This window comes from Carya illinoinensis, chromosome 12 (assembly GCF_018687715.1).
Source record: "Carya illinoinensis cultivar Pawnee chromosome 12, C.illinoinensisPawnee_v1, whole genome shotgun sequence".
Classification (NCBI taxonomy): domain Eukaryota; kingdom Viridiplantae; phylum Streptophyta; class Magnoliopsida; order Fagales; family Juglandaceae; genus Carya; species Carya illinoinensis.
The window spans coordinates 30,174,049-30,716,516 of NC_056763.1; the positions used below are offsets into that span (position 1 = coordinate 30,174,049).

Sequence of the window (542,468 nt, forward strand, 5' to 3'; positions counted from 1 at the left end):
GGGCGTCACAATGGATGTGCAAGATGTAAAATATTTTATCTTTATAGGCATGACAAATCTAAAAGGAGGGGGCACCTTTGCATGAAATAAAAAAAAAAAAACGACCACGAGCATTTTTTCAGTCCAAAATGATATGAATTAATACTATCACAAAATCACTAATAATTTATAGAAAAAAAAAATAGAAAAAGTGATTGTCATTACAAAAATTTATCATAATTTACAGAAAAAGTCATTGTAATTGCAAAAAATGATCATCTTCAATTAAGATATATTCATCTCCCCCAAAAAATTGATATCTCCACCAACAATGAAGACTCCAAAATAATGTATTCATTTCCTTTTAAACAATTGAAGAAATGATCTATGAGAAATTAATTATCTTTTATATTAATTTTTATTTTTCTCTCTTTTCCAGTGATATCTTTTTCATTTATTTCTTTCCAATCCTTTCGAAACCCCCTTTCACTCTCTCTCTCTAAGAATTCTTCTATTTCTCCCTCTCTCTCGTTGCATTTCTCTGTATAATATTTAAAGTAATTTTTTAAATACCAGCAAATTATTAAATTGAACCCAATATTCAACAAGATAATCAAATTTCCAAAACCTTAATTTAAGAAAAAATGATGGAATGTTAATGAAAATAGCTGAGGTCGAAGATGCTGGGAAACAAACAGAAATAAAAAAATGCAATGAAAAGTCTTGTTTTATCTCATTAGTGGGGCTCACACAAAACTGAAAAACGATAAATCCATTTACTTTATTCCTTTTCTTTCAATTTTTTTTAATATAATAACACGTCACAAGCGGGAGGCGAGAGCGGTGACTTTAGAAGTACCATTTAGCTTTCGTCTCTTGTCCAGCCTAGTCAAACTGGAAGTTTCGGCAGAATGTTCTCCGATATTCCAGAGCCATCCTTCATTCTGATGCCTAGACAATCTAACACCAAGAAAACAAACACAAATGAAACGTTCGCGTAGGTTGGTAGGTGGTCATGGCCTAACTTAATGCGTTACGCCCCGGCCGCTTGGGGAAAAAAACACGGAGTTGGGGGCCCTACCACTATGTCCTTTTTCTCCGTTGAACCCACTCGGGCAACTCTCTTTCTTTAACAGACTACATTGCAAAAATAATATTTTCCTTACGTAGTAGGGTGAAAGCAGTATCTATGAACTATGATTATCTGATAAATTGAAAAAATATCATCCGACAAGATAAAATCATAGATCAAGAACTCCTCTCTATAATTAGTGTGGCTCTCGAATTAAATTTGCCTCATATTTTAATTAGATAGAAATTTATTTACAAACTTACCTAAAAACATGCTAAATATTTTAATTAAATATAAATCTATTTGCAAACTTACTTATTGACATATTAAATGTATTATCTAATATCTTCCTTGATTGCTTGGAATTTTGACTCTGTTGGAACGAGGAGATGGTCAATAATAAAAGTTTTTAAAATTTTTATTTGTAATTATTTTTGTATATTTTTTATACAATTTACTGATATAATTGAATATATATTAAAAAAATTGATACAATTAATCATATCAATAAAATATAAAAAATATATATATAAATTAATGTATATAACATTAATTAAAAAGTTTACACCTATCACAGCCAACTCGGGCGAGAGCCTCTGCACTAATATCAAATAAAAATAAAAAAAATAAAAAATAAAAACAATATCCGCATCCGCACTTGGAAATCTATAAAAAGATACACACCTTCTTCCAAAAAACTAACACAAACCGCGTCCTACCGAAAAGTCTATCTCCCCACTGTCTCTGTCCTGATCTGTTTCCTTCAGAAAGAATCCGGGAGCATGGCAAGCCTCAGAGTCTCCTACTTGCTCTTGCTTCTTTCAATTTTAGCCCTTGCAGGTGATCTTTCTTTTGCTCTCTAAACCTTGAATCAAACTGTGCATGTCAATTTATACCGTTAATGTAGGTATATATGTTTATGCTTGTTTGAATATGCCTCTTGTTTTCTATTGCAGATGGAGGTTCAATTGGAATAAACTATGGCCGACTTGCTAACAACCTGCCACCTCCATCGAAAGTGGTGGAGCTTCTGAAGTCACAGGGATTCCACCGAGTTAAGCTGTACGACACTGACTCGGAAGTCCTCACTGCGCTAGCCAACTCGGGTATAATTGTCACCGTTGCACTGCCCAACGAGCTCCTCTCCTCCACCGCGGCGGACCAATCGTTCGCTGACAATTGGGTCCAAACCAAAATCTCAGAGTTCTATCCTGCTACCAAAATCGAAGCCATTTGTGTCGGAAATGAGGTTTTCGCTGACCCCAATGACACGACCAAGTTTCTCCTACCTGCCATGAAAAACATCCATGCCTCGCTTGCCAAGTACAGCCTTGATTCTGCTATAAAAATCTCGTCCCCTGTAGCTCTCAGCGCCCTCCAATCTTCATACCCATCCTCATCCGGATCTTTCAAGCCCGAACTAGTTGAACCCGTCATCAAGCCCATGTTGAACCTTCTGCGTCAAACCGGGTCGTACTTCATGGTCAACGTGTACCCTTTTTTGGCATACACCGCAAACTCGAACGATATCTCCTTAGACTACACTTTGTTTAAGCAAAACCCGGGTGTGGTGGATTCCGGTAACGGCTTAAGTTACAACAGCCTGTTCGATGCCCAAGTCGACGCCGTTTTCGCTGCCCTTTCCGCTCTCAAGTACGATGACGTGAAGATAGTAGTCACTGAGACTGGGTGGCCCTCACTGGGTGATACGAACGAGATTGGTGCAAGCCAAGACAATGCGGCGTCCTACATCGGTAATTTGGTACGCAGGGTCCTCACTGGCGGTGGAACCCCGCTACGACCACAGGATCAACTCGACGTTTTTATCTTCGCCTTGTTCAACGAGAATGAAAAAACGGGTCGCACATCGGAGAGGAACTATGGCCTCTTCTACCCCAGTGAGCAGAAGGTATACGACATACTCCTGACACAAGCGGAGCTCGACGGTAGTCAGTCAACTCCCTTCAACGAGAGGAAGAGCCAGCAAGTTTCACCGACCGGCGAAGTAACGAAGACGTCTGTGGGCTCGATACTGTATCAGTATGTACCACAATCAACCGAGTTTTTAGGGGTTTATTGTCATCATGAGCTTTGTTTCTTTCTTGGTTGTAAGCCAAAAGATCAGCTTTGGTACCTTGGAATCAGTTATCGCGGCCGTCAAATTTATATCATTGATGGCTTGGATGGCCTCGCTAGTTAAGAGCATTCTCATCTGATTAGCAATTTTTAAAATTTATTTTACTTTTTGACTATTAGGTGTAAAACACAGCTGTAATAGATTATCTATAAACAAAATTGATAGGTTTTAGCTACAGTATTGTTAAAGAAAAGAGCAATGTTACATACAGTCACTTTTACGTATTCCCTGCGCATTCCACTGATATGATTGGCTAGATTAATTTTTTTTTAATATCCAACCAATCATATCACTGGAGTGCACAAAAGAGTGCGCAAAAATGATTGCACATAGAATTTTTGTAAAGAAAAACTGTCACATATAACAAATTTTATTTTATTATTTTTTTATCACACTCTTCTCCTTCTCTCTATCTACACCCATAAACTTTCACAAATTTCTTTAAATTAAATAACAAAATGTGATAAAATAAAATAAACTAATAATTAATAATTAAAATATGATAAAATAAAATAAAATAATAATTAAAAAATTAAATATTTTTTAATTTATTAATTATTTATTACTATATAATAAATAAATAGATAATCTAATGTAAAATTTTGATATAAATAGTTAAAATAAAATTCATCTTATATTATTTTATTGTTATATAATAAAAAAATAGTTATTCTAATATAAAGATTTATGTAAATAGAATAGCTAATATCTAAATTCATCTCATATTCATAAAAAATATCCTTTACATATGAATAATCCAATGAGAGTGTTCTAAGTAGAACTTTTCCATCATTTTTTTTTAATTATTATTATGAAAAATTCTTCTCATCAATCACTATTCACCACTCCACACTACACACCCTATAAAAAATATCCATATATCATATGAAAAACATTCCTATACTCTATAAAAAATTATAAGTATGTGATGTAAAAATATATAGTAACTGATGCATAGTAAATTCCTATTATTATATAGGTTGTGGGAAATGATAAGGATATTACTATCCATTTCCTAGTTTTTTTTTGTATTTGATTTTTTTTCATTTCTTTTACTTGATGATGGAATATTAATGAAGTAATTATTAATAAAATTATATATTTTTTAATTTTTTTAAATGATTAAAAATGTTAAAAAACTACTTAAAAATAATAATAAAAAACTTCAAATCAGTAGTAAATGGTAGTAGTAGGTAGTACACCTATTTCGAAATGGTTTCGAACACAAGTCCTGGTTTTGGAGGCTTGATTATGCCAATCAGCCGTCTTTGGCATGCCAACGTAAATAAGAGGATCGGAAGGTGTCCAGCGATTTAAAACAAATTACAAGTTGTCTTGAAAATGTCCTTTCATTCATTCATTAATCTTTTTTCTTTTTCTCTTCCAATGGTGGTAAGGACTATAACAAAAGGTAAAATTCTGGGTTGTGCTCTCTACCTTTAATAGCCATCGAGAGAGTGTATATATATAGTAAACTATTTACAAGAAAGATAGAATCAGTTACATGAAGTGATATACATAAAATGGTGAACATTATATCCTATAAATCTGAGTTGGAGACGTTGGTATCCGAAGACTTTGGGATGGACTTCAAAGCTTTTGAATATTTGAATCTGAGTTGATTTTATCCTTATCACACCCCTACAAGTTCAACGGGGGAAGTCGCACGTTGAGCTTGTCTCGTAGATGAGAGAAACGCCCAGAAACCAGTGGTTTGGTGAGCACATCGGCTATTTGATCCTTACTAGACAGGAACCGGACATCCAATGATTTATTATTAATTTTCTCGCGGACAAAATGATAATTGATTTCGACATGCTTAGTACGAGTATGAAAGACGAGATTAGCAGCCAAATAAGTTGCGCCTATGTTGTCACACCATAGCACCGGGCGAGAAGGAATAAAAATCTGAAGTCCACGAAGTAAAGATAATAACCATAAAGTCTAGGCAGTAGCATGGGCAACAGCATGGTATTCGGCCTCGGTGCTTGAGCGAGCCACAGTGGGTTGCTTTTTGGAGCTCCATGAAATGAGGTTGTGACCATAATAGATGCAGTAGCCAGAGGTGGATTTACGATTATCAGGTGAGCCAGCCCAATCCGCATCTGAATAGACGGAAAGTTGTGTGGAGGGGCTGGGCTTGATGAGCAAACCGAAATCAATAGAAAATTTAAGGTACCTCAGTATGCGTTTAACGGCAGTCCAATGGATGTCTGTTGGCTTGTGCATAAATTGGCACACTTTGTTCACTGCAAATGAGAGGTCTGGGCGAGTAAGCGATAAGTACTGAAGTGCTCCCACCACACTGCGGAATAAAGTTTCATCAGGGCACGGGTTGCCATTAAAAAGTGACAGCTGCTGTGAGGAGGACATGGGAGAGGACACTGGCTTAGCCTCTAGCATGTTTGTGCGTTTCAAGAGACTGAGAATGTATTGTCTCTAAGAAAAAAGAAGACCATAGGAAACAGGAATAACCTTCACGCCTAAAAAATAATTTAACGGCCCCACGTCTTTCACTGCAAAGTCACAGTTAAGCTGAGCGAGGAGATCAGCGATGGCACCTGAGTTTGAATCGGTGATTAAAATGTCATCGACATACACCAGCACATACATGATAAGTGAATCCGCGGCATAGATAAAGAGAGAGTTGTTGGACTGAGAGTTAATAAATCTGAGAGCCACCAATTTCTCACTAAGCCGTGAGAACCAAGCCCGTGGGGCTTGTTTTAATCCGTATAAGGCTTTTTTCAGCTTACAAACATGAGTGGATATTGAGGATGGACATATCCCACCGGCTGTTGCATGTGAACAACTTCAGAGAGAAAACCATGGAGAAAGGCGTTGCTTATGTCTATCTGATGAATAGGCCAGGTGTGAGACATGGTGTGACTGAGAACCAACCAAATGGTTGTAGGCTTGATGACCGGACTGAAAGTGTCATCATAGTCTAACCCGTGCTGCTGATGATAGCCCTTCGCAACGAGACGGGCCTTCCGTCATTCAGGTGTGCCATCGGATCGGAGTTTTGTTTTGTAAACCCATTTGTTACCAACCAAGTTCATGCCATCTTTATAAGGAACTAAGGACCACGTACCTTGCTGCATGAGAGCTGAAAATTCTGCATCCATGGCCTCACGCCATTCTGGGAATTTATGGGCTTCAGAGAAGCATGTGGGATCGGTGGGAATGGTGGAAACGGCAAGTAGAGCAGTGGGTAGAGGGTACCTAGTAGTGCCATCAAGATACTGTTTAGGCTTCACAATATTGTTCTATGATCAGGTGGTCATCGTGTGAGAACGAGATGGAGGTAGTTCAGTCAGCAAGGCAGCTTCGGATGGAGTTGGAACAGGAGATGCAGTTGGAGGGGATGATGGGGAAGACGAAAACAGGGGAGAAGAGATTGTTGACTCAGTAGGGGAAGAGGATAAATGAGACGATGGCGTTTCGGTGGTATCCGAGTGGGATGTGGGACCATGGAGGGATGAGACATCACGAACGGCAGGAGGGTAGCTGTCGTTTGAAGGGACTAAAAAGGGAAGTAAAGTGGACGCAGGGGGTAATTCGACATGGACAGAGATTGATGTGGGTGGTTTGAACGGAAACAGAGACTCATCAAAAATTACATGCCGAGACACAACCACTTTGCCAGAGGTAGGATCAAGACATTTGTAACCTTTGTGGAGATTACTAATGCCAATGAAGACGCATTGTTTGGACCTAAAATCCAACTTGTATTTGTTGAAAGGTCGGAGATATGGATAACAAGCACAATCGAACACTTTCATGGTGGAAAAATTGGGTGCTTTGTGAAATAATTTTTCAAAAGGGGAGATGCCGAGAGGGGTAGTTGGAAGGCGATTAATAAGATAGGTGGCCATGAGGAAAGCATCATCCCAAAAACAATGAGGAATATGACTGTGAGATAATAAGGAAACCCAGTTTCAACAACATGACGGTGTTTTCTTTCAACGGACCCATTATGTTGAGAGGTGTGAGGACAAGAAACACAATGTTGAATTCCCTCTTTGTGAAAATACTGATTAAGTGTTTGAAATTCACCACCCCAGTCTATTTGAACACATTTTATTTGGCAATTATATTGACGTTCAACCATTTTTTGAAATTGAGTAAAAATAGTCAAGACATCAAATTTATTTGCAAGAGGATAGAGCCAAATAAATTTGCTGAAATGATTAACAAACGAAACATAATATTTATTGCCTTGGGTAGATAAAATAGGGGAGGGACCCCATACATCGGAAAAAATTAAATCTAGAGGATAAGCAGAAATAGATTGAGAAACTGGGAAGGGAAGACGATGGCTCTTCCCTTGTTGACATGTAGAACAAATACTCGAAGTTTTATTTGAGGATACTGGAAGAGAGAATTTAGACACAAGATGCTTTACAGTTTGATAGTTGGGATGTCCCAAACGGCAATGCCACATTTCCAAAGAAACACGTTGACAGGAAAAAGACTGAGATGGTGATGAAGACGAGTCAGAAGATGGGAATGGGTAGAGACCATCTTTAGGCGTGCCTTGCAGAAGAACCTTCTTCGTGACCTCGTCCTTCACAAAAAAATGGGATGAGTGAAACTCAATAAAGACATTATTATCCTTGGTAAATTGGCTCACAGAAATAAGCTTCTTTTTAATTTTTGGAACATGTAAAATATTGGGAAGATGAAAAATAGATTGTGAGGATTTAAGTTTAGAGAAACCAATGTGAGTTATAGCCAAACCTGTCCCGTCGCCTACTTGAATTTGATCCAAACCATTATAGGACTCGGCATGGAGGTTCAAGTTCTGAAGATCATTGGTAAGATGATTGGTGGAGCCGGTGTCAGGATACCAATTGGTATCAGTTGGAGTATGGTGTGCAGTAAGAAATGCAGACATGTTGTTTGGCATGGTTTGATAGGCCTAATCAAACCGATGGAAACACTTTATAGCTAAATGTCCAGTTTTGCCACAGATCTGGCACACTGGGCGATGACCACCAGGAGAGCCATGTCGACCACTACGGCCCCTACCGCGGCCACGTGAACTTGAGTAAAATGGAGCACGGCTTGAGTAAGATGGCTTACCAATAGGACCACGAGGTGGATCCATGCGAGTTGCAACATTGGCAGAACTGATGGTAGCTTCAACAGCTTGAGTATGTTGCTGCAGACGTAACTCAAAATTGAGGAGATGACCAAAAATATCTTCAAACTCCATGGGATCATCCCTTGTTTGAATGGACGTAACAATGAGATCATAAGATGAATCGAGGCCACCAAGCAAGTATGAGACAATTTCTGCATTAGGAATAGGATGTCCGATGGCTGCAAGAGTATCAGCCAGAGATTTTACAGTTTGAAAATAATCGGAAATCGACATACCACCCTTTGTGACAGTGGAAAGTTGTCGGCGAGTTGTGGAGAGACGAGCTCGCGAGTGAGAGGAGTACAGTTTTTCGAGTGCAGACCATACCTCTCGGGATGTGGTAGCGCCAATCACTTTGGCAAGGATGTTTTCTGATAAAGATGACATGAGAATACTCAAGACAATCTGGTCTTGATCAAACTAGTGAGTAAACTCTAGGTTGGGAAGCAGAGGAGGGACGGTAGTTGATTTTTCAGCCTCTGGGTCGGGAATATAGTGGGCAGGTTGACGACGACTTCCATCGACATAGCCAAAAAGACGTTGGCCTCTGAGATATGGAGTGATCTGAGCTCTCCATAACAAGTAGTTTTCACTACTCAGTTTGATAGTAACCAGGCTTTGGATGCTAGGAGGGGTAACGGCTGTGTTTGAGAGATGTTGAGGAGAAAGCGGAAGAGGATGCCATTGACGTAAGTCACGTAGGCTCTTGATATCATATAACAAAAGGTAAAATTCTGGGTTGTGCTCTCTGCCTTTAATGGCTATCGAGAGAGTGTATATATATAGTAAACTGTTTACAAGAAAGATGGAATCAGTTACATGAAGTGATATACATAAAATTGTAAACATTATCTCCTATAAATCTGAGTTGGAGACATTGGTATCCGAAGACATTGGAATGGACTTGGAAGCTTTTGAATATTTGAATCTGAGTTGATTTTATCCTTATCTGGGACAACCGTCCCTCGCAGTTGACACAACTTTAAAGATGAGTTTTCCTTTTTCAAAAGTACCACTTCAAAGATATGACTTGAATACAAGTGACAAGAGCATCATCACCAGACGGCAAGGGCCAAAAGGCAGCCTGGAACCAAAAGAAGAAAACAAAGAAAGATACCAAATAAAATTAGTCTTTTTTATCTTTTATGGAAACCAAATCAAACACATCAAAAACTGCAAAAAGGGAGACAATTTAGAATCAATGTCGACAATTTCGGAGCCGCGGTTAAGAAAAATTGGGAAAATAAATAATTTGATAAGTCAACCAAAGAGAATCAAACCCAAAATGCAATGAAAACCAGAGAAAAACTGACACATTAGCTATCGCGCATAAGTTGATTCAAAGAGAAAATAAAAAAGGAAAACAAAATAGAAGCACCAGGTCAGAAGCTTTAAAAGTCTAAAATCGAGTTGGTCGAAGTCGAAATAGCACAGAATTCGAATATTACAAGCCTTTAACCATACAAGAAATCGAAACATTTCAAAGTATAAGGAACCCATAATGGAACTGCAATACACAGACATGCATTCGATTCTAGAACCAGCTTTTCCGAACCCAATACAAACATCAATTCATGCAAAACTGATTTAGACCATTTAGAAATACAAAAAAGAAAAGGAAGAACACGAGAGAAGACAGATCAAAGCAGAGGTACGAGAGAAAAAAGAGAAAAATCGCAGGAGAGGGATGAGAGAATAGGTGGGGGATTTTGAACGAAAGCGTTTTCTTTCCATGCCACGTAGGCCTTGAGGCCGCGATGGGAATATAACGCTGTTGCGTATAGACTTTTCCTTTTCCCTTCACACTGGGACCAAATTTTCTGGTTTATTTCCGTTGGAAATAATTGCGCTGGATGTGAATATCCTAGCTAAAATACAATAGATTTCTTGATTTTAAAGATAAAATAAAATCATCCAACCTGTGTAGGTTGATCGTAGGTTTGCCATCTCTTGCGATCTTAGGCTTTTGCATGGAATAAATAACACACGAAGGAGCTTGTGATTAGCCCCAAATATTGGCCATTGCCTCTCCTCAAGAATACCATACGTGTTAGGAGACGTGTGATGCATGTGAAAACATCGCTGGTTCCATACATTTTCTTCATCTTTTGCTTTAGCAACATTGAAAATATTCTCATGTCCCATGCTCCAATACAGAGCTCTCAAAAATTTGTTTAAAATATGCAAATCTATCAACCTATCAATCTCTATATAATCTAAAGATGGGTTTTTGACAGTGTGGACAGACAACCAATTTACCTGTCAATAAGCTTTGACTTTTCCCTGCAAGGTTTCACAAGAACGCGAGCTCAACAAAAAGTGCGAGTTTCCTTTTGCCAAAATAATTTTCACCGTGTCCGCACTATCAAAGGTTACAAACCCAAACATCCGTTTCTGTTGGCAGGGAATCCTCACATCTTCTTCAACTCTACCAAAAGTACTGCTACAAACAAAACCCTTAATTAGAAACCTTTTAATGCAACTTTCTACCAAGAAGAGTTTAAGATGGAATTACCTGAAGTAATTGGAGACATCCTCTTCTGTGAAAGTGCTTTCAGCCGGAAATGTTAGATATATCTGTCATGATCCACTGACAATTGGACCAAGGTCACTTTTCTCATTCCGATTCTCTATGTATATTTCAGCATCTTCTGCCAAAATTACTGCATGCTGCCCATGAGGCCTGCAGATCATAAAAATGAACATACCTGAAAAGAGTACTTGTAACAAGATGAGCAACTCCATTGAAGACCTAAAATTCGAGTGCACCCGTCAATTAATCAAATACTGTTTTTCAAACGAGCAAGAAGCTTTGTCAAACTATAACCAGCTTTACCATGTCTCTGGTTCTCAGGGAGGTACCTTTCTGCCAGAAGAACTTTTCCAAATTTCTCAAAATATATCATAAGCAAAGAAGCAATTGAAACAGGATTCCCTTTTCTTGATTTTAGAATCTCAACTATTTCTAATTCTAACTTCTCAAGCGATATAGGCGAGAAAAATTGATCCTCATTGATGGCATCATTTCCATACATCTGAGGGAAGCTCTCGGACATGAGTTGTCCGTGGAAATACCTATAGCTACTTCCATGCTTACAAAACCCCTTGTTAAAATAGTGACACGTCTTAATTGGAACTTCAGGTAGGCTTGAAAATTGTCTACTTGTTCTAGCACTTAAGTTTCCTATTGCAACATCAGGATAAAGGTAATCATTTGAAAATCCTGAGACTCCTGAATTTCCAGGTAGATCCTCTGATCCCAAAAACTGAGCCTGCTTTTGGAGTTCAGCAATATAATCCAAGCTCCGTGATGGAATGAAATCAGAACTGTGCTTGACAACTAGTTGAGGATCCTAGTAAGGTGATGAAACGCCAAAAGCTGTTGGTAATGAAAACGGCCTTGAAGAAACATGTGAGAGAGGACTCAAAACTGGGTTGGTGGGTGGTGAGATTTGAGATGGTGAGGATTTGGTAGCTAACTGTTGTAGTTCAGCTTTGGCTTTGAAAATCACTTCATGAATCAAGGGTTCCGGACCCAAAGCCAACCTAACCATTTCATGATCCCCACGATCTAGTAAAAGAAGATACCGTATAATCTTTGTAGCATTTTCTGGTTCTAGTTTCTTGATTTTGTCGAACACAAGTTTTGTATTGTCTGAGAAATCCATCAATTATGTACCCAACTGCAAATGAACACAAAAACGTTGAACTAAAAAAAATGGGAAAAACAAAGAGGGAAAGGAATAAAGCAGAACTATATCCTATCATAGAAGCATACACTATAAATGGAAAAATATGCACCTAAAGAAATGTTCATAAGGAGTGACAGAAAATATACGTAAACAAAATATAAAAGAAGTAAAGAAAGACGAGTCAAGAGCATAGAATCTAACGCTTTCCGTCAATGAAAAAATGGAGATCTAGCATACCCTAATTTACAACATCCCTATAAATATAATCAATCAAAATAGAACATCAATTACTGTCAGAAGTGTCAAGAAGAGAAAAATCTGTTCCACCAAGACACACTGACACAAAGAGAAAAGAAATCTCGGCAAAGTCTATTGCTTTTTTTTTTTTTTTTTTTTTTTTTTTTGTGAAATAAAAGTCTATTGCTTTCATCCATATAAGGGAACACATTAAAGAAATGACGACATAATGCAAACCCAGAAAAGCAGTAAATGATTGAAAGTATCACCATAAGACGTAGATATACAAATTTCTCTCAAATCTGGAAAAAGGAGAATGGAAAAAACATGTTACCATAAAAATCACATTTTCAAGAAGACTTCTCTTTCCATAGAAATCAAACACAACACATTATGTCACCAACACAAAACAAAATATGGAAGAAGAAACCGAATAAAAACTTACAAATTGCAACTAAGGGAACTCTACGCAAAACAAAACAATAACCCATACCACTCAATAAATTCCCATGATACAACATTTCATAGAAATCCACAAAAAATTTCAACTTGAAGTTCTAGGAGTTAAGAAACCTAACATTTTTGTCCTCCTCCTGGTTCGTGACACCAGACATTTTTCAGTTTCCGTATCCGACTTCTCTCTCTCTGAAACACTTGACTTGGAAGGGTCCACCACCTCCAAGGGCTTCTCAGTTCTCTCGGGTGGGACTAGGCCCACCACTGGGAGCTCCTGTAATGCAATTTTCTTTTTTACATGGTTTTTTCAACTTTCAATATTTTATAAAAAAAAATTTACAATATTATTAAAAAATACTTACTTACTTAAGTAAAGAAAAACTAAATAAAATTTCCAACGGGAGACCCAGCGGAAAGTATAGCTTTTTCCCAGTTGTCTCTCCCTGGCTGGCTGCCGAGTCGCCGACCCTACTTTTCTTATTTAAAAGAACCAAAAAAAATAAATAAACAAAAGAAAATGTTGCTACGTTCGGTATTTGGGGAGGAAATCGACGGATAAACTGCGTTTGGCGAAAATTAATCGAACGGACTCAACGTCACTAATTATAAACGACGTCGCTTGCCCGCTTTGGAAACGTGTTTGGATATAACGGCTTTTATTTCCACGTGAACAATGGGTTAGCGTGTTAGTACCTGAAAAGTGAAGGAGATGTGTTCGACATAAGCCCACCATTTATTTAATGGGCTGGTCCAAACCCAAACTATTGTTTCAAGATCAATATCATATCTGATCTGCAAGTATTCTATTACCCTTACATCAATTAAAGTCCAAAAAGAAATTAGGGATTATTAAATAATATGACATCGGCAGAGTGAGATGATCATAAAATAATTAAATAATTCCTGAAAATAGAACACAAATGTAACTATTGAATCAATGGGAATAAATGGTCCTGCAGGTCAAAAGTCAATCGACAAAAATCAACGCAGTGTTGTAAATAAAATGGGTGTTTTATTCCCACAGAAAAAATTTGCAACCAAAGGAGAAATCACAATGAGTGGTCCTACATTCCCACGTAAGAGATGAAGACAGAAAACCAAATATGTTGCCGACTGCCGCACCAGCTCGTTGAAAAAGCACGTTCGTTGGCGAATTAATATTATATATGGGGACATGAATTTTATTTTTTTTTTGGGAAAAACATGATTCTTGGGCTTCTACAATCTACGGGCTCAAGTCAAAGTCTGACGGTTCCCTGGCCCACCACCAATCAGGTTTAACGAATAATAGACTCTTATGAGTGGACCCAATCACTTAATTTATTGTTTTTTTCCTTTTACGACAACTGATATTGACATAAACTTATAAAAATTAAGAGAAATATTTTTTGCAATCGACAGATATAGTTAGTGTGTAGTCGGTTGTAAAAAAGTAAATTAATAAGGGACTTATATAAAAAAAAAATTTATTTTTATAACTTTTTTTTATTCATATAAGTTCCCTTGAATATAAAAAAAATTTTTATAATTTTTTTTATTAATTCCGTACAACCGACTGCACGCCGACTGCATTTACTGACTGTACGTAGCAAAGCCCAAAAAGTAAACTAGTAATTTAACATGGTGTCGGATCTACTTTATAATAAATTTATTAATTTTATAATATGAAGTATTATATTAAATTATATTCATTAATATATCTAAATTATGTTCATTTTTTAAACGTTTGCGTGCTTTGTCGGCTGTTAGTTTTCGAAATAGAACCTCATGAGTTGTAAGTTTTAGAACCTCATGAATTGCATCATGCGTAGAGCTACACGCGCAAAGGCATGCTTATTCCCTGTTTCAAATCAACTAAAAACAAAGATGGCTAGTGAAGCCGACGTACGAGAGCACGCCAAACCAGACCCAATATCCTAGCGGGGAAGTCAAGGTAAGGCAAAGCAAAACACCCAAATTAAGGGAAAATTCCTGCACCAAGCCGGTGGCTGATTCTCTTTGTTTTCTTCTTCTTCTTGCTTGTTTGGTTAGTGATCCAACACTCACCAAATTGCAAGTAAGTTTCATGAGACTGGACACGCAGCTCAAAAACAAAACCTCTACCACTTTTCACCGCGTTTTTGGTGGCCAGAAATCTGTCGACCTATGCACGTACGTACTCATTGAGGGTATTCATGGAGGCATAATTAACAAAAAAATATCCCAAAGCCGTATATGTTAAACTTGGACGACATGATATTATATTCCACCACTCAACCTGTCTCTTTACAATAACTTATGTTCCACTATGATCAAAGATACAAGACAAGATCACACGGTTTGTACGTAGTATATACTTTTCAAACCGTTGGACATGCTTCAGAAAACAAGTCAATGTGGAGTTGGGGTTGGGCTCATCTTCCCTGACAAGTGGCAAGAATCTGTTGCGAAACTCACCAACTTCTGAAGTATAATAATATTGGATAGAATCATAAATTAAAGATTATGTTTGTAACTTCCTCTAGATCATTTTGTACGTACTACATGCTTTGAGGGCGAGGATTGGTACTTAATTCGATCGTGCACAAGAATCTGCTTGACAAACTTGCACAATGTTCAAATTAAAAGCCCCAAGTGTCATAATTTTGGACTGGTTTGGTTATACAAAATCAAACTATCTGATTTTATCTTATATAATAATTATAATTTTTTCAAAATTTTATATAAAATATAATAAATAATTTAACTTTTTCAAATTTTAAAATAAAATTAATATTAAAAAATTATATTATAATAATATTTTATTTAAAATATCTTATCTAATTTCAAGTCTGTAATAAAACGTATGCTTGTCTAATTTATTTATTCTTTTTATTATTTATTTTCAAACCACCCGTTGAAGTTAGTGTCTTAGTGACGCTATTGGTCCCTGGTCTCCATTCCTACTGCTAGCTCCTAGCCGAAATCGATCTTTGTCAAGCAGCTAACTAGGGTGAAGTCGTGGGGCTGCTTGTTGTGTTCATACGGGATACATTGCATGCATGCAAAAGTCCGTCGACCGTCCATTTGTACTTTGTTTTTTCTATACGATAACTAAGAAACAAGGCTGTTCTCGGAAATGGCATTTCTTTGGCGATTTTTACTGCAAGAAGTATCTATTTCCATTCTTGCTGTATGAAAGAACTTCATGATATCAACAAAAAAAACTATCCTTAATTACTGAGCTTTTAGTTCTCAAAACTACTTCTTGCGGTACGAAAGAAGTAATATCCATTCTTGCTGTATTAAAAAACTAATATACATTGCGCAATATTGTTTGAATTATCTGCATATATCAACATCAATCTGTATGTGCTTAATTTGATATTTGCTGTCTGCAGACACATTTTCAATGCTTAATTGGTTAGTGCTTGCTATCATATTCGTATTTCTCCTCCTAATTATCTTGACAAATGTATTGCGAGGACGCAGCCTCTTGTAGACAAATATCTCATAGCAGCGTTGAACGTCTGATCATGCACATATTATGTGATCACAGAATATATAATTCCCTATTCAACAACGTGGACAGTTCCGTGATACATTTTAGAGACAAAAAATAAAACGAGAATTGAAATCTGAGCACGCAGCTCAACTTCTCATTGCATGTAAACTTGTTTAGTTAATTAATATGTACATGAATATACGGATGATCAACTCCAATCCCATGCATGCACGATTTTGTCACACGATTGACCTTCTAAACTAACAACCTTTGTTTTTATTTTTTATTTTTTTTTAAAAGGATCATTAAATATTAAAACTTTCATGATTTAGCTTCTAAATTCGAAAAACAAGTTGCAATTTACCTTATGATCGATCGCTGCTAATAGTTGACCATTATAAAAGTGTTAATTAATTTAGAGATAAAGTTAGATGAGCTATTAATGTAGTACTTGGGTTGTAATATTTCAAAAAGCCGACAAGTTTTAATTCATAAACTCTCATATTCCCTTAAATTATAAAAGAAAAAATCGTACAAATTTTGTAGGATGTGATCACACACACACACCATAAGTTGAACATTAATAACATCAAAATTACCGGCGCACAGCTGGCAAGCCAACGTTCAGATTTGAGGGTAAGTTGAAGATAATAATAGCTAGATACCTTATTTTTCAATTGAATCATGATTGCAAAATGCAAAGCAACAGAAGAAAAACTAGAAAACGCCCTAAGGAATTGTCCGTGTCAATGAGGCATGTACGTTACTTCCACCACCCGAAAACTCCTTCCCGTTCTCAGACGAACCCACCCGGCTGAGAAAAGAAAGAAAGAACTATGCATGGCAGTTAATCCTTCCTAATCTAACACCAAGCAAAACAGTAATGAAACTTACGTCCGAGTAGGTGAGTGGTGGTTAGTCATGGCCTAACTAAATGGGTTACGCCCCGTTGGGAAAACAAAAACGGAGTTGGGAGCCCTACCACTTCTTCCGTTTTTTATATTTAACCCAGTCGGGCCTGTCTCTTTCGTTAACAGTCCGCACTTGTAGTCTATAAAACCACAATGTGTCCGACCTTAACCGAATCTCTCTCCCCCCTTTCTCTGTCCTGCTCTGTTTCCTTCAGAAAGAATCCGGGAGCATGGCAAGCCTCAGAGTCTCCTACTTGCTCTTGCTTCAATCAATTTTAGCCTTTGCAGGTGATCTTTCTTTTGCTCTCTAAACCTTGAATCAAACTGTGCATGTTAATTTATACCGTTAATGTAGGTATATATGTTTGTGCTTGTTTGAATATGCCTCTTGTTTTCTATTGCAGATGGAGGTTCAATTGGAATAAACTATGGCCGACTTGCTAACAACCTGCCAACTCCATCGAAAGTGGTGGAGCTTCTGAAATCAAAGGGATTCGACCGAGTTAAGCTCTACGACACCGACTCGGAAGTCCTCACTGCGCTAGCCAACTCGGGTATAAGTGTCACCGTTGCACTGCCCAACGATCTCCTCTCCTCCACCGCTGCGGACCAATCTTTCGCTGACAACTGGGTACAAACTAAAATCTCTCAGTTCTATCCTGCTACCAAAATCGAAGCCATTTGCGTCGGGAATGAGGTATTCGCTGACCCAAATAACACGACCAATTTTCTCATTCCCGCCATGAAAAACATCCATGCCTCGCTTGCCAAGTACAGCCTTGATTCTGCTATCAAAATCTCCTCCCCTGTAGCTCTCAGCGCCCTCCAATCTTCATACCCATCCTCATCCGGATCTTTCAAGTCCGAACTAGTTGAGCCCGTCATCAAGCCCATGTTGGACCTTCTGCGTCAAACCGGGTCGTACTTCATGGTTAACGTGTACCCATTTTTCGCATACTCCGCAAACTCGAACGATATCTCCTTAGACTACACTTTGTTTAAGCAAAACCCGGGTGTGGTGGATTCCGGTAACGGCTTACGTTACAACAGCCTGTTCGATGCCCAAGTCGACGCCGTTTTCGCTGCCCTTTCCGCTCTCAAGTACGATGACGTGAAGATAGTAGTCACTGAGACTGGGTGGCCCTCACTCGGTGATACGAACGAGATTGGTGCAAGCCAAGATAATGCGGCGTCGTATAATGGTAATTTGGTAACCAGGGTCCTCACTGGCGGCGGAACCCCGCTACGACCACAGGATCAACTCGACGTTTTTCTCTTCGCCTTGTTCAACGAGAATGAAAAAACAGGTCCCACATCCGAGAGGAACTATGGTCTATTTTACCCCAGTGAGGAGAAGGTATACGACATACCGGAGGTTGCCGGTAGCCAGTCAACTCTCGTCAAAGGGAGCAAGAGCCAAGTTCCACCGACGAGCGATGTAACGAAGACTCATGTGAGTGCAAAACTGTATCTAACATTACTGTTACAGTTTTGGATTAGTTGCTAAAGGTTTTCTGCTAGTTTATAGTGAATCGATGACCTTTTTGTTTTTTAAAATTAATCAATAGAATAAAATACTTTTAGTTGGTGTGGTAGCTGTGGATTATAAGTTCACGTTCATGTACCTGTTTATAGATATATATTTATTATTGAGGGTTATGTACGTTAAGGCATATAAATTTTTTTTAATTGCACAAAAATAACTTCACTTAAAATTTTTGTATATATATATAAGTTTTATCTATTCCTTTGTTTTACTTTATGCTAAGTTGCTAACAAGTAACCAAAAAATTGCACTACTTCCATCCTTTCTTGTTCGTCCATTCTTCTCTTCTTTGGTCCCTTTTCGAATCTCATTTGTTTTTTAATTCTTTCAGAAATACTCCCCCAGATACGTCAATAATGTCAAGTTCTGATTCCTAAAGGGATCTTGGTGTAATAGGGATTAGACTCCAATAATTTCGATGTTAGTAAGAGTACTGATATATCTAAAAAAAAAATTATATAAAAATAATCTCATAAATTAATATAACTTCACCTAATTCATTATATCTATTTTATAATAAAACTAATTTTATAATTTAATAAATCACATTAAACTATATCGATTTATAGGATTATTTTTACATAATCTTTTTTATTATTAGAGAATTTCCCTCAAAGTAATACCAATAATTAAACATGAAAGAAAGCCTTATAAACAAACAACAATAATGGACCTCCAGAACTAGCAATTTATCCGTTTCCAGAATCTTTTACCGAAGCAATCAATTTGATGCAAAATGAGCATGGTTCTCATTAGATATTAGAATTTGTGACATTCTCGTATCTTTTTGTTTCCCCTTTATCGAACATTTAACTTTAAATTCGAAAAATTTATATGGGCCACCTGCCAGAGCTGTACTCCGTTTTAGATTGAGTTTAGTTCTTTACGGCCCAAGAAGATCTAAAATTCACCATCACGATCACGCATATAATGCCACCCGGCCCACCACCCAGCAACGATATGATTATTTGTTCCAATAAGACGGAAGTGGACAATTTTACTACGAAAAAATATTATATTTGTAAGTCGATGTAAATGGCACGTCTGTATCGTGCTTGCATGTTATATTAAAATAATTAAAAATCAAATTCTTGAATCATAGATAGATTCCCACAGCTTGAGGCAAGCCTGCAATGGAAAAAATATGTCTTATTCCAATGCTGTTGGGCTATTTTTCACTCAACAATGTATGCATTCATCATTCTGCTGTCATTATTCGTAGGGCGCTGCATCTTTATATACAGCGTGTTTACGAGTGAAAGTTGCCTACGCATATCAATAACACGCCGCGTACACAAGTTATCATTTATCAATGTCGACCATAGCTGTACTGTCACAACCTCTAGGAAAATTATCCCGGACCATACTTCGTCACAGCTTTTGGAGGGTCAGGACACTTACATGGCGAGCCTACATGCCATGCCTTGCAGCCAACCATCGGACCAGCCCAGCCTTGGGCCATGTACTACCCTAGCCCACCATGGACCATGCATGTCACGACCATAGGATCATTTATCCATTTTATTATTGTGTATTTGTTTTATTTATTTAATTTGCTAGGGATCTTTTGGGAGTTCAATTTGTAAGCTCTATAAATAAGATTCTTAGTCATTTCATTTGCATCTTTTGGTAATTATTCCATCTAAATATGACTCTTAGTCATTTCATTTGTATTTTTTGATAATTACTCTATCTAAATAGAACTTTTTAGTCATTTCATTTGCATATTTTGGCAATTACCCTAGAGAGAGATTATTTGTTTAAGAGATCTTATTTCGGTACTTTTGCACTTGAGCTTTTTAGGTGAAATTCGTGAATCCCAAAGAGAGGATCATTACCTTGCAATTCATTGAATATATGTGATTCAATTTATCAATAGATGAGATTTTCTTTTAATTTTGTGCAATTCGTGAATTGAAGTTGATTATTCATTCTTTGTGTTCTTGAGTGTTCATGCGTGTTCTTTATATTTCTATCGTGTTCATCATTTTTCTTGCATAAATCCCATCTACCAAATACCATACACACCCACCGCATTGCATCCACACTTCCCATATTCGGCTCTACCCTAGTTTGCCCTACTTCCCATTGCCCATTGATCATAGCCGAAACCCTACTTGCCATATTACGAATCCTAATTTTCATTTCATGTCTCATCAATTCCTATATATAATCAACCGTCCATACACCTACTATATTGAGATCCAAGATTTTAGGATACTCTTAAAATCTCTCAATTACCCATCAATCTCCTCTTCCCTTAACTGAAACACACAAGTCCTAAATTGTCTCCTACGATTTATGAATTCTTCTTCCATTCAAATCCAATGATCATACTAAAGTGGCGCCAACCTTGGTGTGCCCCACTATTGCCGTGCGCCTATCACATGCATTGGAGTTTCATCTCCTCACTCATCTTTTCTATCATTTTCATACATCAAATCAGCCCTAAAACACCAAACCTCACCTTACCACAATTGCTATCATCGTCATTGTTAAGTAATATAATCAAATAAGAGGACTTAAGCATTCGGTCAACTTAATGAGAACCAAGGTATGGACAACTTAGTATTTAAAGACTTGGCCGAAATTTCCAACATGTACACGCACGGCAGCAAGCGTTGGATTGCAATCAAGCAATCGCCAACAAAGTGCAGGCAAAAGGCGTGTGTAGAGTGTTTGACTTTGCATGTGTTGCACTGCGTTTCCCAACAAAGTGCCAGTGGCGTGCTATGCGTACTTCAGCGTATAGGAAGATAGACGGGCCACCATTTTACTACTTCTTTCACTTTTATCAATTTTTAACTATTTTAAAATATTTTAAATATTTTAATTAAAAAATTAAAATAATATAAAAATTCATTAATAAATACTTAATTAATCATTGAATAAATAAAAAATAAAAAATATAAAAAATAATAAGAATATAGTAAACCTATCATTAATATTTGATATTTCTCCTTTTAATGTCGATACTGCCGAACCAATATCTACTAAAGAGAATAAAAATAATATAACGACAAGCAACCCCATCCCCAATAGGGGTGTTCATCTGGGTTCGGATTTTTATCCGGCCCAGTCCAGAACCCAGATAACCGGGTTCCGGTTACGGGTTTCGGACCGGATCAAATTCGGCCGAAATCCACAATTAAAATAACCGGAACAGCCAGTTCGGACCCGGGTATGAAATCCGGGTTCCGTATTCAATACCCGGTACAACCGGGTTTGTATAAAAATAAAATATCCTACGGTTCCTACCCAGTCGACGTCTCTCTCTCTCTCTCTCTCTCTCTCTCTCTCTCTCTCTCTCTCTCTCTCTCTCTCTCTCTCTCTCTCACGCTGAAACCCTAGCCTCCTCTACTGATCAAAGCCTCGTTTTCATCCCCGTGCAGTCGTTTTCATCCATGGGTATGTCTTTGTTTTGTTCTCTCATTTTGGGCCTTCGTACTTTGTTCTATAAATATAACAACACGCTCGTACGAAGTAGAGGCCCAATCTGGAACGGTTTCTGATTAGGGCTTCGATTTTTCTACTTACAAAGAAGGGGGAAATTGAGAGAGGACAGCAATGGTGTGCGAGAAGTGTAAGCGTTTTCTAATTTTACCTGGCGGTTTATCTCCATAGGATCAATCTCCCAGCTTTAGATGTAGTGTTTTGATATTCGAAGTTTTTTACTTTCTCGAAAATACTTTGTTTATCTGTTTGTTGTTTGGTGGGGGAGTGCAAGTGAGAAGAAGCTATCGAAGGTGATAGTTCCGGACAAATGGAAAAAAGGGGCGAGCAACACCACCGAAGGCGGTGGTCGCAAGATCAACGAGAACAAACTCCTCTCCAAAAAGACCCGGGTTCAATCTGGAACCCGGAATCCGGGTTTTACAAAACCCGGGTTCATCCAGGTTCCTGCCCATATCTGACCCGGGCTAATCCGGCCCGGGTTTCAAATCCGAATTCCGGTTTGAATATATCCGAATTTCTAGGTCGGAACCTAGATGAACAGCCCTAATCCCCAACGAAATATTTAAAAACAAAACTAAAATAAAAGAAAGAGAAAATAGGGGTTAGGGGGTAAGGGCTGGGCTGGGATGGTTTTGTGAGTGGGTGTGTTGGTGGATGGGGTCCTCTCTAAGGCCTTTGAATGGACTCCGGCTTGGGGGTCAGCTGCGGTGAGGGCCCACCCATGAAGTGGTCGAGGACACTTGGATTGCTTTCTTACGAGTTACGGCCCACGGGGAGTTGGGGCAATTGAGTCAATTCATCACATTTTTAATTTTTTAAAAAAATATATAAAAAATCTTAACAGTTATGGACCTCAATTATCCCTTGCCAATATTTAACATTTGCATGAAAATATGGGCGTGGAAGAACTCAAAATTGGTTGCGGTGGGCAGGCTAACTTGTAAATGTATTTCATATATGGACAAATACTAGCGTGATTACCAAATGTTCCTATCAAATATGCACACTAATATAAATAAGTTTTTTATTTTTCTTTTGAGTATTTTTTAAAAATTCTTAATTATTATAAAAATAAAAAAATTATTAATAATCACTTCCTTAACCATTAAGAATATATATATTTATATTTATATGAGTGGACAAGTAATCGCATTATATGGTGTAAAAGGTCCTCAAAATTCCAGACGTACCAAATTGTTACATTTGTTATTAGTCAATGTTTTGCTGAAAATCAATAAAAGCCTTCCAATAAAAGTACGAATTACAACCAGAAAATATATTCCCACTGTATGTAAAGTCGTTGGTTGGTTAATTAATATGTACGCGTCAATGAGGCATGTACGTTACTTCCACCACCCGAAAACTCCTTCCCGTTCTCAGAAGAACCCACCCGGCTGAGAAAAGAAAGAAAGAATTAACCATGCATGGTAGTTAATCCTTCCTAATCTAACACCAAGAAAAGCAGTAATGAAACATTCGAGTAGTTGGGTGGGGCGTAGTCATGGCCTAACTAAATGGGTTACGTCCCGCCCGTTAGGCAAACAAACACGGAGGTGGGGACCCTACCACCTCTTCCGTTTTCTCCATTAAACCCATGACTCGGGCCACTCTCTTTCCTTAAACAGTCTGCACACATCAATACATCATAAAGTAAAACCACAACGTGTCCGACCTTAACCAAATCTCTGATCTCCCCCCTTTCTCTATCTCTGTTTCCTTCACAAAGAATCGGGGAGCATGGCAAGCCTCAGAGTCTCCTACTTGCTCTTGCTTCTCTCAATTTTAGCCTTTGCAGGTCTTTCTTTTGCTCTCTAAACCTTGAAATAAACTGTGCATGTTACTTTATACCGTTAATGGAGGTAAATATGTTTGTGCTTGTTTGAATATGCCTCCTGTTTTCAATTGCAGATGGAGGTTCAATTGGAATAAACTATGGCCGAGTGGCAAACAATCTGCCACCTCCATCGAAAGTGGTGGAGCTTCTGAAGTCACAGGGATTCGACCAAGTTAAGCTCTACGACACCGACTCGGAAGTCCTCACTGCGCTAGCCAACTCGGATATAAGTGTCACCGTTGCACTCCCCAACGAGCTCCTCTCCTCCACTGCTGCGGACCAATCTTTCGCTGACAACTGGGTCCAAACCAACATCTCTCAGTTCTATCCTGCTACCAAAATCGAAGCCATTTGCGTCGGAAATGAGGTATTTGCTGACCCCAATAACACGACCAAGTTTCTCGTACCCGCCATGAAAAACATCCATGCCTCCCTGGCCAAGTACAGCCTTGATTCTGCTATCAAAATCTCGTCCCCTGTAGCTCTCAGCGCCCTCCAATCTTCATACCCATCCTCATCCGGATCTTTCAAGTCCGAACTAGTTGAACCCGTCATCAAGCCCATGTTGGACCTTCTGCGTCAAACCGGGTCGTACTTCATGGTCAACGTGTACCCATTTTTCGCATACAGCGCCAACTCGAACGATATCTCCTTAGACTACAGTTTGTTTAAGCAAAACCCGGGTGTGGTGGATTCCGGTAATGGCTTACGTTACAACAGCCTGTTCGATGCCCAAGTCGACGCCGTTTTCGCTGCCCTTTCCGCACTCAAGTACGATGACGTGAAGATAGCAGTCACTGAGACTGGGTGGCCCTCACTGGGTGATACGAACGAGATTGGTGCAAGCCATGACAATGCGGCGTCGTATAATGGTAATTTGGTACGCAGGGTCCTCACTGGCGGTGGAACCCCGCTACGACCACAGGATCAACTCGACGTTTTTATCTTCGCCTTGTTCAACGAGAATGAAAAAACGGGTCCCATATCGGAGAGGAACTATGGCCTATTCTACCCCAGTGAGCAGAAAGTATACGACATACCCCTGACACAAGCGGAGCTCGACGGTAGCCAGTCAACTCCCGTCAACGGGAGCAAGAGCCAGCAGGTTACGCCGACCGGCAATGTAACGAAGACGTCTGTGGGCTCGGGTCAGACGTGGTGTGTGGCAAATGGGAACGTCGGGGAGGAGAAGTTGCAGGCTGCACTTGATTATGCATGCGGACAGGGAAGGGCTGATTGTCAACCGATACAGCCAGACGCCACGTGTTACAATCCCAATACGCTAGTGGCCCACGCTTCGTACGCTTTTAATAGTTTCTATCAGAAGAATGCCCGTAGTGCAGGATCATGTGACTTTGGTGGTGCGGCTTATGTGGTCACTCAACCACCTAGTACGTACTCTATACTTCTCTAATTGTTCTTACTTTTAGGAACACTCAAAAAAACTGGTGACTTGTTTTGTTTTCTGTCGTCACGGTTAATTCCTATTCTTATGAAAATTGTAGAAGGGATGCTCGAAAAAAAATGATGGGTCAAGCAATTACCTCTGCTTAGGTGTTGATTCTCTTTGGCTAAAATGCAATGTTACTGTTTTTGTTGCAGGTTTTGGGACTTGCAACTTCCCTACAGGGTACTGAGCGCATGACGAAGAGATTGTTGAGGGTTTGGTGAATTATAGCTGAAGAAATGATACTTGCAAATTTAAGATGGCTAAGTTTCAAATATTTTATTTTAAAAAAATGATCAATATTATTAAAAAAACATTTTTTTAATAATAAATTTCATTTTTTTAAATTGAAAACGCAAAAGTTACAAATCTTAAAACTCTTTCTATATAATTTTTGGTTTGGACGGCCGATTTTTTATTTTTTCATACTAGTTTATAGGGAATTGTTGACTTATTTTTGTTTTCTTGAAATTAATTACTAGAATAAAATACGTTTAGTTGTTGTAGAAGATATGGATTACCTGGCTCTTTTTGTCCACATTCATGTATCTGTTTATATAGATATATATTTGTTATGGAGGGTTATGTACGTTAAGGCATATATATATATATATATATATATATATATGTTTTATCTATTCTTTTGTTTTTCTTTATGCTAACAAGTTACCAAAAAATTGCACTACTTCCATCCTTTCTTGTTCGTCCATTCTTCTCTTCTTGGGTCCCTTTTCGAATCTCTTGTGTTTTTTGATTCTTTCAGAAATACTGCCCCAGATACGTCAGTAATGTCAAGTTCTCATTCATACATGGATCTTGGTGTAATAGGGATTAGACTCCAATAATTTCGATGTTTAAAGTAATATAAAAAATTAACCGTGAAAGTAACCACAGCCTCCAAAATAAAAGTCTGGAATTCGAAAATCCCCTCCTCAAATGTATTGAAAAAATAAATGAATAAATAAATGTGAAAGACAGCCTTCTAAACAAACAACGACAATGGGCCTCCAGAATAACAGTCCATGAAGTATGAACACATAAAACAAAGGACATTTCCCATCTAGCAATTGATCAGTTTTCAGAATCTTTTTTCGAAGCAATCAATTCGATGCAAAATATAAACATGGTTCTCACTAGATATTAAAATTTGTGACATTCTCGTATCGAACATATAGCTTTAAATTCGATCGATTTATGTCGGCCACCTGCCTACCAGCCCTCGCAAGAGCTGCACTCCGTTTTAGATTGAGTGTTTTTCTTTAGGGCCCAAGAAGATCTAAAATTCACCATCACGGATCACGCATATAATGCCACCCGGCCCACCACCCAGCAACGATATCATTGTACCAGAACCAATAATGTAGGATAGATTTACAGATTCTTTGTTCCAAATGTTCTTTTGGTGAACGGTAGGATTTCTGATTTAGCAAGGTTCCATAATTATCTTCTTGCCTATAAAACGGAAGTGGACAATTTTCGAAACAATATTATATTATATTCTAGTCATAAAAAAATTACATAAAAACAATCCGATAAGTTGATATATAAAATTAATTTTATTGTAAAATAGATTTAACAAATCAAATAAAATTACGTCAATTTATAAAATTATTTTATATAATTACTTTGTGGATATAGAGCCGTACTCATTCTGAAATCATAGATAATTTCCCACTCGAGGCACGCCTGCTGTTGGGGTATTTTTCACTCAACCATGTCCACGGACCCCAATATAGTCAGATAACTTGCTCGCTATTCGGCAGTGCTGTTGATGGTGGTTGTGCTTGAACATTGATGACTTGTAAATATAAATAAATGATGCAAAATATAAATATTTACATGATTCGACCTTGAGGCATACATACAAGGATAATGGGTATAAAATTTATTATAAAATAAGTTTAATGCATGCTCTCTCATATATATTCTCTCTAAACTCTCCATCACAAAATGAACCTGTCTCCATTCTCTCGTATATCTCCATCGTACGTACAATCGTCTTTTCTTTTCTTTATGGTTTTCTTTACGACACTTCTCCTATCAACCTCTATGTCTTGACCCAAAGTTTTATGTCTTGCTCAGTCTATTACCTTTCGTATATAGCAGCTCTCTTGTGTCGTTTATTCTTTGGTGGGCTTTTGGGTGGGTTTACAAATTTGGTTTTATCCCTAACATACAATACCAACTTGTTAAGTAATTAATCCATACAAAAAGGTATCTATTTTTGTTGCCTAGCTTTTTATTGACAACGAGATATGGACAAATCTCTCGCTAATGCAACCCAAGGCAAGTTATTGTATTATCAATTTTGTTATGTATAAATAAATTCGTGTATTAATCTGTATATTAATATTAATTTTTTTATATTTAAAATTTAAATTAGTACTATTTTTAATAAAATTTACTTTTTGATCAATCACATTAAATTAATACATATATTAATGTGCAGTTATTTACAACTAGATTTTTTCTTATATTATACAATCATATTTTAAAATAATAATATTTTTATAAATTATTGTAATAATATATCCTTTATTTAAAACAATATCGTTACGTAAAAAAAAAAGTATTTAAGTAAAATTATATATGTATTCATCATTATGCTGTCATTATTCGTAGGGCACTGCATCTTTAGATACAGCGTGTTTACGAGTGAAAGTTGCCTCTACGCATATCAATATCATTCCGCGTTCACAGCTCATCATTTATCAATGTCGACCATAGCCGTACACGCACGGCTGTAAGCGCTGGATTGCAATCAAGAAATGGCCAACAAAGTGCAGGCAAAAGGCGTGTGCAGAGTGTTTGACTCTGCATGTGTTGCAACTTGCACTGCGTTTCCCGGAGCTATCTTGCGTCTCCCAACAAAGTGCCAGTGGCGTGCTACGCATACTTTAGCGTCATATTTAAGAGAAGATAAATGATTTACAAACATTATAAGTTTTATATAAGTCCATTAAAAAAAAAAGATTTTATTTAATTAAATTATGAAAAATTAATATAAAAATCTTGTATGTAACTTGTTTATTAAAAATTTGTAACTAGCATTACTTTTAAGCTATTTCTACCACTTTTGCCTTTTGGTTTAGGATGATCCAATGTTTATCAAGTTTAATTTTTTTTAGTGAATTTTATTATTTTAAATATTAAATAAGAGTAATGCTACATACAGTCACTTTTACGTATTTCCTATGCACTCCACTGATACGATTGGCTTGATTAATTTTTTTTAATACACAACCAATCATATTACTAGAGTGCATAAAAGAGTTCACAAAAATGACTGCATATAAAATTTTTGATTAAAATAAAACGACACACACATAAATTTATTAGTAGTAATTTTTTAACATAAAAAAAATTCGGCAACTTGGGGGGAAATTTGTTGAGTTTTGAATCTTTGAAGTTATTTTTATTTATTATTTTCTTTAATGAAATAAATTACATTGCTAATCTAATATTTTCCCTATGTAGTAGGGTGAAAGTAGTATTTATAAACTATGTTTACCTAATAAATTCAAAAAATATCATCCCGACTAGTAATATCACATATCAAGGACTCTTCTTTATAATTAAAAATTGTTTAGACAATGAGATGAGATGAGATAGTTTTAAATTAAAGTTTAATAAAATATTGTTAGAATACTATTTTTTATAATATTATTATTATGAGATTTAAAAAAAATTGAATTGAGATTTGAAAAAATTGAATTATTGATTATATTTTATGTGAAAATTTCAGAAAATTATAATGATCAGAAGAGATGACATAAGAGTGTTTCTCAATCTAAAAGGCTTACGAAGCTCTCGAACTAAATTTGCATCATAATTTAATTAGATTATTTTTTATTTTTTTTAAATTCATAAATATCCGGACCAGCTTGTACGCACCTCGACTAATCTCACGGGATCCTGAAATTAATGATCAAATAAATCTTTAGTGGCTTTAAGGAGATTCAAACTAGTGACTATTGGAGAATAAACCTTAAACCTAACCAACTGAATATTTTTTTTTAATTAGATTATTTACAAACTTACCTATAAACCTTCTAAATATTTTAATTAAATATAACTCTATTTTGCAAACATATTAAATATACTATCTCCCTTGATAGCTAGCAAATTTGAGGTGGTGTTGGAACGAGGAGATGGCACGTGGCGTTAAGGGTCAACAAGAAAAGCTTATCCCGACCGCAACTTGAGAGGAGCCAAACTCGTGAATGCGGGGGTCACAACCACTCTGGCCGGCCACCTTCGTTGTCGTTTTGCACACCACCGAACCAATCTCTATTAAAGAGAATAAAAATAATATAACGACAAGCAACCCCATCCCCAACCAAATATTTAAAACAAAACTAAAATAAAAGAAAGAGAAAATTGGGGTTAGGGGTAAGGGCTGGGCTGGGCTGGTTTTTGGGAGTGGGTGTGTTGGATGGGGTCCTCTGTAAGGCCTTTGAATGGACTCCGGCTTGTGGGTCAGCTGCGGTGAGGGTCCACCCACGACGTGGTCAGAGACACTTGAGTTGCTTTCAGAACATTTTCATTGGAATGCCAAATTCATCTTTAAATTTAATTAATATTAATACTTATTTACATTTATCTATTTTATTTAAATTTAATTTTTATATTGAATTAGTCATTCATTCTCTATATAATAATAAAATATTATTAAATTAATATTTTTTAAAAAAATCATTTTTATCACATTTTATAACTCTACTAATTTAATATTATTAATAATTATATTATAATTAAATTAATATTTAAAAAACATATTTTTAACGGTCATTTAATCTTTTAAAATGAAAATATAGAATATTTTAATATTTTAAATTTTGGTGAATGAGAGTGATATTCCATCTTTAGTTAATGACTATAGCAAAAATGTAAATTAGTTTAAATTTATCCAATCCGACGTGGGTCTTTTTTATACAAATAATTTAAATTTTGACCAATATCTTTATTTGATCAAGTTAATAAAGATGCTCTTACAAGTAACCTGAGTTGGGAGAATTCATCACATTTTTAAATTTTTAACAAATATAAACAAATCTTAACAATGGAAGCCTTCCAATAAAAGTACGAATTACAACCAGAAAATATGTTTCCTTCCTTATTTATTGGAAGGGTAAAGCTATTATTTATTTATTATTGTTCAAAATATTTCTACAAATAATAATATATGCAGTATAATCTATTTCAAGACAATACTAAATAAAGAATATAGTATTTATTTATTTAATTATTTTATGATATGGGAGAGCATATTCAACTCTCTGGCCGCAATCTCAAGTTATATGGCGTCGAGTCGACTGCCCCTAAAATTTTCAAAGCAAACCACGTGTAAACCATCGGAGAAAGAACTTATGAGCTATATATGTATATATTGGCCACCTCACATAAAGTTACACGCCTCCCACCGATTGCTCACAAGCTGCAATCATGTGCCTGCTTTCGTTGACATCCCCACTCCCGTGAAAGTGAACACTGTACTCCCTTAATCAGAGTATTAATTTTAAAAATTTTACTATATACAAATATAGTTATACACTAATTTATATATTAATATTGATTTATTTATACTTAAAATTTAAATTAACACTATTTTGAATAAAATATACTTTTTGACCAATCACATCACATTAGTGCACAGATTAGTACATAACTATGCTTGTAACTATATTTTTCCTAATTCTAATTTCAATTAAAATATGGAGGATCCTATACTTACTAATCGAGACCATAACCATTTTGTGTGTAGTGATTTGCTATGGATTACACTCTTTTCCTCTAATTTCAAGTCTTCAAGTAATTAATTAGAGTTACAACTTTTTTTTTATTACTCTTACCTGAATTATATTTTGGTTGGAAGAAGACTTAGTTTTGTGAAGGAAGTGATGATCTTTGACTTGAACGATTTTCATATCTTGATTCGTATGTCCTTGAGAATGATAGATAGGAAACAAATGAATTAAAAAATGTAACGATAACCAAAAGAGGTGGTGGGCATGGAAGTTGGTTCTGGCGCTAATGCCTATCTAATGAGGCAGGTGAAAGCCTTTAGAGTATGACTTTGTAAGTAGCCTTATTACACATGGCATGGCAGATTTCTTTGATTCTTTTTTTTTTTTTAATGTCACTCGTATTGACCCATCAAACACGTGAAATTATTTTTACAAGATTTGATTTTTTGTGATTAATTATGATTTTAAAAAAGAAATTGATAGTTGGAGTAGTGAATGCGTAAGTGTCATGCAGTTATTTTAAAAAATTAAATAAATATAGAATTCATATTAAAATAATTTAATTTTTTAATAATTAGTCTCATAATTTTTTAAAGTGACTATATTACATTTATGCACTTCATAATTGTAGATAACATTAATCACAAATAATACAAGGGAGACCAAAATCAAATATGAATATCATCGTTTAATGTGGAATAACAAAACTGGAAATAGTATTGACGAGTGTGTTCCACCAATGATGAAATTTTGGTACTACATAATTATTCAATTTAGTTGTGGAAATAAAGTTCGGAGTATGGTAAGGTTAACAACTTCACCAAACGGCAGATTGAGTAGTGAAGAATACGTTAACTTCATTTCCATTAAAATAAATAAACTTATTTTAAATGTTTTTATTTTTTCTTCTCAGCATCACATTAAATAGAGAAATAATATTTCTCATTCTAAAGTTAAAGTTCCGCTCATTTCTTTTTTCTTTTTAAAAAAAGGCAATCTTTATAAAAAATTATTAAATCTGAAATTCACATAAAAAAATATATTTTAATAATAAAAAACACATAAAAAATTTCACATAGAAAAATTTATATTTTTCAATAATAATATCCGGCATACCTTAAAATTCTATATAGTATAATTAAGTATTAACGAGTCCTGAAAAAAAGAAGGTGGATGAGCAAATTCTCAAGTCTGCCATAAGAGGGTAGCCGATTAATTATTCCATTAATTTCCTAAGCATTGCCAAAAGAGCTGTCATGGACTATGAGGCTATGAGCATTGTTGACCAATATCAAAAGCAGAATGGAAAATAAATAAATAAATAAATAGACAAAAAAATGAGTCTTGTTTTCCCATAGATGAAAAGAAAATGACAAAGCAGAAGAAAAATTACAGATAAGACTGAGTCATGAATCCCTCTTTGCATCATTACTACTATCACCAAACAGATAAAAAGAAAAAAGAAAAAGAAAAAGAAGATACACACACAGAGCAGAGAGATGGATAGAGAGAGGGAAAGAGACATGACACATGAAAGCAATAAGCATTCACAGAAAATTTAGTAGTGGACATTAAAGAATGAAGCAGAGGACCCATTTTAGTCATTTTATCCTTTCCATTATTTTGTTAAAAAAAATATACACAGAATAATGAATATCATAAAAACAAAATTAAAAATTAAAAAAATAAAATCGATAAAGCAGCAGAGAAATCAGAGGAGGGGTCGGTTTGTGGGGGCAAGAGAAAGGTCGAGTAATCGAGAAAAGCAAAAGAAAGAAAAGCCATTACAGCCAGAGAAACCAAAGAACCCACTCCCCCAAAAAAAATTAAAATTAAAATTAAATTAAAATCGTTTTTATTTTCATTTTTATTTTGTTGTAGAAGAGAAGGTGCTCCTCTGCTTCCATACCTATACGGTTCTCCTCCCACCCCCATCTCTTTCTCTCGCATCTATCTTCTGCGCTATTTCTTCAACTATGTTCATTTTCTTCTAAGCTCTCGTAAGCCCTGTTTCGAGAAACAGCTTCGGTTTGATTTTTTGTGTCGATCGCTTATTTTTTTGGGTGAATCATGAGGCGAGGGAGAGGAGCCGCGGCTAGGACGGTGGTCGCGGATGCGTCGGGAACGCCGGTTACAGCAGTTTCGGCTTTGAGAAATCCAGGCAATGAGCCACGGTATCGGGGCGTGAGAAAGAGACCATGGGGTAGATTCGCCGCCGAGATCAGAGACCCCTGGAAGAAGACCCGTGTCTGGCTCGGCACCTTCGACTCGGCCGAGGACGCTGCCAGAGCCTACGATGCCGCGGCTCGCAACCTCCGCGGCCCCAAAGCCAAGACCAACTTCCCTCTCTCCCCCTCTTCCTATTTTTCTCCGCTCAATCCAAACCAGAACCACCAAAACGGTGCGTTTGTGGATCATCACCGTTTGTACGCGATGAACGATGGTTTCCTGGAGCAGCAGATTATCGATCCCCCGAGGCCCGCCTCCAGCAGCATGAGCAGCACGGTTGAGTCCTTTAGTGGGCCCAGGCCACCGCCTCTACAGTCCAAGCAAGCTTTTGTGGCGGTACGTAGACGACTGCCGAAGCCGCCTCCGTTGGTCCCGGAGGATTGCCACAGCGACTGCGATTCATCCTCTTCGGTGATCGACGAAGATTTCGATATCTCATCGTCTTTGTGCCGGAAGCATCCCCTGCCGTTCGATCTCAACTTCCCACCACCACCACCGTTGGATGACGTTGACTTTTTGGGTGATGATCTCCGGTGCACTGCCTTGTGTCTCTAATTATTGCGATGATAATGATGATTATGATGGTTATTATCAATGATTTTTCCTCTATTTTTTCTTAATTTTATTTTTTTCACATTCCCTCTCTTATTTTTCTTTCTACTTTTTTTTGCCCTTTCTAAATGAGAAAAAAGAAGCATTTATGAGAGAAGATTGTTACAAAACGATCCTGAATTTCCAGGAGATCGCGCTCGCATGGTGTTTGATGGGAATTGCCCTAAGAATGTATGATGCCCTTATTTTTATGAGATGTGGGGGTTCTTTACCCACCTCGTACAGATCCATCTCTGTAGTAATCAATCTACTACCCAATTTACTTAGTTCGAAAATGAAAACTTCAAATCTGGTAGTATTTTTGTTCTTGTTTTTCATTTTATCGCTTTTTCTCGGATCTGATTTGCTTCTGTAATGTGGAATGGTTAGATCAGGATGGTTAAGAACTGCATAACTTGAGGTTGTTTAGCAGCAAATCTTAAATCGTTCAGTTTGGCCGAGAAAGGAATCTATAAATCTGCGGACATTTTTTATGACCTAGTAATTTGGAGTATCCACTATCCACTAGCCAGGAGAGGAGGGGTGAGTTTGGCGTATTTTGTGTTCTTTCTCTAGATGTATGAAATTCTTTGTCTGCACAAGCTTTAGATTGAGGGCTATAGCCAATGGGGGAGATGTGATTTCAATTTTCATCCACCATGTTGGCTCCTTTGAACTCGGACACTTGGGTTCGTTTGGAAGACCCAGATGGAATTTTCCCGGCATCTTCCTTTACGCACATTGGGCGATGTGAAATTTGTGCATTTTGTTCTTTTCTGAAATCGTTTTCCCTCCAATTCCAGTTTTATGTGGGATGTATCAGGATGTGCATATTGAAATCTATATAAAATGGAAGTCCTTTACTTAATTTCAATTACTAATCAACCCTTCCAAAAATCCAATTAAACGAATAAATACGTTTAAAAGTTTATAACTTTAACCTCCTGTACCAAAAAAAAAGTCTTCTAACATGATTAATAATATATAAACAAACTTATTTTGCAAGTAACATTTGCCTTAGTTGTTGTTACATGCAAAATAATAAAAAAATGAACTTTTTGTTTTTGTTTTCGGAAAACCTGGTCTTGGTAGTTGGTAATTGCCTTCGTGCGCAAGCCTAGGTGACTTGGTCTTGGTGATTTTTTGGACCTGAATGTACGTATTGCCTAAGCCGTACAAATACCAATGCTTGGATCATCTAACCCAGAGATATATATATGAAACATATGGGCCGAGCCCAAACACAAATTTTGGCCATGCCCAACCCATTTATTGATGATGATGGTTGTGCATGAAAACTGGGGCAGGTGCGACCGCAGCTAATAGTTTCTCTTCTCTCCTCCATTTTTTTTTTTTTTTTAAAACATTTGGAGAAAGGGATTTCGAAACCAAGAGCTCCATTTTAGAGATTTGATGTTATGTCAATCACGCCACAAGTCTTTAACAGAGTTTCTCCCTCTTTGCTTGTGGCAATAAAGCTAAGTTTATTTCTCCCAAAAAGTTGGAGTAGGAGGTGGCATTTAGGGGTGCTGGTATGGTGCGGGTTAGCCCCCTCCCCGCACCCCGCCCTGCATGGGTTTTCCTCCCCGCCACTCACCTCTACATTTTCGGGGTGGGGTACCCCGCCCCACTAGGTGGGGTGTGGGTCCCGCCTTATTTTTATTTCAAATATTAACTATATTTTATTATTTTAAAAAATTATTTGTAGATCTAAAAGTAATAAAAAATATATTTTTAAATCTAAATTTTAAATTTAAATTTTGTAAATATGATTATAATTTAAAAATTATGTAATTTTTAAATTTGTTAATACATATTTTGTGTCAGTTGTAGTGTAGTAGTTTTTAAATTATATAATTTTTAAATTTGTTAATACATAATTTGTGAATAAGTCTAACAAATTATAATAGATATTTATATATATACAATTTGTAAAATATAAATATATATAAACATATATTTATAAATATATAAATATATATATTTATATATATAAACATAAATATATATATAAAAATATATATAAATATAAATATATATTTATATATATAAACATATATTTATGTTTTTTGTATATATAAATATTTATGTTTATATATATAATATATATATAGGTGAGGGCGGGGCGGGGTTGGGCCCTCCCCGCCCCCCGCCCCTGCTAGAGGGACTATTTGCGGGGCGGTGTACCCCGCCCCTTCGTGAGGGGGCAGGGCGAACGGGGGCGGGGTAGCGGGGTAGCGGGGTGTGGGGCCCTACTGCCCATCCTTAGTGGTGTTATACGACACTAACTTTCCATCTCAGATTTTATCCTCCAACTCCAGTTTTAATACTGTACATATTTTGTAAAAAATAAATTTATTTTTTATAAATTAGTCCCATATATTTTATATAATTAGTTAAATTTAATAATATATTAGTATGAGCAAATTATTATTAAATAATATACTTATACTATAATATAAATAAACTAAATGGAGTAATAATAGTTTAGTGTGTATAAACACTATACTATTACTACCACGTAATACAAATATATAATAACATTTAATTCTAACATATTATGTATAAACACTAATGTATAAATTTATAATAACGTGTAATACTAATGTATAATAAATAATAATATGTACTAGTAATGTATAATAATCAATAGATCATAACATGTATATTAATATATAATAACTAATGTATAATAATATTTAATACTATGTATTATGTATAAACACTAATATATAATAACATGTAAGTATATAATTAAATTATAAATAAGTTAGGAAATAATATAATAATATGTAATTAAAACTATAGTTTTTTGTTTGTTTTTTTAGAAGAACAAGTAAGAGCCAAAAGACCCCTACATATTTCATTAACAATCAATCAATCATTACAATATTTTTCCTTCAACACAGAATTTTTTATCTGTGGAGGACCCTCCTCAATCCATACATTTTCATCACTACAATCAAGAGCCAATTTGGCTAGTATATGAGCTATATTGTTAGCTTCCCTATGAGTAAACTTTACAGGCTACCTCCCATTGTTGTTAAACATTTTCTTAGTATCTTCAATGATAACACTATAATCTGTACTCATTTCACTTTCACTATTAGTAGCATTAACCACTACCAAAGAATCGCCTTCAAAAACTGCACTTGGACAACCCAACTCTAAGCAAAAGAGCATAGCCCTTCTTAAAGCATATGCCTCAGCACAAGCAGGTTTCAACAAGTTATTTACTCTTAAGCACAGGCAAGCAAAAATTTCCCCCTCCGAGTCTCTCACTATAATCCCAATTCCCACCCTCTTATTAGTAGCATCAATGGCAGCATCCCAATTAAATTTACAGACCAATACATCGGGCTTCTCCCATCTAGCCATAATTCTAGTAGATTGAGTAGACATGGGACCATAATTTGCTTCACTGAATTCAGCAAGAGTCTATTGAGCAACACTAGTTAAAACTTTCGAACATTCAAACTTATTTTCAAAGATAACAGTATTTCTTCTCAACCATATCCTCCTCAAAGTGCAGGCCACCAAACCAACCTTCTCCTCCTCCAAACAATAATTCAGCTGCTTCCAAAGTTCCATGAAATCCACTACTGAACATGCCCATTTTTTAACAGGACTGTCATTTTCTGCCCACACATCTGATGCAGATGGACAACCCCACAAAGCATGTATGGTTGACTCCTCTTCCCTCTCACATATTGGACACAAACTATTATCAATTATTTTTTTCTTGGCCAAGTTCATTCTGGTTGGTAGTAAGTCATGACAGGCCTTCCATAGAAAATATTTTACCGCTCCCTGCACTTTTAACTTCCATATCGATTTCCAACCAAATTCATTTTCAAATACATTTGAGCTTTCCCCCTTTTAAGCTATTACCCTCGCATGCTCAAGATGATAAGCACTCCTTACAGAAAAAAGACCATTACTTGAACAGCCCCATTTCATTCTATCCTCAGATCTCATCCTGCTAAGAGGAATGCAGCAGATAGCTTCAGCATCTTTTGCATTGAAAATTTCAGAAATCCACTCTGTCTTCCAATGGCCTGTACTCTCATCAATAAGTTGGTTAACACAAGCATCTTCATCTAGAATTTTCACTGAAGAGGACACCATATGAGAAGAGGATGATGGAACCCATTTATCCTTTGAAACCTTAATTTTTTTGCCCCTCCCAACTTGCCAAATTAGACCAGATTTAATCAATCCCATAGAAGACCACAAACTCCTCCATATCAAAGAAGGACCATGACCCAATCTAGCTTCCAACAAGTTCTCCCTTTTGAAGTATTTCTCTTTCATAACCCTTGCAACCAAAGAAGAAGGATTATTCAACATCCTCCACACTTGTTTAGCCAACATAGCTTTATTAAAACTCTCAAGTTCCCTAAAACCCAACCCTCCTCTCTTTTTTGATTCCCCCATCCTTGACCAACTCCTCTAATGGATTCTTTTATCATTTTGCATATGCCCCCACCAAAATTTAGCCATAATTACAGCAATTTCTTTACACAATCTCCTTGGAAGCATGAAAACACTCATTGAATATGTTGGGATTGCTTGAACAACAGCTTTCAAAAGTATTTCCTTCCCTGCCTGTGAAAGGAATGTATTCTTCCAATTATTCACCTTGTGCCAAACTCTTTCCTTTAAAATCCTAAAAGTATTATACCTTGATCTACCTACAATAGAAGGAAGACCAAGGTATTTTTCAAAATTGCCACATGTAGCGACTCCTGCAACTTGCTGAATCTGTCTCCTCACTGTCATTGGTGTGTTGGAGCTAAAAAATATTGTAGTTTTCTGTCTGTTTAGACTCTGTCCTGAAGCCTTCTCATATGTACTGAGGAGATCTTGAATCTTAAACCACTCAGACAACTTGGCCCTTCCAAATATGACAGAGTCATCAGTAAAGAGTAAATGATTTACTCTTATACCTCCTCTGGTTACAGCAACACCACTTATATTACCCCTCCTTTCAGCCATGTCAACAAGAGAGCTTAGGCCTTCAGCACAAATGATGAACAAATATGGGGATATATGGTCTCCTTGGCGTATTCCCCTAGAAGGCTTGATAGTGCAACCTGGCTGCCCATTAACCAAAACAGAATATGTTATAAAAGTAACACATACCATCACCAATTTAATCCACCTTTCACCAAAACCAAGCTTCCTCATTATGGCCTCCAAAAAACCCCATTCAATTCTATCATATACCTTTGAAATATCCAGCTTCAATGCCATGCTACCAACCATTCCTTTTTGTCTTGTCTTCATAGTATGCAAAGCCTCATATGTAACCATTACATTATCTGTAATTAACCTCCTAGGGAGGAAGGCACTTTGGTTCTTTGAAATAATTATTGGCAGCATTTTCTTTAACGTATTAGCTAAGACTTTTGATACTAATTTATACAAAATATTACACAGGCTTATAGGCCGAAAGTCACTAGCTATAACAAGTTTTTCAACTTTGGGAATTAAAGTAATGTGAGTAAAATTAATAGACCCATCCAACCCAGCCTTTTCATTCAAAAAAGATAAAACACTTGACATACCTCCTCGCCAACAGTACTCCAGTAACTCTAATAGAAGCATGCTCCAAAGCCATCTGGTCCAGGAGATTTCAAAGGCCCCATATCTTTAAGTGCTGCCACAACCTCTAGCTTGGTGAATTCTGTTGAACCCAAGGTTTCAAGTTTCATGTGATTATAAATCTACACATAGATTTTGATGATAACAAATGAATTCAAAGAATAAAGGAGTTTCAAACTCAAGTTGTTCACACAATGGAATCAAGCACATCAAAGAACCAAGCATGAGTAAGAAGGAAACAAGTTCACATTAAAGTCATAGAGTAATGTTGTAAATTTCTTAAAATTCAAAATTAGGATTAATGTTCAAAATTAATATTTTATCATAAAGCATTAAAATACATTTTCCACATGTGCATGAATATTTTTGAAAATTAAATTTGAAAATTTTGAAAGATGATTGATTGTCATCTTTTGCATGTGCATACCTTGATTAAAGGGTTGAACCTTGAAAATATTAAAGATGATTGATTGTCATCTTTCACATGTACATGTTTTATTTGAATATTTTCAAAAGTGATTGATGCTTTTTTAGACTTATACAAAAGGTAGATGATTTTGTTTGAAAAATTTGAAAAGTAAAGTGTGCTCATTTCGTCATATGCAAAAAGTAAAAGATTAGGTTTGAATTTTTTGAAAAGGAAAATGTGCTCATTTTGTCATATGCCAAAAGTAAAAGATTTTATTTGAATTTTTTGAAAAAGTGAATGATGTTGTCTTTGACAATTGAAAAAGAAGAACATTTTATTTGAATTTTTTGAAAAAGTGAATGATGTTGTCTTTGACATGTGAATCTTTTTAAATTTGAATATGAAGTCTCATATGCCTATAAATAGATCATTTGAGAGCTTCACATTTACAACACCAAGAGCATACAACATTCATTCAAAGCTTTCATTCTCTCTTCTTTAAGCATTGAGCCTTAATCTTTATTCATTTTGAGAGATATAGTTTGCGCTGTATTGTTCTTATTTCACTCATTGAGGAGTGTTTTCTGATAACCTACCCACTATCAGTTTTTGTATCAGAAAAAGGGTGTGTATAACCCTTGTGCGTGTAGAAAGTATTCTACACGGGGAATAGTTGAATCACCACGTGTAAGGTGATTGCAAGTGTAGAGGGTGTTCTACACGGATCCTTTGTAGCGGTGTTGTTCAAAGGTGTAATAGGTTTCTATCTCCACCTGAAGGAGGTTGAATAGTGAATTTGGGAATCCTCAAGGGGTAGCTTGAGGCGAGGACGTAGGCAGTGGGGTCGAACCTCGTTAACATACTGAGTTTGCTTATCTCTTACCCTTACTCTTTATATTTATTGTTATTTCATATTTTGTTTATATTTTATATTATATATTTGATTTATAATTGTTATTTTTTTAATACAACTCAATTCATCCCCCTCTTGTGTTAGTCATCTGGGCAACAAATTCCTTCTGCAACTCTTCATTCATTGAACCTGAAACCTTGCTCTCTACTCCCCCACAAACCAGCAGCTATATCATTTGTTGAAGGATTAGAAGAAGAGAACAGATTGCTATAGTACTGGAAGAACACCTCTTCAATTCCCTTATGATCTTTCACACATCTTCCTTGATCATCTATAATCTCACTGATACAATTCCTTTTCCTTCTCTGATTGGCACATTCATGAAATAACTTGGTATTTTTGTCACCAAGCTTATACCAGGATCTTTTGGCCCTTTGTTTCCATTTTAAATCCTCCTTTTCAAGGAGTAAACCCAATTCCTTTTCCAATTTTCTCACAACAGAAACATTGTGAGGACTCTCATTTTCTTGCTCCATTTTTAACCTCTCAGACAGTCTTAATATCTCATTTTCTCCATCACTAGCTCTTTGAGAGTTCCATCTAAGAAGGTCTCCACTACATGCTTTCAACTTTCTTTGAACCTTGATCAATAAATTTTTTGTTTCCAAGGTTCTTTTCCATGCATCTTCCACAACCCTTCCACCTTCCTCATCTAAACTCCATTTTGCCTCAAATCTGAATAGTCTCCTTCTATTCCTTATATGAGGTTTATTTTCAAACAAGGCGAGTAGAATGGGTTTATGATCCGATTGCCTGGCAGTCAATGTCTCCACCACCCTTTCTTTAAAGATCTCCAACCATGAAGGATTAGCAACAACCCTATCAAGCCTTTCTTTGGTAAAAGTATCATCTGTGTGTTGGTTTGTCCAGGTATACATCATAGCCTTCCATCCCAGGTCATAAAGATTACAATTCTCTAGGCACTGTTTGAATCCCTCCATCTACCCTTCAGGCCTTTCCCTCCCCCCCACCTTTTCAGATTGTGTGATTATCTCATTAAAATCACCAATTACACACCACCCTTGCTCCCTTGAAGGTTTCAGATTGGATAATAAACTCCAAACTGCACTTCTTTTAGAGACCTCTGGATGGCCATAAAAGCCAATCAACATCCACTTCCTTACACCATCATCATGCATCACCAAGACACTAATATGGTGTTGAGTAAAATTCAGCACCTTAAGATTAACCTCTTGATTCCACAAAAGAGCCAAACCTCCACTATTTCCTTTAGCATCCACTACAAAACAGCCAGCACATCCCAACTTCTTTTTTATAGCATCAAACTTCTTTGTTAATAGTTTAGTCTCCATGAGAAAAACTATTGTGTGCTTCTTATCCTTTACCAATAGGTAGAGGTCTTGAATTGTCCAAGGGTTCCCAAGCCCTCGGCAATTCCAACTTAAAATTTTCATAATGATTGGCGGGGCTGCACAACAGCCACCACCAAAACTTTAGAATCCATTTCCTCACAACTATCATTCACCCTTCCTTTTTTCACAGGATTTTCATTTGCAATATCAACCTCATCAACTAATTGCAAATTATGTTTACCAAGTATCACAGTTGCATCTAAACAGCCTGTATTCCTTGCCCTTCTTTTCCATTTCCCTCTACTAACCACTCCCTCACCCTCATTCCTTTTAGTCTCATTTTGTTTCAACTCTGTCAACTGATTGCTGACCTTCATCTTTGTTTGTTTTTTCTTTGATTCCCTTGCACTTATCATACTTCTCCTTGTGCAAATGTGCTTAGAATCACTCTTATATTCAGTGGTAATAATTTCAGGCATTTTCTCAAGCACCTGGCTAGCAGAACTAGAACCACCTTTTCCAGGGATTAAAGATAGCAACTCAGGACTACTATTATTGACTTCTTTCACACCACTCCCATTCAGACCATCCATCCCTCCACTACTATTCGATTCCATAGATCCTTCAGCTTGTACATGATCAAATTGAGCATCTAATCCAGCCACCTTCCCTGAATTATCATCATAGATTTTTCCCTTCCTCTCATCATACTCCTCCCTTCCATCATTTGGAATACCACTCCTCTTCCCCATAGAATAATTGGCTCGGAACCAAGTACCATACTGTTTCCCTGATACATTTCCATTTGAGCTAGAACAACCTTTCCCCCATGAACAATCATACCACAATCGAAACAAATTCTAGGTAATTTCTCATATTTTAGAGAAATCAAGTGTTTCTTCCCTAAAACATTCACAATTCTACCACGAGCAATTGCCTTCTTCAAATTCAACTCAACCTTAACTCTTAGAACACCTCCCCATTCAGATCCACCCTCCCTTACATCAACCTCCTGAACCCTCCCTATCGACTCCCCAATTTTCTTCCTAATCTCACTTTTCATACAAACAAAAGGCAAATTATGCATTTGAATCCAGAAACTCTCACTATCGAAATTCATTTTCATCGGATGGATGAATCCATCAAGAGGCTTAAGAACTAACAGACAGTTACCAAACAACCAATGCCTCCCTTCTAACACTCGGTTTTTATCCTCCTTACACACAAAGGTAATTACAAAAAGATTTGTACTAACCTCCTGGAACGTGAACGAGCTATCAACTCTCCAGATCTTGGCCATTATAGCACGTACAATTTCGTTCCCCACCTGCCGATCAGACCATAACTTGCACACTAAACACAGCTCTCCTTTCTTTGTAACTTCACTTAGATCAATAGAGCCTATCTTAATTACCGAGTTCTCCTCTTCCGTAAGACTAAATTGATCCCACTGCATCTCTAAATCCTCCATTTCTTCCGGCCTTAATCTTCAGAGTTTGATCAAGGGGAAGTAACTATCTTAGCCACTCCACGAGCACCAAGACTCACACACTCCACCTATTCCCTCTTAGCGAGAGAGTTTTAGAGTAGACTCCAACTTGACTCATTTTAATTAAAACTATAGTATTAATTTTATAATAGGAATAAGTTAAACATTAATATAAAATATTATAATGTGCTAATATTTAATAACATGTAATACTATAGTATAATAACATGTAAATTGACATTAGTTAAATAGTAAATGTTAATGATCAATATTAAAGATTAAATTTAGTGATAAAAAGATTATAAAAACTACAAATAAAGAAATTTATGTCAAAAGCAAAGATTAAAAATTTAATATTTCAGTGATTATGTGACTAATGTGAGGGTCTTGTTTCCGCGAACCCAGCCCAGATATCGTGAGTCATTCTTCAATATGGGCTCAAAGGCAAAGGCCCACTAAAGCCCAAATTTTACCTGGTCAGAGAGAATGGAAGAACAGAAGAAAAATGTTGTTACGTGCCGTGTACCTATCGACTGAAACCCTAAAACAGTTCAGCCTGTCTTTCCTTCCTTCTGCCAAAATATACGAGCTCGAACACTGCTAACTGCAGAGCAGCTATTAATCTCACTTGCCATTGAGATTTATCCCTGTTTAGGTTTGTTTCTTGTTAACTATGTATTTCCAAGCTCTCTTCTATATTGTGTAACGTAAATTCTTGTATCTCTTTCATATATGACTGCTTTGAATATTTTAGTCATAGCGTACTGAGTATTTACTTTTCTCTTCATCATTACAAACCCTTATGATAAAAACCCAGTAGCTCTTTTTCTTAAAGGTTTTAAATGCTAGATGGAGTGGAGTTCATGGATTTTCCGCATGCCAGTTGTTTGATTAGATTCCCTTAGACTCTGTTCAATTCCCAAGTAAGGGAAAGATATAGTAAATCTTAGTGGTAATCTTTACAGAGGAACTTATCTTGCAATTCGGTTCAATGGGAAATGTAGAAACTGATGTTTGGATGTGTTAAAAAAGTTGATTCGGGCAATGCAAGGGTGCAATTGATGTTGAGGAGGAATTGATTTCGTAGTTCTTTGTACGGGATCTATTTCATAAAAATGAATGGTGCTCGGAGGAGATAACTTGGATTTTGATATGCTTGGACGGTTGGACCTGTACCTTATTATGCTATTGTTTTGCCCTTAAACCTAGCTCACAGTGCATGCCATTAACAATAAGGAAAGACGAAAACTTCAGAAGGGATTTAAGAAAACTCGTAAGAGATGCAAATTTGTGTTTAACCAAGTGATTTGTGTTATTTCTTGTGCAGTAATTGACTTCCCAAGCACATAAGCGGGTTAGTGTCAAATGGGAAAAGAAGTTTATGTTCTCTATCCCAAAGCTTTGGCCCCATATTGGAATTATTCATTCATTTATTTATTTTTAGATTTGTATAGAAAAAGACGTAACAATCTTCAAATATTTGAGTAACAATTTCTCAGTTTCTGATATGTAGAAAAACAGAGTGAAGATTGGATAACAATGCTGCCACAGCGCATGAAGAAGGCCATTACGGATAATCCAAAGAAGCTTGCCAACTTGATTGACCTTGTAAATCTTCCATCAACGCTCAGAGACTTTGTGGGTCAGTCTCAGATTTCTCGTCTAGGCTGTTTCATGCATGTCTGGTCCTACATCAAGACCAACAATCTGCAGGTTCTTTCTCGGCATTTTTCAAAATCGATTTTTTAAATTTTATTTTTAAAATACTAATTTAAGAGAACTAAAATATTTGTTGAAAAAATGAAAGATGATTTTGGACAAGAACCAGATTTGTATGATCTCCTAGACATACTCCCTTGTCACAATACTGGAAATTTATGCACATAAAACTCGGTCCTATCATGTGTTCTATGTGTGTTTTTTTTTTTTTTTTGGGGGGGGGGGGGGGGGGGGGGGGGTTGTTAATTATCCACATGTATGGTTGTCCCAGCAGTTATAATAGGCTATACCTACCTCTGCTAACAGGGGTTTACCGTCAGAATAACGTCATTCTCAAAGACTTACAACTGATCGTAGCTGGGGGGACTATATAACTGAATGCAATTAGTGTTTTATTTGCCTCTTTATGATTATAATTCTAACTTGCTACCTGTATATTTATTTAATGCACGTGGACTTCCTTGACACTGACAAACATGGGTGTCTCTTTATTGTTTAGGATACAAACAACAAAAATGTGGTCAATTGTGATAAAAAGCTGAAGGGTATTTTGTTGGGCAAGCCTCAGGTTGAGCTAGCTGAACTTCCAGCATTGATCAAATTGCATTTTCCTAAAGAGCCAAAGTAAGATGTGCAATTGAGTTTAAGTTGCCAATGTTCCGTCTTCCCCCAAAGTATTCCCCTCCTCCAGATGCTCCTGGAAAAAAGAAAAAGAAAAAAGAAGGTGCTTCTTGTTGTACAGAATTAATTGATGAGTTTATCCATGTTTTAGTTTGTGGCTGGTTTTAGCGTCAATTGTAGTTACTTCATCCGGAGCATTGAAATGAATCTGAAGCAGCTAATGTTTTTATTTGTGAATGTGAAAATCCCATATCTGTATTGGGGAAATTGTTGGGAAAATGCTCGAGCAATACAACATATTTTCCTCTGGTAAAGGTCTTTTCTCACCAAGGATGAGAGATTCAGATACCTAATATTTGGTAGGTAGTTAGGTAGGTTAGTACATTTCCTCTCCATGGCTGCTTTTCATAGAAATAGAAAGGGCACTGCAACTAGTTTAAAAGAGTGGGCAAAACCTCTTGCATTCTCACGTTCTAATGTCATCTCATACATCTGCCTGTTACATTATATACGTAGATTCAATAAAAAGAAAGAACACATTCGGTATGTCGTAGTGAAGTTTGGGGAGGATCTCAGTTGATGTGGACAATTCCAATTACAACAGGGAGAGCAATGCCGTATGGTTACCAGAGAAACTCGGCTAGACTATTTTTCACCACATTATCAGCTACAATACCATTCGTTTTCTCTGTGGGATGGAAGGAATCCCAAAATATGTATTTATTTGCATCTGAACATGTAAATGGGTTTATTTGATCGCACAAATAACTCATCTCGAACATGCCTGTTCCACAACATGCTTTTGCTGTATCCTCAAAACCTGCAATTAGAAATTATATCACTTATAGTTTGGATATTTTGTACGAAATATATGTGATGTAATTATGAACTTAAGCTGGGAGGATCCACAGAGAGAGAGAGGGAGGGAGGGAGAGAGGGGTTACCATTCTAAGCCTTGAAAGCAATGCCAGAAACATTTTCTTTGGGAAGCACGTGGTCACACATGGCATTGAGAGGAAAATCAAAGATTTTAAATAAGATGATGGAATATGGATGCCTTTGCTAGTGAATGCCCATGTCCCTATTCAAACGTACTGTTTTAATCTAGTTTGGTAGAATGTCACAACAATGAAGAAGAATCAAGCTTCATGGTTTGGTATGAAAGCTCATAAACACCATTGAATGACTGAAAAACGGTGGATAGAAGAATATTTTATGAAAGAGGTGTCAGGTGGCTCTGGTCCTTCATGGAGTAAGCAAAGCAAACTCTCTGCCACCCTCATCTCTATTGCAAAAGACGCGTACCCACGCACGCACATAACCCATGTGCAGTGATGTCTGTAATTGGGATAACTATTAAAGAAAGGAAAAATATAGTTGCAAGCATAGTTGTGCACTAATCTGTACATCAATGTGATGTGATTGGTTAAAAAGTAGATTTTATTGAAAACAATGTTAATTTAAATTTTAAGTACGAATAAATCAGTATTGGTATACAGATTAATGCGCAACTGTGCTTGTATGTAGCAAAACTCTTTTTTATTTAGTGATTAAGGAAGTGATTTTAAGTGTGTTGGTATATTTTTATTTTTACTTTTTAAAAATGTTGAAATATATTAAAAAAATGTGAAAAGAAGAAAAAAAAAAAAAAATTGCAAAGGGCGGCACACGTCGGGCGGCATGATAGCATCGCCCTAAAGAAAAACTAGTTAAACCAAGTGAGATGTACATGCCCAATTGGCTTTTAGCTGTAACAAGTAGCCATTTATCCATTCACACTACCCACTCTCCTCAATAACATGTTTGTCCTCTTGCTTGCTGAGGACTTATGTATCGAACCTAACCATATGATTGCTTCAATTTGGCTCATCAATGACCGTGGAGTTATATTGCTGGCTGGACTTTATGCAATGTTAAACCAATCGTAATATCAAAGTAACATAGCAAAAAGCTTACCAAACGACTCTGGATTCTGAATAATTTCCAAGAGGATATCATATGGATTCGAAAACACCAGTCGGATTCCAGCCAGCTCCTTGTTCAGATTTTCAATCAATCCCTTCAACTTTTCATTGAAATCTTTGGCCACATTGTTGTATTCCTCTATGCACTCACTCCCGGACAAGATGTTTGTAGCTCTCTCCAATGGCAAACACCCCATCGGAGGAACCCCCCCCATGCATATCTTCCGAGCTCCGAGTTTGTAGAGCTCTCTGATGAAATTTCCTGCAATACCTGCTAGAAAATTCTGGTACTCCTCGATAGAAAACTCTGACGATCGTCTTGGCAAAACATAGTAGTTCTCTAGGAAATCGTTGGTTCCTATGCTCATCAGATAGAGTGCTTCAAATAGGACCTCGTTTGCTTTCTCTTCGCCTAGATATCCTCTCAGGTCCTTCTGGTATTCCTTATAGTATTCCATTTCCTTCCACAAAGGTATTACAGACTGCAATTAATAAAGAAAATTAGCCTGTACCTCCTTATAGATTAAAAATCTTTGGCATATTTGAGCTCTGTAACTGAATTCAGTATATGGTGTTTTAGTAGACTGCAAAAACTATTAAGAAACATAATCAAATTGACGAGAACTTGTTTAAGTTGACTGAATTTACTGAAAACTCTGAAAATAAGACTGCAGCTTTCTGTCTGAGTTCGGTAGTATGAGTTTACCAAGGTCAAAATCTGACTTACTAGCACATCAGAAGTAGCATTATCATAACCAGTTCCAGCCGAAGCGAAGCATACTCCACTTGCAAAATCTTTGATATCATATGTTGGATCCAAATATGCAGGGATTGTTGGCTTGATCCCAAAAGCTTCAGAAATGAAGTCTGTTGGAATTCGACCATTGGAAAACCTTCCGGTGGGCTGACCGCCGATGAAATCTCTACCATAAGGCCTGAAATTACTCTTTAGGATTGTGGAGATCTGGTTGTTGTTACCTGAATCCACAGAAGAGTCTCCAAACACTATAATGGCTGGAACTCTTGCATATATGTTTGATAATTGCAGTAGGAGATGAGCTAAGAGGAACCAATGAATGGTCTTATAATTATTAGCCATCTCTTTTTTGCCCACTTTAGGTTTGGTCCCGACTCATTGGTTTATAGTAATGCTAATTCTGGAGGTGGTTAGTACTATAATATAGTTGGTAGGAATAATTTGGGTGAGGAACGACAGCAGAAGTTAGAAGTAAACTGAAGCTGGCGAAGGTTGTTGAGACTAATAGCTTTTGGTTAGGATTTTGCTTTGTGCATATGTGTGTAAGTCGTGGTGAGTCGGTCTGAACATATACGAGGTTTACTATTTTAAGTAACCGTTAGCTGGTATTAAAAATACTTATTTTATTTTATTTTTTATTCTAGCTAATGTAATAGAGTTCTATATCAGTGATGTGCCAAAAAACAATCTTGCAGAAATATTTTTTCAACTTGAATGAGGTAGGACTTGCTTATGAAAATACATACAAATGTGAGTTAGAAAGCTAACAATCAAAGCTCAAAAGGGCACGTTCTACTGAAAGAAAAATGAGCCTCAAGTCCTGGTGTGGTGTCGGTCATTTTCACGAGAATGGAATTGCTCTTGGTGCTTTGTAACGCCTGGAAAGGCAATGACGTTTTCTGTTTTGCAGCACTGCTTTTGTGGCGTTTCATTGAGTAACAGTTCACAATTTTAACGTGACGCACCCGCTCATTTAACTAGTGGGCTGTGGCTATTAGTATAGAAAATATAGATTATTCTCTGGACCTGGCCCGGGAGATCGGGTAGGAATAACAAGGCTTACCCTGAATGTTGTCTTATGTAGGACCTTTTCCCAACCCAAACAAAGTTAGATTTGGGGCTTTCCAACCCTTCCGCCCACAAGTAAAGAAGCCAAAAACCGAGCAAAAGGAACTTGAATCAATATCATGACAGGTGCCCCCGTAGTCGGAGTCTATTAGAGTGCCACATTCTTCTCGAATCACCCCCTTCTATTTTACTAAACCAAATTAGTAATCCTCCAGCGGCAGCGTCCTGTCCTCCATGGCAGCTTCCAAGCTACAGGCTTTCTGAAACCACCCAGCTGGCCCCAAAACCAGTTTTGTTCCCTTCTCTCATCTTCTCTCTCTGTTTTTTTTTTTTTTTTTTCATTTATAGTATGCTGTAATGCAACTTCAACTTGAATGATATAAAAACGAAAAAATGCTACAATTTAGTATTTTTTGGTCTGTGTAGTTCGTGCAAGAATAATCGGTGTAATGGTGGAATAGAGCATTTCATAAGAACGTGGGGAGATATTTTAATTTTTGATGTGCTCGTGCTTTGTTCTGATGGCTTCTACGAAGGAATTTACTTGCAACATGTAATTTTATGCAGAACTTATACTCTAGTAATTCTTGAGGATAATTCATAATAGTCCTCTTTCGGCTCGTTGCGGTATTTGTCTATCTGAATTCTTTAGGCAGATAAAACTGCATTGTCTGTAAAACAAAGCATTAAACTAAAGTTTTGATTATCCCAGAGCTAGTTGCTTTGTCAATGTCAAGGGTGTTAGTTATAGATTAATCATTAATCAAAACCTTGTCCAAACTGTTTTCTTAGAGTTGACTACTTGATCTTCTTGACCAATGGTGAGCTGTTGACTTTGTATTGCTTAAAATTTTTCTAACATACTCTACTCTCGACTGAACATAAAAAAATGTAGTTCACTTTTGGGCTCCAACTGCTAAATGGGTGATCAGCATAGCAAACATTGCTGACTTCTCAAAGCCACCTGAAATCATATCTTATCCTCAGCAAACAGGTGTGCACCTTATAAAAATCGAATTACCATTCTGGCATTGATGTCATATTAACATCAAATTTTATGCAGCGGTTACATTCACTTTTCGGAGACACAAGCAGTTGGTGCAAAAGAATGATGAAAACAAATGTAGTTTACTTATTTCCATGTTAGATTCTTAAGGAAGTACTATGTTGCCTGTAGAACGTTCTGGTCTCACTTGACCACAAGTTAGTTCGGCCAGCATGACAGAAAATCAATGGTAGATGATACTTGTAAATTTTTTATGAAAGCAATTGATTTTGCTGATACTTGGAATGAAAAAAACCCCTCTTCTTGAGTCAACTGCAGACATATTTTAGTATATGGAAAATGCTAAAGCCACCGATGAATTCTCTTGATAGAATTCTCGTATAATTTACAGGGTAAATTGATTTGAATCTCAATCATCAGCTTGTCAAATGGCTACACCTTTTATCTCATACAACATGGACGTGGAGCTCCCACTGATTCGTTCACCCCAGTCGGTCCGTACAAGGTTCTGGTCGTGTTTCTTCTAGAGGCTTCCAAAACTGGAAATTAAATCCCAACTCGGAAAACGTATGGACGGCAATAACCTTGCTAAATCCCAAAATGCTTCATTTTGCCTCGCAAAAACTCAAGCTGACTATTCTATGGAAGGGTAATTTAGTCAATGAATAAATACCCGTGTGAAACCCACGGATTTTCCAGTATCTTGGTTTTCTTTCTACCCAAGCACCGTTTATATTTTCCCCATACTCTCTTTTTTTCTCTTTAGCTTCGTACTTCTCCTCAAAATCCCCATTCCATCTCTCCCAATAATATTTATTTTTCGGTTTCCATTCTGCTGTCCTCCACTGATTCATTGTCTGCAGCCATGTTCGTATCTAGGGTTTTGTTGCGTGTCCCTAGTCGAATAGTCCCGCGGAGCTCCTCGCTCCTCCTCTCTGTTCCCCAAAATCAGCAGTCGGCAATCCTCTGTGACCATCTCCATTCCCTTGTTCGTGAATCCCCGAACGCGGTATGCATCGGTTACCCGCCTTTAATTTTTTTTGTGTTGGTGGTTGATTGCAGCCAGGGTTTTGTTAGGGTTTTAGGTTGCTGAAAATTAAACTGATGTAGAAGGAAATTTGGATTTTTTCTGGTTCACTAAATGTCGTTTTACTTTTATCTTTTTTGTTATAGATCATAGTCTAAGCAGTTTGAGTAGAAAAGAACAATTTTTTACGTTTATTTAGACTTCAAGATTTTACAGGTTTATGCTGATTGGATATTTGTTTTTTCTTTTGTTATTTAATGTTTCTAAAGTTTTCATTTTTGGTTTCTATATTCTTGTTGTAGCAAAATCGATTGCTGTCGAAGATGAAACTGATCTTTTTTTAAGAATTGTGTAACGGTTTATTTTGCTTATGGCTCCGCTTCATGTAACAATCATCCGAGGATAATCTGAATGATGCCTTTTGTTTTTAACTTTTTGACAATTGATATAGAGATTCTTTGGTATTAAGAAAGTTGTATTTTTAATCCTAAAATGTTGCCGCCGTTTCATCATCATTCCTAGACGTTGGGTTCATAGATGTTTGGGTTTCAAATTAGGTGTATTGGAATTTCGTTTTCTATATGCTCAAAAATGGTTTGGATTGGGTTTTGATTTTTTTTTTCTCTAATCTTCTGCTGCTATAAATGGGTGAAAGGATGTTTTATATGCCCCCGTTAATGGTATCTGCAATTTTTTTTTTTTAATTTTATATTATTTGTTTACTTTGGTATTCTTGAGCGTTCTTTTTTTCTTTTAACGTGTTACGCATCCGCTTTTTATGTTACAGTTAATTCCAAGTCAGGTGTCTTTCTTACATCATTCAGCACCACACCTCTCCATCTTCCAAAGATTTGGAGTTTCTTCATCGGCCTCTCCTGAGCCTACTGACAAGGAAAATGGGAGTAATGGAGAGAATAAGGGTCCTTCTAGGAATGCAGAGCCCTCAAACACTAGCGGAGATGCTAAACTTTCAAATCAAGCTGAAGATTCAGGTTTGGAATCGAGCAAAGCTAAAGAATCAGATCCTATGTTGGAATCCCAGTCTGTCAACAGGAGGAGAAAAGGTACTAAACGAATTGCATTTTCTGATTCAGATTCAGAGAGTGGAGAGGAGCTTTCCATGGATGATTTGGTTAAGCTAGTGGCGGAGAAGGAAGAGCTTTTAAAGTCAAAGCACAAGGAGATTGAGAAGATGCAAGATAAAGTTCTCCGTAGTTATGCAGAGATGGAGAATGTCATGGACAGAACAAGACGGGAAGCAGAGAACTCGAAAAAGTTTGCCATACAGGTTTGCATCCTTTTCTTAAAAAGATCTCCTTTTTTCACTGCTAATTGGCGAGCTACTTGCACTTAAATTCAGGTTTATTGTAAACATTTTTTTTTTCCTTACCTTTGATAGTCTTCACACTGACATACTTGGGAAACATGTGGCAGAGTTTTGCAAAGAGTTTACTGGATGTCGCAGACAACCTGGAAAGAGCTTCTTTGGAAGTCAAAAAGAGTTTTGCGAAAATTGATACTTCTACAGACTCTGCAGGAGCTGTGCCACTCTTAAAAACACTTCTAGAAGGTGTTGAAATGACCGAGAAACAACTTATGGAGGTAATATTTCTCTAGGCGTTGCCTGTCACTGCTCAGTCATATATGATACAGCTCCCTGATTAAATGTATAAAGTTAAACTGCCTTGCATATAACAGTAATTTTTTAAAGAAATTGCTTGTCCTTTTTAGAGGTCGTTTGGATTGAAAAATACTCCCAACCCATCTTATCTCATTATTATAACTTTTTCAAAATTTCACACAAAATATAATAAACAATTCAACTTTTTCAAATTTCAAAATAATAATAATATTAAAAAAGAATATTCTAACAATATTTTATTCAATTTGAACTTTTATCTAAAACTATCTCATCTCATCTCATCACTATCCAAACAATTTTTTTTTGCTGATGATATAAATTATTGTGAAATGTGCTTTTCAGCTATAATCTGAGGTACAAGCCCCTAAGTTGTAATTTTCTTTAATTTTTTCATTTTGGGTTAATACATTTCTTTAGTCAACATTTTGCATGTGGTTTTGCTTGGATTATTTTGCCTTTCTGTAATGTAACACAGTAAGTTAGAAGCTAAATCCATTGATTTAAGGCTCATGAATTCTTTTGTTTCAGGTATTCAAAAAATATGGAGTAGAAAAATTTGATCCCATGGATGAACCATTTGATCCACATAGGCATAACGCAGTCTTCCAGCTACCAGATGGTTCCAAGCCTCCGGGCACTGTTGCTGCAGTTCTTAAGGTATCAATTTTAGTAAGCCACTTGTTTTCTTTGTATAATTTTTATATTATTACAGATTAGTTTCATAATGGATGCGGACACATGTAGGGGCGAATTTAGACATTTTAAAATGGGATTTCCCCCCTTCATTTTAATATATATGAAACGAAGACATATTCTATTAGAGCCATTCTACTCATTATCTCTGCACCACTCACAACACTTAATTTTTTTACTCGACTCATTAGAATAAAGGAATTATTATATTCATCATTTATATACCATATATTTGGTAAGGAAAAAAATAAGAAAAATAAAAAGATCACACGTAATATGTTGTGTAGGGATGATGAGTAGAATTTTTCATTCTATTATGGTTTGTTTCTGCCCTTTTCTTTTAAGTGGGTCCTGTTCCTTCAAACACTGTTTGTAGTTAATGGTATTCAAGGGCTGTTGGTATCCTAAGTAGTTTTGGAATAGTAAACGTCTAATTATGAGTGTTTTTTTGTTTGTATTGCAGTCAGGATACTTGCTTTATGATCGAATTATTAGGCCGGCTGAAGTTGGAGTAACTCCGGCAGTGGAGAATGCGGCTGATGATAGTGCAAGCTGAAAAGGGCCCTCAAGCTTGAAGAACAGACTCCCTGGAGTTTTTACTAATAATCATGTTAAAATTTTGCGCTTGTTTGAGGGAAAGATTTAGCGTAATGTTTTTATTGTTTGACCGGCTTTAGGAACTATCTTGAGCACAGCACAAAGTGACAATTTTATATTTGTTCCCCACTCAATCACAGTGATCACTGGCTTATTGTTGTCATAAAGTCAACTGTCAAAGACAGATGGTCTTGTTAGTTATTACAATAGAATATTCTGCTTATGGCGAACTTGATAGTTGATGGAGTAAGCTTTCATGGGATGCCGCTTGGCCTTTCGCTGATTTCTACTCTCAAGCGTCGCCGTCTCGTTACCTGTAGCCTTGTGACTGTCGGTGGTGCTCTTCTTTTCTTGCCGGAGACAACTTGCATTTGGAGCTCCTTAGTCTCCGGTGTCTTTGGCTATTTCAGCCACTGCCATCATCTGCCTAGGCATATGAACGAGACAGACCTGAAATTAAGCAAGAAATTTGACTAGATCTCTCTCTCATCCAATTCTTATGATGTTATCTAGAGGATAGGTATTATTAGTCCCGCTGTCTGTAGGTTACATTTTATATAAATGATTTACTACAAGTCTCGCACAAATCCTTAAAAAATATATTCCACCTAAAAATAAGTATAACAAAAAACTATTCTATAATAATGGGATCTAATTTTTATAATCGACTTAAATGAAACTTGTCCGTTTAAAATTTGTCCTTAATATTACTACACATTTTTTCTTCTGGGTATGAGGTCTACGAATGGTTGTTGTGAAAAGGGTTAGTGTATCATTTTCCGTTCAGAAATATTGGAAAGCTGAAATCGGTACGTCAAACTTTGCCAAGGCAGTGATTCCCCGGCCAAACAGTCCTGTTTCATTTCCAAGTATTCCTCGCCGTAGCTTCCTCGAGTACCTTTGAGAATGATTTCTTGAATCCACCAAATCTGAACAATCAAGACTCCATGATAAAGCTTCTAACTTGCTATCTCCGCGCTGGATACCATAGATTGCATGTGAAGTGTGAACTACATACCAGAAAGCTATGAAATATTAAAGCATAAACGGACCATCAGAGGTGAAACAGCGTGAACAGACAACACCACCATCAAGTCATCATGTGCTTGCGCATTATGCACTACTGAACTTACTAGCCTCGATATTTATATAAGACAAACCAAGGCTACGACTTAGTTACAGAATTAAGCAGTATCACGTCCAGATAGTTGACCGTACAATGTCCCATGGCCATAATAGCCACCAAATACTGAAGTAATGTAATTGCATGAGCAATTTGTACAGATCATTTTGTTTCCGCAAAAGCTGAACATCAACGTGTTGACCAAACCCCACTTGAATCTCTGTTCTGACCAACAGAGTCGACGTTGCTATTGTGGCCTTTCAAGCACAAGCCCAAATCCAAATGGCTTATATTTGAATCCTGCAAGCCAAGTATATATTATTGTCAGACTCCTGCATTATACCACACAAACTCAAATCAATGATTTTTCAGTTCAGTGTTGTTGGCACCACAGAAATTCACTTCATATTCAAACATCTATCAGTTTGCTGCCATTTGATCTTAACTTCAGCAATGATGCACAAAAAGTTCTACGGACAGAAACCATAAGTAATGCCACACCAAGAACATCGGACCAAACTTTATACTGCAGTATGGGATGGCCACTAGAAATCCATCCAGTACGGTACATTTCTAGAAAAATGAATAATTAGTAATTAGTAGTTTCCAAACAAATCTAATATATTTGAAAGTACTTTAGATATATGGATCCTAATCAGTAAATAGCTTTTTAATAGTAGATCTTATTATGTTCAACTCTAAACTATAAGCCTTACGTTAAAAGCAATATTTTCTACCACAATTCCAAACTCTTATTATGCTTTTGTTGAAATGTGTGATTTTCTACTTTTTCTTGATTTAAAAGTAGTTTGATGTAAAACTACCAAACGGGCAAAGTTTGTCACTTAATTACTTTAGACTTTCCTATGGCACTTTTTAGACCTCCCACTACAACTCCAAACGGCCCTTAAAAAGACTAGCATGAGCAGTTGGGACTCTCAAATAAATGAATTGGCTTTATTTGACAAATTACTTCCAACTTCCGAAGATGAGTAGCAAGTTGAAACAGAAGAAGAATCCTGGAATATGAGAAAATAATAAACTCTCACACTTCAGCTTAAGCAAAAAGGAATGAAATAAACAACTAACACTAGACCGGAACAAGGAACAAGACAAACACTGGAGAACAGAAAGAATAATATGATTATATGAGGTTTATCATATATTCCACTTCCCGCCTTTTTTTTGTTCTATGGAATTGAGAAAACAGAGGAAGATTGAACCTAAGTCAGATTTAACAGCATCACCTGAGTTTCTTTTTTCGGAACTTCATCAATGTTCAGCTTCAGATAATGATCGGTCTGAATTTTGTTACCTTCATCTTCCGCATTTTTAATGTACGCCTTTTTCTGTTCTTCTAGCACAGCAATCTGCGCAATCACCAGTGATTAACTCTTGCTCATGAAAAGGGGAAATTTTGGAAAGAAGAGCAACAACAATAAGTCTACTTTCTCTTATCTAGTGTAACAATCCTCAACCGAGTGATCCAGTTGCTATAAATTATCAACCAAGAGGTGAAAAGAGCGCACGGGCTTTAGTTGGTTTGCAAGAAACCGTCAACTAAATTCCCAACAGTTTTCCTAAGAATTCTCAAGTCCAACGTCAATTAGCTGAAGCTATTAAAATCCCACGGAACGCACAAAATAAAGGACCCCAAAATCATGGAAATGAAGCCGTAGTAAAAGGAGAAATTTTCAGCTTTTCCGGTGCAGTGCCGGCACTGAAAAGGAATTTTATTTAACACCTTCCCCCCCAACAAAAAAAATAAACTATATACAACTTATATAATTCAAAAAATCCAAGTAAAACAAAGCTTGGTCTGCGCACAAATGAAAACAAAACCCTAGAAAGAAGAAACCACTACAGCTCAAATGAAAACACAACACTCAACTTTTAAAGAAAAACCCCTCCAGGGTCCCTATAATTCCGTGAAAAAACCCTATGTTCATAAGATAATACATATATAGAGTGTATCTTTACAGGAGTGTAGCGGAACTTCCGTCTCGGCGGCTCGTCGGCAGAGCCAGGGGAGTTGGTTTCAGAGACGGTGCTGGGAGAGACAGGGGTCCAGCGGCAGAGAAGGAGGCGAGAGCTGCCGTTGGATTGGGAGTGGGAGCTGTGGTAGTTGAATCTGGATTGAGAAACGTGGACCCACTTCTTCTTCCACTTCCTTACTGGACCGCTGAACACGGCGGCAGATGGTCCGTAGCGGGAAGACGCCCGGCCAAGCCTCGATCCGACTCCCTCCATATTCGGAGCCCGGAGGACAATCTCGCGCTCCGGGCGGTGTGTTTGTTGTCCTCGTAGTGTAACAGATGGGCGGTACCAAGTTAACTCAGTCGAGAGTGAGACAGGACTGCATCTGCTAAATGGATACCAAGAAAGGAATACGACGCCGTTGTAACTATCTCGTTTATGATTTATGTAATGTAATTATGTTGGTCTCCAACCCTGCAATGCTCGGATTGCACCCGAATTGCAGCGCAACACGGTACGGTACGGAGTAGGTGGGGGCAAGAAGAGTAGTCCTGGACCCACCTGCTCTCCGTCGTCCTGGACCCATCTGCTCGGCCCAAACCTCCGGCCCAATTTGTGCCCACTTGGTACATATTCATGTTCATTTTTTTTCAGCGACTACTAGATCTACTGGTTGTACTCTTCCTTAATAGCTCGATCCCGTCGGCAGTAGAATATTTGTGTCTTTTCAAGTTTGTGTAAAAAATGCCAAAATCTCTCTTGTCGGTTGTCTCCATCGGTACCATCCTAATTTAAATGTTTGGTGAAGGATGTCATTTCTAGCTATTCATTAGTCACACGTAAATTTTTTTAAATATTGAGCTAAAATATTAATGTGATTTTTTGTTTTATTGAATTATTATTACTTTTTTTTTTTTGACGGAGTAACAGCCCTAGATAGGACTTGATGGTCCATTGTCCAAAACAATTCCCATTACATGATTACATTCATCCCCCCGTCTGCTTTCTAAGCCACATGAAGCAAGCAACAAGGCCTACATTTTCGGGAACAACCTGATCACCTCTGAATTTATTTCGGGTGGAGTCCAAACTGTATTTCTGTGAATTGGGTTTCTATTTTGGTGTTTGAAAAAAAAAAAATATTTTAAATATAAAAAAATTATATAAAAATAAATTTATAAACTAACGATATTTAATATAATATGTCATGTTGTAAGCTTGCTAATGGTAACGCATGACACAAGATCTTCCAACTGATTAACCTTTTGGATGGTAAGCCAAGGGCACATGAATGTAAGGGTAAAGTATGGTTGATGATAAGACCCAATAAATTTAAGTTTTGTAAAAATGAATCAAGGATGAAGGCAATCCTAACCAATCATATGATCACATGATTACCTAATAATCCCCATCTTTTTTTTTCCTCTCTTTAATTAATGATTATGATCGAGAGTGATTTTTTTTTTGAAACTTTTTGAAAAAAGGAAAGAAAAAGTCCAAAAAGTAATTAGGTGAGGTAGTTCAATCCAAACTCTAAAATATCAAAGGCTTTTGAATGCTAATGCATTAAGATATAGACCTATCTGATTCCTGATGACATCCAAGTCCTGGCCACGACTTTTTGTCACCTCAATACCCATTATGTCGTTATGCTTTTTCCATCACCAAGCAAGCATAATATATGCCCTTTTTCTTGAGTTTAGTTACCTAAATGCCACTTACCATCTTTGAAATTTGAATTTTGCTACCTTTTTATTTTATTTTGCAACAGTCGAAGTGTCAAAGCGACGACTCTGACAAAATTTGTCGCACTCTGACATAGTGTCATAGTCGTAAATAACGGGGAAAGCGTGGCATCTACCTAATCGGAGATTTTCGGGGACGATCAGATATAGTTTAAAGGGCCCCAGCTGGTCCGTCAATGCCATTTTTCTCGCTCTCTCTCTCTCTTTCTCTCTCCTCTGGTTGCTTCCATCACTGACTCTGTGTCCCTCACAAGCACTGAGACCGAAGCCACTGAGATCTGAAGCCACAAAACCCCTGCTTCAAAGACGATCTTGGGTAAGCAATTCTTTGGTTTTTTAGCTTGTGTAAGCATTTTTCTCTACTGAGCTCTCGGCTCTCTGTTCAGTTCTTCGGTCACAATTTAGCTCTCTCCGTCTCACTGTCTGTGAAATCTCGTTTTTCAGTGCTGTTTGGTTTCTGAGTTGTAGTTGTCTTGATCCCGAGTAGTTAAGATGTCTAGGCGTTCTGGAAAAGCTCTTCTCTTGAGATTGTGAATGTGGGAGTTTGAGCTTGAGATCTTGGTCTTGAAGGTTGTTTATTGCATCACGGGATCTTTAATTTTGGATTAGTGATTGATTCGGTTAATTAAGTGTGTCTTGAGTGGACGGCACGTTCTGTACATCTGTTTTGTTGCTGAGAAAATGTGGAAGTGTGAAAGGAGTTATCATTAGTAGAGTTCAGGGGACTGAACTATGCTCCATGTTGTTGATGGGAAAATGCAAGAAGGAAACAATTGGATTTTTCGTTCTTTCGGTTTATGTTATCTGAGATATCAATATATGAAAATCTCAAGCTTCCAGTCGAAGGGAGGTTTTTGTTATCTCAAGTCCCGAACGGTAGATTCAGAATGTCAGCTTTGCTCTCCCCACACCCCCCCACCCCCACGCCCCCAAAACGCCGGCCCGCTCTCCCAACAGACTCTCTCTCTCTCTCTCTCTCTCTCTCTCAGAGTAATGAGATGTTATGATTTCTAAAGTTCAGCAAGTTCGTTTCATTTTTGTAATGTGTGCAATCACCTATTCGGATCCACCATCGATCACTCTATGGTTTTGAGTAGTATCTGGTATTTGATTTTTTTTATGCCCGACTGGATGGGATAGGGTGAGTAGGAGATCAAAATTTTGATGTGGGTCTGAATTCCTCTGAGCTCCATTATTCTAGAGTTCTCTAAATACTCTTATTCATGAGCATTTCTACAGATTCGTTTTTCATCTATATGACTGCTGTAGACAGGCCGCATGTTATTTTTGTCCACTAAATCAGAATTTCTTGCGTGTCATAAAGGTATTAGGATTTGGTTCACGTTCATTGCACTTTGTGTACTTTAGATAAGAAAACTTGATCGTGCGGAAAATAGCATGGAATGAATTTATATCCCACCATTCTCTGGAATGCAGGTTAGATTGTAGTGTTGACGTGAATGGCGGTGACTGATGCTCAAAATCCCCTTCTTGGAGAAACATGTGGTTCTTTACTGCAGAAACTGCAAGTAAAAATTGTCTTTCTTATTTTGACTGCCAGCATCTGTTTACTGCTCATACATATGGTCTATGCAAATTGGCTTCTAAATTAATCCATTAGTCGCTTTAGGAAATATGGAACGAGGTTGGGGAAAGTGATGAGGAACGCGACAAGATGCTTCTTCAGTTAGAGCAGGAGTGCTTGGACGTATACAAGAGGAAGGTTGAGCTGGCTGCTAAGTCAAGGGCACAGCTTCTTCAGGCCTTATCAGATGCCAAACTTGAACTTTCCAGTCTTCTATCAGCTCTTGAAGAGAAAAGTTTTGTTGGGATTGTGAGTAATTATTAAATTTATGCTTGCATTTCCAAGGTATTTTACGAAGTATAATGCTAATTTTTTAGTTAATTTATATTTAACTAAATATTATAACAAGAAATTTTACATTTTTATTTATTTAATAATATTATATATTATGTTTTGGTTTGATTACAGCCAGAGGAGGCTTCAGGGACAATCAAAGAGCAGCTTGCAGCTATAGCACCAGTACTTGAACAGCTTTGGAAACAAAAGGAGGAGAGAGTAAAAGAGTTCTCTGATGTTCAATCACAGATTCAAAAGATATGTGGAGAAATTGCTGGGAACTTGAACCCTAACGATCAGGTTGAGACTCCTGCAGTTGATGAGGCTGACCTATCCTTGAAGAAGTTAGATGAATATCATGCACAACTTCAAGAACTTCAAAAAGAGAAGGTGAACTTTTAGATTGATGACCAGTGCATTACTTGCATCGAGTTACTGATTATTACTTTTTTTTTTTTTTATCTGGCAGAGTGAAAGGTTACAAAAGGTCCTTGAGTTCGTGAGCACTGTGCATGATCTTTGTGCTGTCCTGGGGATGGACTTCTTCAGTACTGCAACTGAGGTTCACCCAAGCTTAAACGACTCTACTAGTGTGCAATCCAAAAGCATTAGTAATGATACTCTATCTAGGCTGGCTAAGACAGTCTTAGCATTAAAAGAAGATAAGCAGCAGAGGCTGCACAAGGTAACCTGTCTAGTTTTTTTTTTTACTGTTGGTTCTATACTTCTATTGAGATTTTGACCATGTTTTACGTTCTTATTACTTGGTAATGCTCCATTTCTGCTACTTGATGTGAAAATTTCAAGAAAAACTCTCCCATCTTTGCTTAGCTGAAATTATATAAATATATTGATTTTTTTGTAGACACTAAACATATGTTACATTCTTTTGCTTAGAGAAAATGAATTCCTTCTTTTCTATCACAATGTTGTGCCTTTTTAGCAAAAAATGGATAGCACAAAATCTGTTGCAATGGATTTTGCTATCGCTGGATTTGATATGATGTAGTTTATGTCATTTCACACATGTGCATGTAATACTTTTTAAAATTTCAATATTTTTATGTAAGACGTTTTAGAATTTGAACATCTTCCTTCAGTGAGAGAAATAAAAACTTCTAGTTTCATATGGTTATTTTATTATTGCTTGATATCTTATTGGGGTGTAAAACACATATAACTTCAGTTAGGTTGTAAAAGTCATTGTGTTGTACGAGGAGCCACATTTCAAGTTCTCTGTTATATTTCCTTCCTCTATAATTCAGTCTCCCATTTTTCAGGAGCTTGGACTGTTTTTGAATGCTTTATCGCTTTTAATTTTGACTTCTTGACTTGCATATTACAGTAAATCGATGTAACTTTCGCTTGCATCTCTAATACACAGCTCCAACAGTTAGCAACTCAGCTAATTGATCTATGGAATCTGATGGATACCTCCCTCGAAGAAAGGAGATTGTTTGATCATGTTACCTGTAACATATCTGCTTCAGTGGATGAAGTGACTGTTCCAGGGGCTCTTGCTTTAGATCTGATTGAGCAGGTATTTAAAGTCTTCTAAGTTCACAGAACTGAAAGATTGCATAAGTAATGTTGGTTTGTTTGTTGTTAAGGCGGAGGTGGAAGTTGAAAGGCTTGATCAACTGAAAGCGAGCAGGATGAAAGAAATTGCTTTTAAGAAGCAAGCAGAGCTTGAAGAAATATATGCCCATGCTCATATAGAAATAGATCCAGAGGCTGCTCGAGAATACATTATGGCACTTATTGACTCTGGTGATGTTGAACCTGCTGAATTACTGGCTGACATGGATGATCAGATAGCAAAAGCAGAGGATGAAGCTTTCAGCCGAAAAGACATATTGGACAAGGTTGAGAAATGGATGTCAGCCTGTGAAGAGGAAAGTTGGCTTGAAGACTACAATCGGGTATGATAGTCTCTTCTTTCTATGATTTTCTATGGTTCGGACCATGGTGATCAAGAAAAAATGGGTTTTATAGACACAATACTGATGTCCTCCTGTTCAAATCCAAAAAATGAGAATGAATTATATGTTAACTACAACTGTCCCACGGGATGCAACTTCAAGGATGGATTTATCATTATGAATTTGGCCATATGTGCAATTAACATGAATTTGTGATTATGTTATTATGTGTATTGAGTTCTACATCAAATATCCACACACATGTTTGCCTTTCCTTTCCATAGTATTTAGAACATGAAGAGGAATTACGAAAAATGAAATGAAAAATTCATTATGTTATTTAATGGTTGAAAGGTGAAAGAACTCTGTTTCTGTTGAGTAACATATATGTCCATATGTCCCTGTTTTAGTCAAATGTGCTTGAAGAGCTCAATTTATCTCTTCAATGAAGAACCTTTAGTTATTGAGAATATCGCTGTTACGCAATAGGTCCATGCCAATAATTGCCTAATTTATAACATTGGATAAACATATATGTCCCTTTTTCATAGTGAGACACATCCATCTGACTAGAGACCAGCAACAGGTGATAAAGATTATTGAATACATGTAATGCTTTATGTTTGTTTATCTCACTACTGACTTTGGACATTTCAAATCCTTGTTGAAACAGGATGAAAACAGGTACAATGCAAGCAGAGGTGCACACTTAAACCTCAAGCGTGCAGAAAAGGCCCGGATTCTGGTCAACAAAATTCCCGGTATGTGTAGAATCAGAGGATTACCATAGTAATGGTGGCTTGATTGAGCATGCAGTTAGTATATTTTTGCAGAATTTGATGTGCATTAGTAGATGGAATATGTCTGTGCATCTGTGTATTTAGGGATTTTACTGCATCAACTTTAGACATTAGTGTACTTAGCAGTGGATGTCACACGCCTGTAGATGAGTGGAGAGAGCAGACCTTTAACTGGGTCATGGACACAAATTTACTTTCTTCTTGCTGAGACTTTGGAGGATTAATTAACTTCAATGTTAATCGGCAACTGGCCGATGCAAATGAAATGATTCTTTGTGGATTGCTTTGAGGTGGTAGGTAGCTTTTATTTAGACTTCACCCATTATGCATGACTCCAAGAAGTAGTTCTGCTGATGGATTGCGTAAACTGTAATCTTCATTGTTATATGAGTTCTACTGAATGCGTAGTGGCACTGAATTTTCATTTGATTGGATTTTGTGGCTTTTCAGCACTGGTTGACACATTGGTTGCCAAAACTCGGGCTTGGGAGGACGATCGTGGCATATCATTTACTTACGATGGTGTTCCTCTTCTTGCAATGCTAGATGAATATGCCATGCTCAGGCATGAACGAGAAGAAGAAAAACGGAGGTTGAGGGTGAGTTTTGATTGACGGGATGATCAACTTGGTCACTGATAATTTTATGGGTTCATGCATGCGTCTAACATTGAACAGCACAATCCCAATTTGCGAGGCCTACTTTCATGTTTTTAGGGGGTTCACAAATACTATCTCGAATGAATAGCTGACTAGGATCACAACCTTTGTGAATTGTAGGATCAGAAGAAGTTCCATGAGCAGCAAAGCACGCCCAGCCCTGCTCGACCTGTCGGTACAAAGAAGGTAGTGGGCCCTCGTACCAACGGCGGTGCCAACGGTACTCCTACCAGACGATTATCTCTTAATGCCCATCAAAACGGGGCCAGGTCGATGACAAAAGACGGAAAGAGGGATAATAACAGGCCAGTTGCCCCCGTGAACTACGTAGCCATATCGAAAGATGATGCTGCCTCCCATGTTTCTGGTACCGAACCAGATCCGGCCTCACCCTGATTAAAATGAGGGAGAGAGTTCTGTAGGCTTTACACCCCATCTGAGATTACTATTATTACTACTTGTAGTTTAAATGTGCTATAGGATATGATCTATGAAACAGTGAGTAAAAATGCGGATAAAAGTGTTGTAGCTCTGTATGTGATATGGACTTGTGGAAAGCTTTTTCAATCGTCTTGCATTGAGCTGTTAAAGTTTGATCCATGGCGGCAATCCCAGATGACTATGTTAGTACAGCCGCCGCGAGAAATGGGGACGGCACTATTTAGACAGTTACAAACTATAATCACATGGTATTCATGCGAAGTTATGATGTAATATTTTTGTGATAGGATATGACGATATCTATATTCTAAGAGGATTTAAGATTTTATTCACTTAAATATACCCGAAAAAAAGCTCACCAAGAAGGAACAACTTGTTTTCCAAGTTCGAAAAGTGTAAGGGGGTAAAATACACCAAATCTAAAATGGTTGAGTTTTGTTACGTATAAGTAAAGTTGTGTACTAATTTGCGTATTAATATTGATTTTTTCATATTCAAAATTTAAATTAACACTTTTATCAATAAAATTTAATTTTTGACTAATCATATTAGATTGATGTACATATTAGTGCGTAGTTATGTTTACAATTAGATTTTTTCAAAATGGTTATCAAGTCTCAGTCTATAAAAAAGCCATCATTAGAGGACAAAGAAAGAGAAAAATGGAACAGAGTAGAAAGGAAATGTGTGAAAGTGTTAGGGTGTCAGGAGGAAAATAGGAGAGTAGAAAGGAAATGTGTGAAAGTGTTAGGGTGTAAGAGGAAAATAGGGGAGGGAACGTAAAGAGGAGTAGGGTGACATAAAATAAAGAGAAGATAGGAGATAAAAGATACATGTACATACGACTTCAGAGACTTTTGGTTAGGTTCTCTAGGAATGTTTCTTCAACCTCACGACAGGGTTCCAATGATGAGTTCTCCGTTAGAAGTCAAACTTTTGAGATTTATTATATAGAAATGATAAAAGATATGCTGATTATCTAAGAATATGTATGACTATGAATAGTATTAAAATCATTTAGATATTAAAAATATATTAAATGATTTGTAAATAGTAATGAAATAGTCTAAAAATATCGATCTAAAAACAATTGTGTTACCAAACACGTCATATCTCTCTATTTTTGTCTTCATGCCGTCCGACCATTAAACCAAAATAATATTTCATATCGAGAAATGATAGTTGCAGTTATAAGTGTGTAAGTTTCATGTAATCACTTTAAAAAAAGTGAATAAATATGAAACTTACATAAAATTAATTAATTTTTTAATAGTAAACCTTACTCTTTTTCAAAACGACTGCATGACGCTTGCAAGTCGCTTGATGCTTATACACTCAATGGCTGTACGTCACTTGCATACTCCACGACTGTATATAACATCACTTATATTTTTTTTACTAATAATAAAATGATCTTATCTTAACCATTAAATTAAAATGATTTTTTCATTAAAAAAGTAACACGGTCCCTTTTCAAAACTGCATGTTCTAACTTCTGCTAGTTCATTTATAAGCTTTCTGTGGGCTCTCAGCAGTCAGCACTGCGTTTCTCTGTGAAGTTGGAACCAAAAGCCCACCCCGGTACTGGGTATTCTCTTACTTCTACTATTTTTTTTTCGGAATCTAAAAGCCACACGTTGGTGGAAATTCCAGGAACTGGTCTAAAACTTATGTTGATAATTTTATTCACTTTTGATATTAAAATAGAGGGCCACGGAATCTGCAATATCAGAGGCTGGCTAGCTGCTTATGCTCTTCCTCCTTGAACTTCCCCCATGCATGGCCGAACTGCAAGAAAGATTTGTGAATAGATGCAACCAAAGCATTAATAAATTTTAATAAAAAGCTGCAACTGCATATATATATATATATGCCAGCCGTCAAAAACTAAAAAGTTTTGGGATGAAGTATTTCCCTTATCAGTTACAAACCATTGCGATTATCCCCTAACATTTGGGATCTTATTTAGAGATCACATGCTGCAAGATCGATCTTGTTTTGTCCTCAATCTTAAAAGGTTTTGTCTTTCTTGTTTTGCATCAATCGAATATCCTCGGCTGCTAGGTAATATATATGTTGTGTTCATCATCACGTTTACAACACAAAATTTTGTCGAAGCTGGTGGATAAAGCCAAGAGATGCTGTCCTTGTCTATAACTGTAACATAATTTACGATTCTTCTTGCTGATATATATGATTGGGTAGCCACCAAAATAATTTAACGTTACTGGTTGAAATTTCCTGATCGAAGAACTGTTCTCCTTGATTTATGTCTTTAATTAAGCGATAACTGCTACTATTGCATCATTATTATCTCACCATATATACTAACTTCAAGCTTTCATATTTGATAGCAGTAACCAAGTTAGCTTATATTTTCCTTTGAAATTATCCTCTTGGGAACCCCGCCAATTATCCTATATAATCTCTTTAAACACACAAAGCAGCAACAATATCTGAGAATAGAAGGAATATTGAAATTCAACCTCTCTCTGTCCTATATCGATTATTGAGTTTCTGATCAAGCGGATAGGTCTATTTTTTTTTTTTTTAATATGACGATCTTCCGGAATTGCTTATGGACGAAGAACAAGAAGAAGAAGCAAACGCAAGCAAAAGAGCAGAAGCAGCATATCATGAAATTGGTGAAAGAGCGCACTCTAGAGGACTGCCTTAGTGCTTCATCTCCAGATTACGCCTACGAAGAAGATTGCAAAAATGGAGGCAAATACCAGGTTCTTCCACAGTATTTTAACAGGGTTTATCCAGCTTTGGCTGGAGAAGATAGAGATTGCTATAAGTCGAGGGGCAGTTTGTGTAGGGAAAGGCTTTTGAAAGTTGAAGAGATTGGTAGAAGATCAGAAGTGGGAATTTCTTCCTCAACATTGATCAGCAGAAGCCGAAGTGGAAAGGCAAAGAAAAGAGTGAACTTTAAACTACCTGAAGAGGCCGATATCATCATATTCTATTCACCACACAGAGTATTTTGATCGATGAGTACTGATGGGAGAAAAAGTTGTGGTACTAATCACACGAGTCTTTCGTATTGGTAAACGAGAACAGAACCTTCTTACAATTAATCTATCGAGAAGGGGACGAATTTAGCTGGAGAAGATGCGGATTACAACTCTTACAGGAGGGACATGAGTTTACGTATGAAAAGTCTTTTAAATTTGAAGAGATTGGTAGAAGGTAAATGGGTGTTGTACGTCTTCAATATCGACCCAAATTGGCAAGGTAATTAAGAAAGAATGAACTGTAGATCGAGTCTTGGACTACCCGATCGAATCGAAGAGGCTGATGTTATCAGATTCTATTCGCTAGATCAAGAGTGTATTTGGAAGAGTGAATGATGTTTATTAAGCTTTTTCTCATGTAGTTACATGCATGCGCCGTTGTATTAATGTCGTTGTTGAGCCTTGTGGCATGCATGCACCTTGGATTGTTGAGACGTAAACCTCTACGTACGTACGTACGTTGGAAATTTTCTGCAATATATTGGGGACTGGGACAGGTGGCTGTTCGTTTGAATTTTCATTTTGGTTCTAACATGTAATATAGCATAGCTTGCTATCGAGGAAAATCAAATTAATAATTAATAAAGTACAAATTAAGAAACATTCATGAAGTGCATAATTTAAGAACCGACTAATTAATTAGGGACAACAAACTCCTTTTGACAAGAAGTCAAACATGGAACCAAACGATAAAAAAAATATATTTTAATTACGAAAGGATTACATAAAAGTAAATTTAAAAATTGATATAGTTTGATATGATAAGTCAGATTGTAAAGTTACTTTTATTATAAAATATATTTAAGAAATTTTACAAAATCACATCAATTTATAAGTTTATTGTTTCTTTGTATCTATAGCAATAGTTAGGTGGAAGAAAATAAAAGTCGAATTCAAATGATATTTCACAAACTTTTAGGTGACAGACCTTCCTTCATAAACCTAAACCCATCATTATAATGAGCGATAAAGAATGCAGAATGGAAATACTAGATGTTGCCGGATTTATGATTTCCTAGTTATGGTTTGGACAACTAGCGAACACATTCATAGAAGGCATCAAGCGTAAAGGGGTAACACCACAGAAACATACAAAAGAAAGAGGAAAAAGCAAAAAGGTGATCACAAGCCTTGATTACTGATCGTACTCTCTTAATTTTGTGTGTTTCATTAATCTCTCTTATGCATTAGCCTTCTTCTTCTACGTACGTACGGATCTTTTAAAGCCGGCCCTTTGATCTCTTTGCTCTAAGCTGCATTAGTTAAAGAAAGGGATGCAACTATATGAAAGAATTGCAGTTGCTCTAGCAGATCTTTAGCATGACTTGTGGCTCTGCGCTCTACCCTTAAGAACAGCTCCTCGCTAAACCGGTCACCAATGTGGGCATCAACTAGGACCCCGGACACACTCCTACAGCAATTGGCTAGGGCTCGACCAACTTCGGCTGCATCGTCCGGCTGGCTAACCACAAGAGGGCTGCCTCCTTTGAATACCTCTAGCTTGTTAATGGAAAATGACCCGTCGGCTTCAACTACTTCCTTGAAATCTTGTAGGCTTGGTGCATACACCGGAATGTTGAAGTTGTCACGTTTTTCACTGCTGACAAGGCCCTATAATTTTTGTACTAGGCCATGTTAGGAGCAAAGCATTAAAAACAAAATCACGTTAAATTCAAATTCACAAATCATGGGACAGACATCATGAGTTGTAAACAATTTCAGCAACAAGCTGCTGGCCGACACCATGAACGTAGTCTTATTAACTTTATATGTTTCTTGTAGGGTGGCCAACCTTTAATTTGTTGGTCTGAAATATTTTATTTTTTAGCTTATCAAAATCAGAAATTAAGTCAATATTGGATTGATCACAACGGGGATTCATCAGTACATATGATCTATAAAACATTAATATTGGAGAAAATATGTGTATTATAAATATAACCATATACATATATATATATATATATATCAGAATATTAATCTTGTCCCATTTGATTCTGCCTCATACATATATACTAAGGGAATTTTTATAGGTCCAAATACAATTTATTTTCCAGCCCAGACCAACTCACTTAATGGTCAATTATTTTGTGATTTTACTTCATACTCGTAGACTCAAAAAACCATCTTCACCTTATGAAATCACAGTACTTAGTACTATTACTATATATATATATATATATATAAAATATCATCACCCTGATTAGAGATAGAAGTTGATCATCAAGGACGTACAGGATAAAAGGTACTAGCACTCGATCACTTTGTCTTCTGTAACAAAATTTCTATCTGATCAGCAATGATAGGTCGGATGGATCCCCGGCCATATATATCTAATTGCTATAAGATATGATCATTATGTTTCGCTACGATCGATTAACATGCGGTACCTCCGATGCTCCGCCCCCCAAATTGTCGACATATAATACGGCTCAGGACCCACCAGCTCCCACCACCAATTATTCTGCCGACGTGACAGTGACTAAAAAAACATAGGCCGCCAGCGGCTAGATATATATGTATCCTCAGTTAATTGCTTGGGAAACTATCGGACGGCTAGATCAATTGGTGTAAATTCATGACAAGGCCTTGTAAATTACTAACATGCAGAATACCTCATGATCATTTGATCTCCTTAATTCTATACGTACGGTAATTTTCTGTGCTTAGCTTTTTTGGTTTGGCATATATACGAGGAAAGAAAGGAAAAAACGTCAAAGGGCCCACGGCCGTCTGCACCATTATTCAAACGCAAATATATATATATAATATAATAAATATATGTATATATATCATTATATATTATTTGTTATTAATTAGTTTAATTTGTTCTGGTCAGCATATATATATATATAGTTATGAAATTAATTAATTAATGTACTAGCTAGCTAGCTGCATGATGATGAATAGAATGCTGCATGATAATTACCTCTTGGACAAGATCATCCCAAGCATCCTGAAAGTGAGTCCCAAAGAGGAGACCAGCCCCACCTTGGTCTGTGGGGTCTACTGAGGTTCTCCCTAAACAGACAAGAAACATAGACCCACCTCTCTTCACCTCCTGTGATCTTGATCTAAGGAACACTGCCAAATCTGTTTGGAATTGTTTCCTGTATGCCTTTGCTGTGCTTTCGTCTGCTCCGTGGATGAACACCCTCCCTTTGTTATAAGCCATCGATTTCTTGTCTAAAACGCTCTCAGGCACCTGGGTCGAGTACCCATATATATACAGATATAATATGCGGTATTAATATTTCTGACTGTTATATATATTGCACAGAAGATAATCCTAAAACTCCTTGTAGATTGACGTTTAATAAATTCAGCAGCATATAAAGTACTACTACGTACGTACCCTAAGAAAGACGGAAACAAACTTTAATTTTTCAGTCGCATATATTAATATATAATTAATTCAACGGCACACACAACTCATGTAGTATTATGATAGTAAATATTAATAATAATAATTGATTTACCTGAGATAGCCAATGCAAGGAAAACGCCGAGTGGAAGACATCAATGGACCTCGCCGGAAAAAGCCTCCGGTAGAACGAACCGGGAACCCCAGCCGCAAAGTAAGACCTGTGGTTGTTGGCTGCTAGGCACTCCTCCATGCTACCGCCATAATTGGCTAGGGGAGGGAGGAGCTGAAAGAGGGTGTTGAAGTCATTACTGGGGAGGTCGGCGAAAAATGCAGAAAACTCCGGCGGCTCGTATCCCAAGGCCTCGTAGCGTTTGATAATGTGTTTGATAATCACGTCGACGATGTAGATGGTGTTGCTACCACATGAGCATCCGAGGTCTACAACCACGAAGGGAACCTCAGGGGAGTTCAGTTGGACTCCGTCTAGGGTTTCTTCAAGGAGATGAAGCATGGATCGAGCATGTAGAGCCTGCATTGACAACCAAAGAATGGAACCCTTAATTATCCATATATTAGAACGTGAATATGGATTAAAATGACGATTTTATGGAGCATGTGCGTCTATATATATGCATAAAAGTGTGAAAATGTAAAGTAGAAAGATCGATGCGTGCAGGGAAAATTAAGAAACCTGGGCTTTGGAATTGTTGGCATAGCTGGACTCTCCTTTGCCTCCTTTCATGCTCAGCATCCTTTCAAGCTTCATGTTAGAAACCACAACGTTGTCTCCTTTTGGAGCCATCTATGTTTGTATGAAGTGCAGTGTTACAGATAAGAGGTCGATCAACAAAAAACAAAAAAGAACAAGACAAATTAGTAGGGATAGATATGCGAAATTTTATGGCAGTGGAATAGAAAGAGAGGTGGCGGAGATCGGAATATATAGAGCTCGCTTGCCTAGCCAGCGAGATGAATCACGATGGAGGCTGTGTTAAATTAGAGAAATACTCTCGACACACGTAATGTCATTGACGTAGTTAGATATAATTCGTTAAATTATAAAATTATTTTTATTATAAAATAGATATAATAAATTGTCAATTTATAAAATTATTTTTATATAATAATTATAGCAGTCTGGTTAACAAATACATGTGGGCCCCTTTTAACACTTCTATCTAATTTTTTGGTCGATCGGTCTCTTCTAACCGGCCTATCCCTAATATATATCTCTGTTAAAAATTAATGTATATAACTACAAATTATACCATTTCTAGTAAGCAGATAACATCAATCGATCACGATCGTCAACCCGATTTTTCAGACTTTTGACATGCATTAATTCAGAATCTGTGAAAGATCATATCTACACTGATCAACAAAGGCAAGATCGACATGAATGATCACAGTTTAATTTTCATTTATTTTCTCACGATTACAATAAGGTAATTTACAAAATTACAAGCCTTTCATTTCACTATCAATATTCCATTTATTTAGATTTTCTTTTCATATTGTATTATCTTCAGATTTAGGTTATCGATTATATATAGTAATTAATATATATAATATTGATTAAATTAGAAAAAAAAAAGTTTCTATCTAAAGTTAATATTATTGTAAAGAAGTAAAATTACTATTATCGGATAGATTGTAAAGTTACTATATATTATTGCAAAGTAGATCTATCAAATTATATGAAGTCATATCAGTTAATTGTGAGAATATTTTTATGATGTAACCCCTTTATTGCATAATTGCTTACCAATCTATTTCTCATAAAATGATTTGGAGAGAGAGAGAATTAAAAAATAAGAACAGGTGCCAAATATAGGAAATTTAAAGAATAAATTAAACAAAAAATAAGCAGCACCAACCAGCAGTAGTAGTTTCCAATTAAGGAAACAGGCAGAGCCCATTATGTAGAGATGCATGATAACCTTCATCATAATGTTAATTTACAGCATAATTAGAGTACATAAGTGTGTCTGGAATCTGCATGGATTAATCTATATATCTTTTATATATATATATATGACCTGGCCTTGCAGTACTAGTAGTACTACTACTGATCTTGCGGCCATATATGCACTACTAGCTATAAATAAAATAATTTAGAGAGAATTATTTACTATCATTAATAACCCTAGTTAGCTAGCTCCTCAATATCTCATTAATTCATATATACAGCGCGCCCCCAACACTAACAATTAATTAATTAAACTCTTAATTACACTGTACGCATATGATCAACAATAAGATGAAAATTATATATATATATATACACTCATTAATTAAAGCTAGCTAGCTACATTATATATATTAATTAAGTTATTAATTTCGATCGGCCTCCCAATTAATTAAATGTCGGCCGAGCTAGCCTGTTAATTAGTGATTTGGAGGCCATATATATATATATATATATATATATATATATGCAGCTGATCTATAATCATATTTATTAATTAAACGTCTAGCCCACCACATAAAGCTTAATCATTTTCAAAACCTTTTCAAAAGTGAAAGTTTATTGTCAGCATATATAATTAAGGAGGCTTTTCAGTAGGTAATGGAGATCGATCGATCATTTAAAGCCCAATATCGATGCTTATATAATTAATTATTCTCCGATTTATTAAACCATCACCCAGAAATCAAGGTTTACCTAACCCCTTTTTTTAACTACTAATTAATTACTAGCTAGAATCCTAGCTAGTCTTTGTCGGATTAATGCTGGTGCATGAAAGCAACCATTTTAAGCCACCTTCACCTCCACCTCTCCATGCAATATTTTGTGGTGGCTTTTTGACAAAGTTTGTGTTTGCTAAAGAGAAAAGGGTGGAGTGATCAAGAAAGATATTAGAGTCACGATTCATGACACCATGCTTGCATGCATGCATGTCCCCCATTAATTAATGGATGACGTTGATTGTGGTCAAGGGCTACGTAGGATTTTGATTGTAGGAGCGAGGTGGCCGTTGCTTTTGTTCGGCCTGCTCTTCAATGGAATTAACGCGGCAGGCCATGGCCAGTACCACTTCATGTCCGACTATATATATATATATATATATGTATGCTTGCCATGCGAGGGAGGTTCTTTTTAGGGTTACACTTTAATTAATATAGATACAATTAAATTGATGTAGCGAATATTGTTACATAAATATTGTTCCTTTTCATGAATTGGGTGCCGGCCGCACTTCATTACATGAGACAAACCCATTTTTGTGTTCGGCAGACCATCATTATTAATGTGCAAATTTTGATTAGTACTGATACGTACGTACTTTTTCGTCTGGAGTATTGGCTAGCTATAAGCATGCATGCAGTAGTACTTGAATTAGATGAGAATAATTAATATATATTGTATGCTAGCTATTGCTTGGTATATATATATATATATATCATGTTTACCAGACCAGATCTCTATATATATATATATATATATAGCCTCTTACAAAATATAAGTTACTTGAATTATATATATATGCATGCATGCATGTTCATGAGTTTGACGCACAACCTCATCCATGCACGTACGGCTATGCAACCCTTCAGAGGAACAGCCTACTAACAATCAATTGAGCATATTAATGGTTCGGTACAACATTTACCGGGCAAAACCAAACATGGTCTCTGGGTTTGTCACTACAAAGATAAGTCCATGCATGACTATATATATATATATATATATATGCTGTAGATTATTTACATAAAGAAACATTTATAAGATTATAACCTCTAGTTTTTTTTCTTAACCAAGAAAAAAAAAATAAACCTCTGGTTTCTTTTTAACAGATCATCATCTAGATTGTATTTATTATGGATATTTCTTTGATAATTCTCTCGTGCATGAGTACCTCTTACATCTGACATATTATATACATCCTTACATCTCGTGACCTCATGACCCTTTCAGGAAAAACTAGTTGAACTACAGGCAGTCACCTGATAAACAATATTAATTATATAACTTGTGATATAATGAGACTATATTTTTTGATTGGTAAATATAATGAGAATATTACAATATTGTCCATCTATAAGTATCTAATAATTATGGCGCCCCCACGTTGATTGGTCATGAAGGGATGGGATTTTCGCTTCCCTAAACGTGGTTTTTCCTACAAATTATTAGTATTAAAAACAGAGTGATGAAATTGAGGCAAGTTTCCATGGATTCCATATGCATGCCATCTAATTTCAATGGGTGAGAAACGACATATATATTATATAATAATAATAATAATTAATAATGCGAATGGATCCATCTGAAGCAACCATTGATAAATTAAGCTTCGAATGAGGTATATATAAAGTCTACAGCTATAATCAATAAACTTATTCAACGGTTTTGGGAATCGTAGATATGCATGAATTTCAGGATATGGAACTACAATATTATGGTAAAAGAGGATTGGATCACGGACGATCTGACTGTGGCATCTATAAATTTTCTTTTCTATTTTCTTTTGTGACTAAGAAGCAAAGAAGTAATCAGGAAACTACTTAAAACAATATTGTTCATCTCTCTCTCTCTCTCTCTCTCTCTCTCTCTCTCTCTCTCTCTCTCTCTCTCTCTCTCTCTCTCACAAAAGATTCAGCCATTAATGTTATACATCAAAGACCGTTGTGCTAGATTATGCAACCTCATTGCGCCTAACTTAAAGCCTAGACTCGTTGGAGCTCATGGCATCATGAGCTATTATAATATGGGGTTTCCACACGGTCCCATTTCAAACTTGGTGCCGACCTTTGCTCTATACCAAACGGGTTGATCCCTTCAAATAGAGTTCTAGTGGAAGGAATGATCAATTCAACACTAAAGTTTTGTTAGACACAAATTAAGGAAATGGTTTCTTTGAAAATGGGCATGAAGCACCCGTACTAAGGCATGATTACAATTTGAATTGCTATTGGAAGATACTAAAAACTAAATCACAAGTACTATTGTACAGGGATGGATATTTTGGAACTTCCTAAATCTTCATCTCTCTGAGTGCCACATCTGCTATGGACTACCTGTCTAACACGATTAATTCATTAAACATCCCCCACAGAAACTTGGCAAAGGGCAATATGAAAATAAACAAAAGAGCAACGACATGCTTTATCATCGTAAGTCCAGACCAAAGATTTTTTCAGGAAAGAACATAACTTACAAATGTTAATCCCCACATTACATTGCATGAATAGATGGAAACTCAACCACATTTGTTATTAAAAGAACATTTTCCTTTTCTCACCTCACCCTTGAGTGTCCTCACTTTCGATACTCAAGGTCAAATGAATGGCAACATATTATCTCCATATTTCTCAAGAAAAAGTGAAAATATCATTCTTTGTTGATTAAATTGACGACGTAGTGCATTGATGTTATTGACTAATATCCCCCATCCACAATTACCATTTTATAGTTTTCTTTTTCACCAAAATCAATGTATCTTTCAGAAGAAGTTACTAGTTAAAAAACCAAGCAGCTTACACGGCTAATGCTTACATATCGAAGGCTCTGAATCCCCAAAGATTGTTGATATAAACAACAGTGTTAGAAATCAATAAGGCAACAGTTAGAGCAACACATACTTGATACCCGTTCAAAGAGAGCACCAAAGAGGTGCAATGTTAAAAGAGAACAATTAATCGCCAAAATATATGCATGGCAATATCAACTGGGGACAGGTTGAAAGACCCCTTTAAATTCATCATAAAACCATATGCAAAACAACATTGTTTTCCCATTAAACAATGAAGCAGGTTATAGATCCATTAAGGGTATAGGTGGCCGTTTGGAGTTAAAAGACCTGCCCCAATGTGGGTTTAAGTCATGACCGGGTTTCCAACTACTCTGCCCCATCCCACCCTGACTAGATTAGACTACCCAAGTGACGTGCGAGTATAAAGTGATTACAACCAAATGTCAAGTGCAAGTCCATTGAAAAAAAACCCTCTTCAGAAGCATGTAACAAGAAAGTCATCTGCGGAGTGTCGTGATAGTTGTCATCTCAATCTAAACAAGGATATTTTAATTACTTATCTATGTTTACTATTGATAATGATATATTTTAAAGAACCAAGCTGCAAACAAATCATCACTTATGTTCAAAATGCGATGAGTATAACATGTGGAAACCCCAAAAATAAGGTTCATTTTTATTTTAAAAAACATTTAATTTATTCTTTTAGTTTTGTTTCCTCTTGTATAAGATGTTCTTTGACATAATTATAACATTACTTATATCCAAGTGGTGACTAGCATAGCATGTTTAAACCAAAAATATGTATAAAAAAACATTTGGACCCATCTAACTAGATGGGTTACAATCCTATCGTGATTTATTCGTATACTAACAAACCTATGTATGTTAACAGTTTATACAATTTACTCTCATTTTCTTTCCTCTGATCCCTTTTTTCCCTTGCACATGGACACAACAATGTGAAGCATTAAGGAGACAACAAATTTTCCACACATTTATAAACACACCGAAAACCATGTAAATGAAAATCTCCTATGCAATCTTCCTTTAAAACGAAACCGTAAGAAGTAAAGAAGTAATTGTAAGAAGAGTAATAAATGGTGAGACATACTCGCACAAGAAAACTGGCTGTAATCCAATTTTGCATTGATTCCTTGAATTCAACTTGCACTTTCTCTGCTAAACTTGGGGGAGGGAGAACTTCGCATGGCCCTTGGATCAAAATAGCCATTATTGTGCTTTCAAGATTTGATTCATAGACCTATAACAGCACATGAAACGTCCAAAAAAATAATGACCAAAATCTCATAAGTTCAATCAATTCACCACTAATTAACCAACCGTATTGTTTTACATTGACATGAAAATTTAGAGAATAAAAAAGAAGAATACGCAAACAAGTAAATGGGTCACCTCATTGCTCTCAGGGCTACATGGGTGTCCAACATTCTCAGGCAAGTCGCAAGGAAAGTAGCACCTTGTTACAATGACCCCACTTTGAACCAGTTTTGCCATCCTCCCACATAGACTGTAATTAGAACCAAAAATTGAGACTTCACAATATTATAATTTAGTAGATAAATGCATTTAAAAGATGTAACCAATGATAAGTAGCTCCAAAATAGAGCAGATCGGATCTATAACAAGTAAAACAAGTTGTAAAAGAGAAATGGCCTGTCTGATGTATCAGATACAAGCCAAATCTAGTGATCTCATGGGTGAAGGTGCACAAGTATTACAGCTGGAAACATCATAGAATGCCCGATAATTTGCTTGCCTGGAGCTTAGAGGGTATCAGTTCACCATGATTGGAACGAAAACAGCAGTTTATACATTATTCCACTGACCCTACAAGACGGGTAAAATGATTTCTCATCTAGAACTTGCACAACGTTACCAATCCATTCTGCACCACACAAACCATCTGAAGGAGACCCAGAATGTTCAATAGCCCCCATAAAAGTTTGCAAACCTCCAGAAGGATTTGCCTGTGATACAAGTTGGTCATCTTGTTTAGCATCATATCCATAAGAATGGTCAATATTTTCTCTGACATGAGACTTGTGTGGTTCTTTGAAAGTAAGGTCGTTGTCCATTCTTTAATGGAACCTCAGCACAGTTTGACAGGTCTCTCCAATCAACATGTGAGTTGTGTGAGGGCAGGGAGTGATAAGGATTATTACCCACCTTTTCAGATACTTTAGCAGGAGGATCTATTTCTTCTTCAAATGATCTCTCTTCACGTGTTGATAATTCACAATCTTTGGCATTTTGAATAGAATTTACACTTGATGAACCAACAGAAAGAGGTTTCAAAGGGATATTTGTGTGCACTCCAGCAAAAGGTTTTTCATCAACATTTTTTATGCTTGATGCACTATTATTTCCTTGGTTTTCTCTTGCATCTGGAATCTTTATATCAGATGCTGAATCAACATAATTGGTGTCTGCAGTACCAGCATGTGCGGGACTCCATAGACCAGAGCTTCCATTTGCTGTCATCTTCAGCTGATTGACCTTTGGGTGTCAAGTTCCCACTTTCTTTTCTAAAGATGACACCTTCATAGCTATGTCAGAAGACAAGTTTGGTTGATTCATACTACTTCTCATGACACGACCGTATTTAGGGGGCAAAGGTTTCCCTTGGGTCAATGCCAAGCACCCCATGCAGTGCCACTCATTTCTGGGTATTCCATTTTGATTAGGCTGCAGACACTTCAAGTGATATCCTTCCTCGCAAGCATCACAGATAAGTACATTATCCACCTCATTGATGGTGAGCTGGCACATTTGGCAAGTTAAAGCCTTATTCAAGTAATCCCTTGACGGAGGAGTCCATTTAGGATGTTCAGGATGCTGCGGTTGCAATAACTTCTGAATAAGCTTAGCAATTTCATTGTGACTATTACCAGGTGAAGGGGATTGGACAAAGCTCATGCCCTGCACAGCCTGATGTATACTAGGCAAATCTACAGGTGCAGTTTGTGTTATAAATGGCCTAGAGCTCTGATCTCTAGCTGTTTGAGTGGGAACTTGTGATGTACTCGCATCAATGGTTCCCTCAGCCTTGGCAGAAGTAAGATTTGACAGCCTGTATTCTTGCCCACTTTTAGCCACTGAGGCAGATTGGGTTTGTATGGACCATGCAGGAGCAGTCACCATCGGGTGATCTGCAGAAGAATTCACTGCAAACAAAATATAAGAAGGATAAGTACATAAAATATTAAGAGCTTACACAAGTGGAAAGAGCCATTAGGGTAGTTCTGACCAATTATTGGCTAAGAAGAGAAAATAGCCAGTATCATACAATTGTGACACCACCCCACACCACCTCCATCCCAACTGATTCTATACACATTTCAGTCAAGCAGTTAGGTAATTGCAAAGAGCATGCCCTGTGAGGTAAACATTAAAAGACTCAATTTATATTCTGTATGTATGCTTTCTGGTTGACACTTTTTTCAGTTTTTATCTATAAAAGACAGAGACTAAAAATCTTTAGAACATTACCTTGGAATTGTGGTGCATAAGAAGTCCTGTTTGATCCATCCAATTTGAACCGTACTCTTTCAACTTTAGGCAATGATAAGGAATCTAAATGACTGCTAGGTAATCCTCTTGAATTCATAGCAGCAGTGGTCATTTGATATTGTAAGGATGTACAAGTTACTATTGCTGAAGCATGAGCTGAAGGTGAAGAAGCTGGGATGCCTCTAGAAGAAACAGACGGGATGACCTTGTTTATCTGATGGAAAAGTACGCAGAGGATGCAATGCCCCACGGCTTTCAGCTAATGTACTTGAGTTGGTTGTACGGGGAGAGAAGTATATGCAGCAGAATGCGCAGAAAACTTCTTAGACTCGTCCATCTGGGGGGGAAAAACAAGCATCAGAGCCTAGAAAGCAGTTCGATAATTTGGCATCACCTCATTAAATTATTGTGTGCAATTCAATATCAAGGATATAGTATAAATATTGACCACGAGGCTAATTGAGGGATACTACAATCTAAGAACACTACTCTGTTTTCACGAGCTTAGAATAATAAATATAGTGGCGCAGAAAATTGCAATATTCATCTGAACAAAGATAGCTCCCTTTTCAAAATTCGACTTTAATGTGTGAAATATACACGTAGATTCAGAATTCTAAATAGAAAACAAACCTAAGATTCAAAATAGCAATTCCCTAACTTCCACTACATTTCTCCAACAGTCAAACAAATATAGCACAATTTAAGACACCTATTTCAAGGAAAATTGAACACCAATTCAGATTAAAACCAACGGCTAGGTAAGAAAACCGTATCCAAAAGATGAAAGCGGATCCCTCACCTTCCTCTTGGCATTTTCAAGCTTTTCCTTGATCGTCAAATTGGGAGACCGAAACCCCAGTCTCTGATCCTTCACTTTCCCACCGAGCCCCAAATCCTCGATGACCGTCCCTATGGCTTCCCTGCCCACCACGTTCTTAGGCGCCAAGGCCACGCAGGCCTCCGCCAGTTTGGCCTTGCCTCGGCCATCAACTCTATCTCCCCCTCCGTAGGGGTCTTCCTGCCTCGTATCCTTGTCATCGTCGAGAGAACCAGCACGATCTCCGCCACTTTATTTAGCTGGCGGGCCGGCCCAGGCCCAAACTTAGTCCTCTTACGCTTCCGGGCGTCAAACTCACCGTCTCCAGACTCTCCACGGCCGTTCGCATTCATCCCCTTATCGAAAATCAAGCCAGCCGACGGTTCAACAGATGCCGTCGGATCCATTGTTCAAAGAGGAAAAGCCGACGAAGACGCCGTTACAAGAATGGACCGAGAGAGAGAGAGAGAGAGAGAGAGAGAGAGAGAGAGAGAGAGAGAGAGAGAGAGATGGCGGGTTTAGGGGGTGTTTTGAAATTGATTCTTTAAAAAGAGCAAAACTATGAACCTTTTTGGCGGGTAATTTATGGAGCGAAAGAATTGAGCCTTCGTGTTTGTGTTCGAGCTCGTGCAAGTGTGATTGCTGGGGGTGACTTGGCACAGTTGGCAGACCGATCTCGAGACTCGAGAGATTAGAAAAGAAGAAAGAGCGGTTCTTTTTCTTTTTTTTTTTGGGGTTCATTCGGGTTGAAGATCCGTTTTTTGTTTCGGTCCAAAAAACCCATGGGAGTGGGCCGAGCGGTAGCTTCGTCTGTGGCTTGTGTTGTTTTGGGTTTCTCTCCGGTTACGATTTCAGTGATGGAGGGGAGATATAATTGCAGATTCCGCAACCATTTAATTTTAAAACAATAATTGAAAATAATATTATAAAAAAGAAAATACATAAAAAATAATACCTTATCACGTTATTTTCCATTACAACCATTTTAGTTGTAGCTAGACTGCTTAGTGTAGTAGTTAGAATTTACTAATATTCTTATTGTTAGGGGAATTTATCGCTCCTACACCAATTAGAATGGGCTACTTCTGAGCAAAGGATCTGATTCTAAGTCCACCCATTATATGCTTGTTAAATTGCCCACGTAAAAAATTGAAGATTCCACAGTCCATCTTGTTCGCAAAAATATGCTAGAATTTGTTAATCAATCTCTGCCTTCACAAGGTACAGACAGATTTTATAGCTAAAAGTGATAATTTCATTTATTGTCACCTTTACCCGTTGAATTACAACGCATTCTTGTCACCTTGGAAGAAAAACAGAAATACAGCACATAATTGTAAACCGACTACTCAGTAACGGTTTGAGATCCTGATTACCAGTGTAAATGATGCACGAGATCACGCATAGGATTCTTTCTATATACGGAGAAGTAATGGAAAAGAGGAAACAGCATGTTGTGAACATATTACCCAATAGGACAAACAGATGAAAGCTAAATTTCATCCTATTCAAGACCCCTGCATCCTATTCAAGACCCCTGCAATCAAATGAACAAAGAATAGGCGGGATTCTATGTTCGATAATTTGCTACAAAACACTATAGTCACATGTAAACAACGACGATGGTAGAATCAGACAAACAAGAAATGCAAACCCAATTATCCAACCAATCACAAACAGAAAAGTACACCTCTTGCTTGGCATTTGGGGAAAACCGATCACTAAGCCAACTATCCAAACTGACCACAATAATAAAAGTACACCTTTTGATATCAAATGAACAAGGATAGGAATTCTATGTTCGATGATTTGCTGCATTAACACTACAGTTACACGTAAATAACAAAGACAGTAAAATCAGACAAACGAGAAATGCAAACCCAATTATCCAACTGATTACAAACAGAAAAGCAGACCTCTTGCTCGGCATTTGGGGGAACCGATCATTAAGCAATGCGCAGATTTCTTTCGTATTACATGGGATCATTTCCATGCAACTGTATACCTTCTTGTTTATCAATGCAAGCATATTGGATGGCGAAAAGTAAAACTTTACCAAACCCGTTTCATAAAAAATAATCTGGTGCAGGTTTCTTCGCAGGTGTCCCTCTTGATTCCTACATATCATTTCAATATTTCAGTGTAGCACATAATTCAAGTGGTAATTGATAATACTGAAGTGCAGAACAAAACATAATGCCTCTTCCAATGTTGTGTTATACACAGCCAGAGAATGTCCTTAAGTTGATGGAGAACCATCTAGTTGTATGAATTGAAAACAGTTTGCATGGAATACACACCAATGACAGATCATAAAACCATATTGTGACATTGTCTGTATTCCTTTTAATAACTATAATAGTTCGTGTCCTACAGGTACTATACCCCCTGGCCATGGCTCGGGTGGTAAGGATTAGATAAGTCTTAGGTTCTCACCTTAAGGAACCTAACTGAACTAACTAACTAACTAAATAAAGATAAAATAATGCACAATTGCTTTTAGATATAATAACACTAATAAAAAAACTACAGAGGTTATAACTCAGGAGTATCAATGTAGGAAAAATAAAGAAAGTGTATGCAGCCATTAGTCTACACAAGAGCATCCGCCTATTTTTCTCTGGAAATATATTGCACATGAAGCTTACATACAGACCTGTGGAGCAGCATCAAACACACGAAACTGCTTGTTGAGATTCTCATCTAACTCAAGAATTGCAGCTACATTACCACATCTGCAAAATCATCCAAGAATGAAACCAAACCTTTTGAAAACCAGAACAAAGCAACAGAGAAAAATTTGAATTCCTAATTTACCTGTAGCAGTAATTTGGAGCTGACCAGACTGTAACTATCTGGCTATTGAACATCCATTTATAGCCTTCCATTACCAACTGATGGGCACGACAGATGTAATCAATGTTGTTTGAATGGTTAAAAGAAGTCACGACACTGCCGCCAAATAGGAAACCAGCACCACGGGGACTCAAACCCCAACCATCCACGATATCTTCGGGATCAGACCAAAGGAGGTCACACATAGCACCATCATGAGGTACTTCTTGCTTCCGATCAATTATTCGTATCTGGTAAAGTAACATTTTTAGTATATAAAGCATCAGAGAATAGATACATATATATATATATATATATATCAATATATATACATGTCTAAGTAGGATGAGTTCTCTGACCTGATCCAATGTTGATATGGCAGGAGAGAGTCCTCCATGGACACTGAAAATTCTGTTTTCAATGAGCGCTGATAGACTGTAACAAACATAATTGAAATTTAGAAGCCAAGGGAAAGACGTAACTAAAGTACCCAAATCTAGGCTGTGTTGGAAGCAACAGGAGTAGATAATGACTTTAATTGGCCACTGGCCACTAAAGTGCCATTGGAAGGTCAATATAGAACCTTACAAAATTAAAGACAGACACCTTTATATGACTTTTTTTCCCTTTGGAAAGTGGTAATGGAAAATAAACAATGAGACTTTTATCTGAACTTCGGTGCTTATTTTGAAGTTGGGTAACAAGGATGGTGTACTGGAAAGCATAGACACTGTGTGACAAAGAGATATGCAGGGAGATATCTGAGATATCCTTTTGAGGTATCTGACACATCAACCTCAATAACTCATAGCATATTTTGTATCTGCGTTACAAAAGCAGTAGCATGGGGAGAATTGAGTAACTTTTGATTAGTTTGAGTACAAGTTGTAGAACCACAAAAAGCTCTCGGCATATGATCCCAAAACAAGCAAGAAATTAAGCTGATGATCCCAACCATCCAAGTTGATGACATTTATAACTCCGAATGACTGACCATCCAAAAACAATAGAAAAATGCTTAATTAACTAACGCAAAATTCACTTAAGTGGCCACCATGCCGTAACATCCCTGCATATCACTCCATAATTCTTATGCCTTCCTTACCTATCAAAAAAAAAATACCCTTACGCCTTCCTTAAATTCCAACAGACAGATGTCCTGAGTTTCTAAAGGATATTAGCAAACCTTAAGTAATCAAATATATCAGTGCAATATCTCCAAACATTCACAGATCCATATTTACGAAGGCACTCGTCGTAGAATCCATATACCTGAAAAGTACAAATAAATGATAAATGCTCTGAACACATTAAGGCTTGGTTTGGATAGTGAGTTGATATTAGATGAGTTAGATGATTGGTGAATAGTAGTGAGATATTTGAGTTGAGATGAGATGAGTTAGGAATGGTTTGAGTTAAAGTGTTTTATGGGCTTTTGGGAAAGAAGAGAAAAAAAGTTGAATAAAAAAATTATAAAATTAAAATATTGTTAGAATATAATTTTTTAATATTATTCTCGTTTTGAGATTTGAAAATGTTGAATTATTTTTTGTATTTTGTTTGGAAGTTTGGGAAAGTTGTAATAATTAAGATAATGATTAGATGAAAAAGTTGAAGATTTGAAATTTAAAAGTGTGTGTTTGTGGTTTTTGGATATTGAGATAACATTGGATGAGATGAGCTGAGATGGTACGAGATGGAAGCATCTCTCTATCCAAACCAGGCCTAAGTGTTGAAACAGACAGCCAATAGATATCTAAGAGCATAGAAAGTTGAAACAATTATTCTATTAGAGACTTAACCTGCGTGATCTGACGGCTCTCGTGGTTCCCTCTAATCAGAGTTATCCGATCTGGATATCTCACCTGATCACAAACAATTAGTACACTGCAAAACTTTTTTTTGATAAGTACACTGAGAAACTAATAAATCACTGATCCATAAATGAGTAATGATACGCGTACAACTCATTTTACAACCCTTTATACAACCGTGTTTTAAATTGAGGGTATTTCTGTAAAAAAATGTTTCGTTTATAAGTTATTCTACAAAAATGCCCCTCATTTAAAATAGGATTGTGTAGAGGGTTGTATGTGTATCATTTTCCTATAAAAAAAAACTACGTGAAAAACATTGTAATTGCATAATAGATTGCAATATGGCATTGGCATTTGGTAAGGTAACTCCACGCTGAACCAATTTCAAAGTTCCCACAGTTCAAAGTTCCCACAGAGATCATGAAATGGTGAATATTTACATTGTGTGAGAATCCTCCCTGAAAGATGCTTTTGATTAGTTTCAGTCCTTGCTTCATCACAACTGGGGCCTACTAGGAATAGTAGCTAGGCATTTTCCTATAGGGAGGGCAGGGTACTATATTTCAAATCAACTGAGTCTAAGAAGTGTTCTAACTAGATATTCATGACTTAATTTTTAAGATATTAGTGGTTTATCCTTAATAGAACTTAGCTTGAGAACTTCCGTAGCCAAAAGGGAGGAAGAGGAGTTGATACCAATCCAACTTCCCATAAGTTAAACACAAAGCTTTGCAGCAGAAAAACATGGCAACAATCATGTAGTCCACAAATAAAAATAAGCTTCAGAATACCTCGTCAGTTCAATTATGCAATGTGATGTTCCGAAACAAAAAATCTTGGCATAGATGATAGTCTAATTCAAAATTTTGTTAAGGACTTCTTTAAAAAATACCAAGCTTTAGAAGCCACAGAAGTGGCATTAGTATGAGAACCTCCTAGCAAAATGGCTAGAAACAATGTGAAAAGAAAATAAAACGAATCTGAGAAATATAAAGAGCAAGTGCAATAAACTGCAAAGGCCAATAACATTCAGTACAAGCTCACACACAGCATATTATAAAATCAATACCTTCAAGGTTATTTGGGTTTTTTCTTTTGTGCTTCTTAAAAAATATTTCTAACTTATCCCAAAAAAGATTAATACCTTCAAGGCTAATAGAAGCAGAAATGTCTCCACAGAGTAGAATCCTCTGTCAACAAAATCTCCAAGAAACAAGTAGTTAGTCTTTGGGCAATCACCTCCTACTTTGAAAAGTTCTTTCATGTCGTAGAACTGCCCGTGGATGTCACCACATATCTATGCAAAAAAGATAGCCAACTGAAATTAGCCACCCTAAAACACAATTAGGATTTTTTTTTAAAAATTATATTTAAGCGTATATGATAAAATCTGGATTCCCTATTTCAACTTCAGCTAAAAATTAATTGCAGGTAACATAGCTTTGCATTACTAATCAAACTCAAAATATTGCTTTGCAAGGAACACCAACAAGTGCTTAACTCCTAGACACTTTGAAATTGTACTAATTCCCCAACTCTCATTTTCGCATGACCTAGAGCTAGCCAATAGTGCAGTAGTCTACCAAATCAATGCGCAACAGAAAGTTACCCTCATAGTAAAATCTAAGTAGGGTCCCCCAGAAGTCGCTTTAACTTATAAAGACCAGCAAGGGTCAGGAAGCATGACCCTTTTATATAGAATACTGTCTTCAATGCTATTGCCTATTGCACCTGTGTTGGTTCCATAAGAGAACAAGAAGATCTGCTTCTTTTCAATGTCACAATTCTCGGCCATTGCAACTAGGCGATAGGGTAAAGTTTGCAGATCATGTCAATAAAATCTTAAATAGCCGGATAGGTTTGACCTGAAGTGCCAAAACTGATATCATTGAAAGGCTATTCGTGAACAATTCCTGCACCCCCACATCCCAAAAAAGTCCTTACAAACTCTATGTTGGCGACAGATCATGCTTTTCATGACCCCCTATCACATACTAGCATACTCCGTAAGTCAAAGGCTTACACTTTTTTTTTTTTTGATAAGTAAAACGGTAGTATTAATAATAAAAGGCATAGCCCAAGTACACAAGATGGTATACAAGAGATAAGACCTATCTAGGTCGCTATAGAAGTTGCAAGGAACAGTCAAAGGCTTACACTTAATGCGGCAATTAATAATAAGATCTGTCCCTTCGTGAAACTGTGATCCAACTGAATAGATTCCCTAACCCATGAAGAACAATGAGTAGAGTAACTCTTCATCTTAAGCTGAGTAGACTAACTACGCAAGCATGGTTCGTTCGACACATATTAACCTCATTAATTGAACATTTAAACTTGAACATTTAAACTTGAAAAGACCACAAAGTTTAGCCAAGCATCTTTCGCAGTAGGGCTTCACTTCTGAAAGTCACATCATTCATGCAAACTATTAGTCCCACAGTTCAGGTTTCTAAAACCCTAAACCCTTATGTATCTCTAACCCAGTTGACTTCTCCAATACATAATTATCTTTAAGAATGAAACCCAATAGTTTTTAGCAACTCCAAATCAATAGCAAGTTGCTTCTTTCAATTTTGCGTCACATACTCACAAATATGAAACAAACATAGACAGCCCACTTGCCAAGACCCAGTCCAACATTGAAATCACAAAGACAAACCACACAAACTAAATCAGTAAACCCTGCCTTTAAAGTAGGATATGTGTGTGTGGGTGGGTGCACGCACGAGAGAGAAAGAGATGACAGATGAGGGACTTACTGTGACAGGGGCGTCGACCCTTTGAACGTTGCTCTCTTCGACGAGGATTTCCATGGCTTTGAGGCAGAGAGCCTTGACCTCGGACTCCTTAAGAGGCTCGCATTTCTTCAGCTGCTCTATTTGCCTGTCTAGGTCTGACATCTCTTCCTCTCTCCGAGGCTAAACCCTCTTCTTCCTCAGACCCAGAGAGCACGCTGATTTGGCCTGCAGGGCCCCTCTCTCCCTCAAAACACACGCACTCTCTCTCTCTCTTGAATCTGCAGCTTTTTCTAGTAATTGGGCTACCGTGGGCTGGGGCTCACTCTACCTTCCGTGGCCTCAAATGTGTTCCAGAGGATTTTGCATCGAGGACGCTTTATTTTGGTCTATTTATTTTCATATGTTTTAATTTATACAAGTTATATTAATTTTTGTGTTTAGATAATAATTAGATAAACAATTTAAAATTACAAAATATTTTATATTTAAAAATAAAAATATGAAAATTTTTAAAATTTTATATTTCATCTATGTCCAAATATCCGGTCGAAATTTTTTGATGGAGCTCCGGTAGGCCATTTTTTATCAATATTTTTGTGCATATCTCTTTTAGCACGTTACATAGCCTTATAGGCATGTCCTCATTTACAACAATCGATTATTGACTTTAGCATTCTCAATAGCTTTTTTTATCGTATTCTTTAAAATATATTATTAAAATTTATTTTTTTTATTTTATATACTAATTTTTATAATATATTTATTTATTTTTTTATCATTTAAATATCATATTTTTTAATATTTTTTATTTATTTTAAATATTTTATTTAACTATTAATGATATCTTCGTATTTTTTAATATTTACAATATCTTCCTATATACAATATCATATAATTATGTTTTATTTTAAATTAATTCAAATTTATGAGCTGTATTAAAGTATAAATTAATTCAAAAAATAAGAATAAGAAATTATATAATAAAAATATTGTCAAAATATATAATGAGAATGGGATGCTTTACCTCAGGAGGCCCGGACAAGAAAACAAAATGAAATAAAAGCGACTTATTGACAGTGACAATAAAGAAAAAAAAAAAAAAAAAAAAAAGAGTAACGATAAAAGAGAGAATTAATAAAAAATTTAGATATTTGTTCGCTAGATTTAGAGAATATACTGTAGCAAGCTGTAAATTAATTACAAAATACAAAATCCGTTGAATATGGATTTTGAGTTATTTTCTTCAAATCTTGCATTCTTAATGCGTTTTACATAACCCATTGTATATAACGCATTGGGAATGCTCTAAGGGATCAAAACTATGTATGTGAATTTAAATCATGAGGCTCGTTAAATATTGTTAAAATTCATATTTGCTATAGATGGATTACCATAAGAGTAAACAACGTCAAATTGTTTGATAGAAGCCTTTCCCTATCTCATTTGAGTTTGACAATTCTCTTATATTAAAATCTGTAATAGTCTTAATCGAATTTATCTTATTTTTTAATTTTTTTAAAAGATTTACACGAGACTTGTATTTAAAATTTTCCCTAACGTTACTCTAATTGATAGAGAGTCTTAATTTCTAATTGATGCATACCGCGTGGAGTCAAAGCTAAAAAAAAATGCAAATCAAAACAAACTTGAGCACAAGCAATGTTCCATCAAAATCTTTAACTTCTAAATATGGCAATATGTCTTAAATTATCAAGGATTTATAATATACAAAAGATAAAAATAAAAATAAAAATTATCAAAGAAACATTAGAAATGAAAGCTTAAAACCCAAATAAACAGAACAGAAAATATATAAAAACAAACGCAACAAATTGTACTTAACATAGGGTTTGGATGTGGTGTAATAAGAAGTTATCTTATATTTTTTCATTTCAAATAGTTGTTGAAAATGAGTGGTAGATTAAAATTTATTTAATTTGTTAAAAATTAAGTGTATGTTTGGGGTTGCGGTAGAAAATATTATTTTTAACTTAAAACTTAACGCAATAAGCTCTACTATTAAAAAACTATTTATTGTTTAGGATTCGTATGTCTATAGCACTTTTAGTCTTATAAACATACTAATTTGTTTAGAAACAAATTTAAAAAGCACTTTTTGACATTAAAATGATATATACTTGATAAAAATAAGATATTATAATAAAATAATAATAAAAATAATCTAATAGATTTTTCAATAATTATAATGAAAAATAAAATTTATTCAATGATGCATAAGTGATAGGAGAATAATGAAAAATATTTATGGACAAAATCTTGAGTAGATTATATGGAAATAATAAAAAATATAGATCGTCAAAGTTATCATCGTGCTAAAATGATGAGTGTCATTTTGTAATGCATATAGCACGGTAAAATATGAATTACTTTTTCTAAAGTGCTTCTGACAAAAAGCATCACTTTGGTGCTTTTGTTGAAACGTAATTTTCTATTTTTTCTTGATTTAAAAGTATTTTAATGTAAAATTACTAAACAGATAAATTTTATCATATAAGCACTTTATACTGTTCTACCACACTTTTTAGATCTCCTACCGCAATCCCAAACAGACCCTAAAAACTCATTTGTAACATGTTACATTTTCATGCATAGACAATCTTGTAAGTTAAATCGTTTAGTTATGCAGATCAGATAAGAAGAGATAGATGTTTTTATTAAAAGTTAAATAAAATATTATTATAATATAATATTTTTAAATTTAAAAAAATTTAAATTATTTATTATATTTTGTGTGGGAGTTTGAAAAAATTATAACAATTATATGAGATAAAACGAGATAATATAATTTAATTTTGTGATTCTAAAATCCAAACTAACCTGTCTTGACTCTTAATTTAGATCTTATCAATTTTAATTAAACTTTTTAATTTTTTTTATAACAATAATTTTTATTAAAAATTATTATAAATATTGTGTAGTTTTTAAAATATTTTGATGCGCAGAATGTTAAAACAAAAAAGATATTGGACAAAATTAAACAAAGAACAGAAAAGAGGGTTCTTCAAAAAAAAAAAAAAAAAAAAAAAAAAAACAAAGGGTGGTGGGGTGAGGCCCGAGGGGATAGAAAATTAGAAATCGACGTCGCGTGAAAATAAATTATTTCCAACTTCCTTTTTTAAAAAATTGCTTGCCGTAAACGGCGACGGAGCCGGACAAACGTTGCCGGTTGTTTGAGATGCAATACATCGCCTCCCATTCCGATTCTTCATCGTTTTGATCACTATTAAAATCAGTTATCTCTGACTCACAATTCGTTTACTCACACAGGTATTTCTTTATCCTCTGATTATCTTTCAATTCGATTCCTTCTCTCATTCCGTCACGATCATGTAATTCTCACATGCTTTACTCCGTCACGAGCTGAGTTCTCCTAAAAGTGCTGGTTTGTTGTATTATAGATGTTATTTCTTTTTTTGTTTCAACTATTTTAGGGCTTCGATCAAGCCTTGCTCTTCCAATTTTTTGGTCGAGTACTATGCACTTTCTTATATTTCATCATGGATTGCTTACGAGTCATTATTTAATTTTCTATTGCGCAGTTTCAGATTATCAAAGTGAAACTTAGCTCCTGGGTTTTCTGCTTTTTTAGGGGAATCTTTAATATTATCTCTGTTATCAGACATTGAGACGGGAAACCATACAAACAGGATGGCGGTATTAAATAATTGACGAATTTTAAGCATCGTTTCCCTTTCCTTAACTTGAATTTCAATATTTTTTTCTTTTCTGTTTTGGTTTACTTATATAAATCGCGGGTTAAAATTGCATGAATATGAATGTCTAACTTTCACACATAGTGGCATAGAGTGATGGTGCATTAGGATTCGTTTGGCTTGCCCATGTAATTCGTATTTTGGCTAATGGGAATTGGATTAAGGCTTGGTTCAGTTGAGACCTCATTTGGCAAACAAGAGGGTTGTCCTTGTATTATGAAACAATAATTTTTTCTTTGTCAAAATTTCTTGCATTTTTACATGATCTAAGCTAGTCGGTGTCTGCTTCCCGGACTATCAAGTGAGTAGCTTAGCTGCTGTTAGTTAGGTATTTGATGTTGGCTTGTTTCCGTGTTGCTTATTTTTTATGATAATAAGCTTACCAACAGTGGTAATAGTGCTATATATTGGAAGGATATCCATTTTCTTGAAAAGTTCCTGGCTTCAAGTCTGCTTGCAGAAGGTGGCCTTTCGGCGACAAAGACTGCCTTTTAGTTGGTGATGGGTTAAAATTTGTTAAACACGTGTTGGATGTATGTGTGGTTGCATGTACTCAGCACTTGCTATAAATTGCTAATGGTAGGTTCTAATGCTTTTGTGTTCTTACAGGTATTGGGCTGACCAGCTTATGGAAGATCCAGTAAAAAAATTATTAATCTAATCCTATGTTTGCTATGCTATTATCCTTCTACGTTTCACATCCGTGCTTAAACTTATATTCATTTTCGTCATTTTATTTGAGGTTTTAATGTCAAGAAGGCATTATTGTGTGTATCAGTGCTGAAATTCTTTTACCATGTATTTGTGCAAGTAAATTTTCTTTAAATTGTTTACTGATCAATTCATCTTTTATCTTTCAGAGCCGATGGCTTCTTCTGCAGACTCATGGATGAAGGAATATAATGAAGCCCTAAAACTTGCTGATGATATCAATGGTATGATTTCTGAAAGGAGTTCATTTCCGGCATCAGGTCCAGATGCTCAGCGCCATGGATCTGCTATACGGAGGAAGATCACAATATTAGGGACAAGACTTGATAGCTTACAGTCCCTTTTGTTGAAGCTCCCTGGAAAACATCCAGTGTAAGTTTTATTCTTTAAAACTGCAATAATATTTTAAGAAAAGGGCTGGTTTTCTCTTTAAAATAGATTTCGGACTAGAGATGTTGTCTTAGCGTTCTTTCCTTTTTCTTATGCTCATACTATTTGCCAAAAAAAATAAACTATTTGTATATTTATTCCAGTTTTCTGTTCTCCTATAATAATATGCTATTCTTTTGCATATGTTGCCACGAGGAAGGTGTGTATGTTAATAATTGGGGTGTGTTAGTGATTCATATGAGCCTCTTGTGATGAGAAGTTTGTTACTTTGATGGAAAACTTCTTCTTCTGATCTAGTTCTTATCTCATGTTCTTTTCTTTTGAAAATCTCAAGCTCAGTTTCTCGTGTTGATATTCTTCCAAATCCCAGTTTTTTTTCTGATCAAGATTCAGGGCGCTACTTTGAAGTTTGGATCATGTATTGGGGCAAAAAAGGTTGTGTATTATAAGATAATACATCATTTTTAGAAGCACACTTTTTGAAGTTCAGAGAATTTAATAGAAAAGTCCAAAAAAGGGGGGGACTGATCCTAGTACTTGGGCAATACTGGGACTGGATATAAAAGAAGTCAAGTTTGAGTGAAGAAGGCTAACTGGTTGATATTTTGTGCTGTATCACGGAGGTATCACCTCTTAAATTCTGGGCACTGAATTTTGCTGTGGTGTTGAAAGCTCATGAACTAAACTGCTGGTTGTCATGCTCTACCGTGACAGTCAATTGCAGGTTGGATTCATGGATTGTAAACTAGAAAGAAGGGGATAATGAGGAATTGGAATAGGTTGCTTTAAATGTCACAGTTTCTCTTATATTACTTTTCGTAATTTACTTCTTCTATTGGTCACCTGCAATGTAAAGTATTTCCAACAAAGTTTTGAAATCCGTTCCGGAGACCATTCCGGTCGAGGCACTGGAACGGAATATTTCGGTACCGGTACGTTTCGGTGTACCGTTTCGGGATTAATTATATATTATATATAAATATTTATATGTATATATAAACTAACAATTAATAAAATAAATACATATATATGTAAGTGTGTGATATGTATATGTGTATATATATAGAAGAATTAAAGATTTATAAAATGAATATATATTGAAAAAAATCATAAACTTGAGTTAAGACACAAAAATAAAGGAAAAAAATTAAAGAATAGACAGTTATTAAAAGTAATAATACTTCTAGTGCACGGAAAGAGGTATTTGAATTCTAAAAGTACAATTTTATTCATTATTTTTCAACTTATTTACAAGAGAGTTTTTTTTTTTTTTTTGGGGGGACCGGAATTACTATTCCGGCTGGAATACCGGAATTCCGGCCGGAATTGACCGGAACGGCCGGAATTTGACCCAGAACGGAATAGACACCTATCCGGTTCCGGTCACTATTTCGGCACGAAAAATTCCAGCCATTCCGGCTGGAACGGAACGGTTTTTAAAACCTTGATTTCCAATCCATGACGTGTCATTACAACAACTTTTGAGGTTGCTGATTCTACCATATAGAAGCAAGATAATTTCTATGGTAGTATCTCATTGGCTACACTGTTCTTTATTGTTGGTGTGAAAAGTATACCTATCTTTGATCAAGGTAGAAATAATTGCATATCATTCTATTTGCTGTTACCTGAAATTTAGTGATCGTATGGGTGATGCAGGTCGGATAAGGAGATGAATCGTCGCAAGGACATGCTTGCAAATCTGAGATCAAAAGTTAACCAGATGGCTTCAGCATTGAACATGTCAAACTTTGCAAACAGGGACAGCTTGCTTGGCCCAGAAATAAAGCCAGCTGAGGCCACAACCAGAGCAGCTGGCTTGGACAACTCTGGCATTGTTGGGCTTCAACGACACGTTATGAAAGGCAAGTTGCTAATTTTTTTTTAGAAAAATACTTATCTTTTTTGTATGGTATTGCTAATGTTTCTGCAATATTGTGTACTTGGGCAACACCTGTTTACTTGTTGCAAAAAAATTATATTTTACGTGTAAAAAAAAAAAATGTATCTGCAATATTGATCTTTGTGTGCTATGCTTTTGAAGCAGAGCAAGATGAGGGTCTTGAGAAGTTGGAGGAGACTGTTGTAAGTACAAAACATATTGCACTGGCAGTCAATGAAGAACTTGACCTACACACTAGGCTGATTGTATGTGCTTTCTCCTGCCTTAATGATTTCCTAAGTTGCTAGCCTTTAATTTTTTCACATTTGAGTGCCATTTAAAACTTAGTGATACTAAATATGTTGCTGTGAATTTTACAATTCCCTGCTCTTACATTTTGCAGGATGACTTGGATGAGCGTGTGGACATTACGGACAGCAGGTTACAGGTAATACACTCACTACTTTTAACTAGCACCAAATCCAATGACCTTGTAGCTTAGTGGCACCAGCACCCATACTTTGTTGTCACGACTGGGGTTCAATCCCCCTTAACGTCCAGTTGCCCAAGGGTAAGAGAAATAGTAGCACCAAAAATCTTGTTGAGCAAGTCATGAGATTGCGAAATGTACAATAGAATAAAATAAACCCCATAACTGTTCTCTTCATTATTGTAGATAGCGCCATACAATAATAGATTTTCCACAATTCTCTCTCTCTCTCTCTCTCTCTCTCTCTCTCTCTCTCTCTCTCTCTCTCTCTCTCTCTCTCTATATATATATATATTACTGTTTGATGTGGTGGGATTCTAACTGTTTCTTTTGGGATCACTTATATTGTCAAAACAGCGGGTGCAGAAGCATTTGGCGATTTTGAATAAGCGCACTAAGGGTGGTTGCTCTTGCATGGGTTTGCTCTTATCAGTTATTGGGATTGTGGTTCTGGTTGCTGTCATATGGTTGTTGATAAAATATTTGTAATAGCAACAATGGCGAACCCCACCATATCTGTGTTTGTGTATCTTGTGTGAATGGAGCTTTCCTGTTTCCCATCATGGTTATAACAATCTATGTGGGTTTCTTGTCTTCTTTGGGTGCTTTGTTTGTGTTACCAAAATTTCTGAGGTGTTGAGATACTTTGTAAATTGCACTTGTTAATCGGCATATCTAAGTATCTATATTTTTTTTTTTTCCTTACTTTGCCGGAATTCTTTTTCTCGTCAATTCAAGTTTTAACTTCTCCAATTGCTTTGCTTTCGACATTCGACATTCAATATTGTGTTATTTCAAGAATATGGTTTCAACAAATTAGTATTTCAAGAACGAGTAGATCTTATGGGATCTTGCTTATGTTCTCCGACCACTTTGAAGCCATAGGATAAAGAGATTACTCCAATTTCATTCCCAATGCATAGATGCGCAAGAGGAACCGGGGTGGCATGTAAAATTGGATAGTTCCCACTGTAGTTGGTTGAAAATATGCGATCTTAAAATATTTTCTGAGTTTTCTTAGATATAACGGTTAACCGTTAAATATTAAATTAGCATGCTTCTGTTTGTTGTAGCTATTTTACGTTGACTTATTGGGTGCCTGTGACCGTTATGCAGACCAAATGGTGTAATTATTAGTATGTTTTTTGTTGGATTCGAGATTGGACTTTTTTTGTTCAAACAGTTAACAGAAAGCAAAAGATTTCAACCGACATTGATTTACTTACACTGAGGACTGATTCTATCACATTACAGTCAGTAGTTTTGACCAATTGAGGACTAACAGAAAATATGAACGAGCACACTCCAAGAACATTACCTACATAAATACGAGTGAACTCCAAAGAAAATGGCATTCTCGTACACTCAGCTTCGTAATCATTACAGAGCGAAATGGCCAAAGGAGTTCCAAAAAAAAAAAAGAGAAATTAAAAGAAGAGCTTTCTCGGAGATTGTTTGGATGGAACGGTTGATGGCGAGAGGGGGAATGGCATTCCCTTACTTTCCTGGGCGCCCGCAACTTTGTCCACCAGCTTTGCTGCCCTGGGGTCTGTTAATAGTATCTTCTGAAATGACTGCGAGAAGCCTGTAGCAATAATAGTAACATGAATCTCTCCATTGTAGCGGTCATCCACCACAGCTCCAAATATTATATTAGCAGAAGGATCTGCCAAACTTGTCACAACCTGAAAAAAGTCAATACATGTGCATATATTAATACATTAACATGAAAACCAAAGTGGGAAGTTCAAGGATTGAATGCAGAAATTATAATACAGCCCACGCAGTAGAAAGATTTAAGTGGAACATGCGCTCCACTCCACATATTTACAATCCTAGATCCTCATGGAGAAACTGCTGCCGCATCCTAATCAATCGAAGCTAACCACCAACGGTAACTTGCAACCTCAGGACAATATAGAACAAATCAATAAAAGACAATTGAAAGAGCATTCAGTTTGCCTACTCTGAACTTCTCAAATATGCAACCGTTACTGGTTGTTAAGAGAACAAAAACTCTCTCAATCACCTCAACAGGTAGCAGCAACAAGAGGATAACCCAGCTTTTGTAATATTATGGAACACAAAATATCAAACACATTGATAGGAATTGCTTTTAAAGGTCAAAATAGACATTTCATTTCCATTGCCCACTACCCCACTCAAAGAAAAGGGAAAAGGCCCAAATCAACTTGCAGATTCTGGGGATTTCAGGCATAGTTCTATATCAGAACATTCACTTGAAATAAAATCAATATTATCAACCAATTTAAAATGCAAAATGAATGCTAAAGTGTGCCTTCTCCTTCTTTCATGAGAATACAGCAGCAGAAACCAATACCTGAGACACCCTATTCACTTCCTGCAGGGTTATGTCCTTCCCTCCGGTAATATTGTACACTACCCCTGTAGCTGATTGAATTGAAGATCCAATCAGGGGAGCTAAAGTAGCTTGTTCAGCGGCTTCTTCTGCACGATTTTTGCTGGAGGAAACCCCCACTCCAAGCATTGCAGTTCCGGAGTCTTTCATGACTGCTTTTACATCTGCAAAATCAACATTTACCAGTCCAGGTATCTGCAAACAAACATTTCAATCTTCAAATTATCTAGCATAAGCAGAATGACCATGTCCAGGAAGGTGTGAAGAATCAGCTATAGTCATTCTATGATCTATTGTTTGATAATTATTATAATTTTTTCATAGGTAATCAAGAAGTTTTATTCATAAAAGTAGGCAAAGCCCAAGTACATAGGGAGTATACATGAGAAGACCTAACTAGAGTTTACAATCAAAAGTAGAAAATCATGGATATTTAGCCCATTACAAAAAATGGCCCCAGCCCATAAGAACAATGATTTAAAAAAGAAAACTTTAAGCTCCTCCATTGTTCTCTCGCGATCTTTGAAGCTTCTATCATTTCTCTTGTTTGATAATTATAAATGGTCCTGTATAAATCTCTATTACTAACTATATAACTAACGACATAATCATGTTATGTCTCACAAGTAGTCACGGACTCACAGCTAACTTAAACTTCTTAATTTAACCTGGTTAGATATTAAGATGTAAAAATACAGTTCAAAAGCACCCACCGTGATTATGTCCGAAATTCCTTGCACTCCTTGACGTAGAACATCATCAGCAAGAAGGAAAGCATCCTGGAGGGGCGTCTGCTCATCAGCAATATCCAGCAGACGGTCGTTGGGAATGACTATTAGAGTGTCAACATTCTTTTGCAACTTCTCAATGGCCTCCAATGCCTGAAGAGAAGTAGATATATTTTTTTTTTGATAAGTAAAGAGAAGTAGATAGGATATACTGGAACTTCAAAAGGCAATAGAAATTGGATTGTAGCATAGATACTGCAGCAATATTATAAACTATCAGGTTAATTCTGTGTGCCTAGTCTCTATACTACCATTACGGTACATATTTTTCTTATAAGAACCATTATAGTACATCTAACTAAGCAAAGCAACTCATTATAATAATCAATATTCATAAGCAGCACACTAGGGTTATTTTTAAAGAACATTCCCACAATCCCAAACCTAATCAAAGCGGATGGAAGAAGCCATCAATTACTGAAGCACTTTCAATATTTGTTTTGCATATAGAAGGCTAGCTTTCAGCTATGCTTCAGGATTACAATTTGCAAGTGACAACATTACAGCTTAAAGAGTAGGATTCTTTTTTGTTTTCTCTCAATTAAATTGTGGAGTTCTGACCATCCAAAGCAAAAGATAAAAGCAGAGAGTCACAAATATATTTCTAGCTTCAGAACAGGTTCTGAGAGAATAAATGCAAGGGAAAGTCTCCTAGAGCAAAAGGCCTGTACATATGTTTAAACGGAAAGAAAAAATAAGGCATCTGTTTGTATGTAATTCAAAAAATGTGGATGACGCATCAATTAAAGCACTTCAAAACATTTAATTTTGAAATTTTGGATTTCGTATACTAGCGAACTAAAAATAAGATTTTCATGACTTCCAATATAAACCAAAAGTGAACCTGCCTGCAAGGATCTCTTACGTCCTTCAAAAGCGAAAGGGTAGGTAACCACACCAACAGTCAAATAACCTGCCTCTTTGGAAATTTGGGCAACAACTGGAGCAGCACCAGACCCAGTTCCTCCACCCATGCCAGCAGTTATAAACACAAGATCTGACCCCTTAAGAGCATTTGCAATGGCTTCCTTTGATTCCTCCGCAGCTTGTTCCCCCAGAAGTGGATTCCCTCCAGTACCTGCATCTCGAACAAACAATCCAATCAATAGACGCGGCACTACAACCATAACGTAGATAATAGCGGAATGACAATTATATACAAAGAGCAAACAAGAGTGTGACCGCCAGATCGCTGGCCTTGGTCGTGTGATTATTGCCTAAAAGCTTCAATAGAGTGAACTAAGCAGATCACATTGAGAATGCCAGACCTAGTCCACGTGTCAAAAGCTCTCCTATTTGAAGTGGGTTCTCGGCGGCAGACTGTATTAGTGCTTGTGAATCCGTGTTTATAGCATAGAAATCAACACCCTGAAATATCAAAATAGTAAAACATCAAGATCAACAATCTCTCTCTTTTATTTATTAACCCATAAAAAGATCACAACACAACACGAGACAAACACAATACAAAAAGAAACCACCATCTAAACAATTAGAAGAGAACTTTCACACCGACTGCAGGCATCTTTAATAGTGACATTGGGTGAACGGCTTACAAATGAAATAAAACCAAACCAAGACGACCACACTGAAGTGAAACCGCAATGGGTATAGAAGGATAAGTAAACTGTTAAACACATACACCACCAAAATGAAGGACACAGACAGAGAGAGGGACAAGGAATTTCGGAATTTGATTCTAGACCCAAAAAACGTAAACAAAAACCCACGTGTAAACCGCTGCCAATCATGCGATTAACGGCATTGTTGCCACCCCCGCCGACCCCGACCACCTTAATCCTAGCCGATTCCACAGGGGCAAAGGAGCAGCTGACAACCCCAAAATGGTGTCGTTTCCGGAAAGTAGTACTTCTTTGAGGAATGCATTCTCCCAAAGGAAGTCTCTTGAGGCTAAATGGGGAGGGGATGTAAGAGAGTGAGATCAGCTCGTTTGGGTTTGCGAGCTGAAGCGTTGCCATTTCTACTGGAAGTGAGAGACGGAGAGAGAAATGGGTTTTAGGGTTTAAGAATTAAAAATGAAAATAGAAAGTAAAGATTTTTTTATTTTTTTTCCCTTAAATAAAAAAAGAAGAAGATATTTTAGGAGAGACAACACGTAGATTGGATGGCCCCTGTGGAGTTTGGATACAATGTCGTTTTACTAGGCTCCATTTAGCTGCTTAATTTTTGTTTTCATTTGGATACTAGGCTACTAGGCTGCATTTAGTGCTTGCTTCGGTAGTTTTCACTGTTCTTTAGCTTCTTCTTTTTTAAAAAAAAGAAAAAAAAGAAAAGAAAAGGGTGCTTACTTGATTTTCTTTGTTTTTTATTTTTTGTTTACCTTTTTTATTTTCTTTGTTTTAATTTTTGTTTTGTGACGAAGCCTGTGCGCATGTGCCCTTTCACTATCAGTCATTAGATGAAGTTTTGGGTGGGCATGAGATAAAAATTCAAGATATGCATCTCGGTTTTTATTTACAAAGTTCTAGTGGGGCTTAGCCTATAAATTAATAAACCGACTGCATAATGAAGAATTAGATACAAATAATGAAAAATTCCATTTGAAAATCTTTTACAGATCAAGCAGGATTTGAATTAGACTGATTGAATCTGGCTGCTAAGCCTCCAGGAGGATATGAGGATCAGGAGCTTGGTGGTTTTTTTGTTAGGGCAAGAAACCTAGGATAATTCCACCATAATCAAAGAGTTCCCCTCAAAGCGTAATTAACAAAATGGAAAGGTTGGTTCTTTCACAAGGACCATCAGGCTTGGATAACACTCGGTACAATGGTGAAGTTCAAAGCATTGCTCTGGAACTGAAGGAGGTTAAAAGACAGCATCACAAGATGATAACACAAAGCTTGAGACTAAAAAGAGTCCGCGCCTGTCTCCATCATTCTATATGTTTTGCTATTTTTATTTAATAATGCTTGTTAGCCCCATCATTTTGCCCCCTCAAAGTTACTACTAATGCATTTGTGTATTTTGTTTTTGTTTTTTTTTTTTAAATCTTCAACATTTAAAAAATAAAAATAAAAAACACAGAAAAAACAAATTTGAACTAGCGGTAACTTTGAGGGAGCAAAATGACGGGACTGAGTAGCAGCACCATTTTTATTGTCTTACTGTCTATACCTCCCCTATTTCCTATATCACCATCATTGCCTTCACCCCGCCCCCTTCTGTGACTGTGTTCCTGCTCTACAAGTTCCCCAATTATCTTCACGTGTTTTCTTTTCGAGGATTGCTTGCTACTATGCAGTCTATCTATTATATGAGAACTAACCTTAGAAAGGACTAACAAGTGGAGGCTATCTCAATTCTCAACCCCTCTTGCTCTAAATTTACCAAAGATAACATGTGGTTCTCTTTATAGCCTTAGTACAATCAAGGGGGCATAATCGCCTATCACCCATATCATCAAAACTACAAATTTACTTTCTTGTGATAGAATGATTTCTGGAGTGAACAGCAGCAAAAATAACAATTTTATCCCAGGTAGTATCGAGCAACAATGCAAAACCAATTCAAGGTTCACGCTCAAACAAGAATTACATGCACAAGAAGATACTGATCAAGGATCCTTGAAACCAATATCAGACTCTGGTACCCAGTTCATAACCCATATTGTTGGTTTACTGAGAACGCACCGATGGTATTCCACAGGGAACTTCATTCCCCTTCACTCAGAATTGGGACAATGAGTGGTTTCATCTGTGCAAGGTATACGATTGCCCACCTAACAGAGCAAAAGAAGAATACAGCATTATAACGAAGAAACAACTACACGTCAACAATCTTGAATTATAATTGCACCCAACAAGAAAAGAAAAAAGTATCAGATTACTACGGGAATCAGTAGTGTTTAAAATTTTGCCAGAATTCACCGCATGAAGATTAAAAACGATTTAACCGGATGAATCTAAGAGAACAATGCCTCATTGCTTTGATCACATATCCCATTTTAAACTACTGAATTATGGACTGGATGAAATGCTACCTAAGCACAATAAATTATTTGTCTTGGCCTCAAGTTGTGCACAAATGAAATGGCTTTTACCTACACACCAAATTAAATGGATTTTTTATGTTTTAAACTATTGATCCCAAGTATTTGAAGATGATTTTTTAAACAAAAATTGCAGATTAAGCATGAACTTACATCATCCAACAGCAGACTGTTGCTGTAATAACCAAAGTTAGGTGGAACCTGAAATGAGAAAAGAATTAGGCCATTTTGCTTACTACAAGAAGCATATGAGATGATAGAAAGCAGATACAGTTTTAGAAGGGATGAAAATATAGTCTTCATTAGATGTTCGAACGTTTCAAATAATTTAAATTCCCCATAATCACACATACTAAAACCACTATCAGATGATAAGAATGGTATTTCAATATTGCAGACATGCCATATTGCATTAATATCGCAATAATATCTGACTATTGCAGCAATTTGAGATACCCTGATTTCAAGCATTATGATATACACACCCAAACACCAAAAGGTAAAGAACAGATATAAACATGACCTGAAAAATATCAACTAATCAAAAGGATGATAATGGTTTCATCTTAGTAGAGAGTGTAACGATCAATGATTTGAGATTAAAGAATGCCCCGGTGGAGGGGGTTGGCTAAAAAAGGATATTATCCTACCACAAGTTGAAGGTATACAGTTTGAATGGAAAAAAAACACCAATGAGTCAGAATAACTTATTACGTATCGAAACTTTCTCTTCATTTTTTTTGTTCTTTATTTATTTATTTATTTTGTCAGTAATATTGAAACTTTAGTCTTTATCCAAAACGAATCAGAAAATGAAATTAGACCACAAGCAGCCGTTGCAAGCCTATTTCCCAATATCCTAAATACCAAGACCCACAAGTTTTAGATCTAGGCACATATCAGCGGTTTACGGTTTCTTGATGGAAACGAAGAGCAAACCTGTTTTTAATTTTGTTTAGTAAATCTTTGTTTATTTATCAAAAAACACGAAGGGCAAACCTGTAAGCGCCCTGTTTTAAATTTGAACTCCGTGCATTTGTATTTTAGAAATTATCTGATAAACTAATCTACCACTCTAAAATGGGTAGTGGCATTTCTTGAACACCAAGATCAAAGCCCAAGTGACATTATTTCTCACTTCCCAATCAAAATACATAACCCATCCAACTTCACGGGACTACCAAACATAGTCCCAACTCCCAAGTGATTTAAGCCGAAATCATATAACAAACCTAAGCCAAACGCACCAAAATTCGGCCTAACTACTCGAATATAAGCCCAAATTAAACCTTGAATTACAGCAGCTTAATACAATTCACACACAGAAGCCAATCAACAAGTGGAAAAATAAAATAAAAGAATCAAATTGTGTGATACGTACAGATTAGTAGAAGGTCCTCTGTTGCAGCAAATTCTGGTGCACAAGGACGCAATGATCCCAGTCAGTAGGAAGATTAGGGTGGTCACCAAGAATCCCATGTCGTTCTCTTTGATCTGGGAGAGGAAAACCAATTGCTGCAAGGAAAAATGGGGATAGTAATCCAATACCGGGCTCAATAAAACCAAAAAGGAACTAGGGAACGAGCTGAATATGAGATCTCACCGAGACGAAAACTCTAAGGACCCTGTTTGGTTACCGAGAAAATATAGAAAACGAACAGAAGGAAAAGAAGAAAAGGAGGATTTTTTTTTTCGGCTGATTCTCAACTCAAGCATGATATGTAGATTGGGCCGATTGCAGCCCAAGTCTCTGCCTAAAACTCGAAGTTTGAGATGTGTATTGGGCCTATTTGGGCTAATGCAAAAACCCACGAAAGTCATAACTGTAACACATGGGGTGATTGAAATTATTTCAGTTATAAAAGTCTTTTTTTTTAAATCTTTTTTTTTAATTCTAGTTATTTATATTTTGAGATTATTACTGTTTGAATTTTATTCAATTGATTTATTTTAATTTTTTCAGTTTGTTATATATTAGCTTTTTAGTTTTTTTCTATTAAAAAATGGCCTTTTAGAATTTGTTAGGCTATAAAAAAAAGCTATTTTTTTTCCGCTTATAAAGTAATGAGATGATTGACCTTGAATTTCGAATATTCTATACCATGTATGATACATGAAAATTTCTGGTTAGAAGTTAACAAGAAAAAGACTGAATTATGAAAATGAAGTTTTCATTTTAAGATTATATGATGTAATAAGAACGTTATAGGCCGGATAACTAGTGTGTCCCCTTAATATGTAGTTGTTGTGGGCTATAACATCATATATAATATTCCTATGTACTGGGCTTTTAGCGTTTGTGGTGGAAAAATTAAATATTTATAAATTAACGCGATTTTATATGATATATAATTTATTTATAAATCAAACATTTCTTTATACTATCGGTGATTGCAACAGTGCAGCCAAGCTTGATCCACATTTTTACATCACTAAATAAAAAAATGACCGCAAATATTCAAGAATGTGCTCTTAAAAGTCATTCATTCCTCACAATGATTGTTTGGGTGTAAAAGTGCAAATTATTTGAAAAGAAAAAGCAAATCAGTCTGTATGGTAGAATAACAGATTTCATTTTCACCTCGAATAGATCATTAGTTTTTGTTTCCTAAGGAATGTTGTTAAGTTGGTTGCAATCATAGTTAAAAACAAGTTGATCGAATTGCCCTTTATCACCCTAAATAGTTCAACTAACCAAAAACAAGGTATTAAACATATACTTAGGGGTGTCTAATCGTGTTAATAGGTCGTGTCAAAACATGTATATTATACTATATAGCTTAACCATAACCCGACCCGTTAAGCTTATTGTGTCAAAATCTCAAATCCTAACACGACCCATTAATATAACGGGTAGTGTCAACCCGTTTTGATTTATTAGTGAATATTATGAAATATGTTAACATGATAATATACGATCCGTTTCAAACTATTTATGTAAATGGTTTGAATATGTCCGAATTAACTAATTTGACCTGATTAAATTTAGCATAATTTTATATAAATTTTAAAATCACAATATTTATAAAAATTATAAATCTAACTACAAGTCTAAAATTACAATCCAAACAATAAAAATATCGAAATTGAAATTCTAACCATTTTACTTTTAAGTATAAGGGTATAATTGTAATTTTAACTTTCTTAACGTGTCATAATGGATTATAATGTGTCATAATGGGTTGACCCGTTATTAACCTGTTAAGCAATCGTGTCTTAACAAGCTAACTCGTTTTGACCTGAACCCGTTAAGACTAAACCCTAATCCGCTATTATCGTATCGTGTTCGTGTTGGGTTAACGGGTCGGATAACATATTGCCATCCCTACATATACTATAGCTGAGGGTTTGGTCATAATCATTTGATGATGTTCGATAAGGCTTTGTAGAATGACAACATATAGCAGAAGTTCCCAGTTCTTTGTGTGCGAACGGGACAAGGATGATCCGATTCTCGGGACTATTGAATAATATCAAAACCAAACAAAAAAGTTATGCCTACACCTCCCCCCTACCTGTCGGTCAATAATCTTTTCCTTTTTTTCACATTTTTTGAATATATTTAAATATTTTTAAAAAATAAAAAAATACACTAATATACTTAAAATCACTTCCTTAATCATTAAATAAAGAATAAATAAATAAATAAAATAAAATTTTGACCAGCGGTCAAGCCCAGACGGCATAGAAGTTTTTCCCTCCTATATAAATCAAGACACAAAATATGAACAACTTCGTATAACAAGCCAAATCATCCATGGCATAAAAACAATGATACAAACAACGAAAGTAGCTTCTTTTCTTGACATTTTGTTGTGCTATAACATTTTACCATTGAAATGAAAGTTCAAGCAAACAATTGTTGCCCTAACTTCTAAAACTAAAAAATGGGTTGAGGAAGGGGGTAACTCATCCCATGATTAGATTAGATGAACATACTACAATTTTTTTCCCGCCGGAGATATTAAAAAAAAAAAGAAAAAATTGTGAGTATCTTTAATGGAAAAAGGATAAAACAAAAAGGACTTATGTTCAGGGTGGGGTGGGGGCGGTGAAGTAAAGACCAAGGGAGCATCAAATTAAGATATCAGAATCTGAAATCAGGATCTACGTCCATTGCCCATGCAAACTTCGCCAGCAGAGACTTGTTGAATATCTGTGGAAGTTTGGAAAAGTAAGAAGAAATTATAACTGAAATATGTACATGTATATATTCACCAGCAGCTAATTCTGCGTGCACATACATACGGACATTTTTGAAGTAACAAACATACATACATACACACACACGAACATATATATATATGAATGTATATATGCATGTATGATTGTTGGTAAGATATTTCGGCCAAAAGATATTTGCAGAAGCTATTTACCTTCTCAATGGGAACTTCACGCCGTTTGCACCATGCAACTGTGATTCGAGGGTCAAGGTAGTTGATTTTGGACGTACCTAATGCCACGGTTTTCAGATCTTCTTTGGTCTTCATATCCCGTTCCATTTTCTCAATCTTCGTATTGGTTTGAGCAATTTTTTTCTCTATCCTGTTTAACATAAATTCTTACTGCAGTGAAATAGAAAAGCCAAACAAGACAATAAATTTGCTTATAAAAGGACACGGGTAATATTATTATTACGCTTCAGGAGCCAAATTTCTTCGTTTTCCATCAGCGTTCTTTAGTGGGGGCTTCCCTTTCTTTGCCCTGTCCAAATCTGTCTTCAACTCTTTAAGCAAGCCCTACCCAAAAAAGAAAAAGAGAAGATTCAGATAAGCGTTGAGTTAAACAACACCATGAGGCAAATGCAAATGCATGAACATCCACCCACTGTACAACCCTGATATGCATAACAAAGGTGATGCTATATTCCAATATAGAAGAATGAGACAGAACGGATATGGAAAATATTAGGACATATCTCCGATCTTAAAGCATCATGAGATAAAGGTCTTCTCGATAGAACCACCAATATGTATGTGTGTGCCATCCAACACTAATCAATTGTAATTTCATTCTTCAGTCCCTTCTCATGCAAGCGAGTATTGAAGTTTATTTATTCCTTCACCAACATGCGTGCACACATAAAAAATGATTGGTCCATCAATCTAGAACCTCTCTCTCAACACGAAATTAGATCATTACTTTGTACTTTGTCCATGACCACCCATCTCTTTCACTAAGCATAAGGTGACTACCTGAAGCTCGCTAATCTTCTCATTTAATCTCAACATTTGTTGACTGTGAGATTTTGAAACACTGCGCTGATGATTACAAATGATTGCAACCTGTAACCAGAAAATCCAGAAATTTATATGTCACGAGTAACTCAAAAGGAACAAAATCTTGAGATAACTTTTAAGACTTTTACATGGAGGAATTGTCTTTACCTCCTTGTTTGCGTGCTGGTAAACAACAATTTTCTCTGCAACATCTCCATCCTTAGTTTCCATATTCAACTGTCATAAACATGAAGAAATTTAAGGGGGGAGGGGATATTAACAGGAATTTGGACAAAAAATCCCCTTGAAAGGAAAAAAAAATTTCAAGAAAATAAAACAAAAGGATAGATAAGGCATTAAACACTCATCATAAACAAGGGAATTATCTCAGTGAGGTCCATAAGTTATCTTACCATCTCATCCAACGTGATGGATGCATTATATGTTCGGAAGACTTTTGCTGTAAGACCAGGCATCAGTTCTTTCAAATGCGCATTCAATTTACTGGTGTCCAGCTGGTCGAAAAGATCGTCAGATCCCTTTTTTCCTGGAGCAAACAGAAAATATATACTATTGGCTTCACTCATAAATATTTATCAGTCATATATATATCCCCTAAAACGATGATCCAAATTACTTGCCTGCTTGGAACTGTATAATTGCCTTGTAAACAGGAAGCTCGACTTCAACTTTATTTTCGTATCTAATTGAATCTTTACCAAGGAAGTTGAACTGAATTTATCAAAAACAGAGTTCCCTGGTTATCACTGGTAATAAAGTATGAGCAAGGAACTATCCAGGATGGTTAAAACTTCTAAAACTTATTCCAACATACCTCCAACGTGTTTGGGGCTACTGCCTTAACATTCTCTACTTTCAATGTGCAGCAACCAACAGTATCAGCCTCATCATCATCCTGCAGGAAGGCAACTGTTAATATGAAGAAAGACCAAGATACCTTGTTTGACACGGAATGCAAACACAAGGATTTGAACATCTGATTTCCACTCGGAATTCTAAGTTGCTAAAAGCAAACAAAGAGGTGAAATGTGAGCAACACAGTGACCTTTTTCTCGATAAGTAACAGAAAATTTTATTTAACACAAAAGCTATAACCCAAGTACACAGGATGGATAGAAGAGGAACACCGACACAGCAACCTTTGCAAACTTTTTTTTTTATATAAGTAAAAATGTATTAATATCAATAGGCGTAACCAAGTACACTGGGTGTTTTGCAAACCTTTAAAAAACAAACATAGAAAATCAAAAGAAATAACTAGTGCAAAGGGAATCCACAGAATGCCAGTCATCTTTGAAGCTAAACATCTTTTATTGCCTTTTGTAGTTCCAAATATATTGCCTAACACGTATAAAAGAACGCAGCTGAGATTGTAAAGCCTAATCCATCAACTCAAGCCAGAGCTACACAATTTATTTATGAAGTGCTTATTAGCAAGCATACAAAAAACCTTGTTCATCATCTCGCCTGCTTGCTTGTTTGTTTGTTTGTTGAGAGAAGGGAATGCTTAAGGAATATATAGGCACAACTGAAGTATATGCCATCTACTCGGAATATACCTTCTCATTGCCAGCCCTCAGAGCTAGTTTATCAATAAGATAGGTAGCAACTGCTATTTGCCGCTTCATGACATCTTTACTTGTAAAATTCTTCGTGTATGCAGCCCTGATGTTTTCTATGTAGTCCTGTGCTCAAAATCACGAGGTTTTAGCAAAAATAATAAGATCCTTCAATATTATCCCAAACTAGCAACATGACAATTACTGAAAGGTTCAGGGGAAAATGGATGAAAAGAGCCTTAATCATAATGGTCAACTTTTGAATAATGTAAAGAACCTTCAGCATCCTTGCTTTCTCATATTTTTCCTTGTCACTTTGCCCCTTCAAGGTACTACTAGCCGCAAGAAACACATACTTGAATTCCTTTGGATTGATTGGATCATTCCAGAAAGCTAACCATGTAACGGTATTATCGTGTCTTACTTCCTTCCATCTGCCAAAGATCACAAATTCAAAAACTTAAAAAACCCTCACATAAGAAATAAAATAAAATAGATTTTGCCATCTTGGCCTAAATATATTTAAAATCACTTAAATACATATATGCAAACATATACACAAATACATATTGTATATGAAGATAAATGATAAAGCACTTCTACATCTTATCCTAAAAGGTTCCTATTGGCTTTTATTCTACACAGGGAGATCATGAAGAGCAAAACCTTTCACCAGGGATGGGGCATTCTGGAATTGGAGCATCCTTTCCGATATTAATTGTGATATCTCTTGGACGAATGCGTTTTTTCAGCTTTCCCATCTGACACCATATAAAGGCAATCAATGACAAAATTAAATTATTTTTTTTAGAGAAAATGCTTCCACATATAGCCGTGGGAAATTTTTGTATTCAATTGCACACAACTCTAAATTATCACAGGTAGGAAAAAGTCAAGAAGACCTTTGGATGCTCTCCACGGCCTCGAAATAATCCAGGTGGCTCAACTCTGAAGTTTCCAACCTGAGATAGAGGTAAAATAAGAAATTAGATGCACATTAAAGATAACAATAACATGCAACGAGGCCTGATAAAGGAATAACAGATTGTATTTATCATCTACATAATCACAGGTAAGAAAAATGTCAATAGAAATGGATCTATACAATGAAATAGAAACCCATGCAAACAGTATGGGAGAGTATACATGCAATATCAAACTATTGCAAAAGGTGAACTTTATACCATCAGAAACTCCTCAAAGTAAAAGATTGAGATGGTTAAATCCTTATCTAGACAAAATTTAAACAAGGTTTCAGGTGTCAGACAAAGTAGGTGATAGTATGAATTAATAACAATGCAAGAACTATCTATTCTGAAAGCAATCAAAAGTGTTCTCCCAGTCAATGCAACACAATTGCTCTGCATAGTCACTTAAGGTAAAGGCCTTAACCATATGGTTGATAGTCTGAAATTTCTCATCCAATCTTAGTATATGATATCACTACTTAAATGACCCACTTCAACCTCACAGAAAATATCTTTTCTATAGCGGATACCTTGTATAAATATGGAGAATCACATTAAAACCCCAACAGCATGTTTCTAGAAAGGTCTAAAATGGAAAGAGAGGGGGGTGGGGGGGGGGGGGGGGGGAGGATGAATTGAATACGTTCTTTTTTCATATTTGAAAATTTTATTAATATGAATAAAAGACTAGGCAAAGCCCGGGTACACAAGACATATACAAGAGCGAGTGGCTAGCTAGGCGAAGAAGAAAATTGACATGTGTGATCTATCATATAACTTTAATAGTCCAAACAACATCAAATTCAATCAGCAGCCAAAGCTAGAAGTAACCTTCTCTTTAACACCATCAACAATGGCCCACATATACTTCTCCTCCTGATTCAATTTCTCTTCCTTAACCGCCTTCTTCTCCTGCACAAACAGAAACTCATAAGTCAATAGTTTTGAAGCAAAAAATATTGATTAGAAGGAGCATGTGACCCGAATTGACATATTGGCTTCATTGTAGAGGCAAAGAAAAGCAATTATGTGAAATGCAAATGGTCGCATTCACATCACGCTTCATGTGAACTTATCTTCCATACCAGTAAAGGAGTATAACATTCTAGCTCCCGAGGTAAAACACCATGATTAAAAATGGAAGGCCCAAGTATTTCCAAGTCATTTATCAAACCATCTGACTGTTATCAATGATTGGCAATTGAAGTTCAAATGTAGAGCAATGTGGATAAAGGACAAAGGCATCCATTTTGCAATAAAAATTTTCGACAATCTCTCTTTTAAATCATGTAGGATTCTTTCTTAGCATAGATGTGATCAGAATGATAATGGATTAAGCATAGAGTCATCTGCTTCATAAATGCAATGAAAGAATCCTCAACAAGAACTTTCCATGTGAATCAATTGGAAGCCATATTGAACTCCGATAAAATTGCTTTTAATAGTGAGAAAAGGCCTAATCAAAGACCCAAAAAATCCTATTATTTGGACACTGACGAAATCACATACCAAAATATAGTCTGTTGACAAGAACACATTTGAAAAAGTCAAGTTCTTTCAACAAATAAACCTTGGTCTCTGGCCACTGGCATCACTATGGTGAAAACTAGTGATTAAGATGTAGAAGAAAAAATTTGGAAGAAAACCCAACTAAATGATCAGAAAGGATGATTTAAACGAGTAATCAAGCCCATCAACTAAACTTCATTGCTTATCAAGCCCACAAAGTATATAAGAGCACCAGCTTACTTCTGTACTCATTTGTTTCTTCTTCTCTTTTTCCTGTTGGCACCAGTCATATATTGGGGTGAAATCACATTTCTCCAAGCTCTGGACCACATGGTTTTTACCTAGTAGCTTCCGCCAATCATCCCAAAAATTCTCTTTGAACTTATCTTTCTGCATGTAATCTGTATCTTTCATCACTGCAAACATGGTGGCAACCTGAAAATATAAATTTTCCCAGGTACATCAAATGAGGTTCAGAAACCATGAGAAAATAAGACGTGGCAAAAGCAAAGTCAATAGAATTTGCAAGGAAAAAATGAAAGATTATGGAAATGAAAATTAGGTAAGAAGAGAGAGAGAGAGAGAGAGAGAGAGAGAGAGAGAGAGAGAGAGAGAGAGAGAGAGAGCGCCACCTCCTCTTGTTCAGGATTCAAATCAACTGGCTTCCCACTATAGCGCATCTTAACTCCATGAGGTTTATATGGGGGAGGAAAAATTACGCCATTGTGAACCAGGGTAGTCCATTTCTTCTGTCCATCACCAGCGCTAGGTGACATTTTTGTCGACTTTATGTACTTCGAATTTTTCACTGCTTTCTTAGACTTCTGAGTTGTTTTCTTAAATGAAGAAGAAGCAACTTTTACAGGTTTTTGTTTTGTGGAAGAAGATTTGTTACCAGATGCGGCTGGCTTCTTTATTCTCTGAGCAATTGGAATATGGTCATCATCATCATCTGTCTTTAGTTCTGCTTTGACTGGCACTTGCTTAATCTTCACAGTTGTGGATGTATCTGAGAGCTTTGTCTTTTTAACTGAAGACTGATCTGAGGAATTGGCCTTATCTAGGGGTCTCTTACCCATTATTATGGAAGATTTATGCTGTTTGTCCCTCAAGGTGGAGCCATTTTGCAGAATTTTTGAAGCTAAAGGTTTCTTTTCTTCAGACTCATATGACTTACTATTGGGCGTGCCCGCATTGGATTTGAATGGGAACCGTGAAGACAATGGAACTTCATCGTCTGAGTCTTCGGAAGATTTTTTGACAGCATTTTTTGACACCATTGGCAGTGATGTTGTAGGAATAGGTTTCCCGATCCCTTTGTGGGCAGGGTTGGAGTTCCCCTTGAGTCTAGCACTCAGTGGTTTGTCATCTTCAGAATCCTCAGAATCACTATTTTCTGCAGAAAACATTTCCTCCTTAATAGATCTTGACAACTTCTGTTCAGATGAGTGTTTTACATGACCGTCTGACATACTCAATTTCCTTGAATTCGCTACTGGTGACTTCTCAGTTGATGCCTTGATAGAGGAAGTTGATGCTTTTGGGCTAGCTGCAGGAGATTTAACTGGTGATGCCTTGTTAGATGTGACCATCTTACCCTTCTGCGAACTCAAGTTTTGACCATTGGAAGAGGGTATGCCAGAGACCTGCCTCCCAGATTGTCCATCATGCCTTTGAGATGATAACTTGTTCACTTCTGAATTCAATGGATTTTGTTTCGCTGTTGGTTTACTCCTTTTGAAAACTGCAGGCCCATCTTCCTCATCAAAGTCGTCATCATATACTGATTTACCAGATGTTTGAACAGCCATTATCCAATATGCACTGTTACATCAGTTTCTGGAGGGAAAAAAAAAAAAAAAAGAAGGAAGAAGAAGAAGAAATGAATGAAGGGATGGGGCACCAAACACTTAGAGACTCAAAAAGCACAAGCACTTGAATATCAATTGCAGTTGAAGATACAGATAACTAATATTGTAAGATTAATTAACACACAAATTTAAGATCACAAGAAAAGGTCAGTCAGAATGAATTGTTCAGCAGAGATTATGATGCATTAGATTCTATTAGAAAGCGATACCACTGGTGGAAGCAGATTCAATCAAGAAATAAATAAAGCCCGATACCAAAAACAGTAGCTCGGTACACCCACGACAAAACCAAACTTTAAATGAAACTGTAAAAATCATAGGAAGCTGAGCTTCTTGGGACAAATCCAAATCAAGCTAGACAAGCGACAAAACCAAACTGTAAATGAAAACTTAAGCTTGTCTCATTGATACACGGCAAGCCGTCCACATGCTTTCCACAAGAAGCTCAGCTCCCTATGATAGTCACCAAAAGATTGAAGTTTCTTACCCACCTCGATTACCAGAAACAGAATAGAAATCAGAATCTTAAATTTTCAGTTGCTAGATCTTCATAAACCGTAAAACCCCAATAGAATTCCGGTAATTAACTATTATCGGAAACACCCATCGACTTCAGCTAATGAGGTGTACAAACTTGGCAGAACCAATGTTCATACTCTCTCCGTACCCCGAAGAGAAAAATTCAAAACTAGGAATGTTTTTTCTCAGCTTTCTAAGCAACCAAACAAACTGTTTACACGGAGAACACCGTATAAGAAAGAAAAAACTGCGTTAAAATCTAAGTCACAAGAAGCTGATACAGAAACCCTAAATTAAACATTATTCATAATACGTTCACAAAAACCAATAAGATATAAATGGATAAACGTAAATAACATGCAATAAGATCAATCCCTAAATGGACATAGGAAGAAGAATAAAGCAAAGAGAGTCTCACATACTTGTCTAAAACCAAAAATTTAAATGAAAAAAAATGTTCTCTGATCTGATTGTTTCTGGATTCCTTGCAAATCTGAAAGCTGAGGGAGTTGATTGGAAGTAAATATAGAGAAAAGGGAAACGAAAGAGAGGCTCGCAGTTGGGTTGGGTGTCTTCCAGAGAAAGAGTGAGACGGGGGAGGAGGGGTTGGTTTGGTTTTGGTTCCCTGATGTGGTGGTGAAATTGCTTAACCTCGTCCTCCTGGCCCGTGGGCTTTTGTGGCTCAGACACAAAAATGGATAATTCAATAAAAGGCCCATAATTTTGAGAGATTGTAAACGCTCTGCCTCTCTCCGTGTCAGTCCCCACTAGGACGGATACCAGACGATTCAACGGCCAAGATTCGAGACACATCAGAAGAGCACCAAACGATGCCGTTTTGGGTACATGGTGATTCTGGTGATTATCTGAAAGTTTTGTGTGGATGCACTTATTACAGTCATTGTCCCATTTAGGACGTTATTATGGATTGGTCTTTTACATTGACAGTCTCCAACCGAGTCAAAGGTCTCCAATTACGAAAGTTGTTCGAAGACTTTGACAATGTCCGCCTACAACATTTCTCTTGTCTGAGCTAACCTCACAAAACTTGAAAGGAAACAACAAAAACCAAAGTGCATAAAAAAAAAAAGACAATCAAGTCCTCGATTGATAATATGCGTTGTGTCTGAAAATGTTTTCTCTGAGTTTGAGATTCTGTACTTTTATTTTTCGGGGGGACCGTTTTAAAAAAAAAAAAAAAATTGAGGATGCTTTGCACGGTTTACACGTTATGGCAGTCAACTTTGTTCGCCCAATACGGATTTCAAGGTCACCTTTGTTGACCCATACCAAATCCTTTCGTCAAATATTTAAGCCATTTTCTTTTTCCTTTTTTTGTCTGTCCAATGTAAACAAGCTTGTCAGTATAATTCCCATTTGTGATCTTTAACTTTAATGTAAGAGATGTCTATCATAAAGAATGAAGAATCCATTGTTTATCTAACAAATCTGAAAAGATTGCTACTTTATTCTCTCATCGTTCTGTTTAGTACTACATTTACGTCACACATCATCTATATAATATAATTTAATTTAAAATATAAATTTTAAAACTTTTAAATAAACTTAATTCATTTTGGATAATCACCTATTGACAATATGGTTGTCTAACGTTGTTAGAATAACAAGTTAGAGAACTTATACAATGGCCAACTTATAAAAGCAATCAAAATTGAAGATTCATGTATGATTTTGTCATCGAGATGGCTACTCAATATTTGCGGGAAGAACAACCATGCGCCCGTCACCGCTACAAATCCTATAGTCAACGGTCCCGAGATTGCCCGATGCAACTTCCACCTGTCCTTCACCGCCTTCTTCACCACTATCTCGATTACCACGCACAGGCCATGTAGGACAAAGAACCATGTCACCTCCCACGTGGGATTCGCACGAGTTATGTAATAATATATTACTTCGTGTATGAGGCCCGAGACCAAGAAGGTCGCGAACACCGCCGGAAGTGAGGCCCAGCGTGGCCCAACGACACGCACAGAGACACGACGTGTTGGGTTATAAACTGTGGGCCGCAGAATGCTAGTGACCATGAGGTTCCACCTACGGCCCCAAAAATCCTGCAGTGAGGTGGCAAGGTAGGGTTCATTGAACTGTGGCTCCAGCTCAAAGCCGAAGATGGCTCGAGCAGGAGTAACAGCTAGGGCTAGGGCAATCTCTAAGGCTAGGTAGAGGTGGCCACAGTACAGAGCAAAGATGACGGATGGGTGTAGATTTGGTCTATGGTCATAGGCTCGTATTATCATAGCAAGAAGCAAGGCTTTTATGAGAAACAAAATGGATCTAGGCACTTTTGTGGTCAAGGGGTTCGAAGATGGTTCTAAATTTGGAGATGATTGTTTGGAGTTTTTGGCTTTTTGGTAGGATGGGTTTTTGCCGTTTCTGGTATTTAAAGGCTTATAATCTTTATTCAGAATTGGGTCTTGTTTGATTTTGATTGGAAGGCAAGCGATGGAGATGAAATGAAAAAGGTTTGGAGGGAGTGGGGATAGAGGGCCTTGTTCAAAGGCGAAAAGGAGGAGCTTGAAGTTGCCAAGCCAAACAAGGAAGAAGGTTGTGGTGCCACCGAAATGGACAGTGTGGAGAGTCAAGGGGAGGATGGTGAAGAGGTAAAAGATGGGGAGGAGATAGAGGAGCCTCAACATGCCCCCTCTGATTCGGGCAACTGCATAATAACAATAACACAGAGATGCCATCGCTACTATCCATACCTTGATCAAGTTCTTCATTTCACCTTCCATTTCCCTCTCTCTCTCTCTCTCTCTGATTTTTTTTTTTGAAGCTCTGTATCTGATCTTGAATGTAATGGTGGAGGGTTTGGTAAGGACACAAGGTGGGACCACGGGGTGGTAGTCTAGGCCAGCTGGGCTCAATTATATTTTAGACCCGATCCGAAAGCACAAAACGGGTAAGTGATTCCGCTTCCGTTTAAAACAGTTCGGTATCGGGTAATTACTCGATACCCGAAAATATTAAGACCGCTTAGAGCATCCCCATCAGCATCTCCATACCGTGGTTTTCTCTAAAATTTGGAGATAAATTTTAGGATTTTTTCAAAAATGGCTCTCCATCCAAATCCCTAAAATGCGATTTGGGTTTCCGGTTTGTACAGTGATACCCCATATTTGTGCATCTACTGTTTGTTCCCAAATTGTTTTTCTCTTTCTTGGTCCCGCGTTTCTCTTCTCCGGACAGTTGGGTGGCAGTGCGAAATCACCTGCTCGACTTCTCCCTCGCAATCAGACGAGGCTTGCACCAAATGTGGGTAATCTCTAAACTTTCGCTTTCCTCCATGGCTGGTTTCTCACCTATTGGCATATCTCTTTCTATGTTTCGGCACCTTCCATGGCTGGACTTTGTGAACCGGGCATCCTCCATGGCTGGCCACCGAGCTTCTCTATCTCAAAAACAAAATCCCCCATCTCGGTTTAATCATGGTTGCAGTGATTTACCGTGATCTAATTTTGCTTAAACCTCTAGATGATGTGTTGTATGATCTGAAAACCCTAGCATTCTTGCTCAAAATAGGCGCTGAAAATGGTTGAAGAAATTGGGTTGCTGAGAATTTGTTGTTTCAATTACCATTTCTCTGAGATTTGATAACTCTACTGATATCTGTTGAAGGGCCGAAATTGATATTGTTTGGATCTGAAACTTTGTGGTTATGTATGTTCTTCTATGCAGATTTTTTTTTTTATGTATTTAGTAATCTTTTCTTGCTCAATGTGATGGAGATTTGTTGAGCGCTGAACTGGGTCTGAAAATGAGAATTATTGTTGCTCTGTTTGGGTTATTCGGATGGTTGTTGATATCCTTGTTGCTCTGATAATCGCTGGACAGATTTTGTTGGCTTTGGGAGTGTTGTTTTGATTACCATGCCAGAATTTGGGAAGTGTTGATTTCATTTGTGGCTTTCTATGTGGAACATATTTGGTTATCATCAAGTTGTATAAGCTGAAAATTATGTTTGGCAAGCTGAGAAATCTTCCAAAATTTGCTTTAAATTCTATTGATTTTTGTGGTTCTCTGCATCCTATATGTGCTTGGTGTGATGTTTGTTATGCGAATAACATGTGCAATTGATCCATGTAGTTTCCTTGGTATCTCATTTAGGTGTGAAGTCTGTAGGGATTGATTTTTGGACTTATATATCTAATGGGTTGGGGCCGTGGGTTTATGGTATTTATTTTTGCACTTATACCTTTCCAATTTCTTTTGAAATTGTGTACTCAGTCCATATGTGGCTTTTTGTGGCTGGTGGATATTCATTTACCCTAAAATGACTAGAGGAATTTGAGTGTTGAATACACTGATGAACTGTCTCGATGACTGAAGTTATCATTTGTTTTCAGATTATTTTATTTGAGCTTCCATGTTAATATTATTTTGTCTGTGCAGATTCTGTTTTCAGATTAATAGCCATTTCCGTTAATTAATTTTTGTTCCATTCTTATATATCATTTGCAGTGTTTCATATATATCGGGCTAGGGATGCATTCCAATAGGCTATGATGATGGTGTTATAGGGGGGTTATTTCACTAGTGTTAATTAGGGACCCACCGTTATGGCGGGGTAATCCTCATCCGGATTACCATATTGCAGTTTGTGATACTTTTCACAAAATGCAATCGGGGTTCGGGTGGGGTTTTGCAGCCATTCGATATTCGGGGCCTTACTTACGCATGCTGTCAATATTTACACCATTCTAAGCCGTTTTAGTAATTAATATATTTTATATTATAGTAAATACTTGATTCGGATGGGGATGCTCTTATTTTTTTTATTTGTGATTTGCATGCTGTTTTGGTTGCTGTTTTGTATTATGTAGGAAAAAGTTACCGTTACACTCCAAACAAAAAATGTTACCGTTTGAGAGAAGACGAAAAAAGTTACCGTTAGAGAAAAGACAAAAAATATTACCGTTAGAAAAAAGACAAAAAAAGTTACCGTTGTAAAAAGGACAAAAAATATGACTGTTGGAGAAAGGACAGGTAATATTACCGTTACAACCAATTTAAAAAATTATATCATCAATACGTGACTACGGATCCTAATTAATCTTTAATTGATAAAGAGTACTATTCTAAATAAATTTTTCATCACGTTAGAAAATGTATTAATTTATTAATAAAATTTACTATTTTTATAATACGATTTAAGATTTGAAAAAATACTGTATTCGGTAGTCAAAATCATATAAATATTTATTAGAAAGTGATATTTGAAAAAAAGATAATAAGACAAAAGAGTTAGTAGTTAGGATTGTAAATGGAAGAGAGAGAATAAAATAATAAAAAAAGAATAGAGAAATATTATTTAATAGAATAGAGATAGGGATGGGGAATGAGATGTAGGAGGTTTTTAGAAGATGAATAAAATTTAGAGATAAATTTGAAGAAATGTGATTTTGAGTTAAATTATAGGGATGAGGATGAGGAACCAAATGTGGATGCTCTTAGACCGGTGTTTGCATCGGCGTCGTTTCACATTTTTGTTTGAACTTCAGTCTCTCAGGGGTCTCCCTCTCTCGTCCCCTATCTTCGATTCTTCTCTCTATAGTTTATCACCCAAGTTCCAACTCCGTCGCTCTCTGAGTCTCTCAGGAAATGAAATTGAACATGATTCCAAGAAATGGAAATGCATTTGGAGTTAGTTCAGTGCCCTGTCGTGCATCTTCTGGTAATTTTTCTTCTCCAGTTATTTTATTTTATTTGTATTTCCTCGCCATTTTCCTCGATGCTTTCTATTTGTCTTAGTTTTTCTGTTTTCGGAATCCGGAGCTATATCGATTGGATTTTGAAATCGCTCTGGTTTTACGTCTTGTTCGTTATCGGATGGTAGCGGATTCTTGTTATGAAATTTATCAGACGAAGTTATCAGGATATTTTGACTACAAATATTTTGCACTTTCCTCGCCCCATCATTACGCGGTTGGTTGTTACATGTTATACTCTCTTCCCTCTGCCCTTATCCTTTCCTTTGAAACTTCTGGATTCGGTGCCAACTCATGTGATTTTTTTTGTTAATATATCCGAATTTTCCCGGAAGAAATTGTCTGAATTTCCATGAACCTGATACCAGGTTGGATGTTTAAATATTAATATTATCTAAGAAATGAAATGTGGATTGCTATATTCCATTTCTACATTCTGCAGATTGGATGTTTAAATAGACTTTTCTGAAACAAAAAGGTTAAAGTACCGAATAGTAAGAAAGAAATGTGAAACTCGGTTGGTTGCTTTAAAGAAAGTTCAAAAAAGAGAGAAGTCGTAGCACAGCCGTGTAACTGGAACTTTCACTTTTTTGCAATGTTTCATGCTTCCCGAATGAATATTTTAGCCTTCCTTGAAGGGTTTTTTAGCCCGTTGCAAGAAGACATGCTAGTTATGTCAAAGCTTCCGTTTTATTCCTTTTTTTGTAGTGTTATGTTTGTTGCAGGCATCTACATATCATGATGTCATGGTATTTTGTGACGATGGTTCTTATCTGAATTCCATTGTTTGTCTAAGAAAAATCTTTCCCATTTTCATACAGGAAATGGAACATGATTGTGGGGCTCTCCACTTATGGTTTGGCCGTGGTCACAACGGAAACTGGGCTGTTAGAGAAGTTGACAGTCTTGCAGACCTAGAGAAACCTATCCAGACACTGTCCAGAATCCATGATTGTCAATAGCCTAGGACTCGGATTGGCCCTGCTTTGTGGCACTGTAATATTGGCTGCGGTTTCACCAAAGCATCAATCTCTTCAAACTAAATTCATGTACTCAGATGCTAAGTGCTTGTCGTCCAAAAGAAATGGAAATTGTTTTTCACCCAGCATAATAATACTTTCTTTCATTGTGGATGTAAATTTGGTTCAAATGTTGTTTGGTTGAGTTGGGAGTTTGCCACATCTAATTAATGCTTCTAGCATGTGAATAGAGGCGCAAGTACCTCGATGTTCTAGCAGTTTGTCTTGGAGACTGAAGAACAACACCAGTTTTTTAGGAAGAAAACAAGGAAACCAACGCTAGTTTGAGCAGAATATGCAAAAAATGCATATTCTAATTAACCACCAGTGACTCAGGCTCCTTCATGCTCTGTGAGATCCGTGGAAAATGATTGATTTTGTGTACAAAATGTGTACAAAATGATTGATGGCTCTTGAAGACTCGAGTGTACAAAATATGCTAATACAATAATTTCCTCATTTACACCCAACTCCCATTTATATTTTATAACGACACAATATTAATGGACTAAAAATAAATATGTAGATCAATAAGAACTCCTCACGTGACGTCATATTCACGATTAAAAAGTTAAACAATTAAAAGTATCATGCATTATTATGGATCCACGAGTGCCCTTTTAATTGACTTGTGTCATTAAGAAATTATGAAGAATTGGTTAGAAGGATTTTTATTTTTTGTATAGAATGATAATCAAAATTTTCTAATATACGGATCGCTAAAAAAAGGGTTAGATCGGAAAATCCGCTATTTCCATAGTGAATGTCGAGTTGGGTGAATGTGCACTGTACACAAGTTTAGGAGAAATGGCATTTTCTAATTGCCAACATTTCTTTCTCACGCTTACCATAAAAATTTATGATTATCAAAAACTGTTGCATGACAATCAAATTTAGCATGATTGCTCAAGCTGTGATGTGCCGAAACGGGGAATGATCTGTATTCTGTTCATGTGGAAAACAATTTGTTACATTAATCACTTTCATCTACTGCATCATTTGCTAGCGGAGTGCAATTTATAGTTTAAACAGAAAGGATATAACATACAGTAATAACGTACATGGTTCGCGTGTGAACATATAACTCATTGCAAGACAACAACTTAGGTTAAAGCCTAAATGGTACGTGGGCACCATAGCTACTGGGCACCATAGCTACTCAATTAATTCAGTGTGGATAGGGATGGCGAGGATTGGGAACAAAACCCATCGGACTGTTTTGATACCGAGGAGGTTGTGATTCTGGATAATTATAAAAGCCGTTTACATTCATAATAGAGGGCTCGAACCCGAAGGTATTCATTGGTCTTGCAAACTGATTCAGCTCATCCAGTCGGGGTGCATATCGCTGCATTGCCGATGTATTCATCCTGTAAGACAAGTCAACTGCGGATGCATTCATCCTGTAAGATGAAAAGTCAGCTGCCATACTTGGATGACCATAAGTAGATGGCATTGATTCGATCTGGCTGTATCGATGATCATGACCTGCTAAGTAATTATGCCTTGGCAGATCAGGGTCCTGCTGCCCATAAAGGCGAACCTGTGACCTTATATCGCTGTCCCTTGTGGGCATCTCTTCCACTCTAGTGCCGTAAGATCTATGACTAAGACTGTCTGAGCTGCCTCTCAACCGCCCTGCAAGTTGTTCCTCCCAGTTTCTGCCCCTATAATCAGAACCCGGACTGACATCCATTGACTGCCAATGGGTCCCACTCGAGTAGGACACGTTGCCGCTCTTGTAGTACATTCTACCCATATCATCAGAAATGCCGGCCTGGTTCCCACCATAAGCTGCTGCAAACTGCAAACGAGAACCAGATGTGCTCGGCTCAAAATGCTGATGGCCATTCTCACCAATCTCAGTATGTGAAGGTATCTCACGAGATTTGGTTTGGCTATTTTCCAAAGAAGATCTGCTGTCAACTATATTGGGTGAAGCATGGCGAGGCCTTCCACCATCCATTTTGTTATCTGATGATATCTCACCATTTTGTTTTCCTAACTCTTCATTATCATGTTTCCTCTTTCTTTTAGAGTACCCTTTGGGCAGATTCTTCACATAGCCCTCATTCTGGAGGCTTTCCCCATCACCCTTGCTACGCGGGGAGCTTTCTTTATCACATTTGCTGACAACTGTGCCACCTCTGATTTTTTCTGGTCCATCAGTTTGTGCGGGAAGATCATCAATCATTGCGGAATTAACACCACAATGATCATGACTGTCAACTGGATGATCATGGATTCTATTCTCAGGATGGTTTTTTTCAATATCTAATTCTTCTTGTTGCTTGGAGAGGTGACCATGTTTTTCAGCAATGATTTTGTGTTTAGCAGACCAGTCGTGACGACTCCAAAGAGACAGTGGAGGTGTCCTCACATTCCACTGATCCATTTGTTTTTCATTGTCATCAACTGATCCAGGCAGATAAAATGACTGAATAGGGAGATACCAAGAAAAGCACCGTTAGCCCTTCATAGAGTTTGCCACAACAGAATTATCCGAAATAATCTTACATTACCTTTCCTGATAAAGACTGCTCATCGTCCCAAACAAGATCATAAGGTGGTTTCTTTTTATCTAATCTGGTGAAAGGTAACAAACATGAAAAAGCAGATCATGAGGTAATTTCCTTTTATCTACCCAGGTGCACCAAATAGAGAGGTATCCAACAATGGTTCATATCATCTTAGATTCTTGCTAAAGGAGGAGCCATTTTCATTGTTACTGTGCCTACAGTTGAAATTATTTGTGCCTACCACTCCATACTGAACAAAGTCAAACATGAGCGCGCGTACGTGTGTGTGAGAGAGAGAGAGAGAGAGAGAGAGAGAGAGAGAGAGAGAGAGAGAGAGAGAGAGAGAGAGAGAGAGAGAGAGAGAGAGAGAGAGATAACCTTTCTGTCTCTGGCGGAACAATAAGAATAAGGAGCTTTGGATTAAATTCAAGAGCCTTGTCAATAAATTTGTTTGCCAAACTTGCTCTTACTCCAAAAGGAGGATTTAGCCCCATGATCTACACAAGCAAAAAAAAACAAAAAGAAAGCAGTAAATCATTTCCACTTTCATACAGACATTCATTATGATTTTTAAATGGAAAAGACATCATTTCTTACTAATCGTGATCCTGTAGGTAACTCCTTTGGTTGGACGGTCATCCAGTCCCTCTTCTCAAAATTAAAATCAATCTGCCAAAGGTTCATGACAAAATCAAGTAATTTTTTGTTTCGTTTTTCTGTCACCCAACACAAAATGACAAAAAATAGCAAAATCAAAAGAAACAAGTTTTTGTTTATTGGTAAAATCAAAAGAAACAAGTTAATCAAGCAAAATGTTAAGAGTGGTCAGAACAAAGAACAAAGAGTAAATGCCAGCTGCCCATTTATACTACCTAGAATTCATATTAACATAGTAGCCTGTGCAATTAAGGAATAGAGTACAATACCTACAAGTGATCTTCAAATTTATTTTGAAATCTTTTATCATATCATAGTTTCCCTTCAAAGCATTGCTTTCCAGCCAATAAGGCTGAAGCACCTAAAAGTAGAGACTAGAAGTTCCCCTTCTAAAATTCTTCTTAGGATATCTATCCAAAGGTCAGTACATTTGGAAGCCATTTTCCAAAAGCAAGTATTTTGGCCTGATTAGCTTGGTCCATAATCAAACCACGGAAGAGTTTAAAACAGAAATATATTTTAATTCAGATTGGTCTTGATCCAAATCCAATTAGTTCAAAACAAATAGTTAAATTGATAACTTTGACCAAAATTAGGCACAGCTTAATCAACCAAGACTCAGATTGATTTGGCAAAATTTATAGTACCACAATCCAACCTCTATGCAAATACCAACTGAACATTCTATTCTTTTCTATTAATCAAGAATAGAGCTTTTTCGGGGGGAAAAAAAAAACAAGAATAGATCTGATTGTAACATTCACTCAAAGCAATGTAGCCCCAAATATGAACCCATACAAAAGTAAACTCAAGCACATGCATGTACACGGACATGTTCCAGTTCCACCGTCCACAATTTTAATAAGTTGCTTGTCCATTGCAAGTCCCTTATCAAATTTTCAGATCCACAGAGTAGGGAGAGGGGGGGGAGTCGAATAAAGAGTGGGGGCCACAGGGACAGCCTCCAATTAGACAGTTTTGAGGTGTTTGGTTCACCTATGCTGCAAGCTATATTTGTAATGATTGCCTTCACTCACTTGTAATATTCAATCCATATATCACCTGTGAGATTTTGCTTAAATTGACCCTAGTGTAATCAAGATGTTATGTGAAGGAAAGCATTAAAAAAATGGGCCATTTTAGAGAAGGAACATTTCTGTAGAAAGGACCAAAAGAAGGTGAAGAAATAAAACGTCATCTGTTCATATCACTGAAGAAATTTACTGCTTCAAAAAGTTTTTAACACTTTTTTTGCACCTAAACAGGGAGGCAGGGGAACTCATAGCAGGAGAAAACAGTCTATGGTGACACAAAAGAGTAGAGGAATAAACTGAGGGAATTTCTACTTCAACTTATTCCAGCATCCCCACACACCTCTCAATATCAGTAAGTCCCTAGCACTCCTCATTTCTTTCTTAACATTCCACCTGTAAGTGGTCAATGGAGAGGCCTATCGACTCCATTTCCTTCTTAACATTTATCAATCACCTAGCATCCTGGAGAGGTCTTCAAGGCAATTCACGATTGCAGCAATATGGAAAATGGTTCCAATATGCCTATGGTGGAACTGACTTTTAATATTTTATTCCGTTAGTCAAATGCAGTTGACTTTAATGGCATGAACACCCATGAATTTCTTGTATCACTAGATTACTATGCATAAGTGATGCTCTTGTATATTTCCCATGTACTTAGCCTTTTGCCTATTTATTATTATGATCAATAATAATTTTGTTTACCGATCAAAACCATTCAGCCTGTAAGTCCCCCATTTTTTTATGAGAAGATTTTTAACCAACAATTTTTACCTTTGTGAGAAAACAAGAATGGGAGCTGGAATTAAAAAAAAAAATCCTCTGTTGCACCAGACACAGTGCCACATTTCAAAGCTCATGCTCAACCGTGTACATGTTATCTCTAACACAGACATGTTTAGGAGTCATTGAAAAGGGCTCTTCCTTTTTTTTTATACTCATAAAAGGATCAATACAAGAAGAGGTCAAGATTACCTTCGCTTGAAAGATATCATAGTTTCTGAAAGAGCACTTCTTGCCTGTCTCTTCCAGTTTTTTCTTCATCAGGACGCTAAAATCATTAGCACCACAACAGAAGTCCACTATCTGTTCAAAGGAGCAATTTATAATCAGGAAAACAAAGTTAATAATCATTAATTAAAAAAAATGCTCGTAATGACACATGACAAATAATCTCAATGAAAACCTTGGAAGCGTTATTATTACTCCATTAATAGAGGACAGATACAAGTTCTACTGTCTGAAAGAGACAGGTTTTGTTAACATGGCAATGACAAGAAACGAAAATGCATTATAAACATGCATAAAAGGCACAAAGTCAAGAGTTTCAGATACAGAAAATGTAGAAACTGTAAAGAATCAAAGAGAAGAAACCATTAGCAAAGAGAAAACAGCCCTATATTGTTTTAACAGTCACTTGAGTTTCAAAAGAAGAGAACTTTGTGCCCCCGAAATTAAACCCACTTACCACCATCTTCACTTGGCAGTACCCATGATAAATGCATCAACACAATAACCATATTTGGATTAAATTATAGATTAACCAAAACCTTTCCTGGCGAAGTCTCATAGGCTAGAATTGTTTATCAAGGTTGAGCTCTCCATATTCGCTTAGTATGGTCACATACCAAATTAATCCAATATGCATACCATTTACACCAAGCAAACCAACTGCTAGAAATAATATCTTTGGTCTTACTTTCTATTGATTCATGACAAGGCAAATTAAAAAAATCATCAGTTTTCTATGTCATATAAAATTCCAAACAGTATGTGAATGCACTTCCTCGTGCCTAATAAAACAATATTTCTGTGGGAAAATCTGTTCCTAGTTTCTGATGAGAGAAGGCCAAATCAAATTTATGTTGATTTAATGACTGGTGTTTGTAGTTAAAATGGCTGGTGTTTGTAAAAGACTCAGAACCAAAAAGTACTGGGAAACATGAACTCATTTCTGCATAAGAATTGAATATGTTTTAATTGTAAAGAATGGAATCTGGTCCTGAGGCGGTTTTCTATAAATCAAGGAAAAGATTCATGTAAAAGAACCCGTATACTTCTTGTGTATTGGGGAAACACCATTTCTTACTTAAATTAAATTTATCTTACCAATTAAAAAAAAAAAAAAGAAAGAAAAAAAAAAAAAAAGCTTTATGTACAACACTCAAAAACACCTCATGAAAGCCAGCAAAGGAATTCTTTAGCTAAGTTGACTGGTAGAATGGACCCTAGTAGAGTTTCAGCATACTTAAAAGTCTCATGAAAAATCATTTATTGATTGTCATGATTATTTTGATTATTTTTCTTTTGAGATTGTAACTGGGAATAACATCACAACTTTCAAAAAAATTTGAACTATGTTGCAAAATAACAAAACCAACATATGCTGTGAAGATTCTAAGGAAGTTAAAATAAACAAACACAAATTCTTACCATGTCACCATTCTGTACATACAAATGGAGCTTATCAACAATCTGCATATTCAAAAGCATACTTTTAGATGCTCCAAGCCCCATGATATGGCAAAGTAATTCTACATACTCGACATATATACAGAAGAGGTAACTGTGGAAATATACTAAAATTGATGGCAAAGTATATCATAAGAATAGTTAAGATAAAAAAATAAAAAATAAAATAAGTGTCAGGAGTGAGGAAGTAATGTGACATTTACTTTGACATGAACTTGATAAACTAACCAAGTTCCATTGCATGCAACTATGAACACATGCACATATACACACTCCCCTTTCAATCAAAGATTCTCCTCCTCTTCTCCTGCCCCGTGATGTTTTCTATTTTCCTTGGTCTCCCAAACTACCCTCTACCCAGGTCAAACCAAAAACACAGAAGTCATTACACATTAGCTCATTACTATTTTTTCATCTGATTTCTAAGCCACCAAATCATGTCACAATAAACAGCAGTAAATCTCCCCAATGGTACTATGTATCAACAAACACACCACACTCCAACCCTAAGGGTTGGCTCAATTGGTAAGGGCCTTGGTCTCGGTAGAATGCTCCCTCCAAGTCTAAGGTTCGAATCCTCTTGGCTGCAAAAAAATTCTAGAGGCAATCGGACTAGGAGAATGTCCCATTAAATTACTCGAGGTGTAATTGTGGAAAAATCCTTGCCAAAAATCTGTGCACCCTCAGGATTAGTCAGTACTTTGTTCTTGGACACCCAATACCAATCAAGAAAAAAAAACACCACATTCCAACATGAGAAACAGATCTACATGGCAGAGAGATTGTTTTTCTTTATATAGCATAAAAATGGAAAAGTACAAAGGAAAGAAACAAAAACAAGGACATAAGAACCAAAAATAACATAAGAGAACACCAAGTATGATAAGCTATTAGTATAATCTTGATGCAAAAAACAAAATAATTGACATTACCTCTTGAAGTTTCTCCATTTTCGTAAAATGTCGACCATAGGATGTGTAACGATTACCATAAAGAAAAGGTGCCAGATATAGTCTGAGCTTTTGCTGCACAATTGTTAGTAAAATTCAAATGTCAAAACATACGACTGCATATGGGCAAAGCAAGCCTGAACTGTAAATGCCAAGGAGCATAGGAAAGCGGCATCAGGAACATAATTTTACCTTAATGAACCAACTTTTTTCCATAAAAGGAAGACATCTATACAAAAATTCACAAAGGTTACCCAATCTTTCCCATTCTTAAGAAGTGCATAGTTTTACAAAAACTGATGAGTGAGAACTGTAAATTAATTGTTCAAAAAGCTTATAAAAAGAGTAAATTTGGTAATTAGCAAAGTGAATATTTGTGGAAAATGATTCGGCCTTGGTTTATATGGTGTATTTGGATAAAAAGACATAATTGCAGTTTCAAAGCTTCTGAGAAGACAACAACGGATCTTAAGACTTTATTTTTTAATACTTTTTATCAATGAATGGCTGCCTTAGACTGTTCTCTACTTTTTGTTTTCAGGAGTTCGAGAATCTTTTTACTTTTGCAGTTTAGGGATTTTTCTTGTATAGTCATTGTGTACTTGGCTAACAACCTCTTCTTATTAAAAGGATGACTTACATAAAAATGGTGAATTTAATCATTTAATTAATATTCTAATCCTCTCTCACGTGTGGACACACTACCCCCCCATGGGGGGCTCAACATACGAGATATCTTGTACTTAAATGAAGCTATGGTGTTAAGAGTCAAGATCCAAGCTCTGCTATGATACAAAGTTCAATCATTTTATTCTCTAAAACATAAAATACTTTGATTAATCACAAAAAAAATAAATTAAACTGATGGAAAAAGGTTAAACATAATGATTTAATTACAAGAACAACCATATATATAGCTGATTTTTGCATCACTTTAACCAGCATGGCTTCAAGCAATGACAACCATAAAGAAATTATTAAAAGAAAAAAGGCAAAACATATACAGACAAAATACACAAAAGAACACACGTTCAAAGTCATAAAATGTACCCAAAATGCATACATTTTTTGTTTAATTTGAAAAAGAAAAAGAAAAAATGCTAGGCAAAAGCAAATTCAGCATCTTCAATACCATATTTTTACAAGTATTAGAAAAAGATTACTTGGTTTTCTTTTTATGATATAGGCCTATACTCCATACCCTATATTCCTTTCCTCGATTTGATTCTTTCAATGGATAGAGGGATACATATTGAAAATAAGTGCGAATAGAGCTTGAAAAATTTAAAGATATGATCATAACTGAACACGGAATATCAAAAGGAAGGCAATTGCTCCATCATTTGCCTGAGATAACCAAAAAAACCTCAGAGAACTGACTGAATATAGGACAAAATGGTGTAGGAAACCACCTTCCAGTTGAATATCTGTTTCAGAACGGCAGGTTCACAAACAGCTTCTGCATCCTCAAGACTGAAGCCTTCCTCTAGCTTTCCTAAAGCAGCTCGAATAGCCTATGTGTACAGAAGGGAAGATGATAACCTCAAGTATTTTTTTAAGAAAAAAGTCTAGATCACACCGATTTCAAGCAGTAAGAACATAGATTAAATATGTACCTCCATTGACCCCTCTAACTTCCCTAAAGTAATGTTCTTGTCCACGTTATATTTTGATGAATAAGCATAACCACAAGGAACTTTGTGCTTTTCCTTGATCTCTTCTAAGGTTATTGATGATGCAGCATCTCGCATCAGAGCTAGTAAGCTACATTGGAGGAAATAGATCTTGGAATGAGCATCATCTAATGTACAAATTAGGATGTCAAAACAGTTGGCCACCAGTCAAATCATGATAGTTCCCTTGTAAAATCAGTTTTATAATTAAAATAAAGGACTTAAAATTTCCAAACTTTAAAAAAAAAAAAAAAAAAAAAAAAAAGAAAGAAAAGAAGAAGAAGTTTCACCTCCTCTCTCTATCAGCATCTAATGAAGGCGCTGCACTGCTCAGCTTCTTTGTGCTTAGCTTAACTGCCTCAGATTTACTAACTTTAGCATCATGCGTATCTTGCTTTATGGGCTTAACTTGCCCAGATCCCTTCATGAAGTCATATAACCTATTACCAAGAGATGGTTTGTTTTCATCAGCAGTGGAGGACCTATCCACCTCTATTGAGACAGACCTTGCATTTCCACGCAAAAGCTTTCTTGATGATGCATTTACATTCCCTTTCCTTGAGATATCTGATACAGATACTATTTTCTTACTATTTTTCGATGAGGATAACTTCAGATTCTGTTTAGCTGTTTTCAAAGCATTTCTTCTCGGGGACAAGTTCTCTATGGCAAGATTTTTCTTTTTTGAAAAATCTCTCACTTTGTTTCCAACAAAATCTGATGCTTTCTTTTTTGTTTCTTCCATGGTTTCCTTCTTTTTCTCAACTGCAGTCACAATACCAGGGAATTTTATGTGATCTCGTACTGGAGTACCAAGTTCTCCATCAATCTCATGTTTTCTGGTCAATTGGACAAAAATATTAAGCAAGTACTGCCAGCAAACTGAAGGGTAAAAAATTCAGCTCATTTCAACCACTTACAAGCAATATATTAATATACGGTTGGGTAGTAGCCCTTCCCAAGCCCTTTGAATAATATCTTCATCATCTATATCTTCAAAAGCAATCTCCCTGATAGATGCAAATCAAGCATCTCATACACTTTTTTTTATAAGTAAATGAAATTTACTGATACTTGATACTATAATAGGCATAGCCCAAGTAACTAGGAAGTATATAAGAGGATGCACCTAACTAGGATCTAGAAGTAGATACAAGGAAGCCATGGAAATTGGGACCATTAAAATCTATACCTACGCCCCACATTATAATCAAGCATCTCTTGCATAGAAATAAGCATGTTCTTTTTTTATTAAAAATTTGGACCAATTCATTTTCTCATAAATAGGTACCGGAAAAAAAAAAGGGAAAAAGAAGAAGAAGAAGATATCAGTAAGGACTACCTTGGCAAGCATTTCCTGTGGTATGAATTAGGACAACGTCTGCATACAGCAAGCTGCAATTGAAGATCCTTCTTATTCTCTCCTTGTTTACAAACACAGCACTTATGGATTGGGCATGTAAAAGATCCCCCTGCAGCAATCGTTTTCTCAAGCTCTTCAGCAGCGGCTTTATTCTCCTCATGGAGCAATTTTGCCACACAGCATGGATGATAAAAATAGCCACATGTTGCATTAACACAGGGGAAGACCTAAAAATTGCAATCAGTAGAATCATTTAGGGTCATTCAATCGCATATCCATATAAATAACAGCACAGGAAGTATGGAAGAATATTCATTTAAATCTGTGATGGACATTCTACTTCCAGCCGGTTCACAAAATATGATAGCAGCAACCAATGGCAATTAAACAATCTATAGTATGGAAAAAAAACAAAACAAAACAAAAACAAAAAGATCTATGCCCCTGACCAATTGGGAAGAAGAGAAGAAGAAGAAGAAGAAGAAGAAGAAGAAGAAGAAGAAGAAAGGGGGGGGGGGGGGGGGGGGGGGGGGACAGAGACAGAGAGAGAGAGTATCATGAATAGCTTATTTCTAAGTGAACTCTGTCTGTATAGGGTAAAACGAGAGAATAGAACATGAAATTTGGAAAAAAAAAAAAATTATCACGAGAAATTCAGTTTTTTTTTTTTTTTAAACCTCTCCAAAACATCTACCCAAGCAAGCTATCAGGAGCTAAAGCAGTAAAGGCAAGGTTTGTCAAATGAAAAGTAAATCAAGAGTGCTTAAAAAAATAAATCAAGAAATTTACTTCATTGAGCTAGCAACAAGAAATTAAATAAATGAGAGATGGAGATTTAAAAGGTGGAGGAAGAAGTGCTTAGAAAGTGAGACAGGAATACATAGCTTAAATGAATAGAACAGATGCATGTATTTTTTAGAATCAATTAGATCTACATTAAAAAATAATAGATCTATGCTGGTAAGAATTAGATTTTTTTTTTCTTTACTGGAAAATAAAGAAATAGATTTGTAGTTCATATATTAGGAAAAAAAAAAACAAAAAAGATTTGTAGTTCATAGATTAGAAACAGAAAAATAAAGGCACATTATAGAAGTAATTTCAAAAGCAGAAAGAAGAAAGAAGAAAAGCAAGCTCAACTAAATTTCCCATTAAACTTGCGAGACATAAGTAAATGTGAGTAAAGCTTGATTAGAAACGATTTTCTTTGTTCACTGCTGAGGGGATCAAATCTATTATTAAGCAAAAAGTTAAAAACAGCCATCAGTATCTTTCTTACCCCTTGTTTCTGAAACTGAACTCTTCCCAGTCTATAATACAAGATCACTCACTACTGAAAATAATATGATACAAGTATTTTTTTTTTTTTTTTTTGCGCCGAGGGGAGCATAAACAAAAACATTGGTCCAATTTCTTAGATCTTAATTCATACCTCAGCACCTGAAAACTTATCAGAAGAGCCCAACTTTCCACAAGCAAAGCACTGATGCTGTTTATACTCGCAATTTTTGCATACGAAGGTTGGCAACCCCTATGAAGTTGAAAAGGAAAAAAACAAATGTCAATGCTAAAAAGATAAATATGAAAAAGGGTAGAGATTCCAGAGAATATATGAAGCATTAGCATACATCTACTTCTTCTTGCAAAAGGCCAAGAGATTCACATGTATCTGCATCCTCTTCGGTTGCATGAAACGACCTCATGCACCTTCCGTCACAGCTGCATAAGGACACAAATAACATCATACAATGCAGAGTCCACCGAGCAGAGGACCATGAATAAGGACCTTCTGGAGGTCCCTACACCAAATTAACCATAGACAATTTAATCCAAAATATGAGGATTGAGAAATTAAGCTCATTAGTTTTGGGCAATGATAATCATGATTAATGATAAAATATAATTCAAGCACAAAAAGGGATCTTCTTGGGGGTGGGTAGTAGAGGCGAAATGGGGGAACACGTATCAATGGTGCCCAATGGAGGTCATGAGTGCAAGTGTGAAGACATACATTAGAAGACAATGGAAGATATTGAAATATAACAGATGTCAAGTTGGGGATGGGAGCCGCATTTGCTTTTGACAAAATTTTTGGTGTGGAGAGGTGCAATTAAGAATCGTAGATCCTATAGAGATACAATTGCAGAAGAGTCTATGCATAAAGCTACAAACTACAACAGTGTTCTCGATTCAGATGGGCATTGCATGATTGCAGCTAGATATTGTTGGTAATTTTTTTCCTCAGTTAATTTTAGTGGTGCAAATCTTTGGTTGGGGAATGGATTTCATGAGTTACACGTCATCTAAAAAACACATTTTTTATGTGAGGTATATCAGACTTTGCTAGGAGACTCGATGGCAAATATTTCATCGCAAAATATTTATCAAGCAAAGTTTCATGGCACAAGTGGCTTTTTCACTTAGACAACAATGCATGGTAAAATCTTTTTTTTTTTTTTTCTATAGATAATTAAAAATTTTAGTTATAACAAAGAGTAGGCATAGCCTAAATGCACAGGACATATATAAGAGAAGATTAAGCACCATATAACCAATAAAAAAGTCCATACCACAAAATATTACCACCATTATCGCAAAATGCACAAACAGAATCAAACACATCCTCAACTTCATTGGACTCATCGTCTTCTTCATCCAAAAGCTCATCATCCACATCATCGACTATAAATCCAGACATTGCTGTCATTTGAACGTTCTGAAACACCAATAAGTTTACTGACTTTAAAAAATAGAAAAGCTATAAGAAAAAGAAAGTTTTGAAGGATAACGGGACAAAGAAAAATATGAGAGGACAAGCAGGAGTATAACCTCGTCGCATAGTTTCGTTTTCCCGGGACTCTCATTGAGAAATGTACATAAAAACTGTTCAAATTATAAGCTTTCATTAGAATGCAAATATAGAATGATTCCCTCATTCTATCAAATGATAAAACCCGACCATAAACTGTTTTTTTTTATAAGATACACTTTCTGAAAAGAAAAGCTTAAGTTTAAGCAAAGATCACATATCTTCCAAAACAAGAAAGTAGTGAAGCCGAAAGATGATTTTATGAACAATAAGATAAGAAATCTAATATAAAAACCAACTAATAATAATCAAAGAAAAAAAATAAAGCTTGAGTGAATTAAAAGTATTTCTTTTATAAGTATTATTACTGGTAGCCATAGAATTAAAAATATTAGTGGTAGCCACAGAATAATTCAGCAGTATCAAGAACTTTCTTCTTTAGTCAAACGGTACCTAGAGCTTAACTCCAACCAAATCAATCTCAAAAGTATTTCTGTTTCCATCTTGTTCATGTAGCCATAACCAGAAAGTTCAGAAGAAAATAAAAAAGATCCTCCAACAAGATTCAACAAAGCCCACACCGACAGGTTTTAAGCATAAGGAGCATCGTAGGCTTCAAATAAACATATGTCAAAACAATGTCAATATGCACATTGCATGTCATAATTAATAATTAAGGGAAAAAGGCTATACAAACCTTGGACTTTGCTAAGGTGTCATCCCTAGTAACAGCTTCCCTAAGCAGAGGCAAGTGGTCCGCTAGATCAATCTGAGAAGGTCTGACCTCATACAAGCTTCAAAATAAATAGCGGTCAAAATCTTGCACTTAAAGAACGAACAAAAGGAAAGCCAAAAAGGTTCCAGATTTTGAGAAATACCTGAAGACTTTAGACAAGTGATCCCACAAAGATTTTCCAGATGCTTCGGGATTTTTCTTCAGGAAATGAAGGCAGTGCACTGTTATCAGAATTGTCCTAATTATATCCTCGAAGCTTTTTCTAGGTTTCTGAAGTTTGATCCAATTGTTTTCCTTAGAGAGTACATATATCTGAGGATTCACATCGGAAAGATCAAACCTCCACGCAATCACATGCTTATATATTTTTTGAAGTCCATTGTCAGTCGTTCCATGCAGGAATATGAGTTCTTTGTTGCCATATTGACTCTCGCCCTCTTTCCATTGAATTGGCAAAACAGCAAATGAAATCGGTTCGTCCTTGTCATCTTCAAAATAGTAATTTGAAACCCATTGTGGCAAGCCATCAGCCTCGTCATCAGATGATGCCATTACTCTTCTTCAAGTCACCCGCAACTAAGCAAGATGTCAAAAAGATGCTATAATAAATATTAAAAAAAAAAAAATTACAGGGTTAAACTTTTCTTGGTTCTTTCTTCCTGACCAAACATAATTGACGTTGTTTGTTTATATGTTCGTTGAAACTAAAAAATGTAGTGTCAAATTAGGCTGTGAGAGAGAAGGAACAAATTGTTGGGCATATCTTGTGAGATTGAATTTGTAAACAAACGCAAAGACTCCGTTTGCTTTCCGAAGAGAAAAAAATAACAAAAGTACGGTAATCAATAAAAAGCAGATGGAACAGTAAAAAAAGAAAACAAGAAAATTCCCTCGCAAAGTGAGAAGGTACCCAAAAAAAAAAAAATTCCTGCAATTAAGCGTAACAAGACAATATGCACGCTATTCGCTCTTCAGAAACCTGCTTCCAGATTTTTATCGCAAATAAAAAAATAGCTCCAAAATTCAAGAAATGGATTCAGAAGTTTCACCTAATCGGAGCCACTGCGAAACCCTGAGTTTGTGTGGTAAAGGCGACCGATGTAAAATTCGGATTCTTGGTTTGTGGAATACAGCTGAGAATTTTTCTGTCTCTTTTGCAGCAATCTCTAATCTTTTGGTATGAATTCGGTAACGGTAAACTAGAACGCGGGTGATTGTATTTTCTCCGGATCCCGAAGGCTACAGTCGAGATCAGGACATTTCATTTCATTAATAGCGTTGTTTGTGTCCGTACTTGAGTCTAGACCCACGAAAGTTCATCACGGGGATCCGATACCGTGACATCGGGTTGGGCACTCACTTGATGATTTTTCAAACAAGTCTACGGTAATTCTAAAGATATTTCCGTATTCACGTCTTATTTTTATCCTATTATATAAATATAACATATTTATTATTATTAAATAATAATAAATTATTCAATAAATAATCAACATAATAAAATAGTAGTTTAATATATAAAATTTTATTTTTCAAACACATCAACCATTTACCGTCACATTTCTTATGTATAAAAATAGATCAATCAAATTTAGGAATATGATATTAGAAAATCATCCATTTACCGTCACATATTTCACAACTACATTTTAAAATAAAGATAATTTTATAAAAGAATATTATTTTCATAAATTAGACCCAATTTCGATCTCTATATGAGATACAAATTATCTCATTTAAATTGTACTTCATCTTTCATCTGTCTATCCAAATGATTAGAAACAAAATTTTATCTCATCTCTGAATTTTCAACTAATGCTACAGGAGTTTTGCAGTACTCCCATAGTAATGCCACAGTAATGTTAACTATCATATTTTTAATATATATAATTATCTATTAGAATTTTTTAATTTATTATAATATATAATTAGAAAAATATATTTCAAATTTTATAAAATATAATATAATAAATAGGTCATAATATAATAATATAAAAATATATTTTGAAAAAGTCAAAATATTTATAAGTTTTTAAATTAACAATAGATATTACTTATTTTTAATATATTCATAATATTTTACACCCAATAATTAAAAACACTTTTTAATAATTGGTGGGACCCACCACTTTATCAAATTTCCAAAAATTTAAAACCATATCATCTCATTTTATTATCCCACATTTTTTTATAAACCATCTCATTTCATCTTAACTAAAAAATTTAATTACTATTTAAAATATCACATCACATCTCATCTTACTTGAATTGCATATCCAAATTTATTTTACAAAAATACTTAATGTCAAGTACTTGTAGCCTCACATAATTGTCAAAATGTAAAGATGACAAATGAATAATTAACTTTAGATATATGATTAAGGTTCGGTTTAGATGATAAAAGTATCTCGCATCATCTACAAATAGTAATAAAATAGTTCATAAATAATAATGAAATAATAATAAGAGGCTATTTGAATTGAAGCACTCTCATTTCATATCATCATTATAATTTTTTTAAAATTTTCATATAAAATATAATAAACAATTTAACTTTTTCAAATTTTAAAATAATAATAATATTAACAAATAACATTATAATAATATTTTATTTAACTTTCAACTTTCGTCTAAAACTATCTCATCTCATATCATTTTACTGTCCAAATAACCTTTAAATAGTTTGTGAATAATACTTAAATATGAAAAACAGGTGTTTGAGAAACAAAGCCTCAAAGTTCCTAAAACAATTGATAAAAAAAAAAGAAAAAAAGTCAAGCCAACCGATGGCCAAGCTGTAGACGTCAAGAAAGGGCTTAAACCCGCAGTATATTGGCGGAGCGTATGCAGGTGGTGACGATGACTGCAGTATAACAGGTTCATTCTCCCACAGAAGTCACCTCGTTATAAAGCAGTGAGGAGATGGTAGGGAATGCATTGGTTATATATAGACAGACTGAGTTGAACAAGAAGCATCCGCAGGGGATGGATAAAACTCAGCCTCTTCAACAGCTTTTTGCAGCCTTCAGTACCTAACGATGGCCTCAAGCTTGAGAAGCATCTCCTGGTTCACCAGCAGTTAGAGCAAATAGATGGCCATGATTAGTCAAATGAAAATATGAGCCAGTTCTCCGATTTCTGTAACAAATTCATAATTTATGGAGGAATTATGATTGACTGACACGATACCCTTTTCATTTCTTCTCTTTTTTCCTGCTTTTCAGGCAACTCTAGAGGAAAACATGTCTGCTATATTCCAAAAATAAAAATAAAAACTGCCAGTAATATTGTATTTCCTGACAACCGGTTGACATTGTCATTATAATACTGCATATCAACTATCAAGAGTCTTAAGTAACATAATTAATAAAACGTACATACAACTCGTAAACAGAAACTTAAATAGTAAACTTAAAAGTCTTCAATTCAAAAGCATCACGCTAAACAAAAACTACTTACTGTGCTAAAGCACTCAATTAAAGTATCTTTTAAATACGGCTCCGACTCTAGATCCTCTGGCATGTAAACTCGTCCTCATCAGTATCTGGATGTCGCAGAGAGAGAGAGAGAGAGAGAGAGTCAAAACTCAGAAAATCTGCATAATAAAAGTACAAAAAGTAACCAATTTCTTTTATCTTTAAGGCCCAAGACCTAGTAAATTTGATGCATTATAAGGTAAAAGATGGTAAGCATCTTGAAGAAACATGGTCAAAATATTACACTTAAAACCATTTTCATTTTAATTTAATCTCTTGGTGGTCGGTCTACACACATTTACGGCCTATGTGAGGCTTGACAATCATAGAGATCCTGAATCCAAACTCGAGGCCTTACAAGTGGAGTCCCATCTAGAGATAGGGACAATGCACTCGATCAATGGTGGAGCACAGGCTTGGGCGAACCTCCACGAACCATACAAAATGGTTTGGTTGCCTTTACCTTTTAAGCTCTGGTACCATCACGCATTCATTTCATTCACGAAGCAAAATACATTTTATTCGTGCATCTGTACATCATTTTTGTTTTTCAAATTTCTTTTCCATTTCTTATAACAAATTTGCAATGAAATCCACAGACAAAAAAACTTACAGGCCCCCAGCTTTTCTTCCATGGCTGCCTTCCTTTGTACTAGTGCCGTCTTAATCGCCAGGGAATTTTATGTGGTCTATTATTGGAATTCCAAGTTCTTCAACAATCTCATGATTTCTGGTCAATTAGACAAAAACATTTAGCAAAGGTACTGGCAAAAAGCCTAAGCTACAAAAAAGGCTGCCCATTTCAACCACTTACAAGCAGAATATTAGTACGCGGTCGGGTAATAGACCTTCCCAAGCCCTTGTTATTATACCTTCCTCCGCTATATCTTCAAAAGCAATCGCCCTGATAGAAGCCCATCAAGCATCTAGACGTCACTTATAATTAAGTATCAAAGAAGAAGGAAAAAATAAAGACAACAATGAGGAGTACCTTGGCAAGCATTTCCTGTGGTACGACTTAGGACATCGTCTACATACAGCAAGCTGCAATTGACTGTCCTCCTTATTCTCTTCTTGTTTACAAACACAGCACTTATGGATCGGGCATGTAAAATATCCCCCTCCAACAATATTCCTCTCAAGCTCTTCAGCAGCAGCTTTATTCTCCCGATAAAGCAATTTTGCCACACAATGTGGATGATAAAAATAATTGCACGTAGCACTAACACAGGGGAAGACCTAAACAAATGCAATTGGTAGAATTATTTAGAGCCATTGAATTGCACATCCAAATAAATAACAGAAGAAGTCAGGAACAAATTACCATCTGGAGCAATTACATAAAATCAAAAAACCACCTCTGAGAAATATCTACCTGAATAAAGGAGCTCAAGCAGGAAACCTGAGGTTTGTTGTATGGAATTTAAACATTCACAGATAATGAAATAACAAAGGAAACAAAGAATGGAGAATTGCTTCCTGAATGCAATTACAGAATATAACTGAAAAACTAGGGAAAAGCAAGAGAGTCGGGTGGTAGAAACCAGGGGGTAAACAGATCAAGAATATTTACACAAGAAGGAAAGCAATTTACTGGGTGATACTGATTGTAAGTGGGAAATAATTTTTTTTTTTTTATAAGTAAAATGGGAAATAAATTAGAAATGGAAATTTAAAAGCTGCAGGAAATAAAGTGCAGCAAAAAATAAACAAACAAAAACTTTAGTCCAATTTCTTAGGAGCTGAATAGTACCTCAGCACCTGAGAACACATTAGAAGAGCCCAACTTCCCACAAGCAAAGCACTGATGCTGTTGGTACTCGCAGTTTTTACAGACAAATCTCGGAAGCCCCTATGAAGTTGAAAAGGAAAAAATAAATGTTGATGCAAAAATAAAAAAATAAAAAGGAGATCATATTTCAGAGTACACATCAAGCAGTAGCATACATGTAATTCTCCAAGCGAAAAGCCAAGAGAGGGACACATATTTGCACCAGTCTCTACAGTTGCATGAAACGATCTCATGCACCTTCCCTCACAACTGCATAAAAACCCAGACAACATCATGTTAAAAACAGCCACCTAAGTGTGAAACCAAAGTCAGGAAATGTTGCTCTGCACCGTCCGGTTTAATGCTATGCACCGTCCAAGCACAGCACCGACTTATATGTTGCAGATTAAGCATAGTTGCTGCAGCTCATTATTTGTCATCAATAATGGTTGATATTTAGTAGAACTTCTCTTATAAATATAAGAGCTCTGATACTAATTGTTGTGCATCAAAACTGTCCAAAAATTACACAAGACGATATTTAAGTGGTTCAGCAATTTACCTACGTCCACTAGAGCCAAAATTCGATATGTTTGTATGAGTTTAGAAACACTCAAAAGTTTCTCAATGCACTTTGTTTTATTGCACACACACTTCGCATGTCAGAACTCTCCTATTTATAGGAGAAGAAGTTATACTAAGTATCAACCATCATTGATGACAAATAGTGAGCTGCAGCAACTATGCTTAATTTGCAACATATAGGTCTGCACAGTGCTTGGATTTCCTGACTTTGGTTTCACACTTAAGTGACTGTTTTCAACAATCACCCCCTCCACCAAGTGTGTCATACTAGACTGCTTTACAAACTGTTGCAACTTTCAAATGACTGCATCTCCTTCTTTGACATAAGAGACTTCTACTATCAAATGTGTTATAAGGCTCCAATGCATCTGAAAGTGCTCAGCAGTGTGCAATATTGATTAAGTCCAAACAATGTTGGAACTTGATCCCTGTGACGATTTTCGTCAACATATCTGTTGGATTATCTTCAGTGTCAATCTTCTAAAGTATGATGTTCTATTTTAATATTTCACGTACAAAGTGAAATCTATGTATTTTGTTCGAGAGTGATACACTTTATTCTTAGCCAAATGAATTACACTTTGACTGTTACAATAAACGGTAACGTCTTATTGTTTAAAGTCCAAGTTTGTTACTAGTCCCTGTAACCAAATGACTTCTTCCACGGCTTCTGTTACAGCCACGTATTCAGCCTCCGTGAATGATAGTGTAATTGTAGACTACAAATTTGATCGCCAACTAACTGGTTCTCCAGCCATAGTGAACACATATCCAGTTGTTGATCGGCGTTTGTCAAGATCATATGTATAGTCTGAGTCAACATATCCAGTTACTAGACTATCTTCACTCTTCTCGAATTTCAAACCAAGATCTACGGTCCCTAAAATTTACCGTAGAATCCATCTAGCCGCATGCCGATGTGTCTTTCCAGGATTATGAATATAGTGACTAACTAACCTAACAGTCTGGGAGATATCAAGTCGTGTACATATTATGTCATACATTAAGCTTTCAACAACATTTGCATATGAGACATTTTTCATAGTCCTCATTTTTAAGAGATTGCAATGCACTAAACTTGAAATATGGGGTCATTAGAGTACTCACCGGCTTCGTCTTCGAGTCCATGTTGAAGCGTTGCAATATTCTCTTCAGATACTGTTTCTGAGTAAAGTGAACTGTACATTTCATCCTATCTCTGTTAGTCTTCATCCCAATATTCTTCGTGCTTCTCCCAGATCTTTCATTTCAAACTCATGACTCAATTGAGTTTTCAAACGATTTATCTCTACCTTGCTTTTACATGTAATTAACATATCATCTACATATAAATGCAAAGAAACGAAAGATCCATTTGCAAGTTTTATGAAATATACACAGTGATCGTATTGACAACTAGTGTATTTCAGGTCCATCATAAAGCGGCCAACCGGCTTATACTATTGCCGATGTGACTGTTTCAATTCATAGAGAGACTTCTTTAAACTGTAGAACCATTTTTCTTTACTAGTTTCTTTAAAACCTTCTGGTTGAGACAGATAAATCTCATCTTCCAGATCACCATATAAGAAAGTTGTCTTCACATCAAGCTGTGCTAATTCTTTGTGCAACCAAAACTAGCAATATCCGAATAGATGAACGCTTCACAACAGGAAAGAATACTTTACTGTTATTAAATTCCTTACCTGATATATATGAGTATTTAATTACTATACTATTATATGGGAAGGAAAAGATCAGTTTTGTTGATGTATCTAGTTCTTTGATTAGCAATGAGTACCATAGAAAAGATAAGAACGTACAGCTAGATACATCAAGTGAAACATTAACAGCAAGAGGGAGACCACAATCAAAGTATTCAAGAAAGAAGAAAGGTTTTCAATCAAAAACTCTGGCCACATCATGTGGTTAATCAATTGGGAGAAAACTCGCCAAAGATGAGTGTTCTTTTTGTCACAACAAAGTACATTAGAAGAATGATTGTCCCAAATGGAAGGGACAACAGAAGAATCAACCCACCATAGCCAATATTGCAGACAGAGATGGATATTCAGACATTGCTTTGACAAGTTCATCACCCATTTATCATTCCGATGAATGGATTCTAGATATACCTATCACATGTGTCCCAATCAAGACTGGTATACTGACTTCACAAATATTGATAGTGAAGCAATACTTATGGGCAACGACAGCGCCTGTAAGACTCAAGGAATAGGAAAACATTCGGTTGAAGCTACATGATATAAGTGTCAAGACTCTGACAGAAGTTCGATACGTTCCGGACTTGCGGAAGAATCTCATCTCACTTGGATTCAAAAAGATTCAGAATCACTACTGAAGACAGAACTCTCAAAGTAGTAATGGGAGTTCAGGTGGCTATGAAGGGTTTGAGATAAGAAAACATGTACTTCTTACAAGGAAGTACTGTTAATGATAGAGCTTTCATAGGCTGTGAAAAGTTAGATAAGACTAATGCTGACACCACCAGTCTTTGACATATGCGTATGGGACACGTCGGAGAAAAAACTTTGTAAACACTAGTAAGGCAAGGGTTACTCAAAGGTGCCAAGACTGGTAAATTGTCTTTCTGTGATCACTGTGTATTGGGGAAGCAGACGCAGATCAAGTTCAGAACCGCAATACACAATACTAAAAGTGGTTGTAAGTGGGATTTTAATCAAATTGTCTTCAAAATCTCATCTCAATTGGATCTCTAGATTCACAAAGGAATTCAGAATCACTATTGAAGACAATTTACACAATGCTCACAGAAAGACAATTTACCGGTCTTGGAACCTTTGAATAACCCTTGTCTCACTAGTGTTTACAAAAGTTTTTCTCCGACATGTCCCATACACATATGCCAAAGACTGGTGATGTCAGCATTAATCTCATCTAACTTCTCACAGCCTGTGGAAGTTCTACCATCAACAATACTTCCTTGTAAGAAGTACAAGTTTTCTCGCCCCAAACACTTTATAGTGACTTGAACTCCCATTACTATTTTGAGAGTTCCGTCTTCAATAGTGATTCTAAATCCCTTTGAATCCAGATATCCAAGTGAGATGAGATTTTTCCGTAAGTCTGGAACGTACCGAACTTCTGTTAGAGTCTTGACACTTACATCGTGCAGCTTCAACCAAATGCTTCATATTTCCTGAGTTTTATAGGCGTTGTCGTTGCCCATAAGTATTGCTCCATTATCAATATTTGTGAAATCAGTAAACCAGTCTCGATTGGGACACATGTGATAGGTATATCCAGAATCTATAATCCATTCATCGAAATGATAAATGGATGATGAACTTGTCAAAACAATGTCTAAATCTCCATCTCTGTCTGCAATATTGGCTATGGTGGGTTGATTCTTCTGTTGTCCCTTCCATTTGAGACATCATTCTTCTAGTGTACTTTGTTATAACAAAAAGAACACTCATCTTTGGCGAGTTTTCTCCCGACTGATGAATCACGTGATGTGACCAGAATTTTCGATTGAAAACCTTTCTTGTTTCATGAATACTTTGATGGTGGTCTCCCTCTTGCTGTTAATGCTTCACTTGATGTATCTAGCTGTACCTGCTTATCTTTTCTGCGGTACTCATTGCTAATCAAAGAACTAGATACAACAAGAAGACTGATTTTTTCCTTCCATATAATAGTGCAGTAATTAAATGCTCATATATATCAGGTAAATAATTTAATAACAGTAAAGTATTCTTTCATATTGTGAAGTATTCATCTATTTGGATATTGGTAACTTTGGTTGCACAAAATGATCTTGAGTTAGCGCAGCTTGATGTGAAGACATATTTCTTATATGATGATCTGGAATAGGAGATTTATTTGTCTCAACCAGAAGGTTTTAAAGAAACTGGTAAAGAAAAATAGGTCTGCAGTCTGAAGAAGTCTCTCTATGGATTGAAGCAGTCACCTCGGCAATGGTATAAGCGGTTTGACCGCTTTATGATGGACCTAAAATACACTCGTTGTCAATATGATCACTGTGTATATTTCATAAAACTTGCAAATAGATCTTTCGTTTATTTGCTTTTATATGTAGATAATATGTTAATTGCATGTAAAAGTAAGGTGGAGATAAATCGTTTGAAAACTCAGTTGAGTCATGAGTTTGAAATGAAAGATCTAGGAGAAGCACGAAAAATATTGGGGATGGAGATTAATAGAGATAGGGTAAAATGTATAGTTCACCTTATTCAAAAGCAGTATTTGAAGAAAATATTACAACGCTTCAACATGGACTTGAAGACGAAGCCGGTCAGTACTCCAATGGCCCTATATTTCAAGTTCAGTACATTACAGTCTCCTAAAAATGATAAAGAGCAGGACTACATGAAGAATGTCCCGTATACAAGTGTTGTTAGAAGTCTAATGTATGACATGATATGTACACGGCCTGATATCTCCCAGGCCGTTAGCTTAGTTAGTTGCTATATGCATAATCCTGGAAAGACACATTGGCATGCGGCTAAATCAATTCTACGGTATATTAAAGGACCGTAGATCTTGATTTGAAATTCGAGAAGAGTAAAGATAGTCTAGTAACTCGATATGTTGACTCAGACAATGCAGATGATTTTGACAAACGCCGATCGACAACTGGATATGTGTTCACTATGGCTGGAGGACCAGTTAGTTGGCGATCAAATTTATATTCTACAATTGCACTATTATCCATGGAGGCTGAATACATAGATGTAACAGAAGTCGTGGAAGAAGCCATTTGGTTACAGGGACTGGTAACAGACTTTGGCATTAAACAGTAAGAGGTTACCGTTTATTGTGACAGTCAAAGTGCAATTCATTTGGCCAAGAATAAAGTGTATCACTCTCGAACAAAACACATAGATTTCACTTTGTACATGAAATATTAGAAGAAAAGGACATCATACTTTAGAAGATTGACACTGAAGATAATCCAACAGATATGTTGACGAAAGTCGTCACAGGGATTAAGTTCCAACACTATTTGGACTTGATCAATATTGCACACTGCTGAGCACCTTCGGGTGCATTGGAGCCTTAAAGCCCATTTGATAGCATAAATCTCTCATGTCAAAGAAGAATGTGCAATCATTTGAAAATTGCAATAATTTGTAAATTAGCCTAATATGACATACTTGGGTGGAGGGGGTGATTGTTGAAAACGGCCACCTAAGTGTGAAACCAAAGTCAGGAAAGCCTGCTCTGCACCGTCCGGTTTAATGCCCTGCACTGTCCAAGCACTGCATCGACCTATGTGTTGCAGATTAAGCATAGTTGTTACAGCTCACTATTTGTCATCAATGATAGTTGATATTTAGTAGATATTTAGTAGAACTTCTCCTATAAATAGGAGAGCTCTGTTATGTGAAGTGTGTTTGCAAAAAAACAGAGAGTGCATTAAGAAACTTTTGAGTGTTTGTAAACTCATACAAATATATTGAATTTTGGCTCCAGTGGATGTAGACAAATTACTGAACCACTTAAATATCGTCTTGTGTGATTCTTGGACAGTTTTGATGCGCAACACATCATACGATGTAGAGTCCACCAAACAACAAATCATGAGAGGGAATTTCTAGAAATCCCTATACAAATGTGTGTATCAAACAATAGTCGCGTCAAGGTTTCATATAAAAAAATAATATTTTTTTGTAAGTAGACACTTGTAAAATTGCTGGTAGGCATACAAGAGTATCTATTGGTTCGAAATGGCGCATACAGTCAGACTTTAAAATCCCCTATACATTGAAAAATGATATCCCTTTTCTGTAAATTTATATACCAAATCATACAATCCACCAATAATTCTACTTGGCTGTCATTACTATCATTTGTATACAGTAGTGTGTTAACAACAAATAGCAGTAACAATATTATCGTGCAATGTTGATTATGATTATAAAGATAAAAATAATCCAAGCACAATAAGGTATATTCTAGGGCAAGTAATTAACTATATAGGTGATCTTGATTTTCAAGGGCAATCGCATGATTGGGAGCTTGAAGCTAGTAATTTTCGGCTTTTCTGACTTAATTTAGTGATGCAAATCTATGGTAAGGGAACGCATTGGATGGGTTATACAACATCTAAAAGTCACAACTTTGATGTGAGGTGTTGTTATCAGACTTTTCTAGGAGACTCGATGGCAGATTTTCCAAGGCTTGAGTTTCTGGCACAGGTGGCTTTACTCACTTAGACAACAAAACCTGGAAAAATATTAACAGTAGATCATCCAAGAAAGTTGAAGAAAATAATAGCTGATTATTGTTGTATGTGAAAAAAACTGGGAGACAGTTCATTACCTCCTATTTTTTGCCATTGCTAGGGAGCGTTAGTCATCAGTTTCTCTTTATTGAAGATTTCTTCAGTGATAACTAATTCAGGGGTAAGCATTTTGCATGTTGGAAAGGCAGCTTCAAAACACATTGAAGTAATTATGGGAGGAATGGAATGCTACATCTTTACAAGTTATATGGAGGGATCATGCTACTTAGCACATTCCATTTGACAACCCCTTCTAAAATAAATTTATTTTATTTCATTCTTTTTTCATTTTTTTCTTCCAATCATGAAAAAAATTAGTTTCTTTCATTTTTTTCTTCCAATCATATTTCAAAAGCATCAATAAAAACTATTTGACATGGAGGGACCATGCTACTTAGCACATTCCATTTGACAACCCCTTTTGACAACCATTGAAAAAATTATTTTCTTTTTCATTTTTTTCATCCAATCATATTTGACAAACATCAATAAATAAGTCTTTTTTCAAAGAAAATGTAAAAATTTGAAAAAACATATAAAAGAAAATATTTTTTGTTCATGGTTGTAAAAAGGATTGTCACACGTGATGCTAAATATCATTTTTCCAAATTGAGTATACGCAGGGAGGGAAAGGCTTCAATTTTTTTTTATGGAAACTATTTTTTATTGGCACCGGGTGTCCAAGAACAAAGTCCCAAAACTTAAATCATTATTTCTAAGATCATATTATATATATTTTTTTTCATTGTGGATATATCTTGTATATTTATCTTGTACTAAGACAATACCGTTTTATCTTTTTCAAAAAAATAAAAATTCAATTTGAATGATAACATCAAGAACTAAAATAAAGGGAGTCGCAAATTAATCTAACCTACAATACTTGATGATATACAATAGAATTTTTTTTATTCAGTATCTACAATAGAATCATATGCTATAAAATATTAAGTACCAAGGACAGAGTGCATACCATAAAAATAAAGGGAGTCACAAATTAATCTAACCTACAATACTTGATGATATACAATAGAATTTTTTTTATTCAGTATCTACAATAGAATCATATGCTATAAAATATTAAGTACCAAGGATAGAGTGCATACCATAAAATCTCACCACCATCGTCACAAAATGCACAAACAGAATCAAACACCCCCTCAACTTCATTTAGCTCAACTTCATTGAGCCCAACTTCATTGAGCCCAACTACATTGAACTCAACTTCTCCATCCATCAGATCATAATTCAAATCAATGATATCATGGGGCATAACTCCAGGCATTGCTGCTTTTTGAACAGCCTGAAACACCAAAAAGCCCACTGGCTTAATAACAATTTAGAGAAACATATAAGAGAGAAAAAAAGAATTTACGTTGTTTCATTCTTTCTTCCTAACTAAACAGAAGTAGCAAAGCTTGTTTATCCGTTCGTGGAGAAAGAAACGCAGTGTTAAATCTTGTTTAAACTATAGTTGGCATATCTTGTTTTAATGTGGTGTTGAATCTGTAAGGAAATGCAAAGAACCCATTTGGTTTCCCTAAATAAATAATACTAAAATGGCCCTTTAAAAAATTACTCAACAGGTCGTGTTAAAGCGTAAACGATCTACTCATTATTCATCTTAATCAATTTAATCAGAACAGGACACCTCTGATCAATTTTCTACATTGAATAGATCAGGTGTGGGTGCTGTTTTACGTGATCATTCAGGTTCTGTTTTAATGGATGCGTGTAATGTGGTACAAGGAAAGTGTTCTGTTGAGACTATTGAAACTCTTGCTATTTTAAGGGTGTTGCAATTTATTTCTCATATGGGTCTTTCAAGATTAATAGTCAAGACGGATTCACAAACCATTGTTGAAATGTTGAATGCTGAGGATGAGGTCTTGTCTGAACAGAGGGCTATACTTGCTGGTATTAAGAGTTTGACTATGGGTTTTCAAGCTGTTGAATTCAGTTATACCCCTCATGAAGCAAATTCTGTAGCACATACATTGGCTAGAAGTTGTAAAATTGTGGAGGATACCAGATTGTGGTGGCATTCTATCCCTGATGTTATTAGGCAGTGTTTACTCTTGAAATGGCTATGTAACTGTCCCCAACTATTGTGATGCTTTCTGATGAATGAAGCTAGTTTTAGTTATCAAAAAAAAAAAAAAAAGGAACAGGACACCTCTAGAGATTTTTCGCGACGTAAGCCAAACTCAAATTAAACCAATCAATCAAAAGAGATCAAACAGTAAAAGAGAAAACAATAAAAACAATCCTCACGATATAAGAAAACGAAACAATTTCTTCAAGTGAGCCTAAAAAGACAACATGCATGCCCTTCGCTTTTCAGAACTCTGCTTAAATTTTGTTTCCCATCGTTTTCTCAGGAAGCAAACAATAGTATAGGGCTCCCGCAAACAGAAATTAGAGTTAAAATTAAGGATTATATGCAAAAAGTTTACCTTATCAGAGCCGCTGTAGAACACTAAAAGTTTGAGCGTATGGTAATGGCGACCGATCGGTACATAGAGTAACGTATTCGGCGAAGCAAGACCAGCACGCAGGTGAATGTATTTCCTATCGATCCCGTCTAGATCATGACCGTCATTACAGTGCGTTTCGATTCGCAGAGGACATCTGCGAGAAGTTCATTGTCGCAATTATCTTTACTTCTTTTGTCAGGGTGAGTTGGCAGGGACATGTACTGAAATTACCAATTTACCCCTATTATAAAGTATGGACCCCATATATTGACGGTCAGGACTCAGGCACGCAAGGCACTGTCTAATTTTTTCAAGCATTATATATTATTTACTATATAATTTAATTTATAAGATTAAAAAAAAGTTATTTATAATTATTCTTTCCGATAATATATGTGTGTCGGTATACTAATGGGCTTGAAACAGATTCAAATCCAAAATGAAATTAACGTAACGGGTATTAAAGTTGGATACAATTTCGCTAAAAATAACTCAAGATCCAAGTATGATAATGTGCGGAAGAAGTTGAAAATCAATATACCGATTAGCGGTGGAGTCCACGTACCCACACTCTTTCTACCCAGGCTCCGTTTTAGGCGGGTGGGGCAGTAAGGCAGCATTCCGGGGGTGGGTGGGGCACTGTCCCAAAAATAAAAAATAATAATCAATGAATGTACCACGTGTCAACCTATAATTTGTTATTTTTATCTTCCTATATAATCACATATAGTTACACATCTATATATGTATTTAAATATAATAATATAAATAATAAATTACATATTAATATATAGTATAAAAGATGATAAGTAAAATTTTTTAAAATGATTATCTCCCTCCGTTCTGGGCGCGGCCGAGGCGGGGGGTTGTTTAGAGGGACCGGCTGCCCACCAACTGAAAGCGGGGCGTAGCAGCTTAGCAGGCCTAATATCAACATGCAGCAAGAACATTTTCGAAGCCCAACAATTTAATTGGATGTGCTCTCAGTTATTGCGCTTGGCATTATTGTTTTTGTTTAGTTATGCCCACATCTCAGCACATACTTTTTCGGTAACTTCCCTCTCCTATCAGTTACTTTATTTTGAAAAGTTCATTCCTTTTATTACTTTTATAATTAAAATTTGCACCCTTTAACGTCTGAAAGGATAATATTTTTCATGATTCTTCCTTTGATATATAGTTAAATTTTCGAAAGAGAGACGATAATATGGAACAGAGAGAGTATCCTATTTATTTTCCCTTTTGGATCGGACTGAAAACTTGCTAAAAATCATAACTTACTCGTACAACTTTTTGGAAACAACGTTTTTGTCTCCTACACCTTAAGAAACATGGAGCTATATATCAAGACTAATGGCTGTTTCTGATCTCCAATGCCTTGCTTTCTCAAAGCCATTGACGCAGTTCTCAAAATCATCAATGGTTCGGTCAATCTCTTGTTGGGTGTTCATTACAAAGGGTCCAAACTGCACTACAGGCTCCCCCAACGGTTCTCCCCCAACTAAAATGAACCTGAGGGGTTTGGAGGACTTGTTCCATGCGTCCAACTCCTCCCCTGAGCCTAGAAGCAGAAGGTGGTGGGCTGAGGTAGGCGGAGATTTTAGACTTCCAAAGATACCTTCGCCTTCTAATACATATACAAACGCATTCCATGATGTTGGTATTGGTTGTTGAAGATGAGCTTCTGGTTTGAGAGTGAAGTCCATGTACATTGTTGGAGTCCTTGTGAAGATTGGTGACTTTGTTCCCAAAGCCTCCCCAGCTATAACTCTGACTTTGATTCCATCTCTAACAGCTTCTGCAATGTTTTTACTCTGTATTTCTTGATACCTTGGTTCAATCCTGTGATAAAATATAACTCAGTTAGATATTGAAGTTTTCCACTCTTGGGTATCTCCAAATACCCAAATACAAAACAGGGATATCAAGTTATATTGGCATTTGTATATTGTACTTGTTTTGCAATTTTTTCCAAATATTATAGCAAAGTAATTCAGCAATGTTAGTAATGGAAAACGGGCATTAACTTCCAAGAGTTATGTGCAGAAGATATAAAACAGCGGGGGCTAGGATCCATCATGACAGAAGATAAAAGGGAGATTGCGCAGGCTGGCCATATCTGGCTGGCTGGTATGGACACATGCACCCAATATGGTGCAGTCAAAAGCACTTTAGAAAAAGTTCCATAATAAAGAATGATAACATTAGAATATGAAAAATGCCAATTCTGGGTTGAAATAATATTCTGGTCTATGATTTTACCATACAGTGACATCAAATATATCTCATATATAGTCAGTCTAATATTTCTAATATTGAAGGGTTTAGTTACATTTTATGATTGGAGGAGAGGTTGATCCACAACTGTAGGCCCTTTTGGGTGCCCTGGGCGGCAGACATTTCTGAGTGAACAATTCCTTTTCCTGCAGTCATCCACTGTAAGTCACCGGCTCCAATCGTCCCTTTATGCCCTTCAAAATCTTCATGCGTCACACATCCCTGTGGACTCAAACAATTACATACAACTAAGGCAACTGCTTCTCACCTCTGAAAGTTCAATCAAGGACTTATTTAGAAAAAAAAAAAAAAAAAAAAAAAGAGAAATGCTACACATCATCCCACACCACACATTTTATATATTAAAATATTATTTTTTATTTTTTATTTTATTTTATTCTTATTAAACTAATTAAATTATTCTATTTATCATCCACACACTACATATTTATTATAGAAAAAATGAAAAAAAATTAAAATAAGTGTGGTGTGTGAAATGTGAGAATGACAAGAAGATTTTTCCAAGTATGAGGTCGGCTGAAAAATAACACCACCTTGAAAATCCCTTAGAAACTCCTTCTCTCCTCGGAATTTGGACTTATAAGTAGCCAAGTTTTGTTATTTTCAATAATGCTCCATTTGGATGCTAATGGTATTCCAGATCATTTAAGAAAAGTAGTAAAACAGTAGTGAATATTTTGTGAATAATAGTTAACTGTTTGTGAATAATAGTGAAATAGTTTGTGAATAATAATTAACTGCTTGCAAATATTAGTGAAGTAATTTGAGATTACCTGAAAATAGTCATGTTCCTAAACAACCTAAAATGTGTGTAGTTATTTTAAAAAAAAAAAAAAGTTAAAAAACTTATAATGTTTCATATTAATGTGGCAGAATTAAGATGTGTATTCAATAAATATGTTCAACAATGTTTGGTTATACAGTTCAGAGTTGAGATATTTTGAATAGTAATAAATAAAATATTGTTATAATATAATTTTTTAATATTAATTTTGTATTAGAATTTGAAAAAGTTAAATTGTTTATTATATCCTATACGAGAATTTGAAAAAATTGTAATGATTAGATGAGATGAGATGAAATTATTTAAATTTGGTTAACTAATCCGGGCCTAAGTTTTCATGCGCATGCGTAAAAGGGAATGAGCTGGAATGATCAATTGGATTTACCTGCAACATGTAGGTCACTGTCTCAAACCCTGCAAAGAGGAAAAAGAAGAACCAAGTATCAGAATCATCCAATGTTTATCTCGGCAGGTAGAGTTAATGCACAAAACTAAAGACAGAGAGCCAATAATCAAACCTCTATGTGGATGATCAGGAAATCCAGCAGGAGCAGTGACTGCGACATTCAATAACAAAATATAAACAAAATAAAGACCCATTACATTTCGTGAAGAAAAACAGAGGAAAGTAGAGATAACCCACCAGAGAACTCATCCAGAACAAGAAAAGGATCAAAGTATTTCAGCTCAAACCTGAAAAAAAAAAGGGTAAAGACCCATTAATCCAAACTGCTCAATCATGGCAAACAACACTAATTTTGAGATCACCCCTTTGTCTTACCGTCCTATGCTCCTTCTAACGATGGCCCCAGCTCCTTCTTGTTGTGGCCGGGCCAAGAACTTCCTCTCCACCAGACGTGCTTCTTTCAGAACTCTACAGCTTTCAGCATTATTGCTCTTTGGCATTTTTTCTGTGTCAGCTTTGAGCTTTCAGATGTAGAATGCATCAAATGTGAGAAAGAAAGCTATATATATATATAGAGAGAGAGAGAGAGAGAAAGAAAGCTATATATATATATATAGAGAGAGAGAGAGAGAGAGAGAGAGAGAGAGATTGTAAAGATGTTAGTGAGGATTTATTAGGAAGGTCAAACGGAAACATTGGCGGCCTAATAATAAGACCCGCATGAGAAGGGCAGCTTGCTTGAGCTAAAGGGAAAGAGACTTTGTTTAATCCTGTGAATAGCGTCATCATCTCGTATTGATGATGTAGCCGGTTGGGTTAGTACCACCTGCCACATAATCATCATTCTATTATGGACAGTGCTACTTCCACAGAGGCAGTGCACCGAAAGTTCCACCGAAAAGGTAAATATTTTTTTCTCTTTTCTTTATTTTTTCCTTTCAAATATTTTTTAAAATTTAATAAAAAAATTTAAAATAAATAAAAATCAGAAATTCATTTTAAAATATTTACGTCACTATTAAGTAAAATAAAAAAATCGGTAGCCACCATCAGTGACCACAACATTTTTCTTCTATTATACTAATAATCGAAATACAAATATTAAAATTAATTAATATATTATATCTGTGATACACTGATATATTTGTTATGTGAATAAACAAATTATAAATAATTTTTATCAGGCATGACCTTAATGGGGCCCTTTTGAAACATTTTCAACCATTATTTTTTTTTATTTTTTAATAACAAAGTACCAATTCATCTCAATATAAAATGTAAAATTTGATCCTATTTAATTAATTATAAAAAAATAGTAAAAAACTAACAAATAAGGGGAGATTTAGATAGGTAAAATGAGATCAATTGAAATGAAAGTTAAAAGTTAAATATAATATTATTAAAATATTACTTTTTAATATTATTATTATTTTAAGATTTAAAAAAGTTGACTTGTTATTATATTTTGTGTAAAAATTTAAAAAAGTTATAATTATTAGATGAGATTAACAAAGTTGAATTTAGAGATTTTTGTATCTAAATCGAGCTTTATTATTATACTTATTATTTATGAGATGATTTTTTAAAAATAAAAATTGTATGTACAGTCATTTTTACCTACTCTTTTATACACTCTATTTATGTAATTAATTGTGTATTAAAAATAAATTGATTTAGCTAATCATATTAATAGAGTGCACATAAAATACATAAAAATGACTGTACGTAAGATTAGTCGAAAAAAAATATCTTCCTCCAAGGACAAGTTGGTGATTATATACGGTAAGAAATCATATTTTCAGAATCACCGATCATCAATAGTTCCACAGGCAATCAAAAGTTGAAAAAATGCTTCTGAGTGACAATGGTACATTGAACTTTGATTAAGACCACATTCTTAGCCCTTTTTTTTCGTTTGTTTGTTTGGAGAAAATCAAAACAACCAACCCTTGATTACTTGTTCAACCGAATGACAACAGCTATTATCATTAAAAACGGTGGAGAATGCTTGATTTTTCCACATACGGCTTGTCTATTTCTTTTGTACACACCGCCACTTTCACTTCATTTCATTAAATTATTAGGTCTGGCTTCCAAGAAAAGGCTTTGATTAATGTTTCCAGCTAAATGTTAAACACGTCCGTTTAGTTTCGTCCATCCCATGTGCCACTTTAGCCAACCCATGATTCTAATTATCATAATCAAAGTGGATTAAACTGCATGGATTAGATTAAGATGAGGATTCACGTACGGCTATAGCTCTAATTTCATCATCAATTGTCATCAACAATGGTTAAGGATGATTTTCTTTTATTTGGACCAATCAAGATCGAGACTCGGGTCCCGCAAGTTAATGACACCGTTGATAGAACATCATGGCGCCGTTTAAGCGATCGAGTCAAACCAAAGTTGAGTGGACTTTATTTTTTAAGTGCATATTCATAAGCTTTTAATGCAAGACTTGGAAGGCAGAGGAGAGGTTGCATCCCAATGGGAGGTTTGCAACAGGAGTTCTGAGGCTTTGGCTTAAAAGTGTTGTAAAAAGTATGGATGTATTTATCATTTTTCTAACGTCCCTCTTAGTGACAAAGGCAGGCTTGCTCAAAGTCTTCGTGGGACAGTCCCTTGGTAGTCTCCAGTGGACGATGAGCCGATTGTTACGAGATTTGTTTCAAGTTTCAACCCATTTGATTTGATGTGCAATCGGTGCAATGACATTAAAAATGCTGTACTTTGAGTCCTAGATCATTCAAAAGGTTCACCAGGCAGGATATCATTAAGTACTAATTTCGGGTTTGCAAACAACTTATGCCGACACAAAATACTGTCATCAAATCCTCCAAACTTTTGGAAAAATAAGGAGAAAATAAAACCGTTCAGAAACATTAAAAAAAAAATCCTTAAATCCCCAACATGGTTCACATACATATGCAGTATGCAATACAAAGTAATTGGTAATGGATTCCAAAAAGGGTGGGAAAGATAAACTCGACCAAGTTAAACTCAAAGAAGTAGACTCCAATATCTCACATCATACAGCACTTAACCGGCTTCTTTTCACTTTGTTTGTTAGACATTAGCTCTGGAGGTGGGGCCGTTTGTTTGTGAATGGTCTCCTCGTGTGGTGAGGTCGAAGGGGAATGAAACACCATCTCAGACCGTGGGTAGTCTTGTAGTATTCCATTAGGGAATAACCTATGAGGATCATCCCCATAGTATGCCAGTCTTCCAAGTTGGTTATTCCTGTAGTCATAGCCCAGCATTCCGTATTGGCCATGATCTCCATAGCTATTTCCATAGTAATAGCCCATTCTTGCGTAGTTTCTATTCCGATAGTCATGATCGTGGGAAACATCTCCTTGTACAAGTGGGTTGTTCCAATGTTGACGTCTGGAATCCACCCAAAACAATTCTGCATGTTTTCCTACTTTTGCTAGCATCTTTAGAAGTACAGCCGGGTCTATGCTACCAGACACATATGCCAACCCTTGTTGGCCGTCAATATTGTAGGACACTCCTAATGATTGACATAACATTTGTAAGAATTGAACAATTTCTCAATGTGCGTATCACGTACTGACAAAACATATATGTACATGATCGACATGGAGAATGAGAAAATACCTTGGATGCTGCGCAAAACTTTGATCATTGCTTTATGCCATCCAGGAGTTTGAGTATCCACCTTTAAAGCACACGTCTGTTGAAAACCAAAAAAAGAAAATGTATGAAAAGGAGTAACCAAAGAGTATGATACAAAATGCAAAACATCAAAACTATTAACATGAGTTCCATCGAGGGTACCATATACGAAGAGGGCTCCATCAAACCTTCTGCTAGATGTGACAACCAATAAAATAATATGTGCGTCTTGCTTTTCGATCTAAAATATTGATATTAGACATAAGAAGCTGTTCCTTAAGAAACCAAACAAACTGTTTACACAGAGAAGTAGAACACCGAGTAAGGAAAAAGAAAAAACTGCGTGAAAATCGAAATGGCCATAGGAAGAAGAATAAAGCAAAAATCAGTCTCAAAAAATATCTCTGCGATCGGAAAGTGAGAATGAATTCAACGACCAAGATCCGAGACCTGTCAGAAGAGCACCATCTATAATGTGGGGTTCTTTTTTATCCATACATGATAGAAGATTTGGCCTTGGGTCAAGTAAGGAAACTTGATTTTCCATTACAAGATGATGATGCCAATTGAGAAACGGATCCATATATATACATATACACACACTATCATGACGTTATTGATTACTTTTTGTGTGTGACGTCAAAGATAATCATGTGAATTTATGTGATCTTAAATATATAATTAGGCAATTACAATATCTTTTACAATCCAGCATTGATTAACCCTGAGCTGAGCTCTAAATTCCACTGAATTTTGAATGCCACAACTCAACGTCTCTGCCATCGACTCCTTTTAACCCAAGGAGGGAGAATAATAAAAAGAAATCCATTCTCATTCATATTTTATCAGTGTATCATTAACTAATAATGCTTTAGATTAACATTATTAAAAGGAAAAAAATAATTATTCTCAATTATTATTACCTAATTATTATCATTACAAAAAAATTGTAATATGCCGGTGTTTAAAAAACATCAACAATGGTTAAAATAAACGTCGATAATTGATTAACGACATTTATTTATCAATGCAACTAAATGTCGACATGGATAAATTAACAGTATTTATTTAAACACCGCCACTAGTACGATATTGTTGTATTGTATAAATTAACGACATTTATTTAAATATCACCACTAATATGTTACCGATGCATTATATAAATTAACGGTATTTATCTAAATGCTACCACTATTATGTTGCTCGCGCATAATATAAATTAAAGGCATTTACTGGTACATTTTATAAGTTAATGGCGTTTATCGAAATGTCACTACTATTACATTTTTGCCAAAGACTATCCTTATTCATTTAAAAATCACATACCTTACGTTTTAATTGTTCCATTCAAAAACTATTCCTACATTAGATTATCTATATACTCTATATATAATAATATTCAAGTTATTAATTTAATCTTTTATCATTTTTTATCTAATTTATTTTATTATATTTTATAGTTCTATCAATCATATGTTAATTAATAATTATATTCTAATTAAATCATTTTTAATAGTCATTTAACGCTAATATCTCTTTTTTTTTTCTATTTAACTTATCTAATATTCTATATAAATGTCTTAATTATCAACCAAATTGGATATTACTAATAATGAATTAAAATCACGTTCGAGATGAAACAAAATTCACTCAATTACCGATTAAAAAAAAAAAAACAGATCACTCATCTTAGAATGAAAACTAACAAACTAATTAAGCACACGTGTAAAACAAACCAATCAGTATGAAAACCAAGATAAAATCACTTGCCACCATTAGTGAGGAGGTAAATTCTCGAGAAAGGGAAGGAAAATAAGTTAAAAGAAATCAAAGATAGTGTTTTTTCTTGAGTTAGAAATTGTTAATTGCGCTTGGAAACGTGTGAAAGTTATCTGACGTAAAAATAAGTTAATAATTGCCGTAGTTTATTTTCCTAACCAAAAAAAAAAAAAAAAAATTGAAGGCATGGAAGTTCTACTTTCCCGAGAAAGGGAAGGAAAAGAAATTTAAAAGCGCAAGTACCTGTTCGGGTAAGAAGAGGAGCCGAAATGCAAACCGATTTGAGCGGTCGAAAACACGAAACTAGTGGGAGGGAGGAATCGGATTCCAGTGTGTAAAAATTCTTGAAGGGGTGAGGAATGCAGAGCTTTTCTAGAGAGAGAGAGAGAACGCATAAGCTTTTTTTTCCTTGAATGCGATTATCTTGTAAAACGTTTTTTATGGCATTATCTTTGAGTATCTTTGGATTGTTTGTTTTGATTTTCTTGTAAATTTTTTTTTCATTCAAAGAGATTTTATTGATTATTGATATACTGGTTTTTAACGGGATATCTTTTCTTATATTTATTGAGTTTTTCGGATTTGGGCTATAGATATATATGCAGAGTATCTTCTTAAGTATTTCTTATATGGATACTTGTGACCAATATTTCATGAACTTATCTCTTTTAATATATATATATAATAAAAGGTATTTGCAATCATGAAATACACTTTATCTCATTTAATTTAATTTTTTTTATAATTTTCTTCTCAAACATTATTTTAATATAAATTATTTTAATTTTAAAATTAATTTTTTTAATCTAATTATTATCTAATTATTAAAAAAATATATCGTAAGAAATTAATAACCTAATTTTTGAAGTTGACCGAACTTCTGAATATGTTCAAATAATTAAAAAAAGTAATGTTATATATCAAACTTTTATTTCACTTTTCATTTTATTATATAAGATATATCACTATTAAATAATTATTTTTTTATTTATTAGATATAATTTTTTATTATCTAATAGTATCATATCTTATATAATGAAATGAAAGTTAACCATAATTTAGTGCGTAGAATTTTAGAGCAATGCTACACAACTACACAATCTCTACACACCATTTTTTATTTTTTATTTTTACTATTTTTTTTTTGAGTTTATTCTTTTTAAATTAATTCAATTCTTTTATTTATTATTTATATCTTAAATATTTGATAAAAAATAATAAAAATTAAAAAAAATGTAGTGTGTGGAGGTTGTGTGGATAGTAAAAAATTGTATAGATTTTTTCAGAATTTTATCGCACTTAAAAAGAAGATCAAAGAAAACTCTTTCCAATTGAATTTGAGATGATGTAGAGAGAAAAAAATATGCGCCTGAACTCTCCCCATCTATTCAAAGATGAAAGATTTTCTATATTTTGTATGGATCAAATTAGTAAGAGAGACGGCCCATTACTAAAACCTAACCTTGAGCCTCCTTGCATATCTGAAGTCTGAACATCGAAAGGGACGCTTTATTCGTTGTTGGATGTTGGTGGATCTGGATGCTATTCCTTGATTCTTATTTCTTATCCGTAAGTTTACTTCTTTTTTCCTCGGGTAAAAATTCTCACAATTTGCCTAAAGTTGAGAGGACAACTTGTTATTATGTTCCACACCTCATTGTTGCATACAAAAGCTGGTTTTTGTGGTTAATGCCACAAACCGACTTTATGATTGCAGCCAACTCATGCAAAGTGGTAATCTTTGACAGACTTGGAGGATCTGAGGATGGGGTTCTCGTTGGTGGATTCATTGGGTTCTCAAGTTTTGGTGAGAAATTATCATCCAGGGAGGTCAAAGTTTCAATCCTTTAGTGAAAGAGGAACGCATACAATCAATTTCAAGTTATCAGAGGTTCGGTCTCCTTCAGCAAGAATTTTGTTCAGTAAGCGTGAAGCAATTGAATTTGAGGAGAGAACGAGCCCAGATGAGGTAAACTCAAATCTTTAAAATTTATGTGGAGTGCGGAAATTTATTTTATTTCTTTCCTTATTATTAATTTGTTGGACCACTTGTTTTTAAATTTTAATGATAACATAACTCGTTGAGGTTAACCCACTTTCCAGTTATCCTTAATAATCTTCCTTTTTTCTTTTTTCTTTTTCATTTGTGTTTTGTTTTTTGTTTTTTTTTTTTTTTTTGGGGGGTGGGGGGGGGGGGGGGGGGGGGGGGGGGGGGTGTTCTTGCAATTTGATTGAATTAGGGAACTCCAAATGTGCAACAAACAGAGCTTTTTATTGACTGCTTTGATGGATTATCTATGCTTAAGTAGACTGAAAAGTAAGACAGATATATACGTATAAGGTTATTCATAAAAGTTTATATACCTAAAGGGCTGCAATTGGTTTGGAGGCCTGCTAGATCACAGGACTTGATGCGAATTCAGAGCCTTCTTCATATTATTCAGCTAGGTGACTTTGTTGAACCTTCTTGGCTCCTCCTAAATTTGGTCGGTTTACTACTTCTGACATTAGGACAGCTATTAAATTGACACAAGTTTTTGGTTAAGTGGTTCTCATGTATTTTGTAGGAATTGTAATGGAAGTAGAGATCATCTCTATTTTGAAGTGTGGTTTTATGGGACGTTTATTTAGGGAAGTAAGGAGTAGTGTTTGAGAGACATTCCAGCAACTGACTGGGGGAGAGTTTGGTTTGGGTATTAAAAAAGCAAACTTGCATTAGGAGCTGCGGTGTATCACATAGGGATATAGAGGAATTGCAGGATCTGTGGAGGCTGAGTTCATTCTGAAGAGAGTATCTTGAAAACCATCACGTGGGATGTAAGCCTCAGGTATCTTGTAAAGATGGTTTTAATATCGCTGGCTTGAATTGAGCTTTATGTCGTCTTTGGGTTATTGCACTTTTGTCCTTAGCAAATGAGTCATTTGCTAGTTTGTGGGTTGGCTGACTGTGTTTTTATGCTCTCTGGTAGGTTGTTTTGAATTTGTGTAGCTAAGATCCTGTGTACTATACTTTATTTCTATTAGTGGAATGGCTTATTTATCCAAAAAAACCTCTAACTATGTCCCTTCTAATATCGTTATACTGTGAGAGTTGGAAGTTGCATATGCAATTAATGGATCTTAATTCCAAGACTTGGAACTTCGCATTTGTCTTGTATAAGCAAAATCGTGCAAAATTGTGATACATACAATATATGTAATTTTTGGTGAATGTGCAAAATGGTTTGGGGGCTAACTTGGTTTATTTGTCTGAAAGGTCAGACAAGAGATAGAACGGTGCTATGAACTGATTCGAAGACTTGGGAGGGGAGTTGTTTATTTGGGTTCATCAAGGATGGGACCTGGTCATTCGCATTACAAGCAAGCAGTGGAGTTGGGCAGAGAGGCAAGTGACTCCGTATTGCTTCCACCATTTCTTTATTCCTATGATGATGTAAATATTGGCATGCACCATGCATCCTGATAAGACTCAGCAGCATGCAACTACAAATCGCATCTTAGAAATAAAATTTTCTCACAGACCGAGGTTTCTTTTCCTTATGAGTTTCTTCCACTTTGCATACAGCAGATTGCGAACCTTTTGGATTGCACTTCATGGTCAGGGGCTGGTCCCGGGCTAATGGACGCTGCTACTAAAGGTGCTTTACAGGCAGGAAAACCAGTTGGTGGATTTAAGATAGGTAGGGAAGCTGGCGAATGGACAGCCTCAAACTTTCATCCTTATCTGCCTTCAGAAACGTATCTGACTTGCAGGTAATATCCTTGCACCTTATCTCAGATTTTGATGGTTCTCAGTTGAATGAACTGCTTTTATGGTGCAGGTTTTTTTCTGCGAGGAAGCATGGGTTGGTGGATGCTGCAGTCAGGAGCACCAGCTCTATTAGAACTGCTGTTGTTGCTCTCCCTGGAGGTATTGGTACTCTGGATGAGGTGTTTGAGATATTATCGCTGATTCAACTGGAACGGATAGGGTCAGAGCTTCCGGTTCCCTTCCTTCTAATGAACTATGATTCATTCTATTCAAAGTTATTGGACTTCCTTGATAATTGTGAGGATTGGGGTACCGTGTCCAAAGGAGAGGTTGCATCCCTATGGAATGTTTGCAACAGTAATTCAGAGGCTTTGGCTTATTTGGCGGACTTTTATAATCTCCCTCTTAGCGATGAAGGCTGGCTTGCTCAAAGTCTTCGCGGGACAGTCCCTTCATAGTCTCCAGTGGATGATGAGCCAATTGTTATTAGATTTGTTTCAACGTTCAATGACATCAAAAATGCTTTACTTTGAGTCCTAGATCTTTGAGTCCTAGATCATTCAAAGGTCCACCAGGGTATTCCTTCCGGGTTTACTGTCATCGAATCCTCCAGACTTTTGGAGAAATAAGAAAGAGAAACAGGTATTTCCCTGCAATATTTTAGTTTGAAAGATAAATTTTAAAATTTAAATATTACAAATCAAATTTTAACATTTAAGAGACATTGACAGTATGTCTTACACTGATTTGAAAATAGAATAATTCTTAATTTATATAACTTTACGAGGAATACAATGTAAGAGGATTTGACGTGTACCGGTTTACAAAGAATGAATAAGAAGGCAATTGCTCTTTACAGATGCCAAGAATCATCTCTAAAGAGAGTCATTGGTCTCAGGGAGAGTCAGCAAATGCATTCCTCTAAACACCTAACATACAAAGGCATAAACATAAAGCCAAGAAATAATTGCATGAAAGAATGAATGCTTGACCCGAGTAGGGTCTGATGCAAGCCCATATCACACAACAATGGCCATCACCTCGAACGCTATCTCAATAGCTGATTTTTACTTCGTTGCTATTTATATATCGCTCCAAATTCTGATCTCCATGCCTGATCATCGTCATCCGAACGTGGGATTGCGTTGTTATCCTCTTGATATAGTGGTTGCAATGCAGATTCTGGCAATCTGCTCTCTGCAAGATACTTCTTCATGGTGATCATCTCCGTCTCGTGTTTTCTTTTCAGCTTCTCCATTTGCTTCTTTAACTTTTCATTGTCTTCTTGAACCCTTGTGAATTTCTCCTGCATTGATGTGAAAATCATTATAAGCATCAGTAACGAATCAGAAAACTACTAACACTCAGCTTGTAGTGTTACAAGAATCATGGTTCTGTTCTCGACAGAACGGTCCCTAAAGAAACTCTGTAAAACACAAGTCATCAAGAAGTATCGTTTGTATAAGAGACGGTTGAGCTACCTCTGCACCAGATGCTGCTTGTTCAGCTTCTCTCAGCCTAGCAAGAAGTTCTCCAGCAGCATGAACAGCTTCTGCAGTGTCTCTTAGTTGAATTCTAAGACTCTTGTTCTCCTTTTTCAACATCTCTCTCTCCCTCTCCCTTTTCACCCTCCATGAAGAAAATTCTGCAACAAGGGATTTGGCAAATCGAGAGCCTGGACCTTTCTTTCCTACCTTTGCAGCTGCCCTCTTTACCTCTGCTATCCTTTCCGTGATTGCACGATGCTTTCCAGCCAAGTTGTTATACTTTTCTTGTAGTTCAGCGTAGTGTTCAACCATCCTAGCATGCCCAAGGACTGCTCTGTGAAGTGCATCATCCAACTCTTCAGTGCACTTCTTCTCTAAGCTCAACTCCATCTCCACCTGCTCTGCATGTCGCCGCTGTGATTCTAGGTCAATTCTCAGTTCATCAGTCAAGGAAATCCAATCACTCTCCATTTCTGTCCATTTCTGTGTTTCCCTCTCTAGTTCTTCCTTACTAGGTAGATTATCTACACCACTTTTTCGAAGTTGCATCGATCGGGACAACAAAGAGGATCTCAGTATTTCGGTATTGTCAAGAGAAGATGACTGCAGCTTGCCTTTTAACTGCTCAATTTCCTTGAGAAGTGCTTCCTTCTCATTCAGATCAAAATATCTGTTCCCAAACTCAGGTTCTACGATTTCCTTCACTTCACATTTTTCCTTTATAACCTCTGGCTGATTGGTCTCGACAGCATTGCACCTTAGAAGCTGCACAAACCACCACACCAAGAAAAAATTGAGAAGGGAATTTCCAACATTTGAAATGCAAGGTTTAATAGAGGAAACAATTAATGACCTTGTTTAAAGCTTCATCCTTTTGTGAACGAGAATCATTATTCTTGGTATCTCTTTCATTCTCTGAATCATCAAGACTGCTTACTTGATTATTCACTTCTTCCTTCTCACGTTTGTACTGCTCTACCTGTAGCAATTCAGATTATCAAGAATAATGAAATTACAAGATTGATCCTAAATAACCCCTCTAGAGGGGGTGAATAGGTGTATGTCACAATTCTCTGTCTAGTTTTAATTCATTTCAAGACAAAGATTTTGGTGACAATGAAAAACCCTTTAAAGAACTCTTTAAAGGTAAAAACCACTCTAAGGCAGCCTACCCAGAACAAACCAACTCCACCATTTGAAGATTGGTACAAGTAAGTTTCTTAAAAACACTTGGTAATGTGGATCCCTTACTTGCCACACGTTTGGTCCATACCCATTATACTTATAAATAAATCTTATCTATCAACCCAAACTAAATAACAAACGTTACCCATTATTTTGAATTTGGATTTAGCAAATACTATAAAAATACTAACGCGTTATAAAACCCACATTATAAAAGTTCCAGGATTTATGGAGGTCAGACAATTCTTATTACCAGTCGATTCAACTGTTCAATTTTGGCAGCTTGCTCCAAACAAACATTTTCAAGCACCACTCGCTTGCTAGATTTTCTCATAGCGTTCCCTGCATCCTGAAACAGCAGAAGCAGAAAAATGATTAAACAGATCAGAAATTGATTAGATTGAATCACACTTGCCTGTAACTACTAAGTGTTCCATACTTTAGGATCTTCATCTTTCAGTTGGGAAGGGTGTTCTTCCTCATCGACTGCTGCAATCCGAGTCCTCAAGTTATCCTGGACACCATTGGAATCCTTCTCAGCTATTATCTGTTGGCATGATGCACAAAGGAAAGAAACAGATAGTCCATTTGAAGATGGCTTCTCTTCTGGTAGCGTCTGAACAGATGCATTGACCTTATCAACTTCTGGACAGGGTTTCAATTTCAAGTGCTCAAAGGAGAAGGAAACTAAAGATTTGTTTACTGCCAAGTTCCGCTGGTGACAGTCAATGATCTGTAAGCCTCTTTGAAGGCTAGCAGCCAAAGTCTCGGTGGGGCTTATACGTGTCTTGCTTGACTGCATAGAAGATCTGATCTGCTCTCCCTGTTTAAGGGACTGTCTTAACACATCCAAGTTGAACTTTGAACTCTCCGATACACTGTTCTGACTTCCTAAATGACTTGATAAGTTCATGCTTTTCCTATTGGAATTTCCAATTTTCGGAGATTCAGACAATGTAGGGTCTGGGAGAACCGGGGACTGACAGCATGAGCTAATTGAAATTCTCCCTCTGGATGCTTGGTCAGCAGCTGTTAAAGAGTTACAAGCACTAGCAAAATTATCTTCTGGAGCATCATTGGCCTTCTGAAGAAGTCCATTCCAAGGTTTTTCCATACTTTTGATTTCACTGTCTGCATCCATAGAGTCTGTCTCACAACTTTCGTCCATCGAATAGAAATGTATGGAATCCCTATTAATAGATGCTTCTCTAATATCCTCTTCATAACTATGCAGCTTATCTAGATGCTGACAAATTTCACTTATATCATCTTCGTCGACATTCATCTCTTCATCAGAATCATTATCTATGGGGTTAAGGATCAGAGAACGGTTAAGGCTTGCTCTCAATTGATTTAAGCTTTCACGTACATTTTGTTCTTGAAAATATCTATTTTGACTCCCTGCTGATATACAGACATTAGACTTTGCTCTTATAAGTTCTTCCTGAAAACAGAAGATAAACAATAAAAATGTATTAAACCTCAGTTTGCGTCTAGTTACAGCCTTCAAACTAAGATGTTTTATATGGCTCTAGTAGGAAACTTAATACCTTCAACTGACGAATTTGATCACTCAGGTCATTAACATCATCTTCTGTGATTTCATTTATTACCGGCTCATTTCTAATGAATTTCACCCGTTGTCCAAATCTGAGAGTTCTCACTGATTCACAACTATTTCTGCAATAATAATTAGAAAAAACAGATCCATTATTTCAGAGAGAGAGGAAAAAAAAAAAAAAAAAAAGGAAAGAAATATTCAAGAACTGTTTCAATAGAATTTTAAAAAAATTCCCCGTCTTGTGTTGATGACTCGATCTAATAATGATACTTTTAAAACACAAAACAAATCATATACTTGTTATCTGGGGATATGGCACAGATAACTGTGAGTTTGGCATTTCCACCGAATGATTCTTGTAGTAAATGTGTTAAACAGGAATCCCTGTATGAAACATCGTCAGATTTTCCAGACCGAGCACCTTTTGCAAGAATATTCACCAAGTGCCTGCACCAGTATAAGAGACAGTGATTATGAAACAATGTTGTTAAAACCAACCATCGCAATTATGTTGATATTTCAATCTGTCATTAGCTTCACATAAGAGGGACATAATTGACAAACTTTAGCAATTCAAACCAGGCATTGCATTGTTTCATTGTACGGAATACATATATCTTTAGCATGGCTAAAAATATGAAAAGGTCTATAGACCAATTGCAGAGATAGAATCACAATTCACAAGCACACCATCTAAGTGGAAAACTGCATAAAGGATTACTCATGAAACAAAATTCTCCAAGGGTCGTGGCATCATCATACCCAAGTTTTGACAAGGACCTCTTTAAATGTTTGCCTTCCCTTGCAACTTGTCTACCGACATCATCACCTTTATTTCTATCAAGTCCGGCAAGATCAACAAGGCAGATTCTGCTTGTTTTTGAACTATTAAAACACTCGGATGATGTTCCCTGCGGCATCAGTTGATACGAGAACACATTGAAGTGATGGAAAAACAAGTGGATAATAACAGTTAATTACAGCAAGTCAACGACTCTAACATTGGCTATGGTGGGATGTTTGCGTGTGATTAAACGCTGAGATGACTATAGCACTCTCCATGAATAGGTCTATCAGAACTAAGCACCCTTCTTTTCAGAACACTGATAACTGACAAATATATCAATGATACCTTACGCCAAGACTCGATGCTAAAAGTAAAAAGAATATGGGATCTCGAGCTCTTGGAATTTAAGCTAGTTGCTCCAACTTTTCTACTTGAAAGCCCCTGCATCAAATAAGCAATAACCAAACAATGCACCAATGTAAAATCATTGTTGAGTATGTAAAGCGCTTAGAAATGTTAGTAAATTCATAAAAAAATATATAATAATAATATCCAAACGTTCGAAATATAGCCAATGCAAGAGAACTTTGAATGATGGGTGCTTGCTTACCTTGATCAGGATTTGTGTCACATCCTCATAGCTAGTCACATATTCTTCAGTCAAATTCTCCATATACAATCCATTTTTCCCATCATCCTTTATCTGAAACAGTTTTGACCAAACTTGTCATTATAGCGTAAAATAATGTCAAGTTTAAAAATGTCAAGGATTGAAAATCTTCACCTCAAGATTTCGCTGCATTGGATCCAGTAAATCGCCAATTCGTTCATTGTATATCTGTGATAATAAATCAGTTAGACAAAACATCTTAATACAAGTAGTGAAGAAAAGGAGATATCACTTGTAGACTAAAAAACAAAGCAAATACCTCAAGAAAAGAGCAACGGCACTGATAATTAATATGTTTCTCTTCGGAATTCTCTTGCTCCTGTATATTACAATTCAAGCAAAACAGTCACCAACCAGATATTATTACTTAAAAAAATTCTATATACAGTCACTTTTACGTACTCTTTTGTGTGCTCTACCAATATGATTGGTTGTGTATTAAAAAAAATTTGATGCAGCCAATCATATCAGTGGAATATGCAGAGTACATAAAAGTGACTGTATGTGTATATTACTCTATTACTTATTTCCACTTTCAATAGAACATAGAAACAAAGCATACTCTCTGAATCTCGGAGAACAACATTTGGAAGATGCGAGGAACAATGCCCTGGCGACTACTGGCCGAGGGATCCTCAACCATGGCGCTTGGCGGACCCCACATCGTGTAAGTCTTTCCACTTCCAGTCTAGTGAGAATTCAACAAAGTTACTTCATTGCTAATTACACAATCAAATATAAACTTTTTTCTTCTTGTCTCGTTCTTGTTACTTGATAGATATAAACTCGATAACTATGCAAGAAAAAAAAAGATATTTTGGTACAAGTAAATTTAACAAATGAAACATAATCTCTAATTACCTGTCCGCATGACAAAATTGAAGTGTTGTAACCAGCTAAAGCATTTCTAACCAAGGGGACTCCAACTAACTGGAATACATCTTCCTGGTATAAACCAAAATTAGATCTCATAAATAAAAATTTTCTTACCCTTTGTTTGTTAATTACCAAGAAATATGATGAAAACAGAAGGATTAAAAATATGTATCGAAATTCAAGACAGTTGAGAATTTCAGAAAATGTAAATTTTTTCCAAAAATATTCAATTAAGCGAATGTTTAATGTTTAACCAGGTATGAGGTGACAGATGAATTTCTTTGAACAAAGCACATCAATACTCAAAAATAAACTTGAATATAAAAAACATGAACACCCGGATCAAATTGCATACCTGATTCGCATTGGAATCAAGAACTGAATCGAATGTAAATTTCCGATCCCCAACAGACAATGTGTTCAAAGAGACTTTCTTAACCGTCCTGTCCCCTCCATTATCAGGCCTGATTCTCACAACCACCTATTCAATTTAAATTTTTATCCGGACTATTCAGAATTTTGCTTAATAAAAATACAAAAATTTGTGACTAAGCTAAGATGTAATACCTTTACTGGTGGATCCGGAGGTGCCAATACTTCACACTGACCCTCCGATCCTACAATCTCATCCTAAAAAACCCAACATTCTCAAGAGTAAATCTTTCAGTTTTGCTTCAGTGGAAATTATTAAAGTGAACACGAAAATGTGATTTCAAGAACTATACCGTTACTGACGGAGCCAGTGATGCCGGTGCTTCGCTGGCGACCGGGTGCCGCGAAGTCAATATTTTGGATGGTGAGGATTCGGTCGCCAAATGGGCTTGGGAATCAGCGGTCTGGATGTTCGGATCGGTCGGCGGAGTGTTCTCTGCGTTGGATTTGGATAAATTAAAGTTTGAAGGGTTAGACTTGTGCTTGGAGATGGACCTCGGAAGAAGGTTTCGGATCGACGAGGCCGATATGGTCCCTAAGAACCGAGTCTCCGTAGTTTCTGCGCTTTGACTGGACTTCATGGCTCACTGAGCGATCAAACAGGCGTCAGATAAAGAGAGGATGAGAAGAGGGAGGGAGGGCCTGGATTCGAGTGTTAGTTGAGAGGGAAGGAGGAAAAGATCGCTTTTGTATTTTATGGCGATTTGACCGTTAGACATTCGAATTTTAATCGCACCTAGTTTTGAAACGTGTGAAATCACTTAAATACCCTCTTTCATTCCTCTCTTCAAAACCATTTTTTTCTCGTTTCCTTTGAGAGGTTCGTGCAGTTGATGTTCATAAAAATTCACTAAAGTTTCAATCGAAATTTTGAGAGTTTTGCTATATATAAGTTGTGTATTTAATTTTAAAAAAATTAAAGTTAATTATTTTTAATATAATTGATATAAAAAGTTTTTATATCAATAATAATATGTAAACAAAGAATTGATAGTTATAGTCGTGATTGTATAAATGTTATGTAATTATTTTAAAAAAAAATGAATAAATATAAAATTTACATGAAAAAATTTAATTTTTTAATAATGAATCATACTTTTTTTCAAAATAACTGTACGATATTTATACATTCTACGAATATACATAATATTACTCATGTAAAAATTAAAGCTTCTAAATATATTTTCTCAAATTTTTATTATCATCTGTGAATATATTGCCGGGTCAAAAGCGTATTTGCAAGATTTCAATTGATCGCGTGTCCACTTCGATAATATTTTTACTGTTTATACTTGCAATTTTATACGTGATCATGTAACAGTTATTAAAATTATGAAGATTTTGAAACACAAAATTCGAAAAAGCTTATAAAATAAGGTGGATACTCGACATGTATAATATGTTTAATAAATGAAATTACATGTTTTATACACATAATATTATCGTACTCTGCTAAAATAAAAATGATCTTATTTTAGAATTCACAAAAATAATAACAAATGTCACATAAAACTCATTTCCGTGGCCATTTTTTATTTTTCTTTAAAATTCCAACATAAAGATTAAAAATATCTTGCCTCACCTCTACAAATAGAAATATTCGGGATATTTATGGGGGTTATAATTACGAGAAGGTGGGTTTGAGGGATAGATTGGTCAATCTGGAACATTCGGATAACTAACCGTTGTAGCCTGTGGATAAAGTTACGGTTACCGCAGCTGTCACTTTTGGGCGATTACAGCAAAATCTCCGAGGGGTCCCAGTAAACAGAATTGCATAGCTAGATCATTAACGTTAAGAGCGTGCTGCTCTGCCGCCCAGAGTTTATCGTTAATTTTGACTGCATAGTTATTTTTTTAGATTATTTAAATATTTTTAAAAATATAAAAAAATATCAATATATTTAAAATTATTTTTTTAATTATTAAATAAAAAAATTTTATGACCAGCGATCATTTTGAGAGAGCATGGAGAAAGGATATCACAGCATTTTCCTTAACGTTAAACGTCGCATCGTATTCGATTTCTTCGCTAAAATTTGCAATGCTTGTCTACATGGTCAAAATATATCCGCGGATATAAATACATGTGGAAAAACTTATTTATCATCTATACACATCCTGCATGATATATAATAGCACTTTTACATACAACCAATGGTAGGAAATTGTCGAGTAATTAGTTGATGCGGCATATTGCCATATCAGTCGATATTAAAATAAAATAAAAATAAAAAACTCAAAACTAGATTCCTCCTGTTTCTCCACATAAAAACTAAGTTTCAATTCTTAAGAACTGATACTTCACCAAACCGCATACAAATCTAATAGTCCAATTCAACCGATTTTTCGATTTTTTTACACCCTAGCAACAATTCAAGTACCATGCCAAAGACTAGAGTTTGATACAATCAATCAGCCAAGACAAGACAATAAGCATATAGTGAAACAAAATAAGAGTAATGAATTGTACAAATCTCAAATATATATAAATTTTGTACAATTCATTATTATCTAATAGTAATAAATATGTCACATTTTATGTAATAAGATAAAAGTAAGATGAGAGTATAATATACAACATTATTCATATATAAATGTGTTACCAGTTACCTACACCACACACTATTCCTAATTTAATTAATTAATTAATTATTAAATTAATTGAATTATTCTATTCATTATCTCGACATTAGCACTGTTCATAAACCCAGCCCAGTCTGGAATCCAGTTATACCGGAATCCGGTTATGGGTTTCGGCCCGGAATAAACCCGGGTCAAAACCTGCATCATCAAACCCGGGCCCATCCGGCCCGGATATGGTTTGACAAACCGGGTACCGGGTTTTAACCTGGTACCCGGATTTAATAAAATCATTTAGAAACCCTAGCGCCCCCCCTCCCCCCAGCGGCTGAAACTCAGACTCTCTCTCTCTATCTCTCTTGCGCCCCCCCTCCCCCGAATCTCACTCATCTATCTCTCTCTCTGAAAAATCATTCAAGAACAACATCCTTTCTCTTTTTTCTTAGATGGCCACGAAGTTCTTCTCTCGGGGCTCGCTGAAGGTATTATTTCCGTTTTCTTCATCCTATTTCTTGGGCTCGAAGGTCTTCTCTCCCCCCCTCTCTCTATCACACACGAAACCCTAGCCAGTGGCCACAAAGGTTTGTTCTCTACAATTTAGTTCTGTTTTATTCTGATTTGGGTCTGTGTAGTTTTTGTTCTCTGCTACGGATTGTGTAGCTTTTGTTTAGGTCAGATTTGTTGCATCCTTCTTCACATCTTTTAGGGTTTTTTTTTTTTTATTACTTTTTTGATTTGGGTCTGTTGTGATGAGAATGTACACTCTCTCACCGATGGCTTGTGGAAGCTCAGCTTTGACATCCATATGCCATATGACATCCATCCGAGCCTTCTAGACCCGGTAATTACTTCTCATTTGTTCGGAAATTTTTGTGCTACTAAATCAGAGTTTTTGGTTGGATTCTATCTAACCCTTTTGGTTTTTTGTCTCTCTTTTGCAGCCAAAGTCCAGTAACTTCATGTGTACGAGTTCAACAAGCGTGATAGTGGAAGCCCTGCCTACCTACGATTGAGGCATAAATCGGTCAATGCCCTTAGCGATCTAGTCCCTTTTAGTAACAAGGTAATTTTGATGAGCTAGCTTTTGGGTATGTTTTGTTCTCTGTTTGTTGCTTTTGGATTTGTTTTGATGTGAATGTTTGAATGGAATAATCTTTTAGGAGTGGTTTTATGGGTTAGATATGAATTTGTGAGACCTAGGAATGGTTTTATGGGTTAGTATGCATGGTGAGAAGATAAAAGCGGTCAAACTTAACATCACAGAATATCACTGGTATTTAAGAATTTGAGACAGATTCATTCAAAGCTTACTAAAATATAAGCTCTTCTCGTTTATTTTCTGGACAATGACCATCATTTCTTTACTGAAGTATTCCTATATAGTACTAATGGCTGATGATGATGGAGAGGGTAATTTATCTTTACCACCAGAATTTTTTTTATAGGGTTTTCTTCTATATTTTCCTTGCTAAGTAATGTGGTTTTGTGATTTTAGGAGATTAAAAAAATTGTGGTCTTTGAAGGTGCATTGGAGAAGATTTTCAGCATCATCAAAGAGGAAGGAGGAGGTTCTGAGGAAGGAGGTCTAGAAGATTTTTTTAAGTTGTGTTTTGTAATTTATATATTATAATTTTGTGTTTGTTAATGTAATGTAATGTATAAATACTAAATAATCTAATATGTAGTGAATTGTGATGTATGTTGCATGTAATATGGATATATTTTCTTTTACATACATTTAGTTAGATAGGTAATTAGTTTCTAACTTTAGTTTCTTTTACATGATTTTATGAAATAAATGCTTTTAAACAAAAAAAAATTGTCTTTTTTTTGGTAAAAATTGAACAATGTTCAATGCTATGCTTTTCATCATAATTTCTTGAAATATAGACTTTTAGGTTAAAAAAAATGTTTTCTACATTTTGTTTTTATTAGAGAAAAAATTTAACCAAAGGTTTGAGGTTTCTGAAAAAAAAAAATAAAAATTCCGGGTTCAACCCGAAATTCGGGTTTTATGAAATCCGGATCCATCCGGGCTCCAGACCAGGTCTAACCCGTGTTAATCCGGCCCGGATTTGACATCCGGATTCCCAGGTCGGAACCCGGATGAACAGCCCTACCCGACATCATATATTTATTAAGAGAAAAAAATAAAAAATAAAAAAATAAAAATATATATATAATATAAAAATAATGAATAGAATTGAACAAATATCTTTACCACTATCCAAGCGAGGGGAACAAGTATCATTGCCACATTGTACCTAGTATTTGGATAACAAAGTGAAAGTAGAGATTTCACCAAGTTTCGGTTTGCGTAGCATGATTACAAGTTTTGCTGTTTTAATGATGGAGGAGCACCTTCTCGCAGATTGCATGGTGAATTCGGTGATTACAAAATTCCTCTCATCGTCAGAAGTTGATGTGACACAAATCGCACCAATTTAGACAACCACTTTTCATGATTTTGTAGTAAGATTTACCAATATTATTCCCAGATTTATTATTTATATGCCTAATCTCGTCAAATAAAGTTATTTTTTGATTGCTCGTTTTACCCTCTCTTTAATTTTTATGATAGTTTTCTCATTAAATGTCTTTTCTTTTTCCTGACCTCTCTGTCTCTCTCATCATGTCATGAATGATGAAACTCTTTCCATTTCCACTCTCACTCCTATCTTTGACCCAAAAATTCAAGAGTTTTGATTCGAATATTGGGTAATACACGTGAACGGGAAAAAAGTTGCTTTCCTAATTGCCTTAATTTGTGGGGAATCCCATGCATTACAGGTATTACGGTCTTTTTTTTTTTTTTTTTCTTTTTTTTTTTTTAATTTTTAGCAGCAAGGATAGCCATATCACCCATTTACAATTTTTCTATAACTTTTTAATAAAATAATATTTTAAAAAAAAAAATCTAAACGCATTAAATCAAAAGCAAAGCTAAAATAAAATATTTAAGATAATATTATTGTATTAGTGCGTTGTAGAAAATTGTAGAATAGTTGTAATGCTGTCATTTCTCTTTCTTTTTTTCTTTTTTATAAAAATTTTTATGTCCAGTTATTTTTATGTAATCTATTATTATGATTAATTGCATTATTTTTTTAATATAAAATAAATATTTTAATTAATTACATAAATAAAATACATAAAAAGTATACAAAAATTATTTATTTTAAAAAAATTCTTGTTATTTTATAATGGTTAAGGGTTCATTGGTATTCTTTGTATGAAAAATGAAAAACACGCCAAAACTTTTCATAATTTTTTACATAATCTCATTTAAAGATAATTTGCAATATATTCAGTAGTATATTTTATATAAATGATCAAATTTATAAATAAAAGTTTTCATCAAACCAATGACAATGTTGTAGGAATTATGTGTATATTAAGGAATGTGGGATTAAACGAGTACTTTAACGATGGAGGCTAGACGGCATCTTTGGTGTCTATGGGCCCAATGCGTATGCAAGCTTATAACACCCGTGAGCCCAATAGCCTATGGTTAAACACCGCCATTAGGTATGTGGTTGATGGTGTGAAACATATCCTATCTAGAGGCAGTAACTACCGACACGACATTGCTTTTCAAAGTCAAAAACTAAAGTGATTCAAAAAGAGGTACTACAGGCATTGCCACAATTTGAAAACAGGTAAGACGTTTATTAGTCGTCTTCTAGAAGAGATTTGAAGAAGAGTCAAATATCTTTTTAAACAATATCGCACCCAATAATTTTACTTTCTTCATTTCTTTTTTTCCCCAAAAGATTTCGAAGGTGTTGTTAGGGGTTTTCAAATGATAAATTATTTGAAAATTTATCATTAATAATAAGGAAAGAGACAAGGTAACGTATAGATAAATTAAAAGAAATTAGTTCAGATTTTTACAAAGAAAAAACTTTATATGACAAGTTGAATTCTATCCCTTTAAGAAAGAAAATAGATATCTATATTCATAAAAGAATAAAAATTTTATGTGCAGTTATTTTTATATATTTTTTTATATACTCTAATGATATAATTAGTTGTGTATTAAAAAAAAAATTAATCCAATCAATCATATCAGTGGAGTACACAAAGAATATACAAAAGTGACTGCATGTAGCATTACTCATAAAAGAAAGATATCTCTATAAACGATGGGATCTCTTGACAAGCTCTCTACGTAGGACTTCTCTACGCTTAAACTAAACTCATCCATTGTATTAAGCGACATGTGAGACTATGAAAGATTGTAAAATCATCAATCATAATAAATTTTATTCCAAACAACTTATAGACGTAGACTTTTATGCTGAATCATGTAAATGTTTGTGTCTATTTTTTATTTAGTTTTATTTATTATTTATTATTTATTTCATAGATGAACATAAAGACCACCGTATCAACGTCCAAATCACCAACATGGATTGAGAATCATTCTTTCATCCTTTACAACTTATTGTACAAATTTACGTATTAATCTTTGCTAACACTCAAAATAGACAGTTAAAATTTATATTTTTAAAAAATAAACTAGACTTCTGCATCTTAAAATTTAAATAATATTTCTCCATTAAAATGAATATATAAATTCTACTGACGTAAATCCCAAATAAAATCTAATCTTCAAATTTCCACAATCTCCAACTTTCAAAAATAAATCCAAGGGACCACAACATCACAGTCTTCTAGACTCAACAGTGTAGATACTCTTTCCATTATTTTGTATCGTTTTGACGATGAATTGAACATTCAATACAAAACAAAGTCTTGAAAAGTATACGCAAATTACGGCACCTGTTTCTCTGAACAAGTAATTGGAATAGATTCCTATGAGTGTTAAAGTTAGCACAGAAGAAGGTATAATACAGGCAGATAGATGAAATAAAGCTTACAGTAAATGACTCTTGTTTCAAAGTCTCCTCTCATCCAATATCCATCACTTTCTAAAAGAAAATGAGAGGAAGAAAACAAAGATAATCAAGGAGGAGAAAGTGAGTTTCTTCTTTGTCAGTTTATACCCATCATGGGGGGAGACTCTTTTGAGGCCAAAGAGTCACCTCAAGAAAAAGGAAAGTAACCTTTCTGGACAAGAGGGTGGGGTCTCCTTTCTACTAGGCCATCTCTTCAAAAGTCTTGTTTGGATTGGATTTTGCATGATTTCAAACAGATTTAATAAAGATCATTGAAACGGTGAATTATTAGTCATTTTATAAATTTTAACTTTATAAAGTAATGAAGAGCCCACACCCACAATCCCTAACTAGGCTTTGATTAATACAGTACAAGACATACATTGGGGGGTGGTATCCTTTGGGACCCATAAATGGAGCTAGTGCCCTAGAGGAGGAACTGAAGTGGAAATTCACATGGGATTTGCTATCCACCTACCATCACTGCAAACTTATTTTATTTTATTTTTTTTAATATTTTATTTTTATTAAACTAATATAATTCTTCTACAACACATATTTATTAAAAATATATATATAAAGATAAAAAATTAAAATTGGTATATGAATACAAAATGTATAAATATAAATATAAATATAAAATGTATAAATTTTATGCTGTCTTTTTGTAAAATAGTGAGTCTTATTTGAACAGAATACATTTTTATTTTTATAATTTTTTTATAATGAGATTTTTTTTTTTGAAAAAACAAAAAAATGCACAGACTTATTTATTTAAAATTTATACAAATTATTAATCTTTTCTAAAAACCAATGCTTTATGTTTGCAGCAGAATAAATGTTTCCTTCATTTGCTCTTTCATGGTAAAGTCATTGTCACAATATCTCTCATGAAAAATGACAGTACAACCATTATCACAGTAACAATATATGATCCCTTTCAGGACAACCCAGTTATATGAATTTGTTTTCTTGCTATGCTATATTGCTATTAATCTCCTCCATTAGAGTCCAGTTGGGTTAAAACAGTCGGTATTGCATCAAGTTTTTGTTCCTAATCTTAAAGATCATTGGATGAAACATCTCTCGCATCTCAGACAAGGATATAAATCTAAGAGATATTATTCCGTTTGATTGATTTATTTATTTTTTAAAATATCAATTCATTGTTAAAGGTCACCCACAACATGATTGCTAGCCCAACTTACAAGCTGAAGCAGATGGCCTGCTGAGATGAGAATATGACAAAGCGTACAGTTGGAACAGGGTGTGCCCTCGTTCCATGTCCCACCTGCAAAGCGCACTAACATCCTCCCTGATTGGTGTGGCCAAGGCTACGCGTGGGGCGGCAAATCTGCAAAACCCATTCTCTCTATCTTCCCAAACAATAATTAATAGAAAATATTCCTTAAGGGATCAAAACAACACTTCGATCTTAGCCGTAAAGGCCAATGAATTATTCCATAATAATAATAAAAGGCCCACAAGAGCAAAAACACCTCATAATTACCGGTTGACAATAAAACGCACTATCCTTCCGACAAACTACAAAGCTTCAGCCTTCAGTGTAATTGGATAGATTTTAATTCCGTTTCTTGATATTCCTCAATCCTCCGTCTACAAGCACTTCACAGCTTTACTTCTCCAAAACCATCTCGATTGTCGAATTGGGTCGTTAACGGTTTTGGATTAGTGCACCAGATACTAGAGGCAGATATCGGTTTGACTCGTTAGCCCCCAAAGGTAAGAAAAGACAAACACAACACAGATTTTTGTTTTTGTGCCTTTTTTTTAATTTATTGTTTCCTGATGTTTCTTTGTACTAAGGAATTTCAAGTGGGTTTGTTTTTAGAATGCTGTGACAGGATCTCGGTCACTGTGCTTTTCTTTTTACTTTCCTCGTTCCACTGCCTTGGATTCCGGTTGTAGTGTTTATGTGAAGGAAAAAGTCGGTTGCTTTATTGGAATCTGTTCACATCTGGTGGCTACTGTTTCTGGGTCTCGCTTGCTTTTTAAGTTTGGGGTTCTGGCTTTTGGAGCAGCTCACCGGAAAGCCTGAGTTTTTTTGGAGAGTAGGCGTCTGGTTTTTGCTTCGTGGGTTTTGGTTTTCAAGTAGTTATGTAAAATGCTCACTTCTGCCAACTGCTAAGGGGTTCTTTGTTTTGTGGGGTTTGAGATTTCTAGGCTCCCGGCTAGGTTTTGTTAGTTCATGTGAAAAGTCTTTACTCTGAGAATATGACTTCCGGAGTTGCGAATCCTGCTTTTGTTTCAGCTTAGGCTGGGGATTCAGTTTGTTTAGTTCTCTGTTTGCTCATTGGATATGAGCGTGTGAGCTGTTCGCAATTCGGCTTAGGTTCTGGATCTGATGTGCTCGGTATCTACCAGACCAAGAGCTTCTAATTTTGGGTTAACTTGTTTCTTACTTTTTGGGTTCTGTTTTTTCTGAAATATTTTGGGTTGAGTAAGAAAAGTCAAAATTGTCCTCGATTTCTTTTGGTTTGGGTCTTTGGGATTGATTAGGGGAGTATAAACTTTTCTAATCTAAAGCTTTAATTTGAGGTCATTTGGTTGTTTCTTTCAAATAGATCCTTCTGTGCTTTGCCAGGTTTCACTTCTGGGTGACATCATGGATTCCCCGCAATCTGTTGTGTCTCCATTTAAGAACTCCCTCGTAGCCGAGACTGAGAAGGATACATCCGACTTCTTCCGACGGAGCTCTGGCTCCTTGTCAAAGGGAATTGAGGTCAACAGCAAGGAAGCTGCGGTGTGTAACATGGAGGACTTCATTGGTATTCTTGAGGTTTACGTACACCAGGCTAGGGACATCCACAACATCTGTATTTACCACAAGCAAGATGTTTATGCGAAGCTTTGCCTGACTAGTGATCCTGAAAACACAGTCTCCACCAAGATCATTAATGGTGGTGGGAGGAATCCGGTCTTCAACGATAATGTTCATCTCAACGTTCGGACAATAGATTCCTCGCTCAAATGTGAGATATGGATGTTGAGCAGGGTGAGGAATTATCTTGAGGATCAGTTGCTGGGGTTTGCTTTGGTGCCATTATCTGAAGTCTTTATGAAGAACTGGAAATTGGAAAAAGAGTTCTCTCTATCTTCAACTGATCTGTTCCATTCCCCAGCAGGGTTTGTTCAATTGTCTCTTTCCTATAACGGGGCTTCGCCCGAAGTAATGGCTATTCCTGCAATGCCAACTGCTTTGGCCACTAATGCAACTGTTCAGGATACAGAAATATCCGAGGCTGTACCAAGTGATTTAGATAAGATTGAGTTCCCTGATCCTAAGATTGTGAACGAAGATCAGTTGATGGTTTCCGAGTATATTGGGTTGCCATGTAACAGTGTGGATTCTCATAGCTCTGAGAGTTTGACTGCTTCTGATGCTGAAAATCATCTTAGTTCGGAAGAGGGTGTTCATGTTGTAGAAAGCTTCCCAACTGGTACAGCTGATTCCATCCAACGTCCGAAGGTCGACTCTCCTCTGAGCAGTGTGTCAACTAATGGAGTTTCTTCTCCTTCAAACCCTGCATGCTTGGAGTCTTCTGATATTCCGGAAGCATCAAAATCCTCGAATCTTGAAGGTGTTTCGGCCCCGAAAGAGAATACTGGGGATGTTAAAGATGGTGAGAGTGATTCCTCTGGTGAGGTGCCAAGCGATGCACTGACAAAGCCTGCTGTCACGGTTAACATTGAGGCAGAACAGAAGGTGGTGCAGCAGGAGATAGTGGACATGTACATGAAAAGCATGCAGCAGTTTACTGAATCATTGGCAAAGATGAAGCTGCCTCTGGATGTTGACAATGGACCAACCAACTCAGGGAGTTCAAGCTCTGATCAGAAATTACAGGCATCAAAGAATACTGGTTCCCGTGTGTTTTATGGGAGTAGGGCTTTCTTCTGAGCTTCTGTTAACTTGGTACAGGGGAAGACATGTCAAGACAAGTGACTTTAGATTTAGAATGAGGAGTGTCACTAATGTTGGAAGCGTAATAATGTGATCTAGTGTGATGTTTTCCCTGTATGTTGGGATGGTTTGAGATGACAGGAAATCGTGACACTTTTGTACCAGCTACAAGCTTTGTTATATCGCAATTGCTGCTATTTTATATATCTAAGTAATTCGGACGTATTTTTCTTCTTTCTGACTCCTGAGTCCTTTCTTCTTCAACAACTACCAATTATAGGGGAATCGAATTCCAGTTAACTATAGACTAATAATGTATGGGATCATGAGTAATTTTTTTAGTCCCACATTCACATGCAGAACCATCCAAGATTTTGACTATATTTTTTTATTAATTTAGAATTTTAAAATAAATGGTAATTTGACATGATATTAGAGCGAAAGTTGAGTCTTTTGACTTTATGATTCAAGACGTCCATCTAGACACATGAAATCATAATAGATTTTTGAGTGCTGGCTGACAAAAGCTTGTGAAGGTGAATGCTCACTCTGCCGCAGGCCAGCAAGTGTTAAAGATGCATTGGAGCACTTGTGCAATCTGGAGAAAATAAGCTATTTTCATTTTCCAATCTTTAAAGGTTTTGCGCAATTTCAAATGCGCACTTCATCATTATGCTGTTCATATTTCGTTTGACGTGGAATGAGCCCCATGTCAATGTCTCTATGGGCCCCTATAATCTATACCGTCAATTGAGGGCATATTACATCCATATATCCTGGAAAAAGACATGTTCAAGTTGGCAACTTTTTTTACTGATAACAACAGAGTTTGCCAACTTGTGATGCATAAGCACTGGACATATTCATCGTGCACAAGATAATTACCTTTATCAACTCTTTTTTAAGTTGTTTTGTTTTGCTTAAATTTTTGGGTGGGGAGGGGGGAATGGCTTTAATATATATATTTATAATGCAGATCTACATTTTAAGGCTGTGAGGTTAATTATCAACGACAATGAGGTCTTAAATTCAATCATACTTTTCATCATCGTTAAGCTGGTTGGTCGAAATGTATTCCAAGAATAAGAACCAATATTTATGTATATATGTGTGTGCGCACGCGCACGTGCGATGCGCAAAGTCGCCTTAAAACATCAGAAACAGAAAATCAATTAGCAATTGGAAAGATCATCAAAGATACAGCTACAGAAGCTATAAATGCATCATGTTCCAGGATTCCAAGTTTTAACCAAGTCGGGTTATTGCAATTATATTGACTACTCTCCAGGAGCTTAGAGAGGAAAAAAAGGACTATTCTTGGCTTACATATACTTGTAGGCTGATCAGGATTATCACCACAAGAAAACAGGAGTGAAATCAAGCAATTCATTTCATTGGCATATCAAGTATAAACTTCTCTGTAAATGTCCAATTAGAAAATGAACCGAAATATTCAGTAACTTATTTGATGGGGATCCTAGAAGGACATCCCTATAATGTTTCACACTAGTAATCAAACTGAACCTCACATACAAGCTGAGATAAAGAAATAACAAATCGCAACAATGATATGAAAAAAAAAAAAAAAAAAACCCATATCCCACTAGCAATATGAAAAGAACCAGCAACTTTGCCAGGCATTACAACAGTGAAAAAAAAATAAAATCAATACTCTATTTTCTTCTAAAACACATAACCGATATTGGTGCGCCTCGTCAGAGATGCATGATACATTAATTGGAACCAATCTTCCAGAGTATTTATCCCGCAATCTGATTTTACACCTCAACCAAATTCCTTGAAAGGTACCTAAGCTCTGAAGAGAGAAGAAAGAAGAAAGAAATCCCAAACCTTACACAAATACCTTGTAACTGCTTTCTCTCTGAATAAGTATACTTCAAATCCAGGAACCTCACTAGCTAGCTTTATACGATCAACTTCCTTGTAAGCTAAATTATCTTAATAGTGAAATTTATGAAATTCAGAATCCTTCACCCGTTTCACCAGTATTTCTTAGCCTACAGTTACAATGCGATATCCACATAACAAATCTCCTATGCAGCAATTCCTGAAGCAAGGGATAAGTTATCAATAACTGTGAATATTTCTACGTATGTACATAAGCAAAAAAAGAGCTCAAAACCAAGTGCCAACCGTCAAACAATTCCATAGTGATGGAAACTAATCTTCTCGTATACTCTTGAATGATTTAAAAAATTCAATTACATACTTTTTAACAAATCAAAAACTGGGCAATATATGGCCCTAGATCAGCAAATGCTTACGGCATGTGGACATACAGCGCACAACTGTAAGTACCATGAACATACTGTTAGGTAACCCACTTATAATAGTTAGTTTTTTCAAAGCCTGTCATGATGCATGTAATGCTTATATCCTGATATGCTGGCATGTAAACAAGTTGCTATTTAACTTTTGGAAGTTTTTTCTAGATTCCAGTTATGCCCCTGCAGTCGCTGTAAATTCAAGTCCATAAATCAGACCTTGCTGTAACTATAAATATGAGATGAGTTGGCCTGATGTGAGGAAAAGACACAAGCATATGGTAAGTCAGCCTAGTGGTTGGTATCATGAGCAATTACAATGAGACCCGTTTTCTAATGTTGGGTGTAAACCACCCTAGATTTCTATATTGAGTTAATCCTCACATTGACAATCTTTAGCACAGAAGTAAATGTAACAGGACACTATTGCTAGAACAAATCTTTAATCAACTTCTAGCAATAGAAATTCATCTTCTGAAGTCAGCAAGTTTAATTTAAAGTCAAGATTATAGGTTTTCTACTTTTGCTTCGTTGTGCTTTTGTTATAAACCAAACTAAGTGGGGAGATATTGACCAAAGATCATTTGATGAAGACAAAGTTTTACCTCTATTCGATTGTCTACTTGTGACATTGTAACTTCCAATATAACCCTCAGAACTTTGGCTGGTAACATCTGAAGACATATTGCCAAGCCCATAACCAAATGAGCCTGAAATGTCCAGCTCAGGAGTTGCAGACCGCCAAGTTGAATCACCATAAACTGAACCACTACGATACAAATCACCATAGGACCCCTCATAGCCTGCAGTTGATGCAGCAAATGATGAAGATGATTGTGCAACACTTGAGCTACTATTTCTTCGATACACTCCCCCTCCCAACCCAAAGCCACTGTCTCCATTGCCATACCCAATACTCCCACCATTATAACCAGGAGGACTCCCTCCACCTCGGGTTGAAACAGGAGAAGGGCCCCAATTTGCACTGCTATTTCCAAAATCTCCAAAAGCCCCACTTCCAGAACCCAAGTAAGTAACAGGGCTGGAAGGGTTCACAACATTGTTAAGGACCCCGTTTCCCCATACATTCCGATTGGTTGAGCTTGAAAGAGAACCACCTCTACCATTACCCCCACTATACCCAATAGGAGTACTATACCTGTTTGAACTGCCACTATAATAAGGACTCAACATCCGTGCATATCCATCACTATTGCCAAAGTTGGAACTGCCAACGAAGCTTGGGCTCAGCCCTAGCTCCAAATTCAAACCCATTCCATAACTAGGTGTACCAAAAGGGGAAAACCCACCTCGACTACTTGCAACTTGATTAAACCTTCCATCCATCCTGACTCCGTAACCTCCAACTGGGCTCACATTATAATAACTGTTAAGGAAACTATTGGCCCTACTCAAACCATAGTTATATCCTATAAGAGGGCTCCGGCTGGGCCCTGGGGACAGCTCTTTGGGGACTGCCCTCTTGACCTCAACCATCTTACCATTCAGTTCATGAAACTGTTTATGCAGCACTCTATCCACTGCATCCTCAGAATCATAGGTGATGAAGCCAAAGCCTCTTGGCCTCTGGGTGTTGTGATCATACATAACTACAACATCGGTAATTGCACCAAACTGATCAAAGTATCTCTTAAAGTCGCTCTCTGTGACAGTGGATGCTAGACCTCCAACAAAAATCTTTTTGGTACGTCCAGGACCTGGAGAACCAAGAAAACTAGCCGTGTTTCTATTTAAAATGTGCTGATCATCCTTAGGAACAGCCTTCTTTGCTTCAACCTGAAAATCAAAATTGAGAGAACCAGTAACTAAATTAACAGTTGCATGTCATTTTTCGGTTTCACATTAACAAGGGGGGCAAAGTGTATCAAATCAGATTAAAATAATTCAAGGCTACAGAAAATCTCAAACTCTTTCATATGTCGCTGGAGGGAGGGACGGGGAGAGGGGAGAAAGAGAGAGAGAGAGGAGGCCGGGGGGGGGGGGGGGGGGGGGGGGGGGCGGGGGCGGGGCGCACAAACAAATGAATCCAACCTGCAACTTGCTATGAAAAATGTCTGTTCACAATCAAATTGGGAATGGTCCTAGAAATCGAGGAGTGAACATCCTCTAGCAGCAAAAAAAATAACTAACAGAATGCTAATTAAATTCATGAAGCAAAAGGCATGTGTTAGCAAAGAAACCACTTACTGTGCGGCCATCAATCATGTGCTTATCCATGATGACGCTTTCTGCAACAGCAGGATCCGCAAAGACAACGAAACCAAAGCCGCGAGCACGACCGGTGGCACGATCTCTCATGATCACTGCCTCAACCACCTCCCCATATTTGCTAAAATAATCTTTGAGATGTTCTTCATCTGTGTCCCAAGAAATCCCACCAATGAAGAGTTTTCCAAGATCTGATTCCATCTTTTCTATAAAAAAAACGTAATCCATTGCCTCATATATCACCACTCAAATAATTAAACAACTCAAAAAAAAAGCACCCGAATTAATTCTAATTCAACAATCCACCAAATTTCATAATTCACAATTAATCTATAACGTTCGGCATCATAACCCATCTAAAATCCTAAACTTGTGTAAATAAGTAGAAGTCTTCCAATTTCACACAACCGAGAAGATTGAATCTTTCTGAGCCAAACATCATGATCAAAATGTGGAAACATCAATCAAGCAACAAAATCCATACCTTTAGTGGGAATTCAGATAGGACTGGGTTGGTGCTCCGATCAAAACACGAAGTGGGTACTACAACAATTGATTTAGTACCATCGGAACCTTGGTAAATAAATCAGAACACGACCCAGAATTCCTAACGACCCAAAAATTAAACTTAAGCACAGAATGAAAAAATTCCGGTGGATCAAAGATACAGATTAAAAAAACGATCCAATTTTCCTAGAGAGATCAAGGAAATGGGAGAAAGAGAGCGTCTTGTTATATGAGGAGGAAACGGATGAGGAAATGAGAGAAAACTAAGATCTAAGAAGAGGACTAATGGTTATGGAAACAGAGGATGTGCTCCTCTATATATCTCTCTCTAGTCTCTACTTATATATATATATATTTTAATATTTTCGCTGGTTATTCCGCATCCCTTAACCAAATCAAAAGAAATGAAATTTGTTGCTGAGGATGGGGCTGCAAAATTTAGAGAGAGAGAGAGAGAGTGGCAAAATCATCCGGTGTAAGAATATTTGGAGGACCAAGAGGGATGCCAGGAGATGATGATATTTTTCCAAAAGAAAAAATAATGAAATTTATATACTCGTTTTGTTTTTTGTTTTTCCTTTAAATCATTATGAGTTGTAACCATAGCCATGTAGGCATTTCAGATGGTATCGTTCGCTCGGAATGCAATGATAGAAGCCTACAACCATAGATTGGACCTCCATTTTTGGACTTTGAATATTATCTTGGATTTTACTCTAGTAGAGGTTATGCATCACACGGGAGGTTGATTTTTGTTACTCACAAACACAAGACATCAACATTCGAAAAGATGTACCATTTTAAAGGATTTGAGCTCTCTAGCTCTGAAACCAAGAGACTTTAAAAAGCTCTCTATGTTTATCTAGAGTTTAAGGTTCAATTCAAGGTTAATGTTTATGTCTTTAAGATTCATATTTCTTTCCTTCTCTCAGAAAATCAATGTAACTTCATCCGTTTAAGCATTTTTATTTAGTACTTTAATATTCATTTGGATCTATAAATTGATTTGCTTACATATAATATTTTAGATTTATTTTATAATAAAATCAATTTTACAATATAATATACTATGTCAAATCACGTTAGCTTATAAATTTATTTTTGTGAGATCTATTTTTAAATAAAACATTTATCTTAATAGAGAAAACATTCCCAATGGATGTGAGCTTAACCTTAAGTTAATGGCATCACAAAAGTTTGAGTACTTCTACAATGTATTTTATTTTTTTTATTTTTTAAATATTTTTTTATACATTTTTTAATCATCATAAACATTTAAAAAAATAAAAAAATATAATATTATTTAAAATTTTTTTCTTAATCACTAAGTTAAAAATAAAAGGAAAGAAAAAGAATCGGCACACAAATCGGAAAATAGTGTTTCTCTGAAAGTGTTATAAAGTTAATATTGGCGTTTGGTACAAGAAAGATTATACAAATATACGAATTTGGTGCATGTTTCACATTTAAAATGGTTGAATCCAAACTCTATTGACGAATTCAAAATTCAAGGCCGGCATGTGATATATACGTCGACATCAAAACCAAGAAACGTAAGGAGTGGGAGTTAAGTAACTACCTCCTTGTACGATTTCCCAAACCCTCCAAAGGCAATAAGCCAACCAAAGTTACCAAACCTGTAAACTGGGATTATTGCTATTTCACAGTTATGCCAATTCATAGAAATTAGAATAGAGCAGAAAAATGCTCCTTGTGTTTTGCATTTTATGTTACAGTCCAATTTCCGACGTGACACAGTCTTGATTATAAAAATTTAGGGATGTTCACATTGTAGTTTTTAGTAGGGCTGAACAAAAAAACCGAAATACCGACCCGACCCGAAAACCCGCTTTTGGCCGACCCGAAAAATCGACCCGTTTGAGTTAAAATCGGAAACGGGTATTACCCGTTACCCGATTTTAACCCATTACGATTTTTAGGCTTTCAGCCCCGTGTGGTACCACAGAGAGGCGATTCTCTTCCTCTGCCTTCCTGGTTTGCTCACAGAGACTCTGTTATAACTCGACAACGAAGATGAGTTTCTCCTGCGACGATCGACCGCGGCGTCGCTCCAGAATTCTACCCATCTTGGCGTCCTCGCTCCTGTCGACCCCAGACCCGTGTCCAGGCTTCTGCGTGGGAAATATGAGGACGACCCGGCCGATTTCTCGCTCACGGATCTTTGCCTTTTGAGAACCTGAGGATCGGACTGGGAGCTGCGGAAGAGAGATTCACGCTCGAAGAAATCCAAAAGATCCAAACCGCAACAGAAGATACGGTTCTCGTCCACGAAGAAGATCGGGTTTCCGGCTAAACACGGGTTGCAAGGAATGTAGCAATGGTTGAAGATGGGAATCAAGAGGGGAGCTCTCTTGCGAAGACCTTCTCCCTAATTATTGCCAATTGATCTCGAAGGGGAGGGGCACGAGGAAGTTAATGGCGTACAAGGAGAAGAAAAACGCAAGAGGAAGACGGAGGGCATCAATGGCTGAACAAAAGGCCCGAATTGGTTATTGTGATTTGGAACCGGGTAATCGGTTAACGGGTAATCGGTATGAATCTTTTTCGAGTCGGGTCGGAATATGGTATTTTCGGTTCGGGTCGGGTCGGCGTACATCCCTAGTTTTTAGTATTATAAAGATATAATGTATTAGATTTAATTTTAATGTGCAAAGTGTAAAACAGAGGAGACATCATTTTTTCCCTAAAAATTAAAATCCTGCATATGGCTGTTCTCACCTTCTTTGTTCTCTCTCTCTCTCTGATTTCTTTTAAATTCATATTGTCTAGTTATTTGGCTACATTAAGAAGATTCTTGATCTAATAACCCTTTGTTTTATTCTAATTTAGTTTAACATTCTACTGATTCTAAACAAGGAAACAAAAATGACTTCAGATAAGTGGTGATTTCACGTGATATGAAAGTAGAAGTACTAAATGTGAATGTCGACTTGAGTTACCTAAAAGCATAAATAAGATATCATCCAAAACAAATGTAGCTGCATGTAAACTGAAGTGGGAGGCAAGATTCTACAGTGGAAGCCAAAAGTTAGATCTGCATCCTCTCTTCATTAAGTAGTATTTAAAGCTAATCGACTTCTACACGCATATTAGCTTATGTAAATCTCATCACAACGTCTTAGACCAGGGAATTTTTTAGTACTTACTTTGGTTTTGTCGACAATTCATGGAGAGAAAAGGCTGGGATAATCTACTCTAGCAATAGACAGACTCCTTGATGAGGTAATCTCTAGTCTTGCCTGGAGAAGAAACTTAAATAATTGCAAAAATTAATGGGGTTCAGGAAAATCTACACTAGTATATATATATAACTAAGAAATTGTCACAATACAGACACTACTGTCCTTTCAGGTAAAACAATAAAGGCTTAGTTTATTGTTCCCAACCAAAAATGATGTTGCAACAACAAAATCACCGTCCGATATTGGCATAAAGGACTAGACCAAGAAAAGCACAGCCAGCCACGCTGAGAGCTAGCTAGCTAGCTAACAGAGGTCCCAACCATTAATGCTTATTAATTAGTGTATTCCTGTGGATGAGGAAACCTCACCCTGTAATTCAGTTGGCTTCTGGTTTTGAGTGTAGCTGTGGTTGACTTTAATTTTATGTTTTAACGTCGTCAAGAAATTTCTTCTGTAAACTTTGCCTTCTATAGCGTTTTCCAGATGGTCAGGAAGACAGTACCAGAAAGAAGCAGCTAGGTGTCATTAAAGGCGCAATTTTTACGTTTCATGTAGGTGTAGATGGTGATATCCGAGTTGCAGAATAGCCGCCATTGATAAAAGCTCTCAGGTCCCAAGCAAAAGATCTGTTTTTTTTTTCTTCTTTACGATCCCTGATGTAAGAGGATAAGCGGAGGGCAAAAAGAAAGGAGCTTAAGGGTCTCAGATTTAGAACGCTGTTATTGGTGAAAATTAATCTTGAATTAAAAATCAGTTTTTTTTTTTTTAATTGGTTGATTGGCTCACGAACTGCTTAATGGAATAAATTCCTGCCACTGTGTGCAATTCTTTGCAGTCTTGCTTCAATGTAGTAAGCTGATAACCAAAAGTATCAGCTGAAATAAGAACTACAGAATCTCCCTCTCTTTGCCTAAGTTTGCGGCCTTCTCGCTCACTATGTATTTGATAAACGGAGAAGAAAAATAAACCAATTCCAACAACTAGAGCTATGCAGGTTTCCTAGCTCTCAAAACCAAAGTTTTAGAGACCAAGGATTCGGTATCTTCTATGCGTTGTCATGTAGTCTTGTATATGGTCGTTTGTGACGAACTTTAGAATCATGACATTAAGCGGACAACCTTTGAATTGGCAACGCCATCATTAAAGAGAAATATTGAAGAGTGGCAGTTTCAAAGTCGTCATGTGTGACTTTGTTGACAAGTGTTGTTTGCTATGTTCTCAGAGACTCGGACCATTAAAAGACTCGGACCATTAAAAAAAATAGCTGTTTTTTGATCAGTACTTGGACATCCTGATTCCTGGGTCACTAAAATTACACATGATGCCTGGTTTGCTTTTGGAATGGAAAAACATGTTTTTAGATCTCTTTCTTTGTTATTCTTTGCTGCATAATTATGTTGAAAACTGTCAAGAATCCCACACGAAGTCTAGTCCTAGTTTGGGGAACCAACAATACCGCTAGCCATACAATTCAACATGACATCAGACCGCTAAATTCTACAGCACTACACATTTCTGCAATGAATCTTGACACCCACTCCATCAGTTCTAATTTGAGCCAAACCTGCAGATTGCTGGCAAAACAAGTTACTAATATCGATTGGCATGGATCATAGGATGAACAGATAGACTAACAAACTGGCAATGAAGTGTCGGACTTAACAAAACGAGTTTCTCTGAAGAAACTTCTGGTATCTAGACCGTATTTCCACTCTTTACCAGACCATTTGGCATATTATTTTCTTTGCTTTACGTCCACGATACTTCCACAAAGGCATTCTTAGTGATCACGATTTTTGTTTAATAATCATTCAACTGCACATTACTTGCGTGCTAATCATATTCGATTATTGAATAAAACAATGAGACTTCCATAGCATATTCTTTTCGGCAAGCACTCCTCCCTGATCTTGACATTATAAAGGCCATCTGCATTGACACGGTTTGATGCTGAAATCTGAGACCTTTTTTTCTCTGTTTGTTTTTGGGCTTTTTAATAAGAGTGATCAGGACTCTGCCCTTGCCAGCCAGGCAATTAGCAATTCTTTCCTCACAAATTTGGGCGTGACAGCAAAGCCACGGCCACGGCCACCCCCACTTCTCCTTTTCATTATTAACCTTTGCCTCACGCCAATAGCCGATTTTGACAAAAGGCCATTTGCTAATTGTGAAGGTCATGATCTCTAGGACCATGTCGGCACTTTAATCAGGACCGTTACAGCCCAATCCTACCCTTAGACTTTAATCTTCGTTCTTTTTAATCTTTACTTCAAATAATACATTTCAAATTGCCAATTCTTAAAAGCAATATCTGTGGAACAGCTTCTGCTACCACATGTCACATCTCGCAAATATTGTGGCAATTACAAGCTTTGCATATTATTATTATTTTTTTTTAAAATGTAGAATTTACTATTAAAAAAACGATTGTTCTATGTTGGTCCCATCTTTAGAATGGTTAAGCTTTTTATGATTTATGCTTCAAATTTCAATTTTCAGAACAACACCATCCCTAATAAAACACAAAACACTTGCCAGTTGCCCCGATTCTAATTTCTATCCTAATTTCAAACTTTTATCCAATTCCTCCATTTAAAAAGCGAAAGAAAATGAACATGATCTCAAAGCCTTAAGCCACCCAATAATCATAAAACAAACATATACATTTTAAAAACAAAAATTAAGATTAGACAATTACAAATTCGACCATCTACATGCATGACAGCATGATTTGCTTCCGTCAAGAAAAGGATTCATCATTTTCATCGTTATCAAGTTCATCAAAGAATGGATCCTTGAGGAGCTCGGCTGCATTGGGTCTTGCCCTTGGTTGTGCGAGGCACTTCTCTATGAATGCCCTCGCCTCCGGATCCTTCACCTTGCTCAACGCCTGAGGTCTCACCCCGGACGACACTTTCTTGTATATTTTAGCAATATTGTCACACTCACTGTAGGGAATTTCCAAAGTCACCATCTCTAGAATGCACATTCCAAACGAGTAAATGTCAACCATTTCCGTGTAATCCTCCTCGTAAAGCTCCGGTGCCATGAATTCCGGCGTCCCCAGCACTGAATGCGCCGAATGGCTCTTCCCCACTATTGCAGCCAAACCCAAATCACCAATCTTAACCTTTTAAAAAACCAATTACCCAAAAAATAAAAAGTCAATATATTTTCTCCTTAATTTGCAAGTACCAAAAAATGGATCAAAATTAATAAGCGAGTGTGAGTACCTGACCGACGTTCCCATTAACAAAAACATTGCTACAATTGAGATCTCTGTGAATGACACAAGGTTCATGGGTATGCAAATAGTCCAAACCCTTCAAAATCTGCCTCGACCACTTCTTCAACGCCTTCATCGATACATGCCTATGTTTCTTCCTGTACTCCCTCAGATTCCCACTGGTACACACCTCGGTGATGAAGTTCAACGTGTTTTTCTCCTCGTCCCGCCACACATTGTACAAGGCAATGATGTTCTTGTTCGTTAAGGATCTTAGCAACCGGACCTCGGAGTAAAGCCTGTCAATCATGGCGGGATCATCGGTGAAGTTTCCTAGTTTTACTTGGTTCCACGCTACTTCTATTCCTTCTTCTTGATCAAAAGCTCGGTAGACTTTTTTCACTGCCCCAGACCCAAGTAGCTCGCTGTACCGGCCGTACCGGCCCGTTGGATCAATCTCCGCGAACGGCTCCGAATCTTTATCAGATGGATCAGGGTTCACAGTATGCATCTTCACAGAAAGCATGCAGAAATATTTAAAATGTAACAGAACCCAGTAACAATAAGATCAGTTTGAATGTGAAGGACAATTCGCAAGCTGTTAAACCCGCTAAACTCTAAACATAAATTGGAAAAAAATCATTGGAGCTCTAACTATGATGGAAATCTCTCACCAAATCCAAATGAGACCCAGAACAGCAGCTTGTATTTTAAGCCAAAGCAAAGTTTCAATCTTTGATGAAAAGAAAATTATGGGTTTGGAGCGTTTGATTGATATGTGCAAGAACGCATAACAAAAAGCAAGGAAGCAAATAATTAAAAATTTAAAGAGCCCAGGACTCTTACCATAAAACACCAAAATTTATGTCGTTTAAGTTCAACAGATTTGCTTCAGTCTCTTTCTAACAAAACAGGTACAATATCAAGCAGAGAAGTATATGAAGAATAAACTCTAAAGAAAGGTAGGAGTAACAGCCAACAAAGCTTGAAATATGGAAGAACACGAGGGTCCTGGAGAAGAGTATTTATAGGAGCCATGAGGAACGCAAGGTTAGGAAACGTTAACTATGGTTAATTACAGGATTCATGGGTATTTAATTACCGGATAAGGTACGTAATTGAAACGTCTCAGGCTTTTGATTATGTTATCTTGCATTCGGCAGTAAAAAGCAGATAAGAGAGCATTTTGGTACTGCAGTACTGTTGTGAAGAATGGTTGGGTCGATATATATGGGAAATGAGCCTGATTTACCATTTCTGTACCACAATTAACCGAGTTTTTAGGGATTTATTGTCGTTATGAGCTTTGTTTCTTTGTAAGTTGGAAACCAAAAGGTCAACTTTGGTACCTTGGAATCAGGTATATATCTCGACCATCAAATGTAACTTTGGTGGGGGTTCCATAGCATGGATCGATGGCCTCGCTAGATCAGCGGTAGAGCTGTTCCAACGTTAACAACTTGATTGTTTTCCTTTTTCCCTTCACACTGGCATGGGACCAAACCTTTCTGGTTCATTTCCGTTGGAAATAATTGCGCTCACATGGATGTGCATATCCTAGCTAAGATTTCTTGATTTTAAAGATAAAATAAAATCCTCCAACCTGTGTAGATCGATCGTAGGTTTGCCTTCCCTTGTGATCTTAGGCTTTTGCATCGAAGGAGCTTGTGATTAGCCCCAAATATTGGCCATTGTCTCTCCTAAGCAAGAATACCATACGTATTAGAAGACGTGGAAACATCGCTGGTTCCATACGTTTTCTCCATCTTTTGTGCTTCAGCAACATTGGTAATATTCTTATGTGCTTAAAATATCATTAATGTTCAAAGCATATTTTTTTATTTTTTCCATTTTTGTTTGAAAAAAATTATATATAGAGTAATGCTAGATACAGTTTTAAAGTGTGCAAAGCCTCACACACTCATTCAAAGAAAACAAAATTTTCATGTAAATCCTAGATATTCCATCACAAGATCAACGGTTTTTAGATATTTTACACAAATTAAAAGTAACTGTAGCATTAAAGAAAAAAGAATAAAGCTAGGAAAGTTCAAAGACAAACTATGACACATTTTTTTCCCGTGAAGTTTAAACAGATATGAATTGCAATTGCCCATCTTAATTAGTAGGTAGTTCCAATTTGATGACCCCAAACATACAACCAGTTGATCACATTCAACTTTTACTAGCATTAACATAGGAAAGTACGTGTTCACATGATCAATTGAATCCACACTGAAACCAACAGATCATCGTTTTAGTTGCCAGTTAACTTTATCAACTCAGATTCTTCGATGTAATGTCACATGAAATACGTTTGAGAAGATTTTTCATGCCAGACTTGGTTCATTCAATTGAGTGGAACTACCTAATTTGACAAGGTCCTGGGCATGCATGCAGCTAGGGCTCAAGGCTGCATGGAGGTCTTTAATTCCATAAAGGATGCTTTTTTGGACTAACTTAGCCGGTTCTAATACAACATATATACGACTCCATAAGTCAAATATATACGTGTTGGCATGGGTATTCGATCTCAATACTTCTCATTACTATTTATTACTGTATTATCACTTTTTACCTATTTTTACTACTATTTATTACTTTTCACTTACTTTTTATTACTATTCATTATTTTGTTATTACTTTTCACATACTGTTTTACTATTATTCACAACTCTTCTCCACACTTCTTAATATCCAAATTTACCCTTAAGTCAACTTAGCCGGTTCTAATAGTTAAGAATGATAAGAGAATAAGTAGAAATAAAATAAAAAGTAGAATTAATTACATACAACACAAGATTTATATGTATCAGTATCTCTATGTTTATGGAATTGCATAAGATTTTATTCACACATGAAAAATCAAAGATACAGTGTGGCGGCCATATAAGTATTTAATATAATATATAGTTCTTTTTTAAAGAGGATGACATCCCAATTTTATTGATGCTCCTACTTATGGTGGATGATTTAATACAACATATGGTAAATCCTAATTAGTAGGTTGAGTAGTATTAAGAGCCAAAAAAGGTCAAACCTTGATTCCATGCCCTAAGCCTAGTTAAAAACCTACTAAAAAATTGCAACAGATCGGATCATCAAACTGGACTACACACAAACAGAACCATATGCTCCACACAAAAAAGCCCAACACTCGGCACCAACCTGGTTAATTTTCTGTCATTTATAGATGAGATTAAGAGGATATTCCTTAATAATGTGTAATTATTCAAGGTACAAGGCATTAGTGCTAGCTCTCACTTCCTATTCCATGGCTTGATTAGCATTGATGTACCCAGATCAAATCCTCTTAGATTTGAAGCCTTAGTTCCATTTGGACTGAGAAGTAATCTCAACTTATCTCATATTATCATTATAATTTTTTTTTAATCTCGACTCTTCTCATCTCAACTAATTATTTAAACTGCATCTTAATTTCGAATCTCATGTTTAGCCCATACGAAATGTAGCAAAACGCCCATTTGATGATTGATGTCGCCCAAAGGGTGGGTAAGTATCAAAGTCTTGCAGGGACTGTGAGGCACCCTTCCAAGGCAACATATCTAGCTATATCCTTCTCCTTTGGAGATGAAGGGAAGGCTTCCATTCTTGCTAGAAAACTCGAATGGGAGTCATACACGAGCTTGTATATCCAGGCCGAGGCAGTCACGATGGCCTCGGTTTTGCGTTTATGGGGTGGCACCAAGCCCAATTTCCATAACCCTCACATAAAGAAAAGTATATATGTCTTCATGTCATAGTTTCTTTGATCTAATTGATCAAGATCAACACGGTATTGTAATAATTCATTCTAACTTTTTGTGACTTCATCGTCTTATCTAGATTTTCATGAATGGTTATACATGATGTGATGTGTTTATAATCTCGTATTAACACCTTTATCGTCCAACTCTATCCTTACATAATTACGTAGGATCAAATGTTCCAATCTCGGATGAAATAATGTGCCGTAGAAGCTGATCCCCAAAGAGAAAACGACCTGCAGCAGCTCATCCTGTCAAATCCCAGCAGCCACAACAGCAACAGCCAATGGAGCAACCATTTTATGAAAAAAAGTAGACCCACCGATATGATTTAACGTCGCATACCTGATTGTAAATCATAGAGAAATTGTCCAATATCTTGTTCGATCGTAACGAGGCTGCCCCCTTTAGAATGAACAGTCACGTCTTCCCATAGGTAGACTCCTGAGTCCTGCCATTTGCATCAGAAACCCTGTGGGTTTTGCTGGGAACCCAAACTCTGCTAGTTATCTATACTCATCCGAACCGTACGTACCATCTAGTAATTATGATAGGCCAACGGCCTGTGATGGATGTGCTGTGCCACCTGAATACCATTCATCTTTACTATCCTCAGTAGATCTAGGTGCTCTGTCTCTGTGATATAATACTTTTTTGGATGGCATCATGGCTTTTCACCTTTGCACTTTGCAGGTTGGTTATCAGAAGGCATACATGGCTCGTCTTTTTTATTACCATGATTACAGTATAAGCAACTAGATATGCTGTTTAAGAATTGTGAAATTATGGGTACTGCCCAGAATGATCCATCCGTTCGTCTGTGTTCCTTTTCAGCAATTTGCAAAAGAAATTAGTATTGGAACTGTGACGAATGACACAGTATTCTTAAGAATTCAATGCACCATTGGCTTTTTTCTGTTCAGCAGTGATTATTGAATCTCAATTATAAATGTGCACTTGAATGGTCGTTCAGTTGTTGATGAGATGCATATGAATTTTCACCAAAAAAATACCACATTTATGTACATGTCAAACGGTCCTGGATATGCATCAGTATTTATTGTCTTTCAACTTTTATTGCACTATTTGAGTGGGGAAGCACCCATATTTCTTGATTTTTCCCTTGAACAACACCTCATATTCTTGTCCAAAATAATTAAAAGCACAAAATTGAATGGAATTAAGATGGTTGGTGAGGGAATTATTTGGTCCATAAGCCACATTAAATAAATGATCACAATCATCAAAGCAGGAGATAGGGCCTCTGCCTCTAGTTTTACTATGAATCTTTGAAATTCATACTCAAAAAACACTTTTGGTTGTGTTGTCTTGTTAATCAGAAAGTCACAACTTACGAAAAGGAGTCACAACTCTTGCTTGGACCTAACAAGGATTGATTAAAGCAAATGTTGAGTGATTGGCTTTAAACTGAGTTTTATGGCTGCTGAACCAGGAAAAAAAAAAGAAAAGAAAAATGAAAAACATCCTACCTAGTAGCTGGAGGATTTGGTGCCATGGTTCCAAAGTAGCATTCTACAGATGAAAATTCACCTCATCTAGGTTACAATTTCGATTCAAATTATCTTGGAAAGTTAGCATGTCGGGGATTAGGATGTATCACTGTTTTGAACTCAAGTTGATGGGTTTTGGATGTCCCAAAGAGAAAATATCTAGTAAAAACTAATATTCTTCTTCAAGTACATTGGATGTGGATGTCTGAAGCTTGAAGCCACACCTCATCTCAACAATGACTGCTGCATATATATCAGCCACTCCAGCTTCACTTCCATTTTTACACACTTTCCATTCATGCAAACCCTGGTTTTGGTAAAATCAGCTTACAATCTTTCTCATTTAGGGTTAATAATAAAAAAATAAATTGACTTTTTTTACCCCCCAAAAAAAAAAAAAATATTGATTTGATTTGCCCTTTGCCATTCGTCAGTTGATATTAATTATATATTTAATATGTCAATTTTAGTAAGTAATAAGAAAAATGATATTTATAATTCTAAAACAGGTAAGTACCAAATAATTTTTTAAAAATAAATAAATAAATAAATAAGATATTTATATGTAAAAATTAATTTTTTAATAGTAAATTAATTTTTTATTTTTTAAAGTGTACAGAACTTATATATTTTATGATTATATCTGGACTAATAAATAGATTATTATTATTATTTTTGTCATTAAATGGTAAATAAATGTAAAATGGATGGGAGAAAATGGTTTTTTTGAAAATGAGAGAAAATGGCTTTGGGCTAAGATCTTTGTAACAACCAAATACGTTTAAAATGACAAGCCAATGGCACACAGACACGGACACGGAGAGAGATCCATTGTAACAAGTCAACCGCGTCTCGCTGTCTTCCTTTCCTCTCTGACAAAACTTCACACACACACACAATCGCCTCTGAATTACTATTCTGCCCCTCCCTTCTCCCCTTCCATACCATTAAATCCACACTTCTCCGCCCTCTCCCCACTCTCCCATCCCAATCGCTCGGAATGGCGCAGACTCAAACATCCTCTCTCTCCCAGTTTCGGCTGAGTAGCTCCGGTGACTTGGCACCCGGAAACGCCGATGATTCGGGTCACCCTGGGTCGAACTCCGCCAAATACAAGCTCATGTCGCCTGCCAAGCTCCCGATCTCGAGGTCTGCGTGCATCACGATCCCACCCGGGCTTAGCCCGACGTCGTTCCTTGAGTCCCCCGTGCTTCTCTCCAACATGAAGGTTAGCTTCGGTTCGGTGTCTTTTTCTTTTTCAGTTCTTAATTCTTTCCTCGAAATGTGGTGCGGCTTTGGATCAGGTTTCTACCTTTCTGTTTGGCTACCGAGAAAATAAAAAATGGTCAGAAAGTGATGGAAGATGAAAAAGGAACGAGCTTTCTGCATCGTAGACTGTGTTCCTTAGCTCAACTTTTCGAACTCAAAACGTATTTTTTCTCTTCTTTTCATTCGTGCTTCTATTCCTTCGATTCCTGATCAACCAAACGGAAGTTATCTCTCAGAAATACGTGTCGTTGCGGCTCCCAAATTTTGTAGTGTTTTGCAGCGTGGTGTTAATAAGTATAGTGGCGAATTTCGTAGGACTTGAATGATGTGATATAGATATTTATAGATATCTCAAATTGAGCCCAAAAAAGATGCTTTCTTTGTTTTTCAGTAAAAATTCGATAATTTTTTGTCCTGTTTCAATCTCATATCGCAATTTAGTTTTGATTTTCCATATGGTTTACTAAATTTTATTATTTGGGTGCTCGAGCTGGGACCGTTTGATTCCGATGCTTGCTCATGTATTATTGTATTTTTATGCATTGGCTCCTTTATGCCATGTTATACAGCATTTTCTTTGAGAGAATTGATTGTTCTAATGGAATTTGCTTTGGGGGAATATCAAATACGGGCTTTCGTTCACAAAGTCTGAATGGCCTTTTTTTTTTTTTTATTTCTTTTTTATTTTTCTTTAATGTCAGTGTTGTTTTTTCACATAATGAATCTTCTCTTTTTGTTGGGTGCTTTGCCCTTTTTGTTTGTCTTTTGTTTTTAACGGTGTTTTCTTCGGTGTAGGATACCGAACCTTTTCCATTTGCATATTGTAGAACATCGAATAAATGTGTCAGCATTAAGCAGTGAGGATTACTGTTTGATAAATGTGCCGCAATGGCAGCGGTAGCAGCAGAGAGGTTTGAGAGAATGTGGGTCAAGGTGATGAGAAAAGATGTGATTGTGCTGAGACTGATGGAGTCTTATTATTGGGTGTATTTGCTATATTCGGTTTAAAATTTGTGTAGGCATGGTTCTGTTGAGCTGAGCATATAGATGCATACTATATTTCTTTAATTATCAAACAGGTATCGTACGAGTGATAAATGAATTTTAAACTCATCAATAAAAAGAACTTGTACGTACTTTGCTTTTGCTTACCTTTAGTAATTCATATTAAAATTCTTCTTTATCTTTTTGTGGCTGTTTAAATGGAGTTGTCATGGTATAAAGTTGCTAGAATTCATTTACATACTTCATTGATCAGATGAGCTTGAACTTCTTCTATTACTTTGAGTAAGAATGATATCTGAAAACTTTTTCAGATAGCCCTTGTTAGGAACTGCCATGAATAGTTTTGTCAAGTAGTGCTGGATTTAGGTCATAGGATTTCATGTGTATTGCAAAACATGTGTGTATTTCCCCTTTTCTATTTTAGGTTTCCTCCTTTTACCAAGACTTTGATATTGTTCTTCTGTTTGTTGATTAGATTTTTCTCCAATATTTTTGCACGTATCTTGCAGGCAGAGCCCTCTCCGACCACCGGTTCCTTTATGAAGCCTCAAGCGGTCCATGGCCCTGCTAGTTCTGCTGCACATCCGGTAACTACAGTTTGCACCAACACCAATTCCTTCAATGAAAGAAATCCCAGCTGCTTCGAATTTAAACCTCATGCCACATCAAATATGGTATTGTTCAATGAGTATTCCGTTGATGAAAATTTAAAAATGAGACATGATCTGTGTAGATATATGATCAGATGGGCCTGTAGATCCAGATATATTGTTAATCATAGTTTGCCTAAGTTTAGAACCTGTTTTAAATTGTGTTACTGGCTCCATTACTTATAAAAAAAATTGTATTATCGGCTCCTCAAGGCTCAAGTTGAACAATTCAATAGATGTCTTCTCGTATTAAACCTTAGATATATTAACACTTAACAACTAAATTAGTTCCTTATATCTCCTACAATTGTCTCTTTCTTATTTCCTATCGGTTGTGTAATTATTATGATTGATTTCTGTCTGGTGCTTTTCAATTAATTTCATGTATATGTTGTCATGTGAAGATTTTTGCAAAAGATATGATAGATGAGTCTCCTTTGTAACTCTCTCTCCCCCACCCTCTCTCTCTCTCTCTCTCTCTCTCTCTCTCTCTCTCTCTCTCTCTCTCTCTCTCTCTCATAAGAATTGAGCAGTAAAATATGGCCTTACTAATTGTATATTCATAAAAGCAAAAAAAGAACCCTCTACTAACTGTGAGGTACCGGTTGCCTGATACTATTTATTTACTACAAGGTTCCTGCAGATCTGAACCACCATAGAAATGAACAATCTATCCAAGTCCAAGGTCAGTGCCAACCTCACGCCTTTGCATCATCAGCATCAGTGAAAAATGAGATGGCAGTTTCCTCAAACGAGTTGAGTCTTTCATCACCAATTCACATGGTAACTTCAGGGGCTAGTGCACCGGCTGAAGTTGATTCAGGTGAACTAAACCATAGAGGAACCCTAAATACTGGGTTTCAAACTTCACAATCTGATTCTAAAGGAGGTGGAATTTCTGCTGTTGCCGAGAGGCCATCGGATGATGGATATAACTGGCGAAAGTATGGACAGAAACTTGTTAAAGGAAGTGAATTTCCACGTAGCTATTACAAGTGTACACATCCTAACTGTGAAGTAAAAAAGCTGTTTGAGCGCTCTCACGATGGACAGATTACTGAGATTATCTACAAGGGTACACATGATCATCCTAAACCCCAGCCGAGCCGTCGGTATACTTCTGGTACCATGATGACTGTCCAAGAAGAAAGATCTGATAAGGCTCCATCTTTAACTGGTCGAGATGGTAAGGAAGAAACTTCATGGTGATTTCTGTTGAGGGTGCTTTTATGGACTAATTAATGTGCTTCTTCTTTGTGCTCTGATTCTTGCATTGCAGAAAAGTCTGGCATCTATGGACAAATATCCCATGCAGTTGAGCCAAATGGTACTCCTGACCTATCTCCTGTCATGGCAAATGATGATAGTCTAGATGGTGCTGGTTCAACTCCAAATAGGATCAATGATGATGTTGAGGATGATGATTTATTCTCCAAACGGAGGTATAATGTTTCGCAATTTGAGACTCTTTAAGTTTTTCAAAAGTTGTGCATATGTGCTAACCAAGGAACTGTGAATTATTAAGCAGGAAAATGGACATTGGTGGGCTTGATGTCACTCCAGTGGTTAAGCCTATCCGGGAACCACGTGTAGTTGTCCAAACTCTTAGTGAGGTAGATATACTGGATGATGGCTATCGCTGGCGCAAATATGGGCAGAAAGTGGTCAGAGGTAATCCTAATCCAAGGTATGTTTTACAAGTTGATGACAAGCATGCATCTACAGATAGTCTTTTACTTACATGATCTGTTTCCACATGCCTTCTACTGCTTTCAGAATAATTTTGTGAATATATTATAAGTCCATTGAACTTTTTTCTCCTAACAGTATTATGCATAGAATAATGCTTAGTCCTGCTGCAGTATCCGTTGCTTCCCAATCCTCATAGTCTGTATACCACTACCAAGTAAAAATTGTGCAAAGATAGGTTTTTCTACTTATTTCAAACCAATATGTTTTAATAAATTCTTTGTTAGAAAATTGCATTAAGTTATGAACAAACACAGGTCCGGCATAAGTCAGTGCTTCAGTCAGCTGGTCAATGTTTGTGGAAATCTTTGAGATTCTTCTTTTATGCCCAACCTGGTTTGAGTTTCATATAGCTGTCTGCATTAAATGGGTTTCTGGGTGTTGCACTTTGAAGGACCCCATTAATGACAATGAGTTCCTGTGCAGGGGCAATTTTTTTCCCCTTTATATCAATGTTTCCTACAGTGCAAAAAACTGCTTGTTGAATTTTGTGCATTACAACTGACTATCAATTTGACCAGTAATTCACATCAACTCTTAGAATCTCAAACTCAATTTTTGGTATGAAGACTGCTGGGCACCGTAGCTTTTTCCAGGTGAGAGTTAAAGCCAAAGGTCTTGACTATGTCTCATGGGTGCGAGTATCAAAGTGGTATTTACATATTGTTGTCCTGGATATAGATGGGAAGCACAAATATGACTCCAACATGTACTTTCTCTTTATGAATATACAAAATCTTCTGGCTGGGACCTATTTTTATTTTGCAATATCTTTTTCTAATGTAAGTCATGTAAGTTGCTTGACGTGGTCACATGTAATGCAGGAGCTACTACAAGTGTACAAATGCTGGATGCCCTGTTAGAAAACATGTGGAGAGGGCATCTCATGATCCCAAAGCAGTTATAACCACATATGAGGGAAAACATAATCACGATGTGCCTACTGCAAGGACAAGTAGCCATGACACAGCAGGACACACAGCTGTGAGTGGACCGTCAAGGATTATTAGATCAGAAGAAAGTGATACCATTAGCCTTGATCTTGGGGTTGGGATCAGCTCAGCTGTTGAAAATAGGTCCAACGAGCCCAGGCAGGCACATCATTCTGAAATTCTGGGAGTCCAATCTCACCCTAGCAATTCAAATTTTAAGGTGTTTCAAGCAACCCCAGTTTCGGCATATTTTGGTGTTCTAAGTACCGGCTTAAGTCGATATGGATCTAGAGAAAATCCAAGTGAAGGCCGAAAGATTGAAATTCCACCTTTAAACCATTCCTCTTACCCATTTCCACAGAACATGGGAAAGATACTGACGGGTCCTTGAGATTCTTTACAATGCAATGATAACAAAAATAAAATACGGTGTGATTTATTTTTTATTTTTTACTCTTATGTATTTTCCTTTCTTTCTTCAGCAGTTGAGGACAAGAAGACGAGTCTCTAGATGAAAACAGGATTCGTCTTAATTTTACCTTAATATCTGAGAGCTGTTCTTGACATTGACTGCCCCCCAGCAAATTTCTTTGAAGTCCAATACTGTTTGTATAATGTTGACTTCTGGGTGAAACTCTGTATAAATATGAAATTAAGACTGGTGTATGATTTTCTGACAGGAAGACTTTATTGTAACTTAAGAACTTGTAAGATATTGAAAGGAAATATGGTTTCATTTTCACTTTTTAATGGAATTGTAATTCGATGGAATGTTAAACCTGTAACCGATGATTGAGCTTAGGAGTCCATACGGTATTGCACCTGGCAACAGTCGAGGGAAACGTGCAAAATTCTGAATGCCACAATGTATACATGCATTCATGCGCTCGCGCACAACGTATTGTGTGTGTGTGTATATGTATGTATCTATTCTATGTACTCTGCTTATATGATTATGAAACGATGGTCCATGGTAAAAAATTTCCATTGATGCTCGTCGCTAGATTTTGTATGTTCACCAAAAGGCATGTCTGGTTTTGGATTCGAGTCCTTGATCGGTTTGGGAGAAGGGATATCCTCAAACAGTAGGCTAAGGTTACCGTTACTAGAAACCAACAAAATGACAAATATCAATTACACTTTGATGGTTCCGTTTGTTGTGGGAGAAGGACAAACAAACCATAATTGCCATTTTTGTAGAGAATTGAAGATGGTAAGAGTATTTCAGATCATCTGTAAATAGTATTGAACTGTTTGTGAATGGTAGTAAAGTGTAGTCTGAGATGGCACAAAAGCGTGTTCTAATTCTAGTTCATGCACGTGAAGCAACGGGCCAAACAAATCCAGAAGGCTCTCTTTTAAGGGAATACTACTTCTCATTGCATTCCTGGAGTCACCCAAAAGAGAAAATTCAATCCTTGTGACACTTGACAGAAATACTATACCAAAATAAGAAGGTTAGAATCATCTAGGAAGTCCCAATTTTGAACAAAAAATTTATTTGTAACTTGGCATGGAAGGCACATTCTTCGTACCGTTGACACGTCATATTGAACTATATCACAATAGTTGCGCGAGGAAGATATCTCCACACCTACTTGCAAAGTAGAAACAAATTGTAAATATTATAGAAGTAATATGATTTTATAAAAATATCCACGAAAGGGAATGATCTTTCTTTCTCACTTTCCTTTTGGAATCCACGAAAGAAACTGCCAGCGAAGTTTCATGTGTATAGCAAATACAGAGATGCTGAATATTCTGTGTTTCAGGAAAAGCACTAGTATGTACTATTTTGGCGCTTTTTGGAAGGGTGACTGACATTTGCAATATGGTCTTTAAATGCACTGTTGGGAGAATCCAATAACCCTTTAATTCAGTATTTTGTCTTTGCTTGCTTTGAGACTATGCAACCACGTTGCGCATCGATACTCCACCGATGCTATCTTCCCAAATCAACACCCTAAAGGTTTCAAACGATGCATAAAAGTTTTTTTTTTTTTTTAGCTTCATGGCACAAATATTGTTTTGAACAATATATAAAACAGTGTGGTATGAGAGAGAGAGAGAGAGAGAGAGAGAGAGAGAGAGAGAGAGAGATGCATGCTATCTGGGTTTCCATTAAGGAGACTACTAACTGTAGAGTAAAGCTGACGAATGTGGTTAGCCGGGCCGGAACATGTGGAAAGAGAAGTGACAAGGATATAATGGAACGTGAGCCTGTCCATTGCACGGCAACTCCGATTCGCAAGGCGATTTTCTGCCAGACGCGAACATTACTTTATGGTAAGTCTTTTCTTCTCCATGATGGTATCAACACAACATTTAGATTACAGTGGAGTACGATACTTATACTCCTGCTTTTGTCATTCTTAACAATACTAGAAAAAATGCTGAAAAACTTTGTGAATCTTTGTCACTACTTGGCATGAATTCTCTATTTGTTAAACCTTCCGTTGCCATTTTCAAAAAGGGCTGAACACTGGAGACCCATCAAGAAACATCGTTGAGCTCATCTTTCAAAGAGCGTCCACGAACCCTTCTAAGCCATCAAGAAAGATAAAAACTGTCCTCAAGGTGAAGAATTCCGTAGAAATTCTCGACAGGTTTGAAGAATATAGAGAGAAGGTGAAGAAGAAAGCCTACGAGAGATATAAAAGGAATCCAAGAAGCACGGTGGACGGGAACGAGCTGTTACGATTCTATGGCTCTACTATGGTTTGCTGCAGTGGCAAGTCAAAGCGAGTATCTGAACTGTGTAAAAATCCCACTTGTGAAGTCTGCAGGATTATAGAATCTAACTTTGACACAGATCGCACCAGAAGATATGGTGTCCGTTTGAGCACTGGTAGTGACGACTCGAGTGAGAACATGATTGCCACTACAAGGGTGAAAAATATAAAGAGGGCTGTCATAGTTTGCAGGGCTATTGCTGGGAGCATAGGTAATATGTGGGATGGGGAATATGAAGGTTTTGATTCAGTGGGGAGTGGGCTGCTTTCTAACTTGGAGTGCTTGATAGTGCCAAATCCAAATGCCATACTTCCCTGTTTCGTTATAGTTTTTGACTGATCCGGATCTACATGTATATCTTTTCGCATTGAGCAATAATGATCCAGCTCAGATTTTGCTTACATTTTAACTAATGTCATTAATGTAATACCATACTGCAAAATCAAAAAGCTATCAAAAGTAGCAACGCAGCAGTCACAATATTTCCAATGTTACCCTCAATAGCTAGAAACCATACACGTTGTTTTGCATTCCATTACTGATGTTCTAGCTGAAATTTAGGTTAGTAACCTGAGATGAGGAACAAGATTTGTGAGAGAAAAGGTAATTTATTCCTAATAGATACAAAAAGTAACGTGTAATGGGATTAGACTTCAAGCAACAACTTATCACTAGAAAGGTTTCTACCTCGGTTTAACCGAGGGGTAAACGGAGGGGGAGGATAGAACTAGAGAGGAAAGAGAAGGGAAAGAAAGAAAGAAAGACTACTGAGGGAGGGGAGGCTAGATTTAGGTTAAACCTAACCCCAAAACAACATTGTATTATTAACGACTTATATATATATATAATTACAAGTATTTTAAGTTGGGCTATAGGGGCAGGCTGGGGTGCAGGGAAGGTGCGGGGCCTGGCCTGGCCCAGGCCCCCACTGCCTTTCACAGATGCGGGTGGGGTGGAGCTGTGGAGGGCGGGCAAACGGGGTGTAGAGCCTTGCCGCCTATCCCTACGTACATGCGGACCGATTTACCTGGAAAGACAATGCAAATAACCACAGTAATTTGTAGGACATCATAGTGATAGATATAGCCCCGTAAGATTCTTAATTATTATAATCGAATCCAAGGGTCCAAAATAAAATCTCCAAGTCTATCTACGAGTAGGTCACAAAGGAACAGTAAAATTCCTTTACAGTAAATTTAAGAAGCTGCTGATTTCCACTCTACACGATTTATCTTGCAAAAATGATTTAGTGGCAGATATTATACAGGATAGAGGATAACACCAAGCAGCAAAATGAGCCTTGGTTTTTATTTTTTCATATAATGATGAGATGTAAGTAGGCATATATATATAACAGAATAAAGGAATGAGAAAACTCCCGTGATTGTCACGTACTTAATTTTTCATTTGTTTCTGTAACTCATGCAGAAATTTTGCAGCTATACCAAAGATTCTTCAGCTATTAGGCAGCCAATCCATCACTTTCCTGATTTGAAATCGATAAGGTTTATTTTCTATTTTAAACCAAGGTTAGCCTTCCCCTTAACAATGATGATTGCTCTGGATAAGGTTAAATGCCCATGTGTAATCAGATTGGACCACAGAGTCACAGGACAACTGAAAGCTGGTTTTCCCAAGTACGAGAGGAGAACAGGAAAAACATATGCAATTATATGTGGTATTGGTAGAGAAGCAAGAGTCTGTAGCAGTCAAATAACTCGCTTTCTCATTTAATACTATGTCAACCAAGGCTATTGTACAATCTAACTCCTAAGAACTTAGAGATTCTCACTAGGTCTTAATGCATGTGGCAGAAGAATGTCTAGATGGACAACGTATCCCTCTCATCCTCTTTCTATAACCACCATGCCATTAACACATTAAGTTGATGCCAATCTATTCATATTTTGTGCCAATTTCAGATTTTACTTTCATGATAAGGAATTAAAGGGGAAAACGGCACTCAAACTTCTTAGTTAGTGAACTTCCACAATATCCATTTTGTTTTTGCAGCTTGACTCAAGGTGTTTTCTGTATGCAAAACACTACTAGCTTCGGGATTACGGTTATGCATGCTTGTTTACAATTGAAATTGCGCCAAAGACATGCAGATATGTACGTAGAAACTATACATCGATGTTTCTGTAAAGACAATAAACTTAGCAAGTAATTGACATTACATATAATTGGCTGCGCTGTCCACGTTGATAATCTTGTATAAGCGATCTTTCCTGGATTCATATTGTGCCATTGAAGTAATGCGTATTATTGACATAAAAATAGGCGAGCTCTAACCAGAAAAGAATCGTTTCCACGACTGCCATGGGAGAAATCCTCCTGCCAGAGAAGATGAATTTAATTACACAGATGCTTGCCTAATTTAACAAATGTAGACATAACACAAAAAGATACTGACTATAGAATCAAACATACCACATCCGGGGCATCGAAAATAGTACTTATTGTCTCTGAGAACAAGCCCTGACCCTCCACATACCTCACATTTTCTCTGTGCCATCTGCCACGCAACGTAATAAATTAAACAAACCATTGATAGTCAGATACTATGTAATACACGTCATAAAGGGATATAAATAGGAAGTAATGTTCTCTTATCAACACGTGTGCTTACAATTCTTTTGCTGAACTCTATCCCTGGCACCACAAAGGGTGTAACTCCAGCTGCACAAACAAGATTTTCTTTTTTAGCACTAGATTTTAGAGGGTAACTACATGACGGAGTCAAATTTTTAGTTCAATTTTCTGACTAACAATATCAGTTTAAAAGAACACAGAGAGATATTAAATACTGAACTAACGTGCTTTAGACTCTTCATAAAAATGATGATCAGGAATTAGGAACAAGAAAATCGTAAAACTATAAAGATGCTAATTCTTATTAGCTAATAACAGAGCCAGACGGCTGAAAACAATGTGGATCGTAAAACACAGTATATGTTATATAAGATATTAACGAAATAAAAACCTTATTTTCGGGAAAAAAAAAAAAAAAAACCATAATACCTAATGCGCCGACAACTATTTGCCAGGTGAGCTCCACCCCGGCTGGACTCGCCGCCGCCGCCGAAACATCGTTTATCGCCGGAATCCTGGTTGTTGATATTCTCCTATTTCCATTCAAATGGGTGCACCTCTTTCGGGAAATAAGAAGATGGGATTTTGTGGGTACGATTTTAAAGAGAGTGTGGTTTGAGTTTGGAAGTGTGGGAAGAAGCAGCGATGAAGAAACTGAAGGGACCAACGCTTCCATGCGAAAGCGTATAGACGGTCTCGGACTCGAAGAGTGTTTGCCTTGGTGGCCACTCAGTGGTCAATCCTCATGGTCCGGAGTCTGGACGTTTATATTCGGCCACGTGGGCTTCTTCGTCAACACATAAACGACCTAGCGTTTCGACTAATTTTGGTTAACGTGTAAAATTGTAAATCTATCAAGCAACTAGCCGTTTGGTACACATGAATCAAGCAGAGCAACTAGCCGAAATGGAGCTTTTGATATGAAAAAAACGACTGCCCGTCTTTCATCTTCAAAGAAACTAAAACGGTTACAGTGGTTAACTTCCACAAGGCCCCCAAAGTAACTAACAATTAGTCCACTATATGAGGAAGAAGAAGAAGATATTTTTCTGGCTAGGGTTTTTGGGTGTATTCTCTCTCGCTCTCTCTCTCTCTCTAAAAAATGACGGCTTTTCTCTATCTGTATCCGTTCAATACCAACCTCTGCACTCCTTTGAACTTCTCAGTTTCGCACTTGACCGTACAGTCCCTCTCAAATTTTATTGGAGGAGGAGGAATTGTTAAGCGGAGGGGCAGCACGTGCAGGTTCGTGGCGCTGTCGACGCACTCGACCCCTAGGATCCTCAAGTCCAACCGGAAATCGCGCTACGGCCACCTACTTTCGCCGTTCGATACTGACGACGAAGATTTTGATGATGAAGACGACGAGGTGAAGGATGATTCTTCGGGGCCCAATGTGAGCTTACTTGCGCTTTGCCTACTTGGAGATGTTTTCCTTGCTTTTGGAAGTACGCATTTTGCTTTAAGTGAAGTCTTATTAGTCAGGATTTGACTGCACTTTTTGGAAGCTCCTTTCGTGCTCCTGGTTTTGCTAACGAAATTAAAAAGAAATCGGCTTTTTCTTTTTCAAGATTTGTTTTGTTTTGTTAAAGCTCCTTTCCTACTGCTTTTGGAAGTAGAATTGCTTTCTTATTCGTGCTTAGAAAAAGAGAGTTTCGTACTTTGTCGGACAGACTTGAACCTGCTTTATACGTTAATTTCTAGATAATGGGACTGGTTAAAATGCTAAGAAAATCGACAATTGGATCTAAGTTTTGGACCTCATTTTGGTTCAAGAGCTGTATTGTTATTGAGCCAATTGAAATATTTTAGCCTCATTACCAGTGTAGGTTTGCTTGAGATTTTACGGTTTTCTGTATTGACTACTCCCATTCTAGCTAGTGGCATGTTCACAATCATGGATAAGCATAAGTTTAATATGTCATTAGAGCATGGTGGTGTGCCAGTAGTTGTTACATGCATACAGATGCATGAGTTGATACAACTTGCTACTTAGATTTTCTAACACGTTTTGATATTAATGTGGGATGAGTCTGCAGGATAACTTTGCCAAAACTGCAGAATTTGATGTTAAGGGAAAGAGATTGAAGTCCCAGAACGAGCATGAAGCAAGAAAAGGTAAACAGAGACAACCAGAGAGAGACTGGAGCTTCAGAGCATCCAAATCTGGACAAAGCCTCAAAATTGACAAAGATCAATTGGATGCGAGAAATGACGAGAACACCATACTAAGGAGTGGCATTGGAGATTCCTATCATGATTTCAATGAAACAGAGGAAATCAGATCCTTAGATATGAATGGCAGAGGGAAGGTAAGTGTACATTGACATGATGAGCTGTCAAGTTTTCCTATGAACTGTACTGATGGGACCAAGTAGCATTACAGATGTTTTCTTTGATTACAGTTGATCACAAGGAAATCCATGGAGAAAAAATATCCTCGGCTATGTGAAGAAATAGATTTTGATAAAAAATGGTTGCCCCTTCTTGATTACTTGACCACATTTGGCCTTAAGGAATCACACTTTATACAAATGTATGAAAGGCACATGCCTTCCCTTCAAATTAATGTGTGTTCTGCACAAGAAAGGTTGGAATACTTGTTGAGTATTGGTGTCAAACATCGAGATGTGAGAAGAATACTTTTGAGGCAGCCGCAAATTTTGGAGTACACAGTAGAGAACAATTTGAAGTCCCATGTTTCTTTCTTGATGGATTTGGGCATTCCAAGTTCCAGAGTAGGGCAGATAATTTCAGCTGCGCCATCTCTATTTTCTTACAGTGTTGAGAACTCATTGAAACCCACAGTTAGATACTTGGTTGAGGAGGTCGGCATCAAGGAAAAAGCTTTAGGTAAAGTCATACAGCTTAGCCCTCAAATCCTGGTCCAACGCATTGACATATCATGGAATGCTCGTTATACATTTCTGTCAAAGGAATTGGGAGCACCAAGAGATAGTATAGTCAAAATGGTAACTAAACATCCTCAGTTCCTCCATTACAGTATTGATGATGGATTACTGCCTAGGATCAATTTCCTGAGGGGTATAGGGATGCGTAATTCTGACATCTTGAAAGTTTTGACCAGCCTTACACAGGTCATTTTACTTCCTTGTATGCATATTTTCATTTTTTAAAATTCCTTAAACTCCTTTCTTTGGTGGGTCAGAGATTGGAGTGCTTATGTTTATTGTGCTGTAAAGATCTGTTTAATCATTCAATTTTTAACAAAAGGCTGTTTAGTCTTTCATATTTTTCTCCTCGTAAATTTTTCATCCTGCCAAAATTTCGAGTCAAATGCTGTTCAGTTTAATCAATCTTGTTGTCTGATATATTCCATTTACATTCCCCTAAGCATCAGACTCTATGTTTGCAGGTATTATCCCTATCATTGGAGCAGAATCTGAAGCCTAAGTATATGTACTTGATCAATGAACTTCGTAACGAGGTGCATTCCTTGACAAAATATCCTATGTACTTAAGTTTGTCTTTGGACCAGAGAATTCGTCCTCGCCATAGATTCTTGGTTGCGCTTAAGAAAGCTCCAAAGGGGCCATTTCCTCTCAGTTCACTGGTTCCAACTGATGAATGTTTTTGTCAGCAGTGGGCTGGAACCAGTTTGGATAAGTATTTGGCTTTTCGGCAGAGACTACTACTCAAGGAGTTTGCAAAGAAATACGAAAAGAAAGGATAACACTGCCCTCTCTATTGTGTTCCTGGCTTATGATACAAGTATTTGAATAGCAGTCTCTTCGTTAACTTCGGCAACCAAAAACTTCTTTTTGTTTAATTTCACTGAGGTTTTGGTGAATCTCAGCATCTTTGACTTTTGTTAGCCTCTAGTAAGCAAATGCTATGCCATGGTTTGGCAAAGAGGTACTCAGCGCTGTAATTGGTGCTGAAGCTGCTCTGGTGGCAGAGTTGATGTTTGCATTCTCAGTTGAAGGCGAGAGTTATTTTCTAAGTTCTGGCTATCTAAAGGCGAGACGGCATCATCTAAAAGTCTGTTACGTGAAAGAGTTTTAGATCCTTGAACCAGAAAGTGAATGAAAATGGAAGTCGCATGTTGTTCCAACGATGCGGTTTACAAGCGACAGATAGTGGAGGATATATGCGGGAGTTTCTTCTTCCTTTCTTTATTTTTTCCTAAGCTGTATATATTTTGGAGTTAAGACCCCATTTGATAGTCCCCATGAATGATTTTGTCAATGTAAAAGGTTGTATTAGTTGATTGCTACATTTTGCATCTGTGCTTCTCCAGCCATTTGCTTGCTATCCGTTCTAGGAAGAACTGATATGTTTTCCTAGCAGATGGCATGCTTTTTTTTTCCCCCTTTTTAAGCATTTTAGTATGTTAACGAAAATTTGCTTGGAATAATAAGGTATCTCTGTCTGCAGGTTTTATTTGTTTACTGCTGAAGATCATTTTTTTTTTTCCTTTTCTAATAGCTTTAAAAATCCATTTCGGGTACTCATCCTCATTTCAACTCCTTTATGGTTCTCAAGTTCTGTTGATCGTTCTATACATTATTTGGACGTTACAAAACCATCAGAATTTTACATGGTACCAACCACGGGGACGTTAAGCAAATCTCAGTTAAAAAGCTCGAATTTGTCGTCTTTTCTAATCTCTTGAACGTTATAAACTGCCCCACAATTGATTGAAGATTTGATGCAAATTACCCCGATTAGAGACTTCTGATTTAAATAATTATGCACGAGGATTCTTAGATACTGTTGATATCTTGCCCGTGACATTCTATGCTCAATGGGTTCTCATTGGAGACAAAAGCAGAAACGGTGATGTCTAAATGGTGTTTTTGACCTAATCATAGATATCTCGTTTTCAAGTTGATTTGACTAATTCGTTTATGAATGATTCATAATTCAAGCAAAAATCATATTCCCTTTTCCCTTTCCTTGTCAGTTTATATATTTCTATATTGTAACTATATTGCCCATTTTCTTCCGAACTTACTACAAATCCAGGTCCTTTCCCTGTTGCTTTAATCTTTTCATGACCATAAGAGGGAGAGGGAAAAGAAAGAATCTGCAACATGCTAGTACGATTAAGGGTCAAAATGGTAGTTGGATGTCTTCTATATACACCAATTAAAAAGATGATGAATAAGCTCTTGAAGGATAATTGCCACGTTTGCGGGTAGAAGTCTTCTAGTTGAAGTTGATGCAGTTTGGTTGCCGAGCCTCTCACACCTGCTCTCTCAAAACCCATTATTCTTCCTAAACTTGCGGGTGTTTTGTGCTGTCAGTAGCCGAAAAGCAAGCATCCAAAGAAGTCCAACTTAGCCAGGGAAATATCATAAAAGGTACCAATCCCATCAATGGGTGGTGTGAATTTTTTCTTTACAAAAACAAAATAGTGAATGATTATGAACAGTGTATATTATTGCTTGAGGTCTTTTCGTCTTATCAATCATTTTGTTGGTCATATTACTATGCCTAAACATATATAGTACTCGAAAATTTGGTAATATATGGCAAACTTGTATATTATTTTGAGATTTTTCAAAGTGTTGATGTTGCGTGGGTTATGCTCTCGAGAGTGGTGGATTTATTGGGTTATTGGAGGAAGATACAAGGATATCATCAAGTGACAGCAGTGTAGAAGATGATCCCACTGTATATCATGGTGTATTTGGTTGGAAAGAAATGCGTATTGCTTTGAAGATATGGAACGCTCTATGACAAAGTTGAAGAACTTTTTCCTCCACACTTTACTGTTTTGGTTTTCCGCTATTATACTAAAAGGGGACGATGTTTATGATTTCTTGTCTTTAATTCATCGCTCATAGAACGTAACTAGTTGTCTTATTAACACTCCATGTACATGAACTATGCCTATTTTCTGATAAATAATATTTTTCTCTTACTTAAAAAAAAATATTATTTTGATGTCACTCTTATTTATTGGGACAGAAATTTTTCTGATCTGATTACAGGGCGTACTGTCAAATGCAAAATCTAGCGAGCAGTTTGAAAGAAAAAAGCAAGGCTATGAGACAGAAGTATACCCAAATCCACCAGATATGAAAACCAAAACATATTTGGAGATGGAGAATGGCCATTCTTTCTGTATCTGCAAACAAGTGCAATAAACTAACAGAAACACTAGAGGTAAACTGGAATAAGCTGCTGCTAAACCTTTTTTTGTTGAAGATAATTAATCTATTGCGATCAGTGCCATAGAGATTCTAAACATATTTTGAACACTGCTAATACTTCGGTTCCTTTCTTCCACTAAAGACTAATAATAATTACATCCTCGGCTAAATATTCAAATCTCTTGCCTTCTTTCTGTGATTGAGATAAGAAACTGTAGTCTGTAGAACCTTCTGACATATACTTCTATGTATCATATTCTTCTTTTCTACTTCAATCCATGTAATAGGGAGGAAATTCCTCCTTTGTTTCTTTGTTAGGCCATATATACTTGCAGAAAACTTTGATTGATTGCTGAACAACTCGGAAAAGGGTAAAAGGGAGAAAGCGTGTATCAAACCAAAGAAGTTGCCTTTAAACCAGTACTCTTTATCTCTATAATCTTCTGTGTTGCTGAATCTATATGGCTGTTGAAATGCCGCTAACTATTGGAGATGCAAATGGGCTTTCAGGGAGATTGAGAGCTTGACTGCTGAAGAACAGAAAACAAAAGGAAACCCCAGTCAGAAAACCAATTAAATCATAACTCTTCTGTATAGGGGTCTCTCTACCAGAAGTTAATTCATACCTCTCCTGGTCAGTGTAGGTGTCTGCATGCCTGGGTTTACTGTCATCGCTAGCAGAACCACTGCTCAAAACATCCAGTAGATATTCAAATCGTTCTGCAGATGGGAAATTTAAAGGATCTGCGACAGGTATGATATTTGAGTTAGAATTAAGAAGAAGAAATTCCCGAGTACAAAAAAAAACAAGGAAACGAAGTAAGAAAACCACAATGCTAGGTGGTGAGGTACGCAAATGGATGAAACATCAATACCATCAGAAACTTTTAACCCCTCCATTGAGTAGCCAAAGTAGGGCTGATTAATTGGAGGTTTCTGTGCCAACTGCAGCCCTGCGAGGCGCATCCTCTCAAGTTCAAATGCCCGTTCTTGCTCTTCCATAAGCTGCTTTCTCAGCGACCTAGGGGTTTCATATCCTCTTGGCACTGAAAAAGAATCATTCGTCAGACAGCATAAAAACTCAATAATCACCACTGCTTTTTTCTATAAAATACAGCAACCAAGTGAAAAAGCAAGGACAACTCAGAAAAAATGATAGAGAATAAGAAGCATTAATAAGGAAACAAGTGCCACAACTGCAAGCTATATTTAGATAGATCCAGACTGTTAAGAAAAACAGGCAACAGCTTTTCAGAAAATAATGGGCCGTAAATTATAACAGACTCTACTCACTTGCATGAAGCTCAGAATCCACGTTAACATAGTGCGGAGAATAGTACATTTGAGCCTCAATTCTGTCCGGGTATTTCCTGGTGGAAAATAAAAAATTCACATGAAAGTGAGCAAGTGAATAAGATCCTAAGCTTCAATTCACAGCTCTCAAGAATTTGTTTAAGATGTGCAAATCTATCAACCTATCAATCTCTATATAAGCTAAAGATGGGTTCTTGATAGTGTGGAGAGAACCAATTTACCTGTCACTAAGCTTTGACTTTTCCCTGTAAGGTTTCACAAGAACGCGAGCTCCACAAACAAAGTGCGGATTTCCTTTTGCCAAAATAATTTTCACCGTGTCTGCACTATCAAAGGTTACAAACCCAAACATCCGTTTCTGTTGGCAGGGAATCCTCACATCTTCAACTCTACCAAAAGTACTGCTACAAACAAAACCCACGATTAGAAATCTTTTAACGCAAATTTCTACCAAGAAGAGTTTAAGATGGAATTACGTACCTGAAGTAATTGGAGACATCCTCTTCTGTGAAAGTGCTTTCAGCCGGAAATGTTAGATATATCTGTCGTGATCCACTGACAATTGGACCAGGGTCACTTTTCTCATTCCGATTTTCTATGTATTTTTCAGCATCTTCAGCCAAAATTACTGCATGCTGCCCATGAGGCCTGCAGATCATAAAAAATGAACATACCTGAAAAGAGTACTTGTTACAAGATGAACAACTCCATTGAAGACCTAAAATTGGAGTGTACCTGTCAATTAATCGAATACTGTTTTTCAAACGAGCAAGAAGCTTTGTCAAACTATAACCAGCTTTACCATGTCTTTGGCTCTCAGTGAGGTACCCTTCTGCCTGAAGAACTTTTCCAAAGTTCTCATAATATAGCATAGGCAAAGAAGCAATTGAAACAGGATTCCCTCTTCTTGATTTTAGAATCTCAACTATTTCTAATTCTAACTTCTCAAGCGACATAGGCGAGAAAAATTGGTCCTCATTGATGGCATCATTTCCATACATCTGAGAGAAGCTCTCGGGCATGACTTGTCCATGGAAATACCTGCAGCTACTTCCATGCTTACAAAACCCCTTGTTGAAATAGTGACACTGCTTAATCGGAACTTCAGGTAGGCTTGAAAATCGTCTACTTGTTCTTGCACTTAAGTTTCCCATTGCAACATCAGGATAAAGGTAATCATTTGAAAAACCTGAGACTCCAGAATTTCCAGGTAGATCCTCTGAACCCAAAAACTGAGCCTGGTTTTGGAGTTCAGCAATAGAATCCGAGCTCCGTGATGGAATGAAATCAGAACTGTGCTTGATAACTAGCTGAGGATCCCAGTAAGGTGATGAAACGCCAAAAGCTGTTGGTGATGAAAACGGCCTTGAAGAAACACGTGAGAGAGGACTAAAAACTGGGTTGGTGGGTGGTGAGATTTGAGATGGTGAGGACTTGGTAGCTAACTGTTGTAGTTCAGCTTTGGCTTTGAAAATCACTTCATGAATCAAGGGTTCCGGACCCAAAGCCAACCTAACCATTTCATGATCCCCACGATCTTGCAAAAGAAGATACCCTATAATCTTTTTGGCATTTTCTGGTTCTAGTTTCTTGATTTTGTCGAACACAAGTTTTGTATAGTCTGAGAAATCCATCAATTATGTACCCAACTGCAAATGAACACAAAAACGTTGAGCAAAAAAAATGGGAGAAACAAAAGAGGGAAAGGAATAAACCAGAATTATATCCTATCAAACATAGAAGCATACCTATAAATGGTAAAATATGCACCTAAAGAAATGTTCATCAGGAGTGACAAAGAAAATATACGTGAAATAAAATATAAAAGAAGTAAAGAAAGATCATGAGTCGAGCATAGAATCTAACGCTTCCCGTCAATGAAAAAATGGAGATCTAGCATACCCTAATTTACAACACCCTCAATCAAAATAGAACATCAATTACTGTCAGAAGCTTTAAGAAGAGAAAAATCTGTTCCACCAAGACACACTGACACAAAAATAAGAGAAAAGAAAAGAAATCTCGGCAAAGTTTATTGCTTTCAACCATAGAAGGTAACACATTAAAGAAATAAAGACAGAATGCAAACCCAGAAAAGCAGTAGATGATTGCCAGTATCACCATAAGACCTAGATATACAAATTTCTCTCAAATCTGGAAAAAGGAAAATGGAAAAAACATATTACCATAAAAATCACATTTTCACAAAAACTTCTCTTTCCATAGAAATCAAACACAACACATTATGTCACCAACACAAAACAGAATAAACACTTACAAGTTGCAACTAAGGAAACTCTACGCAAAACGAAACAATCATCCATACCACTCAATAAACTCCCATGATACAACTTTTCGTAGAAACCCACAAAAGAAAAATTCAACTTGAAGTTCTAGGAGTTATGAATTTGCCCCCCCCCCCCCCCCCCCCCCCCCCCCCCCCCCCAAAGAAAAAAAAAACTTCCAGTCATTTGGCAGCAAACCTTCAGAAAAATTTCGGTCTTGTTAGATATCTGGAGCAGGTGACAAAGCCCTGCATATACAACAACAACATATATCAAGCAAGTATAAAGCAAAAATCTGCATAAATATTACTCTCATTCAAGCAAGCAGATGAATAGAAAATGCAACTGCAAAAAGACTTGACTAAGAAATAGGAACACACACCCCAGACGAAACACACCCACCTTATCTACGTAGTCTCATACAGTGCAAACAGCAGTCAGACCTCAACGAACCAATAGAGAGGATCTTCTTCAAACGCCATGTTTAACTCTCTCTCTCTCTCTCTCTCTGTGGGAAAAAGAAAAGAAAAAAACTGACATCGTGGTTATCTAAAAAACCCAATTTGAAATAAAAATACACAAAATAATCACATTTTTAAAAGAAAATGTATTTTAGTTGTTGTCAACAGCTTTTTTTTCAAGGCAGTTTTCGTCGATAACTTACTAGACACTGACATTGTCTCCAGTGTTTATCATTTGAGGCTATTCCTTCAATTTTTTTTTTTTTCCTGGAAAATAGAAGACTAAGGATATATTTTTCGCCGAATTTTCGAAAGTGATCTTAACTGCATGGACTACGTGATTGACATCATTATCCTTTCTAGTAGAACATATCCCATTGTAATTCTGGAATTATAATAATTCTTTTATAATTCCAATATGCATGCTAAATTTAGAAGTTTCAACACACGTCGGCAAAATGGTCCTCCTCGGATCACAACCGTTGGATCATCCTCGAGATTTGCTGACCTCTCATCTCAATGCGGTGGTGGGATGGGGACCATTTTTTGAGGACATAGAACTTAGTACTGTACAAATTTTATTATTATTTCTTTTTTAATAATTTCAATAACTTTAATAATAAAAACATAATTTTTAATTTTATTTAAATATTAAATAATATTAAATATAATCATAAAATATGTAAATTTACAGTAATTTCATTAATCATATATGATTACAGGAGAAGAGAAGGGCCCACTTCTTATTTTCTTGTTGTTGCAAATGGGACCCACCCCTAGTCAATTTATTTATGAATATTGAAAGCATTTATTTCACACAAAAATATCCCATCTTTCTCTTTTTGAATACTAAATAAAAACTAGAGGGAGTGTACGTACCATTTTGATTCCAAAAAGGTCAAAAAAATGATGAGCCCACGTGTACATCATTCATTATGGGCATCTGTGGTAATCATTACTGTTTTTTTATTTTTATTTTATTTATTTTTTCCAATTTATTTAAACAAATAAAAGTAATTATTTCGTTGGAGGGAGGATAGGTTGGTAATTACAGATTGTGAAGAAGGCAGTTGGAGACTTTTGAGCAACTTTGGGTAAGGAAAAAGAAAAAATATAGGGAGTGACCGCTTCAACTGGCTGGATTGGCTGAAATCTTACCGTTCAACTTGTGAAAAGATCTTTGAGAGAGAGAAAGAGAGAGAGATAAGCGTTCTTCATTTTAAATCCCATCCATCTTCTACGACTCTCTACCTCTTTCCTTTTTTTTAGTAATTTTTTTGTAGTTAAGGTTATGTTTGTGTCAAACTTATCTCAATCAATCATAGATAAGATTTACTAATTTTTCAATTTTACTTAAAAAGTTAAACATATCTTAACATATTTTAAATATTTAAATTCCGTTTATGCAGAAAGATGATCTTAAATAATTTGTAAATTATAGTAAAAAATAATAATAAATTATTAAATAGTAATAAATAATAATAAAAAGTGGTTATCTTTCTAGAATTGATAAGATTCATAAAATACTATTATTCATAAATCAATTGAAATTATCCAAAATCATTTCACATCCATACGCAATTTAAAGCATTTTTCTATTAAATTTGAATTTACAAATAAAAATTTTCATCTTTTATACATAAAAAGTAGAGGGTATACTCCAAATTTTACTATTAAAAATTAATTCTTTTTAAATAAATCATATTTTATTCATATTTTTTAAAATAATTACGCGACAGTTATATTATTCACAATTAAAAATACATTTTCTCATATATAAATAGAGTTAACTAATTTGTTAAAAACTTTAGATACATATCTATAAAGGTTTTTTTTTTTTTTTTTTTTTTTAATTTTTAGGTTAATATTTAAAAAAAATTAATTTAGTAATAATAAAACAAGTGCCGCCCTTTTGGGCCAAGTCGTGGAGCACGATGATGCATGGCATGAGACAAGTAGACAAGCATCAATGATTGGCATGCAAGTTGGCCTTTCTATTGCCTTTCAACAGAGTGATCATCATCTACTACATGCATGCATTATGATATGCTTACTCAAATTAAATTAATTAATTAATTAATTAAACAGCGATGCGGCGGTTTCTCTCACATATCTTCTCATACTTACTCAACGTGCACTGCACGTGTGACCAGTTAATAAAAATAAAATAAAAAATAAAAATAATAGAAAATAATAAATGGGAAGGGAGAAAAGAAATTTATACAAAAGTTAAACAAAATATAATAAAAAGTGAAGAAAAAACATTAACTTTACTTACAAGTAATCAATTACATTTAGGTATATAATTATAACAGCGAAAAGTTTAACAAAAAAATTTTTGAATGTTTATGATGTTGCTTGATTTATAAGATTGGCGGTTCTGATGTAGATGTCCATATTGACTTATTTACGTGTGCATGTAGATGAATCCATGATCCATTTGTTCAATCTCTTAAACTTTACTTACAATATTTGTTAAATATGGTAAGAGTTCATGTAATAATGGAAAAATATAAAGAGATAATATATCAAATTTTTTAAATAAATTTATGAATATACATTTTACTTCGCTGGCTTGTGTGTTTAAAGAGATCAATAGTTATACAATTCAATATTTCTTTTGTTATTAAATCTAACTACTCCATCTAAACTTGGCCCGCATGCTCGGACTAATCATCATCCTGACTTGAATGGTTTTAAAAACATGAAATGAAATTAAAATGAATATATACTCACTTGTTCTATCACTTTTTCTTTTAGCCGAAAGACAATTTTGTAATTTTCCAAGTATATGTATGAACAAAAAAACTCAAATCGTTAAAAAATGCATATTTTTCGTATTTATTTAAAATAATCATTTTAAATTGATAATCAGATGGAACTCTCCTAATTCTAGCTAGCTAAGAAAAATGTTATATATACTTACAATTTTACTTATATATTGATACGTTCTAATGGTTCAGAAAAACTATTAAAAATTATGAAATTTTTAAAATTTAAATTAAAAAAGAAAATGTTAATAAAATTAGACTGCCATTTATCAATACGTATAATATTATGTATAAAATTATGCATAATGGTGGTTGATAGATGATGATCAAAAACCCCCACATACAGAAATTAATTTACGAAGTTTTAACATGTTTTAATTATCTTATATGCAGTCAAATAATCACATATATATATAGCCACAGCTTATTCTAAACATGAAGAAATGCATGGGTTGAAGTGAGTAGTACTGGTGGGTGTGCTGATACGGCGCCCCTCATGAAGAGATTTCAACTCATGCTCGCAGTGATTTGGACACACTCGATGGAGGATTTTAATGTGAAAGCTAGACAGCCAGAGCAGATAACCATAGAACTTTGAGGTGGTCTCCCGTCACCGTCCTCGATCGTGGCCCGAGTACCGGACGAGAGGCAGACATCATGCAACAACATCTAGTGCTAGATTTTTGCATCTCGATCATTGACCACCTCAATTAATAGAAAAGAGAAATGATAGTTACAGTCGTAATTGTGTAAGCGTTACGCAGTTACTTTGAAAAAAATAGATAAACGAGAGATCTACATAAAAAAATATTAATTTTTTGGTAGAGCCCACTTTTTTTTAAAGAGACTACATGGTACTTGTGCATTCCACGATTGTATGTAGCATTATTTATTTTAACTATAGACATTACTTTTTTTTTTAAAGAAAATGTACAAGACTTACACATCCTAAAATTATATTTAACATTACTCTATATATATATATATATATATATAATGTTATCAATTTTTTGGTTTAAATGATGAATGAAACGCATTTACGATACAATATACAACAACATGTGGGCTGGTTACAAACATAGAGGATTAGGTGGACCCCCTTAATCTATTTTGAGTTTGTGATTGGCCGTATGGATATTTTCCTTGCCTCATTGTTCTTTCATAATATTTTTGTCTTCATTCTCAAAATAATGTTATTTTTATTTATTTTTCCATATCAATTGAGGAGAATGGAAAAAAAGAAGTTAATAAACGGATATAATATCTAATATAAAGACAATATTTGTAAATATTTGATGTGATACTCAAAATTGACATTTATATCATATCTTAGATATTTTACTTGATACGTATATTCCACTTGTTACTATTTTTTTTTAAATGAAACTATTAATTTCAGATTAATTTACATTTATATAATACCATATTATTATTTTTGTTAGTGTTATTGGTCATTTAATATTATTTATCTGAAAATGACATTAAAGTTGTGATACATTATGAAACTTAAAATTAGATACCAGATACAATCTCAGAAATAAAGACTCAAAATTAGAGCCAGTTTTGTAGAGGAATACAGAAATAACACATCCAAGGGTATACCTGATTGAAATTGGAACAATCTCTTTCACCAACACTACTTTTGCTAGAGATGCCTTGACATACCTACTTGTAAGTTTATAATGGATATGCTTCTCAGCATGCGCCCACTTCTCCAAAGCTGCCTTTTATGGTTTCAAATGACATGGAGGAGGTATCGAGGGAGGGAGTTATGATGTTAAACACAAGCGTCCTACAAGAACAGTCACCAAAGTATTAAATAACCATAGCCCTTTTGCTTTCATGCCGTCTCCTTCCAACTACTCAAGGACAAACAGAATAAGGTTTGTAGAGGCAGGCAGGCTATGCTTTGCCATTTCTCAGTGGGGGGACAAACGGAGAGGGATGAAGCCTTGTGCCCTTTAGTGGGTAGTCTTTCTCTCATTTCCATAAAGAAAAAAGAGCTCCATGAAATAATATTATTATTAATATTATTATTAAAGATACCCTATTACCCACCATCTTCTCAAAAAATCCATTCCCTCTTCTAACAATGGTTCTTGTCCTGTCTGCTCATCATCACTTCTAATTTATTAATTGCACTCCACCAAAGTTAAAAGAGAATGTTTTAATGTAAAATAACAAGATCTCAGCATTCGAGGGTAACATATTCTCCAAAGCCATAGCCAGCCCTTGGAGACAAGCTGACAGGGCATGATTCACTAATTTATTCCCTCAGCTAAACCTTTACAAAAGCTACCTCACGCTTTCTTTTGGACTTTCCTTCCAACCATCTTCTCCCTAACAAGTCCTTTTGCCTCTCCTCACATCTACTAAACAAGGAAGGTCACATAACTTTGCCTTTCTTGGACTTTACACCTCACTCCCCGATTCTTCGGCATTTAAAAAATCCATTAGAACGCTCATCTGCTATATATAGGACCAGGCAACCCAGGGCACATCAGGAGGCACCACATCAGTGTTATTAGCAAATTACACTTCTCCAATGGGTAGGCAAAGCTGTGATGCCGGTGTCATTCATTCCTCCATTGCCCTTCTGCAGGAGAGGTTTAGACAATTGCAGAGAGCAAAGGAGCTCAGAGAGGCTCAGGAGCTCTTGAAGAGGCTGTTAACCGAACCAGAGCGGATCAATCCAGCCACACATTACGATGCTACCAGGTTGCTTTTTAACTCTGAATTGATCCGTTCACCTAGTCCACTGCCGCAAGGCTCCCTCTACCTCCAACCAAACTTTCATAGCAACCACACTGATATCCAGGTCACAGAGATTCCTTTTTTGGCAAACTTGGGTTTGACAGATTCCGTCATGGACAGAACAAATAATTTTGTTGATTCAGATGTTGACACTTCTCTTCATCTGTGAAAAATTTTACAATATTTGATCATAACTCAATCTCATTTTTGTTACTTTGTTGTCAATCTTTTACCTCTTCCATGGTTCTGCACGAAAGAGAAATACAAACAGAAATGTAACTATTGTCTACTGCGACTATCATGATTATCTTTATCTTCATTAGAGAGGCCATCCTCCTGTCTCCTTGGGAATGATTCCTCATCATATTCTGTACCATCCGAGTCCTCATCACCACTCCATTTCCTCTTCACGATTTTGGGAAACAACCGAGTCACCGCTTTGGTCCCCAACATCGTGTCATCATTGTTAATCCGTTCAAATCGAACAGCACTGACCTTCCTAGCATTTCCTGCAAGTATCTGCACCAAGACAATATCACACAAGCATTACACCGTTAATGCAGCTAATTAAGATCAAGTACGTTTCAGTTTTTATATGCTGCACAATTGCTGAGAGAGCACAGGGAAATACAAAAACTTGAAATCTCATAGAAGGTATTGCTTAGAAGGCAACCATGGCAAATATGTTTGGAGTAGATTCCATTTTGAGGAAGTTGATAAAAGCAGTATCTCGTTGAAAGATTCTATATATCTGCCCTGTTATAAGATTCCAATGTGATTTCCCCAATTAATTGCAGGCTCAAAAGAATCCAAACTGTACCTCAAGTTTAAAAATTTGATGCTTTTCCTTCCGATCCCCGTTCTCAGATTTGGACTCATCATTCTCTTCTTCATTTGCCTTTTCGAGGACCACTTTTATACTCTCACCTGTCCTAGGGATATACCCAAATGCCTCACATATAAAACCAGACACTGTCTCATATTGATGACCCTGTATCACAACACGTGCAAAGTGAACACAATGGGAATTTGAGGAAGTGTATTGGAAATTGCATGAATACTACGGTACAGTCTCATTCATTTGATCTTTGCCTTATAATCTACATATGAATAATGAAAACGTAAGAAAAGGAAGAAGATACAGTTTACAATGTATGCAGGAAGGCTGTTAATTAATAGCAATGAAAACAGGAATTCTTGTCATGAATATAGGCAATTGCAAAATATTTTAGTTCAGCTCATCGGTCATGATCAGAAATATCAGGTAGACTAAGCAAGGCTATGGGAACGTGCCTATGATCCATTTTTGTTGGCATGCTGGGTGTTTGAGAAGCCTACTCGCCACAACAAGGTAAAACTATGAATTGGTAAACCCAAAACAGAACCAGAGGTCGTTATTTTCAGGCTGTACAAGATCAACCATCATCATGGATTACAGCATTATGAGAAAATTCTATTTCAAGACATGCTAAAATATTTACTTGATTCTATACAATTTGAAAATAAATATATCCTTAAATATCTTAAACAGCATAGTTATTCTAATGACCCAAAGCTCAAGCCACATCTAGGCTTATACTAGGGCAAGCCATTGTAATAATTGGAGCCCATTGGAATCATTATAAACCCAGGAACTTCTCTTTGCCATGAAATGCGGGATCCCATTCACCATCCACCTGCAATCCGGGTTAGTTATAATCATTGGCAATATGTCACATGTACCGGTCTGACATTAACAAATAAACGTCTAGATTAGATTGATCATTCAGCCATTCAGTAATTGTCCCACAGAAACCAGGACAGAAAAGGTACAACCACTGACACTTTTCTATACAGACCAAGAAAAAGAATTTAGTACTTCAAAAGAGCATGCATGGTGTAACTCAGGCAATTTACATATCAGAAGAATTAATTGAACACAACAATTTAAGTAATATATAGATTAGCAAATACCTCTGGCATTTTGATATTTAAGTCTTCAGAGAGTTGATCAATAGAAGTGTTTGCATCCACATCAAATATTCCCTCTGCTCGCATTACAATGTAGCCGGTTTTCTTCTGAATCTCTTCCTGTTATATTACAAACAAAATAATGAGAAGTTGAAAACAAAAATCAGCATGTTAATGATCATACAATTATTATGTCAGCAACCAGCACAAAGCCTTAGAGGGATAAGTACATCCTACAAATATACAAATTTCAATAATGAAGGAAATAGCATTTACCTTTAGATGTCTGGATTTTAATAGATTGAGTGATATAAAACTTCTTCTTCTTCTTTTTTTTTTTTCTTTTTTTTTTAAATAAAGGAGTGATATAAAACTTATGGTCGAAAAGCCACTTTAAGATATGCAATAGTGGAAACGTCAGATAAGTATAATCTAACAACTGGGTCAAATACTGCCAATTGATAGAATGATGCCAAAGCAGACAAAATCCAACAATTATTCCACGAAGTAACAAAACAGAGAATGCTAAGCTATCAATTTCTCAAGACTGCTCAAATGTCAGAACCTCCAAGGACAAAAAAAAGTAAAAGTATGTCTCTTTATTCATCAACTAGAGTCAATTGGCTATAACACAAAGGAGCCACATGCCAAATATTTCTGATATTTTACGTCAGGCACTAGACACTGAAATATTAAAATCTTTCGATACCAGTCTTGCACCTAGATTTTTTTCTTTCATTAATCCAAAGCTTTGCAATCATATGTAATCATTCGAGAATACAGTATAAAAGATACACTCATCAAGAAAAAGAAATCAGGCATATTTTCCAACGTAAACTAAAAACTGCATGGACTATCAGTGAGCTTTACCTTTGAATCATTTTCGTCAAAAATTTCACCAACAATCTCCTCAACCACGTCTTCCAGGGTTACAATCTGTTTGCATCACAAACAAAAAACTAATGAATACAGGTTATGAGTGCATTTGCTGCACGACTAATCCTGCAGACTTTAAAGAAAGATAAGAGTTGAGTTAAATTTTATGATCACATAGCAATTACTTAGTGGGAAGCTCTACTGTATTTTTGCCATCCTGGGAAACATTATTTTCACCTCTTGATTTGTTAAGTACTTTATGAGATCATCACAAGATGATGCAAACAAGTACATTGGAGGTATACAACAGAAGCACTGGAGAACAATTGAAGTTAAGATGATGATAAAGACCAGAAAGAAATGTTCATGGGCAATAGCATGTTTGGGTGTTTCACATCAGGAATTTCATATTGATTTCATATCCTAGCATCTGAGTCTGTAATTGCTACCATATAGTTCCTCAGCGTTCAATGTTAAATGGCAAGATTCAATATCAATTTGTTGGATTCAGAGGTGGGGGTGTGTACATACTCCCACAGTTCCACCATATTCGTTAAGCACAACAGCCATGTGAACCTTCCTGATGCGAAACTCTCTAAGGAGATTCCAGACTGACATTGAATCTGCAAAATCAATAATATGACTTGATTCATTGGAAACTTTATAGCTTAGACATACAAACACGTATGTTATGAAAATCTACCTATCAAAAAAAAAAAAAAAAAGTAAAAGAAAACTTGTCCACAGCAATAATAACTAATAGCTAAATTGAACTTCTGAAAGATAGTAAATAGACACCAGCAGTTTAAGCCACAAGCAGGGTCGAGAAACTTGTATTGTAACTTCCATAAAAACTATGAACATTCGAGTGAAAGCAAATTATAAATGAAAATGATAGTCACACAGATTCACACTCCTAGATAGTCAACTAATCATAAATTCAAATTTTTTTTTTGAAAGGTTAATCATAAGTTCATAATACTCATGAAACTATTTGATCAATCAAACCGGAGAGTTCATGCAAAACGTAAAAGAATGGCAACTTAAGTGATGTACTATTTGGTTGTTCCTAGAAATGCCCTATTAAAGAATATGACAATACTTCAGCTGTTGACTGTGCCTTCTAGCTGACTCTTAGGTTGTGTTTCTTCTTTGGATTTTAATATTTTTTCCAATTAGGGGATTAGTTGAGTCGGACTCACTTTTGAAATAAAAATCCAAAGGGGTGGGGGGTACCATCCTATTAGACAGAAGATCTATAATAGTGGGAAAATACCTACAATCATTTAAGCAATAAAAATAAACTTCCCGATTGTGTTGAATAGACTTCTTTTATTTATTTTTTTGATAAATAAACAAACTTTATTGATCAAAAACGGATGGCAAAAGCCAGTATTACAACTCTGATGTCCTAACTAGGTAGGCATATTAGAGACAAGAAAATCAATTGTGTTGAATAGACTTGGGTTAAAGTAATATGTTCTGCCCTAGTACTCTATCCATAACTTCTGTTCTGTTGCTCTACTAGGCATATAGAGACACTAATCTAACATGCAAGTAACTCCCACCACAAATTGGAGTAAAAATTAATGATTACCAGGCACAAAGTATGCAGGTTTGTGAGCCATATCTCCAACAGTAGTACTTTCTAGCAGCTCACCCTTCAAAATCAAACATATTATAATTCTGCACACTATAGATTGTGGCATACAATCAATAAAGAAATCAATTGAACTCAAAAGCAGGAGAAACAAGAGTAGAAACTGGAAAACCTTCTGAACATAATCCAGCAGATCCATTGCATATGCAATGCCCACTATATTATCAACACGCTGCTCAAAAACAGGCACCCTGGAAACACAGAAATATTATTATCCTATTGCAGATTTTAATAATAAAAAAGAAAACAAAAAAGATTTTGGTACATCCGCAAGAGGTGTCTATGTAAAATCTATGTACCTTGAATATTGATGGGTCACCCACAAATTATGAAAATCTACAAGCGTAGCACTGTCATCAATTGCCACTACATCTACAAGAGGCGTCATCACCTCTCTAACATGGGTATCTTTAATCTCCAACACATTTTCAATCATATCCTGACAAGAAATTTAGAATAAGAACATCTTAATCAGAAAACAAAGGAAGAAAGCTGCAAGAATTGAAATCGATTTTTTTTTCTTTTTTTTTGCTGAGTAGAAGGCACATCAATATGTGAATTCAAAAAGCAAAAATTCTGTGGCATAGCACGTGCCCTTCAAGCACAATACTCTTCCAAATGAGATTTTTCAGATGTCAAAATGTAAATTCATAGGGTGTAAAGTGGGCATGCGAGCATATGTTGCCCACACTTCTCCTGTCACTTTGATAAGTGTGGGCAACAGAAACCATCCAAATTAAGGTCCTAAATGCCTTCGAGATAGATTCTCATTTATCTACACAAATTACAAGGTAGGAATGAAATACTTCGTGACAGATGCATTTCATTGCTCAATTTTCTTCACTCTAATCATTTGAAAACTGCAACACGTAATCATTATATTATCAAAACAAAGAATACTATAAGCACAATACACTCCACATTAGCCCACTCTATTACCTGTTCTTCCTCCTCTATTGCCCCACTCAACTCTGCCCCTCGCAACATCAGTTTCAACTCCTCTTCAGTTACATATGGTTCGCTGATACAGTAAAAGTCGACAAACATTAACCGTTTCATTCACAATAAAAGGAACCATTTCCTTCAAGTTGAACGTCCATCATACAATAACAATACCAATCTTTTTTTGGGGGATGGGAGGTGGGGAGAGGAAGAATAACAATGAAGTACCCCAAGAGATAAACCTTTTTAATAAATAAAGCATCACTAAATTTTGGTTGCTAAAAATGATGACCTATAGCACTAAAGATTATTTTACTTGTTTTTCTTTTACAAGGATATTATCATTTTACTTATTTACATTGTTATTAACTTATTACCTGGAACGAAAATGAAGAAAAAATGTAAACTTTGTCTCGTTGGAACAAATGAACGCTCAAAACTGATGCCAACTTAAAAACCAAACAACCACTAATACTTTAGATGACAAAAAACCTCTTTCAACCTCCCTTAGATCACAACTATCGTCATTATGATCCTGCATTCTTTTAATTCTCCATAATACATAGTACCTTGAATGGCTCATGATCAAATAATAGAGAAAAATAATGAACATTTCAAAAGTAATATATGATTGCCAAGCCGCACCAGCAAAACACAAAATGAGTACTTCTCCTCATCTTATATTTATGATGCTCTTTTATTTTTTGTTAACTTGTTCAACCTCATTGAAACAAAAAATATATATATTTTCCAATGAAAAATACTTAGAAAACCTAAGGAAAATTTTAAAATGATTTGAGAGGTTTAAGTACAATATTACTGGGAAGTTGACAAGGGCCTGAGAGATCAAGACGTAGTTAAGTTAATAAAGCACACCTTCTTCCTTTTAAACCAAGGATTTTTAGCATCCCCATAGACAAATATGTAACAACTCTCCCCACAGGATACAATACTAAGGAAAGCCACGCCACTGGTCTGACCTAGAAACATGGCAGATAAAATCTTGTCATGTATAACAGATGAACAGCTAAAACATATTTATAAGCATATTTTAGTTTGAAAAAATAAAATAAAGTCCATCCAAACTTACCACAAACCTAGCAACCTCAGTGGCATTATGAACAGCTATACTTTTCGGAGTGATCTCTGTGAGGAGCAAAATGGCTACCTAGTATCATTCAGGAAAAAAAAAACCATTCAATACCAAATCTGTAAGAAACATATGATGAAACAAATATAAATTTCCTCATCTCTGTTTATACTTTGACCTGCTAGGATGAAGTTAGGGAAAGGAAAACAAAAGACGATTTAACAATGTTAGCTTTAAAAAATGCCATTTTTCTACCTAATGTCTGAACAAGATTCCACATGCTAGATTGAAACAAAAGTTCCCAATTTTTTCTGTTTATTAAAATGTAAATAAGTAACGTATAAAAAGAGTCACAGTTGAACAAAAGGCAAGGCTGAGAATGGATAAAGGGGGCAAACTTGAAAAAGATAAGTGGCAGAAGACAAAAGTTCGAGAAAAACAATTGCTATTGCCTAATAAAAAACTAAGAGGGACATCGACTAAATTCTTTTATCATAGGTAAAAGAAAATTTTATTGATATAAAGAATAGGCAAAGCCCAAGTACATAGAATGAATACAAGAGGGAGAATCAATTAAATTCTTCTTCTTCTGCTTCTCTGCTTCTCTCTCTCCAAATTTTTTTTGATTGGTAAATAAGATTTTATTGATCATAAGGATAGGCAAAAGCCCAAGTACACAGGTCATACACAAGAGCAAAGCCTAGGAGTGGTGTTCTAGTGATACAAATAATTCATGAATGCTGATTTTAATCGACAAATGGAAAAAGGTATTAAAAAGGAAAGTTCTAAGTTCTCTCTCCAAAATTGAGTTCTCACCTCTCCAAATGCTTTTATTATTGCTAAGTTGGCAAGTCTATAGAACAGCAGGTATTGATATAGTCAGGAGGAAAAGGTGAACTTTAAAAACCTAGGGCTTTGGATATACGGTCAATATGGTCATTACTCCATTTACTAGAACTCAAACTCTTAACCTTCCTATTGATCAAACTCTTTAACATATCTCCTATTGATCAAACAAGGGGATACTGGGACATACGGTCATTACTCCAGTTGCTGCACTAACACCAGCTTCACCGAATATTGCTGTTGCAGCTTTTGTGACTAAAGCAGTTGCTCCGATATTGACAACTCTGATTAAATATATAGAATCCAAAACAATAAAAGACAGTTTAAATTCAAGCCAATAAAATCTAAACACTGAGAAACATGGAAAGGTCAGTACGTTGTGCCAATAAGTATAGTAGTTAGGAACCGGGTGACATCACTGCGAAGCTTTCTGAAGACGCCGTTCTCAGGCTCCTTTTCAGCCAACTCACGCACCTAATACAGATTGATATTCAAATGAGCTTGAAGATTATAATAGACCCCATCATTTACTGGAAAATGAAAAGAGAATATTTTTTTGTTAAGTACCCATGAATTGTTTTAGACAGATATATATAACCACATGGTTTGAGAATCTAAATTAACTTTAACTGGATATTCCAGTTAAAAGATTAGGTAGCTTCAAGATCAAAGAATCTTTTATCTTATAACCATATGAAATAGGCAGTTTTAAGCTACAAAGTTGTAAAGCCACATTGCAAAACAAATTTAAAAGTCAACATGCACATCTCACAATACAACCTACCAACCAGGATCATAATCCAAGTTGGTCACGCCCACACCAACTGCATATCAAACAAGACAGAGAGCAACTAGCATAATACACAATAATATATTAGAAAGGGGTGGAACATTTTTGAAAAACATATCAAGTTTGAAGTTGGAGTTGGTGATAGAATCCGGTTCTGGTTTGATTAGTGGTGTAGTGAGAGACCTCTTAATGCTGTTTTTCCTGTAGTTTTCAGTTTGGTTGGTAATCAGCAGGTTGCTGTTTCAGAGGTGCTGTGCCGTGTCGATGGGGCTGTACATTGGAATTTTATTTTCCCTAGAAATGCACAGGATTGGGAACTTGATGAGATTGCAGGTTTTTTGTATTCTGTAAAGATAGATGCAAATGGGAGAGATCGGTTGCTGTGGAAACACTCGGGGAGCAATAAAGTTTCTGTTAAGTCATTTTATAAGGTGTTGTCTGCTCAACAGCATGTTTTTTTTCCCGTGGAAGAGCATTTGGAAGGTTTGTGTGCTGTCTAAAGTTGCCTTTTTTACTTGGACTGCTGCACTAGGGAAGATTTTGACGATTGATAATCTGAGAAAGCATGGTATGATTATTATGGAATGGTGTTTCATGTGTAAAAAAAATGGTGAATCGATTGATCATCTTTTTCTTCATTGTGAGGTGGCTAGGGAGTTATGGATTGGTATTCTTGGTAGAGTAGGGCTGAGTTTGGTTATGCCTGAGAGGGTGGTGGAGGTTTTAGCCTGCTGGAACAGAAATCATAATAGCTCTCATTTGGATGTGGCTTGGAGGGTGATACCATTGTGCTTATTGTGGTGTGTATGGACAGAAAGGACTGACAGATGTTTTAACAACAGGGAAAGGGCAACGGGGGATATCTGGAATTCCTTTGCGTCTTCTCTTTTTCAGTGGTTTTCTGCTATTGTATTAAAGGGAGAGAGTGTTCATGAGTTTTTATTTTCTTTTCAGCTTTCTAGAATGTAATGAGTTTTGCTATGTACAAGCAAAGTCGCGCACTAATTTGCGTACCAATACTGATTCCTTTATATTTAAAATTTAAATTAGCACTGTTTTCAATAAAATCTACTTTTTCACCAATCATATTAAATTGGTACACATATTAATACACAGTTATGCTCACAACTAAATTTTTCCATCTTCATAAAAAGGGAAACTAACGCGACCCTTATGAACGCTAAACTTAATTCTAAGATGTGGGGAAATGCGTCAATTGTGACAATAAATATTAGCAATCATGACACAAAGACTTATTTCAATATCAGGGAATAGACCATGTACCTTCCACGGCCAAAGGGTAGTAATCGAAGTCTCTGCCATTGAGAAGAACGCTGAGAGACCCAAAAGCGCTGCCAAAACCAGACCTTGCTCTTTCAAAACCCGAAGAACCTGTAAAGTCTTTGGCCACGCATTCCTCAACAACAAAATGTTCTGCCCAATTACACCATAACCAGCATTCACCGCACCTTCCATCGCAAAGACTCTCCTACACCCAAACACCAAAACCACACAACCCATTGCCGCCAAAACAATCCCGCGCGTCACCAACTTTCTGACAAAGTCTAAATTCACAACTGAAACCCCATCTTTATCACACAAACTCTCACTATCTTCACCTACAAATTTCGAACCAGCACTACGTAAAAACAAGTTTTTTTCTTGATATCTAGTACTGAAATAGCTCCTATAACCACAAGGACCAATGCAATTCAATGGTAATCGCAATGGGTGCAGCTTATTTTTCTCCAAAATCTTCACCGGCATTCTCATTTGCCGATCGAAGGAAGGCACCGAACATAACGATTTCGGGCCGGAAATGATCCTCGGCGCATTGAAAATCGAAGCTTCAAGCGCCATAAAAACCAAAAATTCAACACCAAAAAACAAGTGAATATCGTGGGAGAATAAAAGTAAAGAAGGATATTTCACCAACTATATGGACTATAGTACAAAACAAATCACCAAAAACTAAAGGCAAAAATCGTTATGGTAGGGTTTTAGTGGGAAATTGAGCGAAAAGGGAGGTGGGAGATGAGGCGTCGCGGTTGGAAAGAAACCCTACGGAGGGTTGTGGTGAGATTGAGATTTGTCAGCAAGTTGTTGGCGAGCTTTGGTTTTCATTTCATTTTTTTGGCCTTTCTACTTTTGCCCGTTTCGGTCAGCAGCACCGCAGCAGAACTTCCCAAGTGTAGGCCCTTGATTTTTCCAGCTAACAACGGTCACATCGCTGACGCGTTGGTTAATACTACTTCGATTTTTACCGAATTTTTATACCGAATTTTTTTTAATTATTATTTTTATTATTTTACTTAATGATTAAAAAGTATTTTAAAATAAATTTGTAATTTTTTTTTATTTTCAAAAAATATTTGAAAAAAAAAAAAAAGTAAGATCCTCTTGTAGCAATGCCCATTTTGTTTTGGGAGTACTAAAATAGTATCAAACTATATCATCCTTTGTTTTTTGATTTTTTTTAAAACAATTTATTTTAAATAATTTTATTTGTTAATCATTTAAAATATAATATATCGACTAATATTGCGTCGGGGTTCGATTAAAAATGGATCATCTCCCTTCATACTTGTACAAATATAAAAGATATTAATTCTAATATTAAGAGTATATACTCTTACAAATTTTAGAACTTAAAGTTTTGAATAAGAGAAATGATATTTGCAGTCGTGGTTGTACAAGCGGCGTGCAGTCGCTTTGAAAAAAATTAATTAATATGAAACTCACATGAAAAAAAAACTAACTTTTTAATCGTAGACCCTACTTTTTTTAAAGCGATTGCGTAACGTTTACAATTTCACGATTGTATGTAACATTGCTCTTTGAACAATCCAATTTGGGGGTTGGAGATTGTGGCAAACACAAGTTTGAACTTTGAATTGAGTTTCCCGTTACTTGTGCACTGGGACCAGTTACGTCCTGAGTAACGTTAATGTGCCCGGAAAATACACCATATATGCATGTATTGTAAATCGACGGTTTTTCAAGTTTTGGGCCATATGGATAGAAAGTTTTTTAAAAAATATGAATGGCATGTTCAGTGAAACGTAAATGTTCTCTCTATGAACGAACCCTCTCTTCTCTTGCAAACATTCGCAAGAAATGTGCATGAATGGGCTGCTGCTCTCTATAACATAATCAGAAACTAGTCCATGTTAGAAGTGTTGTACTTTGGAGGGAAAGCACTTAAAGAGTACCCGTTAATCTTTATAAAGGCGGCCAAATTCCCTAATAAAAGAAAGGATATTTAATAAATAACTCCCATTTTCCATTTGGACAATGTTCTGGGATCAAAAGAAACTTGTGGGAAAAGGTTCAACAGTTCGATGTGCTTCTTTAGCGGTCACCCCTCTCTCTGCAAGCAAATCTTGACGATGAAAATCTTCAGGAGAGATATAGATTTGCTCTAGGAAGCAATCCAGTACCTTGGAAGAAAAGCAAGAATAAGAATACACGAGAACGATTAAGATTACAATGAAGAAACTATTGAAGATAATCGATAAATATTTGGCCAAAATGCTGCACTGATCAGTTTTTTATGATACGAAAGTCTAACGCAACACAAAAGGAACTATAATCACAAAGACATTATGATCAAATTAGCCTATTTTCTCATTGAGCATAACTTGTATGCATTTGGTTGTATAGGATCTCAGACAAACAAATTTGAGCTAAAACAAAAAATTTTAGATCGTAAGACCTAAATATGCAGACACTACCAAGGAAGCATTTCAGGAGCCAGTAAAAATTAATTTTACTAGAGAAATTGGAAGAGAAAGATGGATTCTGCAATTCATAGCTGGTCCAAGTTTTGGTATTAGCATAAGAGTAGAGAATCCAAATATCCTTATTACTTCTATCTTAAATGCATAGCGCTTCAAGAATATTTTTGCAAATTATATAACCGGATCATGTCTATTCACTGCCACTGGCAATGAAAACTAAAAGTAAAGATGATGATCAAACTAGGAAAAGAAATTGCGATTATGGTTTTAGAAATGTACGAATTTTACCTGAGATGTAGTATTGTTTCTTCAGAGCTTGACCTCCACATCAACACCAGCAGGAAGATCAAGTTGCATCAGAGAATCAATTGTTTGTGCAGTTGGATAAAGAATATCAATGAGGCGCTGGTGGGTCCGGATCTCAAAATGGAACCTGGCATCCTTGTGCACATGCGGTGATTTGAGAACACAATAGATTCTCTTCTTGGTTGGTAATGGAACAGGACCCATAGTTTTTGCATTGGTAGTCCTTGCAGCATCCATTATCTGCTTGCAGGAGTCCTCTATTAACTTCACCCAGTATGATCTAAGTTTAATTCTAATTTTCTGCTTTGGTGCCATCTGCAAAACAAAATCTCGTTTGCAGAGATGGTCAAGATTCTGATTGAAACACACAATATAGATACATACACACATAGTTCAAAAGAAAAAAGATTTAATTTGATCAGTCACATCGAGGACAGTTTCTAGTCAGCACTGTGGTTACATTCCTGTAGGCCTTGTAATTAGTCTGAGATAGACTGGTGATAGTGAACGGCATGAATTAAATCAGCAAAAAAGTAAGGAAAATAATCTATCTTTGCCACTTGCCACCTGGCATGGCGCTGAATGATAACTAGTTAGTAACAGTTTTTTGATAGATAAGTAATGGTTTTGTAAGAGAATGAGAGTAGATTGTCGAGATTCAAAGAAATTAGTTCTGACCTCAATCAGAATCTACAAGAACATTTTCAGATTAATCAAAAAAGAAAATGGAAAATGAACTCGACTTGACTAATCTCAATCCTCTGAGAAACAAACGATCCACTTAATTTTAAATTATAATATTTTAAGATGACCTACTAGTAACCAATTCATTGTCCCTCACACTGATCGGCCACATGTTCAACACATTTGAAAAAAGAAAAGAATATTTGCAGTACCTTGAAACAAATGTCTTCTTCTGTTTCTTCACAGATTTCTTTAGCAGTGAAAGTTACTCTCATGGAATTACATCCAATTGCACTCAGTATCACACAGCCATTTCAAAGAGTTTGTCATCCCAACACAAATCGACCCGGTCAATCAAGCTTATTTTCCTCGGTAAACTTTCTTGTTTTCTTGGGTTAAAAAATATAAATATATGCACGTATAACCTGAAATTTCCACAATTTTATCTTCTTCACCCCTCCCCCCACCAAAAAAAAAAAAAAAACAACCCAACAACACAAAACACACACACGGAAACGAACCAAACGTCAGTAAGAAATATACCTTGTCTGAATCTGCACCGATACTGAGCGATGACGTGCTGGGAGTCTCGGAACCTCCAACCTTAAACACCGATAATTAATATTAAATTCAAAGCCATATAGCATAATAATTAAGATCCTCTCTGCCTTTCGCTTTCATAGCCAACATAGCAATTGCTTTCACGATCATTTTTAAATTACCAGAAAAGCAAGTCGAAAACCTACTAATCCAAATAGCTTTATGAAAAGGAAAAGGAATTTATTTTACCCACATTTTCTCAGGAACCAGACAGAGTACAAGCAAAAAAAAAAAAAAAAAACCAAAAGAGCAAGAGATGCAAACCTCAAAGCTTGTAGGCTCAGAACCATCTAGGATTTCTGGAGGTGGGTCTAGGGCTTCTGGGGACTCCAGAACTTCAGGAGTAGCATAAACCCTAGTCGATGAAAGTGAGGGTTTAAAGGCTTGAACCTTTAAGGTTTTAGCAGCGTAGAAAGGAACATAAGAGAGAGCTGGCTTCGAATTAAATGGAGAAGAATTTGACAGTGGGATGGAAGGAACTAAAGATGCAGAGAATGAAGAAATTGCCATTGAAGGAAGCTCTCTGTTTGCTGTGGTGGTGACAGTGGTGTGATGGGCTCTGCTATGCTTGCGATGCCAGAAGCCGAGACATAGAATTATCCAATTTTTTTCATTTTCTATTTCACTAATTCTTTGTTTTGCTGATTACATGACTACCCTTAGGCCGAAGGCCAAAGCCCAAACCCAAGTCTGCTTCAATCTGGGCTTTAATGGTGTCCAAAACAACATGGCGTCATATATACATGTAAATAGGTTTCCAAAAATTCATTAAATAAATAAGAGAATTCTTAATAGAATGATATAAATATAGAATTTTTATAGGTTTTTAGAACAAGTTGTTTATTGAGAAAACATTACAATGTTCATCACAACGAGTGAGCCCATTTAAATCCTTATTATAATATGATATTTTAATATTAACTTTATATTAAAATTTAAAAAAATTAAATTATTTATTATATTTTATATGAAAATTTAAAAAAATTATAATAATAAATTAAAATAAAATTTTTGATTTTATGTAAACAATCCTCCGAGCCTAAATCAACCTCATGATGAGTTACCCAGTCTCAGTCATATACAAGTCCTGAATTTATCCAGTTCAAGTTTCAGTTCGGTGTCGGAAAGAGCATGACTTATATAAAAGAACAAAAAAATATGTAGTTTGGAGAGAGAGAGAGAGAGAGAGGGGTAGAGGGAGCAGGCAGCGTGATGATGGGCATGAAGACTTTTCGACGTGCTATTCATTTATAAAACTGCATGCACATGCCCTGTTTACCTCAGAACAGCAAAAAATGATTAAGGTATGGGACATTCGAATGGAACATCCAAGATGGTTCTCTATTTACTCCTCTATGTTACAATCGTTTTAGGTGTGGTTTGGGTGGCAAAATCCTACTAACTCATTCCATCTCATTACAATTTTCAAACACTACAAATATAAATATTTTTTAATTTCAAATTTTCAATTTTGTTATGCTACTTATAATCTTTAAGTCACACACTAATATTTGATTTATATTTTTGTCATTCTATCTAAATATATATATTTACACATTAATATATATGTTTAAATAGAATCGCAAAAAGGACAAATCATATATTAGTACGTGGTGTAGAAAATGATATGTATAATTTTTTTAAAAATATATATCGCATAGAGTCATATCAATAAAGTTCATAAAAAGTACACAAAATGATTGTAAGTAACATTTCTTATTTTTAAATAAAGTTTTCTATATACAGTCACTTTTACGTATTTCTTATACATTTCATTTATTGATATAATTGACTGTATTATTTTTTTAAATATAAAATAACTGCCTATGTCAATGAAGTTCGTAAAAAGTATTTTTACTGTAAACTTAGGTTCATCTATGACATTTGTCTAAATTTTTTCAACTTGTTAGGCGGATTAGCCGAGTTTAACTGCAGCGAAAGATACTTATGTACTTTGTAATCAGATTAGTAGGAAAGTGGGCAAGACCTCAAACTTTCGGGTGAACTGTCCGAGAAACACTCTACAAGTCTTTACCCAATAGCCGAAAAAGCCAACTGATCTCAACGCTCATCATGGCTTTTCAGTTCCTAGTTCTATATATATCTTTAACCACTGATCACCTTGATGATCTGCAAGCATGCATGATATGATTAATTAAGATCCAAAAAGGAACTCTCGTTTTAAGTGATAACACCAACTTTGGACGGAGTCTCTGATCTCTTTGAATTCTCTCTAGTTTAAACTCCCGTACGAGCACCATCTTTGTACTTTTAGTTTTTTTTCCTCCTGCAATAACTGCAACACGACTTTTATATATATATATATATATATATAGTTTTACTTTTTACGTACATACGCTAGTATATATGATATATGTAGTTTGCTGTCGATCTGCGAATTGGAGTCTCGCAAGGATTGCAAGAGAAACAGCACCACGCTCCCGCATTTATTACTCTCACCACTTTCACACCCCTCCATGCCAGCTCCTAAGCTTTCTTATCATTAACCCTCAACCCATGCACAAGGCAAATAGCAGTATTTGGATAGAGAGGGTCATGGCGTTTGCTGGTTGTCTTGCTTGTTAATTTCGTGGTTTTGTTAGGAGTTCTTTTGGGTGGCAAAGCACTTTAAGCACTTTGGAATTATCAGAGAATCGGAGATATCCAGAGATATTAATACATACACTAGAGCCGATCACTGAAAATCTCATGGGTTTGTCTGTTTTCAGAGCAACTTTTCTTGTGGTTTTCTTGGTTGGTATTCAAGAGATCAGTTCTGTGGAAGGGGACGTGTATGGAACCGACTATATTAGTTGGGATGATCTGAAGGTCGATGAGAAGAAGGTGGCGGCAGGATTGACTGTCGGAGATGAACAAGGGCAGATTCTTGTGGTTGACAAGAATGGTAGGGGAGATTCTCTGACGGTTCAGGGAGCGGTTGACATGGTTCCAGAGAACAATACACAGCGAGTTAAAATATATGTTCTCCCAGGAATATACAGGTAATTAAAATAGATGATTGTTTTAGCAGTTTTAGATACAGAATCCGCGTGTTTATACTTTTTTTGTCACTTAAATCTGAAGGCATTGATTTGTATGTTTTCTATACTTCAAAGATCTGCCAAAAGTCGATTCAAGTTCTGCACTCTTTCAATCTTCATACATTGTTTGCTTCATCCATTAAAAAAGGAACTAGTACTGGCTACGTGGGTGCTAGAAGTAGTTGCATGCGCAAGATGTGGATTGCTCTCTCTCTCTCTCTCTCTCTCTCTCTCTCTCTCTCTCTCTCTCTCTCTCTCTCTCTCTCTCATGGTTTTGAGTCGAAACATTTTATGTATAGTTTTATCTTTCCGCAGAGAGAAGGTCTTTGTGCCAAGTTCCAAGCCATATGTTTCATTGATTGGGAACCAGAACGGAATGTCTGATACCATAGTTACTTGGAACAATAAAGCATCAGATGAAGATAGCGACGGAGTTCAACTTGGAACCTCTGGATCAGCTTCTGTAGCCATAGAGTCCGATTACTTTTGTGCAACTGGAATCACTTTTGAGGTGATCACAACCAATTTTCTTCAAACGCAGTCACAAAACAGAATATCAACAAACAAATTGCATGATTTAATACTATTTACACCATTAATTTAATCATTATTTAACCTCATGGGTGACCGCAGAACACAGTAGTTGCAGTGCCTGGAGGATACGGAATGCAAGCAGTAGCACTTAGAATAGCAGGTGACAAAGCAGTGTTCTATAGAGTCAGGATTCTTGGGACGCAGGACACTCTGTTGGATGACACTGGATCACACTACTTCTACCAGTGTCACATTCAAGGAAGTGTTGACTTCATCTTTGGAAGATCAAGATCACTCTATCAGGTAAATGCCAAGCATCATTATCTTTTGAAGACGAGCCCATATTTAAGCTGTACAGCTAAACCAATCCAGAAAAAAGATCGATACATTTCTAGTTTAAGTCTTGGATGTTTCCTGTACGAGTCTTAAGAGTTGAAATGGGTGTTTGAAACAGGACTGTGTCATTCAGTCGACCGCTAAGAATTGGGGATCAATTGCAGCTCATCACAGGGATTTGCCAGACGAAAATACAGGGTTCTCTTTTGTAAACTGCAAAATCACTGGAACTGGCAGTATCCTTTTGGGAAGAGCTTGGGGAGACTATTCAAGAGTAGTATACTCCCAATGTAATATGGATGATATAATTACTCCCTCAGGATGGAGTGACTGGAAGCAACCGTCCAGGCAGAAGTATAACCTAAGCGATTAGATAATTATCTTTGTAGTACAACACTTTTCCCAAGATCTAACTGAGAAACTGTACATTTTGCTCATGCAGGACTGTGGTGTTCGGGGAATACCAGTGCAGGGGCAGAGGAGCAGATAAGAGAGGCCGTGTGCCATGGTTGAAGTCTTTCAGTTATGAGGAAGTTAGACCTTTCCAGGACAAGACATTCATAAGCGGAGAACAATGGATTAGGCTTTAGTGCTTGTCTCCAATAGCTTGTTCATTGATTTATCATGTCTTCATCCTCCTGTACCGTCCTGAAGGCCAAAACAGTTTAAGATCAGCAGTATGAGTTTTCTCTTCCTTTTGCTTTTCTTTTTCCATTTAAGGGTAGAAACAAAGGGAATAATCCAGATGGTGTAAGCTAAAACCGTATCCACTCACATTGTATTGAGATATGATAGAACATGCATTCTTTATTTGAATGCACTATTTCCTTGATGTTACTATAAGATGACGGCAATTGATACTGATCTCATGGTTATATGTCGTGTGGGTTTGAGGTTGTATATGAAGAAAAGAGAGCAGAGAAAAAAATAAAAAATAAAAATTTCCAGCGCAGTCCAAAATAAGACAAGGAAGAAAAAAGTAATTTTGACTTTGAGAGTACAAATTCGGGGTACACGATACAAGAAGTGAATCCAACTGACTCCTTTCTAGTGCTTCTAAGCAGAGGAACTTAAATTCTAATACGCTCCGAATCCAATAACCATCATTAAATTCTAAACCTCAAACCTATACGCCGACAAAGGTTACAAAGTCAAGTCCAAATGCAATCAGCTTCCCCTATACCCGTATAACTATTCACGACTAACAAAATCTACTACCGCCATCATAAATGAAGGCATATAAAACTCCTATTGAACATCTTGTGCTGCCAGTTCCATGAGTTCTGCTTTACAATTCTGCCCATAATCGAAATTCTGAGTGTCATCACCACTCTCACCATCATTGTCATGTTTGTCATTATCATCGTCATCATCACCTTGGAGATCATCCCCATTATTACAACTGCTGTTCGTGTCAACACCTTCAAACCTATTTCCCTTGTCATTTAATGGTGGTGACTTACCATCAACGACTCTTTCCATATCTTCAGGAAGGCCATCAGAACTGGCGACTGCAGGTAAGTCGAGCTTTTCGTCTACAGCAATATTAAATCTGGTACTGCTATCAGCACATGACATAGAAACACCAGATTTGATGTCCTTGGCAATGTTTGAGGATGGGGAAAGCTTAGAGTCCAAGCCAATAGTTGCAGATAGGTCTGAGAGTATGTCTGGCTTTCCCTGTATATCAACCCACCGATCCCCCATCCAATCTTTGGATTTTCTTAGATCCTTTTTTTGTACGTTCAACAGTATGCTCTCACCTAACCACCATATAAACTATATTACAAAGTGAAGGGGATGCAAAAGCAGCAAAAACTGAATTAACATAAAAAATAAAAAGTTTGATAAGTACTAAATAAACATGAAGCTTGATAAGCATACCGGGAAAGTAAATTTGCATGGTACTATCACCAGAGTCATCCAATCCAGTCACAACTCCTTCCCACCAACCATCACTCCACCATGCATCAACTGCAGTCCCAACCTCAATTGCAAGGTCGACTTGTTCCTCACTGGGAGGGGCTGGCCTAATTGCAGGGCGACCCAGATGCCTCATGCCAAGTTTATCAGGCATGGCCATTTTAGAAGTTGGGATCCATTCCTACAAAGTGGAGAACATCTTATTTTCAAGATAGGAATTCTGGATTCAAAAGAAAATTAGGAGATACACGTGACTTATATCATAGAACTATACGAGAGGTAATCAAGTTATGTTAGAGCAACTCATGAATGGTCGATCATATTTTCTTTAAGGTAATATAACTACAGTTATGAAAATATATTTGAAATAGCAATGAAGGTCTAATTAAAACTGTAACTAAAGAATGTGTGGTAGCACCCTGCAAAAGCTATGACTTCAAATTACTTCAATTATCAAATTATACCATTGGTGCAAATGCTCTATTTAGAGCTTCAACCATATGGAAAACATCATAGAGTGATCAAATGCTTGCACACACCTCAAGATTTCCATATCCATCTTCATCCTGTACATCGTCATATTGAACTTTCATCTGTTTTCGTGATACCTGCAAGACTGTACACCTGAACCAGCAGCCTCGAATGCCACTATCGTGGCAGAGCAACTCTATTTTTTCATCAACCTTAAATAGTGGAGTATGCCAAACGTGACACCCAATGTGCTTTCGGGAAAGCAATCTCCTGCTGCCTGACAAACTATAGTCTAAGTTCTCGTAAGGTTCATATGTTATAGTCTGGTTAATTCTAACAGAATTTCTGACCCCTGAATGATCTGCAGCAAAACTTCGGCACACCCTACCACTTCTTGTCCTCTTAGCTCCCACCTTTACATTCTCACCTGAACTCAACTGTTCAGCTTCTTCCCCAGTCAGGCTAAGGGATATAGACTCAGGCGTTGAGAAGGGATTGGGAACCAAACAAGAGAGAATTGGTTGATCAAAGTAGCCACGCAATTTGCTGAGGTCAAAAGGCTTCACTCTGTTGTTTCTGAACTGCCTATAACACAGATGTATTCTGGCGCATTGAGGATGAGGAAAAGAAGTGATGCATTTTTCATAATGTTCACGAGTTAAGACTGTGGCAGGACCATCAACACACTCTGCACTAATGACCTGTACATATGGAGTCATGAAAACTTCTTTTGGGTGAGGATTTCGTATAGGAATTTTGCCCTCGACTTCCTGAGTGTGGTGAAACCACCTTACTTTAACCTTTTTCTGACCCCTCTTGTCTTCATACATATCTTCCAGATAAGCAAGATAGTGATTTTCCCCCTTAGCCATGACAAAGACGAAGGATTGAATCTGGATACCAGAAAAGATGAGAAACTCTTAAGAGGAAAAGAAGAATGCCAATAAGAATGAAGAACAAAAGTAACATGCAAGTGACTTCATTCTATGGGAGAGAGGAGCTTATTTCCTACTATGAAGCATTTGAGGAGAGAGATATGTCAACGGGAGACTAGAATCACTACTCCAGGATAATGACTTCAAATAACTTTTTATTATATTGCAGCACGTTCTTGATCTATGTTTATTCTGACTTAATCTGGGAAGTGAACATCCTTAACATCTCATGCTCTTAATATTTCATGCGACCCATATCTTGTATTCCCTTTTTAATTTGATGGAAGATGCTTACAGCTATTGTGGTCCCATTTCTGCAAAATGATGGGTAATGCTTGAGCTGTTTACCACATTTCCATGCAACACCAGACCAGACAATATCTGGATGATGTCCCTTGAAAATTGCAATATGGCCCTGATACACAGGTTTCAGGTTAACATCAAAAGTATTTATTAACAACAACATACATTCATAACAGTGAAAAAAAATATACCGTATCATCTGCTGCTTGAGTCTGTGGAGCGCCCATTCCATCCATTGTGGAGCTGGGAGACCCTAAAGGTTGTATTGGGTCAAATTTTGGTAATTCTGTCATTGACAATGGCATAGAAAATGTAATATTCAAGAGAAAAAATACAATAAAAAGTAACTAACAAAATTGAAGGCTCACACACTTAATATGAACATTAGCAAGAGGAACAACAAATATACAACCACCTTATATTTATAAATTAAAATATTAAATAGAACATAGAAAATCTCCTGCAATGAATCAAGTGCTCATAGAGCACCAGCTCAATTCGAATTTCATTTGTATTCCCATTACAACATCCAAAACCACAGCTTGTTGCCTTGCCAGAACTTTTAAGTCCAAGCCCCACATACACTGACCTAAACATATTACTTAAGATTCCATTCCTCAATGAAAGCTATGTATACTGCATGTGCCATGCAATCCAATTTCACAACACAGATGGAGAATAACATAAACTTAACACTTTATTTCTCATGAATTGTGGCAGCAAGTACCTCCTTTCATTTGATAGACCATGTACTAATGAATATTGTTTACAAGTAAAAAATTCAGATCTTGTTTTAATAAAGTTCAATGACATTAGCATATGAATAAAAGTTTTTTATTTTTGGAGGGGGAAGAGAGGGAGTTTGGGTGGGGGGGGGGGGGGGGGGGGGGGAGAGAGAGAGAGAGAGAGAATTGGTGGCACAACCTTCTTAAACATATATTATAACTGGTACAGTAATGAACTTAGACGTCCACAATGGCTTAAGGAGTTGCATGGACAGTACGCGCTGAGAAATGATAATCTCATGATTCAATGACTCAAGCAAGTTAAATATAATTGTATCCCTCCGAAGAAAAGAGCAAACAAGAATTGCAACACCGATAGAAAAGATAACTTTGGAAAATATGCAGGAGCAAGGCCACAAAATTATATCCTGGAATAGACCCACAAAACACAAGATGCAGAAGAAAATAAAAAAGAAGTGACATATGAAAGACCGCAAGAAACATCAAAATTTGAATTACGTTTTGTCAATGCTTGCCATCATAAAGCCCCCAAAATTTTCAACGCAGTTTTTTAACATATCTCTGTATCATTCTAACACATTCAACATTATTCATGCAAAATTTAGCAATTACGCAATATACAACTAAATTAGGAAGAAAGAATAGGAAACCCAGATACTAAAAAGGGGCAAAACATACCGGACCCTCCAGGTAAATGCTGCTTGGATAGCATAGACGTAAGCCAGTCTACGACCTCTCTTCTCGATCGCCACTTATAACCAGCATGAATGGAACTTTCCTTCCCATATACTTGCAAGAACTCCTCGGAAACAACATAGAACATGTGCCTAACACTTCTCTCAGTTCCCACAACTGCAAGGATGGACTCCCCCGATGAATCCTTCAAGAAATAGTGAACCACACGATTGCCACGCTCCTGCGATACAAACTCTTCTCTCCACTCCACAAAAGAGTGACTAGTTCCAGTCATTTTGAGCGAAAGCAGCAGAAGGGGGCTAAGAAGAATACAGGACGCCAAAAACCCACTTGAAATTCAAATACATGGCTGAAGTGCTCGACAGGAATAGAGAACGCTTCAAACCCAACTGATTACGCTACCTAATACCCAACAACCAAGAAATTCTTCAGACAAATCTACGATCTTGCAATTGTTTATATTCCTAGTATTATTAGCCCACGGAAAACTCATGTTCTATCAGCCAAATAGCAAAGAAATACTCGGAAGAACGTCAAACGGACCAGAATTCACAAAAGCCCATAATTTGAAAACCAAAAGGCGGATCAAATAACCACAGGTACAAAGCTAAAGATGCCCCATGTAAGTGGGACTTGACTCAATAAATCAAACCCAGTGGATTTAATTCCCTTAAACAGCCTGGCAGGTTGCGACTAATCAGAAAGTTTAATCTGCCGGATATAAGCACAAATCTCGAACAACGTTTACCCTAATCTGACGGACCCAAAGAACCACCCCCATAGGAGAACTCTAACAAAGTAGAACTTGGTATTTGGCAAAAACTGACCAGAACCCAAAAAGACAGGTGCTTTGAAAGTTTACAAGCAGATCAGAAACACCGAAGTCAGAATAAGCGGGTCAAGGCTTTAAAGCCCCTAGAGGCACAAAGACGTGCTTTGGCTGCTGTTTTCAAGAGAACCATCAAAAAACGAATAGGGAGTCTCAATTTAGATCCCAAGGTTGAAACTTCAACACGAAAACAAATAACAATAGCTGTTCAAGTTCTAATACTTGGAAAGAACCTGTGATTGTGATGCTGAGAGCCTGAGGACTTCGACAGAGAGGTGAGTTCCAGAGTTTTCGTGCCCCCTTTTTTTTTGGGTACAAGAGAGAGCGGAGGATGAGAAGAAGCAGAAGAAGGATATCTTAAAACGAGTCTGGACTTGTAGAGGGAACCTGGAAAAGGTACATCGCTGAGCCGATGAACGTGAGAGAAGAACAGGGGAGTGGTAGACGGAGAAATGAGAATGGGTAAACAATGGTAGCTCGAAGAGAGTGGGCGCGCGTGTGAGAGGAAATAAAAGGGTGCACAAAATTAATTGAAAAAGAAAAAAAAAAACCTCGTTCTAAACGGGGCCGTATCCTAGTGTGCCACAAAGAAGGCTGGATCCGTTTCGGCTGCATGGCCTTCTATGTTAGTTTCTCTTCTTCTTTTTTTCATTTTTTTTTTTTTCTTTTTTAGACTTGTATATTAAATTATTAATAGACATTTTTATTTATGTTTTTTTTTTATTTTTTTTTTCAATTTGAAAGCTGATGTTAGAACATTGTCAACCTAAACATAAAGTTTTTGAAGACTCAAACAGACATTCTATAATAAACAGAACTCTTATGATCACGTTCAATAAGAGGTGCTATACTGGTCACCCCACCTCTCATTTTCTTTAGAAAAATAAATAAACATGAAGTGACAAATTATTTCCCATGGTTAGGTTGATGCTTCTTCCCTTTTTTTCCCCCACTTTTGGGACCTGCAGCAAAACAAACTTAATGCATCTTTGGGATGTCTCATGCACTTTCATTTTAAGTAGCATTCCTAAACTTTATTTGATTCGCATGCATCTTTATAATTTGTAATTTGTCACTACCATGATGTGCTTTAAGCATATTGAATTATGTTTATGTACTGTTTTTTTATTTATGGTATCATACATAAAAAATTAACATTTTTCTGTGTTGAAATGATCTTTTTTCCTGCAAATTACACATTTTCCTTCACGTAGCAACTTATAGCAACTTACCATCTATCTAAAGTTTACGTATTGCTTATTCTTAATATATGAACAGTTTGCACAACAGCAATGCGATCCTTGACAATAAATACATGGACACAAGAAAATAACCATAACAACTTGACCACAAAGTACGTGCAAAATTACTGTTTTTCCTTTAACTTGGTAAAAAAAATACCCAGGTTGGAATATTGTTCATTGTTGCCCATTTGAAAGGTACCCCTCAAGTGCTAAGATTCCGTGCTTGGATCGACACTGGTGCTCCGTATGAGTATCTCCACTGACCACAGGCACAGCATTTCTCCAACTTCACACTGTTTTCCAATGTACAAAATTTACAGGACCAGACTCTGTACTTTGTATGAACATCTTTTGGCTTTTGTGTGCTACAGAGCTCACACATTGGAGCCAATGGCTGCAGTGATAGACCATCATCAACATGCAAAATACTTGTTAGTGTTATACTAGGAAGTAGGAACGCAATCTGGGTTTCACAAAAAAGAAACACGACATGTTTATGGGTTTCAGGTTTCACACCAGAAGGCAGAAAGGACCTTTCAGGCTTTCAGTTGTGGGTACAACTCCCAGGAAAGAAAAAGAAAATGTCCGCTAGTAACTACAGTCCTCGGACACAATGAAACTAGACATGTCAAGCGGTTCACCTCAATAAGTTTCCTTTCTCTCCAAATCCAATATAATATAATATCTATAGTATTAACTCATTTTACAAGCATATGTTTAAATTCTTGTTTTTATGCACAAGCCAAAAATAATACAACCAAAAAACCTGCAATTATCAAAGCCTATGTTAATTTCTATCAGCTTTCCTGATAATTGACGAATACATTTCCTAATAAACCTGTTCTACTTATTACAAGTGAGATAAAACTTGGCTGCATGAAATGAATTAACTTTATAGGCTTACAAAACTATCAAGAAATTAAATTTAAATGAACATGCTAATTCCATATCCTAAAAGGACATACAATCAAAAAAAAAAAAAAAAGTCCATAACAAATTGAATAGATTAAATAATTTTATGTATTAGGACACTTACAGCATTCAATAAAGTGCATGTTCCACACTCCCACATAGGAAATTCCTCTGGATTCAGTGTTCTGTCACGTATTGTATCCACACTACTCCCCAGATCAGAAGATAACGGACCTGATAAATCTACAAAATTAGATTCTGGATGGCAAGTAGGTTGAGAAAATGAAGTGGTATCTGATTTGCAACTTGTTTTTGAAGTATTGACAGATAAATCTACAAAATTGGCTTTCAGATGATCATTGGAAGGTCGACAAAGGGAGCTTTGACCTGACTCCTGACTTCTTTTCTGAGGGATTGCATCCACAGAATGTGCACTGGAACAACCATCTAACCTCGAGCGTCCTCCACTTTGTTCTGAAGATACAAAGCCATGTAAAATACCTGAACTACTTTCTTCATCCCCAGAAGCTTTGCAAGACTGAGACCCACACCAGATATCATCCTGTAATCTTCTCTCTGCAGCCATTGCAGCAGCTTGTATTGGACTAAGTGCAACCATAATAGTGTTATCACCACCAAGACGTCTGGGTCCAGATGGTAGCAGAGATCCCGATCGTGCTCTCTTTTCTGCAGCCTCTAGTGCACTTCTGTGGAGAGATGAAAGAGGAGGCTGATGGGAGAAACCACCCAAACGCCTCCCAGGAAGATCAAAGCCCTCTCCCATTCCTGTTATTCCCTTGGCCATCAGCTCCTCACATTCCTGCATGGAATCAAAAGCATCTTGCATAAAGAAACGAATAAGAAAAATATAAAGCAGCAAATTGTGCCACCAAAGCCTGCTTTATACATGTTTTCTTAAGAAACAATTTCAAAGCAGGAAAGTGGGTCTAGGATGTTCGGAAAACAAATCCAAAGAGTACAAGAATGACAAAAGGTCAAATCTTTTATTCTTATTTATTTTATATGTGAATTTATGCTACATACTGCAGTGCCACATAACAGGTCAAGCAAACACAGAAATTTGGACAAAAACATTTTGAATGGATAACAAAAGTGGAACTCAAATGGAGCACAGTATCATAAGTCATCCAGTTATACAGGACAGCTTTTATTTCTGCATTGAGTATATCTACCATCAAAAAGGCAATATCTTCAGAACTTTTGAGAATAAATCAATTTCGTTGATCCTCGATTGGAATTGGACACTAGATCATTGACGCATGAACATAGCTCTGTCTATGGCTGCGATGACTTTGACCACACTAATATAAAATGGAGGAAAAAAACGAATTTTTCTAAAGGGTTACAGTCGTGCAATTACTTAAGAAGCATCAAGTACATTTGACAATAATTTTTTTTTCTTAACAATACCATCAAAAGAAATTAAGAGTCCAATTCTAACTGTAATAAAATAAAAGAAGATTTAGAAAGACCTTTCTGAGTTCATCCCAGAGTTTGTAGAAGCTGGCATTGTGCGGGCCATGGACGTTATGGCAAAGCTCGTGAAGCATTGTATGAAGAACTTGATCAAAAGGGAAGAAATCCCAATCCCTGTTAGGCCTCCGGAGCCTCAGCTTCACATGCACCCCACCTCCCACATTCAACCCCAGAATAGACGGATTGTTCGGACTGCCAATTCGCTTATTTTTAATTACCATTCAATTTGAAAGATAGCATGCTGAAAACTTAGATTAAAATCAAAACTAACCCACATCATGCAATTTCCAAGAGATTAAATAAATGTAATTGAGGAGTGATGGCTTTTGGGGAAGCTTGAAACGAAATACAGAAAATCAATAAGAACTCGCCTTGGCTGAAAAAGAGCTTGTTGAAAGGCAAAGATAAAACCAAATCGCCTTCAATCGAGTGATAGTCATATCCTTGATTAGGGCATGAAAAAGTTCACTCATTTAAGCCCAATCGGCTTCTAAACGTGATGGTGTTTTCAAAATGATGGTGTTTAAATAACTAGCATAAAGTTTCAATTCTTTAATTTTATCTTCTCCCTGTTTCCTTTTGTTTCACAATTTGTAGTGAACCGATGGAAAAGTGGAATCGAAAAGAAGCACAGCTTACCAGAATTCGGAGAGAACTTTGATCCTCCATTTGTGTTTACGCATGATGGGCTGGACCTGCTTCGCTATTCTCTCCAGAATCTTCCTCGCTTCGTCTTCTCCAGGCTTTTTCAGGGTTTTGATATCCCATACCTTGTTAAGATCGTCCAAATTCATCGCCCGCGAAACCGAATTCTGAAGCCCTCGTAATTGAAGAGGACGATGAAACCCGGGATGTTTTAGCACTGGATTATAACAACCAATTATGTTGGGGGCAAGACTAACCAATATGACATCCTCGCTGATAATCATATCCTCATTTTCCATATTATTTTAATTAGTTTATGCGTTTTTTAATAACATTATCCCTTCCGACTATTTTGAATAATATTTAGGTTAATCTAATTAAAATTTTGAAAATTAATGAGTGAGACGATGACGCAGTTTTTTATTGTGTTCTTAAAGATCGTGTTCGAGACTCTTACATTATCTGGATTTGTTATAATAATTTGTTGAAAAACCTTTTCAAGTTAATGATAAAAAGTATATTCCAAAATAAACTTCTACTTAAATGATACATATAACTTCTATACAAGATCGTTACATAATAAAAGGATGAACACCGTAAGAGATAAATACGATACTCGTTAACATGTTAACATGGACTCAAGAGATAAAGGATGAACTGAAGTTAGTGAGGATATAATTCTCTTATTAACAAACTACTTTTATTTCAAAAGACTTTTAGGACTCTTGGCCAAGTTGATTTTACTGCTAACAACTCCATGCATCCAGTAATGATTGACTATAAATAATTATCCGAAACAGATACACAGATAAATGTATTTTAGAGAGATGTCTTTGTACATGGCATGTTAAAAAACAGAAACAGACCCCTCTTCTCTCCCAAGAGTTTCTCTGCACGAGAAATTATCTTCCAATGGTTGATGCCCTTGCTTTCCTCGGCCGAAGTATATTATTTAATTATTCTCCCAATTTCTTTGTCATTTGCAGTCGGATTTGCTCAGATTCTCCGCCTTCTTTCATATTCTTTTGTCCTACCATGCTTGGCCCTTCTGCCAAATCTCTCCACACTCATTATGGGCGCCTTTTGCCATATCTCTGAGACACCCAAAGTGAACATACAAGGAAAAGCCTACCGGAACAAATCCACCATTCACTTCAGTCCCAAAACGATGCCAACAAATTACCCCCTCCCTTACTAGCCTACAATTCCGCCTACAATTTACAAAAACCAGATAGATTATTTGTAGAGTTTGCAGAATTTGCTCTGCCATTTAAGAAGATCATGTTTTAACTGAACCCATGCCAATTGCAAAACATACAAGCAAGAGTTGAAGTAGAAACTATGCCCAGCGCAATGCTCTATTAACTGAAATATGTCACCGTACTCAAATAACATACGACTAACTTAAAGGTAGACATCAAACAAAACTAGCACTTATCTTCCGTGTAATACAATCAATCAAGGTCTCAACTATACAGTATACATACGTTCTTTTGTGATGGGAGACGAGAGCTGACTTCCAACAAAGTTCAATCAAGCAGGAACCAAACACACATCCACTTCGGCTTGACCTCAGGTGTCCCAAATCATCACAACAGCTATAACCCCAATGCCTAACAACACTGCAAAAAACTTGAGAGAGGATGTGTCTGCCGTGACAGTCTTCTGTGGTATATAGCCTTTTGCTAGTAGGTGGTTTATGGATACATAGATGAAAACTCCACATGCTAGACCCATTGATATGACAAAGATCCAATCTGCCACAGCACCCTGAGTTGTGGCATCTATAACGATTCCAATGGCCACACCGATTGGACTTGAAATGGCGAATGCAAAAGCATAGGCAGCACATGACAAGAGAGGACGGTTCGGAATCATGCGGAGGAGAGCAATACCCATGGCAATGGCTGCAAATATCTTGTGCAAAGTGATTGTCCATAAGGCTTTCCAGGCATTAGCTTTTGTATCGGCAACTCCAATCGCAATACCCTCAAAGACAGAATGGAAACACAAGGCGACAATCAACAAAATGCTATCACCAAGTGAATCCACAGCAGCAACGGAGCCATGATGGACCTATTAAGTCATACAAGCAGATATTGACTCAGTCACAGAAAAGACTGAAAGTTATCTACCATATGTAAAACATTACAACCCAGTTAATATATAGGCTAGGTAATCTAAAATAGAAGAGACTGTCGTTTTCTCCTTCGATGCTAATTTGAGATGAACGAGTATATCTCTCACCTGATGCTGTGCTTGTGAAGTCAAGCCGTTATTAATACTTTTCCCTTGCTCAACTCCACCTGAAATGAGGGAAAAAAAAAAAAAAAAAAAATGAATGACGGGATCAATCAAGCTGCGACAACTTGTTCACCTCCTGGTTTTGGAGTCCACAAAGGAGATACCCGATTGTTTGAATTTGTTTAGCTTCATCTATTTCAGGTCGTGATTTTTCCGCTACCCTTGTAATAAAACTTTTATTCACTCGTGTGTTTGGCATATTATTTTTCCCATAAAGCTAAATTGTCTCCCTTGCAATGGTGGCCTTGACATCTATATACTAAAATAGAAAAGTAATCTTAACTTTTCTTACGCTAATCCAAGACAATAATTTTCCTTTCAAAATGACACAAACCAATTATATATTTCCCGTAAGCAATCGAAAGCGACATTCCCATCACAGATGTACTAAAAAGCATTAATCTTTTGAAATCCTGTATTGGAATTGATAATGAATATCAGATGCAGGAAAAAAAAAAAAAAAAGCTTTGATGAACAGGGACATACCTTGATGCTCGAGATCTGCAGCACCGGACCCAGCACCGTTTCCCTTGCCATACACGTAGGAGATAACACAATCAGCAATCATGGTCAACAAGTAGCCGGCGCAAGCCAACATGTAAGCAAACGGGTAATCTTTTGTAGTCAAGTGCTCGAAAGTCTTGTTGGCGTCGCTGAGAAAGTGCATCAGCGCCGTGCCCAAGAAAACACCGCCAGCAAACTGCGTCCCGAGAATCAAGAAGCCCTCGTTCCACTTGAAGAAGTAAGGGGAAACGCCGGGGACGAAAGTGGCTATGAAGATAATTATCAAGCACCATATCTTAGTCAGTATCAAAGGCCTGGAGCGAAGGTCGGGCTCGATTGCGTCGCTGTCGCCATCGTCGTGGCCGCTGTGAGCGGAGGCGGAGAGGAAGACGAGGAGGAGGAGGGAGAAGAAGAGGAAGAAGCGAGACATTGCGAGTGCAAGGTTAAGGATATGGTAGGGAATTTTTCTACATTTTTAACTTTGTTATATATAGAGAGAGAGGGTTGATAAATCTTCGTAGCTTGTACTACTTAGAGGCGAGAGAGAGAGAGAGAGAGAGAGACAGAGAGAGAAGCAGGCAGTACAAAGGGCGAAGACGACGAAGTCAAGAAAGAGCTCTGTAGTACAACACACCAAACGTATGGTTGGAATCACATAAAATTTTTGGTCGGGGTTTTGTATGGTGTTCACCCCCCCCATCTCACTCGCTCTACTGGGGGCGTGCTGTTTCACTTTCACCATCCTATTCATATTTATATATAATTTTTTTATTTTAAAAAATTATATTATCTCATTTTCTATTCATATTTTACGCCTCTGATTCTATAGAGAATATTTAATAGATAATATTATTCTGAAAATTTGTCTATTCATACTTTATATTTATTAATAGATAACGTTGTTTTCAAAAGTCTCTTGATGCGATGGAAAGAAACCATACTGTTATATTTATTTATTAATTAATTTGTCTATTCCGTGAATGGTACGCACTTAAAGCCTCGCGTGATTGCAACTCGGATAGGATTTTCGGCTCGTACGATTGGAAGTGCATGTCTCCGGCTTCATCCTCGATTCCTACTCATACTCCTACAGCTAAGCCACCCCAAGCCACGCCACGCCAGCAAAGCCACGCCTCGCATGGTCAGGATTCTTGAAAGAATACGCTACGCCAACTTGCCAAGTTGATGGAAAACTCCACCGATCCAGTTATTGAGAAAGCGAAAGGCGACCGCATTCACATTTGGGGTACGAAGAAAATTCAAAAGGAAAATTCTATGTGCAGTTATTTTTACGGACTTCTTTGTGCACTCCAGTGATATAATTGGTTGTGTATTAAAAAAAATTAATCCAGCCAATCATATCAGTAGAGTGCGCAGGGAGTGCACAAAAATAACTGTATGTAGCATTACTCAATCCAAAATGCCACCTTTCTTTCCATGTAACTTCACCTTCTTTCCATGTAACTTCATCGTGAAGCCTGGTATGGGCCAAAAACGACCCAGAAGACTTGTGAAAACGACCCAGAAGACTTGTGAACTTCTTCTGGGTCGTTTTCGGCCCAGAGCAGGCTTTACGGCGAAGTTACAATTGTAACGTTCGATGTCCAAATAATGCACATTTCAGTTCCTCTAGATTCTACCGAGAAGACACAGAAATAACTAAAAAGCATCCAAAGAGAAGAAAATAAATAAAAAGGCTCATCTTTTCTTGTTGCAGGAAAAGCTCAGCAAATAGAAAAGTTATGGTTTTCAAGCAATTGTCAATTGTGTCACAACCCTGTTCTTCTCAAGAACAATCTACTTGTCAACAAGCACAAACTTCTTCAATTTATGTAAAAGCCAAAATTGTGTTTCTCGTGCTTAAAAAATAATCTAGATGCAAGAATCGCAGGCTCAGATGCCACTAAACGAATCACATATTCTCTTGCTACAACTTCTGTTATCCAGTTCAAAATCTTTGGCCAAAATGGCTTTTGGCTTGAGAGAAAATTGTCTTCATACCTTCAAAAGCTGTGCCTCAACGCCTCCATAAACGACCATGCTGCTTCTGTTCTTCCATTCGCCTGCATCATTCGGTATGATCGTTAATATGCAACTTGCAGTATAAGAAGTATGATCACTTTAGGTTATTTGGAGCAAGTAAAACCCCACTTCCTCCTTCTCCCAACCAAATACAAACGAAGACCCACCAAAACCAGCGCTTTATTTTATTTTTCCTTTACCCCTGATAGTTTTTAGAACGCCTAATGAGTAATGAACTCTGTTGGGATCTCACACCCTTGGTATGATGCCAGTACTGGTCTGATATCAGGTGGACTGGTATGGGCAACAACTGTACATAAACCGGGCAGTACTTTTTCATACATATAATCAAGAAATTAACAAACCAGGCAGAATTTGAGTAGACATATTTGACAGGCATAGTCATATTATCATTTTCTATAACAAATTAATAATGCTTAAAACGAAGATAATTGATTATTCAAGAAATTAAAAAAGCGAGGAGACAAAATATAAGTACTTATTATATATTTCTAAGGAAACATCGAGGCTGCCATAATATTACGAGCGAATAAATACGATTCTCATTAACAACGTATACTCAAAGAGATAAAAGATGAACTTAAGTTAGTGAGGATATCATTCTCTTATTAACAAACTACTTTTATTTCAAAAGACTTTTAGGACTCTTGGCCAAGTTGATGATACCGCTAACAACTCCATGCATCCCTGTGATAATTGAATACAAATAATTATCCGAAACACAGATAAATGTATTTTAGAGAGATATTTTTGTACATAGCATGTTAAAGAACAGAAACAGACCCCTCTTCTCTCCAAGAGTTTCTCTGCATGAGAAGCTGTCTTCCAATGGTTGATGCCCTTGCTTTCCTCGGTCGAAGTATATTATTTAATTATTCTCCCAATTTCTTTATCATTTTCTGTCGTATTTGCTCAGATTCCCCACCTTCTTTCATATTCTTTTGCACTACCGTGCTTGGCCCTTCTGCCAAATCTCTGCACACTCATTATGGGCCTTTTGACATATCTCTGAGACACCGAAAGTGAACATACAAGGAAAAGCCTACCGGAACAAATCCACAAGATAGATTATTTGTTTAGACTTTGCAGAATTTGCTCTGCCATTTGAAAAGATCATCTTTGAACTGAACCCATGCCAATTGCAAAACATATAAGCAAGAGTTGAAGTAGAAACTATGCCCAGCGCAATGCTCTATTAACTGGAATATGTCACAGTACTCAAATAACATACGACTAACTTAGAGGTAGACATCGAACAAAACTAGCACTTATCTTCCGTGCAATACAATTAATCAAGGTCTCAACTATACAGTATGCATATGTTCTTTTGTGAAGGGAGACGAGAGCTGACTTCCAACAAAGTTCAATCAAGCAGGAACCAAACACACATACACTTCGGCATGACCTCAAGCGTCCCAAATCATCACAACAGCTATAACTCCAATGCCTAACAACACTGCAAAAAACTTGAGAGAGGGTGTGTCTGCCGTGACATTCTTCTGTGGTATATAACCCTTTGATAGTAGGTTGTTTATGGATACATAGATGAAAACTCCACATGCTAGACCCATTGATATGGCAAAGACCCAATCTGCCACAGCACCCTGAGTTGTGGCATCTATAATGATTCCAATGGCCACACCGATTGGACTTGAAATGGCGAATGCAAAAGCATAGGCTGCACCTGACAAGAAAGGACGGTTTGGAATCATGCGGAGGAGAGCAATGCCCATGGCAATGGCTGCAAATATCTTGTGCAAAGTGATTGTCCATAAGGCTTTCCAGGCATCAGCTTTTGTATCTGCAACTCCAATCGCAATACCCTCAAAGACAGAATGGAAACACAATGCGACAATCAACAAAATGGTATCCCCAAGCGAACCCACAGCAGCAAAGGAGCCACGATGGACCTATTAAGTCATACAAACAGATATTGACTCAGTTACAGAAAAGACTGGAAGTTATCTACCGTATGTACAACATTACAACCCAGATAATTAAGTATAGACTAGTTAATCTAAAATAGAAGAGACTGTCGTTTTCTCCTCCGATGCTAATTTGAGATGAACGAGCATATCTCTCACCCGATGCTGTGCTTGTGAAGTCACGCCGTTATTAATACCTTTCCCTCGCTCAACTCCACCTGAAATGAAATGGAGAAAAAATGAATGACGGGATCAATCAAGCTGCCACAACTTGTGTTGGGAATTTGGACCTCCAAATTCACCCCCCCTAGTATCTACCTTTTGCAGGAATAACAAGAAAAATAGAGAAATAATAACAACACAAGAAATTTACGTTGAAACTCCAAAACAGGAGAAAAACCACCAGACCCAGAGAAGAAAATTCACTATGTAAAAAATTGTTACAATCACACAATTTTTCTCTTCACCACACCCACAAAACTACCCCACTAGTAAATCTTTAACTCTACATCTCTTCCCCTTTTACAAAAAGGTTAATAGAGAAATTTAACTAAAGTCAAAAGTTACTAGATAAGCTTTTAACTGGTGCACTTAAACTAAGAGGCTAAGCCTCTTATTTATAATGCATAGCCTGTGCCAATTTTATTAATCCCACTGATGTGGGACTAACAAATAAGCAAAAGTCAACAATCTCCACCTTGCGACTTTGACTAGTCCCACAGCCAAGTTCCACCTCAATGAAGATCTTCATAGCTTCCGCTATCATGCTTCACCATAAAAGCATACTCACTCAGAATAAACCAATTCCAAGCATTTCACTTCGGCCCATGTCGAAAACAACCTTGCTGAAAATTATGGTGTAACTTCCACGTTTGGCTTTCCTGGAAGTTCATCAGCCATCGACATGAATTTCCACCACACACCCTGCATCAATGTCAAACCAATGCCTGTGTGCAAACTTGTGGATCCGCTAATATTAACACATCCTCTATCATGGCAACTTTGGGAATTCGGCATGCCATGAGGATGTACATGTCTCTTTTTAAATATCAAAATCTTCCATGGAGAGAGACACAATATTAGCATCAATATCAGTATCTCCATTTACTGACTTGGAGCCACTTGCCGAACCTGTTCCAGCTCTTGGACAATTTTTCTTGACGTGCCCAGATTGTCGACACTCCCAGCAGACTACTTTTTTCTTCACGGAGTTCTTCATCTTCCCATTTCCAGCTGCTACCATTACTGAGTTCTCAAGTGGAACATTACTTCCACTACTTAGTCTTCTCTCTTCAGAAAATATTTTACTGGTAACTTCTGAAAAAATTATTTTCTCCTTCCCATGTATCAAAATAGGTTTCATGTGCTCATAGGAAGGTGGAAGAGACCAGATGAGTCTCAAGGCTTGATCCTCATCATCAATTTTAACTCCAATAGCTTCTAGTTCAGCGACAATGCCATTGAGAACACTTAAATGATCTGAAATAGTTGTACATTCACTCATCCGCAATGTATGAAACTGCTCCTTTAGGTACACACGATTTGAGACGCCCTTCGTCTGATACAACTCTTCAAGTTTTTCCCAGAGTTCCTTTCCCGTAGATATTCCATGCACATTTGCAAGAACATTTTTGGCTAGGCACAGACGTATCGCACTTGCTGTTCTCAAATCCAGATCCTCCCAATCTTCATCGCTCATTTTAGATCTGCTACTTTCACCAGTCATACTAGTACCAGTGCTAACTTCATGTGTTGGTCTGCCCTTCAATGCCTTGTGTAATCCTGATTGAATCAAGACATCCTTGACTTGTACTTGCCACAAGCCAAAATTGATTCTCCCATTAAATTTCTCCACCTCAAATTTGACAAGATTTGAAGGCCTACTTCCTGTCATTACTTTGATGAATTTACTGTAGAAATGAATAGTACCTCACTAATTCAGTTCCTAGGAAAGATTGGAGGGTCACAATGGACACACTTAAAATTTCCAATCTCCTAGACAGAACCTCCTTAGACTGTACGTATCCACACTACCACACCAAAGCTCCACCCCACAAAAAGAGCCTAGTGGCTCTGATACCAATTGTTGGGAATTTAGACCTCCAAATTCACCTCCCTAGGATCTACCCTTTGCAGGAATAACAAGAAAAATAGAGAAATAATAACAACACAAGAAATTTACGTTAAAACTACAAAATAGGAGAAAAACCACCAGACCCAGAGAAGAAAATTTACTATGGAAAAAATTGTTACAATCACACAATTTTTCTCCTTACCACACCCACAAAACTACCCCACTAGTAAATCTTTAACTCTACACCTCTTCCCATTTTACAAAAGGTTAATAGATGAATTTAACTAAAGTTAAAAGTTACTAGATAAGTTTTTAATTGATACACTTAAACTAAGACGTTAAGTCTTATTTATAATACATGGCCTGTGCCAATTTTATTAATCCCACCGACGTGGGACTAACAAATAAGCAAAAGTCAACAACTTGTTCACCCCCTGGTTTTGGAGTCCACAGAGGAGATACCCGATTGTTTGAATTTGTTTAGCTTCATCTATTTCTAGCCGTGATTTTTCCGCTACTCCTGTAATAAAATTTTTATTCACTCGTGTGTTTGGCATATTATTTTATTCTTTTCTCATAGATGATGATACACTTACTGTCCTCTTTATCACTACCACCTCTTCACAACTTTAATATTTGAAATTTGTAATTTTTTTATTATTTTTTTAAGTATTTTTTTAACATCTTTAATTATTAAAAAATAAATAAAAATATATATACAACCTTGCTAATATTCACTTCTTTAACTATTAAATAAATAAATAAATTAAAAATTAAAAATAGTAAAAAAAGTACTACTCTCTAGTAAGCCTATCATTATTTTTAAATTGTCTACCTTGCAATGATGGCCTTGACATCTATATACTAAAATAGAATAGTAATCGTAACTTTTCGTCTGCTAATCAAACTTTCCCCAATACAAATCATAACCTTTCGTACGCTAATCCAAGACAACAATTTACCTTTCAAAATGACCCAAACCAATTACATATTTCCTGTAAGCAATCAAACGCAACATTCCCATCACAGATGTATTAATAGTTAATCTTTTGAAATCCTATAATGGAATTGATCATGAGTATCAGATACATGGAAAAGGTAAAAAAAAGAGCTTTGATGAACAGGGACATACCTTGATGCTCGAGATCAGCAGCACTGGACCCAACACCGTTTCCCTTGCCATACACGTAGGAGATAACACAATCAGCAAGCATGGTCAACAAGTAGCCGGCGCAAGTCAACATGTAAGCAAACGGGTAATCTTTTGTAGTCAAGTCCTCGAAAGTCTTGTTGGCGTCGCTGAGAAAGTGCATCAGCGCCGTGCCCAAGAAAACACCGCCAGCAAACTGCGTCCCGAGAATCAAGAAGCCCTCGTTCCACTTGAAGAAGTAGGGGGAAACGCCGGCGACGAAAGTGGCTATGAAGATAATTATCAAGCACCGTATCTTAGCCAGTATCAAAGGCTTGGAGCGAAGGTCAAGGTCGTGGTAGGTTGCGTCGCTGTTGTTGTCGCTGTCGCTGTCGCCATCGCCGTGGCCGGAGAGGAAAAGGAGGAGGAGGAGGGAGAGGATACGAAGAAGCGAGGCATTGCGAGTGTGAGGTTAGAGATATGGTAGGGATTTTTCTACATTCTTAACATTGTCATATGTATATAGATAGGGATAATAATCTTCGTAGGTTACTGGTTGCACTCGTTAGAGAGAGAGAGAGATGGCGAACTGCGAAGACGACGAAGTCAAGAAGAGCATGTGTAGTACTGTACTAGTACAACACCGAACATATAGTTGGGAACTCATAAATAATATTTTTGGTCGGTATGGTGCTCACCCCCCAATCTCACTCGCTCTACTGGGGGCGTGCTGTTTCACTTTCACCAGCCAATTCATATTTATATATAATTTTTTTATTTTAAAAAATTATATTATCTCATTTTCTATTCATATTTTACGCCGCTGATCGTATAGAGAATATTTAATAGATAATGTTATTCTGAAAAGTTAGTTGATGTGATGTATTGTAAATTTGTGATCATACTTTATATTTATTAATTTATTTTTCAATTTTCTATTCAGGCGAAGCTCATCTTTTAGAGAATTTTTTCAATAGATAACGTTATTTCTTCAAAAGTTTCTTGATGATGTTTTCCAAAGTCTATGGAATGAAACCATACTTTTAATATTTATTTATTGATTCATCCGTCTATTCCGTGAATGGCACGCTCTTAAAGCCTCGCGTGATTTCGGCTCGTATAATTTATTCATGGAAGTGCGTGGCTCCGGCATCATCGTCAATTCCTGCTAATAACTCCTACAGATAAACATGCAGCAGTCATATGGACCTAAGCTATGCCACGTCAGAAAAACCACGCCACGCATGGTCCAAGAAAATAGAAAGAAATAAAAAACCCCAAGTTGATGGAAAACTCAACTGAACCAGTTATTGAGAAAGCGAAAGTCCACCGCATTGACATCTGGAGTAGGAAGAAAATCCAAAATGCCACCTTTCCATGTAATAACTTCGCCGTAAAGCCTGGTCTGGGCCAAAACGACCCAGAAGACTTGCAACGCTCCATGTCCAAAACTACAACGCACATTTCCGTTCCTCTAGATTCTACTGAGAAGACACGGAAATGACTAAAAAGCATCCAAAGAGAAGAAATGAGTAATAAGGCTCATTTCCCCGCAAATAAAAAAATTTGGTTTTCAAGCAATTGTCAATTGTGTCACAACCCTGTTCCTCTCAAGAACAACCTACTTATCAACAAGAACAAACTTCTTCAATTTATGTAAAAGCCAAAATTGTGTTTCTCGTGCTTAAAAAATAATCTCGATGCAATAATATGCCACTAAACGAATTAAATAATCTATTGCTAGAACTTCCATCATCAGTTCAAAATCTTTGGCCAAAATGGCTTTTGGCTTGAGAAAAAATTGTCTTCGTACCTTCAAAAACAGTGCCTTGTATTTTTTTTTTTCTGTCATCCCAAGTTAATAATCAAGCCCTACAATTTCCTTCACCTCTTTTTACATTTATTCTGGCCTCAAACGCCTTATTCTGGCCTCAACGCCTCCATAAACGACCATGCTGCTTCTGTTCTTCCATTCGCCTGCATCATTTGGTATGATCGTTAATATGTAACTTGCAGTATAACAACTATGATCACTAAATGTCATTTGGAGCAAGTAAACCCCACTCCCTCCCTCTCCCAACCAAAAACAAACGAAGACCCACCAAAACCAGTGTTTTTTTTTTCCCCTTTACCTCTGATAGTCTTTAGAACGCCTAATGAACTCTGTTGGGATCTCACACCCTTGGTACGATGCCAGTACTGGTCTGATATCAGGTGGACTGGTACGGGCAACAACTGTACACAAACGAGGCAGTACATTTTCATACATATAATCATGAAATTAACAAACCAGGCAGAATTCTCGCAAGGACAGTTGTAGTTCAACAACATGGTAACTATAAACACTTAAAGGAGTGTCCTGTTCTTCTTCTTCTTCTTTTATGAGCAAAGGAGTATCTCATTCAATATTATTTGGCATGAACTTAGGAACTGTACAACACTTACATTCAAGAAATGGTATAAAATCCAAAAGAGCTGTATCATCTGTCTCATGCTGCTTCCATGGCTTGACAGGAACACAGTTCTCTGGTTGAAGGCAACCTTCCAGTGCATGTCCACTCAAATAAAGAATCTTTCCAGGATCTCTGTTAAGCTTTGAAAGATCCTGACAAGGGAAACTATATATTATCGTCTACACTTCTCAATCTAGTCTAGCATCACAAATAATTTCCAAATATAAATTATGGGAAATAGGCAAAATGCTGAGAATAACAATCAAAGAATTTCAACTACAGCACAAGAGATAGAACTCAGAGATTGCAATAATCTTGAAAACACATGAAAATAATAGAATATAATGCAGGGGAAATAATGTGAATCAATAATTGGTCATACTCTGTAATGGATCCCATTCTGGTACTTGGTAGCGCCCTTAGATAGCCTATATCGTATGCAATGCTTAGGATCCAGCCTTTCTACAACAGGATCTACAAACTGCACATATCAATAGAAATCAAGATAAAGATAGCCATATTAAAATAAGAACGCAGCGATGACGAAGATAGCAAGTGAATAATCAGATTACCATACTCTGCTCATCAGAATATACAACAATTTCATAGAACTGAGCCAGATGTTCCAAGAAAGAATCAACTCCAGGTCTTTTGAGAGTTTGCCAGCCTTTCTCTCGCTTCAAATACCACAAAGATAAATTTCTTACAACATTAAGCAATTTCACAAAAACTATGAGCACAAGAACCAGATATAAAATAAACACATGGTAAAAGTGAAACCAATACTTGAAACACGACATCACATATTAAGCAACCATAACACTATTAACAACTAGTTTTATTTTATTCATTTTTTTTTATAGTTAATAAGAGAATTTTATTCCAAGTAAATAGGCATAGCCCATGTACACAGGAAGTATACAAGAGAATATGCCTAAATACAAGCTAAAACAGAACACGACTAAAACAGAACATTATCAACTAGTTTGAAAATGCCAAGCAATCTTGTTTCCTCCTTTAAAAACTTCAAAAAAAAAAAAAAAAAAAAAAGAGTACTCGCCTTACCGTCCAATCATAGTGAATCAGGGTCTCTTGCAGATCTAGAACAAGTGTAAAAACATGTCGCTCTGCAGGATGCAAATCTGGAAGAAGCTTCTCTGCGTATGGTTCAGCAAAACTCTGCCACGAAGCACGAAAAGTTTCGGTAAACACAAGGAAGGTTGTGCTAAGTAGAAAATCACAGATGAAAACCAAGCATGTACCTGAACTTGCTCTTCAATCAGCCTCCCCATTTCCAAGTAAAGCTCAATTGCTTTAGCAGGCACTGAGATGTTAGAGGAAAAAAGAATCAATGTTGATATCAAAATATAAATTATAACTAGAAAGATGGTTTTTAGATTTAATCATGCTTAGGTGTCTCTCTTGTATGTGTCCTGTGTACATGGGCTATGCCTATTGCTATCAATAAAAGTTCTTGATTAGCTATTAGGAAAATTATGATTTTTGGCATTCAGAGCTGACTGAGAATATTCTTAATTCATCTTCCGCAGCAGCCTCAAACCCATGTAGTGTGCCAGCTAGACCGTCTTCACAAGCCAGGCACACACATAAGGAGTAAAGACATTCACTAGATTTCACTTCCTATAGATTCTTCACTAACTACTAATTACACAATGAACTAGCTATTTCATCAATCAGGGGTGGGGGGAATGAGAGTATAAATAGAATGAAACGGAGCCCACAAGATTCCCCATATGCTCCTATTTTTCTAACAATAATGACGTGCAATGATAATCATAAAGTCTCTATCCACCAAAACGGTAAATAATTATGTGGGCAAAGTTTGAAACAGGCCAAAACTTCTATAGATAGAATTGTAGAAAATATACTACACAAAACCTAAGTTACTAGAAAAAAATGAAGCCTGCCTTGTAACATAGCCAACGACAAAAACCTACAAGAAAACCTTTTTTTATTAGCACCGGGTGTTCAGGAACAACATCCTGACTAATCCCAGGGGTGCACAGGCCCTACAACAAGGAGTTTCCCGCAATTGTACCTCGGATAATTCAAGAGAAAAAACCCTAGTCCGATGGCCCCTAAAGATTGTTTGCACCCAAAGAGATTTGAACCTTAGACCAAGGGGGAGCATACCCCCAAGCCCAAGGCCTTGACCACTTGAGCCAACCCCTAGGGATTTAAAACCTACAAGAAAACTAATACTCCAACTGCTGCTGATACTCAGTACAATCAGTTGTCCATATAGCAGCCATTGTCAGTAGGGAATCTATACAACTAGGTGTTTTTCAATGTCTTAAGTTCATATGTGAGTGTCAGCAACAACCACCGCATTAACATCAAATTACATAATCCTGAAATATTACTTTTAAGACTTGAATGGGAATACGATGAAATGATTAAATGCAAAGGGTAAGCTCTCAGAAATAACCATCCAATAAAACCCCACAAATTGAAAATTGGATTGACGACATAAACATAACACAGAGCAGAGATAATCAGCTGAATAGAGACAAAACTGCAATAGATTTAAGGTTCCTACCTGTCATTGCAGCAGAGTAAAGCAAACCTTTAAATTTCTGCACAGGAGATCGATGAAACAAAATGTTACACCTTATCCGATATTGTATTGCAAATACTAGCACCGCACAAGCTCAAACGCAGTAAACGCACAAGCAAAGTGCACACAAATCAAAACATTTGCAGCAAATGGCCAAACTACCCTATTTGAAGAAAGAATGACCCTACACTTACTTCAACTGCCGAGGCATCGTCCGTCGTATTGAAATTCACTGATGATCGTAATGCCCTCGTCTTCACGTCGATCTCATCCAAAGTGTACGCTGTAAAATAAATACACGCCTTTTTTACAGCTCTCGCTATCTTATTCATCTAGAAACCGCAATGAAATTAGCTTTCACCGTTCTATTAAGCCAAAACCAAGCAAATTTTGTTAGCTTTCAAAAGGGGAAACACGCACACACAAACAACAATAAAGCAAATTTTTCTTTACCCTTGTTAATCATCATATGAATGTCATATTTCATAATTATTAGTATTTTCTTACCAAATAAACAATTGATTATCAATCTTATAAAGTTCTCAGCCAAAAACAAATGCCCAAAAGAAGAGAGAAAAAGAGTAATTTTCAAAACAAAAACAACATCGTATTAATGAAAAAAGCAAGAACCATATGAGACGTAGCCTGCAGTGGCGGTGGCTCCGGTGAGGGCTCCGATGAGACCGTACTTGAGAAACCTCCAACCTTTGTTGCTGCTTGAAATGTTCGCATCGGAAGGACCCAGAGGAGCATCTGTAGTAGTATTAGGAGGAGGAGGAGTAACAGCAGCCGCAGATGCAGTCGACGAGGCTAATGGCTCTTTGGGAGCGCCCGAGAGGACGTCGGAGCTTAATGGGCGTCGGTGGTGCTTCGTGAGCGAGGAGGCGAGGCGGGATCGGAGTATGGGGAAGGACATCCCTATGAATTTTTATTTATTAATATGGGTCTGTCTGTGAGATCTCCGCGTGTTCTGGCGTTCGAAGTAGGGTTTTGGGCGCAGACAGAGAGAGAGAGAGAGGAGGACGGGGGGACGGGGGTGTTTGGAAATGGGAGGGGGCTTTGAGCTTGAAGGTTATGACTAGGGATTGTTTGGGAGTTGGTGTTGAGCGGTTCTAAACTGAGAGTAGAATCGAATTAAGTAACGGTTTGGTTAAACTTGTATCCAAATTTAAGGCCTTTCAGAGTTACAGTAATTCAAAGCTTTCCACGGATAAACTATTTGAGAGGCTTTGCATGACCATAGGGTGCATGATTTTAGTAAAGCTGTTTAAGTTACAATAATGCACGAGTTATACCCACAACCAGATGTTTCATTGTTTCAGCTTAGCTACAATGTGAGTTTATTGCTCTTGCGTTACAGACACATATATTGGACCATTGTCACGATATCACATTCATATTTTATGGGGCGGTTTTGGGGATTACCTGTCTCTATCTCTCTCTGGCTCTATCTCTATTACACACTGCTCATGGTTATTGGTTAGAACCTTCAAGAAAATGCAACCCCTCAATCATAAAGCCAGATAGCAATCAACCTCTAATTGATAAGATGAAGATATCTTCTTAATAAGGGACAGCTAGAAAGTTTAAAATAGTGAAGTAAATGGTAAAAAAACCTCCCATTTTGGTCAGGGGAACCTTCAATAATGATGTGACTTTCCTCAAAGGGCAATTTGCTACCTTCGGATACCATTGAAGGGATATTTTGTGCTTCTATATTGCTTGGCAACCAAGGGTAGCTTTGTATACCCATCCACATGGATGTAAATCAAGATTAGAACTCCTCTATATATATATATATATGAGAAAGCTTGAAACTACAACCTAAATCTGTTTCATATTCTTTAAAGCTTAAACTCCTTTCCCACCCACATATTCCTTTTCCAAAGTCCTCCCTCTTCTGCCAGAGCAGATATCAAAATGGATCTAACTGAGTACTACAAACCACAAACCCTGACTCAGTTTATAAGCATGCAGTTTCTAAAGAAGGTGACACAGTTGGTACTCTCAGTTTCTGTGTTTTCTTTCTTCTTTTCTCACTCATCCTCGCTTTCTTTCCCCCAGTCTTTCGACTTCTTATCCGCATTCCCTTTCCAACTATTTGGCCACACTGTTGATAAAAACTGCATATTCCTCATTTGCAATGGGCTCCTGGTTTTCCTTTCAAAATACTCCGGTCTAATAAGTTCTCTGCCACGGTCTAATCACGACGAGGAATCCATCACAAGTGTTGATCTTGGTCTGCAACCCGACTCGTCTACATTAGAGACCAATGAGGCAACGTTGGAGAACAAGGTTATGGTAGAAACCGTCGGTTCTGCAGAGAATGTTGCCCTGAAACAAAGGAGAGAAATAGACTATTTGATCAAAGATGTGAAAAAGGAAACTGAAAATACAGCTGTGGAGGAAGGAGAAAACAGGTTTTTTATTTCAGAAGAAGAAGAAGAAGGTGTAGTATATGTCTCAGAAGATGAAAAGGAACAAAATGAGTCAGCAACTAGCTCATTTATCAATAAAGAAGAAGAAGAAAACGAAGGAAATGAGAAGTTGAGTATAGAAGAACTAAACAAGAAGTTCGACGATTTTATTAGAAGGATGAAGGAAGAAATAAGAATTGAAGCTCAACGACAACTAGTTATGGTCTAGTGATCCCCTTAAATTATTTTTTACTTAAAAAATCATGTGTGTCTCTAATCCTGATTGTGAATTGTAAGTTCCAATACTTGTTCACCCTTCTTCTGTTAGCTGTATGTGAATGTACTCTAGGAACTCTTGTCTGTTCTTCGTAATTTTGTTATCTGTGTACTTGTTTGTTGTTGTAATATGAATAAACAGTCAGTGAATATTGTATCTGTAGTCTTATTGCAACCATATTTTGCGTTATTTGGTATATAAAGCTGCCACACGATCCATTTGCATGGGGAGGAAAATTAGATGTGTGGCCCTGCAGGTATAGGTTGATATAACATGCTGCCCAAGCCCTAAAATAAGCATGGTAAAATCCATGCAGCAAACTTTTAGGCACTGTTCTATCATAAACAAGAGTTTCATTAACAAACGCATCAAATCTTGGAAGCTACATATGGACCTTGATATGTTACCCTAAGCACATTACATCTTCGTTTTAGATACCATGGAATGTCAAGCATTGTGTAAATGATGACCGTACGAAAAATTGATTGATCATTGAAGTGGGACATAACCCATTTGGCCGGTTATTACTGCTCATTTCTCCTTGAAGTTATTAGTTTATAAGTTGTTTTGAGATAGACATGAACGCTAATGTCCCTCTATAATAAATTATGAACAAAAATGGGGTTGGAGTGTATCTGGGGGGCATTTTTTTCCTCAATAATTTTGACAGAATTGAAAAAGAAAACGTGTCATGATAATCGAACCAAATCACCATTTGATTCAAGTCCTGCTTACACAAGTTAACCAATTAAGATTGACTTGTGATTATACAGCTTTGCCTTGAAAGAATATGACAGGGCGTGTTCATCTACACCATATGATTCTTAACGCACGGAGGATTGAGATTGCCTGCTGGAATTAAACGATTCAATTTGGAGAAAAACAGACACGTCTTTAAATACATATGTGAGTCATCTACACCTCACAAAGACAGCATCAAAACCATTGAAGGACCATATGCTATGTTGTTTCTATCTAGATTATACCAACGTATAATCTGTCTTTAATTTGATTTTGAAAGGAGTTGTTAGGCTATGCCGATATAGTTGTTCATAAAACAACATAATGTTAACGAGTAAAAAGGTCAATATGAAAATAATTGAATTTTGGTCTTTTCATTCCATCATCAAGACACAAACAAACTTGATGAGCACATGAGTTGGTTAACCCCTTCCTCTGTTTCAATGTGATTGAAATTCTTTTTATCACATTGAAACAGAGGTTTGATATTTTTGACATGTTGCTATCTGCCACAGTGCTTTTCACAGCTTCAGTAGGGACAAGGCAATATCAGGCCATAGTCTTATAATCAAAGCAGAAAAATACTGAGTTAAGAAGAAAATATTGTTACAACAAAATGACAATAATTGTTTTCAATAGCTGAAAGGGATTGAAGGTTGCATTTGCTTGCATAGGTTGTACACGTGGTGCAAGATAACTTAAATCTTGTACACTAATCAAGCATGTGGTTGGAAACTCCAGAGCCTTCATTTTCACATCTCCAAGATGGATTTACATGAGAGAGCAGCTTCTCTCCAGAAGGATCTTATTCTTCTTCACATTTTGAGGTTGATCTCATTTTAAATGAACATGTTCGATTCCCACCCATAGAAGGCTATACAGCACAGGAGTGAATTTGAGTGGCTGAGAGATTCTGGCCCCTCCAAATTAGGTGGGACTTAATGGGAGAGAGACACAACGTTGTAGGAATGACCAAGTACTCTCTAGATCTTATCTTCCTCTAAAAGCAACTAATGTACTCATTCATGAAACTGCCTTCATTCTCTTGATAACTTCGAAATCTGCTACACTAACCATTTGAGGGATATAAACTCGTAAAGACCCATCTGGTTGAAATGATACTGCAATCTCTACAATTAGTTATAATGTGGGACTGTGAATGAATGATCTGATCGTGCATGAGGGTGACATTGATTTTAGTGTAGGCTTTAATTTGGATTTCAGAAAAAGGAACAAAAGAAAAAAGATAGACAGTGCATATAGACCCTACAGCATTTAATTAAATCCTTGAAAAACCCCCCTTACATGTTGAAATAATTACGCCCCTTCAAAATTGTAAACCTTACGGACTTTGATACGAAGTCAGAACATAAACATCTAAATCCTTAAAAACCAACGTGATCCAAAAATCAGTACCTCACATCTGCATGCAACTTTCATAATTGCTATCCACTTTAGGCAATGGTTGGGGTCCTATTGGAACAGGAAAAAAGGGTGGCGCTATTGGGTGATATTGTGTCGGTGGCGGTAGCGGTGGTGGAGGGATGTGGCTGCAGGTGTCATACAATGGATAGTGATCAAACCCTCCTCCATATGGTGGGTAATCATACCCAGCTCCCAACACTGGATAATTGCATGACATCCCATGATATGGAGAAGGAAAAGATCCATTTTCTCCATAATAATAGCAACCTCTTTCCCTGACCTCACCATCAAACCTAATCCATTTTACCTCTGCATGTTTACCATATCTTTCCAACACCCTCAGAAGTACATTTGGATTTACTCTCCCGGTAACTTTCACTGTCCCTTGATCGGCATCCATCGTCATGTTGTACACTCCTAACAATTTTATAAAATAAAAAACTTTATGCTAAAACAGAATACATTTTAAATAAAATGAATTATCAATCAAAGGTGAATTGGAAAAATACCACGCAGACTCTGCAAGACTTCCATCACCTTCCTCTTACACGTCTCACACTGTGAATTCACTTTAAGAACACAAGTCTGCAAAGACAACATTCCAAGAATATCTAACAAATCATCTCAAAGGCCGAAAACAGAAAAGAAAAAAACTATTGAAGAAACGTAACAACAACCAATAACAAAAGAATTAACATCTATTTTCCATTAATCTAACCACTTCTGCAAAGGAGTAATCCATCACCAAAACCTTTTGATGGAGTTTCTTGCTACCCTATCTAGGACTCAGAAAATATTTCTGAAGGTCGACTCCTAAAGGGTGATTAGGATTTCAAAAATGGACATGCCTTAATCTTGATTCTTAAGTCGTTACAATTACGAGAAAATATTCTAAGTACATTAATACCATATATATCTTTGGTGTCAAAAAGACCAAAAAACAATACCATATATATCAGATAGTCCTAAAATATCTCCCGCAATAATCAATCATATTAAATTATATAAAAATCAATCAGGAAGTGAGCTTGTTTATATATGGAAAGCATGATGGAAGGTGATCATTAAAATCTGTTTTTTATTTCTTTTGCAATACGAATCAGTGTAATTGCAAGAGTTATGTAGACTCAAAGGGCAAAGAATCTAAAAAAAGACACCTTTCTTTCGTGGGTGTCATATGGGAATGTGATTCCCATGGGAGCCACATGGATTTTTATGAAAATTAGAACCAAATATGTATATAATCTTAGTTTTCCAATCAGGTTTCTTGAAATGAAGTTAAGTTGCGTGAACTAAACTGCCCTTTATTTTTTTAAGATCTATTTTCCAATGAGGTTTCTCGAATACGAACTTTTCCTTTATTCTAAAGGAAATTCCAAAAGTTTCTATTGTGAATTAAGAGCATCTTCAAACAATTTTTTATTTTTTCGATCGGTTTGTACTGATAGAACCAAGAATTACAACAAATGTCTTTCTGCACTGGCACTATCCCTAGACTCTCCCTCCCGGAATGATCTCTTTCTTCACTGGTGAGGACCTCTCTCTCTCTCTCTCTCTCTCTCTCTCTCTCTCTCTGTCACCCCCCTTGGTTGAGCATAATTCAAGCACAAAGGCTCTTAGGCATCATACATGTCTTTTTAATAAATTGAATACAATCTTTGTTTGATTTATTTTGTCAGAATACTGACATGATTTGCTGATTTTCCCTCCTTTTCATTCTTTATTCAAATTATATATATAGGATAATCACGTTGTACTTAAATGCTATTTTTTAAGAGATGTCTGCAAAGGAAAAAAAAAAAAAAGGAAAAATGCGTCTCTGAATCTGGAAAAGAATATATATATATATATAGCAACAAATTAATAAGATTTCTTCAATAAACCGAGAAAGGTACAAGGTTGATGTTTAGTGTTGCTATTAAACTATAGTTTGGAACCTGAAAATTCATCCATCACAAAATCCAGATGCTAAGTTTTATTGTCATAAGAAAAAGTTTCAATATATTCTGCACTGATAATGGTATATTGTCCTAAAAGTTGATAGAAAGTTGAAACCATTTATATGCAACGGATCAAAATACTGAAACTTTATTGCTTGTGATGTTTTTCTAATGAAGATTTGATAGTATGCAATATAGAGTCATAGACAACTTGGACAACATGAATTAATAATTATTTTGATTGAACCCTGATGCAACTTCGCGTGCATGCAGGTCCTTATCTTTTGCTGAACCATCTCAATGGCCGGCAATGATGCAAAAGTGAAAGGGTCCATGCTATCAGGATTAGTAATTCCTACGTCTCAAATAAACATGACAGATGCTCGCAAGAGATCAAGACGACTATATCAGCGTAGCAAAAGTGCCAAAACTGGACGTGGTGATTCAAGTACTACTAGTTCTGCTAAATCACCCATTTTAGAGAAACTAGACCCTACTCTAATGCAAGTAGCTGTATTCTTTGTTGTCTCTTTAATAGAAGGGTCTTTGTGTTTCTACAACCTGACGCCCCATATGAAGGGAAAGAAAACCAATGCAATTATTGATGCTGTCTACTTCTGCATTGTAACAATGGCCACAGTTGGATATGGAGACCTTATCCCTGATAGCATCCTCACAAAGCTACTGGCCTGTGCTCTTTCTTTCACAGGAGTGGCAATGGTTGGATTACTCCTGAGCAATGCAACAGACACTTTGGTTAAAAAGCATGAAGATTTGCTAGTAAAAGCTTTGGATATATACCAAAATGGTGGTCCAACTGAAAGTATTAAAGATGAGGTTGAGACCATTAATATTAGAGGAAGATACAAGTGTTTATTGGTATTAATGCTTCTTTTGGTGCTCATAATCACAGGGACAACCTTCCTAGCTACTGTTGAGAAGTTGGACCTAATTGATGCATTTTACTGTGTTAGCATTACCATCACAACTTTGGGATACGGAGATGAGAGCTTCAAAACCAAAGGAGGGCGTGTTTTTGCAGTGTTTTGGATACTGGCAAGTACTATTACTTTGGCTCAGTTTTTTGCCTGCATTGCTGACCTAAACATAGGGAACAGACATAGGGAACTGGTCAAGCGGGTTCTTAGTAATTGGAAGATGACAGATGATGATGATGATGAACTGGAGGCAATACCAGATGATCTTGATCATAATGATAGTGGTGTAAGGTAAGTTGAATGCTTAAGTTTTACTTCTCTCTTAATTTTATTGTTGCAAACACCATCACCATGCATGTATGATTAATCTGAAACTCATCATAATTAGGAATTAAATCGGCAAATTTTCTTGTAATCTTGTTTTTACATGATTTATACAACTTAATCTTCTTACTCTTTCTATTTTCTGATCCACAGGGCTGCTGAGATCATCCTATATAAACTTCAAGAAATGGGCAAGATAACCAAAGATGATATTTCTCTTGTAAGAACGATAAGGAAGGAATTCGAACACCTTGACATTGATTGTTAACAGATCAATCAAAGAATCTTAATTGATCAGGACTACTTTCTTCTACGTAGACAAGTGACTTTACCAATTCATGTGAGGTGGCAGTACTGATGTAACTGATCGACTCGTCCCTTGTCATCAAGCGAGAGAAGAGAAGAATGTTGGCATTGCAATAGCTTCTTGTATTGGTAGAAAAATGATTTATACTAAACATGGATTGTGTCTCTGTTTTTTTTTTTAGGGTCCACATAAAAAATTAGAGTTTATTTAGTGGACCCTACTTTTTTCAAGAAGAGTATATAAAACTTACACACCATAAGATTACATCTAGCATTACTCATATTTGTAATTAAGACTTCATATTTTTTTTATCTACGGTTGTAATAACTTCTCAATTGGTCAAGTTTCAATAAAAACGTGTTCTTCATGTTTCTAACACGTTAAATTAAAAATAAAATAAAAGTTTAAACTTCTAGTGCACATGTTATCTCTAGAAAGGAAATGATATTTACAGTTATATAGTGTATAAGTATTATATATTTTTTAAAAATAATAAATACGAGATTTATATAAAATAAATTAAATTTTTAACATAAAATACTGATTGAAAAATAGAAAGATTAAAATGAAAAAGAAGAAGAAAACAACGGGCCAAGAGAATCGGCCCACTCGTTTAAGGTCTCGGCCCATCCCATCTTACGATCTCTCGCCTTCATCCTAGTCTCAAGTGGACGCTTATAAATACAAGTTGAAATGTGGGAAGTGACTGAAAATGTTAGATCTTCTGGGGAATTCCTCGAGAGTTTGCTACTCAAATTTCTCTTACACTTCGAATTGCTTGGAAAACGAAACCCAATACTTCTTTCCACTGGTAAGCCTGCATCTCTCTCTCTCTCTGTGGTTAAATCTTGCTGGAAGCCCATTTAGGTTACTTTCTATGGAAACCTCTTTTAAAAACCTCAGTTTGACTCCAATATGTGTATGTCCCTTCATTTCACTTCCTCTTCTCTTCAGTTGGTTTGTTTTTTCCCCATGCATGAGTAGAGGGTGTTATGTTGGCTAAATTGTGAGCGATTCTATCTGGAATTCAACTCTCCTGGATGTATACAAATTAAATGTTACTGTAGAATTTTTTATGCCGATTGTGTACTGTGAGAATCTTGCTGATCCAATCGCGTGAAGCATACTGTAAAGAATCTTGCTGATCCAATCAAGTGAAGCATTTGGGCTCACAGCCAGTTAGTTAATTCGATTATTTTATAGATCTTTGATTTTGTGAATGACAACAGAAACTCACAATTGAAGCCATGATTAGAGTTGTTCTGCTGGAGAGAATTCATGTTTCCTCAAGCCCATATTCTTAAATGTATAAACTTGGATTTGTTAAGTCAATGATTTCTGCTTGAATCGAATCGGCAATCGAGGTTTCAATCGGAAGTTGACGACGCACAAGGCATTGATAGAGGAGAACAAGAAGCAGTACGAGTAGCAGTTACTGCTTTTACATTTCAGATGCTAAATGTGACTGGTGGATTTCTGTTTTTTATCGAATTTAGATCATAACCCTTGGCGACATGACTAATCTTTGTTAGAGATGATATCAATAAGGAATTTTATGTTATTATTGTAATCAGTTTAACTTGAATGTGACGGTACAGGTGTTTTAGCTCTGTTCAATTTTGTTGAATCATTTTAATGAGAGAACCCTTGCTGTCATCATTACTGGAGCCCACAGCTCAGAAAAACAAGAAAGGTCTGAATAGAAGAAGATATCGGCAGTGTAAAAGTGCTCCTCTCGCAGGGTCTGTTCCTCCAAAGAAAGATGTGATCAGCTCGATTCCAAACTCCGACTCCAATGTTGGCAAAGTGCACCCAAGTTTTAAGAAAGTAGCTTTATTCTTCGCTGTGTATCTCGGTTTAGGAGCAGTATGCTTCTATCTTGTCAGGAACCAGATTGAGGGGAAGAAGACGGATGGGATTCTGGATGCCGTTTACTTCTGTATTGTGACAATGACCACTGTTGGATATGGAGACTTGGTGCCAAACAGCGCCCTTACAAAACTACTTGCTTGTGCTTTTGTTTTCACGGGAATGGCTCTGATTGGACTAGTCCTGAGTAAAGCAGCAGATTATTTGTTAGAGAAGCAGGAAATATTACTTGTTAATGCTTTGCGTAAAAAAGTTGGTCCCTCGGATATTCTGAAGGAGGCTGAGACCAACCGAGTGAAATACAAATGTTTAACTGTCTTTGTCCTTCTTATGGTGCTCATAGTAGCTGGGACAACCTTCCTAGCTACTGTTGAGAAATTAGAAGTAGTTGATGCATTTTATTGTGTCTGTGCTACCATCACAACCCTTGGCTATGGAGATAAGAGCTTCTCTACTAAAGCGGGGCGTGCTTTTGCTGTCGTTTGGATATTGACAAGTACTATTTCCTTGGCTCAGTTTTTTCTATACATGGCTGAGTTAAACACCGAAAGAAGACATAGGGCACTTGTCAAGTCGGTTCTTACTCGAAAGGTGACAAATGTAGATCTTGAAGCAGCTGATCTTGATAATGATGGGGTTGTTGAGTGAGTTATCTTATCTGTTTCTTTTTAGAGCATATCTTTCTTGTCACGGATGCTTTTCTGCACAAGCTCTATAAAAAAAATGTATTGTTTTTCTTTCTCAATGCACAGATTATTTAATATATTACTTAAGCTCAAACATTGCTTCTTTCTCTTTCCACAGTGCTCCTGAGTTCGTCCTATATAAGCTGAAAGAGATGGGAAAGATAACTGAAGAAGACATTTCACTTGTAATGGAAGAGTTCGAAGATCTGGATGTTGATCAGTCTGGAGCTCTGTCGGCGTCTGATATAATGCTTGCTCAATCATCTAAACCAGAGAGGTGACCTTACCATGGGAACCTGGTAATTGGATTGTATACACGTGTAGACTGTAAAGAAATATGAAATACTGTGTAAAATAAACTTTTCATCATCGATACATCTGGTTCATGGCTTTTGACATGATGATTTATATTGGTAACCCAATAATTCAGTCTCAATTATCATTCGCATTCTGGTCTGTACCTCTTGGGTATGAACGGATGATGGCCATCGAAGTAAGAGACTGAAGCTTGGTTAGAATCATTTACTACTTGGGATTCTTGGAAATTAAAGATCAGTCCTAATGATAGATGATTGAAGATCTGCAAAAGGTATTGTCATACTGCTTTTTGTTTTGTGAAATCCTTCCTGTTTGATCCAAATTCCTTAACAAAGGCTTCCAAGCCTTCCTCTTATGTCTTCATGTTGTAAAAGACTTGGGCCTTTTAATTCACATTTAAAGTATGTAATTAAAATATTTATAATTATATTGTGGTGAATCAACCATTGTCAATGCCATGCTCATGCATTTGACAAAAGTCCCCACGACACCCACCGGCAAACGAATAACCATGCAGCAGCCCCTCTTGAAGTTTCGAGCAACCACAAGTTCATGGGACCCATAATTCAGTCGGATGTCATGTCATCGCCAATTACGGCCCCACAACAAACTTATCCAACGTCCAACGTCCCACATCACTATTCGCAGAGTATAACATCAAAGAAAGGAAAGAAAATTATAAGAGAGAGGAAGAGAAATGATATATGACGTCGTAGATATGTAAGCGTTGCGTAATTTTTTAATTTAAAGCTTCAAGAAAATGAAACAAAAATGGAGTGACGTGTAATAACACGGGTTTCCTAGTCATAGAATTAGAAAGACGTCCTTCCCTTTCGGTGAGCCCATCGGCCCTTTCTCAATCACATCCTACACATTTCGTTTGTTTCCTCACCCAATCCAATCCCATTCAAAATATGCGTGTCTTAAAGAGCCTAGCTTTGTGTCTCAAGTGTCTATCCGGATTCACCGCACTCCTACGAACATAATAATTATACACCCAGTTTTTTTTAGATAATAATGCAAAGATGAATCTGAATGTCATGAACAAAATTATTCTTCACCGGAAAGAATTTACAGATCACCAGAGACAAAAACCAAAAAACAGGGAGTGGGGGTTGGGAGGAGTTTCGAAATTACACATGGGTTTTGTTGTTTCGTGCTGCTACTCGGACTTGAAGCTCTCTACCGAATGTTCCGGTTGCCCAGCGACGTAATCGATGAGTCCCTCTACGGCTTTGTCGTCGCCGTGGACGTCGATGCCCTTTACGGAAGTCCGGCCGAAGAAGATCACGGCGAAGAGGAAGAGTGCGGTGGAGAGAAATAGGGGCCAGAAGTAAGCCAAGACGGGGACGAAACTGGGTGCTACGTGGACGATGGAGACGATGGTGAGAGGGAGAGCGAGAGCGAAGATGATGTGGAACCTGTACTCAAGAAGCTTTTCCGGGATCTCCATGGCTTCTTGGGTTTGGCAGAAAGAGCGAGAGAAAGAGGAGAGAGAGAGTGGTGTTGGTGTTGGATTTTCACAACGGAAAAGGAGGGGGTGGGATTGGACTGCAGTTCCACTGTGCAGAGATTCTCTGAGGCGAGACTGAAGTGTTTGTTTGTTCTTGGAGGAGTGAGTCAGTGACCGTGATTTTCTATTCTTTTTACTCGTGTGCTTGCTTATCCAATCTCCACTCACTTTTCTTCCGTATTTATTAGCAATAAATGATTTTTATAAATTTCAATTAGACAAGTTTTACGGCAAAAATTAGACCTCATCTTTGAAAACCATATAAATAAAATAATTTTTTTAATAGAATCTATTTTTTTATCATAAATTTACACAAAATTTATTTATTTAGATTTTATACCTTATATTACTTTTATTTACTATTTGTTTGCTAAGCTCTTGTTTAGATACTAATATATTTTAAAATATTGATAAATAATAGTAAAATAATTTGTAAATAATAATAAATAATTTATAAATAATAATTAAGAAATTATAAATAATAATAAAATAATTTATAAATATATTAGATTGTCCTTCCTTCATCATATTTTCTTTTTTTTCTCATTATTATTAATTGGAATTCATGTGGTGAAAAACTATGTTTGCAACTCTGCTTGAAAGGACAATCATTTTATTTCACTATTCCAAAGAGACAGGGAGGGATATTAAGGTCATCTTGCTTAAAAAATAACCACAAGGACATTTTGTCACTTTCCCTTCACTGCATGCAACTGTCGGTTATTAATTAATTCATTGATTTTAATTATGGTATGGGTTTAAAGGATTTTGTTGGCTTGTGGGGAAGATGAGATCTAAAACAAAACGTGGTAATTCGAGACCGAGTTAATTGAGTTCTACTAATATATATATATATATAGTTATTTTTATGTATTTTTTAAATATATTTTATTGATATAATTAATTAAAATAATTTTTTTATTTTAAAAATATAATATAACTAATTAAATTAATAGAATAAATAAGAAAATACGTAAAAATAATTAATTTTTGAATGGTATTATCCAATATTGAAGCCCAACAATGAACAAGAGCTAAAAGTGCAAGACCAAAGTCGAACCCCCCTAAACCATAAAATAATGAACACGCCTACCTTGCAATTTTTGTGCAATCCAGTGAGTTAGTTTGACCTTGAGTTTTGACTTCCCTGTTTCTCATATTTCTTTCCTCCAAAGCTCGAGTAGCCCGCCCTCAGCTAATATTTCTCCACAATCAGAGGTTGGCACCGATCAAGTAAAACGAAAAGGATAGAACCATTTCTTTTTGTTAGGATAAGGGCATTTTTCTCCATACCCTTGGAGACAACAGTATGTATCACATTCTAGATGTGTATACAAAAGGATGACAATTAAATTTTGTCAAGAGATACGAGTCAACTGCAAATATACAAGATATATGATCATTCTTTCAAGAAAAATGAACAAACATGTAGGTCTAAGAAGACAATTTACCTTGAGCCACGAAAATGCAATGGAAAGGGTATTGGCAAACAACAGTAACTTTTAAATAATTTTTAGCAACTGTAGCAATACTCCAAGGTCCTCCAATTGAGAATTTATCGCCTAGATACATAACCTCAATGATTTCAATCTTGAGAAATGATAAAAGCTTACAGTAGCGTTACAGCAGAAAAGAAAAAGAGACCGACTGGTGCCGAGTTGAATAAGCTATCAGATGCTCTGGTCACTGGTGATTCCACTTTTCAAATTGAGACTCGTGGCAATGTGGGTCTAGCCAATCCTTGGAAGTGCCCTTCTCCATGTTGGCAGTTCCTTTGCCACCACCCACAAGTTCTCGAAGACTTTCTAACTTATTCTCCCGAACTGTCCCACTAGTCCTCCTGTCTGCTTCCTTCAATTTTTGCTTGAACCGCTGCTTACGACCAGAAGAATTCTGCTCTTGCTGCTTTGACTGGGAAGGGGGTGCTCCATGAGGGCCTAGGTAGATATTCTCTTCCTTTTTGGCCTGCACAAGTGCAATAACGAAAATTTCTAAGATTCAAGGTTAAGTGCATAAGTAGTCCCATCGTATATAGATTATCTTCCTCATTAAGAGTCGAGGATTCTTGCAGCAGACCTTTGGAGAAGGAGGTTTTGGAGATTCTACTTCTGGAGCATCAAGCTTACGTTGATCTGGGTCTCCAATTTCCAAGCTTGGAATCACAAATCCATCGGTATCTAATGCAAATACCGGCCAAAGAGTTATGTTAGTACTGCCAGAAACACCTCACAAAATTTGCAGAAGTTAGCACTGCTGAGACCAGAAAACTCTGTATGTTTAACAGTGATGGATTTCATGCAAACAGATCATTGAAATTATCAAAACAGCTGCCTCCTAATTACCTTTAACATCACACCTACTTCATTCTTACACTAACATGTAATTAAACTACAAAATTACAAAGCAATCCATGCAATGCAATAGCAATTACTAAAGAGCTAAAGATATTCCAAATCGAACTTGAAGATTAGTCAAACTCAGTGAATTCAAAGTGTCCTTAATTATTAAGTGCCATGCAAAAGATGAACCATTCACTTGAAACGTTACTGTATTCTATAAGACAGCAAGATAAACACAGCCTTAGCCAAAGCAACATCATAAAACAGCTGCCTTGTGTTGTAAAATACGTATAACTCCTATCACTATCTAAAGTAAAGTAGACCTAAAAGTGAAAAGTGAAAATTTTGTTAGAAAATAACCCAATTGAGATTAATCATATATAAATCCAACATGCAGATTCAGTTTTGAGGTAGATTAAATTGATGACATGGAGCTCTAGCTCAAAAGGTATTTCCTCTCCACACAAAAATGAGCATGAGGATGAGATTCTGGATTCCTATAATCACAATTTAAAAACAGGTCTTTTATCCTATATGAGTAATGCTCTTTTTCATCCTAGATGTTGTCATCCCTGCCACATCACCAAGTGGCTATCATTTAAGTGGTTGATACAATAAGCCACTTCACATGTGCCAGCCACATCACCAAAGGTGACTGGGGATTATAAGGTCTAGGATGAAGGGTAGCATTGTTTATCCACCATTAAGATAAAATCGCTGAATACAGCCACATGAGCATGGCCTAGTGCATACATGTAGGTAAGAAACATGGCTCCTGTGATGTTTCCCTCAAACTGACAACCATAACCTCAATTACCTATGTTTGCCCAATTGCCAAGTATGGCCAAGTACATGCATGTATGCAAGAAACATTGTTCATGGGATGTTCCCCTCAAGCTGACAACTAAAAACGCCCAACTACCTATATTAGACCATGTAAACGAACTTTCGTTATTCCAGGTTTTTATATTATATGATGGGCATGTCGAAGGAGTAGAACAATGGAAACAAACTCATTTCCTTCATAAAAATGGAACTTCAGATTTCAGGTTTTTAGCTGATTTAGCTAAATCCATACATAAGAATTTTTTTTCTTGGTCAAAAAATGTATATTCATTTGCAGATTTATGACTTTAAGTCCTGATCAAACCCCTTAAATATTTCAACTCTTCTACCACTTGAAATGTGCAAACAGCTCCTGAGAAAGGAGAAAAACCCAATAATAAATACATAAAACCTATAATACAATAAGTGCCCACGCCCAGAAACGCAAGCATGGTGAAACTAAAATAACCAAATCAAAATACTATTTTTAACCATAAAAAAATCGGAGAAATAGAAACCAATATCACATGGAAACCCGAATGAAATTAGAAATGTTTTCTTTCCAGCATTTTCCCAGCAAACAAAAAAGCGGCCACGGACAAAATATAAAATTAAATTAAATTTAAAAGAAAAACTGATACCCCACTCATCTTCTTCTTCAAGTGGAGGAGGGATTGGGACTGGAGACGAGTCCATGGGACGCTGATGAACATGGATTTCAACGGCCAAAGGGCGCAAAAGCCCAGTAAACGATCACACGGCCAATCGCCACCGATTCGAATCCAAAGAAAAAGGCCCCAATACTCTATCTGTGAGCGTCTGAAGCAAAGAGCTATATAACTAGAAACCCTAAAGAAACCCCAAATATGGAAGAAGATAATACAGTAATAAAACCCTAACCCTAGAACTATTGCTCCGTATAAAATTCCATATCATTTAATTAAATTATGTTTTTATTCTCTCTAGACCTGGCCAACATTAAAAATCATAACCACAGGTTACTTTCACAATATTTTACAAAAGAACAATACTAACGTGCGTCTATCGATTAGAAAATTAAATTTTAATAAAAATTATATTAATTTAAATTTTAAATATAAAAATAACAACAATAATAAATAGATCAGTACGTGAATTAGTTTGTACATCGCAAAATTCTAAATAAAAAATACCTACAAAATATACATACTAGTACAAATAAATTTATTTATTTATTTAAATTATTTTTTAAACATTCTTAACTATTAAAAAAAATAAAAAGATCTAAATTCATTACTATTTACTTTCTTAATTATTAAAAAATAAAAATATAAGAGTTGTCAAATTTAGTGTACATATTTGATAATTATATTATCATTTTTTTTATAAATTAATATTTAAAATAAATAAATAATTTTTAAAATTACTTTATAAAAATAAAATCATTTTATAAAATTATTTTTATTTTCCTATCTATGTCATAAAATATATCGTAAAATATGTTGTGTATTACCCCTTTTATTCTAGCTAAGCTGTTGAGGGATTGAGGGTGAACTCGTGATTTCACGAAAGGAGAATTTGGGTACGTGGCATGTTAGATCAGGAGGGGCTGGGTGAGTATCATTGATTATAATTAGATTTGATCACGAGCGTCTTGAGGTCAACATCGGAGGTTGGAGTGTCGGACGCACACATGATTTCCATTAACATTTAAATCCAACAGTGCAAAATGAGAGTTATCAGCTTATAATGTAATTCTCGTGTGGTCACCGACAGATTTGTGAATTACAGATTGGATCCTTAACTTTTTATATTTAAGGCTGCGTTGTGTTGTTGGAATGAGGTTCGTTCGTTCTAAATTAATTAGTGATGAAATTATTTTTTAATTTTTAATATAAAAACTAAATTTATTTTATACATTTAAATATATATTTCTATCTATTTATATTTAAATATATTTAAAAAAATAAAAAAATTTATTATTAAAAAGATAGTTTTTATATAAATTTTAAGTTTAATCACTTTTTAAAAAACTTTATCTAAATTCATATATTTTATGTTGTAAATGAAAATTTCTATATACTAAACTATCATCATATTTATATTTCATTAAGTAAAATGTGACATATTTATCACTATTAATTGATCATTTATTATATATTTTTTATAATTAAATAATAATAAATATGTCACATAATTTATAATAAGATATAAATGAGATGATGGTGTGGTATATAGTATTACTTATTATAAATATGTTTGTCATAATTATAAATGAAATAATTTTATACATCACATCACTATTTTATTTATATTTTATTATAAATAATATGATATATTTATTATTATTAGATGATAAAAAATATATAATAAATTATTATTTAATAATGATAAATATATAATATCTTATTTAATAAAATATAAATAAAATAATAGTATAATCATAAAAATTATAAAATTTTTTTTATAAATATCATGAAAGCAAAAGTGGAACATGGATATCGTAGTTGTGAGTCAAAGTGCACAAGCTACGATGTTGGTAGGTGATGCCCTGTCACCAGCTTGACCTGGATTAACAAATCTTTGACCGTCGATATCATACATAATTACTTTATGAGCACGAGAAATTGATTAGCTCGAGGAATTGTTTGAAAGCAGCAAAAAGTGCACAAATCTAACAGTGACACCTCTTCTTTTGCTAATTCCGGTGTTGTGTTTGTGACCGTCTACTTTTCTTTCTTTAATCTATAGCATTACTTTTGTGTGTATATATATATATATATAGATGCTCATAAATGATACCCTTCTTTGTTTGTAGAATCAAGATTCAAGAATGTATGCAATTTCCCAAAATGGAATGCAGTGAATGCTTTGCTTTGCACCCTTTTATCACCTCTGTTTGCTTGTGACAAAGCAGGAGTAATGGCACCTGACAAAACCCTTCAAAAGTTCTCTTCATGGTTATGGGCTTCCATTAAAACTTGGAAGACGTGAAGAAACTTAGAAACATTGAATAGATCAAATTTTAACACTCGTGGGTTGTGTTGCAGACAATGGAAAATGGGTCATCATTACTGAGAACTGTTAAATTTCACAGAAGAATTTCTGAGTTCTGACGAAATTGGTGGGGTATTTTTATTTAAAGTCTAGCACTAAATTTTATTTTTGTAAAGGTTTTGGTTCAGAGCAATCCATTGGGTTAGAATATAGTCCGTGGAAAAAACAAACACTGCTTATTTGATGCTTGTTTGCTGGGAAAATTTGTTAGCTAGAAGGGTGATTATTAGGGAAAACTTGAAGTTGCCTTTTTGAGTGTGTTCACTTTTTGCTAGTGGGTTTTGTTTGGTTGTGGAAAGAAGAAAGTGAAAAATAAGGATTTTTACCCTTCCTGAAAGTTGTGTATCACTGTATATAGATCATAGAGTTCTCATTCTTGTAAGCTAGTATTGTTTTGAAGGGTCTCATAATTTGTGGCATGTGGGGAGCAGAGACGTGTTCGACATACATTTGGTAATTCCAAGGCTTTGACGTAGTAAAAACGATAGTGGAAAACAAGGGTTTTGCTTTCTTCAAGAGAATCGATTGCAGATGAGAACAAACTGTTTGGTGTTAGTGAAAACAGAAGAACCAGTTATGTCTTTGAAGTAAGGCTGCTCAAGGGAAACTGGGAAACGGCTAGTTATTTCAGCGCCTGATTAAAGCTTCTTACTGCAGGGCTACATTTTCCTTGGAAGCTCAGATCAGGTAAATGGAAGTTGGTCACATGCTATTTTCATATGATCTTTCTACTTTCTGACTTATTCTTTAGCACGCACCAATTTGTCTTTGGCTCATTTCTTAGATCATAGTTTTGAGTTAATACATCTTGCAGTCCAACCTTTTTTTCATCTGTTTTTCTGCTAATTCTTGTTAGGCCCATCTTTTCCACCTTCTGTTATCAATGTTGGACATGGGAAAAACATCTGAGAATCGAATCTGTTCCTCCTTGTGCTTCTCCAGAACCTCTGGGCTATGTATTGCAGTCCTTGTTCTTTCTTTAGTTATCACATTCCATGTTAGTTTTGGGTTGTCTCCTTTCCTTCTTAGCATTCCAATTTTGGTTCTATCAACCATGTTCATTGTCACATTCAAGAAGAAAAGGGTGATTTTGGATGATAATCCAATGCAAGATGAGGATCTCATCTGTGACCAGAAAATCCTGCATGGAAAAGAAGTTAGAGACACACTTCATGAGCCATTACTAGAAACAGCTAGCCAGATCGAGGCCACCCGACAACAAGAAAATGGTTTGATGCAAGAGTACCAAGATGAATCGCTTCCGGATATTCTATTTTCATCAGACAGTGAAAGCAGCAATGACTCTATAATAGGTGAAAACTTTGATCTCAAGCTGATGAGTTCCAACTACATGGAACAAGATGAGGCAATCTCAGATGTTTCGGTTTCTGATGAAGATGATGATAGCCTCATTGAAATATCCCTTCCGGGAAGCAAGTCAGGTGGCCTAGATCATGAAGAGCCAAAGCAAAAGCCACAGTACTCCAATATTCATGATCTCTTGCCGGATTCAATTTTCCAGCAACAAAGCTTAATGGAGCTCTTGACAGAGATCAATGAAATGAATGAGGAAGAAAATTTGATCGAGATTGATCTTTCAAAGGGACCCCATCAAATGTTCAAGGTTAGAGATTGAAACTAGCACTGTAAAGAGATCAAAAGGTTGCAAGTTTTGATCTCAATGAATGATGATCATGAGAGGATTAGGGTTCAGATGGGGGTATAGGTGTTTGTTAATCCAGTTATGGGACTTCTGCCTTTCATTTACATGGCCTTTTCTACAAGGCTTGAGACTCTTGACTAGTAAGTAGAGCATGCCTAGCTTAGCCTTTTTTTTTGTTTTGATAATCCCTTAATAAGCACTCTTAAGGATAAAAAGTTCAACTTTATTTTGCCTTTGGTACAAATATTAAAAGGCATAAACAAAGCAAAAGAGGCTTTCTTGCTTGGATGGTTTTGCACTTTTTCATGTTCTTTCCCGTGATGTGCATAGGCACCGCTAAGGCCTTGTTTGTTTCCCCGGAAAAGGATCTTATCTATTTTGTTAAGTTGCTTGCTTATCAAAGAAAATTTGCTACCCTTAACCGGAGGAAAAAATGGGATTTGAAGGTAATTACGTATAATCACTTTTGCGTATTTTATATGCATTTCATTAATGTGATTGGCTATATTAATTTTTTTTTAATAATTAATCAATCACATCAATGGAGTACATTAAAGAATAAATAAAAGTGATTGTATATAAAATTTATAAATAAAAATGACAGTACATAAAATTTTATTGAAAATTTGGAAAAATGCAGTTTTTGGGAAAAGACAAACATTTTTATGATCTACTTCTTTTTTATCTCTGTCAAAAGGTTTGCATGAACTATTTGAAAGGAATGGGGTGGGCTTTTCATTAGTTTACACCAATTTTAAGCTCGAAAACAACATATTTCAACGAATATATGTGAAGAGGATTCACATCAGCAATTTTGTTAGACGGGAGAAGTGACAGCACAACCTCGGCTGGACTTGGGCCATAATTTCCTCCCCAAGCCCTAAAGTCTTTTGTGGCTTATAAGCCCAATATTCAAACCGGGAGTCCATTTTTCCGGCCTGTATTAGCAAAAGAAGAAAAAATATTCTAACATCGTTATCTCGTATTTCCTTTCCTGTCTAATGTACGTAATATTAATGAGATGAAATGATATTATAAATTTTTAAAAAAATTTATTATTTTATTTTAAATATTATTTAAATATAATATATTTTTCAAATTTTTTCAAATTTTTTATCTAATTATTATTATCTAATCATTATAAATTTTATAGATTATAAAATAAAATATAAAAATCAATACAATTTTTTTAAATTTTAAAACAAAAAAATATTTAAATATTATATTTAAATAATTTATCATCACAAAATTCTGTTATACTCCAAGTATCCAAGCGAGTCTCAAAGTTGTCATTTTGATATTTCATGGTATAGTTAAACTAACCAGATATATTTTTTTAATTTCTACAAATAACGAGTTATTTTTTATAGATAAATTATTTAGTTATAAAAAAATTTTATAAAATTAAATTTATAAATTGACATGATTTGATATGATACGTTAAATTATAAAATTATTTTAATTATAAAATAAAATAAATATAATATATGAATTTATCTCAATTTGTGAATTGATTTTTAGGAATATCCACCAAATATCATGGGATATATATGGAGTATGCCTATTCAAATTATTACATTTTTACAAAATATATATATTATCAAGTCGGTGATCTAATAAAATATTTATATAATTTAATTTAATTTTAAAAATAAATTTTAAAATTAAAATCATTCAAATTAAATTTTATTATTAATAATATAAATGATATATTCTATACATTAATTTGAAAATAAAATAATTCATTTTATAATCTTGTAGTAAATTGTCGATTCAAAATCAAAATTACTTAAAATAATTAAAGTTGAATTGTGGTATCATAGCGACCGGAAGCGTCTTCAACCGTCTGTCCTAAAACCGCTGACAAATACCTTCGACTTCGTTCCCACGATGCTGCCGGATGTCATTTGCGGCCGTTGGATCTCACAGACAGCATCCAAACACCATATCAGCCGTCTGTTTTCTTCTTTCCGTTTTCAAACTTCCAAACCCGCTTCTTAACCCCAAATCCGACGTGGAATTTCTGTATTTTAAATCGGGATTTGAAGTCCAAACTTGGCTAAATCCCGAAAATACCCCACGGAGAGAGAGAGAGAGAGATCGCAGCAGAACCTGTTCACCCCTACTCGGAGTACACTGAGAGAGTACAGAGACGGAGACTATCTGTTAGAAGGCTTCAAATTCACCAATAAAAATTATACCCAGATTCTCTGTAAGTCAGTATTCCACAAATTTTCTTTCAATTATTGTTTTGTTCTTTTATTTTCTTCTTTCTTGTTAATTTTCTTAGTGATCTGGTATGGAATTTGTGGTTCAGAGCTTAGGGTTCAGAGATGGTTCTCCGTAAATTTTTGGCCTTTTAGGCTCGTTTTCTGTTTTTATTTATTTTTTATATTTCTTATTTGTGAAATTAGTATTTAGTTCTGTTTGGTCGACGAGAAAATGTAGAAACGTTCAGAGATTCTGAATTTGGTTTTAAGATTTTTTTTTTTTCTTGCCATTTAGGCCTGAGGAAACCCAGCTGAACCATGGTTCATGTCAGTGTGAGGTTTGTTTTAGCTGAGTTCTACACTTTTAGAGCTGCACGCAAGTTAAAAGTTTTGATTTTTTTTTTTTTTTTTTTTGATTTTTTGATTTTATTTTTGATTTTTTTTTAATAGTTTGTTCGTCGGTTAGTAGTCATTTGGATGTTATTCTTGCTTTAATTTTGTTTATTTTGACTGTCATATTTTTCACTTTTATATTATGTTTTCTTTCTTTTGGTGGCTATCTTCAAGTTTCTGACCCTTTTGTAGATCTTGCTTGGGGGAGAGGGGATTTTGTATTATGTTAAGCTATCTGCAAATGCACTTTAATCCGCTACGTCTGCTACTTTACACTTGTAATTGTATGTTCTTGAAAATATTGTTGATAGCGTCTTTCAACATAGCTCATTTCCTTTTTTTTTTTTTTTTGATAGGTAACATAGCTCATTTCCTTGTACATTGACTTTCATTTTTACGTGTTTTTCAAATTATATGTTAGATTTTACTCTGTGGGTCTGTTTGTTCGGGGCATTTGTAGTTGATTTGAGTTTAATGGTGAGGGAATTTTTTTCAAGGTTACATTTTGTGCAGTGGGTTATTATTCGAGGAGTATATTGGTTCAAAGGTCCGGGTTTGCACCACAAGTCGAGGGTGCCATTCATGGAATTGTTTCATCAATATACAAATTTATTTTTTCCTTGAAAGGGAAAAAAATTAGGGCAGTGCTACTAAAAGACAGTGTTATTCAACTCTTTTGAGTATTTCTGCTCTCTTGACTTCAACCATCATTCATGGTATTTTTTTGAACTGCAGTTATTTTGTTGTCCAAGCTTGACAAGTTCTATTAGGAGAGGGTAAAAGGCATCTGCCGTTGGAGCATTGCTTGACTTAAGTTGATTATGGGTGAGAAGAATGCAGTGGCTGAAGTTGCTAAGACAGCAGCAAATGGGACTAGCCTGCCAGAGGAAATGGATAAAGCTGTGACCAAGGAGAAAGAGGAGAAAAAGGGAGTGGAAGACATGGAAGAAGATATGAAGGATGATGAGAATTACGAGGCTGCCGAAATTGATGAAGACGAAAACAAGGAAAGCAAAGAAGAAAATGAAAAAGAAGTAACAGAGGATCAGAAAACAGAGACAATGGAAGAAGATGCTAGTCCAAATGCAAAGGAAGTGATTGAAGAAAAGGACAACTCCAAATACGAAGTGAATGAAAAGGCTGATGTGGTCAAGAAGAAAGAAAACGAGGATGATGAAAAAGCAGAGAGTAAGGCAGCAAAGGGCTCAAAGAAGCGCAGGAAAGGAAAGACTGAAGAGAAAGCAAAAGAGAAGACAAAGGAAGTTAAAGAGAAGAAGGAGCCAGAACCAAGGACTCCGACTATTGACCGCCCCGTACGTGAAAGGAAATCTGTTGAAAGGCTGGTGGCATCGATTGAGAAAGAAGCAGTCAAGGAATTCCAAATTGAAAAGGTAATTTTCTAAAGTTTTTTTTATTCCATAAAATTCAAATTGTATTTTTGCTGAGGACTTTCCCCCTTCATAATCTACCTTTGAAATTGCAGGGCCGTGGTACCCTACTTAAGGATATTCCTAATGGTATGCTTATTAACTTATTTTAACAGCACGTCTCTAGTCCTTATATATTGCTTTTAAAAAACTTTTATAACACTATGTGAAAATCTTTTTTTTTCCTTGTTCTGTTTCAACCTGATATTAATTCAGATAGGTTGATTATTCATATATTCTTTTTAAATTTTCTATACCTGATCAAGCTCTTTAATTAATTAGATCTACCTGTTCTAAGGCAAGGATGAAGGAAAAATATGTTTATAATAATAAAAATATCCAACAGTAAAAAGCCTGGGTTTTATAGGCATGCATTGAGATATTTATGGACCAAATATTCTGCAAATCATGTTGTGATTGTATGAGGTCTACGGGCAGTAGATGAAATAAGTGAACCTGAGTATGTTTTCTCCTTCAGTTGCATTCAAGCTATCAAGAAGAAAGACTGATGACACTTTCAAACTGCTTCATACAATTCTCTTTGGAAGGAGAGGGAAGGTAATGCATATTCTGAGGACTTTAATGCGTGTTTCTGCGTATACATTTGGCTTTGCTCTTTTTTCCACCTTTCTAGTTGGTTATGGTGAACTTCGTAAGGCAGTATATTTGATTCTGTTGTTTTGGTTCATCTAGGATGTTACCATTGGCTAAGACCCCGATGGGGCCGCATTATTCTTAAATTATTGTTACCTCATATATATATAATATATAAAATGTTACCATTGACTATACCAATCTTGCTTCAATGTAAAGTTCTACTTTTGGTTTTGCAGGCTATTCAGGTCAAGAATAATATATCTCAGTTTTCTGGTTTTGTGTGGCATGAAAATGAGGTAAAAGGATTAAATATTTATGTTTTTTCTCAAAAAAAAAAAAAGGATTAAATATTTATGAATGAACATTCTTCCTTTGTATGAGCTTTTATGGCAAGCTGTAGTGCAGCAGACTTGATCTTTCTGAGATTCCATTTAATACAGGAAAAACAGATGATCAAAGTTAAAGAGAAATTTGACAAGTGTAACAAAGAGAAGTTGTCGGAATTTTGTGATGTCCTTGACATTCCAATTGTCAAGGCTACTACAAGGAAGGTTTGTTTTTGCTACTTTTGCATATTGATTCTAGAATGTAATTGTGGTTGAATGAATCTGTTTTCTGGCCCCAATTTTAAACATTTGTTCTTTTAGCCCCGTTTGGATAGTTAAAGTGTTTCATATCATATTATCTCATCTCATCATGACAACTTTTCTAAATTTCCGCACAAAATATAATTAACAAATCAACTTTTTCAAATCCCAAAACAATAATAATATTAAAAAATAATATTTTATTCAACTTTCATCTCAACTCACTATTCAAACAGCACCTTAGTTTTCACTAACTGAATTAGGAGGTTGGTGGCAGAAGATTTTCAATTGTTTATTTTATGCTGCAAATTGATTAATCTGTGTATTATTAATCGCCCTTTCATTCATGTGAACGTGTAAACCGAGTAGCCAGATAGTTTCAGTGATGTGGTGTCACCTGGACTCTTCGCTGTCCGGGTTTAATCTCAATTTGAATATTTTCTACTGAAACCAGAGTTGCTGTGAGTATACATTTGCAGCATGTGTTTTAGAGCTAGCTTTGATGCTCTTCAAGCTTTACATGTCAAGTGATATTGTTTTAATGAGCTGAAAGTGCACATCCAGGAAGACATTGTTGCAAAGCTGATAGACTTTTTGGTGGCCCCTCATGCTACTAATACTGTGCTTCTTGCAGAAAAAGAGAAGGTTTGATTACCTGACCGCTAATATTCTACTGACCTTCCATTTTTACAAAGAATTTATATCTTGTAATGGATCCTCAATACTTTTTGTTTTTTTTATCCTTTTATTATAATTAGTCAAGTAAATCGAGCAAAAAACGGAAGAGGGTGATCAGAGGAAGTTCATCATCTGGAAGTGCAGCTTCAAAACGTTCAGCAAAGGTGTTATTCTTATCTCATTGCGTCAAAATATGGTTTGAGATAAAGTACAGTAAAATTGGTAATTCCCTCTTCATTGGGTAAGAACAGGGTGGAAATTATATTTAGAAAATTCCATGTTGGGTTGGACATTTTCCTTTCTTCTTCTTCTTCTTTTCTTTTCTTTTCTTTTTTCCGCTACACTGTCTTGCCAGTCTAGTCATCATAAAGTTGTATGAGTGAATACTATGGCATTCCCTCCAAATATGTTTCTGACACAATGCTAATTTGATTGTGTGGTTGTGATCCATTAATATTCTTCAATTGTTTCAGTTTTTTTTTTTTTTGGCCAAGCTCTTCATTGTTTTACTTATTAAAAGAAAAAACACTCTTCATTGTTTCAGTTTTTTATTTTTATTTTTATAGGTAAACGGTAGTATTAATACGAATGGGCAAAGCCCAAGTATACAAGATGTAATACAAGAGATAAGACCTATCTAATTCGCTAAAGGAGATAAAAGAAAATCGTGTACATTTTGGCTATTAAAGTCTATGGTAATGGCCCAAAGAAATAAAGTGGTGAAAAAAAGAGAGCGAAGCTCCTCTAGTGCCCGCTCCTTATCTTCGAAGGTCCTTTCATTGCGCTCTCGCCAAATACACCACATAATGCAGTTAGGAACCATCTTCCACATAACTTTAGTCTGTGGAAGTCCCCCCGGCATCCTCCAACTGGCCAAAACTTCAACTACCGTAGCAGGCATCACCCAGTTTAACCCAATTTTGCTGTACACTTCACACCACAAGGCTCTAGCTGTCTCACAATGTAACAAGAGATGGTCCACTGACTCGCCGGCTTTCTTATACATACAACACCAGTCCGCAATAATTATCCGACGTTTTTGAAAATTATCGGTAGTCAGAATCTTACTCAGTGCTGTCGTCCAGATGAAAAAAAGTGCTTTGGGAGGTGCCTTATTCCCCCACAATTTTTTCTAAGGGAAGTGAGAGTTTGGTATGGCTGTAAGGGTCTTATAGAATGAGCGAATTGAGAAATTACCCTTACTCGCAGGTGTCCACCACAGCTTGTTTCAGTTATATCCATAAATTGGATTTTAGAGGTAGGAGACAGGAAGGACTCCAAGTAATAGGCTGAGAGAGGAGAGACTGTATTTGGTCTTGATCTAACTCCCAAGGGTGTCCACAGCTAGGGGTTTGTATTTCGATAGGATCAGTAGGTGTCTTGCGACTTCTTTATACACACATTCATCACACACACACATATGTAAAGTCACCACATTTTATTAAAGATTGCTAGGGCCACAACCCAAGTATATTGGGGGTATACATGGGAGAATGCCCAGTTTAAAGAAGGTGGTTGTGACTTCTGATATATTCATGTTTTTTTCTATTGCTTTTATTGTCATATGTAAACTTTTCTTCAATCTATTGTTGTATATTTACAATTACTTGTAAAAAAAAGTTCTTGTATATTTACTTATCAAAAAAAGTTCTTGTATATTTACAATTTTTGAAGTTCTTTTACTGGACTAAGCAAAGGCTAATGCATGTCTACAATATGCTTGATCATTATAGGATTTCAAACTCCTTGAGAAGAACTAAACTGTATATATCCGAGGGATTAAAAAGAAACTTAGGAATGTGAAAACTTACATTGTCTTTTTGTCTATATAGAAAATTTTTGTACCATCTTTTTCCATTTGTCCTTGTTCTATTTTGAAAATTTTGACCTAACCACCAGAGCCGAAGAAAGACTGAGGATACATCAAAAGAGGATAAAAAGAGTTCAGTTGAAGCGGAGAACAAGTCTGACGAGGAGGAAAAGAAAGAGGATGAAGAAAATGAAGCAGAGGAGGATGAGAATGGTGTTCCAGAAAAATCTGAGGATGAGATGCCTAAGCATTCTGAAAATGAGGAGAAAATTGATTCTGAAGATGAATCTGAAGAGGAGGTGGAGAAACGCAAAGAAAGTTCTAAAACATCAACTAGAAAAAAGGAATCTGCTGGGAAAGCTAAAATCAAGAAAATCACAGTTCCAACTAAATCCAGTATACCTCCTAAAAGAACACCCAAGAAATCATCTTCTAAACACTCCAAGGGTGATGAGGACAATGATACAAATCCAAAAGCACTCTCAAGGATGAGGAAAAATGAAAAGGTTGCGACAAAAGTAAAGGCTTCAACTCAAATTAGACCTGTCTCCAGGGAAAAATCTGGTACAAATCATGTTCTCTTCTTCCCCTTATTGCTCGCATACCGTTGTAGTATTTCTGTTGATAGGTCAGACTGAAAAATAATGGTTTTGCTAATATATTTGAAGATATGCAATTAATATTATAGTTGCCTAAAGTTTTGCTCAAAAATAAGTTGTAATTGTGAACTGAACGTTGCAATTGTGAACTTAACTTAATTTTACGGAGGAATTTTGAAGCTCCTATATTATTTTAGCTCATAATCAGCAACACACAAAATTTGTTATTGTTCTTTTAGGCAAAAAGGCTGCTAAAGTGAAGGACAAGGTTAAAAAAGAGAGACTCAGGCCAAGTGATGATAAGTTGAGGGATGCAATTTGTGAAATTCTTAAAGAAGTTGACTTTAATACGGTAAGCTGCTGATATCGATATTGTCTATAATGGTTGTAATGGAAACTCAGAATGATCTTGACTCAAAGTGGTATTTAGCCTGTGAAGCATTGCTGGACATGCTGTTACGGTAATCATGCTGGGCATGATTTTGTGGGCCTACATTTATTCTTCCTAAACTCCTGCAAGTTCTGTAGCTTAAGAATTTTAGATTCACATCTTTTGAAGCCATTATACAAATAATTTCACGACTATATATGTATTCAAGTATCAACGTTTATACATCATTGTATGCATGCTTGTCTCTCTGTGTCTCCCTGATGTTTCTCTTTCAACATCTTAATGCATGCCTATATTTCATTGCATGTCATTACAAGTAGGAGCACAAAAAGATAAAGAAAAATAGCATCTTGATTGCTGAGGTATTGTAGAAAATTGGATGTTTATAAGTAATAAGAGTTTTTAATGGATTCCTGTTGCAATATTTCCAGCATGTTTTTTTTTTTTGGTTAGTGATATCTCCAGCTTGTTTTTTTCCTACATCTTGGTAATCAAACTGAGAGGATGCGGAAACATTTTACATTGTGGTATTTCTCTTGAAATTTGTTTTAATTAAAGGCTTTGTTGAGTTTAATACCTTATCATATTTGCTCTTAAATGGTTGTCATCCTTAAGTAAATTGTATTGCTTTATTTTGCAGGCCACTTTTACCGATATCCTGAAGCAACTTGGTATGATGTCTTCATCTTCATTTTCACTATCGTAGTGGTTTATGATTTCTTGAATAACTTATCAAACAAAAATTGATTTCTTGAATTGGGCTATTCATCTGCTGCATTATATCGTAAACTGTGGCAATGTCCGCTACTGTAATTTATGTATTGCGTGGTTAAAATCTACATCTAAGATCTGGGGAAAGGTCCACATTCAGTTGATATGATAACCTATTTTTTTGGGGTTTTCATTTTTATGAACAGATCCACTATTGGTTTATCATTGAAAGAAGTATTAGAAACCTTTGAAATAAAAACCTTACAATCAATGGACTGAGGTTGATAAGCTCTTCTTAGCATTAGTTAGTGGCTAACAAAACTCTTGACAAATTTTCAGCTAAGAAGTTCAATACGGATCTCACCCCAAGAAAGTCATCTATAAAGATAATGATACAGGCAGAGCTTACTAAACTAGCTGATGAGGCAGACGACGAAGAAGATGGAGAAGGTGATGCCGAAAAGGATGAAAACCAGTCTTACAGCCAAGAAGTGGAAACCTGAACGATAGGATTGAACGCGACTGCAGGGAAATAGTTGGCTATTTTTATGTTCCTTTCTAATTGCAGTTATGCCCCACTTACTCCCGACGTCGCTCAAAATCTCATAGAGCTGGCTTTAATATGCTGTCGGAATACACTATTTGCCTGAAAGCAAACCAGTAGTTACTAGAGATTAGCAGAGGACTCGAGCTGCGCTGTAGGATTGTGGCTTGAATGTATACATTAACATAAACTGTAGGAATTCTCCTGTCTTCAATATAAGTGACCTTTCATGGAGGACTATTTTGTTTCAGATTCATTCATATCGTCACCCTTTCTTCATATGGTTTGCGTAGAATGGTAATTGCCGACTGCCGAGCAATGTGACAACCTTAATTTAAGTGCAAGAACAATTGCACCATCATGGGACCATCCCAACGCCTAAGACACCCAGAGTCGTGTTTATATGGTTGACTTCTTTTTCTTTCCTTTTTTTTTTTTTTTTAATAAAAAATGAGCAAACATTACATGAAATTAAAAATATATGATACTTGTAGTTGTGAATCGTGAAAGCGCAAATGGAACCCACCCATCTAATTTGAAAAGATTATTAAGTCGTACTTTTTGAGTTTTTTTTTTTTTTTTAATTTTTGGTCGAGGAAATTCAGTCACACTAAATAAATATGTTATATATACAAAAACGAGTACCTAAAAATGCATCATTTTTACTGACTTTGTCTCATTCATTATACATAAATTAAATGGTTATAACTTTATCATCTCAATATTTATTACTTTTAATGTAATATCAATCTTTATTCATCAAGATTATCCCCTAATATTGGGAGAGTTGGAAATGTAAGTGTGGCATAGAGAACTTTGGTTGCTGATGTGCCCCCAACGACAAACTTGCGCCATCCCAACGAGGATGGCATCGACTTGGGTCCATTTGATCTGTCTTTCATGGAGTTTAAAGCTGAAAAGCATTAAAAAAAAAAAAAAGAGGAAGCAAGTAGCCTGTATTACGAAAACTCATCAAAACTTCATATATAAAGAGGTAATGTACAAAGACAATGAACTATACAATTCTCCGGGTTGAAATGATTGCACTAATTGAATGGTTAGTAACTCTACTACATCTTCAACAGAACCAAAAACAAAACAAGAAAAAGGGGCTGTTAACATGGTCAACTCTAAACTTAAAAAAAGGGCGAAAAGGATACAACAATAACAATACAATCAGAAAATGGCACATTACCATCGTCCTCTCAGCTAAATCCTAGTACATCGCCATATTCATACATTAAATCTAGAATATTAGCACATATCACAGCAATTTCAAGATATATCATCCTCGACAGCATTGGTTTCAACATGTTCTTTCTAATGGACTACAACAAAAACGAAAACAAAGCTGAAAACTCAGAAAGAAAAGGATGCGACTACAATATCAATCACTCAACGAGAAAACACCATGCGTTGTCTCTCCCCTTGCACAAGTTAGAAGTCCTCTTTATCTCCCCAAACCAGAAGATCTGCTGAACAGCTTTTGTTCTCCATCATCAATTGTCTTTCAAGCTATAAAAGAAAGAATTAGTTGAGAAATAACATTTGAAATTATCAGGTCAATTCTTAAAACGATAAATAATAAATGAGAAGCATCACAGCGCCCAATTTCTAGACGATAGCAACAACAATGATACGATAGGAAACGTTTGATTAACAAGTCTCTCTTAACTCTTAACACAAAGTAACTATCAAAAGAACTCTTAACACAAAGTAACCATAAGAAAGCAAAATGAAGGTCTAACATAGACAATAAGATTTAAAAGAATAAAAAATACCTCATGTTCTTTGCAAGTAATCAGGTCTAATTTGAAAAAATCAGAGCAATTAAATCCTTAGTTGTTCCACAAGGACGGATAAAATGTAAACTAGACCTCGCTGCCACAATCAAAATTAATGCTAGCAAGCACCCCAAAGGAACCAGCAACTAGCAGCAAATAATAAAGTAATGCAACTACAAGCAGCATAAGTTGCCTGCACTTGAAGGTAGGCTTAATCAGGGTGACATCTAGCATGCCACATAGTAGGTGGCCAGCCATGGGACTACCATTGAACCCCTTTCGAGGACAATAAAAATATCAAGAAATTGTCACATGTCAACTACATCCTCTTGAGTATTTATGATTGCAAATTCAAAAAGGCAGTAAAATCCAAGGCAGAACCACTATATATTGTGCCCAATCTATGCAAACTAGGAGTGGTTTTGATCGAGTTTCCATCGAGCTCACCACCATTAAAAGTAAACCTGTTCATCTTACTCCAAATTGCCCAAGTACAGACATGGAGAGTTGTACATGCCAAAGCCTATCCATCGTGTCTCAAGTAATGTCCAAATAAATTTGTGACAAAAGGCAGATGAAAGATGAAGCTTTCCCCCGCCACACCCAACATTAAAAAATAAATAAATAAACACAGAGAAGACACCCAGGATGTGTTTATCCTTCTCCTTAAGACAGAATATTTTCTTCTCCTTGATGATCTACCATGTTTAATATACCAAGTTGTCGTTTATGTTATAGTTTCTCGAAGCAATAAAGATTTTCATAATAATCTTGCTCTTGGTAACAATAATGCTAATTTATCAAAGGTTCAAAAATTGTGAGAGCAAACAGAGAGGGAAGTTTCAAATGGCCAATCAACGCCTCTTATAAATAAACTATAGTGAATAAAAATGTTGAATCAACGTAGTGATGATGAATGATATCCTAGCCACATTCGGCACCCATTCATGTTGACCATAATCTCATAAGAAAATGAAGGCCTTAAAACAAGAGAAACTAGTCTAACAAGGAAAAGGAGCTCACGCAATCAGAATGCACCAAATGAAATTTAGTGAGAACAAATATGTCAAAGAAACAATATCTCTATATTTAACACATGAAACCAAAAGTGTGAATAAGGACTTGTTTGGTTACACAGTTCAAATGAGATGAGATGTTTTGTTGAGAATTAAATAAAATATTATTATAATATAATTTTTTTAATATTAATTTTGTTTTGAAATTTGAAAAAGTTAAATTGTTTATTATATTTTGTATGGAAATTTGGGAAAGTTGTAATAATTTGATGAGATGAGATAGTTTGGTATTTGGTAACCAAAACAGGTCCCACTGGTTCTAAATTTCAAATGAAACCAAAAGTACATAATTTTTTACTCATAGTCAAACAAGGCACAAATTAAAAAACGAAAAATGCAGTAACTTTAGAAGCAATAGCATAACAGCTTATTGTAGCCAAAACTTAACAAATAGCACCATTTCCAAGTTAAACAGACTTCTTTTCTTTTTTTTTTAATTTGCGTTGACAGAAAACACTACCAAGTACAGCCAAATAGGCATTTTTGCCAAGTTCCTCAGAATAAAAAATCTTTGAAAATAGGCACCAGAACAATTTTTGCTATAAGTAATGCAATTATTGCAGCATCAAAATATTACAAATGAAAGGTATCAATATGAACATATTTTTTTAAGTAACATGAGCATATCTATATTGTGAAAGTATTAAACTGGTCCATCAGGCACAAACTACATTTTCTACAGTCATAGCAGTAACACAATGACAGAAAAGACAACAAAAAGAACAGGAAAAATGGCACAAACAAATCGATTAAAAATAAAGATTGGCATCGCAATGAGCATACTTGACTACCTTGACAAGTTAATAAGCCACCATATACGCAAAAAACACTGTATCTAATGCACAACAGCTCGAGTGCCACCTCCAGAGAAGATTCATAAACACTCTTTAACAAATTGTAAAGGAAAAAGAAACAGAATATCGGGAACTTACATATCTTCGCGCTAGAATAAAACCAAGCTTCTGCGATGAATATGCAATCAAGAAGTTTAATGCAATGGAGTGAGAAAACGAGGCTCAACACATTAAGGACCGCAAACATCACTTGAAAGAGAGTCCAAACGAGTATGATGAATCCAAAGTTTGTTAAGTTTCTGTGTGTTCCCTTTCTTGATGGATAGCATAAAACAAGGAGCAGACGATTCCATTATTCGGAGGTAAGCCTCCGTCTCTTACCATAATCAGCATCCCTCGATCTTGAACGACGTTCCTCCTCTTGTGATATCCGCGACTTACTGTGAGTGTGAACCTTTGAAGTCCGCCCTCTTTCCCATTCATCTTCTTGATCCATTTCACGGTCCCTATATTTATGATGATCAGCATACCTCTCTCTGTCTTCTCTGTACCTGTCACGGTCACGCTCCCTCTCACGGTCGCGGTCTCGATCTCGAGAACGCTCTCGGTCCAGATTACGCTCCCTCTCCCGATCTCGACCACTATCTCTATCATCGCGATTCCTTCTTTCCGACCAGTCTTGGTCATGACCTGCATCTTTTTCTCTAGGCCCGTCCCTATCATAACCTGGATCTCTATCATCCCGATACCTTCTATCAGAAGACCCAGACCAGTCCCTTTCTGAAACTCTATCTTTCTCTTTCACAGCATTTGACCAACCTGCTCTATCATGACTCGCTTCACCATATTGATGGTCAGATGCAGCTTCCTCCCCATAACTAGACTCCCCAGCTCTCCCACCACCATGATCGTCACCACCCCATGCACCCATACTAGGATCTGACCACATTCCCATGTTAGGGCCATCAACACCAGACGTGGGCATCATCCCCATCCCATTCATGGGTATCCCTCTTCCAAAGAATGCTGGATTCACATGAGGGGCTACTCCAGGCAAACCAACACCTCCCACAGGGGGAAAAGAAGACAAAATCCCCGAGAATGGAGGCGTTGGAGCACCAGGAAAGCCTCCATAGCCACCCATTCTCCCCATAGGCCCACCAAATGCAGGATCAAAACCCTGACCCATCATAGACTGAGGGTGCAACAAAGGCGGGGTTGCACCAATACCCTGACCAAACCCATTACCACCATTCCCCATTATACCCCTCCCTCCCATCCCACCCATCCCACCCCTATTCCTCATTGGCCCAGCTGGCCCTCTATTCCCCATTCCTCCCTGCATATTACCTCTTCCCCAGTTCCCTCTCCCATAACCCCTGTTATTATCCCCACCCTGATAATTCCCGCCTGTTGCAATGTTGCTCCCACTAGGCTTACCGGCAGTATCATTAGGTCCCCTCCTTGCTGGCGCAGTTGGTGTCGTCTGTTGATTCCTATTCACTTGAGCCTCACCCATTCTCTTAACACTATACGGCGATGCAAACGCAACAACGCATGGCCTACCATTAAACAAATGCCCATTCATCCCCTCCTTACACGCAGTCGCCGCAGCTGGCTCGTAAAACTCGACCTGGCAATAGCCTTTTGACTTCCCACTCGCTTTCTCATCAAAAAACTTCACCTCCTTTACGAGCCCATACTTACACAACTCCACTTCCAGTTCCGCATCTGTGGTCCACCAATGCAAATCGCCCACAAACAGTATTGTTCCCCCACCACCACCACCACCACCACCACCTCCTCCTCCTCCACTAATAACGCCACCGCCACCGCCAACAATACCAACGCCACGATTATTCGCAACCCCATTACCAGCAATCCCATTCGCATTTCCTCCCCCTCCTCCACTAGTTTGCCTCACCAAAGCCTCATTCCCCACCTTCCCTAAACTCCCTACAGCGCCACCATGTGATTGCTGCCCCCCAACAATCCCTTGAACCCCTAAACTACTCATATTATTCCCACTTTGCTCCTCCACCTCATTCATCTTACTTATCATGCTCCCTTGCCCTAACTCAACCCTAACCCCTCCAGCCTCCGATCCATCAGTCCCTTTCACCTCATTTCCTCTAACCCTTTGGTTAGTCTGAGACCCAGAAGGCCTGAACCCACCACCACCACTACCCTCACCGACGCCTGGTATCGACATGCCGTGCTGCTCCGGTGCTACCCTTGGTAATGACTCTACCTTCTCCTCCTCATCATTCCTAAACCCTATTTCCTCGCCCTTTCTCAGAGATTGTAAGAACCCCTCGCCGACATTCACGTCGTTGTACAAATCCTCGTAGTCGTCGTCCTCTTCACCAAGGAAACCCTCTTCGGCAACAGCAGAGATCGCCTCGTTGCGATGGAACTGATCCATCTGATCCGCGCCCTCCCCGAACCCTCCCTCACCGTCATCCATCGTTTCTAAACGTTCTCCCACCCTCCTCCGGTTCCTCCTCCGCCTTTTATCTAGAGTTTTAGGTGCGTTTTGGTTGAAGTTTGATGGTGGTTTGAGGAGTCAAATGGAAGCATTTTCTGGAAACATACATAGCAAGAAACAAAGCAGATTGGGCACGAGATCTTACCAGGAGAAAAATCCTGTCTTTAAATAGATAGAGATAAGACTTACAGAAACCCTAATCTGGAAATTTGTGAGCAACTGAGTGAAAATTCTGGGTTTTCTCTCTCTCTCTCTCTCTCTCTCTCTCAAAAAAGAAAAAAAAAAATTCTATCCCTGGCGTGATGACGTTATATAATCTATCAATGGTCCAAAAGGACCAAAACTAATCCACGGATTCACTAAGGTAAGATCCCATGGTTGTACCGTATCAGTACTACTTACGGCCGGTTTGGATAGTTTTATGAGATAGATGATTTTAAATAAAAATTAAAAATTAAATAAAATATTATTTTTAATATTATTATTATTTTAAAGTTAGAATAAATTGAATTATTTATTAAATTTTTATATTAATAAAATAAAATAGTTTTTAAATCCAAATAATCCCTAAATTAGAATTCTCAATTGATTATATCATTTGTTATTTGTACAAAGGAAAATGATTTGTGCTAAATATGAAATGGTAAATGATATTTCTAAGTATAATTCTTGCTTACTAACATATTAGTTATTGGATAGTGCTATTATGTCGCTTAATTTATTCACTTGGTATGTCTCTAATGTAAATTATATCTTTTTTAAAAATAAAAAATATTAATATATTAATAACCACTTCCTTAATAAAAAAATATAAATATAAAAGATCAAAATAAAAAGATAAAATGAAGGATTATACTAACATTATTCTTAGTTATTGATACGGTGAAAATCATAATTTCAACTTTTAACCCAAATGCATTGTCGTCTCCTTCCCTTTCCCGTCAACCATTTCACTTATTGGGTATTGAAATAAATAAATATATGGAATATAAGGGCTACATTAATTTTTTTTAATAAACAACTAATCACATTAATAGAATGCATAAAAGAATATGTAAAAATTATTGTAGATAGAATTTTTGATATAGACATATCAGAGCTGAGGAACTTCAGTTATAGATGGTGTTGGAGGAGATATGCACCTGTCCTTTTCATTTAGATTATGTTTAGATGTTGAGTTGAGTTAAATTGAACTGAATCATTTATGAATTATAGTGAGTTGAGTTAGTAGAGTGAGTTATGTAAAGTCCATCTAAAATGAGTTTAGAAGTATTTGAATGTTAAAATGAATTTAATATTATTTATGAGAAGTTAAAAAATATTGTGATCCCATAGTTAAAGATGTGTTGAGTTGAAAAAGGTTGTAGGTCTCACATATAAAGAGGTTTTGAATTGATATGAATTTAATAATTTGAGAGTTATGTATTTAAATATTAGACTCAGTTTAAAATTAAACTGAACTGAATTAATCTCAGTTGTAACTTATTATGTTTGGAAAGGCACAGTTTATTGTAATCTTATCAGTCTTATTGCAAGTTACTTGTGGAGTGAATTGACCATTTTCATTCCAAGAAAAAAATGTAAACACTAAATACAATCAATTTTGATACTCTTTGTGCACTCCACTGATTTGATTAACTACATTAATTTTTTTAATATATAACCATTTACATTAATAAAATGTGTAAAAAAGTACGCTAAAATAGCTGTACATGCAATTTTGAAAAAAAATAAAATAATTCTAAACTAACCCAAGATTCATTAGGAAAGAATCCAAGTAGATTTTTTTAAAAAAAGTCTTTTATTTAGTGATTAAGGAATTATTTTTTAAATAATATTAGGAATTTTTTAAAAATTTAAAGGTATAAAAAAGAAGAAGAATCTAGTTGTAATCGATTTATACACGCCAATATGCATACTCATCCAATGTGATTAGTCAGAAAGTTAAACTTTAATGAAAATAGTACTAATTTAAATTTTAAATATGAAAGCAGTAATATTATATGTAGATTGGTACATAAATTTACTTATATGTAGCAAAATTTATGAAAAAATAATAAAAAAGAATAATGCTATATACAGTATTGGAGTGAGCAATCATCGTACAGTGCATTTAAAAAAGAGTGGAGTCTAATATTAAAAAATTAATTTATTTTTATGCAGATCTGTATTTATTTTTTTAAAGTGAATGTGCAGTATTTATATACTCATAATTATAAGTATTATTTTTTTAAAAATAAAATTAAAAAAAAAGTAGAGTGTGATATTATTGATCATTAAGAAATTGCAATTTCATTTATAATATATTTTAATTGTAAATATACGTAGCACTACCGAAAAAAACTCAATTTTTAATAATAAGCTTCTTTAGTTTTTTTCCTTTCCTAAAAGGAAAATGTTGTTTACAGTCGCTTTGGGGAGCGGCGGCACAGTCGGGGTCCTACGTGGCACTGTTAATGAAACGGTTCGTTCATTAAAGTGAGTTAAAAAGGAACTGAGTGGAAATCGAACCGACACCCACCTTAGTAATGAAACGGTGCGTACTGTCAATGGTTTATATTCATTACTCTCACCAAACCCTAACTCTGTCCAAACACTTCAGCCGACTCCCCTCGTCTTCTCCATCGCCCCTTCCCTCTCATCTCTCCTCTGATACTCACGAAGAACCCTAACCCTTCGATCCCTTACTCTGAGTTTGAATGGTGCTTCAAACTTGTATTTTTCTCAAAAATATTTCGCAGGATTTCAGTTCCTCAGTTTCATTTTTTTAGATGTTTGTGTTATCAGTTGGATTTCTCGTTTAGACTCTTTCGCAGGACTTGGTTATCCTTCGGTTTTTTGGTTCTCCTGTAGTTTTGTTGATTTGACTAGCCTGGGTTCTAAATGAGTGTGGGTTCACCACTGTGTATTCGATTTCACAGTGTGGGTTCAGCACTGTTTAATCGATTTCACAGTGTGGGTTCTCCTTGTGTTTGCGAGGAACCCTAACCCTAACTGTTGTATCCCACTTTTATTTACATGATTCCTTAGTCTGAGTTGGAATGGTGCTTCATCCTTGTATATTTTTGTCATTTCTTTCGCAGATCCAGGATTGGTAGTTCCTCGGTTTCAGTCACTTCGATTTGTCGAGATTTATCTGGGTTCTCATTTCGATTTCTCGAGATTTGTCTTTCGCAAGTCTGGGTTCTCCATAACGATTCACTTGTATATTTCGCAAGTCTGGGTTCTAAAATCTGTGTGGGTTATCCCTAGTGTTTTCGATTTCACAAGTTTTGTTAGATTTTATCATCTTTCCCACCTCGGTTAGTCTTGAAAAAGAGAACATTGTCTCTTCACCCTGGTGGATCCCGAAACCCTAACCCTAATTCCCGAACCCTAACCCTAATTCCCGAAACCCTAACCCTAATTCCCGAAACCCTAATCCTAACCCTAACCCTAAACCTAACCCTAACTTTTGGACCTCGGATTTGGGCACTGGGCAATTGGCCAGAGAACCCATACACTGCTATGTAAGCTCCCCCTTTCAATTTAGGAAGAAAGATATTATTTATTTATTTGCATGTATTTGTTATATTTATTTTGGGGACTGAATCTGATTTTGTGCTTGTTTCGTCTGTAGGTTATTATTTATGCAGCATTGAGAATGAATGCAGCACCCTGTGTCCAACCGAAGTTGAGTTTTACTTTAGTTGTTCTGTTTATAAGCTTACTTGGATGGATTTGAATATGATTAAATGGGATTGAAGTGATATTATTTGCATGATATTCTCTTGATTTCATAACTTTAATTGTTCTGTTTCTAAGCTTACTTGGATGGATTTGAATATGTTTAAATGGGATTGAAGTGATATTATTTACATGATATTCTCTTGATTTCATAACTTTAATTGTTCTGTTTCTAAGCTTACTTGGATGGATTTGAATATGTTTAAATGGGATTGAAGTGATATTATTTGCATGATATTCTTTTGATTTCATACCTTTAGTTGTTTTGTTTTTAAGCTTACTTGGATGGATTTGAATATGTTTAAATGGGATTAAAGTGATATTATTTGCATGATATTCTCTTGATTTCATAACTTTAATTGTTCTGTTTCTAAGCTTACTTGGATGGATTTGAATATGTTTAAATAGGATTGAAGTGATATTATTTGCATGATATTCTCTTGATTTCATAACTTTAATTGTTCTGTTTTTAAGCTTACTTGGATGGATTTGAATATGTTTAAATGGGATTCAATGTTATTATTTGCATGATATTCTCTTGATTTCATACCTTTAATTGCTCTGTTTCTAAGCTTACTTGGATGGATTTGAATATGATTAAATGGGATTGAAGTGATATTATTTGCATGATATTCTCTTGATTTCATACCTTTAGTTGTTCTGTTTCTAAGCTTACTTGGATGGATTTGAATATGTTTAAATGGGATTAAAGTGATATTATTTGCATGATATTCTCTTGATTTTATACCTTTAGTTGTTCTATTTTTAAGCTTACTTGGATGGATTTGAATATGTTTAAATGAGATTAAAGTGATATTATTTGCATGATATTCTCTTGATTTCATAACTTTAATTGTTCTGTTTCTAAGCTTACTTGGATGGATTTGAATATGTTTAAATGGGATTGAAGTGATATTATTTGCATGATATTCTCTTGATTTCATAACTTTAATTGTTCTGTTTCTAAGCTTACTTGGATGGATTTGAATATGTTTAAATGTTTATTTGTTCTGGTTAAGGAAAATTATGTTGGCATCACCTTCGTTTTCTTCATCCATTGGTAAACGTACTTCGAGTCAACCTTCCTGCTTCTGTGAGGTTGAGGCAATACTGAGATACTCAAATACTCCCAGAAATCCAGGATGACCCTTCTTAGGCTGCCCGAAGTACAACAATGAGGTAAAACATTCGTTCATGTAACATTTTTATAGTCACTTGTTTTTTATTCGGGTACATCTAACATTTTTGTCAATGTAATTAATGAATAGGGCTTACCGTATTGCAAGTTCTTCAAGTGGGCGGATGGTGCTTTGGATGTAGAGCAAGAAATTGAAGATATAAAGCAATATCTTTTAAGGAAGGAGGAAGAGTTGAGAATGGATAAAATTGAGTTCCGAAAGCGAGCCGATGCCATGGAGAAGATGTTGGCTAATATACTTGAGGAGGTTCGGAAGCAAGATTCTCAAAACAGGTGGAGACGCACACTAAACAATCTGTATTGGGCTGTTGCCATTGTTGTCTCATGTTACTTTCTGTTGTCTAAGTGATTTCTATTTGAATGTATAGCTTTATTTTGTGTATGTATTTTAAGTTAGTCTGAACAAAACTTGGACGTTTGTAATGACATTTTTCCTTTTTATTTCAAGTGTTCTGTCTTGATGGTTTATGTACTATGGGGTTCGGATTCAATGTTTGAGACTCATAAACTATGTTTCATTTTGTGCTTGATGGTGGATGTACTCTGAAATAGAATCTATTAATGAAATTGAATTATTTTAGCTACCAAGAGAATCTGGTTGGAAGGGCTGAGCCCGTCTGAATTTCTATTTCAGCAACTTGAATATGTTTTGGATTACAGGAATATGATATATAGACACGAATATACCTTTGGATTACAGGAACCAACAAATAATGCTTGTTGCTCTAGTGTGTAACTCCTTGTCCGTGTTGCTGTAATAAACCAATATAACTCCTGCCAGCTGATAAACCATATACACTCATTCAATAAACCAGCATACTCCTGCGTTGGCTTACTTTGTTTTAAATCATAACCAAACCTTGCGCATACCAACACTTGGATGCAGTGAACTGCCTGAGCACCCCATAACAACTCAGTTATTACATACCTGAAAGTTAACCCAGAATGGTGCTGCTATATTGAATTTTGTCAAATGATATTATTTCCCCTATTAACCCAGTTTGCAATTTCTTCTAAAATTTCATCATCAAAGCTAAGTGATATTAATAGAGTCTCAATATTATGCTTTACAATTTAAACCTGGAGGTTTCACAGGTTACATGAATACTCCAAAAATTCCAAAGTTGATAATTACAACCCCTAATATGTAATTCTCAGTCACATCGACTGTAACATTATAGACTTGCAAAACATAATAATTACACCATATACCATACAATTTCTCTAGGAATTACAGCTTTTCAACAAAAAATTCATGTTTTTAAAAACCCATCAACCTCATTGTTTGATCTGGTTGTGTCTCATCCATACACTCTGGTTGTGATCCATCCAACCCAAATTGCAGCTGTAATGAAGAAAGAACAAATATTATCTTTAGTTGTTGAATACATGAATTTAATTGAAAGTTACCAACAAGCCTTACTGTTTCTTGAGTCCCAAATACTATATGTTGAAACTGGGTACAACAAATGTCAGTAGCTGCGCTGTCTGCCACAATCTAGAGCAATATCGATTCGGAAGTTAACTACCAACGATTGATAATTGCTTTCAGTGCACACCAATTATGTAACATATGCATCCAACCCAAATTTCTTCTAAAATATATTCCTTATGCTTCTAATATACCTGAAAATTTCCAACATTGAAGATGGGGGTCTCTGCTGGGCCAAATAAATTCCTGCGCGTCTCCTTTGCTGTTTTTTCTCCTTCATCTCGCTAATAATAAAGTAAAAAGTAAAAATACTCATTAGAAGCTAACTTTGATGTGTGAAACTTTATAAACATTAGAATAAAGGGGGCAGGTGGGTTTTGGTTAATACATGTATAAGTCGTCGCTTTCCTCCCACTTGTGCCTTACTTTGTTTGGCTTTAACCTTGCGCATCTCTGTCTCCATCCTGGATGCTCTCCTCAAAGATGGGGGTCTTCCTTTCCCTATGACAACATTTGGACTCTTGACTTATTGTGAGCTACCAACGGCAGTTGTATCCTTTGCTATCTCCAAACCCCCTGCATTTTATATATACAAAATTATATATTGATACATTTTTGTAGTTTGGTTAGTTTTGGTTATAATGAACTAACCAAAGAGGATGATATACTAAACAAGTCGTCGCCTTCGAACAAACCTAATTCGGTGAAAGATATGGGGCACTGGTTCTGACGATAACATTCAGTCATCTCATGTATCCTCTTCTTTGCCTCTTCAAAGTGCTCATTACAATCCACCGCATAATCTATCATCGTATAATGCATATTCAAAAGGATAGAATATCTATTACCATTTGGCTTCTGCTCCCCTTCGTCGTAGCTGCTTCGGATTACTGTGTATCTTCTTTTGATGTCCTTCCTCCACCGGTCTAAAATGTACCGGTCTGGCAATGATTTTATGCCGTTTGATTTGAATATCGCCAAAATATGTCTACACAGTATCCCCCTCATTTGAAATAACCCACATGAACATTTTGCATTGCAATCATCCACATTAAATTCCACGGAATATGTCAAGCTTTTTGTGAACTCCTGAATACGAACTTCATCTTCTACCAAATAACTCTTCAAAACACCATCTGACGTCAGTAGAGATGTCTCCAGATCAAGCACACCAATTACTTGTTGCTGAACTTCCTTGAATTTCGCGTTGGTGTATAACTCTTGAAATTTCTTTTCTATTGGAGATCTAGATACGCAGGGGATAGTGACACTAAAAGACTAGAATTCTGCCTGATTTTCATTCTCTATTTTCTTCTTAAGCGCACTGTCAAACTGGTCGACAAACTCCTTCAAGTTTGTCTTCGAATGAACATAACCATCAAAAAAGGCATTCATACTCTCGCTGCGTTGGGTTGTACTCATTCCAGCCCAAAAGGTCTCTTTTAGGAAAACCGGTACCCAATGATCACGCTCTGCATATAAACTATTCAACCACGCATTCTCATGTAACTCAAAAGTGTTAATAAACTCGGCCCAACACTTTTCAAAGTCTTCAATAGATTGTGTGTCGTACACACATTTCATTAACCCAGTTTTCAGCCCACTTTTGTACGCAGCATATGACCCAAGCTTCTCAGAGACTTTTTTCAGTATATGCCATAGGCAAAACCTGTGTCGTGTTTCCGGAAAGACAAGTGCAATTGCATTTTTCATTGCTCGATCTTGATCAGTAATAATGGCCTTTGGAGCTATACCGTCCATACACTGCAACCAAGTTCTGAATAACCATGCAAAAGTCTCTGTATCCTCACTAGAAATCAGGCCAGCTCCCAAAAGAATCAACTGCCCGTGGTGATTTACACCAACAAATGGTGCAAAGGGCATCCCATACCTATTTGTCAGGTATGTGGTGTCGAATGTCACCACATCACCAAAATATTAGTAGGCTGCCCGACTACGTGGATCTGCCCAGAAAACATTCTTCAACCTACCATCATCGTCCAAATCCATCAATGCAAAAAACCCATTATTTTTAAACTGCATCCTCATAAAATAATCTTGAAGTGCTCCAGAACCCCCTGCACCAAGTCGTAGATGTCGTGCTTTGTGGATGTAATTGCGACAATCCTTCTCCAAAAATGGGAGGTTCTCAAACCCACCTGCCCCTACAACAAGAGATCCATAACTCTTATTCAGTCGGATGCCAGCTACGTCGTTTGTGTCTAGGACCCTTTTAACGGTCTCACTCACATCTCTATTACATCGAAAGAAGCGACTCTTTTTTGGGCTTAGTCTGTGATTATGTATATTATAAACTGTTGTCAACCGCATCTTCCCCTCGACTCTTAAGGCATTAATCATTGCCTTACAGTCCGTCTTTCCTGTTGGACGAGGGTTGGCTACATTTAAACTCTTATTCCGGGCCTTTCCTCCCCGTGCACACCCAAGGGTGACATATCTGACTGATTGATCTTCTGACCACTCGCTCCTTTGGGTCATCACCCCAAACCTGTTCTTTTGACCATAATGCTTATAATAGCTCAACAAATCATCAAACGAATTAAACTCCATCCCCGACTTGGGCTCCTCGATGATATCATCACCATCTGATGATGGAACTACCTGTGGTGTACCGGTAGTGCCATCATCGGTTTCCTGTTCATTTGATCTATCCATGATATTCTCTTCATCAACTTTAGCGGAACTACATGCCTCTTCAGTTTCCAAACAAATGGGTGTATCTCGGTCACCAACTCTTGCACTCGTTGCGGAGCTTGTATTGATAATTGGCCTCGGAGGTCTCATCCCATATTGAAATGGGTAACCAACATTCTGCTTAAAAGAAAAAAAGAAAACGTTTAAACTACTTTTAATAAAAAATATTAAATAACTACAAATCCATAACGATTCAAGTTTCAAAACCACTTGAATGTTGCTTGGAATTTGATAGTCAGCTTGATATCGCATAAAAGTTGGTGCCCATTCAGGCACTGGTCCAAAATAACCGTGCATGTAATTTGTATACTTTACTAAACCAGTTTCAAGAATGTCCTAACATAAAAATAATAATGCTAATTAGAATGCTAAACTTATAATACCAATAAGTTTTATATAGGCTCAAATAACATACTGAAGTGGGGGGAATTGAGCTAGATAGTGTACGGGAAGACGGGTGTTCTTCCCCTTTTCCCATGCCCTGTAAAAGTTGTTCAATATCCAAGGTTAGTCTTTGATAAGGTTTAAGGAAAACTATATCATGAATGACCAAGAACTTTGAGTGATGACTAATATCCTTTGCTACTTATTCTATGAAAAAATAAATATAACAATACTACATGAAATTTGTTTATATACTTTTAAAGAGCATAGAATACAAGATTACTATAGTTTTAAAGTGCAATAAATAATAGCACATGGCTGAAAATCCACCCTCTTTCATATTTCTAAACATTTCATACCCAGCTCTTGGAACAAAAAATCAATTTTACATCTACTTATATATATATCAAAAATAAAAAAACCACCACAATATTTAACAACTAAACCACAATAATTAAACCACAATATGGAACTACAAAATTAATATTTTCAGCCAAAATATTTCTACATATTTAACTATTTTTTCTTCCAAATTTTTTTTATTCTTAAGTAAATCAATAGAAACATGCCATCTTCATGAACAACCAAGGCAGTAGGGATTACTAAACCAACTACATACATGACATCCTCTGTTCATACTACTACAAACATAAATTTAACAACAACTAACCCACAATAATTAAACCACAATATTTAACCTCAAAATTAATATTTTTAGCCAACAAATTTCTTCATATCTAACTTAAAACTCCTGCCAAATTCTTATATTGTTAAGTAAATCAATACATGCTTTATTCTTTATCAATAACTGGTATTTAATTAAGCAAATGTAACTATTATTGCAGATTGAAGAATGACTTAGGAGCTTACGGATAAAACTCACAAAGATGCTCCACGCAGATGACCCACGGACCTGACCCACCCACGGACCTGACCCACGAGATGGATGACCCGGTATCTTGGCCCACATACCTGGCGGAAACAGTGGCAACGACGCTAACCCAGACCGAGCCCACCACACTGACCCAAACCGAGCCCACTACACTGACCCAAACCGAGCCCACCACACTGACCCAACCCGATTCACAGCCTTGACTCACACCAACCAACGCCCAACCCACTTCGTTTCTGCACCCACACTAACGAATGGCCCACGCAGTGATGCCGTGACCTGGAGCTGCTTCGATGGGAACCTCTCGCACCTCTCGCACCAATGGCTGTAAGAACAGAGCGGGAAATATGAAGCTGAAACCCATTTTGCATTTTTGGCCTTTTTTTTTTTTTTTTTTAATAGTTGACGTGGCGCAGCAGACTGCACTCCGCTTATAATCCACGACTGTATGTAGAACTATTGTTGCTAAAAATATCTATGTAAAAGCGTACCCAATTGAAGCAGGATTGTCTCAAGTCCGACAAGTTGACCGGTTCAGCGAGTCGCCTCCTTCCAAGTAACGGCTACTTCCACTCCTCATAGCCGGTCACGAATGCACCCCCGCCGCCCCAACGCCAACGGTCACTTTTTCCTTGACGACAAAATTTCCTGAAAATCGCAAGTCACAACGTTTTAAGTCTCACACTCCTTTATATAATCCTCAATCTCTCAGAAACCTTTTTCTTATTCATCGGAAAACAATCTTCAAGATACGCACATTCATAACGCACCATCGATTCTCTTCACGCTTCGATTTCCAAAGATGCATAGGCTTCTTCTTCTACTTTATATGTCTGTTCTGTGTGTCTCGCGCTCCGGCCTCGTACAAGCAGACAATGCGCCTGCTCCTTCGCCAAACCCAACACTTACGACGCCACCAGCAAAGTCGCCCTCTCCGTCAATTTCTCACGCGTCTTCTCCTTCCATTTCTCCGGCATCGCCTTCGAAGTCTCCGACTGTATCTCCGCCCACGTACACTCCAGCAAGTCCTGCGCCCGTTTCGAATCCACCGGCGAAATCTCCGTCCATTTCGCCAGCGAAATCGCCGTCGACTTCACCTGTTAAATCTCCTTCCATTGCCCCGGAAAAGTCTCCAGCAAGTCCGCCGACGCCCATCGTTGCTCCGACCCAGAGTCCATCGACAAATGGGCCTTCTCCAATACGGTTCCCTGCACCGGTTTCTTCTCCGAGTACCACTCCCGCGAGCCCCCCGGAAACGGCAGACGTTCCAGCAAGTGGCATGGCTCCTGAGGTTTCGGCCAACATTCCATCAAGTTCTGCGACGCCTGGGGAGGCACCAGTAGTGTTTCCATCTAGCAGTAGTCCTCCGAGTCAGGCGCCGGGGAGTTTTTCGGCGGAGACTGCAAAAGGTCCGGTTAGTGATGACTCGGGTTCGGATTCGAAGTACAAGGCAGGTGTCATTTTGAGCGGATTGAGTATATTGGCGGCTCTGTCCTTTTAGTTTTTTCCCGACGGTTTTTTGGTTTCACTGTTCTCCACGGCTGTCCCACATTATTCACATTTATTTGGCGTTGTAACCAGATTTTTTTAATAAAAATTAAAACCTTCTTGTAATTTTTATTCAATGATAAAATATTATATCAATTTGAAGATAATATAAATTAGGAAGATACAGTATTACTTTTCAAAATAAAAAATAAAAAACATAGACATGTCTTGCACGATCCGCTCCGCTAGCACATCATTAAAAATTTATATTTTAATAAAATTTTACCAAAGACTATTAATTTTTATTATCTCTTGTAACAAAACGAGATCTTATAGGCATAATCGTAGCTTCCTTTATTTATTTATTTATTTTTTATTTTATTGTGGCACAAAGGCAACAAACGACGACGGTAGCGTTGTTTGTTTGGTACATTTATCTTAAAAAAAGATATTTTCTTCACTGTAGGAAATTATTTAGTTGTTCCCAAATAATCAGAAACCAATCCTCGAACACTCTCAAAGAATATGGCGATATCCAACTTTTTCTACCCGCTAAATTCCACTCTCAGGCCCCTACTCCACTCCACGTTCCTTAATTCCTCTTTTACACAACTTAACCTTACGAAGAAATCCATATACCCAACCAGAAAACCCAGAAGAACACACATCAATGCCCAGTCCAATGGCAGCGGCTCAGCTGATGCCTCCGACCGCTTAATTTCAGCCGTATGTTACTTCTACCCCTTCTTTGATGGCATACAGTACGGAAAGTACGTTATCACCCAGTTCACTCCCATGCAAGCTCTTATCCAGCCTTTGGTACCGGCTATAAGGGTCTTTAAGAGCTTTCCCTTTAATGGGTTCTTGGTGTTCTTGACCCTTTACTTCGTGGTTGTGAGGAACCGCAACTTTACTAGGTACGTGAGGTTCAATACCATGCAAGCTATTGTGCTTGATGTGCTGCTGATTTTTCCTGATCTTTTGGAGAGAAGCTTCAATCCAAGGGGTGGGTGGGGCTTGGACTTGTTGATGATCTTGGACAGCACTGTGTTTCTGTTCCTTCTGGTTTCTTTGGTTTATGGGTCTTCTTCTTGCTTGCTGGGTCAGGTGCCCAGATTACCCATTGTTGCTGAAGCTGCTGACAGGCAAGTTCTTTGAGCTCCCGTCTGGTTCTCGTCTGTAGCTTTATTAGCCGATCTTAATTCATTTTTAAAGAAAGTGCTCTAGATTTTTACACTTGGATGCACTCGTTATGAAAGGAAGAAACTTGCATAATTCATTCCTGGTATTGTTGTATCACAATGTTTTTTTTTTTAAATATTTTATCCCAATGAAATGGAGGAAACTTTTGATTTGGTAGCAGGTTGTGACTGTACCATATATAATGGGAATTTAGGAGTGGCCTTTTGAATGGTCACTTGAATGGTCCTGGGTAGGCAATCTAAGTTTTTCTACAATGGATGAATTCATGTCATTATTGCTCACGTAGTTTCTCTTTGAAAAGTTTTCCTTTGGTAGACAAGGAAAAGATGAGAAAATAGTTATCAATTGGTTGGAGAATTTCATCTGAAATCTAGTCTTGTGAGCAGTAGCGGCACCATAAAAGAGAGGTGATCTTCCTGCAGGTTTCTGGATTTGAAATATTGAGCATGTTGGTTGGTAATGGAGCCTCACTAAAAGAAATAGGAAGTCCTGGAAACTGGACCAGGGGTAACTATTGTACATTTTTCCATGCTCTACTGGTTTCATCACATCTCTGTCAGTGTAGAGCGTTACACATGTTGCCATGGTAGATCGATTTTCATTGTGCTGCTTAGGGAAGCCTTGAGTGTAGACTGTAGAGGCTCTTGCCAAGCAGGTGGTGATGGTGGAGAGCTAGTTCCCCTGATGGTTCACATGGCAATAACTTGTAACCCATATATCGGACAACCATTGCGGAAGACATGTCATTGATGGTAGATAGAACTCTTTTTTAGAGAGCAGATATTGGAAATGAGAACTGCTACTGACACAAAAAGATTACACAAAAGTAAACCTACAAACTGACGTGGTTTCACGTAATGTGTTAAATATACTTTACTTTGAAAGTAACTTTATAATCTGACATACTGCATCAAACCACATCAGTTTATGGATTTACTTTTGTGGCTAAAGTATTTCTCAATGGGGATTGCTAATACCAGACTTTGGTCAGTGTCTGTGACTGGGTATTCCAACGGGGTATTTAGTGAACTTTAGTATTTAGTGAATTTTAGTCCATCTCAAGGTATTATGATGGTGTAAATGCTTTGTATAAAATGAAACGGGTTTTTTGCTAGCATCTTATGGATGTAGAGGCCTTTCTATCTAGTTCCAATGTGAAACAATTGGAACTACTTGAAATGATGTTCAACGGCTCCTGTTCGGATTTCCATTCTCTTAAATATTTTATGAAAAGATGATTCGTTGGGATTCATTCCAATTAATCCTCGAATACATATAGTCAATCATCTCATATCGAAAACATGCCAGGAATTGAAATCTGAAAAGCAATCAATAGGGTTTTATTTATTACAAAACTATTTCCAATTTATAAAACATGATGTATTCCGATCGACTTGAAATATGAGAACAGGAGTCACACTTGGAACAAAACAGCATAGGAAAATACTGACATCATACAGGGAAAAAGGGAAATAGGCGAAGGAGATGAAGCGGAATAGTTGTCATAAGGCACATATCCGTAGGTAGTGGGAGGAGGGTATTAGCAGCACTGGACAACAGGAGTTGGGGGGCAGTTTCCTTGAGCAGGCAGCTGTGGTGGCGGAGGCGCTTCATATGTCGGTTGGTCAGAAATCGACTTGAAATATGAGAACAGGAGTCACACTTGGAACAAAACAGCATAGGAAAATACTGACATCATACAGGGAAAAAGGGAAATAGGCGAAGGAGATGAAGCGGATGTTATGAAAAACGATGACAATGAATTGAAAAATAACACCGAATGAGAAAACGATCACACACGCAATCACACACGATACAAGATGTACGTGGTTCGGCAAATTGCCTACGTCCACGGGAGCTGCAGAGGATTTTTATTATTGAGGAATCACACTACAAGATGGGTCACAACACTGTTCATCCACAGTGTTTTCGTAGCTGCTCTGTTACAGACTTAAGAGGCAAAAATCAGATTTATAGTTCAAACGGCGGAATCCCTAAATCGTATGTTCGCTCGAGCGGCGTGTCGAGCGCGCGTCGAGCAAACTTCCCTTCCGCATCCCGCTCGAGCCCACTGTCGAGCTGACGTCGAGCGTTCGACTCTGCCTGATTTCGCTCGAGCGGCCAATGCCTCCGCTCGAGCGGTGTGGACCAGACTCCACATTCCTCAACAATTCTCCCACTTGGAGACTGGTACACTCGCTGTATCTCCGTCTTCCTCAAACATGATATCCTCCACCTCTGCAACTCACTGCTCCTGTCTTCATTCTAGAAGACCAACTGAAGTTGCGCACAACTTCAGTTTCTCAAGCGTAACACCCTTTGTCAACATATCAGCAGGGTTCTTGCTTCCACATATCTTTTCAAGTAACAACTGTCCGTCATCTAACAATGACCGTATGAAGTGGTACCTGATCTGAATGTGCTTGGTCCTGGAATGGAATGCTAGATTCTTGGCAAGGAATATGGCACTCTGACTATCACTGTAGAGAGTGCCTTTCTGATTCTTCTTACCCAATTCTTCCAAGAAGCCTTGTAGCCATACCATCTCCTTTGCAGCCTCTGACACTGCAATATACTCAGCTTCTGTTGTAGACAAAGAAACTGTTTTCTGTAAATTAGAACCCCATGACACTGCAGTACCACCAAGTGTATAAACAAAGCCCGTGGTACTCTTTCTGCTGTCAATATCTCCAGCTAAATCAGCATCAACATAGCCCTGCACCTCCAAGCTCTCTCCAGAGAAACATAAACAGGTTTCTGAGGAACCCTTTAGGTACCTCAAAATCCACTTCACTGCTTCCCAATGTTGCTTTCCTGGGTTACTCATGTATCTACTCACAACTCCCACTGCATGGGCAATATCCGGTCTTGTACAAACCATAGCATACATAAGTGAACCAATGGCTGAGGCATAAGGAACCTTACTCATGTAATCTCGTTCCTCCTCTGACTCTGGTGACTGATTCTTGCTGAGTCTGAAGTGACTTCCCAAGGGTGTGCCAACTGGTTTGGCCTTGTCCATGTTGAACCTGCTGAGTACCTTTTTCACATACTCAGCCTGTGAGAGTCTCAACGTACCTCTGACTCTGTCTCTGACAATTCTCATGCCAAGGATTTGCTTTGCAGCTCCCAAATCCTTCATTGCAAAGTGCTCTGACATCTGCTTCTTCAGATTATTGATCTCATCAATACTAGCCCCTGCAATAAGCATGTCATCCACATACAACAACAAAATAATATAAGAATTGCCAAAATGCCTGACATAGCAACAGTGATCTGCCTGACATCTAATATACCCTGCACTGTGCATAAAGTTGTCAAATTTCTTGTACCACTGTCTAGGAGCTTGTTTCAGGCCATACAAGCTCTTCTTCAGTCTGCAAACTGAACCTTCCTTTCCCTGTACCACAAACCCCTCAGGCTGGTGCATGTAGATGTCTTCTTCAAGGTCTCCATGAAGAAAAGCTGTCTTCACATCTAACTGCTCAAGAAATAGATCTTCAGTGGCAACCATAGCCAGTACCATCCTGATAGTTGTGATCTTTACCACAGGAGAAAAGATCTCAGAGTAGTCAATACCCTGCTTCTGCTGAAAGCCTTTTACAACAAGTCTAGCCTTGTACCTCTTACTGCCATCATGCTCAGTTTTCACCCGGTACACCCACTTGTTGTGTAATGCCTTCTTCCCTGATGGAAGTTCTGTCAACTCCCATGTCTGATTCCCTAGCAAGGAATCCATCTCGTCTTTCATGGCCAGCTCCCACTTGCTAGAATTCTCATCTTGCAAGGTTTCTTCATAACTCTGCGGTTCTCCACCATCTGTCAACAGAATGTAATTCAAAGTAGGTGAGAAACGCTGTGGGGGACGTATAGTCCTAACTGACCTGCGAACTGCAACTGTAGGAGTAGACGGTTCTGAAACTGCCTGCGGAATAATAGGAATGGGTGTACTGGACCCACTCTCCCCGTCACTCTCATTTCTACACTGCACTGTGACCTCTGGTAGGTCATCCAATCCTACAAACTCAGACTCCTGAGGAGCTACTGCAGGAACTGTACTCGACTTATCCTTGTACATCATTTTCTCATTGAAAATTACATTCCTGCTTCTTATGATTTTCCGACCCTGATCATCCCAGAAACGATAGCCAAATGCCTCGTCTCCATAGCCAATGAAATAGCATTTCTTTGACTTAGCCTCAAGCTTACTGCGAGCATCAGAATCAACAAGCACATAAGAAAGACAACCAAAGGTTTTAAGGTGAGAAAACTTAACCTCTTTCCCGCTCCAAACCTCCTCAGGCAATCCACAATCCAGTGGAACTGATGGCCCTCTGTTTATCAAATAAACGGCAGTGCTGACTGCATCTGCCCAGAAAGTGGGTGGTAGTCCAGCGTGCAACCTCATGCTTCTAGCACGCTCATTAATGGTCCTGTTCATACGCTCAGCAACTCCATTTTGCTGTGGTGTCCCAGGAATGGTCTTCTCCATTCTGATACCCTGAGCTGCACAGTACTCCTTGAACCCGCCATCAACATACTCACCACCATTGTCAGACCTCAAACACTTCAGTTTCAAGCCTATCTCTGTCTCAACCATGGCTTTCCAAGTTTTGAAAACATCAAATACTTCAGATTTATGTTTCAAAAAATAAATCCATACCTTTCTACTATGGTCATCAATGAACGTAACATAGTAGCGAGAACCTCCAAGAGATGCAACTGGAGAAGGACCCCACACATCTGTGTGCACAAGATCAAGTCTTCCTGTCTTTGGCGTTCTGCCACTTTTCAAGAAGCTGACCTTCTTTTGCTTCCCCATTACACAACTCTCACACATACCGAGATCAACTGTCTTCAGTTCTGGTAGCTTGCCTCTAGACAGAAGTTCCGTCATGCCCTTCTGACTCATATGGCCAAGCCTACAATGCCACAAATCTGCTGTGCTCTCTGCAACGGTAGTAGCAATAGTGTCAATTAAACCAGTAGTCATATAAAGTGTACCAGTTTTCTTACCCCGAGCTAGTACCAATGCCCCTTTTGTGACCTTCCAGGTGCTATCTGAGAACACCACTGAATGACCACACTCATCAAGCTGCCCAACAGAAATGAGGTTCTTCTTCAACTCAGGAATGTGCCTGACCTTTTGCAAGGTCCATTTGTTCTTGCCAGGGAGTGCAATGTCAATGTCTCCCATCCCCACTACGTTCAAAGCCTCACCATCAGCCAAATATACCTTCCCAAAATCACCTGCAACATAATTCCTCATTAGTTCCCGGTGGGAAGATGTATGGAAGGAAGCCCCTGAATCCAGTATCCAGTCATCAACTGGACTATGAACTGCAAGCAATAGTGCATCCTGTACTTCTTCAGTTACCACATTAGCACTATCATTCTCCGTCTTCTTGGAGTTTTTGCAGTTTTTCTTTATGTGGCCAGCTTTGCCACAATTCCAGCAAGTTGCCTGCTGACCAGGCCTCGACTTGCTCTTGCCCCTATACTTTGATTTTGATCTTCCTCTGTTTGAATTCCTGTCATGTGATCTCCCTCGAGATTCAACATTCAGGGCTGAACTCAAACCCGAGGTCTCGCCTGAATCTTTCCTGCGCACCTCCTCAGCCAAAATCAAATCACGAATATCATCATACTTCAGTTTATTTTTACCAGCAGAATTACTAACAGCCATTCTCATGGCTTCCCAACTATTTGGCAATGAAGCCAATAGTATCAGTGCACGTATCTCATCATCAAATTCAATTTCAACAGACGACAATTGATTTGTGATAGTATTAAAATCATTCAGATGTTGTGCAACAGACGTACTATCTGCCATTTTCAAATTGAATAACTTTTTCATCAGATGTACCTTGTTATTCGCTGACGGCTTTTCATACATACCTGACAAAGCCGCCATGAGATCCGCCGTCGTCTTCTCCTTGATGACGTTGTGTGCAACGGATCTCGACAGGGTTAATCGAATAACCCCCAGAACCTGTCGATCCAACAGATTCCAACTAGCATCATCCATCTTTTCCGGTTGCTGCCCCAATAGTGGAAGATGGAGTTTCTTCCCATAGAGGTAGTCCTCTATCTGCATCCTCCAGTATCCAAAATCCGTGCCATCAAACTTCTCGATCCCCGATACCTTCAATTCATCTCCAGCCATCGTTTCTCCTCAGACCCGAACCTTGGCTCTTGATACCAATTGTTATGAAAAACGATGACAATGAATTGAAAAATAACACCGAATGAGAAAACGATCACACACGCAATCACACACGACACAAGATGTACGTGGTTCGGCAAATTGCCTACGTCCACGGGAGCTGCAGAGGATTTTTATTATTGAGGAATCACACTACAAGATGGGTCACAACACTGTTCATCCACAGTGTTTTCGTAGCTGCTCTGTTACAGACTTAAGAGGCAAAAATCAGATTTATAGTTCAAACGGCGGAATCCCTAAATCGTATGTTCGCTCGAGCGGCGTGTCGAGCGCGCGTCGAGCGAACTTCCCTTCCGCATCCCGCTCGAGCCCACTGTCGAGCTGACGTCGAGCGTTCGACTCTGCCTGATTTCGCTCGAGCGGCCGAGCGGCCAATGCCTCCGCTCGAGCGAACTCCTCCTGCTCGAGCTCACTGTCGAGCCAACATCGAGCGTTCGACTCTGCCTGACTTCGCTCGAGCGGCCAATGCCTCCGCTCGAGCGGTGTGGACCAGACTCCACATTCCTCAACAGCGGAATAGTTGTCATAAGGCACATATCCGTAGGTAGTGGGAGGAGGGTATTGGCAGCACTGGACAACAGGAGTTGGGGGGCAGATTCCTTGAGCAGGCAGCTGTGGTGGCGGAGGCGGAGGCGCTTCATATGTCGGTTGGTCAGAAAGCGGTGGGGCGGGCGGCGGTGGAGTTTCATATGAAGGATAGCCAGAGGGAGGTGGAGGAGCTGGTGCCTGGCATAAAGACTGACAAAGTGTGCAGTTCATACAAGCAATAGGTGAAGGTATGACATCGCCGGGAACTTCCCCTGAGGCTAAGCAACCGAGTTTGGGCGCTGACAGCAACCATATTGCTATGAGAAATACATATTCTGCTAGAAACATTATATTTCCTACTAGAAAGTCAACCTCGGAAGAAAATCGAGAAACAGAACTAGGATGGATAGGATCAAGTATCTACTAGGATAAGAAATTTAAGGGTGTATCTAGAGGAAGATAGAATGAGCTTTGTGAATGGTTCGGATGATTCTACACCCTTCTTCAGATTTATAACCCCAACAACCTACTGTCATAATGGAATCAGGATATCTCACAATTTTTTTTCTTCTGCACCCCGGATTTGGTGCCGCATGGCAACCATCTGTCATAATGATGTACGGGTAACATAGTCCACATGCAGGCAACGTCATTGTTTGTTTCCATTTTCCCTTTTTCCTCCGCTCAAAGTTTGTCTTCTTTTATGACATAAAAGACCTATATGCTGTCAACAATGGTGACAACACTGAGAATACACTACCTTCAGTCCATGGTTTCTGGTCGTAAATATAATCAACCTAATGACACGTTTCACAGACTGACTTAATATTCAACAGACACCTTCGTGGAAGCGGTAAACAAGCACAGCTCCATGCAACCGCCTCGGTGGTCATAAATAGGAATACTACATAGAGCTTTCTGCCTTTCAGCTTTATTTACAGAGACAAACCTTATAAGACCCTTACACCCCGCAGGGTGGTAACTCACAAATGCTCTAATAATAGTGTCTGAATTGGGCCATGTTTGTAGAACAGAAAGCAAGAAAAAGAAAAAAGAAAAAAGAATGCCATTGGTCAGCTCTGTATCGAGTATTTATTCATTAAAAATATCAAATAATATGGGAAATAGTGGGGTTTGATACACCGACAATAAATACCAATCCTATCTTTCACCTAGAATTCGTCAGAAGGGATTGAGAAATTGTTCAGATCCCGGCTGTTCAAATATAAATAACTCAGACTGTCGTTGAAAGCTGACGTTATAGGCAGCGGTGAGAATCCTCTGTAGTCACCATGTAACTTTGTCAAGCATAGGTAAGTAATGTACTTGAAAAGCTCGTGCTTCTGGACAAAAGGTTGAGCTGCATATTCCCCAAATGGCATCCACTAAATAGAAAAAAAATGGACCATGCCAAAAAATATATTAGTCACTAATGACACGCATTAGGCCATTATGAGAGCAGGTTCATGATTCAATTATGAAAATAAGGAACATTTACACCATGGAGGCTAGAGGGAACAATCAATATAAATGGCTAGGGGTTTCAAGTATCTGATCTGAACACAGATATTCTAGAGTTCACTTTTAGCAAGAGAGTTCATCTGCAACCTAGGCAGCCAAGAAAAAGAGACATCAAGTAATATTTGGGTTTCCAACTTGATACTGCTACGTGTGTATGCAACAGGGACTTGAAGTTCTCCCCAACTTCTATTAAAGCTCAAATGCTTTTCATGTTAGATTTTTTTCAGCACTACCAGTTCTATGGGGGTGCGTGTGTGTAAGCATGTTATATTCGCTGATGAAGCTAGATTGTTTATGGAGAAGTATTTTATGTAGCACATTAAAATCAAATATTTTTATTGCCTGCTTACACCAGCAAACTGAGTTTTGAGAATATTATGAACTCTCAAATCAAAAAGAAGAAAAAACAGAAAAATGTGTTATCTTTTGTCATTGTCAACCAAGATTTACCTGGGCTGCCTCAATCTCTAGTTCTTGCTTCTGGATGTCAAGCGATAGAGGACTCATCATGCAAATAAATAATATATCTGACTTCTCAAATAATGCCTTGTGTAATTGCCTGTAAGACAAAACAGAAATATATATATATATATATATATGAATGCAGTATGTGAACTTCAACAGAATTTGTAAATTATTTTGGATATGCTACGCAAAGGCTTCAAAATTTTGAAATTTCTAGGTTCATTACGAGAAGAGGGCTATCAAAAGACAAAGCAAGATGGAGCTGAGAGCTGGACAAAAAATAATTCATCTATTCAGATGAACTCAACGAGACCACATTTTCTTGGCAATGACACCGGCAATGGCCTCAAACCACCAACAATAATGATTATGCCATAGCTACACATGCTGATGATGACCTCACAGCAACCAAGCACCACAGCAACCACCGGCAACCTCCACACCAATGCATACAACGACCAAAGACACCTCCACCGGAACCTTCACAAACAAATGCCAAGGGACCAGTATACCTGACCCTAACAGCTCATCAAACTGAACCAACAGATATTCAACCAAGTCACAACTCGCCAAACTCGTCTCTTTTTTTTTTTTTTTTTTTTTTTTTTTTTTCTCATGCCAAATAATGTTCAGGTGAACAAACTACAAACCAAGGAGACTGAACAGGAATTTCAAAGTCTAGAGTCATACTCTAATACCATGTTAGAATAAGCAAATTCAAAACCCTTGGATCATGATCTAGCCCAAAGGTATATTACAGGCGATAAAAAATGAATACCTGACTGCTAGTACCTCCAGAAACTCTGTATCAATCTGAATCAGTAAAAACCAGTTGCCTTCATAAGATTATCATACCAGCACATAAATTGAAAGTTACGAACAAAATTTATTGAAATGCATCCAACACATACTCCTGTTTCCTCTTTTACTTCTCTTCTGGCTGCCTCACAAACATTCTCACCCTGCAAATTTTAGAACTCCTTTAGTGATTGATAACAAAATGCATTTAGTTTTCAAATAAAGCAAAGCAGCTTTGTTAAGGTACATACTTCATCAACAACCCCAGTTGGAATTTTCCACACGCCTGTTCCTTTGAATTTACCACTCTTCTCCTGAACAACAAGCAACTAGCAGAGAAAGAGACAGAGAGATTCAAATTCAGCAATATTTTTTCTTTTTTTTTGTTTTGGGGAGGGGGGGGGGGGGGGGGGGGGGGTGTTGACCGGACATTTTCTATGACATAATGTATGTTTATTCACAATGATTAGGAGAGATATTAGTAAGTCAAGAGAAAGTTCCTACCTCTCTTTTATCATTCAAGACAATAGCACCAATAACTGCACGGTGTGAAGCATTTGCAGGAATTGTACATATGGTTTTAGGAATCCAGTAAACCAACATCAGGTAATTTGGCTCGGCATGATGGTACCAAAATCCCTCCTGTCAGCATTATATCAGTTGCACGAAAGAGAAATCAATTAATCAATATTTAAGGGATCAGATGCCTCAATCAACAATGCATGACATAGAAAATGATCATTGAATTTGAAATATAGTGTTGATGAACCACCTACATGTATCGATGAGGAAATAGACACAAAATTCCAAACTATTTTTTTTTTCTTTAAATTAATTGCAGGACTGGGGACTAAGCACCCTAAGAGCATCTGCATCGGTCTCGCTAAAACTCCTCAAAAACCAAAATATAAACTTTGTAGCCATTAAACCTGCTGCATTGGACTGGCTAAAATAGAGTAGTCGAAGCTTTCTGCTACAAAGTCCATCACTTCCTTCATATATGGCGAGGTCCTATTTAACATCAAAACATTATTTTATTCTAAAATTACATCTCTTCAACTGTTTTCCTTTAGGAAGCTTTTGCATTGCATGGTGGATGTTGTGAATTCTGCTTGTGTTTTAATATTCTGGTTTGCTTTCATCTCACATTTCACGTTTTAAAGATGACTCTAGTTTTATTTTATATTCTCTTCAAGTAAAGATGCATTTGTTTCAGCTGTTTTTGATCTGGGGAGAGGCTATCTTGGTCTTTACATCAAGCTCTGGGAATGGGTTTTCTATTGGTTTGAGATTTCTAACTATTTGTAATATTTTTGAGATATCTTTGTAATTTTTTTTAACAATTTTCTAACATAGCAGGGATATATTTATTATGAAAATGTCAACATGACATCGGTTGCCATATATATATATATTTACAAAAAAATATCAACTATTTTTTACATGCAACATAAAGTTGAGGGAAAAAATAGTTGAAAAATAAAAATTTGTAGTTAAATAATAATTTATTTAATAAAGTTATTAACTAATATGTGAAGTGTATTTGTAAAATATTAAAAAAAATTCAAATATTATTAAATATTTTAATAATATTTGGACTTTAAGATAGCTAATCTAATATAGATTAATCTATCTAGAAATCTATATTCTAGCTAAAAGTTAACATTCTAGCTAAATTATGAACTTGGCAAAGGCCTAGCCAATGCTCTAAGACCCTTAGTCAATCATGTTGATGCTTCTACGCCTTAATTAGGTACCTTCACTGCCTCATGGGCCGCAAGAGAGCACAGTGCCAAAACCTCAAGAAAACCGAGTTAAAACTCAAAAATACAACACGAAGACTTATTTTTTTAATCTTTTTAGAATATTAGATATCGCAAATGCTGCAGTCCAAACACGGCCAGTTCCATTTGAAGGAAGATCGATGTATTGAGATGCTTATGGCTATAGAAGAGCAATTTGTTGTCGCAGCTAAGTTACTAATTAGATGCAGAAAATGGTTACCTTCACTGTAGGTTCCACCAGACTTACTAGATCAATGGGCAGCTTAATCCAGACACCCTTCTTGCCCTGCGAATTACATCTTAAAGTTTATCAAACTTGAAAACAAGAAAAGAAAAAGATTTTATTTTTACCAAAGGATAATAATCTCTGTGATTGACAACTTATTACATTAACCAGGAAAAAAATGGAAAGAAAGAAGTAAAAGAAGGTTAAAAAGCGGCCTATAATGAAACATCATAAACTAAGCGAGGGGCCCAAAAGCTACACCACTTATCCCATTTGGTCTTTTTTTGTTTTTTCTTTTTGTGGTGGGGGAGGACCGTGAGATGAAAATTTTAAGCCAAGGCTTGTCATTACTTATTGAAGTTGACACCATTAATTGAACAAACTTTCAGAGCTTCAGACCATTTATCAGGAAATGCAACAACCTCATCTATTTGTATGCAAGAAATGACAACCTGTCGCCTCCACTCAGAGATAGAAGCTCTAAGCAAAGTAACAAAGACCTCGGAGTCCATGGCCTCCTCCATCTCCACAACGATCCCTCCATGGTCATCGTTGGTCGCCGGAAGCAGTAGTTCAACATGCTCAACTCCATTTCCATTTGCGCACACCTGTTCCGGAGTTGACATGGTCCGATTCCAAAGCCGAAATTCGCTAATCGGATGATACAGCCTGAAACTGTGGATGACAAGAAGGACGAAGAAAACAACAGTGACAATCATATTGTACTGGTACAATTCTACGTAATAATAATAATAAATGATCAAATCCGATAAAAACTAGAAGAATCCTTCACGATTGAAGCAACGTAAAAATCTCACGTATCAAGGAAACAACATAAATCAATTCAGAAATCATTATCTAACTAGACAACCAGGATAATAACAGCTTATTCTGAAAATAAGTGATGAACGAAAAGATATACTGGCTACGGCTTTATCCGGAAAGAAAATCAGAGAACTTCATAATTTTTTGCTCGAGCTGCATCAGGAAGACAGTGGTTGTTGAGGGCTGTTGCCAACGATCTATTTATAAAGGAAAAGTTTAGATGCGGCATCATGCTGGGAAAAGCTCGTCTCTGCAACGAGTGCTCGTCACTGTGGTAGTCCACTCAGTCTGTACGAACCCATGGGATATCTCGGCAGCTTTTGTTTGGGTCCCGCTTAGAGCATCTACGTTGATTTATGGATTTGCATATATAAAATCATATCTTTTAGAGGTAACACTTTGCCATGCTAGCAAAGTTCTCATATTTATTTATACAAAATCGAGACAAAATAATAAAATCATTTTTTTTGCCCAATTTTTATTTTTTTTATAGAGTTTACAATTTTTATGTAATGGGTTAATACATATACTATTTTAATACATGCAATTGGCATTTAAAGAAATTTCACTAGCACTTAATACATATACTCAAAATCTATGAAAGAGAGATACACGGGTTTGATCTTTAAATATATAAAATATTTGAATAAAATATTTTTTGATGAGTGAATGAGTAAAATATATTTTAAATATGCATAATTTAATATAAGTACATTTAGATCATATTATATAAATATAATTTTACATATACATGCACCAATGTGAATGGTCTTACAAAGAAGCCGTCGTCGTCTTATTCTTGACATGGATGGGTAGTGCGATGGACCGCAATAATGTCGTTCAAAGTCACTTTTTAAGACTTTGAATTTTCGTAAGTAGAGTAAATTACGGGAGTGGAAAGAAAAATTAGTATCGCAAGTAGACAGATATTGATTAAAGTTGCGGTTCAAGCTCTTCTAATTTTTTCTATTAGTTGTTTCGAGTTGACCAAAGTCATGTGGTACAACGAATTGAAAAGTACGTCTGCTTGCTTTATGTGGAGGCCAAAAAAAAAAATCAGAACGTAAAAATGCACTTGACTAAGTTGAAATAAACTGTGCACTTCAAAAATGCAGACGCAAGCGTACTCATAGATTCTGAGCTGCTGTAATTAGTAGTGTATGTTTGGAAGTTTTCATTGAAACAAACTTTGTATTTCAAATACTTTTCATCTATGAATGAATTCAATTTATCAAAAAAAAAAAAAACCCTATGCTTGATTTTTAAATCCTTTTGATTACTATGGCTTTTTAAATGAGAAATATTTTAGTAAAATAGATCTTATAAAAATAAATATATAATTTGATATGGTACATTAGATTTTATTAAGTTACGTCAGTTTGTGAGTTTATTTTTATAAAATTTCTTTGTGACGATAACACTAATCATGTTAGATATAATTCTAAATGTTCAAATTTTGCGTAATTCACTTGAAAAATAGTGAATGAGTTGGGTCTCATAATTATTTAATTTTTAATGAGATTGTGCGGAATTTATATATTGTATAAATTATTTTCTATTTTAATATGTTATATAATTAAATTTTTTGTTTAATTTTATTTGATTTGATAAAGAGAAATAATATAATCATAAAAATGATTTTATAAAATAAATTTATAAATTAATATGTTACGTTAATTTTATTTTATAATAAAAATAATTTTATAATTTAACTTCAATGAGTTTATTTTTATAAAATTAACATTTTTTCTAACTAAAATACAATAGAAGTGGGTCAGTCATGTACCAAATAACTTTCCGAGTGGGGGAATGTGCTGTAGGTTGATATACGGATGTTTCTCACATCCAATGGAATGATAGACACTTTATGCCTCAATAATTGTGAGGTACAAGTAGTGTATGTGGCACTCTTTTTTAATATGCATATTTTTGTAAACGAAAATCATATTTCCTTGTATTTTTAAGCGATCTCTTTAGCTGCAATTCTTTAATTTATTGGCAAGAAATATTGAAATGATACTAACATACGTCATCACTCGTCGTGACTACTATTAATAAAGAATAATAATATTTATAATCGTAAAATATATGTATAATTTTTTTTTAAATAAATAAATAAATATAAAATTTATGTGATTAAAAATTAATTTTTTAATAATTAAACTCACTTTTAAAAAAAAAATTATATAACGTTGACGCACTCTATGACTATATCTAATATTACTTTTAATAAAAATAAAACAATAACAATTATATCACAATCTAATTACAGTTAAGTATTAAAAATTTACTTCTTTTTTTTTTAATGTACTTTGAACGGTTTCAAGGATAATCGCCACATGGGCGGCAATTATCCCATGATTCTCTAAGCCGGTTACCTTTCACATTTATCTTTTTTAATATGATGTTTTAGTTAAGTCGTAGAGTGGTTGTTGTTGTATGTTTGTCCTTTTATAGTCAATGTATACGTACTAAAGATAGATAGTCAACCTTTGAAGAAAAATTCTCTGCCAACATCTAACAATTAAAATGTTTTTTAAAAATAAAATAAATATTATATCAAACATGATGTAGATATCACAAAGATATATACCTTTTTCTGGTACTTTGAACATCGTGTGATCAAAGTGATTGAATTTGGAATTCGACAAATGTGTTTTATATAAACTTTCCTCCTTTCTTTTCTTTTTTAATTTTTTTTTTTTGTGTTTATGCACGTTTTGGGTCATTTGGACAAGTCATACTCAACTTTGCTTACTTTCACTTTTTTTTTTTGTTTTTTTCACTCTTTGGGAGTATTTGTTTGGCTCACTCTGCAAATATTTGTATCTCCTCCTTACAAAAGTATAAAGAGAAATTATCAAGATTGAGAGACAGATAAATACCATGTACAATCTTTACATAATTTTCAATATTCAAAGAAATAACAGTAGCCAGTAGGTTTGATCTCGTTGACTATTATGTTAAAGTTTTTCTGCTTGTTATCTCTCACAACTTTTTTTTATTGCGGTTCAACTATGTTTCGTCTCAAGTACATGCATTTGGACTATCTTTATTAGTTGTGAAATTTCTTTATTAGGTTTTGATATGTGTGAGTATTGTTTAAATTTTAAAATCCCATATCCATTTTTAGCCTTTGGATTTGGTCTTATAGTTTTTTTCTTTCTTTTTTTTACATGGGTGGGGGGTTCGAGCCTGATTTTCCTATTTGGAGGCCAAATCTTATGCCATCTGGTAACAAAAGACTTTGACAATTTTAGTCTTATAGTTCACCAAGGCCATATGTAACCCATTATCAGTTCAATTTTTTGGTCTATTGTTAGCCATTTGTTGGCTTTGGCCCATTGTCAACCCATTATTGGTCACAATCTTATGTTCGATATTCTAGTTATTAGTCACTTCATCACCAATGACATTTTCATAATCTCATTGGTGATTAATTAACAAATATGAAGGTTACACTCAAATTTCAACCATAATATTTCAAAATTTTCTACCTTAAGTTTGAGAGAGGATGTTGAAGATAATAACAAATTATGAATTTTATAGTTATTAAATCAACTAATTTGAGTTTCATATCAAATTAAGATATATGATTTTGATTATGATGAAGATATTTACTTTACTTTATCTCATCTCTGTGTAATTTATTATAAATTAGAAATTAATACTTTGTACTCAATTACAACTAAAAATAACACATATGTAGCCTCCGAAGTCCCTATTATCTTCCTTCTCTTTATCATTTTAGTTTATATTTTATTATATTTTCTATCATTTTTGTTTATCTTTATCATGTTTTGGCCCTTGGGCTTAAAATTCAAGCACCCCATTTTAGAAAAACCCATTTTAATTCATGCGTAGCACTTTGCCAGCAAAAGCGCCAACTAAATGACTTCATATATATCTTCTTAGATATAAAAGCATCAATCCTAAAATGAACAGTAATTTTTATTGTCACAGTTTGTTCCCATTTTGCCCTACACGCATTTCCAAATCCTCGTTCACTCCCTCTAAGCCCCAATTTGAAATTCAACAGTATCTTCTCGAAGATAAATCCACCGCTTACTCTATTTGTTTACTCTAAATGACGTAAATTCTAGAAGATCATCAGTTCACCACTTACTAAGTTCCTTTTGTTTAAATCCACTACCTTAGTGACTATTATCTTTTCCTAGTGTCTTCCATTCACTCCTTCCTCTTCCCAGTGTCTTCTACTCAGACCAATCCACCGCCTAATCTACTATATATACCCTAGCTACCCAACAAAGAAAAATAAAAAAATAAGGACTTTGCAAAGGAAAATATTTTGAAAATAAAAATTAGGAATTGGCCACAACATTCTGTCTCCAGACAAAACCAAACCCAATTACCGTTTTTTGTATGCTATGCATATGCACACGTGAGTATGTGCAAATATGAGAGACAGAGATAGATGGATTCCTCTTCATCTTAAGCTAAAAACTCTGTTGTAATGAAATTGACGCACCATCGATATTGTTCATCAACTGGCTACTAATATACAACACCAGTGACGTAGAGAACCAATCACCAACACATCCATGGATCCCAAAAGCCATCAACAACAACTCTACATGGTCCGCATGCATGAACAACCACATTAGAATAAAACAAAACCATACGGATGTACATGATAGGAAAAAAAAAACCCCAAAAGCACAAAATAAATTATTTCCCTCAAGCTATTTATGTGAAATTTTCTGGAGGATTGGGGTTTCTCGGTGCTTCAATTTCTACAATATGATCAAATAAAATAGAAGATGCCCATATGCACGACAAAAAGACCAAACTCCAGAATTTTTTTCCACAAATCTACTCACGGCAACACACAGCATAAATGATGAACATACATATGCACTCCAGGACCCAAATGAAGAGGCCAAAAAAAAGAACGAGAAAAAATATTTCGTCCCATACACTTTCTTCCAAAAATGAAAAAAAAAAAAAAACCCAAAATGGACATGAAAATACCCAACATTTTTACTAAATGGAACAACAAATGCAAAACACCGAGATCTACATCCAGGAAAAAATAATTAACCACATAAAAAAATTAAACAGAGAAATAAACAATGATAGAGACGTAGGCTGCTTCTGTAATGGAGAGAAAAAATAGAGAGAGAGTGAGAGAGCTTCAATATGCAGACTTAGGAGAGAGAAGTTTGTGACAAATGCGTAAGAAATGAAGAGACAAAGAAGGACGGCGTAATGGAGAAGAAGAAGAAACGGGAAGATGAAGAATGTAGTGTTGTGAGAAAATAGGAGAGATATCTAGAAGATAAGAGTGTTGTGAGAGAGAAAATAAAAGATGAAGTGTCGGTGCATGTAGAGGCTCTTAACTTTGTCTTCTTCTTCTTCTTCTTCTTCTTTTGAAATAAACAGATTTATATTGATGGGAAAAATGCAAAGACAGAAAAATTCTATCAACATTACATAGATTGTTCAATCAAAACAGTTGACATAATTTGCATTGGACCATCCTCAATCTAAATCTTCTCACTCTCACCTGCTATTGCAAGTTTTGCTAGCTGATGTGCAATTAGCTTCACGATGAACAAAAACAACCTGCCATCTTGATATCTTCAATAACATAGCTCTAACATCATGAATTAGTACCCCATAGTCAGTGCAAGAAACTTCTGCACTATTTGCAACCTGCACAATGATCCATGAGTCTCCTTAAAAAACTACTCATGTAAAGCCTAAATCAATATGGACTTCCATTGCCCTTCTCAGAGCCATGCCTTCTGCAACACAGCCTTGACATCAAAATTCATATGTGCACAAACACAAGCCATAATCTCCCCTTGCTCATCCCTAATAATAATGCCCAATCTAACTTTATTCTATTTTGTACAAACTGAGGCATCCCAGTTAGCTTTTAGCTATCTTACCTCACTTCTGTCAACTGCATTATTAGCTTAACCTATATCCTTTCGGATTTGTGATGTAAAAAACAATTCCCTATCTGATGTAGCTACCATGACCACTTGTTAACGGCTCTCAAGAGACTTCCCCGTGAACCATATAATTTCTTCTTATCCAAATCCTTCTCAGTATGAAACAGAACAACTGAAAGTCATCTACCGATAGCTTAGTGGATGTTTCTGACCAGAAACCAAAAAAGTCTATGAAATGAGTAGGCCATTTCTGTACAGGACATTGAGTAACAACCCATATATCACTTGCAGCAGGGCAACTCCACAATACATGTAATGCTGACTCAACCTCTCTTTTGCATATACAACACATCAGATTCAACCACTCTTCTTCTAAACAAGTTTTGTGTCGTAGGTAAGATGTCATGTACAGCCTTCCACACAAACAACTTTATTTTCATTGGCACATTCAAGTTCCACATCTGTTTCCAATCAATCACACCTGCTGCTACACCAGAACATTCGCCCTCCATTTGTCTGTTGACGGTTTGTTGCAAATAATAAGCACTTCTAACACTAAATGAGCCATTTGTAGTATAACCCATATCAATTTATCTGGAGCTTGTCATCTGCTTAGTGAGATTTTTCTAATTAGCTCCACCTCATCCTTCTAGAAAATCTGAGCTAGCACTTCTGCTTTCCAGCAAGAATTCTCTTTATCAATCAACTTTGAAATAGCTACATCACTCATCAGCATTTTGATAGGGGATTGTATTTTGCAATGAGCTTGTCTTGGAACCCACTTATATTGCCATATGCTAATGCTAGTCCCATCTCTAACTTGCCAATAGCATCCAACTTTGATTAAAGCTATTGATAAGCTCTACCATATCATAGAAGAGTTAAAACCCTTTTTTGCATTTAGGATATTTCCATTTTTGAAGTACTTTTGCCTCAAGATTGTTGCAACAAGGGAACTTAGATTCTCCATAACTCTCCATACTTGCTTTGCCAACATTGCTCAATTGAAAGATTCTAAGTCTCTAAAGCCTAATCCACCATCCCTCTTAGCTTCCCCCATGCTCCTCCAATTCTTTCAATGTATCTTATTTTGGTTATTATTATTGCCCCACCAGAACTTTTCCATCATGGAATTAATCTCCATTAACAACTTCATTGGCAACTTAAAAACACTCATTGTATATGTTGGCACAGCTTGGATCACAACTTTGAGCATTACTTCTTTTATTGCTTGAGATAAAAATTATTCTTCCAGTTGGAAACCTTTGCCCATATCTACTCTTTAATAGATCTGAAAGATTGATACTTTGACCTACCAACCATGGTTGGAAGGCTCAAGTACTTGTCATAGTTGTTGCTTGCTTGTAACCCAATTGTAGTAACTAACTCATGCCTCCTATCAGTGCTAACATTTGAACTGAAGAACACAATAGTCTTCTCTCTATTTAGACACTGCCCAGATGCATTCTCATAAATATGTAGCACGCTTTGAATCCTTTGCCAATCATCAGTAGTAGCTCTATAGAAGAGCAAGCTGTCTTCAGCAAAAAGAATGTGACTAACCCTCATTCCCCCTCTGGTAGCTGTAACTCTTTTAATTTCTCCTTTTATTTTTGCCTGACTTAGCAAAGCACTAAGTCCTTCTGCACATAAGATGAATAGGTAAGAAGATAAATGATCTCATTGCTTAATTCCTCTTTCTGGTTGAAAATCCCTGCCAAAATTGCCATTCACATTTACAGCATAGCTTATTGAAGTGGTACAGTCCATTACCAAGTTGATCCATCTGCTTCCAAAGCCCATCTTTTTCATGATTGCCTAAAAAAACTTCCACTCTACTCGATCATAAGCCTTTGACATGTCCAATTTGATAGCCATGGCACATGTTTTTCCTTTATGTTTTATCTTCATTGAATGTAACAGTTTATAGGCAGTAATCATATTATCTATGACTAACCTATTTGGAATAAAAGCACTTTGATCTTTCAAAACTATATAGTGTAGCACAAGCTTCAATCTGTTTGCTAACATTTTAGAAGCCAATTTATACAATACACTAAGCTTATTGGCCTAAATTGATTAACAACAATAGGCTCTTTTACTTTTGAAATTAAAGCAATAAAAGTGGAATTCACTTCCACATCCATCATTCCCCCATTAAGAAAAGTTAAAAGAGTATTACATACCTCTTCCCCTACTATATGCCAATAAGTTTGAAAGAATTGAGCATTGTATCCATCGAGTCCAGGAGCTTTGAGTGGTGACATTTGGTGAAGTGCTTCTTCTACTTCCTCTCTTTTGAAAACATACTGCAGTCTATCATTCATGTCAACTATCACTCTTTCTTCAATGCATCTTAGACAATTATCCATGTCTTCGGTAGTTGGGTTTGTAGAGCTAAAAATCTCTGTGAAATACTGAGTAAATGCCTCTTCAATATCTGGTTGTGTCTCCCAAGTTCTGCCTTGCACATTAGTAATAGCTCAAATTTTGTTCTTTTATTTTTTGCCTTTGTGTTGGACATAGGTAGAAGAATTTTGTGTTTTTGTCTCCAATCTAGTACCAGTTCACTTTTGCTCTTTGCCTCCATGTTAGATCTTCTTGTTCTAGCAAAATATCAAGTTCATTTTGTAACTTTTTTTTATCACTACTACATTCTGAGATCCCTCATCATCCTACAGTTGTTTGAGTTGTTTTGTTTTTACCAAAATTTTTTTCTCACAATCCGAGCAGTCTAGAAGCTTACCCTTAACACTTCCCAACCATTCTGCCCCTCTCCCACTTTACTCCACCCTTGCCTAACCACATCCTCACCCTCCTCATCCTTAACCCATTTTGCTTCAAATCTAAAATTAGATCTCTTCTATGTGTATTGGACCTCTTGTCTACAGAAGGTTAATAAAATTGGTCAATCATCTGATCTTCTAGTAGTTAAAGTTTCTACATCATACCTTCTGAACATGTCCTTCCATTGAGTATCAGCCAAAACTCGATCTAGCATTTCCTTTGTGTACTTAGAGCCTTCATGTTTATTGCTCCAAGTGAAAAGGCCCAATTTCCACCCCAACTCATGCAAACTGTTGTAGCAAACAGCATACCTAAAGTCCTCCATTTGTTTCTCGGATCTTGATCTTCCACCATACTTTTCATGAGAAGCTAGGATCTCATAGAAATCACCCATGACACTCCAAACTTGATTGAAACTTGGTATGATCATGGAGAGAAGGGCCCACGTACTGCTTCTTTTGTTGGTAACTAGATGACCGTAAAATCCTGTGCAAAACCATTGCCTCTAGTCCTCTAGCTCAAATACTAGGACATGGATATGGTTTTGTGAATAGTTGATCACTTCCACTGCTTGCTTACTATGCCACAACATGGCTAAGCTCCCTTGCTTTCCCAAAAAATCTACTACAAAACAACAATCAAAGCCAAGCTTTCTTTTAATCATGTCGAAACTGGAACTCCTTAATATTGTTTCCATGAGAAAAACTAAGTTAGGTGACTTTTTTCTGACTAATAAACAAAGATCATGAACTGCTCGGGGGTTCCTAAGCCCCCAATAGTTCCAACTTAAGTGTTTCATAATACTTGGCAGGGCTGTTTAGCAGCCTCTGCCAACTCATATATCTCCATGTTATCATCAATCCAAACAATGCATTTTCCTTTCTTCAAAGGACCTTGACTGTTTGAATTGTTCACCACTTCCACTAAGCTTCGTTTCTTACTCTTACTTTCATTATTGCAATAAGTCCCATGTTCCTTACTGCATTGAATACCTTTTAGTCAATCTTTCCTTTTCCATCATCTTGTACTAACATCATGCTTGCTGCAGGTAGCTCTTTTTGTTGATTAAGACTGCGTGCACGATTGACAGTCTCAAAGCAAATGTTGTTCGACCTGTCATACAGCTCCATAGAGGTTTGGCCTTTGTAGATGGGCTTTGAAACAGGCCCAGCCCCCTCTACTAGATCCGTAACACTCACCCGCTAAGTCATCCCTTCATTTTGTAATGAGTGCTGAGTGACGTGGTAGTCCACTCATTCTGTATGAACCCATGGGATCTCTCGGAAGCTTTTGTTTGGGTCCCACTTACGAAGCCACAATCGTCTTATTCTTAATTTGGTTGAGAGAGTGCGATAGACCCCAATAATTTCGTTCAAAGTTCACTTTTCAAGACTTTGAACTATTGTATATAGAATAAATTATGGGAGCGAAAAGAAAATTTGTCATAGCAAGTGGATAGAGAGATATTGATTAAAGTTGTGGTTCAAACTCTTTCCATTTTTCCTATGTGTTGTTTCAAGCTGACCAAAATGTCGTGCAAAGAATTGAAAAGTATGTTTGCTCGTTTTATGTGGAGACAAAAAAAAAAAAAATCAGAATGTAAAATGCACTTGACTTAGTTGGAATAAATTGTGTACTTCAAAAATGTATGGACACATTGGTTCTTATAGATTCTGAGCTGCTGTAATTAGTAGTATATGTTTGGAAGTTCATTGGAACAAACTTTTTATTTCAAATATTTTTTCATCTATGAATGAATTCAGTTTATATATATATATATATATATAAGCTATATGCTTGATTATTAAATCCTTTTGATTCCGATGGCTTTTTAAATGAGAAATATTTTAGTAAAATAGATTTTATAAAAAATATATATATAATTTGATGTGATATATTAGTTTGTATTAAGTTACGTCAATTTATGAGTTTATTTTTATAAAATTTCTTTGTGACGATAACACTAGTTATGTTAAATACAATTCTAAATGTCCAAGTTTTGCGCAATCTACTTGGAAAATAGTAAATGAGTTGGGTCTCATAATTATTTATTTTTTAAAGAGATAGTACGGAATTTATATATCGTATAAATTATTTTCTATTTTAATATGTTATATAATTAAATTTTTTGTGTAATTTTAATTGATTTGATAAAGAGAAATAATATAATCATACAAATGATTTTATAAAAATAAATTTATAAATTGATGTCTTTATATGATATATTATTTATATTTTATAATAAAAATAATTTTATAATTTAACGTATCATCAAATCACATCAATAAATTTATTTTTATTAAATTAACATTTTTTGTAACTAAATAACTTTCCGAGTGGGAGAATGTGTTGTAGGTATGATATACAGATGTTTTTCACTGCCAATGGAATGATAGACACTTTATGCCTCAATAATTGTGAGGTACGAGTAGTGCATGGGACACTCTTTAAACGAAAATCATCTTTCCTTGTATTTTTAAGCGATCTCTTTGGCTGCAATTCTTTAATTAATCTATAAGATGCTAACATATGTCATCACTCATCATGACTATTATCAAGGAAAGAATAATTATATTTACGGTTAGAATACGCAAGTATCGTATAATCTTTTTAAAAATAATAAATAAATATAAAATCTACATGATAAAAAATTAATTTTTTATAATTAAACTCACTTTTTTACAAAAGAATTGCATGATGTTTGTATACTTAATGACTATATCTAATATTACTTCCAATAAAAATGACACAATAACAGATATATCACAACCCAAATTACAATTGAGTATTAAAAATTTACTTCTTTTTTTTTAAATGTACTTTGAACTGTTACAAGGATAATGTTTTTTAATTAAGTTGAAAAATATATATTTTTTTAATTAGTCATTCTACGTACAATCACGGTGGAAAACCATGGTGTAATCGCCAACTTGTTTTTATGCCACATCAGATAATTTTATAAAAAAAATAAACCGACTTTCTTTCTCCTATACTTCATCGCACCTTGTTTCTCCTTTTCTCCTAAGCTTTTCTTATTTTCTTTCACAAAGAAAACTTCCTTCCCAATCACTATGACCATCATCTTTGCTGCTCTAAAAGCCCAGATGACTTCGACCAGATGGCATGAAAACTTTATCATCCCTTGATTAGTTTTTAGTCTCAATGGGACCTGTGAAAAAGACTGTTTTGGGCCGAAAACAATGATTTGCCAAAGATTGCTCGTCTTAGTGTTAGAAATACCTGTATATTTCAGTTATAATTGATGCCATTTCACCAATATTTTATGTTTTCACAAATTTGAAATAAGAAAGGAAGTTCTAATAGACTAATACCCAATTTTGGACAAAAGCATAGAGAAAAAATATATATATGAACTTGCAAAAAAGTGCATGTTTCAAGAGTGTTTTGCTCATAAAAGAAAAATCTGTTCGCAGTAGTCACTCGTGGGTCTTCATGGATCTTGTGATATGTGAATATGAATATGAGTAATTGGAAGGGGGAAGACAAAAAGAGAGGAGAAGGGGATTTCGGGAGAGAAAAATGAACCAAATGCAATGTTGGGAATGATGGAAAAATGATTTTGGGAAAAGTATGAAACATCATCGTTTTGATAACTGCCACATGGGCGGAGATTATCCCATGATTCTCTAAGCCAGTAATCTTTAACATTTTTCTTTTTTAATATGATGTTTTAGTTAAGTCGTAGAGTGGTTGTTGTTGTATGTTTTTCCTTTTATATTCAATATATACGTACTAAAGATAGATAGTCAACCTTTGAAGAAAAATTCTCTGCCAACATCTCACAATTAAAATGTTTTTAAAAAATAAAATAAATCTTATATAAAAAAAGATGTAGATATCACAAAGATATATACCGTTTTCTAGTCCTTTGAACATAGTGTGATCAAAGGGATTGAATTTGGAATTCAACAAATATTTTTTATATAAACTTTCCTCCTTTTCTTTCTTCTTCTTCTTTTTAATTTTTTTCTTAATTTTTATAATTTTGTTTTTGTGTTTATGCACGTTTTGGGTCATTTGGACAAGTCATACTCAACTTTGCTTGCTTACGCCTTTTTTGGGTCATTGTGTTTATGCATGTTTTGTTTGGCTCACTTTGCAAATATTTGTATTTCCTCCTTGCAAAAATATAAAGAGAAAGGATCAAGATTGAGAGATAGATAAATACCATGTACAATCTTTACATATTTTTCAATATTCAAAGAAATAATAGACTAATACTAGCTAGTAGGTTTGATCTCGTTGACTTTTTTTTTTGAAAAATTCTATATACTATACTATCATTCCATTTTCATCTCATTAAGTATGATGTGACACATTTATCACTATTGAATGATAATTTATTACATATTTCTTTATCATCCAACAATGATAAATGGATTACATCTTACTTAATAGGATGAGAGTGTGGTGTATAACATTACTTTTTTTTTTTTTTTAAGTTTTTCTGCTTATTATCTCTTACAACATTTTTATCGTCATTCAACTATGTTTTGTCTCGAGTCTCAGCATTTGGAATATCTTTATTTATTGTGAGACTTTTTTTATTAGGTTTTGGTATGATCTGAGTATTATTTAAAACTCAAGATCCATTTTTGGCCTTTTTATTTGGTCTTATAGTTTTTGTTTTTATTTTTATGTAGGGCTAGGGTTTCGAAACTAGTTCAAATATTTGAAGACCAGACCTGATGTCATTTAGTCAAAAAGACTTTTGGCGATTTTGGTCTTAAAATTCACCAAGGCCACATGTAACCCATTATCGATTAAATCTTTCAATTTATTGTTAGCCATTTGTTGGCTTTGACCCATTGTCAACCCATTGTTAGTCAAAACCCTATGTTTGATATTCAAGCTACTAGTTACTTAATCATTGACACTTTCATCATCTTATCGGCGATTAATCAACGAATATAAAGATTACACTCAAATTTCAAATCCAATATTTCAAAATTTTCTACCTTAAGTTTGAGGGATGATGTTGAAGATAATAACAAATCAATAATTTGGTTTGATTATCATCCTAAATTTCATTGTTATTAAATCAACTAATTTGAGTTTCATATCAAATTAAGATATATGATTTTGATTATGATGAAGATGTTTACTTTACTTTATCTTATTTCTATGTAATTTCTTATAGATTAGAAATCAATACTTTGTACTCAATTACAACTAAAAATAACACATATGTAGCCTCCAAAGTCCCTATTATCTTTCTTCTCCTTTTCATTTTAGTTTATATTTTATTATATTTTCTATCATTTTTGTTTACCCTTCTCATGTTTTGGGCTTAAAATTCAAGCAACCCATTTTAGAAAAACCCATTTTAATTAATGCATAGCACTCTGCCAGCAAAAGCGCCAGCTAAATGTCTTGCTATACATATACATTTATATCATAAATCCATAAATAAAACACCTCAAGGCTCAAAGAATCAAAACGTTTTGCAAATATATATGCACAAATTAGTAGAAGAGTCTTGCTTGAAATATATCGCTGGAGTTGTCCCGCCAACATATAACCATCACTTGGGCCACGTGAATTAATGAAAAAAAAAATTTTAAATAAAATAGAATATGAAAATATAAAAAAATAAAAATAAAAATTTTAAATTCTCTCTCTTTTTTATATTTATATTTTTAAACTTTTTAATACGTCAAATGGTATTGCATGTTAGTGACACATTAATAAGACACGTCTATTGCATAATAACATATCTCTTAGTCTGGTTTAGATATAAAAAATATTTCATTTTATCTCATCATTATAATTTTTTTTTAAATTTTTACACAAAATATAGTAAATAATTCAACTTTTTCTAATTTCTAAACAATAATAAATTTAAAAAATAATATTCTAACAATATTTTATTTAATTTTCAACTTTCATCTCAACTCACTATCCAAATAATACTTTAATAGAATCTAAAAATTATGGTATTAAATCTTTTAGCAATGTCACTGATCCGTTCTTAATAAGTGATGACAATGATACCTTTCATGGTATGATTTGCTCATAAATATTAAAAAGACAATTAGGCATATGAAAAATGAAGAAGGAAGACTTGTGAGCCGAGTTTGGATTTAACTTTTTCTCTGTAATTCTTTATAGAAAAGATACAGACAACATATAAGTCTCAAATACTTCAGGTTTTATATTAAAAAGAGATCATTGATTAAAATGTTGGAATAGGATGTCTAAGCATTCATATTCCAATAACAACTCGAATAGATTTTTTTTTATCTGTTTTTGGAATTAAACAAACAACTTCGAATTGAAGGTTAAGTGGCGTTGTATTTTTTATTTTTCTTTGAAAAACCAAATTCAAATGAAATGAAAAATCACGGGGACTATGCTAAATTGCTCGTCTTTCGATTCTGAAATAAAAAAGTTATTATTTTTTTCATCTCTCGCGAAAGAAATTTGTTTCCTTTTTTTAATATTATTATTACGAGAAGAAATTTGTTTCCTTGATACGCAGGGAATGCAGCCAGTGATCCTTTGGCTTTTGGGGTCTCCTCAATATTAGACCGGCATACCCCATGTGAGCAATGGAGGGAGGCATATAAAGAGCCTCTCCCTCTCCCACAATCGCTTTGATCAACTTTTCAGAGAAAGAGAGAGATTTAGTTCGTAGAGAGAGAAAGGGGTGTACAAAGCAGCTAGAGTCAATCAGTGACCATGTCTCTGGGCTATGCAGAGAAACTTTCGTACATAGAAGATGTGGGGAATGTAGGAATGGCGGAACATTTCGACTCGCCTTACATTTTGCAAGAAAAAGTGGGGCTTTTTTGTTTTTCATTCACATTCTTGCTCCGTTGTTTGTTTGTTTGTTTTTTCAATTTGATTGTCATTGTTCTTTCGGTTTGATAACTTTGATGATCTTAAGGCACCCTGATACCCATGAACGTAACATAGTTTTCTGTACTTAAACCTGGAGAAAGTATGGTTAGTTTTCTGCTTCTGCAACTATGTTCTATTCAAACATTTTTTATGAGATCTCATTTATTGGTTTTGGCATTCATGTTCTGGCTAAGTAGCAATTGTAATATAATTATGCGTGGCATTCTTGATCAACTACCTGCTTGGGGACTTTGGAAGCTTCGAAATACATGCCTAGGGCTAGGGTTGTGGAGATGCAGTTCATAATTATTTATATTGCATTCTGCAGATAGTCGAGGTACATCATAAATTCATGTTCTTTAAAGTTGAGAGAGGGAAGGTGGCGGTTTGGGATCATCGAGGATATTATAGAAAATACCCATCTTTTATTTTTATTGATGGAGTAGAAAAAATGCGATGAATTATGGATTTAAATTAGGGTGTAATTGGTTTTTATGTGGTTTAAGAAGAAAAAAATTGCACTTTGTTGACGACTCCAAATATAGCGTTAAGCTTAAGATTTTATTCCCCCCTTCTGGTCATCTTCTTGGCATCCAAAAAATAAAACAACAAAAACAAGAAACCAGGCAACTCTTAGAGTGTGAGAATATGTTTGTTCATTTCATCACGCAGCAGTTGGAGGAACTGTGTTGACTTATATTCATTCTAGTAGGAGAGTCCTTATTCGTTTTGCCAATTATAATTCCTACCCAGAGGAAGGTATTATGCATTCGAGCTAACAATTTCATTTGATCTCATGTGCTTGTGCTCCTCTCAAAGTTTTCTTCCCGTGTTTTGTGTAATGGAATTTTTAAGTTTTTTCTTTCTAACGATGCTGACCTCAACCTATTTCATTGTTTTGTTTTTTGTCTTGGCAGATTGAACGACTGGCCATGATGATACAAAAGGTTAGAACTTACAACATTTCACACATCTCATCTATGGTAGCTAAGTCATTGTTTTGATAGATGATATTAATCAACGTTTTAAAGTTTTTTGTTTCTCCTTGCAGAGTAAGCATCTAGTGGTGTTTACAGGTGCAGGAATATCAACTTCTTGTGGTATACCTGATTTCCGAGGCCCCAAAGGAATATGGACACTTCAGGTGAAAATTTGTGAAATTTTTCAGGAGCTTTAATACGCCCTCTGTTTTTTTTCTTCTTCGTCGCCTTTTTCCTTTCCTTTTATCTTTTCTTTTGCAAAGCATATTAATTTAAATAATCCTTCATCCTCTACCTAAATAACTCTTATTGTGCTTGGAATGGGCTAATTAAATTTAACAAGTAGCATATAGTAGACTTTTCTCATACAATTTTGCCTTCTGAATCATCCATAACGTGGGGATTTCTTTGTTATTATTGTTGGAATCTTACTCATAAGACAATGAGCTGTAATTTAAAATTCAAAAAGGAAAAAGTTTCTTTACCTTATCGATCAGTGGCATTCTTTTACACGGTTGCTTCTCATGTCATCCCATGTGCAACATACCATGGTTGTGATAGCAATCAACACCATAATTATCCCTTTGTATGACTCTTCTGACCCTGAATTATAGTACAGCGTGAAGGTCAAGCCTTGCCTGAAGCATCACTGCCGTTTCACCGTGCAATGCCTAGCCTGACTCATATGGCATTGGTTGAACTAGAGAAGGCTGGTATTTTGAAGTTTCTTATTAGTCAGGTATGGATGCCTTGTGTCATTCTCTAACCATGTATGCTTCTATCCCAGTGGGAGATACTTTAGCTTGAGACTATGTAATGAGCACCAAATTGAGTCTTATTATAATTCTGCTTAGAATCTGTTTTCTCTTTTGATGCTTGCATGAGTCATTATTTTTAATTTCTAGAATGTTGATGGCCTCCATCTTCGGTCTGGGATTCCAAGGGAGAAACTTGCTGAATTGCATGGAAATTGCTTTATGGAAGCTTGCCCTTCCTGTGGAGTTGAGTAAGACCAAATATTTTCACTAGAACTGATTTGTAATTATAACATTCTGACTTTTTTGAATGCTTCTCCTTTCCTTCTTAGGGCTGTTTTGGTTTGAATATATAATAACTTGTTGATGCTCTTATTATTATACATCTAAAGTTTCTGTTTCCATTCTGAAGCTTAAGATTCCTATTTGCTGTCTAGGTACTTGCGGGACTTTGAGGTGGAAACTATTGGTTTGAAGGAGACATCAAGACGTTGTTCTGATGTAAAATGTGGAGCAAAACTTAAGGATACGGTTCTTGACTGGGAGGTACAAATTTTAGTTACATTTTTTTAAAAGATTTTAATTTTTTATTTTTGTTGAGGTACAGAATCTAAATTGCAATTGCTCTATTGTGGTTTGCTGGACATGGAATTTCAAGCGAATCCTTTTGTTTATAATGCAAGTATACTAATTATAAATAGTAAATTTGTTTGAGCTGGTGCCTAATTTTGTCAAATTTCTGAGAAATCTCTCTCTCTCTCTCTCTCTCTCTCTCTCTCTCTCTCTCTCTCTCTCTCTCTCTCTCTCTCTATGCAGGATGCCTTACCCTCGAAGGAGATGGATCCTGCTGAGAAGCACTGCGGGATGGCTGATGTTGTATTATGTTTGGGGACAAGGTAAGAAGAGTAAGGTTTGATCCGTGCAGTGAATCATCTTTCTTTCATTCTCAACTTTTGTTTTCTGAGAAATACAGAAATCTTATTATTGGTTCTTTTGTTTAAATCTTTGGTAAACTGAATATAAGGGCCCTTGGGATTTCTAATTTTCTTCCATTCGTGCTTTTTTTTATGGACTGTGTATAATTTCTCCTTGTAGTTTGCAAATAACTCCAGCATGTAACCTTCCTCTTAAATCACTCCGTGGTGGGGGAAAGATTGTCATTGTGAATCTTCAGGTATTTCCTCTTTTGTTCTAGTTCATTGCTTACTCAGAAACTCTTTTGTTCTAAATGGTTTCACTGCGTGCTCAGAAAAACCAAAGTGCATTAAGAGCTCAATTGTAATTGTCTAAATTAAAATCTTGAATGCTGATGAGTGGTTGAAGTTGACAAATATTAACTCAGTCTTCTCTTATTACTTATAAAAAAAAAATTAACTTAGTCTAATACTAGTAACTTAATTATGTTATTATTGAATAATGATTTCCTGTGTGTCAAGTAGCAATTGCTAACCAGTGCTCTGAAGTTATATTTAGCCGCATTGCTGCTATTAGATAACATATCAGGATGTATGCATTTGTCTGAAGGTTTATACCAGTTGACTATAGGATGATTCGACAAGTTTTGACATTTATCTTATGCTCTATGATTTCTTTGCTTAAAATATTAAACCCTCTACTTTAAACTTTTTTCTTTCTTGTTTGGTAGCCAGTTCCATATACAAGGTAAAATAAACTGATGCAATATTGAATTGTCACTCTTTCACTGGTATGGCATCGGACATTTATGCTTAGCCATCTATGCACTGGTTACTTAAAGTTGTGGTTTCTTCAACTCTACAGAAAACTCCAAAGGACAAGAAAGCAAGTTTGGTGATCCACGGGCGTGTAGATAAGGTATTGCAATTTATGTCTTTTGATTGCGGAGAGATCTTTGGAATGGTGAAACTTGCACCAAGCAACCTTTGGAATTTCTTTTACCTAGTTGAGGTCTTCTTTGCCCTCTCAAGTCTATACCATGTATTAGATGTATATAACTGATCAGCTTTCAAGTTTTAGTAATAAAAGTATACTTTAACTTGAAGTTTTTCAACATGCATACAATGTAAGTGTACTTAGTATTTAGGTTGCTCATTATCAGTCATATATTCTGTCTTGACTCGGCCTATTGCCAAGTATTGATTTGCAACAGAACAGGTTATTGCAGGTGTCATGGACTCACTTAACCTGCAGATTCCACCATTTGTCAGGATTGATCTTTTCCATGTCATTCTAACTCAAGCCTTGAGTATAGGTAACTCTCTTTGGATTTATAATCAATATGTTTTATACTTTGGTTTATGATACACAAAGTCACATGAACTTGTGTGATATATGTGTGACGCATATGCTGTTATCCTTCCAATGTGCCCCTTTTTATGCTACACTCTGAGCTATGACAAATTTGTGTGGCCATGATGGGCTTGACCATCTACATACTTTACTGGATGAATTGTTTGCCATTGGAATTACTAGTAGATTTGGTGGTGGAGCCCATACTTATCATCAGGGTGTCTTTTTATGAGTTTCCATTCTGTCTTCCTCTAACAACTGTAGTTTACGCTTCAGTTTTTGTTATTTATTTTTGTCTAATGCATACCTTGTTAGGATGAAATCTCCCCCCCACCCTCTCTTCCCCCCCCCCCCCCCCCCCCCCCCCCCCCCCCCCTTCTCTCTCCCCTTGGTTTTTGTTTTGACAGACATTAGGAAATTCCATTTGAACCAGATCTTTAGAAGTCACATCACTCAATTTGGCTGGGCTAAGCGTATTGTTGACATATTTTATAAAAGTGATATATGTATCTTCACACAATCTGATTTTAATTAATTAATTTATCTGGTTTAACGTCAAATCAACTAACCCGGTGTGTGAAATGCTATTTCTTTTTTTAAGATATGGTGTTTCTTAAATTCCTTCTAATTCAAGTTCCTGGGCGTTATTCTAGAAGCAACAAAAATCCAGGGGTTATGGGAATGCCTTGTAATAAATTTGAGGCTCTGGTCTTATAGCTTTCTTACATAATCTGTCTACTTGAACTACAGATAAAAAATATGTGAACTGGACCCTCCATGTAGCAAGTGTACACGGACACAGAGCTCCACTGCCATTCATCAAATCTGTTGAGGTGATTTATGTTAAGAAATTCATGCTGCTGCCCATTTCCCTTCAAAAACATTATTTGAAGTCTCATAAGTTTCTGCAATATTTTATGTCTTAACCCTCAAAGTTGGGGGGTGCAGTAATCAAATTAAACATAAATTGAAAGGCGATTGACTAATATGTAAGAGGAGTTTTGCTACATTCAAACACAGTCGCGCACTAATCTGTGTACCAATACTGATTTATTCATACTTAAAATTTAAATTAACATTGTTTTCAATAAAATTTACTTTTTGACCAATCACATTATATTGGTGCACAGATTAGTGCACAATTGTGTTTGCAACTATATTTTTCCATGTAAGAGTGGCCCACTTGTGTAGTTAGTTTCCATAGGGAAACTTAGGGTGGCTATAGGATCCCTACATCACATGAGACGTTTCAATTACCAAGTCATTTTGTTCTTGCATTGTCTTTTCTTCCAATTGGACTAATCTTTCTGCTGCATTGTACCCAGGTTTCCTTTTTGGACAAGCATGATTATAAAGCAGCTATTTTACATATGCAACCATTTCGGTTAAAAAGGTGCCTCTAATGTTATCGCATGTGAAGATTGTTGTAGTTACTGACTGGTTTTGGGAATGTCATAATGTATTCTGCTTGGAAAAGAAAAAGAAAATGATGTGGATTGTGCTAGACTATCTAACACGGTAATTTGGGAATGTCATAATGTATTCTGCTGTGTATCATTTCTACCAAGGATTGGGAAATTTAATTTAGACATGTGACAGCATATTTTTTTCTGTGTATTGAATATGAATTTACTTCAAAATGCGAAAATCCGATAATGGTACTCATTGCACATTATCAGTACATCATGCAGGGTCTTCACTAGTGATTTGGATTGCCATCAAGTTGCTCAGCCTTTCATTAGCAAAATTTTCTAACTGTTGACTTTCAATCATGCCATAACTGATACGTTAGTCATTCATTATTTATTCTGCTGCCTCCTTTTCTGCTTACATAGTTGTTATTGATTTGTATCAGGAGAACCATGCGGACAAGATCATTTGAATTGCTTTTGAAACTCAACTTCAGTAATGGTTGTGGCTGTCAGTCCACTGAAATTAATATCCCTGTTGACTTTAAGGTGAGAGGATAGATTACTTCTACTTATTTATTTAATAAATTGCATTTCTTTTGGTTGATAGTTTTTTCCATTACATATGCACCAAGTAGTTCTTGAATTTATGACTCCTCCCGCCATCCCATTCTTGTAAGGGGAGTAGGTGCCATTTGAGCTAGATCTAGAGCTTGGCATTTCTGACATGGTTTTTGACTTGTATAATCTTTTTTTAATGGCATCGGGTGTCCGGGACAAAGTTTCGACTAATCTTGGGGCTGCACAGGCCTCGGAAGGAGTTTCCCGCTAGTGTACATCATGTAATTCAAGGGGAAATTCCCCGAGTGTGACGGCCCCAGTAGTGTAATGAATGCTACATGACACTTTTAACAGTTTTAGGCATTTGAAAGACACCAATAGTTTTAGGCATTTGGAAATGAAAATTGTATAGCAGCATTGGAAAATAAGAAACACGAAAAGTGTATAGCCACTTTTCACTGTTTGGGGCATAGTTTTCTCTTGGACAGAAATTTATTTTTGACTAACAATTTTTAGTTGCACCATGTATAGAAGTAATGAGAAATAAGGAACATTTTCTGAAAACTATTTTGTGCTGGACTAAAAAATAAATTAAAAAGGAACCGAAATAAAGAAATAAGTCTTGAATTGAATTCTCAAGTCTTGTTTGAGCGCTCATATATGTACATGTAGACATGTTTCTAGATGTCTGCATGTACAATGACAGATATTCATTGACCTTTGACCTAGATTTTCTAGGTAGACTGAGCAAGTACTCCTTTTGTTCTCAAATTTTCACTGGATAATGGTCTCTCGTTCCAAAAAAAGCCTGACAAACCCTTATCACTTAATTTGCAGGTTTCAACTGATTGTTTTAACCGTGAGAAAGATGCCATACTTAAGAAACTTAGAGACACAGCAATTCGTGATTTATGCTGTGGACTGAATGCAGTTATTGAGAGGAAGGCCACCTTGACTCTGAAAAGTGAGGTTACTGTCTGTGCCATCGTGACAAACATTGTTCAACACAATAAAACCTCCAAAGGTTCAGCAGATTCTGTTGGTAACAGCGATGTTAAAAGGCAAAAAGAAATTGTAAACGGCACTGGAACATCTAGGAAGCGGTCACAAGGTCGTAAGCGCAAATTTAGATTTTAGCAAATGAAGGGCCATGGTTTGGGTTTTAACTTTTGTATATATGAGGTTGATTAAGAGAGTAGCAAAAGTAAATTAGGTAGGGACCGAGTGAATTTTGTTAGATGTTACACTCGGTCTCCCCGGCTATGGGCGGGGGAAGCAGTGATGGTTAGTGGGGGTTGGAATGATTTATTTTGGCAAGCTGGATCATCTCGAGATCATTAAGCCAGCATTTCCTATTTGCTCTCTCTCTCTCTCTCTCTCTCTCTCTCTCTCTCTCTCTCTCTCTCTCTCTCAATATGTATATGCAGTGATTGCGAGGTTAATTGTTTAAGCTACCCTTGAGTTCACATCAACCCATGTTTCATTACCACCATTCAGAAAATCCACCTGCAAGAGTGTTCCGTGTATTTACTTGCACACAAACAAACGCTAAATGTATTTGAAAGATTTGATAAATTATGTTTTCCGTACAGATAAAGATCACTAATATGATGGTGAACCTCATTTATCAACTTCAGTTTTCAAGTACAAATGATTTTGTCTAATATAATCAATCACTTCGTCAGCAGAAAGATATTTTATCGACAACCCTCTGGAAATGCAGTACCTGTTGTACATTTAAATTTGAAAGAAAAACTCTTTAGTGTCGATTTTATCAATTCAGAAGTCAGATCATCTTGTCAATAAAAACTATTGTTTACCTTACTCTTGTTGAGCTGATTTGATTTGGTATAAGCTCATCCACCACCTTAATGTTATTCTGCAAAATATATATCCAATATTAGAGACTAATGTTTTGCATGGATCAGCAAGCCACAAAAAGTAAAGCAGCCATGAATTAGAAGGATTCAACCCATTAAAACCCCCAGGAAAGCTTAAATTTGAGAGGAAATATAAAATTCTTCAGTAGACAACTTAAAATTTGGACCAGTTCAGCACTTTTCAGATGATTTCTGTAATTAAGTCAAACGATAAAATCTGGGAAAATAATTTGCATGGTCATCCATAGTAGTACAAATTGAGTCAGTTATTCTAGTTACCCTGTATTCATTCAAAATTTCATCATTGGATATAATTTTCTCAACATCTTGTCCTTCTCTGCGAATGCAGACCACACCATAATCACTGCATATGGTCCTGACCTGGAGATCAATAACAAGATTTTTAGATACCATAGTCCTCTGCAATGAAGGACATATCAAATTCAAAAGGCTGACTCATAGCCTGTAAAGAGCTCATATCTATATACCAAGAAAATTCTTCCTCTCCTAGTTATAAGGAACCTTTTAAATAAATTCTTATATACTAACTTTGTACATGATTGGAATTTTGGTATTCTCATAAAATAAAGAACTGAAAATGCCCAGATCTCATGATAAATATGGTGGTAGTACTAGTATATACCTGGTCAGGAATCCAGGCTCCAGGAATGCTAAAAGAATGGAGCAGATCAGAACCACAGACAAGCATAACCTTGAGGGATTCTACAAGGAGAGAGAGAGAGAGAGAGAGAGAGAGAGAGAGAGAGAGAGAGAGAGAGAGAGAGAGAGAGTCAATACCATTCTGCTTAAAACATCAATGAAGACATGTCGCCCAATTCAGAACAGGAATACATTAAAACGATAAATAAAAAATCACTGAATATAAAAATAGAATTAATGTTAGCTAAAAACATATTTCACATGTAAGGGCAGTTGTAAGCTACCCAATTGCAGCCTTTTCCCTCTCTTTCCCCAAATGTGCTCCCCTCCCATTGGTAAAAACTAACTAGAAAGACCTCTCCCTTATAAATGGTTTTCTTCAATAACAGACCCCTCCACTTAAATCCAAATTTTTGTACATGTAAGTGCATGAGTTCTCTCAGAAGGGCTAATTTCAGGAGGATGTAATCACAATTATGTAGCCTAATAACTGGAAAGCAAAGAAAAGATACCAGTTTTGCAGAACATACCTCTGGGTAGAAGCCCACTCCCACATAGAGTACCCTTAACTCTAGATAAAACAGTTAAAGTGCGTTGGAAGGTACTTTGGCTTGCCTGTAACAAGGATTTAGAACTTTCAAAATTAATTTCTCACTATGCAAACATGATGAGATAAGACCAAACGTTGGACTTTACACTCATGAATAAGAACCTAGAATATATCAAAGTAAAACACAGTTCTATCAAATCGAGCATTAGCTCTAATCCCAAGAAATTTCCAAAAATGAACTTGAGAGAGAGCATGTAACTTGCCTCCCATGGATCAACCATTACAAATTCTGAACTTTTGCAGGCTAGACGACACATCTGTACCCGATGTTCAGCAGATAGAAGGCCCTAACAAGTAATCAAGTGACTTCTTTGTTAGAACATGTTGATGTTTGACGACAAAAAAAAGAAGAATATAACACTTCAGAAGGCAGGATGATGATAACTAAGGCATGAAATAACTCGATAGAAAAAAATTCAACCAAGTAATCAATGCAATTATGATGTAATGTAACTGTTAATCGTGATCTTTATAAATGATTATTGAGTATCCACATCCTCCGCCATGGGAAAATTATGAAAAAGGAAAGGAAAAAAATTAAAAGGAAGAGGAGGTTGTCCAATAATTTATGGGGATTTTGGTAAGAAAGTCCCCAGAAAGCAGTATTCCTATTGAATTGCAAAGTGCCTCTCCATTTTTTTTTCTTATTTTTTTTTGGGGGGGGGGGGGGGGGGGGGGGGGGGGGGGGGGGGGGGGGGGGGTTAGGGTTTTCATATTGTTTTTCCCCATTAGCAGAGTCAGTCAGATTATTAGTAAAGTGGGGATAGGAGATGAGGAGAGGTCTTGGAGAAATTGAGCTAGCTAGACAAACTTTGTAATATGGCCTTTAGCTTTAAGGGTTTAGGAAATGTGATGTAAAATGTGCATCAGGATCCATTTGCTGATTGAATAACCTTTTACAAGTTATATGTCTATCAATATGCTAAAAACAACAATTACCTGTTTTTTGTATGCGTCATTAACAGGTGACATATAACCTCCAATAACACAATAGCCTTCTGCACTCAAAGCGTCTCTTGCCAACTCTAGGAATAAAATTGACATTGATCAAATCAATATAATACGTCTAAAAGCAAAATAATAATTCAATACTGTCAAATATACATGTAAAATAACACCCAGTAATACTTTCCACAAATTTTACTATTCATGAACCCGAATTATGGCGCATCCTGTCATACAACTAGCAAGAAATCAGGTCCATAATGAAATGCATGGAGTCAGTTTGGCAAGGACAAACCAGTAAGCATGCATTGTTATAAAAGTATATAACAAATTTCTACATTTGAGTTTACATTTAAGGTATTTAGCAACCATTCCACTCTTCTTTTTGGCAGGGTATCAATTAAGTGAGATCCCGTATGAATTGGTTTAATGATGTATCGACTTTAACTTAGAACTAAATTCACGAACCAGCCAATGAGCTCTATCTCAAATGGTAGGTCGCAATTCAAAATTCACAGGGTGGTTGTGTAACCAGACCCCAAACTTTAATTTCATAATTGAAAACGCCACCATATAAATCCATAACACATCAACAAAAAAAAGCGTCCAATTCGCACAAATATAAATTGGAAATTACAGCCATCAAAATTCAGAGATAAAATTAAGGATTCCCAAGAACATACCAAACATGCGTAAATGCATATATGTCGGAGGATTGAAGCTTCCAGTCGCCACTAGAGCTACATTTATCTTTTCCCTAAATTTAAAACAGGGGGAGTTACTGCATTCTCAAGCATATCGTAGAAGCAGAATAAAGGACTGGATTTTTGGAAAAATCTGAACGTTGGGGCGCATGCGGGCATCCCAAAGAAATCTTTTTGAATCAGATTATACAATTAAGAATATGAAATGAGTTCTTTTCCCCCGAAACAAAAAGTACTTGACTAGGTAATACTAACTTGGCTGTGGTTCCGGGCGAATCGTCCTGATCGCTTGGCCCTAAAGCTAGTTTAGAGAAAGGCAATGGGATATCCATGACACCTGAAAAACCAAACAGCCAAGTTTGCATCGAATATATATGCATATATTTAGAAACACAAATGTTTAGTAGGGGAAATAAAATTATAGGTAAGAATTCAAGGGAAGGAAAAGAAAACCGCCAACCCGCAGAGAGGGAGAGACAGAGAGACTGTTACAGAGAGAGATTCCGCGGTAAAATAACGCAGGACTCTGTGAACCTGACCGAGCGTGGGACGGAGATGATCGAGGAATGATCACCTGGAACAACGTCAAAAAAGTGAAATAATTAATTAAATAAAAGAGGCCACGTCGATAATAGAATGTCTTCTAGTAACCTGTTATCTGTGAAGGCTTGGAAGAAGGTAAGTCTGCGCACATGGAATTGAAACTGTCGATTGGACAAATGATCAAAAACTTGATGTGTATGATACCATGGATATGTAAGAATCGTAGGGAGGCTTTTTCCTGGATTTCTGTTAGGGGATGAGGAAAAAATCGCACAAAAACACTTACCTTAACCGTCGACGGGCCGGTAGGTAGATGGAAGCCAAAGGAGCCTTCACCGTTACAAAAGCCAAAATTCCAATTCGCAATAATACCAAATTGGTCGTGTTTTATGCTTCCGGTTGTGGGGGAGACATGGGAGGTCAGGATAGGATACGAATTTGTTGTCAACTCGCGACCTTCTTCTCTAACTTAAAAATCACTGCCAGGATGACTTTTGACCGTCGCTAAAAAGAATTCCTACAGTCAAAAGTTTGAAATCCAAACCGCGCTAAACGCCACCCATCCTCCATGTCATCCCAGACCGGCGGACCCCCTAAAGCTCTCACGGAGACTGATTGCAGATCTGCGTTAGAGAAGCTATTGCAGATCCTCGAGCAGAAATGGCGGATCATCAACCAGGTCAAGCACCAGACCTATCTCTTCGACCAACACCTCGTCTCCAAACTCTTCATTGATGGAATTGCTCCTCCCCCCTTGGCTCTCGACCAAAACCGTCGAACCAATTGATCATATAAATAAATAAATATATATATATAATATTGTGGAAACCAACGCTGTCAAGCTATCGAGAAACCAGATATGCACGTGCGCCATGTACTGGCCGGTTCGTACGCGATCTTTGCGACTATGTTTAACTTCCCCGGCCACCATCTCCACTTCTAACCCACGTACGAAATAACTAACTTAACTGCTCAATAAACTGACATCTAAATTCCTTGATTACTTCCCATTTCGCTAGCTCCATTACTTCGGCGTATTGGATCAGAGGAATTACAGATCATCGATGGCTTTAATTCCTTCAGTAACGAAACTAGTAATCTTCGTCTATGTCATTTTTACTACAATATTTTGTATCGCTTTGGTTGCTGTATCCGCGTCGTCGTTTCAGTTCCAAGTTGGTGGTGAGAGAGGTTGGATCAAGCCTTCTGGAAATGAGACACAGACTCATTACGACAAGTGGGCAACAAATAATAGGTTCCATGTTGGAGATACTCTTTGTAAGTTTACAGTACTACCATTGCATGCATACGCAGTCCGTTTTTAATGGATCGTACGTTGTTGGGAGCACTCGACCGTTGTATCGATCTTTAATTACTCCGAAATTTTCTTCTTTCTTGGTTAAATATTTTCCATCTAACCAAATAACAGTGGCATGCAGCTCGAATATTTAATGACACAAACTCGATCGTACGTTTAAAATTCTAATTACTTCGTCTTCCAGATTTCAGGTACCGGAATGACTCGGTATTGGCAGTAAACTACACAGATTACAAAAACTGCATTGTGTTAAATCCAATTTCAAAATTTTCAGATGGAAATACAGTATTAAGGATTGATCGATACGGGTTTTACTACTTCATCAGTGGGCAGCCTGGTCACTGCAAAGGAGGTCAGAAACTTGTTATCCGTGTAATGGTGCAGTCCTCCGAAGTTGCGAAGACCCCAAGAACTGCACCTTCACCTAAAGCAAATACTGGTGATTCTGGCGACTATGATGGTTGGGGGCCGCCTTCGCTGATGAATTCTACCATCAAGCGGTCTAATAGTACTGCATCACGCTTTTTAAGTTTTCTGGGTGGCGTGTTGGTTATTCTCTCTTCGTTCATCGTACTGTAGGATTGAATTTATGATACGTAGTGACGATGGTAATCCTAATATATAGGAGATTGATCCTTGCTGTTTTCATATATCAGGTTAATTTAGTGGGATCGTAGGTTACTGCATGGCCATATATATATATATATGGAGATCATGATCAGCATTAATCATCTCATGAGCTGCTTTGCTTAATTTTGTGGTGACAAAATTGGAAAATCTCAATTGTAGCAAGGCATTGTGAATATAAATAGGAGTTAAAATGTTGTAAAAATAAAAGATATCCACATGGTAGTTTCATTGCAAAAGGTGTCATAAAACTGCATCAAACCGTTTAGTTACCATTGAGACGGAAATTCATTCTATCATAATCTGATCAGTCACTGCCTGCAACCATGCATGGGACTGAGCTGCATTTTGGTGACAAGACGAAGTTATTAACGAACTATTGAAGTGTGAAATTATATCACTGATCATACTGCATGGTATAAACTATATTTTAAAAAAATGAAAGGAAAGCAATTCTGATCATTGATAATTTCCTTTGCTGTAATTTGTTACATTCCTAATCCTAACATTTGACAAAAATAAATTCAATAAAATACCTTGCTTACAGGGAATTTTTTAACTACTTGGAAATGGTAAGCAAATCGAAGAAATGAGTCGGATAGCTCATGCCCTGAGTCACGTGTTATTAGCTCTAATCTGATTGCCTTCAGCTGTATATAAAGAATCTGTGATCTTGTAATGACCAGACAAGATAACTTCCTTCACATTGTGTACCATCCCTTGCTTGGACTTTTCAGCCGATTTAGGAACATTGTTTCCTTCATATTCTTCAATGAAATTTTCATGTTCTTGGCTCTGTACTGCTACTTTCGGTTCTACCACTTCAGTCTTTGATTTAATACCAACCGCCTCTGCCTGATCCGCAAACAAGACTTTCGAAATGGGTGAGCTGCAAATCTCTTTATAGATTTCATAAGTAGCAGCACAAGTGTTTCCACCCTCCAACAGTTTTGCAAGAGGATGCAAAACGAAGATTAGACTATCACTTGCCTCCAACGTTTCCTTCAGAACTAGAAAGTCAGACACAAACCCTGCTTTGCTGAACTGAACAAATAGTGCAGTCTCATCCAAGTGATAGACAGAAGTCACAGAGGTTGGGCCGAAGACTTTAGATATGCATTCTCTTATCTCCCTTGCCTTGAGCTTGGATGGGAATCCCCAAATTACAATGATGTTCTCAAACAGAATCTTGGGGTACTGCTTTTTGAAGTTCATGGTACCCAAAGGTTCTGTAATCTTGTTTCCAGTACTAAAATCAATAATGTCTCCATTGGTCCAACTGAGATACAGACGGTTGATAAATTTATCGAGCTTTTCATTGTGAGCTAAATTTTCAGAGGGCAAATGGAGTTTAAAATCAATTCCTAGATGACAGCAGGCCTGGGCAAAGATACATCCTGTCATAAAAGCATCATAGCCAGCTTCATGGTCGGCTCCAGAGTTCCAGTTGGATGACCTGCAAAAGTGTTTGAAAGAGTTATCCACTCGGATTGGACAAGAAAGCCGAGTATAGGAACAATATTTCACTATTTGACCCTTTATGCCAAGCCAAAATGGTAAAACAACTTTTTCTTGACTATTCAAAGTCTCAAAGACAACTCCGAGGTATGCCTAGAGAGAGGGTGGCAACTCCTATGGAGCTTAATAGCATCGTCTAGTACAAAGGGGTAGATACAGTGCAGTCTCAAACTACTAGGGGTTTTGCACTTTATATCCCAAACTACCAAAACCGACACTCTCAAATCTACTAAAAGCCGTCACTTTGCACCTCTATTAATTGTAACGTGTAACTATCAGAATTGAATGAAGGTGCAAAATGTACGTTTTTGGCACTTGAATTGTGTTACGTGTCAGTTTTTGTAGTTTGGTTGCAAAGGGTGAAAATCCTGGTAGTTTGAGGGTGCAAAGTGTACTTTTCCCGAGAACAAAACACTGCCAAGATATACTTTATAGGCAGAAGGGCACGCAAACCTCAAATCATCCACTTGAACCTCCACCTGCACACATTGTTGTAAAGCCAGCCGTGTGCTTTTAGAACTAAGAGCAATTTGTGGACACAAGGAGGCAAAAGCTGCTGATAGCGATGTCCTGGGCTTTCTCATCCGTTGTTGGAGTGAAAAATTTGTATTCAAGAGTATTTTTGTGTCAATAATGTGAGGAAAGTACTTATTAACAGAGGAGACAAATTCTTCAGCAGTCAAAGGAAGAGGACCTAAGAATTTGCTGTATACATGTGCAATATCTGCGTCATGAATAGAGAGCTTCTTTAGTGATACTTAAATAATTGTTATATCCTCTTCATGAAACTTGGAATGATAATTTTTACCCAGAAAGCAATTGTGACCAACAATCAACTTCTTCTCTGAGGAAAGGAGGTCAATGACATGACGAAACCCAATTGCAGCTTTGATTTTATTCTCTTCTCCTCGGAGTTGCTCATCTTTTACCTCTTTCTGCAGAAAATTAGGAAAAAAGAAATGTGAAATCGCATGAAAAATGAATTTATTTTTCCCTCCATATTCACTTTCAGCAACATCACGCTCATAAAAAAGACACCAAAAATCCATTCCTTGAGACTTCATATTATTAACATTAACTTTTATCTTTCTAATAATTCTCTCCTTGACCTTGAAATTAAAATTCTCTGCTGAAATTTTATAAAATGTAGCTAGCCCAGTTTTGAAATCACTGAGAGCTCCTTGAAGGGCAAAATAAATTCAAGTGACAAGTTTAATAATTGTGACGGTTCAAAAATGTCAACATACTGAGCAGTCCTTCAAATGAGAAGAACATTTGGAAACTTGACTTTCACATGTATGTGGACTTCCCTAAATTTTCCCCAAGGACTTATAAAGTTATCTTACCATAATGAAGTCCCTATCATCCTTGGTTTCTGTATACACTACCAGCACCTGTGAACAGTTGTTTTCACTATTCACACGAACATAAGTAAGATCTTTGAAGTGCTCGTTAATGACCTGCATATTTCCAATTTCTTTTCAGCGAGATAAGACCTTGCGCAAAAAAAGAATTACAATATTCTCTACAAGATTACATTCTTTTTATAGTTGATTCATTATGAAGTAAAAGCACAAGCTAGGACACGGGAACTAAAAAGAGTAACACCCAAAGAGAAAAACTAGCATCTAAAACTCAAAAGATCCCAAAAATCCCACAATAAATAAAATAGATGACTGAGTTTAGACATGAATATAAATTGCAAACCAAACTTGAATTCAGAGATTTTTAAAAAGGGCTTCACAGTTTAGAAGGCAGCCACTTCATAAAGAAATAAAAGAATCAGCAGATCCTATCCAGTTAGAAATACAGAGAACCCATATGCATGTGATTCCTGCTAGACTAACTGTACACACTGCCTAAAATGAAAGATGTATTGCGCAGACTCATTGCAGAGTCTCTCAGTATAATGCAACAAGCATAATCTACTGAGAAATGGTTTCTTTTATCACTAGAACATCATGCATAGACATTGCTCTTGTACATGCCCCCCGTACCTGTGCTCTTGCCTATTATTCTGATCAATAAAATCTTGTTTACCAATAAAACATAATAATCTATTAATAAATGGAAAAACATAACTACCAATTTGCAATCTTTTTGAACCATCAATCATCCAAACTGCACTTTAATATCTGGCATACAAGAAAAAGATTGAATTTTTTTTTTTTTTTTTTATAAATAAACAAATTATATTGCTCAAAGAATGGCAAAGCCAGTAATACAACTCTGATGCCCTAACTAGTAGAAAAAGATAGAATTGAAATCGAGTTAAGGTAATGTTCATACATAAATTGTTTTTCAGGGAATATAGAGCTTTACCAATGCATCAAAAACCAATGCTCTGAAATCAGGTTTCCATTATTTTCTTTGAGGAGATAGGATGAGTGGATAGACTAGGTTTGACTGAATTTGGAAAGCTTCCAAACAGCCCCTATGGATAATGTTCCAAACTAAATGTCAATGAGCATCAGAATCTTAAATGAATTGAGATTGTCACACATTACCAATTTAATTAGCCTAAGCTGACGAGAAGTAAACCCGGTCAGATTAAGAGCTGGACGCATCTTAAAGAAAATGGTTTTAAATTGTTGCTTTGAGTTATCTGAGGTCCACTGAAGGGGGAACCCCCCACTTCTATCCCGTAACAACCCATCACACCATTCACTGAACCTGATCTTGATTCGTTCAGTGAACAGAACATCAGCCATGCGGTTTAACGATTTGTCTTTAACTTCTTTTGAGCTGCACCATGTATATGATAGCTCATCCTCATATGCCATATTCAGTCGTCTCAATGCATTGTCTTCTTGTCCTCTGGATAAATAAGATATTCCTGAGATTATCCAAGATTAAGCTCTCAAACTTAAAGCATATAGAGAGCATGATGATTTAACCTGGTAGAAGTACGAGTGTAGTTGGTACAACATAACACTCAAGCAATAGAGAAAATAGTTTAAATAGCTGCGGCAAGCCCACATTATCAAACTTTTTTTTGAAGAGCTACCAAGAAAGTAATCAAACTACATCAAAAAATACCCAAGCAATGGATTGCCCCTCCCCCTTTTCAAGGTTTTTAGAGAATATTTTTAAATCACTATACCCACATTCAAACACATTCTTTATATCAGGACATTCGCAAACAAAGCAACAAATCATGTGCATCAGTCAAAATCATAACAGTTAGCGTAAGGTCCAAACGCAATTAAATAGCAAAAATAAATAACAATACATAACTACCTTCATGTATGCATGCATTAAAATCAAACTGGTATCTAGCTAAGAAATCAATTGATGTCGTCTGGCAGAGGAACTCGTAAGAGGGGCCATCTACCGGAAGCTCCTGGCGAGGAAACACATAGAAATTGTGCCTGCCAAAGGACATAAATCATTGTCAGTCGCATTAAACAAAATTGAAAAGAATGATTAACGCTAAAAAGAGCTTTTATTGGGGGTGGGCGGGTTCATTATCGTACACTTTCTTAACCAAACCCCACTAAAACGAGCTTGCCATATCCCAAACCAGAGGCGCAATTATCCGTGCAACCAAACTGAGCATAAGACCAAAAAATTAGATATCTTGCTCGTTCTATTAATCCCTGTCCGATATCTAATTTACGTGCATTTTTTTTTCTCAATGGATAGAACCTATAAAGAAGACATGATTTGGTTTCTCTTTTTCCTTGTCTTTTTTGGGTGTGAAATCAAACACAGCATTAAAGGCACTTACGGATGAGCAAGGAAGCAGTGATTGGAAGGGTCCCAGATGAAAGGGCAGACGCCGAACTGGATGACGGCGAACTTCTCGGCTGAGTCCTTAACCTTGAGATAGCGCACGTCGGAGCGGTCAAACTCGAAGGACTCTCGCCAGGGGGCACTGGTGACGCCGGTCATCTCGAGGTCGATGGCGACGAAGTCGGCGGATCGGACAAGGCGGCGAAGGTCGGCCAGGGCCGAGGCGAAGTTGGACTTGGTGACATGCTTGAGGTGGAAGGCGGCGGATTGCGGCGGTTGGGTAGAGGTTGAGGTGGTGGAGAAAGGGCGGCTCAGCACCCGTGAGAGCGCCATCCTTGTACGGTGGTGCCTGTACTTCATCTTACGTTCAGTGCGTATGGTTCGTGGAGGAGCAAAGATACATACAGAGGGAATAGGGACCGATTCCAATTACTGAAGTTAAAACAACGGCACGTCGTTTTAAAGGCGACAAAGTACAAACAATCATTTTTTTGAAATTTTTTTATTAAATTTTTTATATTATTTTATTTATTTTATGTGGAGAACCTCTCCAAGACAGGATTTTCGGACCCCATGTAGAGTAAACACCTGCACCGCACCTCAAAAATTTTTCTACACGAAATTTGTTAAATTGCTGATTTTTTACTAGGAGTGTGGTTCTAAAAGACTGTTTGGAGTCATGAGGAGTTAAACCTTAGACTTTGAAGGAAGTGGTACCTTCAAATTTGTTAAAAAAACAAATTATGGATGTCTTACAGCTGATTGTCTCAATTAAATTTACACAGGAATATGAAGGTATTTAGAAGGCATTGTTTGGTGGAGCTGCTCCACTAGCGTCATCTTCCAAGTCAGATTTTGATTGCAACCACGAAGGCTGAGCCTCCATTTTGATTGTGGTTGTGCTGCACATTGAATCCTTCCAGTTCTCCTGCCGGCCCCATAATTATGGTGTACCGCCACCTTCACGAATTGAGAGAGTATCAGTCATGCAGCAAGGGGAGATTGAATGTAACATACGAACCCAAGCGTGTTTCACTCCATGTCATGCAAGTTAAGTGAACATGGACCTAAGCATGTTTCACTTCATGTCAAGCAAGATAAGTGAAACACGGACCCAAGCGTGTTTCACTCCATGTCATGCAAGTTAAGTGAACACGGACCCAAGCATGTTTCACTTCATGTCATGCAAGTTAAGTGAACACGGACCCAAGCGTGTTTCACTCCATGTCATGCAAGTTAAGTGAACATGAACCCAAGCATGTTTCACTCCATGTCAAGCAAGATAAGTGAAACACGGACTCAAGCGTGTTTCACCCCACGTCAAGCAAGATAAGTGAAACACGGTCTCAAGCGTGTTTCACTTCATGTTATGCAAGTTAAGTGAAACACGGACGCAAGCGTGTTTGACTACATGACAAGTTATGTGGTGCCATAGACTCAAGCGTGGTTCACCATGAAATAAGTATAATTCAAGATAAACAAGTTACTCATGCAGTCACGCTTCATGTTTGCCACGATTATGAATGTTTCCGTTCATGTTAATCCATGAATGTTATATGAAAGTTATGATAAGGCTTTAAAAATCAAATTATGCTAAGCTATATAGTATTTTTCGGTATGATGTATTATTTACTGAGTATTCGACTCATTTTTGTTGTTTGTCTTTTTGTTTTCTTCTATGTTGATTGCCACAGATGGTGATTATGATGATGCAGAGCTGGATGGCCAGGAGTAGATTTAGTATAAGGACTTAGAGATGAATAAGTGTCATTTACACAAGGATTAAGTTTCTTTTATGTCATTTCAATAACTAGTCTTGTTTAAGACTAGCTCATGTTTTGCTTTATTCAGTTTCAAGTTTCAAGACTATTTATATCCTTCCAATTAAGTTTCTTTCAATAAATGAGGTATTTCAGAGTAATGAGTCTCTTTACCGGGCATTTTATCATGTTTGTTAGTAACGTCTCTATCCTACGGGAACGGGGTGTTACATTGAAAAATAACAAAACAAAAGAAGTGATCCTCATTATGGGAATGGAATCATCCTAGATACAAGATTGCCCGCGCCTGTAAACAGACGGATATTTCCTTTAAACTGAAGTTGCATTTTTTATCAACTTACAGATAAGCCTCCAAGTTAAACTTCTATTGAACTATTCCCTATATTTCCATCAACCATCATTGTCAATATTTGCAAGAATTTAAAATAGACCTGCTGAAATGACCAGGGTTACAATACTTACATCTGCTTTCTGAGTCTCGAACTAGACGAGCTGCAAAGGCCCCATCAAGCGAATGTTTTATGGGGTTGGAGGAATAGAAACCATCCTCCGTTGCAAAATCAGATGGTACATATCTGTCGACAGGATCTATAGAAAATTCCTGAGACCCAATAAAACTTATGCATAAGGAACATGCACGGTAGAAAAGTTTCAAAATTATATTTCCAGTTTGATCACTTATCCTAGATGTCTATGGACAATGACAGACATAAAATAGATACTCCATCCTCTGCACATTTGTATCGACGCATTTGGATTTCCTGGTAAGTTTAATGCTCCTAAAACTCAGAACTATCACCTATGGAACGGTCTGTATCTTTCTTGAGTGAATAAACAGTAAACATGCCACATCATATAATAAGATCATGCAGTAAACCTACTGGATGCCTGAGAAGAAATGCAGCCACTCTCTCTTCATTCTCTTCAGGATCTATGGAACAGGTACTGTATATTAAAACTCCGCCAGGCTTTACCAATCTATAATTGCACAATAAAATGCATTAGTTGATCAATGGATATGAAGACTCAACTCCTACATACACTAGCTATGACAGAAGTTGAAGGCTCGAAAGGGGAGTCGAGTCTGTTCGCATCATTCAAAATATGAACTCCATAAATTTCTACAGGTTTATTTGAAGGGAGAAAGAAGCTTAGTATTTGAATTTTGCAGTAGTCTAATTGATCTTCACCTTTTGATAATTCATTTCAAATCTTTTTTTTTTTATAAGTAATAATTCATTTCAAATCTAAATGACTAGGAGTGAGGTTCAAAGTTTGAAATTGTAAACCATGATAAACATAAGAATCTCACTTTTAGAATAACATAGATTTAGAGATTTTATATAATTTTTTTAAGAAGCAAGATTCATGTTGGCCTGAGCAAAAGCAAATGCGTTTATGTTGGCGATGTGCATCGGTTATAGTGGAGAGTGAAGGGGGGAGGGGGAGGAAGAACTTTGCTCATACAGAGATGCTGCATCAAATAGCTCATCCTGTAAATTCTTCAGTTGTTCAATATCCTCTAATTTCCTATTCCAGCGCAGGTCCGCTCTCTTCAAAAAGTCAAACAGGCAGACAACATTAGGTTAATACAAGCCAATAATTTTTAAAAAAAAATTATGATTGGTAAAATGAAGTTAGGGCCCTACCGGGTAATTAAAAATAATAGAATCTTAATAGTTAACATGGACAAAGACATGGAGATACTTGTGGTTCTTAGACAATAACCTTTGAGAGAACACCCAGTCCAGAACATGGAGCATCCAACAAAACCTTATCACCCTTCGTGGGATTTTTTTCCTGTAAAATGAGAAAAACATACAAAATTACAAGTTCCAGAAGAGATTCCAGCTTTATGTAAGATCTTAAGACAACTTACAGCAAAGATACGGAGATCAGCATGAATGGTGCTGATGACGCCATCTACTTGGTGCAACTTGCCTGTCTCTTTAAGGATTCTTAATCGGCCTTTGTTTATGTCAATCGCCGTTACCATGCCTGAGACACCATGAGACATCTTCGTATCATCTGTGATTGCTCAAAGGGGGAAGTTGAGAAAATAAAATTTTAAACATCAATGTAATATAGAGCAAGTTATCCTATTCTGGCAAAATAAAAAACTCTACTTCATGATTACAAAGGTTATAAATATGCTCTTACTAAAGCAAGTAATGATATCATCATCAATCAAAATTGCCACAAGATCAGATTCTCTGACAGATCAAGCTGGTGCTTTATCTTCCACGTTCATAAAACCTAACCTTAGTTTGTTTTAGGCAGCGTGAGGTAAAAAGATTCTAGGTTTGAAGCTTGTATGAAGTACTCATGCACAGCCACTCTCTCCACCACAAAAAAGAAGAAGGGAAGAACACAATATTCCGTGTTCAATTGACAGAATGATGGCAAATCTCTCACTAGCCCTCTTATGATGAAAAAGTCTGGCTTATAAGAAGAAAGATTGATGTGCATTTCTGCTTTCTCAAAAAAAAGCGAATAAACCTCAGACTAGTCATTATTTAAACAAAAATAAATACTTATAATCATTCCTCAGTGGCAGTAATCACTTCAAACTGGCAAATCGAAGAATACCCCTGCCACTTAAATGGGATGCCATGTAAAGAGTCTTTCCTCCTGGAGCAGCACAACAATCAATTATACTCTCACCCGGTTGAGGATCCACAACAGAAACGACCATACCTGCAGTGAGATTGTGATAAAGAATCTGATGATAAATCAATATACGAACTCAAACTCAGTCTGGTTGAAATGCTAAAGTCAGATTCTTGATGGACATATCCAAGCATGGCCTATCTAAATATCTATGGCACTACTGGTCTTGACAAGATTATCAAACGCCCAGCCATGTTGACAGGATCATCATCATATTCGCCAAGGCCACATTTCCATGGAAAAATTTTCAAAAAAAAAAAAACCACTTCCTATTTTAGTGGAAACCATAAACTGACTCGTGCCCAAATGAAAGTTAGGATAAAATAACCTGCACTCTCATCCTGAACAGAACATAAACCATCTCTCAGTAAGCCGGCTTGTATGACAATCTGAAATGAAGACGGCACATAAGTAAGTAGAAAATAAACAAGAAATTGAGTGCTTCAGGAATGAATTCCATTTTATAGGTAAAACATAGTGCATCACGATAGTGCCCCCTTTCTGTAGGAAACCATGTAACTGCCTCCACCCCAAGAAAAAGAACGCACAAGCAATTGCCACATAAAAACTAATAGTAGTGAAATACTGATCAACATTGAAATTCGTGGATAATTTTCAAGTTAAAAAATATGGAATCCATATATTTGCACTTGAATCTGTTGTTGTGCAGAAGAAATGCCAGCAACTAGCAACTGCATTGTAACAACCCTAGACACCAACCTGGAAATATATCTTTTTTTTTAATAAGTAATAAGAGATTTATTAATGCAAGTAGATAGGCATAGCCCAAGTACACAGGAAGCATACAAGCAGAAACACCTAAAACCAACTTGGAAATATATCAGGAACAAAACTCTTGTGCTCCATTTAAATAAACCGTGGCTGTTGGAAGAAACCAAAAACTGAACTTGTACCTGCAACCCGGTTTTCATTCGGACAAAGTCATCCAAATGCAAAGAAAGCTCATGTGGGACCTGAAGCATAAGAGAAGAAAATTGGTAATAAGTTTGTCTAGCACCAGGAACACTAAGAACACTAAGAAAAGTGATTAAAAAAAAGTACAAATACTGAGTTATGTGCGTATGTGTAAGAGTGTGTGAGCGTGTGTTTTTTTTTGTTGGGGGAGGGGGGGGTTGGTTGTGGTATTACATAAAGTGGTTTATGTCAAGCAATAAGCACCCTAAAAAATTTTACCGGAATTTCAAAAAGTTAAACAAGCACCTGCAACAAATTAAGCTTCATAACAAGGTCAGCTCTTGAAACACCTTTCCCACGATTCGCCCTGAAATTACCATAAAAAGGTGGCTATTATATCTATTTTAGATCAAATAGAAGGAGAACAAGATATTGCAGCAAGAAACCTCAAGCTGAAACTGGGATCACTGTTGTTCCAGGCCATCAATCTAATGGCTTCTTCTTGCCCAATACACTTTGTCCATCTCCGTACCATCCACTAGAAAGGAGACATATAATGAATATGCTCAGAGAATGCAATTCTATTCCTACAGACTTCTTGTTTTAAGAGATTTCAATATCACTTTCCTTTAAACGATCTAGAAAAATATTTTCTATGGTTGTACAATTAAGCATGCTTCTTACCAAACAAGATATCCACTAGGATGTGGTGAAAACGCCTTGACAGTTGACCAAATTGTTCAAAGAACATATGAAGCATCAACTCATTCATCTGGAAGACTGTTTCAATACTTTATTGTGTATAACAAGAAATGTCAATCAGATAGCTAACCCAGTGTTTGGACCTTTAGTTGAATTGGCCCCTTTAACGAATAAGTTTAGACTGTAGTAACTCTTAAGATCTGGGGAATTTTCAGTTACTTGTGATATTTTTCTAACCCAAGGATGCTCTCAGGCTATCTATTACAACCATTATCACAGGTGGCAAAAGCTTGCAACTATATACTTACAACAGGATGAGAGTACAGGGTGGCAAGAGCACGTGCTTGTGTGCGTTCATCACCCTCCACTTTGGGTAAAGGAAGAGAGTTGTTTTCCTGCAACCCAAAGTTCTAGGGATTCAACAAATTCCTTGAAACTACACCATAAGAAAAACAGATGAATTGATAATGGCAAACCTGAAGCAAAATAAGCTTTCTCAGAATCCCATTGACCATGTTACCAGCACCTGGTCTAAGGGCAACCTTTGCAAGCCTCACATTCTGCAGTGATATGTAGCAATTATGATAAAAGAATGAAAAGTTGGAAAACATTTAAAGAAATAGTTATATGCCCATGGGTGAAGCTTTAGGAGGTTATAGGGCCAGTCTCCAGAAATGAAACTAGGCCATGCCCAACTTGACCTAACTTTGTCACATTCAAAGGTTTGAACCCTACTTATGATAGATGTACGTAGGACATGTTCATGGCAGAAGTAAAATGGTAATTTCATGAAAACAACTAGAACCTTCCAAAAATTCAGGAGTCGCCAAAAGGGTGGGCAAAGTATGATCAGTTAATGATTGACATGTGTTATTGATGAATGTGCATCCTAAAAATCCACACCTAGGACCCGCTTTCATAACAAAATGCTCAGTCTACCTATATCAACCTCAAATAGTTTAACAAAGAAAATGATAACACAGATATCTCCAATTAATGTAATCCATAATCGCTGATAATTGTCTTAAGCTGAAATAGAAAACAGCGAACTGCATAATTAGCCGACAATAACCTTATTAAAAAAAGAAGCATAAATTTACCTCATCCACAACCGCATATCGTGGCATATCTAGCTTGATAATCTCGTAGAAACCTATTCTGAGAATCTATAAAGAAAGATTTAGAAAAATTTGCACATAACTGAGTAAATGATTAGTAGTTGCCCCTATATGAATAAATGAGTAGCATATGTCCCACTATAGAATCATGTATATATGTGTGTGTAGGCTTAATTTCATAAAATCTGCCTTTCACACAAGGCCACTCAATTGTATTTGTCGTACTGCCTGCTTCTACAAAGTAGTTGATGTTGCAAACAATTAAACAAATAAGCTAACAAGAAGTGTGAAAGTAAAATACCTGTAAGAGAAGAGGTTCCATGCGTTTAAATGTGTTCTCATCATGGCATATTGAACAGATCAAGTAATCAAGAAACCTCCTCCAACGGATGGTGCCACCAACAATATCTGTAACCTATATAACCATTAGGTAAAAAGTTAAAAAGGAAAACGTAAAGATGTAAATGGAAGAGATCAGTTCCCTGGTAGATTTGGCAGACTACAAAAGAGCATTAGCATTCCACTTCACTAAAACATCTATGCGAAAAGGTTTAAACCCTTCAAATGGTCAAGATTTTCTGGAGTTATTCCTTGAAAAAATGAAATGAGATTACGGGAAAAGGTGTAACTGTAATTTAGAATATTAATAGAAATTATGTACAAAAACAGAGATAGAAGAGTGTGTGTGTGTGTGTGTGTGTGAGAGAGAGAGAGAGAGAACCAATCTAAGATCCCGATAATCTAACTCCCGGGTGCGAAATCCAAGAGTTCTTGCTACATATCCCATCTCGTTATCACCGGAACCTTTCCCTTTCTCATTCAAAAGATCAGCAAAAGCACCACCCAACTCTATTCTCATCAGCCTCACTGCAGACACTATATAAAGCCAAAAACAAATTGGCATGAGAAAACTGAAAAAAGCACGTAAACTCTGAAAAATATTCTTATAACCATTATAGATGAGCCCATGATATATCCGAAAGCCAAGTTCATCTTAACAAATGAATGAATAATTGATTAACCTCGGAACAAACACACAAATCCAACTACTGTACCACATACATAGGGAAACACACACAGAGGAGCCATAATTACCAGCCCTATGGGGTGAGACCTCCAAATTCAGCTTCTGGGTCTTGTTAGAGGCACCGTGAGAACCTGCACATTTTTCGAGTCAAACACCATGACATAAAATGTAATTTTTTTTTTTGATAAGTAATAATCTTTATTGAATATGAAGAAACTAGGCAATGCCCAAGTACACAGGAAGTATACAAAGTGAGACACCTAGTTACATTCTAGTGGGCTATAAAGAAAATAGAAACTCATAAACATTCCCGCCCTTTAGAACCATAGCAGAAAACCATTGAAACAAATAGAATACAAAAAATTTCCAGATTTCCCCCACTCCACCTCCTTATCATTAAAGCACCTCTCATTCTTTTCCGACCATAGACACCACATTAAGCACAAAGGTATCATCCGCCACACTGCTGCCAGTTGAGCGCTGTTGTGAGATCTATTCCAGCATGCAAGTACCTCCACCACACTCCTAGGCATAATCCATTTTAGACCGGCTCTACTAAGGATTCCAGCCCATAACTCCCCCGCCACCTCACAATGTAAAAGTAGGTGATCTATCGATTCTCCACTCTTTTTACACATATAGCACCACTCCATGACAACCATACCTCGCTTTCTAAAGTTACCAATCATTAAAATCTTCCCCTTAGCGGCTGTTCAGATAAAGAAGGCAACTTTAGAAGGTACTAACACCTTCCATATACTCTTCCACAGAAAGAAAGTAGGCTGTTGGATTGTCAAGGCCTTATAAAAAGATTTAACAGTAAACTTTTTGCTCCCCGTGTGAGTCCACAACATACAGTCACAGCCATTGACTCCTAGATTTACTGAATACAAATAGTTGTAAAAATCTACCAGCTCTTCAAGTTCCCAATCCTGAGTATTTCTTGTAAAAGTGATATTCCAAGTTACCATCTCATTGGCACGACATAGTATTTCTGAAATTGAGGCCTGCTGGTTTTCAGCCAAGTTAAAAACTGCTCAAAGTGTAGTACAAAGAGAACTCTCCCCACTCCATGCAAATAACCAAAAGCGGGTTCGTGCTCCATCACCCACCTCAAACTTTAGATGGTTTTCAAAAGCATTCCATCCCTTTCTTATCCACCGGCTTACTCCATATGACCTCCTACCCTCTAAAGAACACTATTCCCCCTCTAAAGAACATCAATGACCTCCCTCCACAGCGAATTCCCTTCCATTTGGTATCTCCACAACCACTTCCCTAATAATGCCTTGTTGAACACACACAAATTTTGCACCCCTAACCCCCATTCGCAATCGGCCAGGTCACCCTTTGCCAACTCACAAGGTGAAATTTAAATTCCTCCCCCATGCCCCCTTACAGGAAAGCTCTAAACAACTTCTCTATCCGGTTTGCCACCTTCACCGGTGATGGGAACAGAGAAAGATAGTAGGTGGAGAGATTGGACAAGGTGCATTTAATGAGAGTTAATCTCCCCCTTTTGATAGGTATAACAGCTTCCAACCCGACAATCTTTTCTCAATCTTCTCTTCAACTCCATCCCAAATGCTCTTTGCTTTATATGATGCCCCCAAGGGAAGTACTAAGTATTTTATAGGAAGGGAAGCAGTTTTACAACCCAATAGCTCCGCTAAAGAGACTATATTGCTCACGTCCCCCACTGGGACCAACTCCGACTTCTCCAAGTTCACCTTGAGCCCCAATACAGCTTCAAAACACAACAACAACACCCTTAGGGTTTGAATCTGGCCACTAGATGCATCATAGAGAATGAGGGTATCATCCGCAAAAAGTAAATGAGAAATGGTGCTAACGTTACTATTGCTACCCACTGAAAAACCAGCGAGAAAGCCCCCCCTTACGGCAATCTCCACCATGCGACTCAAAGCCTCCATCACAAGAACAAACAGGAAAGGGAATAGCGGGTCTCCTTGTCTCAAACCCCTAGAAGACCGGAAAAATCCACATGATCTTCCATTCACTAGAACTGAAAACCGAGCTGTCAATACACAATGCTTAATCCATTCACACCACTTATCCCCAAGACCAGATCTTCTAAGCATATAAAAGAAAATCCCAGCTCACATGATCATAAGCTTTTTCCCTATCTAGCTTGCAAAGGACCCCTGGGATGCCTTCTCTTAACCGACTGTCCAAACACTCATTTTCTATCATAAATTGTAAATTAGAACCATGATAAACAAAAACTACGAATACTATGCACACCCTCCCCCTAATTTCTGAGAAATAAATTCAAAACCACAACTAAGCCCAATGGTGCCATTACACTCTTTTAGATGGATGCCTATAGATTTCCATCCCATTTCATTCTTCCCTGCCACTTCCCTCTAACCAAACGAAAATTTTGCCTTTTCACCAATAGCATTAAACGAAACCAATTACTGAAGAACACCATCCTAAGGCTGCTGAGAAAAAAACAAGTAATTGTGAGCCTAAACTTCGCACAATGGTAATTATTACACTCATTGAAGTGGATTTTTTTTATTTCCAAAGGGAACCCAATTGTTCATTTTCTTAAATTCTCGGGAACCAAGCAGGAAGTTCTTAGTTTTTACCTTTTTTAGGATTGTAAATAGGTGTCTTGGACTCCCGTGTTCTCTTGGAAAACTTTAGTGGCTTCGAAGAAGATTTGTGACTCTCAGCTGCAGGGAGACTCGCACGGAGAGGGAGCAGGTGCGCCATTGTTGATCCAACTTCCATGTCTAGTTGTCTCCGAGAGGAAGAGGTCGGGTTGGATAATAATATGCAAACGTTGCAAGTGTTTGCAGAATTACGAAACTACACCCTCTTAAGCGCCGCGGTTATTAACGTCCATTATATATTTAACAATTTTTTAGATTATTTTCAATGAGCAATAATTATTAATCCAGTATTTAATCTTCCTTCAAAATATACTTAATTTAAAACATCAAAATGAGGAGCAGAAAAAAAAAAAAAAAATCGATAAACTAGACCGAACCGATACGGTATCAATTCCATTTTTCTAAAAACCGATCGAAATTAGTTCGGTCTCATTTTCTATTTTATAACATCGGACCGGTTTTTATATATATATTTTTTATTTTTTGCATTATATAAAATATTTTTGATATAACTTTTATATTATATGTAAGTTTTATAAGTTTTATATTATAATTATATATAAAATAATTTTATACTATATGATAAATTACTAATTAATATAATATTAAATTTTAAAATCTTATATAAATAACTATATTATTATATATGTGTATAAGAATATTATACACGTATATAAATTACTAATTAATGCTTATTTTATTAAATTTAATATGTGTATAAGAATATTTATGTGTGTATTAATATATATGTGTATAAGAATATTAATATATAAAAATAAATTATATATATTTAATGATTCGCGGATGAGCTCTAATCAAGTTGAGCTAATGAGTTGAGTCGGTATGAACGAGTAAGTCTTAATGAGTCTTAATTGATTGAAGTTGAGTTAAATCGATTATATATTATTTATTAATTGAGCATATTTCCACCTTCATGATAAAAAAATAAAATAAAACATAAAAAATAAAAAATAAAAAAATTCACTCAAGAGAATACGAATAATTAAACGGACCATTTTATTTATAACCCTACTCGAGGGTAACTTTGCCCTAAATAGATTATATAAAGAATAATTTTATTTATCATTTCCACACATCACATATTATATATATTTAAATTTTTTTAATTTTTTTAATAATAAATGTGTGGTATATAAATGATAAATAAAATAATTTAATTAGTTTAATAATAATAAAATAAAATAAAAAATAATTTTAAAATATATAAAATTGTATATTAGGATCATGAGTAGAATCCCTCTTGTAGTGATGCTTTTGTTTGAATGCTTTGGCTTCTCTGCCTCCCTCTCGACGGGACCGATTGAATGGCTGCTTCGACAGCCGAAGTAGTACCAGTCTTCACTGACACCAACTTGGGCACGCGCATAGCGATGGCCGTCCCTCCAGATATCACAGCAAGAGATTTCAAGAGTAAGCCAAAAATCTCACTCCCATCTTCTTCTTTTCATGTATTAGTCTTTATCTTCTTCTGGTTTATGGTTAAAATCAGTTCGCTACGACATTGCGTTCTGTAGCCCTTGCTTGTTCTATCCATTCTATTTTGCAGTATGAGTAATGATTTGCAACACTATTTGCAGTATAGAAATACAGTTTACTGTGGAAAACCATTATGTTGATTACTATGGGTTGTAGCAATTTTTGTTTCCGATTAGCTTATTTTTTTTATAAAAATCCTTCATTGATTTATTTGTTGTGGGGTTTAAATTCTGGGTAGTGTTGTATAAGTAAATCTCTTTCAAGAATTACTTATATGAGGATATTTATTACCAAAACGTGTCTAGCTGTCTCAATTTTTGCTGGTGGAGATCCGATCAACACTTTCTTCTTGTTTTTGTTTTTAACTCGTCATATCGTGAATCTGTATGTATCTCAACTGAAGAGCCTCTAGTTTACTTGCATCTTATATATCACGAGCGGACAATGGAAAGACTGAAAGCTTACTCTTTTAAACCTCGTTCCTTTGGACGGGGGCAATAGATCTTAATGGGCTAAGTGTCCGAATTTATCATTTCGGTTGCAAATCCTAGTTAGGTGTTGCTCATGTATACCTCCAGTATCCTTGGGCTATGCCTATCCTCTTATTAATAAAGCTTCTTGGTTGCCTATAAAAATGAAAAAGTAAAAAAGTTGCTCACCTTAAGTGTGACTTATTGTTAGAAGTTTGCGTAGTAATGATCTCTTCTTTCAATTCATGTGCTGAGCATATCATTCCACTTTGATGTGGCATTTAATATCTAAATAGATCTTCCATGCTCAAGTTTATGGAATAATAATTAGTCTCAAATCTGTCTGTAGGAGAAGCTGAAGGAGTGCACTTCAATTGTTTCCCAGAAGCTGGAAAGATCACGATCCATGGACTAATGGTGCCTTATCGTTTTTATAGTTTCAATTATGTTGTAGTTGAATTCTTTCTTTCTGGTCTTCTTTTAGTCAGTAATGCTTCTGAACCTGTTTCCATCATTTAGTAGGTGAAGCAAAAATCATGCCTTTACCATCTGTCGGAGTCAATGCCTATAAAGTATGCTTTCCAGGGTAAGAAAGGAACATGGTTTCTGCATATGCTAGCTGGGCCATTGAATTATTTAAGTAGGTCAGGTCTATCCATGGGTGTGGCAAGAAAAGTTGGGGAACATTCGTGCAATGTTAGCAAAGATTCTGTTTATTTGGAACCACCAAACTTGCTTTTAAGCACTTGTAATACTGACACAAAAGGAGAATGTAAGAAAATGAATTTAGGAAAATCAAAGTACCTTAAACCTTTAACCCAAGAACTTCCCAGCACTGTCTCTATTCCAAAGAAAAAGAAAATTAAAAGTTGGAAGAATCTTCATCTCAGAGAGTGCACAGCAAGTGAAGTAAAGAAGGGATGCAGCGTTATAAATGGTGTCACTTCCAAAGAGAGGTTTGGTTTTTGTGCATCCGCAAAGGAAGTTGAGCCTAGAGAAGGCTTAATTTCTAGCCCTATAGCAGAGGCCCCAAGTGAGGTATCATCAGAAGTAATATCAGTCACAGGTATTATCAAGAGATACTTTCCAGCTTCCACTGAGGTAAGCAGTTTTGGCAGCCCTTCAAACTTTGGTGTCAATGCCACCGAGAGAGCCTTTCAAAGTCAGGTGGAAGAACAATCACAGACTAAACCAGATGATAAGTACTCAAGCATGCAAGTTGAGGCTCTCCCAGCGGTTACTGTCAAAACACCCCCAAGGATGTTGCTGTTGCCATTGCAAACTGCCCCAACTCCTGACTCTTTAAAGGATAAGCTTCAAAGATCTCGAGTTGGGAAACGTCTAATTCTGGCCTCATGTAATCTTGCAAATTCTGGGAGTAAGAAAAAGCCTGCAGTTTCTCTATGCAGATTCAGAGAGAGTAAAGTTCTAGAACCCAATTCTTCTTTTAATATTAGAAGTTCAGTCTTTGAGATTAGTGACAGTGATGACTGACAATGCTTGGAGGCTTCCAGGCAGACCAGGACAACTATGCTCTATTAGGGTATGCTCGTACCGAGGAGGAGTTCGTGTGCAGGAGCCTCTTGGTCGGGGTAAGTTTGTCTGCTGAGCGCATGATAAGAATGTTTGAATCATCAGTAATTATTTCTATGAACCTTGATACCTGCTATCCAAAAATCAGACTTATGATTCAGGTTTTGCTACAACAAAAGGACGATTTATACATTCTTTAGAAAGCATGAATATGGAGCAACAAGACTTGTGATCTAGGTTGAACAGCAGTTGTCCATGGTGATCTTTTATAGGATGATGCCAGTACAACTGTTGCCTTCCATTTATATATTGCTGGGGATATCATAGTAGATGAAGACAGCCAGTCTCAGAGGTTCTTTAAGAGGAAGAACCTTGGACAAAGAAATGCATACTCGGGGGGTAGTTCAAGTGATCAATTTTCAAGTTTCAGCAGTACCTATAGAAGAAGATATAATTTTATTAAGATCAGTCGCAAGCTTACAAGTGAAAGGGTCGTGCGTTATAAGGTGGAAATGTCTTGTAAATTTAATTTCCATTTTGCATGTACTAGACCTATTATCTTGAGAGACAGATAGAGGGATCAGGATTTCGGTTTTTATTTTATTATGAAGTGCTGGACCAAGAGTTTGTGCTCAGACTGTATTCAGCTAGATGAGACTAAATGCTGTGTTAGCTTTGTCAGTTCTTGGTGGTCTATTAGTTTACCAATTGGTCACACTACAAACCTACTCAGTCTGTCACAGGGAGTGAAACCTCCTAAAGCCAAAGCATGTCCATGTCAAGTTTTGAGATTATTTTCCCACCCCAAAAAGAAAAGAATGGAATAAGTATGAATTAAACCTAAAGAAAAGGAATAATCTGCTTTAATTGTTGCCTTTTTTCTCTTGCCTTTACCCCTATGGCGAAGAAAAAAGGATTCTTTTAAGCAATCTGTTTCCCCAAAGCAACAAGAAACATGTGGATTGGTTGAGAATGTTTCCCATGTTTTATACCCTGTCTCTCGTTTAGCGGTATCTTATGGAGAGCCAATGCCTAATTCTTTGACAACTTGCAACTAAACAGTGGTACCTAGGTGGCCTAAAATGGTTCTTTTCACTAAGCAAAGCATAATGAAAAAGGAACCCCCCCTCCTTTTTCTTTTCTCACATCTTGAGTTTCTACATGTGTAAAGAGAAGAGAGGGATGTGTAAGTATGCATACATACATATGCAAGGAGTGTAATCTTTACAGCTATCTTATTCCTTTATCTTTAATTCCCAAACTTAATGGGTGGTCAAAACTCTATTTATGTTCTTAACCCGTCTACAAAATGCTATGATATGTTTTATTTGCAATTTGCCACAGAGGACACACCATTTATATTGCTAGCAATGTAAGGTACAAATGTCAAATAGACAAGTTTTATACAAACCATTTGTAAAAAGATAGGTTCTATTAATAAATAATAGTTTTTTTTTTTTTTTACATTTTTTTTAGTTGGAGTTTATTGTTTTATAAAAGAAAAATTCTATATACTATACTACCATTCTATTTATATCTCATCAAGTAAGATGTGACATATTTATTATTATTAAATAATTATTTATTACATATTTTTTTATCATCAAATAATAATAAATATATCATATCATATATAAAATATAAGTGAAATAATAATATGGTATATAATATTACTTAGTGTATAGTCGTCCAAAAATGAGCGGTGGACAAATTAACAGACAAAACAAAAAAAATGAAGTCTACACGTTGCAAGTGCCTGTTGGTTCTGCTACGTTGTTTATTGTTTTGTTTTTTTTTTTAAAAAGAAAAGAGAAGTGTATGGCACTCACAGTCACTGTTAAATGTTCGTGGAATAAAGTTGGTGGTGGGCCTCTAGTCTTCACAAACCTTCATCACTAAGATAAGTCCAAGCATATTTGCACGACCAAATTTACCATAAAAGAAACCTTTTCTGAATTCCATGGCTGTGAAAAAAGTTTACTTTGAACAAGTTACATTAATCTTAAATGAGTTATGCTTTATGACTCCTTATTAAAACACGTAATAAATGCCATTACACCATATATGCCAATGGTCCAATGCCATTACACAATGTGCATTACCTTATGCTAGCTAGGATTACAATATGACATCCCCATCAAGCTTCAACTTTAGAATTTTTTTTTTTTTAAATAATAAAAAATATCATCAAGTATAAGATAACATGAAATGAAAGTGTGAGTGTGACATGTAGCATTACTTAATATAATTAAAGAATAATATTTTTTTAATGGCTTTTAATAGGTGAGAATTTTGATGAATAATCACACAAATAAAATTTAATTTTTTTATGAAGTTACACTGTAATATTAGTTAGTTATAAAATGATTTATAATATAATTATATGAATAATAAGTTTTGATTTTTGGGTACGTGAACGTATATACGTGTTAAGAGAAATGATATTTGAAGTTTTAGAATGTGTAAGTTGTGTGTATTTAAAAAAAAAAAGATAAATTTGAAGTCTATATAAAAAAATAATTATTTTAATAATGAAACTCTACTTTTTTAAATGAAAAAATCTAGTTACAGGTATAACTGCGTGCTAATATGAGTACCAATCTAATATGATTAGTTAAAAATAGATTTTATTGAAAATATTATTAATTGAAATTTTGAATATGAAGGAATCAATATTAATATGTAAATTAGTATATGATTTTATTTATACATAGTAAAACTCTTTTTAAATAAAATATGTAAAATTTGCATACTATAATATTATATCTAGCATTACTTGTTTGGATAATTATGAAAACTTTTGAACAAAAATCAAAGTGCGAGCGAGCTTTTTTTAATTTTTAATTTTTAATTTTGGTTTTAAATCCATTTTACTTGGAAGAAAAGAAAAAGGAAAAGAAAAAAAGAAAAGAAAAACCAAGTACCACTACCAACAGCTAAATAATTACAAGGGTAATTATGGAATAGAATAAATTACGAAATTAAGAAAAAAATAGAGTAATCTATCCCATAGTTTCATCAATTTCCGTCTTCCCTTCTCGTCTCGTCTCTTCCTCTTCGCCAATCTATATAAATACGGAACTTGGTTTTCAATTGCATTTCTTCTCCAACTCTATCCCTCTCTCCGTGCGATCCTATCGAAACCTCAATTCCCCACCTCGAAAACCTCGAATTCTCTCTGTTTTCGTTCCAATTCTACCGGACTATTAATCGGAATGATAGTCATAGGATCCGATCATTGTGAATATTGACAGAAAGCCCTACTTAAAGGAAAAGAACAAACGTTTTCTACTCTTCGATTTCGAGTTTTCTGGTTTTCCGATCGATCCTCGGTTTTTTGGGGGATTTGATCGGTTTCTTGAAGCGGTTTGGATTCGGGAGATGCTTTTTATTCCAAGATGAAGTTGAAAAGGAGGAGGGCACTAGAAGTGGTTAGCATATTCACTCATAAAACGATATTTGATTGCCTAAATTTATGCTTGTGTGCGTGTGTTTATATATTGTTTTTTCTGTTTCTCTCATACATACACCAATAGTTATGTATTATGTCCCGAAATGTTGGAATACAATGAGTGTGCTGGTATTATCGTTTATGCCGAATGGTTGCTTTTCCGTAGTCATCTTTTATGCCTGCGGTGCTGGGAGTGTGAGTTAGATGGCTTACAGATTGCTGTTTTACTGCTTTATTTTTTTTGTTGTTTCTGTGTATAAATTTCCCATTCTCTGCTTGATTACTCAGAAACTCCGAGATAAAGGTTAGGATTTGGAGAATAATATATTTTTTATTGAGTTTTATCACATGGGGCCTGTGAATTTGGAAAGTGTATTGAGCTGAAGACAACTGCTTCAGTGAGATGGTTGTTCACATGGTGAAAATACTGCTAACCAAGAATCAAGAAGTGCTATCTTTTAATTTCATATAGTTGTCCTACTTATTAGAGTGCTTGCCGCATCTTTATATATTGTTGAAAAGGTTGGTTTGTTATTCAATGAAATAATTAAGGCCCCAAGATATGTTATTTACTCCTTTTTTGGTTGCTTGGGAAATGTGGGAAAATTGGAAAAGTAAGGAAGTGAATTCGATTGCCACCACTACCTTTTTTTTTTTTTTTTTTTTTATAATATCGGGGAAACTCTCCAAGGCTCCTTCGGACCCACCCTTGCAGAGTAAATCTCTATCCCGTGTACCGCACCCTCAGAAGTTTTCCTATACAGAAATGGTTAAATCGCTGATTTTTCACAGTGTGACCCTAAATGATTGTTTGCACCCATGAGGTATTGAACCTTGGACCTTGAGGGGAGTGATACCCCAAGACCAAGGCTTTCACCACTTGGGCCAACCCCTTGGGGTTTCAATTGCCACTGCTACCTGAAGTAAGAAAATATCTTGTCTTAAAAAAATGGGAAATTTTTCCCCAGGAATTTGGGATCACTACCACAATTGATCATAGAAAAGCCTTTCAGGATATCTGGTAGTGAAACTTTTGTGCCTTTAGCCTTTCGCATTGGAAAAGCCTTTTGGGAGCTCTGGTAGTCTTAATTTTGTGATTAATGACTGGTAGGCAACTGTTAGCACAGGGCCATGTACTTCACAAATTGCTTTGATTAATCTGGTTTCCGTTTTTTATTTTGATTTTTGGCTATTTCTAATTGGTGAGATACAACTATGTTTTCCAGTAATATGGTGATGCCTAAAAGATTAACTAACCATGGCCATGTTTGGTTAATAGAATTTTTAAAAAAATTTTAGAAGTTCTGAAAAAAATTTTGAGATGTGTTTTTATTGAGTTTTGTGAAAGTGGGTAGGAAAAACAAGAAATTGTTTAGATAAAAACCTTTTGAGATGTGGGATTTGTAAAAGTGGGTATATAGATTGCAAATTTTGATTGGATAAAATTTTTGTGAGAGATGTTTTTTGGGGTTTCGTGAAAGTTGTTTTTGTGTTTTTTTAAGAAAACCTAGAAAAATGCTTAGAGGAAGTCTTTTAGAAATATGATTTTTAAAGATTTAAAAGACTTTTGGATTGAATTTGTTTTTTATAAATGAAAAAAATATGAAACCCAAACATGACCTATGTTTACCTGATTATTTTTTTCAGCCTCCAAGAATTAGATCCTTCATCGATAGTGTCACTGCTGTTTCACTCGACCATATTCAAGAACCCCTCAAAGGTTTCATTTGGGAGTTTGATAAGGTGCCTTTTTTCACCTTACATGTTATAATGTTTTGGTTGTTGCTATGTGCTTTGATTTATGTTTAGTTTGGTGGTGCAGGGAGATTTCCATCATTGGGTGGATCTTTTTAATCATTTTGATTCATTTTTTGAGAAGCACATAAAATCAAGGAAGGATTTACAGGTTGAGGATAATTCTCAGGACTCTGATCCTCCCTTTCCAAGAGAAGCTATCATTCAAATTCTCCGTGTTATAAGAATAGTTTTGGAGAACTGCACAAACAAGCATTTCTATAGTTCTTATGAGGTACATTTATATTTCTGTTTAAAAAATATAATTGTAGTTTGCCTTTTTTGGGAATAGTACTGGGTTGGAGAATGGTCAATACGACCATACTAGTATGTTGTTGCTGTTATTCTTTGTAGTGGTTTTGAATTCTGTTTCAATGTTCTTACATGAAGCTTTGTTCCTCTTTTACCCCTCGTAAGTTCTTATGCCCTTGGTTTTTATGTAATTGCAGCAACATCTTTCTTTACTGCTTGCCTCCACAGATACAGATGTTGTTGAGGCATGCCTGCAGACTTTGGCTGCTTTTTTGAAAAAAACGATTGGCAAGTACTCTATTAGAGATGCTTCTCTGAATTCAAAGCTATTTGCTCTTGCACAAGGTTGGGGGGGAAAGGAAGAGGGGCTTGGATTAATTGCAACTGCTGTACAGGATGGTTGTGACCCTATTGCCTATGAGTTGGGTTGCACCCTGCATTTTGAATTTTATGTGTCCGGTGAGTCGTCATGTGAACACCCTGCTGCAGCACATTCAACCCAGGGTTTACAGATAATTCATTTATCCAACATCCATACTCGCCTAGAGACTGATCTACAGCTTTTAAGCAATTTAGTTGCAGAATACAAAGTACCCACCAGTTTAAGATTTTCTCTATTGACAAGACTGCGGTTTGCAAGGGCTTTTGGCTCTTTAGCTTCTCGTCAGCAGTATACTTGCATTCGTTTATATGCCTTTATAGTTCTTGTTCAAGCAAGTGGTGATGCAGAAGGGCTAGTTTCTTTCTTCAATACTGAGCCTGAGTTTGTCAATGAATTAGTGTTGTTATTGAGCTATGAAGATGCAGTTCCTGAGAAGATTCGAATTTTATGTCTGCTGTCTTTGGTTGCTCTTTGTCAAGATAGGTCTCGCCAGCCTTCTGTCTTGACTGCTGTCACATCGGGTGGTCACCGTGGAATCCTATCCAGCCTCATGCAAAAGGCCATTGATTCTGTTATTAGTGAGGCCTCAAAGTGGTCTGTAGTTTTTGCTGAGGCTCTGTTATCTCTTGTCACTGTCTTGGTCTCAACTTCCTCAGGTTGCACAGCCATGCGCGAAGCAGGCTTTATTCCTACTCTTCTACCCCTTCTTAAGGACACAAATCCACAGCACTTGCATTTGGTAAGTGCCACTGTGCACATCCTAGAAGCTTTTATGGATTACAGCAATCCAGCTGCTGCATTATTCAGGGACTTGGGTGGTTTGGATGATACCATCTCTCGTCTGAAGTTGGAAGTGTCACATATAGAAAATGGTTCAAAGCAACAAGGTGAAAGTTCTGATTGTAGTGGGAGTAAGCAAGTGGTTGCAGGCTCCTCCAGTGAGCTAGATGACATGCAGCCTTTGTATTCCGAAGCATTAGTTTCATATCACAGGCGATTGCTGATGAAAGCTTTACTGCGTGCTATTTCCCTTGGAACTTATGCCCCTGGAAATACCGCGCGTGTTTATGGATCAGAAGAGAGTTTACCGTATTGCTTATGCTTAATTTTTAGAAGGGCGAAAGATTTTGGTGGTGGGGTGTTTTCACTTGCAGCCACTGTCATGAGTGATTTGATTCACAAAGATCCCACTTGTTTTCCTGTGTTGGAAGCAGCTGGTCTTCCTTCTGCCTTCTTGGATGCTATAATGGATGGAGTTCTCTGCTCTTCTGATGCCATAACATGCATACCTCAGTGTTTGGATGCTTTGTGCCTGAACAATAATGGCCTTCAGGCTGTTAGAGATCGCAATGCTTTGACGTGTTTTGTGAAAATATTTACTTCAAGAACATATTTGCGTGCCCTCACTAGTGATACCTCAGTATCCTTGTCTAGTGGACTGGATGAACTAATGCGCCATGCTGCTTCTTTGCGCGGGCCTGGAGTGGATATGTTGATTGAGATCTTGAATGCCATTTTGAGAATTGCATCTGGGGTTGATGCTTCTGACTTGTCAACTGATCCTTTGTGCACTTCTAGTCCTGTTCCCATGGAAACTGATGGTGAAGAGAAGAACTTGGTTTTTGCAGATGATAAGGATGCATCCCAGATGGATCATTCGGAGCAGACAACTGAGCCATCTGCTGATTCCTCAATAGTTAATATTGAGTCATTCCTCTCTGACTGTGTGAGCAATGTTGCTCGTCTTCTGGAAACAATTCTTCAGAATTCTGATACATGTCGTATATTTGTAGAGAAGAAGGGCATTGAAGCTGTTCTGCAGTTGTTTACTTTGCCTTTAATGCCTCTTTCAGTTTCCGTTGGTCAAAATATCTCTGTTGCCTTCAAGAATTTCTCACCACAGCATTCTGCTTCTCTTGCTCGGGCAGTATGTTCATTTCTGAGGGAGCATCTGAAATCAACGAATGAGCTCTTAGCTTCTGTTGGAGGGACTCAGCTTGCTGTAATTGAATCCGCACTGCAAACAAAGGCTTTGAGAAATCTTTCCAGTCTTGAAGGCATTCTATCTCTATCTAATTTTTTGTTGAAGGGGACTTCTAGTGTGGTCTCAGAGCTTGGCACTGCAGATGCTGATGTATTGAGAGATCTTGGGAGCGCATACAGGGAAATAATCTGGCAAATTTCTTTGTGTAATGATTCCAAGGTGGATGAGAAGTCGAATGCTGACCAAGAACCTGAGAGTTCAGAGGCTGCTCCATCTAATGCTGTTGGAAGAGAGAGCGATGATGATGCAAACATACCGATGGTGAGATACATGAACCCAATGTCCCTCAGGCATGGCTCTCAATCCTTATGGGCTGGTGACCGAGAGTTTCTGTCAGTTGTTCGTTCTGGTGAAGGTCTGCACCGTCGCAGTCGACATGGGTTGACACGCATTCGGGGAAGGACGGGCCGGCAACTTGAGACTTTGAACATGGATTCTGAAGTTCCGTCTAATGTACTGGAGACATCTTCTTCCCAGGATATGAAGAAGAAAAGTCCTGATGTTCTTGTTTTGGAGATTCTTAATAAGCTTGCATCAACATTGCGCTCTTTCTACACAGCTCTTGTTAAGGGATTCACATCACCAAACCGTCGTAGAGCCGACTCGGGGTCATTGAGTTCAGCTGCAAAAACTCTTGGAACTGGCCTGGCTAAAGTATATCTTGATGCTCTTAATTTCTCTGGGTATGCTGCTCCTGCGGGTATTGGCATGTCATTATCTGTGAAATGTCGATATCTTGGAAAGGTAGTGGACGACATGGCATCACTTACATTTGACAGCAGGCGACGCACTTGTTATCATGCAATGGTTAATAATTTTTATGTTCATGGTACCTTTAAGGAGCTACTGACAACATTTGAAGCTACAAGTCAGTTGTTGTGGACACTACCATGCTCTACATCCACGTCAGGTATTGAGAATGAAAAGGCGGGTGAAGGAAGTAAATTGTCTCACAGTACATGGCTGCTTGATACACTACAGAGCTATTGCCGTGTGCTCGAGTATTTTGTTAATTCTTCTTTACTTATATCTCCAACCTCTGCATCCCAAGCACAGCTTCTTGTGCAGCCGGTTGCAGTTGGTCTTTCAATTGGGCTATTTCCAGTTCCAAGGGATCCTGAAGTCTTTGTGCGTATGCTGCAATCCCAGGTTCTTGATGTTGTACTTCCTGTCTGGAACCACCCCATGTTTCCCAATTGTAGTCTGGGTTTCATTGCTTCCATTCTTTCACTTGTTACACATGTATACTCTGGTGTGGGAGATGTGAAACGTAATCGCAGCGGCATTGCTGGGACTACAAACCAGAGATTCATGCCCCCGCCACCTGATGAAGCTACTATTTCCACCATTGTTGAGATGGGTTTTACAAGAGCAAGAGCGGAAGAAGCATTAAGACGAGGGGAAAATAGCATTGAAATGGCCATGGAATGGCTGTTTAGTCATGCTGAGGATCCTGTACAGGAGGATGATGAACTAGCTCGAGCACTTGCTCTTTCACTGGGAAGTTCATCAGAAACATCTAAAGTTGATAATCCGGACAAGTCAATAGATGTCCCTACAGAAGATGGTCATATGAAGGCACCCCCTGTTGATGATATTCTTGTGGCGTCGGTGAAACTATTTCAGAGCAGTGATACAATGGCATTTCCTTTAACAGATTTGTTTACTACACTTTGCAATAGGAACAAAGGAGAAGACCGTCCAAGAGTGGCATCTTATCTTATTCAGCAGCTGAAGCTTTGCCCTTTGGACTTTCCAAAGGATATCAGTGCATTGAGCATGTTATCACATGTTATAGCATTACTACTTTTTGAGGATGGAAGTACCCGTGAAATTGCTGCTGAGAACGGTATTGTACCAGCTGTGATAGATATTTTAACGAAATGTAAGGCTAGAAATGAGTCAGGGAAGGAGCTTGTGTTCCCAAAGTGCATTAGTGCTTTACTGCTTATCTTGGATAACATGCTGCAGTCCAGGCCCAAAATTTGTTCTGAGAGTATGGAAGGAACGCCTGCAGGGTCTCTGCTGGATTCACCTGGAAATCTTACTTCTATTCCAGCTCCTGCATCTGTTCAAGAGAAAAAACCAGCTTCAGATGCCCCTGAGAAAGACTCTGGTACAACATTTGAAAAAATATTGGGAAAATCGACCGGATATTTGACTGTTGAAGAGAGTCATAAGTTGCTTTTAGTTGCTTGTGATTTGATAAAACAGCATGTCCCAGCAGTGATCATGCAGGCTGTTCTGCAAGTATGTGCTCGGTTGACGAAAACACATTCCCTAGCTTTGCAGTTCCTTGAAAATGGAGGTTTGGCTGCTCTTTTTAGTCTCCCAAGAAGTTGTTTCTTCCCTGGATATGACACGGTTGCATCTGCTATTGTGCGTCATCTCCTTGAAGATCCCCAGACACTGCAAACAGCAATGGAATTAGAGATACGGCAAACTCTGACTGGAAATAGGCATGCTGGGCGTGTTCCTGCACGAACTTTTTTGACATCAATGGCACCTGTTATCTCTAGGGATCCTGTGCTTTTCATGAAAGCTGCCAGTGCTGTTTGCCAGTTGGAGTCATCTGCAGGTAGGACCTTTGTGGTGTTATCGAAAGAAAAAGAGAAGGAAAAGGACAAATCAAAGGCATCTTCCGCTGAAGCTGGATTATCTTCCAATGAATGTGTTCGGATTTCTGAAAATAAGATTCATGATGGTTCTGGTAAATGCTCTAAAAGCCACAAAAAGATCCCTGCCAATCTCACTCAAGTAATCGATCAACTTCTTGATATAGTGTTAAAATACCGTTTGCCAAAAACCCACGAAGTTGGTGTGAGTAAATTATCTTCTATGGAGGTTGATGAACCTGCTACAAAGGTAAAGGGTAAATCAAAGGTCGATGAGACAATGAAATTAGAGTCTGAAGCTGAAAGATCTGCAGGGCTTGCTAAGGTGACTTTTGTCCTCAAGTTATTAAGTGACATTCTTCTGATGTATGTACATGCAGTTGGAGTTATACTCAAACGGGATCTGGAATTGTGTCAACTCAGGGGATCTTATCCTCAAGATGGTCCTGGAAATGGTGGTGGAATAATTCATCATATTCTACATCAGTTGCTTCCAGTTTCTGTTGATAAATCTGCAGGACCTGATGAATGGAGAGGTAAATTGTCTGAAAAGGCTTCGTGGTTCCTAGTTGTTCTGTGCGGTCGATCTGGTGAAGGTCGTAGGCGAGTAATCAGTGAACTTGTGAAAGCCTTGTTTTCGTTATCAAACATAGAGAGCAATTCTACTAAGACCATTTTATTGCCAGATAAGGTCTTTGCTTTTGTTGATTTGGTGTATTCTATTTTGTCAAAAAATTCATCCTCCAGCAACTTGCCTGGTGGTTGTGGGTGCTCGCCTGACATAGCAAGAAGCATGATAGATGGAGGAATGGTTCAGTGCCTGACTAGTATTCTTCAAGTGATCGATTTGGACCATCCTGATGCTCCTAAAATTGTGAATCTTATACTTAAGGCTTTGGAATGTTTAACGAGGGCTGCTAATGCTAGTGAGCAAATTTTTAAATCTGAGAGGACAAACAAGAAAAAACCCATGGGGTTAAGTGGAAGACCTGATGATCAGCCAACTGCACCGTCACCTGTTCACATTTTGGAGCATAATCAGAATACAAACGGACAAGAGGAAGCCAGAGATGCAGAGGAGAATGACCAGCAGAATCAAGGAGTTTCTTCAAATGAAGGTAATCATGATGAAAATCCTAATCAGTCTGTGGAGCAAGATATGAGGACAGAAATGGAGGAGACAATGGCTACCAATCCACCCATGGAGCTTGGTATGAATTTTATGCGTGAACAGATGGAAGAGGGTGGTGTTTTGCACAACACTGACCAAATTGATGTGAATTTTAGGGTTGAGAACAGGGAAGATGATGATATGGGTGATGAAGATGATGACATGGGTGATGAAGGCGAGGATGATGAGGATGATGATGAGGGGGAGGATGACGATGAGGATATAGCAGAAGATGGTGGTGGCATGATGCCTCTAGCTGATACGGATGTAGAAGACCATGATGACACAGGCTTGGGAGATGACTACAATGATGAGATGATTGATGAAGAGGATGATGATTTTCATGAGAATCGTGTCATAGAGGTAAGATGGAGGGAAGCCCTTGATGGGTTAGATCATTTGCAGGTACTTGGGCAACCTGGGGCTGCAGGTGGTCTAATTGATGTTGCAGCTGAGCCTTTTGAAGGAATTAATGTGGATGATCTTTTTGGTCTTCGAAGGCCTTTAGGCTTTGAACGGCGTCGTCAAACAGGTAGGTCTTCCTTTGAGAGATCTGTTGGAGAAGTGAATGGTTTTCAACATCCTCTTCTTTTAAGATCATCCCAGTCAGGGGATCTGGTCTCAATGTGGTCATCTGGTGGGAATTCTTCCAGAGATGTAGAAGCTTTGTCATCTGGGAGCTTTGACGTAGCTCATTTCTACATGTTTGATGCTCCTGTTCTTCCGTATGATAATGCTCCAAGCAGCCTCTTTGGTGACCGTTTGGTTGGGGCAGCACCCCCACCTTTGACTGATTATTCTGTAGGCATGGATTCCTTGCAGTTACCAGGACGAAGAGGCCCTGGTGATGGTCGGTGGACTGATGATGGTCTGCCACAAGCTGGTGCTCAAGCTGCTGCAATTGCGCAAGCGGTAGAGGAACATTTCATTTCCCAATTGCGCAGTGTTGCTCCTGCTATAGGTCCTGATGAAAATCAGTCCCAAAACATGGGAGTGCAGGAGAAGGAACCAGATGCCCTTCCATCCAATGATAGTCTGGTGATGGCAGAGGGTGCTAACACTAACAGCCAACAAAGCGAAGGGCAGCATGAAGAAAATGGTGATGAAGCCACAGTTAACCCCACGGTGGAGAGTGTAAGTCATGGGGAACAAGTTAATCCAGAATCTATTCTTGAACACCCAGGCGAATGTTTACAGGAGCACGAACCTATGTTGATCCAACCATTTTCACTGAACACTACACCTGATGGGCTTGATAACATGGAAATTGGTGAAGGAAATGGCAATGCTGATGAGCAGGTAGGGACATTGGCAGAAATTGTCAACTCATCTACAGACGTCCATGCTGATATACTATGTGATGGGGTTTCTGAAGCACCTGCGGGTCTACATGATGTGCTACTTCAGGCCACCGATTGTGATGGATTCTCAAGAACTGATGATCAGGCCAGTAATCATGGTCTGGCAGTTTCTGGTTTGCCAATGCCTAATTCAGATGGTTGTCATACTTCTTCCATCCATGAAAGTATTGATGTTGTTATGAATAATATTGATGTCGGAGAAAATCAGTCCGAGCAACCTGTGTCTGCTTCTGAATATGGTGCAAATGAGCCTTCGAATACACTGGTTGCTACTGACACTAACCAGACTGAGCAGACTAGTTTGAATAGTGAGGTGCCTGGTGCTAATGCCATTGATCCCACCTTTTTGGAAGCACTACCTGAAGACCTACGATCAGAAGTACTAGCTTCCCAGCAAGCTCAGTCTATCCAGCCTCCAACTTATGCACCACCTTTGGCTGAAGATATTGACCCTGAGTTTTTAGCTGCTCTTCCTCCAGATATTCAAGCAGAAGTTTTGGCCCAACAAAGAGCTCAGAGGGTTGCACAACAGGCTGAAGGACAACCAGTTGACATGGATAATGCTTCAATCATTGCCACTTTTCCTGCTGATTTGCGTGAAGAGGTTTGCATCTTCAACTTTCTCTCTAATTAGTTTTTGAGTTGCTAGATAACTGTTAGTTATATTATTGTTTGTAACAATCCTTCGCCTTTTGCTTCTGTTTCAGGTACTTCTGACTTCATCAGAAGCAGTGCTGTCTGCATTGCCTTCTCCACTACTTGCCGAAGCCCAAATGCTAAGGGACCGGGCAATGAGTCATTATCAGGCTCGCAGCCTTTTTGCCAGCAGCCACAGGCTAAATAATCGGAGGAATGGGTTGGGTTTTGAAAGGCAAAACGTGATAGACAGGGGTGTTGGGGTTACAATAGGTCGGAGGGCAGCTTCTACCATTGCAGATAGCTTGAAGGTGAAGGAAATTGAAGGTGCGCCACTTCTGGATGCAAATGCATTGAAAGCTTTGGTCCGACTCCTACGATTAGCACAGGTAATACCATGTTCTATTTTAGCTCTAGTCGGGAAATATTTATGTTTTCTTTACCAGATTTTCTTTTAGTTGCTATATACAAAGGAATCATGGTCAACATCTATTTTGAAGGTAGGTTAAATTATGAACAAAATTTGCATTGATCTGTTAAAGGAATTATGATTTTTTCTGTGATAAATTAATACTCCAAACTGATGATTTCATGAATCAACTCGTCATAGACAAATGCAGAAGCAAAAATCTCATATGGAAAGAGGTCAAAATTGTTGTTGAATTCAGAATATGTGTTCCCAAGCATTAAAGAGAATTTTAGGTATCTTTGGAAATTCTGGAAAACTGACTTAATTATAAAAAATAAAAAAAGAACTGGAAAACTGAGTCAAGTATGGTTCTGGAATTTGCTTTGGCAATGTGATATATCTGGGTGGGCTTTATGCTGTATTATTTTTTTTGATAAGTAAACAAAGTATATTAATTAACAGAATAGGCAAAGCCATGTTCAGTTCAAAGAATGCCCTAACTACGTAGGAGCAATAGATACAAGAGCTTTATGCTGTATTATGATGATTGCCTAATTGTTTTACCATGCATCTAGCCCCTTGGCAAAGGCCTCTTGCAGAGACTCTTGTTAAACCTATGCGCACATAGTGTGACAAGGGCAATTCTACTTCGTCTGTTGCTTGATATGATCAAGCCAGAGGCGGAAGGCTCAGCCAGTGGATTTTCAACAATGAACTCCCAGAGGCTCTATGGTTGTCAGTCAAATGTTGTTTATGGTCGATCCCAGTTATTGGATGGTAAGATTTTCATATGATATCACCACATCCATCTGCTTATTTTTGTGGTTGCTCATCGTTTTTTATTTTTAATTAATGCTATCCCAAATTTGCCCCTTTACAGGTCTTCCTCCATTGGTCTTGCGTCGAACTTTTGAGATTTTCACATACTTGGCTACTAATCATCATGCTGTTGCCAATGCGTTATTCTACTTTGATCCCTCACTTGTTCCAGAGTCACTAAGTCCAATATGTATGGAAGCCAAGAAAGATAAAGGCAAGGAGAAAATTGTGGAAGGACTGTCATCAATACCTTTGGGAAGCTCTCTGGATGGGGATATTCCATTGATACTCTTCCTTAAGCTTTTGAATCGGCCACTTTTTCTACGCAGCACTGCTCACCTCGAGCAGGTATATCTGATATCATGGTCAAGTGATTTCAAAATAGTTCAGGCCACAATCTTGCTCTTTCTAATTATGTATTTATATATTAGCTTGGTTGATACTCTTTCTATGATTTAAATGTAAGAACTGAGAGCCCATCTTGTTTTAATGTATTTATTTTTCCAAAATGCTTCAGGTCATGGGTCTGCTTCAAGTAGTTGTTTATACTGCAGCATCAAAATTAGAGTATCAGCCTCAATCTGAAACGGCAACAGAAAATACCCTAGATTTGCCAGTTAATGAAGTTCCAGGTGATGTCCAGAATGATCCTCCTATATCAGAACCAGATTCTAAGCAAGAAGATAACTGTGCTGGTGCTGAGTCATCTGCTTCAGATGAAAAGAGGAGCATTGATATGTATAGTATTTTTTTGCGATTGCCCCAATCAGAACTCAGCAATCTGTGCAGCATCCTTGGTCGTGAGGGGTACTATTAATGCTCTGATTCTTATTTGTGAATGGTTTAGATGTTCTTTTACTATATTGTAGCATATATAATTCCCTCTAATGTCCCGCTAACCATTTTCTTGTGTTTCGCTCTTATCTATGCTATGCATCCATTGCCTCTCTGCATTTCTCATGCCTTATTGTATTGATAGTGACTAACCTTTCCATTACTTATCTAGGCTTTCAGATAAAGTGTATATGCTTGCTGGTGAGGTGTTGAAGAAGTTGGCTGCTGTTGTTGCACCCCATCGAAAGTTCTTTATGTCGGAGCTTTCTGAATCAGCCCATGGATTGAGCAGTTCAGCTGTCAAAGAGCTTGTCACTCTGCGGAAAACACACATGCTTGGTTTGAGTGCTGGTTCCATGGCTGGTGCAGCAATCCTACGTGTTCTACAAGCACTTAGCTCGCTCACTTCATCTAGAATTAATGAGAGTACAGGACTTGAGAATGATGGGGAGCAGGAGGAGCAGGTTACCATGAAAAAGCTGAATGTTGCACTTGAGCCCCTGTGGCAAGAATTAAGTGATTGCATAAGTGTAACTGAGACACAGTTGGGTCAAAGCTCCTCCTCTCAGACTATGTCGAACATAAATATAGGAGATCATGTCCAGGGGACAACTTCTTCATCTCCTCTTCCTCCTGGAGCCCAGAGACTCTTGCCCTTCATCGAGGCATTCTTTGTTCTGTGTGAAAAGTTACAAGCAAACCTGTCCATCGCACAGCAAGATCATGCCAATATAACTGCAAGAGAAGTAAACGAATCTGCTGGAAGTTCAGCCTTTTCAACTATTCAGAAGAAGCTTGATGGTGGAGTCACATTTACAAGGTTTGCTGAGAAGCATCGTCGGCTATTGAATGCCTTTATCAGACAGAATCCAGGTTTACTAGAGAAGTCACTTTCGATGTTGCTGAAGGCACCAAGGCTGATTGATTTTGACAATAAGCGAGCATATTTCCGTTCAAGAATCAGGCAGCAGCATGAGCAGCACCTCTCTGGCCCACTGCGGATAAGTGTTCGGAGGGCTTATGTTTTGGAGGATTCTTACAATCAGTTGCGGATGCGTCCCACTCTGGACTTAAAGGGACGATTGAATGTGCAATTCCAAGGTGAAGAGGGTATTGATGCTGGAGGTCTGACTAGAGAATGGTATCAATTACTGTCAAGGGTTATATTTGACAAGGGGGCACTGCTCTTCACTACTGTGGGAAACAACGCAACTTTCCAGCCAAACCCCAATTCTGTCTACCAGACAGAACATCTTTCTTACTTCAAGTTTGTGGGCCGTGTGGTAATTCTTGAGACACCAATTCTGAGGCTGGTTTCAAATTGTCATTTTGTTTAAATATTTTTGCAACTGTAGTCTACAAAGTTTTTTTACAATTTTTCTTTGAACTTTTGTTTAGGTTGCAAAAGCACTGTTTGATGGACAACTTTTGGATGTTTATTTTACTCGGTCGTTCTACAAGCACATACTTGGTGCCAAGGTGACCTACCATGATATAGAGGCAGTTGATCCTGATTACTACAAGAATTTAAAGTGGATGTTAGAGGTCAGTGGGTTCATATACTCACAATCTTATGTCTTTTCCTGTTATTGTTGTTGTTGTTCTCAGTATCGTTAACCCTTGTGGTCTACTCATGCTTTCCTATGGCTTATTCTGTATGAAGTGTTGATTTTTGTGTCATTTCCTTCATTTGGCCTGTTTCAGAATGATGTGAGTGACAGTCTTGACCTGACATTTAGCATGGATGCAGATGAAGAAAAGCACATCCTTTATGGGAAAAATGAGGTATGTAAATTACAAATTATAATCTCTGCTTAAATTGCATAAAATTTGAATATGTCAAGCTTCTTTGCTTTGTAAAATATTCAGAAGTTTCAATCCTATTTTGATAAGACATGAATACTTTTCAATATCAAGTAGTCTAATATAAGATATTTGGCGGTGGTGGTTTTTTTAAAAGGTTACTGATTATGAGCTTAAACCCGGAGGAAGAAATATAAGGGTTACAGAAGAAACAAAGCATGAGTATGTGGACCTTGTTGCTGGACATATCCTGACAAATGCCATCTGTCCTCAAATTGAATCCTTTTTAGAAGGATTCACCGAATTGGTACCACGGGAACTTATCTCTATTTTCAATGACAAAGAGCTTGAGCTACTTATAAGTGGACTTCCAGAAATTGATTGTAAGTTGGCTGCCCTTGCAATTATTTAATGTTTACATTGTGGTTCTGGTCTACTTAAAAGTATGTGGTTGGTGTCATTGCTTTGGCAGTGGATGATTTGAAGGCCAACACGGAGTACACTGGCTATACAGCAGCATCTAGTGCCATTCAATGGTTTTGGGAGGTGGTGAAGGCTTTTAACAAGGAAGACATGGCAAGACTGCTGCAATTTGTCACTGGAACATCTAAGGTGATTTGGTGCACTAGATAAAATGTTGGTTTGAATTGTAACACAATGTTTCACGTTGTCCCCATCACCCATGTTTTGTGTTGCTTTTTATTTTTTTGAATGCCAATCTTTCTTTCGCATGAAACCCTACTGAAGATATGGGGTTTTCCAAGAATTTGTTCTCTAATTCCCATGAGTAGATTTGGTTAGTTCAGTTAATTTGATTTTGGTTTCTTTTATCTAGGGTAATGTTTTGTGGTTGTTTCCTCATCCGACATGTTATACTTTTGGCATGCAAGTTGTGGTTAGGACATAGGAGAAGCTAATGTCTTGGTGCCAGAATCTCCTGTTTCTGAAATGCTTTTTGTGATGTATGCCTTTTAAGTGGTGTATGCATTTTTTTATTCTCATTATTGGTATGTTGAACCATGTGTTTTGGGGAAGGGCATTTCAAGTTGGTTCAGGATTCTTGTTTGTTAGAGTGGTTCGTGTGTGTGTGTGTATGATACTTTACTTTTGGTTGTAGTATTATGAATTGTTTGTTCAACTTTTTGGTTATTCAGGTTCCTTTGGAGGGTTTTAGGGCCCTGCAAGGTATCTCTGGTCCTCAAAGGTTTCAGATTCACAAGGCATATGGAGCTCCTGACCGCCTACCCTCGGCTCACACATGGTTTGTATAAACATATCTACCCCATCTTTTTTAGCCGGATGGGTACTTGGAATCAATGCGTGTTCTTTTAGGGCTTAAACTAATTAACTCGTTTTTTCCCACATTGCGATGCAGCTTTAATCAACTTGACCTTCCTGAGTATACCTCCAAGGAACAGCTTCAAGAACGCCTGCTACTTGCTATCCATGAAGCCAATGAAGGGTTTGGCTTTGGCTGACCAAAGCTAAATGTAGAATTGTGGCCCCACAGTGCCAGAAATCTACCTTCAAAGTTCCCTTGTACATGTCAGTTGGACATTTTTCCATTAATTTATTTTTAAAATTTCGCATTGATCATCTGCTGTACTGTTATTATTTAAATGATGTTTTTGGTATAAAAGGTAAGATGTGTTTTTACTGCATCCCTAGATCTTTCAGTATTGGAAGTTGAGGTCCTAGAGGATATATATATCATGCAAGAATTGTTTTACTATGTTTTGGGCTTGATTGGATCTAGAAAATGATGAATGAGAGGAAAGGATAGTTAATAGATTGCTTGGGGAAAAGGAAGTTTTCGAGTTTTCTTTCCTTCCCCGCATTCTGTTTGGCACCCAAATTGGGTCAAAATCCCTGGTGTAGTTGTGTGGGTCTGTGCATGCCCGTGTCACTGGTCTATACCGTGTTTTGATGGCTACAACATTGAATTCTATTGCCATCTCCTCTTAATTGCAGATGAAGACAACTGCTCCAGATCGACAAGAATAATAAAATTCTGGAGATTTTAGACTTAACAAACAAAGTTGGAATTCGGCAATGGGAAGTTTCTTCAGCTCAATTTTCTTCCCTGAGGCTGGCAATCAGTTGTTTTTATCAATTCAACAGACGAAATTATGCTTTTGAGGAATCACAGGCTGGCTGCTCAGTAACAAATGGCTAGAAAATTTAAGGTTGGGTTCTCGCCCGGTCAACGACTGGTAGTAGGAAGTGTACAAAATGTTAATGCACACATATTTCACTGTTCATATTCAAGGCTTTTTGTAAACTACATAGCCAGATGGTAGCTTGGGGATGTATATGTAATGGTCTTAATTGTAGACGGTTCTTTTCCCCCCTAACGGGAATGGTAATTAGATTTTCTCAAATTATTAGTTCGTAGCAGGTTAATTAAATACCTTTGAAGACAATAGAGAGATTAGATTTCATTTCAGACCACTTTGGTTGTAAATATGTCGAGAACTTTCAACCCTGAAGAGCTCTATGCAAAACTAGATATGGCAGCAGCAGCAGCAGCCACCAGTTTTAGATTTCCAGCAATTTTCTTAAAACAAAAAGCCATAGCAAACCGATTCATGTAATGTTCATAATGGATTATCATGAATGCGATAGTGGTATCAGTTGAGATGCGTTGCAGTTGGATTGTGTTGAGATGGCTGAAGACCTGTCCTAATGTTTCATCATCAAGCTTAAGAAAGATGAAGTGGTATTGCTGAGTTGTACTGAAACAAGAGTACAAATTGCTGCTAAATGAAGATTGATATTTAGTTAAATACAGATCATCCTGGAATGGAGTAGACGGTGGTATGTTTCAATCCTGAGAGTCATTCTATTTCAAACTAATTATTGATAAGATTTACTACTTTCTTAATTTCTTATAAAAAGTAAAATATATCTCAACTTATATAATATATTTAAACAAATTTTAACAGGATTTATAGAAGGGAAAATGCTGCCGTACTGCCTCACTTGTACTGCAGAGTATACCGCTGGATTTTTTTATTTATTTTTTACTTAATAATTAAAAAAGTGATTTTAAATATATTAATGTATTTTTTTTACTTAGTGATTAAGTAAGTGATTACAAAAATATGAAAAAATAATTGAAAAGAAAAACTGAGCAATACCCCCCCAGCGGTATACTCCAAACAACATAATAGCTGCGTCTTTATAAAAATTAATATTCATAGTTAAACTCAAATCATCTAAATCTACCTTAACGCTCAAATCTAGATATCCCAGCAAATCAACGTGCTCTGTAGTCTGGGCCTTCACTTCTCTCGCTACAACCCTACCCCCGACGTCACGCCCTGTTTGACGTCTACGTATTATTTACGTCAAACATAACGCTATCCTGTGTAATGTCACTAATGCCCCCTTTCACAAGCTAACAAACGAAGGCCCATTTATGGCCCAACTCACAAGCATCCTCATCATTACTCGGTCTCTCTCCCTCTCCCTCTCCCTCTTGTTTTTCACTTGCTGTTTTCTTTTTTGTTGCTCTTTTCCTAGAAAATTTTCTCCCGGTGGAATTCATGTCGGTACGTTGCTTCTCTTTCTAGAAACAGTTACCTTTTTGTTTCTTGTTTCAACATTTCTGTATTTTATTGCGTTTGATTCTTATTCTACTCGATTTTATATATGTGTGATCGATTCGAGCTTCAGTTCCGCTTCGTTAAGATTGATAATCGATTCGATCCTTTGTCTTTTCCGTAATCTATCGTTATCAATTTTGTTCTAACTTCGATCGATAATATTTTTTATTCTAAATAATGTTCACCTTCTTTACCGATCATCCAAGATGTTTTATCCAATGATTTTTTTTTTTTTTTTTTTTAATTATTTCGGATTAGCTTTGTATTCGTTTTTCTGTTGTTAGAGGAAATGTTATTTGCAAGAGTCAATAGAAAAAGAAATAGAACACAATCACGGAGAGCATATAGTGATTGCGAAATAGAGATTTTTTTGCCGCAAAAGGTGAGTTTTTTTTTTTTTTTTTTTTGTGTTTTTACGTGGGAAACGGCAAGTGTCCAAACACACACAAACAGAGTTATGTTTATCTCAAATTGAGTATGTTATGACATTATTAGATAATCTATCTTGCTGTATATATTAGCTGTGTATATTTGTACGGATCTAGGAGACTAGGATATGTTTGCGATATCATGCTGGTACTTGCTCTTGGTGTTTTGCTGCTCCAGCATGTTTTATGGTATATTTACCTGATAAGGAATGTCCGAGTAGTCTATTTTAGGTTTTGTGCTATGAGTATGCTGTAGTTTTAGTATACACGTGTTCCTTTCACCTATCAAAAAATATTATGCTGTAGTTTTAGTATTTTTACATGCAATTTCTTTGATTGTGCGCTGATTATCTAACTATGAATATTATGTAGTAAACTATAGATACACAAGCTGTCTTATGGCACTGGCACTGGAAAGTTGTGGAGAATTACATAATTTTTGTCTACACAGTTCGCCATGAGTTACAGAGCTGAAGTAACCTGGGTTATTTCAAATATGTTTTTTCTCAAAATTAGCACAAAGTATATGTAAAGCTGCAATAAATGGGCCAACAGTGGGATTGTACTGATGGTTTATTTCATCTATTCAAACAAAACTTTCAAACAAAACTTCCAACCTATTAGAGTTTAGCTGATCAAGAATTTGGGTTGGGAACCGTGGAATGAAAAAGCGTAGAAGTCTAAAGCTTCCTCTTGCTCAGCTCTTGACGAGTAAGGCCTGTCTCAGTGATATTTATGATGAGGTGAATGTGCTAAGGCCCGTCTCAGTGATATTTATGATGAGGTGAATGTGCTACTGTGGTTGAGCACCTTATTTGGTGTGTAAAGCTGGAGTGACCCCATTCATTGTATGATTGGCTGGTGGGGCTGAGGGGCCTAATATAATTTTAAGAGAATGCCTTGTATCAGGACGCCTAATGTAAGAATGCCATGTGTTCCAAGTCTTATGGCAGGATTATAGAGATCATTTTTAATACAGAGATGTATTGGGGTTCATGATTGGCCAATCAATCTAGATAAAATGGGGATGTAACAGGATGAAGATCTGTCCTTTTATGAATTTAAGAGTGTCTAGAATCTTGGTGTGAAGCATAGGGATAACTGTGTTGAGTAGTTCGCTGCCGTTTTGGAAATTAGGAAATCAGATGCCTATCCAGCATATTGGTTTTATGAGCTGTTAATTATGTTTGGTGACTTATGACCACATAAGTAGCAATTGTGTTAAAGCATCCCTTTAATTTGGTCGTTTGCACCCACCTGTGGGTAGCCCAAGTGGTAAGGGTGAACTCTTGTGCATTTGCCCCATGCCACAGGTGTGATTTAAGTGGGAGGCCATGGCAGTGGGTAGCTGTGCTAGTCTCCCCGGAGGTTTAGGTTCCATGGGTGAGTCCTAAGGCCTATGCGATGGGGTGGTTCCCCCATCATCAAAAAAAAAAAAGGGGGGTCATTTGTTGCTTGATTTGTGGCAATCGGCTGTTAAACAAACATATTCAAACTTTATTTAAAATTTCGTAAAGGTTTAATTCATTTTCCTAGCTGATCATCATTGCATCGTTAGCAATATCATTATGTTGTTTTCATGTATATGCTTGTTGGCACCTTACTGTTGGATAAAGAATGCTCCATATAATATGCTCTGCCCCTCTTCTTTTAACTCTTCATTTTTTACAACTCTTACAAATTTACGTGCAGTTCTATCATGAAAAGTACTTGGGTGGAATTGAATGGCTTTTCTTGCTAATTGTGATTGGTATAATTATATGTATCATTTCTGAAGTTCATAATGGAAAGGTGAGGATGAAGATCTTCTGGGCTTCAATCTTGATAAAAGTTTTTACATTTCTGTTTCAGGACAAGGGTCAACCATTGCCAAAATTTGGGGAATGGGATGTGAATGATCCTGCTTCGGCTGAGGGATTTACTGTGATTTTTAATAAGGCTAGGGATGAAAAGAAGACAGGTGGGAACCCAGAGTCACCAGGAAAGGTTGATTCTCAAAGTAAGCCTGCAGTGGATGTTGGCAAGCCTCAGGCTGTAAGATGTCAAATAACTTCTCTCTTTTTTCCTTTTCCTTCTCTCTCTACCTCTGGATACATTCCTGAGGTATTATTAGATTTTGCACTTGATGAATATCAGTTTGATTAAGTGTGACAAAATTGTTGCAAAAAGAATAGTAAAAGAGAAAGAAAGAAAGGCTTTTGATTATTGAGCAGAGTATTTGTAGCTCTAACATCATCCTGTGCGGTCCATATATATATATATATCAATTATATCTACCTTCATTTTAACTAGATTACTAGAATTTTTTTCTTTCTTTTTTCTTTTCTTTTCTTTCTTTTTTTTTTTTTTTTTGAAAAAATTGCTTGAGATTGAAGACTGCCATTTCTGCTATGTGGACTGGTTTTTCAGAAAAAATGGTTTTGCTGCCTTCAAGACCCACCTACACACTCCTGATAAGGTCCTTACTTCGTAAGAGGCTAAGAGCTTCAGCATAAGAGCATGTATTTCTGAAAGGCCATATTGCCCGAAGAAGATGGGAACTGTAGAGCCATGATGGCCATGTTGGAATTTAGCGTGTGCTGTAAAACAATTTATGGTGAGAAAATAGGTAAAGAAGACGAACACTTATTGTAACTATATGTATTGATGTTGCGGTTTATCTATTAGAAACCCAGATATTTCTTCCCATATATATATGCCTATGTATTCGGCTAGAGCTGTAGAGATTTGCCTGTGGTATCTTTTTCTCTGGTTATTTGTATTATAGGATTGCCCGCCTTCATTATATGATTCTTTTTTTTCTAACTCTTCTTAAAAAGTTTTAGTTGGAAGGACAAGAATAGTGGAAACAGAAGATTATTGTGTGATAATTAAGATATATGGGGGAATAGAGGAAAGGAGAAATGCTGAATTCCAAACCACCCTCTTCCCCGACTCAAATCTCAATGATAGGGATAATTAGATTTAACCACTTCAAATTATCATTACAATTGTACTTAGCTCCCCACCCCCCCCCCCCCCCCCCCCCCAATTCAAAACTAGTAAATTATGTCCCCCGAGTGTAATTGACCTGAACCATACTCGTGGGGGTTAAGCATCGAGCATCCAGAGTTTGCAACTATCCCCAGTCCGAGTGCGCTCTCTACCAAGTGCCGGGTGCGTGTTTGCAGACTTCCCTCGTTACCAAAAAGAGAAGTTACAAGTCAAATACTTGGGGGTAAGGCATGTTAAAGATGGAGAAATAGAGGCATGATCATCAATAATGGACCCATGGTTAGGTTTGGCATGACAACAACTTCAATGAAACGCATTGAGAGTTGCACAACTTAGACATGCACAACAATATTATATTCAAACTCAAGAGACGGCAATCAATTGTGAGCGAGAGAGACAGAAGGCCAGGCAATCAAGAAACTCCTCCCCACTTTAGAGAACGCCTTCATACAAACCAGGTTCTAAAATTGTAGTGTCGTCTGTGTGTCTCCGAGCATTTTAATGTACGCAGAACTTTGATGGAAGCTTTGGCTCATTTTTTAAGTTTGAAGGGACGGAGGAACTGATCAGGTTATAAAATCAAACAACCCGTGTTACCTAGGCATAATAATAATTAATAAATATGCTTCTTTTCCGTTCAAGATTCTCCGTAATATCCTAAGGCAACATCGCAGAAAATTTGGTGAACACCGATCACCTTGGACTCCCTTGCATGGTTCATCCATACCAATTCTCTGAAACAGTGCGGACATACTCATATTATTATTATTATTATTACATAATCTAATCAACATCCCTGGTTGGGCCGAAAATTGAAATGCATTAATTTATGCCTCTACGACATCCTCAGTCACAAGGAATGGTCGTCAAAGAATTGGAAAATTGATCTCTCTCTCTCTCTCTCTCTCTCTCTCTGTGGATTAATAACAAAAGGGAAACCAACAACATGAAGGAAAAATCTGGTTTCAAAATTTTCAAACCGATAAACATCCTAAGTGACTTCCACAACTAAACTCTAGACATCCCAAGCTTCCGCTCAAACAGGCGGTGGAGAAGGTAAACTTGGAGAACACTCGCACCAATGAGTGCTGCTGATTCAAAAATGGCCTTGTGAACTGCTCGCTGGCTCATTGCATCATTTACTGCATTTCCGATTGATATGGCAAGGTTAGGTTCAGAAATGATCGACAAAGGAGAGAGAGGTTGTTAATGTGCATATAAGTGTGTATGAACTTTTAACCATAATCCATATATCTTTTAATCTATTCAAGTCAGAAAATTTTTTCATTGAAACTATATATAGCACTGGCAATACTAAACAATAATAATAAAGAATCAAGCTTGTAAACCCCAGGATAGTGGCAAAATAAGAGATTCCCCATTATATGGAGTGATAGGTATGGCATATATGATAATCAATCACAAAACTACTCAACTATTTGTTGCAGAGAAGGGAGAAGGAAGTCAGGGGGGTTAATTTTTCCCAGAAAGATAAAGGTTTAAAAGGGGTATTCAGTTGGAAGAACAGAATCTCGCTCATATGCCTTGATAGGTTGTAATCCATGAGAAGAAGGAAAAGGAGACCTAGTGGAATCCCAAGGACAGAACAACGGATAGAAAAAGGATGCAAGCATCAAAGAATTATAGCACCATTTTTTTCTTCCTATTCATCATTTCTATATAGGTATTCATGGTTCCAACAGATACCTATTGCCTGGCGTTCAGTCTGAGCCTCTAGCCAATGCTGTTCAAACTGAATGTTGTAAAGAGCTTCCTCCAACTTCGATATATGTTCAAACAAAGGGTTAAAATGCTCTGCAGTATTACAAAGCAAGCAAGTCAGAATTCATAATTCAAAAGGCATGACAAATACCAAAACAATGATTAAGAAAACAGAAGAAAGGTTCACCATCTTTGGCATGCTGATCATGGTATGTATAATGGCTAACATGAACATCAAAGTCTATTGTTTCATGATAGGGAGATTTGTTAGTAAAGCAAAAATGGTGGAGTCCCTTGGTAGCCCCAAACTCGAACTTCTCACTTATCTTGTCACGAAAATCATGAATCTGACCACCAGAAGGTCCTTTAACCTGAAAATTTCAACACATAATAGGATCAATGGAGGTTTTCATACCAACAAACAGGGCTTGAAAAAAGTGGACTCATGGGCTTTGAATCATAGTCAACACCCATTTTGAAAAACATCACGTTATTAGGACTAAAAATCTACAACAAAGCCATGAGATGAATGGTTTCATGTCCCAAGAGTTAGTTCATGTGCATTAATAACAATTCTTTAAAGAAAATATGTGTACAAGAGGTAACATTATGGCATGGCAAAAAAATTCAAGAACTTGAAAAAAGCAACAGAGGCAAACATGGAGCTTACCACGAGGTCTACACCATCTTGAGAATAATGCCAAGCACCGTCGACCTTAATTACAACAAAAGAAAGATGAACCGTATCCCCTTCAGATTGGATATTGTGAGAGAAGCACTCTTCCCTGTCAATGACAAACCTAATTCCAAACACCACTTGCAGGCTTGACAAAAGTGCCAGCAGGACAATAGCAAATTTTGGTAAATTAATTTTCATCTGCAGATTACAAAGTCGCCTTTCTCAGTCATAAGAACCAATGAAAAAAAATTTGGTATAAAATTGATCGCTGCAGAAAAATTATTGTTAGGTTGCTTCAAAACACAATACAGTGTCACATTCATTAAGATGATATTTACTCCCATCAATTTATTCAACAAATGTGCACAAGGTTACAAGCAAATTCGATTCCAAGATGTAATGAAGCACAAAATCACTTTGGTGTTTCTCCGCATCATGCACAAACGAAGACAATAAAAAGATATTACCCAATGCATAAACATAGACATCAGTAAAGTGTAAACATTTTCTCCACAATTTGCAATAAACCATCTATCCACGTAACTAAACTTATTTTTATTCTTTTTTTTACTATTTTCTAGAAGTCATTTTCAAACCAAACATACAAAGAACAGAGAGAAGAAAAAACTCCCAAGAAAGAAATTCACGTTTCACCAATATAAATCCAATCACAGAATCGCACATATAGATAAAAACTTCATCATAAGATCTAAAGAGAAATACAAGATCTCATTTTACGTGCCGTTTGGTTCCTAAGAAGACGAAGAAAAATCACGACAAACCCTTCAAACTTCAACCTCCCCCCCCAAAAAAAAGGAAAAAGAAAAATGTTTGGAAGATCTAAACACCCATAAGATAGAAGGTTAAAAAACTTACCGTGATTTTCTCACTTCTCATTCCCTTACTTTCTCAGCAACCAAATAAGATAACACAACAAAACATAATCAAAATGAAATTTATAGGAGGATAAGTTTTTTACCTCGGAATTTGAACGATCTGATTGAGACCCAAAAGGGACAAAAGAAAAGTATCAAACTTGAACGATCTGATAAGCACTTCGTGAGTTTGGGATAACTTATCAAAGACGGAAAGAGCTCCTTGTGCTCGGGTTCTAATTTTGTACGTGAATAAGTACGTGGAAGATATGGAAAGCCAGCAGTTTTACGTTGTTTTGGACTTTTGGTTGAGGTAGTTTCGTTGGAAGGGCTCTGATCCTCTGCATCTCGCGTGTCCAATGCCTCGAGCAGGACCGTCTTGTTTTAAGATTACTGATAGGAATATTTGAAAGTTTTTACATTATATATTATTTCTATTTATAAGATTTTAATTTTAAAATATTTTTTAAATCAAATTACATCACGTAAATAATGTAATGTAAATTATAAAGATCCATAACATGATGATTTTTTCCTTTTATATATATATAATTGGTTCTTAAGTTTAAATAGATTTCATTTGTATCAAATTAATAACATATTATGATACCAATAATTACACACACACACACATAATATATATAATATATTTATATATATATAATTATATAAATACTCCTAAACTAATTCTAATTCTAACACTACTTGAACTTTACGTCTACTTAAATAAATGAGTTATTTTATTATTAAAATGATGCGTAAATCGAGCACATTATGCACATCACTTAAATAGTACTAAAATTTAATTTGTAAGATTTAAATTTTAAAATTTATCTTTTAAATTAAATTATATCATGTAAACACTTTAATATTAGCTAAGTATACTCTACACACCCGCTTAAAAATATAACAAATAACTCATACATTAACCCAACGTCTGATACTAATCATCAAAGTATCATATGAAACTAAAAATATTAATAATAATAATTAGGGCATCGATATTGTAAAATTACTTATACAAATTATAAAGAGAGATAACGCAATTGATTTGCCTAGCATGGTGGTCGATCGGCATCTTGCCAGCTTTATCCTTCCTCAATAAAAGGGCTTAATTGGTACAAAGGCAAGTTGATCATGAGAATCAAGAGCCCGAACAAAACATGTTGCAGAGTCAAGTCATTGTCATTCAATGTCGTCTGGATTGTTAATGCTCTTTTCAGTAGTATCCCAACAAAGCAAAACATGTTGAGCAATGCAAGTGTTGATAATATGGTGAACATTGGTGTGGAGGTTCCAGACTCCATTATGTCTTTCTCTCATATCTTTGGGAGACATCTTGGTCAGTTACCTTGGTCGAAATTATGAATGCAGATTTGGTAATTAACCCTAGTAACTTCAAAGCGGTGTCCATCACTGCAAATAAATAGGAACTTGTTCTCTTGTACAACCACATCCTTTGGTCATTCCACCAGCCAAGAATGGTGCCGCCAGACCCCAGAAACTCAGCTAAGCCATATATGTGCTGAACGAGCATCACATAGGCAAATGGTATGAACCATGGGCTTGATATCTGCATTAGTACAAATTAATACACCATTTAATTCAGAACTCAAATCAATATTAATTATGCTGACAAATATGATATATGTATATATATATATATATTTATAGTACCTGAGGAAACAAGGAAATGCCTTTAAGGAGATAAAGTGAAGGGATGAAAGAGTATTAATAGTGTTGCAAAGCAACTAGGAACCCAGAGGCAATAGGTGCAATATCCCAGTTGAAGGCCAAAGCTAATCTTTCCGTATGCATACCATGCAGGACTAAACTTGGAACACAAAATCTGGAGGTCGCCCTCAGACCACCTCTTATGCTGCACAAGTACCTCTGAGAGTGTTACTGATGCCACGCCTAGGAATGCTTCTCTTGATGGATTGTAGTACACTGATTTCCATCCCCGGCATTGGATTGATAACCCTGTTATCAGGTCTTCAACCGGACACCCATACAGCAAACCCATATATGTATATGGGCCTCATGAATCAACTGAAAATCATGTGTGTAAATTAATTAATATATATTCATGTCATGTGTCTGTACATGTGTGTGCACCTGAGACAGAGAGATAGAGAGAGAGAAGAGATCAGAGACATCTATTCCCCACTGGGTATTTTGGTCATAGGTACAGCTTGCAAGACTCTTCAAATTTTCTTCTAATTCATATATACTTTCTTCTGATGATCTCTTTGTATCAAATATCGCAGTATTACTATTCCAGTCACAGTGCTTGTATCCCAGCTGCTTATTGAACTTCCTCCCACATAGAGTGTCTCTTCTGTGAAAGCATCCAGTTCCCACATATAGAGGGCCTCCATAACCATCCAAACCGTGGAATTCAACCTTCATCACCATCCATTATATATAGTTCAAACAGATGATCATCAGCAAACTCAAATATTATCGATAGACTAGATCAAACTATTTGAACAGCAAAAAAACCGAATAAACAATGTGCACATGACTCTCTTTTATTCCTTGAATATATATATATATATATATATATTTATAACTCACCTCGTAAATTACTCTAACTGAAGCACCATATATTATTGAAACCAAGAGCAATATATAAATCATGCATGAAGATGTAGTTAAATATTGAATGCATGGTCGGTATCATGGAAGAGAAAAGCCAGAGAAGATAATGATCTAATTTTCGGCGGCATGACATGAGACTATCCAAAGATTAAGGCCTAGATCGTTTTGGATGTCAACATGCAGACGGGGCCTAAACCTCATCCTAAAATAATTAAATTTATAGGGTAAAGTCATATAAACTAACATATATATATAATGAGTAACGTTACGTATAGTTATTTTTACGTATTTTTTATATATTTCATTGATATGATTAATTAGATCAATTTTTTTAATACATATATAACCAATCACACTATATAAAAATGACTACAATTTTTGATATATAATATATAACATACGCATGTCACACGAGCCATCGTGGCCCAACAAATCGTGTGGTTGTGAAAGGTTCAATTAGCAGGGAGGAGTAGTACTACACGTACAGTACGTCCATGCATGCATGCATACCTGCCATGACTCGCAGCCTTTCAGCTAGCTTGTGACAAAAATGCTTGGGACACAGCACGGATCCCATTTATATGTTTCTTTCTAGCTAGCATCACTAGTCTTTTTGTTATATTATATGTTGATGTTTCATGAGCTCCTAGCTAGCTAGATAGGCTCCACTAATTTGAGTCTTTATGCTATTTGGTATATCAATATTGTGTTAAATGCGTAATGCTATTTCTCATTTTTTTTTTTTTTTTTGAGAATAGACTTTAATTTCATTCACTGAAACCGAAGTTACATCTGTGACTAATTAATACAGGACAAACCATATTATCAGTCAAAACTACTCAACTATTAGGGGCTCCCCCACCAACAAATTACTTTGTGACGGACATTGTCTAAAACTTCTACACCTCCTCTCCTGACAGCAGTCAAAAGAGAAAGCACTCTGTCTAAGCAGAGATAAAACGACCTTTCTTCCAAAGAAGAAAGGTACACTCAAGCTCCATCCTCCCAAAGAAAATGCTATTTCTCATTTTAAACTTATTATATATAATTATATTTTCATATATATAACATAATTTAAATAATTACTTCTTTAATTAGCTAGCATATTAAATCATTCATAAAGTAGTATTTTTTTTTCTCTCAAGCAAGCAACCATATCATAGATAAATTAAGAAGTTACAAGAATATAAAAAATTTAATGGGGTGGGAGTCCCCAACAATCATTTCACGGTTTTAACATGGTCTAATAAACAGACTATAAGACTACAGTTAGAAGCCGTAATAAAATGTGTGCTACATTTTGTTGGGCTTGACTGGTTGATTTATTATAAATTTTGTCGACACCCCATCACATTTACTTATTTGATAAATTTTAAACAAATTTTTTTATGTTTATCACTTAAATAGATAATTACTTTAAAAAATAATACAAATGCAATGTTATAATTAATTATTTTATTATATGAATTGTTGAACATTTTACAGAATAATTTATCTAGATGAATGTAATTAGAATGTAAAAATCTAGATGAAATATATATTCCTTGCTTCATCCTCTCTTCTTAGGGTTGTAGATGTAAGAGCACTCTCATTGTATTATTCATATGTAAAGGACATTTTTGATGAATGTAAAATGAATTTAGATATTGACTATTCCATTTACATAAATCTCTATATTGGAACAACCATTTTTTCATTATATAATAATAAAATAATATAAGATGAATTTGACTTTAATTATTTATATCAAATTTTTACATTAGATTATCTATTTATTTATTATATAGTAATAAATAATTAATAAAATAAAAAATATTTAATTTTTTAATTTTTATTTTATTATATTTTACTATTTTATCTATTATATGTTAATTAGTAATCATATTCTAATTAAATTATGAATTAAAAAATAATAAGATTTAAAAAACAGTAACTATCAAAAGAGAGAGATTTAAAAAATAATAAAATAAAAATTTACTTGTTGAACAATAACTTTCAAATTTGATTTTATCTTTACATGTACTGTAGCTAAAAGCTAAGAAATTTGATTATAGATAATCCATTGCAAGTAGTTTTTATGTCTAATAGGTAAAAATGAGATTTAATTTTAGATATAGATAATTTAATGAGAGTACTCTAAGACACTAAAGCCTGGGCGTAGATTGGTTATCAAAAATCAAATAATTTCATCTTATCTCATTATTATAATTTTTTTTTAAATTTTTATATAAAATATAATAAATAATTTAATTTTTTAAAATTCTAATACAAAATTAATATTATAATAATATTTTATTTATTATCGTTTAAAACATGAGATCTAATTTGAACTACGTTACAATGGACACAACATTGGACGTACACGCGATGAGAATACACAAAAATAAACAACACAATAGATTTCAGGCGTCTCTCTCTCCCCGACTTACTCATAATTCATATGAACTTTGTCTTCTACGGGCAACAGCTTTCGAACTTTCCAATCCAATCTCTCTTTCCTTTACATTTTGATTCTCTCGGATGCCATTGCGATCTCAAACCCTACAAATTATTCTCCGTATCTTTTCCAATCCCATAAACTGCATTTTCTAGTCTGGGAAATTTTTTCGACCAATTGTCTCGGAGGATCTTGCACAGCCGACAATTTTTCTTGGTGGGCTTTGTTTCTGGGTGTTGAAATTCAAAGTTTCTTTTATTTCTTCCTTTTTCCTTTGTTACTTTTGCAAGAAGAAATAAGATCGGAGAAGATGATCGAAGGAAGATTGTCTCTGATTGGAACATCGTGTTTCGTGGTACTGTGGCTTTAAGAAGTGGCTCTTTTTGTTTTGACCCTTGAATGATTTCTAGGTTTGATTAGGGTTTCTGGGTAAGCAAGTTTTTTCCTTTGTTCTTTTATCGATTTGCAAGCTCTTTTCTTCTTGCTCAAATTTGCTTGGTAACCTATGAAATTTCAGTTCTTGTTCTCTTTGTTTCTTTCCAGCTGCTCAGTTTTCGCATTTTTCTTTTACTTTTTCCGCAGTCTAAATAAAAGTTTCATGGAGAAGTTCGAAGTTTCTAATTTGGTGCTTGTGTGTGTGTATGCGCGCGCGGTCAAGTAGGATTGGAGTTTAATACTTACAAATTGGGCAGTTGTATTATTGAAAGAGCCATTGATCAGTACGGTATGTTTCACATTGAACTTTGTTCTCTTGCTCTGTCTTAAAAAGTGTGGCATAGCCTTGGAAACTTGTGACAAAAGCAGTAAGCAACTGCATTGCGTTCTAAATGCGTGTGCGGGGGTGGTGGTGAACCAAGCAAAAGATTTTAGAGCTATTTTTTTTAGATCTCAACTCTGGGTTGGGAGTCAAATAACCATGTGGATCACAAGTTTTATATGGGGTGTGTTTATTCGACCTTAGATTTCCGGATTTTCCTTTCGTGGGGGACTTGGAAAAGGGATGGTGAGATAGCTGTCCAGGGGACTTGGAAAAAGGATGTTGAGATATCTGTCCAATGTTGGACATCGTGATTTGTATTCAATCTCGATGAAACAATACATCAATGAGAAGTTCGGTCACAAATTAAGTCAATTACTTTTCTAATTTTTTACAGTTATAGGTGAAGTAAAACAATTTAGCTTGCAATTAAGATGATGCCCACCAATTTCCTTGTTAACTTCTGATGCAGGGTATAACATATATGCATTTCTTTTCCTTGCACTCCTCGTGGCATATGTTTCTCAGAAGGCTGATTAAAAACCTTACTTTTTATTGCTAAAAAAAAAAGGCTGTCTTTCAAAAGTTTCTTTGTTGGCAACCAAATATCTTTTGTCACTTATTTGGAGTTGACATGCTTTTCTGTAGTACAAGATACGATCTGCTTTACATGATTAGAATTACCGTTTGAGTTTTTATATCTTTCATCACTTTCTCTTTGTTGGGAGATGCACATACTATCTGGGATTTTGTATGCAAAATTATGGGGATTTCTATCTCTAGAGATTTCAAATCCCCTGTATATTTTCCATTCTCTGTTTGTTAAGAAACTCGAGCCTGGAGTTTTGGAAATTAATAGATACATATGTTAACTATATATTGTAAAGATGGCATCAGTGAGTCATTTGGACTGGAAGTGGTAATTGTTTTTTTGTCCTTTTTTCCGTGTTCAAAATGATAATATTGGTTTGCATTGTGTACACTCATCAAGAATGTTTGTTAGCACATCAGAATTTGTGGCTATGTGTTTGCTGATGGGGGCTTACATAGTGTAGTCTCATTGCATGTGAGTTTGTTCTTTCTTGATCCATTATAATGCATGTGAGTTTGTTCTTTCTTGATCCCTTATAATGGTAGCTTGATTATTATTATTATTATTATTATTATTTCATTTGGGGTTAAATTTGAGGTTGGCTTCAGATTTTATTTGAACTGAATCTCTTCATGAGTTTGCAAAATTGACTTGAGAATATCATGGCTGATACCAACATCTCTTTGGAATTTTTCCAGGTTGGAGAGCTGTTTCTTTGAAATTATTATTATTATTTTGTGAATGGTTGGATCCTGCTTTAGGAAGCCATTTGATCTTGCCATGTAAAGATATATATACCTTTCCTACTTATAAAAAAAGAAAAGGTATATATACCTTTCCTGCCTTTCTATTCCTTTTAACCCTTAAAGTGGAAGCAAATTTCTTTAGAAATATTAAGGTTTATGATATATATACCTTTCCTACTTATTAAAAAAAAAAAAAAAAGGTATATATACCTTTCCTGCCTTTCTATTCCTTTTAACCCTTAAACGTGGAAGCAAATTTCTTTAGAAATATTAAGGTTTATGATTTTTGGGTTGAAGTTTACCCCCAACTTGCTGATACATGCTGTGTTTTCAACTTCTTGTGGCTATTCTTTCTCTTTTTCTCCTTTCTTCAAACAATTTCAAAGTTAAGTTTTTTTTAATTGCTTTCAGCAGGTGTGATTCACAGAAATAAGGAAAATAGTAAAGCTATGGTTGCAAAAGACCAAAGACATGCTACCAACTCTCCTACTCCCAAAGCAGAGGTGGGAGAGATAGACACTAGTGCACCATTTCAATCTGTTAAAGATGCTGTCAACCTCTTCGGTGAAGGTGCTTTATCTGGGGAAAGACCTGCCATTAAGAAGGCAAAACCTCACTCTGCAGAGGTATTTTTGGTGGTTCTATTTTACAAGTGTTATATAGTATATCCATGGGATTAGTACAGATTTTTGTTTTATATAGCTTAATAAAGACTACAAGTTACCCACAAACATCGGAGATCTTCACACTATTGCAGGCTTGGTGCCTCACCTATCAAAAAATATATATTGCAGGCATGTTGCCTTGTGTTTACAAAAGAATAAGAAAGGACTGTTTTCTCTTTTTAAAGAACTTTCGGCTTGTCAACTTGTGGTGGTTGTAATCTTTTATAGATTTGACAATCACATTGTCTAAATTGACAACAAAGTATGGAAAGCATCTACGGCAAGTCTGAAAGTGTTCCTTCAAATTTTTTACTAGTGCTTGTGTCTCTAATGTATGTACTTCAGTTTTTGGTTCTTCTTTTGAATTAAGGGGAGCAGATATGTCTAAAGGAGGGACTAGGGGATAAACTTATGTTATCTTTACCTTTTTAAAGAACTTACAACAAATTTTCTTTTTGCCACTTAACATTCCTAATATCCAGTCACTCTTAGTTCTATTAAGATGTTCAATTACTACTTTAAAAATAAATAAATAAAAGATCAATTACTGGAAATTGTTGGCCAAAGTGACACTGTGAAGGTTTACTCAGTATTTAGACCCATTATTCAGTTGCTCTCTGAGTTCCAAAGATGATTTATTTTGTGTATTCCATTGCAGAGAATACTGGCCAAGGAGACACAGCTCCATTTGGCTCAGAAAGAGCTAAACAAGTTGAAGGAACAACTAGAGAATGCTGAAACTACAAAACTGCAAGCCCTTGTAGAGCTTGAAAGAGCTAAAAGAACTGTTGAGGGTTTGACTCAAAAGCTGACTTCGCTTGCTGAATCCAAGGAATTGGCCATCAAGGCTACAGAAGCCACAAAGAATCAGGCAAAGCAGCTTGAAGGAGTGAACTCTGACAATCCTATTGGAACTAACGGTGCTTTGAAACAAGACTTAGAAGACACAAGAGAGCAGTACATGACAGTGATTACTGAACTTGATGCTGCAAAGCAAGAATTAAGGAGAATTCATCAGGACTTTGATGCTTCCTTGCAAGCAAAACTTGCTGCCTTCAAGCATGCTTCAGAGGCCAAAGATGGAGCCAAAGCAAACATGGAGAAAATTACCGAGCTCTCCAAGGAAATTTCAATGGTGCAGGAATCACTTGAGCAAGTGAAGCTTGCCACTTCAGAAGCTCAGCAAGAGCAAGCAAAGATATTTGCTGAAAAGGATGTTCAGATACAGTCATATAAAGCTACCCTAGAGGAGTCGGCACAGAATTTGCTTGCTTTGAAGAAAGAGTTGGATCCTGAACTCACCATAAATCTTGAAGCACAGCTGGCTGACAGAGTGAGTGAAATTGGGGCTCTGCAAAAGCAAATAAAAAATGCAAAGGCTTCAGATTTAGATTCCCTGAAAACTGTCACTTCAGAGTTGGATGATGCCAAGAAGTCACTACAGAAATCTGCAGATGAGGAAACCTCCCTGCGAAGCTTGGTGGAAACTCTTAAGGTGGAGCTGGATAATGTGAAGAAGGAACATGCTGAACTAAAGGCGAAGGAAGCAGAAACGGAGTCCATTGCTGGGAATCTGCATATAAAGCACCGGAAAGTTAAGTCTGAGCTTGAGGCATGCCTGGTGGAGGAGTCTAAAGCAAGAGGGACTTCTGAGGAGCTGATCTCCACACTTAACCAGCTTTCTTCAGAAACCGCAAATGCAAGGCAAGAAGCAGAAGAGATGAAGACTAAAGTAGAAGAGTTGAAGAAAGAAACTGAAGCTACCAACATTGCATTAGAAGAAGCAGAAAATAAGCTAAGAATTGCTCTGGAAGAAGCTGAAGCAGCGAAAGTAGCCGAGGCAAGAGCCCTTGATCGAATTAAAGCCTTGTCTGAGAAAACTAATGCTGCACACGCCTCAACCTTTGAGTCTGGTGCCAATATCACAATATCAAGGGAAGAGTTTGAGTCTTTGAGTCGTAAAATTGAGGAGTCTTACGCATTAGCAGAAATGAAAGTCGCTGCTGCCATGGCTCAGGTAGAAGCTGTGAAGGCTAGTGAAAATGAGGTCCTCAAGAGGTTAGAGGCAACCCGGAAGGAGATTGAGGGTATGAAGGGTGCAACTGAAGCTGCTTTGAAGAGTGCAGAGATGGCTGAAGCAGCTAAGAGAGCAGTGGAGGGAGAACTCCGGAGGTGGCGTGAACAGGAACAAAAGAAGGCAGCTGAAGCTGCATCTCAGATTTTGGCAGAAACAGAGATGTTGTCAGAATCATCACCTCTCCACTTTAGGCTTCAAAAGCAGAACCCAGCAGCAGATATTATGGAGACCCGGAAGTTAGAGAAAGAGAAGGTCTTTTCGAAGAAGGTACTTCTGCCTAGCATCAGCAACATCTTTAACAGAAAAAAGAACCCGATTGAGAGTGGGTCTCCCTCATACTTGCCTGGCGAGAAACCTGTGTGATATTTGGGTTTGCCAGACCTTTATGAATGGTTGAGAGTGGAACTTGTTTCGTTTTGTGTATATTTGAGACTGATGGGATTAGGTTCCCTTGCTCTCTCTCGTCTGTTTGGAGAGGAAGAAGTGGAACTGTCAGGAAATGAGCTTGGTAGCAAGTTCAGGGAAGTGTGATCTGTAAATGAGACAAGCGAGTAGATTATATTCATTTGAAAGTTTACATTAGAAATGTGAGATTTTTACTTTGTTAGCTATCAGGGATGATCAACCAATTGCTTAAGTGGTTGTCTTCTTTAGTGGATGAGAGATCAGATGGCCCTCCACATTGCATCCTATGAAAATTAACAATGATTTTTGCTTAAAGTTGTAGATGATGTGAAAGCAAAGCTCATGGTTGTAGACACTGCTTTTTTCCTTCTATCACTTACGGAATAAACAAAATAAAATAATTTTTTTTGTATCATTATCGTCCATTGATTTTGGTTGACAGAGACGTCAACTAATTTTGTTTCCAGTAAGCACAGAAGAGGGCTGGGCTTTACGTCTCCATTACCTGTTTAAGGAGGTCAGACTTTTACCAGTCAAAGAAGTGGACGGGAGAACCTCCGCCGATTATTGTGGGTGGCGACTAGCGGGGAAAAAAATAAAGAAAAAAAAAATCCGAGTGAAGAAATTCCCCCACAGCGTGACACGTGGCGTCCTGTGCAAAACTTCTCCCCCTCCAAGTTCCCGTACAACTGGAACAGTCTCTCTCTCTCTCTCTCTCACACACACTCTTTATCTCTTCTCCCCCTCAGTTCTCAAGCGCGGCACAGACACCTCTCTCTCTCTCTCTCTCTCTCTCTCTCTCTCCCTTGAGAGAGATATGGCGAGCAACAGAGACAGAGACGATGCTTTGGCATTCACTAACCCTTCGTCCTCATCGTCCCCAATCCTTGCCTCCGACCCGCACGACAGCTTCCTTTCTGACACCCCTTCTCTCATCGGCAGCGCCTCCGGAAGCTTCCAGAGCGAGGGATTGCTATCCGAAACCATCAGCGACGCCGAGTTTGGATTCTCTCGCCCCGACTTCGGGACGAGTCGACTCGCCGGGACAGTCGATTTCTACCAGCGCCATGTCTTTCTTTGTTACAAGAATCCTCAGGTCTGGCCCCCAAGAATCGAGGCCTCCGAGTTCGATCGCTTGCCGAGGCTGCTCTCCGCTGCTGTGATGGCTAGGAAGGCTGATATGAAAAAAGAGGTCTGTACGTGTTTCTGTCGTTGTGATTTGTGGGTTTTAAGTTCCGTTTTGTTGAAGGTTTGCTTTGGATTTAAATAATTGAAAAAGGTTTTGTTTTTGCTTGAGGTCCGATTTTGAGCGTCTTGGTTTCAGTTCTGATATGGGCTCATTGCGATTTGAGCGCATTGGCATTGGTTTCTAGGTTTTGAGAATTGACTATGTTTTTAGAAGTGATTTGAAGGTTCTTGCTTTCACTTTTGATTATGAGTAGATTTTCAGTTTTCTCACTTCCAAACAACCCCTTAAACATGACTATAAATCTACCCGTTTATGGGAGTGCTGGTTCTACATTTGTTTATTTCAGTTCGGTTTTTTGTTGTTAGCTTTTTATGGATTGGTTTTGTTTTGGGATTTCTTTGGAGGTTTGTGATTTTCTTCGTTAGTTTGATCATCTGTGGATTTATTTCGTTTTCGTGGTCGGGAATAATCTAAACAATTATGCCCTTTAAGTTGTACATGATACTTGTATATAAGAAAAAGAAGAAGGAATAGCAGCATTATTAACACCATAGGGCCTCTATTCTTTCTTTCTTTTTTCCTTTTTCCTTAAGGCTATAACATGGCTCATTCAGCCTGAATTTTGTCCATTTTCTTTTGTTTTTTGTTATCTTGATCTTTTTGTTGTATCGAGTCCAAGAGAGTGCCTTGTATTTCAACAATCCGCCAAAAGCAATGACTGATCACCACGTTTGTATTGTAAATATGCAGTTACGAATAATCTAACCTAATAGGAATTAGACCTAACACGATTCAAAATAGAAAAACTTCAATCATTTCAGTTTGTTTGAAAGGGGAAAAAAGAGAGGGTTCCAAACCTAAATAAACTTCCAAATTGCCCATGAATCTCAATGACCAAGAATTAGCAGTTGACCCGGGAAGGAACTATTGAATACCCGGACTCTCACAGAAACATTCATTTTTATGAAATGTTCATTCAATGAGTTTTGAATAAGTTGTATCTTGCTTAGACCAATAAATAAAGCTGGGCTTATAGTTGAAATCGCCAGTATAGAACCAAAATAACTAGTTGTAGTAGGTATGAAGGAGCTAAATGAGATACAGTATTATTATTTTCAGGGTGCCTATTTTCTTGTACAAACTTTGCTCATGATGTCATTTGTTCATGTGAACAAATTAGAAAGGCTGAATTCTGAAAGTCTACTTCATATGAAGTATGTACATGATGCTTTATTTGGAAATTTTGATATCTAGGCTTACTGGTGCTGTTTCAAATAATTATGCAGGAGACCAGTTCCCGGCTGTCTGTCACAGTATTCATAAACGTAGGGATAATCTAGTAATGGTGTGGCATTTTTTTTGGTTCTATCATCTTCTACTTGACAGTTCACTACCTAGATCCAGGAAGTGATGTTAAATGTGGCTGCAGTATATTGAATTTAACTATATGCTCATTAGGATGTGTATCTATACGCACATACATATTTTCCAACCATTACAATGTATAGCTGTTTTATAATGAGAGTAATGGCAATGGGTATATAACATCATTTGAGTTACTAAGGCAAATCAATGGAGTAATGTAATAACGGTAATGTTTCTTGTTATATGGTAGATGGTTCTGTTTGCTGATCCTTGATGTTATCAGAATTCATGATTTGCAAATCCATTGCTGCCTAAAATAGCGTTATTCATGTTGCTTGCTGTTTTCCTCACTTCCCCAATCTCTTGTGTCAATCATGTTTCTTTTGTCTTTAGACCCGCTTGACAATATGTGAGGGACATGATGGAACTGAGACATCAAATGGAGATGTACTAATCTTTCCAGACATGATCAGATACAGGTAAATTTCTTGCTCATTCAGCATCTATTGAGATGCTTTTTTTAGCTCTCCCTCAAATTTAATACTGACAGAATTTAGTGAAAAATGCAGGAGATTGACACATTTTGATGTTGACACGTTTGTCGAGGAAGTGCTTGTTAAGGATGTTGAATGGCTTCCTGGAACTCCTGAAACATTAAAGGGTGCCTATGTTTTTGTATGTTCTCATATGTCCCGGGATCGCCATTGTGGAGTTTGTGGACCTGCCCTTGTCAGTAGATTCAAAGGGGAGATAGAACTACATGGTCTTCAAAGTACAGTGTCTGTTAGCCCATGCTCACACATTGGAGGCCATAAGTATGCAGGAAATATTATCATATTTAGATCCAATCTCAATGGAGAAGTCACTGGGCACTGGTAAGGGGATTGTTAATTGGTCTGTTTTTACTGCTTCGATTTTTTTATCTGTTATTTGGCAGGTGTGGTTTTTCGTCCTTCATTCAAACAGTATCTAGTTTATTGAAAACAAATTCATAAAATCTGTAGGTATGGGTATGTTACTCCAGAGGACGTGCCTGCATTGCTTGAGCAGCATGTTGTGAAAGGAGATATTGTAGATAGGTTGTGGAGGTAATCTTTTTTGTACTCTCCTCTTTCTATGTTTTTGGTAAAATGTAGGATTGCTTTCAGCAGTTTGCATTTATTGCATTTGTTTATTTATCCCCTTATTTAATCTAGAAGCAGACTACAGCGACCTGGATCCATTTATGATACTGCTTTTAGCTGTAGGAATGCTGGGAGGTACAATTTTGGGTTGCTAAAAAAAATAGTAATGATAACGAAAGTGGTAATTGGGAATTGGTGCTTTACCCACGTAGAACCAAGAGCAGATATAGAGTTTATTGTGTAGTGTCACATATATGCTGCTCCTTTTTTTTTTTGTCTCCAAGAATGATTTAATTTGGATTGTTGGCTAGGCCTTAATTAAACATTTGATGCTGAGTTCAGGGGGCAAATGGGTTTATCAGAAGAAGAACAGAAGAAATCTCAAGAACTAAGGCTCCAGTTGAATGGAGAGATAAATGTAGAACAAAAGACTGAAGAACTGGCACAAACACACCAGAGTGAGACGCTCACTGCTGACTGTAGATCTCAAGTTGAGGTAATGGCGTGTTGCCAGGAAAAGGGAAAGTCCAACTGCTGTCAGAACCGTGTGTTAGAAGAAAAGCTACACAGTCTTGATGCCAATGTGGCAGCAAAGGCAACGACCCAAAAAAGGAGCAGCAAGAAACTAAATTTCCGGATGAATAGTGGTAAAGGTGCTAGTACACGCAAAGTTTGTGCCATGCCAACATGGTTCGAGAGCTGGGAGCGTGAAGATACCTATGCAGCTCTTACTGTTGTTTGTGCTGCGGCTTCAGTTGCCATTGCCTTTAGTTGCTACAAACAGCTGAGATAAAACTCCCGATCAAATGGTTGTTTTGATTTAATGATACAAGGATTTAGAGTACTCTTCCCGTTATTGTTTCCTATCTTAAAAGAATACCAGTGTCATTTCATGTTGTAATGCCACTCCGGAAGGATGATTGGATTTAGAAGTGTAAAGAGTGGAAGAAAATCATCAAATAGATGTGTCCATTATTCATACATCTTGTTCGAGAAACTGATTTAATTTCTTTGTGTCATCCTAATGAGTGGGCTGGCAATGTAACGTCCTACAGAGCTTCAAGGCATGTCCATTTGATGAACTAGTCGTTTGTTTTCTTTTTCTTTTTTAAATGAGCCATTTGAATCCTTGATGAACTAGACACAGACCAGTACAATGCACGGAAAAACAGCAACACACCAAAAGCATGGAAAGCACAACTTATTATCGGGACAAGATTATTTATTTGGTTGCTGTTTTGGAGCAAGATGGGTTAAAACTCTTCCCCTGCTCTCGATTATCATTTGGGATTTGTTGCCTACAACATCCAATCTTTACTTGCTTCCTAAATCAGGAAAAGTTTCTTCATCAAACTCTTCTTCCTCTTTTGTCATGTTGAACCACAATCCTTAAAATCACCTTATCCTGAGTTGCCAGTTAATTCGAAGCATCTAAAAAATTAAAGCACTTACTAAGGACGTTTTTATAAACCAAACTTTGATGGGGCAACGAGAAAGTATCATGCAGCACAATCTCTTTCCCCCCCCCCCCCCCCCCCCCCCCCCCAAAAAGGAGTGATGCAGCTGCAGCAGCAGCAGCCTGTTGGGATTACAAGAGACAAAAAAAAAAAAAAAAAATGTTATATGCATTGACTCAAAAACTGCCATCAACGAGCACAATACGAGGATGGGAAGCATGTGAGCTACATTTTGGCGGTCAAGGAATCTTCTAGATTACCTTTGCCCAAACAGCATACTCGAAGGGGACTTTGTATGATTTTTGAAGTATTATGCTTGCTTTATAAAATAAAATAAAAAATGTGAAAGCTAACACTTGTTCGCACGCTGCATGCATGCATTAATCGAACTAATTTTGATCATCCACCCTAAGGTGGTAATGTCAAACTACACCAGGTTAGGCTCTGTAGTCTGTCCCTTAAAATAAAAAAACATAAAAAAACCTGCATCGAGCTGATGCAAGTAAACATTTTCAAGTCTGATAATTGGAGTACGACCTCTCTCACTGTAGTCACTGACGAGCGTGTCTGGCCGTTTGAGTATCAGGTTAAAGTGTAGTAATGTGGGCTAGCAAGTGGGCTTTATTCCTAAAGTTTCAATCACTTGTAAATTTAAAGCCATTCGATGAGTTGGCAAGACTATTCCGATTTTCCAACTTGTGGAACTCAGTTTCTATGGTCTTGGCAATCTTGGCATCTTCTAGGCTTGGCTCTGGAACATCTACATGAACTGAACCCTGCTTGGTAAGTGAAACAGGCTCCATACGCAAAGCTGCTTGCTTGATATATTCGTAGAGCTCTTGATGGAATGCATGGTCCAAGGAGAAACAATCGTCAGCACTCCCATTTCCATGATGCCTGGACGATCCAGAGCCCCCTCTTCTACAAAAATGTGGGAGGGATCCATAATCCATTATCTGGATACAAATCAACAATGTCATAGAAACAGTGGTCAGAGAACAATTCAGTTGCATGCAATATCATGGGCCATAAACATTATCACTATGAAAACAACAATTGATAAGTCGCATTCAAGGACTAGGAAAGATTCTAAATGCATTTTCCAGATCAATGGAGGAACTAAATCTACCCACCTCGATTAAGTAATTTTCACATTACAGATTCACCAGCTGGATGCAACATAGAAATTATATTGCATGAGTCATAACTTAGACAAACCCTTCTAAGAAACTAAGCAATGGCAACATAAGAAAAATTGGATTTGCATATTGTGAATAATGATAAAAATTTAACATCATGATAATCAAACAGGAAAACATGCTTACATTCAGTAACTCATCCCTCCCACAACCTTGCAGAACCTGGACTTTCCTCCTTGTCCTTTCCTGCAAAAGAGGCTTCACAACCTGCCAACATATAAACCACTAAGAATTTTGTTGCAGAATAAGAAAACACACATTTTTAAACATGATGACAAGCACAAACCTTCCAACATGCGGAAAATACATAGGGGACATTTACAATGTAGTATGTTTGTGTCTTTTCTGGATAATTCAAGTCATCAATTGTAGATATAGCAGACAAAAGCTGCATCAAGATTGAACCGGAAGTGAAAAGCGTCAAATACATGGTCCATAGTATGAGGACAGCAAAATATTAGTAATTGATATTGAAATTGAGCGCACTTGCCTACTTAAGATCTTTTTTCTTAAAGATATATAAATAAAATAATACACACTCATCTGAGAAACATAGAATAAGATATATCATGTGTTAGCCACAAATGCACACAGGAAAAGACACTGCTCAGGACCTTATGGTTCATTTTCATATGAAAGATCTATAAGCCAAGATGACCCATGCTTCCTGTTGCCAGTGCAACAATATACAGAGAGAAGGCTGGTTTTGTTTTTACACTAAATCAAAGTTCCAAGTGGAAAGCCTTGAACATATTGATAATCCACTCATAGGTAACCAGCATGCTTTTATCTCAGTATCACATAAGAATTTGCAAATTTTTTTATAATTAATAAGAGTTTATTACCATAAATAGGCAAAGCCCAAGTACACAAGAAGTATACAAGAAGAAATACCTACATACAGTGACTAAAAAGATAGAAAAACTCCAACACATCATCACCATTCATTACATTTGCACATATTGAATGTATTGATATCTGATAGCTGACAAACTATCTACTGAAAAAAGGAATATCAAGTGCAAAATGAATATTGGGTTCTAAAACCTAAAAGTACCTAATAAACCTTTCTTAGCAAACTATAGAATACAGATAGATACCTTAATTTGGCTCAGAGCTGAAAGCTTTAAACCAGTCATGTCTAAAACTTTCAGACAGGTACCAATATGCCGTCCATGCTTCTTTGTTGCAGAAGGCTAGATTAAAATTAAAATCAGGCCTTAGGAATGGTTTCACAAGTCATATATACGATTAAGCAATCTTCCTTACAAAAAAATATGATTAAATTAATTATGCACCAGTATTACGCGATCTCTGTACTCATTCATCTGTATGTGGGACTGCACATAGTAATGTACCTGAAATTAAAAGAAACTAAATATGAAATAAAGAAAATGCAATTGTTAAATGTGCCCTCATCAGTGTTTAATGCAGCCTTGTCAACAAGAAGAAGCCAGCGAACTTGATGAACAAAATCACATCCATCTTGAGTAAATATTAATATCTTATCAGAAAAATCATCACAGCCCATGTCTCTAAGAAGCACGAAACAGAAGAACCCAGTATGAAAAAACAGGATTGCTAAGTACAACCATTTATTGGAAATGCATTCCAAGCAATACAGAATTTAGGGGATAAAAGTAATGTGTTATGCATGTACTCAATATCTATGCCACTTGCAGTCTTTCCTGATCCCTTAAACAGAGATTTGAGGAGAAATTACGTAATGCTTAATGCGTATGCATTCTTGGTACTGAAAAAGAGATGGAACTTTGTGCCCTTAAAGCCAGTATTCCATTATATACCAAAATCCTCTAATAAGCATACTGTAAATCCCACATGCATGTCTTCCATTATACTGCAAATCCCATCCCATTAATCCAATGGAACTTTATAATTTTGAAAGTTAAGGAAAATATAGCATAATGTCCTTACAGATGCTTTGTCAAATGTGCTGAGCCCAACCCCAACAGCAATGACAGGAAGTCCCTGGAAATATTTAGCATGAAAAGTGAAAAGAAAACAAAAGTACGAATGCAAGGATGAAGTAATCCTTGCTCAACAATGAATGAACAATAAAATACCATAAGCACCCTCCCTCCCTGGAGAGAGAGAGAGAGAGAGAGAGAGAGAGAGAGAGAGAGAGAGAGAGAGAGAGAGAGAGCACAAAGAGTTTTAGTAAAATACTAGCAGCAAACTGACTTTTGAGATGCCAGACCAGCCTGGGCAAGTTGGATGGGACATGACAGATATTGCAGGCCACAATAATTTTAAGTAAACACAGGAATACCTCCTTCGAATAACCAGACAATCCTACAAGCTGAGAATCTCTCACTGCTCTGTACAAATCAATGGGGCTGATAGGTTTCTGTACAGAGAAACAAAAGAAGATTTTGTGATGTAATAAATTCTTGATCACCAAATTAAGTGCAGAGTTTATTATCCAACATGGCTTTGAGATATCATTAATCAATACATGCTTTTGAGATATTATTAATCAAAGTAATTGAAGACTAAAATCCACACATGCAAAGCAGAAGAGAGGACAGAACAACGTTATATGCACCCAAAATCTTTATTTCAATATAGGCCAATATTAACTTACAATGCAAATGTTAGATGCCTAATCATCATTACAACTCATCATTGATTCTATGATTCGCCCTTCTAGAATAACCCGTTTCGATTGAATCGGTTCTGGTCTTAGCCAAAACTTGGAAATCGCCCTTTAGTTAAACTTTTTTAACAGATCTTAGTTGTCCTCCTCAACCAACTTATTGATATACTAAGGACTAGCGAATTCACACTTCTTCAAGTTCAGCCTCGTGCTTAAAGGTAGGCATCTGAAACATCCACTCGAGAGAGCCTAAGAATGAGCTGAAAAGAGGCAGCCCTAGTGAAGACCTTTCATAAATGCCTACTTAAAAAATTATTAGAGTGCCCACTATCGGCTAAGCAGAAGGAAGTGAAGAAGGAAAAACTGACTGGACTCTTTTGGCCTTGGTAAAAAATCAACCACAAAATACCAATATAGACCAGAAGTGCCAATTAAAGAATATACAAGCTTGTCTTAGATATTGCCTATAATATGATTGGCTATGATCATGAATATATGCTCTTGGCCCAGAACTGTGGGATGCTAATTTTCTCCCGTGAACAAATACTACTACAACTTACACATTAAATAAGGTTTTTACAGGGCATATGTACGTATTCACACTAAATATACATCATATGTGATGCACTCACTAAGTCCCATCCAATGAGTAGTGTAAGTGTGCATTAAGTGTCAGTTACAGTCTTAAGTTCCCCTTTCTTGCCTATCAGTTGCTCATTTGTAGATCTCTAACTTTACTATTCATATGATACTTTTTCACTTGAGCCAAGAAGACAATGCATTTGCTGATTGCAAGAATTCGCAGAACAGACAAGACATACAAGCACCAAAGAGAAGCTTCAAGAGACTTTAATCACAATATATCGTGTTTAGATAATTTACCCATAATGATAACCTATAAAAGAATAATAATAATAATCTCATAATGATCAAAAAAAAAAATTTATAAGTGCCATAACGATGAAACTCACCGCTAGTATAAGGTCAATCTCATTTTGTATTCTCCACTTTAAGCAATCAACCAACTGGAACAGATTTGTGCGTTTAGTAAAAGCAGAAGTATCAAAGATGAATGAGCTTGAAGGAGAGGATAATATTTTTAGAAAACAATAACTTAACAGAGCAGCTTTAGTGACATAAATTGGTCTAACCATTTTATGTGCTTTGGCAACATTCCAGTCTCTGGCTTTAAGAAACCGTACCAATGTCTCGATTGGATAACCCTGGTGCATATTCTGAATGTCATGGTACATGATTTGAGTTAAGACAGACACAGATCATCAGTAAGTATTGAAAAAACTGTACACCAATTCAAAAAAGCATCAGAAACCAGGAATGGCTCAATAGATGGAGCTAAAAAAGCACAGAATTTCAAATTTATTTTTAAAACACACACACACACACACATATTTATAAGAAACTTATTATCTTAGCCAAAATCTCATTAGCTCTAAATAAAATGCAAATCAAACCATTAAGATCAAAAAGGAATCAGGCAATTCACAGGGAATCCAACATCATCCTAAAGCAAAATAATATCTAGAACTACAGAGTCAAAAAACTTATCCACCCGAAAGTTAATGAGGTGAACCTGACAGCAACGGGTCAATTAATTAAGATAAAAAAAATCCAAGAATAGCAAGATCGAAGACCCAGATCACACTGAACTTAACCTATGATTTAACAGTCATTAAATTTCTTTCTCAGAAAGCAGAACAACAAATAAGAAGAAATGAATTGTAACCGCAAAATTATCTCAAAGGTTGAGCTACCCTGATCTTCAACCCCCCTTCCCAGGCAGCAAATACTTTAAGGTAAATCACAAGTTTTTCCCAGCATCAAAACAGATAGAGATCAGGGAAACTAACCTTGAATGTGTCCTTCAGTTGCTCATCTACTGCGAAAATCAAATAGACAAAAGGGAAAACATTTTTAGCGATACAAAGTTAAAAGAAGAAAATTTAAACAAAAGACAAGTCGGATTTTTAAAGCTCACCCTCTTCCATTAATGACTGGAACTGCTTGATCGCTTCCTCATTAGCAACGTCCATTTCCTGCTTTTTTCTTTCTGAACCGTATATTCAAAGAACTCCGTCAGAGTTGGTAGAAATTCAGAAACTTTTAGGTGAATTCGTGAAAATCCTCAACTTGGGTTAGAGTTTTCCGATCCTCAGTCTCTGTCTCCCGCTCTCCGTCTTTAAGAGCTCTGAAGTTGAGGGGGATGCCCAGAAATTTTGTATTGTATTGTGTATATTTCATTGTATATCCACCTCGTCTGAATTTTTATTTGTACTTGAAGTTTATCAAATGAATACTAAATTGATGAGCGGCTGAATTGATCCAAGGGCCTGAAATTATTAGTACAGAATTAAATACCAGATTATAAATTATTTATATAATATAATTTAGCTACTAATCATCTCACATTATACATTTTATATATTTTAATATTATTTTTTTTATTCTTGTTAAACTAATTAAATTATTATACTTATCATCCATACACTATATATTTATTATAAAAAAATTAAAATTAAAATTAAAATCCATATGGTATTTAGGGATGATAAACAAAATTATTTTAATTTAATATATAAAATTTAAATTTTAAAATTTATCTTTTAAATAAAATTATATTGTATACGAATATATAGTGTAAAGCTTTTAAATAGAACTATACTTATATTGAAAAAATATATTTAAATTATTAGGTATAGGGGTGTGAATATCGATGTTATTCACTTATTTCTTTCGTATTGAATATATTCAAATATTTTTAACTTCTATATTAAATGTGGATAATATCAGGAGAATGATGTTAATGATTCTGTCACATTTAGTCTATAAAGAATTTTTAATTATTTAATGAGATAATTGCAAAATCAGTACTTAGATTTTCAGATCTTTATAAAATGAAGGTAATAGTTTTGAAATTGCAGTGAGTTGAGCTTGAGAGTTGATGATCTATCAAGGCCGATAGTCCTTCTAGTTTTTTAATGCTTTTTTATGTTCTACATACAACTCAACAGCCGTCTTAATATCTAGAGCTACCCAAAGATTTGTTTTATGGTTGTGTTATTTTTTTAATATAAAATAATTATTTTTATCAATCGCATTAATAGAATGCGTAAAACATACACAAAAACAACTTTACGTAACAGAACTCTAATGGTTTTCGGACTTCCAACCCTCACTCAAAAGAAGACAAGAAACTATGGCTTACTTGATAAAAAGGAAGATGCTAAACATTGTAGCTTGTTATCTCCAACCGAAGGCAAAGGGTATAAAATAATGCTCCCTATCTTTTATTCGTTGCCATGTTGTTTTCTTCTTTGGATGGTCTCTCTCAGATCTCATCTGAATCTTTCGAATAATGTGTCTCGATCGTCGGTCTCACTGAGTATTCCAACCCATTCCATCCCTTCTTGTGTCCCTCTCCTCTCCCATGCGACTAAGAGTCAAAAAAGACCAGATTTTTGTGTCCATAACCATCTTTTCTTTTCTGCTTCCTTCCTATTAACTATTAATCAACAATTCAAAGAAATTTCCTATTACCAAAATTCAATGATTTGGTTTCGTTTTCAAAACCCATTTGGGCAAAGAGGGAGACAAGCAGCTTGAAAGCCACACTTGCACATTGCTTTGACGATTTTTTTTTTTTTTTTTTGAAACTCAAAATTAATATTTATAATGGTTTTTACTTAAAAAAAGAAACAAACAAAGGACAGGAAAGAAAAAGAAATGTTTTGCAAGGACCACAAAATCAAAAAGACGTATGAACTTCCATAACCAATGGCTTTTAAAGGAATTGAGAGGTGACAATATCAATTGGCATCAAAGATTGGTGGGGATTTGTCAAGACATTAATTGATGGTAAGGAAAAAGCGTGGCATGTTGTATGTAACACAATCACCCACTCAAAACAATTATTACTCATTGGGAAATATAAAGAAAAAGGCAAGATGCCATCTATATTGCATCTTCTTCTCCCAGTACTCCATTTTCTTTTTCTTATATAATTATTTGTTTCAATTCAATGCTCAAGTTTCTGATGTCTAAAAAAAATATAAATAAATATCAAAAATATCCGCTCTTGATGGCAGCATATGTTATATATTTTAAAAAAAAATATAGTTGTAAGTACAGCTGCATACTAATATATATGCACTAATTTAACGTGATTAGTTAAAAAATAGATTTGATTGAAAATAATATTAATTTAAATTTTAAATATAGAAAAATTAATATTGATATGTAGATTAGTACGTGACTTTGCTTATAATAGCAAAATACATATTTTAGCAAGAGACAGATGACATTTTTACAAAATAGAGAGTAACGCACCAAAGTATGCCAGCGGGGATAGCTCAGTTGGGAGAGCGTCAGACTGAAGATCTGAAGGTCGCGTGTTCGATCCACGCTCACCGCAATACTGCCTTGTTTTTATTATGAGAAATTATTATTATCCTTGAAGGTCTACCAAAGCGGCGGCCATGTCCATCCGTAACGATATGGCTATGTTTACATTTTTCCTATTTTCTGCTAAGCTAAACCCAACTTCGTCCACCCATACTTCCGTGCTAATATGCGTGATTTTTGCAGCTATTTGCGGCTGAATGCCATTCTTTTCGGTTTTCAATATCATGAGAATCCGAGCTTTCTAGTGTTGACAAATGTAAGTACATCAGATTGGAGCAGCAAAGTAAGAAAAATATGTGATCGTTGAGCCAAAGATATTCAGATGAGATTATCATAGACAGCAAGAGCTACACTTTTGGCTCAATCAGAGGAGGAAAATGATGGACACAACTCTTGTAGCAGGAATTTTTTTTTAGTTCTCCGATTGTACTCAGCCCGATTATGAGCTCGTTTACCATGGATGCTTGAATGAGCAAGTTGCTCCTCGCACGAGGAATTTCATGGACTCAAAAACATATATTTCTGCAATAAAAATTTGAAAGTGATTCATAAAAATATCAAACATAATGTCATTATGGGATTAAAAAGAACTGATTGATTTTCCAATAACCAACAACTCAAAAAATCTACATGTTTCTCACAAAGAAGAGGAAAAGGAAAAGAAAAAAGATTGGTTCTTGAAGTAACTAAAAGAAATCGAATTCTAAATAATTTTGATCAGGGCAAGCAGCGGGAGCAGCTTTGTCACTAGTTGATGCCGTGGAGACTGGAATTCGCTCGATCTCAATTGGTTTGGGGATCTCGGGTGGGCTAGCACACCGAATCAATGCCCAGTTTACGCCTTCAAAGAAGGGGTGTTGCTTAATCTCTGTTGCTCCTCGCTTATATGCCAGCCTATGTTGGGGTTCTTTCACTAGTAACCCTCTTATCAGATCCCTTGCTGAAAAACTCACCACTGGTGACTCTGGGAATCGCAGCGGTTGACCCACAACATTGAATAAGGTTGCTCGGTTCCCTGATCCCTTGAAAGGAGTCTTACCAAACAAGAGCTCGTAGAGAAAGATCCCAAAAGTCCACCAATCAACAGCACTGCCGTGCCCTTCACCTTTGATAATTTCGGGTGCCAAATACTCGTGAGTCCCTACGAATGACATTGAGCGGGCATTGGTCGGCTCTGCCATAAGCTCTGGCAATGGACTGACTTGATTTCCCATTTCATTCTTGGGTTTCCGGTCTTTCTTAGATTTGCTTGAAAACAGACGAGGCCCAAAACATGTTGTAGGCGCCACGCATGATGGTTGAATACAGGAGGGCTCGATGCAAGCTGGTTGGACACAATAAACTGGGTTCTTGCGCATAGGTTCAGATTCGGGTGCAGAAGACTTGACTAGAGTAGGGATGTACGCACAGCGGAGGGAAAGGTCAAAGTCAGAAAGCATTATGTGGCCATCATCCCTCACAAGTACATTCTCTGGCTTGAGATCACGGTAAACAATTCCAAGCATGTGTAGATACTCCAGAGCGAGGAGAACCTCTGCTACATAGAACCTGCATATTGAAGGTTAAGGGATAACAAGAATGAATTAATATCACAAGTCATTGTTATGCAAGATAGAAAAGAGAATTGGCTTGCAACAGCTATTCAACACAGGACTGAAGAATACAACTCACATGGAACTTCTTCTAGCTATGTAATTATTCTATAAAAAGGCTAGCACGAAAAATATATAAGAAGAATCATAATCCTTCAGATCTGCTGTTAGTAATGGATAGGGGAATTCAAGCCCCAGACACCACCACTAAGATATTGGGATCGGTGCCATTGGACCAAAGGCCACTTTGGAATAATATAGAAAACATGTTTTAGCTATATTAGCCTGATACCAAAATCGTAATTTGTGTTAAAGCTTTTCATGTTAATTTGTGGAGTAGCACATGAATACCGGCCTCTCATATCAAGAATCACAACCAAGAGTCTATTCCAGTCATTTATCCCATGATTTCATCAAATTTCTCATCATTGTGCTGGTTCTTACATCTTCTTGTTGCACCAAACATCTTATCATTAGCGAAGTGCATTCCGGAAAATGTCCTATCAACAATTCTGACAAAACAACTAGAAACATGTCTTCTATTTGATATGGCAGCTAAGACAACCCCACCACTATTTTCCTCAGCACACGGAATTTCTAGAGCACAGTGGCCTCTCTGTCATTCCCTCTAATGACTAAGAAAGCTGGTTCACATCAATAAATAGTGAAAGAAGAATTGATCAGCCTCTCCAATATCCTAGGCATGCCCATTTCTTTTTTCAATTAGGAAATTCCATCGTGGAAGAAAAGAAAGAAGAAACTCTGAATAAACTATCGCAAAGATAAATAATCAAGGTTAAAAAGATGATTTTTTTTTTTCAATAAACACAATTTTATTCAGCATAAAGTGGACAAAGGCCCATATACATGAACGTCGCCTATGCATGCTAGCTTAGCGATACAAGGAAGAAGGTTAAAAAAATTAATGGAAAGATCTTCTAGATGCACAGGGATTTACCATTGATTCCTTTTTAATTTGAGACACAACTTTAAATCCTGTTATGATGCATAAGAAAAATTGTTCCTCAATGCCAATTATGCACAACACCTAATAAAGAAAATAAAATCCCCTAGAAATTGATACTTGACCATTACATGTTTATACAAATATTAACTTTTCCTAGAGTTATTGCTGGAGGTCCATATACATCCAGCTGATACGGTTTTGTTTGCACAGGTTGTTTTTCATCTTGTCACAAACGGCAAGACAAAACCAAAATTTCATTCCACAGCATGAGACTAATAGAAAGACGCTCATAAAAACTCCAAACCCACCTTATAACAATGAGTTTTCGATAAATAAGTGAACCAAGATGAGATGGACATGGACTAACACAAACGGTTGAAAAAATTGAATGTCATATATGAACCACGTAGATATTGAGTAGGCACAGGTTTCTTACTTTACTGCTTGTTCAGAAAAATACTTCCCTGGCTGCCTCTGCCGAAGCGTGTGCAAGTCGCCTCCAGGGCAGAACTCCATCACCAAGCATGAGAACTTTTCCGTCTCAAAATGGGTATATAAGGTCGGGAGGAAAGGATGGTCTAAAGACTGTAGTATCTCTCTTTCTGTCTGCGCCCGAAGCAGTTTTTTCCGGCTTGCTAATGATGCTTTGTCCATAATCTTCAGTGCAAAATGGCACTTAGTTCCAGCCAACTCTGAAAGATACACGCTTCCAATATCCCCACAACCCAACTTCTTGAGATGTCTGAAATGACTCATACCCAATACGCCAACTTTTGCTCGGACAGCCTGTATTGCTTCCCATTGTATGTCATTTGCCTTGTGAGGCTTGTTGATGCTGCTACTTAAGCTGCTACAAGTGCTTTCATCACTCACATCACTGCTTGTGCTGCCTCTACAGATACTGCTCTTCCCGCTCTCAACAAAATCAGCTCGATCGCTGATTTTGGCACTACCACTAGTCTTGGCAACACTGCTGGTTCCATCACTGACTTTAGCTGAAACTGGGCTAATTCCTTGCTCAGAAGTTTTCTTTTCTGGATCAGCCCCACCTTCAACTGAGCCCTTAGTCTCTTTCCCCACGGAGACTACATAAGCTGGCACTTGTTTTGGCTCACCCAATAATAACGTCGAATCTAACCTCTCAGCTAAATAACTGTTGGACTCCTTTTGATGAGAGCTCAGCGATCTTTCTTCCACCCTGGTTTCGACAGAAACCTGCTTTAACGTGACTAGTTGCACATTCTTAGGTAATTTCCTTGGTGTCACTGGCTCCGATTTGTGAGTCTTTGTAATCTGTAAAGGTGGAGGCTTGCGGAAATTCCTTTCTGTTGTTTGACTACCGATTAATTTTCTCTGCTTTTCCGGAGAAGTTCCGGCACCAGATTTTGAGGCCATCCACGGAATGCAGTCAAATAGATCAGATTACAAAAACCCATAACTCAACTCAACCCCCGATTTCACGGCGTGACTCCCACCATCATTGACATCCCCAACAATTTCCATCTCCAAATCCATCAATAGTAGGGTAAAATCTGTGAGACATCAATCACAGAAATCACCACACCGAAACGTACAAAATATGCTTGAACCAAAGTTGTCGAATTAAGACTACAAACAAGGTCACACAAATTAAAAGAAACTCGGAGCAAAAAGTGGAACATGTCAGACAAATCGCCATCGTTCAAAATACATAAAATGCTTGAATGGAGGTTTTCGAGTTCAGACTGAGAGTAAAAAGAGGAACTTAATCGGAGATTAAGAATCATTAGTCGCCACTAAATCTACATGACCCCCGTCTTAAATTGAAAAAAAAAAATTAGACAACGAATTATCTTTTAAGCAGGAACAAAGAGGTGAAAAATCTCCGCTCTTGCAGCTTAAAGTTTAAGATTTCATTATTAACAAAAGAAAAATTACATAACACAAACAAGATATTGCAGGCAAGCCCAGATCATAGCTCATACACTATTGAAAAAAATAACCGAAAGGCGGGTTGGGATTTTTCAAAAGACAGGAATACGGCAGACATCTACCTCAAAATGCCAATCCTTCTGTCCATGAAAAATTAGACTTTCAAGAGGAAAAATGTAATGGATAAAAGAATCATGTAAAAGTAAGAGAAACTCAAGGAATTCCCACCTAAATGTAGATTCTTCATAGCTCTGAATACACAACAACAAACGCCAAAAGACCCAAAGATAAGAGCAAAGTAAAGAGAAATGACAGATCTCCAAAAACAAAGACCCACCTATTTGGATCCAAGAACCCCACAGACGCTAAAAATCAATATAGAGTGCAACGAGAAGTGAAAAAGAAAGCCCCCACTTGGGCAAATCAGAAAACCCAGTAGAAAAGTAAAGATAAAAAAGGAAGCCCAAAAGAGCCTCAAAGATCAGGACTTTGGGGGAGGGGGGACCTTTTGCTTTAGCAGAGTGGGAAAAGAGCTCTCTCTCTACTGTAGAGAGAGAGAGAGAAAAGAGAGCAATTCGTGAGAACTCCTTTCTCTCAAAATGTAAAGACAGGGTGGGAGAGAGAGGAAAGCAAGAAATAGAAAAGAAAAAGCTTTGAGTATGTGAGAAAAAGCTTTGGGTGTCTCTGTGGGCTCCCATCCATGTACAGAGAGAGAGAGGAGGGTCAAAAGTTAAAAGCGGAGGATTTTTCTTTTCTTTTTCTGGTTCAATTATTTCAATGAATTTTGTTCCCGAAAACATAAGGGTCTCAATCAACACATGGGCTCCACCGGCTCCATCCTGTCCATTCGTGTTTTGTGTCTTTTTAGTTTTCCTATTTAAGGCTTCATATTCTTTCTAAATGACTATTGTGCCCCCAATACAACATCTTTCTTTTTGGTTTTAAATTGTCACAAATGTTGCCTATTTTAGCCTTTTTGGCTATTGATAATTAAGTTAAAGACAAGTGGTCCATGACAGTGTTAAGTAGATGAAAAGGCCAGGGATGATGAGGATGGAGGGCCAGGATGGGTTTTTGAAAAGTCAAAGAGATGGCTATGGGTAGAGGAGAGTCACTGGAGAGGTGGGAGAACTGGGGAATGCTTATTATTGGGTTGGGGGGCCTGAAGGTGACGATGGATTAAATTTACAAGAGATGTGAAACAATTATAAAATATATATATATACATATAAATAAATATACAAATAGATTTTAATCCAAAGTTAATTGAGTCTGATAATTGAACATGAAATGAGATGAGGCCAAGAGAGAGAGAGAGGCCAGGGGTCCTGAATTGGCTGGTCTCGGCTAGATTCTCCACAAGCATTTTTGGCACAGCTTTTTCCTCATGGGATGAAATCAGCATCCACAATATCTGCATTCACATGTTCACCGCAATATTCAACATTAATTCCAACAGCATCAAGATGATGAGGTGTAGTTAAATTATAGCCACTCCTGCCCTTCAACCGACTTCTGTCTTCCTATGGTTGGTACCCAAATTGCTTGCTTACCTATAAATGAAAAAAGAAACAAAAGAAAAGACCAAATTTTTTGGTTAATTGCAAATCGATCAAGTATATTGAAAAACTCGTGGCGACAACAACTTGACACATTAATTAATAATAAGTAGCATGCAATTCTTAGCCAGCAATTTGTCATAAGACCTGATGATAGCCATCTCTAATCTCCCTTACTACTTTTTCCATTCCATTTCATTTCTTGTTTTATATAAACTATGAGTGCTGCTGCATTTATAAAAAATATATATATAAAACTAATCTTACAAATTAATATAATTTCATTTTATATGTTATATTTATTTTATAATGAAAATAACTATGAAAAATCAAATCAAGCTACATCAATTTATAAAATTATTTTTACGTATTCTATTGATAACGATAATAAAATATTAGATGACTTATTGGTAGATGGGAACAAGAGTAAAAGCAATTTTTTCTTTTTTTGGGAACTTGGGCACACCATTGGTTTAATTTAAGAATAAATCTTCCCAACCCCCCAATCCCCCAACACCCCACCTCTTTTTTATTTTTTAATATTTTTTTAATATTTTTTTTTTAATTTATTTTTTTAAATTAATTTAATTATTTTATTTATTATTTATATATTAAATATTTGATAAAAAATAAAATAATAAAAATTAAAAAATAAGTGGAGTGTTGGGGGGTTGGGGGTTGTGTAGCATAACCCTTAATTTAATATAGATAATGCTTGTTTGAAAAATATTAAAAATATATACTTTCTCGATTTGACCCATTTTAGTTTGGACTTTTATTTAAAGAAAATGTGAAAATTAAAAAATGGGTCAACAATGTATACCATATATACACAAAAATATTTAGGACTGTCTGTATCCGTCCTGTACTGTCGCCATGCTAAAATTACAGTGACTCAAATTCCAAGTCTGATATCCAATGGATGAAAATAGTGCAAAATAAAGGTAGTTGAAGATTGTAGCTTTTCTATTTTTGCGCCGAACAAATAGTCTGTTTATAACAAAGGAAGTATTGACCATTGTATGGCTCCATCATAGCTGATCAGCCATTCATTAGTTTTATAGAATATGATAAATAAAAACAAACTAAAATAAAATAAAATAAAAACAAACTATAGCCTATAGCCTATATACGTTTCGTGCCAGAGAAACAGGATTCCTTTATTCCAAATGGCCAGTTGGTTCACCCACATCACATGCTCACATATGCAATGGCCAAATATAATATATACATATAAAAATTAAAGAAACATGGTTTTATTTTAAAGACCGACAACTGTGGAATCTTTTCCATCAACCACTATAAACCCCGATCATTTCAATGTCTTCCAATATCTTTTTTCCTTTTGAGTAACAGTGGCATAGGTGTCTACACTAATGATAAGGGTAAGGATGCATAATTTTCCGACAACAATATTCGAGAAGCCAAACCTTTTGGTTATCAATTCCTCGATTCTGTTGTGATGGCAGCATTGCAAAAAGCAAACAGTAGCTATATAGCTTCTCTCGTGAACGCTCCGCTCCTTGCGTACCCCAACTTAAACCATTAGGAATTTATCCATCATGATTCATGAGTTGCCGTTGGTGTGACCTCTACTTCCACTCCTCAGCGGTGCAGCCTCTTTTTCCTCAACGCCCCTCTCTTCTCTTCCCTGCCAACCCATTTGAAAGAAAATGAAGTTTAGTTTCTTTATATATATATAAAACAGGCCCATTGTCTCGGCTGATGTGAGAACAAAAGCCGAATCCCCCAATTCTACTTCTCACAACACCTTAAGATGAGAGCTTTAAACCTAAGTTTCCTTGTTCCAACGGATGTATAGATGCAATTCTTTAAATAGACACAAAGAGGTTGATCAATTATGGAGACGGGTTTTACCTTGCTCTTGATATCTCCTCTCTTGATGGGAATTTCCTTTTTCTCTTCTCCTCCTCTCTTGATGGGAACTTCCTTTTCTTCCCCTGGTTGGCAGTTGCCCGTGATTCTTCTTTATAATTTTCAACAACAACATTTTCCAAAACCTCTATTTCTTTCATAGTGCCAACCGTCAATTCATCTGTATTCTTTCCATTGCTGCTCTCATTTGTCCTTGAACCTTGCTCCACCGTTTTGGATGGTTCAGAAGGTTCTGCAACTGGCTTTGAGTTGCTTATTTTTTTCAACTACAGGATATTTTTGTAACCAGTAATAAGTTAAAATTACCTATATTGAATTAAAGAGCATCACACTGCAAAAAAAAATATCCAGATTCATGTACGATAAACTAATAAATCTGGACATCTTTTCAAGAAAACTCATTCTGGACTTCTGGTAGAAGTTGCCATTGAGAAACTAGGTCTGAGTATTCTCAGAAGCACCTGAAGGATGCTTGGTACAAAAAATACATCTCCATTTGCTGGGTTTGACAAATTTAAGCACACATGAAATGGTCAGATGCATTTGAATTGTTTAATCAAAGGTATGCGCGCGCGTACTCACAAGCTTAGCTATGAAAGAAAAATGTTGGCTATATAATCAAAAAATCATATCATAGATCAATAGCTACTTTTGCCACAAAAAATCCGTCCATATTTTGAACATGAGGATAGAAACGCCTTGTGTTTCCCAAGTACTGGTGAAAGCGTTGTTCTCTAAAGCGGATAAACCTGGTAGACAGAAAACCATAATAAATTTGGGAATCCATTAGGTTTGCCAGCAGATGTGATCCACAAAGATTGGAAAATATCCTTACCCTGGACGCCCAAAGTCAAGCCCACAAGACACCAATTTAACATTCCTCTTCCTGAGTGCATAGTCAACAACTGCTTCATTCTGCAAGATGCAACTTTAAGATGGGAAAGAAACGAAAGAAGGGGGCAGGGGAAGAACAAGTGGAATTTCAAACCATCCTTATAAACTAACCTCAGCAAGCATTATGGAGCAGGTAGAATAAGAAAAATGATTGATGCAACCGAGCGGGGGCACCCCTGCGGCATCGCGACTGATGTGGCATTTCTACAAACGACGCCGTTTTGGTTTCTTCTTAACAGCTAGCGCAAAGGCCTCTTGCCCAATTCTTTCCCCACTAGACTTCGTCTGAGGCTTCTTCAGTTTATTTAATCTTCTCCATCGACAACATGCGAGCCTTCTCCAGTTCCTATCGTCTTCTCCATCGATGACCCTCATCCCCCACGGTTGTCAAAGACAATGAACAAAATAGCCCATGAACACCCACGAAGCCCCGAATCAAGGACAGCATCATCGTCCGAATACATCGAGGGTCCCCTTCTCAGGCCTCTCACCCTTTGATCCCCAAGTCAATCCTACACCCAATACCATTGATACTGCTTACAGGTACAGTCCAAGAAGAAGCTGGATCCAGGATCATAACAAATAATGAAAAAAACAATGTCTAATATACTATAATCTATCCAAAAGTAAACGATGAGCCTTTTTTTTTTTTAATTGCTTTTGTTTTTCCTTTTTGCTGGTTTCAGCGTCGCCCAAAATCATTTAGAATCAGAAACGCACAGAGTGCTACAACCCAACTGAGCACTAATGACAGTCCAAAAGCTCTTGAACTTGAGTTTTCCAGTCGTCGCTTGGGTTGTTGTCGAACTACTTGCTCTGTTGCAGATGTCACCGCTCGCGGCCTCACAGAACGGAAGGGGACTTCAAGGTCAGCAATCGCAGGGATCGCTCGATGGCCTCGAGTTAGACAAACGCATAGCCCGCATGGGCCTTCTTCCTCAGATTTTTTTGTGTCTATGTGTGCCGTGCACTAACAGCATCATCCACGGCCGCTTCGACCTCACCACCACCAACGTCGACAGGAATGCCTTGCGCTCGCACTTTGCTCGTGGAATTGGCACCGACACCATCAAAACTTCCCGACATTTTTGTACTCCACCGTCAAGGGGCTCAAAATGGGCGAGGGCTTGCTCGAGTGCGTTGTGTGCTTGAACAAGTTCGAAGATGAAGAGATTCTACGTTTGCTCCCCAAGTGCAACCACACCTTCCACACCGACTGCATCGATGCCTGGTTGGCTAGTGCCCAGTTTGTCGGAACAACCTGGTTCCGGAACTCGGAGAATACCCAAGTGCCGTTCTGCGCGAATTTGGCCTTCTTCCAGACCCGAAGGCGACGGTGACGACGACCCACAGAATTTTCTTTGCTCTGTTTTTTTGGTTGATGAAACTTTCCCTCCCTCTGAACGTTGTCATCATGAAAGACGGCCTCCTTTTCTTTTTTTAAATAAATCAATGACATGGCAGCCGATGTTGCAAAGGGTGCACACCTCGGTTGCCTGTAGCATTGCTGGTAGAATAAACAACGTATCCCCTGGATTTCAAATGGGCATCCACCATGTCAATTGCGGCAAGAATGAGTTGCTACAGAAAAGATAAAACTTGAAAAGAGTTTCACGTGCTAAAATCTTAAGTGATCAATGTAACGAAGAAATAGTATAGAGTAATTCCACCCTTTCTTTGGGAAGATAAAAACGTTGCATGACTAGAATTATTGCGGCATTTCAGTTTCAAGATATTATGTAAACTGGAGCACTGACTAGTGATTCCAACTTTAGATTTTAGCATTAAAATGCAGTTCTTTTCAGTATCTGAAAATATTTGCACTAAGAGTGATACCATGATACCATAGTTGCTTCGTGTTTCTACTCCCTTCTAACACAAAAAGTACAATAATTTTTTTATTTTTTATTTTTTATTTATAAGTAAACAATTTTATTAATGATAGGCATAGCCCAATTCCACAAGGTGGTATACAAGTACAATATTTTTTTATTAGTAAAACAAGGATTTTATTGAGGACAAAAAGTACAATATACCTTCTGCAAATGGGCACATTTCTGTATTTCTTCAGAGCTTTTTGAGTTTTTAACAGACTCGTCTTTAGAGGTAACCTGCAAAAAAGTCGAAATCACTCAATATATTTAAATACTCAATAAAATAAGAAAAAGACGTGGAGTAAATAGCTCAACATCAGCCCTGACAGTCCTGTTGCTTACCCCAGTCCCACTGCAAGGGGCATCCAGCAATACTCTGCTGTGTTGACACCCAAAACCTTGGGGAGCTGAAATGGAAGAATGAGAAAACAAACGAAAAATGTTAAACATGTGTTGAGTTTAAGTCTTTCAGAACAATTTTCTATTCAACAAAGAACCAATTCACAATATGAACAAAATAAGAGTCCTTCAAACGAGACTTTCTGTAGATTGTACACGAATTACTGGAAGCAAAAAGCAAACCTCCTTCCCGTCATAGTTACAAACTACGGTGTTCGTCACTCCCATGCGATGCAGATTAGCAGTGAGTGACTTAAGCCTAGGGGCCTTCATCTCATTTGCGAAAATAATTCCTGGTGAAAATTGCATTAGAACACCAGAAAATTAAGGGAATAGAACTATGAAACTTCTATATGATACTCAGATTAGAAAAGAGATTATTGACCAGGCAGCATGTGTACATCTTAACAACAAAGCATATGCACATTTTCTTCCAAGGAGATACAATACATTATACACTCATTCATATAATATCTACACCGAGTAATAACTTCTCTATAGCAAGCATGTTGATAAGTAACGTTTATATTAGTTTTCAAAACGTATTAGACAAAATTTCACCATACAACACTTTTGATAAGTTTCTTTTTTTGATAAGTAAATAAATTATATTATCAAAAGAATAGGCAATTGCCCGGTACAAAGTATAGTTTCCAACGCTACGTATGGGCGATGGACATCAGAAAATCATGTAGCTCTAGGCCATTAAAGTCAACCGCTATGGTCCAAATACAAAGAGTTCTAAAAAAGAAAACTTTCAATTCCTCCATCGATCTCTCTTTGTCTTCAAAGGTCCTTGCATTGCGTTCTTGCCATAAACACCACATGATGCATATGGGTATCATCTTCCACACCTCTCTTATCTGTTGATTGCCTCTCATATTTGTCCAGCTTGATAAGTTTCTTTTTAGTAGTGAAACATGAAACCAACATATAGATAATGAAAATTCCACCTCAAATATACAATATAAGTTAAGGCATGAACAAGAATAAAGCTCATCCATGTTTCTCCATCGTAGAAGGCAAGTAACACATAAAGAATTCTTTTTGTAAGTAGCACATAAAAGAATGCCAAACAGAAATTTGTTTAACAAGATTGGTTGCTTCATTAATTAGATAAATGGAAGCAGGATGAAGAAAATTCAGTTACAACTTGTTAGTGGCTTTCCATTCATGGAGTCAAAACTTTTAATCCTGACAGATGATTGTAATATGTAAAGCGGGGAACAACTGCCATGAGAATGTTCATTTATACACACTTTAGATATTACCACATACCACTATTTTTCACAAGTGCAGCAATATAGGTTGTTTTGCCACCCGGTGCAGCCCTGCAACAGGATAGAAATTGTTGTAAAAATAGAGAATATGATAATTGTACTTGTAGAAAGAGTTGTATGACAGTGTAAATATTCTGTAAATTCGTATTTTTATATTATAATAAATATAATGCTTACATATACGACCAAGTTGGCAACGCAATAAGCAAAAATAGCTACCGAGAAGAAAACATCAATCATGAATGTTTTAGAAATTTATATTTTTGGGCACCAAATGCATTGATTGACATTTGTGTGTGTGAGTAAGTGAGAGAGAGTACTTTCATCTGTAAGTACTACTTACGCCATATCAATAATTCGTTCCTTTTCTTGAGGAGCAAGGGCCATAACAGGCAAAAAAGAGCTTGCACTCTGGAGCTGTAACAAACAGGATGAGAGCCATAAGTAAACCAAATGGAATACGCAAAATAAAATCCGGAGTCATGGCAGATTGTTAACTAAAGAAACTGCCTACCATGTAGAAACCAGCCATATATTCAGGAGTTGCACCAATGGGCACTTGTGAATCATATACAGCCAGTCCAACCTGCAATGGAAAGCATTAGAATGTCTTATACTGTTGTGTATAAAACAAGATCAATAAAGAATGAAAAAATAAACAAATAAAGCACTCCTCACTTTTGACCACTTGCTTAAGGGATCTAGGTTTACACCTCTGTTTATCAGAACATCTGCCAAATCCCGCCTCCGTGTCTAAGTACATTAAAATCAATATTTTAGACAATATAAAGATATTGATTAGAAAATTGCAAAAACAAGTCACAGATCAAGCCTTATTTTCATATAAATCACAGATCAGACCCATCAACATACAAACTGTTACGTCACCTTTAAAGTGTTAGGTCGCAAACGTATGGGTCGAGGCTTCTCAAAGGCTTCAATAATTTCCAGAAGTTCAACAACGGGGAACATCTACAACAAAAACAACAAATTGTTGTAAACAAGTCCCGGAAACACCTTATAGGTTTTTTCTCCCTTTATTTCTTTTGGGGAGAGAGGATGGGAAAAGGAGGAAGACTAGGAAGCATAGATATAATTAATAAAGGGGACCAAAGAGAGAGCGAGACAGATGACCACACGCCTCCACTAAAGCCCCAATTAGGAAGTCATTGTAGCCATAGTATGAGCTTAAACCTTCTTAAGCTGCCCAATGTAATCCTTCCTTGTCGTTCCCTCCTGCCTCAAGGCCTTAAAATTTGAAACAACTCGAACAACTGAAGATAAATGTTAAAGTCAACTTTGAAGAAAACGGAAGCAGTTGAACCTTGACAATAGTAAACGCATAAAACAAATAATAGAAATAATGCTCACTCTCTTTTATCTGCCTTTGGAGATTTGGAAGGTCGGGGGGCCGATGTGCCTCTTCTTCAAGCTCATAAGTTATTTCAGAAGTAGAAGGGAAATAAGCATGACGATACAAGCCAATCAAAAAGAAAATTTAATAAAATTCGAAAGTCAAGCAATTAAAATACAACATGTAACGCGACAACAATAATCAACCTCCTTGGTTGGCAATCTAAACTCATCAGACTCCTCTTTAATGTTGAGATGCAATTCCTCCACTGCTTCTTTTTCGGCCCTGTCCCTTTCAGCATCAATAGCTCTTGACTTCTCCTCGATATCAGATTCATCCGAGTCAAATCATGAACCTTAACAATTGCGAAACGTAATACCTTCTTCATCATCATTTCCTTGGAGGAAATCATCGGCTAGAAGATCATCCCCATCAGAAGAGATTTCTGAACCAGAGCCAAAATGTTGCTCTTCTCCATCAAACTCCTCGTGTTGCTCTATTTCATCGATGCTGTCAGAATGGTCGGAAAAGTCATCTTTCTTTGCAAGTCTAGCAGTAAAAAAGTCACTCTTTTGCTTCTTTGTGGGAGGAGGCTTTTGTGGTTTAGCACCCTTTATATTATTGCCGGCCATTACAGCTGAGGAAGTCGTCGAATCGAATGTTTTATCGGATAGGGGTTTTAGGGTTTATGAGAACAAAAACTCTGTAACAGCCCCGTTAATCGTACAGAGTTTTGCTACAGTTTTGCTACGTATAAAGTCGCGTATTAAAATTTTAATTAGTATTATTTTTAATAAAATTTATTTTTTATCAATGATGCATAATTACAATTGTAATTAGATTTTTTCAATCGTAAAACCCCACGTACCCTCCAAATCTAGGGCTGTTCATACAGGCCGGATTTTATCCGGTCCGGTCCGGAAATCCGGATAACCGGATTCCGGTTCCGGTTTTCGGCCCGGGTCAAATCCGGGCCGAAACCCGCAATGATAATAACCGGTACATCCGGTCCAGACCCGGGTATGAAACCCGGGTTCCGTATTTAATACCCGGTACAATCGGGTTTGTATAAAAGAGGGAAAAACCCACCCCCGATCCCCGATCGAGCGTCCCAGTCCCGATTCTCTCTCTCTGTCTTTCTCTCAAGCGGAAGGAGCTAAGAAACCCTAGTCGCCGCAGTGTCACAAGCAGCCCGTCTCCCCCCCTCGAGTCCCGACCACCTCTCTCTCTCTCTCTCTCTCTCTCTCTCTCTCTCTCTCTCTCTCTCTCTCTCTCTCTCTCTCTCTCTCTCTCTCTCTCTCTCTCTCTCTCTCACACACACACACGAAATCTAGCTTTGGAACCCTATCCATCGCCGTGTCCCCCTAGGTTTTTTACTATCTCGCCGAAGATGATCCCTCTGTTTTGAGCGCCGAATCCCTTGCCATCGCCGTCATCCTCGTGACCCAAAGGTTTGTTTACTGCGATTTGGGTCCTTTTTGTCGATTTGGATATGTTTAGCTTTTGTTCTCTACTACAGCTTGTGTAGCTTTTGTTCACGCCAGATCTATTGCATTCTTGTTAAGATATTTTAGGGTTTTTTTTCCTGTTGTCACTTTGTTAATTTGGGTATGTTTTGATGATAATGTTTGAATGTAAAAGATTTAAGGAAATATTTTTGGAGTTATAACTGTGAAAATACTTGTTGTCTTTTAATTTTGTGATTATATTTGGTTATTCTCATGATATATAGATATTAGTTTAATGATACATGAAATTAGTAGTTGATTTGAGCCTTATATTGATATCAATATCTGGTTTGTGAATGGTTTCAGTCAATATGATGCAAAATGTGTTCAATGTTTAGGTAGACAGAGGGTCAAGGTTTTGGAAAGCATGTTGCTTGTCTGATATAACAGAGTTCTTTATGGGAGGTTGCAAGTAGAATTTGTGTAAATAAATTCTTCTAGCTAGTGGGTCGAGTCTTTTGATTGGCTAAAGGGGTGATTTTACCTTTGAATAGCTCTTTAAAGAGTTTTCACTTCATCGCCAAAATTTTGTACTCACTTCATCACCAAAATTTTGTACTGCTTTGATTATTTTGGTTATTGCGTGGCTGTATTATTATTAGAAAAACTCAAGTATAATTAGGTCTCTAAAAAAGGGAAAAAAAAATCTTGGATTCATCCTTATCCATGGTTCAGAGTTGAGTAAATTTGCTTTGATAATGAATGTGGAGCATTGGATGTTTAAATTTCTAGTTTTTGTGAAGTCTAGCACTGTTCATATGAAACTTTGATTCCTACTCTGTTTTCTAAGTCACTCTCTCAACCTCACTGTTGTAGAGAGAGACCCTTTTATGTATCTGAAATTATCCCATATTTTTTCAATCATAAAAGTTCAATTATTTGTTAAGGAATTGAGTGTTTTGAATTTTTCTTATTTCAAAACTGGTGGGGTATGTGATCATAACCGGGTATATCCGGACCGAAACCCGGTCCGGATTTAGAACCCGGGTTCCGGTCCGGGTATACCCGGATACCCGGTCCGGTACCCGGTTGAACACCCTAGACCAAATCAGCATTGTGAAATATCTATTTTACCCCCATTTTAAAACACAACCTTCACCTCTCTGCTGCTCACCACGGATTACATTCCATCTTCTTTCTCCAGCTGCCGTTCGACGCAGGAATCGTGGGTTACGCTTTTCTCCTTCACTTTGTCCTCTCCAAGAGGTTACGCTTTTTGCCCTCTCTTTCCCCCTTCAACATATGTGAACAGTTAGGGTATTACATTGGTCTGCAATTTTTTTCCCATTGATGAGATCGTATTTGTGATTTTTTGTAGCTTCAATGTTTGGTATGCGATGACGAATTTTTTGTCTGTGATGACATCGTGATGAAGAATAGTGACATGAGAAGTGTGCTACTAAGGGAGGAAAACTGCTGTGCAAGATGTGGTTCTGCTGAGGGAGGAAAACTGCTGACTCCGAGATAGTCCTCTTTTTGTTTTTGGTTTTTTAATGGTGTGCGGTCTGCGGCACTTAAGCGGGCTTCCCTGTAGCCCTTCTCATCTTGGTAACGGTGATGATTTCCTCCGCATACTTCGGAGGAGTCCATCTTCTTCCTCACCCTACAAACACTCACTTACGCCCTCCACGGAGCCTCACACCTGACCTTCTCCACAGCTTCAACACCCCTTTTGAGCTCAAACAGGTCCATGCCCACCTCGTCAAAACCAACACTTCCCTCTCAACTCTCCCTCTCTCTCGGCTCTGCTCCGTTTGCGCTCTCACCCCTAGTTTCGCTTACGCCCAACGAATCCTTGACCGCCTCGGAAAGCCCGACATCACATTCTGGAACTCGTGCTTGAAAGCCTTTGCAGAAAGCGACTCTCCAAGTGGTGCAATCTTGCTTTTCTATCAATTGCGTCAGTTCGATGTTTTTCCCGACACTTTCACTTGTTCTTTTGTTCTTAAGGCGTGCGCCCAGTTATCGGATATTTTAAATGGCAGAATTGTTCACGGTTATATGGAGAAGCTTGGGTTGCGGTCCAATCTGTTTTTGCAAAACATGATTGTTCACTTATATGCTTTGTGCGGGGCACTAGACGATGCTCTGCTAATGTTTGAGAAAATGTTACAACGAGATGTCGTGACGTGGAATATATTGATAAATCAATTGGTGAAGAGGGGAGATATTGAGGGGGCTTTTGATTTCTTTTCGCGGATGCCCGTGAGAAGTGTAAGGTCATGGACGTCTATGATTGCTGGCTATGTCCACTGCGGGAAGCCCAAGGAGGCTATTCACTTATTTATGAAGATGGAAGAGGAAGGTCTGAAGCCAAATGAGGTGACAGTGGTGGCTATTCTTGCAGCTTGTGCTGATTTGGGTGCCTTGGATTTGGGCAGAAGGGTTCATGATTACTCAAACAGAAGTGGGTTTAGGAAGAATATTCATATTTCTAACACTTTGATCGATATGTATGTCAAATGCGGATGCTTGGAGGATGCTCGTAAATTATTTGATGGGATGGAAGAACGGACAATTGTGTCATGGTCGGCAATGATTGCAGGGCTTGCAATGCATGGGCAAGCTGGGGAAGCTTTGAGACTCTTTTCTAATATGATTCAGATAGGCATGAAGCCGAATGATGTGACCTTCGTTGGAATATTGCATGCTTGTAGCCACATGGGAATGATAGACATGGGGCGCGAATTTTTTGCCAGCATGACTAAAGACTATGGGATAATTCCCAATATTGAGCATTATGGTTGTATGGTTGATCTATTTAGTCGGGCAGGCCTTCTTCAAGAGGCGTACGAGTTTATCATGAAAATGCCTATAAAATCCAATGGGGTTGTGTGGGGAGCTTTGCTTGGTGGATGCAGAGTCCACAAAAACATTGAAATGGCTGAAGAAGCAATCCGACACCTTTCTGAACTGGATCCACTTAATGATGGATACTATGTGGTTTTATCAAACATTTATGCGGAATCACAACGCTGGGAGGATGCAGCAAAAGTGAGAAAGTTGATGAGAGAGCATGGAGTGAAGAAAACCCCTGGGTGGAGTTCAATCTCGGTAGATGGCGTGCTTCATGAGTTTGTTGCTGGGGACGAATCCCATCCTCAAGCTGAGGAGATATTCCAGATGTGGGGCAAACTACTTCAAAAAATAAAGCTAAAAGGATATGTACCAAAGACGTCAGTTGTACTGCTGGAGATAGATGAGAATGAGAAGGAGAAATTTCTCTATCGGCATAGCGAGAAATTAGCACTGGCTTTTGGGTTGATGAAAACACCATCCAGAATGCCGATTAGGATACTGAAAAATCTTCGTGTCTGTGAAGACTGTCACGCTGCTTTCAAACTAATCTCAGAGATTGTTGATCGAGAAATAGTTGTGCGAGACAGAAATCGGTTCCATTGTTTCAAAAACGGTTCTTGTACATGCAGGGATTACTGGTAGTGTTTCTCCATGTAGATTGTTATTATGCAATTTTCATAATTTTGAAAAGCATTCAATTGAATTTCACATCAAAGATTTGTTCTGTCATATGCCAGGCCACTTCATCTGAAGGCAAACTTGCATTCCTATCCGTCAACTGTGAGCTTAAAACTAGTAATAATAACAACAATTATAACCATAGTAATAATAACTACTTGCATCTTTACAATGTCTATCCCTAACATAACATACGAAGGAAAGAGCTTGATATTGAAGGAAAAAGATAGCTTAGCACCCGGAAAGCTCGATATAAATACTATGAAGAAGAATTGTAGCCTTGTATTTCCTCCCTTGGGTCTCTTTTCCTTCTCATGCAATACCTTGCATAACATTACTTTCGTGTTTAATTTGTTCAACATTTTCTTTTTTTCAATATTTGTTGAATATGAGAGAGATTGAGTCGTGCTACAAAGTAGTTTCAAAATTTAACACAATAAGCACACCCGATGATGTGGAAATAAAAAAATAGAAAAAAAAAAAAAAAGAGCAGAAATTGTGAAAATCAAACGATGCAAAAATCCACAAAAGCAACCCTTACGTTCTCGTCTTCGTCCAAGAAAGGAGAACCGTCTTGAAGAAGAGTCTTCACAGACTCATCTAAAACCCAAGCCCCAAATTTGAAACCATCTTTCACAGACTCATCGGCTTTCACAGACTCATCGGCTTGCACCTGAGAAATCCATCTCTCAATAACTAAGAAAGAAGAACCGAAAAGGCCTACTCATTTATACCCGAATCAACTCGTTAAGTTGACTCGATTAAAATTCATTCATATATTGATAAATATATACATATACCTCTGTATGTGTATATATTAGCTAATAATATAAGCATAGTCAAGTCATATCAAATCAATAATAAGATTATATTCTAATAATATTTTATTCAATTTTTATCTCAACTCACAATCCAAACATCCCTTAAAATTAAACTCACAAATCAAGATCAAAAGCAAAAGTCTAAATTTTAAATATATTATTTTACTAAATAATTGTATAAAAATTGTGTCATGACCCTCCGCCAATGCAAGCTTTCATCTACCGCAACAGCCACCCATGAGTACCATAGAAACCTGGACCAATAATACTCTTCACTAGGCTGATACTAAGAAAAAAACTAATGAGATTCTCCACGAATTTCAATCTAAAACGAGAGAATACATTTCCATTTGGTATGCAAACCAAACCAAGAAACAACTCTCTCTAAAGCAACACACAGCTACGTGGGGGTCGACCAAATTCTCTGATTAATTTAGCCTTGTCCCCAAAACCAGGCCCAGCTAATCCATTTTAGCCTTATCATCCCAAATCCATCCAGTATAATAAACTGAGTTAGCCATAAACATCAACCAGCTGCATTACAATCTGGTGGCAGGAACCAAGGACAACATTACTTGAAGAGTTCGGGATTCAGCCAGTCCCTGCACAAAATATAAACAGATAAAAGGCATATCACCGAGCGAGTACAGTTTCAATTAGTAACAGTTAACTACATAACAACATTAATTGGAGGCACAAGAGACGTGGAAGACATGGGTCTCGGCGCTCACTTGCTGATATCATCAAGGTGGTCATCAAAATCTACAACATCCTTCCATTTTTCAGTTGAAATATAATCCAGTAGTACTACATTTGCCGATGGCTCCCGAATGTTCAACTGGCTGCTTCCATCAGATCCTGCGGGCTTCCAATTCTTTGATGCATCCCTCGTGTAGAGCTGATTTAATGAAAAGTACCATACAAGTAGAAAAAAACATATGAAATTCTGGTCAACGGAAATCTAACAGATGGCTACTTATCAAAAAGAAAAAAATCCAACATGAGGCACCACATTGAGAAAAAGACAAGATGGTAAAACACTATCAAGCAGAACAAAGAACAATAATTCCACCAAGGCTAACAGACAATAATAACAGCAAAGTTATTTCCAAGTTCTTTGAAAACTCAATTATATAAACCTTTTTTTATAAGTCCTTTCATATAAATCTTCACCTGGCAATATACCTAAAGTCCAAGTTCCTAATCAGCAGCATATACAGTTAAAAAGGTGATGACCTTAAGATCATATACACCTGATCGGGATGAATTAGTTACACCAAGACCAACATGCTGCTCTGGACAGCACCACAACTTAATCACAATCAAGGGAGAATAAAATGTCCTACCAAGCCCGCCTGCCCACCCCCACTCCCTCAAAAAGAAAAGAAAAAACAAGAGATAATACAAGTGGACAGTTGGAATTGATGTAGAGTGGCACTAGAGATGGTCTGAAGCAGCTATACAAAAGTTAGGATCTTGAAGGAATGCAGCACTTAAAGATGGTCTGATGCGGCTCTTCAACATTTTATTTTATTTTTTTTTATAGGTGCAGCTCTTCAACATATACAAATAGCCTCTATCAAATTGATTCCAGAGCATATCAATCTCTTTGTAATAAGGTCTAACAAAATTTACAAATGAGGCAAGTTTGATTCCAGGCCAATTTTCGCAATAGCTTTGACATTAAGCATCCATGGATGCCATCTTAATCTGAGGTCACTAGGTGATCTGATAACTTCACTCTTTCAAATGTTCATGCACCGTACTTATGTGTATAATAAACATACATGGCGCTTTTTGTTTTTGAAGGGGGAGGGGCTGTGACTGAAACAGGGTGCCATGAAAGTGGAAACTTTCAGTTTCTTTTTCCTCCAATCACCTCTGCATTCATGCCAGGACATGAGCTCTTTCTCTATAGCATGTTAACAGTCAGTGTTTTGCTGTAGCAAGTATAAGAGAAAATAGGACGTTCAATGCAAACGCTAGTGAGTTGGGGTGAGGCTATTTCAAGCAAGATTATTCACAAGACAGCTTCTTAGGGAGTGATAGAGTAACTTATAACGACCATATATAGTTAAGTTGTTCCCATCATATATAAAGATCACCCCACCATTTCCAGAAAGTTCCACATATCCCAATCAAAGCCCATCATCACAGCAATAAAATTTCATATATGCACACAAATCAATTGCACAGTTTCACAATGTTGAAACATATCATTACTTTATATGCTATTCCAATCGCAACGCAGCACCATCATGCACTATATTTAACATTTCTGCCATGGTTTCAAAATTGGCAGAATATTACAAACCATCCACCATCCAGAGAGAAGCCAAATCATAGTAGACTGGAATACATATGAATTTTCGAAGCATCAAATAAATCTGACTCTAAAAATGATGTATGATTTGATTTAAACAAATACTTCAAAAAACCTAGTGAGCCTTTGTAACGACTCAGAGAGAGCTCAAGCCAAATCTAGATTTATAGTCCAAAAGGACTAGTCAATGTTATAATTAGAAATCCTCGGGACAATCATAAACCGTAAGAATTTCTCCCTTCCAAGCAATATAAGATCTCATTTACAATCCTCTCGATCTAAAGCTTATTTTACTTATAAAAATCTAAATAAATTTACAATCCTCTCATACTAAATTGCATCATTAAATTCAGGATGTCCTCATCAAGTCATTCCATTGTATGTGGCACAACTTAAATCCCATAGTTATGATAGATTGACTGTTATACCATTTGTAACAACCCAAAGTAAGGCTATACCACAACTGAACTTATATTAATCAATACCTTTTTTTTTATTAACTTACATTAATCAAGACTATAATTGGAACTCTTAGAATCATTATAAACCACAATAACTTGTGACACCCCATATCATAAGGATAAGGGTAGGTGGTGTATAGGATCCTACATTGCTTGGGAATGAGAGTTCTTGCTCTCTATAAAATTTCAATGGAGTTCTAATTGTATCATTGACTAGCCTTTTTGTAGTATAGGTTGAGGTTTCCATTGGAGCGTTATAAATGGTATCAGAGCCAGATACCCCATATGATAAGGATAAGGGTAGGTGGCGTATGAGATCCTACATTACTTGTGAATGAAAAGTTCTTGCTCTTCATAAGGTTCCAATGTAGCTCCAATTGTATCACTGATTAGTCCTTTTAGAGTATAGGCCATATGGTTTGGGTCTTCCATTTGGGCGTAACATAACTTCTCTCTCATTAAGTGTGGGATATCATTCACTATTCTCACATATTAAATCTAGAGTATTACACCAATGGATCAGATGATTAATTCAATTTTTTTTATAAGTAGATGATTAATTCAATTTAACGTGTGATAAATTAAAAGTCACTTGATTTTACATTAGAAGACATTACATAACTATAAAAAGCAAACACACACCTTTAGCGATGCAAAAGATGGAAAGTACTTACCTGCATTACTGGGCTCCGGTCCCTACTCTTTGGTAAAGCTTCAAGCTTTTTGTTATCCAACTGCAATGAATCGAAACAACATGGGATTAAAATAAAAATAAATAAAAACCCAGCCCTAAACACAAGTAAAAAAAAAAAAAAAACCATTCCAAAATATGTATTATCAATCTTTCTTATCACATACCAAAAGAACAACAGCTTGCGGAAAGTACCGGTAGATGTGATCACCAATATTCTTGGCGGCGCCACCAAGCTCGTAATCATCATACCTCTCATTCGCATGAAAATAACCCACAATATTTATTCCTTTTGCGGCATAATGCTCCTCTATCTACAAAAAGACCCCAATCAGGCTAGAATTCAACAACAACAACAAAAAACCCTAATTTTTTTCACATTTTCAACTAAAGTTCCCAAAGAAACCTTTCCTGTTATAATCAAAGAAATAAAGCCGCTTTTTGTTGCATTGTGAAAACTAGGATAACAGAAAGTTATTTCCACCAAAAAAAAAAAAACAGAGCCTTGAGCCTTTAATAACCATACAGAACCGTAATTACATAGAATTGAATATCCCTAAACTAGCGACTAGCGTCGTCTAGATTTTCGACCAGATTAACGTTTAATTAATTAATCCTCCGTTCGATCTTAAATCATCATGACGCAGTAGGCTGTATGTTAAACACTGAATTGGAAAATATGAATCTATTTAGTTCAATAGTAATAGTTAAGATTCTAATAAACTGTGAACTTTTGCACCTGAAGCTGTCCTAATCCCACACATACGAAATCGAAATACAAAAAATGGGTTTTCGGATGAGTCTGGGAAAACCTTTTTCGAAGAAAGCTATTTTATTTAGTTTTTCATTTTTCCCGAAAATAAACGGATCATAAACCATGAAAACGCTAGAGAGATAGAGAGAGAGTCGTACGAGGAGGAGGGAGATCTCCAGCGGAGGGAGGAGGCCTATGTGGGAGTGGAAGAGAGGGACAGAGTCGGTGATCTCGACGACGTCGTTTTGGGAGAAAACGCGACCAAGGAGGACGCCGTTAACGGCGGAGGCCTTGTGCTTTAGGGCATGGAGGATAAGCTTTACGTATGCGTCCTGTGCGATCTCGTAACGTGAGTCGCCGCCCATGACTCAGTGAGTTACTGAAACTCTCACCGACTCGCTTACGCGAAAGAGAGATTGGAGATCGCAGAGCCTGTCAGTGTTTGGTGCTCACTGATCAAGAGTCACCGCACTGGGCTAGAACATTTGCAGGAATCTTCTGAAGATCAGTACATCCCCACGACGTCGTTTATTTAAAATGATGATCAATAAGGATATACTATAATTGTTTTATAAATTATTATTATTATTATTATTATTATAAAAAAATAAAAAATTGTTATTATATGGATATTTCATATTTAAAGTTGTTATTACCATCATCAGTCTTTAAAGATAATTTGGTAGTCTTGCAATAATAAAAAGAAAGAATCCCTTTGGAGGAGAGGACGTCTTGCAAAAATTGCACCTCCAAAGACAGCCATAGTGCACAAAAGGAAGAGCTATATATATTTGGTACTAAAAATAAAATCATCTTCTCCATTTTATTGAAAATTAATAATATCTATTTAGTGTAAAACGTTATTATACAAAGTAAAATGACATATATTAACATGACAATGATCCTTTCTTTTCACATACCATTCGGATTGCTTGTTGCTTACTAATATAGTAGGAGCCACCAAGGTCGTCTTTCTTCGGTGGGACTTGACTAAAATTATCAGTGATTGGAAATTGACCATTAATTACCAACAGTCCAAATTATAACATGCATCATCCTTTTTAAGTCCCATAGGGTTAGTGCATATACATATATATACACGAGTCCTATGACACGCAAGCCCCACATACTTATTTAAAAAATAAAATAAAATCCATTATTAAAAAAATAATTTTTGACATAAATCTCACATTTATATACTTTTTTTTTTAAATTAATACCTCAGATTTACACATGCAAATATCATTTCTCTGTATTAATATTTCAATAAGCCATAATTTCCAATATAAAATGTCAAGTTCAAAAGTGATTAATTTTTTGTTATCCCCTTATTCAACGTCACGGCTTCATTTTTAATAAACACACTTAAATACTTTTACAATATTAATTAACAATAGAAAAAGATAAATCATTCCGACCTTTAAAATTATATATAACATCATTCATCTTTCCCCCCACCTTAACAATTAGAGCATATTGGATAATGACAATTCTTTAAGAGTAATAGTTAAAATGTTTTATTGAATTTTAAAAATAAAAATATTATAAAACTAAAATGTTATTTAAATACAACTTTTATTTGATTTGAATACGATTTTTATTTTAAAATATGTAATGTTTAAAGATAAAATTATAAAAAGTTTTTAAACGTAACAAGACTACACCGGTGCCCGAGGCTGTTATTTATTATTTTCTAGTTGTATAGAGATAAAACATGTTAATTTTAATTGAATTTGAATAGTGAAATGAAATGAAATAATTTTAGATAAAAATTGAATAAAATATTATTAAAATATTTTTTTGATATTATTATTATTATTTTAAAATTTGAAAAAGGCAAATTATTTCTTATATTTTATGCAAATATTTGTAAAATTATAACCATAAAATGAGATGAAATGGATTGAGATGGTTTTGTCTTCCAAACTCAGCCTTAATTTACCTTATTGCAAGATGTAAAACATATAGTAATTTTGAAGATGAAAATGTATGTAACCTTATTCATAAAACAACTCGTAGACCAACGATTCCAAACTATCATTGATTCATGAATTTTGATTGCTCGACGACAAGTAACAGGAAAAGAAGGGACAAAAGAATGTGAGAAAAATGGAGGCAAAGATATGGAACAATTAATAAATCAGAGATTAGAGTCCAAGCTCCACATTAAGTGAAGAAAACAAGACGAAATTGACATGATTTTCACTGCTAAATTTAGGATCCCACCAATAATTCGACAATATTGAGTGCCGCACGGCAGTTGAAAAAAAAATCACACTGAATCTGTACATTGGCTTGATATGAAGCAAGTTCCAACATCAAGTTTACATTGGATGGATATTAAATTAATGCCATACCACACACCACTTCATTCATTGCATGTAAAAATATCGGTCCATTGCACAAGGCAACTCATAAAACCCTAATTTGGGGGTTAAAAGTATATAGATGATGATATGATCCTCCCATTAAATAATATACATCAGTATCAATTTTTAATGATATGATGTTCTATAAGATGAGAGAGAACACTAGGTATCTGAACTCTTTGGGTACTTAAATAAGAAGGGCTGTGTTCTGAGTCAAAACACAATTGTTTGCATATCTAAGTCTGTCTATACCCCAAAATAATATCCCCATAAATACAAACTAAGCCACAGAAGACATTTCTATCTACACTAAACAGCAACGGATCCAAAATGCTAACACAAAAAATAACAGGCTAAACAGATATCAACAACACAATGCCCATCTAGATCAAACTAAAGTAAATTATAACAACAAAACTTAAGATGGCTATATAGTCTAAAAGTCTACAAAACATGCTAAAATGATATTACACTAAAACACGACTTTTGTAGATTATAATAAACACCACATGAGGTGGTCAGTCTATTAGTCTACATAACATGCTAAAATGAAATTACACTAAAACATGACTTCCATAGTAGACGACAGGCTAATCTGAATCAATCTATAAGTTTCTCTATGCCATACAATGGAAAAAAGGCTAGTAGAACTCTTCTGATCTTTTAAAGCTTCCCCTCTAGCAGTAAAAGGGGATCTCTAGTAGTTGCAAGAAGGTATCTATCAATGCATGAGAAACAAAACTAGAGGAGCCTGTGTGAAAACCCTTCATTTCTACTTCCCACAAGGACGAAACTGACTACAGCCTTTCAATTCTACCTTGCATAGGGGTGGTACCGACTACTGCCACTATAGCCTCCCCTTCCATACAGCCCACCTGCTCCACCATAACTAGGACCAGGCCCAGATTCATAACCAGCACCATAGCCTGAACTGCCATAACCACTGTAGCCTTCACCCCCTCGACCATATCCACCTAAGCCACCTCCATAACTGCTACCAAAACCACCACCATAGGGTCCATAGCGACTAGAATAACCAAGGGAAGATTCACTTCGGTAGCCACCTAAGCTACTGGCTCCAAAACCCCCATAACCACCCCCAAATTCTCCACCACCACCTCCATAACCATATCCACCACCAATTCTACTGCCAAAACCACCCGGTGTCCTATAGGGACCAGGACCATACCCTCCATCAAAACCTCCATAAGAACTGCCAAAGCCACTGTAGCCATCATTGAAAGAACGAGACCTAGAGTTGCTACCATATGCAGGGGCAGGTGGTGGGTTTGAGGATTTCTTTGGTTCAGCTTTCTTGATCTCCACCTACAACAAAGCAACTTAGTTAACCTAGGTTCTGCTGCATAAACTACCATGATAGTCCTTTCCTGAGAAGGTCTCTATACCTGTAACAACCTCCATCTAAATTAGTAGCAATTAAATACAACAATTTCTTAGATTAAAAAACAAAAACCCAAAACCGAGCAAATAAAAACCCTTAATATATATGTTATAAACATATATGGAGAATGCAATGATGCATGCTCCATGATAAACAAGAACTGGTTTACATGCTGAATTATTAGACTCCACCTAAACAAGCTCACCTGGGTACCAGCCATTTCAATCATATTTCCATTTGATAACATTTCATCTACAACTTCATCACTGTCAAAAATAATGAATCCAAAGCCTCGAGATCGCTGAGTTTCATGATCACATATTATCTGGTGCTCCACCACTTCCCCATACTTGGAGAAGAAATTCTTGAATTCATCTAAAAAATTAAACAAACTAATTAAATAAAGATGAGAAACGACATGCTACATAAACCAGAACACAGCATGCATTAATTAAAAACCTTCACAAAGTAAACAACAATTTTAAATCAAGACATAAGGCAATAACATAAGCTAATAGCTCTACCTTCGGTGACTGAAGATGGAATGCCACCAACAAAAATCTTCTTTGTTTTGTAATCCTTTGATTGCCCTTGGCCTTTTGGAATAGTCCTCTTTATCTCAACCTGCTCAAATTTGACTCGGTTAGCAGAACTTAAGTTTTCTAAAAAAATTACTCCATATAAAATATAAATGAGTCAAAGGCATCATATAAATGCACACGCAGATATTGACATGACCAAACCGCATAAGACGGCAAGTGAATTTGTAGATCCCATTAAGGGGACTGACATGTTTTCTATTAATTCCAACTATATAACCTCACTACAACAATAAGAACCTAAGTTATCTTTGGTTTTCAAAGTATCATCCAATCTATGTATTTTAACTAATAAAACATTAATGGTTCACACTGCTTGGTACAATTTAGAAGTTTATCTGTTGGACACTCATGCTTAGGTGTCGCTCTTGTATATGTCCCATGTAATTGGGCTATGCCTATTTGTATCCTTAAAAATGTCCTCGTTTTACTGATCAAAACCAAAAAAAATAGAAGTTGATCGGAAAAGTGTATTACTAAAGTGTGTGGTTTCTAAAGAACTAACTGCGAAGCAAAGAAAAATTAACTAAAGACTGATATATTAGAGAAATCAAGCGTCAGTTTTTTCACAATTTTTTTTTATAGAACTCTCTTTTCTCCTGATGTTTTACAGCAGATAAAGTGTGAACCCATTGTATATTCCTGGGGGGAATGGGGAGAGAACATATAAATGTACAACAATATATGATTGAATGATGATGTTCTATATCATAATATAAGGGAAGCATTAGAGAGACACCGTCACCTGTTTCCCATTGATGATATGGGTGTCTTCAATAACCTTGTCAACTACTGAAGGATCAGCATATGTAACAAACCCAAATCCTCTAGGCTGATTAGTGTACCGATCCCTCATTATCACAGCATCAGTTAGTTCTCCATATTTCTCAAAGTGGTTCCTAAACGTCCCTAATAGTTCCAAAACACAGCCAACAAAAAGCACAACAGAAAGAAAACGGGTAAGATATATATAAACTCACAAAAAAAAATTCCTAGCTTACTAAGGCGCTATCCAAATCTGATCTGTTAGTCCCATTACATCTACGTTCACATACTTCATCAAACCAACCCAACTAAGGCAGCTCATACGCAAACCACCCAAGAGAAGCAATAGAGGTATACAACACCTTGCATACACCAATCAGATCAACCAAATGAATAAAAAATGTATAAATTGCACTACACGTATAGCCATGTACAGGCAGAAGGCTTCTCCCATGCTTTAAGTAGACCTCATCTTCACATTAATCTATAAATTTGCTAAACATATAATATCCAGAAAATCGGTTTTAAGTTTCTAGAAACAGTTTTCACATTTTAAGTCTTCACTTGAAATAGAAAAAACAATAGAAACAATGTAGAAAAGAAAAAATAAACTTACCAAAGCTCGTTTCTTTGTGCAATCCTCCAATAAAAATCTTTCTGCGTTTCAGAACACAGACATAACATAATGTTAGGAAAAAAACATAGAAAACAAAAAACTCGTCCCGTCTGGTTCCCAAGAAAACGCAGTAGGAAATAGAAACCAATCAGGAAATCATAAAGATCCAGAATTTCCTCGGGAACCAAACGGAATTTAAATGAGAGAGAGAGAGAGAGAGAGAGAGAGAGAGAGAGAGAGAGGAACCCAGGACTAGCGCCATCGCCTGAGTGCGGATTATCGCTCCTGGATTTCGATCCCATGGCGTGCGATTGGGGTTAGGACTTCCTCGAGAAAGCGAGAGGGAGAAATGGAAGGATCGAGAGCTTTAGGTTAGGCAATTGGGGAAGAGAGGAGGATGGTTACACGATGCTTAGGGTTTTTGAGGATAAGCGAGCGGAGAATATAAAAGGAAGAGGGGTACATCTTAAATCTCTGATTTGCCCCTACTTGGAGAGCTAGTCCCATTTATGTCCCACTACCCTGCCTCAACATTTCAGAAATAATTTTACTATATATAAACAAAGTCCAAAACTAATCTACATATTAATATTAATTTTTTCATACTTAAAAATTAAATTAATACTATTTTCAATAAAATTTACTTTTTGATCAATCACAATAAATTGATACACATATTAATACACAAGTGTACTTGTAACTAGATTTTATGCAAGCGTTATTTTTAAAGAATTTTGTTATATACAAATAAAGTTGCGTATTAATTTATATATCAATATTAATTTTTTTATATTCAAAATTTAAATTAGTACTATTTTTAAAAAATTTATTTTTTGACCAATCACATTAAATTGGTATACATATTAGTACGCAATTGTACTTACAACTAGATTTTTTTATTTTTAAAAAGAATTTTTGTTTTAAAAAAGAGCAAGTTATATTATTAAATTAAAATAATTTAAAATAAAGTCGTGAGTTATATAAATATTATGCACTCATTTTAAAAAATAATAATATTTATTATTAAAAAATTTAATTTTTTATGTGAATTTTATATTTACTCAATCTTTTAAAAAATAATATAAAACACTTGCATATTTTATAATTGCAAATATCACCTCTCTTATATTTTTTATAATTATTTGGATGTGATTATTGTTACTTTGTCTCATTTTATTAATTTTTTTATAAAAAATGATATTTACAGTTGTATAGTGTATAAGTATCATGCAATATATTTAAAAAAAGTAAATAAATAGATATTTATATGAAAAAATTTAATTAATTTTTTAATAATAGACAACATACTTCTTCAAAACGATTGCATGACACACTGCGCATTCTATGTCTTTATATAGAATTACTCTTTTTTTTATTCAAATTTTGAATTTTATAATATTCACCATTTTAATAATTGATGCATCTTTATGTATGGTGATTTGAGTAAAATCATAAATATAATTTTTTTTTTTTTTGTTAGCTTGTTAAAAAAACATAAGTGATGTCGAGAAACATATAGTATCAACGAATAAATACTGTTTTTAATTTTTATAATTAAATGTTGACGTATCAAACTTACAAGTAGCACAATTATATAACATTTTTTTATTATAAAGTTTACATAATATATTATACTAAGCCACATCATTTGAAGTTTGCCTTTATAAATACTTTTCTTTCCTTCAGTCAATAAAACCTAAAAAGTAATGGAAAATGCTACATAGAACCTCGTTCATAACTGTATCTGACAGATATTAATATAAATAAAGAAATTTCTTAAACAATAGTGACTTTTATTAATGGTTGCCAACCATAATTGTAAATAAAAATTTTATGTGTAATCATTTTTACATACTATTTGTACACTCAATTAATATGATTGGTTGTGTTATTTCTTTTAATATAACATAACTGTTTTAACCAATCAAATAAGTGGCGCATATAAAAAATATATAAAAGTGATTATATATAACATTACTCAATTGTAAAATAAATAAATAAAAAACAAAAAAAAAATGATGAAATGTTGTCAAATGAGGTGGCAAGTAGCATTACCCAACAGTAAAAATAATATTTGAAGGGATTGTTTTAATAGTGAGATTAGATAAGATAATTTAAAATGAAAATTGAATAAAATATTATTAAAATATTTTTTTTAATATTATTATTATTTTAGGATTTGAAACAGTTAAATTGTTTATTATATTTTGTATAAAAATTTTAAAATATTATAATAATAAATGAGATGAGATTAAAGAATTTGAATCTAAACTACCTCCTAAATCTTAAACTTTCAATAGTACATCTTATTGGTAGGAGAGGAAGTACAACAAATGAATTCTCTAGACCACACTTGTAAGACTAAGTTCTGCTTGGCCATTAAAATTTTTTAGATGAAAATTTTGAATTTTAAAATAAAATATTAAAATATTATATTTTAATATTATTATTATTTTGAAATAAGGAAAAGTGAAATTATTTATTATATTTTGTATAAGGATTTTAGAAAGTTATAATGATGAGATGAGAATTTTGTGTTTGAGATGAGAAATCTTGATAGTCAAACAGAACCTAAGTTTTTTATCCAAAATTATTAAGGACAGGTTTGACAAGTGGGATGAGATAAAATTTTCATATCATCTAATCTCATTATTATAAGTTTTTCAAATTTTTACATAAAATATAATAAATAATTCAACATTTTTAGATCTTAATTTAATTTTTTTAAATCTCAAAATTATAATAATATTAAAAAATAATATTTTAAACTTTCATTTAAAATAAAAAATTTTAATCTCACTATCAAAACTAATCAAATATGAAAAAAAATGAGAGAAAATAATTAAAAGTTTCCAATAATAAAGAGATCCGTTTATTGGATTTCCTTGCAAGCCAAGGATTTCCTGCTAACCTAATGCTTTGCTCTTATTTTTCATGTTTGCTGTGTATGTGAGTGCTTGTGTCTTCATATATATATATAGTACAGCCTCTTTTTGGTTCATTGCTGTGTCTTAAACACAACAAGAAACATGAACGGCGTGGCTGCTGTCGGGGGAGGAGGAGGAGGCGGTAGGGTTTCGACGTCGATCCCTTCCCACGTGCGGAGGACGATCCATGACATCAGGGAGATCACGGGCAAGCAGCACAGCGACGATGAAATCTACGCCGTGCTCAAGGAGTGCTCCATGGATCCCGATGAGACCGCCCAGAAGCTCCTTTATTTAGGTATACATGTCATGCCTTTTCCATCCATTTGCCTTCCCTACATTAGGGTTTTTGTTGCGCTGTAGCTCATTCTCTATACACTAGATTTTTGCTTACATGAATGTGTATTCGTTTATTTCTTTTACTCGGGGAGGAGGGGAGGACGGAGGTTCTTGTTCTGCGGTTTTGATCGGTGGATTTTTCCTGGTTTTGCGTGTTATGTTAGAAGCTTTGTTTGCTGGCTGAGAAAAAAGGGAAAATTGTAGTCTTTAGAGAACACAGCAAAACAACTGCATAATAATAATCCGGAACTAGTAGACGTTTCATGATTATCAGCTTTTGTTTTCATTGCTGTTATTGATTTGTTTAGTGCTTGGTTGAAGAAACTGGGATAAAATATTTCTTCTATTTATTTTTTAAATAAATTTTACTTTTTTTTTTTTTTTTTTTAATTCCGTTTACAGTTTCTCATGGTCCAATTCTGTGCAATATCTTATGAGTGGTATCCTCACTTAAATGAAAATGCAAAAATAAATAATTAAATAGTGACATGTATTAAACTGGTGGTATGTGTTGTTTTAATTGGCAGATACATTTCATGAGGTGAAAAGGAGACGCGATCGTAGAAAAGAGGTAAGATATCATTGTCCCTGTCCACTGGCTAAAGTAATTTTCCCACAAGTTCACTGATAAATGTCTCACTTAACCTTGTGTTCCTGGAAGTTTATGCTCTAAGATGCAACTCACTGCAGTGGAATAAATTGATTCTTCTTCTTTTTTTTGCTTGCTGTATCAAGCTTGCTAGATGAATTTATTCATTAGAGCCTGTGATATTGCAGAATTTGAGCAACAGAAAATCTGAAGGTTCTAGGTTCATGCATGGGAGATTGGCTAGGGGTGGTCAAGGTAACTCTTTTAATATCTTTTGGCAAATTTTACTTCGCATGGCTCTATAAAGATTATATAAATGCTTGGTCTACAAAGAAATATTACAAAAGTAGACTTACAATTTACAAAATGATGTGGCTTGATGTGGTGCGTTAGATTGTAAAACTTATTTTGTTATAAAGTAGATTTGACATCTCACATTGTGCCATATTAGTTTGGAAGTTTGTTTTTGTAATATCCCATTGTAGATGTAGCACTTCTGTTGCTGTACTTACTGTGTATTAGTATATGGTGCTGAAGTTTGGGGCTCCATTCTTTATCGCTATTATGTGAATGGAGATTCTTATTTTAGTTTCTGAGTTTTGCAACTAAGAATTTAGTACATTGGCTTGTTTGTGCCCAAAATGTTATCCCTGTAAAAATTAGTGGCATATTATCCCTCTAATGTAGTAAAATAGCTATGATCAAGACAACATGGATATTGATTGATGAAATTGTTGTCTCTATGGGCAATTACTTCAAACAACTTGAGCTATTGCACACTTTTAAAACCCCTGCTGTTTTTTGTCATATTGTTTTCATTTATAGATACAGATATATACTTTTTTATAAGTAAAATTATTATATATATCAATAGAAGTAATTAAGTACACTGGATGTAAACAGATATTATATTGCTGTTACTTCTTTTGTTACTAATAACTCACTTCGTCTTACGAATGGCTTTTGTCAGATTATAGTGGTGGAAGGAATGTGGCTGCTAGAGAGGAAAATGGTATTAGTCACAACACAGAGAGAGGACGTTCTATGCCCTCTACTTTCTCGATTGCACAGAAAACAGGAAAAAATGCAGCTTCTCTTCTAAAAAAGTATATATTTTTTTTCTTAATTTTATTGATTTGGTTACTTATACACAACATTTTGTGTTTTATCTAATTCTAGTCTTGGAACATTCTTATTTACTGATCAAAAATCTAATTCTAGTATTGGAACATATATATGTGACGACCTAGCCCAATAATTCTAAAGTTGGAATATTGATAATATTTATTAGATCTAAATTATATTTAATGGGCCATATTGGATAAGCTCACAAGTGATAAATTTTTGAGGTTGATTATGAGTTTTAATTAGGATCAATAATTATGTTAAATCCCAATTATTATTTATTGAATGAGTTAGACTCCTTTTAGGATCTAAAGATCATCTATTAGAAATTTATTCCAATTTAAAATTATCACTGATTGAAGTCCCCTACTAGTCTTAGTCACTGCCAATTTTACATTGAATGAACTACTAAATCATGTTTTTAAATTCACTCTCTCTTTTTGAATGATCGTGTCCAAGTCCAAGTCCAACTCGAACTCTTCGGCACTCTCTCCCAAATCTCTCTATAAATATCTTCTCTTCCGTGTGTTATTTGAAAAAACTATAAACCTCCGTAAGTGCAGCAGCCTCATCTCCCCCACCATGAAACACAGCAAGGCCACCATCATCTCTCCCTCCCTCCTAATTACAACCACTGTCAGCCCTCCATCACACCATGATCGATTTTGTGTTGGAAGTTTTAGAAAGCAACACTACAAGGTAAGTAGTTTGATCATAAATTAGGATTAGCATATGTTAGTTATATATATTATTATTAAAGCCAGTTCTTTGAAAGTCAGTGTTTATGTACCACACATGTCATGATATTTGCAATCGCGTCATTCATCATGTTTCATTCTACATATTATAATTATATATATATTACGCATCTCATGAATATCATGTTGCATAAAACATGTAAACTTTCATAAGATTAAGTGTAAGATAAGCTCAGAATAGTTAATCAAATGGTCATTTAGATGCATGGTACCAATGTGATTTATGGGTGGAGGTGCAAGCCACGGATCTAAGCGTGGTCCATCATAGTATGCTAGAATACTATGAGCAACTCCCATTGCGGCCGTGGGATGTTAGACTGGTGCACAACCTTGCACATAGGGTTAAGTGTTTGGGCCAGTAAGATAAGTATGATAAGTCCGATAATTCAAGATAAGTCACGCATGTCATAAGCATGCGTATTAATAATCATGATTTTAAGTTCTCAGCATGAAATATTTTATGAAAAAACTTATGTCAAATATGTTTACATTGTGATGGGTTTCTTACTTAGTCATCGACTCTTTTTTTGTTTATTTATTTATTTTTTATTTTTTTATAGTTAATAAGAGTTTTATTACCGTAAATAGGCATAGCCCAAGTACATAGGAAGTATACAAGAGGAAATACCTACATACAGCAGCTAAGAAGAAAGAAAAAAAACTAGAAAAACTCCAACAATTCATCACTATTTGATACAAAAGCCTTAGCCCAAAGATATGGTGTTTTGAGAAAAAAATCCCTAATTTCTTCCGACGAATGTTCTTTGCTTCAAAACATCTTCCGTTCCTTTCTAGTCATAGGCACCACATCAAACACAAAGGAATCATTCTCCAAATGATAGTGATAGGAAGACACTGCCCAGCATTCTTCCAGCAAGCTGGTAGATTCACCACATGCTTTGGCATCACCCAAGAAATACAAAGCCTTCCAAAAATAACATTCCACAAACTATTAGTCACCTCACAGTGTAGAAACAAGTGATTAACTGATTCTCCATCTTTCTTACACATAAAACATCAATCAACAATGCAAAGACCAAGTTTTTTTAAATTTTCAGTGGTCAGAATTTTGTCATGAGACACAAGCCGACAGAAGAAGGCTACCTTATAACTTTCCAAATACTTGTCCAGGGGAAATCACTTACACCATGACTGATTAAAGCATTATAATAAGAATGAACAGAAAATCTGAAATTTCTCTCAGGATCTACAACAAACTGTCAACACTGCCTCGGACAAACTTCAACCCATATAATCTGCATAGAAAATCTGAAATAGCGGTGACTTCCCAATCATTTGCGTTTCTCACAAAATCAACATTCCAATGAATACAATTGTTCAAAAAAGAGAAAAATCAGCCACAGTAGCATCTTGGTGCCTTAAATGAAAAGGATTCATTCTTGAGAGTCAACTCTCCACACCAATAGTTATGCCAAAAACGAATTCTTGATCCATCCCCCACCTTAAATTTGACATGTTTAACAAACTACCCCCAGTCCATACGAATAGACTTCCATAAACCCATCCCATAAGCACCTTTAATTCATTTGAACACCAACTACCCCACATACCCCCATATTTAACATCTATCACATTTTTCCATAAAGCATCTCTTTCTAAATGATATCTCCATAACCATTTCCCACAAAGAGCTTTATTTATCTCCATAACCATTTCCCACAAAGATCTTTATTAAACAGCCTCAAGTTTTGCACACCCAGACCACCGTTTGTGATCGGTTGACATACCTTATCCCAACTAATCAAGTGAAATTTATTTTCCTCCCCTTTACTTCCCCACAAGAAATTCCTAAAGATCCTTTCAATTTTCAAAGAAACCCCAGCCGGTAAAGGGAAGAGAGAAAGGAAATATGTTGGGAGATTGCTCAATGTACTCTTGATTAAAGTGATTCTACCCCCTTTAGACGAATATATTTTTTTCCAGCTGGCTAAGCTCCTCTCAATCTTCTCAATCACACCTTCCCAAATCAAGACAGATTTATACGCTGCACCTAGAGGTAGACCAAGATATGACATCGGCAGTGATGATATTTTACACCCCAAAATAGTAGCCAGATCAGAAATATATGGAACTGAACCCACCAGAACAAGGTATGTCAGAAATAGTAGGTAGTCATTGACTCATTTTAGTTTGTTTTTATGTTTTTAAACCATCCAAAGTCAGAATATTTATGAAGGTAGAGCTGTAGGACAAACTTAGTCCTGGGAGGTGTGACAGTGGCCTAGATCATGTACAGAAATTTTAAATTATTATTTTTATGGATTAACTCTGAGAAACTTTAAATAAATGCTTCGGCGCATTCTCATTTAGGATTTCAGTGTTTTAATAAAAAATGAATTCATTGATTTTATGGAATCATTTGTACTTGGTGCTTCCTTTAGAATTAAAGAAAAGATTTTTAAGTCAAGTTTAGTAGTAGCACTTCGGCTCCCGAGAAATTCTAAAATTGACTATATTCTAATCATGTGGGAACGAGGTGATACAATATATAGCCTTTTTAAATTTACAATACAGTTTCTTTTTATCATTTACAGAGCTTCAAGTGTCATACCAAATGGATCCAGAAGTCTGTCAAATGGCAATTCACATAATGGAATTTCCTCCCACTCATCTGTGGGTGGTCTTACCAACGTCCCTAAAGAGAGTTCAGCAGTTGATGCGAACAAATCGGGGGGTGCACCACCAAATTATGCTGCTGTTGCAGCCTTTTGTCCCACTGGCCCTGCAGAAGTAATTAAGCAAGTAAAGTCAACATCAGATTCTGACCAACTGTCACCTTCTGCTGCGCCAGTAACCGTGTCCAGTGCCTGTTCCTCTGGTTTAGATCCAGTTCTGATGCCAGCTCTCTTCCACAATCCAAGTGCCGTATATGCAACTGAACACTTAGGGAGCCAAATGCTAGCTGCTGAACCAAATCATCTTCAAGGAAAAAAAGATGTTCCCCAAGATGTTAGTGACTTAGAGTTGTCTAAGAATGAAAAAACAGCCTCCGAGGATGTGAGCTCCATACACGAAAAAGAATCACCTGAGAAGTCCACGGCAGTTCAAACAAATATTGTTTCTCAGTCATTTCTACCTTCTTCAGTATCAGACAATTCTTTGGTCATTAGCTCTTCGGATTCCGCTAGCTGCTCAACACAAGAGTCTGATGTCCCCAAAGGAGGTATTAATTAGCTGGTAGAATTATCTTTTTGGTTTCATTTCAATGGTTCTTTAAGTCCTCCAAATTTATTCAGTATTAATGACTTGTAAAAAAAAAATTGTAAAGCATTCATTTTTGGTTGTTTTTTTGGCTCGCTAATGAAGATTTCTTGTTTATTGAAAAGATTCGTTGCTTTAAATCCTGCTTAAACTTTTGTACTTGTAAATGTTTCTGAAACAGTGATCTCATCCAAAGTTGCAACTACTATAGTTGAAGTCATCTCTCCATCACCCGATGAGTTGAATGTTAATTTCAGGCCACGTGTTACATTTCCAAATCATTTTTGGGTCTCTGAAGAACTGAAGAATGGATTAACTTTTGGGAACTTTGATTCTAATACTGGATTAAATCTGGAATCTGTTGGTGGAATTGGTGGTGGCAATAACTCATCTTCTGCTGTTGAGTCTTCTCAGGGGATTTATGAAATTGCCAAGGAACCTTCTAGGTTGGTGAATGTTTATTTCTTTTAGCTTAATTTTAGTCATTTCAATTTTGGAGTGGACTCTGATTTCTCTCTCCACTATTTGTGGATGGTCTTGCACAAGAAAATCAATGTGTGGACAGTTGTTAATTATGACCACGTGGAAGTGTTCGCCTTTTTTGCTGTTCTTTTTTTTACGGGGGGAAGGGGTCGATTATTGTGGTTTGCTTTTCATTTTATTTATATAAATAAATGGTAATGCTACATGCTACTATTCCACTTTCATCCCACTTTATCAATGCAACACTTCTCATCACCCTTAGATCATCTCTTATCCTTCAAAATAAAAATAAAAATAAAGGTTGATGGGCAATGCCTCCTGATCATAGTGGTATAACAGTGTGATAATAGTATGGTTTGTAGAAATTTCGATAAATGAAAGAATTCTGGCTTTTTCTTTCTCGAAAAATTTGAACTAACCATTATTGTGCCCATCAAAAAAAGAAAAAGAAAACTTGAACTAAACATGGTATTTTATATCTACATGCAGCAATCAAATTGTATCCTCAAATGCACATGATAATTTTCCTGATCATGAAGAATCTCTACCTCAGCCTGTTCTTGAAAGGGTAAATCCTTCAGAGGCCAATGTGCCTAGTGCAGGCTCAAAAGATGACGAGTTGAAGCAAAAAATATCATCGCCTCCAGAAGGTCCAAACCCAACTGTTCAAAATGCACCAAACTACAATCTTGGTTTAGTGTCAACCATGCTAGGGAGCCAACTTGTGCACTTTGAAGGATCCGAATCTCAGGCTCAGGAAACATCTCGTTATTCAAACTTGGTAAGTTCCTGCTGCTCACTATGTCATTCTTATATCCATTTTTCATGTTAATCTGTATGTTCCTGATAGTTGTTTGAAAATGCTACTTATCAAAAAGTTGTTTGAATATACTACCGATAAAGAAAAAGATGTTTTAATATACTTACTTTTTGTTTACTAATAAAAATATATATATACTCACTTTTTGTTGGTTCTGTTCAAACAATTCAGACTTTTATTGTACGCTAGTTAACATATGAAAAAACTGGGCCTTGCTTCTTATTGTAGTTTTGCACACTTGCATTTTTTGTTTCTCCAATTTTTTGCATTTGTCATTAGTATTTATTGATTAGAGTGCCCTGAAAATTCTACTTGGGCAGATCACTATTGCCAATCAATTTGTTGAAGGTTTTTTGTTTAATCTATTGAGAACGATCTCAATTTGTCAAATTCAATCCTAATTTATGTACAAGACAGGCTGGCATCAACCTAGATTAGCAGTTGCATAGCATCCCCGCCATGAGTGAGATTTTATATTTTAATGCACAATTTGTGAGATATGTAAGAATCATCTTGTTGAGACTGATGGTTTTATATGGAATCCTACTAAATGGGCAAAGATTTTTCTTGTAAACAGCTGCACAGAATTTTAGGTCATCATAATTTGCTTTTATTTTCAGGTCGTTATTGTTTGTGTTCTTGCTGAAATTTAGATGTTATTGTATGCTTCTGATTCTATGTTGTATTGTAGAGTGCAAATTCTCCGGCTCTGTCTAGCCGTACTCCAACTCCTCCTCTTCAGAGCTCTGTGATTCCACAGTCGGTTCCTGTTTTAAGGCAGCCTTATCCTCATAACTTCATTCCGTATGGCCATTATTACCATCCATTTTATATGCCACATTTACCCCAATATTTAAGCCACATTGGGTTTCCCCAGCAGCCTTCTACTGGTAATGTGTATCTAACTCCAGCACCTGCTGCTCACGCTGGAGTTAAATCATCTCTGCCTCAATTGAAGCCTGAAGCAAATGCAGGTAACCCAAATCATATTGGTCTTCCACTTGGGGGTTCATTCATACCTCCCCCTGTTGGTTACGGTCCTGGTTCAGCAGTGACCTCTGGAAGCTCAGCTGGTATTGAGGATCTTGCAACATCTCAATTGAAGGAAAATCATATCTACACGACTGGGCCACTGGTTAGTTTTCTTTAATTCTTTCTCAACCCCTGTTTTTGTTCAACTTAAAATTTTTTGTTGAGGCTCGTAAGCTCAACCGTTTTCAATTTCTAGTGTGGAATATCCCCCCCTTGTAACCCAACGGGAGATGTGTGCTATCTACCTCATAAACCTTCTTATTTCTTCACACCATGTTTAAAGTTCTCTTTGTTGTATTTTGCAGAGCGAAGTTTCAGCTGTCTGGATTCCAAGCCAAGATATATCCAGCTTACCAGTCAATTCATCATATAACTTCTCCCCTCATGGACAGCATATGTCTTTCTCACCCGCTCAGGCCAGCCATGGTGCCTTTAATGGAATCTATGCGGGGCAGACGTTGGCTGCTTCTTCAACACTTCTGCAACAGTCACAAGCCTTGGCTGGAGCTGTTGAGACAGCAGGTCCACCATCTGGTGTTTTTCAGCAGCCTCAACATGCACAGATGAATTGGATTAGTAATTTTTGATCTGGCATGAGGATCTATTATAGAAATAGATGATTGATGTCTATCAAGTCTGGGAGAGTACGAAAACAAGCCTGAGTGTAAATATGGAACTCGGCCTAGATCTTTTCGGAAATGACATTTTGTGGAGATAATTGAGTATAAAGTCTCGTGTACTGATTACATTTACACTTTTGACAGGAAGCAGCCAGGTGGAGGTGTCCTAGAGTTAGTTTTGTCTCATTTATTTTTCTGCCTTTTATCTTTGGAGAAGTGCTACGGATATAGAAATTTTATAAAAATAAATTCATAAACTGATGTAGGTTCATGTGATACATTAGATATACTTTACAATAAAAGTAATTTTACAATCTGATATATCATATCAAGCTTTGTTAGTTTGTAAGTTTACTTTTGTGAAATCAAACTCTTTTTGTGAGCAAAGTATTTCTGTTATTATTGTCTGTGAACAGTTGCTGTTTTATTAGAACTTGTAATTTCATAAAGAGTTATAAGAGGTCAATAGAATAGGTGGAATGTGTCAGTTTTTCTTCTTTTGCCCCCCACCTGTATAATTATATTCTGGACGAGCATAAATACAATTGCAATTGGTACGTGAGAATTGACACTTGTGCTTTGTTGTAATTGGCAAACCCGGACGTTTTGGTTACAAGATCGATCTTTCTTGCTTTTCTTTCTTTTCATTCTTACTGCTGCTGTTACAAATGTATTGTATTCTTTGCAATAATAAGAAGTTTCCCTGGGAACGAAATCCCACGACACTTCATATGTCGGAACATTAAGAACATGGTCTGCATAGAAACGAAGTTGGCATGATCATTGGACTTTGGTTTAGTGAATCCAAAAAATGAGACTTCTCGTCTGTTCAGAACTTTGACATCCCTTTCAAAGAAAGCTTTGCGTAGTTCACATCTCAGACCACATTTGGGGTATCTTTTTCATCCAACTCTGAGGTCTCCTCAGTGTTTGGATTTGGTCTTGAAGGAGGTGGTAAGTTGTGCTTTGGAAGCTGCTTGGTCAAACTTTCACGAGATTCTTGCAAGTTGTATGATGTATAAACTGACATTCCACATAGAGCCGCAAAAGCTCCACATATGCTTACAAACCCTGGATCTGAATCAAAAATAAGATACCCTCCAAGTAGTATCACGCAAGTCTTAAATTGGCCTAGAATGACATGAGAAGTAGCTGATGTTGCGCTGCGTTAAGATAGAACAGATATTAGGAACTAAGAGAAGTTATCCTTTTACTTACATTTTACACATATGCAATCATTTATCTGTCTTTTTTTATATGATTATTAAGCAGTTGCTACAAGAAAAGCAGTTAAAATTTGTTAGAAGTGGGCAACAGAAGAAAGAGAATTAGGGTATGTATCTCACCCAAGTGCTAAAGCTCCAGACCATTGTAGGAGAAAACCAAGGGCAGCAGATATAAGAATGGTGGCAGTGCTGCTTGGATCCCACTTGAATGATAGTACACCTGGTGGATCCAGCCACGGCATCAGAGCTAGTAAGAAGAAAACTGTAATCGGGGTAGTCTTCCACATCAACCTACACTCAAGAAATTGTTGTTTACAGCGGACTATCTGATATAAATTTTCTTGTCAGGGATAAAAGCCCAGATTGAATTACTACTTACGCAAGAGCAGTCCAATTGCCTTGCTGCTGTAAATTAGACCACAGGATTTTGTTTATGCCGCTTGGGATAATCCATGCAATTGCAATTAAAGAACCAAATAAGTTGAACTCCAAATCCGTCACAGTTGCTACTGCCACACCTGCAGAGACAACAGCCAGGGCCAAAACCTGCACAGACATGGACTTTCTGATGACTTGAATGAAACTAGCAAGTCATGTTTTTAATCCCAATAAGTATGAAAGCAACAGAAAGAAAATATGCGACAAATTTTCGCCTACCTTATTGAAAGAGATGGTTTTCCTGAAAAGAATGAATTCTGCAAGAACAATGGTAGGAGTAACAGCAATTTTAGCCATTTGGTAGAAACCGACACTGCCCATGAGTTGAAGAGTGAGGACACAAAAGAAATGGATCAATAGGAATTTATTATAAAGACGTAGAATATTGGATTAGAACCTGTTATGTTTTAGGCTGGTATTGGCAAGGCCAGAGGCAAAAGCCATGACAGCACCCAACGAGAAGAGAGAAGAAAAGGGAGTAGTTTTAGATGGTGGGGAGACTGGAAGCAGTGAGAATGCCTTAAAAATGGCAAGAAGAAGCCATGCTGTAGCGTAATGGATTAATGTAAGAAAAATTGGGAAGTTAAATCCTACTCTCCCCATCACCTGTAAGAACATACAAAACTAAATGTTAAGCTCTAGACTTCCAGTGTATATGCAGACAGATTAAAGGGCTAAATTTTAAACACCCCTTCCCAGAAAAAAAAAAAAAAGGCATCTAAAACTATCAGCTATTAGCTCAAATCAAGCCAAAAACCTGTGCTACTTGCTTACTCTTTACAAGCATAAACTACCAAAAAAAAAAAAAACAGAGAGAAAAGGGACAGACTAATTTGTTTGCCAGAATGATGCCTACAGCAACCATAAAATTAAAGGTCAATGCCACCACTGGCCCACAAAACCGCTGCTGTTGGCGCTTCGCACCTTCGGAGGTTCGTAGCTCATTGTAGAGAGAACTTCTGAGATCTTCCATTGCTCGACCTGATAATTTGGAGTAAGAGAAGTAGAATGAATTCTAGATCAAAAGAATTCAAACAACAGTATACATTCATGATAAAAGATCCAAACCGTGGAAAACTCCTTGGTGGTGATAGATAAGTGGCTACAGATAATATTTCATACCTCAAAAAAGAATGAAACCTAATGGAAGTACCTTGTTTGGAAACATAAATTATTAATTGTTCATCATGTCTCAGGGATAATAGTAGTTCGTATCTCTGAAACTGCATGATCGTTTTAGAAACTGAGGTTTGAGAAAATGTGATGCCTAACATATACTATAATTTTCAGGGCATGCGAGACTTTCTCATTACTGAAATCACCCAATACTAAAGAGCATCAAGCCAAGATTTAAAATTAACCAAGGACAAATATCACATTGATTGAAGCAGTTTGATGAAAAATGGAAGAAAAGGAAAATGTCACTGACATTCAACTAAACTAACAAATAAGCCCATTTATTGACTATATCATATACCAATCCATGCATCTACTTGCATTGATTTGAGTAGCAAACACAATAAAACGATGATGAAGGAGGAATACACAAAAGCACAGCAACAAATGAAGAATTTGCAGGGATTAAAACATCTTAATTACATGCAGGAAATTGAAACTTAAAAAAAGAAAAGAAAAGAGAGAGAATGAGATTAATGTAGCACAGAGATTCATTCATTCATTCAATAAAACCTGCTTCGCCTGCATCGCTGTCTTTCCGTTTGATGAACTTGCTGGCAGCTCTCCCAAACAAAGAATCGAAGAACCCCATAACAACACGACAAAAGCATATGTTGGATCACATATTATTTAAAAAGCTGCCGTAATAATCATCATTATGTATACACACGACTACTACATAAAAACATAAATTTTATGGATAATGAAAGGAATTAAGATCAAAATGTAGGATTTAAATGGGGGAAGTTAGAAGGATCTTTTGTTGAGGTTGTAAGTGCGTGTGTGTGTATATAGATGCAAGTCCTATATAAAGTTCTACCAACACTAGTAGTTAATTATATATTTTGGACGAGATTTGTTTTTTGTTAATCCAGCTCTAGTAGCGTAATATTGTGGCAGCCAATGATATAATAATATTATGCCACGTGTTTCGTTTTTCCTTTCAATAACAGGAGTATATATATATAGGTGGGTGAGGATAGCAATCCCAATACAATACTAGGTAGGATGTGCATGGATTTGCGGAGAGGTTTAAGAAATATTAATTTTACGTAATGAAGAAAGAGTCAATACATGAGCCTACATGACCGTTCAATACTGTTTTTTTTTTTTTTTTTCTTTTTTCTTTTATAAACATGGCAAGCAAGATTTGATATATTATCCATGTATATTTCTTGCCGCATCCTTATTTTATTTATTTTATTATTATTATTATTATTATTATTATTAATACAGAGTATCCTAGAATGATGATACATACACATTACACACAATAATACTAGGTTGTTTTATTTTTTGAAAAAGAAAGAAAGGGTAGTTGCTAGCTTGCTGCTATCACAAGAATTCTTAAAATGTAGTCGACATATGATCGATCGATCGATCTAATGAAAGTGAGTTGCTGCCATCCCAAGAGTTTGAATTGAAGTTCTAACAAAAGTTGTTGGTGTTGTCTCCAATCAATGTTAGGAACCCTCGGGTTTGACGGTTCACTTTTCTTTTACCTGCATTTGGCTAAAGCTGCAAAGGATCCATCCTGTGCGCTCATAAATTCTACCAAAAATCAAACCATAAATAAACATGTCGCCGTGATAAAGCACATCACATCCTGAAAACCTCTAATTTGTCGGGAAGCATCAACGATTGAAGAAGACACGTACTTTATGTATGTCTTGTTTGAATCACATACCGAAATGAATGCGATAATTGAACTATTTGTCGTTCCTGAAGTTTTTGGCTTCGGGGAGTTGACAATTCTCCTGAATGGTGGCTTGGAATAATGCTACCGGTTGTGTTGCCTTGCTATAGAAGAATTAACTAATGCAATCTCTGTACAGATGGGTACGTTTCATTTCTAGTCTCAAAAAAATAACATTAACTCTTGAGCAGATAGGTGTAGTACGTTTCTTAATGTATGTTTAAAATGGATGTCGGAGAAAACTTGACTTCAAAGGCAATCATTGGCAATGGTCGTTTATCTTATAAATGACAAGAATCAAAAAGATCAAACTCTAGCAAGGATCGAGATTAAATTCCATAATTCAGTTCCGAATTCTGATGAAAACCAAATCCATGTCCAGCATAGCTATTTACTACATTCTACTACACATATAATCATTGCAAACCAGAGGTTTCTTTCGAAGATTACTTCGACTTCTAGCCTCAAGATTTAATACATAATAACTATTTCATGTACTTCTGCAGGAATTTCCTGTGGAAGTCATTCCTGATGGTGTCATTAATGAAGCGCTTAGGAGCTTTGGTTTCACCACGAGCCTGATTCTTAAACACCACATCGTCATCCCATCTAAGCCAATGAATGAACACAAAAAAATGTATTACCACAGGATTCGAGTGACAACTAAAAATTATTGAGCAGTGAAGAGTAGGATCCTCTCAGCTACTGACCTTCTTTTCACGTTAAAAGATGTTGGGTTATTGAGCAGTGGGTTTCCTCGGAGAAGCTCTGCTTCCTTGGCTTTAAGCTCTTCCTCCCGCTCTTCTCGCTCCTACAGATGCACAAAAAATTGTTATGCTACTTTAGCAAAAGTCACTGATGCATAAAGGTGACGAGTTTGCAGATACAGAAGAATTCCGTTTTGGGGCATAGACATACAATTTCAAAAAAAAAAATTCACATGCTCTCGGTGATACGTTTAAGAATTTGAAAGCATGATCCAGAAACGGTAAATATCATTCCCTTTGTTTTGGCCAGCAATCAAATAACATCCGCACAACCAAATTTTATACAGCCAAGTCATGGCCTCCAATAAGTCGTGTTCAAACCTATCCTAGCTTTCAACAGCAAAATCATATATAAGTATAGACTACAGAACCCCCTAAATAAAGTAGCACACATTACACACCTTCCGTAGTTTCTCCTCTGCTCTTTCCTTCCTTATTTGCTCAAGCTCAAGTATCAAAGCCGCTTCATCATCCTCATCATCGTCACTTTCATCACTAGCACAACAGATAATATGTAATAAGAAATAGTGGAATCCAGGGTATGCGATTCCAGATGCTAAAACTTTTCTTCATTTTCTTTTCTGTTTTGCCAAAGGGAAAGAAAATAATTTTGTTTGAAAAAAAAAAAAAAACGTCCCCACAATTCTTAAAATAAAAAACTCCAAAATTTGCCTGTAAACTATACATATTAGTACTGACTTGAAGAAAATAGCAACCAAGCTCCCCCTTCCACAAAAAACACTGACCAGGAAGAACTTGTACTTGCAAATGCTCAAGAACAAGGTAAAAATAAAAATACAAACAGACAGCACAGAGGCAACCATTGGGAAGTTAGAGGTATTGCCGCTGGAGTTCCTAGAAACCAAAACTGGAACCGCAGCAGAAGCTGAGAACCAGCAACAATAAAATTACTTTCCCCTGCTGAAGGCACTTCATAAGTTGGAATATTTTATTCAATTCAAAAAGCCCATCATTTACATATCAAATAGGAAGCATGCCTTCTTAGAACATCCAAACTTAATGGCTGAAAGCAAAATGGTGATCAAAAGTAGACTATTATCTCTATTGCACATGTGAATGAGATGTATCTGTCAAGTGTAATAACCTTTCATTGTCACTTTTTACTTCCACATCAGAATCATCTGCATCTACGCTACGTGGAGCAATACGATCTTCAGTGTCCCTCTTACTCCCTGTAATTTCATTGTTAAAAGACCATGTAAATTATATTAGACACAGTAAATTGATGCACACATCAGGTGAGCCAGTAAATTAACCTTCCAATAGGAGATGGCTTCCTCTCCTGCGATCCCTCTCATCTACAACAACATACAATTCAATTAAATTGAAAGGCAAAATGCTAGCAAGTAAATTCGTGATGCAATTCCTAAGTGCGGTAAATTCAATACATTCACAATAAGAAGTTGCAGGATAACAAAAAGTTGGAAGATATTCTTTTTCTCCCCTTTTCCTTTCTTACCAATGTAGGACTTATCCTTTGATGAGAAATGCCTACGCTCACGGTCTTCAAGCTCGTCACGGAGGTTTCTCCTCTGCAATTCATCCTGGGTGTCTTGCCCTTCCTTTCTGGAGGTGCATACAACAGTCAGAGAAAGTTCCCACACAGGCATGAAAAAATATGCACTTGCACACATGAATTAAAAGAAACCGCAGGATTGGACCAAGAACATAGACAAAGAATGGTATTCCATTCCGAGTAATGCTAGGTACAAGCTCCACGCAAGCCCTTTGTAAAAAAGGAGGTCCCACTAAATACTAATAGGTTTTTATACACTTTTTGAGATGGGGTCCACTTTTTTACAAAATGGTAGCGTGGGCCTTGTCTATTTGGGGCTTGAACAAATCACTTATCATTCCAGAATATAACTCCATATGTACTGAATATACAGAAACAAGACGTTTAAAATGCAGATGGATGAGCAGGTAATAATTTCTATTTTTTTTTTTTATAAGTATGAGCAGGTAATAATTATAAACATGTCACACTCAAATACAAATGTAAGAACTTAAAATCTTGAACCATCCACAATCCCAAAGAAAATCAGAAAAACAAAAATTAAAAGGTAAAAGAAAAGGCACTTCAGACCCAGATCCTGTCCCTTTTTTGATGTTATACAAAAGATCTTTTACAGCTAATAATTCTTTCCATCACAACTTTGAATTTGCGTTAGGAGTTTAAACTCCACGTTGAGTCACCATTCAATGATTAAAGAAGCCAGATTTCCTGAGTAAGAAGTCAAATCCTAGTGCCAACAAACACAAAACTCCCCCCAAGAGAGGGAGAGAGAAGCTAGAATCATGGGAACCATTAAAAATAAGACCATCCAAATTGAAAACATGCTAAAGCACACTAAATAGAATGTCTACTCATGTTACAGACATAAACTGCCCAAGATAGAGGTATCTAGCACAAAAGCACACAATTTGAGAGAAACCCACCTGGGTTTTAATGTTGTATGGGCTGCAAGGTCCCTCGATGAGTACTTTTGGGATGGACCAAATATTCTAGTACCGCCTTGCTCATTACCACCTTTTGCAGGCGCCCAAGTGGGTCGGGCCGCAGTCGTCATATCCTCGCAATTCTCTCACGTATATCTATCAAACCAAAAGATCAGGTACTATGCTCAAAGAAACAAAGAAAACCATCCAGAACTTTCATATCTACCTCTATTAAATAAGTGAGAATCCAGGGTGAACAGTGAATTTTCATCCATTATTTTTTTCCTATTTTGATCCTGGTTTTATGACGAAATTCCGTTTTGTTCTGTTTTGGTTATTTCTCTATCGACTAACTTTTTGGTCTTCCTACATTTCTATGGTTCTATCTGTTTTGTACTTGTTTGATTTTAACATTCCAGAAACCGTTTCCTTCATTTTCTTCATCTCTTCATTTTCTACTCCTCACTTTCCCACACAAACCTTTCGGTGGGCTTCCAATTGATTATCCTTCTCAATCTTGGCAGCTCCTAGGTATGTTTTTTTTTTTTTTTTTTTTCCCTCACTTTGATTGCAGGATGTCTTAATTCTTGCAGAATAATTAACCACATCATACGCATATGCATGAGACCAAAATCAAACCGACACAGATTCTGTTTGAATTTGTGCAAGTTCAGCAATAAAAATGATACCCATATAGACGAAAGCATGGCAGATCCAAACACACTCCCTTGAAATTTCTACAAAGTCACAAAACAAATCATACCCATATACACGAAAGGAAACCAAATCCAAAAACAAAATCTAATACGTGTAGATCTAAAGAAGAGAACAAAATTTCCTCAGACCATTACGGAAATGAAAACTTAGATTTGTACAAAACGAAAGCTAAACACAATCTGTTGAAATTTCTAAAGATTCGCAAAAAAGAAAAATCATACCCATATACACGATGTGACGGCAACCAACAGAGGGTGTCTATGAGTAAAAAAATCCAAACACAATCTGTGAGATGTTGGAATTTCTACAAGTTGAGTAAAAAAAATCATACCGATGTCCACGAGAACAAACCAAATTAAAAAACCATCCGTAATATGTGTAGCTTTAAACAAGAAAATAGGAAATTACTCAGATGATTACAGAAACATAGAGTCGGGTGATCTCAAAGATCCTTACACTCAGACCCAATGGGGTTTTCGTCGTCTCTGTTGAAATCACACGCTGTTTTGTGTGATTTTATGGAAGCCTGCGGTTTCTCTTGGTGGAAAGCTGATGAAACAGAGAAAAGGGAGGAGAGATTGGGACTGAGTGACGGCGAGAGAAAAAATAAGATGGAGGCGGAACAGAGGGTTTCTGAGACGTAGATACACCGACAGTGGAAAAGCGTGGCGGCTATTGTTAGTGGAACTGTTAGGGTTCCCAATGAAGAAGAAGAGGGGCGGCGGTGGAGCGGAGATGAAGAAGAACCCTAACTCAGAAGAGGTGGAGATTGCTTGGAATCGTAATTCGAACTGAATGACTTGAAGGCCAAACTCGAAACGGTGCGCATCACTAAAGGGAGGCTTCCAGCGTGATTTAAGTGTAGTTTTTATCAATGTGTTAAGAGTCACACACGCTGCGTTTTGTGGGTGTACACCTGCTGCCGTCTGTTTAATTTATTTGACAGTGTTTTTTAATACTTCTATTTGTTAGAAATGTCAGAGCGGAATATAAGGAGGGAAAAATGTTAGTGTGCTCTATGTCTTTATTTCCCGTTTATATATCTATTATATCTTAATTTTTTTTATTTAATAGTTATAAAAATGAATATTAGTGTATTTATTTATTTTTTATTTTTTAAAAATATTTAAAGATATTTAAAAAATATAAAGAAATAAAAAAAAATTATATTTAGCTTATGGTGCACACCCAACTGTCAGCATCTATGTGATTGTGATTTAGAATTTTGGTGATTGTGCTGCAATAGAATTGTATATGTGCTACTGTATGTTTGTGATGAATTGTATAGCACCTATAGTTGTTGTTGTGTTTTAATTGTGTAATGTTATTGTCGAATTAATTATCTTGTTTATGTGAATTAATATTTTGTGTTGAACATTTTATTATGGGCCGGAAGTTATTCTAGCTGGCTATTATTTTTTTTTATTATTATTATGGGCTGATTGGTGCTTGTTGAAAGTATTTGTTTAATTTTGTTGAAATTAGAAATGCAATATTATAAAAATAAATTAAAAAATAATTTATTAATAATTTATAAAATATTTGAATAATCCAACACGAGAATTGATTTTGATTTGAATAACCAAATGCAAATTATGACTTTGCTTTTGTATAATCCATTGTCGATATTTTTATTGGGCTACTCATGAAATTAGGAAGAAAAATTTTATTTATCATTTCTATACCGTATATCATGTATGTTTTTTTCTCCTTAATAAGTATGTGTTATAAGGATGATAAATAGAAGAATTCAATTAATTTAATAGAAATAAAATAAAAAAATAAAATATATGTGATATGTAATGTAAAAATGAAGAATAATAAAATCCAGTGTAATTGATAAGTTACGTTGCAAAACAAGATTTGATCGATCTCAATACGGACAAGTTACTCTTTTAAAGACGGTTAAGTTTTTAAATCAAATCAAATCATGTCAAGTAAATGTTGTGTGATGTAATTTAGGGCTGAACAAAAAAACCGAAATACCGACCCGACCCGAAAACCCGCTTTTGGCCGACCCGAAAAATCGACCCGTTTGAGTTAAAATCGGGTAACGGATAATGTTTGAGTTAAAATCGGAAACGGGTATTATCCGTTACCCGATTTTAACCCATTACGATTTTTAGGCTTTCAGCCCCGTGTGGTACCACAGAGAGGCGATTCTCTTCCTCTGCCTTCCTGGTTTGCTCACAGAGACTCTGTTATAACTCGACGACGAAGATGAGTTTCTCCTGCGACGATCGACCGCGGCGTCGCTCCAGAATTCTACCCATCTTGGCGTCCTCGCTCCTGTCGACTCCAGACCCGTGTCCAGGCTTCTGCGTGGGAAATATGAGGACGACCCGGCCGATTTCTCGCTCACGGATCTTTGCCTTTTGAGAACCTGAGGATCGGACTGGGAGCTGCGGAAGAGAGATTCACGCTCGAAGAAATCCAAAAGATCCAAACCGCAACAGAAGATACGGTTCTCGTCCACGAAGAAGATCGGGTTTCCGGCTAAACACGGGTTGCAAGGAATGTAGCAATGGTTGAAGATGGGAATCAAGAGGGGAGCTCTCTTGCGAAGACCTTCTCCCTAATTATTGCCAATTGATCTCGAAGGGGAGGGGCACGAGGAAGTTAATGGCGTACAAGGAGAAGAAAAACGCAAGAGGAAGACGGAGGGCATCAATGGCTGAACAAAAGGTCCGAATTGGTTATTGTGATTTGGAACCGGGTAATCGGTTAACGGGTAATCGGTATGAATCTTTTTCGAGTCGGGTCGGAATATGGTATTTTCGGTTCGGGTCGGGTCGGTGTACATCCCTAGATGTAAACAACTTTAATGAAAATTATTATATATATATTGACTATTGAGCTTCTCTTTTTAATCAATAACTTACCATTTATTTTCTCCAGAAATCAAGCACTACTACACCTCCCCAAGTTCCAACGCCATCCCAACGGTTACCACGTACCGGCAGGCAGCATTTGTTGAATGTGTGTCTAATGTAATAAAAATACATGTATTAAGAAGGTTAGTTCCCGGAATTTTATAAATTTTGGTAATGACTAATGAGTCGTTAGCAGAAGTAATATTTTCGGTAACAACTTTAAATTAGAATTTGTTGTTGATATCAACAATTATGGTGGTGAGAAACTATTTTGATTAACTTCAAATATAGTGTAATTTTTATTGAAAATAAGGCTCAACATCAATGATCTTTTTCCTATCTTTCGTTCTAAATAATTCTTCACAAAACGATTTTAAATGCCACGTGACCCTTTTTTTTTTTTTAAAGTCAAGATATTATTAGAGTCATAGTTATCTAATCTAAATAATAATAATAATAATAATAATAATAATTATATTAATAATCTGATAACATATGATTTGATTTTTTTTTAATTTTAAAAAGAAATACTTATAATAATATAAAAGACTAATTTAAACACTCAAACTTGTTAATTAATGAATTGATGATGACATCTCATAACTTAGAAGATCCCGTAAGCTATCTTGAAAGGCCGCTTAGAATGTGTAGGCGGCGAGGGAAGTACCAAAAGGATAAAGACGATTGTTAACACATGGCTTACTTCTATGAGGTCTCTCAAGTCGGTCTACTCTACCTGATTGATGAGCTTTGACCGAAATCATCATGCAAGATGCAGCCCTAAAAGTGAAGAAACACAAGATATTATTAAAATGTCTGAAGATTCTCCAAACACAAGTGGAAAGAATTCTGTTATTGTATCCAACTTGAAGATTTACACGTGAGAGTTTATATTTATACAGAAGTGTCAAAGTACAGAACTGAAGTAAAGTAACAATCTTGGAAACTTAACTAATTACCTACTAGTAACGAACTGTTTACAATTTACAGTAAAACAGTAACTATTTATTTCTTTTTCATTTATTTTTTTATATTATTAAATATTTTTTAAAAATTAAACAAATTCACAATATCATTAAAAAATATTTTCTTAATTATTAAATAATAATTTTTTATTTTTTATTTTTTGGATTCGGGAGAAATCATAAGGAGCACTATTCGGGTGAAATATCATTTTTCTTTCTTTACGTAATCTGTGATAAAGAGCGTCATGCAATTCTCCTACTTGGTACAAATGGGCGGTTCTAGTTGGAGTGGATGAGTTAGCCAACTGCCCACAATCAAATCTTAAAGCCATCGTACCCGCCTCAATTCAAATCTAATCCTTTATATTCTAATACTTGACGCAAGAATTAATACACGTAATTCATCGAATAATCTCTTTTAAGTCGTATCCAATTAAAGTTCCAACTTCTAAGTGATATTAACGAAACTGTAATACATTGAAATATCTTCGTTTCAATAATCAATATTCAATCAGGGACGGAGAGGGAGAGAGAGAGAGAGAGAGAGAGAGAGAGAGAGAGAGTTTTGCAGTCGAAGAACCGGTTGCTCTCTCAGCTTTGCTTGCTTAATAAACAATAGCCAGAGGGAAGTTAGGCCAACGGTTAGCTTCCCTCCAAACCCTCTGGTTCCCTTGAACTCGAAGCAAAGCTTTTGCGGGTGAGTCTTGGTCACCATCCGAGACACCCAACTTCACCTCGCTGACATATGCTTTACACCCATCCTGCTCTGCTCCTTCTATATACAGTTGAAAATCCCTTGGATCATGTTCATATTGAGGTCTATACGTAAGTACCCATTACAGCTTCTGAAATCTAGTACCTGAGGTGGTGCTTTCTGGTGTGCTTTTGGGTCTAGAATCTTAGGTTCTTAAAAGTTACAAGCTTTTGTGGTGTTCGAAGACCTAGAAGAGTTCATTAGTCCGCGGGGCTTAATCAAAAGAAACCCATCCATGGTCGGTGCTTGATTTTCATTATATCGAGCCGTGGGCTTTCTGGGGTTTGGAATTCATTAGAGTTGGCTTCTGGATTGGGGGTTTTGGCATGCTGCTGCTGACAAGCTCACCCCAGAGCTTTTTTATGTGCGCAGAGATAAAAGGTCCTCAAACCAGTTCTCATGGTCCGCCCCACCCTGATAGTATTTTTTTATTGTGAAATCTCATGAATTGCGTGACACAACGAATTAGCCAAAAGCCATTTTTTTCGTGATTCAACAATACCATCTTTGTGATTTTGAAGTTTCCTTACGCTGGTATTCTATATATTTCGATTGTTTGCGATGATATAGTGGGCAGAGGGTTAACGGTAGTTTATTGTTTGGAAGAGTTTGGGGCTTGGTTTTGAGTCCGAGAAAAATCATCCAAAATGAATACCCGGCACTTCTTTCCACCGTACTCCTTGAGCAATTCAGGAAGTGGGATTTCCTTTTCATCAAATCCTCCAGCAGGAGAAGATCGTATGGCTGTGGGCAACCGACACAGGCCTAGTCGTGCTCTACCTTCTTCGTCCTTGGTAAGGATGGCGATGAGGATCTCCCGAGCAAGGTGGTTCTCCTTCTTAAGAAGAGTATTCCACTACCAGAATGGATCAAGATCTGATCTTGGCTCAAATCCTTTCAATTCAAGCACTTGGATGCTGATGGAGTTTATAGCTTTGGTGGTTCAAATAAGCATCACAACATTTACTATAGCCATTTCCAAGAAGGAGAAGCCTGTTTGGCCAATGAGAATATGGATTGTTGGTTATAATATTGGCTGTGTTCTTAGTCTGCTGCTGCTCTACGGCCGCTACCGGCATAATCTCACTCATGGAGATGGTTTCGGCCTTTCTGATGTGGAACAGCAGAGGGGCAGCGAAGAATCCAGGTATGCTAGCTTTACATGCAGTTCTCCCCTTCACCCTCTATGATTCATTTATATTTTTGTCTTAAAAAAATCATCGGTTTCCACGTGCTGTACTAATAGTGACAGCTCGTCTGTTGGGATCATTACAAAGATTTGTGAGCTAGTTATAAAAGATCATGCAACTGTTATTGAGGATAAGTCTTTGATTTTGTTCTTCGGGTGGAATTATTGAGGAATTATGCAAACAGCTTAGTAATGATGAACCCTTGGTGATATGATTAAAAGCCTCAAGTTATATCAGATAATTTCAAATCAATTCGATAATGGTTGGTGGTCACTATATTTTCAAATTAATCGTATTGGCAGCTATATTTAAATGATGAAAAACAAGATAAAAACTCATGAATTACCTGATTTTATTTTTTTTCATACACAGTAACACAAACAAGTTTCCATAAATTTAGTGGAATTGGTACAGAGAGTTTTTGACAACTGGAGCTTTTCGAAGCCTTTTAATTGATTGCTGCAATGGATACAGGATCTCACATCTAATGAACAAATGTCGAACTTCACTAGAATTGTTCTTTGCAATATGGTTCGTGATGGGTAATGTTTGGGTATTCGACTCTAGATTTGGGTCCTTTAATCGAGCCCCAAAACTGCACGTGCTCTGCATCTCCCTGCTGGCTTGGAATGCAATCTGCTACTCATTTCCATTCCTGCTATTTTTGCTGCTATGCTGTTGCGTGCCGCTGATTAGCAGTCTCGTCGGATACAACATGAACATGGGGTCAACTGATAGAGGAGCATCCGACGATCAAATTTCCCAGCTTCCCAGTTGGAGGTACAAAGAAGAAGACACCAAGTTAGAGCCTTGCACTAATACTCACTGCAGTCCCAACCTTGCAAATGAAGATCCAGTAAGTCTCATTTCAACTTACACTAACAGATAAGCTAATCTTTCCTACAACAGAACAATCTATTGTCGTGTTGAAGGTTGAAGTGCTGATGAGATTGTTCTGTTTTCTGTGTGTTTGTGGTGGGAATGACAGGAATGCTGCATTTGCCTAGCCAAGTACAAGGACAAGGAAGAGTTGAGACAGTTGCCATGTTCCCATGTGTTCCACCTCAAGTGTGTAGATCAATGGCTCCAAATTATATCTTGCTGTCCTCTTTGTAAACAAGAACTAGAGAGGTAGACGGCAAAATCATCACCCACAAGCAGAAGTTTTTTTTTTTTTTTTTCGATCTTTCATTTTACATTTTTACTATACACACACACACACATATATATATATTGTCATTTATGTTTTTCTCACTGTGGTGTGAAATAAATGGAGTATCGTGGTTACTTGAGTGAGTATTGCTTGTACAGTGGAGGTCACCAGTAACCACTGAAAATGTATCTTAAAAAATGTATCATGTATGTAATATTTTTTAATTATGGTATTTACAAGTTGATATGTAAACCTACTATTTAATAATATAAATCCAAAGAAAGGATGAAAATTTCATCAAAGATACCGATATCCTTTTGACTCAATTATGAATATCATGTACAAAAATCTAACCTGATAATTACAAAAACAAAAAAAAAACAAAAAAGGGTGGGGGAAGGAAGAGGGATTCAGTGGCTTCCTCCCTCCATCCATCCCAGACAAGATGTGGGAGTTGTTAGTACATTAATTGGTTTAAGTTGAAACGGTGAAGAGAGATTCATTTCGGACAACCTTCGACTAGATTAAATAGAATGGGCTATGTTTGTTTGACTTTCATCCCAGATCGACCCCAACACGAAGTTTTGTAGTAGCAGTAGCTCGGGCTCAGCCTCCGGCAGTAGGCTATAGTGTGGGGTGGTGCTAATTTATATTATTATTATTTAGGTTTGGTTTAGATAACAACTCTTTTAACTTATTTTATCTTATTTTAATATTTAAATATTATAATTTAAATTTTTAATTTTTTATCTAATCATTACTTAATTATTATAAATTTCTCAAAATTTTAAATAAAATATAAAAATAAAAATAATTTTTAAAAATTATATTTTAATTTTATAATAATTTTGTTCAACTTTTTTTTTTTCTTCCATTTCTTAAAATTTTATGAAACATATCAACCGAAACTATTTTATTATTATTTATAAATTATTTCATTATTATTTACTATCATCTCGTCTGTCAAAACAAGGCTTTAATCAATCCATCCTGAATTCATTGTCTTTTAGGTTAGGGTTTATGAATGAGAAATGTGAAAGCTACTACCTATTAATAGTATTTTTATGTATTTTACGGGGGCCGATAAATTACACTCGATCGGTTTTCTTCGAAGTAAGTTACCAACTATGTAAGTCTAGACGTAGAGGCAGTAGGTGGAAGTGGTGGTGGCGGCGCTCCTTTAACACAAGAACCGCTGACCCTCTTACATTTTGTATTTATTTAATTAAACCAGCACACCCAAACCCAAATTCCCAATTATACAAAACGACGCCGCCCCAATCACTCCTCCCTTCCCCTTTTAAATACTCCCCCGTCCTCCCTCTCTCCCGCCACCTCTCTCTCTCTCTCTCTCTCTCTCTCTCTCTCTCTCTCTCTCTCTGTACGCGCGCCAGTTCCTCGAGAAATAAGAAACCATGGGCGATTTGAGGTCGAGATTCTTGGACGTGTACTCTGTGTTGAAGTCTGAGCTCCTCCATGATCCGGCTTTCGATTTCACCGTCGATTCACGCCAGTGGGTTGAGCGGGTACTCTCTATCTCTTCTCAAAGTATCGCGCACACACCCCCGTACACATATAGAACGCAATAAATATAAAGAAAACTACAATTTGTTTCCATTTAAATTCCCAAATAGAAGTCGAACCGGCAGATAATTCTATGATCACGAGCTCGATCAAGAAAAGAGAAAGTACAAACCCGAACTTATTTGATGGTCTTAAAGCTTATTTAATCCTGTAACTTATTCGAACTGCATGCATTTACTGCAAACCTGAGCATATCACAACTATTATCCTCCATCTTAAGCGTCGTATTCACGCCAAATATTGGGGGGGAGGGAAGAAGTTTTGCTGATTGTTTTTGAGCCCTGGAGGTTTCTGTCGTTGTCATGCTTGAAAAACGATCAATTTAATAAGGTATGAACAGATTATCCCTGGTTTAGTCTATTTACTTAAATAGTGTCTATGCCACCCGCTCTTTGCAGATGCTGGACCACAACGTACCAAGAGGTGTGCAGACTGCAGATATGATATTTAAGAAATTGTCTACTTTATTCTCACGAAATCTTCGTGCTAATGCTAGTTATTGCCCTCCAATATAAAGAAAATGAAAATAGTTGGATTGGACTATTGGCAGGAAAGCTGAACCGAGGACTCTGTGTCATTGACAGCTACAAATTGCTGAAAGAAGGAAAGGAACTAACTGATGATGAGTTTTTTCTCGCGTGTGCGCTAGGCTGGTGCATTGAATGGGTATGACTACAACCTACCTCTTTGCTCTTTTGGCTGATCCTGATTTAATCCGCCCATGGCAATTACCATATATACCATTTAATTATTTCACTTTTTTCCATCCAAACTTTTTCCCATCTTGACAATATTGAGTCTTGCAGCTTCAAGCATATTTTCGTGTTCTTGACGATATCACAGACAATATCCCAGAAGATGCTGTTAAGCGCCGTGGTCAACCCTGTTGGTTTAAGCAACCCAAGGTGTGAACTTTTAGTAAAGATCAGTGAATACTTTCCTTCTTACTAAAAAAGGGGTGTTGATGTTTTTGCCCAACTTCTGTAAATTATATTAATCTTAGGTCGGTTTGATTGCTGCAAATGATGGCACAATTCTCCACAACCACATCACAAGAATTCTCAAAAAACATTTTAGAGAAAAGCCTTATTACGTGGATCTGCTGGATTTATTTAATGAGGTGGGATTATTATTCCATATATTTTAAAGCACAAGTACCAGTGAGTGTTCTTTATAACCAAAGACAAATCTTGACATTATTTACATGCGTACAGATGGAATTCCAGACCGCGTCAGGGAAAATGACAGATTTAATTACCAGTACGCATGTAGGAGAGAGAGATCTATCTACTAAGTTCTCACTGCCTCTGTAAGTAACAATTTGGGATGGTAGTGGTTTCTTCTATACAATTTAACTTCGAATCATGATCAGTTCCCTTTTGTGTTTCTATAATTTAGATATTTGTGTTGTCATGCAGCCACCTACGCATTGTTCAGTACTACAAAACCACTTATCATTCACCCTACCTTTCAGTGAGTAGTTTTCTCATTTATCTTCTAGTTTTCTCATTTCTTAGTCTTATTAATATATATTTATCTCTGTATGGAGCCCATTTCGAGAGGTTTTTCATTAAATCCCATTCAAAGGGACTCGCAACTGGTGATTCTTTGAAGTAAATCTGAAATATCTGTTGACAGTACTGTTCCTTGAACTTGTTGATCACTTCCGGTTAAAATTTATTTCCACCTGAAACTGCTCACTTACAGGACATTTTGGATGCTGTGATCATGATATTCTCTCCAAACACCCCATGAAAGCATCCAAATACCAGCTTTGTATGAGATGAAACCCTTGTAGAGAAAAACCCCTTCCTCTCTATTTTGTCTTCTATGTCTCTCTTATGTCTATAAGACTAACCTATGTAACCCATTAGAGATAAGAAAGACCACTTTCTATTGGACCTGTGATCATATAACCCCTCATAATTTTCAGTACTTCTGCTTCTTCCTAAGAAATGCTTATTTATGCCAAATATAGTGAATCTACTTAGGATCCTTCAATATTCTTTATATATGATCACTCTATGTATCCAGGTTGCTTGTGCATTGCTCATGTCTGGAGAAAATCTTGAAAATCATATTAGTGTGAAGAACATTCTGGTCGAAATGGGAATTTATTTTCAAGTACAGGTAATTGTTTGTTGCAAAAAGGAATCCATACTTTCATTTGATTGCTGAAAAACTGTGAAGACACAAGTATATACCTGAAGCGTTACAGCTGCTGTTTCAAAAGCAAATTATAATAGCAAGTTTTTCTTTCTTTTCCCATGAATTGTCAGCAAATGCATATGTCTATGTTCGTGTATGGATGTATGTTTGTAAATGTGCAATTTTTTTATAGATAATTTCCCAAAGCTTCTGTGGCAATGTTAATGAGACTCTTTTCATGTTCTGTAGGATGAGTACACGGATTGTTTTGGTGCTCCTGAAGTGGTCGGTAAGGTGCGTTATGGGATAATACTCAATGACTCGTATATGACTCAATCAGTATGATATTTCCTTCAATATTCATTTATCCATTTTCTTCTTGAATTATTATTATTATTTTAAATTTATAAACTACTTATGATGCAGGGTGTGGTTGCGGAGTACGAGAGTGAGAATTACGGGAAGCTTGTCAAATCCATTGAAGCCCATCCAAGTAAAGCAGTACAAGCTGTGTTAAAATCATTCTTGACAAAAGTTTGTAATGGACACGAGTGACACAATTTGATCCTTCAATTCATATTTCCTTTCAGAAATCTTGGCATTGATTATATAACCCAACACCCCCGGGGGGCTAATATACAATACAATACAATATTGGGCTAGTCTAGCCCGAGTGTAATACTTTTATCCTACTTTTTCTTTGGAGAAAATTTATTTACAAGTCTTATTTTTTACGCATTCAACACACATTATTAATGTGGAAGCTGTTTGCTTGAAAATTATTTGTGTATTTATTTATTTATTTTAATTATAATGAGTCTCACTATAAATGATGTTCTAATACCATCTTATGTGTAACAAAACTCAAAAAAAAAAAAAAAAAAAAAAAAAGAAGCAAATGAAAAAATTTTGTTATGAATTATGAGGTCTTGATTGAATGAATTTAGGCTGACTTTTAACCCAAGTGGTTGGTCCAAGTGGTGAAAACTTTGGTCTTGGAGGTATCACTCCCTTCAATGTCTAAAATTCAACACCTTGTAAGTGCAAACAATCTTTTAGGATCACGCCAACGATTTAACCAGTTTCGTATAGAGAAACTTTCGATAATACGGTGTATAGGATCCAAGTTTACTCTACATGAATGGATCCAAAAAGTCCTACCTCGAAGAGATTTTCTGACATCAAAAAAAAAAAAAAAGAACAAATTTAGGCTGACTTTCTCCTTCCTCACCCGACAGTTAAATATGGGTGAAAAAGTGCAGCAAAAGCCTTCCCTCGTAAGCACAGAGGAGCCGGCCCGCAAGATTAACTTTTACTTTATATTTGGGCTCTTTTGTTGATTGGGTCAGATCAAGGCCTAATCCATAGTGTAGCCCAGTCCAACTTATTACTCTCCTCTCCTCCGCTTGTACTTGCATCTCTCACTCCCTGTTTGGCTGCCATAAATTCAACGCGAATCCAGACATTTCTTCTAGTTTCATTCTGTCTTCTTCTCTCTTTTCCCAATCGCTCTGGCACCAAGTGGATAACCCACCTTCAAATTGGTATAGTCCGAGCATTCGGTTTTCTCGAGGTGAGTTCATTTTCGATGAATTCCCAGTTCTACGTAAAATCGTCCTATTTTCCGTGGGTTTTCTCCTCGAACAAACGCAGTATAAGCAGAAGCTTTTGTTTTTTTAAAGATTTAGTTTCGTATTAGAACTTTATTACCTTAGTTCACTGATCAGAGATTTCTGTTTAGGGTTCTGATAGATTTTAATTTGATTTTACGATGCCATGATTCGTGAAGATAAGAATCTCGCATAAGACGGAATTTTCTTTTCGTATTAGAGCAATGGGGCAAAGGCAAGCTTTGTTAATTATGTTCTGTATAATCTATTTGAAATTTAAGAGAATAAACACCCACCATCGCCAACAACCCCCCCCCCCCCCCCCCCCCCGGCGACCTCACTTAGTCTCACTCTCAACCGGTGCTCTCTCTCTCTCTCTCTCTCTCTCTCTCTCTCTCACACACACACACACACACACACACACTCATCCCGCCGTGCTGTCGTCCCTCTACGCGTTCGCAACACCTAGAACTGCCTCTCGCCGTCGGTTCTTTTTCCCCTCTCGGTATTTTTTCAATATCGTAGGCGTCCCCTTCGGTTCAATTTCAGTCAATCCACGGTAATCTCCCCAGTCCCCTGATATTGATTTCTGGTGGATGAGTTTTTTGATATGGGCTTGCTAATGACGAGGAAAACTTGTGGATGAGTTCTTTGAAATATTGTTTTGTAAATTTTCTGGTGTAAATTGTAGATTTCTGCCTCAAAATCGATAGCTGCTTTTGGGTTTAATTCTAAGTTCTAACTTGCTTTGAATAATTTATAGAACAAGTATGGAATTTTTTGAAGCTCTTGTGGGCCTTTTTTTTTTTTTTTTTTTTTTTTTTTTTTAATTTCTATGCTGAATCAGATCAATGATAAGAGATTTTTGCCACCCATTTGCATAGTATACGGTAAACTATGAAATTAAAAACCTAAAGTCAAAGAATCTTTGTATTGATTTCTATATGCAATTGGTTGGAATGAGATTTTACCCAAATCAGACTTCACACTTGGATTGGAGCCTATGTAAGTCGGATTCAGACCGAAGTTGGATTTCCTGCATACCGACTCCGACTCAGTCAGGCTCAGCCCTACATAGTGCTTTGGGGATTGAACTTTGTTTCTTATTTTGCTTTTCACGAGCTTTTTATGTTGGGGAATTTAAGGGCGCTTTGTGTTCTTCTTCTTCTCCTCCATTTTTTTGTGTTTTTTTTTCAACTAGGAACAGAGACCCTTGGGGACTAAGAACTAGGATCATATTTTAACTTATTTTTAACCTTTTGTTTTGGGGACTAAGAACTTTCATGAACTACTCCTTTGCTCCAAAAGCAAAGAATTGCAGGTCTTACTCAACTCACTCTGATCTAAAATATGATTAGTTCTAAATGGATTTCCAATTTGAGGTTTTATTGTGACAGTATTTTTTATTTACAAGACTCTTATATTTGAGATTTATGGAAATGATATATTTTTCATATCACAAACAATTTTAAGGAATATAACATTGTGGAACAAAAGTCTACTATGTTTTGGATAAACTGATTTTGGATGCGAACCTAAAGAGTAGCCGGTTTTTCAATTTATGTTTGTTTTCTTTTTACAGCTTTTAATTGCGTTAGTATTCAATCTTCATTTACTTAACAAGTTTTATTTCAGTTTCTCATCAGATGCATTTTGCTCTAATGCAAACACTAATATTTCAGGTTGTTGCTCCTCACAAATCAAGTTGCTGATGTTGACTGCAAATATTGTTGCCTCCTCACATCAATTTGTACTAGGTAAATATGATGACTTTGTTCCTCTACTTTGGCAGAAAAGCACGGTGATATAGTATGTGTTTGTTTTACTTTGAAACTGGATAATAGACTTCTTTTTCACCTCATTTTGATTATACCTACAATAAAATAAGCGGGGAGGATGAATTTTTCTTCAGTTGGATTGATACCAAAATTGTGTGAAATGCCTGAATACATTGTGCACATAATGGTGTGGGTACAGATGAACCAGCCACGGGCCCACCGGGGGGTGGGGGGAGATTATCATTCTACTTTAGGTTTTTGCCGTCATTCCTTTTGTTCAGGGATATAGATTTATTGTCTTATTGTCATATTTTGAAGAAATATCATATCCTTTTCCATCTATATTAAGTTATTAACTGGTTCGCATTCTGTGGAATTTTATTTAATTGCTTATTTTTCCAGAGAACTTTAGATTCTGATTATTTATAATGCGACTCCACTGTTCTGGTTTTTTATACAGGGAAAAGAGAGGGTCAATGCAGCAGGCATACTCGGCTTACTCAAACTAATCTCGTGAAGTTTTTCATTTCATTTGAACAGTTCAATGGGAAAATGCGACCATCTGAAATTGCTAGAACTAGACCGTTGGGGCTTGGTGCCCTAATTTTGCCTATTGATAAAAGAAGACCTCTCATGCATTCTTCTCGAACACAGTCTGCTTCTGTTAGATGTTTTTCTATGTTGGTAGGTTTATTCTTTCATATATCCTATTGCTTGTCCTTTTCAAGAGAGAAAAAAATTCATTGCTTGTCATGTATGCTTTTCTTGTCTCATGCTGTGATGGACTTGACTCCTTTGATATCAAGTGTCCTACTATGGTCACGTGCAAAATTTAGAGTAGGATTTTAAGGTTTGATGATATGATCTCTTTTTCCCCTTTTTCTTCAACCTTCATCTTTGGTTTCTTGTACAGAATGCAAGATGTGGTGCAGAGCAAACTCAAACTGTCACGCGGGAGGCCCCAACAATTACTCACATTCCTGGTAATAGCTTTTTCTAATTATTAACAACCGGCTAAACTACTACTAATGTTGTGAAGGTGTTCCTATCCAAACATCAAGCCACCTGCCCTAGGTCATAGTTGGGTGTGAGCAGCTGGGATCCAGTGGCATGGCAATGCCCTGAAGAGTAATGCTAGGTACAAGCCCCAAATAAACAAGTCTCACACAGATCTTTTGTAAAAAAGTGGGTCTCACTAAAATAGAAAAGTTTCTTTACACTTTTTCAAGGTGTGGTCTACATTTTTATGAAGTCCTGCCCGAGGCTTATCGATTTAGAACTTGTACAAATCATTTCTCATACCTTGAATCATTGATTGTTTTTCACCACTCATTCAGTCCCACTTCCAAAGTTGTCTCATTCTGCTTTTTGGTTTGCCATAATGCAACTTTGGTTCTTTTTGGGGCTCATTTCTCTGCCCTCTAGTGTAACTGCCCCTTTGATCTGTTCAGTTCACCTTGTTTGTAATTTGGACTGTCCTTGGCAATCAGTGTCTGCTGCCAATCCATTAGTCAGAGCTTTGTACTTGTATTTTTTGCTTTGCCTAATACTCTTAAATGAGTGTATGGTATAGGGTGGTTACATAAAAATTTCGCTTGTGAATAATGGTTAACTCTGATTTCAGGCAAGGAAAAGTCACCTCAACTAGATGATGGCGGGTCCGGATTCCCACCTCGTGATGATGGTGATGGTGGTGGTGGAGGTGGCGGAGGAGGAGGCAATTGGTCAGGTGGGTTCTTCTTTTTTGGATTTCTTGCTTTTCTAGGCTTTTTAAAGGATAAGGAAGGTGAGGGGGCTTATCGGGATGAAAGAAGAAGATGAGGAAAGGTTTGGAGTTTGAATTTGAATTTTGTATAATTCTGCATTTGTATTCTCTGGCGGTTTTAATTAAGTAAAGGGCCTTCTTGTCAACTTTGACTAGAGGTACTGCATTATTTGTTTTCCAGATTTTTCCCCTTCTTGCCTCTTGGTTTGTCCTATTTTATTATCATTATAAGACGAGGTTAAAGCCCAATTTTGATCTCAATTCATTTCATTTAATCATTATAATTTTTTCAAACTTTCACATAAAATATATTTAAAAATTTTAATTTTTTCAAATTATAAAATAATAATAATATTAAAAAATAATATTTTAATTAACGTTTAACTTATTTCATTTCAATTCATTATCTAAACCTAACTCCAGTTGTACGTGCGTATTGACTGTGCACTTTAACTAAAAATTGGTGTACATAATTGGGGGTATCATTGGTGCAATTTTTCTCTTTAATTTGTATAGGAGTTTATTTGTGCCGGGTGTAGACGGACACTCGCATGAACACTACACCGATGTTTGATTAGTGGTCACAATGTCATATCCTATTACTGTTGTGTTACCTGTGATGGTTATGGGGAGCCCCATCGTAGTGTCTTTTTTCAATCAAGTTAATGATTAAATCCCAAGATTAAGCTTTAAACGCATACACTAGATTCCTCGTAAGACACATGGTAACAGAGTACTTGAAAAAGTAATAGATCTATTTAAGATGGGTTAAGTTTAGTTTAATAACTAAACACAATCCAAGCATTCCACGGCTGAAACATGGGGGTACCAGCGGAAGAAAGAGAGAGAGAGAAAAAAAAAAAAGAAAGAAAAAGAAACAAGAAGCTCGCGCACGCGCGTACACTGCTTCCATGGAAAAATAATTTGAGGGAAATAAAAATGATTCCTAATAAGCATTCGCGGATATACAATGGGTAAAAATTATAACCCCATATACTCAAAAACTATATGAACTTCTGAACCCCAACACTAATTTCAAAAAGGCTCATTTTGTCGGTCTCGTCCATGTTGTCTCTGTGGTGTCGGAATTGCCGTAATAAACCTGCTTCGATGTTTCATCCCAATAAGCCTGAAAATGGGGGAAAAAAGTGGAAGATTGGAAAATTAAATTAGTGTCGGGAACAAATGAGACTCCCTCTAAATCAAGATCACTCTAAAGAGAAAATCTAGCAAGTGGCCACAAGTCTCCGGAAAACCAAACTAGTATGACCTCCGTATGTCCAACATTATCGACCAAGTAGATTTCCATGTTTGACATTCAATGCTTTGGTGATCGAGACTTTAATTTTCCCTCTACTTGGACCACTCTAGGATCGAGACTTCGTTTTCCCACTCCCATACCAGGAAAAACAAAGTCAAAAGCTTGCCTACTACATGCTGGTAAAGGGAGGGTCTGAAGATGCTTGCTTAACACATCACCTCATTGTGTGTAATAACCATAGAAATTTGGCACCGGGTGTCAGGAAACAATGTCCCAACTAATCCTGATGGTGTACAAGCCCGACAAATAGTTTCCCGCAAGTGCACCTCGGGTAATGCAAGGGGAAATCCTCCAGTCCGATAGCCCTTAGAGATTATTTGCACCCGAGAGGATTTGAACCTTAGACTTGGAGGACGCATACCCCCAAGCCCAAGGCCTTTACCACTTGAGCCAACCACTAGGGGTTATGATAACCATAGAAATAGAGCAGTTCGGTAAACTAATTTCACTTCTCTCAGAAACAAGAAAATCCCAATCCACATTGAGCATGCCACCACAATTATCAAACATACCTGCCATCCTGATGGAAGATCTCTCGAGAGTTCTATTAAATCAGTCTGCTGGTTTCCACCAGTATTTGCCTCTGGCGGAGTCTTTGCAGCCTTATTGGCTAACTGAGCTCTCCTGCGCTTCACCCGCTCACGCCTATTACACAACACATGGAGTTGAAATAAGATAAAATTAATTATAAGTTAGATGTGTATTACTTATCAAAAAAGTTAGATGTGTATGGACGTGCCTGGGCATGCATAGAGAGAGTCCAAACTCCTAATAAAAGTTCAAAAAAAAATCTAATCACCACAGAAAGGCAAAAAGGCACAGACTAACTAAGCATTTTTTTTTTTAATTGGCAGCGGGTGTCTGGGAACTGCGTCCCGACTAATCCCAGAGGTGAACATGCGATCTTGGCAAAGAGTTTCCTACAAGTGTACCTCGAGTAATTCAAGTAGAACAAGACTAAACAAACATTCAGGAAATTCTTTTGAATTAACCAAGTAATTACATAATCCTTGGTGCTGCACATTGCCATAAGAATTTCATGAAATGAAGCATTGTTAAGACGGGTGTTAGGCCCATACCAATCCCCACCCAGAGGCTGAAAATTAGCATTATCTTTGGCCTCTCCAGTGGCAATTTGCCGTGCATGCCATTCCTGCAATCATAAAACATGTAAGGAACCAGCAACGGCCAAAATTATAGTAATTTGTGAGCAGATGGAACCAGACCTCTATTTCCCTTTGTCTCTTCCTTTCTAAGATCTCATAAGGATCTTCAGGTTCTTTCTCATCTTCAAGCAACTCCTCTTTCGCTGCCTTCCACTGATAAAATAAATGTATTAATCATAAAAGAACCACAAACAAAGACGACCCCTTGTTTTTGGGGGGTGGGGATGTAGTAGGATAAAAACATACTTTATCCACCAAACTGGAGACTTTTTTATTAGACCTTAAGGATGGGGCAGCTGCTATTGTCCGCTTTTTACTGCGTAGACCTGATCAAAAGAAAAAGGAAATTTTTTATTTTACAAGTACAAATTTATTAATATCAACAGACATAGCTAAGTACACTGGATGTATAGAAGAGAAAACACCTAGCTTGGGAGCAGAAATAGATATAAGGAAATCATGAATATTAAGCTCATCTAGGAAAATGATCCTAACAAAGCCCAAGGGGAAGAAATTAGAAACCTATCCAATCTAAGACCAAGCACAAAGATGCGCCTACCCCGAAAAAAGAAAAAGTGTCAAAGTATTTAATAGATTCACATTCAACCACACAAACACAGCTGTTTAGCATGTAATACTTAACCACAATACGAGCACCAAGTAACCAAAAGCTCACTACCTAGAGAGAGAGAGAGAGAACTGAAATTCAGAGTCTCATTCTTCGTCATAAATAAAACAAGTTTTCCAACACAAAACCAAAAATATGGCATGACTTACTCCCAAAGTGGTAGAGAAAAAGATAACTTGACAAGTAAAAAGATTTCAGGGATGTTTGAAAAAGTTTTTCATCTCATCCCATCTCATTTCCTTTCCAAACATTATTCAAATACAAACACTTTCAAACTAATCATTACAACGTTCCTTCAAAGGAAAAAAAAAAAAAAATTTAACCTTTTCAAATCCTAAAAAAAAAAAAAAACACAATATTAAAAAAATAATATTCTAACAATATTTTAAGTTTATAATATTTTTTATTCAACTTTTTCTCTCTCATTTTCCAAAATCCAATAAATACTTAACTCAAATATCTCACTACTATTATAAACTATCTTACTACTATTCACAAACCATCTTACTACTATTCACAAAATTTTCATCTTATCTCATTCTCCAAGCATCCCCTTAATTCACCAAGATGTATGTCCCATTCTAGATACAGCATGATGCCAGTACACCATTGACATAGATACAGAATCCATCAATAGAACCAGCAGGAGCATCACTATGACGGAATAATTTAGTAACACAATCTAACAGATTCTTGACTCCTTAAAAACTTTTTCTATTTGACTGTTTAGAGAACCAAATATCCAAGAAAAGTAAAAACTACAACTATAATGCTAATCATCCAGTAACTCGTACATTGGTCCTAAGTATGCTTACAACCGTAACATGAATGCAAATCAGGAAGACCACTAAGTAACCCAGGTAATCAGTAACCATACCTTTAGATTGAACCTTGGTACCCAATGATGTGGCAGTAACAACAGCAGCTGAAATAGAATCAGTCGGTGGCACAGGAAAATTGTCTTTAACCGAAATGGTTGAAGGAGCTTGGACAGTAGCTGAGGTAGAAGGAACCTCTATAGATGCCTTGTCAGTCTCACCACCACCACCAGAAATATTAGCGTTCACATTCAGTAGTGAATTATGACCCACTCCCACAAAGGAGTTGACAGGGGCAACTTGTTCAGCAGAAAAGGTGTCATAGCTAACAGGAGCTGGCTCACTCTGAAACCCAGAGGACTCCACACCACTAACTACAGGTACTGCAGGGACTGTTCCATCTTGAACCTCATAGTAAACTATAGGCTGAACAGGGTTAACCAGGTCAGAAGCTATGTTGGTAAATGTACTAGGAACTGTGTTATAGTAAATTGGCGCATGGGGCACAGCAACTTGAGATCCTTCAGCATGTCCATATAAATTACTGCTCGGCATTTCAGCTACTGTATGTCCATGATATTCAAAACTAGAAACTGGATATGATAAATTGTATTGCTCAGTGTAAGTAAGAGGGTGCCCTGTCTCCATGTAGGGCAGAGGTGGGGGATATGAGGGTTCGGGTGGTTCAGGTGGCTCATCAGGTGGTGGGGGAGGAATATGCTCATTATCAGGTGGGGGTGGGGGAATCCATTCCTCATCCGGAGGAGGTGGCACAGTGAACCCATCCTCTGGCACCAAGAAGGGGCAATCTGCAGGTAGATTCAGCTGTGTTGGGTTCAATGCTGTGTTGCCTGAAGAGGTTGCATCTTCAACTTCCATGTCCACGTCCATGTCAACATCCTCTGCACCATTAAACCCATGCTTGTGATTCGATTCATCACCCAATTCAGCCTCATTGACTACTTCACTAACTCCCGCATCGTTTCTTAAACCTCTAGTAGGTGATGAAGAAATGTCTTCAGCATTTACATGAGGTGCTTTACCGTGGAAATCTTTCTGAACTATCATTGATGTATCAACAGAAGCAGAAAGAACCCCTTTAGTTTCAGTTCCATTTGCTTCAGACTCAAGCCGCATAGTTTCCTGCAATTCTCCCTTCCCATTGAAGGTAGAAACACGAGTTCCCTCAACTTCATCCATATGTGCAGATTCAGCAATCTTAGAGATTTCATCATTAATTCCACTCTCAATCCGTTTAAGCTGCTTTTCAGTATATGTCCAAAATGGAAGCAATGATGAGCCATAGTATGAAAGTGACTTCAAATCAGAAAGTCTAATCTCAACTTCCAAAATATATTCTAATACCCAGTCAAGACCTTGCATGTGATGGGACCTGAAACATAAACTGAAGTTATTAGAATTTTTTTATTAGTAAATAAGAATTTTCTTGATAATAGGTGAAGCCAATTACACAAGACATATACAATAGCCACACCTAGGCATGACTGTCTAAAGATACAAGAAAAGCATGTGCGTTAATGCCATTAAACAATCGACCAATGGAATAAAGTGTGAAGAAAAAAAAAGTTTTAAGCTCGTCCATCGTCCGTTCACAATCCTCAAAACTCCGACCATTTCTCTTTTTTGATAAATAAATAGATTATATTGATCAAAGAATGGCAAAGCCAGTTACACAACTCTGATGCCCTAACTAGGTAGGCACATTAGAGACGAGAAAATCATGAAGGGCCATGCCATTAAAATCTACAACAATAGCCCAACTACAAAGAGTTCTGAAAAATAAAACTTTTAGCTCCTCTAGCGATCTTTATTGGTCTTCGAAAGTCCACTCATTGTGCTCCTGCCACAAGCACCACATAATGCATAGAGGGATCATCTTCCAAATTGCTTTGATTGGTTGCCAACCGCTTAAGTTTGGCCAACTAGCCAAAGCTGCCTCCATCGTCTTCAGCATAACCCACGCCATATCTAGTCGAATGAATACCTCATTCTGGAGAATCCCGACTGTATCACAGTGCAGTAAGAGATAGTCTACCGACTCTCCCCCTCCTTTGCACATGCAACACCACTCTGCAATAACAATCCTACTTTTCTTCAAGTTGTCTATGGTAAGAATCTTCCTCAAGGAAGCAGTCCATACAAAGAAAGAAGCTTTGGGTGGTGCCTTGTGTCTCCAAATATTTTTCCAAGGAAACTGAGCATTGAAGGGCCTTATAGAACAAACAAGCAGAAAAAGAGCCTTTGCCTGCTAGAGTCCACCACATAACATCCTCATGCTTCTGCTTGGCCTAATGGAATATATGAGGTTGTAGAAATCTGCAAAGCTACTTATTTTCCAATCCTGTGCCGCCCTACTAAAAATAATGTTCCAGTGAATATGTACCCCCGATATCTCCATAACTTCTGGCACTAAAACATCTTTGCGCTTGCTAACTGGAAGAGGGAAGGGTATAAATCTTGTAAAGCCCTATTGCCACACCAAGCATCTCTCCAGAATTTTATCCTAGATCCCACACCCAACTGTAGCTTAACATAGCGATTAAACACCCCCCACCCTCTTCTTATGTGTTTCCACAACCCGACGCCATAAGCCCGCCTTACTTCTCTAGTGCACCAATCCCCTCATAGAACATTGTATTTCTTCTCATTCACCATTTTCCATAAAAAGTCTGGTTCCTTGGCAAATCTCCACAGCCATTTTCCTAATAACGCTCAATTGAATACCCTTAAGTTTCTAACCCCTAAACCTCCACCCAATATAGGATGACAAACCTGCTCCCACTTGACCTGAAGGAACTTAAACTCCTCCCCCAAACCCCCCGACAAGAAATCACGTAGGAGTTTCTCAATACGGGTCACCACACTCACCTGTATGGGGGAACAAAGATAAAAAATAAGTACGTAGATTAGAGAGTGTACTCTTTATCAAAGTAATCCTTCCACCTTTCGTCAAGTACATTCTCTTCCATCCCGCCAATCTCCTCTCAATTTTCTCCATCACAGTATCCCAGACCGACAACGCCTCGAGGCACTCTCCAGAGGAAGTCCCAAGTAAGTCATAGGTAAGGACGTTATTTTGCACCCCAACGATCTAGCCAACTAACGAGTGTTTGAGACCTCCCCGATTGGCACCAATTATGATTTCTCAAAGTTCACCTTCAACCCGGACACTGCTTCAAAACAAAAGAGTAGGGCCTTTAGAGCTTGCATCTGATTCAGCTCGGCTTCACACATGATAAGAGTATCATATATAAAAGTAGATGAGAAATATTAATAGTGCCCCTATCTGGGGTTCGGATCGGGAATCCGTTTACAAAGCCATTGGTAACCAGAGTCGTGAGCATCCTGCTTAGAGCCTCCATGACTATAACACTTCAACCGTTTCTCTCCATCCATATGCACCACCATAGGCAGGGAAATATCATCTTCCACTATGATACCCCATATGATAAGGGTACAGGTAGGTGATGCATGAGATCCTACATTGCTTAAGAATAAGAAATTCTTACTCGTTATAAGGTTCCAATAGGGCTCCAATTGCATCATTGATTAGTCCTTTTGGAGTATAGATCATGTGATTTGGGCATTTCATTAGGGCGTTACTAATGGTATCAAAGACTATCCCAACCAGAAATGTGGGACTTAAGCCATGCCGCTCACAACAAACATGCCAAACGAGGACGTCAGCAATTTAAGAGGGGTAGATTGAGATACCACATATGATAAGGATAAAGGTAGATAGTGTACGGGATCCCACATTGCTTAGGAATGAGAAGTTCTTGCACTTTATAAGGTTTCAATAGAGCTCCAACTACATCATTGACTAGTGCTCCAAATAGAGCTCCAACTACATCATTGACTAGTCCTCTTGGAGCATAGGTCATGTGGTTTGGGTCTTCCATGGAGGCGTTACATCCACATAGCTGCAATCTAAGAGTTACCCCGGATGCTTTGCCAACTAGCCAAAAAGTCAACAACCCTTCTTGGCATTACCCAAATAAGTCCCACTCTCACAAAGATATGGTTCCATAAACTCATGGCTACATCACAATGCAATAATAGGTGATCCACAGACTCACCACTTTTCTTACACATGTAACACCAATCCAAAACAATGAGTCGGCGTTTCCTTATAGGGCTGTAAACGAGCCGAGATGAGCCAATTTTTGACTTGTCGAGCTCAAGCTCGAGCTTGAGATTTTTATTTATTCTTTCTTCGAGCTCTACTCGGTAAGCTAAATTTCCAAGTCGAGCTCGACTCTAATTTTTTTTTTTTTTTTTTGTTGAAATAATATTTAAATAATTAATTTAGATAGATAAAAAATAAAAAATAAAAAATCTAATATTGAATTTGAACAACTACCAAGTAGAACCTCTATTGAATTATAAGATTTTAAAAATTTATAGATAATTAATATCTAACTAGCTGATATCTATTCATAATAACAATATATTATATGCCTACAGAAATTATGAATACATACACATAATATGATAGTATATATCTATTCTATATATGGTTCCCACATACTAGTAAATAAAATTATTAAATCTTATCGACTAATTATTATATGAATTATAAAATATAGTTATAAAGTATATTCAATATATAGACATAAGTAATTAGGTTACATATTATATATTTAATTATAAAAGTGTTATACTTATATTATTAGTTAATACAAATATAGATATGTCTATATATATGTGTGTGTGTGTTATCAATATATGAATGAGCTTTAATCGAGTCGAGCTAACGAGTCAACTCAGGTATAAACGAGCGGGCCTAAATAAGCCTTAGCCGAGTCGAGTCGAGTCGAGTCAAGTATATATCATTTATTAATCGAGCGGATATTTGCTTTCATGGACTGGTTTGTTTTTTTTTTTTTTTTTTTTTTTTTTTTTTTTTTACGAGTCGAGTTCGATTTGAGTTTAACCGAACAAGTACCGAGCGGGCTATCGAACATATTGGTTCATTTAAAGCCCTATTTCCTTAGATTATCTACGATGAAAATCTTCCCTAACGAAGCTATTTATACCGGAGAGAGAGAGAAGCTTTTAGGGGGGCCTTAGTTTTCCATATGTTCTTCCATGGGAATGTTCTCATAGGGGGCTTATTAAAATATTTTTAAGTTGAAGAACTAGGAATTCATAATCTTCTCTTTTTATTTTCTAAAAATAATTTCTAGCCATCAAATGATTAAAATCAAATTCTCTGAGAAAATGAAGAAATAGCGAAGCAAGATTTGCTTACCCTTTAAGTGGCTTCAACCTCTCTAATAAACATTCACACTGTTTCACAAGATGAGAAGAAAGATCAACTCCTAATTCATATCCTTTAGTAGCTTCAGTGCCAAGCATGTACTTCTCAGAACGAGCTCCCAATTCACTAGCGTTGACATCGGTGCTCAAATTTGAGTCTTTTTGAGTTTCATTTTTGTATGCTTCACTGCAATCATCCATCCGGTATCCTTGCCGTTCATGCCCATAAGCATCTAATCCATGAGCAACCATATTGGCATCCGTGGTCCCTTCAATTAGGTGTGCAGCTGAAGAAACACCTAACATCGCATCTGAAATGATGTTGGAATCCCCTATAGCCATAGAAGCACATACTGTTTTTTCAGTAACAGTAGGGATTGTCAGACCATTGGTCAATCCAGTTTCCTGAGCCAAAACATCAGGTACTTCCCATGAAGTCTCCCCAGTTTCAGTATTCCAGTAATAGTAACGGTTACTCTCCTCGTGCATTACCATCTTCCAGCCCAGAATAACATCTCCAACAACTTGTGCATCAGATGTTCCAGAAACAGAATTCTGTTCCGTCAACTCTGTTTCTTCTTGTAAATCTCCTAGTGTGGTGGGATTGCTTTCCCCTTTATCACAACTCTCCAGATTATGGGTAATATCAGGTGGAATAGACTCCCGCTCACTATCCTGTTGTTTGACCTTCTCGACAAAAAGGTCTTCACCAATATTGACATCCAGATATTTGCATTCTTCATCAAGCAAAGGCTTAACCTGATAGACAAGAAGCATGCAATTAGCATTCCAAGCAAACAAATATTAAAATGACAAAATGTGGGATCTATTAAGTGAACAGACACTACAAATTTACCGTGTAGCTTGTCTTCTATTAACAGATGCACCTCGGTAATATAGATAACCTTTTACCAGGTGTAAAGCACAAGAAACAGATTTTCAACATGAGAAGGGAACAAAATTTATCCATGTCCAAGGGAACAAACAATAAATTATAACCACATTGGGACATTTTCAGATAAATCAAGTTACATCATAATGAAACATCGTAATTTCTGGAAAACCAAATTTGTAGGCATAACATAGGCCTTTCATAGAATAGGCATTTGAAAATCTAATGAAAAATAGTTATATTAAAATAATAGCAGTGGTAATAATAATAATAATCATCATCATCATCTAGTGAACATAGAAATTTCCTAACAAAAAATTACACTTTAAAAAAAAAAATTCAAGCAATACATTGTAATACAGTCATAAATTATCCATTTCTCCACATCTCATCAAAATTAACATAACACAACTGATGTGAATTGGTTTTTCACATATAGCAATGTGTTTTGATAGAGAGAGAGAGGAATTACAGATACATACTCAAAAATAAAATGAGAAAAGCCCATAAGCTCTTTACTTATCAAAAAAAAGAAAAAACAAATAAGCCATCCTGATCCAGGAGAGCTCACTAGTAATCTAATCTCTGTCCCATTGGAAAACCCAAACAGTGGATTCTTCAGATCCCAAGTTAAAAAATGCAGTGTAAAGAGTTAATTAATTACCTCTTCATTAGATGAGAAGGTTTCGGCAACGGCATGATTAAGTCCTTGATTTGATTCCTCATCGAACTCATCATCACTATATTGTCCAAGCAACAGTAGAGGATTCTGTGGTTGTTGACCTGAAGACAAAAAGCTAGCATGTCAGAGATACTTCCAATATCATTATTTTATACTTATTATAATCAATATATCTGAATGTTAAAAACAGACAGCTGAGAAATATTCGGATAAAACTGAAGTGGTTGGAATCAATATCAAGGAAAACAAGAGATTCTGTGAAAGGCAGATATTAAAATTCAACGTGAGCAGTTAAGACCTATTCACAGCCACCTGTTACACATTGAATAAAACTGTCAGTGGGGCATAAAGCAAATAAAGCCAGAGACATACGAACCGATGAGAAAAAAAATTGTCGAAACCTCCAAAATCCTTTGATGCTACCACCAAGGGCATATCGATTGGGAGTCATTCATAATTTCACTTGGGGAGGGCCCAACCTGATCTGAGATGAATGCTCCCAACACCACAGCAACCCTACAGTCGGAATACAATTTCTTGGGGGCAAAAAACATAACAAGTCTCGTACATATAGTTCCATATTTCCACCAAAAAAATGTTGAGCACTCAATTCCTTTCTACATAGTCCTTTTGAAGAAAACCGACGGAACCCACCTGAAGATGTTGGTGAATTGGGTAACCCATCACGATGGTTCGAATCTTTATCAACTCCAATTTCATCATACTCAGTGGAGCCACCCAAATCTCCTAAAAAAAGTAAAAGAAATATAGAAAAAAATAAAAAATACGATTTATTTCAACTGAAGGCAAACCAGTGATGCTTCAGAATTACCAAAGCATACAAATCATCATTAGTGAAACAGTCGATACTTAATAGAGTAACTCAACATCAAAACTAGCCACGATTTTGAATTTCCAATCAAGTTTATAACGATACAAACAACACCCCCATTTGCTTTTATGAGATAGCATAAGCAGAAGCTATTACAATACGACTACATATTGCTCTAGTTCTCTTAGGCTGCATTTGGTTCCTCAACTCCTTTCAACTCATCTCAACTTATCCCATCTAATTATTACAATTTTTCCAACTTCCAACAGAAAATATAATAAACAATTCAACTTTTTCAAATTCTAAAATAATAATAATATTAAAAAATAATATTCTAATAATATTTTATTCAACTTTCAACTTTCATCTCAACTCAACTCAACATCTAAACTGTCTTGTCAATAATTTCGGTGCAGCCTCAAAAATAAAATAGCACCTGTTCAATTTGGTTACAGGTAAAATATCAATCTAAACTGAAACTTATAGTTTCCTTTAGGCCATTGATCTCAGTCTGTCTAGCCGTCTTGCTAACAAAAGGAAACCTTATATATGGTGAAAAACTAGACATAGCGAACAGTAGGCGTTTTTTCTTTTACAGGTAAAAAGTGTGACTTTTCATTCAGCCGCATAAAAAGACTATCTGTCATCTATCACGATTGGAAACCCTAAGATAAGGAAGGAACCACAAAAGAGCTTTACAAGAAATTGGTGCAAATGTGAACAAATACAAAACCCTAATAAGACAACAGATAGAGAAGGGGGGGTAGGGGAGGGAATACCAGAGGGTTCCGCGCAGAGATCGAGCTTGACACGGCGACCAGCGTTGCTCTGAGCTGCGAGACGACGCTCTTTTCTCTTCCCCATCGATTTTACCAATTGATTTGGTTTGAGTATGCCAAATTGCGAATGGTTTTCGTTGTGTTGTGATGTGTTGTGTTGGGGACTCGGAGACGTCGATAAATGTGATCTGGATTCTGAAATGAAAACGAGTAGTAGTAGTAGCAGCAATAGCACTCGGCGCGATTCGGAGTGTTTTGAGCTTAGACGCTTGCGGATGGCGTGTCCACCATCCGGCCCAATACCCTTTGCACTCTCACTTCACTTTCCATATCTCTGGAACTTTGGATGGACAGCCCCAGCCCGTTTACCATTTTTTTCCAGCTACAAATATACATCCATTTTAAAAGCTGGAATAATACTAATCAGACCACAGCCTTCGACGTTTTAATGTGCTATTAAGAAAAAAAAAACCTTTTTAATATGATTAATTATTTGATAAAAATAAAAGTTACCAACTTTGATAGGTAGGGATCCAAATCAGTTATAAGCCCAACCATGGAGTCCTACGCTAAAGGAAAGTCAGTCCCATTTCCTAAAAGCCCAAACATGCGAGGTATTCTTTCGTATAAAGGACACTCCATCTCCCCCTAAAAATCGTAAAACTTTTGCCATTAATTTGAAATATTAATCACATGCCGCTGATTTTCTTTCGCATACGGATGTTATAAAAAATTAATTTGTATAATTTAATCTAAAAAATAAATTTTAAATTTTATAAATTAAATGAGGCAAAATAATGATATCTATTATCTAATTTGAAATAACTAATCTCACTTAAACCATAACTCCTGTTTATTTAGGATGGAGAAAGTAGTCCCCGAGATCTTGTAGAATTTTTTTTTTTTAATTTAATAGATTTTATTTTTTATTTTTAATAATCAAATCCTCTCTTAGAAAGAATAATTATTTCCCAAAATAGTAACTATAGAAAATAACAAAGTAACAAACAGAAAATGGAGAGATAACTATTTTATTTGAAGAGAAATAATATTTACAGTTATAAAGTATGCAAATATCGTACACGAGTTTTTAAAAAAATAAGTAAATATAGAATCTATATTACAAAAATTAATTTTTTTGAATTCTGCTATATACAGTCACTTTTACATATTTTTTATTAACTCTATTGATGTGATTGGTCAAAATAATTATTTTATATTTAAAACAACCAAATATATTAATAAAGTGCGTAAAAAATACATAAAATATATTGCATATAAAATTTTTAAATTTTTTTATATGAAACTCAATTTTTTTTAAACGATTACGCATCGCTTTCAAACTCTATTACGACTGATTATTCTATATATATAGTCATAGAATCTGCAAGAATTATACAGTCACTTTAAAAAAGATTAGATTATTATTAAAATATTAATTTATTTTTATATAAATTTTATATTTATTTATTTTTTAAAAATAATTCTACAAAATTTACTTACCCACAAATACAAATATAATTTCTCTTCTTATTTTAATAGTCCCAGATCGTTCCCTTTCAACAGATCGTTTTTTTTTTTTTTTTTTTAAATTTTTGGGAGGAGCATCTTTACGTTCGTGTCCAAAATTACTGCCATTATTTGTATTATAAAACAATTTACGTCTCTAAACGCCGTCTGTGAACAGCCTCGAATTCCCAGCTCTCTCTCTCTCTCTCTCATCACCTTCCTTAAGATTTGATAGAAATACCGCGAGGCGCACGAAAGCGTGTACAATTGAAAAGCGTCGTTGCAGAGCTTTCCCTTCACCCTGCGGGAACAAGGTGAGCGCTTTCCCTTTGTGCTCTGCCGTTAGCTTGCAGAGTAACGGTGGGAAAACGAAAGAATATTCGGTCTTTATTCGTTTCTTTTGCTTTAATTGGCTTCTGAGCTGAAAAACTGACTGTCGAGTTTATTTACTAATTATCGTTCACAGAATTCAGAAAATCTCGGAGCTTTATCACTGTACGCTAGAAAATTCACGCAACTAATTCTATCGTACAGTTTTGTTTTTAACTTATATTTTTTTTCGCTTGATTGTTGCTTCTGGAATTGGATGATCGGATCTTGCTATAGACGTCTTTTGTGGTATTTGGATCAGTAGGGGCGAATTCTTGAAGTTTGTTAATAGTAGATTCTCTATCTGTGATCGTCTCATTGTTAATTTTTATGGTTACTCTGGAATTTCAGTGGAGTTCGTGTCGTAGGGGCGAATTCTTGAAGTTTTTTCATAGTAAATTCTCAATCTGTGATCGTCTCATTGTTATTTTTTTTGGTTACTCTGGAATTTCAGTGGAGTTCGTGTCGTAATTACGCCTAATTTAGTCGTATGATGTCATAATTCTAAACTCGGGTCTAGTGAATAAAGAAAAATGTGGGGGAACCAGGGGCCCCGCGCCCCGGGAGGGGGGTTCGCTTTGTTTTTATTAAATTCAGTTTTTTATTTGATGAATGTTTCGCATATGTGCATGCAATTGTGTTTTTCTTGGTCCTGGTGATTCAATTCTGGTTTTTATTGCAATAATTCCAAAGAATGATTTTGAGCTAGATGTTTGAGGCCATCTTGGGATTGAATTGGTTGAATTTGATTAGTATCTCCCTTATTACCTAGTAAACTGTATTTTTTCCTTTCAACTTCAATGTTCAGGAGATTTCTATTGTTTTTTCCCATGACTTTCTATGAAAATGTAAGGATGTATCAGCTGAAAAGATTGAAACGCAGGTTATTCCTCACAAGTCACCAATTACCACTCTAGTCATTCAAATCTTAAGTTGGATTATGCGTTATCAACCTGTACATTTCATAGACATTGTTATCTACCATAATTTGTAACTTTGAAGTATATTCTGATCCTGGAGTCTGTTTTTTGTTTGCCTATTCTTTTGTACACTTGCTGTCTAACTTGGTTATGCTTCCTATATTTGGGCTTAAAAAGGAAAACAGATCTCTGAATTTCACCCTCAGGAATATGCTATATAAATAGGCTTTTGAGTCCAGATAATTAATGCTATTGCGGTAGAGAAAAGTATATATTCCTCCACATTCTAGAAAAGGTAAGAAGACAAAAAGGAACAGAAAAAACAATTTCAAATATTTCAACAGACATCATGCACTATGTGATATGTCCATGTCCTGACCCAAATATATTGCATTTTGACCTGACATTCTACAGCTATCAAAAGCTATGTCTCATTTATGGTTGAGGATATCTTGCTGCATCAGGTCGCATTGAACAATTTTCTTTCATTCCTGGAAACAGGTCTTGGCTGCTCCAGTTTTTCTACAGATTTTGGCAATTTTAATTTGGACAGCAGAAGCTGGAAATGATTAAAAGGTCCATTCTGCTCTTTGCCTGCATATGGATCATTTTCTTGCATAGAGTGACCTAAATAACATTTCCTTTCCTTTCCTCTGTTCAAACAGGTATGGAGTGTTTTGATTTGCTGAAAATATCATGTTGCAGTGCATAGCAGCATTTAAGCATTTAGGTGCTTCCCTACTGCGGTGTTGTGACTTTGATTTATACAAGCAATCAAGAGGCCTTGAAGATCCTGAACTTCTTGCAAGGGCGACAGTTTGTATGCTATCAATCTGTTTTTGGTTTGTCATGCCATTATCTATCTGTATCATGTATTTGCAACAATGAGTTTTAACAATGATAGATGAATACATACCTATAAATTAATGCCTTATCGTTTAGAATGGCTTTTGTATGATTTTATAATTTGTATCATGCTTTAACTTTGTACTTTCCGCTGTTTAGAACTAAATAAAAACAGATATAGAATCGATTGTAGCTCTAATGTATTTTATCATGCAGTTCCTCTCTATTCAACAGAACAATAAAACGATTTACTGAAGATTATTGATATTTTCCTTACTTGGATACAGTCAGTGTAAGTGAAATAGAGGCACTTTATGAGCTCTTTAAGAAGATCAGCAGTGCCGTTATTGATGATGGGCTGATCACCAAGGTTTGTATGTGTTTTGTACAGGCTATCGGACAACTTATGCTCTAAGCATATATTTTTTACATGATTCGAGTGGATGCAGTTGTGGTATTGTGCTTTACATGAAACTGACGATCATTCATTTTCCATAATCAGTTTATAGCTTCACTGAAGTTGTGTATTGTATACGCTTTACAGGAAGAGTTTCAATTGGCATTATTCAAGACAAACAAGAAGGAGAGCCTGTTTGCTGATCGGGTAACCTGTTATTATTTCATATTTTCTGCTTAACAAACCATCTTACCACTGCACCTATTAAATAAGAGTGTATCTCAATCCATCTGTTAAGTTTCTCACTGTCTAAACATTACTCATTATTGCATCTGTTAAGTTTCTCACTGTCTAAGCATTACTCATTATTGCATCTGTTAAGTTTCTCAATGTCAAAGCATTACTCATTATTGCAGGTGTTTGACTTGTTTGATACAAAGCACAATGGAATACTAGGTTTTGAAGAGTTTGCTCGTGCTCTCTCTGTTTTCCATCCAAACGCCCCTATTGAGGATAAGATTGATTGTACGTGGTTTGGGCTTGGCTAGAATTTTTCTTCTTGAGATATTTCCCATCTTTTAGGCAAAGATTTTGATCATATGAACATATTTGTGACATGAATGCATTGGCTTAGAAGAGTAAATTTCATCATCATTTCTCAGTTATACAGCTGTCTAGTAATTTCTTTCATTAACTATAATGTCTTCTTCCAGTTTCGTTCCAACTATATGATCTAAAGCAGCAAGGTTTCATCGAACGGCAGGAGGTAAATATTGTTCTGATGAGGGTAATCTCTGTAATTGCTAGATTTGGTTTTTCAAATGTTCTGTCTTCTGTCCAGGTGAAGCAAATGGTAGTCGCTACACTTGCTGAATCTGGGATGAATCTTTCAGATGATGTTATAGAAAGTATTATTGACAAGGTGCTCACTCAACCTCATGGTTAGCTTAGTGCTTAATTATAGTGTTCATTATCATTGTCACTTCTTGCTGAAGGAAGTCCAGGTGTTTCATTGTTATTCATTGCAAGAATGTGTAAGCATAGTTTAAGTGTTACTTTTTGAACTTACAAAAAGTAAGTAGTATTACTTTATGAACTCTACAGTCTAAAGCCTTCTTTTTCAGACCTTTGAGGAAGCTGATACAAAACATGATGGGAAGATTGACAAGGAAGAGTGGAGAAGCCTTGTTTTGCAACATCCATCCCTCCTGAAGAATATGACCCTTCAATACCTGAAGTAAGTTTGTTCTGAACTACGGTGTCTATCTTTCATTTCTCTTACTGTTATAAAATGATTACCTGTGAAATTTGTGCATGACCCCTGGTCTTTGTCCTCCCACTCAACAAATAAAAAGTCCTAGGTCAGATATTTGCCAATCTTACGTTATGGAAGGAAACTAATCACTCTTTATTGATGATTCTGCTGCAAGCATAAACATTAACCCGTGGTGGATGGATGTGATCCTAGTTGTGTGTCTGCAAATCTATGCTACTGCTTCGGTATCTGATGTACCCATGATACCTTGCTAACAGAGAACATGTGAACAAATTGTCAGAAGCTGTTTTTTTTTATAATTAAAACATCGTGAAGTTAACTAGTTACTCATGCATCTGGGTAAGGATAAGTTTTTAATAGAGATTTGCTTCATTTGTTTGAGCAGGGACATAACCACAACATTCCCAAGCTTTGTGTTCCATTCACAAGTCGATGATACCTAAACTTGAGAATTGCACCGAAATTCAGAAGGCTTTCTTAATCATGGTTGGTTTGTCTCTACACACTTGTGCCCTCACACGTATGGAGGGCCCTAGTGAGTGTTTATATCATTTCGATTTTAGTTGTTTATTGTGGATTTTATCCAATGACTGGATTTTCGCTTCACAATAGATGCGAGCTTATACAGTGCGAGTTGCAGAAATAACAGGTTTTAATAAAGATCTCAATTATTAAGGTGCAGAACTTGCATTAAGTGTTGTGTAAGCGGGGTTATCCGAAGGGAAGGTTGACACGACTTTAGGTAGTGAGATCAAATCCAATAGGAAAAATTTAATTGCAAGCATAATTGTGCACTAATATGTACATCAATCTATTGTGATTGGTTAAAAAGTAGATTTTATTAAAAATAGTATTAATTAAAATTTTAAGTATAAAAGAATCAGTGTTAGTACGCAAATTAATACGTGATTTTATTTATATGTAGCAAAACTCAATCCAATATTGGAAGGGCTAGCTACCGCTCTTCCCTCCAACGCAGGGAAGTCGAGTTATGCAGCATGTTAAAATTGTCACAGGAAAATGATAATACATATGTCGGCTCCCTATTGTATTGGTCCGCGCCATGCATGTCACAAGTACGAGAACAGATAATTATAGGTCCCAATGGTTAATGGATCATTTTTCTAATCAGCAGAAGGAATAGATGACAAACACGGCACACCCTATAATTGCTTGACCACGCCTTAGACGAGACAGATCAAGGATTACATCTGGATTCTGCTGTTGCAAAGTCCCATAAAGACGGAGAGGCAGCGAGCATTCAAAATACGCCGGTGATTAGAAGACGCGCAGGGGTAAAGAAGAGAAACTAAGAGGGCAAATGCACGCGATTCCTTGTTTTCTCAAACATGCACCATCAAGCCATTGGAAAAAAGGGACTAGGCACTGTGCGTCACGGTCATGCCCGATGGATAATTTTCTCGAGTTGTGGATTAAGGGATTGTATGTCTTCCCATGGCTCAGAGTCACCCTGATTCTAAAAGAATTTTCTTTGGGAAGTGGATCAAATTTTCGAAACTGAAAAACAAAACCGAAAAACCTATGCCTCATTTAGGATAGGTTTAAATAATAAATTAAAATGAGATGAATTAAAATAAAAATTAAATAAAATATTCTTAAAAATATTTTTTAATATTATTATTATTTTAAAATTTAAAAAATTAAATTATTTATTATATTTTATGTATTTTTTAGAAATTATAATATTAAAATAAGATGAAATAAATAACTGGGCAGATAATCGCACATTCCAAAATCTAAATCACCCATGATATTCCAAGGCAAATCATATAAGCATCTGCCAAAAATCTGTTCGGATCCTCGCAGGGAGGCACAAAAGAGGAATATATATTAAAACGATGATAAAAATGTTCATAAAAATTAAAAGAGAAGAGGGACAAAAAAAAAGAAAAAAGAAAAAAGAAAAGAAAAGAAAACTACGACAGTTCTTTTAACCATAAAAAAGCTTTAATCCACTTCCTCCATCTTGCTGCCCTCAGCATCGGCATCTGCTTCTTCTTCCAGTGGAGGCATGTCTGCGTCACCATCGCCTGCTTCCTCGTCAATGCTCAGACCAAGTTTTAGCATCCTGTGGATTCTGTTGCCAAAGGTGTTTGGGTCGTCGAGGCTGAAGCCAGAAGTGAGGAGGGCGGTCTCGAAAAGCAAGAGAACAAGGTCCCTCACAGATTTGTCATTCTTGTCCGCATTAGCCCTCTTCCTGAGCTCCTCCATGATGGGGTTCTCGGGATTGATCTCCATGGTCTTCTTGCTTGACATGTAGCCGGCCATGCTACTGTCCCTCAAGGCCTGGGCTTTCATGATTCTCTCCATGTTAGCAGTCCATCCGTACTCCCCAGTCACCAAACAGCAGGGTGAATCAACAACACGGTCGGACACCACAACCTTCTCAACCCTGTCACCCAACACGTCCTTGATAACCTTGCAGAGACTCTCAAACTTCTCCTTCAGTTCTTCCTTCTTCTTTTTTTCATCTTCACTCTCATCAAGTTTCAAACCTTCCTTGGTGGCTGAGACCAGCTTCTTCCCTTCAAATTCCTTGAGCTGCCCAACAGCATACTCATCAATAGCATCTACCATATAGAGAACTTCGTAACCTTTCTTCTTCAGCTTCTCCAGGAACGGTGAGTTCTCCACTGCCTTCTTGCTTTCTCCAGTAATGTAATAGATATCACCCTGACCCTCCTTCATCCTGGTCACATAATCCTTCAGACTGGTCATCTCATCACCGCTCTTGGTGGAGTGGTAACGAAGAAGCTCAGCAAGCTTTGTCTTGTTTTGGGAATCCTCGTGGATACCGAGCTTGAGGTTCTTAGAGAAGGCCTCATAGAACTTGTTGTAGTCTTCTTTATTCTCAGCAATCTCAAAGAACAGGTCAATACACTTTTTAACCAGGTTCTTGCGGATGACCTTGAGAATCTTGTTCTGCTGTAGCATCTCCCTTGAGATGTTCAAGGGAAGATCCTCAGAATCCACAATACCCTTGATAAAGCTCAAGTATTCGGGAATCAGCTCCTCACAGTTGTCCATTATAAAAACTCGGCGAACATACAGCTTGATATTGTTGGGCTTCTTCTTTGTGTCAAAGAGATCAAAAGGTGCCCTCTTGGGAACAAAAAGTACAGCCTTGAACTCTAGCTGGCCTTCAACTGAGAAATGCTTCACAGCCAAGTGTTCTTCCCAATCGTTGGTAAGGCTCTTGTAAAAAGCAGCATACTCTTCCTTTGTGATCTCCTCCGGCTTCCTCATCCAAATAGGCTTTTGCTTGTTGACCAAGGACCACTCGTGAGACACCTCCTTGATCTTCTTCTTTTTCTTCTCTTCCTTTTCTTTTTCTTCATCAACATCTTCGACCTTTCCTTCCTCATCCTTCTTATCTTCCTCATCCTCATCATCAGAAATTTCTTTCTCAGTTGTCTTCTCAACCCAAAGTGAAATTGGATAGCTAATAAACTCAGAGTGCTTCTTAATTAAGTCCTTCAAGCGGCGCTCCTCCAGGTACTCAAGCTGATCTTCTTTGAGGTGGAGGGTAATCTTAGTACCCCTACCAAGACTCTCCCCTGTGGTGTCTCTGGTAACAGTGAACGACCCGCCAGCTTGGGACTCCCAGACATATTGCTCATCATCATTGTGCTTAGTGGTGACGATGACCTTTTCAGCAACAAGGTACGCTGAATAGAAACCGACACCAAACTGTCCAATCATACTCACATCGGCACCAGCAGCAAGGGCTTCCATAAATTCCTTGGTTCCAGACCTAGCAATGGTACCAAGGTTGTTCACCAAGTCTGCACATAAGCAGTTAAACAAATTCTGAGATACAGTAACATGCAACAGATTGTATTAAAAATTACTGGCAGCAAACTCCTGCTATCTTACCAGCCTTAGTCATGCCAATACCACTGTCAATGATGGTAAGACTGTTAGTTGTCTTGTCAGGAATAATGTGGATGAAGAGCTCAGGCTGTGCATCTAGCTTGCTCTTATCAGTCAAACTCTCAAATCGGATCTTGTCCAGTGCCTGTACACGGTACACGATACACGATAAGAAATATAAGGTTCATACAAACCATTTGAAGGCATTCAGAACCGGCAGTTTCAATTGAATGAAGACGAGAAAATAACTTATACACAAAGTGCGAAGTCAATCGATATAAATGGTCTGTGAATTACAACCATAATCAAAGTAAAACATATCTCACCAGACGACATTATATATTACTGAATCCAAAGAAAAGCTTGGGCGTATACGTATGCATTTCCATTCATGTCGCAACTCATTCGGTAAGAAGACAACTTGAAAACATTGAATTCAACATGTTGGACCAGAAACATAAAAATAAACAAATGTACGAAGCCTAGATGCTAACACGAATTGGTTAATTAAAACAAACATGCAGTCAAACGATACGATATCAAACACGGCCTATCCACAGACCCTAAGATTTCGCGAATCTATTCAACAAGAAGATTGAGATAACAAAAATCAGAGAAGTCCAATCATTTGATAGTTTCCAAATATGTATACTAAATAATAACATATATTAACGTTCTGATTTATCAAACGTAGCCGATCTACATCTGTTCGAACACCAGGGGCACACAACATTGCATGGTACGATACCAAAAAGCTCCGAACTTGGGAATCCAAAATCCAGACTCATAAATCAAACAATCCATGACTTATAAACGAACTCAAAGAATCCAGAGAGCAGTAAATCGAAACAAAACGTTCTCAATACAAGGCGTAAGATCCAAGACAACATTTATCAAAACATAAAATACGAAACATTTAGGACAAGAAATAAAATCACAGGGATTCAGGGGAGGAAGGCACCAAAGAAAGAAAGAAAGCGAGAGATTGAGAAACACACATCAGAAGCATTGCTTATGAGTTCCCGAAGGAAGATCTCCTTGTTGCTGTAGAAGGTATTGATGATCAAACTGAGCAACTGGTTGATCTCGGCCTGGAAGGCAAACGTCTCGGTCTCCGCCATTCTTTTCTCACAGTGAAGAAACCCTAAAGTCGCAGAAGAAGAAATCGAAGGGTGATCAAAGGAAATGACGATCAGAACAAATGGTGAGCCACATGTGAGGAGGAAGCGAGACTTTATAGTGGACTTCGCTAGGGTTTCTAGATCCTTCTGTTGCCTAATTATACGTAATAAATTAACTATTTTTTTCTTTTTATAATTTGGCTGAGGGAATGTGTATGTGACACGGAGCGCTTTAACTTTTAAGAAAGTTTCCACTGGCACTGGGTTACCTGTGTGGTCTGTGCCCCGTAGCACGGTACGGTCTTGCTTGGTTATTAAGAAAAGGGTGATGCTTTTTAATTTTTGATTTCCGTGGATATTCGGGTCAATTTACGTCCATTTATATTAATTTTATGGGGTCTTAGGTTAGGTTTTGACTATCAAATTTTTTTTTTTCAAATTCAAGATTTTTATTTCATTATTATAATTTTTTTAAAATTTTATATAAAATATAATAAATAATTCAACTTTTTCTTAATTTTTTTAAATTTTAAAATAATAATATTATTAAAATATAATATTTTAATATTTTATTTTAAAACTTAAAATTTACATCTTACTACTAAACCATACCTTATAGTTAACAATTAGGTAAATCTTTAATGGCTATGAAGGAATTCGAATTGATGATTATTAAGAAGCAAACTTGAAATCTAACCAACTGAGCTATTTCATAGAGTTAAGAAAATAGTATTGCCATACACCATACAACCATCTTATTTATATTTTATTATATATAATATGATATTTATCACCATTTAATAATAAAAAATATGTAATAAATGATCATTCAATGATAATAAATATGACACATCTTATTTAGTAAAATGTATATAAATTTTTTTTAAAGAACTTTAGAAAAATATATAGAGATATGTTATTTTTATACATTTTTTATTCAACCTATTAATTTTATTAGTTATATTATTTTTTTAATATGTAAAAATGGATGAATATAAAATTTTTATTTATTGATATAAAACAATACATTGGGACAGAAGATTTGACAGAATCTCTGCCAACTTTCTTAACCATTTTATCTTACTTTGTAATTTTAGGCTTGACGTCGCACTTTGTCAAATAGAAAATATTTTTAAATTTAAAATTTGAATTAAAAAAAAATATTAATGAAATGAGACAAATAGTTCATACGTGTGATGTTGTAAATAAAATTATAAATATATATAACACTACATCTATAAATAAATTTAATAAAAATTAATATATAAAATAATGTAAATTTATGTGTGACGTCGTCAAATTATGTTAATTTATAAATTTTTTACCTATAACTTTTGGCCTACAATATAAAGTTTAAGACTTAAATTGTGTTGGGTTGTTAAACCAAATCCATCTCATCTCAAACCAATTATTGATGTAATTTATTATTTTTATTAACTTCTCATCAAAAATTTAAACTCATCTCAATCTACTTTACAAAATACTGCTATAAGTAAACTCATGTCAATATTTAAATATGACTTATGTTTAAGATTGTCATGGGTAACCTTAAAAACCAATCATTGATATAACCTTAAAGTGTATATTTAGGATTGTTGTAGGTAATATAGTTTTTAACTTTATGACTTATAGCCTAGAGTTTAAATAATCATTTCTATTATTTTAAAACTATTTCCTGTTTGGTAAATATATGTCAAAAATATTTTTAAATATGTTACATTTGTTTGTAAAATAATTAAAAATACTTTTTAAGATAGAGATGACATAAAATATCATTTGATTTTTTTAGAAATTATGATTATATTCTTAATAGTCTAAAAGTTGTAATTATCTTAAAATTATATGGATATTTTCGCTCATTGACAATTTTTTTAAAATTAGAATTATGTTTGATATTATCCAAAAAATAACATTTGAAGAAAATATAATTTTTCTCAAATGTATTTTTTAATTTATTTGATATTAAGAAATAATATAATATCTAGGGTTTTTGCTACATACAGTCAGCAAATACAGTCAGCGTGCAGTCGGCTGTACAGAATAAATAAATAAAAAATTATAAAATTTTTTTTTATATTCAGGGAGATCTACATGAATAAAAAAAAGTTATAAAAATAATTTTTTTTTTCATGTAGGTCCCGTATTAATTTACTTTTTTACAGCCGACTGCACGACGACTGCATCTGTCGACTGCAAAAAGTATTTTTCTATTGCAAAATGAGTAATGATACAAGTATAACTATTTTTTATAATTTTGATATGATTATATGTTAATTAAAATAAAAATATTTGTATTATTTTTATAAATTATTTTATAAAAATATCATTTATTTAATATATAATTGTATACAAATTATAAAAAATAATTGTGAGCGTATAATTTTAAAATCAAAATACAAGTTTATTAAAAAAAAAAAAAACACTTTACTTACATGGAATCAAAATATATGGAGTCGTTTTGAGGAGCCATTTTTCATTCCAAGAACTGGGCTGCGCATTCCTTGACGGGCTCTCTCTCCTCAGCAAGCCCAACAAAAGACAAGTAAAGGGCAAGATTTTAATTACCTTTATATTCTTTACTTGCTTTGGCTGTGTTTGATTATCGAGTTTAGTTTAGTTAATCTAATGATTTTTTTTTTTTTTTATGTATAATAGTGAATTAAAATAATTGAATGATTTTTATATAATTTATGTAAAATGAGTTTAAAATATGTTAAGATGAATTTAAATATATATATATGTAAATTTGTAAAGTTTGTGGGACTCAACTGTTTAGTCTTCTCTCACCCAACACCCCATGTGTCAATTTGATGTAAAATTTGAATTTTATTATGTATAAGTAAAGTCGTGTATTAATTTGTGTATTAATATTAATTTATTTATATTTAAAATTTAAATTAATATTTTTTTAATAAAACTTACTTTTTATCCATTATATTAAAATAATGTGTATATTAATGCACAACTAGAATTTTCCGTAAAATTTTGAAAAATAAAAAAACAAGTTTTCTTCTAACGGCATGCACTCACAGTCAACTAACGGAATTCTGTTCGACATTGAGCTCAAGAGTCTTTTTGTTGGCAAGCAAGAGAGAGAGAGAGAGAGAGAAAGCAGTGGTCCTAACGGAAAGCAAACAACCAGACGTGTGCAGGAATCTACTTTAGAGCAAAAAGCTATCCAAGGCTCAAGTCACGTCCTACAGTAATGAGTTCAGCGAATTAATGAGGTGAGCTGAGTACTTGTTTGGATGGTTGAAGGAGTTTAATGCGGAGGGTATTGAGTTGGGTTTGGGAACCAAATGGGCCTAATTTGCATTTCAGTATTAGTCAACTTTTCTATATGAATAATGTTATTTAATATTTATCATCTTAATTTTTATTATTTTATTATAATTTTATGATATTAAATAATTTGAGATTATTTATAATATTTCACTTATAAATTTATCATATAATACCACATTATAAAATGATAAGAAGATGATAAATATATTTTTTCATGCGAATATTTAATACAAATTGAATGTGTATATATATAACTAGTGGTATATATGATCAACTTTACAATAAAAGTAGTTATACTATCTGATATATCATATTACATCAACTTGTGAGTTTGCTTCTATACGATTTCTTTATAGACAAAATATTTGTTCTCTGTACTAACTGATTGAATGCATTAATAAACAAATTTTAATCAAGCTTTTATAATTGTAACACAATTAACAAGCTTTCTCATCATCCATATTACCTGTATGTTAAAGCCTTGAAATATAAAGCAAATAGATCTGCCATCGAACTCGTATGAGCATTCCCAATAGTTTATTTAAATTTTCATCTAAAATAATTAATAAAAAACTATTTTTTCTATTTTAGCAAACAACTATTATAATACATCACAGAAAATAAAGAACTATTTTTTCTCTGTATTAAAATAAAGAATTTTTAAATATTATAACTCTTCGTATTTTATTTATAAAACTGTATATGTGTGCTATGGAGAGAGAAATAAAGAAACAGAAAAAATAATTAAATTATTTATAGAAATGAACAGTGCATGTTTTTTTTTTCAAAATATTTTGGGAGAAGGTTTTGAGCCCATAATTTCAAATTGGTTGAAGGAAAATGATATATGATTATTAAATATGTTTAATCGTATTTTTTATTTTTTTAATAGTTAAGGAAGTGATTATTAGTGAATTTATATATATATATATTTTAATGATTAAATATGTTTAAAAAAATAAAAAATATAAAAACAACTCATTTAATTACTATACACATTTGATAGTTACTTTTCGGTGAATAATGCATGTTAATTTGTTAAACGTAGAAGTATACTACAATACTTTAGCTCGTATATATTTTATATTAATTTTACATAATTCAGTAATTTTTTTTAGAGGGTTTAAAATATTATTTTGAGAGGATTGTCGGTCATTTTGCATAAAAATGAAATCTCGAGCATCTTCATTGGCTTGCTCAAATGAGATGGTTGGTCAAAATTTACGTAATTTATGTCAAAAACACTTCACATTCAATTTAGCATATCTAAAATAATTTAGATTTCTGCTACAATGATTAGCTAAATATGAAAGATCACTTTCATTTACTAAAAATCAAAATATTATTTTCTCACTCTTTACACTCTCATTTCGCCAATTCAAATATTAAAATATTTTACACTTTCATTTCATTAATTAAAATATTAAAATATTATACACTTTCATTTTAAATGATTAAATGACCTTTGAAAGTATGTTTTGTTTTAATATTAATTTAATTATAATATAATTATTAATAATATTAAATTGGTAGAATTATAAAATGTGATAAAAATAATTTTTTTAAAAAATATTAATTTAATAATATTTTATTATTATATAGAGAATGAATAGCTAATCCAATGTAGAGATTAAATTTAGATAGAATAGGCAAATGCAAAGAAGTGTTGATATTGGTTAAATTTGAAAATGAATTTGGCCAAACCAATAAGGCCAATAAGGATGCTCTAAGAGCATTAGTATTAGATTATTTATCTTTATCTTCATCTTTAAATTTGAATAATATGTCCTTAAATTAATCTATATTAGCTTATGTATCTCTAAATTTTTGTATAGTTATGAATAGTGATTATTCAAGTTTGTGATTATTCACTCTCTAAATATTTTTTTTAATATTTTTTTTCTCTCCCCTATTCATTAAAATCAAATTTGTGAAATTTGTATTAAGATGATTTTAATATATGAAATTTGTATTAAGTTAATGATATAAAATGTTTTTAAGTATATATTAATATTTATTGATAAAATTGATCATTTTGATATATGAAATTAGTAATATTTAAATATATAAAAAATAGTAATATTTTATTATTATTTAGTTTAAAGATGCATTATCTAATGTAAAAAATTTTTTATATGAAAACTCAATCTTAATAAAAATGTAATTTTAAAGATATAGAGAAACGCTAGTGCTCTAGTGTCGTTGAACTCAAGCAGGTACGTTTGTCTGGCATGGCAGCCGTGCACACGACCTTCGGTTACTTCCCGAGCATTCACAATTCTGACAGAGATCGTTTGATGTCGAAACATTCGAACTATTCTTGCCCTTTCTAATTAGTAATTATATTTTCCTGGAAGGCTAGGGTGTTTGGTAGCCGGGAAAAATAAATGAAAAAAAAATAATGCAAAAAATGGCGCAAGGATGGTTCTCAGGGAGCAGTAATGGCGAAGACCAGCAGAAACCCTCGTCTTCTCTGCTAGCCGATTGGAATTCCTATGCGGCCTCACAAGATTCAGAGGATAGTTCTGATCTGGGCCTGGGTTTCGATCTCGAAGCTGCGGTCAGGTCCGCTAACGACACAGTCTCTGGCACTTTCAATGTGTAAGCCTCTGATTCTGAACTAAGCCCCATTTTTATTATCTGCTCGTTATTTGATTTTGTTGTTTGAATTAAGCGCTCAGTATGTGGATCTGGGCTTTTGACTGTGATATCCCGGAGTCCGATGGTTACTAAAACATTTTAATTTTATGATCTAATTTTGGATTATGGACACGACTTCTAGTGGTTTTGATTAAGGATTGTGGGTACTGGAGTAACTGGATATTGTCCACAGTGAGGTCGTAGAAAGTTGCTGTTTCATTTACTGCGTTTGGGCATGATTTTTCTGTTTAGGTGCATTGAAGTGAAGCGACTGGCCAAAGCATAGAAACAACTTAGAAAAGTGAACTAGGTTTTAGTTAGGACAACTAACAGGGGCATCACATCAACCTAGAGTCTTGATTTCTAATTTTCACAGATTAACACTGATTGTGGATAAAAGTATGTGAGATCCGTTTAAAGGGGGAACTGCATTGGGAGCCAGGTTAGTTGTGTTAGGAAATACACAGTGATAAAATAAAAATTACAATGAAATGAAAAATTCAAACAAAACCAGTTTGGACTGAGGTACGGAAATCTCGCTCTTTTTAAGGTGATTCAGATGGAGCTTACAAACGAAAAATCTATGGAAAGCGCTGGAGACCTCAACAAGCCATTTTGTTTTAAGGGAGCCCATTTTAAGAGATGGAAGTGCAATGTGCTCTTCTATCTAAACCTTCTCAACGTCTCCTATGTTCTTACTACAAAGAATCTTAACAAGATCACTACCAAGAACATGATTGAAGTACAAGTGAAAGCTCATGAAGAAAAGATTGAAAAATATACAAAAGATTATTATAATTGTTGATGTTACTTTTTAAATTGTCTTGCGGATCAATTTTATGATTTCTAGAATCTAGGAGCAAGGCATGCATTAACAGCAAATTATAGGATCCATAAAAACCAATGTACAATTTTTGAAGAAAAAGGGGCTTTAAGTACTACAGGGCTGCAACTTAAAAAAAAAAAAAAAGAGTACTACAGGGGTGTACGACAAATAGAAAAAAAGTTGAAGCCATTTTTTCATCATTGTACGGACAATGAGAAAAAAAATAAGACAGTGCTTTGAGATTATTGAGAATTTTCCAGACAAAAGAGAGATGTTACTTTTAGAGGAGTTTGGGGCTCAATAACTTGTGCAGAGTTGATTTAAACTATACGACGATCAATTGTATATTGGAAGAGACAAGTATGTGATATCTGTTTAAAGGGGGAATTGCTTTGGGAGCTAGGTTAGTTGTAAACTGATGCACTTGCAAATCTTATAAATATAATTGTGAAGTTCGATGAAAGGTGGTGCCAACATCTTCTTACTTATAAGAAAAAAAAAAAAAAAGGTGGTGCCACCATGGTAACTCTTTAAGTGTATGCCTTTTCCGAGACAGCAATTTGTATGATGTTGTCAGGTTGAAATTTAAGATAGGTGTCTTAGTCACTTTGTGGATGAAAGGGAATGCTTAGTCATACTCTACCATCAAGAGTTGCGCACGTCCATGTCTCATCTATAAATTAAGTGTTAGCCTTGATATCTTGAGTTAATGCAATGAAAGATTGCCAGGATCTACTTTGCATTTCTGGTTTTATATATTTTATTGAGAATCCATTTCTCTGTTATAGGGAAGATTTAAAACAAAGCCCTGCTTCCAAATATGTTGTGCTGCTGAGCATTGGGCAATGACTCATTGTGAATTACTTGTTAGAGACTTCTTTTGACAAGTTTGAATGTGTCAGTCCTGAACCAATGGAGTTGCCCAATAATTATTTGGCAGTATATTATATCACCAGCAGCTCAATGCTAAGTAGATAATTGTGTACACCCAGCTTGCTTTTCATTTTGTGAGGTACGCAGTGACGATTATGTATGCAAAGAAACCCCTAGGGGTTGGCTCAAGTGGTAAAGGCCTTGATCTAGATGGTATGCTCCCTCCAAGGTCCTCGGTTTAAATCCCACTTGGTGCAAACAATATATATGGGCCATTGGACTGGGGAATTTTTCCATTGAATTACCCGAGGTGCACTTGCGGGAAACTCCTTGCCAAGGGCTTGTGCACCCCTAGGATTAGTCGAGACGCTGTTCTTGGACACCCGGTGCCAAAAAAAAAAAAAAAAAAACAGAGTTTGTGGGGATTTCATTGCCATATCTATGGGGAAATCCAATTTATGGTGCTGGGATCCTAATTAGCTTTAAGTCTGCTTTAGCTTGAGCAGCGTCTGCAATGTGAACATTTTATACATAGTTCAATGTAATATTGGCGATGAGTTTCAATATCATATATACTCTCTAGTTTTAATTTATGATCAGAATTCCTCAAATCCTGCAAACAACCTTCCTTTTTGATAAGTAAGGTAATTATATTATCAAAAAGGAGGCAAAAGCCTGATACAAAGATTAGTGACCAGTTCTATGTTTGATCAATGGCTATAAGGAATTCATGTAACCCCAAACCATTGAAATCAACCGCTATGGTCCATGTACAAAGAGTTCTAAAGAAAAAGACTATCAAATCTTCCGTCGATCTCTCTTTGTCATCGAAAGTCCTGTCATTGCGCTCCCGCCATAAACACCACATGATGCATATAGGGATCATCTTCCATACCGCTTTTATTTGTTGATTTCCTCTCAGATTATTCCAACTGGCCAGAACCCCGACCACCGTCTCCGGCATCACCCAAACTAAGTCCAATCTGCCAAATACCTCATTCCATAACCTTCTCGCTACCTCACAGTGTATTAAGAGATGGTTCACCGATTCACCTCCCTTCCTACACATGCAGCACCAATCTGCGATGATCACCCTGCGCTTCCTCAAGTTATCAGTTGTGAGAATCTTACCCAATGCTGCAGTTCACACAAAGAAAGCTGCTTTGAGTGGCGCCTTATGTCTCCATATCTTTCACCATGGAAACTGACCAGGTGTCTCTTGAGTAAGAGACTTATAGAACGAGCACACTGAAAAAGTACCTTTAGCTTTAGGTATCCACCAAAGACTGTCCTGTGAATTACCCAGTTTAATAGAATACAAAAGGCTATAAAAGGCTTCAATACTGCTCATCTCCCAATCTTGTGCCGCCCTACTGAAGTGGATGTTCCATTGAATTTGCTCATCTGATCTTTCCAGTACATCAGCTACTGAAGCATCAATATCTCTTGCAATTCTGAATAAAGAAGGAAATGATTCCTTTAGAGCCACATGATCACACCAAGTGTCGTATCAAAACTTAATACGGGTTCCTCCTCCTAAACGGATTCGAGTATATTGATTGAAGACCTCCCACCCTTTTCTTATATGTATCCACAAACCCACTCCATGTGCTCCTCTCACTTCTTTTGTACACCAACCCCCCATAGGTCCCCATATTTGCTCTCTATTACCGTCTTCCACAAGGTATCAGGTTCCTTATGGTATTTCTACAACCATTTACCTAGTAATGCTCGATTGAAGGTTCTCATATCTCTAATGCCCAAACCCCCATTCGAGATGGGGCTACATACGTTATAATGCGGAGCTCTTATTCGTGTTTTAGCTATGGGATGTAGCATATGATTTTAAGGGGACGTAGCATGTGATTTTTTTATTAGAGGATGTAGAATATGAAATTAGAGTCCACACAAAGAAAAGTTGTCTTGTTTTCTTTATATAAAATCTGAAGTTGGGCAAAAGATGCTTGTACTATTGCCTTGTTATTATAATTGCCGAAGCAACATAATTCTGAATTTTTGATTGCGTGGCTGAAAGATCAATTGGGCATGATTAGGGGTGTAAGTTATTCAGTCCGGTCCATGGGTGTGGTTTTTTTTGACAGGACCAACTTATATATATATATATATATATAATTTTTTAAAATATTTTTTATATGTATTATTTTATATAATAGTTATATATAAGTTAATTATGTAATTTTCATCTAACCTATCACCATTGAACATATGTATTTGGAGTTTGGATGATATTGCATCTTTTAATTTCATTTTCTCTATTTTTTGTTTTAAACTTTATTACGATGATTGCTTATTCTCATGGATGGATATGGATAATTTTGATAATTTTTACAACTTTTTAAAGGCTATTTTCAAGTACAGAATGTGTAAATAAAGATAAATAGTTAATATTCAAAAGTGTAAACATTGTGGGGTTTTTTTTTTTTGGTTCGAAAATAGTCAAAATACACAATATAAGTGGTTTTGAGCTTTTTGAATGTTTGACCCATTTTACACTAGCCCGGACTGAATTGAACTGAATGAACCAACGGGACCAATAGCTAAGGGTCTGGTCCAGTCTATAAGGGTAATCGGTCCGAAAAATGGGTGAACCGAAATTTTCAGTCCGTGACTGGATTGGACCAATTACACCGCTAGGCGTGATATTGAATTGCAAGCTCGTAATTTCTTTCTTTTACAGTTTTGCTATCTTTGTTTGATCCTTGTTCTTCTAAAGGAGTGAGAGATATACCCGGGAATCTACAGTCTGCCGCTAGTAGTATTCCTTCAGGAAAAGCACTTATGTATTTTGGTTTGCTTCTGGCAACTGGGGTTTTCTTTGTTTTCATCGCATTTACCATGTTCCTTCCAGTCATGGTGCTGATGCCCCAGAAATTTGCTATATGCTTTACCCTTGGGTGTGGCTTTATCATTGGGTCGTTCTTTGCACTCAGGGGTCCATCAAATCAGCTCGCTCACATGTCGTCGAAGGAGGTATTTTCTCTGCTTAATTTAGATACACCTTTTATTTTACCATTTGCAACATAGCCATCTAATGCTTTATTTTTTCATATTTACTTATCCAGAGGCTACCTCTTACATTGGGATTTATCTGCAGCATGGCGGGTACCATATATGTATCCATGGTGCTTCACAGCTACATACTCTCTGTGCTTTTCTCTGTGATACAGGTATCAAATTTCATGCTTCACTTAGGCGTGTATTGTTTTTCTCACTGGATTTTAGACCTTGGATTGTCGTACTTTATGAATCCCCATAATTTTTGGTTTATCTTTTCACCTCGTTTTCATGGAAGAAGATGCAACAATGTTCTGGGCATTCTTCATCGATTGATTTTAACTTGTTATTTATCATAGACCCGAGAATTGAAATACGATGATCTCAATTCCGTCTATCAACCAATTAACTGGTAAAAGTGAAGATAAGGAGCCATCCAATTGAGCAATGAAATTGATGTTATCATTGGAACTTGCAGGTTCTTGCACTCCTGTACTACGCAATTTCATACTTTCCTGGTGGATCTGCTGGGATGAAGTTTCTCTCATCTGCCCTTACCTCTTCAGTAATGAAATGTTTTGGGAGGTGATCCGGACCTTTTGTTTATATTGTTGCCGATCTGGTAAACGAAGGTAGCATGTTTTTGGTTATTCATTTTCATCAACGTGCAATCGAGGAATTTGGTGGAGTAATTTCTGCAAACAGTTGATGGCTATATGAATGTATTGAAATTAGTTGATGTCCAACTACAAACCCAGAGTTAACAAGCTCCCAAACCGGCGAATTACTCGTATTGATGCCCCAATCAATCAAGTTGGAAAGATTACACTCGTGGACATGCGTTCAGGCGGAGCCACCAGTTAAAAAGAAGGATTTCATCATGAATTTAGTACTTTACAACTTCCCTTAAATTGAATATTTGAATTTTCATCTCAATTTTGATAATTAATAACATATGAACAAATTAAGTAGATGTTGCATGCAAGTTGTTAAAATTAAAATAAAGCTTTGTTTTATTATTATTATTTTAATCCCGAGGGGCTCATTTGATAGTGATAAAAAGAAAAGAAAACAGAGATGGAGCCCACTCCCGATTCAGAGACGACGTGTAAGCTCAATCTCATAACAATCCGCCCTGGCCCACCACTAATTTAAAATAAATAATTTTTAATTATTTAATATTATATTATAAAATATTTAAAAAATAATAAAAATATTATAAAAATTGACTGTACATAGATATTTTGTTAAAAAATTAATAATTGAGATGATGTATTAATGGCAATGGCTGCTCTTTGACTACTTCTCGACGTTTTTACGTACTACTACTACGTCGTACATACGCTATACTATCTATGAAGTGGCTTTCACTGTAATTTCATCCTAAATTTAGCCCCGTATTTGTCAACAAAATGGACTTGGCTGTACGTTAAAATGTCCCCTTCACCTCCATTGACTCTGACCCGATGCTTGTCCGCATGGGGGCGTAGTTCTGTATAAAATAAACTAACAAAGATAAATCAATAAATTGCCTCCAAAATCTCCCCCCCTTCTCAATCCACTTCTCTCTCGATTCCATCTTCAGGTATATCTAATCATCTCTAGTTCATTTGTTTTCCTTTTTTTTTTTTCTTTTTCCTTTTGTCACGGGCTCATGTTAATTTCTTGCATTCATTGATTTGGGTTGTGTGTTGATTTAACTGAATCTGGATGCTTTTGGATTTTGTTATTTTTTCCAATTTCACCTTATAGTTTCCGGTTTTTACTTCCTATTGATTGGATCTGAAAATTTTTGTTGCCAAGAATGCCGCTTACTTATATTTTCCCAGGTAACTGATGCTTTTGGTGGAGATCAGTGGCATTTGATACAGCAGTCTCAGAATTATGCCTGCATGTAGGCGTGTGTATTAGTATTTGTATTTATAAACGTGGATATGTTGCATTGCAAGTGCAAATGCACGATGATGAAACAAGTACTGTTAGTTGAGGTTTCCTGAGTTGCTTTAAGGTGTCGTGCTGCTGCTGACTTGATGGAGGTCGTGTTTCATTCCGTGTTGTTTGGGATAAATAGTGATGCTTCCGAGTTGACATTGATTGTATTCTATTTTGATGTAATTTGGGACATTGGGCCTTCCGGTACAAGGAATAAAAAGTGCTTATGTGATTTGTGGATATTGTCTGATTGATTTTATGCTTAATAAGATGATGTCATTGAAACATCACTAGAAGGCTGTGTCTTTGTTTTTACCATTTAGTTGAAGAATGTTTGTATATGGGGGCAGAAATGATTCCTTTTATAGTTGTACCTTATCCAAACTTTCCCCGTGATCACTGCTAGAGAGATGCTATTCCTAGATATGGCAGTTACTACATATGGGCTAGCTTCACTTTCTTCTATAAAGCTTTCATAATCTGTTGTGAAGATAGTGATAGGCCTCCAAAGACACTTTTTGCAAATGCCAGGAACGAACTTGTGATACTCCTGGTCCTGCTCATAAACCAGGTGGGCAGGCTTTTGTAGTAAAAGACCAATACTGAGCCTTTGGTTGTCTGGGGTATGGGTTTGAGGCACTGGGTGGCTTGACCAAAACCAAATCTGAGCACACTAAGCATATTGAGTTTACAAACATTGTCGGGCTTGCATGCAATAGAGGTCACCAACTATTAAAATTTGTAATTGAATGGTGTGAATCGTGTGATGCTTTCAGTCTCTTGCTTTCTGTGTTATGCTTTCTCACTCTTTCAGTTCTTTTTAGTTGCATGCTTGTACCATATTAGTTGGGTTTAGACCTTTTCCTATCTGCTTGAATCTCATAGTAGAATTCTTCTAAGCGTGATTAATAAGGTTAACTTAACACCCATCCTCTTTTCTCCGCTACATAGCATATGATGTGTTGTAATCTTGATCTGCATGCTTACCTCATTATTGGTTTGACCCATCTGTATTTACCAAACTAAAAGGGTGAGTACGAGTTCTTTTGCATAAATTAATTTCATGTGTTGCCTACTTGTGTGTGAGTTATTCATGTGGCAACCTTTACTTTCAGGGGAGAGTGAAACACTTCTCAATTTGTGTATAGTCTGGACTTTTGTGCTGGTTTCTTCGCTGCTTCTGGCCTTATTTATCCTATGTTTATAACTTTCATTTTTAGGTCTCTGCAATGGCTTCTAAATCAGTCATGGATTTAATGGAGGCCTCCTCTGGGGTTCATTTTTCTGGATTTCACATGGACTCCCTGAAGCAAAGAATTAAAGACATAGAAGCACCAACTACGTCAGCAACTGAAGACATGCATAAACAGCCGTTTGTCATTGGTAATTGTTGGGTGGAAATATATGAAAATTATTCTATTGCTTTTCGGGGTATCAAAAGGTGGTCCAACACTATCATAATGGAAGTACAGAAAAGAGTCCCCCCCCTCCCCTTTTCTTAAAAAAAAAGAAGATAGAAAGGGACACTGGTTGGTTGGTATGTCTGGTTTGGTATGCAAATGAAGAATCCAACACACAATGAGGTGAAGATTGATGGTTTTACCATTGGAAGTCTTCATTCCTGCTCATTCAGAAACTTGAAACAAACGGAATAATTGTAGCCTTAGCAAAGGACACTAGTTAGTTGGGGAGTTCCAAATGTGTATGTGAAGTTACCAGCTTTCCCAAAAGCTTAAATTAAGGGGAAGCCCATAAGAGAGGACTAGTTATTTAACTTATATTCCAGCATTTGAACTCATGGATGACCCATATTCCCCTTAACAAGTGGGTCCTCACTTGGAATATTAAATTAAATAAAGGTTAAAGAGTAGGAATAGGGTTCAAACTCAGAACCTTTACTCTAATACTAGGTTAAATTATCAATTGTCCTAAAAGGTTAAAGCTAATGGAAGAAGTGTATTTAATTATTTAGTTTATATTCATACAGTTTTGTAAGCGTGAAAAATTTACCTGATTTTACAGTATTAGTTTTCACGTTAAAAAATTGGTGCATGATGCTGGTATGTGAACTTGTTTTTTTTTAAATTGTCTATCAGAATAATGAACCATAAAACTTTTACACGCTCTTGATACTTCAACACATCAGTTTTCTGATGTACTTACTCTATGACAGGGGTTGCTGGGGGAGCAGCATCTGGGAAAAAAACGGTTTGCGATATGATTATCCAGCAGCTTCATGATCAACGTGTTGTACTTGTTAACCAGGTAATATTTTTTTATTCAATACTTCAGATCAATTTTTTTTTTTTTCAAAACAAAACTTTTTCTAGGTTCTCATTAAGGTGGGAGAAATTTCTTTCTGACTTACAATACTGAATTATTGAGAAAGTGAGAAAAATTATAAACATAAATTATTTGTGAAAATAATCTTCTCGTGCTCTTTCTGTTTTGTTAAATTTGCTTGGGATTTTCTAGTGACCTCTTTTGTAGTTTTGGGATATTTATATTCTGCTTCTTCTTTCTTTTACATTTGATAGTGGAAATTATATTTGTATTGGTTTTTCTGTTGCAGGATTCCTTTTATCATGATTTGACCGAGGAGGAACTTACACGAGTACATGAATACAATTTTGACCATCCTGGTGAGGGCAATTCTGCAACTTCTGTCTGAAGAATATCCTTGAAACAATGACCTGCATAGGATTGCCTTATTGTTTATTTATTTTTAATGAGCTCTGTCGTTCCTTTGGGGAATGGTTCAAGTAGATTATCAAGTAGCTTCCTGTTATTGACTTATTAGAGAGAGGGCTACTAGATACTGGTAGTGTCAATTCCAGCACCATCTTTTAGTTATTGGATTTATCGTTGGATGGAAAAATAATCCAAATAGTTCACTAGTTAGGTAGTAAGGCATTCCTTATGAAAAAAACAGGTCAAGGCACATCTGATCTGATCCGTTTGTAGCCTTGAATATACATAAGTACGGTGTTCTTTATTCATATCTGGTGCTTGCTGTTTGGTTCAGCTTTTGTGCTTATTCAACTGATTCTTCTTAATGCAAAATTGCCTTTCTATCAGATGCTTTCGACACAGAGCAGCTGTTGTGTGTTATGGAGAAGTTGAAGCATGGGCAAGCAGTAGATATTCCAAACTACGATTTCAAGAGTTACAAAAACATGTTTCCGGCAAGAAGGGTACTGTTTTTCATATCTGTGGTCCAATAGGCACCATTCTACATATCATTGCTCTTTTTGACTTTTTTTTTTGTTTTTTGGTTGTACAAAGAGTTGTCAATGGCCCATTGGAGAGATATTGGGACTGGCAACTTCTTGCATTGAAATGTTGGTTTTTTGTTCTTTTCCTTCCTAGAGTTCTATGGAGCCCCATTCTTGACTTCATATATGAATATAATTTATTTATATTATTAATATATTAACTTATCAAAAAATATTATTAATATATTATACTTACTATATGAAGATTTTTGTTATTGGCAGGTAAACCCTTCAGATGTTATACTATTGGAAGGCATACTCATTTTCCATGATCCACGTGTCAGAGAGTTGATGAATATGAAGATATTTGTTGATACAGGTCCTCTATTTTTTTTTGTAATTTATATATCGTACATCCCTCACTTGTTGGGTTTTGTCGAGCATTCACATTTTAGAAAATACATTGTGGTTTTATATCCTATAGTTTGCATTTCAGGTTCTCAGTATTTTATTTTGTTAGCCATAAGAAGTTTTATGAGGAATGCCCAAGGTAACTTTTTTTTTTTTTGATAAGTAAAAGAGATTTTATTGATGCACGTAATCAGACAAAGTCCAAGTACGCAGGGAGTATACGAGAAAGAGCCTAATTACAAACTACGCTCTATGAAAAGTAGCATAAAAGTCATTTAAACTCGTTCCATTCAATACAATAGAAGAAGCCCAAAGCAACAACGTGTGAAATAAAAAGGCCCTAAAACCATCTGGAGAGTGTTCCCTATTGTCAAAACAGCGACCATTTCTTTCATTCCATATGCACCACATTAAGCATAGAGGCACCATCTTCCAAATAGCTGCAATGTGACGATTACCACGAATCCCTCTCCAGCTTGACAATAAGTCTATCACCCTCCTAGGCATTACCCATGCAAGACCAAGCCTAGTGAAGATTTTATCCCATAAAGCCTTGACTACTTCGCAATGAAGAAGTAGGTGATCTACTAATTCACTATTGTGTTTGCACATGGAGCACCAATATGTTATGTAGAGGCCACACTTTCTCAGCTTGTGAAAAAAGGAAAATACATAATATGAGCAAGAATGATGTCGCCCAGACTTGAACCGGAGACCTTCAGCGAGTTAACTGACGTGATAGCCAACTACACCAAGACATCATGTTAAAGTCACCTTGCTTTTTTTTTTTATTCAATATTTGTTGCCTGAATTTGTGCTTTTGCCTTAGTGTGTTCCTGAAAAAGTGTTTTGATGCTTTGAACTTTCACTTCTTATGAGTGGAATCTATTGATTCTAATGAAAATACATAAGATTTGTGCTCATGATTAAACCATTATGGTCTTGGAATCATAAAAATTTGAAGCCACCAGATTATGCAGGCTTTATGCTTGCTACAAATTTTATGGTTAATTTGCTTTGGTTCTCTTGATATTTTCTTGCAGATTATTGAAACCAATTTCTGGTACATCCATCAAAAGAAAGTTTTTTTTTTTTTTTTTTTTTTTTTTTTTTTTTTTTTAATGTGCAGTTAACATTGTACTTTATGTCACTTCATTGTGTCACTAAATTGGACTGTTACTTCACATTGTACAATTTTCAGTGCAGATGCTGATGTTCGTCTAGCAAGGAGGATAAGAAGGGATACCAGTGAGAAGGGTAGGGATATTGGTGCAGTACTTGATCAGGTTAGCAACTTTTCAATTAAGTTACACTGGCATAAAAGATCATAGTCATAATCTGTTGATCTGTTATTGGTTTTAAGCGTGCTGCACTAGTGGACAATAAGGCTTGAGTTACCTTCATGCCACAACCCCTCAAGTGCAAAATGAATGAAATACTATTCTTTGGATAGGTGTTGGGGTTTTAGGAAATTATTTTGGGATTCTCCTATACACATCCTGTGTACTTGGATCTCTCTCTCTCTCTCTCTCTCTGTGGTTTTTTTAATTGTCTACTATGAAACAGAAAATATAAATTTTGGATTTAAGCTCTTGAATTTACTAGATTATACCATTCCTTACATTTGTTTAACAAACTATATAAAATTTGGTCGAAGGATTTTTTGTTTGTGCTAATTGTTTGAGTGTGTATCTGTTTTCAGTTTTACATATGGTGATGCATTGTGTTGATGCAGTACTCCAAATTTGTGAAGCCTGCTTTTGATGACTTTATCCTTCCAACAAAGAAGTATGCTGATATTATTATTCCCCGTGGGGGGGATAATCATGTAGCCATTGATTTGATTGTACAGCATATTCGTACAAAGCTTGGGCAGCATGATCTTTGTAAAATATACCCAAATTTATATGTCATTCAATCAACCTTTCAGGTATGCCTTCCTATTTATTAAACTTTGCTGGAGCTCCAGCCTCTGAGGTTGATGTGATTATGATAGTTAATGTATCATGGTTCTTTGCAACTAATGATTGTTCTTGTTCTCATCCAGATACGGGGTATGCATACCCTCATACGTGATTCTCAAACAACAAAGCATGACTTTGTTTTCTATGCTGATCGGTTGATCCGTTTGGTGGGTATATGTTCCTTTGAGCCAATGTTCCTTTACTCAGTTCTTTTACTTATCAATATATATATATAATCTTGACTAGGTTGTTGAGCATGGCCTTGGACATCTTCCATTTACGGAAAAGCAAGTGATGACTCCAACTGGTAAGTTGGTGTTAATATACCTTATAGGTTCTCAAAATGCTGATTTCGGTGCATTTGGGAACTCTAGTTGTTGTTGATCCTATACACCTTGAATCTGTCAGCTGAAGAAACTCTTCATACACAATTCTGTGAATATTTATGCTTTTCAGCACGTAATTGTGATATGGACGATGTATTCGTTGGCCATTTGGTTTCTTAAATGTTTGTTTGTGGTTGTACATTTACTAGACAAGTTAAATGAGCTTGTATTGTGATAACACCATTAAGCTTTTTCATTGTTCAACTCGTATTATTGAAAAATGTCAGTCAGTGTCCATTGTTCCCTAGAAACTATCAAAGTCCAAATCTATGCTATCCTTGTACGTGTGTAAAGATATTGCAGAAATTTAAAGTAAAATGACGCTGTAACTTGTCAGCTCTAACTTTTACTTTGTAATGCTATTTTAATGGGAAGTCAGGCTTATGTTCTAAAATCATGAGATACTACTTTATGATTTGCTGCTTTAACAACATTTCCTTCTGCAAATACAGGGTCTGTGTATACTGGTGTCGATTTCTGTAAGAGGTTATGTGGTGTCTCTGTTATCAGGAGGTACCAACCTAGTCCAAAAGCTCAAGGCACCCATATATGTTAGCAATTTTTAATTTATATTATTTCACACTTATAAGTTAAAATCATGAATAATCTTTGGATGCTCTTGAAGTATCAGATTACAAAAACTTCATACATTACTAATTATTCAATCCTTTAGACTCAGAATTAGTTTTTTTTTCCTCAGCCATTTTGTCATTTACCCATTATGCACCTGTAATGTGTCCAATTTTCTTTTGGATCTCCTTTCCATCGTTACTGTATGGTGTTAAAAGATTTGTGTAACTGATGCTAGTGGTGAGAGTATGGAGAATGCTTTGCGAGCATGTTGTAAAGGTATCAAGATTGGGAAGATTCTTATTCATAGAGAAGGTGACAATGGTCAGCATGTATGTACCTCTTTACTTTGTGTTTGGGTGTGCACGTGTTTTATTTCCTTTGTTCTGACTTTTTTCTGGTGCTTCAATCACTGGACAGCTAATCTATGAAAAATTGCCAACGGACATTTCGGAAAGGCATGTGCTGCTATTGGATCCTATCCTAGGGACAGGTTAGTTCTCATTTTTTTATAGATATTGCAGGTTAGTTCTCATATGGAAACTATTATCCTTTTTGAGTTGCTATTAGTTTTTACATGCGGGACTCTACATATTTTTCATGCTCATGTGGGCTGTCATTATTGTCCATTTCTATCACGAATACCCTAAATAAGATGAGGTTGCTTAGACAGTTGCAAGTTTATATTGTTATCTATGATAAAATCAGCTGTAAGAATTTTGCATTTTTCTTCAGGGAATTCAGCTGTTCAAGCCATTTCATTACTTCTAAAGAAGGGTGTACCGGAGTCCAACATTATATTTCTCAATCTCATATCAGTAAGTGTGTCCATAAGCTATTGTTTCTGTAACGCCCGTTACCTAGCAACAAATTTCATTCTGACTCCTGAGTTACCACTTCCCCATGTCCATGCACATAGTCTTTCCTAGTAATGCTATATTATTATCTCACCAGGCACCTCAGGGTGTACATGTGGTCTGCAAATGCTTTCCAAGAATAAAGATTGTGACTTCTGAGATTGAGATTGGTCTAAACAAAGATTTCCGCGTCATACCTGGCATGGGTGAGTTTGGAGACAGGTATTTTGGAACGGATGATGACAACCAGCAAGTGGTGGTGGCCCCTTGTCAGTAGTTTCATCAGGGCTGCTAATTAGTTCAAACCCTCATTTTCACTCGATGATCAGCACTGGGTTTGGAGAAAAAGAGCTGAGCTTGCTTAATGTCATGATGCAGTCAGATATAACAAACAATTTTGGCTGAGTTGTACTTCAGAAATTATCATCTTCTTAAATTTATTTTATTTTATTTTTTCTTTTTAAGAAACTCATGGCATACTAGACGTTGGTGTTTGATTGCAAATCCAATCGTTTCGGTAGCATTTCATTACAGCATAAATCTGCAGGATGGCAAGTTAAAGGCCTAGCTTCCATTGATATATATATATATATATTATATGTATTTTTGAAGCCAGATATCTTTTATCATATGATAAAACTCTTCGTTGTTTCATCTTTTTCACACTATGAAAGTTCCCTGTAATGGTGTATGCTGGCTTTTTTTATGTATTTATCTTGTGCCCTTTAATTTTGATAAGAATATTTTGAGCATCACCCGAGTTTCTAAAAGGAATAATGTGGGAAAGGTACTTAGATTTTTTCTTCTTATTATTATTGTTATTTATGTAAAATTAGGGACAGGGTTCTTCTCTCTTTCCTGGCCTAAACAAAACGAATTAAATAGGACGTGCCTGAACCACAAAGTTTGTGTCTTTTTCGTAAGCACCGGTTAGCTTACAAGTTGTGAGAAGAACAAAGTGGATGATGGAAGAGAGCTTTTCCACACAAATTTTTATTGATTTATATTATTTTCACGCACGTACGCGAGGTAACTAGGGATAATAGAAGAAGCGGAGGAGTTGCCACTTGGCTAGGGGAGATATCACACGAAGCTCTATCCGAGATTGATAAACCTCGTTGGGCTAATCTTTGGACACGTGTTTGATGAATGGCATGGAGTGGGTATATGCCATTGGAAGCCAATCCAATCTATATAGATTGGTGCTGGTGTCAACTTTTTTTGGCACTTTCGACCTGTATCTATACATTCCTGATCTCTGTAATTTGATCATCAAGCACTCGATATCCTGAACCATGTCGGCCTTTGTGGGGAAGTATGCAGGTATTCTTCTCTGTCTCTCTCGACTCTGTTTGATGAGCCATCATGCATGCATGGACCATCAAATTAATAACCAGAAGTTGCCTTCTCACGTAAGAATTAAATCTGCAATTGAGAAAGTAGCTGATTCGCAGCTAGCAAATTAAGATTCTTTCCAACTTCTGTTAATATTCTTTGCAACTTGTGTGTGGAGTTTCTTGCATATATATATATATATAATACAAACCCATTAACGCATATATATGGGGGGCCGGGTTTAATTTCATGATCTTGAGGATGCATGCATATATGCAGAGGAGCTTATCAAGAATGCCAGGTACATTGCCACCCCTGGGAAGGGCATTTTGGCTGCTGACGAGAGCACGGGGACCATTGGCAAGCGTCTAGCCAGCATTAACGTGGAGAACATTGAATCCAACCGCCAAGCCCTGCGCGAGCTCCTCTTCACCTCCCCCAATGCCCTCTCCCGCCTCTCTGGTGTCATACTCTTCGAGGAGACCCTCTACCAAAAAACCTCAGATGGAAAGCCTTTCGTTGAAGTCCTTCAAGAAAACAATGTCGTTCCAGGTATCAAAGTAGACAAGGGCACAGTCGAGCTGGCCGGCACCAATGGCGAAACCACCACTCAAGGTTTTGACTCTCTTGGAGCTCGATGCCAGCAGTACTACAAGGCCGGTGCACGCTTTGCCAAGTGGCGTGCCGTCCTCAAGATTGGCGCTAACGAGCCCTCTGAATTGGCAATCCAACAAAATGCGCAAGGCTTGGCTCGCTATGCCATCATTTGTCAGGAGAATGGATTGGTTCCCATTGTTGAGCCTGAGATTTTAACTGACGGAACTCATGACATTAAGAAATGTGCTGCCGCAACCGAGACTGTGCTTGCAGCTGTTTACAAGGCACTGAATGATCATCATGTTCTCCTCGAAGGCACACTCCTAAAGCCCAACATGGTTACCCCAGGCTCTTATAGCACAAAGGTACGTATATTAATAATATGCATATTATAATATAATTCATTAATATTGTTATTTCAACAATAAATTCCTTCCTAAAATGGACGTATGTATTGTGTGCGTGCAAAGGTACCACCCGAGGTGATTGCAGAGTACACAGTCACGGCACTCCGCCGAACAGTCCCGGCCGCAGTACCGGGTATTGTGTTCTTGTCGGGTGGACAAAGCGAGGAAGAGGCAACACAAAATCTTAACGCAATGAATAGGTTGGAGGTGCTGAAGCCATGGACTCTATCATTCTCATTTGGGCGAGCATTACAGCAAAGCACACTCAAGACATGGGCTGGAAAGAAGGAGAATGTGGGGAAAGCTCAGGAGGTATTCTTGGGGAGGTGCGAAGCCAATTCGGAGGCAACTCTTGGAAAGTATAGCGGGGGTAGTGCTGGTGGTTTGGCTTCAGAGAGTTTGTTTGTCAAGGGGTACAAATACTAGCAGTGCCCACTGCCCGGCCTGCCTGACTCATGCATTGATATCTGCGCGGAGTACGTAGTAGTACTTGTTTTTTCAATTTTAATATTATCTTCTAATTAATATTGCACTCTAATTTGAATCTTCCTGATCAGTCTGTTCCCTCTTTAATTACTGATCATGTGCTAATTAATTACTTTCGGTTACATATTCTTCTAATCACTTTTCATGTATATATATATATATATATATATATTGCGCCATGATTGTATTATTAATGCTATTACCTAATTCCTAATTTATTACTTAATTGATCATATATAGATTGATTACCTGCATTTTATCTGATCATCCTTTACCGTGACAATTAAATCCTGCTCTCTTTCGAATTAACTTCTTGCCTTAGGATCTCCAAGAAACTAGCTTTAATTTTGCCACAAAAAATAAAATCCCAAAAATTAAGATCAAACCCCAAGATCAGGGCGCGCTTAAACCCATAACAACACGTGTGTGTGTGTATATATATGTATATATTCTTTGTACTGTCTGCTAGCTGCACTTAAAAAAAAAAAAAAAACAGAGAATGAAAGACGTACATGAGTAGTAGCTATAATCTGCTTTTAAATTCTTAATTAATATGATCAGAAACTTCGGTGGCCAGTACTCATGTCGTTCTCTCTTTCTAATTTGATGATCATATATATATGACAAAAGCAAGAAGCCCAGGAATATTTATTAATGCAGCAGATGATCGATCGAATAATATTTCTCATGATGTACGTATTCAATTGAAATTGCAACATCTTATATATGTATGTATATATAACCACCATTCCACATATCCTAACCAAACTAATTAATGTAATCGAACCTATGCATGCATGGAAGCATAGGTACTTTGTCCTCTCGATGATGATCATCAGTGCGTGCAGCCCATTAATTTATGGATCGTGTGTTAAAAGCGCTAGCTCCGATTCTTCATTGCTGGGGTTGTCCCCCTCCTCGCTGGAACAACCAGCTGCATGCTTGAAGATCAAACAAGACAATTCCATAATCTTACGCTTCAACTCGCGAAAATCTTTCAGTGCACCAGTATAGAAATAAAGATTTATTTGCATGCGAAACACAACATCTGCCATACTTTTCTGTAATTTCTCTGATCTTTCCTTTATGTGTTGACCACTCTATCAGATTCAATGAGTGTATATATCGGCCTTGGAATATATATAGGAATATCTTTGATCGATGCATGCATGGGTTAGAGGAATAATACATGATGATCTACTCATGATCATGCATTGTTCATAGCTGCCAGGAAGCTTCTGGGAATGTCATTCCATTTGTTTTCATTCCAAGTCAAGGGTGGGACGTACTTGATCCAAATGGATGATCGATCCTAACTAATTAAGGCCGTGCATTGCGTAAATTTATTGAAAAATCCAACAGCCGCGGGTGACATGTCATTCTCCCTCCACATAAATGTTGGACAAATAAATTAGGGTGATGTTCATTGGGCTGTGCAAGAAGACTGGGAGAAAATTGCTCACTCTGCCAATTGCAAGGAGTTAAACATGGTAGTTACACACACACACATATAGAAATAATCAAGTAGCTGATTTTCTTGCTAAAGAAGGTGCCAAAGGAAATACGACGGATTTGAATGGGC

General features: G+C 36.4%; 79 protein-coding genes, 1 long non-coding RNA gene, 1 other non-coding gene and 3 pseudogenes across 144 annotated transcripts; 38 read left to right on the forward strand and 46 right to left on the reverse strand.

The window, feature by feature from the left end:
• Nucleotides 1–1,642: 1,642 nt before the first annotated feature.
• Nucleotides 1,643–3,386, forward strand: LOC122289491 (glucan endo-1,3-beta-glucosidase 14-like). The gene is made up of 2 exons (XM_043096531.1): nucleotides 1,643–1,891; nucleotides 2,008–3,386. The coding sequence occupies exons 1-2, from the start codon at nucleotides 1,834–1,836 to the stop codon at nucleotides 3,249–3,251; spliced, it is 1,302 nt and encodes a 433-aa protein (XP_042952465.1). The 5' UTR covers nucleotides 1,643–1,833; the 3' UTR covers nucleotides 3,252–3,386.
• A 5,683-nt stretch (nucleotides 3,387–9,069) lies between these two features.
• Nucleotides 9,070–12,705, reverse strand: LOC122290305 (annotated as a pseudogene).
• A 4,291-nt stretch (nucleotides 12,706–16,996) lies between these two features.
• LOC122290304 (glucan endo-1,3-beta-glucosidase 14-like) lies at nucleotides 16,997–18,759 on the forward strand. The gene is made up of 2 exons (XM_043097939.1): nucleotides 16,997–17,384; nucleotides 17,501–18,759. Exons 1-2 carry the CDS (start codon nucleotides 17,327–17,329, stop codon nucleotides 18,601–18,603), a joined length of 1,161 nt encoding a protein of 386 aa, XP_042953873.1. The 5' UTR covers nucleotides 16,997–17,326; the 3' UTR covers nucleotides 18,604–18,759.
• Nucleotides 18,760–23,665: 4,906 nt separating this feature from the next.
• Nucleotides 23,666–25,978, forward strand: LOC122288980 (glucan endo-1,3-beta-glucosidase 12-like). The gene is made up of 3 exons (XM_043095826.1): nucleotides 23,666–23,893; nucleotides 24,007–25,323; nucleotides 25,535–25,978. Exons 1-3 carry the CDS (start codon nucleotides 23,836–23,838, stop codon nucleotides 25,567–25,569), a joined length of 1,410 nt encoding a protein of 469 aa, XP_042951760.1. The 5' UTR covers nucleotides 23,666–23,835; the 3' UTR covers nucleotides 25,570–25,978.
• Nucleotides 25,979–32,860: 6,882 nt separating this feature from the next.
• Nucleotides 32,861–34,077, forward strand: LOC122290437 (ethylene-responsive transcription factor 3-like). The gene has a single exon (XM_043098116.1). It carries the CDS (start codon nucleotides 33,197–33,199, stop codon nucleotides 33,908–33,910), a length of 714 nt encoding a protein of 237 aa, XP_042954050.1. The 5' UTR covers nucleotides 32,861–33,196; the 3' UTR covers nucleotides 33,911–34,077.
• Nucleotides 34,078–40,991: 6,914 nt separating this feature from the next.
• LOC122289407 lies at nucleotides 40,992–41,816 on the reverse strand. Its single transcript, XM_043096378.1, has one exon. It carries the CDS (start codon nucleotides 41,814–41,816, stop codon nucleotides 40,992–40,994), a length of 825 nt encoding a protein of 274 aa, XP_042952312.1.
• Nucleotides 41,817–44,172: 2,356 nt separating this feature from the next.
• LOC122290527 (upstream activation factor subunit UAF30) lies at nucleotides 44,173–46,296 on the forward strand. 4 transcript variants are annotated; one of them, XM_043098295.1, is made up of 4 exons: nucleotides 44,184–44,332; nucleotides 45,005–45,031; nucleotides 45,177–45,390; nucleotides 45,896–46,296. In XM_043098295.1, the coding sequence occupies exons 3-4, from the start codon at nucleotides 45,217–45,219 to the stop codon at nucleotides 46,022–46,024; spliced, it is 303 nt and encodes a 100-aa protein (XP_042954229.1). In that variant the 5' UTR covers nucleotides 44,184–44,332; nucleotides 45,005–45,031; nucleotides 45,177–45,216; the 3' UTR covers nucleotides 46,025–46,296. The 4 variants fall into 4 exon arrangements, with proteins under 4 accessions (XP_042954226.1, XP_042954227.1, XP_042954229.1 ...); XM_043098294.1 differs by having other exon boundaries at nucleotides 45,191–45,390; XM_043098292.1 differs by lacking the exon at nucleotides 45,005–45,031 and having other exon boundaries at nucleotides 44,173–44,332; nucleotides 45,191–45,390.
• Nucleotides 46,297–46,452: 156 nt separating this feature from the next.
• Nucleotides 46,453–49,164, reverse strand: LOC122290526 (GDSL esterase/lipase At4g26790). The gene is made up of 3 exons (XM_043098291.1): nucleotides 48,709–49,164; nucleotides 47,974–48,463; nucleotides 46,453–46,837 (listed from the first exon to the last, which is right to left on the reverse strand). Exons 1-3 carry the CDS (start codon nucleotides 49,078–49,080, stop codon nucleotides 46,641–46,643), a joined length of 1,059 nt encoding a protein of 352 aa, XP_042954225.1. The 5' UTR covers nucleotides 49,081–49,164; the 3' UTR covers nucleotides 46,453–46,640.
• A 2,217-nt stretch (nucleotides 49,165–51,381) lies between these two features.
• LOC122289620 (grpE protein homolog 2, mitochondrial) lies at nucleotides 51,382–55,008 on the forward strand. 2 transcript variants are annotated; one of them, XM_043096779.1, is made up of 6 exons: nucleotides 51,395–51,821; nucleotides 52,627–52,831; nucleotides 52,934–53,127; nucleotides 53,274–53,441; nucleotides 54,010–54,138; nucleotides 54,638–55,008. In XM_043096779.1, exons 1-6 carry the CDS (start codon nucleotides 51,678–51,680, stop codon nucleotides 54,728–54,730), a joined length of 933 nt encoding a protein of 310 aa, XP_042952713.1. In that variant the 5' UTR covers nucleotides 51,395–51,677; the 3' UTR covers nucleotides 54,731–55,008. The 2 variants fall into 2 exon arrangements, with proteins under 2 accessions (XP_042952712.1, XP_042952713.1); XM_043096778.1 differs by having other exon boundaries at nucleotides 51,382–51,821; nucleotides 52,627–53,127.
• A 778-nt stretch (nucleotides 55,009–55,786) lies between these two features.
• Nucleotides 55,787–58,289, reverse strand: LOC122289621. Its single transcript, XM_043096780.1, has 3 exons — nucleotides 57,875–58,289; nucleotides 57,142–57,264; nucleotides 55,787–56,194 (listed from the first exon to the last, which is right to left on the reverse strand). Exons 1-3 carry the CDS (start codon nucleotides 58,142–58,144, stop codon nucleotides 56,084–56,086), a joined length of 504 nt encoding a protein of 167 aa, XP_042952714.1. The 5' UTR covers nucleotides 58,145–58,289; the 3' UTR covers nucleotides 55,787–56,083.
• A 1,484-nt stretch (nucleotides 58,290–59,773) lies between these two features.
• On the forward strand, nucleotides 59,774–65,425 carry LOC122289622 (65-kDa microtubule-associated protein 1-like). Of its 2 annotated transcripts, none has more exons than XM_043096781.1 (10): nucleotides 59,774–59,932; nucleotides 61,054–61,145; nucleotides 61,247–61,450; nucleotides 61,610–61,867; nucleotides 61,947–62,162; nucleotides 62,862–63,017; nucleotides 63,088–63,399; nucleotides 64,073–64,160; nucleotides 64,650–64,798; nucleotides 64,979–65,425. In XM_043096781.1, the coding sequence occupies exons 2-10, from the start codon at nucleotides 61,077–61,079 to the stop codon at nucleotides 65,252–65,254; spliced, it is 1,728 nt and encodes a 575-aa protein (XP_042952715.1). In that variant the 5' UTR covers nucleotides 59,774–59,932; nucleotides 61,054–61,076; the 3' UTR covers nucleotides 65,255–65,425. The 2 variants fall into 2 exon arrangements, with proteins under 2 accessions (XP_042952715.1, XP_042952717.1); XM_043096783.1 differs by having other exon boundaries at nucleotides 59,777–59,932; nucleotides 61,238–61,450.
• A 3,772-nt stretch (nucleotides 65,426–69,197) lies between these two features.
• On the reverse strand, nucleotides 69,198–73,664 carry LOC122289623 (indole-3-acetate O-methyltransferase 1-like). Its single transcript, XM_043096784.1, has 5 exons — nucleotides 73,561–73,664; nucleotides 72,375–72,485; nucleotides 71,796–72,212; nucleotides 71,246–71,521; nucleotides 69,198–69,927 (listed from the first exon to the last, which is right to left on the reverse strand). The coding sequence occupies exons 1-5, from the start codon at nucleotides 73,630–73,632 to the stop codon at nucleotides 69,565–69,567; spliced, it is 1,239 nt and encodes a 412-aa protein (XP_042952718.1). The 5' UTR covers nucleotides 73,633–73,664; the 3' UTR covers nucleotides 69,198–69,564.
• A 2,793-nt stretch (nucleotides 73,665–76,457) lies between these two features.
• Nucleotides 76,458–83,105, reverse strand: LOC122289408 (annotated as a pseudogene).
• A 149-nt stretch (nucleotides 83,106–83,254) lies between these two features.
• LOC122289624 (serine/threonine-protein phosphatase PP-X isozyme 2) lies at nucleotides 83,255–89,251 on the reverse strand. Its single transcript, XM_043096785.1, has 8 exons — nucleotides 88,929–89,251; nucleotides 87,311–87,463; nucleotides 86,152–86,214; nucleotides 85,536–85,621; nucleotides 84,709–84,784; nucleotides 84,332–84,600; nucleotides 84,171–84,249; nucleotides 83,255–83,631 (listed from the first exon to the last, which is right to left on the reverse strand). The coding sequence occupies exons 1-8, from the start codon at nucleotides 89,067–89,069 to the stop codon at nucleotides 83,581–83,583; spliced, it is 918 nt and encodes a 305-aa protein (XP_042952719.1). The 5' UTR covers nucleotides 89,070–89,251; the 3' UTR covers nucleotides 83,255–83,580.
• A 2,717-nt stretch (nucleotides 89,252–91,968) lies between these two features.
• Nucleotides 91,969–96,819, forward strand: LOC122289649 (syntaxin-52-like). Its single transcript, XM_043096832.1, has 6 exons — nucleotides 91,969–92,195; nucleotides 93,502–93,724; nucleotides 95,402–95,607; nucleotides 95,790–95,890; nucleotides 96,028–96,072; nucleotides 96,472–96,819. The coding sequence occupies exons 2-6, from the start codon at nucleotides 93,507–93,509 to the stop codon at nucleotides 96,601–96,603; spliced, it is 702 nt and encodes a 233-aa protein (XP_042952766.1). The 5' UTR covers nucleotides 91,969–92,195; nucleotides 93,502–93,506; the 3' UTR covers nucleotides 96,604–96,819.
• A 491-nt stretch (nucleotides 96,820–97,310) lies between these two features.
• On the reverse strand, nucleotides 97,311–101,405 carry LOC122289648 (cell division protein FtsZ homolog 1, chloroplastic). Its single transcript, XM_043096830.1, has 6 exons — nucleotides 101,013–101,405; nucleotides 100,551–100,650; nucleotides 100,131–100,360; nucleotides 99,208–99,375; nucleotides 98,456–98,689; nucleotides 97,311–97,799 (listed from the first exon to the last, which is right to left on the reverse strand). The coding sequence occupies exons 1-6, from the start codon at nucleotides 101,259–101,261 to the stop codon at nucleotides 97,542–97,544; spliced, it is 1,239 nt and encodes a 412-aa protein (XP_042952764.1). The 5' UTR covers nucleotides 101,262–101,405; the 3' UTR covers nucleotides 97,311–97,541.
• A 1,294-nt stretch (nucleotides 101,406–102,699) lies between these two features.
• LOC122289650 (V-type proton ATPase subunit e1-like) lies at nucleotides 102,700–105,046 on the reverse strand. Its single transcript, XM_043096833.1, has 4 exons — nucleotides 104,895–105,046; nucleotides 104,673–104,806; nucleotides 103,445–103,492; nucleotides 102,700–103,021 (listed from the first exon to the last, which is right to left on the reverse strand). The coding sequence occupies exons 2-4, from the start codon at nucleotides 104,768–104,770 to the stop codon at nucleotides 102,955–102,957; spliced, it is 213 nt and encodes a 70-aa protein (XP_042952767.1). The 5' UTR covers nucleotides 104,771–104,806; nucleotides 104,895–105,046; the 3' UTR covers nucleotides 102,700–102,954.
• Nucleotides 105,047–107,066: 2,020 nt separating this feature from the next.
• Nucleotides 107,067–115,587, reverse strand: LOC122289651 (DNA topoisomerase 1 alpha-like). The gene is made up of 16 exons (XM_043096834.1): nucleotides 115,380–115,587; nucleotides 113,200–114,406; nucleotides 112,808–113,002; nucleotides 111,890–111,970; nucleotides 110,993–111,052; nucleotides 110,757–110,851; nucleotides 110,368–110,524; nucleotides 110,091–110,216; nucleotides 109,346–109,426; nucleotides 109,152–109,242; nucleotides 108,924–109,057; nucleotides 108,679–108,747; nucleotides 108,487–108,576; nucleotides 107,930–108,030; nucleotides 107,668–107,836; nucleotides 107,067–107,447 (listed from the first exon to the last, which is right to left on the reverse strand). Exons 2-16 carry the CDS (start codon nucleotides 114,376–114,378, stop codon nucleotides 107,379–107,381), a joined length of 2,697 nt encoding a protein of 898 aa, XP_042952768.1. The 5' UTR covers nucleotides 114,379–114,406; nucleotides 115,380–115,587; the 3' UTR covers nucleotides 107,067–107,378.
• An 805-nt stretch (nucleotides 115,588–116,392) lies between these two features.
• Nucleotides 116,393–117,769, reverse strand: LOC122289652 (probable long-chain-alcohol O-fatty-acyltransferase 5). The gene has a single exon (XM_043096835.1). It carries the CDS (start codon nucleotides 117,711–117,713, stop codon nucleotides 116,574–116,576), a length of 1,140 nt encoding a protein of 379 aa, XP_042952769.1. The 5' UTR covers nucleotides 117,714–117,769; the 3' UTR covers nucleotides 116,393–116,573.
• Nucleotides 117,770–120,427: 2,658 nt separating this feature from the next.
• Nucleotides 120,428–121,825, forward strand: LOC122289653. Its single transcript, XR_006236213.1, has 2 exons — nucleotides 120,428–120,652; nucleotides 121,508–121,825. It is a non-coding gene; the product is annotated as an uncharacterized LOC122289653 (long non-coding RNA).
• Nucleotides 121,826–122,725: 900 nt separating this feature from the next.
• On the reverse strand, nucleotides 122,726–137,248 carry LOC122290134 (protein ENHANCED DOWNY MILDEW 2-like). Of its 3 annotated transcripts, none has more exons than XM_043097689.1 (19): nucleotides 136,968–137,248; nucleotides 136,061–136,517; nucleotides 135,880–135,976; nucleotides 135,203–135,256; nucleotides 134,944–135,089; nucleotides 134,002–134,092; nucleotides 133,806–133,904; nucleotides 132,353–132,600; nucleotides 131,931–132,020; nucleotides 131,301–131,849; nucleotides 130,954–131,101; nucleotides 130,750–130,851; nucleotides 129,320–129,412; nucleotides 128,349–128,390; nucleotides 126,891–127,001; nucleotides 124,822–124,893; nucleotides 124,603–124,721; nucleotides 124,228–124,291; nucleotides 122,726–124,142 (listed from the first exon to the last, which is right to left on the reverse strand). In XM_043097689.1, exons 2-19 carry the CDS (start codon nucleotides 136,468–136,470, stop codon nucleotides 122,874–122,876), a joined length of 3,804 nt encoding a protein of 1,267 aa, XP_042953623.1. In that variant the 5' UTR covers nucleotides 136,471–136,517; nucleotides 136,968–137,248; the 3' UTR covers nucleotides 122,726–122,873. The 3 variants fall into 3 exon arrangements, with proteins under 3 accessions (XP_042953623.1, XP_042953622.1, XP_042953624.1); XM_043097688.1 differs by having other exon boundaries at nucleotides 136,061–136,494; nucleotides 136,968–137,247; XM_043097690.1 differs by lacking the exons at nucleotides 135,203–135,256; nucleotides 135,880–135,976; nucleotides 136,061–136,517; nucleotides 136,968–137,248 and having other exon boundaries at nucleotides 134,957–135,088.
• A 1,338-nt stretch (nucleotides 137,249–138,586) lies between these two features.
• LOC122290136 (protein ENHANCED DOWNY MILDEW 2-like) lies at nucleotides 138,587–150,670 on the reverse strand. 2 transcript variants are annotated; one of them, XM_043097692.1, is made up of 9 exons: nucleotides 150,478–150,670; nucleotides 149,128–149,324; nucleotides 141,342–141,435; nucleotides 141,148–141,246; nucleotides 140,386–140,633; nucleotides 140,209–140,298; nucleotides 140,008–140,124; nucleotides 139,378–139,462; nucleotides 138,587–138,982 (listed from the first exon to the last, which is right to left on the reverse strand). In XM_043097692.1, exons 2-7 carry the CDS (start codon nucleotides 149,304–149,306, stop codon nucleotides 140,058–140,060), a joined length of 777 nt encoding a protein of 258 aa, XP_042953626.1. In that variant the 5' UTR covers nucleotides 149,307–149,324; nucleotides 150,478–150,670; the 3' UTR covers nucleotides 138,587–138,982; nucleotides 139,378–139,462; nucleotides 140,008–140,057. The 2 variants fall into 2 exon arrangements, with proteins under 2 accessions (XP_042953626.1, XP_042953625.1); XM_043097691.1 differs by lacking the exon at nucleotides 138,587–138,982 and having other exon boundaries at nucleotides 139,150–139,462.
• A 1,036-nt stretch (nucleotides 150,671–151,706) lies between these two features.
• On the reverse strand, nucleotides 151,707–154,589 carry LOC122290004 (pirin-like protein). Its single transcript, XM_043097509.1, has 6 exons — nucleotides 154,362–154,589; nucleotides 154,224–154,273; nucleotides 154,099–154,137; nucleotides 153,966–153,994; nucleotides 152,831–152,997; nucleotides 151,707–152,340 (listed from the first exon to the last, which is right to left on the reverse strand). Exons 1-6 carry the CDS (start codon nucleotides 154,484–154,486, stop codon nucleotides 151,836–151,838), a joined length of 915 nt encoding a protein of 304 aa, XP_042953443.1. The 5' UTR covers nucleotides 154,487–154,589; the 3' UTR covers nucleotides 151,707–151,835.
• Nucleotides 154,590–156,811: 2,222 nt separating this feature from the next.
• Nucleotides 156,812–159,928, reverse strand: LOC122290165 (heavy metal-associated isoprenylated plant protein 32-like). 2 transcript variants are annotated; one of them, XM_043097734.1, is made up of 4 exons: nucleotides 159,651–159,928; nucleotides 157,791–157,869; nucleotides 157,611–157,686; nucleotides 156,812–157,503 (listed from the first exon to the last, which is right to left on the reverse strand). In XM_043097734.1, exons 1-4 carry the CDS (start codon nucleotides 159,800–159,802, stop codon nucleotides 157,013–157,015), a joined length of 798 nt encoding a protein of 265 aa, XP_042953668.1. In that variant the 5' UTR covers nucleotides 159,803–159,928; the 3' UTR covers nucleotides 156,812–157,012. The 2 variants fall into 2 exon arrangements, with proteins under 2 accessions (XP_042953668.1, XP_042953669.1); XM_043097735.1 differs by having other exon boundaries at nucleotides 157,791–157,921.
• Nucleotides 159,929–160,722: 794 nt separating this feature from the next.
• On the forward strand, nucleotides 160,723–163,814 carry LOC122289783 (probable cytokinin riboside 5'-monophosphate phosphoribohydrolase LOGL10). Its single transcript, XM_043097065.1, has 5 exons — nucleotides 160,723–160,976; nucleotides 161,156–161,376; nucleotides 162,664–162,792; nucleotides 162,976–163,160; nucleotides 163,229–163,814. Exons 2-5 carry the CDS (start codon nucleotides 161,173–161,175, stop codon nucleotides 163,614–163,616), a joined length of 906 nt encoding a protein of 301 aa, XP_042952999.1. The 5' UTR covers nucleotides 160,723–160,976; nucleotides 161,156–161,172; the 3' UTR covers nucleotides 163,617–163,814.
• Nucleotides 163,815–163,901: 87 nt separating this feature from the next.
• On the reverse strand, nucleotides 163,902–170,848 carry LOC122289782 (kinesin-like protein KIN-12F). Its single transcript, XM_043097064.1, has 17 exons — nucleotides 170,450–170,848; nucleotides 170,292–170,354; nucleotides 170,080–170,205; nucleotides 169,710–169,793; nucleotides 169,411–169,536; nucleotides 169,108–169,167; nucleotides 168,963–169,016; nucleotides 168,789–168,881; nucleotides 168,524–168,619; nucleotides 168,154–168,302; nucleotides 167,689–167,838; nucleotides 167,381–167,510; nucleotides 166,270–167,274; nucleotides 166,084–166,179; nucleotides 165,499–165,624; nucleotides 164,640–165,410; nucleotides 163,902–164,464 (listed from the first exon to the last, which is right to left on the reverse strand). Exons 1-17 carry the CDS (start codon nucleotides 170,735–170,737, stop codon nucleotides 164,237–164,239), a joined length of 3,645 nt encoding a protein of 1,214 aa, XP_042952998.1. The 5' UTR covers nucleotides 170,738–170,848; the 3' UTR covers nucleotides 163,902–164,236.
• Nucleotides 170,849–179,397: 8,549 nt separating this feature from the next.
• LOC122290478 lies at nucleotides 179,398–181,799 on the forward strand. Its single transcript, XM_043098208.1, has 2 exons — nucleotides 179,398–180,014; nucleotides 180,246–181,799. Exons 1-2 carry the CDS (start codon nucleotides 180,006–180,008, stop codon nucleotides 181,560–181,562), a joined length of 1,326 nt encoding a protein of 441 aa, XP_042954142.1. The 5' UTR covers nucleotides 179,398–180,005; the 3' UTR covers nucleotides 181,563–181,799.
• Nucleotides 181,800–182,937: 1,138 nt separating this feature from the next.
• On the reverse strand, nucleotides 182,938–187,157 carry LOC122290476 (heterogeneous nuclear ribonucleoprotein 1-like). 3 transcript variants are annotated; one of them, XM_043098205.1, is made up of 4 exons: nucleotides 186,564–187,157; nucleotides 186,059–186,280; nucleotides 184,456–185,647; nucleotides 182,938–183,633 (listed from the first exon to the last, which is right to left on the reverse strand). In XM_043098205.1, the coding sequence occupies exons 2-4, from the start codon at nucleotides 186,278–186,280 to the stop codon at nucleotides 183,620–183,622; spliced, it is 1,428 nt and encodes a 475-aa protein (XP_042954139.1). In that variant the 5' UTR covers nucleotides 186,564–187,157; the 3' UTR covers nucleotides 182,938–183,619. The 3 variants fall into 3 exon arrangements, with proteins under 3 accessions (XP_042954139.1, XP_042954141.1, XP_042954138.1); XM_043098207.1 differs by having other exon boundaries at nucleotides 186,059–186,228; nucleotides 186,564–187,155; XM_043098204.1 differs by having other exon boundaries at nucleotides 186,059–186,285; nucleotides 186,564–187,155.
• Nucleotides 187,158–192,399: 5,242 nt separating this feature from the next.
• Nucleotides 192,400–194,206, reverse strand: LOC122290479 (probable serine/threonine-protein kinase WNK11). The gene is made up of 3 exons (XM_043098209.1): nucleotides 193,862–194,206; nucleotides 193,023–193,526; nucleotides 192,400–192,919 (listed from the first exon to the last, which is right to left on the reverse strand). Exons 1-3 carry the CDS (start codon nucleotides 193,862–193,864, stop codon nucleotides 192,530–192,532), a joined length of 897 nt encoding a protein of 298 aa, XP_042954143.1. The 5' UTR covers nucleotides 193,865–194,206; the 3' UTR covers nucleotides 192,400–192,529.
• A 4,918-nt stretch (nucleotides 194,207–199,124) lies between these two features.
• Nucleotides 199,125–213,638, forward strand: LOC122289409. Its single transcript, XM_043096379.1, has 14 exons — nucleotides 199,125–199,521; nucleotides 201,077–201,241; nucleotides 201,851–202,403; nucleotides 202,497–202,659; nucleotides 202,746–202,904; nucleotides 203,791–204,285; nucleotides 206,042–206,184; nucleotides 206,372–206,952; nucleotides 208,060–208,136; nucleotides 208,224–208,329; nucleotides 210,326–210,622; nucleotides 211,266–211,538; nucleotides 211,632–212,324; nucleotides 212,603–213,638. Exons 1-14 carry the CDS (start codon nucleotides 199,294–199,296, stop codon nucleotides 212,918–212,920), a joined length of 4,251 nt encoding a protein of 1,416 aa, XP_042952313.1. The 5' UTR covers nucleotides 199,125–199,293; the 3' UTR covers nucleotides 212,921–213,638.
• LOC122288848 lies at nucleotides 205,896–207,032 on the forward strand. Its single transcript, XM_043095644.1, has 2 exons — nucleotides 205,896–206,184; nucleotides 206,372–207,032. The coding sequence occupies exons 1-2, from the start codon at nucleotides 205,953–205,955 to the stop codon at nucleotides 206,968–206,970; spliced, it is 831 nt and encodes a 276-aa protein (XP_042951578.1). The 5' UTR covers nucleotides 205,896–205,952; the 3' UTR covers nucleotides 206,971–207,032.
• Nucleotides 207,024–209,974, reverse strand: LOC122288849. 3 transcript variants are annotated; one of them, XR_006236045.1, is made up of 5 exons: nucleotides 209,656–209,962; nucleotides 209,264–209,313; nucleotides 209,065–209,149; nucleotides 208,812–208,968; nucleotides 207,024–207,201 (listed from the first exon to the last, which is right to left on the reverse strand). XR_006236045.1 is itself a non-coding variant. In XM_043095645.1 (4 exons), the coding sequence occupies exons 1-4, from the start codon at nucleotides 209,900–209,902 to the stop codon at nucleotides 208,922–208,924; spliced, it is 429 nt and encodes a 142-aa protein (XP_042951579.1). In that variant the 5' UTR covers nucleotides 209,903–209,974; the 3' UTR covers nucleotides 208,576–208,921. The 3 variants fall into 3 exon arrangements, 1 of the variants encoding a protein (XP_042951579.1); XR_006236044.1 differs by lacking the exon at nucleotides 207,024–207,201 and adding an exon at nucleotides 207,220–207,658 and having other exon boundaries at nucleotides 209,656–209,974; XM_043095645.1 differs by lacking the exon at nucleotides 207,024–207,201 and having other exon boundaries at nucleotides 208,576–208,968; nucleotides 209,656–209,974.
• Nucleotides 213,639–215,253: 1,615 nt separating the features above from the next.
• Nucleotides 215,254–219,509, reverse strand: LOC122290408 (zinc finger CCCH domain-containing protein 18-like). Of its 4 annotated transcripts, none has more exons than XM_043098064.1 (9): nucleotides 219,350–219,509; nucleotides 219,146–219,195; nucleotides 217,398–218,311; nucleotides 217,143–217,310; nucleotides 216,884–217,066; nucleotides 216,642–216,718; nucleotides 216,224–216,394; nucleotides 215,975–216,092; nucleotides 215,254–215,875 (listed from the first exon to the last, which is right to left on the reverse strand). In XM_043098064.1, exons 3-9 carry the CDS (start codon nucleotides 218,294–218,296, stop codon nucleotides 215,806–215,808), a joined length of 1,686 nt encoding a protein of 561 aa, XP_042953998.1. In that variant the 5' UTR covers nucleotides 218,297–218,311; nucleotides 219,146–219,195; nucleotides 219,350–219,509; the 3' UTR covers nucleotides 215,254–215,805. The 4 variants fall into 4 exon arrangements, with proteins under 4 accessions (XP_042953998.1, XP_042953999.1, XP_042953996.1 ...); XM_043098065.1 differs by having other exon boundaries at nucleotides 216,884–217,063; nucleotides 219,350–219,508; XM_043098062.1 differs by having other exon boundaries at nucleotides 215,254–215,878; nucleotides 219,350–219,508.
• Nucleotides 219,510–225,091: 5,582 nt separating this feature from the next.
• Nucleotides 225,092–235,247, reverse strand: LOC122289746 (DUF21 domain-containing protein At1g55930, chloroplastic-like). 2 transcript variants are annotated; one of them, XM_043096991.1, is made up of 14 exons: nucleotides 234,372–235,241; nucleotides 232,674–232,771; nucleotides 232,488–232,581; nucleotides 231,452–231,529; nucleotides 231,238–231,341; nucleotides 230,359–230,440; nucleotides 229,719–229,858; nucleotides 229,532–229,610; nucleotides 229,357–229,420; nucleotides 228,291–228,382; nucleotides 227,754–227,819; nucleotides 226,887–227,003; nucleotides 225,754–225,924; nucleotides 225,092–225,452 (listed from the first exon to the last, which is right to left on the reverse strand). In XM_043096991.1, the coding sequence occupies exons 1-14, from the start codon at nucleotides 234,945–234,947 to the stop codon at nucleotides 225,213–225,215; spliced, it is 2,001 nt and encodes a 666-aa protein (XP_042952925.1). In that variant the 5' UTR covers nucleotides 234,948–235,241; the 3' UTR covers nucleotides 225,092–225,212. The 2 variants fall into 2 exon arrangements, with proteins under 2 accessions (XP_042952925.1, XP_042952926.1); XM_043096992.1 differs by lacking the exon at nucleotides 225,092–225,452 and having other exon boundaries at nucleotides 225,885–226,609; nucleotides 234,372–235,247.
• Nucleotides 235,248–236,288: 1,041 nt separating this feature from the next.
• LOC122290451 (30S ribosomal protein S10, chloroplastic) lies at nucleotides 236,289–239,018 on the reverse strand. The gene is made up of 4 exons (XM_043098173.1): nucleotides 238,682–239,018; nucleotides 238,361–238,420; nucleotides 237,116–237,448; nucleotides 236,289–236,527 (listed from the first exon to the last, which is right to left on the reverse strand). Exons 1-3 carry the CDS (start codon nucleotides 238,925–238,927, stop codon nucleotides 237,137–237,139), a joined length of 618 nt encoding a protein of 205 aa, XP_042954107.1. The 5' UTR covers nucleotides 238,928–239,018; the 3' UTR covers nucleotides 236,289–236,527; nucleotides 237,116–237,136.
• A 1,527-nt stretch (nucleotides 239,019–240,545) lies between these two features.
• On the forward strand, nucleotides 240,546–243,192 carry LOC122288992 (pectinesterase QRT1-like). The gene is made up of 5 exons (XM_043095855.1): nucleotides 240,546–241,419; nucleotides 241,774–241,969; nucleotides 242,092–242,295; nucleotides 242,447–242,682; nucleotides 242,771–243,192. The coding sequence occupies exons 1-5, from the start codon at nucleotides 241,127–241,129 to the stop codon at nucleotides 242,916–242,918; spliced, it is 1,077 nt and encodes a 358-aa protein (XP_042951789.1). The 5' UTR covers nucleotides 240,546–241,126; the 3' UTR covers nucleotides 242,919–243,192.
• A 96-nt stretch (nucleotides 243,193–243,288) lies between these two features.
• LOC122288988 lies at nucleotides 243,289–248,729 on the reverse strand. 4 transcript variants are annotated; one of them, XM_043095849.1, is made up of 7 exons: nucleotides 248,465–248,727; nucleotides 247,385–247,804; nucleotides 246,152–246,246; nucleotides 245,953–246,072; nucleotides 244,791–245,615; nucleotides 244,213–244,432; nucleotides 243,289–244,091 (listed from the first exon to the last, which is right to left on the reverse strand). In XM_043095849.1, the coding sequence occupies exons 2-7, from the start codon at nucleotides 247,674–247,676 to the stop codon at nucleotides 243,577–243,579; spliced, it is 2,067 nt and encodes a 688-aa protein (XP_042951783.1). In that variant the 5' UTR covers nucleotides 247,677–247,804; nucleotides 248,465–248,727; the 3' UTR covers nucleotides 243,289–243,576. The 4 variants fall into 4 exon arrangements, with proteins under 4 accessions (XP_042951783.1, XP_042951782.1, XP_042951784.1 ...); XM_043095848.1 differs by having other exon boundaries at nucleotides 247,385–248,345; XM_043095850.1 differs by having other exon boundaries at nucleotides 246,152–246,213; nucleotides 247,385–248,729.
• A 738-nt stretch (nucleotides 248,730–249,467) lies between these two features.
• LOC122288989 lies at nucleotides 249,468–252,915 on the reverse strand. 2 transcript variants are annotated; one of them, XM_043095852.1, is made up of 5 exons: nucleotides 252,524–252,896; nucleotides 251,881–252,076; nucleotides 250,775–251,207; nucleotides 250,512–250,621; nucleotides 249,468–249,869 (listed from the first exon to the last, which is right to left on the reverse strand). In XM_043095852.1, exons 1-5 carry the CDS (start codon nucleotides 252,826–252,828, stop codon nucleotides 249,678–249,680), a joined length of 1,236 nt encoding a protein of 411 aa, XP_042951786.1. In that variant the 5' UTR covers nucleotides 252,829–252,896; the 3' UTR covers nucleotides 249,468–249,677. The 2 variants fall into 2 exon arrangements, with proteins under 2 accessions (XP_042951786.1, XP_042951785.1); XM_043095851.1 differs by having other exon boundaries at nucleotides 250,512–251,207; nucleotides 252,524–252,915.
• Nucleotides 252,916–253,207: 292 nt separating this feature from the next.
• LOC122288993 (zinc transporter 11-like) lies at nucleotides 253,208–255,963 on the reverse strand. 2 transcript variants are annotated; one of them, XR_006236068.1, is made up of 4 exons: nucleotides 255,320–255,963; nucleotides 254,777–254,835; nucleotides 254,017–254,605; nucleotides 253,208–253,740 (listed from the first exon to the last, which is right to left on the reverse strand). XR_006236068.1 is itself a non-coding variant. In XM_043095856.1 (3 exons), exons 1-3 carry the CDS (start codon nucleotides 255,765–255,767, stop codon nucleotides 254,102–254,104), a joined length of 1,011 nt encoding a protein of 336 aa, XP_042951790.1. In that variant the 5' UTR covers nucleotides 255,768–255,962; the 3' UTR covers nucleotides 253,857–254,101. The 2 variants fall into 2 exon arrangements, 1 of the variants encoding a protein (XP_042951790.1); XM_043095856.1 differs by lacking the exon at nucleotides 253,208–253,740 and having other exon boundaries at nucleotides 253,857–254,605; nucleotides 255,320–255,962.
• A 2,578-nt stretch (nucleotides 255,964–258,541) lies between these two features.
• Nucleotides 258,542–262,980, reverse strand: LOC122288995 (zinc transporter 11-like; the record flags this gene model as incomplete). The annotated part of the gene is made up of 3 exons (XM_043095859.1): nucleotides 258,542–259,290; nucleotides 259,465–259,523; nucleotides 262,512–262,980. Coding segments are annotated over 3 exons (1,032 nt in total), but the record flags the coding sequence as incomplete, so codon positions are not given.
• Nucleotides 262,981–264,133: 1,153 nt separating this feature from the next.
• On the reverse strand, nucleotides 264,134–268,746 carry LOC122288990 (mitochondrial import inner membrane translocase subunit TIM50-like). 2 transcript variants are annotated; one of them, XM_043095853.1, is made up of 10 exons: nucleotides 268,170–268,746; nucleotides 267,734–267,822; nucleotides 267,522–267,558; nucleotides 266,224–266,285; nucleotides 266,027–266,140; nucleotides 265,534–265,638; nucleotides 265,344–265,442; nucleotides 264,954–265,113; nucleotides 264,641–264,743; nucleotides 264,134–264,485 (listed from the first exon to the last, which is right to left on the reverse strand). In XM_043095853.1, the coding sequence occupies exons 1-10, from the start codon at nucleotides 268,453–268,455 to the stop codon at nucleotides 264,440–264,442; spliced, it is 1,101 nt and encodes a 366-aa protein (XP_042951787.1). In that variant the 5' UTR covers nucleotides 268,456–268,746; the 3' UTR covers nucleotides 264,134–264,439. The 2 variants fall into 2 exon arrangements, with proteins under 2 accessions (XP_042951787.1, XP_042951788.1); XM_043095854.1 differs by having other exon boundaries at nucleotides 267,734–267,904; nucleotides 268,170–268,300.
• Nucleotides 268,747–269,323: 577 nt separating this feature from the next.
• On the forward strand, nucleotides 269,324–270,395 carry LOC122288994. Its single transcript, XM_043095858.1, has one exon. The coding sequence runs from the start codon at nucleotides 269,460–269,462 to the stop codon at nucleotides 270,183–270,185; it is 726 nt and encodes a 241-aa protein (XP_042951792.1). The 5' UTR covers nucleotides 269,324–269,459; the 3' UTR covers nucleotides 270,186–270,395.
• A 1,122-nt stretch (nucleotides 270,396–271,517) lies between these two features.
• On the reverse strand, nucleotides 271,518–273,439 carry LOC122290208 (heavy metal-associated isoprenylated plant protein 42). Of its 2 annotated transcripts, none has more exons than XM_043097795.1 (3): nucleotides 273,347–273,439; nucleotides 272,909–272,984; nucleotides 271,518–272,816 (listed from the first exon to the last, which is right to left on the reverse strand). In XM_043097795.1, the coding sequence occupies exons 1-3, from the start codon at nucleotides 273,347–273,349 to the stop codon at nucleotides 272,392–272,394; spliced, it is 504 nt and encodes a 167-aa protein (XP_042953729.1). In that variant the 5' UTR covers nucleotides 273,350–273,439; the 3' UTR covers nucleotides 271,518–272,391. The 2 variants fall into 2 exon arrangements, with proteins under 2 accessions (XP_042953729.1, XP_042953728.1); XM_043097794.1 differs by lacking the exon at nucleotides 273,347–273,439 and adding an exon at nucleotides 273,118–273,316.
• A 328-nt stretch (nucleotides 273,440–273,767) lies between these two features.
• On the forward strand, nucleotides 273,768–276,059 carry LOC122290070 (two-pore potassium channel 1-like). Its single transcript, XM_043097602.1, has 3 exons — nucleotides 273,768–273,928; nucleotides 274,613–275,568; nucleotides 275,755–276,059. Exons 2-3 carry the CDS (start codon nucleotides 274,640–274,642, stop codon nucleotides 275,867–275,869), a joined length of 1,044 nt encoding a protein of 347 aa, XP_042953536.1. The 5' UTR covers nucleotides 273,768–273,928; nucleotides 274,613–274,639; the 3' UTR covers nucleotides 275,870–276,059.
• Nucleotides 276,060–276,582: 523 nt separating this feature from the next.
• On the forward strand, nucleotides 276,583–278,885 carry LOC122289849 (two-pore potassium channel 1). 3 transcript variants are annotated; one of them, XM_043097192.1, is made up of 3 exons: nucleotides 276,583–276,719; nucleotides 277,507–278,421; nucleotides 278,582–278,885. In XM_043097192.1, exons 2-3 carry the CDS (start codon nucleotides 277,544–277,546, stop codon nucleotides 278,742–278,744), a joined length of 1,041 nt encoding a protein of 346 aa, XP_042953126.1. In that variant the 5' UTR covers nucleotides 276,583–276,719; nucleotides 277,507–277,543; the 3' UTR covers nucleotides 278,745–278,885. The 3 variants fall into 3 exon arrangements, with proteins under 3 accessions (XP_042953126.1, XP_042953127.1, XP_042953128.1); XM_043097194.1 differs by having other exon boundaries at nucleotides 276,644–276,719; nucleotides 277,138–278,421; XM_043097193.1 differs by having other exon boundaries at nucleotides 276,616–278,421.
• Nucleotides 278,886–279,542: 657 nt separating this feature from the next.
• LOC122289850 lies at nucleotides 279,543–280,428 on the reverse strand. The gene has a single exon (XM_043097195.1). The coding sequence runs from the start codon at nucleotides 280,232–280,234 to the stop codon at nucleotides 279,944–279,946; it is 291 nt and encodes a 96-aa protein (XP_042953129.1). The 5' UTR covers nucleotides 280,235–280,428; the 3' UTR covers nucleotides 279,543–279,943.
• Nucleotides 280,429–281,776: 1,348 nt separating this feature from the next.
• Nucleotides 281,777–284,408, reverse strand: LOC122290487. Its single transcript, XM_043098216.1, has 3 exons — nucleotides 284,100–284,408; nucleotides 282,371–282,471; nucleotides 281,777–282,259 (listed from the first exon to the last, which is right to left on the reverse strand). Exons 1-3 carry the CDS (start codon nucleotides 284,152–284,154, stop codon nucleotides 281,978–281,980), a joined length of 438 nt encoding a protein of 145 aa, XP_042954150.1. The 5' UTR covers nucleotides 284,155–284,408; the 3' UTR covers nucleotides 281,777–281,977.
• Nucleotides 284,409–286,224: 1,816 nt separating this feature from the next.
• On the forward strand, nucleotides 286,225–288,441 carry LOC122289123. The gene is made up of 2 exons (XM_043096074.1): nucleotides 286,225–287,181; nucleotides 287,351–288,441. The coding sequence occupies exon 2, from the start codon at nucleotides 287,378–287,380 to the stop codon at nucleotides 288,128–288,130; it is 753 nt and encodes a 250-aa protein (XP_042952008.1). The 5' UTR covers nucleotides 286,225–287,181; nucleotides 287,351–287,377; the 3' UTR covers nucleotides 288,131–288,441.
• Nucleotides 288,442–290,186: 1,745 nt separating this feature from the next.
• Nucleotides 290,187–298,360, forward strand: LOC122290201 (claspin-like). Of its 2 annotated transcripts, XM_043097783.1 has the most exons (12): nucleotides 290,192–290,369; nucleotides 291,496–292,151; nucleotides 292,244–292,277; nucleotides 292,666–292,745; nucleotides 293,021–293,080; nucleotides 293,225–293,335; nucleotides 293,936–294,016; nucleotides 294,130–294,213; nucleotides 295,949–296,423; nucleotides 296,698–296,810; nucleotides 297,490–297,520; nucleotides 297,900–298,360. In XM_043097783.1, exons 2-12 carry the CDS (start codon nucleotides 291,582–291,584, stop codon nucleotides 298,061–298,063), a joined length of 1,803 nt encoding a protein of 600 aa, XP_042953717.1. In that variant the 5' UTR covers nucleotides 290,192–290,369; nucleotides 291,496–291,581; the 3' UTR covers nucleotides 298,064–298,360. The 2 variants fall into 2 exon arrangements, with proteins under 2 accessions (XP_042953718.1, XP_042953717.1); XM_043097784.1 differs by lacking the exon at nucleotides 296,698–296,810 and having other exon boundaries at nucleotides 290,187–290,369; nucleotides 297,900–298,069.
• A 703-nt stretch (nucleotides 298,361–299,063) lies between these two features.
• Nucleotides 299,064–304,553, reverse strand: LOC122290200 (aspartate, glycine, lysine and serine-rich protein). 2 transcript variants are annotated; one of them, XM_043097782.1, is made up of 2 exons: nucleotides 302,140–304,553; nucleotides 299,064–299,619 (listed from the first exon to the last, which is right to left on the reverse strand). In XM_043097782.1, exons 1-2 carry the CDS (start codon nucleotides 304,223–304,225, stop codon nucleotides 299,615–299,617), a joined length of 2,091 nt encoding a protein of 696 aa, XP_042953716.1. In that variant the 5' UTR covers nucleotides 304,226–304,553; the 3' UTR covers nucleotides 299,064–299,614. The 2 variants fall into 2 exon arrangements, with proteins under 2 accessions (XP_042953716.1, XP_042953714.1); XM_043097780.1 differs by having other exon boundaries at nucleotides 301,897–304,552.
• A 10,842-nt stretch (nucleotides 304,554–315,395) lies between these two features.
• On the forward strand, nucleotides 315,396–316,094 carry LOC122289411 (lysine-rich arabinogalactan protein 18-like). The gene has a single exon (XM_043096380.1). The coding sequence runs from the start codon at nucleotides 315,396–315,398 to the stop codon at nucleotides 316,092–316,094; it is 699 nt and encodes a 232-aa protein (XP_042952314.1).
• A 249-nt stretch (nucleotides 316,095–316,343) lies between these two features.
• LOC122289785 (protein TIC 20-v, chloroplastic) lies at nucleotides 316,344–318,946 on the forward strand. Its single transcript, XM_043097068.1, has one exon. The coding sequence runs from the start codon at nucleotides 316,607–316,609 to the stop codon at nucleotides 317,237–317,239; it is 633 nt and encodes a 210-aa protein (XP_042953002.1). The 5' UTR covers nucleotides 316,344–316,606; the 3' UTR covers nucleotides 317,240–318,946.
• Nucleotides 318,947–325,107: 6,161 nt separating this feature from the next.
• Nucleotides 325,108–329,982, reverse strand: LOC122289784 (nudix hydrolase 2-like). 2 transcript variants are annotated; one of them, XM_043097066.1, is made up of 9 exons: nucleotides 329,755–329,982; nucleotides 329,255–329,507; nucleotides 328,827–328,892; nucleotides 327,327–327,464; nucleotides 327,074–327,151; nucleotides 326,936–326,986; nucleotides 326,803–326,837; nucleotides 326,010–326,118; nucleotides 325,108–325,423 (listed from the first exon to the last, which is right to left on the reverse strand). In XM_043097066.1, exons 2-9 carry the CDS (start codon nucleotides 329,456–329,458, stop codon nucleotides 325,211–325,213), a joined length of 894 nt encoding a protein of 297 aa, XP_042953000.1. In that variant the 5' UTR covers nucleotides 329,459–329,507; nucleotides 329,755–329,982; the 3' UTR covers nucleotides 325,108–325,210. The 2 variants fall into 2 exon arrangements, with proteins under 2 accessions (XP_042953000.1, XP_042953001.1); XM_043097067.1 differs by having other exon boundaries at nucleotides 329,285–329,507; nucleotides 329,755–329,977.
• Nucleotides 329,983–344,723: 14,741 nt separating this feature from the next.
• Nucleotides 344,724–352,550, forward strand: LOC122290060 (NAD-dependent protein deacetylase SRT1-like). 3 transcript variants are annotated; one of them, XM_043097582.1, is made up of 14 exons: nucleotides 344,724–345,166; nucleotides 346,147–346,176; nucleotides 346,281–346,373; nucleotides 346,829–346,948; nucleotides 347,115–347,215; nucleotides 347,402–347,510; nucleotides 347,781–347,860; nucleotides 348,060–348,138; nucleotides 348,744–348,797; nucleotides 349,098–349,194; nucleotides 349,983–350,065; nucleotides 350,558–350,625; nucleotides 351,088–351,190; nucleotides 352,040–352,550. In XM_043097582.1, the coding sequence occupies exons 1-14, from the start codon at nucleotides 345,068–345,070 to the stop codon at nucleotides 352,337–352,339; spliced, it is 1,416 nt and encodes a 471-aa protein (XP_042953516.1). In that variant the 5' UTR covers nucleotides 344,724–345,067; the 3' UTR covers nucleotides 352,340–352,550. The 3 variants fall into 3 exon arrangements, with proteins under 3 accessions (XP_042953516.1, XP_042953517.1, XP_042953518.1); XM_043097584.1 differs by having other exon boundaries at nucleotides 345,054–345,166; nucleotides 346,824–346,948; XM_043097583.1 differs by having other exon boundaries at nucleotides 344,726–346,176; nucleotides 346,824–346,948.
• A 144-nt stretch (nucleotides 352,551–352,694) lies between these two features.
• Nucleotides 352,695–357,346, reverse strand: LOC122290061 (nicotinamide/nicotinic acid mononucleotide adenylyltransferase). 2 transcript variants are annotated; one of them, XM_043097585.1, is made up of 12 exons: nucleotides 356,831–357,346; nucleotides 356,653–356,705; nucleotides 356,462–356,575; nucleotides 356,257–356,338; nucleotides 355,981–356,054; nucleotides 355,292–355,377; nucleotides 354,556–354,639; nucleotides 354,273–354,357; nucleotides 353,726–353,805; nucleotides 353,362–353,463; nucleotides 353,023–353,081; nucleotides 352,695–352,928 (listed from the first exon to the last, which is right to left on the reverse strand). In XM_043097585.1, the coding sequence occupies exons 4-12, from the start codon at nucleotides 356,331–356,333 to the stop codon at nucleotides 352,823–352,825; spliced, it is 753 nt and encodes a 250-aa protein (XP_042953519.1). In that variant the 5' UTR covers nucleotides 356,334–356,338; nucleotides 356,462–356,575; nucleotides 356,653–356,705; nucleotides 356,831–357,346; the 3' UTR covers nucleotides 352,695–352,822. The 2 variants fall into 2 exon arrangements, with proteins under 2 accessions (XP_042953519.1, XP_042953520.1); XM_043097586.1 differs by lacking the exon at nucleotides 356,653–356,705.
• Nucleotides 357,347–357,473: 127 nt separating this feature from the next.
• On the forward strand, nucleotides 357,474–358,574 carry LOC122290062 (stellacyanin-like). The gene is made up of 2 exons (XM_043097587.1): nucleotides 357,474–357,822; nucleotides 358,047–358,574. Exons 1-2 carry the CDS (start codon nucleotides 357,609–357,611, stop codon nucleotides 358,439–358,441), a joined length of 609 nt encoding a protein of 202 aa, XP_042953521.1. The 5' UTR covers nucleotides 357,474–357,608; the 3' UTR covers nucleotides 358,442–358,574.
• A 354-nt stretch (nucleotides 358,575–358,928) lies between these two features.
• LOC122290057 (poly(A)-specific ribonuclease PARN) lies at nucleotides 358,929–364,285 on the reverse strand. 2 transcript variants are annotated; one of them, XM_043097576.1, is made up of 7 exons: nucleotides 363,738–364,285; nucleotides 363,248–363,378; nucleotides 362,515–362,843; nucleotides 361,354–361,467; nucleotides 360,816–360,942; nucleotides 360,461–360,731; nucleotides 358,929–359,945 (listed from the first exon to the last, which is right to left on the reverse strand). In XM_043097576.1, exons 1-7 carry the CDS (start codon nucleotides 364,100–364,102, stop codon nucleotides 359,105–359,107), a joined length of 2,178 nt encoding a protein of 725 aa, XP_042953510.1. In that variant the 5' UTR covers nucleotides 364,103–364,285; the 3' UTR covers nucleotides 358,929–359,104. The 2 variants fall into 2 exon arrangements, with proteins under 2 accessions (XP_042953510.1, XP_042953511.1); XM_043097577.1 differs by lacking the exon at nucleotides 363,738–364,285 and having other exon boundaries at nucleotides 362,515–362,824.
• Nucleotides 364,286–364,429: 144 nt separating this feature from the next.
• On the reverse strand, nucleotides 364,430–374,786 carry LOC122290058 (probable ribosomal RNA small subunit methyltransferase B). Of its 5 annotated transcripts, none has more exons than XM_043097579.1 (18): nucleotides 374,571–374,784; nucleotides 372,024–372,086; nucleotides 371,650–371,804; nucleotides 371,230–371,343; nucleotides 370,911–370,976; nucleotides 370,287–370,370; nucleotides 370,119–370,205; nucleotides 369,555–369,646; nucleotides 369,415–369,475; nucleotides 369,108–369,167; nucleotides 368,522–368,582; nucleotides 368,113–368,220; nucleotides 367,403–367,521; nucleotides 367,252–367,323; nucleotides 366,991–367,076; nucleotides 366,405–366,501; nucleotides 365,986–366,124; nucleotides 364,430–364,702 (listed from the first exon to the last, which is right to left on the reverse strand). In XM_043097579.1, exons 1-18 carry the CDS (start codon nucleotides 374,713–374,715, stop codon nucleotides 364,686–364,688), a joined length of 1,626 nt encoding a protein of 541 aa, XP_042953513.1. In that variant the 5' UTR covers nucleotides 374,716–374,784; the 3' UTR covers nucleotides 364,430–364,685. The 5 variants fall into 5 exon arrangements, 4 of the variants coding, with proteins under 4 accessions (XP_042953513.1, XP_042953512.1, XP_042953514.1 ...); XM_043097578.1 differs by having other exon boundaries at nucleotides 367,403–367,551; XM_043097580.1 differs by lacking the exon at nucleotides 368,113–368,220.
• Nucleotides 374,787–375,861: 1,075 nt separating this feature from the next.
• On the forward strand, nucleotides 375,862–378,778 carry LOC122290163. 3 transcript variants are annotated; one of them, XR_006236315.1, is made up of 4 exons: nucleotides 375,862–376,028; nucleotides 376,914–376,981; nucleotides 377,087–378,156; nucleotides 378,246–378,778. XR_006236315.1 is itself a non-coding variant. In XM_043097730.1 (3 exons), exons 1-3 carry the CDS (start codon nucleotides 375,923–375,925, stop codon nucleotides 378,056–378,058), a joined length of 1,146 nt encoding a protein of 381 aa, XP_042953664.1. In that variant the 5' UTR covers nucleotides 375,862–375,922; the 3' UTR covers nucleotides 378,059–378,778. The 3 variants fall into 3 exon arrangements, 2 of the variants coding, with proteins under 2 accessions (XP_042953664.1, XP_042953666.1); XM_043097730.1 differs by having other exon boundaries at nucleotides 377,087–378,778; XM_043097732.1 differs by having other exon boundaries at nucleotides 375,953–376,028; nucleotides 377,084–378,778.
• A 2,322-nt stretch (nucleotides 378,779–381,100) lies between these two features.
• Nucleotides 381,101–398,049, forward strand: LOC122290162 (E3 ubiquitin-protein ligase UPL1-like). 2 transcript variants are annotated; one of them, XM_043097728.1, is made up of 16 exons: nucleotides 381,101–381,528; nucleotides 383,196–383,291; nucleotides 383,371–383,577; nucleotides 383,792–391,771; nucleotides 391,875–392,192; nucleotides 392,788–392,989; nucleotides 393,093–393,379; nucleotides 393,549–393,838; nucleotides 394,038–395,148; nucleotides 395,264–395,410; nucleotides 395,570–395,650; nucleotides 395,826–396,051; nucleotides 396,141–396,280; nucleotides 396,823–396,929; nucleotides 397,044–397,213; nucleotides 397,640–398,049. In XM_043097728.1, exons 1-15 carry the CDS (start codon nucleotides 381,496–381,498, stop codon nucleotides 397,144–397,146), a joined length of 11,328 nt encoding a protein of 3,775 aa, XP_042953662.1. In that variant the 5' UTR covers nucleotides 381,101–381,495; the 3' UTR covers nucleotides 397,147–397,213; nucleotides 397,640–398,049. The 2 variants fall into 2 exon arrangements, with proteins under 2 accessions (XP_042953662.1, XP_042953663.1); XM_043097729.1 differs by lacking the exon at nucleotides 381,101–381,528 and having other exon boundaries at nucleotides 383,201–383,291; nucleotides 383,358–383,577.
• A 1,016-nt stretch (nucleotides 398,050–399,065) lies between these two features.
• On the forward strand, nucleotides 399,066–402,509 carry LOC122290164 (protein NOI4-like). The gene is made up of 3 exons (XM_043097733.1): nucleotides 399,066–399,222; nucleotides 401,556–401,738; nucleotides 402,114–402,509. The coding sequence occupies exons 1-3, from the start codon at nucleotides 399,217–399,219 to the stop codon at nucleotides 402,156–402,158; spliced, it is 234 nt and encodes a 77-aa protein (XP_042953667.1). The 5' UTR covers nucleotides 399,066–399,216; the 3' UTR covers nucleotides 402,159–402,509.
• Nucleotides 402,510–403,428: 919 nt separating this feature from the next.
• LOC122289174 (transmembrane emp24 domain-containing protein p24beta2-like) lies at nucleotides 403,429–406,240 on the reverse strand. Of its 2 annotated transcripts, none has more exons than XM_043096135.1 (5): nucleotides 406,079–406,240; nucleotides 405,091–405,297; nucleotides 404,608–404,791; nucleotides 404,406–404,513; nucleotides 403,429–403,840 (listed from the first exon to the last, which is right to left on the reverse strand). In XM_043096135.1, the coding sequence occupies exons 2-5, from the start codon at nucleotides 405,295–405,297 to the stop codon at nucleotides 403,707–403,709; spliced, it is 633 nt and encodes a 210-aa protein (XP_042952069.1). In that variant the 5' UTR covers nucleotides 406,079–406,240; the 3' UTR covers nucleotides 403,429–403,706. The 2 variants fall into 2 exon arrangements, with proteins under 2 accessions (XP_042952069.1, XP_042952068.1); XM_043096134.1 differs by lacking the exon at nucleotides 406,079–406,240 and adding an exon at nucleotides 405,976–406,076.
• Nucleotides 406,241–406,979: 739 nt separating this feature from the next.
• On the reverse strand, nucleotides 406,980–408,617 carry LOC122289412 (annotated as a pseudogene).
• A 2,315-nt stretch (nucleotides 408,618–410,932) lies between these two features.
• On the forward strand, nucleotides 410,933–416,463 carry LOC122289455 (WEB family protein At5g55860-like). 9 transcript variants are annotated; one of them, XM_043096443.1, is made up of 5 exons: nucleotides 410,933–411,444; nucleotides 411,598–411,739; nucleotides 413,063–413,188; nucleotides 413,522–413,736; nucleotides 414,434–416,463. In XM_043096443.1, the coding sequence occupies exons 4-5, from the start codon at nucleotides 413,560–413,562 to the stop codon at nucleotides 416,213–416,215; spliced, it is 1,959 nt and encodes a 652-aa protein (XP_042952377.1). In that variant the 5' UTR covers nucleotides 410,933–411,444; nucleotides 411,598–411,739; nucleotides 413,063–413,188; nucleotides 413,522–413,559; the 3' UTR covers nucleotides 416,216–416,463. The 9 variants fall into 9 exon arrangements, with proteins under 9 accessions (XP_042952377.1, XP_042952376.1, XP_042952381.1 ...); XM_043096442.1 differs by having other exon boundaries at nucleotides 413,525–413,736; XM_043096447.1 differs by having other exon boundaries at nucleotides 411,677–411,739; nucleotides 413,525–413,736.
• A 341-nt stretch (nucleotides 416,464–416,804) lies between these two features.
• LOC122289457 lies at nucleotides 416,805–421,020 on the forward strand. The gene is made up of 5 exons (XM_043096449.1): nucleotides 416,805–417,449; nucleotides 419,205–419,290; nucleotides 419,381–419,686; nucleotides 419,816–419,899; nucleotides 420,278–421,020. The coding sequence occupies exons 1-5, from the start codon at nucleotides 417,075–417,077 to the stop codon at nucleotides 420,726–420,728; spliced, it is 1,302 nt and encodes a 433-aa protein (XP_042952383.1). The 5' UTR covers nucleotides 416,805–417,074; the 3' UTR covers nucleotides 420,729–421,020.
• Nucleotides 421,021–421,748: 728 nt separating this feature from the next.
• LOC122289930 (phosphatidylinositol/phosphatidylcholine transfer protein SFH11-like) lies at nucleotides 421,749–427,487 on the reverse strand. 2 transcript variants are annotated; one of them, XM_043097358.1, is made up of 12 exons: nucleotides 427,356–427,487; nucleotides 427,205–427,276; nucleotides 427,077–427,105; nucleotides 426,360–426,431; nucleotides 426,180–426,233; nucleotides 424,882–424,959; nucleotides 424,527–424,580; nucleotides 423,890–423,949; nucleotides 423,692–423,787; nucleotides 422,878–422,979; nucleotides 422,718–422,798; nucleotides 421,749–422,348 (listed from the first exon to the last, which is right to left on the reverse strand). In XM_043097358.1, exons 1-12 carry the CDS (start codon nucleotides 427,465–427,467, stop codon nucleotides 422,028–422,030), a joined length of 1,131 nt encoding a protein of 376 aa, XP_042953292.1. In that variant the 5' UTR covers nucleotides 427,468–427,487; the 3' UTR covers nucleotides 421,749–422,027. The 2 variants fall into 2 exon arrangements, with proteins under 2 accessions (XP_042953292.1, XP_042953291.1); XM_043097357.1 differs by having other exon boundaries at nucleotides 426,360–426,443; nucleotides 427,356–427,484.
• Nucleotides 427,488–429,564: 2,077 nt separating this feature from the next.
• Nucleotides 429,565–429,637, forward strand: TRNAF-GAA. The gene has a single exon. It is a non-coding gene; the product is annotated as a tRNA-Phe (tRNA).
• Nucleotides 429,638–430,172: 535 nt separating this feature from the next.
• LOC122289915 (serine/threonine-protein kinase D6PK-like) lies at nucleotides 430,173–434,822 on the reverse strand. Of its 3 annotated transcripts, none has more exons than XM_043097309.1 (3): nucleotides 434,435–434,822; nucleotides 432,623–433,718; nucleotides 430,173–431,175 (listed from the first exon to the last, which is right to left on the reverse strand). In XM_043097309.1, exons 2-3 carry the CDS (start codon nucleotides 433,579–433,581, stop codon nucleotides 430,314–430,316), a joined length of 1,821 nt encoding a protein of 606 aa, XP_042953243.1. In that variant the 5' UTR covers nucleotides 433,582–433,718; nucleotides 434,435–434,822; the 3' UTR covers nucleotides 430,173–430,313. The 3 variants fall into 3 exon arrangements, with proteins under 3 accessions (XP_042953243.1, XP_042953242.1, XP_042953244.1); XM_043097308.1 differs by having other exon boundaries at nucleotides 434,326–434,822; XM_043097310.1 differs by lacking the exon at nucleotides 434,435–434,822 and adding an exon at nucleotides 434,220–434,365.
• A 1,973-nt stretch (nucleotides 434,823–436,795) lies between these two features.
• On the reverse strand, nucleotides 436,796–444,085 carry LOC122289916 (26S rRNA (cytosine-C(5))-methyltransferase NOP2B-like). The gene is given in 17 exon segments (XM_043097311.1): nucleotides 436,796–437,307; nucleotides 437,535–437,818; nucleotides 438,202–438,301; nucleotides 438,388–438,467; nucleotides 438,558–438,588; nucleotides 439,966–440,027; nucleotides 440,483–440,557; nucleotides 440,663–440,703; nucleotides 440,706–440,727; nucleotides 440,903–441,012; nucleotides 441,998–442,050; nucleotides 442,343–442,416; nucleotides 442,514–442,585; nucleotides 442,678–442,752; nucleotides 442,888–442,971; nucleotides 443,194–443,273; nucleotides 443,371–444,085. Coding segments are annotated over 15 exon segments (1,209 nt in total). The 5' UTR covers nucleotides 443,194–443,273; nucleotides 443,371–444,085; the 3' UTR covers nucleotides 436,796–437,261.
• A 1,846-nt stretch (nucleotides 444,086–445,931) lies between these two features.
• LOC122289671 (pentatricopeptide repeat-containing protein At4g21065-like) lies at nucleotides 445,932–448,389 on the forward strand. Its single transcript, XM_043096868.1, has 2 exons — nucleotides 445,932–446,067; nucleotides 446,180–448,389. Exon 2 carries the CDS (start codon nucleotides 446,419–446,421, stop codon nucleotides 448,300–448,302), a length of 1,884 nt encoding a protein of 627 aa, XP_042952802.1. The 5' UTR covers nucleotides 445,932–446,067; nucleotides 446,180–446,418; the 3' UTR covers nucleotides 448,303–448,389.
• Nucleotides 448,390–449,288: 899 nt separating this feature from the next.
• LOC122289672 (ER membrane protein complex subunit 8/9 homolog) lies at nucleotides 449,289–453,904 on the reverse strand. The gene is made up of 5 exons (XM_043096869.1): nucleotides 453,547–453,904; nucleotides 452,802–452,948; nucleotides 452,618–452,677; nucleotides 449,891–450,057; nucleotides 449,289–449,761 (listed from the first exon to the last, which is right to left on the reverse strand). The coding sequence occupies exons 1-5, from the start codon at nucleotides 453,751–453,753 to the stop codon at nucleotides 449,731–449,733; spliced, it is 612 nt and encodes a 203-aa protein (XP_042952803.1). The 5' UTR covers nucleotides 453,754–453,904; the 3' UTR covers nucleotides 449,289–449,730.
• Nucleotides 453,905–456,141: 2,237 nt separating this feature from the next.
• Nucleotides 456,142–459,566, reverse strand: LOC122290003 (heterogeneous nuclear ribonucleoprotein 1-like). The gene is made up of 6 exons (XM_043097508.1): nucleotides 459,386–459,566; nucleotides 459,140–459,180; nucleotides 458,504–458,667; nucleotides 457,684–457,783; nucleotides 457,365–457,534; nucleotides 456,142–457,083 (listed from the first exon to the last, which is right to left on the reverse strand). Exons 1-6 carry the CDS (start codon nucleotides 459,439–459,441, stop codon nucleotides 456,571–456,573), a joined length of 1,044 nt encoding a protein of 347 aa, XP_042953442.1. The 5' UTR covers nucleotides 459,442–459,566; the 3' UTR covers nucleotides 456,142–456,570.
• A 2,496-nt stretch (nucleotides 459,567–462,062) lies between these two features.
• On the forward strand, nucleotides 462,063–471,380 carry LOC122288844 (GBF-interacting protein 1-like). 2 transcript variants are annotated; one of them, XM_043095635.1, is made up of 9 exons: nucleotides 462,063–462,364; nucleotides 462,933–462,976; nucleotides 463,183–463,249; nucleotides 463,965–464,100; nucleotides 467,433–468,061; nucleotides 468,281–468,545; nucleotides 469,072–469,363; nucleotides 470,094–470,537; nucleotides 470,740–471,380. In XM_043095635.1, exons 1-9 carry the CDS (start codon nucleotides 462,169–462,171, stop codon nucleotides 471,019–471,021), a joined length of 2,355 nt encoding a protein of 784 aa, XP_042951569.1. In that variant the 5' UTR covers nucleotides 462,063–462,168; the 3' UTR covers nucleotides 471,022–471,380. The 2 variants fall into 2 exon arrangements, with proteins under 2 accessions (XP_042951569.1, XP_042951570.1); XM_043095636.1 differs by lacking the exons at nucleotides 462,063–462,364; nucleotides 462,933–462,976; nucleotides 463,183–463,249; nucleotides 463,965–464,100 and adding an exon at nucleotides 464,233–464,818.
• Nucleotides 471,381–471,880: 500 nt separating this feature from the next.
• On the reverse strand, nucleotides 471,881–474,902 carry LOC122288845 (nucleotide-sugar uncharacterized transporter 2). 2 transcript variants are annotated; one of them, XM_043095638.1, is made up of 7 exons: nucleotides 474,408–474,902; nucleotides 473,643–473,699; nucleotides 473,116–473,324; nucleotides 472,938–473,031; nucleotides 472,660–472,826; nucleotides 472,401–472,571; nucleotides 471,881–472,217 (listed from the first exon to the last, which is right to left on the reverse strand). In XM_043095638.1, the coding sequence occupies exons 1-7, from the start codon at nucleotides 474,420–474,422 to the stop codon at nucleotides 471,932–471,934; spliced, it is 999 nt and encodes a 332-aa protein (XP_042951572.1). In that variant the 5' UTR covers nucleotides 474,423–474,902; the 3' UTR covers nucleotides 471,881–471,931. The 2 variants fall into 2 exon arrangements, with proteins under 2 accessions (XP_042951572.1, XP_042951571.1); XM_043095637.1 differs by having other exon boundaries at nucleotides 473,548–473,699; nucleotides 474,408–474,901.
• Nucleotides 474,903–475,852: 950 nt separating this feature from the next.
• Nucleotides 475,853–480,413, reverse strand: LOC122288847 (protein CWC15 homolog). Of its 4 annotated transcripts, XM_043095640.1 has the most exons (9): nucleotides 479,991–480,413; nucleotides 479,756–479,792; nucleotides 478,818–478,973; nucleotides 477,838–477,944; nucleotides 477,635–477,676; nucleotides 477,463–477,550; nucleotides 476,759–476,852; nucleotides 476,301–476,401; nucleotides 475,853–476,199 (listed from the first exon to the last, which is right to left on the reverse strand). In XM_043095640.1, the coding sequence occupies exons 3-9, from the start codon at nucleotides 478,946–478,948 to the stop codon at nucleotides 476,076–476,078; spliced, it is 687 nt and encodes a 228-aa protein (XP_042951574.1). In that variant the 5' UTR covers nucleotides 478,949–478,973; nucleotides 479,756–479,792; nucleotides 479,991–480,413; the 3' UTR covers nucleotides 475,853–476,075. The 4 variants fall into 4 exon arrangements, with proteins under 4 accessions (XP_042951574.1, XP_042951575.1, XP_042951573.1 ...); XM_043095641.1 differs by lacking the exon at nucleotides 479,756–479,792 and having other exon boundaries at nucleotides 479,955–480,413; XM_043095639.1 differs by lacking the exon at nucleotides 479,756–479,792 and having other exon boundaries at nucleotides 479,991–480,408.
• Nucleotides 480,414–483,862: 3,449 nt separating this feature from the next.
• On the forward strand, nucleotides 483,863–486,771 carry LOC122288825 (E3 ubiquitin-protein ligase At4g11680-like). Its single transcript, XM_043095612.1, has 3 exons — nucleotides 483,863–485,273; nucleotides 485,791–486,172; nucleotides 486,305–486,771. Exons 1-3 carry the CDS (start codon nucleotides 484,774–484,776, stop codon nucleotides 486,449–486,451), a joined length of 1,029 nt encoding a protein of 342 aa, XP_042951546.1. The 5' UTR covers nucleotides 483,863–484,773; the 3' UTR covers nucleotides 486,452–486,771.
• Nucleotides 486,772–487,835: 1,064 nt separating this feature from the next.
• Nucleotides 487,836–490,944, forward strand: LOC122289101 (farnesyl pyrophosphate synthase-like). 4 transcript variants are annotated; one of them, XM_043096039.1, is made up of 10 exons: nucleotides 487,837–487,995; nucleotides 488,452–488,476; nucleotides 488,604–488,719; nucleotides 488,860–488,958; nucleotides 489,057–489,173; nucleotides 489,268–489,362; nucleotides 489,472–489,526; nucleotides 490,088–490,183; nucleotides 490,451–490,540; nucleotides 490,628–490,944. In XM_043096039.1, the coding sequence occupies exons 1-10, from the start codon at nucleotides 487,885–487,887 to the stop codon at nucleotides 490,754–490,756; spliced, it is 933 nt and encodes a 310-aa protein (XP_042951973.1). In that variant the 5' UTR covers nucleotides 487,837–487,884; the 3' UTR covers nucleotides 490,757–490,944. The 4 variants fall into 4 exon arrangements, with proteins under 4 accessions (XP_042951975.1, XP_042951973.1, XP_042951977.1 ...); XM_043096040.1 differs by having other exon boundaries at nucleotides 487,838–487,995; nucleotides 490,451–490,495; XM_043096041.1 differs by lacking the exon at nucleotides 490,088–490,183 and having other exon boundaries at nucleotides 487,836–487,995.
• Nucleotides 487,918–495,534, forward strand: LOC122289102 (protein FERTILITY RESTORER RF2, mitochondrial-like). Its single transcript, XM_043096044.1, has 6 exons — nucleotides 487,918–487,923; nucleotides 491,752–491,774; nucleotides 493,494–493,568; nucleotides 494,050–494,273; nucleotides 494,503–494,572; nucleotides 495,214–495,534. The coding sequence occupies exons 3-6, from the start codon at nucleotides 493,523–493,525 to the stop codon at nucleotides 495,408–495,410; spliced, it is 537 nt and encodes a 178-aa protein (XP_042951978.1). The 5' UTR covers nucleotides 487,918–487,923; nucleotides 491,752–491,774; nucleotides 493,494–493,522; the 3' UTR covers nucleotides 495,411–495,534.
• A 557-nt stretch (nucleotides 495,535–496,091) lies between these two features.
• Nucleotides 496,092–508,080, reverse strand: LOC122289100. Of its 2 annotated transcripts, XM_043096037.1 has the most exons (10): nucleotides 507,756–508,080; nucleotides 506,799–506,891; nucleotides 506,127–506,245; nucleotides 504,563–505,329; nucleotides 499,347–500,680; nucleotides 498,088–498,167; nucleotides 497,902–497,994; nucleotides 497,755–497,828; nucleotides 497,188–497,320; nucleotides 496,092–496,483 (listed from the first exon to the last, which is right to left on the reverse strand). In XM_043096037.1, the coding sequence occupies exons 1-10, from the start codon at nucleotides 507,838–507,840 to the stop codon at nucleotides 496,400–496,402; spliced, it is 2,862 nt and encodes a 953-aa protein (XP_042951971.1). In that variant the 5' UTR covers nucleotides 507,841–508,080; the 3' UTR covers nucleotides 496,092–496,399. The 2 variants fall into 2 exon arrangements, with proteins under 2 accessions (XP_042951971.1, XP_042951972.1); XM_043096038.1 differs by lacking the exon at nucleotides 506,799–506,891.
• Nucleotides 508,081–509,421: 1,341 nt separating this feature from the next.
• On the forward strand, nucleotides 509,422–513,753 carry LOC122290333 (calcineurin B-like protein 3). Of its 3 annotated transcripts, none has more exons than XM_043097972.1 (11): nucleotides 509,611–509,759; nucleotides 511,055–511,129; nucleotides 511,219–511,373; nucleotides 511,616–511,691; nucleotides 511,791–511,853; nucleotides 511,944–512,003; nucleotides 512,213–512,321; nucleotides 512,510–512,562; nucleotides 512,638–512,718; nucleotides 512,921–513,033; nucleotides 513,458–513,753. In XM_043097972.1, the coding sequence occupies exons 5-11, from the start codon at nucleotides 511,830–511,832 to the stop codon at nucleotides 513,513–513,515; spliced, it is 498 nt and encodes a 165-aa protein (XP_042953906.1). In that variant the 5' UTR covers nucleotides 509,611–509,759; nucleotides 511,055–511,129; nucleotides 511,219–511,373; nucleotides 511,616–511,691; nucleotides 511,791–511,829; the 3' UTR covers nucleotides 513,516–513,753. The 3 variants fall into 3 exon arrangements, with proteins under 3 accessions (XP_042953905.1, XP_042953906.1, XP_042953907.1); XM_043097973.1 differs by having other exon boundaries at nucleotides 511,219–511,369; XM_043097971.1 differs by lacking the exons at nucleotides 509,611–509,759; nucleotides 511,791–511,853 and adding an exon at nucleotides 509,422–509,578 and having other exon boundaries at nucleotides 511,687–511,769.
• A 1,067-nt stretch (nucleotides 513,754–514,820) lies between these two features.
• Nucleotides 514,821–518,191, reverse strand: LOC122290332 (heat shock cognate protein 80-like). Its single transcript, XM_043097970.1, has 3 exons — nucleotides 517,965–518,191; nucleotides 516,970–517,111; nucleotides 514,821–516,878 (listed from the first exon to the last, which is right to left on the reverse strand). Exons 1-3 carry the CDS (start codon nucleotides 518,085–518,087, stop codon nucleotides 515,041–515,043), a joined length of 2,103 nt encoding a protein of 700 aa, XP_042953904.1. The 5' UTR covers nucleotides 518,088–518,191; the 3' UTR covers nucleotides 514,821–515,040.
• A 5,393-nt stretch (nucleotides 518,192–523,584) lies between these two features.
• LOC122290039 (protein transport protein SFT2-like) lies at nucleotides 523,585–529,475 on the forward strand. The gene is made up of 4 exons (XM_043097555.1): nucleotides 523,585–523,976; nucleotides 528,438–528,702; nucleotides 528,795–528,899; nucleotides 529,205–529,475. Exons 1-4 carry the CDS (start codon nucleotides 523,774–523,776, stop codon nucleotides 529,313–529,315), a joined length of 684 nt encoding a protein of 227 aa, XP_042953489.1. The 5' UTR covers nucleotides 523,585–523,773; the 3' UTR covers nucleotides 529,316–529,475.
• A 700-nt stretch (nucleotides 529,476–530,175) lies between these two features.
• On the forward strand, nucleotides 530,176–538,601 carry LOC122290035 (uridine kinase-like protein 3). Its single transcript, XM_043097551.1, has 16 exons — nucleotides 530,176–530,311; nucleotides 530,556–530,762; nucleotides 531,879–532,041; nucleotides 532,832–532,923; nucleotides 533,231–533,300; nucleotides 533,737–533,852; nucleotides 534,156–534,252; nucleotides 535,491–535,570; nucleotides 536,020–536,214; nucleotides 536,332–536,415; nucleotides 536,495–536,555; nucleotides 537,087–537,147; nucleotides 537,443–537,536; nucleotides 537,625–537,697; nucleotides 537,940–538,022; nucleotides 538,159–538,601. The coding sequence occupies exons 2-16, from the start codon at nucleotides 530,757–530,759 to the stop codon at nucleotides 538,336–538,338; spliced, it is 1,455 nt and encodes a 484-aa protein (XP_042953485.1). The 5' UTR covers nucleotides 530,176–530,311; nucleotides 530,556–530,756; the 3' UTR covers nucleotides 538,339–538,601.
• A 623-nt stretch (nucleotides 538,602–539,224) lies between these two features.
• LOC122290037 (fructose-bisphosphate aldolase, cytoplasmic isozyme 1) lies at nucleotides 539,225–541,008 on the forward strand. Its single transcript, XM_043097553.1, has 3 exons — nucleotides 539,225–539,384; nucleotides 539,676–540,358; nucleotides 540,464–541,008. The coding sequence occupies exons 1-3, from the start codon at nucleotides 539,357–539,359 to the stop codon at nucleotides 540,824–540,826; spliced, it is 1,074 nt and encodes a 357-aa protein (XP_042953487.1). The 5' UTR covers nucleotides 539,225–539,356; the 3' UTR covers nucleotides 540,827–541,008.
• The last annotated feature ends 1,460 nt before the right edge of the window (nucleotides 541,009–542,468 follow it).

Bases quoted from the DNA above. Each gene is read 5' to 3' on its own strand.
- LOC122289491 (XM_043096531.1), top strand. From the start codon at position 1,834: ATGGCAAGCCTCAGAGTCTCCTACTTGCTCTTGCTTCTTTCAATTTTA. The intron at 1,892-2,007 runs GTGATCTTTCTT...TTTCTATTGCAG, and splicing joins TTCAATTTTAGCCCTTGCAG to ATGGAGGTTCAATTGGAATA.
- LOC122290304 (XM_043097939.1), top strand. From the start codon at position 17,327: ATGGCAAGCCTCAGAGTCTCCTACTTGCTCTTGCTTCAATCAATTTTA. The intron at 17,385-17,500 runs GTGATCTTTCTT...TTTCTATTGCAG, and splicing joins ATCAATTTTAGCCTTTGCAG to ATGGAGGTTCAATTGGAATA.
- LOC122288980 (XM_043095826.1), top strand. From the start codon at position 23,836: ATGGCAAGCCTCAGAGTCTCCTACTTGCTCTTGCTTCTCTCAATTTTA. The intron at 23,894-24,006 runs GTCTTTCTTTTG...TTTCAATTGCAG, and splicing joins CTCAATTTTAGCCTTTGCAG to ATGGAGGTTCAATTGGAATA. The intron at 25,324-25,534 runs GTACGTACTCTA...TTTTTGTTGCAG, and splicing joins TGTGGTCACTCAACCACCTA to GTTTTGGGACTTGCAACTTC.
- LOC122290437 (XM_043098116.1), top strand. From the start codon at position 33,197: ATGAGGCGAGGGAGAGGAGCCGCGGCTAGGACGGTGGTCGCGGATGCG.
- LOC122289407 (XM_043096378.1), bottom strand. From the start codon at position 41,816: ATGGAGGGATTCAAACAGTGCCTAGAGAATTGTAATCTTTATGACCTG.
- LOC122290527 (XM_043098292.1), top strand. From the start codon at position 45,217: ATGCTGCCACAGCGCATGAAGAAGGCCATTACGGATAATCCAAAGAAG. The intron at 45,391-45,895 runs GTTCTTTCTCGG...TTTATTGTTTAG, and splicing joins TCAAGACCAACAATCTGCAG to GATACAAACAACAAAAATGT.
- LOC122290526 (XM_043098291.1), bottom strand. From the start codon at position 49,080: ATGGCTAATAATTATAAGACCATTCATTGGTTCCTCTTAGCTCATCTC. The intron at 48,464-48,708 runs GTAAGTCAGATT...TATTAATTGCAG, and splicing joins ATGCTACTTCTGATGTGCTA to TCTGTAATACCTTTGTGGAA. The intron at 46,838-47,973 runs GTAAGCTTTTTG...TTCTAATTGCAG, and splicing joins TCAGAATCCAGAGTCGTTTG to GTTTTGAGGATACAGCAAAA.
- LOC122289620 (XM_043096778.1), top strand. From the start codon at position 51,678: ATGTTCGTATCTAGGGTTTTGTTGCGTGTCCCTAGTCGAATAGTCCCG. The intron at 51,822-52,626 runs GTATGCATCGGT...TTTATGTTACAG, and splicing joins TTCGTGAATCCCCGAACGCG to TTAATTCCAAGTCAGGTGTC. The intron at 53,128-53,273 runs GTTTGCATCCTT...AACATGTGGCAG, and splicing joins CGAAAAAGTTTGCCATACAG to AGTTTTGCAAAGAGTTTACT.
- LOC122289621 (XM_043096780.1), bottom strand. From the start codon at position 58,144: ATGGAGGGAGTCGGATCGAGGCTTGGCCGGGCGTCTTCCCGCTACGGA. The intron at 57,265-57,874 runs GTAAAGATACAC...GTGATTGCGCAG, and splicing joins GGAAGTTCCGCTACACTCCT to ATTGCTGTGCTAGAAGAACA. The intron at 56,195-57,141 runs GTGATGCTGTTA...CTTGGCTTGCAG, and splicing joins TTCCGAAAAAAGAAACTCAG to GATTCAAATATAAGCCATTT.
- LOC122289622 (XM_043096781.1), top strand. From the start codon at position 61,077: ATGGCGGTGACTGATGCTCAAAATCCCCTTCTTGGAGAAACATGTGGT. The intron at 61,868-61,946 runs GTGAACTTTTAG...TTTATCTGGCAG, and splicing joins AAGAACTTCAAAAAGAGAAG to AGTGAAAGGTTACAAAAGGT. The intron at 64,161-64,649 runs GTATGTGTAGAA...GTGGCTTTTCAG, and splicing joins TCTGGTCAACAAAATTCCCG to CACTGGTTGACACATTGGTT.
- LOC122289623 (XM_043096784.1), bottom strand. From the start codon at position 73,632: ATGATGAAGGTTATCATGCATCTCTACATAATGGGCTCTGCCTGTTTC. The intron at 71,522-71,795 runs GTAAATCAATTA...TACTCGACCCAG, and splicing joins CCTTGCATTGGCTATCTCAG to GTGCCTGAGAGCGTTTTAGA. The intron at 69,928-71,245 runs GTAATTATCATG...CAAAAATTATAG, and splicing joins GGGATGATCTTGTCCAAGAG to GGCCTTGTCAGCAGTGAAAA.
- LOC122289624 (XM_043096785.1), bottom strand. From the start codon at position 89,069: ATGTCAGACCTAGACAGGCAAATAGAGCAGCTGAAGAAATGCGAGCCT. The intron at 87,464-88,928 runs GTAAGTCCCTCA...TTTTTTGCATAG, and splicing joins GGGTCGACGCCCCTGTCACA to ATATGTGGTGACATCCACGG. The intron at 83,632-84,170 runs GTCTGTATGTAA...AATGATATGTAG, and splicing joins TGTTTGATGCTGCTCCACAG to GAATCAAGAGGGACACCTGC.
- LOC122289649 (XM_043096832.1), top strand. From the start codon at position 93,507: ATGGCTTCTTCTGCAGACTCATGGATGAAGGAATATAATGAAGCCCTA. The intron at 93,725-95,401 runs GTAAGTTTTATT...TGGGTGATGCAG, and splicing joins CTCCCTGGAAAACATCCAGT to GTCGGATAAGGAGATGAATC. The intron at 96,073-96,471 runs GTAATACACTCA...TTGTCAAAACAG, and splicing joins TTACGGACAGCAGGTTACAG to CGGGTGCAGAAGCATTTGGC.
- LOC122289648 (XM_043096830.1), bottom strand. From the start codon at position 101,261: ATGGCAACGCTTCAGCTCGCAAACCCAAACGAGCTGATCTCACTCTCT. The intron at 98,690-99,207 runs GTGGGTGCTTTT...GTTTGTTTGCAG, and splicing joins GAATTTCGGACATAATCACG to ATACCTGGACTGGTAAATGT. The intron at 97,800-98,455 runs GTATTGGTTTCT...GACTTTTTTCAG, and splicing joins AAGTGAATAGGGTGTCTCAG to GTTGTGACAAGTTTGGCAGA.
- LOC122289650 (XM_043096833.1), bottom strand. From the start codon at position 104,770: ATGGGATTCTTGGTGACCACCCTAATCTTCCTACTGACTGGGATCATT. The intron at 103,493-104,672 runs GTACGTATCACA...TTCTCATTTCAG, and splicing joins AGAGGACCTTCTACTAATCT to GTTCCACCTAACTTTGGTTA. The intron at 103,022-103,444 runs GTAAGTTCATGC...TTGCTCTGTTAG, and splicing joins ACAGTCTGCTGTTGGATGAT to GTGGGCAATCGTATACCTTG.
- LOC122289651 (XM_043096834.1), bottom strand. From the start codon at position 114,378: ATGGCTGTTCAAACATCTGGTAAATCAGTATATGATGACGACTTTGAT. The intron at 113,003-113,199 runs GTGGCGCTCTCT...TTATATTTTCAG, and splicing joins TGAATCCTGAACAAGAGGAG to GTTGCCACCATGTTTGCAGT. The intron at 107,837-107,929 runs GTAATAATAATA...TATGTTAAACAG, and splicing joins AGAAATTTGGCTCCTGAAGC to GATAGAGAAAAAAATTGCTC.
- LOC122289652 (XM_043096835.1), bottom strand. From the start codon at position 117,713: ATGGAAGGTGAAATGAAGAACTTGATCAAGGTATGGATAGTAGCGATG.
- LOC122290134 (XM_043097689.1), bottom strand. From the start codon at position 136,470: ATGGCATCATCTGATGACGAGGCTGATGGCTTGCCACAATGGGTTTCA. The intron at 132,021-132,352 runs GTAGTCCTTACT...TGCATCTATCAG, and splicing joins CACAGGAAATGCTTGCCAAG to GGAGATTGCTTTTGAAGATA. The intron at 129,413-130,749 runs GTGGTTTCCTAC...ACAATTGTGCAG, and splicing joins AACAGATATTCAACTGGAAG to CAAAAGCTCAGACTATATCT.
- LOC122290136 (XM_043097692.1), bottom strand. From the start codon at position 149,306: ATGCCTGGAGTTATGCCCCATGATATCATTGATTTGAATTATGATCTG. The intron at 140,634-141,147 runs GTACTATTCAGC...GCATTTGTTTAG, and splicing joins ATGTGTTCTCAGGTGCTGAG to GTCTTCCCCTGTGTTAGTGC. The intron at 140,125-140,208 runs GTAAGTGGTTGA...CTAATTGACCAG, and splicing joins CGCGTACTAATATTCTGCTT to AAATCATGAGATTGTTGAAG.
- LOC122290004 (XM_043097509.1), bottom strand. From the start codon at position 154,486: ATGCCAAAGAGCAATAATGCTGAAAGCTGTAGAGTTCTGAAAGAAGCA. The intron at 154,138-154,223 runs GTGGGTTATCTC...TGAATGTCGCAG, and splicing joins TGTTCTGGATGAGTTCTCTG to TCACTGCTCCTGCTGGATTT. The intron at 152,341-152,830 runs GTAACTAAACCC...ATTTTATCACAG, and splicing joins CTCTCCTCCAATCATAAAAT to GATTGAACCAAGGTATCAAG.
- LOC122290165 (XM_043097734.1), bottom strand. From the start codon at position 159,802: ATGCGTTCTCTCTCTCTCTCTAGAAAAGCTCTGCATTCCTCACCCCTT. The intron at 157,687-157,790 runs GTACCCTCGATG...GGTTTTCAACAG, and splicing joins TGGAGCCCTCTTCGTATATG to ACGTGTGCTTTAAAGGTGGA. The intron at 157,504-157,610 runs GTATTTTCTCAT...GTCAATCATTAG, and splicing joins AGTTTTGCGCAGCATCCAAG to GAGTGTCCTACAATATTGAC.
- LOC122289783 (XM_043097065.1), top strand. From the start codon at position 161,173: ATGGGGTTCTCGTTGGTGGATTCATTGGGTTCTCAAGTTTTGGTGAGA. The intron at 162,793-162,975 runs GCAAGTGACTCC...TGCATACAGCAG, and splicing joins CAGTGGAGTTGGGCAGAGAG to ATTGCGAACCTTTTGGATTG. The intron at 163,161-163,228 runs GTAATATCCTTG...TTTATGGTGCAG, and splicing joins GAAACGTATCTGACTTGCAG to GTTTTTTTCTGCGAGGAAGC.
- LOC122289782 (XM_043097064.1), bottom strand. From the start codon at position 170,737: ATGAAGTCCAGTCAAAGCGCAGAAACTACGGAGACTCGGTTCTTAGGG. The intron at 165,625-166,083 runs GTAATAAGAATT...GAATTGCTACAG, and splicing joins TTGAACAGTTGAATCGACTG to GTAGAGCAGTACAAACGTGA. The intron at 165,411-165,498 runs GTCATTAATTGT...TGGTTTGTGCAG, and splicing joins AGGATGAAGCTTTAAACAAG to CTTCTAAGGTGCAATGCTGT.
- LOC122290476 (XM_043098205.1), bottom strand. From the start codon at position 186,280: ATGGAATCAGATCTTGGAAAACTCTTCATTGGTGGGATTTCTTGGGAC. The intron at 185,648-186,058 runs GTAAGTGGTTTC...TTTGATTTTCAG, and splicing joins ACATGATTGATGGCCGCACA to GTTGAAGCAAAGAAGGCTGT.
- LOC122290479 (XM_043098209.1), bottom strand. The intron at 192,920-193,022 runs GTACTCACACTC...GTTTTTTAAAAG, and splicing joins TTAATGGGAACGTCGGTCAG to GTTAAGATTGGTGATTTGGG.
- LOC122289409 (XM_043096379.1), top strand. From the start codon at position 199,294: ATGGCGCAGACTCAAACATCCTCTCTCTCCCAGTTTCGGCTGAGTAGC. The intron at 206,185-206,371 runs GTAAGTCTTTTC...ATTTTCAAAAAG, and splicing joins GACGCGAACATTACTTTATG to GGCTGAACACTGGAGACCCA. The intron at 210,623-211,265 runs GTGAGCTTACTT...ATGAGTCTGCAG, and splicing joins ATGATTCTTCGGGGCCCAAT to GATAACTTTGCCAAAACTGC.
- LOC122288848 (XM_043095644.1), top strand. From the start codon at position 205,953: ATGAGAGAGAGAGAGAGAGAGAGAGAGAGAGAGAGAGAGAGAGAGATG. The intron at 206,185-206,371 runs GTAAGTCTTTTC...ATTTTCAAAAAG, and splicing joins GACGCGAACATTACTTTATG to GGCTGAACACTGGAGACCCA.
- LOC122288849 (XM_043095645.1), bottom strand. From the start codon at position 209,902: ATGGAAGCGTTGGTCCCTTCAGTTTCTTCATCGCTGCTTCTTCCCACA. The intron at 209,150-209,263 runs GTAAGCACACGT...GTTGCGTGGCAG, and splicing joins TAGAGTTCAGCAAAAGAATT to ATGGCACAGAGAAAATGTGA. The intron at 208,969-209,064 runs GTATGTTTGATT...CTTCTCTGGCAG, and splicing joins TTTTCGATGCCCCGGATGTG to GAGGATTTCTCCCATGGCAG.
- LOC122290408 (XM_043098062.1), bottom strand. From the start codon at position 218,296: ATGGATTTCTCAGACTATACAAAACTTGTGTTCGACAAAATCAAGAAA. The intron at 216,395-216,641 runs GTGAGTAGAGTC...ATTCTTTTTCAG, and splicing joins GGATTCTGAGCTTCATGCAA to TGCCAAGAGGATATGAAACC. The intron at 215,879-215,974 runs GTATGAATTAAC...TCTGTTCTTCAG, and splicing joins ACCTACACTGACCAGGAGAG to CAGTCAAGCTCTCAATCTCC.
- LOC122289746 (XM_043096991.1), bottom strand. From the start codon at position 234,947: ATGGCGCTTGAAGCTTCGATTTTCAATGCGCCGAGGATCATTTCCGGC. The intron at 231,530-232,487 runs GTATGTCCCAGT...GAATGATACTAG, and splicing joins CAGCAACTGGAGTAATGACC to GTAGCCATTTTGCTCCTCAC. The intron at 230,441-231,237 runs GTGTGCTTTATT...TTACTGTATCAG, and splicing joins CTTGGTTTAAAAGGAAGAAG to CGAACCATATGTAACTGAAG.
- LOC122290451 (XM_043098173.1), bottom strand. From the start codon at position 238,927: ATGGCAATTTCTTCATTCTCTGCATCTTTAGTTCCTTCCATCCCACTG. The intron at 238,421-238,681 runs GTTTGCATCTCT...TCGGTGTTTAAG, and splicing joins CTGAGCCTACAAGCTTTGAG to GTTGGAGGTTCCGAGACTCC. The intron at 237,449-238,360 runs GTATATTTCTTA...TTTGTTTTGCAG, and splicing joins TCGGTGCAGATTCAGACAAG to ATGGCACCAAAGCAGAAAAT.
- LOC122288992 (XM_043095855.1), top strand. From the start codon at position 241,127: ATGGGTTTGTCTGTTTTCAGAGCAACTTTTCTTGTGGTTTTCTTGGTT. The intron at 241,970-242,091 runs GTGATCACAACC...GGGTGACCGCAG, and splicing joins CAACTGGAATCACTTTTGAG to AACACAGTAGTTGCAGTGCC. The intron at 242,683-242,770 runs GTATAACCTAAG...TTGCTCATGCAG, and splicing joins AAGCAACCGTCCAGGCAGAA to GACTGTGGTGTTCGGGGAAT.
- LOC122288988 (XM_043095849.1), bottom strand. From the start codon at position 247,676: ATGACTGGAACTAGTCACTCTTTTGTGGAGTGGAGAGAAGAGTTTGTA. The intron at 246,073-246,151 runs GTATATTTTTTT...CCTGTGTATCAG, and splicing joins CTCAAGCAGCAGATGATACG to GGCCATATTGCAATTTTCAA. The intron at 244,092-244,212 runs GTATGCTTATCA...TATGGTGGTTAG, and splicing joins CATGCAAATTTACTTTCCCG to GTGAGAGCATACTGTTGAAC.
- LOC122288989 (XM_043095851.1), bottom strand. From the start codon at position 252,828: ATGGAAAATGAGGATATGATTATCAGCGAGGATGTCATATTGGTTAGT. The intron at 252,077-252,523 runs GTAAGCTGTGCT...GCGAATTGGCAG, and splicing joins AAAGTTCTCTCCGAATTCTG to TCCGAACAATCCGTCTATTC. The intron at 249,870-250,511 runs GTAAGTGTCCTA...CTATCACTGCAG, and splicing joins CATGCACTTTATTGAATGCT to CCATTGGCTCCAATGTGTGA.
- LOC122288993 (XM_043095856.1), bottom strand. From the start codon at position 255,767: ATGTCTCGCTTCTTCCTCTTCTTCTCCCTCCTCCTCCTCGTCTTCCTC. The intron at 254,836-255,319 runs GTATGTCCCTGT...CCCTCATTTCAG, and splicing joins TGCAGATCTCGAGCATCAAG to GTGGAGTTGAGCAAGGGAAA. The intron at 254,606-254,776 runs GTGAGAGATATA...ATGACTTAATAG, and splicing joins CTTCACAAGCACAGCATCAG to GTCCATCATGGCTCCGTTGC.
- LOC122288990 (XM_043095853.1), bottom strand. From the start codon at position 268,455: ATGTCCTTCCCCATACTCCGATCCCGCCTCGCCTCCTCGCTCACGAAG. The intron at 266,286-267,521 runs GTAGGAACCTTA...CTAACATCTCAG, and splicing joins TTACTCTGCTGCAATGACAG to TGCCTGCTAAAGCAATTGAG. The intron at 265,114-265,343 runs GTATGACCAATT...TTCCCTTGTCAG, and splicing joins AGAATGGGATCCATTACAGA to GATCTTTCAAAGCTTAACAG.
- LOC122288994 (XM_043095858.1), top strand. From the start codon at position 269,460: ATGGATCTAACTGAGTACTACAAACCACAAACCCTGACTCAGTTTATA.
- LOC122290208 (XM_043097794.1), bottom strand. From the start codon at position 273,141: ATGGATTACTCCTTTGCAGAAGTG. The intron at 272,985-273,117 runs GTTAGATTAATG...TTGTCTTTGCAG, and splicing joins ATTACTCCTTTGCAGAAGTG to ACTTGTGTTCTTAAAGTGAA. The intron at 272,817-272,908 runs GTATTTTTCCAA...TAAAATTGTTAG, and splicing joins AGTCTTGCAGAGTCTGCGTG to GAGTGTACAACATGACGATG.
- LOC122290070 (XM_043097602.1), top strand. From the start codon at position 274,640: ATGGCCGGCAATGATGCAAAAGTGAAAGGGTCCATGCTATCAGGATTA. The intron at 275,569-275,754 runs GTAAGTTGAATG...TCTGATCCACAG, and splicing joins CATAATGATAGTGGTGTAAG to GGCTGCTGAGATCATCCTAT.
- LOC122289849 (XM_043097192.1), top strand. From the start codon at position 277,544: ATGAGAGAACCCTTGCTGTCATCATTACTGGAGCCCACAGCTCAGAAA. The intron at 278,422-278,581 runs GTGAGTTATCTT...CTCTTTCCACAG, and splicing joins GATAATGATGGGGTTGTTGA to TGCTCCTGAGTTCGTCCTAT.
- LOC122289850 (XM_043097195.1), bottom strand. From the start codon at position 280,234: ATGGAGATCCCGGAAAAGCTTCTTGAGTACAGGTTCCACATCATCTTC.
- LOC122290487 (XM_043098216.1), bottom strand. From the start codon at position 284,154: ATGGACTCGTCTCCAGTCCCAATCCCTCCTCCACTTGAAGAAGAAGAT. The intron at 282,472-284,099 runs GTATCAGTTTTT...TATTTGCATTAG, and splicing joins TGAAGAAGAAGATGAGTGGG to ATACCGATGGATTTGTGATT. The intron at 282,260-282,370 runs GTCTGCTGCAAG...GCACTTGTGCAG, and splicing joins CAAAACCTCCTTCTCCAAAG to GCCAAAAAGGAAGAGAATAT.
- LOC122289123 (XM_043096074.1), top strand. From the start codon at position 287,378: ATGTTGGACATGGGAAAAACATCTGAGAATCGAATCTGTTCCTCCTTG.
- LOC122290201 (XM_043097783.1), top strand. From the start codon at position 291,582: ATGGGTGAGAAGAATGCAGTGGCTGAAGTTGCTAAGACAGCAGCAAAT. The intron at 292,152-292,243 runs GTAATTTTCTAA...TTGAAATTGCAG, and splicing joins AGGAATTCCAAATTGAAAAG to GGCCGTGGTACCCTACTTAA. The intron at 294,214-295,948 runs GTGTTATTCTTA...CCTAACCACCAG, and splicing joins CTTCAAAACGTTCAGCAAAG to AGCCGAAGAAAGACTGAGGA.
- LOC122290200 (XM_043097780.1), bottom strand. From the start codon at position 304,225: ATGGATGACGGTGAGGGAGGGTTCGGGGAGGGCGCGGATCAGATGGAT.
- LOC122289411 (XM_043096380.1), top strand. From the start codon at position 315,396: ATGCATAGGCTTCTTCTTCTACTTTATATGTCTGTTCTGTGTGTCTCG.
- LOC122289785 (XM_043097068.1), top strand. From the start codon at position 316,607: ATGGCGATATCCAACTTTTTCTACCCGCTAAATTCCACTCTCAGGCCC.
- LOC122289784 (XM_043097066.1), bottom strand. From the start codon at position 329,458: ATGTCAACTCCGGAACAGGTGTGCGCAAATGGAAATGGAGTTGAGCAT. The intron at 327,152-327,326 runs GTAGGAACTTTC...TTTCTCTGCTAG, and splicing joins TCTTGAATGATAAAAGAGAG to TTGCTTGTTGTTCAGGAGAA. The intron at 326,987-327,073 runs GTATGTACCTTA...TAAAATTTGCAG, and splicing joins CAACTGGGGTTGTTGATGAA to GGTGAGAATGTTTGTGAGGC.
- LOC122290060 (XM_043097582.1), top strand. From the start codon at position 345,068: ATGTCTCTGGGCTATGCAGAGAAACTTTCGTACATAGAAGATGTGGGG. The intron at 345,167-346,146 runs GTGGGGCTTTTT...TTGTCTTGGCAG, and splicing joins CTTACATTTTGCAAGAAAAA to ATTGAACGACTGGCCATGAT. The intron at 351,191-352,039 runs GTGAGAGGATAG...CTTAATTTGCAG, and splicing joins ATATCCCTGTTGACTTTAAG to GTTTCAACTGATTGTTTTAA.
- LOC122290061 (XM_043097586.1), bottom strand. From the start codon at position 356,333: ATGGATATCCCATTGCCTTTCTCTAAACTAGCTTTAGGGCCAAGCGAT. The intron at 356,055-356,256 runs GTTAGTATTACC...TTTTAAATTTAG, and splicing joins TCGCCCGGAACCACAGCCAA to GGAAAAGATAAATGTAGCTC. The intron at 355,378-355,980 runs GTATGTTCTTGG...TTTTATTCCTAG, and splicing joins TATGCATTTACGCATGTTTG to AGTTGGCAAGAGACGCTTTG.
- LOC122290062 (XM_043097587.1), top strand. From the start codon at position 357,609: ATGGCTTTAATTCCTTCAGTAACGAAACTAGTAATCTTCGTCTATGTC. The intron at 357,823-358,046 runs GTAAGTTTACAG...TTCGTCTTCCAG, and splicing joins CCATGTTGGAGATACTCTTT to ATTTCAGGTACCGGAATGAC.
- LOC122290057 (XM_043097576.1), bottom strand. From the start codon at position 364,102: ATGAAGTACAGGCACCACCGTACAAGGATGGCGCTCTCACGGGTGCTG. The intron at 362,844-363,247 runs GTAGTTATGTAT...GGATAATCTCAG, and splicing joins TAATGCATGCATACATGAAG to GAATATCTTATTTATCCAGA. The intron at 360,943-361,353 runs GTAAGATAACTT...AATTTTCTGCAG, and splicing joins ATGATAGGGACTTCATTATG to AAAGAGGTAAAAGATGAGCA.
- LOC122290058 (XM_043097578.1), bottom strand. From the start codon at position 374,715: ATGGAAGTTGGATCAACAATGGCGCACCTGCTCCCTCTCCGTGCGAGT. The intron at 369,647-370,118 runs GTAAGTATATAG...TCTCCTTTCTAG, and splicing joins CCCTGTACTCTCATCCTGTT to TGGATGGTACGGAGATGGAC. The intron at 369,168-369,414 runs GTGCTTGTTTAA...CTTATGCTTCAG, and splicing joins TGAAGCTTAATTTGTTGCAG to GTCCCACATGAGCTTTCTTT.
- LOC122290163 (XM_043097730.1), top strand. From the start codon at position 375,923: ATGGCTGCTTCGACAGCCGAAGTAGTACCAGTCTTCACTGACACCAAC. The intron at 376,029-376,913 runs GTAAGCCAAAAA...ATCTGTCTGTAG, and splicing joins CACAGCAAGAGATTTCAAGA to GAGAAGCTGAAGGAGTGCAC. The intron at 376,982-377,086 runs GTGCCTTATCGT...ATCATTTAGTAG, and splicing joins TCACGATCCATGGACTAATG to GTGAAGCAAAAATCATGCCT.
- LOC122290162 (XM_043097728.1), top strand. From the start codon at position 381,496: ATGAAGTTGAAAAGGAGGAGGGCACTAGAAGTG. The intron at 381,529-383,195 runs GTTAGCATATTC...TATTTTTTTCAG, and splicing joins GGAGGAGGGCACTAGAAGTG to CCTCCAAGAATTAGATCCTT. The intron at 395,411-395,569 runs GTCAGTGGGTTC...GGCCTGTTTCAG, and splicing joins ATTTAAAGTGGATGTTAGAG to AATGATGTGAGTGACAGTCT.
- LOC122290164 (XM_043097733.1), top strand. The intron at 401,739-402,113 runs GTAAGATGTCAA...CTGGTTTTTCAG, and splicing joins ATGTTGGCAAGCCTCAGGCT to AAAAAATGGTTTTGCTGCCT.
- LOC122289174 (XM_043096134.1), bottom strand. From the start codon at position 405,996: ATGAGAAGTGAGAAAATCACG. The intron at 405,298-405,975 runs GTAAGTTTTTTA...TGTAATCTGCAG, and splicing joins TGAGAAGTGAGAAAATCACG to ATGAAAATTAATTTACCAAA. The intron at 404,792-405,090 runs GTAAGCTCCATG...TGAAATTTTCAG, and splicing joins AAGATGGTGTAGACCTCGTG to GTTAAAGGACCTTCTGGTGG.
- LOC122289455 (XM_043096443.1), top strand. From the start codon at position 413,560: ATGGTTGCAAAAGACCAAAGACATGCTACCAACTCTCCTACTCCCAAA. The intron at 413,737-414,433 runs GTATTTTTGGTG...ATTCCATTGCAG, and splicing joins CAAAACCTCACTCTGCAGAG to AGAATACTGGCCAAGGAGAC.
- LOC122289457 (XM_043096449.1), top strand. From the start codon at position 417,075: ATGGCGAGCAACAGAGACAGAGACGATGCTTTGGCATTCACTAACCCT. The intron at 419,291-419,380 runs GTAAATTTCTTG...TGAAAAATGCAG, and splicing joins CCAGACATGATCAGATACAG to GAGATTGACACATTTTGATG. The intron at 419,900-420,277 runs GTAATCTTTTTT...TGCTGAGTTCAG, and splicing joins ATTGTAGATAGGTTGTGGAG to GGGGCAAATGGGTTTATCAG.
- LOC122289930 (XM_043097357.1), bottom strand. From the start codon at position 427,467: ATGAAATATACACAATACAATACAAAATTTCTGGGCATCCCCCTCAAC. The intron at 427,277-427,355 runs TTGAGGATTTTC...TATACGGTTCAG, and splicing joins TCGGAAAACTCTAACCCAAG to AAAGAAAAAAGCAGGAAATG. The intron at 424,960-426,179 runs GTGAGTTTCATC...TTCTCTGTACAG, and splicing joins AGATTGACCTTATACTAGCG to AAACCTATCAGCCCCATTGA.
- LOC122289915 (XM_043097309.1), bottom strand. From the start codon at position 433,581: ATGGCCTCAAAATCTGGTGCCGGAACTTCTCCGGAAAAGCAGAGAAAA. The intron at 431,176-432,622 runs GTAAGAAACCTG...TTCAATATGCAG, and splicing joins TTTTCTGAACAAGCAGTAAA to GTTCTATGTAGCAGAGGTTC.
- LOC122289671 (XM_043096868.1), top strand. From the start codon at position 446,419: ATGATTTCCTCCGCATACTTCGGAGGAGTCCATCTTCTTCCTCACCCT.
- LOC122289672 (XM_043096869.1), bottom strand. From the start codon at position 453,753: ATGGGCGGCGACTCACGTTACGAGATCGCACAGGACGCATACGTAAAG. The intron at 452,949-453,546 runs GTACGACTCTCT...GTCTTTTTGTAG, and splicing joins TGGAGATCTCCCTCCTCCTC to ATAGAGGAGCATTATGCCGC. The intron at 452,678-452,801 runs GTATGTGATAAG...GATTCATTGCAG, and splicing joins CGCAAGCTGTTGTTCTTTTG to TTGGATAACAAAAAGCTTGA.
- LOC122290003 (XM_043097508.1), bottom strand. From the start codon at position 459,441: ATGGGATCGAAATCCAGGAGCGATAATCCGCACTCAGGCGATGGCGCT. The intron at 459,181-459,385 runs GTTCCTCTCTCT...TCTGAAACGCAG, and splicing joins GGCGATGGCGCTAGTCCTGG to AAAGATTTTTATTGGAGGAT. The intron at 458,668-459,139 runs GTAAGTTTATTT...TGGAACTATTAG, and splicing joins GCACAAAGAAACGAGCTTTG to GGACGTTTAGGAACCACTTT.
- LOC122288844 (XM_043095635.1), top strand. From the start codon at position 462,169: ATGAACGGCGTGGCTGCTGTCGGGGGAGGAGGAGGAGGCGGTAGGGTT. The intron at 463,250-463,964 runs GTAACTCTTTTA...GGCTTTTGTCAG, and splicing joins ATTGGCTAGGGGTGGTCAAG to ATTATAGTGGTGGAAGGAAT. The intron at 464,101-467,432 runs GTATATATTTTT...TATCATTTACAG, and splicing joins GCAGCTTCTCTTCTAAAAAA to AGCTTCAAGTGTCATACCAA.
- LOC122288845 (XM_043095637.1), bottom strand. From the start codon at position 474,486: ATGGGGTTCTTCGATTCTTTGTTTGGGAGAGCTGCCAGCAAGTTCATC. The intron at 473,325-473,547 runs GTCTGTCCCTTT...ATGTTCTTACAG, and splicing joins TCATTCTGGCAAACAAATTA to GTGATGGGGAGAGTAGGATT. The intron at 472,572-472,659 runs GTAAGTAGTAAT...TCTTGAGTGTAG, and splicing joins GGCAATTGGACTGCTCTTGC to GTTGATGTGGAAGACTACCC.
- LOC122288847 (XM_043095640.1), bottom strand. From the start codon at position 478,948: ATGACGACTGCGGCCCGACCCACTTGGGCGCCTGCAAAAGGTGGTAAT. The intron at 477,551-477,634 runs GTTAATTTACTG...ATGAAATTACAG, and splicing joins AAGCCATCTCCTATTGGAAG to GGAGTAAGAGGGACACTGAA. The intron at 476,853-477,462 runs GTTATTACACTT...CTGTTGTGCTAG, and splicing joins GTAAAAAGTGACAATGAAAG to TGATGAAAGTGACGATGATG.
- LOC122288825 (XM_043095612.1), top strand. From the start codon at position 484,774: ATGAATACCCGGCACTTCTTTCCACCGTACTCCTTGAGCAATTCAGGA. The intron at 485,274-485,790 runs GTATGCTAGCTT...CAATGGATACAG, and splicing joins AGGGGCAGCGAAGAATCCAG to GATCTCACATCTAATGAACA. The intron at 486,173-486,304 runs GTAAGTCTCATT...TGGGAATGACAG, and splicing joins ACCTTGCAAATGAAGATCCA to GAATGCTGCATTTGCCTAGC.
- LOC122289101 (XM_043096039.1), top strand. From the start codon at position 487,885: ATGGGCGATTTGAGGTCGAGATTCTTGGACGTGTACTCTGTGTTGAAG. The intron at 487,996-488,451 runs GTACTCTCTATC...CGCTCTTTGCAG, and splicing joins CACGCCAGTGGGTTGAGCGG to ATGCTGGACCACAACGTACC. The intron at 488,959-489,056 runs GTGTGAACTTTT...TATTAATCTTAG, and splicing joins GTTGGTTTAAGCAACCCAAG to GTCGGTTTGATTGCTGCAAA.
- LOC122289102 (XM_043096044.1), top strand. From the start codon at position 493,523: ATGTTGACTGCAAATATTGTTGCCTCCTCACATCAATTTGTACTAG. The intron at 494,274-494,502 runs GTAGGTTTATTC...TTTCTTGTACAG, and splicing joins TTAGATGTTTTTCTATGTTG to AATGCAAGATGTGGTGCAGA. The intron at 494,573-495,213 runs GTAATAGCTTTT...CTCTGATTTCAG, and splicing joins AACAATTACTCACATTCCTG to GCAAGGAAAAGTCACCTCAA.
- LOC122289100 (XM_043096037.1), bottom strand. From the start codon at position 507,840: ATGGGGAAGAGAAAAGAGCGTCGTCTCGCAGCTCAGAGCAACGCTGGT. The intron at 498,168-499,346 runs GTATGGTTACTG...TCTTTTGATCAG, and splicing joins TACCAAGGTTCAATCTAAAG to GTCTACGCAGTAAAAAGCGG. The intron at 497,995-498,087 runs GTATGTTTTTAT...TTATTTTATCAG, and splicing joins TCTCCAGTTTGGTGGATAAA to TGGAAGGCAGCGAAAGAGGA.
- LOC122290333 (XM_043097971.1), top strand. From the start codon at position 511,250: ATGTTGCAGTGCATAGCAGCATTTAAGCATTTAGGTGCTTCCCTACTG. The intron at 512,004-512,212 runs GTAACCTGTTAT...TCATTATTGCAG, and splicing joins AGAGCCTGTTTGCTGATCGG to GTGTTTGACTTGTTTGATAC. The intron at 512,719-512,920 runs GTGCTCACTCAA...CTTCTTTTTCAG, and splicing joins TAGAAAGTATTATTGACAAG to ACCTTTGAGGAAGCTGATAC.
- LOC122290332 (XM_043097970.1), bottom strand. From the start codon at position 518,087: ATGGCGGAGACCGAGACGTTTGCCTTCCAGGCCGAGATCAACCAGTTG. The intron at 517,112-517,964 runs GTGTGTTTCTCA...TACCGTGTACAG, and splicing joins TCATAAGCAATGCTTCTGAT to GCACTGGACAAGATCCGATT. The intron at 516,879-516,969 runs GTAAGATAGCAG...GCTTATGTGCAG, and splicing joins TATTGGCATGACTAAGGCTG to ACTTGGTGAACAACCTTGGT.
- LOC122290039 (XM_043097555.1), top strand. From the start codon at position 523,774: ATGCAAAAAATGGCGCAAGGATGGTTCTCAGGGAGCAGTAATGGCGAA. The intron at 523,977-528,437 runs AGCCTCTGATTC...TGATCCTTGTTC, and splicing joins TCTGGCACTTTCAATGTGTA to TTCTAAAGGAGTGAGAGATA. The intron at 528,900-529,204 runs GTATCAAATTTC...TGGAACTTGCAG, and splicing joins TGCTTTTCTCTGTGATACAG to GTTCTTGCACTCCTGTACTA.
- LOC122290035 (XM_043097551.1), top strand. The intron at 536,416-536,494 runs GTGGGTATATGT...AATCTTGACTAG, and splicing joins CTGATCGGTTGATCCGTTTG to GTTGTTGAGCATGGCCTTGG. The intron at 536,556-537,086 runs GTAAGTTGGTGT...CTGCAAATACAG, and splicing joins GCAAGTGATGACTCCAACTG to GGTCTGTGTATACTGGTGTC.
- LOC122290037 (XM_043097553.1), top strand. From the start codon at position 539,357: ATGTCGGCCTTTGTGGGGAAGTATGCAG. The intron at 539,385-539,675 runs GTATTCTTCTCT...GCATATATGCAG, and splicing joins CTTTGTGGGGAAGTATGCAG to AGGAGCTTATCAAGAATGCC. The intron at 540,359-540,463 runs GTACGTATATTA...GTGCGTGCAAAG, and splicing joins CAGGCTCTTATAGCACAAAG to GTACCACCCGAGGTGATTGC.